The 525,040-nt window shown below is 42.2% G+C and overlaps 2 protein-coding genes across 5 annotated transcripts; both read right to left on the bottom strand.

The window, feature by feature from the left end:
• Positions 1–66,061: 66,061 nt before the first annotated feature.
• On the bottom strand, positions 66,062–412,222 carry PNPLA7 (patatin like domain 7, lysophospholipase). Of its 4 annotated transcripts, XM_089675022.1 has the most exons (37): positions 412,118–412,182; positions 386,902–386,965; positions 375,424–375,461; positions 374,744–374,818; positions 371,463–371,550; positions 365,813–365,895; positions 362,334–362,422; positions 360,439–360,579; positions 358,908–359,067; positions 357,744–357,824; positions 352,449–352,577; positions 350,518–350,598; positions 348,124–348,289; positions 339,620–339,703; positions 337,475–337,572; positions 332,387–332,545; positions 302,691–302,768; positions 301,318–301,523; positions 289,394–289,525; positions 284,796–284,919; positions 260,920–261,033; positions 246,052–246,127; positions 220,899–221,048; positions 183,369–183,432; positions 179,232–179,400; positions 169,614–169,796; positions 153,801–153,919; positions 127,095–127,251; positions 118,287–118,403; positions 117,813–117,882; positions 108,931–109,047; positions 98,267–98,415; positions 96,295–96,447; positions 91,320–91,430; positions 82,942–83,026; positions 70,467–70,573; positions 66,062–70,235 (listed from the first exon to the last, which is right to left on the bottom strand). In XM_089675022.1, the coding sequence occupies exons 3-37, from the start codon at positions 375,457–375,459 to the stop codon at positions 70,152–70,154; spliced, it is 4,035 nt and encodes a 1,344-aa protein (XP_089531148.1). In that variant the 5' UTR covers positions 375,460–375,461; positions 386,902–386,965; positions 412,118–412,182; the 3' UTR covers positions 66,062–70,151. The 4 variants fall into 4 exon arrangements, with proteins under 4 accessions (XP_089531148.1, XP_089531146.1, XP_089531149.1 ...); XM_089675020.1 differs by lacking the exon at positions 386,902–386,965 and having other exon boundaries at positions 412,118–412,222; XM_089675023.1 differs by lacking the exons at positions 386,902–386,965; positions 412,118–412,182 and adding an exon at positions 402,834–402,913.
• A 26,898-nt stretch (positions 412,223–439,120) lies between these two features.
• LOC149463483 (phospholipase A and acyltransferase 2-like) lies at positions 439,121–522,216 on the bottom strand. Its single transcript, XM_089675019.1, has 5 exons — positions 522,171–522,216; positions 496,493–496,553; positions 472,050–472,155; positions 456,331–456,617; positions 439,121–441,414 (listed from the first exon to the last, which is right to left on the bottom strand). The coding sequence occupies exons 2-5, from the start codon at positions 496,502–496,504 to the stop codon at positions 441,289–441,291; spliced, it is 531 nt and encodes a 176-aa protein (XP_089531145.1). The 5' UTR covers positions 496,505–496,553; positions 522,171–522,216; the 3' UTR covers positions 439,121–441,288.
• Positions 522,217–525,040: the final 2,824 nt, after the last annotated feature.

Here is a 525,040-nt window from a genome sequence, read left to right as displayed (position 1 = left end):
ATTGGTGCTCCATCCAGGGCTGCTGTTAGAAACCACAGGGCCCCATACAGCCAACCTGACAGCCCCCACTCCCCCCAAAAAACCCCAGTTTATTATGCTTCAGTTACAATTGAACACAGTGAGTGAGCGGTACTGATCACTCATTGTGTTCATTCGGAAAAGAAAGGGGCTGGTAAATGTGACATATTTACTGGACCTATCTCCCACTATTTATCCTGAAGGACCATTTTGTGTGCTTGCAGCTGCTGGTGAGAAGAAGGGGGAAACTAGCTGCACTGTGTGGGTGGGGGCACACAGGGGGGCTTGGGGAGTGAGGGAAAATGTATGGTGCACAGGGAGGGTGATGGATGCGATGGTGGGGCAATTACTGGGACTGATCCCCTGTATGGGTCTTTCTGCATCAGCTAAAAGCCAGGAGGGAGAGGAGAAGAAGACAGCTTTTAGCTCCTGCATAGCGGTCCATACAGGGGAATGTTTCCAGTAATTGCCGCTCACTGTGCTGATCACCCTGCCTACATCTGATTCACCCAGCTGCCTGGGCCCCGTACAGGAGGACTGGTGGTACCCCCTTATCCACTGGCTCCGACATTGGTGTCATTGGGAGGAATATTGTCTCAAGGGCCAGGCAAGTAAAAGGCTGCATATGGTCCCTGGGCCACAATTTGGAGACCACTGGTCTAGAGCAGTGGTCTCCAAACTGCAGCCAGGGGCCCTTTACTTGCTTTTATCCAGCCCTTGGGCATTATTCCCCCCACCATCAGCAACAGTGGGGCATAGTTCCTGCCACTGACACCAATAATGACACACTATGCCTTCCAGTAACACCAATAATGGGGTGTTATTCCTCCCAATGACACCAATGATGGGGCACTATTCCTTTCACTGACAACAATAATGAGGCATTATTCCTCCCACTGACACCAATGGTAGGGCACTATTCCTTCTATTGATACTAATGATAGTGCACTATTCTGCCCACTGACACCAATGATGGGGCACTATTCCTCCCACTGACACCAATGATGGGGCACTATTCCTCCCACTGACACCAATAATGGGGCATTATTCCTCCCATTGAAACCAATGATGGGTCACTATTCCTCCCACTGACACCAATGATGGGTCACTATTCCTCCCACTGACGCCAACAATGGGATACTATTTCTCCCACTTACACCAACAATGGGACACCATTCCTCCCATTGATACCAGTGATGGGGCACTATATCTCACGTTAATACCAATGATGGGGCATTGTTTACTCCCACTGATGCCAGGACATTTTCTGCTCCCACTGGCCACAGTCTGGCCCTTGGAAAGTCTGAAGGACAGTAAACTGGTTCCACCACACACCAACATAGGGTAGCTATATGGTGGCTGTCTCTTTTCTCTCTCTCATGCTGCCGGCTGCACGTTCACACAAGGAGGGGACAAACAGGCCACATTCTCAGTGGTGGGCTTGTATGTAAGAGAGGAAACACAGAGGGCCTGTTCTGGGCTGGACGGGCCCTCTGACTTCCAGCTTCACATACAAACCCACCACTTTCACCCGGCAGCTCAGAGTGTGGTCTACCTGCTCCCATCTTGTGTGCACGTGCAGGGCTGAGCAATGTGAGAAGGGGGTATTGTACTGGGCTGGGAAGGGGGCTGACCAGAGACTGTGCCACTGGGAATATAACACTTTTCTTTTATACATTATAAACACAGCACACAGTTACCTCCCTCATGGCCAGCCTGCAGTGATGTTGAGGTGCAGGATATCCACTTCAGATTATCACAGATGACCCCTTGCTGCTGTACAGGCAGATTATTCCCCCTACTAGTAATGACACATGCAGCATGTCTGTGCTGCAGCATGCCACGATAAAATGCAGCCATAGGCTGCATTGCAGTGTGAATGGGACACATAAGAAACAATTGTTTCCTGTGTGTCCTATGCAATAAAGCATTTGACACCGCACATAGGGGGTTGTAAAAATAAATATGCCGAGGTTCTATGTGCTATAGTAAACCTTTTTCCATTGCACTTGTGGCGTTCTTCACATACCTTAGGTGTTTTCCGTTGTATGGCTTTATTGAACACTTTATATGGACTATTGTGAAGGACTCTTTTTATGTGCATTCTATGTTTGGAAGTAAGTGTTGCATTTTTATGCTAATTGTGCTATCTGCTTTTGTGATATTTTTTATAATTGTTTTACCTAAAGCGCAGGTGAATTTATCTATATATTTTTTAATATATATTTTTATTTCTTTATTCTCATTTTTATTTTCCAGTTTTTTTATATATCATAGAAGACACTATAGAATCACAGATTGTTTTTAGGATTCCTTTTGAGGACTTTATATGTGAAGATATGTATGCATTACTAGCGTGATTGTTAATAACACGTTATGGAAATATATGAGTAATCAGTTTATTGTTTTGCACTAATTGATTTTCGTGTATATTGTTAGTGGAGCACGACACAAAATGTTTTTTTGAATCTATCTATATTGTTGCATATAGGGGGTTATTTACTAAAATTGAAGAGTGCACAATCTGGTACAACTCTACACAGAAAGCAATCAACATCTAGGATTTTATTGCCAAAAGCTTAAAGTGGAAGTAAAGTCAGTTTTGAAAAAGTTGCTGACATGCAGGGTATTTATGACAGAAGAGACCCTATTGGTCTCTTCTGACATAATGCATCCTCCTGCCTGTCAGCTGTTGTGCAAACTGAGCCGCACATGAGCAGCTCAGCAAACATTTACGGCCCCAATCTATGAGCGCGGTGATGTGACTACTGTGTGCATGCGTGGGAGTGACGTCATCACGGCATGGCCTATTGCAAGGCTGGAGGTACGGGACCCGGAAAGCAGATGGAAGTGTTGGGGGCTCTGCAGATCAATCCCACCGCAGCTCTGAAGGGCATCGTTTGACGGGTAAGTCTGCCATCATGTACTAATATGCCATGCACACTAGAACATTATGGCATAACCCACCTGGGGGGTCTTAAAAATATTTTTTTTTTTCACAGCGGAGTTTACTACCACTATAACTAAGCAAGCTGAAGTTAGAAGCTCAAAGACAGAAAGGTGCGGAGCTGGAGCAACAAATAACAAAGGTCCAATATACAGTTGTGTTCAAAATAATAGCAGTCAGACATCACTAACCTGATCAATCACTGTTTTTGGTAGAAATGATATTTCTACATGGCAAATAATTTACTAGCAGGTGTAGTAGAGTAATAGAAATCCAACAGACCCAACAATCATGACATGCATGCTGCTGATTCTATGTCATTGAATCACTAATTGAAAGGGGCATGTTCAAAATAATAGCAGTGTGGAGTTCTATTAGTGAGGTCATTCATTCTTTGAAAAACAGGTGACAATTATTGCCCTTATTTAAGGAAGGAAGGCAGCAAATGTTGTACATGCTGGTTACAGTGCATTTCTCTCTGAAATTCTGAGGAAAATGGGTCGTTCCAGACATTGTTCAGAAGAACAGCGCACCTTGATTAAAAAGTTGATTGAAGAGAGGAAAACATATAAAGAAGTGCAGAAAATGATAGGCTGCTCAGCTAAAATGATCGCAAATGCTTTAAAATGGCAACCAAAACCTGAAGGACGTGGAAGAAAGTGCAAGCTCCTTGAGGGCAGGGGCTGATGTGAATATACAATATATATGTAAAGTGCTGCGTAAACTGACAAAGCTATATCAATACCTGTAATGAATAAATATTTGTACAATTTCTTTGACTGGTTTTAAAATGCAGATCAAATGTCACAACTTTGATCTGAACATTAATATAACAGATTAACCACTTCAATACCAGGAACTTTTACCCCCTTCCTGCTCAGACCAATTTTCAGCGCTTTCGCACTTTGAATGACAATTGAGCAGCCATGCAATGCTGTACCCAAACTAAATTTTGGTGGTATTTAATCACCACTAAGCTTTTCTTAGTTTGTTATAAAATTTGCAAATAAATTATTGTTCTTCAGAAATTTTGGTCAAGATTTATTCTGCTACATTTCTTTGATGAAAATAACAGTCAATTGTATATTATGAAAAGTTAATGTATATTATATAGTCTGTAGGAAAGTTAGAGATTCCACAAACTATGGGATATATCTGAAAATTGATTAGTCCTGAAGTGAAAAACTACCATTCGAATCGATAGAAGAATAGCCAAAATGGCAAGGCCAACAATCAGGTCCAGGAAGATCAAAGAAGGTGTAAAGTTACCTGTGAGTACTGTTATAATTAGAAGACGCCTATGTGAAGCCAAGCTATCTGCAAGAAGCCCCCGCAAAGTCCCACTGTTGAAAAAAAAGACGTGCTGAAGAGGTTACAATTTGCCAAAGAGCACATTGACTGGCCTAAAGAGAAATGGCGCAACATTTTGTGGACTGATGGAAGTAAGATTGTTCTTTTTGGGTCTAGTGGCCGGAGACAGTTTGTCAGACGACCCCCAAACACTGAATTCAAGCCACAGTACACTGTGAAGACAGTGAAGCATGGTTGCACAAGCATCATGATATGGGGATGTTTCTCATACTACGGTGTTGGGCCTATTTATCGCATACCAGGGATCATGGATCAGTTTGAATACATCAGAATACTTGGAGAGGTCATGCTGCCTTATGCTGAAGAGGAAATGCCCTTGAAATAGGTGTTCCAACAGGACTATGACCCCAAACACACCAGTAAACGTGCAACATCTTGGTTCCAGACCAACAAGATTGATGTTATGGAGTGGCCAGCCCAATCCCCGGATCTTAATCCAATAGAAAACTTGTGGGGTGACATCAAAAATGCCGTTTCTGAGGCAAAACCAAGAAATGGAGAAGAACTGTGGAATGTAGTCCAATCATCCTGGGCTGGAATACCTGTTCACAGGTGCCAGAAGTTGGTTGACTCCATGCAACACAGATGTACAGCAGTTCTCAGAAACAGTGCTTATACAACTAAATATTCATTAAGTGATTCAAAGGAAAGCAAAAACTTCAAACATTTTTCAGTTTATATAGTGAATGTTTGAGTTTGTAAAGAAGAATACAAACACTGCTATTTTTTTGAACAGTCTAATATTCACTTTTCTTCAATTATTTTAGAGGAACAACACAAATTTGATATATTTTTCTTCATGTTTTGATTTGGAATAGAATGTGTAGTGTTCCCAATGCATTTGTGTGTATGGAAATAAAAGCTATTAGAAGGATTTTGACCTTTATTCACTTTTTTCAACACACTGCTATTATTTTGAACACAACTGTATGTACATGAATTATCATATAGATTGCACTAAATCACATGTGTGAAAAAAGTGACAAAAATGCAAATGTGCAAACCTAAGAAATGTAACGGGTGATGTTAGTGAGCACTTAATAGTGCTGGGTATCAATTCACATAACAGTCCTTGAAACAGTTCATAAAGGTGCTTAAATGTGAAGATCCATCTGAAAGGATCTCAGGTAGGTGCTCTTTATGTCATCCAGGTGATGTGCCGTGAATATGTTAGGAATACGCACTCACCAGATGCGCAACCGTTATGCGCATATATGTGTATGTATATCTCAAGTTGTCTGCCGGAGATCTCCTTCAGGGCAGGATCAGCCTGGTCTGGTCACAAACTGATAAGTATCCCCTTCCCCTGGGCAGTTTGCAGCACCTCAGGCCATCCTCCGGAATGGGCTCTGTATAGGTATCCGCTCACAAAGAGCCAAAAAGAGTGAAGCCCATAGTGCAGTATGTCCAAACAATGTTTATTGAATGAAAGGTAGTTTACAAACAAGATATAAAACTGACCATATGTGATGCTAAGATGGCCGCCGGACCGCCACATGGTCGTGGCGGAGTGACGTCACTGCGCCATTTTGGCTATTCTTCTAACCATTCGAATGGTAGTTTTTCACTTTCTTCCATGTCTTTCAGGTTTTGGTTGCCATTTTAAAGCATTTGCGATCATTTTAGCTGAGCAGCCTATCATTTTCTGCCTCTCCATGTTTTCCCCTCTCCAATCAATTTTTTAATCAACAATGTCTGAACAATGTCTGGAACGACCCATTTTCCTCAGAATTTCAGAGAGCATGTACAACATTTGCTGCCTTCCTTCCTTAAATAAGGGCAATAATTGCCACCTGTTTTTCAAAGAATGAATGACCTCACTACTAGAACTCCACACTGCTATTATTGTGAACATGCCCCTTTCAATTAGTGATTCAATTACACAGAATCAGCACCATGCATGTCATGACTGTTGGGTCTGTTGGATTTCTATTACTCTACTACACCTGCTAGTAAATTATTTGCCATGTAGAAATATCATTTCTACCAAAAACAGTGATTGATCAGGTTAGTGATGTCTGACTGCTATTATACAACTGTATATAAATAGTGATACATAAAAATATATTATTCAGAATTCTGGTTTCATTATCTCATTCGGCCAATCTACTTTTAACATTTGGATTTTTGGTTCGTGTTTACGAAGATTCCTTGGACCAGGGGTGGACTCACAACTCATGGGGCCCCCGGGCAATAGGGGGTCATGGGAGCCCTGTGTCCTCACCCGCACCCAAAAAATGCCTATGAAAAAGCATATGAAAGGTGCCAGGGGCATCTCAAGGTGCCCCCTACTGACACTGGGCCCTCAGGCAGTGCCCGAGTGCTCGAATGGTCAGTCCGTCCCTGCCTTGGACATAAACATCCAGGTCATCTTCTGTTTCCGCAGATGCGTGATAGCGCTTGATAGATTTTTTTCGTACGACTGTCATACCACCGCATAGAAAATCAGTCGTAAGTATGCGAAACGACAACATTTTTCACTGTTGTTCAACCGGATTTTTTCGCTCACAATATTGTTATCGGTTAAAACATCCTGCTCATCATTGAAGAGGAAATCGTTCAATCAGTGGTTCTGTGAATTTTTTTGTACGTTTTTCTTATCGTGTGTACGGGGCATAAGGAACCTGAGACATATTAATGAAGCCCTAAAGTAAAGCTGCGGCACTTTCCTCCTAAAAAACAAAAATGCAGGAGAACAGCTTTAAAGAATAAATAGGTGCATTAAATTGTGTTGTTAATACCTGCTTCAATTTCAGCTTGAAGTTAATTATTATTCATAATTATGGTCATATATTAGACTGTGATTTGTGAAGGACCGCAACGTCTACTGTGCAATTGTTAATTTGCTTTTGAAGAAATATCTGTAGCCTGTGCACCATCAGCATCTCTTCCCGACCTAAGATCAGATAGTCTGAGACACTGTCTGAGATTCACTTCCAAAGGGCGAGTTCAGCCAGCCTGTGCCCCCACCCTCTGTCCCCAGGGTACTCGGTTCAGTTTTATTAGGGAAACCTTTCTGTTAACACAACTGATCTTTCCACGGCTGCTGCCCAGCATTAAGATCACTCAATAATTGAGGGATCACTACTCAGCAACCCTCTCCATGGAGATTTCACTTCTGTACCAGCAAGAAGAAGCAATGCAAAGATATCATGGATGGATTAGTATATAATTATTGCAGGCACAATAATTATTATTTTATTGCTGCATATGCCTTTGGACATGAAGAGTAATTCCAAGCAATCAGCAATCAATTTTCCCAGTAAAATCAGGGAATGCACTTCTAATGCTCTATTAGAGTGGACCTTCTATAGAAAATGGTCATCAGCAGGGGCGGACTGACCATTTGGAAACTCAGGCGCTGCCTGAGGGCCCGGGGTCAGTAGGGGGCCCCATGAAATGCCCCTGGTACCTTCTTCATAGTTTTTTTTTAGTTTGGGCAAGGATATAGGGGCCCCATGATCCCCTATTGCCCGGGGGCCCCATGAGTTGTCAGTCCGCCCCTGGTCATCAGCAAAAAAAAAAAAGTTTGCCCCTATCAGCAAAAAAAAAAAATGTTTCTGGCCTGCCCCAGTTCCAGGAGGCACGGGTGAAATATCAGCACATGTGTGGCACTTGAGCATTAAAGCCCACCCTCTTTTCCGCCGCACGTGTTGCGCAGGCAGCACAAGTTAAAGCCATTGGTGTTTGGGTGGCAGAGGACTGGCAAAAAAATCAGACCTTCCATTTAAAGTGTAATATGAAATATTCGTATCTGTGCTTTTATGGTGAATCTCTAGACAAAACTTTTTGGCTAGATTGATTGGCTAGATGATTAGAACATCTGTCTATTTCTTTTTGCCAGCTATGTCCCATTGTAAAGCTCTTTATTTCCTGTCCCAGAGACAGGAAGTAGAAATTGGCCCTTAGCGGTTACCGGACCAGATATTTCTTCCCCTCAAGTTCTGTTGACCACTGTAAAATTTAGAATTTTTCCTTACTTTCTGTCCCAGTGACAATGGTCATCAGGGGGACCTAGACAGCAATACTACAGACTTGTTTTGGCTAGTGATACACCTTTGGATAGAGACCAGCAACATCAGTGTGTGTTAATTTGCTGGGTCCCTAATACCTGGAAGAGACCTGCAGCATGTCTGCACACACACAGGCTATCTAAAGCTGGTGGTGCAGAAGAGGGGCAATGGGAGGTGAATATTACTGGGGTGAAATATTTATTTACATACTCCTGCACTCTGTGTGTTACATATGCCAAACCACTGCACTCTGCATTAATTACTCCTGACCCCTACATGTTGCACATTACTTACTCCTGACCTGTACTCTCTATGCATTGCTTACTCCTGACCTGTACTCTCTATGCATTACTTACTCCTGACCTGTACTCTCTATGCATTGCTTACTCCTGACCTGTACTCTCTATGCATTACTTACTCCTAACCCATGTTCTCTGCTCCTTATTTATTCCTGACCCCTGCACTCTGCACGTTACACACTCCTTGCTCCTTCACTGTGCATTACATACTCATGTCCCCTATGTTCTGTGTGCTACTTACTCCTGACCCCTGAACTCTATGTGTTACTCACTCTGGACTGCATTATTTATTCCTAACTGCTGCATGTTGTGCATTACTCACTCCTGATCTCTATTCTGTGTACATTACTTGCTCTTCCATTCTGTTACTCCTGTATTCTGCTCATTTGCGTTTCTTAATTCTGACCCCTGCACTCTGTGCCTTACTTATTCCTAACCCCTGCTCTATGTGCACTCCTAACTCCAAACCCCTGCATTCTGTGCATTATTTCTGACTACTTCACTCTATGCATTACATTCTCCAGACCCCTGCCCTCTGTGCATTACTTACTCCTGACTTCTGCCCTCTATGCGTTACTTACCTGCACATTACCTAATCTGGACACATGTACTCTGTGCATTACTTACTCCGGACTTCTGCAATCTGTATTATTTACTCCTGACTCCTGCTCTCAGCTTCCTCCTGACCCCTGAACACTGTGCATTACTTACTCCTGACTCCAGCATTTGGGGTGTAATGTATTCCTGACCCCCGCACTGTGTGCACTACTTACTTTTCCACTTTGTGCATGACATACCCCTGACTCCTGCAATGTGTGTGTTACGCACTCGTGACCTCTGATTTGTGTGTTACTCTTAACCCAAAGCACAGTAGGCTCAGGTTTTATTTAAGCATATGCTATTAAGCCTCTTCCACTGTTACTGCAATCTGGCCGCACTCAAGCTTCTTTGGTGCACACAAAATATCGACCATCTTCCTCGTTTCAAACGTTTATGACCAATTGTTGGGGAGTGTGTTAACCGCTTCCCGACCTCCCTATAGTAGAACTACTGCAAAAGGGCAGTAGGGCTGTGCAAACTCACGTGTATGTATGTATATATATATATATATATATGTGATTTTGCATTTCCGGGTAGAGGGCATGTGTGCGCTGCCCTACCTGCGCCACCATTAGCAGCTACAGCTGTCGATCAACGAGTCCCAGCCGGAGATTCCTCTGGCGATTGCCGAGGAACACTGACAGGGGAGAGGTCTGTATGTAAACAATACAGATCTTCCCCTTTAAGGACCAGCATGCTGCTTTGTATTACTCTGCATAGCAGACCAATGCAAAGCAGCATGCTTACATAGTAAAACACACACAGTTAACCCTTTGATTGCCCCAGATGTTAACCCCTTCCTGTTCAGTGTCATTAATACAGTGTCAGTGCTTTTTATTAATGCTGATCACTGTATTCGTGTTACGGGGGATGTCAGTGGCAGTTAGCCAGTTTCCCCCCAGTGTTAGAATGCCCGCCGCAGTCCCTCAGTACCGCTATAAGTCGCTGATTGCCACCATTACTAGTATATAAAAAAAAATTCTAGTATATATACCACCATTTGTAGACGCTGTAACTTTCATGTAAACCAATTAATTTACAAGAATTCAGATTTTTTTTTTTGTAGCAAAGACATGTAGCAGAATACATTTTGGCCTAAATTTAAGACAAAATTAGATTTTTTTTACTGGATATGTTTTATAGCAAAAAGTCTAATATATTGTCTGTCTTTCTTTGTTTGTAGCGCAAAAAATAAAAAACGCAGAGGCGATCAAATACCACCAAAAGAAAGCTCCATTTGTGGGAAAAAAGGACATAAATTTAATTTGGGTGCATCATTGCATAACCGCGCAGTTGTCAGTTAAAGTAACGCAGCGCCGTATCACAAAAAATGGCCTGGTCAGGAAGGGGGGTAAATCCTCTGGAGGGCAAGTGATTAAAAAATAATTTGTCGGTGAGACGAAAAATATTGACTATCACAAAACAGCTTGCATTATCCCCGCTTTATACAGCCCTAGGCAAGAGCCTAGTCTGCCTGCAGCATAAAGCTTTTATGAACTCACTGCTTCAGACATATCACAGATAACTTTCTAACGTTTGTCATCCATTCCGGTTTAATGCTAATTGATAAATACCGACAGAGGTGTCAAGCTCAATTTTCGTACATTAATGCAAGAATTGTTTTGTTGAAGCTCCAGTGATTGATAGTTGCGAGAAATCCAATCTCTCGCTTCGCCGATGCAACATCCATTTATAATCTGTCCATTACCAGATGCAACCAAGATAGATAAATCTTCCATGCAACACATAACAGTAGTGCCCTGCTTCTTACTGATATAATAGTAAAGAACACTCCCGTGTCTAGAGGAGCCTGGTGACTGCTTCTGTCCAACCTTTAGGATGCACACATGGAGCTGTCATAAAGGATAACAGATGAGAAGTACACATGGGCTATAGGTAGTTTTGTTGGTTTGGATCGATGTCTGTTATTCGATGCCTGTGACAAGAACATGCAATAGATAGATACTGTAGATAGAAAGAATAGCCCTGCAATACTTTGAGATCACTCATGTTCTATATTATACATTTGGGGTCAGATAACATACACCCCTATAACTTCTTGGCCAAATACTTTCAAGAGGTAATTGGAGAGGTATGCTGCATATCTAAGTAGTGTCCAGGCAGTAAATGAGCCTAGGATGTGAGCATGTGCAATTCACATGCGATTCTGTGTGGTGCGGTTTGAGCTCATTAATTTTGTATGGCTCAAATCGCACCGCAACCGCATCAAAAAAAGTGCAGGCACCTGATTTTAGCCACACTGGGTCCGGTTCAGGCAAATGCACTGCATTTGTGACCTGCTTTTGTATTGTCATTAACTTTCAATTGACACCCACAGCAGATTGCAGAACACATTGTGACTGCGATGTGGTGCGGGAAATGCACAGAGATCGCTGTGTTTCCCGCACCACAGATGTGTGAAATGGGGCTGAGGGTGATATTCACTTGAAAATGAAAGCCCAGACAGTTGGGCACCATAAAATGGATACTAACATTTATAGGTAAAGTTGATCCAGGGAATATCCGAATGCCTCTCGGGAGATCAGGAAGGAATTTTCTTCCCAGCAGGAGCAAATTGGATCATGTTTTGATGGGTTTTTGTTTTTTTGCCTTCCTCTGGATCAACTGTGGGTATAGGATTATAATTTTTTTTTTTCTATGGTTGAACAGGATGGACTTTTGTCTTTTTTCAGCCAGACTAACTATGTAACTATAAAGAAGTACCTCCTGTATCCCAAATACCCTAGAAAGGATGTGTGTCCAAGTCTACGTAATAGTGAGCACAACCCCAGTACCAGTCCACATCTTCTATAAATAGGCCCCTAATTCACAGAAGACCCTTGTACAGCTGCTCAACCTGCACAAATGATATGTGCCTGGGACTGCCTGCCATCTTATGGGACGTTCTGCAGAATATGGGAGGGGGGCTGTCGGAAACATGGAGAAAAAGTTCCTGCAAAAAGAGTTAGCTGGTGTCATGAGGGTTTCCTTAAATAAACATTTTCTCTGTTTTAATGGTTACTGTCAAGTAACCCTGGAAAATCAGGAGTCCTCCAGAAGCTTCTAAGAATCTACCAAGCTTATGCCCCATACACACAATAAGAAAATCGTATGAAAAGTTTCCTGAGGACCGATTGTCCGATAATCTGATCATTAGTACATAGCTTTCTAGAGCCGATCATGACAATTCATGCGACAGTATCTGAAGGGACAGGCATGAAAAGTTTTCTTGTACAATACCAGATCGTCTGCTTTTCGTTTAATCAGCACAGTAGTCGTCTGAAAATACAGTACAAATACAATACAATAGATGACATCACTTTCTAAATTCTTTTCTTTCGTCGAGAATTTTCATAAGTTTAGTACCCTCTTCATTTTTGATATGAGACTAGCATGCAATAAAAAAAACAAAAACCGGATGATCATTCATCTGCTATTCTTATCACGTGTATGGGACTTTAGTGTTGAGTGCTGTTTGTATTCCAGCTTCCACCATTTTAATTATCGTCGCACTGCATGATTGGATGTCATAGTGGCCACATAATTGGAAGTTTTCGATCATCAGGAGCTGTCCATGTCATCTTGTTCACTTTGCTGAGAACTCGCAGTGAGTGAGCTCTCGGCACAGAACGCCATTTTCCATGGCTGCATATCTGCAGCGTGTTGGTGTTAAAGTTCACCCATCCAGTCATTGCATATACAGCCCAGAGGAACAGGTTAACTCCCACTGACACCAACAGATTGTCACTTATTTTATCCAAATATCACCAACAAAGTTTTTTTTTTCTTTGTTATTGACACTATAGATGGGACTTATTTTGTTCCCACTGACACCAACAGCGTCTATTTTCTAAGTGAAGAGATGGATGTTGCTCAACTGACCCCAGGAGACCAATGTTAAGGAATGGACTCTGCTGCTGTTCTGGCTGTGCCCTCTGATGTTTTGCCCTGCCCACCGGGGCTTGGTCATAGAGGTGATGATCCTGATGATCGAAAGCTTCCAATTATGTGGCCGCCGTGACATCCAATCACACAGTGCCACTATAATTAAAAAGGGCAAAATGCATCAGCTGGCAAGGCCAGAACAGCAGCCGAGGCCATTCCTTAACATTAGTCTCCTGGGGTCGGTTGAACAGTGTCTATCTCTTCACTTGTATTGGCTGACACTGGAATTGCTCGGACTCTTGCTCCCCTCTCCTCACTTGTCATTGTGGTGATCTTTTTCCTTCCATCCACAGCTTGGAGTGTGCCATAGGGTATACTGTTCACTAAGTGCTTATTTTATATTATCTCACTGACACTAATGATGGGGGTTATTTTACTCCCACTGCACCAAGACTTGATTTGCTCTCAATGACACCACCAATGGAGCTTATTTTACTCCCAGTGATACCAAGGGATCTATGTATTAAAAATTTGCTTTGCGACTGTCTCTTTTTCCTGTAAACATTATCATATAATACCTGTAATGTTTATAATATGTGTGTAGTGTCCATTTCTTTTTGTTGCCTAACATTTGATCCTAAGAGAAAAAAGCCTCATGAATATTAAACCAGAAGAAGAAAGGAACATTTACTAATAGATAAAATAGCCTAACACTATAGGCTAAGATCATTTGATCAGCAAGGGAAAAAACAATTGAGACCTCAGCACTGTGTACAGTCTATTGAGATTCATGTGCGAACAGATGAACGAATGGTTGTTTGGCAGAAGGTACCTCCAGCAGCAGGGTGAAGTGAAACCTTTAGCAGCGGGATTATTGCAGCTGCTAACTGTGACAATTTCCTGCTTATGGATTTTTAGGGTTCTACGTAAAAAAAAAAAAAGAAAAACAGTATAAGGTTGCCCCAAAATTCTATAAATGGCTTTATTGTTTTAATGTGTTCCCGTTAGGAGATTTCCACTTACTTCCTGTTCCACAAACCCAATTGTGAGATGAGGTAAAGCTCCTCAGCAGGGTCCCAGATTGATGTAAAATCCTGACAGAGATTCTAACCTTCATCGCTCTACAACAAAAACAAAGAGAAAAAGATACTCTGCGTAACTAAAGACTTAACCTCCTGCGCTCAGGTGTGGTGCTTAGGAGTAGGATAAACTCTTGTATATATAAGATGAGTTTGGATCTGAAGAAGAGGAAGAACGGTCTGGATAAAAGCGCACAGATGTGTCCCAAACTCACTGCTGCCATGGTAAAAACACATCGGTTTGTGAGAGGTATGAACAGGAGCCAGGCGCTGTGTAGTTTTGTGATAAAAATAATACACCTTGTATGGAGGTGTGCCTTTAATAAGTCATATGGTAAAAAAATAATAAATAACCAGCCTGTGGCTTTAGGAAGCCAGGTTCCAAGATGGACGGCCCGTCCGCTCAGAGGGAAGCAGTGGAGTAGAATGCCTGTCAGTGCAGGGACCACGTGTACCCGACGTCCCAGCGTCCTGGATGACGTCACCACGATGTGGTGAGACGGAGAGACTTGACAAAGCGCATGTGCGCGAAACATGTTGTCCCAGCAACCGGCCTCTTCCTTCTAAAGCTGCGGCTCCAGCAAGAGTTCCCTCCCTCCGTCTCTCCACATCGTGGTGACGTCATCCAGGACGCTGGGACGTCGGGTACACGTGGTCCCTGCACTGACAGGCATTCTACTCCACTGCTTCCCTCTGAGCGGACGGGCCGTCCATCTTGGAACCTGGCTTCCTAAAGCCACAGGCTGGTTATTTATTATTTTTTTACCATATGACTTATTAAAGGCACACCTCCATACAAGGTGTATTATTTTTATCACAAAACTACACAGCGCCTGGCTCCTGTTCATACATCTGAAGAAGAGGTCCTGACCCTTGAAACGTGTTGGTCATCTATGGACGTTTAGAGGTCTTCCCATACCATCAACCCTGTATGGGGGACTTGGAGGTGGTCTTATCTGTATATTTTGATATGCTCATACACAACATTTGTTTGCGAGTACCCACTTGCTTTTGTATATTTTAATAAAGATTAAGTTACGGTAATGCACTAGGTCAGTGCACCCTCTTTTCTATTGTTTTGTAAAAAAATACTCTATCCAGAGTTGGAATTTATCAATTAATTTAAAAATGGATTGTAGAGATTAAACAGTTTGAAAAGATTTACTGGGGAAAAAATATACTTTAAGTTCTACTCCAGGCAATCCAAACATGCCTTCCCACAAGATGTCTTCAGTCTTCCCGATTGAATAACATCCACCAAGAAGACTGAGTTCATACTGTGAGTGCAGACCACCATGGCCCCCATTCACATTGTAATGGTTCAGAGAGTGTTGGCTGAGGGCATTGATATTTTCAAGTCAATTAAAGCCACTGGGGGAAAAGAGATTTTGGGAAGTGGGGAGGGGGCATAAAGCGAGAAGATCCATTTCTGATAAGCTGTATTCTACACCTACTGTTCACAGTGGGAAATAAATGTGTCATCAATGATACACTGCCTTCATTCACCCATTATGCATGGTGATAGACAATCCATCCTTTATATGTACGGTGTTCAGTCTACCGTCGGCTGTGCAGTAAACCAGATATAGAATAATTAGCAGTCTGACACATTTTCCGTGCCAAAAAACCTACATTAATGAACAACCTGGAATAATTAATGCAGCAGATTGTCATCAGTGTATAGCAATACTGGTAAGGGGAATGTATACCACATGTAAGAAAAATCGTATGCCCGATAATAGTACACTAGCATGTTACCTACAAGGATGTTAATTATATGAAAACTACCTTGTGTAATTATATGAAAACTACCTTTTTTACCGAGTCGCTGCAAAAAAGTTGAAAATCAATATCAAACTTAAAGTGTTACTAAACCCACAACTGGAAAATCAGTCTGTATATGCAGTAAAGCATGCTTGTTATACTCACTGTGGAACCGAAGGGGTTAATCCTCCACATTGTGTAAAAAGGCTGCTTGATCCTTTCTTCTCTGCCCCTCCTCTTGTTGAAATGACCACCTGATACAGACTGAACCCGTTGTCACATGCTCAGTTTGGTGTGTATTGCTAGAGAGGTTTTTTTTTCTTGGGAGGGTGCACGTGATCAGCACAGGGCCAATCAGCACTGTCCAGACAGAGGTCAGGGGTTTTGAATCCTCCTAGAGCAGAAATAAAACTCCTCCTACAAGCTTTAACCAGTGCTCTGCTGAAGTCACAAGATTGCTCTAACTGCTAATGAGAAAAGGTATTTAGCAGTTTACATTTACTAAAATAATTGCATTTCCATGTTGTGTGTACTGTGGGAGACCAGATATAGTGAATGCAGGATCCTGGGTTTAGTATCACTTTAAGGTGGAAGTCGCAGCTCTGCAGGTCAGGAGAGGGAGGCACATAGATGGACTGATAGGAAGCAATATCTCAGAGTGGGAGTCATCAGGGTAGAGATCCTGACCAGTAGGCCATTGTACAGGCAGCAGAAGGGACAGTGGCTTGGTGTCTACAGAATTTTAAGTGGGGATAGGATTTCAGAAAACCGACAGCCGTTTCAGAAGAAAAATAAAACTGGTGTCTACCTCCAAAAGCCATACATGTACAAGCTGTACATAGCTTTAATTCAAGAGTCACACTGTATAGTGAGTTTTTACCCTGCAGTGTCCCAGGTGGACACTTTTAAATGTGAGTGTATTGAATATTATTTTAATAAAGTTGGTTTTTATTTGGCATTACTTCACTATATGGAGCATTTTTTTCATGATTGTGGAGTGTTCTGGAGAATTTTAAAGTGCTGACGGTGGTGAAAATCTTGGTACCAATATACCCTCCCAGGTTAAAGGGAAAAGCGCAATTTGATCTAGTATTACGGGTGAGTGCAATAGTTTGTTGGAGCTGATGAGCACTAAGGGGTGACACAGGAGCACCATACATGTGTATGCAGTAGTGTGATCACACAAACGCACATGGAGTACAGCAGACTTAAAGGATGGTTCAGCATTATTTTGAGACTGTAGTTATGAGACACTTGTTGATGGTATATTTGGAACGCAATGCATATATGAGATATACCGCACAAGCACACGTGAAGATATTGGAGTTTTAAAGGGACAGTTCACTATTTAGAAGGGTTCATTTGGTATTTGAATTCATCGTTCATTTTAGCACTGGTATCTGCAGTTTTTTGGGTATTTATATATTGTGTTAATATACATTTGATGTAGTACATATTCTCACCCAGCACAATTTTTGTTCTCATTATATTATTGAGTTTATAGTACTGCGCTGCATTTTTTATTGATTTATGGATAACATGTGGGAACACATTAAATGCTAGCTGCAATATTTGTTTCGTAGGAGGTCCATTGTGCTGAGGGTTTTCCACACACATTCTGTGCATAGCTACTCCTCTCTCTGCCAATAACTGGGAATCATTTTCATAGCAGTTTTGCCGTTAAATGGAGATCTTCTTTTTACCTGTATTACTCCTATAGTGTTTTTTTAAATATAATAAATAGGAGTGAATCTGCTTGAAATGCACCGGCTTGATGCCGCCCTTGCTCCTGGGGTCCCAGGTTGGTCTAGCTGCAGGCTTATGTACAACCAGTGATATGGAACAGCCCATGAGCTGGCAGCAGACCCAATATATTCGTAAGGGTATGATGAACAATCAGCCTGACAGCTGGCATTGTGCGTGCGGCTTTTTGGCTCCCGGGCTGTACATGCAGGCGTAGTGGGGGGGGGTTGTAAATCCGCGTGGTACTTGTCTACTGAAAACACATCGAAGCCAATTTTCCATTCTACTTTCTAGGAGCAACTAAGTGAAGGCTCTCGCGGTCTTCATAACTGCAGCCAGAAGATGATAAAAATCTGTTTGATTGAATTTATAGTGTAGTTATGATGGGAGAGCAGGGACATAGGCAAGGGTTTAATCTTGTTAAAGACAGGATTTCTCCTCTTCAGTTTGACAGAAGATAGCTATTGTAGTCACCCAACCACAATCTAAAACATGCCGTGGAATGAGATTATTTAAATTAGATTCGGTATGTGGAGTATTTAGTGAGATGCTCTTTGTTTTATTGCACGGATTGCGGCATTTTTCTCATAGTAAGGAGAATTGAATTTTCCACATCAGCTGAGATGGCAGTGATCGATCTTTATTCCATACTCAGATCTTGATTTAAAGGGAAACTAGAATTATTTTTTTTCATTGTTTAAAGCTTAAAAGAGAAGTATGGGTTTTAGTTCCCCCCTAAATCATACTTACCTAGGTGGATGCAGCATCAGTCCAATGCTGCATCAGCCCCCCGCCTGCTCTAAGGCTGCATTCACACTTGAGTGTTTTGTAGCTTGAAGTTCCAAAATGCTCAAACTTAAAAAAAATCAATTGTTCTCTATGGCGCCCGTTCACACCTGAGCGCACGAACAGGCACCATAGAGAACAATTGATTTTTAAAGTTTGAACGTTTTTGGAGCTTTAAGCTACAAAACGCTCAAATGTGAATGCAGCCTAAGGGTGAGAACTCAGTGATCACATGATCGCTGAGTTCTCACAGCTGCTCTGAGCAGAGAGCAGTGACTATCAGTCACCACTGTCTGCTCTGCCCCCTCTCGCTTGCTGGGCTGTGAAGGGGAAATAGCGGCTGGCTCAGGCTCTCAGTGGATCACTGAGAAGTGAGCCAGGTGCCGCTCCGGACTCTGGGGTGGATCCCGACTTTGATGTCAGGATCTTTCCCCAGCCTGGACCGGTTGAGTGGCTTGTTCCCGCTGTCAGCTGAAATCGTGTCACAGGAGTGCAGAACGAACTGCACGCCAGTGATGCACAGGAGAAGTACAACCGAAAGAGCTTTGGCTGTACTTCTCCTTTAACTCTGTTTATTGTCCCTCTAAATAATTTGTTTGGACCAAGCTGGCCAAACAATCTATTTACTGTACTTACAGGTGCATTTGCTGGGTGGACTGACAACTCATGGGGCCCCCGGGCAATAGGGGATCATGGGGCCCCTGTGTCCTCACACACACTCAAACCACACCCAAAAAAGCTTATGAAAAATACTAAGGGCATCTCATGGGCCCCCCTACTGACCCTGGGCCCTCGGGCAGTACCTGAGTACCCGAATAGTCAGTCCGCCCCCTGAGCTGAAGTTACATACAGTTTATACAGCGTGCCCAGCAAGTGTACCTGTTAGTACAGCAAATAGTTTGTTTGGGCAAACTTGGCCCAAATGAACTATTTAAAGGGATATGAGATTGCAGGAAGCACTCATAACATAAACACTAGAGATGAGCGAAGAAATGAAAAATTCGATTCGACTGATTCGGCGAATTCGTGGACAATATTCGATTCGAGTCGAATAAATTCGCTGTGAATTTAACTTAAAAAAGGGTGTTTCTAGGCTTCAGAGAGACTTAATATTAGTGCAGAACACTGTACCTTTAATTTAAATGCCCTTGGAGTCTGCTGGGGAAGAGAAATAATACTGTCAGTCAGTATGACATGCAGATGAGTGCCGTCGATCTTAGAATCACCGCACACTTCACTCATTTGGGCAGTCACGGGGCCAAAACCAGAGTGTGGAGCCACAGTGTGGCGGTGGAGGCAGCAGCAATGGGAGGCCATACAGCACCCTATGACAAAAATGGAAACCACCAGCAGTGTGAGGAGACCTGAAAGTGGCACATGGCAGAGTGTGGCGATAGAGACAGCAGCAATGGGAGGCCGTACAGGGACCCATGACACACTCTGGACCTGGCAGCAGCATGAGGAGGCGGTACAGGGGCCCATGACAGATTACGGGCCTGGCAGCAGCATGAGGAGTCGGTACAGGGGCCCATGGCAGATTACGGGCCTGGCAGCAGCAATGGGAGGCCGTACAGGGACCCATGACACACTCTGGACCTGGCAGCAGCATGGGGAGGCGGTACAGGGGCCCATGACAGATTACGGGCCTGGCAGCAGCATGAGGAGTCGGTACGGGGGCCCATGACACACTCTGGACCTGGCAGCAGCATGAGGAGGCGGTACAGGGGCGCATGACAGATTACGAGCCTGGCAGCAGCAACTTGGACAGGAGGACGTTCAGCTTCTGCACCGTCGGGTGCGTGCTCGCAAACTGTTGTCTCTTGGAAACGGATTCCAAGAAAGACTGCTGACGGAATCCGTGAAGAGGAGTAGCAGGAGAAGGAGCATCTGAACGAGCGGAATATGCCAACAAGCGACAACAGTGGCCCATGACAGATTACGGGCCTGGCAGCAGCATGAGGAGTCGGTACGGGGGCCCATGGCAGATTACGGGCCTGGCAGCAGCTATGGGAGGCCCGTAATCTGCCAGCACCCTATGACAAAAAATGGAACCCACCAGCAGTGTGAGGAGACCTGAAAGTGGCACATGGCAGAGTGTGGCGATGGAGACAGCAGCAATGGGAGGCCGTACAGGGACCCATGAGAGACTCTGGACCTGGCAGCAGCATGAGGAGGCGGTATAGGGGCCCATGGCAGATTAGGGGCCTGGCAGCAGCTATGGGAGGCCCGTAATCTGCCAGCACCCTATGACAAAAAATGGAACACACCAGCAGTGTGAGGAGACCTGAAAGTGGCACATGGCAGAGTGTGGCGATGGAGGCAGCAGCAATGGGAGGCCGTACAGGGACCCATGAGAGACTCTGGACTTGGCAGCAGCATGAGGAGGCGGTATAGGGGCCCATGGCAGATTAGGGGCCTGGCAGCAGCTATGGGAGGCCCGTAATCTGCCAGCACCCTATGACAAAAAATGGAACACACCAGCAGTGTGAGGAGACCTGAAAGTGGCACATGTTTGGGGCATGATTCATGGCGGATTTAGTCAGTTGTGTCAGGAACTGGTGGTTTGAAATCCAGACTAATCCACGCCTGATTCATTTTCACAAACGTGAGTCTCTCCACACTTTGGGTGGACAGTCGTGTCCTCCGCGGAGTTGCAATACCTCCTGCCGCACTAAACACGCGCTCCGATGCCACGCTACTGGCCGGGCATGACAGCCTTTCAAGGGCAAATTCAGCTAGTTGGGGCCAAAGGTCAAGTTTCGTTGCCCAGTAGTCAAGGGGATTGTCTACCTCGGTTGGCAGGGTGCTGTCCAAGTAGGCCTAAGCCTGTTGTTTGAGGTCCTGCTCCAGGTCCACCTGATGCTGCTGCTGCTGCTGCGGCTGGTTAGTAGTTTCCTCACTGCGCTGGTGAAGAAAGCTACTCATCATCGACTGCAGACTGAGGCAGCCGCTGCTGGTGGAGCTGCCACTGCTCCTACCACCCCACCCCTCCCCTGCTGCCATGGCAGCGGAACACGAGCGCACAGGGCCCACAGTGTCTGAGGATGGACGTTGGCGCAGACAGGCAGAGACCAGCTGACTACATAGGTGTTTTTTATAGTACGTTATTTTGGCCTCCCTCTCAGCAGGTGTGAAAAAGGCCACCATTTTTGAACGGTAGCGAGGGTCCAACAAGGTGGACAGCCAAAAGTCATCCCTCTGTCTGATGGTTATTATTCGGCTGTCGCTACGCAAGCAACCGAGCATGCTATGGGCCATTTGTGCCAAGGAATGCGAGGGACTCCCTGCCTCCATCTCCACAGCATACTGCCACGGTGCGTCTAGGTCCTCTGTCTCCTCTTCCTCCTCCTCTACCAGATGCTCCTGCTCCTCCACTCCTGTCCGCTGAGTGGAAAAACCACCCATTTCACTCAATAATTCCTGAGCACCAATGTCCTCCTCTACCTCCTCCTCTTCTTCCAGTCCTGCCCCCACAGGGGCCATGTGGCGTTGAGATCTGTGCGCCACGTCTACCGCACCCTGACCAGCCATTGTTAACAGCATTTGTTCCAGGACGTGCAACAGAGGAATGACGTCGTTCATCCCATAGTCCTGCCGACTCACGAATAGCGTGGCCTCCTCAAAGGGCCTGAGCAAGCGCAGGTGTCACGCATGAGCTGCCAATGGCTGACATCTAAGTTACACAGGGAGTACCTTTATCTGCTTTTAACATCAGGAAATCTGTGATGGCCTTTTGCTGTTCGTAAAGGCGGTCTAACATATGTAGGGTTGAATTCCACCTTGTTGCAACGTCACAGCATGAGGAGTCGGTATAGGGGCCCATGGCAGATTAGGGGCCTGGCAGCAGTTATGGGAGGCCCATAATCTGCCAGCACCCTATGACAAAAAATGGAACACACCAGCAGTGTGAGGAGACCTGAAAGTGGCACATGGCAGAGTGTGGCGATGGAGACAGCAGCAATGGGAGGCCGTACAGGGACCCATGAGAGACTCTGGACCTGGCAGCAGCATGAGGAGGCGGTATATAGGGGCCTACGGCAGATTAGGGGCCTGGCAGCAGCTATAGGAGGCCCGTAATCTGCCAGCACCCTATGTCAAAAAATTTAACACACCAGCAGTGTGAAGAGACCTGAAAGTGGCACATGGCAGCAGAGTGTGGCGATGGAGACAGCAGCAATGGGAGGCCGTACAGGGACCCATGAGAGACTCTAGACTTGGCAGCAGCATGAGGAGGCGGTATATAGGGGCCCATGGCAGATTAGGGGCCTGGCAGCAGCTATGTGAGGCCCGTAATCTGCCTGCACCCTATGTCAAAAAATTAAACACACCAGCAGTGTGAAGAGACCTGAAAGTGGCACATGGCATGAGAGACTCTGGACCTGGCAGCAGCAGGAGGAGGCGGTATAGGGGCCCATGGCTGATTAGGGGCCTGGCAGCAGCTATGTGAGGCCCGTTATCTTGCAGCACCCTATGTCAAAAAATTTAACACACCAGCAGTGTGAAGAGACCTGAAAGTGGCACATGGCAGCAGAGTGTGGCGATGGAGACAGCAGCAATGGGAGGCCGTACAGGGACCATGACAGACTCTGGACTTGGCAGCAGCATGAGGAGGCGGTATATAGGGGCCCATGGCAGATTAGGGGCCTGGCAGCAGCTATGTGAGGCCCGTTATCTTGCAGCACCCTATGTCAAAAAATTTAACACACCAGCAGTGTGAAGAGACCTGAAAGTGGCACATGGCAGCAGAGTGTGGCGATGGAGACAGCAGCAATGGGAGGCCGTACAGGGACCCATGAGAGACTCTGGACCTGGCAGCAGCAGGAGGAGGTGGTATATAGGGGCCCATGGCAGATTAGGGGCCTGGCAGCAGCTATGTGAGGCCCGTAATCTGCCTGCACCCTATGTCAAAAAATTTAACACACCAGCAGTGTGAAGAGACCTGAAAGTGGCACATGGCAGCAGAGTGTGGCGATGGAGACAGCAGCAATGGGAGGCCGTACAGGGACCATGACAGACTCTGGACTTGGCAGCAGCATGAGGAGGCGGTATATAGGGGCCCATGGCAGATTAGGGGCCTGGCAGCAGCTATGTGAGGCCCGTAATCTGCCTGCACCCTATGTCAAAAAATTTAACACACCAGCAGTGTGAAGAGACCTGAAAGTGGCACATGGCAGCAGAGTGTGGCGATGGAGACAGCAGCAATGGGAGGCCGTACAGGGACCATGACAGACTCTGGACTTGGCAGCAGCATGAGGAGGCGGTATATAGGGGCCCATGGCAGATTAGGGGCCTGGCAGCAGCTATGTGAGGCCCGTTATCTTGCAGCACCCTATGTCAAAAAATTTAACACACCAGCAGTGTGAAGAGACCTGAAAGTGGCACATGGCAGCAGAGTGTGGCGATGGAGACAGCAGCAATGGGAGGCCGTACAGGGACCCATGACAGACTCTAGACTTGGCAGCAGCATGAGGAGGCGGTATATAGGGGCCCATGGCAGATTAGGGGCCTGGCAGCAGCTATGTGAGGCCCGTAATCTGCCTGCACCCTATGTCAAAAAATTTAACACACCAGCAGTGTGAAGAGACCTGAAAGTGGCACATGGCAGCAGAGTGTGGCGATGGAGACAGCAGCAATGGGAGGCCGTACAGGGACCATGACAGACTCTGGACTTGGCAGCAGCATGAGGAGGCGGTATATAGGGGCCCATGGCAGATTAGGGGCCTGGCAGCAGCTATGTGAGGCCCGTAATCTGCCTGCACCCTATGTCAAAAAATTTAACACACCAGCAGTGTGAAGAGACCTGAAAGTGGCACATGGCAGCAGAGTGTGGCGATGGAGACAGCAGCAATGGGAGGCCGTACAGGGACCATGACAGACTCTGGACTTGGCAGCAGCATGAGGAGGCGGTATATAGGGGCCCATGGCAGATTAGGGGCCTGGCAGCAGCTATGTGAGGCCCGTTATCTTGCAGCACCCTATGTCAAAAAATTTAACACACCAGCAGTGTGAAGAGACCTGAAAGTGGCACATGGCAGCAGAGTGTGGCGATGGAGACAGCAGCAATGGGAGGCCGTACAGGGACCATGACAGACTCTGGACTTGGCAGCAGCATGAGGAGGCGGTATATAGGGGCCCATGGCAGATTAGGGGCCTGGCAGCAGCTATGTGAGGCCCGTTATCTTGCAGCACCCTATGTCAAAAAATTTAACACACCAGCAGTGTGAAGAGACCTGAAAGTGGCACATGGCAGCAGAGTGTGGCGATGGAGACAGCAGCAATGGGAGGCCGTACAGGGACCCATGAGAGACTCTGGACCTGGCAGCAGCAGGAGGAGGCGGTATATAGGGGCCCATGGCAGATTAGGGGCCTGGCAGCAGCTATGTGAGGCCCGTAATCTGCCTGCACCCTATGTCAAAAAATTTAACACACCAGCAGTGTGAAGAGACCTGAAAGTGGCACATGGCAGCAGAGTGTGGCGATGGAGACAGCAGCAATGGGAGGCCGTACAGGGACCATGACAGACTCTGGACTTGGCAGCAGCATGAGGAGGCGGTATATAGGGGCCCATGGCAGATTAGGGGCCTGGCAGCAGCTATGTGAGGCCCGTTATCTTGCAGCACCCTATGTCAAAAAATTTAACACACCAGCAGTGTGAAGAGACCTGAAAGTGGCACATGGCAGCAGAGTGTGGCGATGGAGACAGCAGCAATGGGAGGCCGTACAGGGACCCATGAGAGACTCTGGACCTGGCAGCAGCAGGAGGAGGCGGTATATAGGGGCCCATGGCAGATTAGGGGCCTGGCAGCAGCTATGTGAGGCCCGTAATCTGCCTGCACCCTATGTCAAAAAATTTAACACACCAGCAGTGTGAAGAGACCTGAAAGTGGCACATGGCAGCAGAGTGTGGCGATGGAGACAGCAGCAATGGGAGGCCGTACAGGGACCATGACAGACTCTGGACTTGGCAGCAGCATGAGGAGGCGGTATATAGGGGCCCATGGCAGATTAGGGGCCTGGCAGCAGCTATGTGAGGCCCGTTATCTTGCAGCACCCTATGTCAAAAAATTTAACACACCAGCAGTGTGAAGAGACCTGAAAGTGGCACATGGCAGCAGAGTGTGGCGATGGAGACAGCAGCAATGGGAGGCCGTACAGGGACCCATGAGAGACTCTGGACCTGGCAGCAGCAGGAGGAGGTGGTATATAGGGGCCCATGGCAGATTAGGGGCCTGGCAGCAGCTATGTGAGGCCCGTAATCTGCCTGCACCCTATGTCAAAAAATTTAACACACCAGCAGTGTGAAGAGACCTGAAAGTGGCACATGGCAGCAGAGTGTGGCGATGGAGACAGCAGCAATGGGAGGCCGTACAGGGACCATGACAGACTCTGGACTTGGCAGCAGCATGAGGAGGCGGTATATAGGGGCCCATGGCAGATTAGGGGCCTGGCAGCAGCTATGTGAGGCCCGTAATCTGCCTGCACCCTATGTCAAAAAATTTAACACACCAGCAGTGTGAAGAGACCTGAAAGTGGCACATGGCAGCAGAGTGTGGCGATGGAGACAGCAGCAATGGGAGGCCGTACAGGGACCATGACAGACTCTGGACTTGGCAGCAGCATGAGGAGGCGGTATATAGGGGCCCATGGCAGATTAGGGGCCTGGCAGCAGCTATGTGAGGCCCGTTATCTTGCAGCACCCTATGTCAAAAAATTTAACACACCAGCAGTGTGAAGAGACCTGAAAGTGGCACATGGCAGCAGAGTGTGGCGATGGAGACAGCAGCAATGGGAGGCCGTACAGGGACCCATGAGAGACTCTGGACCTGGCAGCAGCAGGAGGAGGCGGTATATAGGGGCCCATGGCAGATTAGGGGCCTGGCAGCAGCTATGTGAGGCCCGTAATCTGCCTGCACCCTATGTCAAAAAATTTAACACACCAGCAGTGTGAAGAGACCTGAAAGTGGCACATGGCAGCAGAGTGTGGCGATGGAGACAGCAGCAATGGGAGGCCGTACAGGGACCATGACAGACTCTGGACTTGGCAGCAGCATGAGGAGGCGGTATATAGGGGCCCATGGCAGATTAGGGGCCTGGCAGCAGCTATGTGAGGCCCGTTATCTTGCAGCACCCTATGTCAAAAAATTTAACACACCAGCAGTGTGAAGAGACCTGAAAGTGGCACATGGCAGCAGAGTGTGGCGATGGAGACAGCAGCAATGGGAGGCCGTACAGGGACCCATGAGAGACTCTGGACCTGGCAGCAGCAGGAGGAGGCGGTATATAGGGGCCCATGGCAGATTAGGGGCCTGGCAGCAGCTATGTGAGGCCCGTAATCTGCCTGCACCCTATGTCAAAAAATTTAACACACCAGCAGTGTGAAGAGACCTGAAAGTGGCACATGGCAGCAGAGTGTGGCGATGGAGACAGCAGCAATGGGAGGCCGTACAGGGACCATGACAGACTCTGGACTTGGCAGCAGCATGAGGAGGCGGTATATAGGGGCCCATGGCAGATTAGGGGCCTGGCAGCAGCTATGTGAGGCCCGTTATCTTGCAGCACCCTATGTCAAAAAATTTAACACACCAGCAGTGTGAAGAGACCTGAAAGTGGCACATGGCAGCAGAGTGTGGCGATGGAGACAGCAGCAATGGGAGGCCGTACAGGGACCCATGAGAGACTCTGGACCTGGCAGCAGCAGGAGGAGGTGGTATATAGGGGCCCATGGCAGATTAGGGGCCTGGCAGCAGCTATGTGAGGCCCGTAATCTGCCTGCACCCTATGTCAAAAAATTTAACACACCAGCAGTGTGAAGAGACCTGAAAGTGGCACATGGCAGCAGAGTGTGGCGATGGAGACAGCAGCAATGGGAGGCCGTACAGGGACCATGACAGACTCTGGACTTGGCAGCAGCATGAGGAGGCGGTATATAGGGGCCCATGGCAGATTAGGGGCCTGGCAGCAGCTATGTGAGGCCCGTAATCTGCCTGCACCCTATGTCAAAAAATTTAACACACCAGCAGTGTGAAGAGACCTGAAAGTGGCACATGGCAGCAGAGTGTGGCGATGGAGACAGCAGCAATGGGAGGCCGTACAGGGACCATGACAGACTCTGGACTTGGCAGCAGCATGAGGAGGCGGTATATAGGGGCCCATGGCAGATTAGGGGCCTGGCAGCAGCTATGTGAGGCCCGTTATCTTGCAGCACCCTATGTCAAAAAATTTAACACACCAGCAGTGTGAAGAGACCTGAAAGTGGCACATGGCAGCAGAGTGTGGCGATGGAGACAGCAGCAATGGGAGGCCGTACAGGGACCCATGAGAGACTCTGGACCTGGCAGCAGCAGGAGGAGGCGGTATATAGGGGCCCATGGCAGATTAGGGGCCTGGCAGCAGCTATGTGAGGCCCGTAATCTGCCTGCACCCTATGTCAAAAAATTTAACACACCAGCAGTGTGAAGAGACCTGAAAGTGGCACATGGCAGCAGAGTGTGGCGATGGAGACAGCAGCAATGGGAGGCCGTACAGGGACCATGACAGACTCTGGACTTGGCAGCAGCATGAGGAGGCGGTATATAGGGGCCCATGGCAGATTAGGGGCCTGGCAGCAGCTATGTGAGGCCCGTTATCTTGCAGCACCCTATGTCAAAAAATTTAACACACCAGCAGTGTGAAGAGACCTGAAAGTGGCACATGGCAGCAGAGTGTGGCGATGGAGACAGCAGCAATGGGAGGCCGTACAGGGACCCATGAGAGACTCTGGACCTGGCAGCAGCAGGAGGAGGCGGTATATAGGGGCCCATGGCAGATTAGGGGCCTGGCAGCAGCTATGTGAGGCCCGTAATCTGCCTGCACCCTATGTCAAAAAATTTAACACACCAGCAGTGTGAAGAGACCTGAAAGTGGCACATGGCAGCAGAGTGTGGCGATGGAGACAGCAGCAATGGGAGGCCGTACAGGGACCATGACAGACTCTGGACTTGGCAGCAGCATGAGGAGGCGGTATATAGGGGCCCATGGCAGATTAGGGGCCTGGCAGCAGCTATGTGAGGCCCGTTATCTTGCAGCACCCTATGTCAAAAAATTTAACACACCAGCAGTGTGAAGAGACCTGAAAGTGGCACATGGCAGCAGAGTGTGGCGATGGAGACAGCAGCAATGGGAGGCCGTACAGGGACCCATGAGAGACTCTGGACCTGGCAGCAGCAGGAGGAGGTGGTATATAGGGGCCCATGGCAGATTAGGGGCCTGGCAGCAGCTATGTGAGGCCCGTAATCTGCCTGCACCCTATGTCAAAAAATTTAACACACCAGCAGTGTGAAGAGACCTGAAAGTGGCACATGGCAGCAGAGTGTGGCGATGGAGACAGCAGCAATGGGAGGCCGTACAGGGACCATGACAGACTCTGGACTTGGCAGCAGCATGAGGAGGCGGTATATAGGGGCCCATGGCAGATTAGGGGCCTGGCAGCAGCTATGTGAGGCCCGTAATCTGCCTGCACCCTATGTCAAAAAATTTAACACACCAGCAGTGTGAAGAGACCTGAAAGTGGCACATGGCAGCAGAGTGTGGCGATGGAGACAGCAGCAATGGGAGGCCGTACAGGGACCATGACAGACTCTGGACTTGGCAGCAGCATGAGGAGGCGGTATATAGGGGCCCATGGCAGATTAGGGGCCTGGCAGCAGCTATGTGAGGCCCGTTATCTTGCAGCACCCTATGTCAAAAAATTTAACACACCAGCAGTGTGAAGAGACCTGAAAGTGGCACATGGCAGCAGAGTGTGGCGATGGAGACAGCAGCAATGGGAGGCCGTACAGGGACCCATGACAGACTCTAGACTTGGCAGCAGCATGAGGAGGCGGTATATAGGGGCCCATGGCAGATTAGGGGCCTGGCAGCAGCTATGTGAGGCCCGTAATCTGCCTGCACCCTATGTCAAAAAATTTAACACACCAGCAGTGTGAAGAGACCTGAAAGTGGCACATGGCAGCAGAGTGTGGCGATGGAGACAGCAGCAATGGGAGGCCGTACAGGGACCATGACAGACTCTGGACTTGGCAGCAGCATGAGGAGGCGGTATATAGGGGCCCATGGCAGATTAGGGGCCTGGCAGCAGCTATGTGAGGCCCGTTATCTTGCAGCACCCTATGTCAAAAAATTTAACACACCAGCAGTGTGAAGAGACCTGAAAGTGGCACATGGCAGCAGAGTGTGGCGATGGAGACAGCAGCAATGGGAGGCCGTACAGGGACCCATGAGAGACTCTGGACCTGGCAGCAGCAGGAGGAGGCGGTATATAGGGGCCCATGGCAGATTAGGGGCCTGGCAGCAGCTATGTGAGGCCCGTAATCTGCCTGCACCCTATGTCAAAAAATTTAACACACCAGCAGTGTGAAGAGACCTGAAAGTGGCACATGGCAGCAGAGTGTGGCGATGGAGACAGCAGCAATGGGAGGCCGTACAGGGACCATGACAGACTCTGGACTTGGCAGCAGCATGAGGAGGCGGTATATAGGGGCCCATGGCAGATTAGGGGCCTGGCAGCAGCTATGTGAGGCCCGTTATCTTGCAGCACCCTATGTCAAAAAATTTAACACACCAGCAGTGTGAAGAGACCTGAAAGTGGCACATGGCAGCAGAGTGTGGCGATGGAGACAGCAGCAATGGGAGGCCGTACAGGGACCCATGAGAGACTCTGGACCTGGCAGCAGCAGGAGGAGGCGGTATATAGGGGCCCATGGCAGATTAGGGGCCTGGCAGCAGCTATGTGAGGCCCGTAATCTGCCTGCACCCTATGTCAAAAAATTTAACACACCAGCAGTGTGAAGAGACCTGAAAGTGGCACATGGCAGCAGAGTGTGGCGATGGAGACAGCAGCAATGGGAGGCCGTACAGGGACCATGACAGACTCTGGACTTGGCAGCAGCATGAGGAGGCGGTATATAGGGGCCCATGGCAGATTAGGGGCCTGGCAGCAGCTATGTGAGGCCCGTTATCTTGCAGCACCCTATGTCAAAAAATTTAACACACCAGCAGTGTGAAGAGACCTGAAAGTGGCACATGGCAGCAGAGTGTGGCGATGGAGACAGCAGCAATGGGAGGCCGTACAGGGACCCATGAGAGACTCTGGACCTGGCAGCAGCAGGAGGAGGTGGTATATAGGGGCCCATGGCAGATTAGGGGCCTGGCAGCAGCTATGTGAGGCCCGTAATCTGCCTGCACCCTATGTCAAAAAATTTAACACACCAGCAGTGTGAAGAGACCTGAAAGTGGCACATGGCAGCAGAGTGTGGCGATGGAGACAGCAGCAATGGGAGGCCGTACAGGGACCCATGAGAGACTCTGGACCTGGCAGCAGCAGGAGGAGGCGGTATATAGGGGCCCATGGCAGATTAGGGGCCTGGCAGCAGCTATGTGAGGCCCGTAATCTGCCTGCACCCTATGTCAAAAAATTTAACACACCAGCAGTGTGAAGAGACCTGAAAGTGGCACATGGCAGCAGAGTGTGGCGATGGAGACAGCAGCAATGGGAGGCCGTACAGGGACCCATGACAGACTCTAGACTTGGCAGCAGCATGAGGAGGCGGTATATAGGGGCCCATGGCAGATTAGGGGCCTGGCAGCAGCTATGTGAGGCCCGTAATCTGCCTGCACCCTATGTCAAAAAATTTAACACACCAGCAGTGTGAAGAGACCTGAAAGTGGCACATGGCAGCAGAGTGTGGCGATGGAGACAGCAGCAATGGGAGGCCGTACAGGGACCATGACAGACTCTGGACTTGGCAGCAGCATGAGGAGGCGGTATATAGGGGCCCATGGCAGATTAGGGGCCTGGCAGCAGCTATGTGAGGCCCGTTATCTTGCAGCACCCTATGTCAAAAAATTTAACACACCAGCAGTGTGAAGAGACCTGAAAGTGGCACATGGCATGAGAGACTCTGGACCTGGCAGCAGCAGGAGGAGGCGGTATAGGGGCCCATGGCTGATTAGGGGACTGGCAGCAGCTATGTGAGGCCCGTTATCTTGCAGCACCCTATGTCAAAAAATTTAACACACCAGCAGTGTGAAGAGACCTGAAAGTGGCACATGGCAGCAGAGTGTGGCGATGGAGACAGCAGCAATGGGAGGCCGTACAGGGACCATGACAGACTCTGGACTTGGCAGCAGCATGAGGAGGCGGTATATAGGGGCCCATGGCAGATTAGGGGCCTGGCAGCAGCTATGTGAGGCCCGTAATCTGCCTGCACCCTATGTCAAAAAATTAAACACACCAGCAGTGTGAAGAGACCTGAAAGTGGCACATGAGACAGGAGACAGACCTGTCTCTAGACCGGCTACCGAGCCACTCTCCTCGCCAGTACTTGTTCGCTTGGCTGCTGAAAAGGCCGATGTCTCCCCCCGTTCCTGACCGCCCTCTGTTAGCTCTTCCTCACTGTACAGTGGGGCTGAGCCCACAGCATGCGATACTTCGCTTGGTGAGGGAACAGCAAAGGACAGGGGCAGGTAGAGGACACGTGATTTCAGTGGGCTTGGTCCCGGGCCATGCCAACTAACGGTTGTGTCTGACGTACCCACCGACCGTTGGCTGTAGGTGTCAGAGGTGACCTGGGAAGAGGAAGACGACCGAGCCAACCAATCAATGACGGCAGGGTTGTCGGTGGAGACACGACCGCTGGATGACACCGGGAGCACTGGCCTCTGGCTGCGAATACTGCTGCCTCGACCCCTTCCTCTGCTGCCACGTCTGCTCGCTCCTAAAACATTGCCTCCTCTGCCACTCCTCTGCATGTTGTCTGACATACTATTTAATTCAACGATTAGGTGTCCCTGAGTAACAATTCTCTGGCACTCAGTAACAATTCTGTCTGTCCCTGAGTATGAATTCTGTGGCCCTGAGTAACAATTGTGTGTCTGTGCAAGTAACAATTCTGTGTCTGTGCAAGTAACAATTTTGTGTCTGTGAGAGTAACAATTCTCTGGCACTCAGTAAAAATTCTGTCTGTCCCTGAGTAACAATTCTCTGGCACTCAGTAACAATTCTGTCTGTCCCTGAGTAACAATTCTGTCTGTCCCTGAGTATGAATTCTGTGGCCCTGAGTAAGAATTCTCTGGCACTCAGTAACAATTCTGTCTGTCCCTGAGTATGAATTCTGTGGCCCTGAGTAACAATTGTGTGTCTGTGCAAGTAACAATTCTGTGTCTGTGCAAGTAACAATTTTGTGTCTGTGAGAGTAACAATTCTCTGGCACTCAGTAACAATTCTGTCTGTCCCTGAGTAACAATTCTCTGGCACTCAGTAACAATTCTGTCTGTCCCTGAGTATGAATTCTGTGGCCCTGAGTAACAATTCTGTCTCTGTGCGAGTAACAATTCTGTGTCTGTGCAAGTAACAATTTTGTGTCTGTGCGAGTAACAATTCTCTGGCACTCAGTAACAATTCTGTCTGTCCCTGAGTAACAATTCTCTGGCACTCAGTAACAATTCTGTCTGTCCCTGAGTAACAATTCTCTGGCACTCAGTAACAATTCTGTCTGTCCCTGAGTAACAATTCTCTGGCACTCAGTAACAATTGTGTGTCTGTGCAAGTAACAATTCTGTGTCTGTGCAAGTAACAATTTTGTGTCTGTGAGAGTAACAATTCTCTGGCACTCAGTAACAATTCTGTCTGTCCCTGAGTAACAATTCTCTGGCACTCAGTAACAATTCTGTCTGTCCCTGAGTATGAATTCTGTGGCCCTGAGTAACAATTCTGTCTCTGTGCGAGTAACAATTCTGTGTCTGTGCAAGTAACAATTTTGTGTCTGTGAGAGTAACAATTCTCTGGCACTCAGTAACAATTCTGTCTGTCCCTGAGTAACAATTCTCTGGCACTCAGTAACAATTCTGTCTGTCCCTGAGTATGAATTCTGTGGCCCTGAGTAACAATTGTGTGTCTGTGCAAGTAACAATTCTGTGTCTGTGCAAGTAACAATTTTGTGTCTGTGAGAGTAACAATTCTCTGGCACTCAGTAACAATTCTGTCTGTCCCTGAGTAACAATTCTCTGGCACTCAGTAACAATTCTGTCTGTCCCTGAGTATGAATTCTGTGGCCCTGAGTAACAATTCTGTCTCTGTGCGAGTAACAATTCTGTGTCTGTGCAAGTAACAATTTTGTGTCTGTGAGAGTAACAATTCTCTGGCACTCAGTAACAATTCTGTCTGTCCCTGAGTAACAATTCTCTGGCACTCAGTAACAATTCTGTCTGTCCCTGAGTATGAATTCTGTGGCCCTGAGTAACAATTCTGTCTCTGTGCGAGTAACAATTCTGTGTCTGTGCAAGTAACAATTTTGTGTCTGTGAGAGTAACAATTCTCTGGCACTCAGTAACAATTCTGTCTGTCCCTGAGTAACAATTCTATGGCACTCAGTAACAATTCTGTCTTCCCTGAGTAACAATTCTCTGGCACTCAGTAACAATTCTGTCTGTCCCTGAGTATGAATTCTGTGGCCCTGAGTAACAATTCTGTCTCTGTGCGAGTAACAATTCTGTGTCTGTGCAAGTAACAATTTTGTGTCTGTGAGAGTAACAATTCTCTGGCACTCAGTAACAATTCTGTCTGTCCCTGAGTAACAATTCTCTGGCACTCAGTAACAATTCTGTCTGTCCCTGAGTATGAATTCTGTGGCCCTGAGTAACAATTGTGTGTCTGTGCAAGTAACAATTCTGTGTCTGTGCAAGTAACAATTTTGTGTCTGTGAGAGTAACAATTCTCTGGCACTCAGTAACAATTCTGTCTGTCCCTGAGTAACAATTCTCTGGCACTCAGTAACAATTCTGTCTGTCCCTGAGTATGAATTCTGTGGCCCTGAGTAACAATTCTGTCTCTGTGCGAGTAACAATTCTGTGTCTGTGCAAGTAACAATTTTGTGTCTGTGAGAGTAACAATTCTCTGGCACTCAGTAACAATTCTGTCTGTCCCTGAGTAACAATTCTCTGGCACTCAGTAACAATTCTGTCTGTCCCTGAGTAACAATTCTCTGGCACTCAGTAACAATTCTGTCTGTCCCTGAGTAACAATTCTCTGGCACTCAGTAACAATTGTGTGTCTGTGCAAGTAACAATTCTGTGTCTGTGCAAGTAACAATTTTGTGTCTGTGAGAGTAACAATTCTCTGGCACTCAGTAACAATTCTGTCTGTCCCTGAGTAACAATTCTCTGGCACTCAGTAACAATTCTGTCTGTCCCTGAGTATGAATTCTGTGGCCCTGAGTAACAATTCTGTCTCTGTGCGAGTAACAATTCTGTGTCTGTGCAAGTAACAATTTTGTGTCTGTGAGAGTAACAATTCTCTGGCACTCAGTAACAATTCTGTCTGTCCCTGAGTAACAATTCTATGGCACTCAGTAACAATTCTGTCTTCCCTGAGTAACAATTCTCTGGCACTCAGTAACAATTCTGTCTGTCCCTGAGTATGAATTCTGTGGCCCTGAGTAACAATTCTGTCTCTGTGCGAGTAACAATTCTGTGTCTGTGCAAGTAACAATTTTGTGTCTGTGAGAGTAACAATTCTCTGGCACTCAGTAACAATTCTGTCTGTCCCTGAGTAACAATTCTCTGGCACTCAGTAACAATTCTGTCTGTCCCTGAGTATGAATTCTGTGGCCCTGAGTAACAATTGTGTGTCTGTGCAAGTAACAATTCTGTGTCTGTGCAAGTAACAATTTTGTGTCTGTGAGAGTAACAATTCTCTGGCACTCAGTAACAATTCTGTCTGTCCCTGAGTAACAATTCTCTGGCACTCAGTAACAATTCTGTCTGTCCCTGAGTAACAATTCTGTCTGTCCCTGAGTATGAATTCTGTGGCCCTGAGTAAGAATTCTCTGGCACTCAGTAACAATTCTGTCTGTCCCTGAGTATGAATTCTGTGGCCCTGAGTAACAATTGTGTGTCTGTGCAAGTAACAATTCTGTGTCTGTGCAAGTAACAATTTTGTGTCTGTGAGAGTAACAATTCTCTGGCACTCAGTAACAATTCTGTCTGTCCCTGAGTAACAATTCTCTGGCACTCAGTAACAATTCTGTCTGTCCCTGAGTATGAATTCTGTGGCCCTGAGTAACAATTCTGTCTCTGTGCGAGTAACAATTCTGTGTCTGTGCAAGTAACAATTTTGTGTCTGTGAGAGTAACAATTCTCTGGCACTCAGTAACAATTCTGTCTGTCCCTGAGTAACAATTCTCTGGCACTCAGTAACAATTCTGTCTGTCCCTGAGTAACAATTCTCTGGCACTCAGTAACAATTCTGTCTGTCCCTGAGTAACAATTCTGTCTGTCCCTGAGTATGAATTCTGTGGCCCTGAGTAAGAATTCTCTGGCACTCAGTAACAATTCTGTCTGTCCCTGAGTATGAATTCTGTGGCCCTGAGTAACAATTGTGTGTCTGTGCAAGTAACAATTCTGTGTCTGTGCAAGTAACAATTTTGTGTCTGTGAGAGTAACAATTCTCTGGCACTCAGTAACAATTCTGTCTGTCCCTGAGTAACAATTCTCTGGCACTCAGTAACAATTCTGTCTGTCCCTGAGTAACAATTCTCTGGCACTCAGTAACAATTCTGTCTGTCCCTGAGTAACAATTCTCTGGCACTCAGTAACAATTCTGTCTGTCCCTGAGTAACAATTCTGTCTGTCCCTGAGAATGAATTCTGTGGCCCTGAGTAAGAATTCTCTGGCACTCAGTAACAATTCTGTCTGTCCCTGAGTAACAATTCTCTGGCACTCAGTAACAATTCTGTCTGTCCCTGAGTAAAAATTCTGTGGCCCTAATAACGTTTCTGTGGCCCTAAGTAACAATTCTCTGGCACTGAGTAACAATTCTGTCTGTCCCTGAGTATGAATTCTGTGGCCCTAACTAGCGTTTCTTTGTCCCTAAATAACGATTCTGTGGCCCTCATTAACAAGTCTGTGTCCCTGAGTAATGGTTCTCTGTCCCTAAGTAACTTCTCTCTGTCCCCTATTCTCGTTTCTGTGGCCCTAACTCTGTCCCTGTCCCTAGTACAGAGCGGTCTGCCTCTGTTCAATGACTGCAGGCAAATGAAGATTTCCAAAATGGCCGCTATATATACCTCGACCATTACACAGTGCTGGCTGGCTGGCTGCTGATTGGCTGATGCGATCACATGTCGTTGAGGAATGCATTATGGGGCAGCGCGCCTTGTCTGCGCGCCTTCCCCGACATCCCCGCTCCGTCGCCGCACATGTCAGCCGCCATTTTCGGAAAAATTTCGATTCGCGCGTCCGAATTAGGCTGTTTTTCGGATTCGGCACGAATCGAAATTTTTCCGAAATTCGACTCGAATTCCACTTCGGATACTTCGATTCGCTCATCTCTAATAAACACCATCAATTTAATAAAGAAGGACAGAGCACACTTAACCACTTGCCCTCCAGAGGATTTACCACCCTTCCTGACCAGGCCATTTTTTGCGATATGGCGCTGCGTTATTTTAAATAACAATTGCATGGTCATGCAACACTGTACATAATTGAAATTTACGTCCTTTTTCCCCCCGCAAATAGAGCTTTCTTTTGGTGGTATTTTACCACCTGTGCAGTTTTATTTTTTGCTCTATAAACAAAAAAAGACCGACAATCTTGGGGGAAAAAAAACAATATTTTTGACTTTTTGCTATTAAACATGTCCAGTAAAAAAATTAAATTTCATCATAAATTTAGGCCAAAATGTATTCTGATACATGTCTTTGCTAAAAAAAATCCCAATACGTGTAAATGAATTGGTTTATGTGAAAGTTATAGGGTCTACAAATGGCGCTATATATATATTAGTGGCAAAACCGAGTAAATGCTCCCGATAACCATAACCGATACTTTTGCAGTGCAGTTTGCATCAATACAAAATGTATAGACGCAAATTGCACTGCAAAGAATACGATTTGAACAGGAATGTGGTGGGATTCCTATCCAAATTGGATGCAGTTTCCCCATTGCTCCTGTGTGAACCCAGGCTTGTGGTGTGGGAAACCTCCTTGCACCGATCCCATGCTGTCACAGAAGGAAAAGACGCATCACAGGTCTGGAGATTTGAAATCCCCGTGGCTTTCTCTCCTCTTTGTGCAGGGATGACAGTACAGGCTAGACTGCTGTTGATTGGTCTTTTGCACCATGCGCCTTCCCTGCAGATTCCGCACCTGCAATTAAGAATGCCATTAAGAATGAATGGCAGCCTTGCACATCTCTAGAGAGCAGTGTGATTTGACTGCAGGTGGTTAAGGGTGCAAAAACAGCTGCGATACCCACATCGTCCCGTTCTAGTTTGAACCTAGTTGAATGCAGTAGTAGTGAATTTGGTTGAATGCAGCTGCTATTTAGCTGACAATTTTCCATCTGGCTAATTAAATTTTTCAGCCGAAGGATGTTGGGTGGGAGGGTGGTGACAGGGCCACCCATGTAGCAAATTTCAGCTGGTTCATCACTGCCCAAAATTTGCATAGTGTATGGAAAGTTTAGGTTATGTACTCAAAAATTCAAGAATTCCTTATCTCTATTCTTGTTTCTGGTTAGTGGCAAAGCCATCAGTAAGGCAGCCAGAAAACTAGCATTTTCAGGAGAGGACAGGAAGGCAGAATCTGTATAGGTCTCAGGACATGTTCCTTTTAAGGTCTAGAACTCCAAATCCATTATATGGACCTATTGATGACATGTAATAAAAAATATGCACGCATCATTGGAAAGCAATGTCAGGCCTGAAATCAATGTCTTTATTTCATTTTGTTTGCAGATAACACCGTCTGCATTTTGTAGCTTTATATACAGGTCACATCATCCTCTTCTTTGTTACAGAGCTCTGTTATGGAGGCAATTTTATCTAACAAGATTTATATTTTCCAACAATAGAATATAAATTTTTTTGCAAGTGGGTGCTCTCAGGTCAGGTAGCATTATTGCTGCAAGGACCCTCCATAATTCTGAAAGACCCAGTTAGAGCCATAGGAGCCCATGGAGGGCTGTCCTTTCTATTGCCTCTAACCCCATCCCAGTGTAGAGATCCCTCAAATTTCTGACCTGGAAAAGTGAGAACTATTCTCTGTGCATAAGTCCAGTCTCCCATAGCAGCTAGGAGACCCTACCACCAGACCATTAATTTTATCAATCTGATACTGGGCCGCCATCTTAGATGTAATGTCAGCAATCTCAGAAGACCCAAAGCTGTAACTCCATTGACATTCTACAGTATTCGCCTTCACCTTGGTCACTACGTAGAGGTTATGTAAAGAGGTGATCGGAAACAGATTTAGAATCTGGCATTGACTAAAAATCTACATGTGCTTCACAACTTTACCCCCAACCCTAGCAAAATAAGCACTTACCTGATTATGGGCCTCCAAAGGCATCTGTTACCTATGTTGCTTGCTATCAACGTTTGACCAGCTGAGGGAGGAATTCTCACTACCGAACCACATTTTTTTTTATACCTACAATTACGACATGCCCTAAGGACCCAATTCCCCACCTCTTACCCATCACCTGTGTCCATCTTCTTTACTGACATGATCAGGGGTCATGAGCCCCAAAAATTAGAGTGGTTGTAAACCTCAGACATAAAATATGAACAAAGCATATCCCTCCATAGTGTGTACTTGTCTCATATAAGAGCACTAAGTGTCATTTCTGTCTGCTGCTTTGTTCCTCTGCTATCAGCATGAATCAATTCTGACATGTTTTTCTGACACCAAGAGAAAAATGGTGACAGTGGAGGGATTGACAGCCTCATCTCTGTTCCTCTGAGCTGTGTGAAGGGGGGTGTCTCTTCCCTCTAATCCGCTCTCTGAGTTCTCCTCACTGAGCTCTACAGAGTGTAACTTCAGCTCTCTGGCCCTTTTTTCTGAATTCTCAGACAAGCTTTATAAATTCAGCGATTTGAACAGACGTAGAGAAGTGAAGATAAACAGGTACAACTTATGTAGGAGGATTTGTTGTGTATCTCCTGAGGCTAGTCACTTCACTTTGGTATACAAAAAGGTTTACAACCACTTTGATCTCCACGTTTTATAATATGCAGTGCCTCCACCCCACTACTAATCTTGCCTTCCAGATTAAGGCGGGTTGGGAGGCAGGGATTGGGGATATGGATGATGGTGACTGAAGTGAGGTACTCGACACCTGTAAAATGGTATCACCCAAACTATCCAATTGCCTCACAAAACTTTATATATTTAACAAAGCTTACCTCACGCCTGTTTGTTTTGCTAGGTTCCAGCCTGACCATAAACCCTTATGTCCTATGTGCTTACTTAGCCCAGGCACATTCTTCCACCTGTTGTGGGCCTGCCCACTGTTCAGGGGTTCTGGACACAGATGGTGAGAGTCCTTCATGACACTATTGGCTCCCTGCTTACCCTCCACCCCACACCATGATTGCAAGGGTTTTACCCCAATCCTGACTTGGACAAGAACTTTATTCGTCAGGAGAAAACGAATTTCAAGAGGATGGATGCAGGCTACACCAATCACATTCAACTCCTGGATTCAGGAAATAAACTCCACTTTACCCTATAAGAAACTCCTTTCTATGTATAGGGGCTGCCCATCTAAATACAACAGAATCTGGGTTCACTGGCTGCAGACTCCTGACACATGTGGGTGACCCCATCTGATACTACCTCATGTCCTTTGTAGAGCAATATGTGCAACTTATTCGCCATCCACCACACTAGGCCACATCTACTGTTTAAAGCCTCGGAACACACGATGAGAATATCAGACGGAAAATACCGCTTTTGAAGCCATCGTGCAATAGTCTAATCGTTAGTACAAAGCTTTCGAGAGTCAACCACGACACTTCATGCAAATTATCTAAAGGGACAAACTCAAAAAAATGTTCTGTACGATACCAGAACAAATGATTTTTGTTTAATCAGTACAGTATTTGTCTGAAAAAAATCAAAAGACTAAAACCACGCACGCTCATAAATGAAAAAATACATTACAATACAATACATTACATCACTGCCGAAGTTGTATTCTGTCGTACAAGAGTTTTAATATACTGTACATATATTTACATAGTATGGCTGAAAAAAGACAAAAGTCCATCCAGTTCAACCCTTAAAAAAAAGAAAAAGTTATAATCCTATACCCAGAGTTGATCCAGAAGAAGGCAAAAAAAACCCCAGCAAAGCATGATCCAATTTGCTCCTGCAGGGAAACAAATTCCTTCCTGATCCCCCGAGAAGCAATCGGATATTCCCTGGATCAACTTTACCTATAAATGTTAGTATCCAGTTATATTCTGTGTATATTCATAACTTTAGTAATCTCTTCATTTTTGAGACTAGCATGCAAAAAAAAAAAGGTCGATCATTCCTCCGATATTCTCATCGTGTGTACAAGGCTTAAGAGCCAGATTCCTCCTACACTGTTATTAAGACCCTGGTCACACCATGCCATGCGACTCACAAATCACATGGCAGTCGCACCCTATTGCCTGCAATTACAGCAGTCATATCAGTGCGATTCTGACTTGATCGAAGCCGCACCGATTTGCATGCACTGCTTCAAGTGCGACTTGCACAGACATCTGTGTCTTGCAAGCCGCAGATGTCTTGCAATTCACACCTCAAGTCGGAATACCATCCAACTTTAAAATCGTGCGCCTTCACTGGAAATTGTGCGATGTCAAAGTCGGATTGGTGTGACTGGGGTGTAAGACTTAAACTGCTTCTTTGTTCTGGTTGTTTGATGGGCCTTACCATTCTCTTAGTCTTTGCTGTCATGTGTGCCTCCCTCTGAAAGAAAAACTAATCTAGGAAAAGACCTCTGTATATGTTGATGTACTGTATAGTAGTTACTATCTGTTGTAACATCACAATCTGTCGTCTTTATGTACACTATGTATTGTGTAATACCCTGTGCCTATACTTCAATAGATATGTTTTTCAATTAAAAAAGAAGGGGATGAGAGGAGAATAGCAGACAGTAATTGGGCACTCTCCGAAGAGGATAGGTCTATGACGTGCAAGGAAGGAGGGAGCTGTATTAGGGAATTGACTTTTCCTGGAGTAATCTGTTTTAGTTCGGAGTACTACATGGACAGTTGGCCACTAATGGTAAAGGGGCTCATTTGATCATTGGATGGGAAATCAATCCAATGGGGTTGCAGACAAAAAAATGCTAGCAGATAGGTTTCCTTTGCAAAAGAACTCTCTTCTGTCCTAAAAGCTTTTTAGCTGTCTGCTAACAATGGCCTTCTGATTGTACACTCAGCCATGCATGTGCGGTATTGGTGCATATTGGGGGCCAGAATAAATTACCTCCTATTCACAAGCACAGGGATACATCATCATGGGCTGGCCAATCAAAATAGATGAAGATTCTGAGCCTGAAAGAGGACTGGGCAAAAATGTCAATGGTGTTAAAGGAGTGGAGAGGCAGATCCTAGACATTACATTGCTGGAAGGGGCACATTGCCTGGGTCCGGTATGTAGTTATACCCCCTGCACTGAACTACCAATGGCAGAAAGTCTCCCATACCAGGCCTGAGGAAGGGTTGTAACAGCGCAAACACTGCAAAGTCCTGGGAAATAGTAGTATGGGGTGATCGTGGTATTAGTGGCTACTGTATGAAGAGCGTAGGATTCTGTGTGGCACTGAGGGCAAGGCTTCCAAATAAGTTGTAGCAACTTCTGTAGATGAGAAAAAGGAGAGAAGCGCCTCTAAGTGCAATAAGTCTTTTTAATTCAAGTCTAAATGTAGAAACACTCACATGTGTGAAGTAATCATAAGCTTAAAAACCGTGATTAACAACAGTTAACGGTGGGGTGGTAACCCGGGTGAAGAGCCGTCATCTTACTGCGATGTGGGGAGGTCAGCTCTCGGCTGGAACAGCGTGGTGGCTGGAGGGGAACAGCGGGGAGGCCAGCGTGCATGTCCTCCCTCAGAGCCGGATGGAACGCACGCTGGAATGTAGTGGCGGCGTGGCCGTGATGACGTCAGATCCCAGGGTGCACTGCGACGCGTTTCGGAGCATGCACTGGCCGTGGAAGGCGGAAGTGCACTCCAGTGCTTGAAAAAGGAGTGCACTTCCGCCTTCCATGGCCAGTGCATGCTCCGAAACGTGTTGCAGTGCACCCTGGGATCTGACATCATCACGGCCACGCCGCCGCTACGTTCCAGCATGTGTTCCATCTGGCTCTGAGGGAGGATGTGCGCGCCGGCCGGCCTCACAGCTGTTCCCCTCCAGCCACCACGCTGTTACAGCAGAGAGCTGACCTCCCCACATCGCAGTAAGATGACGGCTCTTCACCCGGGTTACCACCCCACCGTTAACTATTGTTAACCACGGTTTTTAAGCTTATGATTACTTCACACATGTGAGTGTTTCTACATTTAGACTTGAATTAAAAGACTTATTGCACTTAAAGGCGCTTCTCTCCGTTTTCTCCCATACCAGGCCTACCTGAGACTGGAAATGAGGGGAAATCTCCCCGACAAGGAAAGAGCAACAAAAAGCTGACAAAGGTTAGAACCCCTTCTCACTCTATCCAAACTTAAAAACGAAGTCCTGCCTGGAGGTGAGCTTTAAAGCAGCAGTAAACCTGATAATAAAAAAAAAAAAAAAAAAAAAATGTTCCCCAGCACCGGTGACAGGGCTTCCATGTTCACCTTGTCTTTCTTCCCGGTTCGTGGGCTCTGGAGGTTTGAATGGCCGAGCCATGATGACGTCACTCCCGCACATGCGCACGGGAGTCACTTTTTATGGCACACAGCTCTGAAGGAAAGGCACGGGCATGCCGTTCCTTCAGAGCGCATGTGCAGGTGCTGCTACACAAGTAAATATCTTCTAAATGGTGCACGTTTAGGAGATATTTACAGCCTATAATAAGGCTTACCGTTAGGTACAAGTATAAAAACAGACTTAATTGACGCTTTAACCTACTGCACATTTCCCAAACAATCATGACAACCATCACCACTTAAAATGATAACCTTTTGAGTTGTATAGGACTGTCCCCAGGACGCATGGGGAAATAAGGATGTCTGGAAAACAGAGGCGTTTGTTTGTCCAGCTGCCATCTTGTATTGCGTTGAGCTTGGTGTGTTTGCACAGCTGCCACGTTTTCCTGAGCTATTGCTCTGTCATATTAAATCCCCCCAGCTGCTTGACTCAAAGCCGGGCCTTGGCACATGCTACTGCTCAGTCACAGTGATATCACAAGGCAGATAAAAATAACAGCCTTCCTCAGTTGCGTGTGCCTCAGCCTCCTCATGCCACAAGGGATCCAATCTGTTCTATTATGTATGATGATCACTTGACAAACTCGCTATAGAACAACAGGCTGCACAGGCACTGTCTATGCCAGCATCCTTCACATTACTGGCACCCCAACTATTCCTTCTATGCAGAAATCACACACTGGCTTTGTGACAATATCTCCATCCTCTCAGTCATTGTGGAGGAAATACTCTCTAGGGACTGTAGCAGAGTACCAGGATGGGGAAGGGGCTCAGATATAGAATATAGATAGAGGCTGCTGGTGAAAGATGGTAGAATGCCACTGATGGGTTCCCGCTGCTGTCAATCAAACTCTTGTGAGGTAGGGGTGGGGCTTACCGGCACTATGTATGTGTCTATGGCACACAGCCCAGATTAGGAGCGTGGCAACACAGGTGCCCCCATAGAACGGCTTGTTAAGAGGGCACTTATAGGAAGAAGAAAGCACAGGTGAGGGAGGTAAGGGACCACTGTCTGCAATACCATTGCACAGAGCAAGTAAATATAACATATTTTACCACAACAATTTGTTTACTATCACTTTAAAGAGCCTAAATACATAGCTTGATAGTTTCAAATCTTTATCTCCAGCAATGTGCTCAACAGCAGCTGTGCTGTATACCTGCAGTAACAAGTACCTTTCACCTAGGTAGTATCTAGTAGTTTTGATTTAAAGGGCTAGTCCACCCATAAATCAATCTGTTTCCAGCCTGCAACCTCCTTTTTGGGCAGGAGAAGTCTGCTGGATGCTTTAAACTCCTCCCACGTGTCATGCAAAACACAATATATCTAATTGTTTGGTAAAATATAAAAGATATTGTTACACAGAGCAAATAGATACCTAACATGTCACGCTTTAAAATTGTGCATGTAATGGAATGGTGACAAACTATGGTATTTAAAAATCTCCCTAGGCGACACTTTCAAAGCCTTTACAGGTTACAAGCTTAGAGTTACACAGGAGGTCTGGAAGTAGAATTATTGCTCTCTCTCTGACATTCGCCGTGATACATCACATGGGTGGTGTGATCATCATTTACGTATTGACAGATGCGTGCATTTGCCTTTACGCGCAAGTGTGGTGGGATGGGGGCACTTAATTTTTTTATTATTTATTTTATTTGGATTTTTTTATTTTTACACTGTCTCTTTAATTTTTTGAACATTCCTTGTGATAGTTTAGGCCATGACAGGTCCACTTTATGGAGAGACCTGAGGTCTATTAGACCCCAGATGTCGCCTCTGCCCTTAAAAGCATTATATCACACTAAGATCAGTCTGATCCAATCAGTCTGATCCAATGCATTCCCAAGCAGGTAATGGCTTGTAAACAAAAGACTGAAACATACTTCTGGTTTCTCATACTATAGAGATGAACAGGGAAGATCTGGTCCCTGATCACTTCTATGGTAAGCCGGGATACTTCACGAAGTAGGTGGGTAAGTGTCTTGTAGTACATTCCCTGCTGTGTATGATGTTTTCCAGCTGATGTTTGACAGACGTTCCTCCATCTACTGTGGGCAGCTGGCCTGGCTGCTTACCATTGTCCTGGGCTCCTCATAGAGTTGGGAGAGCCCAGGAATGGCGGAGGGAGGGAGGACCCTTCTGAGCCCTGCAAAAGTGACAGCTGCTCAGATCACTTTACAAGAAAGCCGATTTCTGCCTTTAAAAACTGCAGTAGCAGCCATGATCCTGGTATAAGCACTTGCCGTCCAAGACAGCTAAGTCTGAATAAACAGGTCAGTAGCAGAAAAATAAAAATGTTTATGATGAATCCATACAGGACCTAAAGCTATTAAGGTGTATCTAAACCCAAAAACTAAAATGTAATGTATTGCAGCTGACCAGTCCTGGTATGTGGCTGCATTTGTTTTCTTTAAGTTTTTTCACCTGCCAGTACAACACTTACTGTTTTAGAGTATCAACACTCACTAACCATATATCTATGATTACCCTGATTGATCACCTGAGTTGGACTACAGACACATTGCCCTCTCTATCTTCATAACGTAGAGGAATGCTCCTTCGTAGCTCACAGAAGATAGCTGATAACACTGAGATTTCAGTTCAGCTCAAGGAAGTCACAAGGACACTGGATTTCTGGCAGGATCAAAAGGCATTTATGTATACTTGTAGAAAATGAAGTTGGCTTAAAAAAAGAAAATAGTTTTACAACACTGGTAACCCCCAGAAAGTGACCTTGGTGAGAGAGCATAGTTCCTGAAGAAGAGAGACATTTTCCCTCCTGGAACAGGCATTGTGTGTTGTTACCTCTTAGGTTATGTAAGTTGTCAGCTGTAATTAATATATGTGTGTGCTCCAGAGAATCCCGAACGCCTCTTGCAATATTCAAGATCACGGTGGTACTCAGGCCTTTATATTCTGACAACACAATGGCAGATAATCACAGGAAGGGGGGGTCCGTCTGATTCAGACTGCGAAGGGCCGACGGCTTCCTCCCTGGCTGGACGGTTCATGAATCGGTCAGAGGGATAAAGTTTCTGCCTGTGTCTCTTTTTGGCTGGCCGCAGATTATTGCTTTATCCCTGGGGTGACAATGTTCCATTTTCTTCATACTGGAAGCCCACAGGAACGCACAGTTGACACCATCAAAATGACTTTACTTTCAGTGTTGTAATTCTCTGGTGTTTATCTGCTGGTGTTCGGGAAAGAGGAATTGTATCTCACAGATGTTAAAGGTACATTCCAGTCAAAGGTAACAAAATGGCATTTAAAGTAGACCGGTCATTAAAGCTATAAAGGCATAAGAAATAAAGGTGCACTCCAGGCAGATATAAAAACAATCAATGCTGTTAAATATTCATTAAAATGAAATTTATCTTCAAAAGTGAAGTACTGGGGAAAAAAACCCATAAACTTACATGCTCACCTAGGTGGATGTAGATTCGGTCCGATGCAGCATCTGTTCCCCACCACCTTTAAGATGGACAACCTAGCAAAGACCGGTGATTGCTCGGTTTTTGCTCTTCAATGAGCAGAGACTGTCAGTCACCGACTCTCTGCTCTGCCCTTCCAGCGCTCACTAGATCGCTGGGCTGTGGAGGGGGTGGCTGGCTCACACTCCCAGCAGCTCTGTGAGAGGCTGAGCCAGCTGCTGGTCAGGAATCTGGGTGGATCCTGACTTTAACGTTAGGATCTCTCCAGAGTCTGGACTGGCTGAGTGGCATCAGCTGACAGGGGACTTTAGCACATTGGCCGATCATGGGACACAGGAATGCAGAACAAAGTGTACTCCTGTGATCCGCAGAGGAAGTAGGGCCAATAGAGCTTTGGTCCTACTTCTAATTTAAGTACCTGAAACTGTCCTTATAACAGCCACCTGCAATCCCCTGCATTCACATTGGGGGACAAAGGGCACTGTAAGCAGCACTCACAACGGGAGCCAATCAGATCTATGTCAACACATGCACACACACTTTCTCTCTCTCCTGGTCAGAAGTTGTGGAACACCTCCATGTTTCCAGTACTCTGAAATTAAACATTTTTGACTCATTAAAATAGTTCTAACAGCTAGATTTTTTTACCGTAATGCATTCACAGTATTTAAGTAAAAAAGTCTTAGTATTTCTCCTCTAGATTACATTTTCGCAAATAAATATATGACTTCATTTTTATATAGAATGGCTTGCTTTATGCTTTATTTTCATAATGCATTGAGACATTAAGCTGCGTAAATTGCAAATAAAACAGGAAAAATTGGAGTGTTAAAAAAAGTGCGTGTGTATATGTATATTAATTTATATTTATTTAGGTCCATATATATATTTGGACACAGGCACAATTTTAGTTTATTGAGGTATTTACCAAAAGATATTAAAGCTATATTTATATAATGGATATGGACTGAAAGTGCACACTCTCAGGTTTAATTTGAGGGAATGTACATCCAAATTGGAGGAAGGGTTTAGGAATTACAGCTCTTAAGAGTAGTCATCCCCCCTTTTTAAAGGGACCAAAAGTAATTGGACAGTTGAATATAATCATAAATAAAAGTTTTTATTTTTAATATTTTGTTGAGAATCCTATACTGGCAATGCCTGCCTGAAGTCTGGAACTCATGGACATTACCAAAGACTGGGTTTCCTCCTTTCTGATGCTTTGCCAGGCTCTAACTGCAGCTGTCTTCAGTTGTTCTTTGTTTCTGCCTTTAGTTTTGCCTTCAGCAAGTGAAATGCATGCGCAATTGAGTTGAGATCAGGTGATTGACTTGGCCATTGCAGAATATTCCACTTCTTTTCCTTCAAAACCTCCTGGGTTTCTTTTGCAGTGTGTTTTGGATCATTGTCCATATGTATTGTGAAGCGCCGTCTGTAATGTACATGTAAGATTTATTGTAACGGACATGTAAGATTTGAGTGGAAATATGGAATCATAGCCATGACAGGTTGAGTAGATTAGATTATGTCAGGCCCTTTCATTGCAAAGGTGTGTGCAGGAACAGTCTGGTAATTAAGGATGTATATTGAGCCCCTGGGCAGTAGGGAAATTAATAGATGGTACAAACAAATGGTCTGGGGTCAGATGTGTATGTATACACAATTCCTCAATAGGCCTTACAGACCCAATCATCATTTAGCATCAATTAGTCTAAAGCCAGGTTCCTGGAGGTGACAACTTTGTGTTAATGAGATTATCACCTGCTGGGAAACCGGTTTAGGAATTTGTTATAGGAGACAGGATGGCTAGGGTTATGTATTCATCAAAGGAGTATGTTTAATCTCTTATAAAAGATGAAATATTAGTTGGAGAGAGATGGAAATGCTTCCTTCTTGTAGGCCATTCTGTACGCTACATTTGCATATGAAAATCATATTTGTGGCTTGGGGAGAAAGCCAGGAAAATGCATCGAATGGTTAGATGACGCGGGGGTGCGACAGTCGGATGGTGTTTGGTACTGTTGCGATCGGGCTGACGCGCTGGTGTCAGAAATCCAATCCCCGACTTGGTGTTCAGGCCAGTCTCGGTCCAATTGAACTTGGGCAGGTCCATACACAGTACCTCTTGTGGGCAGGTCAGGACCACCTCCCCCAGAGTCAATTGGCCGAAGACTAATGTCCCGCCCATGTCCAAATCGCAATAAATTGAACGCACGGACATTTGGACAGGGTGATCCGTACGGAGCTGGTTCGATTGACCAATGGATTGCTGAGTTTCTGGCTTGCTCCAGCCACAGGGTAAAGTGTTATTCTGTCTTTTTATTCCCTTTTATTTTATAGTAATTAGTCATTTGTGTGTCTTCTTATATCTTTTGTATTTATGTAACTTTTTATATTTTGTACATATTTTATGCACTGCCCACTTTGGGAAATTAAATCTTAAAATTAATTAGTGAACTTCTGTGTATTTAAGCACGTGCTCATATCTTCGGAGAGACTAGATCGGAGAGATTAGATTGGGTTATATTGTATTGTATTTTAGTGCCTTTAAAACGCTCGGTTAAGCTCATTGCCAATCTGTATGCAACTGCACTGTGAGTGGGCAGATTGCACGCAGATTGCAAAGGTACCAGATCTGCCAGACGGAGATCTGTGTGTGTGTGGTGTCTCAACAGACCGTTCTGTGTATAAACTGTTGGGTGGTGGCAGGCTACCTTTGTGGTGCGTCTGGTGTGGGGGTGTGTGGACAGTGGAAGGGTTATCAACACTGGGGTTCAAGCTAGGATAGCTGAAGGGACCTTTAGAAGGGTGTGTGATTACTAAGCTGGTCCTCAACTCTAATCAGGGCACCTGGTTGTATGTAAGATCCTATCTGCCAGTGTGTGGTCAACCAGCTGGATTGGAGTCTCCATCTGGTGGTGGCCAGAGGTAGTGCAGGCTGTGAAAAGGTATCACGGCTGATCTTATATACGGTTTGAGAGATTTAAGTGTAAATCCCTTTATTATCCCCTCTTTACCACCCTGTCGCGGCCGCACGCGTGCGTCACGGTTAGCTAGTCGCTGTGGGCGTGGCGTGTGGTGGACACGTGACAGGGTGATCGTTTAACGGATCCTTGACAGCCGTCCAATCAACTTTGCTGCATTTGGCTGAATCTGGGCAGACAGTACAGTGGGGCAAAAAAGTATTTAGTCAGCCACCAATTGTGCAAGTTCTCCCACATAAAAAGATGAGAGAGGCCTGTAATTGGCATCATAGGTAGACCTCAACTATGAGAGACAAAATGAGAAAAACAAAATCCAGTCAATCACATTGGCTGATTTGGAAAGAATTTATTTGCAAATTATGGTGGAAAATAAGTATTTGGTCACCTACAAACAAGCAAGATTTCTGGCTCTCACAGACCTGTACCTTCTTTAAGAGGCTGCTCTGTCCTGCACTCATTACCTGTATCAATGGCACCTGTTTGAACTTGTTATCAGTATAAAAGACACCTGTCCACAACCTCAAACAGCCACACTCCAAACTCCACTATGGTGAAGACCGAAGAGCTGCCGAAGGACACCAGAAACAAAATTGTAGATCTGCACCAGGCTGGGAAGACTGAATCTGCAATAGGCAAGCAGCTTGGTGTGAACAAATCAACTGTGGGAGCAATAATTAGAAAATGGAAGACATACAAGACCACTGATAATCTCCCTCGATCTGGGGCTCCACGCAAGATCTCACCCCGTGGGGTCAAGATGATCACAAGAGCGGTGAGCAAAAATCCCAGGACCACACGGGGGGACCTAGTGAATGACCTGCAGAGAGCTGGGACCAACGTAACAAAGGCTACCATCAGTAACACACTACGCCACCAGGGACTCAGATCCTGCAGTGCCAGATGTGTCCCCCTGCTTAAGCCAATACATGTCCGGGCCCGTCTGAAGTTTGCTAGAGAGCATTTGGATGATCCAGAAGAGGATTGGGAGAATGTCATATGGTCAGATGAAACCAAAATAGAACCGTTTGGTAGAAACACAACTCGTCGTGTTTGGAGGAGAGAGAATGCTGAGTTGCATCCAAAGAACACCATACCTACTGTGAAGCATGGGGGTGGCAACTTCATGCTTTGGGGCTGTTTCTCCGCAAAGGGACCAGGACGACTGATCCATGTACAGGACAGAAAGAATGGGGCCATGTATCGTGAGATTTTGAGTGCAAACCTTCCATCAGCAAGGGCATTGAAGATGAAACGTGGCTGGGTCTTCCAACATGACAATGATCCCAAACATACCGCCCGGGCAACGAAGAAGTGGCTTCGTAAGAAGCATTTCAAGGTCCTGGAGTGGCCTAGCCAGTCTCCAGATCTCAACCCCATAGAAAACCTTTGGAGGGAGTTGAAAAAGTCCGTGTTGCCCAGCGACAGCCCCAAAACATCACTGCTCTAGACGAGATCTGCATGGAGGAATGGGCCAACATACGAGCAACAGTGTGTGCCAACCTTGTGAAGACTTACAGGAAACGTTTGACCTCTGTCATTGCCAACAAAGGATATATAACAAAGTATTGAGATGAACTTTTGATATTGACCAAATACTTATTTTCCACCATAATTTGCAAATAAATTCTTTCCAAATCAGCCAATGTGATTGTCTGGATTTTTTTTCTCATTTTGTCTCTCATAGTTGAGGTTCACCTATGATGCCAATTACATGCCTCTCTCATCTTTTTAAGTGGGAGAACTTGCACAATTGGTGGCTGACTAAATACTTTTTTGCCCCACTATATATCTCTAAACACTGCAGAATTCATCTGGCTGCTGCTGTCATGTCATCAATAAACACCAATGACCTAGTGCCACTGGAAGCCATGCATGCCCATGCCAACACACTGTCTCCACCATGTTTTACAGGTGACGTTGTGTGCTTTGGATCATGAGCTGTTCCAAGCCTTCTCCACACTTTTTTCTTCCCGTCATTCTGGTACAGATTAATCTTAGTTTCATCCGTCCAAAGAATGTTTTTCCAGGACTGGTCTGGCTTTTTTAGATGTTTTTTGGCAAAGTCTAATCTGGCTTTTCTATTCTTCAGGCTTATGACTGGTTTGCACATTGTGGTGAACCCTCTGTATTTGCTCTCGTAAAGTCTTCTCTTGACTGTAGACTTTGACAATGATACGCCCAACTCCTGGAGAGTGTCCTTCACTTGTCTGGATGTTGTGAATGGGTTTTTCTTCACCATAGAGAGGATCCTGCGATCATCCACCACTGTTGTCTTCCATGGACGTCCATGCCTTTTTATGTTGCTGAGCTCACCAGTGCATTCTTCTTTCCTCAGAATGTACCAAACTGTTGATTTGGCCACTCCTAATGTTGCTGCGATCTCTCTGATGAATTTGTTTCATTTTTGAATCCTCACAATGGCCTGTGTCACTGGCATGGACAGCTCCTTTGAACGCATTATGTAGGTTCACAGCAATAGATTCCAAATGCAAATACCACACTTAGAATCAACTCCAGACGTTTTACCTGCTTAATTGATGAGGAAATAACAAAGGAGTAGCCCACTCCTGGCCATGAAACAGCTTTTAATTCAATTGTCCAATTACTTTTGGTCTCTTGAAAAAGGGGGCTGGCTACTCTTAAGAGCTGTAATTCCTAAACCCTTCCTCCAATTTGGATGCACATACCATCAAATTAAACCCGAGAGGGTGCACTTTCAACCCATATCCATTATATAACTATAGCTTGAATATGTTTTGGTAAATACCTGAAAAAAAACCCTAAAAACTAAAATTGTGCCTGTGTCCAAATATATATGGACCTAACTGTATATTCAGCGGGTAAAATAAGTACTGAACATGTCACCACTTTTCTCAGCAACTATATGTCTAAAGGTGCTATTGACATGAAATTTTCACCACATGTCAGTAACAATCCATGCAATTCATACATATAAAGAAACCAAAACAAATAAGTTCATAAATTAAGTAATGTGTAATAAAATGGTATGACACAGGGAAAAAAATATTGAACACACTAACTGAAATATATTTACTACTCCGTACAAAATGTTGGTAATGACAGCTTCAAGATGCCTCCTGTATAGAGAAACTAGTCGCATGCATTGCTCAGGTGTGATTTTAGCCCATTCTTCCACATGGTCTTCAAATCTTGAAGGTTTCAGGGGCCTCTTCCATGAACTTTGATCTTTAGTTCTTTCAATTAATTTTCTATTGGATTCAAGCAGCTTTATTTTCTATTTTGAAACCAATTGAGTTTCTTTAGCTTTGTATTTGGGATCATTGTCTTGCTGAAATGTCCACCCTCGTTGCATCTTCATCATCCTGGTAGATGGCAGCAGATTTTTATCAAGAATGTCTTGGTACATTTTTCTATTCATCCTTCCTTCAATATGAAGTTTGCCAGTACCGTATGCTGAAAAAGAGTTCCACACCATGATGTTCCCACCTCCAAACTTAACTGTTGGTATGATGTTTTTGGGGGTGCTGTTCAGTGCCATTTGACCTCCAAACATGTGTATCACGCCATCCAAAGTGTTCAATTTGGTCTCATCTGACCAGTCTATATTCTCCCAGTATTTCACAGGCTTGTCTAAATGTTGTGTGAAAAATTTTAAACGAGCTTCAACATGCTTTTTCTTCAGCAATGGAGTCTTGCGTGGTGAGCGTGCATACAGGCCATAGTGGTTGAGTGCATTACTTATTGTTTTCTTTGAAATAATTGTACCTGCTAATTCCAGGTCTTTCCGAAGCTCTGCACAAGTGGTTCTTGGCTCTTGGACAACTCTTCTTCTTGATAATTCTTTTCACTCCTCTGTCAGAAATATTGCGAGGAGCACCTGGTCATGGCCGGTTTATGGTAAAATGATGTTCTTTCCACTTCCAGATTATGGCCCTTAACAGTGCTCACTGGAACTTTCAGAAGTTTAGAAATCCTTCTGTAACCAATGCCATCAGTATGTTTTACAACAATAAGGTTGGGAAGGTCTTGAGAGAGCTCTTTGCTTTTACCCATCATGAGATGTTTCCTGTTTGACACCTTGGTAATGAGACACCATTATAGGCAGTCAGTTGAGACTGAACCAGTTGATATTAATTTGCACTGACAAGGGGCAGGATTGATTTCTAATTACTGATAGATTTCAGCTGGTGTCTTGGCTTTCCATGCCTTTGTGCACCTCCCTTTCTTCATGTATTCAATACTTTTTCCCCTGTGTCATTCCATTTTATTACACATAACTTAATTTCTGAACTGATTTGTTTTGGTTTCTTTGTATGTTTGGATTGCATGGGTTGTTACGGACCTGTGGTAAAAAAATGTCCATACCACCTTTACAAAAATATTTACCTAGAAAAATGGTGATGTGTTCAATACTTACTGTATTTGTCCCTGTGTGTGTATATACACGCACGCACTCTCTTATTTTGAGCACTATTACTAAATACAACAAAAGTAAAAATAGTTTGATAATCCTTATGATTTGTGAAGATTACAGTTTAACAACTGTGTCTGTTTCACTGAAATGTGAGCTCATCCCTGATTTTTGTATATTCCTCATACTCTGCCTTCATATTGATTAAACATAATTGTGCTTTATCATGACCGACCCATCTAACAAATAGTGGTGGCACACCAGCAATCTTGTGATTTTATTATCATCTGGGCTTTTTTCAGCTGGAACGTGGTGGAACTATGTCAGCTACCACCGATGCTGGCCCTGTCCTTTCTCCTTATTTGCAAGTGATAATGCACCTCTCCCAGGGGCTCCATACAGACAGGGGAGTTAACCAAGCTTTATGCACCGTTATAATTCTATAACTTATCACAAGTGGCTTTTGTTAATTAAGAGCAGCCTCTGCTCCTTTCTTATGTTTGGAAGAGTGATGCAAGCATAGTGTTTGTATCCTCCTTTGTTAATTCCTCCCATGGTGTGTACTCAGTGCACTGTGTGGGAAAAACAAATCAAGGCTATGAGAGCTACTAGAGCCCGGGTGAAAGGTAAGCAGGTGGAAGATGATGGAGCTGTGAAAGAGGGAGGGAACGAAAATGAGGGCAGTGGATGGGGTGGGGGTTGGCCAGTGGACTGTTTCAAAGGTGAGGGATGAAGCACTGAGATTGGGATGGAGGATCCGAGGGCTGAACCTTGCACTCCTGAACCCTTCCATTATGTGTTACGCACACCTAAACCCTGCACCCCATGTGTAATACACTCCTGAACTCTGCACCCCATGCAAAACACACTCATGAATCCTGCACCCTGTGCAGAGTGCTCTCCTGAACTTTTCATTCTGTGCATAATGCACTCCTGAACCTTCTGCGTATTGCATTCCTGAAGCTTGCACCCTATGTACAATGCACTCCTGAGACCTACACCCTGTGTGTAGCACACTCCTGGACCCTGCATTCTGTCTATAATGCACTTCTGAAGTCTGCATTGTGTGTGTGATGCACTCCTGAACTGTGTGCATAACACATTCCTAAACCCTGCACTCTGTAAGTGAAACACTCCTATACCTTGCACCCTGTGTATTACGCAGTCCTAAACTCTGTAACCCATGCATAACATTCTTGAACCCTGTGCCTAATGCAATTCTGAATCCTGAACTCTTGAACTTTGCATTCTGTATATGATGCACATCTGACTCCTACATTTTGTATGTGATGTAGTCCTGAACCCTGCACCGTGTGTAACACACTCCTGTACCCTGTACAGAGTGCGCTCCTGAACCCGACACAAGGTGCGTAACATACTTTTGAACCCTGCATTCTGTGCGTAACATACTCCTAAACCCTGCACGATGTGCTAACACCCCCCTGAAATTTGTGCATAACACTCTCATAAATACCCTGTGCATTACAGAGTCCTGAACTCTGCACCCTGTGTGTAACACACTTCTGAACCCTGTGACTAATGCACTTATACACTTTGCACCCCATGTGTAGCATACTTCTGAACCCTGCATTCGGTGTGTGTTGCACTCTTGAACCCTGTGCATAACATACTCCTAAACCCTGCAGTCTGTGCGTAACACACTCCTGAACTATGTGCGGAGTGCATTCCCGAATCCTGCATTCTGTGCATAATACACTCCTGAATCCTGCATGTAATGCAGTCTTGAACCCTGCACCCTGTGTGTCATGCACTCCTGATGCCTGCCACTCTGTTACGCATTCCTGGTTTTTGGTCCACTCTTCTTTACAAATCTTCTCTAAATCCTTAAGGTTTATTGGCTGTCGCTTGGCAACTTGAAGTTTCAGCTCCTTCCACAAATTTTCTATAGGATTAAAGTCTGGAAACTGGCTAGGCCACTCCTGTGTTGCCTTGGCGGTATGTTTTGGGTCATCCTCATGCTGGAAGAGGAAAGAAGGCTCTCATTCAAGATTTTACAATACATGGCCCTGTCCATTGGCCCCTCAATGCGGCAAAATCAGCCTGTAACTTTAGCAGAGAAACCACCCCAAAGCCTAATGTTTCCACTTCCATGCTTGACTGTAGGAATGGTGTTCTTAGGGTCAGAGTCTGCATTTCAATTCCTTCAAACACGGCAAGTCGAGTTAATGCCAAACCGCTCAATTTTGATCTCATCTGACCACAGCACTTTCTCCCAATCCTTCTCTGAATCATGTAGATTGGCAAACTTCAGATGGGCCTGTACATGTGCCTTCATGAGGAGGGGGACCTTGCGAATGCCGCAGGATTTCAATCCATGGCAGCGTATTGTGTTACCAAAGGTTTGTTTGGTGACTGTGGTCCCAACTGCCTTGAGATCATTTACAAGCTCTGTTCCCTCACTATTCTCATTAACATCCCTACCCCATGAAGCAAAATTGTGCATGGAGCTCCAGACCGAGGGTGATTAATGGTTATTTTGTATATCTTCCATTTGTGAATAATCGCTTCAACAGTTGCTTCCTTCTCACCAAGCTTCGTGCTGTAGCCCATTCCAGCCTTGTGCAGGTCTACAATCTTGTCCCTGATGTCTTTTGACAGCTCTTTGGTCTTGGTCTGTTCACAGGTGTCTTTTATACACATATCGAGTTTTCACTAAGAGCACCTTCTTAAATTGACAGGACTAATCTGTGTACCACCAGCACATAGCCAGTCTGTGAGACCCAGAATTATTGTTGGTTGATAGGGGATCAAATACTTATTTTACTCACTGAAATGCAACTCAATTTTTAACATTTGTATCATGTGTTTTTATGGATTTTTGGTTGATATTCTTCTGTCTCTATCATTTAAAATACACCTAATAAAAAATATAGACCCTTCATTTCTTTGTAAGTGGGTAAACTTACAAAATCTGCAGGGGAACAAATAATTATTTTCCCCACTGTAGCTGCTGACTTATTTTTAGATTGGTGGGTGACATTCTTGTTTAACCCTTGGTTTGGAGGAAGCTGTATGTTCAGGGTTTTCCATGGATGGAGAAAAGACTGCACTGGCCAGGTCTTGCAGCAAAAAAGTTGTGCAACCCCCTTTTTCCTTACCAGAGACAGCAACGACCTCACAGATTGACAAAAGCATGCACTAAATGACTTTCCTAATAAAATGCTTTTCTCTTTTTATGTCAGGAATTGAATAAATATTTCAAATAATTTTTATTATATTTTCTATATTGAGAGAGACTTAACCTAATCTCACCTGCTTTGCTGAAAAAAGACTGTTGTTTACAGAGCTCTGTAGCCGCAGCTGAGGTTGCACACATAGCTGAGTAATCCAAGAATGACCCACCCCAATCATTCCCGATTCCTGTAATGTAATAGTCCACACAGAATTCCAATTTGAGAGATACAGTCTACAAGAAAAGAGCAGCTGCTATGATGTCCCTTTAGATAAACTATAGTGCTCTTTGTTATGAGTCATGTACAGTATTAAATGTTTGTAAAACCCCACTTTTAGTAAGCTAATTGGTAGGACGTCCATACATTCATCCAAACTGGTAAGGGTCAGACACAGGCAACATCAGTTTAAGCCCCCTAGTTAAGCACAATTGACATCACACTCACTTTGTAGAAATAAACATCAAATTTCAGCCCTACATCCACTTAATTACAGTAGCTATGCACTGTGTCTAAATATGTCATTGAATATACACCAGATAAGTCCCAGTGCTCCATAGAATGTAACAATTCTCCTTCCCTGCTGTACAAATCACTTGTGATGAGGGGTGTAGCTGTTACTCAGCTCTGTCAATATAGAGTGCTAGAGGGAACAGCAGGAAGCAAAATCTGTCCGTACATTTAGGTATTTTAAGCAAACTTATTCACAAATTGTAACATGCAGGGGCATGGGACTATAAAGAGATAAAAAAGTATGAAGTCTCAATTTGGATTTAAGATCTTATAATAATCTAAGGCAAAAAAGTTAACGATATGGAGGCGCCAATCAAATACATACCCACAGTCTGTAGGGTAAACTCACTAATTTGGCATACTGCATAAACAATTATGCCAGGGACAACTGAAGAGTAAGAAGCCTGGTAGTCATGGGGGGAGGTTGGCACTAATTGCTTGGCACAAAAAAAAACATTTGGGGAACATGCCGTACGCTGGCAGCTGTCCATCTAACTCTGTATATTTCCCATTATATTGCAATGACTGCAGAGGGTTTGTGTACCATGCCACAGCCAAAGTTAATCAAATGAAATGTACCGTAATATATTTTAGTAACGTTCCACATGTGTTGTGATTGACAATCATTTGACGCCATTCTGCAGGGAATTGTTTTACATGCTTATGTGATTTTTTTCTCCAGCGCTTTGCAGCGGGAACAAGCTTTTACCACAAGTATTGATAGGAAGGAGCACTAACACAAGGTATCAATGGTTTAGGATGTGCACTACAATAAATATTGCCTTTTCAGTCTTTAATACATACAAAACTCTTATGATATATTCCTAATGGTATATCAGGTAATGGTATCAGTGGCAAGATATTGTCAGTGTAAGAAAAGAGAGCAGGAACTGTAAGGATTAGGCATGGGCATATATGGTTTTAGAGAGATTACCTTTGGTGCAGTTACAATAAAGCCAACTGTACATGGAACGAAGTGAAGTAAAGCAACATACAAGGTGCTACTACCCATCAATACAGAACCCAATGTGTGAGTATATACCTGGTATATATACCTATACTATATGCCTCCACAAGCTGCTGCAAAATGCAAACTGTAAATGGAGTTGGAAATCCAGTAAAAACAGCACAGAATCCTTTATTGTAGACGTTGAGGTTAAAAGTTCCAAGATACGTGAAAACACTGATGTGTTTCAACCCTCAAGGAATCTTCGTGTATCTTGGAACATTTAACCCTAAAGTCTACAATAATGGATTCCATGCTGTTCTTTTACTGGAATGCCGACTCCATTTGCAGTTTGACTGCATACATGGATCGAATTTCAACATGTTCAGCAGGGACTTGACAAATTTAGATCCATGTATGGGCACTGTAATTAAACAGAAGTCTATTTCTGATTAAAAAAAAATTACCAAATGCAAAAATATATGCTAAAAAAACACCATACTTTCCCTTTATATAAAAAGATGTTCCATGGTACCATTTCCTACTGAAATTATTTTTCCCAGTCTCTGAAGGATAGGAACACTACATTATTTACTCACACATCAAATTTCAATTATGTAAGTCAAGTAGACCCCATCACCTTCCGGTAAATGATAACTCCCAGACCCAGAGGGTGGTAAAGGCTTTTAGATGTGACAGAACATCCTTTTCCCAAATGCAATGAACAACTCTGTGCTAAGCTATATTGGCAATTAAACCTTGATTGTGGTGTAATCAAAGATATGTAATATATTCAGAGACTTCACACATGGATCAAAGTGTTCCTGCTCTAGAATGGATTCACCTCAGCATTTATATTTGGAATAGAATTAGGCACTATTGGTAAATGGTTTAGAGGGGAAGCTGTTTAAAATAAGAATTTAAATGGGACTATTACTTCTCATTACTCATGCTCAGGCTCCTGCCTGGCTCAGCTTCCTTTATTGAGCCACCAACACAATTTCTGCTTAGAGGTGAAAAGCACTAAAACCCCTGAATGCTGAGAAAAAAATAAAAATTTCTGCCAGAGCCAGAGGAAGGAAACCTTTAAGAAGAGCTATGGGATAAATTAAATCTTACCTATAGTTGCCAATAGCAGAAATGTTGGGTTCTCTAAACAGAACCAGCTAAAGACCAACTCCAGCCAAGGCTTTTATTGGCATATGTGGCCCTGTTGGGGGTATTTCCCTTACTTTCAGCAAGGAAAGAAAATTTTCAAAAACCTCTCTTGCGACTTGTTCACACATGCACTTGGATTGCTCTTCGGAGAGCATCTGGCAGGCAGCGAGGAGGCGTTCTATCTCCCCCTCACCACCTACCTTAACCCCTTGATCCCCACGGTTGCAGGGTACTTGCAAAGCAGACCCATTCACTTGAAATGATAGAGGGTACAGTTCCTGCTGCAGCTGTGAAGCAAATAATTGCAGCCACTGCATCTGTGCACCCCTGGCCACTGCTGCAGGGTTTTACCAACTCCCCAACTGATAGTGTGAATGAACCCTAAGGGGAACCTGGGCAAAAACACTTTTTAGTAGATGAAAGATGAATTACAACCTTTTTTTGCTGGCCATGCTCTGTTCAAGTGATGACTGCACTCTGTATTTCTTGTACAGGCATTGCAAGGACAGAAAGTGAGGGAAAAATCTTTCCCCAGTAGACACTGCTGATTAATGAGCTGTTCAGGAAGGGAGGCATGTCAGACCCTGGGAGATCCAGGCTGCTGTGTTGCGTGAAAGAGCAGTCGGTCCGACTCTTTAGATTGCTGCAGCACAGGGTATTTAAACCCTTGCTGCAGCACATGCCAGTTAAGCAAAGAGTAAAAGAATATCAGATTTATTATTGTACATGCAGCCTGGGATTTAAAGTGTAAAAATGTCGCCACACTTTTTGAAGTGAGAGGACTACTAATATACAAACAGGATTTTTGATTTGCCTTTAAAATCCTTTTCATTGAGTACATTACAGGACACAGGATCATAGTCTTTAGACCATGGGTTATGCAGCTACCTTCAGGTGATTGGACACTGGAAAACAAAGCTGTGAGGACAGTTTTAGCATAACTCCTCCCACTCACCGCATGCCTCCATTTAGGAGCAAGAAATGAGGAGGGGACTAACAAAGGAGAGGGGACGGATCTGTGTCCTGTACTGTACTCCCAAAAAAAGATTTTACAGGTAAGTCAAAAACCCTATTTTCTTAATGTTACATTACAGGACACAGGATTTAATCTGATGCCACGGAATGTCCAAAAGCAAAGTAATGGAGGGGTGGGCAACACAGCAAACATCAACATGTCTATGTAACAAACTGGGAAACAGGGCTAGAAAACTCAAAAGGCAACCTGAAGCACCATATATCCGAAATTGGCATCGGAAGAGGCCTCAACAGCCATCTGGTGAAACGTAAGGCCCCTTTTACACAGAGGGTTCCATTGTGATCAGCAGGGGATCTGTCCTTCTGATCCCTTGCTGATTGGATTAGAGCAGGCAAATAACACATCTGGGCACAGTTAGCTTTGCTCTATGGGCGGCTGCAAGCAAATGGACTGTCCGTTTACACCCAGCTTTCTCTGATCTTCTCCACTTAAACAGTAGAGGACAGAGTTTTCTCTCTTTTAGCAGGCCTGATTGGACCCAGAGGTAGGCAGTTGCAAACAGACACAAGACCTTTTACACCCACCTATCCATAGGGATGAATGGACCTTCTGATCAGGTCCACCTGAAAAACTGACAGGGGGACCTAATCAGAACACCAATATGAAAGGTGCTTAAAAGTGTAAACAGAAGACCAGGTGGCAGCCTTGCAGGACTGGGGAACAGATGCCTCATGCTGAAAAGTCTATGAAGCACTGACAGATCTAGTAGACTGTGCCTCAAAAGGAACAGGAAGAACTTTCTCCACAGTCTATAGGCTTGAATGATGACCTTATTAATTAATCTTCCAATAATAGAAAGAGAGGTAAGATGTCCCACTCAGGAATAACAAGCACTGATTACTGGTCAACCTTGCATATTCCTCTTGGCGGGGTATAGTTCTCTAAGGCACTGCCGCTGTGCCAACTAATCCAGAAAGCTGCTAAATGGAAGCTGCAGTGGCTATGAGAGGCTTGCTAGAAGAGACTTTATGCAAAAGTTAGAAAAAAAATATAAAATAGAAGAAAAAAAGGTTGCTTTTCTCAGATCAAAGACCTTGTACAACTAAGGGCACAAACAAAAACCAGAGGCTTGCTGGGAGTGGATTATGCTAGGGGCTGTCTTTCTAGTTTTGTAGCTGTATAATCCATGGCTCAAGGCCCTGTGTATTAGTATTTAGGTAATTTATAGAAATGGCTACAGCCCATTCCAGTGCCTTTTCCTTTTAAATGGATGTTCAGTGAGAGCGTCTGCTTATGTTTTATTGTCATGATCAGTCTCAGTGTAATAATAAAAATGAACACTGCACTCCAGACATCCCTTTAGATGTGACAGTATCTCACAAAAGAATGAACATTGCTGAGATTATGACTTTCTATGCAACCGGCTGCATGTAATATAAACAGAACACAGATATTAAAATACGGTATGTGATACAGTGCCTTTATAAAGTATTCATACCCCTTGAAATTTTCCACATTTTGTCATGTTACAACCAAAAATGTAAATGTATTTTATTGGGATTTTATGTGATAGACCAACACAAAGTGGCACATGGTGAACTCACATGATGAACTCACATCATTGGCCCGGGTTGTGTCCACACTGGAATTTATCCATTGGATTGTGATTGCTCGGCTGAGCGCTATACACCTGGTGACTCTTTCCAATTGCAAGCAGCGAGAGGCTGCATTTTATCATATTCTCACCCATAGGTCACTGTCATCTGTGGCTGATGTCTATCAGTGCTGCATTTTTGTCAAGTTTAAAGTGATCATCTGCTGCTGTCAGTGCTATCATTGCCATACCTTACATGATTTGACTGCCAGTGAAGATTATCACACAGGATTATATGTGTCAACATTGAGTATATATACCTTCAGATTGGTGGACTGCCATAATCATGATCATTTGGATCTTTCATGCTGATACACAATTTACCTGTGGCTACTCAGGGACCTCTGTGAATTTGCAACTCTATACTGTCATCCAATTGCAGTAATATTGCACATGACATGATAGTCTCATCGATGAGGCCTGCAGCTTATATAGCCCCATTCTTATGTTATGCACATTCCAGTGTTTATGGTTGGTATGTCTGTCTGCCCGGGCGGGTGTTTTTATGACATAACGTTGTCATTGTTTTACTCTTGTGTAGGTTGGAGGGACTATTTTTGCCATATTGATATCTTAGTGTTCAATAAATATAGTTCTAATCCACAGATTGTTCTCTTTGGGACTTCTTTTCTTGTGGGTCTTTACCTGCAAGCGGGTGTTAAATATCCTATTGGTCCTGAGGACACCACCTTAATTTTAGTGAGTCGGTCTATTCATTCATAGTATACTGTAGCATGGTTCCCCATTTTGGTTTTATCATTTTTCCATTCTAACACATGAATATGCTTTGATCTAAACCGTTCCATTGTAGCTCTGGCTGTGTGTTTAGGGTTGTTGTCTTGCTGCAAGGTGAACCTCTGCCCCGGTCTCAAGTCTTTTGCAGGCTCTAAGAGGTTTTCTTCTAAGATTGCCCTATATTTGCCTTCATCCATCTTCCCATCAACTCTGACCAGCTTCCCTCTCCCAGCAGAAGAAAAGCATCTCCAAAACATGATGCTGCCACGTTTCACGTTGGGTATGGTGTGTTCAGGATGATGTGCAGTGTTAGTTTTCCACCACACAAGGTTTTGCTTTTAGGCCAAAAAGTTCAATTTTGGTCTCATCTGACCAGAGAACCTTCTTCCACATGATTGCTGTGTCCCCCACATGGCTTCTTCCAAACTGTAAATGGGGTTTCTTACGGCTTTCTTCTTGCCACACTTCCATAAAGGTCAGATTTGTGGAGTGCAGGACTAATAGATGTCCTGTGAACAGATTCTCCCACCTAAGCTGAGGATCTCTGCAGCTCCCCCAGAGTTACTATGGGCCTCTTGGCTGCTTCTCTAATTAATGCTCTCCTTGCCTGGCCTGTCAGTTTACGTGGACGGCCATGTCTTGGTGGGTTTGCAGTTGTGCCATACTCTTTCCATTATTGGATGATGGATTGAACAGTGCTCTGTGAGAAGTTCAAAGATTGGGATATTTTTTTTTTTATAACCTAACCCTGTGGTTAACTTCTCCACAACTTTATCCCTGACCCTTCTGGTGTGTTCCTTGGTCTTTATGATGCTGTTCGTTCACTAATGTTCTCTAATAAACCTCTGAGGGCTTCACAGATCAACTGTATTTATACTGAGATTAAATTACACACAGGTGGACCCTATTTACTAATTAGGTGACTTTTGAAGGCAGTTGGTTCCACTAGATTTTTGTTAGGAGTATCAGGGTAAAGGGGGGCTGACTACAAATGCACGCAACACTTTTCAGATATTTATTTGTAAAACAAATTTGAAAATAATTTATCATTTTCCTTCCACTTTACAATTACCGTATTTTTCGCTCCATAAGACGCACCTGACCATAAGGCGCACCTAGGTTTTAGAGGTGAAAAACAAGAAAAAAAAATATTCTGAACCAATGGACTGCAGACACAGTACAGGGGATGACCAGAGACTGCGGACACAGTGCAGGAGATGACCAGAGACTGCGGATATAGTACAGGAGATGACCAGAGACTGCGGACACAGTGCAGGAGATGACCAGAGACTGCGGACACAGTGCAGGGGATGACCAGAGACTGCGGACACAGTGCAGGGGATGACCAAGAGACTGCGGACACAGTGCAGGGGATGACCAAGAGACTGCGGACACAGTGCAGGGGATGGCCAGAGACTGCGGACAGTGCAGGGGATGACCAGAGACTGCGGACAGTGCAGGGGATGACCAGAGACTGCGGACAGTGCAGGGGATGACCAGAGACTGCAGACAGTGCAGGGGATGACCAGAGACTGCAGACAGTGCAGGGGATGACCAGAGACTGCAGACAGTGCAGGGGATGACCAGAGACTGCAGACAGTGCAGGGGATGACCAGAGACTGCAGACAGTGCAGGGGATGACCAGAGACTGCAGACAGTGCAGGGGATGACCAGAGACTGCAGACAGTGCAGGGGATGACCAGAGACTGCAGACAGTGCAGGGGATGACCAGAGACTGCAGACAGTGCAGGGGATGACCAGAGACTGCAGACAGTGCAGGGGATGACCAGAGACTGCAGACAGTGCAGGGGATGACCAGAGACTGCAGACAGTGCAGGGGATGACCAGAGACTGCAGACAGTGCAGGGGATGACCAGAGACTGCAGACAGTGCAAGGGATGACCAGAGACTGCAGACAGTGCAGGGGATGACCAGAGACTGCAGACAGTGCAGGGGATGACCAGAGACTGCAGACAGTGCAGGGGATGACCAGAGACTGCAGACAGTGCAGGGAATGACCAGAGACTGCAGACAGTGCAGGGAATGACCAGAGACTGCTGACCTTTGGGGAGGGAGGGGGAGCGGGTACCTGAATTTGACAGGTGCCCTCTCCCACTTCCGCGGAGTTGCCTTCCCTCTTCTTCCCGGGCCGGCTTCTGTGACAGCCGGGTGCCCACTGCGCATGTGCGAGAAGCACTGCGCTTTGTGAATGGCCCGGCGCCTTCTGGGACCTTTCATGTGTCCCAGAAGACACCGGATCATTCACAAAGCGCAGCACATGCGCAGTGGGCACCCGGCTGTCACAGAAGCCAGCGTGGGAAGACTGTGCAGCGCTGGAGCGAGGAACAGGTAAGGCCCTGCAGGAGACAACAGCTGAGCGGCCGGCCCGGTATTCTGACATGGTGGCCGCAAAAATACCGGACCGGCCGCTTTATATTCGCTCCATAAGACGCACTGACATTTTCCCCCCTTTTTTGGGGGGAAAAAAGTGCGTCTTATGGAGCGAAAAATACGGTATGTACCACTTAGTGTTGGTCTATCACATAAAATCCCAATAAAATACATTTGTTTTTGGTTGTAACACAACAAAATGTGGAAAATTTCAAGGGGTATGAATACTTTTTCAAGGCACTGTAAATACCAATTACATGTAAAAAAAATGCAGACAAGGTGGGGTGTGTTTTATGGATAAAACTTCATTAAAAAAGCCTTTATTGACCCACTTGTTTCCTGGTATTTTTCAAGCATCTACTGTCTAACGGTACTACTTCTGCTGTCTTTACAGCTGGAAATGACTGCAGTGGACTTTGCTTGCTAGAAGAAAAAAATCAAAATGACAAAGTTTTAAACTCCAAAGGCCTTTTATTTTTATAAAATATGTTAGTATATATATGATATACACATTTCCTTCCATACATCCCTGTAATTATTAGTTCCCCCAGCCAGACATGTCACCAGCACTGTGAGCACTGCCTGCTGGACCATCCTATCCTCTATTTGGCCTATGACTGAGTGCTGGATTTGGCAAAATAAAAATCTGTAGAAGGTACAACAACTGCCACAGAAGCAGCAGAACAGGACCTAAGCAGTGGTCCATATGAGGCAGGAAAATTCAGTCTCCCACTAGCTTATGAAAAACAGTTTCCTGATGCTTTACTGGCTAAATGGCTACAGTGCTGCTTCATTAGAGAGCTACCAAGGGCTTGGGCATATGAGTGCTGAATCATATCAGAACCATGGCTGTATGCCCAGAAATTCATACCTGATTCACCTTGATTATGTAAAATTGTGTAAAAAATGTGTGTATATATACAGACAGCATAAGAGCGAATGTTGCTGTATATGTTCTCCTCAGGGCACGTCTGTCTGACTCACATGCACAGCACATAAAATTGTCACCAAAGCTGACTGCAGGGCTTTATGGTGGATGTATGCCAATCCTCATTCACACTTTGGTGACTAATGGATGCATGGGAAAAGTCTAAAATGTGTTCAGAGAACAGGAACATGTTAATGGGTAGCTAAGGAATAAACTTTTAAAGTGTACATCATCTAACACTGAATATTTGGGGCTACTACCTGTCATGCTTTGGTCTGGGAGGAGGCTGTAAAATCCAAGTGCTTTGGGTAGAGTGGGATATACACTATACCCTGCACAGAAATTTTTCTTAAGCCAGACTGGTCACCACAAAACCTTGCCAACTAGACAGCTGCTCCAGTCTCATGTACCATGCATCGGAGAATGAACAAACTTTGACATGCCTGCTTCTTAGTTTAAGTAGTTGAGTTGTGGCATTTCCCCACATACCTCTGTACCAGTACCAGGGGCTCCCAAACTGTTGGCTTTCATAGTACCGAGTCAAACAGTGAGAAGGCCATTTTGTTGGTTGGAAGAGGATGACTACCATTTAGGTAAAGGCTTTCCGATTCTCTGCAATATTTTATTACTGATAATGCATCAGCACTTGCGCCAATAATTACACGAGTGCTCATATAGCCAAACACAGTGGTATTACTATAAGCCCTTGCTGGATTTTTAGTGGTTCAATCCTATCCCTGGGGCTGTATTATTTTTCACAAAATATACTAGCAGGCCACTTACCTGAGATAACCGCAGGCACACAGTGAGATGACTGTAGCAAGCAGGCATGTACACCCCTGATGGACTATATTTCACATTTGGCGGAGGACTGGTTAAATAACAAGAAATATTTTCAACCTATCAAGTGTTTGAGTGCAAACCAGGAGGTGAGGGGCTGAGGGTTAGTGCATAGGAGATGACCTGTTATAAGAGAACCATGGGGGCTGCCAATGGTGGAGTAAGTTGATCAAGCAGAGTCAGAGGTTGGAACTCCTTATTACTTTGTCAGTAATTCAAATTATTCTTGACAAAGCAACAGCATGACCGCCATGCTACCAGCATTTTAGGAGAGATCGGCCTACATTTTTCTCTTATGGCAGTTTTCCTGTATTCTCACTTCTAAATCATAACTACTATGAAATTAAGCAATGTAAATTGTATGATGGACATAAAAGCAGCCTTGGCCTCCAATTTTAGCTGTCCTGGTGAGATCAGGGATAGTTGCTCTTGTTTTATATCGGTGCCCCTTACTTGGAATCTTTAGATTCCTTTTAAAAAATGACCCTGAAGATTTATTAAATACTTTCATTTATACAATTTTAAGCTTGTGTACAGAGCCTGATTCATCAGATGGCTTTATGTTAGATATTAAAAAAGGGTGATTGGGCAGTTTTTGTCATGTGTTTGGACTGAAGAGAAGTCTGACAAGTTTTGGGCTGATGTGGAAATGTATGTTAATACCTTTAGTGATCTTCTGCTGTGCTCATGTTTTGAAGTGTGCTAGTTGATGGATCGATGAAGCTTCTCATTTATCCAGGTCATGGCATAGTTACTGGTAAGCAGTCACATTCAGTTGGCCTTGTTCTGTAATGTTAAAACCATTTAATTGCTTATCCACTCAGCTTCTTCAGATTTTAAGAAGCTGCTTGATTAAAGCACCACAAATCAAAAATGCTACTCAATTAATTTATAATATTCAAAGCAAACTCGCCCATCCATCCATGTCTCCATGCTTTATTTTGCTGAGAAATCACTTCCTAGCATTTCTGGCAGTGGCCATCTTGACTAAAGGCAATTGATGAATGTAACATTTCCTTCCTGGAATCCATCTGCCCTTAGCTCATGATGCAGACAGGAGAGTGCTTAGCTGAGAAAGCCCCTCCTCCCCTCCTGAAGACTCCTGGGATGTAAGACATCATTGGGCTAGGCCTGGAAAGCAGGAAATAACTGAAGAAATGTAAAAAAAAAATTAAATCTGAAAACCAGTAAATATGATATTTTCCTATCTATTTACTAATGCTAGCAGCATAAGGATTAAAAATAGTTAAAGTTAACTGAGAAAGTAAAGTTCCACTTTAAGCAGTAAAACATGTTCAACATTACAGAACAAAACCAACTGAATGCGACTGCCTGCCACTAGCCGTATTTTTCTGTGTGTAGAATATCTGCAAAGATGTATTGAATAAGCCAGGGCATGTCCACATTCCATTATCTGCATATGCTCCTGCAGTATTCCTACATTTCCTCTCTACAGCTCTTTGCAGAATATCTCCCACACCCCCGTAATATATATCAATCTAAAGAAAATCAACAATTTTTCTATGAAGTTTCCCCCGTAACCCTTTACCCTTTCCTAGTTCCAAAAAACCGACCTCTACTCTAAATAAGAACATTTTAGATCCTCTATCTGCTTTTTCTTTATTTCTGCCAAAGTTCCACTTTCTGTCCTGGAGCCACCGAAGGCACTGCTGTTAGCTAGATTTCCTACTTCCCTTCTCTATCTAGTCTTATAAAGAATTCACTAGTTACTGATGACAGTGTTATTGCCCTAGGTGTCACTGAGGAAGGAAGTGAAGGGACATCTGCCCAACTGAGCCACAAGGAACGATGAAAACACAACAGAGGATCCTAACAGAAAAGTAGAATGTATGGTTGCTGTTGCACTTTAAATGTCTGTGCTAGTCATCAGGAGGGAAAGAGTCGGGGGTATAGGTTTCTAACCTATTCTGAATATCCCTTATCAAGGGCTTTATCAAGGGATGAAGACTCTGAGCGGGAAATCTAGGCACTTAAACACTGGTTTTTTTATTGTTGTTAAAAGGAAAACTATGAGAACTCCGCAACTTGAGCTGTACTGAACATAAATAATTAAATATGCAAAGCTATATTAATTTCCCTTTATGTTTCTTCCCATAAAGTGTGTTATTACATAGGGCAGGATTGAACTGTCCCTTAACAATGGTTTGGTTTGGGGGTGACAGTGTTGAATGAATGAGGTCACTTTGTGCAACAACAGCGACTAATGGCACCTCAGATAGAGGCTCAAACTTCAAAATGGTTAATAAAACGACTTAATGGCTAAGAGGCATACGGCTTTATACCCTCCTAGTGGAAGCAGAACATAAGGCAAGATCTCCAGTAATGAAAACGCACAAACAGTGTCTGCTATCAGATATTATAAATGCCCTAAAGCTTCAATAGCTTTGAACTGAGTAGTTTTTACCAATTAAACTTGTTAAATTATAGATTTTTATATATAGATTCATTTTTCCCAAACTATTGTCATCTACTAAACATGAAATATATGAATGAGCTTAAGGCTCAATTGAATGTCATCTAGTAAGCATGAAATGTATGAACTTAAGGCTTAAAAGATTTTTTTTTTGGCTCTCTCCGGCCATGTTATCATATGATCAGCACTTGCTGCATGTGCTATTGCAGCTATTGTCCTCCCGGCCAGGTACCGCATAAAATGGAGAGATTAACGATTCAGGTGTAACGCCTGAAACTGCATGGCATGACTGAACGTGAAAGGAGGAGGCTACAGTGAGTCTCCCCAGCTTTTCACGTCTCAACTATTCTCCTGGATCTTGTCAGATGCTTGTCGTCTCACCACCCCTGTACGCTGACGCACTTCCATCTCTGGGTCTTCTTCCTTGATTTAAAAATAGGTCTGTCAGTTTCACAGGATTCAATTAAAATGTTTCTTTTTTTAGAAACTAATACAGATTTTCAGTATATTAATACCTAAAACAATGTAGTGGTGATTGTGTAGTGTTATATGTAATCGTTATCATTTGTGATGCCAAAGCAAAAAAAAAAAAACTGAATTTTTTCCAATATAATGATCTAAGTAAATCAAGAATGATGAGATCCAGCCACTTACGCTGTCAGAAACATCATCATTTTGGTTGCTCAGGATATTGACATAGTCCTCTCTTTTGAAGTCTGCATTGTCTTCTTCTTCATATTCTGTCTGATAATCTGACTCATCTAGAAGACAGGAGGGATAAGAAGGTTAACCTGATAACAGGACATGGCAAATCTGACAAATAATAGATAGATGGAAGACATCAGCTGCGTAAATACCCGTTACAGCTCCTCTACTTTATTAATGTGGAAGTTTATTTTTTTATTCCAGCTGGCTTTTCAGGAGAAAAATGTGACAAGGACATCACTGAAATAATAAATATATACCGTATTTATCTATCTACAGTGGATATAAAACATCTACACACCCCTATTAAAATGTCAGGTTTCTGTGATGTAAACAAATGAGACAAAGCTAAATCATTTCAGAACTTTTTCCACCTTTAATGTGACCTATAAACTGTACAACTTAGTTGAAAAACAAACTGAAATCTTTTAGGGAGGGGAAGTAAACATAAAAAATAAAATAATATGGTTGCATAAGTGTGCACACCCTCTTTTAATTGGGCATGTAGATGTGTTCAGAATTAAGCTATCACATTCAAAATAATGTTAAAATAGGAGTCAGTACACACCTGCCATCATTTAAAGTGCCTCTGATTAACCCTAAATAAAGTTCAGTTGTTCTAGTAGGTCTTTCCTAATATTTTCTTTGTCGCATCCTACAGCAAAAGCCATGGTCCGCAGAGAGCTTCCAAAGCACTAGAGGGATCTCATTATTAAAAGGTATCAGTCAGGAGAAGGGTACAAAAGAATTTCAAAGGCATTAGATATACCATGGAACACAGTGAAGACGGTCATCATCAAGTGGAGAAAATATGGCACAACAGTGACATTACCAAGAACTGGACGTCCCTCCAAAATTGATGAAAAGATGAGAAAAATTGGGCTGGGAGGCTGTCAAGAGGCCTACAGCAACTATAAAAGAGCTGCAGGAATATCTGGCAAGTACTGGCTGTGTGGTACAAAGACAACAATCTCCCATATTCTTCATATGTCTGGGCTATGGGGTAGAGTGGCAAGACGGAAGACTTTTTTTTACAAAGAAAAACATCCAAGCCCAGCTAAAATTAGCAAAAAACATTGAAGGTCTCCCAAAAGCATGTGGGAAAATGTGTTATGGTCTGGTAAAACCAAGGTTGAACTTTTTGGCCATAATTCTAAAATATATGTTTGGCACAAAAAAAAAACCTGCACATCACCAAAAGAACACCAACCATACCCACAGTGAAGCATGGTGGTGGCAGCATCATGCTTTGGGGCTGTTTTTCTTCAGCTGGAACTGGGGCCTTAGTCAAAGTTAAGGAAATTACGAACAGTTACAATTACCAGTCAATACTGGCACAAAACCTTCAGGCTTCTGCTAGAAAGATGAACATGAAGATGAACTTCATCTTTCAGCATGACAACGACCCAAAGCATACATCCAAATCAACAAAGGAAAGTCTTAACCAGAAGAAGTTTTGGAATGGCCCAGCCAGAGCCCAGATCTGAATCCAATCGAAAATCTGTGGGGTGATCTGAAGAGGACTGTGCACAGGAGATGCCCTCACGAGCTGACAGATTTGGAGTGTTTTTGCAGGGAAGAGTGGGCAAATATTGCCAAGTCAAAATGTGCCATGCTGATAAGACTCATACCCAAAAAGACTGAGTGCTGGAATAAAATCAAAAAGTGCTTCAACAAAGTATTAGTTTAAGGGTGTGCACACTTATGCAACCACATTATTTTAGTTTTTTATTTTTACTTCACTGTATCTAAAAGATTTCAGTTTGTTGTTCAACTGAGCTGTACAGTGCATATGTCACATTAAAGGTGGAAAAAGTTCTGAACTTATTTATTTTTGTCTTTTTTTTTTTTTACATCACAGAAACCTGACATTTTAACAGGGCTGTGTAGACTTTTTATATCCACTGCATTACCCAATTTGTTAAAACTGCTTTCTTGCAATTATTGGCTGTTGTCCAATGCAGCATATCATGAAGATGAAAGGAGATATTAACAATATGATTTAATCTAAAGAACATTACCCCTTTGGATGAGTAACAGATGCTTAAATAAATATATCCAGTATCTAGTGATGATTTCTTTTCACAGTGAAAAAAAAAATCAACAATTAAGCTCTATAAAATAAATACAACTCCGCTTACAGCCTACAGTTTTATTTTTTAATTGGAGATATAATCAGATATTTTTCATGTTAAGTGCATACTTACTTATGCATTTATTAGTGTTAAACATCAAATGTTCTATTACCTCTCACAAAGATCCATGTGACAATGACTGTTTTTTGTTTGTCCGGAAGGACAAAGCCATCTTTGTTCAGCCATCATCCAGGGTCAGCACCTGATTCCTGACCTGGGATTTCAGCTCTGATGCTATGCCATTTATTGCTGTGTTCACAAACATCTGTAGCAAATTACAAGATGAAAGGCGGGAACTGATTTGTGTAAAAGCTGCAATGTTACCTGGTAAATGAGTGTTACCTGGTAAATAGGAGTACCCTAAACAAATGTGACAGTGCTACAACCTCTGCTCCAATCCGGAAAGCTTATAAACCTGGTGCTCGGGCTAGGTTGTCTCTGTGTAACTCCAACAATGTGCAATCATCAGAAGAAAGTGGCACCACAGTGATATCAGCATACGGTCATTGTTTATTGAAAATGGTGAGATACAACCATAAAAGTACCAATGTGTTTCAGCCATTCAGGCTGAACTGAAATGCATTAGCACTTTTTATACTTGTATCTCACCACCTTCAATAAAGAATGACCGTTTGCGAATATCACTGTTCTCCTGGCTTTCTTCTGATGATTAGAACTCCTGTCTTGTTTCCTTACGGCTATCTGGGGTTCTGAGAGACTTTCCCTTAGGATGCAATTGCATGGGTGTTCAGCTCCAGTGCAAATCCCAGTGGCAACAATCTACTAATAATTGTGGTTGGAATTGATAGCTGTGATCTCAGCTTGAATCCCCACAGGTGATTTTTGTACCCAATCACTTGAATTCACATGCAATGAAAAGTATTTTAAAAAAAATCAAAGAAGAATGGGCAAAAATTTCACTTTTTAGATGTGCAAAGCTGGTAGAGACATCCCCACAAAGACTTGCAGCTGTAATTGCAGTGAAAGGTGGTCCTACAAACTAGTGACTCCGGGGGCTGAATACAAATGCACACCACACTTTTCATATTTCTTTGTAAAAATTTTTTAAAACCATTTATCATTTTCCTTTCACTTCACGATTATGTGATAGACCAAAATCCCAATAAAATACATTTACATTTTTGGCTGTAACATGACAAAATGTGGAAAATTCAAAGGGGTATGAATAATTTTTCAAGGCCCTGTAACTGTCCTGAAGATCATGCATAATGTAAATGTTCTTAGTTAAAGTTATATTATAGTCCCCCCTCCAAGTCTTCTAATCTGTTCCCAATCCAGTGGAGATATCGCTAACATGACTAACAAGAAAGGTAGCAACATTTGTGGCAGTCCTCAAAAAATACATTCCAGTTCCAGGACCCTACAAGATGCTTGCCCAGTGCTGGGAATGATTTTAATCCTTCAGTTTCCTTCACAGAAAAGTGAAGGATTGGTTGCTGCTCTCAATTACATTCCTAATAAGCATGAAATTCTCCCTTTTACATCACAAGCACCTCCAACAACTGGACTCCAAATCACTCCTTAAGAACTCAGAAATGACCAAGCCATTTTTCAAAGCTGGAATTATTGTTTGTTATATCTGGGCTCTTTAAACCCATTCTAAAGATAATGTAAAACCAGCAAATTCTCTCAGCAACATTATCTCAAAGTGACAAAATATCACAGCGATAGGATCACTCAAAGCACTGACCTGCTTTTTAAGTATCCTGTCCTCGCCTGTTTCAGTGGCAAGGCCTTGCTCTTTTGCCAGCCATTTATGCACTGCAGCATTTCCAGCAGTCTCATTCATCCAGCCAGTAAGAGAGCGACTCATGCAAGCAGGTGAGTATTTATCATTTTCTATGTCCTCCACAGTGACCCTGCTGCTATTGAATTATTGCCAGCGGTAGATCACTAATGCGACATTGCCTAGGGTCAGCTAATTTAAAATAAAAACAATCTGTTGCCTTTTTTGTAACGCCATCAGGTACACTAATTACATGTTTCATAACATAAAATATTTTACACTTTCTCTGCTTGTAGACTTTAGATATCTACTAATTAATACTGAAAGACTTAGAGAACAACTGGCTGTCTAAAAGCCACAGTGACACCTGCATGATGCATTTGTCTCATGACAGCATAGGGCAGCCCATTCACTTGAATGGGCTACCCTACACATGATAAATGTGCCATAGGAGCTCAGGAACAAAATTTAAGATCATGAGCAACATTTTTTGGCACTGAGCCAAGTGTGTTTTGTTGCTTTTTTTTTTTTTTTGCTTGACAAACACGAGATGGCTACCCACATTTGGGGTGCCATTAAGAAATAATTGTACAGTAAGCGTAATGTACATTTTGTACATGTGTTTCATGCATTTTTGAAAATGCAGGCAGGTCCCGAAACACTTAGGTGTGAATGCAACCTACGTGGCATAGCGAAAGAAGGAAACCTCCAGTCCAACAGTGTCAGGAGAACAAAAAAAGCCAATGACCAGACATTCAAGTTTGATACCTCAGTCTCCAATGAAGAGGTGCCTGTATTTGATGGAGGAATGGCGGGAGGAGGGGAAAGTACATGGTTGAGATGTGAGGTTCTAAAGGTCATTCCATGGCGTTTGGTTTTGCTATTGCAGTCTGTGCCTTTCTGCTCTGGTGACAACTGTATTTCTTATATGGGTCAAAGGGGCAAAAAATAAAGGAAAACCTCAACTTTGGGATCACAGTCAGAATACAAACCTGACAGAACATTTAACATCCCCACTCTATTCTAAATTAAAAATACAAAATGTGCCTGGAGTTAGGCTTCAAGTATACGCACAACAAAGGCAATTAATCCTCTATGGGAAATTTGTTGTGCATTTTGAATCAGTACACAATACAAAGTATAGGTATAATGTCAGATGCTGGAATGCAACAACACACTTAGAGGGCTGTGTTGGAACACTGGAGTATTCTCATGGCTGCACACGATGGAGAATTCTATTACGGGATAGATGGACTCGAGCCAGCCAGAACAGCACCAGATGTCGGCAGTTTTTTCATACAAGCTAATTGATGGTCTCTCTCCAATTGCTTAATGAATATGTTGGCTTAACAGACGTCTGCGTATAAATGGGTTTTTCTAAGAGTGAGGCAGTGACGCAGAGCCCTGGGGAGTCCTGAGAAACATGAAATACCCAATAAAAATCACTGGAGGAAGTAGTGGCTGAGAGATAAGATCTGCTGGGAGGACAGCAGAGAATCATGCAGAGGTTGACTTTGATCGATTGTTGTTGATGGGAAATGCTGGGAGGGGGAAGTGGTCCCTCTGGACAGCATGCTAGTAAGCCCAACCCTTACTAAAAGATTCAGGGAGTCTCCTCGTTACATCAGCCAGTTCCATATAAACTCATTACCACCCACTCAATCCAGTGCCACTTATGTTGAATTAAAATGGATCTTTATAAGGTTTTCCCACTGATTAACATTTTAATATTTTGGAACTATGATATGATTTGTAGGGCCACTCTAGCCCTGTGATAATGCATGTTGCTTGGCTTTTAAAATGTTAGCACAAGCAGGTTAGTCATTAGATGACCAACGTATAGTAGGCACACTCTGTTGCCAATACTTATCTTTAGCTCTGCACTGCATATTTCTAAAATGTCACTGATAATTGCCAACAATTCTGGGCTCCGTCCATAACCGTACAACCTATGGCATGCCCACATCACAGCAATGCAGTCTCACCATTGAGGCTCCAAACATTGCTCTGTTGGGAGGCAGGTGACATGCCATATTTTCTGTCATATTTGGGAGCAATGGGACAGAGCAGTGAAGAGACAATTAAAATAGTAAATACGGGCCTGTAGCCACCTGATTCCTGCCTGCAATGGGTTGTGCTCAATTTTGCCAAGTACAGTGAATAGCCATGCACACTTGTATACAGCAAATCTGCTGCATGTAGGGTTCCTGAAACTCAATCAGCTGCAAGTGCAGGAGGGGAAAGCAGGCTGTTTGACTGCAATGAGCATAGCACATTAGAGGTAAAGTTAGGATGACCTCTTAAACAGCTGTCAACGCCTATGCTAAACTGTGGTCATATAGAGTGGGTGCTGCAATTACTGACTTGTATTTCATGGTGCAGGCTCTTGACTTTGCTGGATACGGGCTCATTCACACTGCAACGCAGTGGATGTGCAAGCTGCTGTGGGTGTCAATATAATCCTAACGACACCCCAAACACAGCTCGCAAAGGCAATGCGTTTGCCTGCATCGGATGGCATGGTACCACCGTACCATGCCAATACAGTGCAGTGTGTTTTTGAAAAGTAGTGTATGCACTACTTGGTGGACTTGCAATTGTTTTATGTCACACAATATTTGTGCAATGGTTTATCAAGCACCGAATTTCACATAAATATATATTTAAGGTAACTTTAGGTCAGATAGGGTTGCGCTGAGTAAATAGGTACCTAACATGCCAAGCATTAAATGTGTACGTGCTTGCAAAATGACAACATACTATGGTATGCTGTATTTACCTGTCAGTGAGGCTTTAAAAGCGTCTTCAGTTTAGACTTGGCTGTAAATAATGGGCCTAGAATTATTGCTCTCACTTTGGCATACATGGCAATATGTAACACATGTATAGCAAGTTGCGTCGTACATGGATGCCCCTACTGGTGCGTTTACCTTCATGTGTGTATGCACATGGAGTGCTCTACTCTGATCACTCTACTAGAATCACAGATACTAAAAGTTTAAAAAAAACAAACAAAAAACTTTTCTTGCCTTTATGATTTGGTGACGGATTTGTTATTTCATTTTAGAATTTTGCACACAAGAAGGACTTCGGCTGATATAATCTTGTTTACTGTGGAGCAGCAGCATGACCTGTTTGACTTTACTGTTCATTTCTGTTAAAAGGTAAGCTCCAGTTCATCACTCAGAAAATTGATGTTGCGCTAATCACAATAATGCCACAGACATTCAAAGACAAATAGTGAGATGAAAAGACAATAGATAATACACCATAACATAATCAGTAAATGGAAGGAATATGGGAGTGAAGGGAAAAGTGAAATAATAAAGGTCCAAAAGGTGTAACAGACAATAAAAAGTGACCGTGGGCAAAATGCACAGAAATGATCAGGGAAAAATAAAATATTAACTAAATCACAGTAATATTTTTCTGTTTTATACTAGTTGCACTCTATATATGTTTGCCACATTTATTTATGGTATTTATATGGTCACCTATTAGCCGTTTTATGCCACATGGCCTTTTGATGCATATTGTGTTGTGATCCTTTAGTCGCATGGTCACATTTTTTGGCCTCACTGTGCGTTGTCATTCTTCTGTGATAAGTGGTTTGTCCACTTTTAATATTTAAGCACTTCATTTTGTATTTTTCACATTCTGCTCCACTTTCTCATTAGTTGTATTCACGTTATTTCATTTATGTTATGATGGACTCTAATGTCCCACTATTACTGTGATTTAGGTAATATTTCATTTTTCCCTGATCATTTACATGCGTTTTGCCCACGGTCACGGTTTATTGTCTGTTACACCTTTTGGTCCTTTTTGGACCTTTATTATTTCACTTTTCCCTTCACTCCCATATTCCTTCCATTTACTGATTATGTTATGGTGTATTATCTATTGTCTTCTCATCTCACTATTTGCCTTGAATGTCTGTGGCATTATTGTGATTAGCGCAACATCAATTTTCTGTTTGTTGTTTTCTTTTGCTAGTGGTATAGCCAGGTGTGTGCTGCTGTCCCATCTTTTCTAGTAGCGGCGCAAAAAGTTTTTTACATATTTTTTCCAGTTGACCACTATTAAATATATGAGGGCTGTTTTACCTTGCAAACCACTTGTATTTCTATGTAACTAGCCCTGAGATGCACATAGCCCTACCCACAAAACATAGCCTGGATGGTAACCTTTGCCATAGTTAACAATATTACTGGCAAAGCATTTTTGCATCCCCCCATGCAAATTTCAGTGCTCAGGTAAGGTAAAACCCCCACCCTTTAGATATTTTCTCATCCAATCCCTATTTTCAGTAAAAATAACATTAGTTATTTTTAATGCACACAAACACAATATATTTCCCAATTTTGTTGGTTAAATGTACAGTTGTGTCCAAAATTATTCAACCCCCACTGAAATTGAGTGTTTTGGCCAGTTTGACATTGCTTTTGATCATTCAGTCATCTTGCTTACATTTACATTAAAGAGGCACTTGTAGGTCAGACAAATATAACATAACAGTTATAATGAAATAACCACAAATGTCTTTTCTGTGCTCACAGCATTATCAGTTTTATTCAACCCCCAAGTGACATTCAATCTTAGTACTTAGTACAGCATCCTTTTACAGTTATAACAGCTTTTAAACGTGAAGCATAGCTTGACACAAGTGTCTTGCAGCGATCTACGGGTATCTTCGCCCATTCTTCATGGGCAAAGGCCTCCAGTTCAGTCACATTCTTAGGCTTGCGCACTGCAACTGCTTTCTTTAAGTCCCACCAGAGGTTCTCAATCGGATTTAAGTCTGGTGACTGCGATGGCCACTCCAAAATGTTCCAGCCTTTCCTCTGCAACCATGCTCTAGTGGACTTGGAGGTATGCTTGGGATCATTGTCCTGTTGAAAGGTCCAACGTCTCCCAAGCCTCAGGTGTGTGACGGACTGCATCACGTTTCCATCCAATATCTCCTGGTACTGAAGAGAATTCATGGTACCTTGCACACGCTGAAGCTTCCCTGTACCTGCAGAAGCAAAACAGCCCCAAAGCATGATTGACCCTCCACCATGCTTCACAGTAGGCAAGGTGTTCTTTTCATCATAGGCCTTGTTCTTCCTCCTCCAAACATAGCGTTGATCCATGGGCCCAAACAGTTCTAATTTTGTTTCATCAGTCCACAGAACACTATCCCACAACTTTTGTGGTTTGTCCACATGGCTTTTGGCATACTGCAGTCGACTCTTCTTATTCTTTGGAGACAGCAAGGGGGTACGCCTGGGAGTTCTGGCACGGAGGCCTTCATTACGCAGTGTGCGTCTTATTGTCTGGGCTGAAACTTCTGTACCCACATCTGACAAATCTTTTCTCAGTTCCTCAGCAGTCACACGGGGACTTCTCTCCACTCTACGCTTCAGGTAGCGCACAGCAGTCGAAGTCAGCATCTTCTTTCTGCCACGACCAGGTAGCGTTTCAACAGTGCCCTTTGCCTTGAATTTGCGAATGATGCTTCCTAAGGTGTCTCTTGGTATGTTTAACATCTTTGCAATCTTCTTATAGCCATTGCCCTTCCTGTGAAGAGAAATCACCTCTTCTCTTGTCTTCCTGGACCATTCTCTTGCCTTCACCATGTTTGTAACCACACCAGTAAATGTCTAGAAGGAGCTGAGTATCACAGTCATTTTAAAGCTGCCTAATTGGTGCTTATTATGCTTGATTGCTGCTCGGTGACATCCACAGGTGTTTTCAATACCTGATGGAAAGCACCTGTATGAACCTCTGTTCTTCAGAGTGGTAGTCTTTAAGGGGTTGAATAATTGTGGCAATGAAGAAACCACATAAGAACCATTTACTACTGTATTACATAAACAATTGATGTCATTTTAGTTGCATTTGGGTAGTTACAACGTCCTTGTAGGATTTGATTCTGAATACAATTCCAAATGTACACTATAGTCCCTAAACCCCTTTACAGCATTGGGGGTTGAATAATTTTGGACACAACTGTAAACCATGCGGTTGTGCTACGTTAAAAGATACCACATTTTGTCAAGCCTAAATATTGTCCACATCCTTGAAATGGCGACAAACTTTGGTACCCAAAATTGTCCACAGGCGACGCTTTAAAAGCCTTTATGGGTCATCGGTTTAGAGTTAACCATGAACAGTCCCACTATAATTATTGCTCTCACTCTGGCATGTGTGGGAGAGTGTGGAAGTAATCGGCAGGATTTACAGATGAAACACACTTCTGGCTACTATAGCACCCGGGGGAGTGTTTAAAACCTACGCTGTCATTGATTTAAGCCTTAAGCAGCCCACAGTTGATTTGATGTTCTTTCCACCACAGGAAGAAAAGATTGATTGAATGCCTCCCGCAATGCTATTGTGTTCTGCTGGCAGGGAGCCTTCCCGGCCGAAAGAACACTATTACTGCTAGTGGCTATAGCCCCTGGCAGTAACTCCATGTAGAAAAATCCAACAGGCTGGTTGTACCCAAGTTGTTGGATGGATCAACTTGGATACAATCAGCCTGGACACACATGGATCGAATCTCAGATGGTCCCTCCTGAACCAGACGAATTTTGATCCATGTATGGCCGGCTTTACTTTGGTGGCAGTGAAAAGGTTAAACAACACAGCTAAGCCATAGATTATACAACTTATTTTACTTCAACCATCGGTGGAAGGGAAAAAAATGGCTTGATTCCCCCATCAACACAGTCAGTGTTGATAGGGGAATCTCTCCTGCAGTAAAAAAAATCTCTCCTGAAGTGCTATTGTATTCTGCCGGCAGAACACAATGATCACTGCCGGTGGCTATAGCCACCGGCAGTGATCACATGCAAAAAATCTGACAGGCTAGTTGTAGTGAAGTAGAAAGATGGATCGACTTAAGTACAACCAGCTTGCCAATAGATGGATTGAATTTTGGCTGGTCCTTGCTGAACCGGCCAAGATTCGATCCATCTGTGGCTGGCTTAAGTCACCTTTTGGTCCTGCATGTGAATAGATAGTGAAATAGTAGCAGAAGATAAATTAACTTATATACCACTTCTCTCCTCTTGGCAGGAAATCAAGGGTTAACACAAGTTCTATTTAAAATATGTTTAAACTTTTTTTTTTTTTCTAATACAAAACTGCATTAATTGGTGTTTTTTTTGTATATGTGTCTGGAGTTAAACTTTAAAGGAAACTTTTTCTGAGAAGAAAATAGAGGCTGCTGACATCTGAATATGAGGTGCAAGGCTGCCTCCAGCCCCAATACCTTTTAAAGAAGAATAGGAAAAATAAGCTAGAGGAAGATCGATCAGGACTCCTGATCTGTATACTTGTACTGGGTCCATGACTCACACAGCTTTGAAGACAGTGGATCAATATAACAGCCAGGCAACTGGCAATTTCGCATAAAGAGATCAGAAATGCCTGTCAAAATATTTGTACATCATATGTGTCCGCGGTGGCCTGAGGTTTGTGTGCTCAGAGTCGCCTTACTGCATGCTTCCAGCACACCCACCAAGCTGTCACTGACAGTAGTCACATCTTCTGATCAGGAGGCAGTGAGACAGGCTCCTCATTAGGTGACCGCTGTAAGAGCCGATCACACTCATCACCTGATTGTGATGCTGCTTCTCCTCCCTGCATGAGGCCCCGTTCACACCAATGCGACTTTGTAACGGAACAGGACCCCGACTGCACTAGGGTATTTCCGTTAGACTCCCGCTTCCCTGTCCGAACACAGATCCACAGACCCCACCGCTGACCATACAAGAGGAGACAGCACCAGACTTGAAGGAAAACAGGAGATAGACTGCTTTTTTTTTTAAACACAGACACAAGATATATACACAGGGCAGGGCAATACATTTAGTCACAAGAGACACACAGCAGACACCCCCCACCAAGCCAATATACAAACACATACATCCCATAATAGTTTGCTCCCCAGCAAGACACACAATAGAATAATGGGACAACCACATGGCATTAAACAATGAACAACCCTCTACACAATAGCAGGACATTTCACCCTGCACCCAGAACAGGAACAGGGTGACTTACACATAAGAGGAATATGGGAAGCTGAGACAGGGGTCTCCCCACCTCTTTAAAGTGAGCTGTGTTCCATGGGCCCCCCACCCAAAGTGACTCCCGTCACAGACTTGTCATGCGATTTGACCTTGTTACAATCCTCAATAAAAAGGAAACAAAACAATTCTCTTAGGGCAGTGTCCATGGACCTTTGTTTGCTTCATGCTTTTTTGCATTCCAACACATACAAAATTGCTGGAAGCAGGTCAAAGGCAGGTATGAAAGAGGTCAACTACAGGCTGAATGCCCCTCTCAGTGACTTCTGAATGATCTCAGAAGCATCTTACACTAATGTCAAACTGATTCCACTGATACAAGACCCAAAGCCTGTTGACACAGGTCTTTAAAGTTCAGCTGGTACTGTGTTATAATTGGACATTCCAAGTATGCTAGACATTTTGTAATATGTATACACACTGTTTCCCTAAGAAGAGAGACTTAAAAGACGGTTTGCACTTACCATCAACAACAGCCGTCTTCACAGGTTCAATCCTGGACACTATCTCTGCAAGATCGGTGAAGGAGGCGTTAGGGCAGGTGTTCAGCTGTAGGCCAAAGGGGAAAAGAACTGGTAAGTTTTATACAAGATGAGCTTCTGTATCACATCACCAACTTAAAAACTGGCAATTATTAGGAAACCATTTTCAAAAATGTATCCAAACAGAGCAAAGCAACGGGTATGCTTTATTGCCTCTCATAATAGTTGCATATACTTACCTTTCCTTCACTTGGGATTACACAAAAAAAAAAAAAGATTGCTACCTCTGGTTATGGAGAAGCATTTGACTCACTCCATGTGACAGTGCTGGAAGAGTCCTCAACCTTATATAAGCTTTGACTAGAGTGACTTGGAGCTTACATGGTGTTCATCGATCCTTAGGCAGAGTGAAGGTACAGTACATACTCGTAGTTGGTGAAGCTGGCATCAAACCTATTCCCCTTGTATGAGTAAAGTACAGGTTTACTTTGAGATCTTAGTTCACCTTTTTAAGTCTTTCTACCTGTGACATACTTGCTGTGCACACATCATTTTCTCAAAATTTAATTACAATGAACCTGTCAACTCCACCACAGTGTGGAAACGTAAAAGGGGCTGATTGTGATACCTGCCAATCTCACTGGATCAGAAGCTAGGAAGGATTCTGGATCCTAAATTTAGGCCTCACCTGATTGTGGTGCTAAGCCCCACTCCCAACATGTGGCTATAACATTTTAGAGCTCCTACTGGCTTAATTTGCCTTGGCAATAAAATCAAAATACATGATGTGAAACCTCAGATTATGGTAGGTTCTATCATTTTCTACACTATGTTTGTGCCTTGCGTATCCGGCCATCTCACTGCAAGCCAAGCAGTCAGTCTGGTTTCAAACCACAGGCTCTCTGCTTAATCTAATGACATGAAAAGCGCACTGTTCTCCAGGCAGCTAGACCCAAGTTATCAAGAGATTTGTTTTGTTATTAGCGGCAAGAAAATTACAGTTTTGTTTTTTCCTGCTCAAAATAATAATGTGATTTGATAATGTTATGATGGCCCTATTGATTCTTGTGGAGTGAATAATATTAATTTGTACACTTTGAATAAAAATATGTCTGCCCACCTTCCCTTTTCTAAGGTGGTGTTGTGAATGTGGTTCTCATTAGGAACTGATAAATGATGTGGAGTGTGAGAGGCTGCAGACCTGCTGGCCCCAATGCAGGCTTTATGACTGATCAAGGGCACTCTGTCCTCTAAAACTTCCCATGTTCAGGGCAAGGAATAAGGCACAGTTCGTGTGAAAAATGCTGTTTGCAGTCCCACAAAGCCCTATAAAATTTCCCCATGTGTGAAAAGGCTTCATGCCTGGACCACAGCATATAGATCTATACAAAGCTGACGCAAAGAGGCTGTGGGTGAATGGAGCCATGACATTTTGCCTTTAAATAAGATTTCTTTTTTCCTTTTCTCCCCTGCCGGGTCGCAGGATACAGCGTCAATAACACACCTTTTAAACTCGAGCCAAAAAGCATTTACTTTCCATTTACCTGTAAGCCGTTTCTGATGCAAAACCCAGAAAGCCATCTGTTTAATGCAATTAAGTCAATCAGACTGAGTTTAGGCCTTGTCCTATAAGACCGGGCTGTGAGCCAGAAAAAATATTGATCTGCCCTTCAGCTGGAATTGAGGTCCAGGTTTGACATTAAGATTGGCATTTTACTGTAACCATCTTCACTGCATATAATCATGCCCATCATTTTAAATTAGCAGGCCCTGCCTTAAAAGCTCAATCTACCCATAATTGATACTTCACAGCTCAGTCCACAAAAAGGATATTTCAGTTCAGTGTAATTTTAGTTATTGGTGGAGCCTGGTGGGTTGAGTCAGCCACTGACCTGTTATAAGTACTTGATGATCCTCACAGTCAGGGGGTTTAATGCTCAGTACCCACCAAACATCAAAGCTGAATTCCAGACAAACATCTACATACACATATAAAATACACATATGAGATCTGCTTTACCTTCTAAAGGATTTGTATTTCTGTCTATCTGTTTCTGTAATTTACACAACTCTGCTCTACTGCACCACCCTGTCTAGCAGGGGAGGGGACCTGAGCTTTCCCAGCTGCAGTTTCACTTATGGGTCTCCCAACACCACCCTGTGACTGGACAGTGAAAGGCGTAGTAGCAAAAAGTATTGACACTATGTGTGTCAATAAACACACACAGCCTGACTTAGGATCAAATCCGCACACAAGTGGTTTGCTATGGGAAGAGGAGAAGCAGACAGAGCCGGCAGGGGACCCCAGAAGAAGAAGTTTGGGGCTGCTCTGTGCAAAACCATTGCACAGAGTAGGTAAGTATGATATGGTTAAGTTTTTTTTTTCCCCAAATAAAGACTTTTACAATCCTTCTAAGTTTCTGTTATATGGTGCACAGGAAGCAGACATAACATACTGTATATCTCATGCATTCAATCTACTTCACACTGTACAAGACAGTATTCCCAAGCCATCCGCAGGGTGATTAACCTCTCCATGCGTACCATCACAGTAGAGACGGTGATGAATTCTCTTCTGCTGCCAGTCTGAAGACCCTCCCTCATGAGAGGGAGGTAAACAAGGAGATCTAATTATTGTATTCAGTGCTTCCGGTAACCCCTCACGAGTGTGTGTAGAGCTGTGAGCTCCAAACATCCGCAGTGTACACAGGTCACGGGTGAACTTGACTTTGCAGTTGTAAGGGGAATAACTTGTAATATCTCAATCCCCTCATGTTTTGCATTGTATTGGTATTGTTCTGTCACATGTTCTGTCCCCCTTTGTAATGTACAGCGCTGAGCGAACTATTGGCACTTTATAAATATTGTATAATAATAATAATACCCAGCGGGGCACATATTTTAAAAGATGCTTTGCATCTACTCAGGCTTCTCTCAGGACTGTGGGAAGTGGACAGATACATGCAGAAATCAAGACTGGCAAATGATCTACTATGGATTCAATACAGCCAGTTTAGGCATATTCTGTGCCAGAATATTGGCACTGATATGGGAGAGTGTTGTGTAAGGAGTACACCCTTTTCCACACAAACAGCAAGAGTAGCGTAATAGTGTGTGGTAGTAGATTTTTTATTGTTGGGTTCAGCTTAAAAGATAACTAAACCCAAGAACAAAAATGCTATATACTGCAGCTTACAGTCCTTGCATGTGGTGGCTGCATTAGTTCCTTTTTTCCAAGCTATGAGCATTTTCAGCAAATACAGAAAATACCTGTTGATCTTGCCAGACATGCATTATCCTTGTCACTTTCTGTGAGCTGCAGCAAAGAATATTTTCCTTCCTAGCTCTCTTCTGTAAATGACCAATTGCCCTGCCACCATGTAATGGAGATAAAGATAAGAGCTTGTGCATATCAAGAGAGCAGCCTGGTGTAACATCCAGGGCTCCTTCCATAGACACAATGAAGTGACACTCTAGGACAAAAAGCTTGAAAAAAAAAAGTATAAATAGATTTGAGGGTATATTATATTTTCTTGTTCTAACTTTTTTTTCTTTACATTTCTTCATTTGCTTCATGGTATCTGGCCTAGACCAAAATTGTCATATATCCCAGGAGTCTTCATGAGCATTTTTTTTTCTTCTTCTGGAGTAGGGGCTTTCTCAGATAAGTACACCCTCCTGCTTGCATGTCTGAGCTAAGGGCAGATGGTTTCCAGGAATTAAATACTACATTAATCATCTGCCCTTACTCAAGATGGCCGTGACTAGAAATGTTAGTGGAGTATTTTTCAAAGTGATTTCTCATCAATATAAAGCATGGAGGGGTGGGTGAATGGGTGAGTTTGCTGTGAATATTAAACATGAATTAAAGGATAAGATCACCTTTGGGAACATGTTACATGTTTCACCCGTCACAAAGTGCAGCTCATACAGTGCTTTCTCTTTTTGCTCCTGGTTGAAGGATTAGGCAGGAGGAAAGGTGAGCAGCTGGTTGTTGTCTGTGTATAGCATCACAACAAGGACCTAATTAGCATATGACTGAAGTGTCTTAAAACATCAGATATATATATATATACAGTCATGGCCGAAATTGTTGGCACCCTTGATATTTTTCCTGAAAATCATGTATTTCTCACGAAACGTATTGCATTAACACATGTTTTGCTATACACATGTTTATTCCCTTTGTGTGTATTGGGACAAAACAAAAAAAGGGAGGAAAGAAAGCAAATTCGACATAATGTCACACAAACCTCCAAAAATGGGCTGGACAAAAGTATTGGCACCCTTTCACAACTGCGGATAAATAAGAATGTTACAAGCATGTGATGCTCCTGTAAACTCACCTGGGGCAAGTAACAGGTGTGGGCAATATAGAAATCACACCTGAAAGCAGATAAAAAGGAGAGACGTTCACTTAACCTTTGCATTGTGTGTCTGTCTGTGCCACACTAAGCATGGACAACAGAAAGAGGAGACGAGAACTGTCTGAGGACCTGAGAACCAAAATTGTGGCAAAATATCAACAATCTCAAGGTTACAAGTCCATCTCCAGAGAACTAGATTTGCCTTTGTCCACAGTGCGCAACATTATCAAGAAGTTTGCAACCCATGGCACTGTAGCTAATCTCCCTGGTCGTGGACGGATGAGGAAAATTGATGAAAGATTGCAACGCAGAATAGTCCGGATGGTGGATAAGCAGCCCCAAACATGTTCCAAAGACATTCAAGCTGTCCTGCAGGCTCAGGGAGCATCAGTGTCAGCGCGAACTATCCGTCGACATTTAAATGAAATGAAACGCTATGGCAGGAGACCCAGGAGGACCCCACTGCTGACACAGAGACATAAAAAAGCAAGACTACAGTTTGCCAAAATGTACTTGAGTAAGCCAAAAGCCTTCTGGGAAAACGTCTTGTGGACAGATGAGACCAAGATAGAGCTTTTCGGTAAAGCACATCATTCTACTGTTTACCGAAAACGGAATGAGGCCTACAAAGAACAAAACACAGTACCTACGGTAAAATATGGTGGAGGTTCAATGATGTTTTGGGGTTGTTTTGCTGCCTCTGGCACTGGGTGCCTTGACTGTGTGCAAGGCATCATGAAATCTGAGGATTACCAAAGGATTTTGGGTCGCACTGTAGGGCCCAGTGTCAGAAAGCTGGGTTTGCGTCCAAGATCCTGGGTCTTCCAGCAGGACAATGACCCCAAACATACGTCAAAAAGCACTCAGAAATGGATGGCAAAGAAGCGCTGGAGAGTTCTGAAGTGGCCAGCAATGAGCCCAGATCTAAATCCCATTGAACACCTGTGGAGAGATCTTAAAATTGCTGTTGGGAAAAGGTGTCCTTCCAATAAGAGAGACCTGGAGCTGTTTGCAAAGGAAGAGTGGTCCAAAATTCCGGGTGAGAGGTGTCAGAAGCTTATTGATGGTTATAGGAAGCGACTGATTTCAGTTATGTTTTCCAAAGGGTGTGCAACCAAATATTAAGTTAAGGGTGCCAATACTTTTGTCCAGCCCATTTTTGGGGTTTTGTGTGACATTATGTCATATTTGCTTTTCTGCCTCTGTTTTATATTTGTTCCAATACATACAAAGGGAATAAACATGTGTATAGCAAAACATGTGTTAATGCAATACCTTTTTTGTGTGAAATACTTGATTTTCAGGAAAAATATCAAGGGTGCCAACAATTTCGGCCATGACTGTATATATATATATACATACACATATACATACACATATACATACACACACAAACATTTGTGCTCAATAGTTTGAATACTCTGGTAGAAAATGCGAAACTGTCTAATTTAAGGATGAATGATCATATGAAGCCATTTATTATCACATAGTTGTTTGGCTCCTTTTTAAGTCATAATGATAACACTTACCCAAATGGCCATGATCAAAAATGTATATACCCTGGAATGTTTGGCCTTGGTACAGACACAAAAGGTGACACATAGCGATTAAAATGGCAATTAAAGGTTTATTTCCCACAGCTGTGGCTTTTTAAATTGCAATTAGTATTGGTGTATAATTAGTCAATGAGTTTGTTAGCCCTTATGTGGATGCACTGAGCAGGCAATATATAAAGCCATGGGGAGCAGAAAAGAACTGTCAAAATACCTGCGTAACAAGGTAATGGAACTTTATAAAGATTAAAACGGATATAAAAAGATATCCAAAGCCTTGAATATGTCAGTCAGTACCAGGGTGGATTTGATTTAACTCAAGTTGATTTATATCACGATTTAAATCACTAGTAAAAAGGTTTGATTAAAATCATACCATAATTTTTAAAGAGAAACTGTCATCTCTGACCCGCTGTTGACTCACTGACACTCCCATTCACTTTATTGGGACGGCTGGTGATGTGGCAGTGACACAACAAGGTGAGGGACGTAGCAGCAGCAGGTGAGTGGATGCCCACTAACAGGCGCTGCCATGATGGAATGACAGGTGCTCTTTAAATGTAGGGAATTCGACTCACTCTTGCTGGTGGTTAGAACTGTTAATATTTGCAAACCAAATGAAGGTTTCCTTTTTAGAATAATAAGTGGTCAGGTTAGTAAAACAGCGATATCAGAACCGCTTTTAGGTTAATAAGTTAATCACACATAGTTGGAGAATGACTCAGATTCTTTTATTTCATGTTTTTTCTCATGGTTACTGTAAAATTGTGTGAATGCATCAATGCAGTGCATGTTATCTCAGCTTGCAGAGCTTGAATTCATTGAATGAGTTTACCAAAAATTTAAATATTGCAGAATATACAGCCTCATGCTACATAACTAAGCTCCATTTCAAGCTGAATAAACCAAATTATTACTGTATCTTAAATAGAAAACTATCCTGAGATAGATTTTTACTCCAAAAGCATTTTATTAAAATAAATTTGCTAAAAATAAAAAAATTCGATTTAAATGAAAAAAAAAAAAATCCAATTTAAATAATTAAAAAAAATATCAGATTTAAATTTTTTTTTTTTTTTTTTTTTAAATCGATTTTTATCCACCTTGGTCAGTACTGTTTAATCACTTATTAGGAAGTTGAAAATTCAGGGATCTCTTGATACCAAGCCAAGGTCAGATAGACCAAGAAAGATTGCAGCCACAACTGCCGAAAGAGCTGCTTAGGAAACAAAGAAAAACCCACAAGTAACCTCAGGAGAAATACAAGAAGCACAATACGACAATACTTGAACAAAAATGAGCTACATGGTTGAGTTGCCAGAAAAGAAGCCTTTACTGCACCAATGGCACAATAAAAAGCCTGGTTACAATATGCACCTTGACACACCTCACAGCTTCTGGCACACTGTAATCTAGGGCAACGAGACCAAAATAGAGCTTTATAGTCATAATCAAAAGCACTATGTTTGGAGAGGAGTCATCAGGGCATATAGTGACAAGAATACCATCCCCACTGTGAAGCATGGTGGTGGTGGCTATCGACGGCCAATGACCTGGAGGCATTTTGCCAAGACGTATGGGCTGCTATACTACTTGCAAGAATGTGGGGCCTTATAGACAACTATCACAAAAGACTGCACGCTGTTGCCATGTTTTGTTTTATGATTGTGCCATTCTGCTATGACCTACAGTTGAATAGAATTCCCATAAGGAATAAAAGGAACGTGTTTTGCCTGCTCACTCATGTTTTTTTTTAAAATGGTACTGAATATTACCAATTCTCCAGGGGTATGCAAACTTTTGAGCACAACTGTATATTATACACATACAACATAAAATTATTTTGCAGGTATACTTCCAATCATACAAATACCCCATAACGTACAACACTGTTGGGGCCAAAATTAAAACGTGCCGTGCATGAGTAAAGAATATGTGCCTTTTAAGCTTCATCCCCCTCCAGATGCTAAGCTCTTCTCTTGTCATTCCACTGTCAAATGTCAGAACTTTAATGCACAGTACAGGCTCTGCTTAATTGACAGTATCTAGCTTGGTGCAAGTGCTTGAGATGGCAAGATTTCTTTAGGGCACCTCCGAGAGGATGTGCAACTTTACAGAGGGGACTAGAAAGCCACAGGGAGATGTACAATGCTTGGCATTGGGGAAGGCCAGGAAAGTGAGCAGGATCACAGTTGGTAATGGACTCTTGTCTTCCTAGAACACCTAGTATGGTCTCTAAATCCAAGCACTTGTAAATCTTGTATCTGGCCTTGGCAAGATCTTTTTTTGCTCGATTGTTAGCAGCCATGCTTCAAAAGGGCCTGAGGTTCCATGTAAGGTTCCAATAATGCAAATGCCTTCACAGCACTCATCTAGAAGCTGCAGGTGACAGCAACATCAAAATAATAGCCTATAGAAAAAATGGAAATCAAGAACTTACATCTGATGTTTTGGACTTGCATGTTTCTTGGCGGTCCTTCAGCATTTTGTCGATGACGCCACTGCGGCTCCACACGTTAAAGACTGTTTTCCCATGCTGGTACCCCACGTCCTGTAGCAGAAAGGGAGCAGAAGTGGTTAACTTTTGAGTTCAGCATCACAAATTGCATCTAAATGCCATTACTCTGTAATTACTGGTCAATACCTGGCAATCGCTCAGCTATGGAATACAGCTTGGACTGCACGTTTGTGATCAACCTAAACCAAACCTTTTAAAATAACTATCGCTACATACTGGATACGCTCCAGGGGTGTTGATAATGATTAACGGTAGCAGCTTTTACAGGCAGCAAAGTGGATGGATTATCTGGCGGTAGAGTCTAAATCTCTTTCATAGAGTAAATGAATGCAAACTAATTGTGTAGGTGATGAGGAAGGAAAAAGATTTAGCTAGCTACAAGGCCACAGCAGAGGTAAGACATGATTGAGAAAAGGCTTTTAGCTTGGTCTGCTTTGTACTTTTAACTACACTTCTCAAAAAAATGAAAGGAACACTTTTTTAATCACAGTATAGCATCAAGTCAATTAAACTCCTAGAATATTGATCTGGTCAGTTAAGTAGCAGAGGGGGTTGTTAATCAGTTTCAGCTGCTTTGGTGTTAATGAAATTAACAACAGGTGCACTAGATGGGCAACAATGAGACGATCCCCAAAACAGACTTCATGAAGGTGGCCTGAGGGTCTGACATCCTCTAGTGGACCCTGTGCTCACTGCCTGGCACTATAGAGCTCGATTGACATTTGCCATTGAGCACCAGAATTGGCAAGTCCACCACTGGTGCCCTGTGCTTTCCATAGATGAGAGCAGGTTCACCCTGAACACATGTGACAGATGTGAAAGGGTCTGGAGTAACCACAGAAAACGTTATGCTGCCTGTAACATCGTTCAGCAAGACCGAAGGGATGCACAGACTTCTACAGGCTAGACAATGGCACTCTGACTGCCATTAGGTTATCAGGATGAAATCCTTGGCCCTATTGTCAGACCCTATGCTGGTGCAGTGGGTCCTGGGTTCCTCCTGGTGCACGACAATGCCTGGCCTCATGTGGCGAGAGTATGCAGGCAGTTCCTGGAGGATAAAGGAATTTATAAAATTGAATGTCCCCAAGCTTGCCTGACCTTAATCCAATAAAACACCTCTAGGATATCATATTTTGTTCCATCCGACGCCGCCAGGTTGCACCTCAGACTATCGAGGAGCTCAGTGATGCCCTGGTACAGATCTGGGAAGAAATACCCCAGGACACCATCCATCGTCTCATTAGGAGCATGCCCCAACATTTTCAGGCATGCATACAAGCATGTGGGGGCCATGCAAACGGAGTACCATTTTGGAGTTGCTGCTGTGAAATTTCATCAAAATGGACTAGCCTGCTGCATCATTTTTTCACTTTGATTTTTGGGATGTCTTTGAATTCAGTGCTCTGTAGGTTGATCATTTTCATCAAACGATGGGGCATCCTTACATTCCTAACACATTACCCAGTCCATATCAGTATAGATATCCAGCATGATATTTTCCCCCCTTGAGATCTTATGTGTTTTCTAAGTGTTCCTTTAATTTTTTTGAGCAGTGTGTTATATCACCTTGGTAAAACAGAAAAGCAAAATAAGTCAACTTTTCAATAAAAAAAGAACCTCTCGGACTCTGTGGCAAACAAATATTTTAACAAAGAAAAAGGTATTTTAAAAGACACATTTACTCTGTACACCTCCTCCAACAGTTAACCTTGTCAGTTTGCTATTTCTGTGGGTGCAATTAAAACACTAATGCACCTTTCTGCATAATCTCTTCCCTTGTTGTCAGGAATTAACAAAGCTCTCAGATATACCTAGAAAACGTCCTTATTTCTAGGAAGAACAATAAGATGATAAGCAGGTAGCTTCTAACACTGGGGAATCAGTAGAGGTGAATTTATGGTGACAGTAAGAGTTTACTGTCACTGTAAAAGCTTTGTATGTTCCCTCTGAGATATAACTCCTCCCAACACAGAGTGAGCGGTTTAATTAATCTAGACAGCTCTGCCACAAGCTTTGCCCTGTCGCCTGTGAATTATGCGAGTCATAAAACGCTGTTGTGGTGAGCACTGCTGCCACAGGAGAGGTAGGGTGCGGTCACACAAGGACAAAATATCATTTATACTAAATTGGATTTTGAAATAAGAATGGATATCAGAATACAGTATGGTAATGAAGATGCCCTAATACAAGGACCCCTAGCATTAATGATGGTAGAACTTTCATTAGGAATGCAAATACCATACACTTCAGGAAAGTCATTTTATTAAATGCATTGTGGCTTCTAGAGAGCTGGGAAATAGATGGACCTTGAAATTGACTTGTTATCACTAATGCACATCCCTCTTCTCTTCTGGTTTTCCATCAATTTTCTTTAGTTTTTTTTTTTAGGATACACATATTGAACTTTTCCTTTTATATCGGTCTTTGTTTTACAATTAAGCAGTTAATACATGACCAAGGTTTCACAGAGCACTATGGGTTGGGTAAACAGACAGCAAAACAGATGAAGCTTGCTTTATAGCTACCTTTGTCTGACTGAAACTACTAATAAGAATGGAGTCACTGCTGTAATAGTTCTGGAAGCGGCAGGGAAAAACTGGATAAATATGTGAAAAGAGAACAGTGCGCCAACTGATGGCTAGATAGAAGGCTGCATAAAAATAATATGCACTATTTCATATTTAGGTAAAAAAAAAAAAAAAAAAGGAAATATTCATTTTTACATCCTTCCTAAAACAAAGATATGCTAAAAAAAAACCAATATACACTATATTGCCAAATGTATTGGGACACCCCTCCAAATCATTGGATTCAGGTGTTCCAATCACCTCCATGGCCACAGATGTATAAAATCAAGCACCTAGGCATGCAGACTGCTTCTACAAGCATTTGTGAAAGAATGGGTCGCTCTCAGGAGCTCAGTGTATTCAAGTGTGGTACCGTGATAGGTTGCCACCTGTGCAATAAGTCCATTAGTGAAATTTCCTTGCTACTAAATATTCCACGGTCAACTGTTAGTGGTATTATAACAAAGTGGAAGCAACAGGGAACAGCAGCAACTCAGCCACGAAGTGTTAGGCCACGTAAAATGAAAGAGGGGGTCAGCACATGCTGAAGCGTGCAGTGTGCAGAAGTCGCCAACTGTCTGCAGAGTCAATAGACTTCCAAACTTCATGTGGACTTCAGATTAGCACAACAACTGTGCTTAGATAGCTTCATGGAATGGGTTTCCATGGCCGAGCAGCTGAATCCAAGCCTTACATCATCAAGTGCAATGCAAAGCGTCTGATGCAGTGGTGTAAAGCACGCCGCCACTGGACTCTAGAGCAGTTGAGACGTGTTCTCTGGAGTGACAAATCACGCTTCTCTGTCTGGCAATCCAATGGAAATGTCTGTGTTTGGTGGTTGCCAGGAGAACTGTACTTGCCTGACTGCATTGTGACAAGTGGAAAGTTTGGTGAAGGGGGAATTATGGTATGGAGTTGTTTTTCAGGGGTTGGGCTTGGCTCCTTAGTTCCAGTGAAGGGAACTCTTAAGGTGTCAGCATACCAAGACATTTTGGACAATTTCATGCTCCCAACTTTGTGAGAATAGTTTGGGGATGGCCCCTTCCTGTTCCAACATGGCTGTGCACCAGTGCACAAAGCAAGGTCCATAAAGACATGAATGAGAAGCTTTGGGGTGAAGGAACATGATTGGCCTGCACAGAGTCCTGACCTCAACTCGACAAAACACCTTTGGGATGAATTAGAGCAGAGACTGTGAGCCAGGCCTTCTTGTCCGACATCAGTGCCATACCTCAACACATGCACTTCAAACATTCCCATAGACACACTCTTAAACCTTGTGGACAGCCTTCCCAGAAGAGTTGAAGCTGTAATGCTGCAAAGGGTGGGCCAACTCAATATTGAACCCTACAGACTAAGACTGGGATGCCATTAAAGTTCATGTGCATGTAAAGGCAGGCGTCCAAATACATTTGGCAATATAGTGTATATTCCCTTCAGACTGGTAACAGTGAAGCCAGCTATGGTGAGATGGACCAAATCCAATCTTCTCTTGGAAAGACTGTCCACTGTCCTTAATGTGCACCTGTCAGGAAAGCTGCATTTCTGCTGCCATTATGATAGTTCACTGGTTGCCTCAGCCTCCAACATTTCTAAGTTACTGGCCTGGAACAAGCATTTAGCACAGGAATGTAAAAGAGAGTGTTATCATTCCTTATCTCTATACTTGTTCTGGGTCAGGGATTCAGAAAGCATGAAAACCAATCCATCAATATGATTGACAATTATTATTTTTAGAAAATGAGCAGCCTGCATTTTTCTATCATGAGAGGTGTACTCTAAATATGTTCTATCATTTGAAGGATACATGTATTGCGAAGAATACGGAGGCGGCTATATCTAAAACTTTTTAATAAATACTAGCTGCCTGGTTTTTTCTGGCTTCAACACTTTGGGACACTAATCTTGAACAAACAGTCAGATCTGGAAATCCAGAGTGAAGTCAAACCTCCTAATCTGCATATATGTTCTGAGCTAGTGGCTTAGAAAGTAATGAAGCAACTGAATCAGTATGACAGCCAGGGAAATAAAGCTTTCAGAAGGAGATGCCAGCAATGACAAGCCCCATGTTCCCATTGAAAAAAAAAAAAATTAGAGTACAACCCTCTTGCAATGGTCACAGTGGGTGGGTGGAGCCACAGCCATCTGGGTGATTCAGCATACAACCCTAAATTATTACTTTTTCAGTGGACTAGCCTTGGAAAGGACCACTAGGTCAGCAGCAGTAATATCTGGCCGCATTGCTGTTTTAGAAAATTACATAGCCTTATACAAGTTAGAACTGTTAACTGTCATCTGTCCCCCCATATGAAAGCAGAGATACGTACACAAATCTCATCAAACTTGCCGAATTCCAGTGTGCCATATCTGTCAATTGGTGGTCGGATGTACTCACAGTACTCACTATTCTTGACCATCTCCAGCTGCCGCACACAACACACATATGCCAGCCGGGTCTGGATCTCTGCCATGTTCAGCACCTGCAAGAGGTTGGGCAGCATTAAGGAGCTTACATACACAGATGCAACAGGAAACAATATAGCAAGGTATTGAATGCATTCTTTTGATGCCTCGGGCAGTCATAATCAGTGGTGTTAGTTGGCCATAATTTTAAACCTGTCCCTAAAACCACATCATTCCTCATCTCCACATGCACATCAACAATCCTATGAAAAGATCTTTACATTACAGTCATGGACACGTGTTGGATAATTTCTATTCATCCCCTTAGTAAAGCAGGCCACAGATGGGACGTTTTTATTCAGTCTGCCAGCAAACTAAACAAAAAAAGATTCCTCTATCCAGGTGAGGTATTGTATTGGCTGCAGTCGCTGATCAAAAAAAGGTTCCGTTAGAAAGAAGTCAGTCTAATGGTCAACTTCTGTTGGACAAGGATGGCTACACATGGAATGGAATTTGGCTAAAATTTGATCCATATATGGCCAGCTTAAGGAATAAAGAACAGGATGAAAATTCTCAACCCACTTAAATGCTAATGCTATGGACTGTCATTTCTGAAGCAGCTAGCATTTTTACATACACTTTAAAGGAGAGCAAAAACAGATGACCTCATCTGTGTTTTGCAGCTCATGCTGGGCTCAGTTTGGGGGGATAAATGCCAGACCAAGTTGATCTGTAGTGTAGGTCTGGCACCTTGCAGCCCTGTGTGGTAGGGGTGCAGGGATCACTAGAATAAGTTGACATAATTCTAAATTTTTCATATGTAAGACAGTTGTTCACCCAAGACAAACAGAGCACAAAAGAAAGCGGTCTCTAAAGGCAGGAATGAGGGAGGTCTCTTTTCCAACTCATTGTATACATTTCAGCTTGAGTTATTGAACTCTGTAAATGATTTCAATGTCAACAGAGCAGATAAATATAGAAAGGCAAATGTGAAATGTAGATTAGAGCTGCCTCTATTGGTTGCATTTTAAAATACAAATCATTCAGCTGCAATATTTCATATTTACCTTTCTAAATATAATATATTTTTACATTTTATTTAAAATTGAACTACACTGTATCTGAGCACCACAAACCAAAAGCGTTATTTAATTTATTTTTAATATTCAAAGCAAATATCCCTATCCATTCATACCTCCATGCTTTATTTTGCTGAGAAATCACTTAGAAAAACACCCCCTAGCATTTCTGGCCAGATGATTCATGTAGCAATTACTTCCCGGAATCCATCTGCCCACAGTTCAAGCATACAGGCAGGAGGGTGGGCTTAGATGAGAAAACCCCTCCTCACTTCCCTTAGACTCCTGAGATGTATGAAATCATTTGCCTAGGCATTGAAATCAGGAAGTAACTGAAGAAATTTAAAAAAAAATAGTTTAAAACAAGTAAATATGATATACTTTCTTATCCATTTACTAATGCTAGAAACATAAGGATTAAACATAGTCAAAGTTGATTGAAAGAATGAAGTTCCACTTAAAGTAGATCACATGGATATCTAAATCTATTTTAAAATGTTATTTTTTCTATCAGCAACATCTGTAAGAGCAGCAGTTTTCCATCCTGCTTCAACTGTAATAGATTTAATATAAAATTTGAACGGTTTTATTTATATGAAATGGGGCTCTGCATAATGATCTGGTTAAGCAACAAATTTTTACTTCCAGAGCCGTTAATGCTCTGAACAAGAAAATCTATTCTTGTTTACTCCAGGTGAATGCATGATTGCTCTGAGCTTTTCGCATCACTTCCCATGACAGTCACAGCATGAAGTCCACACATCTTCCCTTGGAAAGAACGCCAATATGATTACCGCCATCACCTAGGAGATCTCACCTTGATTTTCTCTGACAGTGGATTCCACCTCTTCCACAGCAACCACCAGCCAGACAGGGCATCACCGTAGTTAGTCAGGTTGGTCTCATCCCTGCTGCCCACATCAATGGCTAAAACCACCTTGGCACCATTGGTGCAGGCTACGTCGGCTATTGGAATTCCAAAAGAGAATGAGAATGTTACAAGTCATTTTAATGGTAACCGCTCACTCTAATACTAGACCTGGGCTATCTGTAGCTTTTCACGTTTTGGAAAACCATAAGTTCCAGCCTGCCTAATGCTCCACATAGCAGCTGTGTGGCCCATGTTTGAACTAAAACAATAACGCCCTCTGAACTGCACCAAACATGATATAGTACAAGGTTATAGCCATATACATCAGTTTAATGAAAGGATCCTGTCACTCCCCTTATTGCACAGCACAACATGTTTTAATGAAGACAAAAACATACTGACAGTTAATTAGAAGGAAAAGTGACAGAATAATTATTGTGAAAATGCTGTCAACTGCAAGGACAGTTTTGAATACTAAAAATGAATTCTCATGTTTAAAGGAAAACTGTAAAGGTTTGTGGTTATCTTCATTTTCATTTTATGTTCAAGTTCATAAACTGATATATTATGTAACGTATTATGTTACTTGATATTTTTTGTAGCAAATTAGCATTTACTGAACAGTGCTTCCATGACATTTAATTTCCAGAGCATGCTATGTTTTGTAATGAGGAAGCTTGGTGATGCCTCTTCACTAGTTGATGATTGTCTTTTGGCAAGTAAAATTCAATACAGCTTGGTATGAGAGATTTGTATCCTTATTCCCTATTATTCAGCTTTGTGTTTTGTGGAGAGGCCTGAAAAGCACAAGATAATAATACATAGGCTGTGAAGACTAAGCAATAAATCGCTGTGCAGAAAACACTGAACTGGAGCCTTTTGTTTTCTTCGAAAGGTATACATGAAATAATATTAAGCAATATTTCCCAACAAGAAATTAAAAAAAGATTGGGCGGTCTCTGTCCCAATGTTGCTTACTGTCTATCCCCATCACAGTCATATTAGATACAAACATACAATATACAGTGCCTTGAAAAAGTATTCATTCTCCTTGAAATTTTTCACATTTTGTCATGTTACAACCAAAAATGTAAATGTATTTTATTTGGATTTTATGTGATAGACCAACACAAAGTGTGAAGTGGAAGGAAGATGATAAATGGTTTTCAAAATTTGTTACAAATAAATATCTGAAAAATGTGGCGTGCATTTGCATTCAGCCCACTTTACTCTGATGCCCCTAACTAAAATCTAGTGGAAACAATTGCCTTCAGAAGTGACCTTATTAGTAAATAAAGTCCACCTGTGTTTAATTTAATCTCAGTATAAATACAGCTGTTCTGTGAAGCCCTCAGTGGTTTGTTAGAAAACATTAGTGAACAAGCAGCATCATGAAGGTCAAGGAATATAGCAGACAGGTCAGGGATAAAGTTGTGAAGAAGTTTAAAGCAGGGTTAGGTTATAAAAAAATATCCCAAAATATCAAATCTCGTGGAGCACTGTTCAATCCATCACCCAAAAATGGAAAGAGTATGGCACAACCGCAAACCTACCAAGACATAGCTGTCCACCTTAACTGATAGGCCAGACAAGGAGAGCATTAATCAAGAGAAGCAGCCAAGAGGCCCATGGTAACTCTGGAGGAGCTGCAGAGATCCTCAGCTCAGGTGGGAGAATCTGTCCACAGTACACCTAATAGTCGTGCAATCCACAAATCTGGCCTTTATGGAAGAGTGCAAGAAGAAAGCCATAAGAGGTCCCTTTGCAGTTTGCGAGGAGCCATGTGGGGGACACAGCAAATATGTGGGAAAAGGTGCTCTGGTCAGATGAAACCAAAACTGAACTTTTTGGCCTAATATCAAAACGCTGTGTGTGGCAGAAAACTACCACTGCACATCACCCTGAACACACCATCCCCACCGTTGGTGGCAGCATCATGTCGTGGGGATGCTTTTCTAAACCTGTTATACTGCGGTGGAGGTTAACCTTCCAGTAGGACAACGACCCTAAACATACAGCCAGAACTACAATGGAATGATGTAGATCAAAGCATATTCATGTGTTAGAATGATCACATAAAATGAATCACATAAAATCCTCCTGCGCTCTTATGGTAAGTGGTGGATAAAGAAACTAAAAAAGCAGCCAGCATCTATCCCGCACCAAAAAAGGGTAATATAAATAGAATATAAAGTTGATGCAGCGCTAAAAAACTAAAGACAAAATATAGTATATATCCAGATAGTAAAATAAAAATGATAACATGACCCAGGATCGCCTGGGGATACAAAAAACAATAGCCCTTATAAGACTAATAGCAGTGATAAGTGGTTTAAGTGCAGGCTAAGGTGTCCATAGTTCATACAGGGGTGTAAGTGAATCACAGCACACTCCAAAGAAGGTGACCCCGGGCAGTCTTGCTGCAGTGGCCTCTCACCTCCACTCCACGACCCTACAGGGCCATAAAGCGTAATGTAGATCACCACGAAATCCTCCAATACGGACTCTTTAGATGAATGAATGAACAGGGACAGATTTCCTCCAAGTCAGTGGATGAATAGAAGGCACTCTCCTCCGATATCACAGCCGCTCATATGCCCATAAATGAGGAGATAAACATAATCCTCATAGTGTATTACCGCTTTATTTGAATAAAGCAACAAACAAAGAAAGGAAGGTAATCCACTTACATAAAAACGGCTTGTATGGAGATACAATGCTGGGTGTAAGCAGGATCAAAAAGGTGCACCAAGATGGCGTCACGCCGGAAGTGCGTCACCACGCTATTGCCGTCGACGCGTTGCGTCACGTACCTCGTGACTTCATCAGGACAGCGTGATAGGCCGACGGCACTTCCTTATAAAGGCCGAAAACCGCACCCATCAGGATCACAATGGGCGGTGCGATCGCGGCCATATTCTCGTAGTCCGACATGCCAAACAGGAACCCAGGCAGCCATATAAATATAGTCTATTAAAGACCAACCTTTACCGATTTAAGTCTGGCAAACCCAGTGAAGCCATACACTATAAAAAGCGCACCACACATCAATGTCTCTCCAAAAACAACACATAGAGGGACTGATATGTAAAAAATGTGTATGAATAAAAAAACGCATAATTAAATTTAATAGAAATGAATAAAAAATGAATAAAACACGAGCATAATCAATAATGCCCCATAAAATACACTATAAAATATAAAAAATATATATATATAAGACATATATATATTAAGTAAAATAACGAGAGAAAAAAAGAAGAAAAAAGAAAACCGCTCCTTTGTAATCCTGCATAAACTCTATATATCAAGTACTAAACACACATAATAACTACATGGGAAAGGTTATCGATCACTGATAAAACAGTTCAAGTCGAACTCAATATTGAGTCCCATCGGGGCAAATGTATCCATAAGAAAAATGTATTTAGATTCTATCTGACTTAGAGATCTCACTTTATGGGACCCTCTCCAATGTTTTTTATATTTCTCAACTCCCCAGAATTTAAGACCAGAGGGGTCCTGGTTATGGTATAACCGAAAATGATTAGATAGACAGTGTTTTGGAAAGCCCTTTTTTATCTTCTGGACATGTTCTCTCAAACGGACCTTTGGGAGGTCCTTTCAAGTTAAGGACTTTATATCGTGTAGAACGGAGGGGGTTGTGTATGTTCTCCAATGCGGTTGTGGCTTACAATACGTTGGAAGGACAAAAAGACCTTTATGGGTCCGTTTGAGAGAACATGTCCAGAAGATAAAAAAGGGCTTTCCAAAACACTGTCTATCTAATCATTTTCGGTTATACCATAACCAGGACCCCTCTGGTCTTAAATTCTGGGGAGTTGAGAAATATAAAAAACATTGGAGAGGGTCCCATAAAGTGAGATCTCTAAGTCAGATAGAATCTAAATACATTTTTCTTATGGATACATTTGCCCCGATGGGACTCAATATTGAGTTCGACTTGAACTGTTTTATCAGTGATCGATAACCTTTCCCATGTAGTTATTATGTGTGTTTAGTACTTGATATATAGAGTTTATGCAGGATTACAAAGGAGCGGTTTTCTTTTTTCTTCTTTTTTTCTCTCGTTATTTTACTTAATATATATATGTCTTATATATATATATTTTTTATATTTTATAGTGTATTTTATGGGGCATTATTGATTATGCTCGTGTTTTATTCATTTTTTATTCATTTCTATTAAATTTAATTATGCGTTTTTTTATTCATACACATTTTTTACATATCAGTCCCTCTATGTGTTGTTTTTGGAGAGACATTGATGTGTGGTGCGCTTTTTATAGTGTATGGCTTCACTGGGTTTGCCAGACTTAAATCGGTAAAGGTTGGTCTTTAATAGACTATATTTATATGGCTGCCTGGGTTCCTGTTTGGCATGTCGGACTACGAGAATATGGCCGCGATCGCACCGCCCATTGTGATCCTGATGGGTGCGGTTTTCGGCCTTTATAAGGAAGTGCCGTCGGCCTATCACGCTGTCCTGATGAAGTCACGAGGTACGTGACGCAACGCGTCGACGGCAATAGCGTGGTGACGCACTTCCGGCGTGACGCCATCTTGGTGCACCTTTTTGATCCTGCTTACACCCAGCATTGTATCTCCATACAAGCCGTTTTTATGTAAGTGGATTACCTTCCTTTCTTTGTTTGTTGCTTTATTCAAATAAAGCGGTAATACACTATGAGGATTATGTTTATCTCCTCATTTATGGGCATATGAGCGGCTGTGATATCGGAGGAGAGTGCCTTCTATTCATCCACTGACTTGGAGGAAATCTGTCCCTGTTCATTCATTCATCTAAAGAGTCCGTATTGGAGGATTTCGTGGTGATCTACATTACGCTTTATGGCCCTGTAGGGTCGTGGAGTGGAGGTGAGAGGCCACTGCAGCAAGACTGCCCGGGGTCACCTTCTTTGGAGTGTGCTGTGATTCACTTACACCCCTGTATGAACTATGGACACCTTAGCCTGCACTTAAACCACTTATCACTGCTATTAGTCTTATAAGGGCTATTGTTTTTTGTATCCCCAGGCGATCCTGGGTCATGTTATCATTTTTATTTTACTATCTGGATATATACTATATTTTGTCTTTAGTTTTTTAGCGCTGCATCAACTTTATATTCTATTTATATTACCCTTTTTTGGTGCGGGATAGATGCTGGCTGCTTTTTTAGTTTCTTTATCCACCACTTACCATAAGAGCGCAGGAGGATTTTATGTGATTCAGTTTATTATTCTTACCAGCTCACTTTCTGCTGCAGATTATGGATGTATTTGGTTTTATTGATAGTAGACCCATCAATATTGATGAGGTTTTCTCTAAACCTCCGGTTGATCCTAATAGTGACTTAGATGCTCAGTTTAGGAGACTGGGTCACCTTATGGAGAAAAAAGTTACCACCTGGTGGGACATGATTACGCATGAGAGGTATCTCAAGGATAAATTGGTCCCGAGACGTCTCAGATGGGACGTCCCCATTAGTGATGGGTTACTAGATACGGAAGACAAAGATGAGTGGTTTAATTTTTTCCAAGAAAGAGGTTTGGAATTGGTTAAATTCCTCCTTAAGAGGAAACAAAAGAAAATGAAACATCTGGAAACCTTGATTTCTGATATTAAGTGCAAATTAGATCCTCTTAAGGATAATCTAGAAGTCATTAATCTTACCAATAGATTGTATAAAGACTTGGAAAAAGTGGATCAAGAGGTGAAATGTAGGAAAATCAAGAAGTACCATAGGGATCTTAATGACTTCCATATAGATCAGGTCTTTAAGTGGCAAAGTACTATAGTTGAGACTGAAGTAGCATCTATTAGGACTACACCAGTGAAGGAAATTAGATTTTCAAATAATCCTGGACCATTTAAACCTTCTGATAATGGTCCAAAATCTCCTTATTATTCTCATCCTATGAACCATTCCCCTAAAAAAGGTTGGCAACCACGTAGTGGGGGACAGCCTAAGAAAAAGTCTTTTAAAAAGGGGAAACAATGGAAAAACACTATTCACACACAGGGGAATTACTATCAACAACCCCATCAGAATTATGCTAGACGGGATAATATGCCCCAGAGATATAACCATTATCCATATGAAGCTCCATCACGGCCATACTATGGCTCTGTACCAAGCAGAAGCCCTGGGCCTTCACATGGCAGAAGCCCTGTTCCACACTATGGCCATAAGGACTATCATCATCCTTATACCAGCAGTCCTGTATCTACTCACAATAGATATGAACCTTTGAGAGCACAACATAATGAGTTTCAACAAAATGAAGGTTTTTTAGAGAGGGGCAGAACCATTCCCAGCCCAGTTCGGAGAAGCCTCGACAGAGGAGGGGATGCAGAGGGGGTTGGAAGGCCAAAAAGAAAAAGAGAGTTATAGGGGAAGGAGTGTTCAACCTCAGCCCAGTCACACTTACTACTGAAGAACTTTTAGTGTTAGACAAAGGCCTCAAATATGCCCCCCCTGTAACTGCAAATGGTTTTAATATGTATATAGATACCCTCAAATATGTGAGAAAACTTAACATTAAGAAATATTTCCATAGTCAGCCAGGAGCTAAGAATGTGATATCTAATGCAAGTAGTGATGTATTTGCCCATACGGGATTAAGGAATAAATCCCTATTTAATCCTCAAGTAACTAACAATAATCAGTTAGAGGTTTTTAAGAAAATGGTTATCAGTGATATGAAAAAACTTGATTTTGGTAAAATGAGGCAAAATAAAGCATTATACATTGGACAGAAGCGACTGTCCAAAAGGGAAAATATAGTTATCAGACCTGCTGATAAAGGGGGGAGTATTGTGATACTCTCTAGGGAGTATTATGAAAAAGAATTGGAGTCACAATTAGGTGACACCAATACATATCTCCCCTTATCAAAAGATCCGACTAGTCAATTTAAAAAGGATCTTGTTACATTAGTCAAGAAGGGAAAGGACACTAAGGTACTAAATAAAAAAGAAGCATTATATCTGGTACCAGATGTATGTAGATTACCAGTTATCTATACCCTACCGAAGATGCATAAAGACCCCTTGAATCCACCAGGGCGACCCATTGTCAATGGGATACAATCAGTAATGTCTAGGATGGGTCAATATATTGATACCTTCCTCCAACCCCTCGTTACACAAACTAAGGCTTACCTGAGAGACACGAAACACCTTATACAATTGTTAGACGGTATCCATATCAAGGATGGTATTTTGCTTGCGAGTGCAGATGTGTCTGCTCTATATACCATCATTGATCACAAGGATGCTATGGACTCGGTGGGCTGGGGTATTAGATCGTTCAGTGACCTTTTATGGCCACAGAGGAAATTTATTCTGGAAAGTTTGGATTACTGCCTCTCCCATAACTACTTCTGGTACAACAATCAGTTTTACAATCAAATGAAGGGAGTAGCTATGGGAGCTAGGTTTGCTCCCAGCGTGGCCAATCTTTTCATGGCCCACTGGGAGGAAGAGGCAGTGTATCAGAATCCCCCTAGACAATTACTCCTTTATAAAAGGTTTATTGACGATGTTATTATCATCTGGGATGGATTGGAATCTGATTTATTATTTTTTCTGAATCAGTCAAATAGTAATGATAAATGCATCAAACTGTCGTGGGAAATAAGTGGTATTTCTATTAATTATTTGGACTTATGCATTTCGGTGAAGGATAACAATCTGCATACTAAAACTTTTTTCAAAAAAGTAGATCGGAACGGATACATTCCACTAGACAGTTGTCATTTCCCTCCTTGGCTGATGAATATCCCGAAAGGACAGCTGGTCAGACTTAGAAGGAACTGCACAGATATCAAGGAATATTATGAGCAGGCCAATATTATGGAAGAGAGATTCTACAGTAAAGGTTATTCTAGAGAAATGATTAAAAATAAGATCGTAGAAGTGGGAACAACGATGAGGAGTAACTTTCTTGTTGATAAACCAAAGACGGAAGATCTAAGGGATCACACGGCGATTATTCTGGATTTCACCAGTAATTATAAACAGATAGAGAGTGTATTCAAACGTTATTGGCCCATTCTAATAACCGACCCTATTTTTTCTAAATTACTACCGGCTACACCTAAATTTATATATAGGAAGGCCCCTTCCCTCAGGTCTAAATTGGTTCGTAGTGTATTGAACCCCCCTACAAAAAATCCTAAGGCTACGTTTCTTGACCATAAAGGGTTTTTCCCGTGTAAGACCTGTTATACCTGTAGAGCCACCAGGGGTCCTAACACTAGATTGAGTTCCTTTTCAGCCACTAGTAATGGGAGGTCCTTTCAAGTTAAGGACTTTATATCGTGTAGAACGGAGGGGGTTGTGTATGTTCTCCAATGCGGTTGTGGCTTACAATACGTTGGAAGGACAAAAAGACCTTTATGGGTCCGTTTGAGAGAACATGTCCAGAAGATAAAAAAGGGCTTTCCAAAACACTGTCTATCTAATCATTTTCGGTTATACCATAACCAGGACCCCTCTGGTCTTAAATTCTGGGGAGTTGAGAAATATAAAAAACATTGGAGAGGGTCCCATAAAGTGAGATCTCTAAGTCAGATAGAATCTAAATACATTTTTCTTATGGATACATTTGCCCCGATGGGACTCAATATTGAGTTCGACTTGAACTGTTTTATCAGTGATCGATAACCTTTCCCATGTAGTTATTATGTGTGTTTAGTACTTGATATATAGAGTTTATGCAGGATTACAAAGGAGCGGTTTTCTTTTTTCTTCTTTTTTTCTCTCGTTATTTTACTTAATATATATATGTCTTATATATATATATTTTTTATATTTTATAGTGTATTTTATGGGGCATTATTGATTATGCTCGTGTTTTATTCATTTTTTATTCATTTCTATTAAATTTAATTATGCGTTTTTTTATTCATACACATTTTTTACATATCAGTCCCTCTATGTGTTGTTTTTGGAGAGACATTGATGTGTGGTGTGCTTTTTATAGTGTATGGCTTCACTGGGTTTGCCAGACTTAAATCGGTAAAGGTTGGTCTTTAATAGACTATATTTATATGGCTGCCTGGGTTCCTGTTTGGCATGTCGGACTACGAGAATATGGCCGCGATCGCACCGCCCATTGTGATCCTGATGGGTGCGGTTTTCGGCCTTTATAAGGAAGTGCCGTCGGCCTATCACGCTGTCCTGATGAAGTCACGAGGTACGTGACGCAACGCGTCGACGGCAATAGCGTGGTGACGCACTTCCGGCGTGACGCCATCTTGGTGCACCTTTTTGATCCTGCTTACACCCAGCATTGTATCTCCATACAAGCCGTTTTTATGTAAGTGGATTACCTTCCTTTCTTTGTTTGTTGCTTTATTCAAATAAAGCGGTAATACACTATGAGGATTATGTTTATCTCCTCATTTATGGGCATATGAGCGGCTGTGATATCGGAGGAGAGTGCCTTCTATTCATCCACTGACTTGGAGGAAATCTGTCCCTGTTCATTCATTCATCTAAAGAGTCCGTATTGGAGGATTTCGTGGTGATCTACATTACGCTTTATGGCCCTGTAGGGTCGTGGAGTGGAGGTGAGAGGCCACTGCAGCAAGACTGCCCGGGGTCACCTTCTTTGGAGTGTGCTGTGATTCACTTACACCCCTGTATGAACTATGGACACCTTAGCCTGCACTTAAACCACTTATCACTGCTATTAGTCTTATAAGGGCTATTGTTTTTTGTATCCCCAGGCGATCCTGGGTCATGTTATCATTTTTATTTTACTATCTGGATATATACTATATTTTGTCTTTAGTTTTTTAGCGCTGCATCAACTTTATATTCCATGTGTTAGAATGGCCCAGTCAAAGTCCAGACCTAAATCCAACTGAGAATCTGTGGCAAGACTTGAAAATTGCTGTTCACAGACGCTCTCCATCCGATCTGACAGACTTTGAGCTATTCTGAAAAGAAGAATGGGCAAAATTTACCCTCTCTAGACGTGCAAAGCTTGTAGAGACATCCCCAAAAAGACTTGCAGCTGTAATTGCTGCAAAAGGTGGTTCTACAAAGTATTGACTCGGGGGGCTGAATACCAATACACGCCACGCTTTTCATATATTTGTAAAAAATGTTGAAAACCATTTATCATTTTCCTTCAACTTCACAATTATGTGCCACTTTGTGTTGGTCTATCACATAAAATCCTGAAAAAATACATTTACGTTTTTGGTTGTAACATGACAAATTGTGGAAATTTCAAGGGGTATGAATTTCAAGGCACTGTAGATAGAGGTCAGTGAGCTCTAAGGTTGTGAAATGAAACTTAAAGCGGTATTAAACTCAAAACTAAAAATGTTCAGCAAACATTAGATGTGGTAGCTGCATTAGTTTTCTTTTTTTAAGGCTTTTTTCCCCTCTGATTTTCCCTGGTGATCTGTCAGTAACACACCTCCTGTATTAGAGTGCCCCCACTCTGGATGAAGGAGTACATACATACACACATACATACACACACTTCGCGTTTAAGAAAATGGACATAGACGTCATTTAGAAACACTTCCAGTGACCAACTCTAAACACTCCTTAAAACTGTGTACCTGGGAGATTGTTGATATATCCCCCATCCATCAGCAGGTGTCCATCCTTGGGGTCGCAAAGAGGTGGCATGTAGCCTGAGAGAGACATGCTAGCACGGACATATCGCCACAGACTCCCTGCAAAGAGAAATCAATGACTCCTGTTAGTCCAATTACTAGGAAACAATCTAAAAAGTAATTAGAAGGAGGAGGACGTAACGGAGCACACCATCCACTTCTGGTATCAGACTTAATTTGCTGGCCTGCCTACTCATTATTCACATCAAATACCTTGTACAATACCATGAATGCGGTGCATTTTGCTTCTATTTCATTGTTTATAGTCTCAGTTTTAGTAACCATACTGAATTCTTATATATAGTACCAAATAGAAATGGGTGAGATCTCCCTAATGCCGCCATTGCAAAGCCAAATTATGGTGTCACAAACATTCCAAAAATCCCCTATAATGAAGAATGAATATCCAGGGAATCCAGCTGTAGGTAAGCGACACTTTTATTCTGGTCTTCAGGGAAGGGTCAGAGATTCAATCTACTGTAGAGAATTACACGACTAGACCAACAGTGTTGTTCACCACAAACTGGAAGCAGTTTTTCACAGTGTTGGCTGATAATGTATGAGAAGTGAACATTTTTGAGGAGCCAAGAGAGTTAAAAAAACTGACACATGGAGTATAAGATACTTTCACAAAAGGTTGAGTGTTTCTGATTTGAGAACACAATCCCAAAAAGGGCAGGTGAAAAGGAATTCTCTCCATTATCTGCACATGAGCTGCTGCTTCTTGTGCATTCTGTGTAAAAATACGTCAGGGCTTTTTCCTGCTCCTACTCATCGCATGAGATCTGTGGATCTTTTCTGTCTCCCGCTAATATCACCGCCAAAGCGTGTCAGTATCCACTTATCATGTGCTGCTAATGTTATCTGCCATTATCCGATTGTAGATACCTCATGGAGGCAGCATTGCAGGCTGCCACAGCTCCTATAGGACATAAATCACTTACAATTTCTTTTTTCATGCATAACCATGAAAAATTACCTTCTAAAGGTTTACAGCCTTTCAAACGATCCATGCAGAAACCGTTACTGCTTTTCTATCATTTTACTAGGAAATGCATACTTTCAGGGGGGGCCAACCTTTTGACTTTTCTGGGCCACATTGAAAGAAGAGGAATTGTCTTGGATCACACATACAGTTGCAAGAAAAAGTATGTGAACCCCTTGGGATTACGTGGAGTTTTGCATGAATTGGGCATAAAATGTGCTCTGAACGTCATCTAAGTCACAACAATAGAAGAACACAGTCTGCTGAACATAATACTACACAAACATTAGATGTTACCATGGTTTAATTGCATATAACATGTAAATATTCACAGTGCAGGGAGGAAAAAGTATGGGAACCTTTGGACTTAATAACTGGTTGACCCTCCTTTGGCAGCAATAACCTCAACCAAACGTTTCCTGTAGTTGCAGATCAGACCTGCACAACGATCTGGAGTAATCTTGGACCACTCCTCTTCACAAAACTGTTTCAGTGTAGCAATATTCTTGGGATGTCTGGTGTGAATCGCTCTCTTAAGGTCATGCCACAGCATTTCAATCGGGTTGAGGTCAGGACTCTGACTGGGCCACTCCAGAAGGCGTATTCTGTGCTGTTGCAGCCATTGTTTTGTTGAATTACTTGTATGCTTTAGGTCATTGTCCTGTTGCATCACCCATCCTCTGCGGAGCTTCAGTTGGCGGACAGATGGTCGTACGTTTTCCTGCAAAATGTCTTGATAGACTCTGGAATTCATTTTCCCATCAATGACAACAATCTGTCCAGGCCCTGAGGGAGCAAAGCAGCCCCAAACCATGATGCTCCCTCCGCCATGTTTTACAGTGGGGATGAGGTTTTGATGTTGGTGTGCTGTGCCTTTTTTTCTCCACACATAGTGTTGTGTGTTCTTCCCAAACAACTCAATCTTGGTTTCATCTGTCCACAGTATATTTTGCCAGTAGTGCTGTGGAACATCCAGGTGCTCTTTTGCAAACTCCAAATGTGCTGCAATATTCTTTTTGGACAGCAATGGCTTCCTCCGTGGTGTCCTCCCATGTACTCCATTCTTGTTTAATGTTTTCCTTATTGTAGATGTGTCAACAAAAATGTTAGCATGTGCCAGAGATTTCTGTAGGTCTTTAGCTGACACTCTGGGATTCTTCTTTACCTCATGCAGCATTCTGCGCTGTGCTCTTGCAGTCATTTTTACAGGACGACCATGCCTAGGGAGAGTAGCAACAGTGCTAAACTTTCTCCATTTGTAGACAGTTTGTCTTACCGTGGACACATGAACATCAAGGCTTTTGGAGATACTTTTGTAACCCTTTCCAGCTTCATGCAAGTCAACAATTCTTGATCGTAGGTCTTCTGAGAGCTCTTTTCTGCGAGGCATGGTTCACATCAGACAGTGCTTCTTGAAACCAGTAAACCCAAAACAGGTGTGTGTTTTTTAAGGGCAGGACAGCTGTCAGCAACACATCCAATATCATCACACTGATTGGAGTCAAGGTTGGCTCACTCCTGGCTCCAATTAGCTCTGGGAGAAGTCATTAAGCTAGGGCCTCACATACTTTTTCCTCCCTGCACTGTGAATGTTTACATGTTATGTGCAATTAAACTATGGCAACATCTAATGTTGGTGTAGTATTATGTTCAGCAGACTGTGTTCTTCTATTGTTGTGACTTAGATGACGTTCAGACCACATTTTATGCCCAATTCATGCAAAACTCCACGTAATTCCAAGGGGTTCACATACTTTTTCTTGCAACTGTAAAATACACTAACAATAAGGAGAGCTGATGAGTAGAAAAAGTCAGGCAGATTACAAGTTGCCAATCACTGATATAGATAATGTACCTGTCTGAGTAATAAAACTTCATTTTTTTTAATTATAAGAGTAGATGAGGGCAACACAAAACTAGTGCAATATTTGATAAACTAACGCAACAATATCTGGTTGGATGGAGGGAGTAGCATCTCAATGAATTCTCAAGATGCTCATCAGACATTTTAGTTCTAATTATGCCCTTCATATGCTTCATCCTTGAAAATAGTTGCTCACAAACAGGTGCTGCCAAATACTGATGACATGCATACGGCGTGATTGTGAGGAGTGGGATATTTTTCTTTGTGAAGATAAAACCTATAAAAGTTAATGTGTTTGCTAAGTGTAAACGCATTTTTACAAAAAAAGAGTAAGTTTACAATTTTGTGTTGGGCCGCATGGTTGGACACCCCTGCTTTACATGATCAAAAATGACACTGAAAGCTCAAAACTAACTGGTGGCTCCTAGAAAAGTAACATGCTTGAGATCCCAGAGCAACACTAAGAGCAAAGGTACACTGATAATTGGGATTAGTCTGAGTTAGTGACACAGCTGGAGTCCTAGAATAATGATATAGGGACACTTGGGGTCCCAGAACCATATCACAACAGTGGCAGACAGAGCCAGAAAGGAGCCCTGTGCAAGACCAACTTTTGGGCCTGCATTCAGACGCTGGTCAAGTAAAATCACATATTCACTGTGTATAGATTAAAGCATGACTTCACCCTAAAGGGGAATCTCCGCTCTATGCCCTCCTTCCCCCTCCTCTTGTACTTTTGACATTTATTGGTGGGGGGGAGCAGATACCTGACTCCCAATTCTGGACAGATTGCATGGCGATTCCAATACCTGACTCCCAATTCTGGACAGATTGCATGGCGATTCCAACAGAAGTTCTCACCTCCAACCCCCCACTCTCTGGCCACAACCTTTTGGGACACATCATAAACGGATAAGTGTCCTTTTATTAAAAGTCAGCAGCTACAGTATTTGTAGTTGCTGACTTAAAATTCTTCTCAAACAGACTGAAGATCCTCTTTAAGAGCTAGATACAGTGAGCTATGTCCAGGTCTACAACAGAGTGGGTCTCAGGACCCATCTGACCAATACCTAGTAGGAATGGGCCCTTGTGCAGGTGCCCTGTCTCTGACACCTGGGGGTCCCAGTATGATGACACACTGATGTATGAAACCTCAAAACAATGGCACACTGACACTTGGAAGTCCGAGAACAAGAGCATGCTGACAGCTGGAGTCCCAAAACAATGTCACACTAACATTTGGGGATCCAGAACAGGCATTTTAGATCTGCAACAAAAAATGTGTGTTTGTGATTGTATACACACACATAGGGAACACATATATACAGTGTATATATATACACACACACATACATACACAGTGTCCTGAACATTTATAACAATGTATTAATTTTTTCATAGTAAACATTTTGATTGCTTAGAATGTTGTAACCATCCTGCCGGGCTCCCTAATTGCAATATTTGTAAAATATAAATCTTTAAGGCTCTGTACACAGACATAAGTAATTACTGAACTGAAGACTGTAAGGTAGGTGGAGAAAGGCGGAATTTCCATCTCCCATCTCTGAGTGGGATTTCCTAACCTGTGTAACGCACAATGTCAGGAGCTAGTCCCTGGGTCTCATTAGGACTGCAATTGTGTGGGTGTGAGGCTACAGAACAGAGAATTATTGGTGAAAGATATTCCCACTATCTGTACTAGTCACTTGGAGCGGAGAGAAGGTGCAATCACATTGCCCAGTGAAGATATAATCCAAGTGTCAGATAAGAGGTCAGCCTCATTATGGTAGCAGCTAAACCAATAAGAGGTGCAGGAAGCAGAGACGGTTTCATTCATCTCTCAACAATGTGCAGCATCAAAGGATGTCACAATTCCTGCATATCTGCTACACCTACTACTGAGGGATCACCAAATTACTCACACAGGCATCTAACCAACTCTCCATCCAGCTAGGTGTATTTTTACCTGACTCCACAATACAGAATGTATAGATTGAAAAATACAAGAGACATATTCAATTCAGGATGCTGGGGGATGTATTTCACAGGTGATCACATCTATATACAGTTGTGTCCAAAATTATTCAACCCCCACTGAAATTGAGTGTTTTGGCCAGTTTGACATTGCTTTTGATCATTCAGTCATCTTGCTTACATTTACATTAAAGAGGCACTTGTAGGTCAGACAAATATAACATAACAGTTATAATGAAATAACCACAAATGTCTTTTCTGTGCTCACAGCATTATCAGTTTTATTCAACCCCCAAGTGACATTCAATCTTAGTACTTAGTACAGCATCCTTTTACAGTTATAACAGCTTTTAAACGTGAAGCATAGCTTGACACAAGTGTCTTGCAGCGATCTACGGGTATCTTCGCCCATTCTTCATGGGCAAAGGCCTCCAGTTCAGTCACATTCTTAGGCTTGCGCACTGCAACTGCTTTCTTTAAGTCCCACCAGAGGTTCTCAATCGGATTTAAGTCTGGTGACTGCGATGGCCACTCCAAAATGTTCCAGCCTTTCCTCTGCAACCATGCTCTAGTGGACTTGGAGGTATGCTTGGGATCATTGTCCTGTTGAAATGTCCAACGTCTCCCAAGCCTCAGGTGTGTGACGGACTGCATCACGTTTCCATCCAATATCTCCTGGTACTGAAGAGAATTCATGGTACCTTGCACACGCTGAAGCTTCCCTGTACCTGCAGAAGCAAAACAGCCCCAAAGCATGATTGACCCTCCACCATGCTTCACAGTAGGCAAGGTGTTCTTTTCATCATAGGCCTTGTTCTTCCTCCTCCAAACATAGCGTTGATCCATGGGCCCAAACAGTTCTAATTTTGTTTCATCAGTCCACAGAACACTATCCCACAACTTTTGTGGTTTGTCCACATGGCTTTTGGCATACTGCAGTCGACTCTTCTTATTCTTTGGAGACAGCAAGGGGGTACGCCTGGGAGTTCTGGCACGGAGGCCTTCATTACGCAGTGTGCGTCTTATTGTCTGGGCTGAAACTTCTGTACCCACATCTGACAAATCTTTTCTCAGTTCCTCAGCAGTCACACGGGGACTTCTCTCCACTCTACGCTTCAGGTAGCGCACAGCAGTCGAAGTCAGCATCTTCTTTCTGCCACGACCAGGTAGCGTTTCAACAGTGCCCTTTGCCTTGAATTTGCGAATGATGCTTCCTAAGGTGTCTCTTGGTATGTTTAACATCTTTGCAATCTTCTTATAGCCATTGCCCTTCCTGTGAAGAGAAATCACCTCTTCTCTTGTCTTCCTGGACCATTCTCTTGCCTTCACCATGTTTGTAACCACACCAGTAAATGTCTAGAAGGAGCTGAGTATCACAGTCATTTTAAAGCTGCCTAATTGGTGCTTATTATGCTTGATTGCTGCTCGGTGACATCCACAGGTGTTTTCAATACCTGATGGAAAGCACCTGTATGAACCTCTGTTCTTCAGAGTGGTAGTCTTTAAGGGGTTGAATAATTGTGGCAATGAAGAAACCACATAAGAACCATTTACTACTGTATTACATAAACAATTGATGTCATTTTAGTTGCATTTGGGTAGTTACAACGTCCTTGTAGGATTTGATTCTGAATACAATTCCAAATGTACACTATAGTCCCTAAACCCCTTTACAGCATTGGGGGTTGAATAATTTTGGACACAACTGTAACTAAATACGACTGATCACTGGAAGTGCCTGCAGCAAAACGATCTGAAGAACAGCTTTTACATAGCTGGTAAGATCAGAGATGTCTATATCTCTAAATATAACTGAAAAAGGATCTGACCTGACTTAAAACGTTTCTAAGGTTACAATATTGCTGAATTGTGATACCACGTGGTGTCTGCAAGTACCTGTGCTTGTCTTCAAACTTGATCCCTGTGAAACCTCCTGGATAATAGGCACGGGCTATATACTGGTGGCCAAAATTGTGGATACACCTTACATTTTTACAAACTTTTCAGTTTAAAGTACTTTTTATATAAAAATCTCTAAAAATGTCATAGGAAAAGTAAAATTTAATATAGTAAATGGATGCCTTAACAAAAATTTTTTTTAAATAAGTTCAATTTTGGCTGGAAATGTACCATAATGTATCTTGGCTATTATATAGCATAAAAATGATAATTTCAAGTTTGTCACAATGTGTTTTTTCAATAATGTGTTGTATAGCCTTTGGCCTTAACTACTGCCTGACACCTTCTAGGCATTGACTCTACAAGTCTTTTGACATCCTCTTCTGTGATCAAATGATGCCAGGAATTGATTATAGCCTCAATGAGTCCTCGCTTGTTGCTTGGATTCTTGCGCAAGACCATGCGTTTCAATCTTGACCACACATTTTCGATGGAATTCAAGTCAGGGCTATTTCCAGGCCAGGGAAGCAGAGGAATTTTCTTGTCATTGAACCATTTAAGGCATTTACGAGCTGTATGGCATGCAGCTCCATCCTGTTGAAAAGTAAATTCTGTGCCTTTGTCCGCTAAGTCGCTTCTTGATGGGATCAACTTTGGTTCTAGGTCCTCTTTGATGTATCACTCTGCATTCTGCACTCTGCAGTTTTTTGGCCCTACTTGTCGTGCACTTTGTTCTGCACTCCTCTGACCCGTTTTCAGCTGACAGCGGGCTAAAGTGGGCTAAAGTCTGCTGTCAGTTGACGTCACTGAGCCGTTCCAGGCTCTGAAGGGATCTCGACTTTAAAGTCGGCATCCAGCCAGATGTCTGGACTGGCAGCTGGCTCAATCTCTCAGCGAGCCTCAGAGTCTGAGCCAGCAGTTCCTGCCCCCCTCCACACACAGCTCAGCGCTTCAGTGAGCGCTGGAGGGGCAGAGCAGAGAGCTGGAGACTGATAGTCACCGGCTTCATGCTTTGTGAAGAATGAGAACAGAGTGATCAGCGGTCTTTGATCGCTCAGTTCTTGGTCTTAGAAGCAGGGGGGACAGATGCAGCATCAGACCAATGCTGCATCCACCTATGTGAGTATGTATGTTTTTATTTTCTGCATCCCAAACCTTTCTTTTAAGTACCTAAATTGATTGGAATGCCACAAAACTTTAAACAATTCAATAGCCCACACCTGTGCAGGGCAGCATAAGTTATTCGGGGCTCGGTGCAAAAGTACAAAGCCAAAGCCTCTTTAATATTACAAAAACTTTGCAATGCCCCACACAATATAACCCATCTGTGAGCACAAATCCTCTTCTAACACATCATTCCAATGCTTCTTGGGGAGCAAATTGATAATAATTCTTTATCCATCTCAGCAATCATGGCAGGAAACGCCATCACTACCTGCAGTGTGGGTTGCCATGCTGCTGACCTGTTTAATGCATCCATATGCAAATTCCAACCAGTCGCTAGCTATGATATATTGTTCCACAATGAAGTTCCTCTCTGCCTTTTGCTTGTGCTGCTGCAATTGTTACGAATCTACCATTCCCTCTGCATATCAGTAATTACTGGAAAACCAAACAAAGATAGACATAAAAAAGCAGTATTTTATTCTCTCCCGGCTTTCCCTTTTTATTATGGTTGTCTGTTAAATTAAAATACTGCACAGCAATCAATACCCAGTATTTGTATAATAAAAAGGGTCAGAAGAAACAGACAATTGAAAAATGTGCTGAACACACAACAAAGTGATAAATATAAAGCAAAGATTAGCTTCATTAACTATCTTTAAAAAGGGAAACCTAGCCAAAACATTTATCCCCCAGTGTTAGATAAGAACCTCTTACAGGTTTTAACTGCTGTCTGTGTCTGCTGGGGAGATTTTACCATCACTCTCTTTGTCAACAGCAGATAGAAAATAAGAAGAGAAACCCCAATAGGGACACTGACAGCAACACAAACGTTTAGGAGGTCCTGCACTATCCATAACTAAAAAAAAAATAAAATAAAATAAAATGTAACTGCAGTTGAGCTGTTCATTTGAAGTTTCAAAGCTCCATATCACTTACCATCTGTGTGCACTCTCATGGCTGAAGCTGTGATGTCTGTGGTGATGTTAAAATAAGGAATCCAAAGATCCTATAGAGACAATGGACAGGAAATATGTGTTATGACACAAATGCTTTTAAGCGTAGGCTAGATATATACGCATAGATTCCTCCCATTTAGCCCATGGGTGGAACAAAAAAATCTAAAAGTTTCTCCATCAACTCAAAAAAGTATGGATGGAGAAATTTCCCCTAGCGGTTATTGTACTCAGACAGCTGGGACCAGTGTCTGTCTGAATACCCAAACAGTGACTGCAGTCACCGTTTGGCCGACAATTTCCTGCCCAGCTCCTTTAATTTTTAAATCAAAGTTTGTAGATGCGGGTGGTGCCTGCTGATTCAGTCAAAATTCAAGCTGTGTATGGCAGGCTTTAGGTATCATCATGGTAGGAAAAACTAACTGTCTCGTACAGTCTATGAAGACACCGTGCTCACCTCTATCTGCTTGTCCTTGAAGATGCTGCTGATGCTGCTATTAAAGGCTGCTCCGGAGAACATGGAGGTTATGGGGTATGTCAGGTCTAGAACCTTCTTGAAGACAGATGTCATGTCCTTAGGGTGGAAAAAAAAGAAGAAAATCAATGGCTGAGAAGCAGAGCTCATGGGCCTACTCGCATTCAAGAAAGCAAAATGAATGACCTAGAGGGAAATGGATTTGTATTACTGCTGGAATTAAAGACGTCTGTCCTCCCTAAAGATCTTCGTGACGGACAAAAAGCATTAAACTATCTGCAGAATACAGGTAATGTTATAGTGTACTTACTCCTCAGCAAACATGCCAACATTTTTGTTGTTTCATATCTTTACATCCTTTAGAAGAGTATGTCAGAACCAAAAAAACAAAAATCAGCACTTATTATGTAACTTGCAGTGCAGTGTATGAGCTTTACTGTCAATGGACATGATCTAATTAAGGTAAGCGGGTCTTTTTATGAAAATTTCAAGCACTTGTCTGCAAATTTTCAAAGAACCGCTATTGTAAACAAACAGCATATCCTAGTTGTCTTACAAATAAATGTAATTATACATTTTACAATACGTTACAATAACATTTGAAATACAAATACATTTTACTGTGCATGGCCATGCTGGCTTTTGGCTAAACACAGAGTTCCCCTTTAGGAAATAAACAGTTAATAGTTTTATTGGAGTGAAGTGAGAATAACTTCTACTTATCAGCTATGGTTTTTCTTTAAGGAGAGGCAGGCAGACTTATATAGAGCATATTAATCTGGGAGTATCATTGATCCCGTGTCAACATGTTTCAGTAAAAGGATATAATTGTATTTATGCAAAGTGACAGCAGATAACACTCCGATTTACTCCGACTGCCCACAGCACAATATTAACTCAATATTAGTAGCTCTATTACAAATGACAGAGTTACAGGATAATGAGATTTCACAAACTATGAGAAAAGATAGTGGTGACATCAATGTGTTTCCCTGACACTGTGGGTAGGATGTGACAAATCTCTTTCTGATACACAGTGATTCAGTGTATACTGTGGGGAAGAACAACCTGTAATTTACAGGGTCTTGGAGTCCATTCTGTTAAAACTTAAGTCAAAGTGACGCAGGAAGTTGGTGATTGAAGTAAACATGAATCATCAACATTTACTAAAAATGATTCAGTATGCAGCAGAGGCTAGCTTGATTTCTGTTTATTTTTGGTCAAATGTAACATCCCTCACTACTTGTCCAGGTTTAAAATTAGACCTGTGATTGTCAAAATTAAAGACTTGTGGGTTTGTGTGTTATTTTTTTGGATCTTTGCAGTAATCCAATATGAAAGTTTGCCTCTGTGCAGGAGCTTCCTGTAATAAAGACAGGTCACTGAGGCTCTCTCTCCTTGTGCAGGGTGACTGGTCTTGTCTCCGCCCCCTCCCGTAGTTTTCTGTGGGCAGCCTGTATTGGGTGGAGCATGTGAGGCCCCTCCCACAGCTTTGCTCTCTGCACAGGCTATGTACAGCACAGTGATGTCATCACCGCTATGTATACAAGGTAATATCTGCTTTTGCAGAGGCATGCAAGGTAGATTTATATCCTTTGTGGCTATTAATTAATTAATTTAAAAGGAAGTTTTTGCCCCGAGTTCAGCTTTAATTTAAACTGGTGTTTTGTAAAAGAAATCTCAGACTGTCAAGCTGTGGTATGCCAAAGCTACATGAGGCAAAAGATTAATTTTAGTCATTAAAGTATAGCTGGCTACAGATATTAAATATTAGCCAGGCATGCAGCATGATCTGGCTGCCAAAGACATTCTATGTTCTAAATTCACCAGGTATTTAGGTTTACAAAAAAAGGGGTGGAGCTGGACCCTAGCTCGCCTCTGGGAAACCAAGAGCCACCATATTGTTTGGTGGCTTTGCTGGCAGTGTCTGGATAGTGCATACAGATATACCATCGCTTCACTGACCATAATCAGCTGGGTTAGAGGAACATTATCTTTTCTCAGCAAGTACTATAACCCCCCCAAAAAAAAAACTGCATACTTCCAACACATGTAAATCCTCCAGGATGCACATGCAGTATTTCGATAAGATGAGAGATGGCCTACATACAAAGGTTAAATGAAAAGTAATGACTTCCCTTTTGTAACAGATGGCTGCACTGCTGAGTGACAAGTACTGACACATTGTGTAGATTCTCCTCTACCTTCTCAGCTGGCAGCAGGTCTATATTGTAAATGGTTGTTTTACTATTCTGTATAAAATGGAACCCTGTGTTGGATCCTCATCAGTGCAATATAAGCAACATGCAGTTCATGATGGCAGAAGGTGTTGATCCAACCAAAACTTAATGTTTTCAAGCTGTTTATGTTGATAACTGTGTTGATGTGAGCACTATGCATCACTGGACCAAAACATGGAAGGGTGTATTAAGCTGGCAATACATGGACTGAACATTGGATGGTTTAGTAGGGACCAGCCGAAAGTCGATCCATGTATGGACAGGCTGGGTGTACACAAAACGGTCTACTGACAGACTTGTAAACAACCAGCCTGTCAGGTTTTTTTTTTTTTGAATGTTCAGTGCGACCGACCGGCTACAGCCAGAAACACTGATCACTGTATTCTGACAGTAGGGAAGGCCCCCCGCTATCATAATACAATACCATAACAGGAAGGGTTCCCCCATGCACGTTAAACGCTTGGACAGGGGAATTGGCTATTTTTCATTCATTCAATCCGCTGACTGAATTAAAAAAAAAAAAAAATCATGTATGGTCAGTTTAATGCTGGATACACACAGGAAGTTTTTTGTTCCGTTCAACCCAGCGGCCTAGAAAAAAAAAAAAAGACGTACAGATCGCCGTACTAACACACCTGATGTTAGTGTGGCGATCTCCCTGTTGAGCTATTATGTTCTCACATGAGAACGGCCACCGTGCCAGGACACACTGATCAGCGCTCATAGCCGATGCCCAGGTTTTCCATGCCTGTTCGACAGAAGCTGGTCGTGAGACTGGCTTCTGTTGGACGAGGAGCTGTACACACGGGCCAAAAGTCGGCCGATTTCTGTTGAACCAACCATTTTTGGATGATTTTTGGCCTATGTGTACCCAGCTTTAATCTCTTCACCCTACTGCATCCACCATACAGTCTAAACTTGGCGTCCTGCAACTTCCATCTTTTTTAAATTAAAAGAAGTCCTATGTGGACAGTACCATTCATCTAAAGCAGAAGTTTAGAACTCTGTCAGGATGTGATTGAAGTAAAAGTATATGGACTTCTATCATGATATCTTCCCAAAAATTGTTGTTGTTGGCTTAATGGTATACAGATATCTGGTGACTAAGTAGAAAACTGAATATTTTTCATTAAAGAGCATATTCTAATTATCATTTCTGCTTTTCTTGCTATTGTCTCACCTGACCATAACCGTAACAGACATGGAGATCCTACTTTTCATTCAGCCTTTGTACATTATAGACTCCTGAGGAAATAGGAGTCTCCTCGCTCTGTGCCAACCAGGAACTCTGTTCCTCTCAATGTTAATATCAGCCTATCCCGTCTGTCACAGGATGGGTCATCACCCCCCATAATAGGCACTAATCTGCTGTTACATTGTGCTGTTTAGGCTAGTGTTTTACTGAAAATACATTTTTATCCTCAAAATAGCAAATATAATGGAAAAACATCACATATTACAGTGACAAATTCATTAAAAATTATCAAATAGATTTTAAACACTTCACTTATGAAATGCAATTAAAATGAAATGTACCTAGTGTATATTAAAGTGGCTGTAAACCCTCACATATAACCAATGGAGTGACTGGCTTCAGTTGATGCACAGAGATTAAACAAATCCTCCTACATAAGTTGTACCTGTTTATCTATAGCCATCTGTCACTTCCATCCATTCAAAGTACAGAATTTAGAAAGGATCTCTCAGCTATGAAAAGCAGGGGCTGGGGAGCTGAAGTTACATCAATGAGGAGAGATCTAAGAGTTGATTGGAGGGAAGGATGCACACACCCTTTGCACAACGCACAGGAACCGAGCTGAGGCTGTCAGTCACAGACTGTGCCCTCCCCGGTCTCCATTTTTCTTTTGGTGTCAGAAAAACTTGTCAGAAGTGATTCCTGCCGAAAGCAGAGGAATGAGGCAGCAGACAGAAATGACACTGCTATGGATTGGGACAATTACATACTATAGAGGAATATGCTTTGTTCATATGCCATGTCTGAGGTTTACAAGCACTTTAAATACCAACAATTTCCTACACGCAATAAATTAGGTTGTGAGTTGGAGGACCAACAGTATAAAGCACTCAAATTCTGTAGCACTGCACAGAGCTGTCAAGCTAACATTTATTAGACACTGGGGGGTTGAAGAAGAAGATGTACGGGCAGCTTATGGGCCTGTGTCAACGGGCTTTTGTTCGCCTCAAGAGGAATTTTCCTTTCAATGCAAGTATATAGGAATGCATTATCCACTTGAAGCAGATTAAATATAGACCAGAAGGAGATCAACCCAGAAGCAGGTGCTTCTAAAACTGATGATAAACTGATAACAGTGCTATAACCTCAAAGCCCTTTGACATAAGTCCTAAAAGAGGCAGACAGCACAAGAATGACCTCACCAGTGGGTGTTGCTCACCGTATTTCAGTGGAAGGTCTAAATGCAAAGAACCAGCAGGCAATGCTCATTGTAGTTCAATGGGAATTCTGAAGGCATGGAAGTATAGGAGGACGCTGCAGGGCTGCAGGCACTGTGTAGTGGGTATTACCCTCTGACTGTGCATTATGACACAGGCATATCTTGCATTCTACTTTAAAATGCCTATATGGGCACAGAAGCATTTATGAGTACAACCCCAATCAGCAATGAAATGACGTCAGTTCAACTGCCCATACGTACGTATAATGCATACTCACGCATGTCCTCCTAACCCTCTAGCATTAAGCTGTATTGTAACTGTATTGTCTCCCTTTTATGGTGCTATATAAATCCTGTATTATAATAATAAATGCATAGACTATGAAAGCCAATCTCTACGCAAGAACTGAACGATGTTCTATACAAGATGCAATCCTGCTCAGATAGCCAGATGTCCGCAACAGTGACTCACACCTCTCAGCAAACTCGTCATTTTGTGACTTCTATTATAGCTGCATTAACATTTGTTACGCTCTGCACAAGTCATAATGTAAAGCGGTAAGAGGCGACGATGGAAATCCTGTCTTGGCATACAGCTGCCCCAATTACTCCTGAGTGACCCAGTTAAGGTTATGTCATAGAGCGCTCCAACTGAGCCATCATGACTTATCTGATATTATCGCTGCACACAAATTTGGCATTACAGCCAGTTACGATCATTTACGGGAGCTGCTCTTCTCCTGCGCTTGACACAAAATGACTAATTCCACAAAAGTAAACACAAAGGTGTCTATTTTTAAATATTTTCACACAAGATTCACACATTCTTCTAACTGGATTCCATTGGGAAATGTGCGAGTCTTGTGTGAAAACATTTGTAAATAGAGTAGTGTTACAGACACAGCTTTCTTTGAGAAGAACAGTAAATCCTACAGAAGTCTGCGGACCATGTATGAATGCAACAGATGAATGCAAGAATTATTCCGAGGGATAGGTGGATTATAATTGAGCTTGGTTCTTTTTCAAGAGGGGATCGACACAATAATGGCTTCTCTAATTAAGATGCCACCTACTCATGGATGAGAAGATGTATTGTACAGCGCTTGAATCTGAATTGTTTGGTAATAGACTTAACAAGTAAAAGGTGAACATACGTCTGCAGCACTAGGAAGCTGTGTGGAAGGGTGCTACTTAGAATGGTGCTTCAGCAATATTATATCACTGATAAGGACCTCTTATGGGTTTATTGATCCTAACCTGCATAAAGTGTTCACAGGGATAGTGCAGGAATCTGAAGATGTGATTGGTGTCACAAGTCCCTGGATGCCGATGTCTCCTACCAAGTATAAATGGTCCCAGGCCAGAAGTCACCAACACTGGTGGCACATTGGAAAACTATTGCTAGGCAATGCGGTAATATATTCTCTGCCCTGCAGAGGTGTACAAGGTAGGAAACAATTTCACACAGTCAGACCCAATTTTGTGTGCCCATGCAAACTAATTATGTGATCTAAGATGTCACTCTATTGGGGTATGCAGGACCAGATCTTGGAAGTAATCACCAGTAGGAAGTAGTCTAGGTCACTTTCCTGGCAATCTCCCCAACAAGACAGAAGCAAAACCATTACATAATATAATACTGCAAAGTCACCTTTCATTAAAGAAGGTGCCTGTGAATGACATTTAGGATCCTAGAAAAGCCTCTGGAGTACACCATAGAAAATGTGAGATTACTTTTTTGCTGTATTTGGGGTGAGTTTGTGCAGATACAGTATACTGGGCTCTCTTCAAGGTAAAAGTTCAATATCTGACGAGTTGAAAGCTATCTGTGAATTACAATTCACACTGTGAACATAATTCAGTAAACATTGCAAATATGCTACTTTAGAAAATTCAATTGCCTTACTGTGAGTTCTGAGTAATCCTCTGCATGCAGATTTCAGTAAACATCTCACAGCATGAATAGGAAGGTAGTAGATATTATCTTCTCAATACTAATTTTATCTAATACCTCCTTTTCTCTGCCTTAGCAATGGCATTCAAAGCTGCAGCTTAGCCAATATTTGGGGAAATAATACCAATTACCCCCAGGATCTCTCCAATTTTTCAGTTCCAAGCCCTCATTAAGTAGGACCCTATGAACCCTCGAAACACAATGGGCTTTTATGATACAGAAGTCTGAATAAAATCTAATTTGAACTTTATACGTTCTGCTTTTTGAGCTTTCTGCCTCAAATACCCAGTCCCTATTCAAGCAAAGAGACAATCTTCGGCCACCATTCCAGGGAGAGCTGCCTTTATACTACTTAGGGCCTAGATGAAACACTCATTACTTTAAGCGATCAAGTGCCCTACACCTTTCTTCTACTTTTCAAATGTAACATTTCAAGGTCGGACCAAATCTGCCTGGTGGTTATGAGAAACCTCTTAAAGTTAACCTAGACAAGATAACCGTATCCTTCATACAACGCAAGATGTATCAATCGTATATGATATGGCATCAGGGCAAAGACCAGGGGTGGGCAGAAGGGACACATGCCCTGGGAGCAATGATACAATGTGGACAGGGGGTGCTAAGAGCCAGTCAGGGCTCCACACTCTGGCTGCCAGAATGACAGGAGTGACTGCCATCACTCCTGTTATTCAGAATGGAGCACACTGAATCGGCTGAGATAGCTGCTAGAGGGAGGACTCTGCTCTCTTCTCCCTCCAGCAGCATTGTAAACTGGGTAGAAGAGAAAGCAGGGTAGCACTAGTTGAGAACACTGGACAGTTCTTGTCAGCATTGGCACCTCCCAAAAAGTGAGGGCAGACTGCCCTCCTTCCTACCTCCTTGTAGTGTGACCTCACTTTATTGGAGAGGGGAAGAAGACAAAGCTGCCTTCATTCCCAGGCAGGTGCCGCTAAACACAGTAAAGTAGACTGAACTGTAAAGTGCACAGAGGGTGGGGGGAGTTAGCCTTATAGCTCCTCTCTCCCTCTCATAATCACCCACCCTACATCTCAGGCATATTTACACTTGTGCTTGGGAGCCACATTTTTACCGCCCCTCCCCCAAATGCTCCCCCCTAACCTGTTGCCACCCATATAACATATATATGCGGTGGCAAAAGGGTGGTCTTTAACAACCACACGCCACACATATGCATGAGTGGGCGGCTGATTTTTCTGTGCTGAAAGCGCATATACTGTGCGTTTCCAGCACAGAGACTGAGCTGTCAAAGACAGCTCTTAGTCCTTGCTAATGATCAGTAGCTAGCAGGACTGGCTCCCAATCATGTGCCTACTGTGAGAGCCAATCACAGTAGTCACATGATCAGCTGATCTTTCCCACCCAGCATTTAGAACTTTTTAAAGATACGCCTTGGGAAGTGGGAAAGAGTTAAACTGCAAAGGCAGCAGACTGGGGTGTAAACATGCCATGGCAATAATTATTCCCCCTGTTGCATTTGCTGGGCAGTACCGCCTGCCAGACACAATCCATTTAACTCAATGGGGCCACACTGCAACCAAGTGCATAGCACCTTCACAGCTACACTTCCCCCTTCACACCATTGCCCAATCAGTCACACAGATAGGGAGATTTTTCCTTTCATGTGACACCATGGAGGCAGGAGCTAATGACACAATCAGTGTAATCTAGCGATCAGAGTCATGATATGGCTCTGATAAAGCCAAACTCCGTATAGGCTACTGTGGGGCTAGAAGGCGAAGAGTGCCTTTGCACTGTCACTGGCAGTGAACATTTGCTTCTAATGTGGAATTAAATTATTAAGTTATACATTTAAAAAAAATTGCTTTACCGCATTATAATTTTGCAAATTAATCATTTTAGACAACCAAATCTTAATTGTTAAGTACAGGTTCACTTATAATACTGGCCTTTTTTACATCAAGCTTTCTGTATGTAAGAGGCCGCATGGGGCCTTCAGTGAAAGTGTCCCAGCATTGCAAACAGATGTGTTCCAGGATCACCAGATGACTTTTGCACTACTGAAATGCTTTGATGAAAAACTGAAGCAGGTTTGCTTCTGGTCTGCATCTCAGTGTTCAAATGTCAATGTTCAGTGGAGCGTATTTAAACAAAACAAAAAAAAGAATCTTTCCTAGAAGAGGAAACTAAAAGATTCGCTCACCATACACCATTCCCGGGCCCTGATCTTCATACGGTTAAAGCTGCGCTCCTCTGCATACAGAGCTCCCATAAAGGATCCAATAGATGTCCCTCCAACCATGTCGATAGGAATGCCACTCTCAATAAGGGCTTTGATGACACCTACTTGGGAACAGCCCCTGTGAGGGAAGAACCAAGGCATGGTATTACATACTACTACTTTACTGAATGGATTCTCCACTGTAAAATACATTGATTACACACATTTCCCTGATAATCTGGGACAAGTGATTTATAAGCAAGACCAGCTATTACCACAGACATCAATTGCAGGCATTTGTGCACATTAGATTTTTTTCTATTTTAAAAATGCAGCATGTTGCCGATTTGAACCTGACAATTTCTACCTTTTTACTTTGCAATTGGTATAAAGGCAGGTTAAAAGAACCAATTGTGTTTTCATTCTGCTTTCAGTCTGTCGTTTGTAGATTTGTGCAGATTTGCAAGCAAACACGAAAATATCTAACACTAAATGAATACATCATTTACTGTGCACCCCATATGACACCCAACAATTGGTGTCTAAATGGTCAACCACCACTCTCCATAGCATGTTTCTCTATGCTTCCAGTGGCCAAATGGATGGTGTGTGAAGAGTGGTGGTTAAGTGAACTTGTTGCTTTACCTTTTGTAGGCAATACGCAATTTATAGAAATCTTGTGGCATCCTCAAAGTTCATAAACTGATTGTGCAGCAGGTATGTCAATGTGCCTAAAAACGTGCACAAAACTATATTTTGAAAAGATGACATGCTCTGTTATCATAACTCTGAGCACAGATTGGAAGGTAACCCTACCCACATTCCTAATGGCCAATGAAGCTGGCCTTCTCATTCAGTGGCTTAGAAGGGGTGGGCCAGAGTAGAACCATACAAGTAATTTAAGGATAGCATAGATTTACAGTGCCTTTAAAAAGTGTTCACATCCCTTGAAATTTTCCACACTTTGATATGTTATAACCAAAAACATAAATGTATTTTATTGGGATTTTATGTGATAGACCAACACAAAGTGGCACAAAATTGTGAAGTGGAAGGAAAATGATAAATGGTTTTCAAAATGTTACAAAAAAATATCTGAAAAGTTTTCAAAATGTTACAAAAAAAAATCTGAAAAGTGTGGCGTGCATTTGTATTAAGCCCCCTTTATTCTGATACCCCTAACCAAAATCTAATGGAAACAATTGCCTTCAGAAATCACCTAATTAATAAATAGAGTCCACCTGTGTGTAATTTAATATCAGTATACAGTTGTGCTCAAAAGTTTGCATACCCTGGCAGAAATTTGTGAAATTTTGGCATTGATATTGAAAATATGACTGATCATGCCAAAAAATGCTCTTTTATTGAAGGATGATGATCATATGAAGCCATGTATTATCAAATAGTTGTTTGGCTCCTTTTTAAATCATAATGATAACAGAAATCACCCAAATGGCCATGATCAAAAGTTTACATCCCCTGGAATGTTTGGCCTTGGTACAGACACACAAGGTGACACACACGGGTTAAAATGCCAATTAGAGGTTGTCCCACATCTGTGGCTTTTTAAATTGCAATTAGTGTCAGTGTATAAAAAAGTCAAGGAGTTTGTTAGCTCTTACGTGGAAGAACTGACTAGGCTAGATACTGAGCCATGGGGATCTGAAAATAACTGTCAAAAGTCCTGCGTAAAAAGGTAATGGAACTTTATAAAAAAAGATGTCCAAAGCCTTGAATATGCCAATCAGTACTGTTAAATCACCTATTAAGAAGTGGAAAATTTGGGGATCTCTTGATACCAAGCCTTCGACCATGCAGCTAATTTTTGTTCAAGTGTCATCATATTGTGCTCCTTCAAAACAACCACACTGTCTTTTTCCAGAGTAGTCTGTATTTTTCTTGTGGTTACCTTTGGGTTTCCCTTTGTATCCCAAACAATTCTTCTGGCAGTTGTGGCTGCAATCTTTCTTGGTCTACGTGACCTCGGCTTGGTATCAAGAGATCCCCGAACTTTCCACTTCTTAATAGGTGATTTATTAAGAAGTGTTAGGAACAGAGCCCAGCTCAACGTTATACAAGTCTGCTTGAACCCTCAATCACTCAGGCAGATATATACTACTGTATATTGCCAAAAGTATTGGGACACCCCTCCAAATCATTGGATTCAGGTGTTCCAATCACCTCCATGGCCACAGGTATATAAAATCAAGCACCTAGGCATGCAGACATTTGTGAAAGAATGGGTCGTTCTCAGGAGCTCAGTGAATTCAAGCGTGGTACCGTGATAGGTTGCCACCTGTGCAGTAAGTCCATCTGTGAAATTGACTCGCTATTAAATATTGCACGGTCAACTGTTCGTGATATTGTAATAAAGTGGAAGCAACTGGGAACAGCAGCAACTCAGCCACAAAGTGATAGGACACTTAAAATGACAGAGCGGGGTCAGCAAATGCTAAAGCAGAGCGCAGAAGTCGCCAACTGTCTGCAGGGTCAGTAGCTAAAGACATCCAAACTTCATGTGGCCTATGGATTAGCACAACAGTGCATAGAGAGCTTCATGGATTGGGTTTCCATGGCCGAGCAGCTGCATCCAAGCTTTACATCACCAAGTGCAATGCAAAGGGTAGTATGCAGTGAAGTAAAGCACGCCGCCACTGGACTCTAGAGCAGTGGAGACATGTTCTCTGGAGTGACGACTCACAGTTCTCTGTCTGCCAATCCGGTGAATATGTCTGGATTTGGCGGTTGGCAGGAGAATGGTACTTGCCTGACTGCATTGTGCCAAGTGTAAAGTTAGTGGAGGGGGGATTATAGTGTGGGGTTGATTTTCAGGGGTTGGGTTTGGCCCCTTAGTTCCAGTGAAGGGAACTCTTAAGGTGTCAGCATACCAAGACATTTTGGAATTTCATGCCCCCAACTTTGTGGGAACAGTTTGGGGATGGCCCCTTCCTGTTCCAACATGACTGTGCACCAGTGCACAAAGCAAGGTCCATAAAGACATGATGATGAGCGAGTTTGGAGTGGAGAAACTTGAATGGCCTGCACAAAGTCCTGACCCCAACCCAATAAAACACCTTTGGGATTAATTAGAGCAGAGACTGCGAGCCAGACCTTCTCGTCTGACTTCCGGGCCTGACCTAGCAAATGCACTTCTGGAAGAATGGTCAAACATTCCCATAGACACACTCCATACCTTGTGGATGGCCTTCCCAGAAGAGTTGAAGCTGTTATAGCTGCAAAGGGTGGACCAACTCAATATTGAACCCTGCGGACTAAGACTGGGATGCCGACACAATATAGAGGACTGAAGGAGGATTTAAGTTTGTACACTGTAAATGTATTAAGGGAATGGGATAAAATACACAAATATATGAGATGGGAATTTAACTCTATACTTATGCCACTAAGAAATACAGAATTTTTTCCACCAGGTAGAGAAGAAATAGCAGGTAGATGGTTTACAAAGGAGGACGTCCAACTCAGAGATATAATGGGGGATGGGAAATTGAAGACCTTTAAAGAGCTGGAAAAGGAAAAGGGAAATATTTTCACTAGGCTGGATGAGTGGCGATACTATCAATTAAAACGTTTTTGGGGAAATCTAAAAAAACCCCTGAGAATGAAAGAGGATTGGAATTTGTTTGAAAGGTTGCTGGACACACGGGGTGATGGGAAACATGGAATAGCCAAAGTATATAGAATCCTCACAGATTTAGGCACAAATATTAAACCACTGCACATAGTGAATTGGGAAAGAGACATGGGGGTGGTACTAGATGAAGGAAAACAGAAGAAAATAAATAGATTAGTTCACGGAAATGTAAGTTTGAGGGATGTGGAATTAAATTATAAATGTCTGACAAGATGGCACATTGTTCCGAGTGTGGAGGGAAAGATAAGTGCGGAGAAATCACAGTGGTGTTGGCGAGAGTGTGGGGAAGTGGGGACAGTTTATCATATTTGGTGGGAATGTCCAAAGATTCAAATATTCTGGAAAAAAATAATATATTTAATAGAGAACATCATTGAAATGAATATCGGGTTAGACCCTGGGATATGCCTGTTACATAGTTCAGAAATACCAATTAGTAAATATAAGAAATTAGGTTTAGGGTACTATTTGAACGCAGCAAAAAGCCTGATCCCCAAATATTGGAAGAAAAGAGAAATACCGAAAGAGGAGGAATGGATAGAGAGAGTAAACTGGACTAGGGAGATGGAGAGGATATTTTATATACAGGAAGATAAGATGGAGATACATCTCGCGAGATGGGAAAAATGGGAAAATTTTGTAACAAGTAGGAGAAATTGAAAAATAGAACGTCATAGAGAACAAACTAGTAGGATACGCTTGCTTTGGATACAAGACAAGGGAATGCAGAGTGGGGGGGGGGGAGGGGTCAAGGTTTTAAGAGGGGGGGTTATTGAAAACATAAGAAATAATTGTATATTTATGAGGATAGAGTTGAAAATGTCTTTTCGTTATTTTTTTTCTATTGTTATTTCTGTGCAAATACTAATAAATATTTAAATAAAAAAAAAAAAAAAAGACTGGGATGCCATTAAAGTTCATGTCCATATAAAGGAAGGCGTCCCAATACTTTTGGCAATATAGTATATATCACAATTACTGGTAGAACGCTGACTTCTTTTTGGCTCTGCAAATTTTAAACATTCTTGAAAGAGCTATTGATAACATTTGTTCACTGTCCGGTTGTACTATGAATGGAAGATCTTTTTCCTTTGGGACAGTTACCAGAATCCCAGGCCATTTTTTTTCCTTCCACTGACACTACCGACACTGGGCCATGTCTTTCCTTCCACTGACACCATCGACACAGGGCCATTTTGTTCCTTTCAATAACACTGATAACACTGGATCATTTCTTTCCTTCCACTGACACGACCAACACGGGCCATTTCTTTCCATTCACTAACACTGCAGACTCTGGGCCATTTCTTTCCTTCCACTGATACCACTAACACAGGGCCATTTCTTTCCTTTCACTAACACTGCTGACACTGGGCCATTTCTTTTCTTCTACTGACACCACCGACACAAGGCCATTTTTTTCCTTTCAATAACACTGATGGCATTGGGACATTTCTTTCCTCTCACTAACACAATTGACATGGAAGCATTTTTTTCCTTTCACTAACACTGCTGACACTGGGCCGTTTCTGTGATTCAAATGACACCACCAACACGGTGCCATTTCTTTCCTTTCACTAACACTGCTGACATTGGGATATTGCTTTCTTCCCATTGATACTGGTCCATTTTCCCCTTCAACTGACACCACTGAAACTAGGCGAATTCTTACCTTCCACTGACACCACTGACACTGGGTAATTTCTTTCCTTTCGTTACCACTGCTGACACAGGGCCATTTCTTTCCTTCCACTAACACTGCTGACACTGGACCATTTTTTTTTTCCTTCAACTGATACCACTGAAACTGGGCCATTTCTTCCTTTCCCTGACATTACCAAAACTCAGCCACTTCTTTTCTTCCATTGACACCAACAACACGAGGTCCTTTCTTTCCTTCAACTGATACGACCAACATGGGGTCATTTCTTTCCTTTCACTAACACTACTGACATGGGGCCATTTCTTTTCTTTTACTAACACTGCTGACACTGGACCATTTTTTTTCCCTTCAACTGATACCACTGAAACTGGGCCATTTTTTCCTTCCCCTGACATTACCAAAACTCAGCCACTTCTTTTCTTCCATTGACACCACCAACACTTTCCTTCAACTGATGACAATGGGCCATTTCTTTCCTTCAACTGACAGCACTGAAACCCTTTATTTTTTCCTTCCACTGACGCCGGGCCATCTCTTTCCTCCAACTGACATTGGGCACCCAGCATCTGGCAAAAGAATACGGCCTATTGCAGGTTGTCAGCCTATTCCCTACATTTCTATAGTCAGATGCAACAGCTCACCTTAGCAAATTGGGAGTATGTCCAACTTGTACTGTGGCGACTGTACATGACGGGTGATATCAAAATCCTTTAGAGAGTTTGATTATTCCCAAATAAATTTTTGGAGTCCCTGATGAGTGGGCAGATAAAGCGTTAACAACCCTGCTAGTTTCAGTTAGGAAGTCCTGTTCGCAGGTCCCATGCTGATACTATTATTCCATCTCCAGATATCATTACTCATCAGTTAATTGTAAACGGTATTTTTGGCTCTCCACCACCAGACGTGCAGATTACATAGTGTCAGCCTGATTTGAGGCTGATTTACATACATCTTACATCTCCTGACCTTGAAGCACATCAAATCCCCTTTGTGAGATGGATCTAGAAGACTGAGTAAAAAGAGGAATTTTTCACTCTTTAGATTTACCATCTGCACAAGGCGAAACACAGCGTCTGTCACTAATCCTACACCGTCTATAGGAATTAATATTCCAGGTTATCTAGGAGAGCAAAAGAACACAGATACAGACTTATTTACTGGCATTCAATGTCTACTTAAAATGGTAATGTAAAAACAGCAATCAGTTGCCAATTTCTACCATAATAAAAGGGCTTGGGATATGCAAGGAACTGAAAGATAATAGCCCTTGTGCTCCACAGGAACCAGTCATATTCCAGCTGTTAAGAGCTTGTTGCACCATAGATGCTTTACCCTTCAAACTCTTTGGTACAGTTTAGATATTCTGAAAACCAGGAGCGGGAACAGACATGCACATTTTAGGCCTCTTTCACACTGGCGGCTGTTCTGCCGCTTGTAAATGCATGTTTTTTTATTTTGAAATACCAATACTCCTGGCACAGAGATCACTCGTGTTTGTACATTGCGTTTATCTGCGAAAATGTGCGTTTGCAGCTGTGTTTAGCTGTGGTAGTAAATTCTTGCCTTTTCTATAGAAACTGTTTACTTATTCTTTCATTGTACTGCGATTAACTGCGTTTATGTACAGATAGCTGCAGTACATCGCTCTTGGATGCTGTAAACTTTATTTTTCCGAAACGCATAAAACCGTATGTTATGAAAACGTTGCTAAATGCAGTGTGTGAATGGAGCCCTAGGGATGCATTGTCTGCATTTAGCTGCTGTAAATAAGTTCCTGTAGCCGCAGCTAAAAGCTGAAATTTAAACGCCTGTGTGAAAGGGGCCTTAGTTGGGCTATCACTCAGCGAAAACTAACAGCTATTACAGTATATATAAACCCTCACGTTGTAAAACAACCCATTCAGTTTAAATAGAAATGAAAGGTAAAACATTTCTGTATAGATACAGTGGGTATATAAAGATTCACCCCCCCTTTAAAATAATCACATTTTGTTGCTTTGCAGCCTGAAATGAAGACAGGCACGGTTTTTGCTTTATCCAGCTGTATTTATAACATCTAACAACTTATAACATCCAAGTGAAAGATATACAGTGCTCATCATAAATGACTACACCCCAACAGATTTGTCAGAAAACCTTTACTTTCCTTTCAGACACAACATTTTCAATGGGACGCTATACTACAAAATACTCCCACAAATGCGGGCCATTAATTGCAAACAAGATTTGTTACTTTGCACACACAAAAAAGTATTTTTCCTAACAAACTCATTCAAGACAATGTTGCAAAAATGAATACACCCCAATGAAAGTCTAAGGATCAATGCTAAATTTTAGACAACAAAATCCTAATTAACAAGAATTCAACTACGGGTGATCCTAATATTTCATTAAACAGGTGTTCAGCAGACAGTTGATTATAAAATTGCGTAACAATGAAAACCCCTTCCTATTTCATGCTGTCAGCAACGACACCACATGAAAGAGAAATGTCACAAAGCTTGAGAAAGAAAATAATTTCTTCACACAAGAAAGGTGAAGGCTACAAAAAAGATAAGCAAAGCTTTACTTATCAGTCACAATACTTTAGTTAAAATTATACAAAAATTTAACAAAGATGGAACTACAACCATGTCACAGAGACGTCCAGGCTGTCCATGGGAGTCAACACCTCTTCTGATGAGAAAAGTTAAAGAAAAACACCATTGAAAGTCACTGCAGTTAGCTAAAGAAGTGGAAAGCCAAACTGGGGTGAATGTTCCCCGTGACACAATATGGAGCACACTGCAGAAGAATGGCATGCATGGGTGTTGTCCATGAAGGAATCCTCTCCTAAAGCCCATGCACAAAAAAGCCCATCTAGAATCTGCAAGGGCCCATGCTGAAAAAGACGACGACTACTGGGACTCTGTACTCTGGAGTGATGAGACAAGGATAAATGTTTTTGGAATTGATGGTGAGGAGTACAAAGAAAAATGCATGGTCCCTACTGTGAAACATGGTGGTGGCAATGTCCTTTTGTGGGGTTGCATGAGTGCTGCTGGTGTCGGGGAGCTGCATTTTATTGATGATATCATGAATTCACAGATACTCCTCTATATTTTAAGAGAAGACGCTACCATCACTCCGTGCCCTTGGTCATCATGCACTGTTCCAACATGAAAATGATCCAAAACACACATTTGTTGTATTTCTGAAGAACAAGGTGAAAGCGATTCAGTGGCCAAGTACGTCTCCTGATCTTAACCCAATCAGGGATTCTGAAGAGACAACTTGAGCATGACTCTCCATCCAGCATCCAGGCTCTTAAAGAGGTCGTTCTTGAAGAATGGAAAAAGATACAATTTTGCAGTATGTCACCAACCTGTTTATTCCATGCCTAGAAGATTTGGTGCTGTCCTTAAAAATCATGGAGGTCGTACAAAATACTAGATGGAGTCGGTTTTGTTGTGGGGTGTATTCATTTTTGCATCAACTAATGTGAGTAAAACTTAAGATTTTGAAATCTAAGTTATATTATTACCTAACTTTCATGTAATGCGCTAAACAAATGTTCTATAAAACTCAGTTTTGTAAAAATTTTGGAAATTGTTCTTGTGTTCAGTGAGATATTGATTAAAATCTTACTTTTGAAAAGGCGTGTACTCATTTATGCTGAGCACTGTAGGTATATATAGATATATTTTTTCTGTGTGCTTTGGGTGACTGTCCTGGAAGGTAAACCTTCTTCCCATTGACAACTTTTTTGGCAGAGGGCAGCAGATTTTCCTCAAGATTTGATGGGATTTTGCCCCATCCATTTATCCTTCTATCCTGACAAGTGCTCCTGTCCCTACTGCAGAGAAACACCCCCATAACAGGATATTACCACCTCCAAGTTTTATTGTAGGAATGGTGTTATTTGGATGGTTAGATGTATTGGATTTCCACCAGACATTTAGAATAGTGTTGAGGCTAAATAATTTAATTTTAGTCACATCTGACCATAACACCTCAGAATCTTCAAGGTGAGTTTTGGCAAAGTTCAGTCATGACTGCATTTGGCCTTTTTCTTGCAACCCTCCCATACAAGCCACATTTGTGGAGAATTCGAGATTTGTTGTCACATGCACACAATGACCACTCTTTGTCATAAAATCATGCAACTGCTTCAGAGTTGCTGTTGGCCTCTCGGTAGCCTTTCTGACCAGTTGCTTTCTGGCTCTTTCATTCAGTTTGGAGTGACATCCTGATCCAGGGAGGGTCTGTACTGTATCAAATACCTTCCACTTCTTAATAATAGACTTCACTGGGTTTCTAGGCATTGATAAAGCCTTTGAAATTTTTTGGGATCCATTTCCTGACTTGCGCCTGTCCACAACTTTATCTCGGCGACCTTTTGACAGTGCCTTGCCACCCATAGTTGAATGTTTACTTCAATTGAACTGCCAGGGACTGAAATGCCCCAGGAAATCTCTTTCCATGCTGAGCTAATCAAAATGATCACAGCTGAAACACAAATGGCTTTGTGTGTCATTGAGAATGTGTTAGCTACACCTGATTGAGATTACAAGTCATTTTTAGGAGGGGGTGATCCTTTTTCCAACTCAGTGATTCTGTTTTTGATATTTTTTTTCAGACATATTGGTATTATTTCTTTCACTTGGATGTTATAAGTAAATACAGCTCAATAAAACAAAAACTGTGTGTCTTCATTTCAAGCTGCAAAGCAACAAAAAATGAATATGATGTTATACAGTGGGTAAAGAAAAAAAACATTTCCCTTTAAAATAAATACCTTTTCCCCATTTTTACAAGTGATCATATACCCCCTAAACTCCTTACATGGGTGAGAACAGAGAGCTGGGCAAGGTGAAACAGCAGCACACTGAACTTCCCAGTGAACGGCTGTGCAGGGGAATGGGGGGGGGGGGTGTTTGTGAGCAGAAGTCACACAAAGTTTCACACAAAGGAAGCAATAATACAAAGAGAATAGGATACTTTTTCATAAAAGTACAGCAGGCACATATCAGGAATATGAAATTTTGGGTTTACATAATCTTTGCAGCTTTACTTGTGACACATGTGGGGCACAATAATCAGTTACATGGGCAATATTAGTAATGTGACCAACCAAGTAAAGGCAGGACAGTAGCGAGTTAGCTGCATTGTGCTGTATTGAATTATAATTCTAAGATTGGGAGTAAATGGAAAAAATTCTGGGTCATGTTTTGCTTTCCACGTCTAGTCTCCCCCCTTTTTAGACTGCACCACAGTGTAGCAGCTTGTGCTGATGGCCCCACTGACACCTGGTGCAAGAAACACTCTTGCAGGCTGTCAGCAGACAACGAGGGTAGCTGCTCCTCCCCAGCTCCAGTCATATGACCAAGCTGAGGAAGGACTTCGCTTAGTCTGTGTTTTATGGAGGGTGGGGGAGAGCTGTACTGGGAAGTGGAGAGTTTTACTGATGGGAGAAGTGGAGGGAGAAGAGCTGTGCTGTGGAAGGTAATCTGTACTAGTGGGAGGAGTGGAGATTTGTACTAGGAATAAGGAGGATTTTGGCTTGGGCAGGGAAGTAATATTTTGTTGTACTCAGTTTCTGACTTGTGCATCATGTGCAGTCTGTGTTACACACCCCTAATTCCTGTACTCTGAATGTAATGCACTCCTAACCCAGTTCTCCGTGTGCCTGCACTCCTGACCCCCGTTCTATTTTTTTTTAAGCACTTCCGACCCATGTGCTCTGGTGATATGCACTCAGATATTAAGCCCCTCCCACTGTTAGCAAAATTTTGTCACATGCACAATTTTCTGCAATGTGTGCTGCCTAATTTACTTTCCTCTAGGCCCCCAAGGCTGACTCCCCTAACCAGGAAAAAAATATCTATGGGCCAGATGCTTTCGATTGTCACTTCCTTAACATTATAATATGTATCTATAAACTGCTGACAAAGCACACTTGGTAGCAGGGGCGGACTGACAACTCATGGGGCCCCCGGGCAATAGGGGATCATGGGGCCCCTGTGTCCTTGCCCAAACTCAAAAAAGCCTATGAAAAAGGTACCAGGGGCATCTCATGGGGCCCCCTACTGACCCCAGGCCCTCGGGCAGTACCCGAATATCCAAATGGTCAGTCCGCCCCTGCTTGGTAGCAACATCACAGAGGGGATTTGTGGCTGGCTACAAGGCTCTACTATTAGGACCAGATTACAGTAAGGATTCCATTACTGGTGGTAAATTGCAGTAACGGTGCAGGAACACCTAGCTAGTCCAGCCAGCAGGAGCAGGTGAGTTTTTGTCTTTTCACTTGGCAATCTTATGGCTGGCTAGTTGATTTCAAAGACAAAATTGCTAGTGTGGATGGTCCCAAACAACTTGTACCAGTTATAAATCTTGTGGCCCTCAATCAGGTTACTAATTAATGTAGTTGTGCCCTCTTGGTGAGGCTCAGGAGTTGGAAATGAGCACCTCTGGGATAAAGCGTCACAAACCTCACCAGAGGCCAAAAACGACCTTTCACCGGTGTATGATTTCCTTAATTAACTGCCAGTTCTTATGTTCCATCATCTTATATTAATATGTAGAACCAGTGAGAATGTGATGAAAGTCAGATTCAGCCTAGAATTCTTCAAATGTACTAGAGAGGACACAAATGACAGATGTCAGATGACATGTATGAGAACTGCTTCCTGCACATGTCAAACAACCTTACATTAAACATACACAGAGCTACAAGTTGTGTCTGTATTTGGTTCCATATGAATGTTTCTTCCATGTCAGCAGCTGATTAGCCAGGAAACGGCTGGTATATGCAGCGGAGTGTAAGTTAAATCCGCTCCGGGGCTTATACTGCTTGACGAAGAGCTATCACAGTACAGAAGAGCTGTCTGTCATTAGTCAAACATCCAACGAATGCCTCCATCTGGGCTACATTAAATGCAATATATAGTCTTTTAAATTATTTTAGATATATATGTAATAGATATCTACTTGGTGTAAAGTATTCATAAAGCTTTATTGTTTGTAATTTTGGATAATGTAAGGAAGGGTTTAAAACCAGGTTTCAGAGACTTTTCTTCTTTTCCTGCCCTGCAGCCATATCGGGGAATAAAAAGAAATCTATTCAGTGACCTAAATCCCCTCTTACACAGTTACCACTGGAAACAAGTGCCTATTGGACATGTTTCCTACTATTTATATTCTGGTGACAAGATTTAGATTTTCCTGGTGACCACAATAAAAATGGACACAGACAGCAGGGGGTTCTAACCTTTCCAAATTCCACTCAAAATGAAAAAAGTTTTTGTTTTAAATAAGCTTTTATGTGTTCGAAAACTGTTATTATGTACAGTTAGGAATGATGTATGTACATAGGGGAACCCAAATTTGCTTGTTACATGGTGGTTTGTGCTTTCTGAGTGCTAACCAGAGTGCTCAACCGTATATATATTTTCTTTATTACAGTCTCTACTACAGTCTCTAAAAAAATATGTAGTCAGGAAAATATAAAACATTGCATATCAGTTTTACTGATGCAATACTGAAAAAGCCTGTTTACGCACCTCAGTGGGGGAGATTTACTAAACCTGGAGCACACAGTAACTGGTGCAGCTGTACATAAGAGCCAATCCGCTTCCAGGTTTTACTGTCAAAGCTTAATTGAACAAGCTGTAGTTAGAAATTGATTGGCTACTATGCATAGCTGCACCAGATTCTGAGTGCTCCAGTTTTAGTAAATATCCCCCAGGGAGTCATCAGAGCAATAGATCAACCCTGCATGCTCTGTCCAAAAAAAAGCAGACAGAGGGGAAAGGTATAGTCACCAGTGTCTTTGATCTCCTTGTAGCTCCTCTTTCCCCATTACTGACTTACCGTGCCTTGTTGTGGGGGTAATCTGTGCTGATGGGGGTTTAGGGCTGTGGATGAAATCTATACTGAGTAGGGATTTGGGGCTGTGGGGAAAATCTGTACCGAGGGAATATGAACTTGGAAAAGGGGGAGATTTATACTGGCACTGGCCTGTGTCCCTGCACTCTGTGCGCTAAACAATCCTGAGCCTTGCATAATAGACAATACTTGTGCATTTGTTGGTGTTTATCACTGTATTCCCTGCAAGTTAGATTGCTGCACTATAAACAGACTGTACTAAAAGCTGTAGCTAGCTAAAAAAAAAAATAGATACGGTAATTTTATTACTGAACAGTACCTTCGTGGATGTGTTTCTGACCTTATGATAATCTTCCAGTGCCAGGTGGGATGCTTATCAAAGTTGCTGCAGGAATATCTGTAACCTACATTCATGTAGTCACACCCACTTTTCACTGCAGTGTGCCACATTTTGCCACTTCAAAATTGATCCTCTTGTCAAGTTTAAAAGTCGGTAGGTATGCATACTGGCGTCAGAACCTCCAGCCAGATGTACAAAGCGCAGCACAGTAATGACATATCACTCACAATTTTCCTAGGATTAGCAGTCAGAGGTAGCAGTGCCTTAGATCACATACTGCAGATATACAGCTATACGGCTCTAAGCAAGGGAGTACCTAGGCATCCTCACACGAAGTGCACTTTGTTTTTTCAGGAGGAATTGCAGACAAAGGGCCATGTTTACCTTTACGGGGATGCATAGGTGTCCATGCATCCCTATACAGCTAGTCCTATTGATAGCTGCAATGATGCAGCTGCTGAGTTCCTATATAACATCAGGGTGCACGCAGGGCCCTAAATGCAACTGCACTTACACAGATGTCATATTGGGACACAACGGATGTGTCAATGCAGTCGCTGTGTCCCAAGTCTGCACATGAGTGCATGGAACACCACTGCATTCCTGTCCAGGTAAATACGGCTCTGCATGGGTGTACAGTACTGTATGCCCTGTGTGAACAAGGCCAAAAAGGTTCATTTTTTAGGGTACTGCTTAAGCACAATTAACGTTTCTAAATTTTCCCTATAACAGCAAATTTTTACTTTAAGGCCTCATGCACAAAGTTTTAAAAAAGCTCCTCCTCTTGGCAGTGGCGTTTTGGCAGAAAAAAATCCTGATGCTTGTAAAAGCGTTTAGGCACTTTACAGGTGTCAATCGCTTGGGTGTTAATTCAATTCATTGGCTAGAATAATAATTTATTCTGGCCATTGAAATTAACGTTTAGGCGCTAAACACGCCTAGAGTTATCGTGTTTACAAGCGTCAAGTGTTTTTTCTGTCAAACCACTGCTGCTCCTGGACGCACTGGCCCTGTTTTTTTCTTCTGCCTGTAACCGCTCGTGCCACTAAAAGCCTACGTGTACATGGACCCATAGGATAACATAGGGGGGAGTTTACAAGCAGTAAAAAAAAATGCCCTGTGTGCATGAGGCCTATGAGTTCAGTTCCACTTTAAAAAAATCCAGTCAGCAGACCATTTGTTTTAATAACAATCATCCCTAAGGTTTTATGTGCATTTAATGTATTTTCATGCAGGGAAGAAACTGCTGCCACTGTCACTCAAGTGACACTGTATGCTATACTCTTTTTTTCCTCCGGCCGCTACATAAAAAATGATATGGGGAGGTGGGAGGAAGGGCTGAGGAGCTGGACCAGCACCAATAGTAAATGAACACTCCCAGAAGAGGAGTAAACTTGATGTGGCAAGAGGGTAGAGGAACTGTGGCAGTCCAAGGAACTGACTCTTCGTGAATAAACCAATTTTGCTAGCAAGCTCATAGACATATTGTGAGCTAACATAAAAAGAGGAATGCTGGTGTTTAAAAGCGGACACATTTTACCAGGTCAGGTTCTCTTTAAGTGTCCTATATACATGGCAGGATGAAAAGTGAACCCCCCTTTACTGTACGACATGATATTTGAAGACCACTTTGCATTTTTCTGCTAGATATAAAAGTAATTGGTCTGCACTAATCATACACTGAATATCCTTATTAACATTATAATACACAATAGTCACAAATGCTTGTGTTCTAGTCTTGTCTACATTGTTAGTTCAGTGAGAGCATAATAGTACTCTGTAGTTACACAATGATGATAATAAGCTGTAATTATATTGCCTGTATCCTGATAGCTGTAATCATCTGGCTGACAATGTGTCTCCCTAGCCGATGACGTTTTCACCATGTGACGTATGAAGACCAGATAACTGATGGAGAAGAAATACACTCTAGTAAAGCAGCCTGAAGTGAAAACAGAAGAAATATGAGAGAAATGGGACAGGGTGGTTTTTCCCCAGACAGGATGGGTGGTGAAGGGAGGGATGGGGGACAATCATCATCCCCCAGGAAAGATACTATATAAGGGCACTTGTATAGTGCTTATACTAGACAATCAGCCTCTTAAGATCTTAAGTGCTCCCTTTGGGTATATCAGACTGTACTCATTATTAATTTATTTATCGAATGCGAGCTGGAAAATGCTGCCAGGGGGGTAAAGGGAGAGACATACTAGAACCATCTTTGCTAAGAGAACCGCTTGTACCTGCGTATTCTGACCCAAATTGCACAAATGGTTTAAAGCTTTAAATATTAAATCAGCGGGACATTGTTTAACCTTTTTACTGTTCTCATATCCTTGCAATTGTCCACTGCTGTTTCATCTTTAAATGTGACATTATTCTTGTCCTTGTTACCAAAGTTGGCAGCACTTATATTAACAAATAGCCTATTCTCTAAATCAATGGTATCCAAACTGTGGCCCGGGGGCCAAATGAGACCCTTTGCTTGGCTTTATCTGGCCCTTAGGGAATTATTCCCACCACTATCAGCAACAGAGGGGCATACCTGACACTGACACTGACAATAGGGAACTATTCCTCTCACTGACACCAATTATGGGGCACTGTTCCTCCCACTGACACTAAGGATAGGACACTATTGTTTCCACTGACACCAACGATGGGGTACTATTCCTCCCACTGACACCAACGATGGAGCACTATTACGCACTCGAATACCAATAATGGGGCATTGTTTACTCCCACTAATGCGAGCACATTTTCTTCTTCCACTGGCCACAGTCCAGCCCCCCTAAAGTGTGCAGGACAGTAAACTGGCCCTTCATTTGTAAAGTTTGGAAACTCCTGCTCTAAGCTAAGCATCCTCCCACTGACACCAAAGATGGAGCACTATTCCTTCCACTGACACCAATGATGGGGCACTATTGGCCTAGCTGACCAGAGCACCTTCTTCCACATGTTTGCTATGTCCGCCACATGGCTTTTTGCAAACTGCAAAGGGACTTCTTATGGCTTTCTTTCAACAATGGCTTTCTTCTGGCCGCTCTTCCATAAAGGCTATATTTGTGGAGTGCACGACTAATAGCCATTCTGTGGACAGATTTTTCACCTAAGCTGTGGATCTCTGCAGCTCCTCCAGAGTTACCATGGGCCTCTTGGTTGTTTCTCTGATTAATGCTCTCCTTGCCCGGCCTGTCAGTTTAGGCGGACGACCATGTCTTAGTAGGTCTGCAGTTGTGCCATACTCTTTCCACTTTTGGATGATCGATTGAACAGTGCTCCGTGAGATGTTCAAAGCTTGAGATATTTTTCTATAACCTAACCCTGCTTTAACCTCTTCCTTACCCTGCTATAGCCAAAAGACGGCTACAGCGCGGTTGTCTAGTTCTGGGATGACTGATGATCAGTGCCGCCCACCTGTGCCCATCAGTGCCGCCCACCTGTGCCCATCAGTGCCGCCCACCTGTGCCCATCAGTGCAGCATCATCAGTGCCACCTATCAATGTCGCCTATCAGTGCTGCCTATCCATGCCACCTCATCAGTGCCCATCAGTGGAGCCAAATCAAAGCACATCAGTGAAGGAAAAAAATTACCTGTTTGCAAAATTTTATAATAGAAACAAAGAAAAACTTTTTTTTTTGCTCTTTTTTGTTTATAGCACAAAAAAATAAACACCCAGTGGCGAATAAATACTACCAAAAGAAAGCTCTATTTGTGGTAAAACAATTTCATATGGGTACAGTGTTGCATGACCGCGCAATTGTCATTCAAAGTGTGACAGCGCTGAAAGCTGAAAATTGACCTGGGCAGGAAGGGGGTAAAAGTGCCCGGTAGGCTACTGTTTAAACTTATCCATAACTTTATCCCTGACCTGTCTGGTGTGTTCCTTGGCCTTCATGATGCCGTTTGTTCACTAATGTTCTCTAACAAACCTCTGAGGGCTTCACAGAACAGCTGTATTTATACTGATATTACATTACACGCAGTGGACTCTATTTGCTAATTAGGTGATTTCTGAAGGCAATTGGTTCCACTAGATTCTAGTTAGGGGTATCAGAGTAAAAGGGCTGAATACAAATGCACGCCACACTTTTCAGATATTTATTTGTAAAAAAATTTGAAAACCATTTATCATTTTTCTTCCATTTCACAATTATGTCCCACTTTGTGTTGGTCTATCACATAAAATCCAAATAAAATACATTGATGTTTTTGGTTGTAACATGACAAAATGAATGTGGAAAATGTCAAGGGTATATGAATACTTTTTCAAGGCACTGTACACATAATCAGGCAGGTCTGGGATGTGTGTCCCCACTAAACCAAGCTTACAGACTTCTCAGCTCCTATACACATATCCCCTCTATAATGACACAGTTCATCATGTTTCCTTGTCACATACATTTTGATTTCACTCTCAGTGAAGAAGACAATGTGACGTTTGGCCTTTAAGTGAGAGCCAGGAACAGATGCCAGGCCTACGCACTGAGAATATATGTGGGGGTGGAATTGTGTTTAGAAGGAATGGAGTTTTATCTAAAAGAGCATTTCTGAATCCTCTGCCCTTACATCCCCTGCAGGATGGGAGGGTATCAGGGAGTCCGGAATATGGTCCGAGCACGGTTCCTCTAAATGGAATATAAACGGTTTAGTGCTTCACATAGGGATACAATATACTGGTACACCAACCTCTGTAGGGAATTTACCTGTGGCAATAGCAGAGAGGGAACAAAGAGCCTCTATGTAAAGCCTGCTCAGGAAAGAAAGACCCATGAAGATTAATAGTGGAAAGATAAAGCACATTGTTTACCAACATGTGCAGTTGTGTACTAGGCCAGAGGTTACTGGACAATTCTGCTCTACAGGGAGGTGATATTTCCATGTCTATACCCCTGTGAACAGTCCTGTGCCCGTACCATGCTGTAATGGAAGGTACCATAAGGGCATAAAAGTCCCACTTATAGAAACTCAAATATAATGATAAAAAAAACAAAGTGCATATGTTGAATAAAGAATCTTCTTTGCTCCTACAGTCAGCATGCACTTAATGTCTGTTTGATCATTTATATGACCTCCTAGCCTCTGAATAAGGAACAGTACAAAACAACAAAGCTCTGTAAGTGGCTTATAATCATTTTAACTACAGGATCCAAATGCGAAAAATAACCTTATGCTCAGTTAGAAGCTAGAAAACCATGTGTGAGCTCAGGCAGTTGGCAGGACATCTCATGGTGATGTCTCATTCTAAGGCCTGCCATACACAGCTAGAATAGAAGCCAATACTTGCTGAATCTGCCAAAATCTGAGCTGTGGGTGGAGCACCTTGACAAACACTTGTTTTTTCAAAAAACCTGTTGAAGGAGCCAGGTGAAAAGTTGGTGACCCAACAGTGACTACATCCAATCAGATGAAGTCATGGGTATTCTGACAGCCACGTGTGCTGGGTGTTAGAACGCAATAGCTGGCAAAGGAGATTGCTGGATTGATGCTAAATAGTGTGTATGGAGTAATCTATTATATATCTCTTGTTCAGCTGGCATCAGAGAAATCTTTACACATGTATGGCTAGCCTAATTCTCAGGCTGAAGAGGCAAACTAAAACTGGCCATACACTAGTAGAATTTTGTTAAAAAATTTTTGTTTTAAAGAATAATTCCAGGCATGGCTATATTATAATACAGTACCTAGTCATGTATACAGTACACCATACATACACACACCGGTATGAACTGTATATACCATATCTGACTGATACTCCTGGAAGCTGGAAATCACTGAAGCAGACACCACAACTCCAGTGATTTCCGCTTGTTTCTGAGTCCATGCTGAGAGGCTGCACTAAAGCTTACTGAACACAAGAGGTTTGGCATGGGTGCCAATTTGAGAAAAAGTCTCCTAATTTGGTAGGCAGCGCTCTCATATACCATACATTACAATAAATTATTTTGAATTAATAGATCCACAGTTTAAACTACGTGAATAAAGTGATTTGTGCATAAACATTAATCCCTCAGTCAGAGCATTGAAGATGGGTCGTGGCTGGGTCTTTCAACATGACAACGACCCAAAACACACAGCCAGGATAACCAAAGAGTGGCTCCGTAAGAAGCATATCAAGGTTCTGGAGTGGCCTAGCCAGTCTCCAGACCTAAATCCAATAGAACATCTTTGGAGGGAGCTGAAACTCCATGTTGCTCAGCGACAGCCCTGAAACCTGACAAATCTAGAGGAGATCTCTGTGGAGGAGTGGGCCAAAATCTTGTTGCAGTGTGGGCAAACCTGGTCAAGAACTACAGGAAATGTTTGACCTCTGTAATTGCAAACAAAGGCTTCTGTACCAAATATTAACACTGATTTTCTCAGGTGTTCAAATACTTATGTTCAGCAGTGCAAGACAAATAAAATCTTTAAAAATCACACAATGTGATTTCCTAAATTTATTTTTTAATTCTGTCTCTCAGAGTGGGAATGCACCTACAATGTGAATTTCAGACCCCTCCATGATTTCTAAGTGGGAGAACTTGCAAAATCGCAGGGTGTTCAAATACTTCTGTTCCTCACTGTACTTTCGTGGGTGCCATTTGTGAAACTCACACCAGGCAATGTAAGACTTCCAGGTTCTGTAATAAATGTTCTTAGAAACTTCTTTTCTAGCACCCAACATGATGGGAATGACAGAACACTCCCCTATCCTTCAGGATCTGGGTTTCAATAGCCATGCGGTCAGATTTATTGACCGTAAAGCTGGGTGCAATATAGGACCTTGAGACAACAGGTCTGGACGATATGGCAGGTCTCACGGCCCGTCTACTGCCATCTTTACTATGTACGTGTACCAGGCCCTCCTGGGCCAGGCCGGAGCAATCAGTTTTACTGGAATGGAGTGCATAAGAGACACGGCAGCAGCTGGATAGGAGAAAAGGCATAAATCAGCGAGAACTGGTTCCAAGGAATCACTAAGGCATCTACCCCTGCAGCATGAGGGTCCCTACCCTGGACACAAAAAGATCGATTCTGTTGTTGAACCTGGATGCCAATAGGTGTACATCCAGGCAACCCCATTGCTGGCAGATCGGGATGCAAAGCCCATTCCACTGGAATCAACTGCCAGCGACTGAGATAACCCACCTGCTAATTTTCCACACCTGGAATGAGCACTGCTGACAGACTTGAAATCTATCTCTCTGCCCAGGTCAGAACGTAGTTCACCTCCTTCTGGGCACCCCAACTCCTGGTACCACCCTGGTGGTTGATGTATGTGACTGCTGTGGCATTGTCAAACTGAATCCTTACAGGCCAACCCTGAAACCTAGATCTCCAATATCTCAGCGCCAGCCTCACTGCTCGAAGTTCCAGGACACTGATGGGAAAAACCCTTTCCTGTGGAAGCCATGTTCCCTGAACTGTGGACTCCTCAGAATGGCCCCCAACCTGAAAGGCTTGCATCAGCGGTTACCAACTTCCACACCACTGGCCGAAAGGATCTTCCCTTCTTCAAATTGTGAGTTATCAACCACCAATTCAGGCTCTGCTGTACCTCTGGAGACAGAGATGTGCAGTAATCTGATCTAGACAGACAGAATGTAGCTTTGCAGCAGTCTGGAGTGGAATTGAGCATAGGGAATAGCCACGAATGAGGACACCATCTTCCCCATGAACCTCATATAGAGGCGAATTGAAGGATAACTTTTGCCCTTCAAACTGCAAACCTCGTTCCTCAGGGCACAACGTTTCCCTGGAGGCAGAAATACCTTTGCTTGAACAGTGTGTAGGATCATCCCCAAATACTCCAGACTCTGCACTGGTTCCAGGGGCGACTTCTTGAGGTTGAGCACCCAGCCCAGCTCTTTCAGGATCTGCATTGTAAGGACCACATCCTGCTTCAGATCTGGCACCGACTGATTTCTGAGCAAGAGATCATCTAGATAACCTGTGACCGATATTCCCTGAGTTCTGAGTAGCCCCAATACCTGAGCAAGAATTTTTGTGAAAACTCTGGGAGCTTTGGCCAGCCCAAACGGTAGTGTTATGAAATACTGAGCCCCTACTGCAAACTGCAGAAATCTTTGGTGAGTAATGAATATCGGTACATGCAGGTATGCGTCCTTGATGTCTATGATCAAAATGTAGTTTTCCCAACGCACACATTCCTGCAAGTGGCTGTAAATGGTGTTTGGGTGCTGTAATGACCATGGGCTGGGAACCGCAAACAATCCAAAAAGAAAAGTGTCACCAGCATACCAAGGAATCCTCACTTGTCTGACAAAGGAGCCCTGCATGGCTCCGAAACATTGCCGCTATTGATATTATGTGACCACTAAATAAAGCTTCTGACCCATTTGAGGATTCCTTGGTGTGCTAGTGACACTTTTCTTTCTTGATATCTATGGACGCCTAAAAAATATCACTCCTGCAGGGAGGCCACTACTGACCGAACTGATTCCATAAAAAAAGACCGGACTCTTAGGAACTAATTTAGCCGCTTGAGGTCCAAAATGGGCCTTACATCCCCATTTGGTTTTGGGACCGCAAACAGGTGTGAATAAAACCCGAAACCTTTCGCCTGCTGGAACCTCTGTGATTACTCCTTGAGCCAATAGGCAATTGAGTGCTTGAAATAAAGCTCTTCTTTTTTCTGGATTCGTTAGTACATTTGATCTTAGAAACCGGGGAGAGGGAAATGCCTGACAATTCTAGTCTGTACCCCAGAGAAATTGTGGAAATGACCCATTTGTCTTGGATTAGAGCCCTCCATATGGCCACAAAATTCAAAAGCCTTCCCCCTGGAGGCTGGGACCTGTGTGTGGTGAAATGACTGCCTGGTAGATGAGGGCAATGCAACCAAAGCCCCTGACACCTTAAAAGAAGGGTGTTTGAAATTCCTCTTAGAGGGTAGAAGAGTACTTTTACCCCTGAAATCTTTTGGATATATTTGTCCAAATCTTCCCCAAACAGCCATTCCCCATGAAAGGGAAAACCTGCCAACAATTTTTTGCATGACAGTTCTGCTGACCAATTCTTCAGCCACAAAATCCTGCGCATGTGCACTAAGAGGGCCAAGCAAGAAATTTGTTAAATTGAATCCTTAACAGCATCAACCGCGAAACACAAAGCACGCGGAACATCCTCCAAATCCTCGGCTAAGCATTCCCCCTGCAGGGATGGTCTTCCAATCCATTGCTTGACTTGGTCAGAAAGACTCTGGCAAATGACAATTGCTGCCACAGCTGGCTGTGTGGCAGAACCTGCCAGGGACAAGGAGGCCTTAAGAAGAGACGCCAGCTTTTTATCTGCTGGGTCCTTGATGAAACAGCTGTATCCACTACAGGCAACACTTATTTCCAAACTTGTCACATGGGGTGCAAAACAGAAAACCGCTTTGGTGGAACGAAAACCCTGTCTGGGTGGTCCCAATCAGCATACATAATTTGCTCTAGAAGAGGATGCACCGGAAAGGCCTGAGTACTCTGTGAAGACTTCAAAGAGGCCAGGGAAGAATAAGTAACCTCAGAGGTTTCTATCAGAGGTAGCCTGAATCCAGACTGTACCATATCAGTGAGGTCCTGGACTAAAAATCTCTGAGACTGGGAGGCAGAGACCTCCTGCTTCTCCTCAGACTGTGACACCTCAGACAGAAATTCTACTGCCTGACCAGCTCTTCCTCATCATCAGGCACCACCCATTCCTGCTCCAGGATTGGTGGTTCTAGTGATGGGGATCTATTCAGCTTCTTATGCAGGCCATAGATGGGTCGAAAATCGGCCGATTTTTCGCCCGAAAATAAAATCGGCCGATTTTCGGATCGTTAGTGGGCTATGTGTTCGGCCGTTTTTCGGTATTTTGGCAGTTTTTTTTTTTTGGTAAAGTTGGAAAAAAAAATCGGCCGATTTTGCCGATCGGCCGATTTTCGCGGCAATAATGGGCAAATCGGCCGATTTTTTACCGGTAAAAAATCTGCGCATGAGCAGTGACCTGCAAGAGGAAGACAAAAAGAAGAAAAAGAAGAAGAGGAAGAAGAAGAGGATGAAGATGATGATGAAGAAGAGGATGATGATGATGAAGAAGAGGATGATGATGAAGAAAAAGAAGAAGAGGAGGATGATGAAGAAAAAGAAGAAGAGGAGGATGATGATGACGAAGAAGAGGAGGATGATGATGATGAAGAAGAAGAGGATGATGATGAAGAAAAAGAAGAAGAGGAGGATGATGAAGAAAAAGAAGAAGAGGAGGATGATGATGACGAACAAGAGGAGGATGATGATGAAGAAGAAGAGGATGATGATGATGAAGAAAAAGAAGAGGATGATGATGAAGAAGAAGAAGAGGATGATGATGAAAAAGAAGACGAAGAGGAGGATGATGAAGAAGAGGATGATGACGATGATGAAGAAAAAGAAGAGGGTGATGATGAAGAAGAAGAAGAAGAGGAGGAGGAGGATGATGATGAAGAAAAAGAAGAAGAGGAGGAGGATGATGAAGAAGAGGAGGATGATGATTACGAAGAAGAGGATGACGATGATGAAGAAGAAGAGGATGACGATGAAGAAGTAGAAGAAGAAGAAGAGGATGATGATGAAGAAGAGGAAGAAGAAGTAGAAGAAGAAGAAGAGGATGATGATGAAGAAAAAGAAGAAGAAGAAGAGGATGATGATGAAGAAGAAGAGGATGATGATAAAGAAGAAGAAGAGGATGATGATGATGATGAAGTAGAAGAAGAGGATGATGATGATGAAGAAGATGAGGATGATGATGATGATGAAGAAGATGAGGATGATGATGAAGAAGAAGATGAGGATGATGATGATGAAGAAGAAGAAGAAGAAGAGGATGATGATGATGATGAAGAAGAAGAGGATGATGATGAAGAAGGAGAAGAAGAAGAAGAAGGATGAAAAATAAGAGGAATTCCAGTCCGGCAAAAAGTGTCCCTGCAGAGAGCTACGCTATTTCTTTGACAGTTCCTTGACATTTACAGCGGTTGCAACATTGTATCTATTTGTTTCCGAATAAAAACATCTGTATCCTAAATGGATACAAATAGATATATTGTTGCAACCGCTGTAAATGTCAAGGAACTGTCAAAGAACTGTCAAAGAAATAGCGGAGCTCTCTGCAGGGACACTTTTTGCCGGCTGTAGACAGGATGAAAGTCTGCCGATTTTTTTTACCATTGATGGTAACGTCGGCCACTTGAACGACCGATTTTTCGTTTTTTAAAAGAAAAATCTGCCGTTTTTCTCCCCGTCTATGGCCTGCATTAGTCCCCTGAGAAACTGATGCATCCCAGTGATCTCATCTTCTAAACCCGCTAAGGCTGAAGCAAGATCATCCTTTGTTACATATGCTGAGGCAGAAGCACCAGTAGTAGCCATAATGCCACATAGATGCAGCGGCTCAGACTGCCCAGTCGCTTCTGGCCTGTAAGGAGAGGATATCACAGTGGACCTTCGGCTAGATTACTCAGGACCTGGCAGTGGTACATTAGTGCCCTTTCCTGCTGCACCTCCCCCACTCCATTTTCTGGAAGATATTACTTCAGATAGCAGAAACCTGTGCACCTTCACTAGTAACACAGATCACGATGATACATCTATGCAAGTAGTGTGCGGATGTAAAAGCACTCAATGCAAATGCTGCCTTATGAGTCACCTAGGGCGGCTCCTGACTGACTGGTCCATGCTCCTCCCTCAGGGGAGTACTCACGTGCTCCTACAGAATACCCCACTCTGTGTTCCGGCCACAAGAGATTTCTCAGCAGCAGCAGCCCATGTGTGTCCTGGCCTCAGATAAAGAAAATATGGCCGACTTCTGTTTCCGGCTGAACTCCCTCTAGTAGTCGAAAACAAAAAGAGCAAGCACGTCTCAGGAACAACAATGAGCACTCCCCCTGGTGGAAACGGTCACAATACCTCTCCTTGTCCCTCCAATTTAGAGCTTTGTTTGTTTCTCCTTACAGAGAGAAAAAAAAGGAGATATCTTATGAGTACTATCGCAGGTCCCTGACTTCCGTCAGGCACCAACCTTCACCCATCACAGTGGGCATTGTCATACAGACCTTTGAGGACTCAGTCCCCATGCTGACGAGCTACCGCCTTGGACCCATATAGCACCCCGCTGGAAGCGCCTTGGTCAGATTTAAAACTGAACAGGGTTTCATCTGCATGGGGACCAGTGTCGTAAGGCTGCATTACAGGCAAAACCTAGAGGATTCGTCTCCCTGTCCAGCGAGGTTCGGGTACCATCCATTTTAGCTCACAGCCTTCCGAATGGATCCGATTAAACTCCCTTATTCTCTAATTGAATCATTTTGGACTTTCAGGTATGCTCCAAGAGCACAGCAACACTTTCAGTGACCATCCACCTTACAGACACTGGCAAAAAAACTGATGTACTACCTGTATAGGAGGGTTTATATAAGAGAGACCTCCTCTTGATTGGTCAGCCAGTGTCCATTCACCTATAGGTGGCCTATATTCCACATAGTCATGAATAGCCTGCTCTGTGTCCTGTGATGTACGATAAAGAAATATATTATAGCCATATCTGGAATTTTTCTTTAAGAATGTTCATTCAATTTTCTAATTGTTAACGGGGTCAAATTGAAGTTCCTTTTCGACCACAGTGATGAGAAAATTATAAGCAGGAAGGAAAATTTTTGATGAGAAAACAAATTTCACACAGCAAATGTAGTTTACGTTGAGAAAAGTCTGTTCGCTCCAAAACCAAATGTTACAAACAAACGTTTTTTGAAGTACTTTTAGGCAACATTATGTCATTATATTATATTATACAGGATTTATATCGCGCCAACAGTTTGCGCAGCGCTTTACAATATAATGGAGACAGTACAGTTACAATACATTTCAGTACAGAAGGAATATGAGGGCCAATGTCATTGATTGCACTAATTAGAATTTGTATTCGAAAATCTACTAGCATCTACAAAGCAGGCAATGATAAATGTCAGAAATGGGGTAAGAGGCATAAAAAAATATCAAAAGAAATAATTACTAATAACTTAAGAATGAATATAGATTTTTGTATAAGCCCTGGCATGTTGGGTTCTGTTTTTAGCTACAATTCAGAACATGGTTACGTTGTGATTGTACAGCTCCCCAGTTGCTGGCAAAGAAAAAAAGACAACAAATTAAATATTTAGGTCTTACCTTGCTCCGCCTCCTCCCAGCACTAGTGCTATAGCGTTTCCTGTGAGCACTCTGGCAAGACGAGAAAAATCACAATGGCGGTCCGGGGGTTTCTGAAATACTCTTTCGAACATTTCAATCTGTGCAGAAGCAAGAATACGAACGTAAACCTACTTAACAATTCAGAGCAGATAATTAGACTACAGATAATCACACCAATAGCTGGATTCACATGACATAGTTTGACAGTAAACACATTGATATGAACACAGATTGAATCCCTAATACAACTCTATCCTAGGACCTGTTTTTAAATCACTTGCATATTTATTCATTGTGACCCGGCCAATACGTCCCTCTCAGGGAAGAACGGGAGTTAAAAGTATTTGCCCTGCTTTGGTCTTTCCTACAGTTCCTAGGGAGACATCCACCTGTGTACAGCCAAAACTAGCAGTCTCTGGCTTTAACAATTTTCCAATTCCTGTCCTGAGCATGCAAACTAAAACTGAGGTCAGAGCTCCTAATCTGGATATTTTTCCTAGGACAGTGAAATTACTGAAGCCAGTGGATCAGCACAATAGTGAGGATACTAACATTTTCATGAAAGTTCCCTGAATGGACAATGTACAGGTTTGCCTTAAAGCGGTCTTTATAATTTCAGGTCAAGTAAATGTGTGCTAAGTAATGTGCAAGCACAAGACATTTTAAGGTATTTACACTCACAAAGAGCATAGTACTCCCCCTAACAATATCGTCATCTGCGTTCTCCCCGGAAGGATATCATCCTTGTTCAGGCATCGTTCAAAGTCACCACCTACTTCCTTGCTGACATGATGGCTCAGAGATGACACTGTTATAAATCCCCGGTTTCTTTACAGGATTTGGTTCTGCTCAGAAATATCTGACACTGGTCAGCCCCTCAACTTGTGACTTGCTTCAAAGTTATAATGTACAGTATGATTGATCACTAGGCGAGAAGAGGCTGAGGAAATGTTATCCATTTGCCCATTCCCAGGTTGGTGACATTATTTCAGTGTAGGAAAAGTGGCTGGACTACCCAAGGACTGCTGTTTGTTGATTCAAATTAGAAGTAACTGAATGGTCTGTTTTAAGATTTAGTTGTAACTGAGTTTTTTACAATGTAAAATTAAGGATGAAGCCCTCAAGGTGCCTGTTAAAGAATATGTTTTAAAGGTAAATTTTTGTGCTGGGTTAAATGTTATGGTTGGAGATGGGAGATTAAGTTTTTTTGGCTAGGTTGGAGGTCAGTGATGCTTTAAAGCAGGGGTGTCAAACTGGCGGCCCTCCAGCTGTTGCGAAACCACAAGTCCCATCATGCCTCTGCCTTTGGGAGTCATGCTTGTAACTGTCAATCTTGCAATGCCTCTTGGGACTTGTAGTTTGCCAACAGCTGGAGGGCCGCCAGTTTGACACCCGTGCTTTAAAGGATTCACCTTTGAACATGTTACATATGTATTTAGGGTTTAACATGTTCAGCACCAATCCACACCCCCACCCCCATTTCCTGTAACAGTGGGTTCTCCTTCCCCTGTCATGTTTTAAAATTGGTGGCGCTCTGCTTGCACAGCCACATTATGCATTCATAAGGATCTGTGAATAAATAAACTACAAATCCCAACCCCCATCGCAGCAGGCATACTTGTAGTTTCAATGGACTGAGAATATGGATCACCACACTCATAGTCCATTCACACTCCCTCCAGCTTTCAACCTGAAAGCCTGTACACAAGTATGGGCAGAACGCTGGAGGGAGAGTGTGCAGAAGCCTGATGCTGCACCTGTGATTGCCGGTGCATTACTTTGCAGGCTCCTGTAGAAAAAAATAAATAAATGTACATATTTTTACCTGCATTTTTTTAATTTATTTATTTTTTGTGCTAAAGGTGAACTTATCCCTTAAGACCATGTTAGTTTCTGAAATGATCTGATATACCTTTAACTCTACTAACCCTTTATTTACATGAAGCACTCTACAGGATTGTCTAGACTGGGAATAAACTGGTAGCTGAGTTTTAGATGTGAATGTTTTGTGATTAGAAGGAATGTTTAATGCGCACAAATTGTCCTTTTTTGATGACATGTCCAATTAAAGCAGACTTTCCTAAAAAACTTTGAAATATTCCCAAACAAGATTTTAACAAAGCCCTTTGTGTCTGCTACTAAAAATGGAGATTTTGATTAGTGCACGTACCAGTCAGAGGATACAGGGAGAAGTGGAGGGAAATGGTTTCCATAGTAACTGCAATATTGCATTCATCTGTTTTTAGGTGTTAGCTTACGTTCACAAAATGCACAAAATGGCTGCCGGGACCTTCTGAGAGGTCACATGTCACTTTGCAAGTGTTGGTTAGTATCTTGAACAAAGCCAAGTTGCTTTTATGAGTTCATGTTGTATAAGTATGTATGAGTTTTACCAAGGTATTTTTTTCTAAATGGATCTAAACTGTCACCATAGCTATTTGCAAAGTTAAAGGATAAGTTCACCTTTGGAACATGTTACATGTTCCACCCATTTTTAGGGTGGAACATGTAACATGTTCCCATAGCTTCAGCCACGCCTGCTGCCCCCCTCCCTCTGACAGATAATACGGGGAGAAGTTTCCACTGGAATGCTTTCCAGGCTCCTACCTGAAAAAAAAAGTGCATTTATTATTTTTGTGTAAAAGGTAAACTTACGCTTTAAAGTAAAAGTTTATCTTCTGCAACAATTTCTTAGCATACGCTCTGGGCCATTCAAACTGCACATAGGCACTCTCATCTTCTCTAGCTGCAGCGGATAAGCCGTCAGGGGGTTCACAATTGTAGTGCTTAGCCCAGGGATAGGCAATTAATTTTCAAAGGGGCCACCTGAGAAAAAGGGCACTATTGTGGAGGGCCAAACATAAACTGTTACTAAATGCATTCGCTATATCTGGTCTCCCACAGTACTCTAGCAATACACACCAAACTGAGCAAAATATATATATTATATATATATATATTATATATATATATATATATATATATATATATATATATATATATATATATACATATACATACACACACACATATACACACTGTATGTGGTGTATTCTCACGTTATTGAACAGGCCAGCATATGACTGGGCTAGATGTATTTTACACAACAAAAGGATAGCCAAGGACTTTGCTATGCAGATTTTATGCAACAACACCTTGGCACTCAGGGGCCAACTTGTTAAATCTCAATGGAGGTAATTTGCAAACTTCCAAGGGTGATAAAATGCAGATTGCTCAGTCAGACTTGAAAGAACTTGGCCAGCATCTACTATCTAATAACATGAAAAGGGGTATTAACCCCTTGGCGCCGGCACCTCCCAGCCCTTTAAGGGTTTTAGAAGCCGGGAGGTGGCGGGGTTTTAGGGTCATGTGACAGCATGATTCGCTGTAACGGCGGTCACATGATCGGGAAAGGTCCCGATCGCAAGAGGATGTTGGGACCTTTCCGTGAGTACCGGACATGTGTGCTGATGCACGCAGGGCATGCGCTCTCAGCACATATGTTTTTCTTAACTGCACGGAAATGTGCGGCCGCTCTGCATCAAGGCCCAGACGCCAGGAGGCTGCACATTTGCGTGCGGCCTGGCGCCAAGAGGTTAAGTATGGTAAATAGCATTCTTGTTTATCTAATTAATGGTAAAATAATGCAGTTTAGGAAATATCTAGACAACTTTGATTAGAATTTATGACAGCTGTCCAAGCATTACCTGTCACCCAGAAGATCAAAGGGGCTACTAAACGTGGCCAGAGTGCTTGTCATTTTACTGAATTGGGAGAATGTGTATATTAGGAAAAATTCTTTTGGTTAAGTTGTGACAGGAGAAAGTGGGTCCTATGAGGGTTTCTGATGATTGCATGAGTATTCTGGGTACCCTGTCATCTGCCTTGTCTGTACCTCTGTTTTATGGATTGTCGCTGAGCTGATTAAATGCATCTCTCTGTAAAAGAACTGTTGGATTAGTTGCTGCAGGAAAATACATTTATAAATACACTCGTCATCCATCCAATTGAGATAAGACAACAATATATGTCTTATCAGGAGATAAGAGGGGAACACTGGAAAAAGGGGAGGATCAGAGAAGTCAGGATCAAACAGCGTTGTTACACAATGTAGAGGATAAACTCCTTAGGTTCCACAGTGAGTATAACAAGCATGCTTTACTGCATATACGGACTGATTTTACTGTTGTGGGTTTAGTAACACTTTAAGTGATTTCTTGATTCAGCAGGTCTGGCAGTAATCAGGCCTGGGAGTGGCAAGTGAAAGTTACATCAGATTTCCAAAAAATGTGGTTAATCACAGTTAATTGATGATTTACTTTTTTACATAGGGCCAGGCAGGTTTGGGCAGCTTTTTTCCTGGTAGAAGTCACCAGACTGCTCTAACTGCAGATGAGAAAAGGTATTTAGTAGTGTATATTTACTAAAATAATTGCACTTCCATGTTCTGTGTACTGTGGGAGACCAGATATAGTGAATGCAGAGGCCTGGGTTTAGTAACACATTTTAAAGAGAAGCTGTCTGACAAAGTGAAGCACGCTAAAAGATCTAAAAAAGGAACACATCATGCCCATGATCTAAAGAAATTCAGGAACAGATGAGAAACAAAGTAATTGACATGTTTCAGTCTGGAAAGGGTTACAAAGCAATTTCTAAAGGCTTTGGGACTCCAGCGAACCATGGTGAGGGCAATTATCCACAAATGGTGAAAATTTAACAGCGGTGAACCTTCCCAGCAGTGACTGGCCCACCAAAATTACTCCAAGAGCACAACAACTCCAGGGGGTCATAAAAGGTCTCACATTTGCCAAAAAACATCTTGATTATCACCAAGACTTTTGGGCAAATATTCTGTGGACTGCTGAGACAAAAGTTGAACTTTTTGGAAGGTGTGCATCCAGTTACATCTGGCGTAAAACTAACACAGCATTTCATAAAAAGATCATCATACCAACAGTAAAGCATGGTGGTGAGTGTGTTAAGGATTTGGGGCTGGTTTGTAACCTCAGGACCTGGATGACTTGCCATAGTTGATGGAACCATGAATTCTGCACTCTACCAGAAAATTCTAAAGGGGAATGTACAGCCATTAGTTCGTAACCTCAAGCTCACTTGAGTTATGCAGCAGAACAATGATCCGAAACACACCAGCAAGCTGCCTCTGAATGGCTCAAAAAACAAAAACAAAACACAATTAAGGTTTTGGAGTGGCCTAGTCAAATACTGGACTTAATTCCGATTGAGATGCTGATGCATGACCTTAAACAGGCCATTTATGCTCAAACCCTCAAATGTGGCTGAATAAAAACAATTTCGCAAAGAAGAGTGGGCCAAAATTCCTCCACAGCGATGTGAAGGATTAACTCCCAGTTATCACAAATGCTTGATTGCAGTTGTTGCCGCCAAGGGAGGCACAACCAGCTATTAGGTTTAGGGGGCAATTACTTTTTCACATGGGCCCAGGCAGGTTTGGACAGCTTTTCACCTTTAATAAGTTAAAAACTGCATTTTGTATTTACCTGGGTTATCTTTGTGTAATGTTAAAATTTGTGTGATGATCTGAACCATTTAAGTGTGACAAATATGTAAACAAAAATGAAAAATCAGAAAGGGGGCAAATACTTTTGCACAGTATATTTAAAAACACTATATATTTATTTTTAAGAGTTAGCAGACATCTAAGGTAGGCACAGCATAACTGCCTTGTTGCAGTTGTAGAACACAGTTGAAATGGATGTACAAGGTTCAGGTTGTTGTCTTAAAGCAACCATGCTTGGCAGACATGTTATTGTTTTTTTCTTCACGTCATCGGGTAATTGGTGAAATGCTCAACATGGACCTTAACACACTACAGAAAAAGCAATACAGGAGACCATTAAAATAAAGTGTCCAGGATGCTTGTCAGGCTCATACACCTGATATCTATTTCTGAAAATGGTTATAAAAGGTTTAAAGGGAATGTGTTGTTTTTTTTCTTTTTTAGGGAAACATGTTAAAGGAATGTACTTGAAGTATTAAGTAACAAGAATCATGACTATTTAACCTTAAAAGAAAAACCTTGTTCCTATGTAGAATTTGTAATTACATGGGAGTAGATAGGAGCAGCCATATTTGCACACTACATACACAGGACTGGCTTCCAGCTTTTTAGTGCTACACAATGGTTGTGTAATATATAAAAAAAAATACACTTTTGTTTAAGCAAATTAACAAATAAACAGTTTTTTCACTGTATTGTGCTGTGCCAATTTTAGCCTGCAATCTGCAGTTGTCTCTGTGTCAGGCAAAGTGACCACTGGGGCCAGCACGATTACTTGTCGGTGCCAGCAGTGGACATCGTGATTGACGTTGGATCTACTGAGGGGGACATTCATTTAGTTTTTTCTTTTAATAAAGGACTTGTCAAAGACTGTGTCTTGTCTTTTTTCACACTACACTTTTTGTTTTTTGTGAATGAGTATCGGGACCATGTACCCCATACTCATTCACATCTGGGGGCCCCCTTGTTAAAGGGGGCCTAAAGGTTCCGATAAGCCCCCTGCCCGCAGACCCCCACAACCACCGGCCAGGGTTGTGGAGAGGAGGCCCTTGTCCCCATCAACATGGAGACAAGGTGCTTTGGGGGGAGGGAGCCCCCCTGCCCCCCATGTTGAGGGCATGTGGCCTGGTATGGTTCAGGAGGGGGGGGGCGCTCACTCGTCCCCCCCACTTTCTTGACCTGCCGGGCTGCATGCATGGATAAGGGTCTGGTATGGATTTTGGGGGGGCACACCATTTTTTTTTTCATTTTGGCCTGGGAGTTCCCTTCAAAATCCATACCAGATCCAAAGGGCTTGGTATGGATGGGAGTGGGGACCCCACGCCATTTTTTTATTTATTATGGTGCCGGTTTTTAAATGTCATTACCGTTTTTTTTTCTTCATTACAGCTCAGAGATTCAGCTGTCACTTTCCACCAGCTAAAAGAGTTTATTTTTAGTTTATTTCCCCAAGTTAAAAGAAACAATGTTTCCTTTTAGTTTTTTTAAAAGAAACAAAGCTTCCTTTAAGTCCAGGGAAGTGACAGCTCTGTGAGCTATAGTGAAGAAAAAAAAAGCCGGCGATTGCATTTAAAAATCGGCACCGACATACACTTCATATTGGGAGAAAAAATTCGTAAACCAAGGCATTATTTTCAATGGATTTTCATTCATAAACTAAAAATTATGTTAACCGACGTGTTTGTAAACCGAGGTACACCTGTATATTTATACTCATAAGCATAGATCAGTGTAAAGCTTGTAACATAAAATAAATAAAACTCCAACTGTAGCAGACAATATGGACCTTGCAGACTAGCAGTATATAGTCAGTTGATGGCAGACATTCAGCTCTGAAGAGGATCTACCCTTGAAATGTGCTTGTTTTTGCTATATATTTGGATGTAATCTGTACCTATCCAGAGCTATAGGTTGTGGTTATAGTTTACGTTTCATTCTATTTTATGAGCTTTACACTTCATCTATGCCTGTGAGTATAAATGTTTACCTTTTTTTTTTTTTTAAATAAAATAAAGGGTGTCATTGGTAATGCACTAGGCTGGTGCCCCCTTCTTGCTTTCTGTCATTTAATGTGAGTATAAATGTTTTCCACTTTTTTAGAATAAATGGTGTCATTGGTAATGTCCTAGGCTGATGCGCTGTCATTTACTGATTGAGAGAACATTGAAAAGTGCACAGGGTAGCACTGAATTTCTGGCCATATTTACTTGTCAAACAGACATAACAAAACATTTGCAATGGTATATTTGAAAGATGAAAACGAAGCAGATAACAGACGTTAATTGTTGGGATTACAAACACTTTAAGCAGCTTGTTTGAGGATGGGCAGATATCTGATTGTATTTTATTCTCAGGAAGATTCCCACTCATTAGCAACTAATCTCTTTTACCACTTCATTGAAATCACCATATTAAAACACTATTTGTACATTGTTTCAGTCACTTCCTGCCCAGAAAGAGGGGGATGTTACCAAAATTCTATTTGTTGCGATGATAGCCCTCACATATAAAAACTTTAGAACATAACAAAACTAAAGTATTTTGTGGTTCTGCACTATTACTATTTCCCAGAGCCTCAGCAAGATTTACAAATAAAAGCCTGTCATCAGTTCTTTTATGCTTGTCCTACAGCACTGTCAGAAAACCATGACATTCTCTCTTCTTTTCATATGAAACAAATGCAATACAAGCAAATTTAAATTAAACACTAAAAGAACCTCTGTTTGTGTTTGTGCAGATGAGTGTTAGATCAGGAACAGGTTCACATAAATATACTCAGTTCAACAATTAATGCATGGGGAAAAAAAATGTAACTCCTTGCAGATATAAAAACACCAATGAATGCAGGTATGTATACAGGCGTACCTCGGTTTACGAATTTAATTAGTTCTGCGGGACTTTTCGTATTGCGATTTCTCATAGGTATGCATTGAAAACCAATTAATTTGTTCCGGAGGTCAGAAAAAAGTCACAAAAAGGTATTTTACCTGTTCAAAACTCTTTATAAAGTGCACTTTAAAGGCATAAATACTGTGCAGGAACATAAGTAAAAATTAATTCGTAAACACAGTGAAAACCAATTAATTTGTTTCAGAGGTCAGAAAAAACTAAAAAAAGTTTAATTTGTAAAGTGCACTTTAAAGGCATAAAGGGACATGATTAAAAAAAAAATTCGTAAATGCATTGAAAACCAATTAATCCGTTCCGGAGGTCAGGAAAAAGTAAAAAAAAAAAAAAAGGTTTATCTGTTCAAAACTCTTTATAAAGTGCACTTTAAAGGCATAGTACTGCACAGGGACATGATTAAAAAAAATTGGTAAATGCATTGAAAACCAATTAATCTGTTTGTATTGCGAAAAAAATTCATAAACCAAGCCATTATTTTGGATTTTTGTTCATAAACCGAAAATTACGTTAACCAAGGTGTTCGTAATCCGAGGTATGCCTGTATTTAATAAATAATGATTACCTATATTTTAATGTGCAACTAATGGAAGTATACCAATTTGTATTAGTATGAGCATCTTTTAATTTCTGTATAGGTGCATTAAGACCGGAAAAGAGAGTGGTCAGCACTAAGCCAATCAGGTGTTCTGCATCCACTTGTGCTGGACAAGAAGTATGTGAACGTTAATGCTCCTTCACTCGCCTATCACAAGCTGGGTGTGGCAAGGTGACCAAGAAGCACTGCTTGAACCCCAGTTGAATTTTCAGGGTAAATTCAAAAAACAAACATTGTTCAGAGTCTTAAGTCAAATTTTCTTTCTAAATCAGCCACAGAATGAGTTGAAAAGTCTGCCCTTTGCAAGAAGCTGAGAGTGGGACCGTTGCTCCCTGTGTGGAAGCAGTAATCTCTCTGCAGAGGCCCAATGCACTCCCTAAATCGCCACCTGCAACTGTCAGAATACACAGATCATAGGCTGCAGCTGAATGGCTGTGACTGCTGATCATCCAGAAATTTTCCAACATGTCCCTTCAAAACAAGTCAAATAAATAATTGTCTCGGTCACATAGCAAGGCTACATACTAATCAAAAATTGGCCAGTCCCTGCTGGCCCAGATGTATTTCAATCATTGTATGGCCAGATAATGCAGGGGTTGTACTGGACCTCTACAAAATGATCACTGCTTACCTATAGGGAATAAGGGTCCTGCAGAATGCTGGCAGTTGCTGACTTTTCTACTTAAAGTAGAACTAAACCCTCCTATCCTTTAAAGCCAAGGAAGCTGCCATTTTAGCCTCTGATCTGCAGTTGTCATGGTGCTGCACATGAGATCAGGTATGACACCAGACATTTGATGGCTTGACAGTTTGGGTTGAAAGCAAAGCAGTTGTGACAGTTACCATTTACGGCATGCCTTGAATGTAGCTGTTTTGAGTAACAGTTCAGTTCTGTTTTAAGCTGTGGCTATTTTGTTTTGATGTACATATAATTTCAGAAATTAAGTTATGTGTATTAATGTGTATGGAATGACACAGGGAAAAAGTATTGAACACATGAAGAAAGGGAGGTGCAAAAAGGCATGGAAAGCCAAGACAACAGCTGAAATCTATCAAAAATTAGAAAGCAATCCTTGTCAGGGCAAATTAATATTAGCTTGTTCGGTCTCAACTGATGGCCTATAAAACGTCTCATTACCAAGGTGTCACACAAGAAACATCTCATGATGGGTAAAAGCAAAGAGCTCTCTCAAGACTTTTTAAACCTTATTATTGAAAACATACTGATGGTATTGGTTACAGAAGGATTTCTAAACTTCTGAATGTTCCAGTGAGCACTGTTGGGGCCATAAGCTGGAAGTGGAAAGAACATCATTTCACCATAAACCGGCCACGACCAGGTGCATCTCGCAAAATTTCTCACAGAAGAGTGCTTGAGGTGATTGTAGCTGTATTAGTGCATTTGCGACAGAAACAATGGAATACTGACGTCATACTTTTTTTATTTGCACTAACATACAATTTTGAGGACAAGCTTTCGGGGAATGTCCCCTTCTTCAAGGTCCAGGCAGTACTACTTCAAAAAGTTTTAGCAGAATGTTAGAAGAGATGTGGGGGATGGGAAAAAAAAATGACTAGAGATAAGACACAACAAAAGCAAAGACTGGGGGGAGGGGGGGTGAACACTCACATAGGGAGTCATACAACTGTTGGATAATGATTGCGGAATCCCATGTCCAAATTAAGGCCGTTATCTCTTGTGTCAAATAGAATTATCATTCTTAGTTCAAAAGTTTTTCTTTCCTGAATGGATTTGAAATTTCCTTTAAGAACTAAAATATTGAGGTCTCCCATAGTGTGGTCTGGTTGTGCGAAATGGTGTCCCACAGGTGTGCAAAAGTCATCTTCTTTATGTTCCTTGATGGTATGTCTGTGCAAATTCTTCCTTGTTTGCAACTTCTGTCCTGTTTGCCAACATAAGATCCTTTGCTACATTTTCTGCACTGGATGAGGTACACAACATTACTAGAGGTGCAGCTGTATTATCTGGAGATATTGAAGATCCCTTTTGAGTGTCTGACGCTTTTCGATGGATTGATTTGGTTGCACAGTTTGCAGCGTTTTTTATTGCAGGGTTTGCTTCCAGTATTTGTGACATCTTGATCAGAAGGAAGTTTCCTACTGATTAGTTTATTTCTGAGGTTGGGGGGTTGTCTGAAAGCCAGTATTGGTAGTTGCTGTAATATTTCTTTCAGAGTTCCATCCTCTGTTATGATGGGTTGTAAATCTTTGATTATTTTTCTTATTCCTTCTAGTGCTGGGTTGTATGTAGTTACTAGAGGTACACGGTTGTTTGTTTTTTTCTCTTTGTACTGAAGTAGATTTTCTCTTCAGGTTCTCAAGGCTGTGTTCATGCTGGTGTTGATAGTTTTGTCCTTGGAACCTTTCTTATGGAAGGCGTCTGCTAGTGTCCCGAGATGTTTATCTCTGTCTCTTGGGTCAGAACATATTCGGTGGTATCGAATGGCCTGACTGTGTATGATGGCACGTTTCGTGTGTTGGGGATGGAAGCTAGAACTGTGGAGGTAGTTGCATCTGTCAGTGGGTTTCCTGTATATTGAGGTGTGAAGCGTATCATCCCTGATGTATACTGTGGTGTCTAGGAAGTTGACGTGTGTGTTTGAGTATTCCATTTTTAGTTTGATTGATGGATGAAAAGTGTTGATCAATGAGTAAAATTGTTTTAGGTTTTCTTCACCTTTTGTCCATATGATGAAAATATCATCAATATAGGGATAGTATCTGTATGGTTTTTGTTCCATGCTGTTCAGGAATTTTTCTTCCAGGTCAGCCATAAATAAATTGCCATATTGGGGTGCCATTTTACTTCCCATCGCAGTGCCCATACATTAAAGATAGATGTCTTTATTGAAAGCAAAGTAGTTGTGTGTAAGTATGAATTCAATGAGCTGTGTAACATCCTCAGCAGTGTATTTATGGTAAATGACTTTTGCACACCTGTGGGACACCATTTTGCACAACTAGACCACACTTTGGGAGACCTCAATATTTTAGTTCTTAAAGGAAATTTCAAATCCATTCAGGAAAGAAAAACTTTTGAACTAAGAATGATAATTCTATTTGACACAAGAGATAACGGCCTTAATTTGGACATGGGATTCCGCAATCATTATCCAACAGTTGTATGACTCCCTATGTTAGTGTTGCCGCCCCCCCCCCCCCCAGTCTTTGCTTTTGTGTCTTATCTCTAGTCTTTTTTTTTTCCATCCCCCACATCTTTTCTAACATTCTGCTAAAACTTTGTGAAGTAGTACTGCCTGGACCTTGAAGAAGGGGACATTCTCCAAAAGCTTGTCCTCAAAATTGTATGTTAGTGCAAATAAAAAAAGTATCACATCAGTATTCTATTGTTTCTGTCACAGAAGAGTAAAAATTATCATCCGAAAAGTTGTCCAAGAGCCAAGGATCACCTGTGGAGAGCTTCAGAAAGACCTGGAATTAGCAGGTACAATTGTTTCAAAGAAAACAAAAAGTAATGCACTCAACTGCAATTGCCTTTATGCATACTCACCACGCAAATCTCCATTGCTGAAGAAAAAGAATGTTGAAGCTCGTTGAAAGTTTGCTACACAACATTAGGAAAGCCTGTGAAATACTGGGAGAATATAGTCGAGACCAAAACTGAACTCCTTAGATGCCATAATACACACCATGTTTGGAGGTCAAATGGCACTGCACATCTTCCCAAAAACACCATACCAAACAGTGAAGTTTGAAGGTGGAAACATCATGGTGTGGGTCTGTTTTCAGCTACCGGTACTGGCAAACCTCATTTCATTGAAGGAAGGATGAATGGAAAAATGTACCAAGACATTATTGATAAAAATCTGCTGCCATCTACCAGGATGATGAAGATGAAACGAGGGTGGACATTTCAGCAAGACAATAATCCCAAACACAAAGCCAAGGAAACTCTCAAACTGGTTTCAAAAAAGAAAAAGAAAATAAAGCAGCTAGAATGACCCAGCCAATCACCTGACTTGAATCTAATAGAAAATCTATGGAAAGAACAAAAGATCAGAGTTCATAGAAGAGGCCCAATGAACCGTCAAGAAGACGATTAGTGCGGAAGAATGGGCCAAAGTCGCAATGCATGCAACTAGTTTCTCCATACAGGAGGCATTTTGAAGCTGTCATTACCAACAAAGGATTTTGTACCATTTATTAAATACATTTCAATTAGCGTGTTCAATTCTTTTTCCCTGTGTCATTCCATTTTATTACGAATAACTTAATTTCTGAACTTATTTGTTTTGTGCTGAAAATTTCATGTCAATAGCACCTTTAGAAATATATTTACAGAGAAAAATGGTAACGTGTTCAATACTTGTTTTACCCACTGTACGTGTTGTGGTTTGCCAGTGGCTTCTGAAAGCAATCCAGCGGCTAATTAGCCACTTGGACCCCCTTCATGTGAAAGACAATTGTTGGCTGAGAAAAAAAAAAAAGCTGACAGCTTTAGCCATAACCCCAGTATTAGCTGCTGGATCGCTTTCAAAAGTGGTGGGAGGGGTTGTCTCATCGTCTCCCCCCCCCCCCCCCACCAGTGTTTCTCAGGTTTACCGTTGAGCCCGGGCAATGATCTGACAGTTCACGAAGCAGGCCATAGAGGTGATCAGAGACCAGATCGTCTCTGTGCACCGCTTTGATCTTGGAAGATCAGACGTCATGATGTTGCTTCCGGTATTTTTTTAGATGTAGAAGATCAAAAAATGTTTTTCTATATTTTGCTTTTAAAGGTAGAGGAGAGATTTGGGGTCTTAAAGACCCCAGATCTCTCCATAAAGAGGACCTGTCATCCCTTACGTCTATTACAAGGGATGTTTACATTCCTTCTAATAAGAATAAAAGTGATTTAGACAAATTAAGGGACAGAGTAAAAAAAAATTAAAGCATCGTCTGTGGAGATTTTATTTATTTATCATTTTATTCTCTAGGGTCTCTGCTAAAAAAAAAAAAAAAAAAGAAAAGAAATACTTATTTTTACTTGTAAACAAAAAGTGCCAGAAGAGGCTTTGTGAAAGGTCAGTGGCTTTAACTGTCACTCAAAACCATTGACCTGAGTGTGCTCTCTAAATGAGTTCTGTAAATCAAAGGAATGCTGGACAGAACAATAGATCCTTTAGCAGGTAAAACAGCTGCCATATACACTATATTGCCAAAGTATTGGAACGCCTGCCTTTACACGCACATTAACTTTAATGGCATCCCAGTCTTAGTCCACAGGGTTCAATATTGAGTTGGAAAACCATTTGCAACAATAACAGCTTCAACTCTTCTGGGAAGGCTGTCCACAAGGTTTAGGAGTGTGTCTATGGAAATGTTTGACCATTCTTCCAGAAGCGAATTTGTGAGGTCAGGCACTGATGTCGGATGAGAAGGCCAGGCTAACAGTCTCTGCTCTAATTCATCCCAAAGGTGTTCTATCGAGTTGAGGTCAGGACTCTGTGCAGGCCAGTCAAGTTCCTCCACCCCAAACTCGCTCATCCATGTCCAACCCAACCCCTGAAAAGCAACCCCACACCATAATCCCCCCTCCACCAAACTTTATACTTGGCACAATGCAGTCAGGCAAGTACCGTTCTCCTGGCAACCACCAAACACAGACACGTCCATCGCATGCCAGACAGAGAAGTGTGATTCGTCACTCCAGAGAACACATCTGTTATTTTACGTGGCCTACCACTTCGTGGCTAAGTTGCTGTTGTTCCCAGTTGCTTCCACTTTGTTATAACACCACTAACAGTTGACCATGGAATATTTAGCAGAAAGGAAATTTCATGGATGGACTTATTCCACAGGTGGCAACCTATCGCGACACCACGATTGAATTCCCTGAGCTCCTGAGAGTGAACCATTCTTTCACAAATGTTTGTAGAAGCAGTCTGCATGCCTAGGTGCTTGATTTTATACACCTGTGGCCATGGAGGTGATTAGAACACCTGAATCCAATGATTTGGAGGAGTGTCCCAATACTTCTGGCAATATAGTATATGTACGTCTATATACGTATACATACATTTGTCTAGGAGTTTAACTTTAAATAGCAAGCAATAATTTACAGACACAAAATAATGTTGCAGAACTCCAGTGTAATGAAAACCTTTGTATGGTAATAGCAGAGTTGCTTAGACTTCTAAATACAAGATATTCATTTTGTATCCCTAGTCAGGTACAGTTTGTAACTTGCCCTTAAGACACTAGCTGTACACGGTTTTTCATGAATGGGCACCTGATGAGTTATGAGATGTATTTCTCTCCTCATTTATTATTGTCCCGGCAATGTTTTCTATTATTTACCAGCCATAATGCTTAATTGCAGGAGCAGAAATTTAGGGCATTATCCAACTAGAGATTTGTTGTTGGAAGTGTGGTTGTTGTGCTGTCATACTAAATATGAAACTGTGTCAGCCACAGAGGTGACAGAGGAGGGGACCTGGAGAACAGTAAAATAGTAGCTAGTTATTCCAGGACTGTGGAAGTGAGACCACTATGCCTCAGCAGCAAAGATGACACTGACGATTGGCAGGGTGTGTTACATGGAAGTAAAGGTAGACTATAGAGAGAAAAATGAGTGTGATGAAATGGGTGTGATGAAATGGGTGTGATGCTCTTGGGCTTAGCTGAATAAATATCTCCTGTTCTGATTGTCACTTAAATATGAATAAACATAAACCAGCTATTGTAGTATCAGTCTGGTTCACAACACTGTTCTGCTGCAAGCTCTTACCAGCTTTGGCAGACTCCTCTTGGAGAAGACACGGTGTGGACAGCTCAGATGGAGATGGCCTGAACACCAACCCCTCATATTGAGCCATTCAACGGTTCGAGAAGGCGGTGGACCATCTTCCTTATGAAGAAGTATCAGTTGTTTCTGAGCACGCACAGCAGTGTTCTCAAGCATCTTCTCCAGCTGAAACACAGAACAAATGAAGGTATTAAAACACGATGAACCATATTCCACAATACCTGTAAGACAGAAGACCACCCATGCATGCCCTACAGAGTTATGTGGGTCTATTTCTGCAGTTCAAAAAACAGAAACTAAAGTATCTATAGCTTTTCTTGTTTTTATAGCTGTCTGTATTCCCCAATATCCTACTGGTCATTTTAACAGTGCAGAAAATTATTGGAACTCCAATGGTTGTCACAGGAGGTGAGGTGAAATCTTCCAAAGTCTCTGATATTGACTGTGAGATTTATGGCCACTTCTCCATGCAACATTTTTTTCAATTGCAAAATGTTTGTGGGTTTTGCTTGTATGAACTGTTTATTTCAAAACCCTCCTACAAAATTTCAATGGGAATCAGATCAGGACTTTGACTAAAGCAGTCAATAACCATATTTTCTTTCTAAGCCATTCCTTGGCAAATTTGCTAGTGTGCTTTGCAACAACTTCAACTTTTGTTCAGTTGGCTTCACATTCTCATCAAGCACACTGTGATATGATGCAGAATGTATAGTTGTCTTGATGACTGTGAGCTGCCTAGGCCCTGGAGCCGCAACACAACCTCAAACCATAACATTTCATGCTTCATAGATATTATGATGTTCTTCTTATAAAATACTGTCTGCAGTTTGCAGCAAACAGGCCTATTGTTACTGTGACCAAACAACTCTATCTTTGATTGATCGGTCTTCAGCACATTGTTCCAGAAGGCCTGGTCTTTGCCTATAAATGCAATAGCAAACTGTAATCTGGCTTTAATGTCCTTTTTGGACAGCAATGGCTCTTTCTTAAAGCAGTTGTAAAGGCTGAAGGTTTTTTTTTACCTTCGTATATTCTATGAAGAGGAGGATGGTGCAGCTCTGTGCAAAACCATTGCATGGAGAAGGTAAGCTGGCCATTTTTGTTATTTTTAAAAAATATCACTTTAACACACCTCTCATGCGGGTTGAATTCATGAAATCACTTTTTGGTTGAATATGCAAATACATTGATTCCCAACTGTTGGAAGAGTTACCTAAACATCCCGCAATTAAATTATGGGGTTCTTGAAAACTTGGGTTACATTTGCTGGGCCAGCCAGTCCTGGACAATTTATCAGTTGTTTGAAATGTATGCCACTTGTAGAATATTGTGCTTACAGTGAAATGATTGATATCTCTTCCAAAACTCACAGGCATCCACAACCTTCTTTCTCTGTGTCTTAGAGAGTTCTATTGATGTTCGCATGATGACACCTTACACATGCAAAGAGGACATCAGACTCCAGATATCTGAAGTTTGAATATGACATGCTCCACCTGCATATTCCCTGAGGAGGTTTTAATCATTGGTACCTTACCTAGAACATTGGATTCTAATTTCATGGATTTGAAGAGGTGGTATATGTAGCGGGTGTACTTACTTTTCTCATATGAAAAATATGCAATTTTATTCATTTAGATCATGAAAATTAATGCACTGTAGCAATTTTATATTCAAATATCTCACTTTTGTCTATAGGCACTATTTTAATCAAGATCTAATATTTACCCATTCAAGTATGTTGAAAAAGTCAACATAGGGTGCACTTCACTTTTTATATAACTGCATAGCTCCGCAAAAAAAAAGCTCATGCTGCTTACTGATCATAGAGTTATAAGGTCTCACTTGGTAGGGAGCAAGCTGGACCTCTGCAGAGAGACCACTCTTCAACAGCTAACAGGGATATACATTCACTTTGTGATCACCGAATGCCTTTTTAAGCCTAGTTTTAACTTTGCAAAGTAGCCATGACATCATAAACTGTGTAGAGAGGAGAGCTGTGGAAAGAACCCAGCAGGTCTTCCCACTACAGGCTGCCTGTGAAAAACTATAAGAGGAGGTGGAGACAAGACCAGTCACCATACACATGTAGAGAGAACATCAGTGATTTATTTTATAGGAAGCTCCTGCACAGAGGCAAAGTTTCATGCTGCATTACTGAACAGATCTGGAAGAAATACACAAAGCACAACAAAATTCAAACAAGAATACACATTCCTTTTGTATTTAGAAAATATCTGCTAATCCCAGAGTGCAGCTTTAAACTGAATGTTTCATTGGGCTTTAGGTTACAAATGTTATATGAGACCTAATAGTGCTAAGTGGCATTCTACAGTTTCATTTTGGTGGCTCTCCTAAATATGGAAAAGATTATTTTGTTAAGAATTAAAATAACACCCTCTGTATTTCAACATATTGTAGATATCTATGTAGCGGAAAGGATTATAAGGGTAATACAGCTGGTACACTGGTACTTTGCAGGTGACTGTCTTTGGTGAGAAAAAATAGCAAATTAAAAAATAATAACCCTCCCACCCTGTAGTCTTCTGGGACACATGACAGGTCCCAGAAGATGACGGAGCCATTCAGGGAGCGCAGCGCTGCTCGCACATGTGCAGTGGGCACCTGGCTGTGAAGCCACAAGCTATCACAGCCGGGGGCCCACACTGAAGATGCCCACGCCTGGAACACAGGACGACCGGTGAAATGGCCTGCAGGGAGGACACCGTGGGATCGTGGGACAGGTGAGTGGCTGTTTTTTAACAGTCAGCAGCTACAGTTTTTGTAACTGCTGACTTTTATTTTTTTACAGTGTGAGTGGAACTCCGCTTTAAATGAATGTTATTAAAAATCACTTCTCCTTTTCAATCTGTAGCACTGCGATTATTTGTAAAATGCAGTGCAATATTGCAACCTGGAGTTGTTCTGTACATAGATGGTATACGACACAGCCCCCAGAAATGTAATTTACTGTTTATGTGGCCTACTGATTTTCCCAGAGGTCTGCACTAAGATACAAGTCAGATTTTGGGCATCCCCTGCAACAAACAAATGTAATTTTTGGCGAGATATTTCCAAAGGGAAATTATGTCTGATGGGATGCAGACCCTGTCACTCTCCTCATTAGAACCCTGCAAGTGCAGCTGCTGACTGATAATTATAAAAGCACTGCCATTCACATTAATTTTGCTCATGGACACAGAGAAAGAAGCAACTATTTTTTCAAAACAACAAAAGTTAGGAATCTGCTATAAAGCTTGTTAAAATATTTGCAATGTACATGTGATAATCTGGGGTGAATGTTTTTTTCTCAACAAAAGTTAATTACTCTTTAAGCACAGACATTAGATACTCTGAGACTTTATAGTATAACTGAAGGCAAAACAATTTTTTTTTAATTTGTATAGAATGGATAGGTATTAGAACACCTGGCAGGTTTTTTTTGCGGTCCGAGTTCCTTGTTAGGGAGATTCCCTCTCTATTTGTCCTAGTGAATAGAGGAAGAAAAGGGAAATGGGGAGACTAGTTCTGATGACCCTGATGACTACCAGGGACTTTCCTGCGAAAGGGAAATCTCTCCAACAGGACACAGATAGCAAAAAAAACTCCAACTGGGGTTATAACCCTACCTTACTCTATCCAAAATGAATAAAGAAAAAAAAAAAAAACAGTTTAACTGAAGGCTGGGGCTCTGTGGTTTCCTCTTTAAAGAAAGTGTGTCATAAAAGAAATCCAGAAAAAAAACAACTGCAAAAATCTGGAAAACGCCAGTCCTTTCCTTCGACAAGGTAAAACAGCGAGTACACAGTATGCAAGTGAATAAAAACTATGGCATTTCTCACTGATACGCATGACAAGTTTCTACATATTTGGCAACCTTGGTTAGATCAGTTTCCATCTATGGGGCCACCTATGGTTCTATAGTCATGCCCACAATGGACCCTCAGGGTATATTACCCCATCCTGGTCCCCCCCACTTCCTGTTCTCCCTTCTGTTTCCCTATTTTATTTTTGACATAAACTTCATCCTCTCCACTTTTCTAATTTCCCTGTTTTCATATAATTATATACACTATTTCATATATGGTTATATGTCTGTATCTGGAAACGATGCAATCCTTTGTGGCCTCTTTATATACAGTATCTAAACCAGAACCATCCTTAGAGATACTCATGCACATCAACTTCAAATGCTGCTCTGGATCCAATCTTTACCTAGCTTAACTGCTACCTAGATTTCCGAGGTGTAAACAGCCATTACGTTCTTAAGTTGTTGTCAGTTGCATCGATCACCTCCCTGGTGGAGAAAACTGTTGTTTTGTACTCTGCCACGCAGGGCTGTATTTTGTTATATTGATGGGCATTTATCAACATACACATTGTCACATTCCATCTCTGTTCTTTTTGTGTGTCGCTTGCTTTTATTCTTTCAATAAAAACATTGTGAAAGAAATTCAGAAGCTGCACTTCTTTTCTGAATGTAAGATGCCTGCCTGTTTCACTGACCCCTCAATATTTCCACTTACTTAGAATAAGTATATTTCAAGCTTTATGGCTAATTGAATCATAACTTCTGGACTGCGTTCTCATTCCAGGTCCGTAGCTCAAATACTGCAGTCAAAGGATCAGCAAATAAAATCAGGCAACTAGCAATCTCAGAAAGTGGCCAATAGTGCCAGCCCAAGCAGCTCTTTAAAGTAATGACAGGTTTCCTTTCATTCAAAGGAAGATGCTTTTAAGATGTTGGTGACTATGTGTCCTGATAGAAACCCGCACAGCACATGTGGATTCACTAGACTGGTATAATATACACGGAATTTAAAATCCCTTAGCTGTCTACCGATTGCCAGCAGCCTCTGCACGTCTGGGCAGGAAGTCTATTAAAGTGGAAATCAAACCAATATTTGAGCTACAGAACTCCAAGGCCATCAATATGAGAGCATGATTGACCGTACAGGTTGTCAAGAGCTCTGCGGCTTGGCTCTGCCACCGTGCCTTCTAGCTGACAGTCAGGTCTCCTTATTGTGCTGCTCTGTGTAATTATCTATAAATATGAAGGCTTACGCTGGAGAGCTGCACAGGAGGGAAATAGTAATTACAAACTAAACTAAGTACAAATAGGATTTATTTTCTGGAAATGAATACAGATCCGCAGCTGGGGTCGGTACATGTTCAAGCACAAGAGATGAAATGAGGTGCTACATTACAAAGAAATGAGCCGAATACGTTATTGTAATAGAGGGATTAATTTAATTACATACCCCCTACATGAACTGCCCATGGTGCTTCCAGTTAAATGATACCTACATGAACAGCCTGTTCTGAACAAGCACAGCTCCGTATCCTTTGTTTAAACCGTCCAACATTATTTACGAAATTCTCACCTACGTTCATGTCATCTTTTGTCTTAAAGAATATGTTACACCCAACATTTCATATTCTTGACATGTGCCTGCTATACCGTGTAATTGAAAAAGTATCCTGCTCTCTATGTATTGCTTCCTTTGTGTGAAAACCCTAGTGTTCCTGCCGAGCCCTCTGCTTTCCTAATACAAATTGACTACACTAAGGATAGGAGCACAGCTTGGTCAGTTTTCTAGCTGTGCTGGGAACTCAATGCACTCTCCTCCAATGATCAGACTGCTGCTGACACGTTCCCCGCATTCACTGGGAAGCTCAGTGTGCTGCTGTTTCTCCTTCCTTACCTCTCTATGCTGCTGAGAACAAAAAGTATGTGACCATTAACAAAAAAGGGAAAAAAGTTATCTATATTTCTTTATAGCTATACACAAATGTTTTGTCTTTTATTTCTATTTTAAACTAAATGGGAAGTTTTACAAGGTGAGGATTTATACACACTTTAAAGTGGGTAGAGATTTATGAGATGGTTGTGGCATTATGTACCATAAAGTTAGCCTAATATTACCCTAGGATTCACTGGTTTATGTCTAGGGGGCTGTAATGCCTATGAAATGTGTTGGCCTTGGACCCTTTGGGGTTTATTTACTAAAGCTGGAGAGTCCAAAATCAGACTCCCTTCTGCATAGAAACCAATCAGCTTCTAACCTCAGCTTGTTCAATGAAGCTTTGGCAATGAAACCTGGAAGCTGATTGGTTTCTATGCAGAAGGGAGTCTGATTTTGGACTCTCCAGCTTTAGTAAATAAACCCCTTTGTTTCTTGGGGAATTTTTACAATAAAGCATTGTTGCCCATATGCAAGAAGCACGAAAAATGACATTCATGTCATTTTTCTAGGCTAAAGGAACAGAGTCACAAGACATTAGACTGCCTAAAGCAGATAAGAAGTGTTTGTGGGATTGAACGTGTTTGTGACATCTAGAAATGTTACATTAGACTGCTTAAATTAGATCAGAACTTGTTTGTGCATTTAAAAATGTTTAAATCTTTAAGTTAAGGGTAGATAAGAAGCTGATTTGTGGAAAAAGTGTGATATTACTAGATAAGACGTTGTTTGCTAGTAAAGTGGCTGGGTGTGACTAATGGAACCGTTCTGCTGGCTCCTCCTAGAGTGGGCGTGATGCCCGCCCATTTCAGGAAAGATGCCAAAACAGGGTATATAATGGGAAGCCTGAACACGGTCAGTTGGGAGCCTTCTTATGCGAAAGGGGGCGCTCTGACGCTGGGACTCTTGACAAGGCTTTATGGACTCATCGATTGGGCGTGTTTAAGGCTTCTCCGCGACCCCTTGAGCATTATGGTTCTGATGGGGTCTGTTCCTTCCCATCTTCCCATAGCTTTGGTAATGTATTAATTCTATGCTGTGACGCTTTCAAAAGATGTATTTATTTCATGCTGTAATGCTCACATTATTATTGGTGTGCGTTATTATGCAGATTGTGATGACTATAGGATACAGGTGAAACTCAAAAAATTAGAACATCGTACAAAAGTTCATTTATTTCAGTAATGCAACTTAAAAGGTGAAATATATGAGATAGACTCATTACATGCAAAGCAAGATAGTTCAAGCCGTGATTTGTCATAATTGTGATGATTATGGCTTACAGCTCATGAAAACCCCAAATCCACAATCTCAGAAAATTAGAATATTGTGAAAAGGTGCAATATTCTAGGCTCAAAGTGTCCCACTCTAATCAGCTAATTAAGCCATAACACCTGCAAAGGGTTCCTGAGCCTTTAAATGGTCTCTCAGTCTGGTTCAGTAGGAATCACAATCATGGGAAAGACTGCTGACCTGACAGTTGTGCAGAAAACCATCATTGACACCCTCCATAAGGAGGGAAAGCCTCAAAAGGTAATTGCAAAAGAAGTTGGATGTTCCCAAAGTGCTGTATCAAAGCACATTAATAGAAAGTTATGTTGAAGGGAAAAGTGTGGAAGAAAAAGGTGCACAAGCAGCAGGGATGACCGCAGCCTGGAGAGGATTGTCAGGAAAAAGCCATTCAAAAGTGTTGGGGACTTTCACAAGGAGTGGACTGAGGCTGGAGTCAGTGAATCAAGAGCCACCACACACAGACGGATCCTGGACATGGGCTTCAAATGTCGTATTACTCTTGTCAAGTCGCTTTCCAGCAGGACTTGGCACCTGCCCACACTGCCAAAAGCACCAAAACGTGGTTCAATGACCGTGGGATTACTGTGCTTGATTGGCCAGCAAACTCGCCTGACCTGAACCCCATAGGGAATTTATGGGGCATTGCCAAGAGCAAGATGAGAGACATGAGACCGAACAATGCAGAAGAGCTGAAGGCCGCCATTGAAGCATCCTGGTCTTCCATAACACCTCAGCAGTGCCACAGGCTCATAGCTTCCATGCCACGCTGCATTGAGGCAGTAATTGCTGCAAAAGGGGCTCAAACAAAGTACTGAGTACATATGCATGCTTATACTTTTCAGAGGTCCGATATTGATCTATGTACAATCCTTGTTTTATTGATTGCATGTAATATTCTAATTTTCTGAGATTGTGGATTTGAGGTTTTCATGAGCTGTAAGCCATAATCATCACAATTATGACAAATCACGGCTTGAACTATCTTGTTTTGCATGTAATGAGTCTATCTCATATATTAGTTTCACCTTTTAGGTTGCATTACTGAAATAAATGAACTATTGCACGATATTCTAATTTTTCGAATTTCACCTGTATATCCTCCTGTGTGTCGTGCGATAATAAAAGTGGAGGTTTTGACAGTGCAAGAATATTGCAGTTGGATTCTGTTATTTCTTGGAGTGCCGAGTGAATGCTATGATGTGCCAGGGCAGGTGTTCATTTGGTAGAGAGTCTCTCACATGCTTGGAATAATGGTGTAAATGCTGGCTAAACATACCTGTGTATTGTATGTGTGACTACATGTGTATTGCATGTATATAACTTGCTTTTGGGTATTGTGTCCAGCATTGCATTACAGGGGCTATTGCATTAACATCAGAGAAACTGAAATTAGAACACAACTGAATTAGAAAAGAAAAGCATCCAGGTTTCACATAGCATGTTAAGGAAACAAAGACCAAGAATTCTAGTGGTTGTCCATTTTATGCTAATTTTCTTTTTTCTAGATTTAATATATCAGTCTCAAGGTCTGTCAAAGATCAGTCACATCAGATATGCTAAAGTTTAGCTGTGGATTGACAATGTCTCTAGAGCAGGAATGAAAACAATGAAGGCCCCAGCAATAGGTCTAGATAAGCATTCTGCCTTACAAAATTGACTGGCTAATCAAAAGGGATAGGGGATGGGCAGCACAGGCGGTTTTTCTAGCAGTTTGTTCTTCGGTAATTACATAAGTGCAAATTGCAGAAGAGTTGAATATAATTATTGCAATGTTCATACTGGCCTGGGCCTGCAGTTATGGTTCTTGTCAGGTTCATTGTAACAGTTTATGCATATAACTTAATTTTTTTTTCTAATAACATATTTCCTTAGGCCACTGACACAAGATAAATGTTGCTTGATGTAGCCAATTTCTTTTGGTTCAGGTGACTATCTCAACAGATACCTTTTAATCCCTCCAGGAGGTCTGGAACTCTTACTCAGTCAAAATTGTTCCTCCCAGAAGAATCCAGTATAAGATAAATTTCTTTTCTCTACAGCATCATACACATTCAATACTCCTATAACCCAAGTGTACATTTTTTTCTGCTTAAAACGTTTTTGACAGCCATATGGCATCTGCCATACTTTAATCATTGACAATTATGACTGCCTTACTAATAGCTGCAATTTCCTCACTGCCAGCAATTAACCATAAACTTCTCTGAATTCAAAACTGTAATTGGAGAGCTAGACACTAGTTCCTGGGTGTATAAAATATTTACCATTTATACGCTGTCCAAACACATTACGATCTGATTGTGCAACCTCTAGACTTACCAACTATGTAGTGCAAAGGCCCACCAAAAGATCTATTCAATGTGCACCTTATCAGGAAGGTCCTTGCACTATACAATTAATGGTAAATCTAGGAGAATGCAGGATGTGTGGCCAGTACTGACACCTTGATGCATCAGTCCCAGCAACGACACATGTGGGTTATAGAGTATAACTTCAGTAGCACAGCAGCTAGAAAAATATAAGTGTACTACATAGAATCTGCATTCTAAAGGGCACTTACCTCTCCAACAGTGGGTTCCTGCTCTCCCAGCCCAACAATGAGGATGCAGTCGGCCTGCCGTATGCAGCGCTGGGTCCATGGTGTAAGGCAGTAGTCAGACTGATACAGGACAATTCGGTGAATGTCCTCTTGTTGGCCAAGCCAACTGGATAGTCTGTACTCATGTACACTGCAACACAAATTAAGCAGCATTTTAACACAGGGAATACACACCAAGCTATTTTTAAGTCACCTGACATTGCACCCAGCTTGTTGCACGGCCCCTATAGATGAGACCAAAGGAGTGCAAAAAATAAGAACCCTTTCTAGGCTTCAATTTAATCAGATGCAGTTGCCGCTGTTATGTTCCTATTTTGCAAATAAAAAGTTAATTTGAATGCTCTGTTTTTTGGAGGTCTTATCTTCTAACCACCATCTCCTGTCTTTGTCAATCTACCATCTGCACATATGGGAAATTTAACACCAAATTCCAGTGGGCAGGAACTGGTACTAATGAGCCTGGCCACTACCCACTGCACAACTCTCGACAGGTATATTACACTTTACTGGTTTGTAAATACGATAAAATGGTTTACAATCAGCAGTGAAGCAACCACATAAGCTCTGTCTTCCTATTTCTTAATGCTCACTTGTGGGAGGATTAAAATGGAGTTAAATATGTAAATGCAGTGTGACAAGGTAATCCAAACATTAGGCAACCCTTGGCAATGCCTATACACACTAATTCTACCTTCCTTCATTATTCTCAGTTATTATGGCTTTGTGACCGGTGGGAATGGATAGAGTTAGAGTGTATGGGCATTGTCAAGGGCAAGAAGTCTTCCAGACTGATGCCCATGATGCAATGTGCACTGTATGTGATAACAACAATCCCTGTGGATCAGTTGGTGTGTTATTGACAATGGTGGAACTGCTGATGGACTTAAGTGATGTTTGGTTGCCATGCAGTCCTGATTTGCAACAGCTACCATACATAAGAGAAAGTTTGCAGATGCATAGCAGAGATGGCAATGTTTAAGAGGGCTGAATTTCTATAATAAGCTCAAGACACAGAATTGGAAAGGACAAACATAGGTGAAGCTGACGTTTTATGGTTTAATGACCATAAACGGAGGTACGAGGAGCAAAGAGGGCACTGCTATATGCCACCAGCACGATACCGTCTGACATATGATCTTTCAGAATACTATCAATGTATAAAAGAATATGAAGATAAACTGGCTGATACAAATATTTAGGGCTCTTTCACACTGAATAAATACCAGTCACTTCTAGGACACATAAAAAAAAGTTTTTCTATTTATCCTGTTCACAATGCAAAGCAGGTGGGAAGTGTGGTATAGTGAGCTCCAGTAATATTCAGACATGCTGCAGTTTACTGCAACTCACAGTGAAGCGCCTCATGTGACTGCACAGCAGCACTATGAACCGCGCTGCACAGCAGCACATGAATGGTCACTTTCTGCACTTTAAAAAAAAAAAATTATCAAAAAAAAGAAAAGAAAAGAAAACTGTGTGATGTGCTGAAATGTGCATCACACTGGCCCCTCACAGCAGCTCACTGAAGTCAAAACTGACAGCTGCTGGCACACTAAACTGGAGCATTGTGTGTATAGGCCCTTAAACTGATTCTTGTAATATACAGTGAAGGAAATAAGTATTTGATCCCCTGCTGATTTTGAATGTTTGTCCACTCACAAAGAAATGATTAGTCACAAAATCGAATGGTAGGTGTATTGTAACACTGAGACAGAATAGCAACAAAAAATACAAAAGAAATGCATGTCTAACAAATTATACACTGATTTGCATGTTCATGAGGGAAATAAGTATTTGATCCCCTTCGCAAAAATGACTTAGTACTTGGTGGCAAATCCCTTGTTGGCAATCACAGAGAACAGATGTTTTCTGTAGTTGGCCACCAGGTTTGCACACATCTCAGGAGGGATTTTGGCCCACTCCTCTTGGCAGATCCTCTCCAAGTCATTAAGGTTTGGTGGCTGACATTTGGCAACTCGAACTTTCAGCTCCATCCACAGACTGGCTAGGCCACTCCAGGACCTTAACCTCCCTAGCGGTCTGATTATGTCAGTATTTCTGTGCTCAAAGCGGTACATTTTTTGCATGGAAATATGTTGTTTTTTTATTATAGGCCTGTAATTCTTAGGAATAACTCACTGAAATCTGCCCGAAAAAGAGTCTAGTAAACATTCCGGGTATGTTAAAATTTGAAACACAAAATCATAAATTATAATTTAATAAATAATCATAAAAAATAATACTACTATAATAATAATTAATTGAATTCAATAATATAATCAAACCAAAAACACTGAAATTTGAAATAGAGCGCCAAGTTCGCACATCACTGATCTTAGTCGCAAAATCGTTTTCAGTGTCTGACGACGAATTTCCCCCACGAATCATTATCACTCCATTCTGCAAGTAGTTCTAATTTACTATTGCTGTTCTCTAGCTGGTCTAAAACCGCTTTTGACCTAAAGGGACGCTTTTTGGACGCCATGGACATTTCTCAGTTTCCAGGCAGAAAGAACAGTAAAAATACAGGCAGAGCGCAGGATAAAGCACTCGGGACAAAATGTATGTGATATGGTTTGATACAGTAATGTTTTATTATGAGAATTTAGTGTATGTCACTTTTTGACATTTTAAAATTTCCCGCCGGTTCTGTCCCTGTACGTCCCAATGTTGCAGGGAACGGAACCCGAAAAAGATGCCGGCATCGGCCGGAGGAGATGCTGCAGGGGGGACATCGCGGGAGCGCAGGACAAGGTAAGTGCGGAAGGGATCCAGGAGCAACGCTTCAGGGTATTCCCGAGTGTAGCTCGGGGTTACCGCTTTTGGTGCTGAAACTTTATCCCGAGCTACACTCGGGAATACTGCCAGGGAGGTTAATGTGCTTCTTCTTGAGCCACTCGTTTGTTGCCTTGGTCATGTGTTTTGGGTCATTGTCATGCTGGAACACCCATCCACGACCCATTTTCAATGCCCTGGCTGAGGGAAGAAGGTTCTCACCAAAGATTTGACGGTACATTGCCCCGTCCATTATCCCATTGATGCAGTGCAGTTGTCCTGTCCCCTTAGCAGAAAACACCCACAAAGCAGAAGGTTTCCACCACCATGTTTGACAGTTGGGATGGTGTTCTTGGGGTCATAGGCAGCATTCCTCCTCCTCCAAACACGGCGAGTTAAGTTGATGCCAAAGAGCTCCATTTTGGACTCATCTGACCACAACACTTTCAACCAGTCCTCCTCTGCATCATTCAGATGTTCGGTGGCAAACTTCAGACGGGCCTGGACATGTGCTTTCTTGAGCAGAGGGACCTTGTGGGCACTGCAGGATTTCAATCCTTGTCGGCGTAGTGTGTTACCAATTGTTTTCTTGGTGACTGTTGTCCCAGCTGCCTGGAGATCATTGACAAGATCCTTACGTGTAGTTCTGGGATGATTCCTCACTGTTCTCATGATCACTGACACTCCACGAGGTGAGATCTTGCATGGTGCACCAGACCTAGGGAGACTGACAGTTGTTTTGTGTTTCTTCCATTTGCGAATGATTGCACCAACTGTTGTCACCTTCTTACCAAGCTGCTTGGCGATAGTTTGGTAGCCCAGTCCAGCTTTGTGTAGGTCTGCAATCTTGTCCCTGACATCCTTGGACAGCTCTTTGGTCTTTGCCATGGTGGAGAGTTTGGAATCTGATTGTTTGATTGCTCCTGTGGAAAGGTGTCTTTTATACAGGTAACAAAATGAGATTAGCAGCACTCCCTTTAATAGACTGCTTCTAATCTCAGCTTGTTACCTGTATGAAAGACACCTGGCAGTCAGAAATCCTGCTGAATGATAGGGGATCAATACATATTTCCCGCATGAAACATACAAATCAGTACATAATTTGTTAGACATGCATTTCTTTTGAATTTTTTGTTGCTATTCTGTCTCTCTGTGTTACAATACACCTACCAGTCGATTTTTAGACTGATCATTTCTTTGTGTGTGGGAAAACATTCAAAATCAGCAGGGGATCAAATACTTATTTCCTTCACTGTAGAATGCTAAATATGTTCGTTGTGTGTGACAAAATAAAAAAAAGAAAAATTTTAAAAAACTACGAACCTGTCCAGAGCCGCTGATCCAAGGCGCTGCTTGATATTGTCACTGGTAAGCAACAAAGTGGGTCCTGAGGGGAAAAAGAATAATTAAATAAAATATATATCCATATATTGCTCATTTAAAGCACCGGAGTATACTTTTAAAGAGACCCAGTCTTTAGGAAATGTGTCTCATTTATTAACCTAGCATCATACATATTTTTTCAAGTACAATGTATATATGCTATGTGTTGGGTAAGTGTAACTCTTATCTTGGAGAACACATTGCTCCCCCTATGTGTTCTCCTGCCTTTCTCGCAAAAAAGATGGTGCCATCTTTGTTAAGGCATCATCCAGGGTCAGCATCTAGTTCCTGGACCGAGATGGTTGTTCACTGATGACACAATCATGTAAAGCTTGGTGCCTGTGCAGTTCTTGGTCATTTTCACAAATGTTTGTCACAGAGCAGCCACCTGCTGCAGGCTCTCATCTTGTTACTTGTTACAAAGTTACCATGAACAGTCTGACCCCTCTGGGATAGAGGACTATGAAAATACTCCCTCATATCTTCAGCATTTTGATAACATCATCTCAGGCTAGGTAAAAATCACTTGACTAGAGCTTAAAGCGAAACTTCACCCAAAAGGGGAAGTTCCGCTTTTTCTTCTCCCCCTCCCCCCTGCCACACCTAGTTTTGGCAAGTATCCCCTTCCCACTTCCGCTCCGATCACATAGGCTGTCCAAATGGAAGTTCGTCCCACCCCCTTGCAACCTTTTGGGACATATCGGAGGATTTGAAGACTGGTGAAAAACGGGCCCAGGTGAGGCCAGCGCTGGATCCCTGGACAGATGAGTGTCCTCTTATGAAAAGTAAGCAGATACAGTTTTTCCAGCTGCTGAGTTTTAACTTTTGGAAACCTGACTGAAGCTCCTCTTTCAGGACTGCTTTTTAATGATAAAAGGTGTAGCTTTTTAGAAATTATAATATACGGTTATGCTGTATATTGTCAGGAACTAGTAGCTTCGTAATCTTTTGGATGCAAAATCTTCTATACGATTGCTAAATGACTTGATTTATATTTGTTATTCTCAAATGGTAGTAAAACAGGTAAAAAAATAAAAAATCAGTATCAGTCCATTAAACTAATTTTTTTTCTTCTGCATTAATTCTTCGTGGTGTGCTTCACTGGGTTGCGATGGGCTGTACCCTTTTTTATCACGCTTTGTGCAAAAAGATGTTCCTTTTTTCACGATCTCAGAAAGTGGGGAGGGATGGGAGTGTATTTAGCCAGATTTGTAAAGTTACTGAAAGCTCCATTTTAATGAGCAATGTGCAACATGCAGTAGCTCTTGGCAACCTTTAAACACTTCTATTAGTCTAACCGCGATACAGCCTAAAGCTAAACAGTTGTAAGTACCCGAACATCAATGCCATTCCTGCAATAATATTAAAACAAATGAAAAAGTCCTGCCTATTAGTAACCTTTTAAAGAGAAAAATGCAGTAAAAATATACACAATAATTGTCAATTATGACTTTACAAGTGAACTAAGATGACCTCTTTGTTACCAAGGCAATGCTACAAAGATGTGCTGGTTTATTTAGGGATAAATGTGGTAAACCAAGAAACCAATCAGATTCCAGATTTTAAAAGGAATTCTTTCATGAAAGAAACATTTAGGCTGCCGTTGATGGTTTCTGTCTGGCTGTCATGCTGGTATTTTGGTTTTGATATTGCGTATATAGAGGAGCGCCTCTGGCTTTGCTCTGACTTTCCTGAATCTGTATATGTGCTATGTCCACAGATAAAAGGTTTAATAATGCCAGATGATCAGCTTAAAACCAAGCAGCTAGCATTTTTCTATGAAGGTAATCAGTGCCTTGTATTTCTCTTTAAAAAAAAAATTAATTTATTGTCTCACCTGCTAAACATAAGTTGGAATCGAAACATGCTTCTTGACACAGGAAGACAACAGATGTATAGGTAGGACCCATCCATGTTCGAAAACTACTATCTGCTGGTTGCAGCAAAACAGGTACACTTGACATAGCAAGTGCATATATTTATGCCTAGACATGTGCACTTCATTACGATTAATTTTTTTGGACAAAAATATAATTTTCAGAGATTCGAATGTACACGCATCTCCGTTAGGATGACATCACATGATGCACTAGTACTTCAGGTCGTTGGGAAATGATTTTCGAATTTATTTGATAATTTGGATGATGAATGGATTTGAATTTTGTTCCATGTATTAATTCAGATGCACATGTTGCCAGTTGATACTGTCCAATTAGCTCATACCATTTCTTTTGGTGGGTTGGACTAGCATCCAAAAATATTGAATGTTTCCTATTCAAATCCATCTGATGCGATAATATATCGAATATACAGCAATCTTACTGCAAAGTGTTTGGCATCCACCTGGAACAATGTATATGCAAAATGAATGCCGAAGATACAAAACTAATTCAGAAAACGAATTCAGTTCTGCACAGCGAATATGAGGAAACGAAATTCTTTAATGAACAAAAGCATCTGTCCGGCGTGCACATGTCTATTTCTGCCTATGGAGGGACTGGATGCTCCTGGCATTGCTTACATCAAAGGGAACAGCAGTGATTAGAGGTTTTAAAACATATCTCTGAAACTGTTCTCCATGAAAGCTGTTCATAACACTGCCCCACACTACATCACCGACCTGATATCCAAATACCACCCAAAACACACTCTCCGCTCATCACAAGACCTCCTTCTCTCTAGTTCCCTGATCTCCTCCTCCCATGCCCGCCTCCAGGACTTCTCCAGGGCATCACCCATCCTCTGGAACTCCCTACCCCAATCCATCAGACTATCACCCACTCTCCTCTCCTTTAGGCGCACCCTAAAAACCCACCTCTTCAGAGAAGCCTACCCCACCCTCTGCTAACTGCCGATCTCCTCCACTCTTCCTACAACTCCATCCCCCACAGCTTTTCCTCCCGTACCACTATCCCCTTCCTCCTAGATTGTAAGCTCCAAGGAGCAGGGTCCTCGAACCCCTCATGTATCGCATTGCATTGTTACTGTACTGTCTCATGTATTGTCTCCCATTGTAATGTACAGCGCTGAGCAAACTGTTGGCGCTATATAAATACTGTATAATAATAATAATAATGGGACAATTGCAAGATTAACACAGTCCAGGTAAAATAGTTTAGACTGGCAATCAAATCATGATATGGCTGTGCATAGTCTGGTACCTCTGTAGATATTCTGTGACCAACCAATCTTACAAAAGGTGAGAAAGACAAACCAAGAAAATATGAAACTTGAAAAAAACAAAAATTCCGGGTGGCTTATTCTCTCTTGCATAAGGCTGATGCCAGGGGTGCCTGTTCTGGGGTAAACATGCACACCCGGTAAAAAGTATGTGTTCAAATCATTCTGCAGACCATTATCTTCCCATTGCCATCCCATGGCTATACCAAGCCTGACAAGCTGTTCTTAGAAGGTATTTTGCTTTTCTCCATTTATAAATAAGCAAAATAAGCCACATGCCATTGTGAATTCATTTGGGGGACAACAGCAAGTCACAGCCTGGGGTCTAAATGCACCACTGTGGTTGATCCGCATAGAGTGGCAGGTCTAATGTGCATTTGCAATACTGCAGACATTAGAACAGTGGTTCTTAACCTTTTTGGAGGTACTGAACCCCACCAGTTTCATATGCGCATTCACCGAACCCTTCTTAATTGGAAAAATAAAATATGATTTTTAAAATTCAAAACATAGGTATATATTTATACATAGGTGCACAAAATGAACAAAACCATTAAGAACAAAGAACAAAACCATTAAAACATGATTTTCGCACAAAAACAAAATAATGAATATTTACCGCAAATCAGTGTGACTTCTGCTGTTGTCTTTCAGAGGCCAGTTCAGAAATGCGCGGCATTTCCTTGGCAAGTGCCACTCTCATGTCATTTTCGCAACAAAGTCTGTTCCTTTTCTTCGTCTTTATGTCCAGCATCCTCTAAAAGGATTGCTCGCAAAGATATGTTGTAACAAACGGTATGAAAATTCATCCCCCATAGTAATTCATCCCCCATATAGTAATTCATCCCCCATAGTAATTCATCCCTCATAGTAATTCATCCCCCCATATAGTAATTCATCCCCCATATAGTAATTCATCCCCCCTATAGTAATTCCTTCCCCCATATAGTAATTCATCCCCCATAGTAATTCATCCCCCATATAGTAATTCATCCCCCATATAGTAATTCATCCCCCATATAGTAATTCATCCCCCATATAGTAATACATCCCCCATATAGTAATTCATCCCCCATATAGTAATTCATCCCCCATATAGTAATACATCCCCCATATAGTAATTCATCCCCCATATAGTAATTCATCCCCCATATAGTAATACATCCCCCATATAGTAATTCATCCCCCATATAATAATTCATCCCCCATATAGTAATTCATCCCCCATATAGTAATTCATCCCCCCTATAGTAATTCATTCCCCATATTAATTCATCCCCCATATTAAGTCCCCCCTGAGTCAATTCACTTACCTTTGCTCCGCGCGTTCCTCTCGCTGTATTCCCGCGCCGTTCCGGTCTTCAGGGCGGACTGTGAGCGGAGCCTAGCTCCTCTCACGTTCGTCACGCTGCCCCGCCTACACACATCCTGACAGCCAATCACTGGCTATCAGGATGTGAGTGGCAGCGAGACTGGCCAATCATTGCATTTGAGTCCCTGCCGCCCGAGAGGGAGGGGAGCGGGTGCCCGGCACACAAGAGCCGCGGCTTGCCGACCACTGGGCATGTCATCACAAATCATATGAGTCGGGTGTGGGTCACCTCCGCCGAACCCCCGAGACTGACTCACCGAACCCCTGGGGTTCGATCGAACCCAGGTTAAGAACCACTGCATTAGAAGATATTGTGTATCCGTCTGTGTAATCATCTGGTGCACACCAGCCTCTCTGATCAGCTTAACTCCACATAAAGGAAAATGACAATTGCAGTAAATGGAGTTTTCAGTGACTGCTAAACATTATCCGTGACCTACATTTCACCTACAACCCTTTATCCTGGAAATTACTTTTCATCTATGCCTTGAGAACAGAGGCCCAGTAACCTCTCTTCATATGTCAAGGCAAACTAAACAAGAATAAGATGTAGCAATGGCCAGAATATTGCAATGGTAAACAGAAAACACAAACAATAAGGAGTGCAATAATGGCCATTCTTGGTCATATTTATCAAAAAAATATACAAAGCCATGAAGAGTCTTTAACCCCTTGCCCTCCAGAGGATGTACCCCCCTTACTGACCAGGCCATTTTTTGCATTACGGCGCTGCGTTACGTTAACTGACAATTGCACGGTCATACAACGCTGCACCCAAATGAAATTTACGTCCTTTTCCCCCCAGGAATAGAGCTTTCTTTTGCTGGTACTTGATCGCCTGTGTGTTTCTAAGTTTTTGCACTATTAAAAAAAAAAAAAAAAAAAGACCAACAATTTTGAGGAAAAAAAAAACATATTTTTGACTTTTTGCTATTAAACATGTCCAGTAAAAAAATGTAAAAAGTCACATTTTGTCATAAATTTAGGCCAAAATTTATTCTGCTACATGTCTTTGCTAAAAAAAATCCCAATACGTGTAATTTTATTGGTTTACGTGAAGGTTATAGCATTTAAAAATGGCAGTAAATTTACTGGTATTTTATTTTTCTGTTTACTAGTAATGGCGGCGATCAGCGACTTATAGCGGGACTGCAGTGGGAATTCTGACACTGAGGAGAAACTGACTTGGTGTCACTGACATCCCCAGTGACACCAATACAGTGATCAGTGCTAATAAAAAGAACTGACACTGTACTAATTGCACTGGGCAGGAGGGGGTTAGGATGTGGGCCAATCAAAGGGTTAACTGTGCTCTGTGTGTGTTTCACTGTAAGCACACTGCTTTGCATGGCTGTGATATGCACACACATGCAAAGCAGTGTGCAGGAGCTGACAGGGGAGAGAACTGTTTTGTTTACAAACAGATCTCGTCCTGGTCGGAGATGCTCGGGCAAGTAATCACCGGCCGGGACCCGGTGGCGTGGGTAGGGCGTGTGCACCCCCTACCAAGGAATGCAAAATCATATATATGTATGTGATTTTGCGCACCCGTGCCGCCCTGTAGCAGTACTTCTGCTATAGGGCGGACGGGAAGTGGTTAAAATGGATCAGCAGGTGAACGGCTAAAGTAAACTGACAGTGGAAATACTTATAGTAAGGCTGCTTTCACACCGATCCATTTTTAAATGTAAAAGCAGAAGAAAAGTATGTGACCATGTATTATAGAACTTTTCACACTGATCCATTGCAAGTCAGGTGCGGTTTATAAAATTATGCTTTTTGCTGCAGGTTTGTTGCGGTAAAAAAAAAAAAAAAAAAAAAAAACGCACCAAAAATGCTTCTCCCCATTCAAATCAATGGAAAACAGAAAAAATGCATAAAAAACTAACCCGCGGTAAGTCACATGTCCTGTAATAAAAAAAGTGGTAAAAGCACAGTAAAAACAAATATGCATTTTTTCTAGGATCATGGTCATTTCTCTGCTGCAGGTAAAGCGATACAGTTTGGTCAAGGACCACCTAATCTGTTTTTTCTTCTGAAGGACTGTGTTTTGTTTGGCTACCATTTTAGATAACAGTAGTACTTAAAGTGGAATTTCACTCTCTAAATCAACATGGACTATTTCTAATCCTTTTGCTGATAGAATTAGTAAATAGATAGGAAAGTATATCATATTTACTTTTAACCTTTTTTTAAATTCCTTCATTTATTTCTTGCTTTCCATGTCTAGGTAAATTATGTCATACATCCCAAGAGTCTTCAACAGGGGAGGGGTCTTAGCTCAGCCAAAGCCTGAGCTAAGGACAGATGGATTCCAAGAAGCAACTGCTACATGAATAATCTGCCCTTACTCAAGATGGCTACTGTCAGAAATGCCAGGAGGTGTTTTTCAATTTCTCAGCAAAATAAAGCATGGAGACATGGCTGGATGGTGGAGTTTATTTTGAATATTAAAAAAAATTATATAGCGTTTGTGGTACTCAGATGTAGTGCAGTTCCACTTTAATAAAGCTCTTAAAATGAACCCTTTTAAGTGAAAAATACAGAAGATGCCATTGGTGACCTCTTTCTGAAAATTCTATCTTCTACAGTGTGTTTATTGAAATTTGTCAAATACAAAAAATGCCCCATTGGGTAATGCAAGTGGAGCTGCCAAGCAAGGCATGAAAATCATAAGTTAAAGCTAATGAAATATAAATGACTGTATTTATGGCTGTCATGCTTACCCCTGGTGTCAAGGGCGATAATATGGAACAATAGTAGTAGAGTTTTTCTGAGGAGCCACAAAATGTGCCACAATTTAGTATAAAAAAAAAAGAATAAAAAACCAAGAGCATAGATGTCATTCTTACTGTACCTGTTTATGTGCAGTCGTGATCTGACTCCTAGAATAGCTCTAGCACTGTCTGTGCAGTCCTCTTTTCACAATATAATGCACATAGTTGTGCTAATGTGTAACTTCAGGAAAACTGCTAAATATACTACTATACAGACCTTCCAGGTCTGTTATTAACATGAAAAGATATATGTCTAGCAGGCAAAGGAGCCCTTCACAAAACACAGCACTTTCAAAACTCACTAGAGAAATGGATTTGGGCTCAACTCTGCCCACTAATATATAAAAAAAGAAAGGTATGATGATGGCAATGGACTAATAAAAGCAATTGTAAACCTTTATTTACTTAAATGAACACATATATTAAAACAAAAATAGCCTAAAAACCATCTACCATTAGACCACCCATTATTATATTGTTTTATTCGTTCTCATAACTATGAAGGCCTTATGTGTATAAATATTTCATTTTATATATAAATATGGTGGTCACCGTAATCACCAGCTGGATGGTATAAACTATACCTATTTAAGGCTAATTGGTGCTGCGCTAACTCCAAGTATTAGAGGAACATATAATATATAATGAGATCGCCTTAAAGAAGTCCCCCTCACAATGTACTAATTCATAGATATAAACAAAATGGCAATATAAACCAAATCAGAAATTATCACCACACCTCAATATGGAATAAAATAGACATAAAACATCCACAAATTTGGATAGTAAAAGTGAAAAGCACCCAAACATAAAAGGGCGTAACCTAGGTACACCCCTGACAATAAATAGATGACTGTGGGTGAAAATTAAAACTACTTAATATCTATTTGAATGTGTCAACATGAAAAGTGATATGATGCAAAAAAAAGGATCACAAAAAGACAGTGCTTGTTGTAATGTGAAAATAAGCCACAAGACTTATGCGACGCAACTAGAAAAGTTGCTAAGGAAGATAATCTAAACAAAAAACATATGGATATTAAGTGAAAATAGTGAAAATGGATTGAAGTGAAAAACCAAATCAGTGACCCCCTAAAACAGGGATTTGTGAATAAATATTTTGATAAGGGACATTGACTATACGGACTAGAAATAGCCTCTAAAATATATAAATGACCCAACAAATAATAAATCACATAAAAACCATATAGTCCAGCCAATAATATAAAATCCAATGCACCGTACATGGTAAAAGCCTCGCCTCCATGGAGTGACCCTGCAGGGCCAAAAAGCTTTTCTCACACAATATCGCACCAACCAGGACACACATCAGAAGGTATCAGGTACAGCGATGGATAAATCCCTCTCACTGGTGGATACTGGCACAGCAGGAACCCTCTCCAGAGCAGTACAATAAAGGATCAGCCAATTCACTGAGTTGTTAGCCCGTGCTCCATCTTCATGGCCATTTAATACTCTGCACAACTTGTCCATCTCTGCACCACTTTACTGCGTTGCTTAACTCAGCCACTCTTTCCGCTGTCACTACCAGAGTCTCAGGGTCAGTAGCGCGGGAGGATTACATAGATATAAACTATACCGATTTCAATATATGTTCTATATACAATAATATATCACATGGCCTATACTGCATAGAATAGATGATTAAACAATACACAGATGGTATTAAACCACCAATGTAATGATGTATATCATAGCTTAATAATAGAAGAGCAAGAATTATGATTTGAATTGTCCCATGATCAGATCTAACAGTTCATATTGTATGTAAAATATCTAGATATTATGGTATGCAGTGATCTTATAGACGTATCTTTATATTTAGTACTGTGGTCCAGAGGAGGCTGTAAAAAGCTGAAGACTTTTTCCTTAAAGGAGACAGATCAACCCCCACCCCCTTACAGATATCCATATACTCTATAAAGAGGCTTTGAAAATTCATCCAAACGTAAGCAGATTTCCATCATATAAGACTACATGTGATAAAGGTATAATCCATGAGTACCCTCCTTTATAGGGACAATATCACCCTCAGGTACATTCATTCAATGCTGATTTGTATATGTGCATATGCACTGTATAACGTCCTGTCATCAATTTTATATGGATAATGCATCCTCAAAAGGCATAAGGCTATTCAAACATTTAATTAAACATGACCAAGACACATGGCAGTGGATTTAACATCCAATATGGTGGATAGCAGCATATCATGGCAGGTTCAGTCCTTGAATGAATTCAATCATTCCTCTGGAAAAGATATATACTGAGTAGCCAGAAAGATATACTTATCAATAAATAATGCATGTCAACTGGTTGAAATATATACATATTAAACGAGTAAAAAGAACATTCTTGCAGTGCTGGTGCAGTCTTCTGACTTACATACCCCTGCCATCCTGCACAGCCAGATGGGGGATAGTAGTTGAGAAGAGAACAGGTCAGCTCGTACACTATATTGCCAAAAGTATTGAGACACCTGTTGTGCCAATTGAAATGCTGGATAGCTTCCTGCCTAATCCCTTGGACAACCTTACTTCATATATTTTTCAGGCAAACCTTTTATTCCTTGCTCCGCCTATTAATTTCCTATTTAAGCCATGTCCCAACATTCCTGTTTGCAAGATTACTGTACTATGCTCCAGCCAATATTTTGCTCTCTGTGCTCCTGCTGCAGTCAGTATCTTCACTACCACTTGTAACTGACCTTTGTTCTTTGACTACGCTTCTGCTTGAACCTAACCTGCTACATCTGTTACATGACCCCAGCTTGCTCACCTCTTGGTGGAGAGATCACGAGGAGAACAACCTGGCATTAGCATGCTGTGAAACCCAACATTAGGAGCTCTGGTGAAGACCGATTAGTGTTTAGATTCTGCACCTCTTGTGAGCTCGTGTCACCTGCCAGGGTGAACCTTTCTACTGCTTTAGCTACTGGCCGTCAAACCTGACCCGACTGTGAGAGAAATACAGCATCTTGTGTCCCCTCTTCACCTCTAGTTGCTTTACTGGGCACTGAAAACTTTTCTTTAGTTTTGGATAGATTCAAGATGGATTAGACCACCTATTAGGTTTCTATTGCTGTCTGTGTCCCCGTTAGGGAGATTCACCCTCTCTATTTGTCCTGTTTATCATTATCATTGACCATGAAAGTAAAGAAAGTCTCAAATTTGAGTTGTCTCCAGAAAAGTAATAGAGGGAAAATCTAGAAACACTAGTTCTGGTCACCTGGGGGTCCCCAAGAAATTCCCTTAATTTGCAAGGAATTCCCTCAATTCCTGTTTGGCTATGGGACAGAAAGTGAAGGGAAATCTCCGCAAAGGGAGATGGTAAAAAAAAAACTAACAGCGGTTAGTATTTCACCAAGGGCTGGATTACTGACCAGATGACCAAAACTGATGAGCTGTAAAGGTTTTTAATGCATCACCTAGTTACAATTTCAGGTCATGGTTGTGTAAGTGCATGCAATTTTGCAGCAAAATATACATGACCTCAAATTTAAGAACCAACAGTGCAGTTGAAATGTGTCACTTTTACTATCACCACCAAAAGTGTATAATCCATCAGAGAAACAAGTAGACTCGGCCACTTTAATAGGTAAACTTTGCTAGTACCGGGTTGGACCCCCTTTTGCCTTCAGAACTGCCTTAATTTTTCATGGCAAAGATTCAACACGGTGTTGGAAACATTCCTCAGAGATTTTGGTCCATATTGACATGATAGCATCACACAGTTGCTGTAGATTTGTCAAAGTGCTCATCCATGATGCGAGTCTCCAGTTCCACCACATCCCAAAGGTGCTCTATTGGATTGAGATCTGGTGACTATGGAGGCCATTGGAGTACAGTGAACTAATTGTCATGTTCAAGAAACCAATTTGACATGATTTGAGCTTTGTGTCATGGTTCATTATCCTGCTGGAAGTAGCCATCAGAAGATGGGTACACTATAGTCTTAAAGGGATGGACATGGTCAGCAACAGAACTCAGGTAGGCCGTGGCATTTAAACGATGCTCAATTGGTACTAAGGGGCCCAAAGTGTGCCAAGAAAATATCCCCCACACCATTACACCACCACCAGCCTGAACCATTGATACAAGGCAGGATGGATCCATGCTTACATGTTGTTTACGTCAATTTCTGACTTTACTATCCGAATATCACAGCCAAAATTAAAACTCATCAGACCAGGCAACATTTTTCCAATCTTCTATTGTCCAATTTTGGCGAGCCTGTGTGAATTGTAGCCTCCAGGAGTGGTACCCAGTGTGGTCTTCTGCTGCTGTAGCCCATCTGTTTCAAGGTTCGATGTGCTGTGCATTCAGAGATAGTATTCTGCATACCTTATTATTTGTTATTTGAGTTACTGTTGCCTTTCTATCATCTCAAACCTGTCTGCCCATTCTCCCCTGACCTCTGATATCAACAAGGCATTTTTGACCATGCAACTGCCACTCACTGGATATTTTCTCTTTTTCTAACCATTCTCTGTAAACCCTAGAGATGATTGTGCATGACAATCCCAGTAGATCAGCAGTTTTTTAAATACGAAGACCAGCCCGTCTGGCACCAACAACCATACCATGTTCAAAGTCACTTAACTCTCCTCTCTTTCCCATTCTGATACTCGGTTTAAACTTCAGCAAGTTGTCTTCCCCAGGTCTACATGCCTAAATGCATTGAGTTGCTGCCATGTGAGCTGATTAACAATTTGTGTTACCAAGCAACTGAACAGGTGTACCTAATAAAGTATCAGGTGAGTGTAGAAGGTTGGTTTGATGTAAAACCATTTGAGTGGCACTGTTCCTATTTAACTGAAAAATGTAAATAGGGTGTGCATATGGAAGATGGCTTCCAAACTATTATTCTGCTTTGTTAATATATAAAGCTTTTTTGTTAATTTATAAGGCTTTATTCAGCCTTAATCTGGTTCTTGATTTCACCTGTGTACATTGTCAAAAGTACTTTTCTAAAACAAACCACAAATTGTATAATATTTATGCATTTCATTTGTGTATTTAGCTGTTCATCTGAAGTCTAAAGTGGTTGTAAAAGTTAAAAGTTTTTTTTACCTTAATGAATTCTCTGAATTGGGGTAAAAGCCTTCTAAGTTTTGCCCCCCCCTTCCCAGCCCCCCTAAATATTTACCCGAGCCAGATCTTGATCTACTGCTGTGCTCTCTCTTCTCACAGCTTCCGAGACAGCAGTGGAGCAAATGGCTCTTGCTGCTGTCAAGCAAATTCTAGGAGGATGAGCAGGGGCAGGGCTGTGACATGCTGTGCGTGTCAATAGATGCACAGAGCACAGCTCAGGATTAAGCCTGCAGAGAATGTCTCCATAGCAAGCTGCTTGCTATGGGGGCACTCAGAGAGGAGTAGCAGCAGAGAACACCAGTGGGGGACCCCAGAAGAGGAGATTCAGGGTCGCTTTATGCAAAACCATTGCACAAAGCAAGTAATTATGACATGTTTATTGTTTTAATAAGAAAATAAAGCTTTACAATCACTTTAAGGCCTCCTTCACACTAGCCATGCCGTTTCGATCATCAAGGGATGTGTTCACAGGTTCCCTGCTGAATAAGAGCAAAACAATATGGATGTTACTTTTAGGCACATCCGTGTTTGTTCAGTTTTGCCCTCCCAGAGCTTTAACAGGCCCATGTTAGGTCTACAGGCAGATGGAAGTAAATGGATGTTATTTACATCTGATTACCACCAATCTGTCGTATTGATGTCTGGAAAAAAAAAAAAAACAGGAAGAAACAGACTTTTTTTTAGACCTAGATGAACTTGGAGGTAATTGGATATAAACCGAACACACGTCCATTTCCATCCACCTGCTGACAGATATTGGAGCATCCATTCAAATCCACCTGATAAGTGGATCTAATCAGACCGCCTGTGTAAAAGGGACTTAACTTAGTCCATACTTTGCAACCTTCTAAAGAACAGTGTACACAAGTAATGTTTTATATAAACACAATACCGGTGTATTTACAGGTCTTTCTCCAGCAGTAAAAAATCATAGAAGTTCTCATTCTGATAATTATGGTGTTGTGCTCTATGACACAAAGAAACTTTTTTTGGTTATACAGAGTGTGCAGTATTGTGACAATGACTCTAAAGGTGTTGTGGTCATTCAGAGTTCCATGTAAGCAAGTGACACTCTGGATATTCATATAATGGCGGAGTGACACTTCCAGGAAACGAGAGAATGACATTTAACGTGACAATTGTTCTCCTCTGGCTATCACCAAAGATTCTTCAATACATGAGCATTAAATGTCAGTGCTGCACACTGTCACATCACTTCAGTGGGAACAATGCCAGTGATCTGTATCAAAGTCATCTGGGGGTTCCTTTGGGGTAAAATGGCTGGAATATGATACTGAGAACGCAAGGCTGCCTCAATCCACCAACAATTAAAGTGTTCGTCATTAAAAGCGTCACCGTAAGACTCATTGGGAGGTAGATTGCATTAATATTACATGGGCATCTAATTGGAGGCAAACAGACACCTGCCTTATCTTAGGTAGCTGGCACCATTTAGAGTGGCAGGATGTTCTTTCATCAGATATCAGTCATGCTGAGCCACTCGCAGCAAAAGTGCCAAGGATGGCCACAGATGCGGGATGACAACCGCATGATTTAAAAAAAGAGACAGTGATTGCTTGAATGAAAAGGACCCAGCCCAATCTGCAGCAAGAAATGTTTGATTGGATGGTAGCTGACTGTCACAAAACAAACAAAAAATTGGGCTGCATTAAGCCACTGGCCACAACTGTATCAAAACTGACCACACATTTTGGGTTGATAACCACTTGAGGTAAAAATTAAAAAAAATAGAGACATTGATTTCTAGTCCACTTTACAGCTAGAATTAGGTTTTTTGTATGGCAACTGACCAATAAGAAAAAAAAAAAATTTTTTTTTCAGCAAGATGCAGCACCGTAAGACAGCCTTAGCTGTCCAAGTGGAGGCACCTAATTGGAAGTATAGCTCATTTTCAGCAAGTATTATTGGAAATTTCTAATGTTTATCTTATAAATTATTTTTACATGACTTTCATATTTTATATACTTTCAAGTATTTATAACAAGCAGTAAATGAGCTTTAAAAGAGCATTTATTGACCTCTGTAGCCGCAGGCACTGTGGCACTTTTTTTTGGTTGTTTTTTTGCGTGAGGAAATTTAAGGCATCTTTCAGGTTTGTATTTTTTAACAGTGTCTTTCTGTCCCAGTAACCCTTATGCTGGTTCATATATATATGCAGATTGGATGCTGTTTTAAAACACATTGCTTCCTATGTTGCCTGTTCACATAAGTCCAGTGCACCGGCGGTGCAGATTCAGTGCGGTTTGAAAAAGAGTCATGTACAATTTCTGAGCAGAGTCTTCAGGTTCAGGTGCAGATTACAGGTTACGGACTTCTATGGGAACCGCTTCTAATCCATAAATCCTGTCCTGAACCTGATGTAAACCTGACATGAGGGCTGATTCACATATGCGTGGTGCGGATTGAAGCTTAGATTTCACAGCTAATTGATACAATAGTTGTTCAGCGGTTCATGTCAGGTTTACATCAGGTTCAGGACAGGATTAGCTCAGGATTTTATCCTGCTCATGTATATGCCGTATACCATAGAAGTCAATAGCCCGTAATTCGTACCTGAACCTGAAATTTCACGGCATGTGGATTGGATGCGGTTCAAACCGCATCCAATCCCCATATCTTGTTATGGTGGAACCCTTAAAAAGTGTTCTAGACCTGTGTACAACTGACCATTCTAAGGCTTACGTTACAAAGACCAAGATATCAAAGACTTTTTGTATTAGCTATATTGTGTTCTGTCTATGCTGCACCAACAGGATAATACTGTATTCAGGAGAACAGCTCTGAGTCATATCAGGAAATAAGCACCACTGCGAGATAATAAAAAGACATGGCAAAAACACAAGGGAACCCTAGAAGCAGCAGAAGCAATGTATTAGTAAATTAGTTTTAGCAAAGCATTTTAGCAAAGCATGCACAAGACAACAAATTCCATTTTAAACCCGAACTTCAGGGACATAGGGGAAAAAAACAGTTAAGTCCAGTTACGACTTCATTAAAAAAAGAAAAATAACACTGGTATAGGTAAGCTCAGCACTCTAAACAAATCACCAACAAACTCTGTTGATTTATAGAGTGCTGTTAGTCTAAGAAGAGAACAGAACAGAACAGAGATGACCTTGTCAGTGTGCTGCTGGTCATTCTTGTTTAATCTCTCACGCATGGGTAGGCTTTCTGATCTAATTGTATTGGTTAACTGCAGCAAGAAAAAAACACAGGCCAATATCCTATCTAGCAGAGCTGCCTGAATCACAAGACTGGCTAATCAGAATAATAAATCCTTAGGTTTAAATGGTTATTCAGTCTGAAAAATAAAATAAAATTTTAATAAAAGGACACTTACCTGTCAAGGGATCCAGTAACATCCTCACCTGGGCCAGTTCTTTACTGGTTTTTGGATCCCGGACACTGGTATTTTTAGTGTGGGAAGCCGGTTGTGATTCCCTGTGGCTTCACAGCCGGGTTCCCACTGCCCATGTGCAAGCCACACTGCACTTTTTTGAATGGTCCCGCAGCCTTCTGGGACCTGTAAAGTGTCTCAAAAGCTGTGGGCAGGGAGTGAGGGCTTGAATTTTCTAGGTGATCCAAGTAGAAGTGAGGGCGGGTACCTGTCAAAACTAGGTACCCACTCCCCCAAAAAAATCAAATGTAGAGGAGTAGGATAGGAGGCAGAAAAGCAAAACTTCCCCTTTTGGGTGAAATTTCACTTTAATATTACCAAAGCCCAACTCTAGGCAGTTTTTTTCTTAGTTGTCAATACTTGCCTCATCCCTGGCACTGATCTCCGGTACCACTTTTAAACCCCAAGGTGTTGCTCAGTCTATTAGATTGAACAACATTAAGCATTACTTATTCCGGAAGACTATGAACACACTTTAAATCTAGGGTCTCACAGACATTCCTCCTGATGGGTATTCATCATGGTGTCCTGCACCAGTCCCACTTTTAGCATCACCGATGATCACCAACCACAAGAACAAGATCAAACAGGAACAGAACCCTACATGTGATGTAACCGGACTGAACACAACAGACAAGTATAAAAAAGCAAAAAAATAAAATTACAAACAATTTCAGGAAAACATTGATAACAGGATCATTAAGTACTGGATGTATATGGATTATTTTTGAAGAATAAGGATATTGTTTAGTGTCACTTTAAAGTATATGTATTTCATCTATGCAATAGGAACACAGTGTGCAGGAACATGATGACACCAGTGGTAATGGTTATAACAACTGGTTTGTACAATGGCAGGTAAGTATGTTATGTATTTACTGTGACAAGGTTTATCTGACCAAAGTCTCCTTGGAAACTGCCAAGAATTGGTATTCTGTCATATAATCACTTATCAAATCACTTGGTTACCTATTGCTGTAATAAATACAGGGAGTTGAGCAGGGGTGATAGAAACTGTATGAGAGACTGCCAAAACTGTTCTAAAAGTAAGCAACTGTATTTCTGCCATTGACAGTCATTGAGAAAGTCCATAGAAATCTTCCAGCATTAAATCCTAATGAATGCAGTAAAGAGATTTTTAAACAGTAAGTGAAAACAGAAGAAGGCTGTATTTTAATTCCTAATAAACATACCACTCATCGCTCTGCCCTTGAAAGTACACTCACATCCCACTACATATACATCTGTGTATCGATTTCCAGGAACAAATCTATCTAGTAATAATTCTGCTGCTGCCAAGATTTAATTAAAACAGCTATAATACACTTTATTTTACAAGATGAAATAGTGTGGAAATGGCATTCCTGCAGACCAATATTCCTGCTCTGACTGCAAATGAAACTTGGCCCCCGTTCAACATCCCCTGGGACCTTTCCTTATTATATAGAAAGGGGGTGGTATGGAGGCAGGGGAATGCAGCTTAGAGTTTTAGTTTTTTAAAAAACAATTAAGGAGGGGATAAAAATGTAACGGTGCAGAGAACTACCACTTTCATTGAGAAACTGAAAATCCTCCATACTTGCACCTGTTGCTGACCTTGGGAGAGGAGCTCTAGGAAATGTTATCCATCAGCTGTATCAACAGTGCTGCAAAGAAGCCTGACGCTACAACTATGCGCAACTGCTTGCCTTCCTTGGACCATCTTGGTAATCCCATCAAATCTGACCTGAAGAAAAATAACCAGCTCTGTTGAGCGTTAGTGGCCTTGAGCAGATCCTAACACCCTACTGCTCAACAAGGCCACCAATCACAATAAAGCATCAACAGAGAGGCTTGGAAGGGGGTTGTCCAAAAGCAGTCAAACTGAGGGTTGGGATTCACAAAAACCGCTAAAATGCCCATGTAACAAATGGGTCAGGAAAAGGGCTAGACAGAATTCTCAAGCAACTTGGAGCATCTTATGCCCAAAAATGGCATAAAAGGAGGCCTGACCTGATAAACCTTAAATGTGTGAACAGAAGACCAAATGGAAACACTGCAAATCTGAAAAATGGATGCCTCATGCTGAAAGGCCCATGAAGCACTAACAGATCTGGTAGAACGCACCCTAAAAAGGAGGAGAGGAGCCCCATTCTTTGGGCCATAGCGTTTAATGAAGAGTCATCTTATCTACCCATCCACAAACAAACACAGAAAAAACCCCCCCAAAAAACTAAAAAATGTATCTACGCAACAACGGTGTTACATGTAGCGGACAGCACCTACGGAAACCTTTGGAAAAGATAAGGAAGGAATCTGATTGTCAAAGTGAGGCTCTAGCTGAGATGTAAACTTTAGTCTAGTACATACCATATTGAGAAAGTGGAGAGAAATTTCCTTGGGATGTTTTGGGGCAAGATTAAGGACCCTAGAAAAACACTGATATCACTGCAGCAACTTTTTGCCAGTTTTCAATCCCTTGAAGGTGGCTTCATGTTAAAGTGTTACTAAACCCAGGACCCTGCATTCACTATATCTGGTTTCCCACAGTACACACAACATGGAAATGCAATTATTTTATTAAGTATAACTGCTAAATACTTTTTCTCATCAGCAGTTAGAGCAATCTTGTGACTTCAGATGAGCACTGGTTAAATCTTGTAGGATTTTTCTGTCTGCTCTAGGAGGATGCAAAACCCCTGACCTCACCCCTGACCTCTGTCTGGACAGTGCTGATTTACATGCACTTTTCCAAGAAAAAAAAAAACCTCTCTAGCAATACACACTAAACTGAGCATGTACAGAAGGGCTACGGGTTCAGTCTATCAACGTGGACATTTGAACAAGAGGACGGGCAGAGAAGTCAGGATCAAACAGCCTTTTTACACAATGCAGAGTATTAACCCTTTAGGTTCCACAGTGAGTATAACAAGCATGCTTTACTGCATATACAGACTGATTTTACTGTTGTGGGTTTAGTAACACTTTAAGACCAAGATCCTATGTACTGTATGATTAAGAACTTTTTTTTCTCTTTGGTTTTAATATGCTTTAAGGAACCCAGGACCTCCCCCAGTACAGATCTGCACTGTATGGCAAAAATCTGCATGTGTATGGCTATCCACAGAGGAAAGAAGACATTGAAATACTATATTATTGTTCCTAATGCTGACTATAACAAAATCCATCTTAAGACATTGCATCCTAATGTCTTCAAGGCCAGTTTCAGTACTAAACAAAAGCATTTTAGCTGCTCAAGTGTTCCTGTTTAGAGCAACAGTGAGTAAAAGCCATACAAAGAAAGTCCTGACACAATAGCAATCACATACTTTAGGATTTTCTAATGATTTTGTTCCTTAGAAACACTTATCTGGGACTGTTGTGTACTGCCATCAAAGACATTGGATTGATGCCCAATTGGCCAAATCAGAAGAATGTCTTCTAATGGCTATGGGCACATTAAATGTCTTTAATAGGCTGGTGATTTAGTGCCACCTCTCCTTTCTACACATGTTACTCAGACTCTAAGATCTTACATTCTGCAGCCAAGAAAATTCTCTTACATGAGATGCCAAATCCCATCCATTGTGCTCACCAGCAACAATATATTATGTGCTGGAGCTCAGAGGGGACTGAACCACAAAAAAAAAAACAGATACTGAAGAAATGAGACAATAAGGATTTTATGTTTTGTGTGAGTGCTGGGATGAGGCAGATTTCTAGAGCGCGATCTCTGAGGAGTCTGCTTCTGACAATCTCACGTGTTACCTGGGAGGGGGGTTAGTCTTCATTTTCGCAAGTCAGAAAGTGTCTTAGATGTTGTGCTTCAGTTCTGAGTGCTGGACAGGAAGTCTCTGGTAAATGAACCTGCTGATCAGAAGAGGACATGAAGCTGGTCTGAGACATGGGGAGGATAGGAAGAGTCAGCAGGGAAATAGAGATATGAAGATTATTATAGTGCTGAATTATTTAGCAGATCGTCAGTTATGAACCCATCTGCATTCTCAATAAGACAAGCTACAACCAGCCTAGAGATTGGGTTCTTGTTACAATATTATGCTGCGTCTTTACTAAATTTGCTTGTAAGGTTGTAATGTGTAAACAGATATAATTACGTAGAGTTCAGGAACCTGTTAAAATCGATTTAGTTCTATCAATCTAGAAAGAAGGGGTTACTTGAAAAAGACAATAAATGTTATATAGTTGGTAAGGTTGAATAAAGACATTGGTCCAGTCAGTTCAACAGGGGGAGGCTTCAGGAACGGGAACATGTTCACAGTAGAGATGTGAGCACCATAAATGATAGGCCTCCATCCCTAAATATATATATATATATATATATATATATACACACACATATACACACACATATACACACACACACAATAAAAATCTATTGGTCATGGGACTTTACTTCAGGTAGATCACATCCAAAACATAATAGGGTTGGTACACATAATGACAAGTTTATTGTTCAATAACTAGACACAATAAAGTCTTTTTGTACACGATTGCAGATGGCATTTCACAATAAATAGACACAATAAAATTCCAACTAAAAAGGGGATAATGAGCTGATTAATAATGTGCTAAATAGACATTATATCACCAAATTCACAGCTGATCATAATTTTCATATTCATAATGTTTTTTAAACATGACTATATGGCATACTGCAACCAAAAACATTCACTGCATACCAGAACTCGATGCGTTTCATGGATCACTGTCTACTCCCTAAGGAGTAGATGCCAGATAAGTGTAAAACAGCTCAGAATAAAACCCAGCAGCCTAAGGGGCAGGAGATGCTAGGGGACGTCTATCCCAGGGTCTGTGGTAGCTTTACCCACACAGACCAGAACAAATGAAGGGCAGACTGAGTTTTCATAAAGTAACAATCCATAAAGTGTATAGGTTCATGATAGACACAATGGTGAATGGGAACACTTATATTAGAAAACAGATGGTTCACAGGGTAATCCACAGTAGCTTTTGTGGCTCTTTTGTATGTGATTTTGTGTTCTGTATGTGATCTGCCTCAAGTGAAGTCCCATGACCAATGGATTTTTATTGTAAACAGGTTACATGTTCCATTCTAAAAACACGTGGATCATGTAACATGTTCCCAACGTTGAACTTATCCTTTAAGGCCAGATGCCCACATGACTTTTCCTAACTCTCCGAGAAGCCTTTCCTCCTTGCAGCAGCATTTTTGGAAGAAAAACACCCGATGCTTATAAAAGTGTGTAACGCATTTATCTACGTCAAGAGTTTTGGGAGTGAATTAATTTTGTTGGCCAGAATAAATAATTTATTTTGGCCATTAAAATGAATTAACGATCAAGCACTAAACACACCAAGCATTAACATGTATATATATATATATTACACACACACACCTTTTTAGCCAGCTAAGTATAAATAAGAATACTGGATATTAATATTTCACATTTTCTGCTTGCATTGTAGCACTCAAGGCTACTCTCCTCCATTTCTATCAAGTTATTTATTGTTATGCTGTGAACAGCCCGTGTAATCTGTTCACCTACTAATTATATCCATTCACAACACTTACATCTCAATCTGTCAGAGAAGGGAAATGTCTCTTCCTGTTAGGTTGCTTTCACACTGATCCATTTTTCTGCCACTTTTGTGTTAAACAAAGTGGAAGAAAAACGTGTGACCATGTATTTCTATAGAACTCTTAACACTGATCCACTGAGTTGCGGTGGCCCGATGCGTTTTTTAGAAAATCCTGCTTGCTGCATTTTTGGTTTAGGTTTGGTGTGGTAAAAACTGAACAAAACAACCCCCCAATGAAATCAATGGAAAGCGCGGCAAAAAAAACATAAAAAAAGCAGCCGCACTGCGTTTTTCGAGTCACATGTCCTGTAAAAAACATTGCGGCAAAAATGCATATGAGTTTTTGCAGCGTTTTTTTATGGATCGGTGTGCAATTAGCCTTATATGGATTTTTAGTTGGGCAGTTATTCGGAGTGAAAAAGCAATGAAATCTGACTGCAGTCTATTCATGTAGCAAATAAAACTTACATTTATTAAATCTATAAAATAAAATCACCAAAGATCACAACTCCAATATGAGGCCAGAGGAAAGTTAACTCGTTTCACAAAAAATATTGTGCTCAACCATAACTAAATTATCATGATTTCTGGATTATTTAACCACTCGCCTACAGGGCACTTATACCCCCTTCCTGCCCAGGCCAATTTTCAGCTTTCAGCGCTGTCACACTTTGAATGACAATTGCGCGGTCACGCAACACTGTACCCATATGAAATTTTTATCATTTGTTTGAGACAGATAGAGCTTTCTTTTGGTGGTATTTAATCACCTCTGGGTTTTTATTTTTTGCTAAACAAACCAAAAACCCCTGAAAATTTTTCTTAGTTTTTCTTACAAAATTTTGTAAATAAGTGATTTATTTCCTTCACTGATGTACGCTAATGAGGCTGCAGTGATGGGCACTGATAGGCTGCACTGATGGACACTGATAGGTGGCACTGATGTGGAGGCACTGGTAGGTGGCACTGATGGGCACTGACACACATCACTGATGGGCACTGAAAGGCAGCACACATACAGTCATGGCCGAAATTGTTGGCACCCTTGATATTTTTCCTGAAAATCAAGTATTTCACACAAAAAAGGTATTGCATTAACACATGTTTTGCTATACACATGTTTATTCCCTTTGTATGTATTGGAACAAATATAAAACAGAGGCAGAAAAGCAAATATGACATAATGTCACACAAAACCCCAAAAATGGGCTGGACAAAAGTATTGGCACCCTTAACTTAATATTTGGTTGCACACCCTTTGGAAAACATAACTGAAATCAGTCGCTTCCTATAACCATCAATAAGCTTCTGACACCTCTCACCCGGAATTTTGGACCACTCTTCCTTTGCAAACAGCTCCAGGTCTCTCTTATTGGAAGGACACCTTTTCCCAACAGCAATTTTAAGATCTCTCCACAGGTGTTCAATGGGATTTAGATCTGGGCTCATTGCTGGCCACTTCAGAACTCTCCAGCGCTTCTTTGCCATCCATTTCTGAGTGCTTTTTGACGTATGTTTGGGGTCATTGTCCTGCTGGAAGACCCAGGATCTTGGACGCAAACCCAGCTTTCTGACACTGGGCCCTACAGTGCGACCCAAAATCCTTTGGTAATCCTCAGATTTCATGATGCCTTGCACACAGTCAAGGCACCCAGTGCCAGAGGCAGCAAAACAACCCCAAAACATCATTGAACCTCCACCATATTTTACCGTAGGTACTGTGTTTTGTTCTTTGTAGGCCTCATTCCGTTTTCGGTAAACAGTAGAATGATGTGCTTTACCGAAAAGCTCTATCTTGGTCTCATCTGTCCACAAGACGTTTTCCCAGAAGGCTTTTGGCTTACTCAAGTACATTTTGGCAAACTGTAGTCTTGCTTTTTTATGTCTCTGTGTCAGCAGTGGGGTCCTCCTGGGTCTCCTGCCATAGCGTTTCATTTCATTTAAATGTCGACGGATAGTTCGCGCTGACACTGATGCTCCCTGAGCCTGCAGGACAGCTTGAATGTCTTTGGAACATGTTTGGGGCTGCTTATCCACCATCCGGACTATTCTGCGTTGCAATCTTTCATCAATTTTCCTCATCCGTCCACGACCAGGGAGATTAGCTACAGTGCCATGGGTTGCAAACTTCTTGATAATGTTGCGCACTGTGGACAAAGGCAAATCTAGTTCTCTGGAGATGGACTTGTAACCTTGAGATTGTTGATATTTTGCCACAATTTTGGTTCTCAGGTCCTCAGACAGTTCTCGTCTCCTCTTTCTGTTGTCCATGCTTAGTGTGGCACAGACAGACACACAATGCAAAGGTTAAGTGAACGTCTCTCCTTTTTATCTGCTTTCAGGTGTGATTTCTATATTGCCCACACCTGTTACTTGCCCCAGGTGAGTTTACAGGAGCATCACATGCTTGTAACATTCTTATTTATCCGCAGTTGTGAAAGGGTGCCAATACTTTTGTCCAGCCCATTTTTGGAGGTTTGTGTGACATTATGTCGAATTTGCTTTCTTTCCTCCCTTTTTTTGTTTTGTCCCAATACACACAAAGGGAATAAACATGTGTATAGCAAAACATGTGTTAATGCAATACGTTTCATGAGAAATACATGATTTCCTGGAGAAATATCAAGGGTGCCAACAATTTCGGCCATGACTGTATATGAAACTGATAGGCGACACGGATAGGTGGCACTGACTGGCACTGTTAGGCAGCACTGACTGGCACTGATAGGCGGCACTGACTGATAGTGATTGGCAGCACTGATAGGTAGTACTGACTGGAATTGATAGGTGGCACTGACAGGTAACACTGAAAGGCAGCTCAGATGGGCACTGATATGTGGCATTGATGTGGCACTGATGAGCACTGACAGCTGGCATTGATGGACAATGACAGGTGGCACTACTGGGGCTACACAGATCATCAGTGCCCTCATGATCAGTGCACGTCCCCTCTGAGTAAAGCCGAACCGGCTCTCCTCTCCTCTTGAGCTGTCAGCGTGACAGCTTGTGAGGAGAGAAATGGCGATAACCGGCATTTCCCTATTTACAGTCAGATCCATAAATATTGGGACATTGACACAATTCTAACATTTTTGGCTCTATATACCACCACAATAAATTTGAAATGAAACTAACAAGATGTACTAAAACTGCAGACTCTCAGCTTTAATTTGAGGGTATTTACATCCAAATAAACCAGGCTCTCTACCTGTCATTACCTCTGGTGATTACTCTACTCAGGGGCTGCGACCTGGTCACTGTCCGCTCCAAGACCATCCCCACCATCAGGGGCTCTGGTGAAAAAGCTTAGACTCCGCGCCCTGGGGAATCCTGTCCTGTGGACGGCTAGAGTACGCCAGGTGGTCCATAACAATGTGACTGCTGACAAAAGCAGCAGGATGAATTCTGAAGTGTTTCGGGCAATATTATCTGCTCATATTCAGCCAAATGCTTCAGAACTCATTGGACGCCGCTTCACAGTGCAGATGGACAATGACCCAAAGCATACTGCAAAAGCAACCAAAGAGTTTTTTAAGGGAAAGAAGTGGAATGTTATGCAATGGCTAAGTCAATCACCTGACCTGAATCCGATTGAGCATGTATTTCACTTGCTGAAGACAAAACTGAAGGGAAAATGCCCCAAAAACAAGCAGGAACTGAAGACAGTTGCAGTAGAGGCCTGGCAGAGCATCACCAGGGATGAAACCCAGCGTCTGGTGATGTCTATGCGTTCCAGACTTCAGGCTGTAATTGACTGCAAAGGATTTGCAACCAAGTATTAAAAAGTGAAAGTTTGATTTATGATTATTATTCTGTCCCATTACTTTTGGTCCCTTAACAAGTGGGAGGCACATATGCAAACTGTTGTAATTCCTACACCGTTCACCTGATTTGGATGTAAATACCCTCAAATTAAAGCTGACAGTCTGCAGTTAAAGCACATCTTGTTTGTTTCATTTCAAATCCATTGTGGTGGTGGATGGAGCCAAAAATGTTAGAATTGTGTCGATGTCCCAATATTTATGGACCTGACTGTACATGTGATCAGCTGTGATTGGACACAGCTGATCACATGACCGAGCCGACATCTTCGGCTTTTTCCATTGATCGTGATCCGCTGTGTCCAAGGGACACAGCGCACCACCTATCGCCACGCTGCGCGCTCCCGGAGCCACGCATGCGCGGTTACAATGGGAGGACGTCATATGACATCCTCCCAGAACGAGAGCACTGCCTTGCGTCTGTCATTACCTTATATGGCGGGCGGGAGGCGGTTAAGCTATTTCACAAACAGCTGACCACAATCAAAGATGCAGATCCTCCCACTGATTAAATCCAAAAATGATCTAGGATGAATCATCAGCAGCAGTATCACTAACATATACAAAGAAACCAACATAAATAACACAAAACATGATTACAGGCATTTAAAACCACTGATAAACATATGTCTACTCGCACATGAAAAACATATACATTGCAATATATAGAGTGGCGAAAATATTTATTTGATCCCCTGCAGATTTTGTAAGTTTGCCCACTTACAAAGAAATGAAGGGTCTATAATGTTTTTTTATCATAGATGTATTTTAAATGATAGAGACAGAATATCAACCCAAAATCCAGAAAAAACACGATACAAATGTTATAAATTGAGTTGTGGTTCAGTGAGTAAAATAAGTATTTGATCCCCTACCAACCAACAATAATTCTGCCTCCCACAGACTGGTTATGTGCTCATGTGGTACACAGATTAGTCCTGTCAATTTAAGAAGGTGCATAAAAGACACCTATCCACAGAATCTGTTTCTTCCATTCAAACCTCACCACCATGGGCAAGACCAAAGAGCTGTCAAAAGACGCCAGGGACAGGATTTTAGACCTCAGTCACAAAGAGAAAAAGCATGCAGCGCTAGAATATTGAGATTACCTCGTAATGCAATATGACAAACTCAATGGAGATATACGCAGCTAGCATATAAGTACTAGTATTTACAACCCGTACTGAAACACACTCTTAATCAAACTAAGGTGTACATGGCGACATGGGTGTCAAAGTCAATACATCAATGGAGTAACATAAGGAAATCTGTGACTTTTGTGGTAGGTAGTGTGGCTGTGGAATGCACTAACCAGATAGCGCATTTGATAGCGCATTGGAGTAAAATGACCTACTCCTGGTCACTGGATAGGGAACTCTGCCGGAGTGTTGGTCGTCTCTGCCACAGTCACCAGAAACATCTGTATCGATAAACGCTCATCCGATATGTTGTGGAATCCTTTCTGACAGCAACCTCCAGGGGGTGCAGTGCACGCTCATAAGACAGGAGTCACCTTGAAGGCTCGGAAATAAACCCAAAAGAGAGGCCTCCGATAGTGTAGTAACTTTTATTAAGGGGTGTAAAAACAAACGAAGCACTTACATGATATATTCACAATTCCAGGTAGGTACAAGAATGGCCGCCCGTATCAAGGTGTGGACCATGTGGACAGTGGTGGTAAGTCAAATAGCAATGGCACGAAACGTTGCCATTGACAACGTGCCATTGCCACGAAACGCGTTAGTGAGATGCTATTTGACTTACCACCACTGTCCACATGGTCCACACCTTGATACGGGCGGCCATTCTTGTACCTACCTGGAATTGTGAATATATCATGTAAGTGCTTCGTTTGTTTTTACACCCCTTAATAAAAGTTACTACACTATCGGAGGCCTCTCTTTTGGGTTTATTTCCGAGCCTTCAAGGTGACTCCTGTCTTATGAGCGTGCACTGCACCCCCTGGAGGTTGCTGTCAGAAAGGATTCCACAACATATCGGATGAGCGTTTATCGATACAGATGTTTCTGGTGACTGTGGCAGAGACGACCAACACTCCGGCAGAGTTCCCTATCCAGTGACCAGGAGTAGGTCATTTTACTCCAATGCGCTATCAAATGCGCTATCTGGTTAGTGCATTCCACAGCCACACTACCTACCACAAAAGTCACAGATTTCCTTATGTTACTCCATTGATGTATTGACTTTGACACCCATGTCACCATGTACACCTTAGTTTGATTAAGAGTGTGTTTCAGTACGGGTTGTAAATACTAGTACTTATATGCTAGCTGCGTATATCTCCATTGAGTTTGTCATATTGCATTACGAGGTAATCTCAATATTCTAGCGCTGCATGCTTTTTCTCTTTGTGACTGTTATCTTATGAGGCGTTTTGAGGTTTGCCTTTCATGCGAGCTGCTTTATATCCTGTTCTAATATCATCCAGCGCTCGTTTTACCCCCTTTTTGTTTATTTATTTACATGAAGGATTTTAGACCTGCACAAGGCTGGAATGGGCTACAAGACCATCAGCAAGAAGTTTGGTGATAAGGAGACAGATGCTGGAGCGATTATTTGCAAATGGAAGAAATACAAAATAACCATCAATCGCCCTTGGTCTGGAGCTCCATGCAAGATTTCGCCTCATGGGGCAAGGATGATCATGAGAAAAGTGAGGGATCAGCCCAGAACTTACACGGAAGGAGCTTGTGTATGATCTCAAGGTAGTTGGGACCACAGTCACCAAACAAACCATTGGTAACAAAATACGCCGCCATAGGTTGAAATCCTGCAACGCCCTCAAGGTCCCCCTTCTCAAGAAGGCACATGTACAGGCCTGTTTGAAGTTTGCCAAAGATTATCTAAATGATTCAGAGAAGGATTGGGAGAAAGTGCTGTGGTCAGATGAGACCACAATTGAGCTGTTTGGCATTAACTCGACTCACTGTGTTTGGAGGAAGAAAAATGCTGACTATGACCCTAAGAACACCATCCCTACAGTCAAGCGCGGAGGTGGAAACATTATGCTTTGGAACGGTTTCTCTGCTAAAGGTACAGACTGACTTTGCAGCATTGAGGGGCCAATGAACAGGGCCATGTATTATAAAATCTTGGATGAGAGCCTTCTTCCCTCAGCCAGAACACTGAAGATGGGTCGTGGATGGGTCTTCCAGCAGGACAATGACCCAAAACATACCGCCAAGGCAACAAAAGGAGTGGCTTAAGAAGAAGCACATTAAGGTCATGGAGTGGACTAACCAGTCTCTAGACCTTAATCCTATAGAAAATGAATGCAGGGAGTTGAAACTTCTCGTTGCCACGTGATCCATAAAAAAGAGAGGACCAAAATCTCTCCTGAGATGTGTGCAAACCTTATATCCAACTACCAGAAACGTCTTACCTCTGTGCTTACCAACAAGGGTTTCTCCAACAAGCACAAAGTCATGTTTTACTTGGAGAATCAAATACTTATTTTACTCACTGAACTGCAACTCAGTTTACAACATTTGTATCATGTGTTTTTTCTGGATTTTTGGTTGATGGTCTGTATCATTTAAAATACACCTATGATAAAATATTATAGACCATCATTCTTTGTAAGTGGGGAAACGTACAAAATCTGTAGGGGATCAAATAATTATTTTTCCCACTGTATAGAAAGGTGACCTTATAAAGTACATGTAAATGAAACCTCCTAATATACAGGGAAATAATACAAAAACCAAAATAGGGAGTGTTTCCTCTCCCTTGCTGTGGAGGAGAAAACACAAAATTATTCTATTTACATTATTCAAACAATTAACATAGATCTCAATCATAGAAAATGTGTAACATCCCATTCAAAATTTAATCCTTGAGGGATGCGGTTTGTAAACCAAAAATCCAAAAAAATTCTCTCCTGACACAGTAAATGAAACACATCTCCTCCATGGTTTAGAGTCCTGATTTTTTTCTATCACCTGCACACTCACCACTGATAAACCCCCTGCATGCATGGGTGTAAAGTGTGTGGCCACATTGGTGGAACGATTCTTTCTAATGTCCCCTAGATGGTCTGGAAATCAATCTTTTAATTTCTTGCTAATGTGTCCTACATATTGAATTCTGCACTCCCTACAGGTAATCAAATAAATAACAATGATAAAAATTTCTTATTTTAAAAATAAGAAATTCATCCCCCAGCAAAATGTGGGAGCAGGTCATCCCCCAGCAAAATGTGGGAACAGGTCGTACAATCTGGAGTACCACATTTGAAATCCCCCTTAAAGTGAAGCCAAGTAGTATATTATTTCACTGCAGAATTAAAGAAGCTCGGTGACAATTGCCCAAAGAACACGCTCTCCTAAAGAAATTATTGATATCATCTCCTAAAATATCAGAACAAATTGAGTCGTTATGGAGACTGAGTAAATATTTGTTGACAATATTACTAATTTGTTTAAATTCCAAACTGTACGTGAAAACTAAAGTTAACCCATTATTTCTTTTAAATCTATTTTTTCTTCTTATTGCTAGTTAACAATTCCGTTCTGTCTTTATTTTTAGCAATACGTTAAGCTCTATCCAGAGTCCACCTAGGATACCCTCTCTCCAAAAAGCACTGATATAAAGCACTAGAATCTTGTCCAAAATCTTGACTATCACCACATATTCAAAGAAGCCTTAAAAATTGGTCAATAGGTATTCCTCTAATAATATGTTTGGGGTGACTGGATTGGGAAAATAATAGATTTTTTCCTGCAAAGGGTTTTTCATACAATTTTGGGACTATTTTGCCTTTGTCGGCCACAAGACCCACATCCAAAAAAAGGATCTCTTTGAAGTGTATCTGGCCAGTAAAGTGCAAACTGCACTTGTTGGCATTTATATAAGCTAAAAAAGAATTTAAATCAACAGCTGTCTTGTCACAAATAAAGATGAAATCATCTATGTATCTACAGAAAATTTTAGTGTGACGTCAAAAAGGATTGCCATCTCCTAAGATGTGGGACCGCTCCCATCAACCCATAAACAGGTTGGCAAGTGGGGGCAAAAATGTAACTCCAATCACGGCCCCACACCTCTGGAGATAAAAAGTACCATCAAAAATAAAGTATTTATGTAAGAGATAATCTAGTACCTTTATAACATAATTATGCTGTTCAACTGACAGATTGGTGAATAAATCAAGATAGTATGATACCAGATCCCCTCGCGCGTTCTCCCTTTACAAAGCCGCCTTCCTCACCTACACCACCTCCCTACACGCCGCCAAACAAGCCTATTTCGTAACCCTTATCAACACCCTCTCCACCTGTCCTCGCCGGCTCTTCTCCACTTTCAAATCCCTGCTCTCTCTCCCCCCCCACCTCCACTCAGCACCTCACTCACCGCCCACGAGATTGCCAATCATTTCCAAAACAAGATTGATGCAATCCGTAAGGACATTGTCAACTCACAATCTACCTCTCCACCCAGCCCCCCGCCCTCCATCAACCCCTCAACCCTCCTCTCCTTCAACCTCATAGCCGCACTACCCCCCACTATGCCTAACGCCCCGCACACTATCACCTCCACAATGCTCCGCTCCTTCAGCCCAGCTACCCCTGAGGAGGTCTCGAAGGTCTTCACTGAAGCCTGCCTCACCACCTGCCCCCTGGACCCTATCCCCTCACAGCTCCTCCAGTTACCCCCCCCCCATCATTCGCTCCCTCACCCACATCTTCAATCTCTCCCTCTCCACTGGCACTTTCCCCTCCCCTCTAAAGCACGCACACATCACCCCCATACTCAAAAAACCCTCCCTTGACCCCATTGATCTAAACAACCTTAGACCCATCTCCCTGCTGCCATTCACTTCCAAGCTCCTTGAGCGCCTGGCATACAATCGCCTAAGCGCCCACCTCACTGATAACAACCTCCTTGATCCTCTACATTCTGGATTCCGTCCCCAACACTCCACCGAAACCGCCCTACTTACAATCACCAACGACCTGCTAACCGCCAAAGCTAATGGCCATTACTCTGTCCTCCTGCTCCTTGACCTCTCCGCGGCCTTCGACACAGTCGACCACCCTCTCCTCCTTACTGAACTGCACTCCCTTGGCATCAGGGACTCTGCTCTCTCCTGGTTCTCCTCCTACCTATCCCAACAGTCCTTCAGCGTCGAAAATGTAAAAAAACAAAACCTCAGCGCTCAGGACTTCCTATTTACCATACAAATCCCCGTGAGATGCTGCTGTGCACAGGTACAAAAGACCAAAAACTTTTAGCAATGAAAACCAGCGCAAACCCACATGATCAATTACATTACTCAGTTTAAAAAAACATTAATGTGCTAATAAAGATATATATAATAAATTATATATAAAATATATTAATATAAAAACATATATAAAAATTAAAATTATAAGTCCAGTGACAAAAAAGCAAAGTGACAAAAAATCAAAAAAACCCCAGAAAATATATATATAAATATAATTACAGTCCCGTGACAAAATTAAATCAAATTAAATTGTAATATATTTTCCATTTGATTCTTCCGTGTTACTGATCCCTTCACCATCCACCAGTGCAGAAATCAACATTAACCGCACTCACCAGATAATGGTGAGTCACACGCCTTTCAGGATTGTTAAGGGCTCCTGGACCCCCTTTACTTTGTCTGGGACCTCCAAGTGCTCTTTCCTCTTATGTCTAGGTACCTCTTCTGCTTACTCCTCTCACCGAATCCCCCAAAGGAAAATCAGGAAGAAGAAAAGACCATAGCGTGATACCGCAGTAACTTCTCCTCAAATTAATCTCTCCAGACCACTCACATTCTTTTGCGGGATATAGCCCACTTTTTATTCAAAACAACAGCGATTCTCTTCAGAAATGGTCCACTTTTCATGTACACCGATTATACAAGGACCTCACAGTTTAGTGTGCAGCAGGATGGCAGACCTCAGCTACAGACTCTTCTACTTAGGCTAAGATGGCCCCTTGGAACGCACCGCTCGGCGTGCGCTCCACTCACCGGAAATGACGTCAGACGACGGACCAGGCAACCGGAAGTGCGTCAACGCGTTTCGCCCCACCCACAGGGCGTTATCAAGACGCTCATTACCACTTCCCAGCCGCTTATAAAGCTTTGGGAGGTCCCTCCCACTAATTCCTCTGGCACAAAAACCTGGATACAAGCATGTCAATCACCGCCATCCATCTGCACACCCATGTGGGGTCCCCTTACATCAGAAACCATTACAAGATATATATTACTTAAAGAATACATTACTTCAAAAACATACTTTATAAGCGGCTGGGAAGTGGTAATGAGCGTCTTGATAACGCCCTGTGGGTGGGGCGAAACGCGTTGACGCACTTCCGGTTGCCTGGTCCGTCGTCTGACGTCATTTCCGGTGAGTGGAGCGCACGCCGAGCGGTGCGTTCCAAGGGGCCATCTTAGCCTAAGTAGAAGAGTCTGTAGCTGAGGTCTGCCATCCTGCTGCACACTAAACTGTGAGGTCCTTGTATAATCGGTGTACATGAAAAGTGGACCATTTCTGAAGAGAATCGCTGTTGTTTTGAATAAAAAGTGGGCTATATCCCGCAAAAGAATGTGAGTGGTCTGGAGAGATTAATTTGAGGAGAAGTTACTGCGGTATCACGCTATGGTCTTTTCTTCTTCCTGATTTTCCTTTGGGGGATTCGGTGAGAGGAGTAAGCAGAAGAGGTACCTAGACATAAGAGGAAAGAGCACTTGGAGGTCCCAGACAAAGTAAAGGGGGTCCAGGAGCCCTTAACAATCCTGAAAGGCGTGTGACTCACCATTATCTGGTGAGTGCGGTTAATGTTGATTTCTGCACTGGTGGATGGTGAAGGGATCAGTAACACGGAAGAATCAAATGGAAAATATATTACAATTTAATTTGATTTAATTTTGTCACGGGACTGTAATTATATTTATATATATATTTTCTGGGTTTTTTTTGATTTTTTGTCACTTTGCTTTTTTGTCACTGGACTTATAATTTTAATTTTTATATATGTTTTTATATTAATATATTTTATATATAATTTATTATATATATCTTTATTAGCACATTAATGTTTTTTTAAACTGAGTAATGTAATTGATCATGTGGGTTTGCGCTGGTTTTCATTGCTAAAAGTCCTTCAGCGTCACCTATAACACTGCCACCTCCCCCTCTCTGTCGGAGTTCCCCAAGGCTCTGTCCTCGGACCCCTCCTCTTCTCCATCTACACCTCCTCCCTTGGCAAACTAATACACTCCCACGGCCTCAATTACCACCTCTATGCCGACGACACACAAATGTACCTCTCCACCCTCCACCTCACCCCCTCACTCTCCGCCCGCATCACCCACCTCCTGAATGACATATCAGACTGGATGTAGCTCCATTTCCTCAAATTAAACCTGCCCAAAACCGAGCTCCTGGTCTTCACCCCACCCCGCGCCCACCCCCCCATCCTCTCCACCACTACTAACAATGCCACCATCACTCCCACCCCACATGCCAAAGTCCTGGGTGTCACCCTGGACTCAAACCTTTCCTTCCTACCTCACGTCCAATTACTATCTAGATCATGCAGGCTCCACCTCCGCAACATCTCCAAGATACATACATTCCTGACCCCAGACACAACTAAACAACTCGTACACTCCCTCATCATCTCACGCCTAGACTACTGCAACTCCCTTCTCACTGGCCTACCCAAACAAACGCTATCCCCTTTCCAGTCGATTCTGAACTCAGCAGCGAGACTCATCCACCTCACCAACCGCTCCACATCCGCCACCCCCCTCTGCCAATCCCTTCACTGGCTTCCGATTGCTCAGCGCATCAAATTCAAACTGCTAACTCTGACCTACAAAGCCATTCACAACGCCGCCCCAAACTACCTAAATCAACCTGATACCCAAATACCACCCTACCCGTGCCCTTTGCTCCTCACAGGACCTCCTAATCTCTAGCTCCCTGGTCTCCTCCTCCCACGCCCGATTGCAGGATTTCTCCAGGACTTGCCCCATCCTCTGGAACTCCCTACCCCAATCCATCTGACTGTCACCTACCCTCCTCACCTTCAGGCGCACCCTGAAAACCCACCTCTTCAGGGAAGCCTACCCAACCCTCACCTAACAACTGACCACCTCCACTCCTCCCACCGCTCCATCCCCCACAGCCATTTCCTCCTGTACCACTTTCCCCTCCCTCCTAGATTGTAAGCTCGAAAGAGCAGGGCCCTCGAACCCCTCGTGTATTGTATTGTTTCTGTTTTGTCTCATGTTCTGTCCCCCTTGCTATTGTACAGCGCTGAGCAAACCCTTTGGCGCTATATAAATACTGTATAATAATAATAATACCACCCAGTTATCTAAAAGACAGAAACCATTTGCTGAAGATCATGGATAACATTCTGTGGGATAAGAATTGCATATGGCTCACGTGATGTATAGCTGTATCATACTATCTTGATTTATTCATCACTATGTCAATAGAACAGCGTGATTATGCTGTAGATGAAAACTACATTAGGCAGATTTTGGTCCAAAGTGTTCAAACTTCTACACATCTTATTCAAATGTCATATATCTAAGGCCTAGGTCACACCAATGAAGTTTGGTTTTGATCCGTTTTTGCAATGCTTTTTGCATTTCGCTTTGCGTTTTCACAAACGTGTTTTTACCGCTTTTGTTTCTTTGTTAAAGGGGAAATGTTTTTGTTGCTGGGCAGAATAAACATGCAAAATGCGTCAAAAACTTACTGCATTTCAGCAGTGTCTCCATTGAATTCTATTGTAGCGCTAACACTGCTTTTTGCGTTGAAAAAAGTCCTCGACCATTTCCACATACGCAGCTGCTCAAAAAAGCATAGTTGTAAACGTGCCCCATAGATAACCATATTAAATCGACTGCAGTGCGTTTCTGCAAAAATGAACTAAAAAAAACGCACTGGTGAGAACCAGGCCGAATGTCCTTTGGATTGCCCTTCTCTACCTGAAACCCCCTCACACAACAAATTTCAATATAAGCTAGTAACCTTTATCTTTTTAGTGGCCAAACAATTTCTAAGGCATCCAAAAAAAACTATTTGTATACTTTACAGAATTTACGGACTTGTTCTTTATCAACGAGAATCTAACAAGCATACTTATGGATACCCAACCAACATTTCTTAAAGTGTGGTCCCTGTGAACTCAATGTCCTTATACTTCAATTTCACCTGAGCGTTGCATCTCATTATAAATAATGATGCACAGAGACACACACTGGAGCCTCCGGGGCTAGTTTCTCCTCTCTCGCCCTTGCTCCTCCCTTGTCCTTTTCCTCCTTTTCTCCTATACTAGGCTTTTCCTCTTCCCTTTTCTGTTTCCTTATTCACCTCCCAAGAGCATACCGCAGTTTATTTATTCTCCCAGTTACAGTTATCAGCTATGTAGATCTGTTATACTTAGTAAAAGTGTACAAAGTACTCTACAAATCCTTCTCTCTTCTTTTTCATTCTAAACCTACTGTTGATAGGAATAATATGTACCCCCTGTAGTACACTAAAACTTTTTTTCCAATAAAAATTATTCAAACTGAAAATAAGGTATGCAAAAGAGTCATGAAAAATAAAAAGATCAGTTTATAAACCTAAAAAAGAAAGCAAAAAATAATCCCGAGAGTTTACCTTTAGGGTCCTTTATTACCTATGCACCAATGTGAATGTTACCGTATTACACAACACACCATACATGCATTAGTAAGTTACGGGATCATTTATTTTTGTAATCTGTATATCCATTGCGGGATCATTTATTTTTAAATACGCATATCCGTATCACTGTCCTGTCAGCCAATTCAAATGAATAGGCTGCCACAACCCAACGCATGTTAATGCACATATGTAAAAACAACATACCAGAATCAAAAGTTATAAATGGGCCCTTAAAGTGTTACTAAACCACTGTACACAGAACTGCAATTATTTTAGTAAATTTAGACTGCAAAATACCTTTACACATCAGCTAGAGCAGTATTGTGACTTCTATCAGTGTCCAGCTGAGCACATGTTAAAGGTTGTAGGAGGAGTTTTCATTCTGCTCTAGGAGAATGCAGAACTCCTGACCTCTGTCTGGATAGTGCTGATTGGCCCTGCGCTGATCACATGCACTCTCCCAAGAGAACCAAAAAAACCTCTCTAGCAATACACACCAAACTGAGCATGTGCAGAGTGACTCCACACGATATGCCTTATCAGGAGATAAGAGGGGGACACTGGAAGAAGGGGAGAAGTTAGGATCAAACAGTGTTTTTACACAATGCAGAGGATTAACCCCTTAGGTTCCACAGTGAGTATACCACACATGATTTACTGCATATACAGACTGATTTTACTGTTGTGGGTTTAGTAACACTTTAAGAAAGCAGAATATGTATTTCTCTGGACACAAACACCACAAAAATCCTCAACATTTGTCCAGCTAGATTATAATCTTTGGTAGGTACTGTATGGTACAATTACAAAACTGTTCACCTATAAAGCTGACAATTCTGTGGCATGGACACAGAAAGCCAGTAAATGAAATTTAAAAGGATCCTGTGACATCAAAGTACTCTGTGACAACAGTGATTTTTCTTGTAATTAGGGTGCCATTCTGCTGTAAATTACACAGCTCAGAAAATGTCTACCTCCACCTTGTTATGCAGCGAGACACAAACAGCAATAAGAACACAGCAGAGGTTCCTATCCTTTCTCCATACTGCTAAAAACTATAAAAAAGTGGGTGATGAGGTGAAGTTTCAAATGATTGGGTGTATTTAAATAAAAAATATAAGGCCACACGGGTGGAATTTATAATTATATGGTTTGGAGGAAAAAAGTGGCAGAGGAAATGACACGTAAGCTGGCCATACATGTGGAAATTCGATCATTCACTCTAAATTTTGATTCAATTTCTCATCTAAATGGAAAACAAATGGAATAAATAATCCCTCTTTCAATCTCTACAATTGATCAAAGTTTGCAGAGTAAAGTTTGCAGAGTAGTGGTGGTTGCCTCCATCAATTCAATTACTTTCAGTCTGTTAGTTATCAAAAGCTGGATTAAGTGGTTGACACTGAATAAAAGTTGCTTTGTCATGGTCAGAATAGGAGTGTGCTCATAATATGTAAAAGGGTTGCAGTAATCTGCATTGCCCCACACAGTGGGAAGTCCACTGTCTGGGTCTGCTTGACAGCCATATAGAAAACACTCACCTACTGCACTCAGGGCATGTTTTAACTCCAATGTGAAGGCTGTGAGTGGTACATCCTCTGATACTGGCAGTATGGCTACTGTTGAGAGGTTGCTAGCTGGATTCCCAGAATCCCATTTGTTGCCGGTGGTATGAAGTCCCAGACCGTGACCTGTGGATAAAAGAATTAGGGAAAGAGTGAAGCCATGGTTAAAGCACTGTCAGGGGACATGTACATAGGTTGCCACTGATTTGCATATTAATTTAACTAGCTCTGGATCTACTGATCTTTCTGGCATGAAGCTAACTTTTGCTACTACAAATCTCAGTTTGAGCGGACCTTGTTAATTAGTTGCAGGCTTAAAATAAAAGTGTATAAAAACCAAAAACATAATATATATTGCAGCTTACCAGTCCTTAGATGTGGTGCTTGCATTCGTTTTTCTTGTTTTCTTTTAATTTAGCATTTTATTCGTTATTTTCACCTAGTGATCATGCTAATAACACATTTCTGTCCTAGGGCAACCAAGCTCACTCACTGTACTATATCTAGGAAGAAGCAGCATTGTCTCTCTAGATTGTCCTCCTGGTTTGGACTATAATCAACACCTCTTGTCCATTACATGGGGAGCTGTTTTGTAGTTCACAAAGATAGCTTGGAAAGCTGAGATTTCAGTTCATCGCACAGGAACATAGGAGGCCACTAGATTTTCTGGCAAGATTAACAGGAATTTTTCTGTACTTGCAAAAAAAGGACTTTACCTGAAAACAGGAAACAAATGCAGCCTCCATATCCAAGGACTTGCAAGCTGCAATATATTACACTTTTGTTCTTGAGTGTAGATGCTCCGTCTACCAGCATCAGAGTTATTATATCAACATTTTTACAAACACAAACAAGATCAAATCAAAATAAATCCCTCAATTCCTTATGGAGGCTGCCATTGCTGACAGCCCAGTGAATAGCATGTCAGGTCAGGCTTCCTTTACAATGTAAATTATATTTAAAAACAAAAAACATTTATTTTTATTTTTTGGATAGAGTATGGAAAAGTTGTCAGTAGTTTTTTTTTTTATTTCTCATCACTCCAACTGACAATGCTAATAAGAACTACAGAAAAAAAAAATGCCAGAAGAGATTCAACATTTCAACACCAATAAATAATTTCAACAATGTCCAAAAAAAAGTTTGGGATTTAGATACACTTTATGGGAACCTGTCATGAAGCACAATCTTTCTGAGAAGCCACAAATGACTCAAATAACACCATCTTGTGACTTGTGGGCTGCATACTAGTTTCTGGTTTACATGAATTAGCCTGTCAGTGGAAAATATAACTTTTACAAGTTGCACGTTAGAGGGCTGTAATAACTATTTTTGGTATAAGTACATTTTTATTCGATTTTACAAATCACAAAACAATAGCTGATCACAAAAACAGCAAAATACCTGGATTTGGCCAAGAATTCAACCACAGACAAGGAGCTTTACATCCCAAAGTCATGCTATGGCTATATAAGTCAGATCATCGATATATAAGGTATAACAACATGTTATTGGTGCAGCCGAACTGCCATGTCATTGTCATCTTGGGAAGTACCAAAGGGCCTGTGATAACCTTTTAGGTAGAGGGCAAGTAGCTGTAACGTCTGATGCATGAATTACGACAGCTTGTCTTGTGACTATCCATCTTTTCTTGCAACAAAAATTCACAGATATACAAAGACTAACACAACACTAAAAAAAAAATACTCAAGTATGTATTCTTAACTCAAAAATTACCTTCTACTGCTCTTACACTCTTTGAAATCTCTAAATTCCATTTTTTTTTTGCTGCTGTGATCCAAATTCCTGTTAGCGGATGTTCGTTCGCTGATCACCAAGACACTTAGGCTGCATTCACACTTTAGCATTTTGTAGCTTGAAGCTCAAAACTCCAAAATACTCAAACTTAAAAAATCAATTGTTCTCTATGGTGCCTGTTCACGCGATCAGGTGTGAATAGGCACCATACAGAACAATTGATTTTTTAAGTTTTACCTTTATTTGGAGCTTCAAGCTACAAAACGCTCAAGTGTGAATGCAGCCCAACAGAGTGAATCTCCTTAACATGCGCACAGACAGCAATGAAATTCCTATAATAAATAAATACACAGCACTCCATATGGGGAAGATTTACTAAAAGTGGAGCACCCAGAATCTGGTGAAGCTGTCCATAGTAACCAACCAGCTTCTAACTGCAGCTTGTTCAATTAAGCTTTGACTATAAAATCTGGAAGCTGACTGATTACTATACACAGCTGCACCAGATTCTGTGTGCACCAATTTTAGTAAATCTCCCTCATTGTATTAAAAGCAGATGGTGTTAGCACAGAAGATTGAAAATCTATGTGGAAGTCACACTGCCAAGGCCCCTCTGCACAGTATGGTCTATAAAAAAGGGAATACACTGGTGTTTTTCCTACAAACATTCATACATCTTGTCAGAGCATTTGATAATGCCATCAAAGACTGGTTGCTCAAAAGTACCTCAACATTTTGTTTGCTATTATTGATTTTGGAATGAATGGAATTTCCCAAACAAAAACCAGATTTACTCAATTCTTTAAGGATTTTGTATTTTACAGAAAAGTTTCCACCCTTCTCCTTCTATTTTTTTTCCATCACTTCAGACAAGAAAAATCATCAATTTGACCCCATTAACTATTAGACTACATTCACACAACTGCAGCGTGTTCATGAAACAAGCAATAACGTGTGTTGTGCTCACTCCTTAACATGGCAAGCAGATGCATGTTTTTTTGCTGAGCAAAAGCCTGAAAAGCTCTTTGTTCAAAAAGATGCATGAGCTACTTTACGGTGTTTTGTCTTGCATAGGGCAGCCCATTGAAACAAGGCTGCCTTAAGTGTGTAGTGCATTAACGCACAAAAATTGCGCATATGCACAATGTCTAATATCATGAACCACAGTATAAATGAGGCCTAAGAAAAACAAACAATGAAAATTACTGTCCTGCTTTACTAGACTAATAAAGTTCCTAACTAATTCCTTCTTAAAGTGGTTAAGGTAGAATGTTTTTATTTTAATGCATTCTATGCATTGAAGTAAAAAACCTTCTGAATGCCCTGAGCCCGATCTCGATCCAGCAATGTGCACAGGAACAGCGGCTCTCTCCGCTGCCTCCCTCCTCACAGGGCAGATTGGTAGCAGCTGGAGCCACTGGCTCCTGCTGCTGTCAATCGCAGTCAGGGAGGAGGAAATGGGGCTGAGCCATGCTCTGTGTGACACACAGACTTGGATCAGGAGCGAGCATGCACCAATGTCCCTATAGCAAGTGGCTTGCTCTGGGGGCATTTGGCAGAGGGCCAGGAGTGCTAGAACGGGACCCAAGAAGAGGAGAACTGGGGCTGCACTGTACAAAACCACTGCACAGAGCAGATAAGTATGACGTTTGTTATTTAAAAAAATATATATCTTTGGAATTGCTTTAAAAATGCAGACACACAGCAGACACCCACTAATATGCTCCCTCTACTCGTCCTTCTCACATTAGTGTTCTCTGTCCTCAAATTGTCCTTACTTTACCCCTCATCTCCACACCACAGCTTATACATATCACCCTCACTCTTATCCCCTCCCTTTTACTGCACCCATCGCCTCTTTCAAATACTGAACCCACATGCTGACACAAACACCAGGGCAGTGAGATATGTGCTCTCATATACATCTCGCTCCCATCTTACTTTCCTCACCCTCCTTCTTCTAATCTCTGAGGACATTTCCCCCAATCCTGGCCCACCATTTTCTAACTGCAAACCCCATATCCAACACCCTTCCTCCTGTGGCAAAAGCCTCAATCTACTCAGTTTATTTGCTCCCAAAAACCAGCCTCCCAATCTCATTTGCCCTCTGGAATGCCAGGTCAGTCTGTAACAAGCCAACATCTATGCATGGCCTTTTTAAGTCTCATTGCTTTAACATACTTGCCATAGCTGAAACTTGGCTTCAAGATTCTGACTCAGGTTCTCCTGCTTCCCTCTCCCATGGTGGACTCCACTGGACTCGCTTATCCAGACCGAGTGGATGGAAAGGAGGTGGAGCTGAATTCCTTCGATCCCCACAGAGCATCTTCCAAGTCCTTCCTACCCCTTCCTCTCTATCCCTCCCTTCTTTCGAGACACACTGTATTTGTCTGTTTTCTTCAATTTCTCTGAGGATTGCAGTGATTTATCGGCCTCCTGGACCAATGTCATGCTTTTTTGATTACTTCTCTGCCTGGCTACCCTACTTTCTCTTCTCTGAAATACCCACTATTATTCTTGGAGACTTTAACATCTCTGTGTTTGTTAACAGCCCAGCTACTGCTCAACTTCTTAACTCATCTTTTGACCTAACACAATGGATACACACTTCCACTCACTCCAATGGCAATATCCTTGACCTTGTATTCTTCCATCTCTGCACTCCTGCCAACCTTACCAAAAATCCCTTTCCTCTCTCTGATCACAACCTCATTACTTTCACAGTCAACCACAACAAAGACAAGATTGATGCAATACATGAAGAAACATCCACTATACAGATATCTTCCCCACTTAACATACCTTGTCCAAAAGCACAGTCAACACTTTCCTCTTTTGACCCGGCTACTACTGAAGAGGTTACCAAACTGTTCTCACATGCCCACCTAACCAATTGTCCCCTGGATCTGGTTCCCTCACAACTACTACAGTGACCCTCTTCTTCTATCCTAGGCTCCCTCACTCACATCTTCAATCTCTCCCTCTCTACTGGCACCTTCCCATCCCCCCAAAGCATGCACTGATCTCTCCCATACTTAAAAAGCCCTCACTGGACCCCATCAACCTGAACAACTTAAGACCCATCTCCTTGTTCCCAATCACCTCTAAACTTTTAGAATTATTATTATTATTACTACGAGTTTATATAGCGCCAAAGGGTTTGCTCAGCGCTGTACAATAGGGGGGGACAATACATGGCACAGTACAACAAAGACAGACAGCGTACGAGGGGTAAGAGGGCCCTACTCTTACGAGCTTACAATCTAGGAGAATGGTTAGTCTACAAATGTCTTCACTCCTACCTTATTGAAAACAACCTTCTTAACCCCTTACAATCTGGCTTTCGCTTGCAGCACTCCACAGAAATTGCTTTACTAAAATTCACTAATGATTTACTAACTGCTAAAACCTATGGCAACTACTCCATACTCATACTACTATATCTCTCTGCAGCTTTTGATACTGTTGACTACCTACTCATTCTCAGTAAACTCCACTGCCTTGGTCTCCGAGATTCAGCTCTATCCTTATTATCCTCCTACCTGTCACAGCGCTCCTTTAGTGTTACCTATAAATCTGTCTCCTACTCTCCACCCCTTCTTTCTGTAGGTGTCCCCCAAGGCACTGTTTGTGGATCCCTTCTCTTCTCTATCTACACCTCCTCTCTTGGTCACCTGATAACCTCCCATGGCTTCAAATACCACCTCTATACCAATGACACCCAAATCTATCTCTCTACTCCTCACTCCTTCAGTCTCCTCTCAAATTACTAACTTACTAACAAACATATCAGAGTGGATGTTGCACCACTTCCTTAAACTAAATCTCTAAAATCGAGCTGATAATATTCCCTCCTCTTCGTGCACTCCTACGTGACTTTTCCATCAAGAGCAATAACACAACTATCAGTCCCTCCCCTCAAGCCAGGGTACTAGGTGTAATTCTAGACTCTGACCTTTACTTTCAGACTCAAATCCAATCGCTATGAAAAGCTTGTAGACTTCTCCTTCGTAACATCTCTAAAATTCGCCCCCTTTTTAACCAATGAAACCACCAAGCTAATCGTTCATTCCCTTGTTATCTCTCGCCTTGACCTTTGCAACCTCCTTCCAATAGGCCTGCCTCTCTGTAGACCAACCCCTCTTCAGGCAATCATGAATGCTGCTGCCAGAATCATCTACCTTACCAACCACTCAGTGTCTTCCACCCCTCTCTGCCAATCCCTTCACTGACTTCCGATCGCCCAGTGAATTAAATTTAAAATACTAACAGCATACAAAGCTATCCACAACTCTGCCCCGAGCTACAGCACCAATCTTGTCTCCAAATATCACCTAAATTGTACTCTCCACTCCTCTCATGATCTCCAGCTCTCAAGCTCCCTTGTTTCCTCCTCCCGAGCTCATCTCCAGGACTTTTCCAGACTCTCTCCCATCCTCTGGAACTCTCTACCTCAATCTGTCTGGCTATCCCCTACTCTGGCTGCCTTTAGTCAATCCCTGAAAACACATCTCTTCAGAGAAGCCTATCACACCTCCGAACAGACATTTATCACTTCCATCAGCTCATCCCCCACAGTTGTAACCTTTTGTACTACTTGCCCCACCCTATTAGATTGTAAGCTTTAATGAGCAGGGCCCTCCTAATCTTGTTTTGATTGTATTGTAGCTGTACCTCTATATTGTAAAGTGCTGCGCAAACTGTTGGCACTGTATAAGTCCTGTATTATAATAATAATAATAGCGCAAAGACAGCTAAAGATCTCTAGTATGTCTAAGCAATCATTACTAGTTTTTTGAAGGAAGGTGCATGTTGCCAGCACTTTTACCAGCCAGTCAGGAAAGGAACTAAACACCGTGTATGAATGTTCCAGGAACAGGTATCATGAATATTTTGAGGGTACTGGGCATAAACACAGCCAAAATAAAGATCATTCAGCATCCTACCCTGCACTACTTCCCAAAGTCAGTACTGAAGGGTGCAAGGACACTGTTTGAGAAGTGCTGCATATTTCTTTAATTTGGATCTAAATGCTCCCACCATTGGCAGTGCACCCCTCTATACTGACTTTAGGTGTTAGCTCAGGACAGGATGTTAAATGTGGACTGTAATCCTTCCCAGCACTTTCCAAAACTGAAAAAAAAAAGATTTAATTACACTTTTAACACAAGAGGTTTGTCATTGATGATATAGCCAAAAGTACATTCCTAGTTAAATACATGCAGTAAAAACACCCTTTAGTTCATATATGTATTCCTTTAAAAGTCCCTTTGCAGCCTAGTTAATATAGTTATCAGAAAGCAGCTAGAAAACTGCAGACTCTAAATAGTGACGTCACCCTCTTTATGTTATGATTATAGCACAGCAGGTAGATCCAAACATTATTCACTTTACAGTACAAATCTATTTGGCATAAAAACGTGTTCCTACATATGTGTTTCCACAATGTGTTCAGCAATTTGTCTGTGGTTGCCCTTTAAATCTTTTGAATATGGTATTGTCTGCTTTGAAACTGAAGCAGCGGTGTCTTTTTCTGAAGAACCAATCTAGATTTGTGGAGTTGATGGATATCTGGGACTAAATCCTTCACAATATGCTCCGGTTATGCAATGTGTTTATTGTTGGAAGCAGCACGTCCTCAGCCATAAAAAGGCTCGGCGGCGGCTGGGGGCCTGGCCTCTGCTGAGGGACTAGCTCTTTGTACCGTTCCGCTTCTGCTATGTGCCTGCTGGGAATCCTTTCAATAAGATACCTTTACACTTTCGTCAGCAGCACGAGAGAAACAAAAAAAAAAAGAAAACCGCAATTCAGCCTGGGCACATTTGCTTCTCTTGTGAAACAAAACCAGCCCCCTCCATGGAACCTTCAAAACGAAAACTGCGATTTGAAGTGACGAGAGAAAAGAGATTTAAAAAAAAAAAATGCTGGATCATGATACAAAGTCAGGATTCTTACAGTTGAATCATCCTGCCAGCAGCTGTAGGACAGCGGAGAGATCCAACTTAATTAAAAAGCCCAAATTCTACAGATACAACTTAAATACAAAGCAGTTTTTAGTCACGTGGCACTGCTGGGATAAAGGGTCACCCCACCTAAAACTAAACTAAAACTGCCTGGTTGGTCTTGGAGTCACTAGTTAATGTGTCACTTGTTAAAAGATGGGAAATATTCACAAGAAGCTAAAGCAGAATTCAAGTAAAAAATAACAAGTTAAAAAGGAATAGCCCATTAAAAGAATAAAGCCCAACTCCAGGCAATTATTTTTCCCCCATGCAGTCAAGCTGGGCCTGCACTGCATTGGTCGACTGCTCGTTTTTTCTAGGTGTGCACAAAGTTTATACTCACCCAATCCTTTTGAAAACCATGCCCCCCAAAAGTCCAATGGTGAAATTTTCCTGTCTATGGAGCATGCTCTGGGCGTGATGACATCAGAAACAGTCCCTTTTCAAGACTGCTGGAGCACAGGGGCACCGGACCAGTCTTGTGTGGGGAGAATCACGTAAGTATATCGCCACTGTCCTCTACCCTAGAATAAAACAAGCAGTTAACCTGAGCAGTGCGGGCACAGTCCCACTGCACGGGGAAAAAAAATTCAGAGTTCAGATTTAAATAAAAAAAAAGAGCTTTTGCTGCAGTACTCATGTTCAATCCAGAGACTCCCTTGCAGTACTTTCTTCCACTGCTATGTGTCTTCAGCTTTATAGCATGTATTTTTCAACTCACTTCCTCTGAGCCAAGGTCATCCCAGAACTGCTCCAGTCTGAGTGGAAAGTGAAATGAGAAGCAGCACAGAGATCAGCTAATCTTTCTGTCATACTGCGTTCACCTACTATCAGCATGTTTCTTGTTAGCATATGAACAGATTGGCTTCTTGTTCTGCTTCTTCCTCTCATACTCTAACCCTGCTGTACAGGGATTGAAAGAGGATCATACCAGGTCAAATAAAGATGCTTGCATTGCTTGCTTTTTAAGTATACATTTAATGATGTATTAATGATTACAAATTGTGTATTTTATATTTCAATGAAAATATCCTCACATTTCTTGTCTCATGAAGGATTTCAAGGGATTTAATATATTTATAAATGATATAGGGTCTGGGATTAAAAATCCCATTTCAGTCTTTGCAGATGACACCAATCTGTACAGTGGAATAATGTCCCTACAGGATGTCTTCAACTCACAAGCTGACCTCAATGCACTGTTTAATTGGGCAACTATGTGGCAAATGAGGTTTAATGTTGATAAATGCAAAGTTATGCACTTGGGGGCTAAGAATATGCAGTCATCATACATACTAGGGGGGTACAACTGGGGGAATCAATGGTGGAGAAGGATCTTGGAGTTCTGGTAGATCACAAGCTTAACAATGGCATGCAATGCCAAGCTGTGGTTTCTAAAGCGAGCAAAATCCTCTCTTGTATTAAAGAGGTATAGACTCAAGAGAGAGAGATATCACAAAAAGAGCATTGGGAAACTGGAGAAAGTACAGAGAAGGGTAACTAAACTGATAAGAGGCATGGAGAAGCTCAGCTATGAGGAAAGAATAGATTCTCTCTCTTGAGAAGAGGAGATTAAGGGGGGATATGATCAACATGTATAAATACATCAGTGGTTCATATAGTGAACTCAGTGTAGAGCCAATCACCCTGAGGTCATCACATAAGACAAGGCGGCACTCTTTACATCTGGAGGAAAAGAAATTTAATCTCTAAATACGGAAAGGTTTCTTCACGGTGAGAGCTGTGAAAATGTGGAATAGACTCCCTCAAGAGTTGGTTCTGGCCAGCTCAGTGGATTGCATTAAAAAAAGGCCTGGATTCTTTCCTACATACACAGAATATAACTGGATACTAACATTAATAGGTAAAGTTGATCTGGGGAATATCCGATTGCCTCTCGGGAAATCAGGAAGGAATTGTTTTTTCCCTTCAGGAGCAAATTGGATCATGCTTTGCTGGGGTTTTTTTTTGCCTTCCTCTGGATCAACTCTGGGTATAGGAGTATAACTTTTTTTTTTTAATGGTTGAATTAGATGAACATTTGTCTTTTTTCAGCCAGACTAACTATGTAATCCCCTGCCTTTTAATCACCATGAATGTAAAACCAGATTATCACTTTATTCATTATGAAGCAGCTTACTATGCAAATCTAGTGTTATAATAAGATTTCAATGTATGGAGTGTACATAAACTCAACATTTCATATTCCTTATATGTGCTTGCTGTACCATGTACTTGTATGAAATTGTATTCCTATTAAAACTGACCACGCTATGCATGAGATCTAGCTGTGCTGGGAACTCAGCCTGTTCTCCTCCAATGATCAGACTTGTCCTGACACCCTCCCCCCCTCCTCCCCACACAGTCATTCACTGGAAAGATCAGTGTGGTGCTGTTTCTCCTCCCCCAGATCTTATGCAGCTGAGAAGAGAGGGAATGTGATCACTTATAAAAAGTGGGAAAAAGTGTTTATAATGATTTTTCTTAAATCTATAAACAAATGATTTGCCTTTCATGTTTATTTTAAACTGAAAAGGTTGTTTTACAGGATGAGGGTTTATATACACTTTAACTGTGGGACAAATTACAGATGTAATACTTATACTATAATTTGCCTTCAGAACTGACAAACTCCAGTGTTCTATGGGAAATGCTCATCTATGCAGAAACAGATCAAATCACAATAAACAGTCTATTTACAGGTGATCCACAAAATAAGGCAGATATATCAAAGAATCATTTGATCTGAGCTTTCTGGCCCTCTGATATTCTCCATATGAAGTAAAAGACCTGCAAGTTAGGCCAGTTACACACAAAACAAATTTTGTTCCTTGGGTGGCCCTTTTGGTAACTTGCTGCTTGACATCCTTTCAACTGAAAAATCAAAAGGATGTTTAAGTATTTTGGGAATACAATAGCTACCAGCGAAGATTCGTCTATTTGATCTGTTTAGCATGAATGAAGTATTATTTAGTTTTTTTTTCATTTACCCACAAAAAAAATCTATGAGGCTGATTTACTATAGACAAATAGACTGAACACTTTGGAAGTACAGTTGCACTAATTTTCCCAAGAGCTTTGTGGATGTTCACGAATGTTCATTAAAGGTTCACTTTGTAAAGTATACCCAATCACGTGTAAGCAAAATAATAAAAACAGCAAATTGGCTTGCATGTGATTGGATGAAGGAAAACAGCAGAGCTTCACCACATTCACGAATCAACCCCTATTGTGTGTATGGCCAGCATTACAATACACAATGCTTTGCCTAGCCTGATCTTTGTTGGTTCAGTAAACATTTGCTCTTTGATGTAAATTGGCAATTATCTGTATGATACCATGACTGAAAAAGAAAACCAAGCAACAGCTTAGAAACCTTAAGTATTTATTATTATTATTATTATTATTATTATTATACAGTATTTATAAAGCGCCAATAGTTCGCTCAGCGCTGTACATTACAAAGGGGGACAGAACATGTGACAGAACAATACCAATACAATGCAAAACATGAGGGGATCGAGGGCCCTGCTCTTTCGAGCTTACAATCTAGGAGGGAGGGGGTGGTGCACAGGAGGAGATAGCTGTGGGGGATGGAGTGGTAGGAAGAGTGGAGGAGGTCGGCAAGTTAGCAGGGGGTGGGGTAGGCTTCCCTGAAGAGATGGGTTTTCAGGGTGCGCCTAAAGGAGAGGAGAGTAGGTGATAATCTGATGGGTTGGGGCAGGGAGTTCCAGAGGATGGGTGACACCCTGGAGAAGTCCTGGAGGCGGGCATGGGAGGAGGAGACCAGGGAACTAGAGAGAAGGAGGTCTTGTGAGGAGCGGAGTGTGCGTACTGGGCGGTACTTGGATATTAGGTCAGTGATGTAGTTCGGGGCAGTATGGTGGACAGCTTTGTACGTCAGCGTTAGGATTTTGAATTTGATCCGTTGCGCAATCGGAAGCCAGTGGAGGGATTGGCAGAGGGGGGTGGCGGAGACAGAGCGGTTGGAAAGGTGAATGAGTCTGGCAGCCGTATTCAGGATCGACTGAAGCGGGGATAGCCAGCGGCGAGGCAGGCCAGTGAGGAGGGAGTTGCAGTAGTCGAGTCGTGATATGATGAGGGAGTGGATGAGCTGTTTAGTGGTTTCTGGGGTTAGGAACGTGCGGATTTTGGCGATGTTGCGGAGGTGGAGTCTGCACGAGTTTGTTAAAGATTGGACTTGGGGCTGGAAGGATAGGTTGGAGTCCAGAATGACACCAAGTACTCTGGCCTGCAGGGCAGGTTTGATGGTAGCGTTGTTGGACGTGACGGAGAAATCAATGGGGGGTGGTGTCCGGGCTGGGGGGAAGACAAGAAACTTGGTTTTGGAGAGGTTCAATTTAAGGAAATGGAGCGACATCCAGTCTGATATGTCGCTCAGTAGGTGTGTGATTCGGGCTGAGACCAAGGGGGTGAGGTGGGGGGTTGAGAGATAGATTTGTGTGTCATCGGCATAGAGGTGGTAGTTGAAGCCGTGAGAGTGTATGAGTTGGCCAAGGGTGGAGGTATAGATGGAGAAGAGAAGGGGCCTGAGGACAGAGCCTTGAGGGACCCCAACAGAGAGGGGGAGTGAGGGGGAGGTGGTAGCATTATAGGTAACGCTGAAGGAGCGTTGTGACAGGTAGGATGAGAGCCAGGAGAGAGCAGAATCTCTGAGGCCGAGGGAGTGTAGTTTTTTGAGGAGGAGGGGGTGGTCGACTGTGTCGAAGGCCGCAGAGAGGTCAAGGAGTAGGAGCACTGAATAGTGGCCATTAGCTTTGGCGGTTAGCAGGTCGTTGGAGAGTTTGAGTAAGGCAGTTTCGGTGGAGTGTAGGGGACGGAAGCCGGACTGTAGGGGATCGAGGAGGTTGTTGTCGTTGAGGTGAGAGCATAGGCGGGTGTAGACTAGGCGCTCGAGGAGTTTAGATGTAAATGGGAGCAGGGAGATGGGTCTGAGGTTGTTCGGGTCATTGGGGTCCAGGGAGGGCTTTTTAAGTATGGGGGTGATGTGTGCATGTTTCAGAGGGGAGGGGAAAGTGCCTGAGGAGAGGGAGAGATTGAAGATGTGGGTGAGGGAGCGTAGGATGGAGGAGGAGGAAGGTCGTAGGAGTTGTGAGGGGATAGGGTCGAGGGGGCAGGTGGTGAGGCGGGCATCAGAGAGGATCTTGGAGACTTCCTTGATGGTAGTAAGGTCAAAGGTGCGGAGTGTGGGGGGAGCTTCAGTATGAGGAATGTAGGGTGGGGTGGAAGAGGAGGTCAGAGCAGTGGTGGGGCCGTGGGTGAGGGGTGATGAGGGGGTAGCTGAGTGAGGGTGAAGAGGGTTGGAGAGAGTTTGAGCAACGACGAAGTCCCTGTGGGTTATGTCGAGGGGGAGGGGGGATAAGGGGGTAGCTGTGTGAGAGGGGACGGGTTGAGAGGGCGTGTGAGTTGCGGCAATGTCCTTGCGAATTGTGTCAATCTTGTTTTTGAAGTGATTGGCAATCTCAAGGGCAGTGAGTGAGGTGCTGGGTGGAGGTGGGGGTGGAGAGAGTAGAGAGCTGAAGGCAGAGAAGAGTCGGCGAGGATTGGAGGAGAGGGCCTTGATGAGGGTCAAGAAGTAGGCCTGTTTGGCAGCATGGAGGGAGGAGGTGTAGGTGCGGAAGGCAGATTTATAGCGGGTGAAGGCTTGTTGGGATTTGGTTTTGCGCCATAGTCGCTCCAGGGCACGACTTTGTCGTTTGAGGGTTTTGGTGTGATCAGTCTGCCAGGGCTGGAGCGGTCGGGGTCTGATGTTGCGTGTGGTTAAAGGCGCTAGTGAGTCAAGGGCTGTTGAGAGCGCATTGTTGTAGGCGGTCAAAGCCAAGTCGGGGCAGGACAGGGGGAGGATGCGGTCGTGGAGTATTTAAAAAAGATCTGTAAAGAAGAGTGGACCAAAATCCCTCCTGAGATGTGTGCAAATCTGGTAAACAACTACAAGAAAGATCTTACCTCTATGCTTGCCAACAAGGGTTTATCCACTAATTAGTAAGTTGTGTTTTGCTTGGGGATCAAATACTTATTTTACTCACTGAACTGCAACTCAGTTTATAACATTTGTATCATGTTTTTTCTGGATTTTTGGTTGATATTCCATCTCTATCTTTTAAAATACAGCTATGATGAAAATTTTAGACCCTTCATTTCTTTGTAAGTGGCCAAACTTACAAAATGTGCAGGGGATCTAATAATTATTTTCCCCACTGTATATCCTGTATAATAATAACAATTAACCAACATATACTTTTTCTTTTTTGAAAATTCCTTAATATTCTCTCTTCTGCTATTGAAAGATATTGCTGGAGAAATTTTTTTTACATGCTTAGGGTACCCATAAACATGACAATCTGCCATTTGCAGCCAGACTGGGGGACAATTGCATCTCTGTTGTTAGTCATCAGGAAGCTGGCTGGCTGCTGTAGGGAAACAAAAGCAATTAGATGTGTTCCCTTCCAGTAATCCAGCTTTGGCCTTATCCTTCTTTCTCTCCAACCTCCTACCCTCCTCCACTGAAGTCACTTGTAGGTTTGTTGAGGCACTTAATAAAAGAACACACTGCAGAGAGACAAATTAAAGTATTTCACAACATTACTTTTTTGCCTTTTTTTTTTTTTTTTAATATGAGGAGGAAGGATTAGAACCTCTGTTGGGTTTATTGAGGTCTGTGTCCCCCTCTCTATATATATAGAGATAAGCATAACAGTGATAAGCATAACAGTGAGTTCACCATATCTCACTCCAAATCTGGGATTAGAAACCAGAGGCACACATGGATCTCCCACTGCAGATATACAGTTACGAGGCTGTAGGCACAAGATTGCTCAGGTACATTCATATCAGGAAGTGATGCTATTTTTTTTCAGGAGGATTTCCAGATAAAAAGGTAAAATGTTCCGGTTACTGCTGAGGGACAATCAATATTTCTAGATGTTCCCTATAACATACCAAATATTTACTTCTTGAGTTCAATTGCACTTTGGTAGACAAGATGGTTGAATACTTACTATGAAATAAAATGCAAAAGAGTGGTTTTCTTTTTTTTTAATCTCCTTAGATTTACCAAATAAATAAAGCAATTTTATATGCTTACTTAGTAGGGCTGAGGGACAATTTCCATTTCTTGATGTTCCCTATAACATACCAAATAAACACTTTTTGAGTTCAGGTCCATCAACTTTATTAGATGAGATGATTGGAAAAAACACTTCCTATTAAACAACAGCCAAAATACATTTTTTGTTTTGCAAAAGCTCCTTGGAATTAAAATAGGGTTTTTGTACTCACAGTAAAATCCTTTTATTGGGGTCCACTGAGGGGCACGGGAAGTCTCAAACCTTTTGAGTTATACTGCTGTCTACAACACAACTGGACCCTGGCATACATTAAACTGTAGGTCAACCCAAGATAACTCCTCCCACTGACAGTATGCCTTAAGCAGGTCAACTCTTTGTGGATGGGGGAATCCTCCTCCCTGAGCTAATATATTCTGACAGCAGGGAGACTTCCTCACTGTTATAATACACTGATTAGAACTCCAGGCTATAGATTGCAGTGCTGATCAAATGGGTAACATTTGACAGGGCAGTTGTATAGAAGTCAAATCAGTAGATTGACTTCTGTACAACCTCCCTGCCCACATGGACCAAAATTTGGCTGGTCCCTGCTGAACTGGCCGGATTTCGATCCATGTATGGCCGGCTTTAGATTTGTAGCAAAGCATGGCTTGAAACATAATCATAATTACAGAGGTGGGACCTGTGTTCCTCAATGGAGTCCAAGAAAACGTTTTTATAATAAGTACAAGAACCCTATTTCTTTCTCATGACTTGAGGGACACAGGAAGTCTTTAACCTGTAGAATGTCCAAAAGAAGTCCAAACCGAAACCAAAGCTTGACAGAATGACAGAAGAATGATGTCCTGATTGAGCTGAAAGGCACAGGGAAGTGCCAGTTCTAACACTCGCCCAGGAATCCTCCCCAGCGCAAAAGGCTTGCATCTGTTGTGAGGGTCCTCTAAAAGGGTCCACAGTGCCAGGGACCCAATTGACTTGTCCCATGACAGAAAGTTGCATAGCACAGTTGTGGAGTGAAACTTAGCAAATGGAACTGCCTTTAAGGAAGGTACAATTAGGGCCAAGACTCTCATGCAAAAGTGGAAAAATGGACAACTCCTAAAAGAGCAAATCAGAAAATGGAAAATGTAATGTTTCTCCTGTGAAAGAAACAATCTGGTCTGGGCAGGGTCCAGAACTAGATACAGGCACTCCAAACAATGCCAGTTGTAACAAAAATTAACGAAAGGTTCAGGATCCACCCGAATTGCTGTGACCTCTGGACAGTCAAAGCCACATTGTTCAACAGAGCCTGCATTAACTGTATCCTTGAAGGGAGGTCATAAGTAAATATTCCACAATGGGGATGTCACGAAAGTGCAGAGTTAATACTTGGGACAATACATTGAACACCTGAGGTGTAGGTTAGACACTGAAGAGCATAGCCGCTAACTGGTAAAGTAGAGGCTAAACAGCAAAACTTAGAAAACATGTATGCACTGGAAATATGTGCACATACAGGTACATGTCCTTGATGCCCACAGAAGCCAGTCCCTGTGGAGAAGAGAAGAAATGACAGATTAAGTGGATTCCATGTGGAATTTCCAAGCTCGAATGAAGATATTTAGAGATTGAGATCCAAGACCTGGAAATGGTGCAAGCTACATCCAAGCATCGGAGATGCAAGCTATCCAAGCATCTGCAAAGGTTAATAAATCCTTCCCCCTCCCCACCCCACTCTGGAAAGTAGGGGCATGTCTTCATGAAGAGGAAGGTTTGTTAGATATTTACAAGTGCTAAACCTTGAAAGCAGACTGGGAATCAGGCTTTAAGGATTTTGAAAAGGAAGTACTTTAAGTGGAGAAACAAAAGGAACGCTTCCTAACAGTCAGAGAGGAGGAAGACTTCACAATGTGATTTGGCTTCTTCCTGCTCTTGCTATTAGATGGTATCAGGAGTTCGAGATGTTGTCCCTAAAAGGGCACAAGGATCAAATGCTTCTTACACTAGGATTTTGCAAGTCCATCTTCAAGCAGAGTCTCCTACACATATGTATTGACATGAGACCTATGTAATAGGTAAGACGGGAATCTTTCAGCAGACCATCACAAGTTATAGCTATGGCCATTTGCTCCAGAAAGTCAATAATGGGGTCAGCAGCAGTGGTGAGATCACTTTTGAGGGATTTTGACCAGTCACAAAAGTAAGGTCACAGTCAGGATGTAGAGAAGGGCAGGACCTGCCAATGAGAACAAAATTCTAAAAGGGGCTTCCATCCACTTATCCACTTATCAGTTAGGTTGGTAAAAACAGGCACATCAGAATAATAAGCACCTTGTTAAGGCAGCATTCTGTTGGATCTACAGTGGGAATAGACCACTTCTGCACAAAATTCTTCCCAAATGGCTATAAGTCCTAAAAAGCACTAGGGGGGGCAAGTCCATTATCATGGTGTTCCCGACCTCTATATAGAAAATGTTGAAATGTCGGTTCAAGTACAACATTTTTGAGGACCTAGGAGATTTAAAGAAGATCTATCATATTTTTTAGAGTTCTGTCACCTATGGGATAAAGTACATGTAGTGCCTTGTCCAATGTTTCTAAGTGTTTTCTAACCTTAGTTATGTGGTCAGACCTACCTTCCATAGCCCCCCGCCGTGGCCAATCCAACAAGTTGTAATGGAGATGGCTGATTCATGGCTGCAACTTGTCTTTGCTGTGGGCGTTTTCCTGAGACATGCAACAGTAAGAGGTATGCAGGGAGGAAGGACATTCCACCACTGCTGCAGTTAATCTCCAAAGACTAGAAACAATATTGGTAGAAGCAATGGGCTGTTCCTCTAGTTGTATGTACCATATCAATAAAGGCCAATTGTGCTCCTTTAATTTGGGAGTAATAACAGTATACTGTGACTCCTTAGGGGCAAGCTCATCAGTCAGAGTGGAGTGACTTAAAATCAGACAGCATCTCAGTGTCAATGCTATTAAGGCAGTGGGTAAATTATTATTATTATACAGGATTTATACAGCGCCAACAGTTTGCTCAGTGCTTTACAATATATCGGGAGACAATACAGTTCAATACAAGAGGGATAGGAGGGCCCTGCTCTTTGGAGCTTACAATCTAGGAGGGAAATTAAATATATAATCTGCAGAGAAGGCAAAGGAGTAAAGTTACGGCTACTGCAGTCACAGTCAGTAAAAAAACTGGGAGAATTGAGCCATAAAGTCTTAAATGACATTGTTAAAAACCTAAACTGAAACAGCTGAGGATACAGCCACACCCAACGTAAAAAGGAATCTGATGATGGTATAGACTCTAGGACCAGATGGGCTAAAAAGAAATCTGATGAGGGTATAGACCAGGGGTGGGCAAACATTTTGACTTGAGGGCCGCAATGGGTTCATATATTGGACCCGGGGGCCGGACCAAGAGTAGATGAATGATGTGTATGTGTCATCCATAGTAAGTAATATTCCCCCATAGTAAGCATAGTAATTAATCCCCCATATAGTAATTCACCCCCCATATAGTAATTCACCCCCCATATAGTAATTCATCCCCCATATAGTAATTAATCCCCCATAGTAATTCATCCCCCATATAGTAATTCATCCCCCATAGTAATTCATCCCCCATAGTAATTCATCCCCCATATAGTAATTCATCCCCCATATAGTAATTCATCCCCCATATAGTAATTCATTCCCCATATTAATTCATCCCCCATATTAAGTCCCCAAGTCCCCCCGTGTCAATTCACTTACCTTTGCTCCGCGCGTTCCTCTCGCCGTGTTCCCGCGCCGTTCCGGTGTAGCATGAAAATCTGTCTCCTATGAGGATCTGTCCCCCTCGACGTATCTGCGCACGCATGTGCCAGTTTCAGGCATTAGCAGCCGATCGGCGATCTCCAGCACATGCGCAGATACGTCGAGGGGGACAGATCCTCATAGGAGACAGATTTTCATGCTACACCGGTCTTCAGGGCGGACTGTGAGAGGAGCCTAGCTCCCCTCAAGTTCGTCACGCTGCCCCGTCTACACACATCCTGACAGCCATCCTGAGAGTATCACGCTCCGCGGGCCGGATTAAAAGGTCCGCCGGGCCGTATACGGCCCGCGGGCCGTAGTTTGCCCATTGCTGGTATAGACCCTAGGACCAGATTGGCTGAAAGCAGTCCTAGAGCCATTAGTAGAGCATGAGCCCGGGGCACCCAGTACAGAGGGACTGGGACTGCCTCCTCCCATCCTCCTTGTCTAGAATCAGACACTTAGCGACCACATGGTGGTAAAGCAATGTAAAGGCTCTGGGTAAGAGTCAAAGCTTCAGATACTCACAAAATACAGATAGCTGTAGGTGAGGGTCGGATGGCTAGAGGTGACCCAAGTCAGAAACAGTTTGCGAATTGAAGTACCACATGGCTCTTTGCCAGTGGAAGAAGCATCACAGAGATGCTTCCTCAGTATAGTGGATAATACAGCACACGTGCACAGCACTGTACCCAGAAGATGACTGTAGCACTCAGTTCTGTAGCATTAACCCCATTGACCTATGTGAATGAGGTAGCTCTAAGTGCTCAGCTCAACCAGTCTACTTGCTAGGTGAGTCTTCAGAGGCAGGGTGAGCACTGAGGAAATGCCAGTGCCTCTTGACCTGGAAAGCACACCACAGCCAAATTTTACCCAAAGTCTGAAAAGTTCCCTGAAGGACACCTCCAGGCAGATGTCACGTTGTCCAGTTTAGCAGAGTCCGGATGCAGTACTTCAAACAACAGTTTGAGGGCAACTATGCATGCTAGCTGCAATTAGAGAGCCAAGCTCTAGCAGTGAGGAAAACAACTGAAGAGTATTAAAAATCAGTCCTAGCAAAAAACAGGTTAGTCTTTAGACATCCAGCCTCATAGGACACTTGCAACAAACTGAGGCATGCTGGTAGTAAGAGGGGTTATCCTGTTTTTTCATTGCCAGTATTCAATCCTCCTGTAGGCAGCAGTATAGCTCAAAGTATAAAGACTTCCTGTGGCCTTGGCTGAAAATGAAACAATTTTACATACTTAGAGCTTAAATTTAATCTTATATTTTGTTATTTCCATCTCCACCCCCTCCATAATAATCTAATAAAATTTTTAAATAAGACCCTTCCATTTTCATTATATGCTGTAGTTTAGTGCCAGTGTTATCATCACTGGTTCTCTATGTTACTCTATGCAATGCAGGCTGATCACTGCAGCATCCTGCCTCAGTACTCCTCTCATGAACCCTCGGCACTGATACAAGCAGTAGGCAGATTCTTAGGAGTTACACAAATAGAAAAATACTTTGATGGATGGGTGTCATTCTGGAGGAGTGGGCATTCCTAGGCAGACTGCATTTGCACGCAGACCACCCTAGGTAACGCTAGCATGTCATGCGTAGCCTCCATGATTGAAAGAACTTAAATCCTATAAATTAAAGGGGGGAGCTAGAGACAGTAAGGCTGGGAAGGAAAGCGTAAGATGATGCTGGACGACCTCCAGCAACAAAACGATGCAGGCTCTGTCTGACTTGCTGCAGATTCTAATGGAGACGTCTAAAGCTCACAGTGTGTCATGAAATCAGAGTAAGAAATCAGGTAAAGCAGAGGAGCCTGTACAACTGTGCAAAGCTAAAGGTCAGAGTTCAGCTTTAATAAACAGGGCTTAATGAAGGACTAATAGCAAAAAGCCAAGATCAGCTGGGATGCAGACTGTACAGATTTATGCCCCAACATGCTGGCTAGTTGCGCCTTTCAGCCAGGCAGCAGACTCCACAGGGTAAGATGAGTCATCCACTTGTAACCAAGGAAACATCCCGGTCAGGCCGATTACAGCCACTGATCGAGCACCGTTAGCAGGTTATGTGCAAAATCTTCAGCAGCCGAGAAAAGAGCGGCTTTACCCTTCCTACAACACAGCTCAGGAGACGCCACGTGAGGTCAAACAATACTGCAGGGTTTGGGTTACGCCAATGATCCCCTGTGCTCAGTTTGTGAACTGCACTTCAGTTCCCTGTGGTGTTCCTAGGATCACTTTATTACAAATGATTTTAAATGTCTTTAGATGCTCATAACAACTAAACATGCAGCCAGTTATCAGCCGGCTGTGAAGATCTAGCCTAGTAAAAAGAGAGATGCTGATATATTCATGTACTCTATTATTTTCTAACCTGGACAACAATAAAGAGCAATCAGGTAATCTGCCACTATAACCAAGACAGCCTCTGGGTTCTATTTCTAACATTTAATCCAGCCAAAAAACGATAATCAAGCCACAAAAGGCATTCAGCATACACACACACCGGCCTTAATTCTTTACGGCATAGATTCAACAAGGTATTAGAAACATTCCTCAGAGATTTTGGTTCATATTGACATGAGTTACTATTGCCTTTCTATCATCTCGAACCAGTCTGCCCATTCTCCTCTGACATCATCCACGTAACTGCCGTTCACTGGATATTTTCTCTTTTTTGGACCATTCTTTGTAAACACTAGAGATGGTTGTGCATGAAAATCCCAGTAGATCCCAGCAGTTTTTGAAATACTCAGACCAGTCCGTCTGGCACCAACAACCATGCCACGTTCAAAGTCACTTAAATCCCCTTTCTTCCCCATTCTGATGCTCAGTTTGAACTTCAGAAAGTTGTCTTCACCAGGTATAGATGCCTAAATGCACCGAGTTGCTGCCATGTGATTGGCTGATTAGCAATTTGTGTTACCAAGCAATTGAACAGGTGTACCTAATAAAGTGGCTGGTGAGTGTATAGGCTGTCTAAGGATCCTGCATTACCTAAAGCATTTCTGGCCCACTGTATCAGCCCACTTCTAAAGTAATTCCTTGTTGTCAGCAACCTAATGTTCTTGCAACATCACCTTGTCCTAAACTTGTAGCAGATTTTCGAGCCTTGTGATCATTGTCCCAGTGGTACTCCTCTGGTTACACAACTAATCTTAAACCCTAATCCAGTCTTTTTCAGCCAGGGTGCCTTGAAGTTTCTTCAGAAGTGCCTTGGGAAAATGCCTAAAAATTTCCCAAAAATGTATACAAACCAGCGGGTGGATCAAGCCTGCCTTTTAGTTACACAAAGCCATAAGTTTTCATTGTGCACCATTACAATCGTCTAGCTGCCAGCCTCCTAACAACCAATGATGCCATCAGTTGATATGGAGGATGTTGGTCGCCTGCACGGCATCCTTGTTTGACCCGCCCCTTCCCTGTCAGTAATGGGGTCACATTAGCTGAGTGATAGAGAGAAACTGAGGGAGAAGAAAAACATTGTAATACTAGTCAGTATCCATGTCCAAAGATGTATTTGCTTTGGAAGAATAAATCCCCTCTAACTTTGGGTGTCCTAAATGTGTGGGTGTTGCTGCATTAGATAAAACTATTAGAATCATGTTTTTACATTTTAGAATGAGGTGCCTTGAGACTGTCCAGAATTTTAAAGGGTGCCTCAAGATTGTTCACAACTTTTAAGGGTGCCTTGACTGAAAAAAGGTTGAGAAACACTGCCCTAATTTACATATCCTGTCACCTCTTATCCTAGTCTCCACACCTCCTGTCACATAAATAATTCTAGTCTCTGGTTTCCATCTCCTGTCACACAAGTGATCCTAGTAACTACTTTACATCTCCTGTCACAGCTAATCCTAGTCTCTACTTCACACACCCTGTCACACGGTTAATCCTAGTCTCCACACCTGCTATCACACAACTAATCAAAGTCCTTACTTTAAAACTCCTGTCAATCATCATCCTAGTCCCTACTTTACACCTCCTGTCACTCATCACCCCAGTCCCTACTTTACACCTCCTGTCATTCATCATCCTAGTCCCTATTTTACACCTCCTGTCACACAGCCAATCCTAGTCACTATACTACAACTCCTGTCACACAACTAATCCTACCCCTACTTTATACCTTCTGCTACATGTGTAATCCTAGTCCCAATTTAACAGCTCCTGTCACATGACTAATTCTAGTCCCTACTTTACACCTCCTGGACATGGTTACTAAGAAGTCAGAGCAAATACACTGCTATAAAAATACACTCATATGACAGTATATGTGCATGAAAACGCAGACCATGATGGGCATTATATTAACAAATTGCTAGCAGATTCACCCTGGCGCTTCCATCCAGACTAGACCCAGAAAAAGAGCATCTTGACTTATATCCTGATAAGTGACATAAATGTAGCAGTCCTGATTCAGAAAGATGACAAGAGTGATGATGTCACCACATCCTGACTCCTACCTATGTGTTTCATCAAAGTTTGACTTCATTAGGGAGTCCTGACAACATCAGACTTTGATGAAACGCGTAGGAAGGAGCCAGGATGCAGTGATCTCATCACGTTGCACGATGGTTGGCTTTTCATGCTGGTCATGACCACTCTGTAAACGGGGGTCATAATGCTCTGGTATAGCTTTTTTCACTTGGGCACCAGGATTGTAACATGCTGGGAGTCACAAATTTTTTTTTGGACACTAGCATACTAAAGTTTTCATTGATTTTTATAGGATCATTACTAGGACTTGTGGACTTTTTCTTTGTCACCTGAAAATATGCACAGATTTAATTTTTTTGTGTTCGCTACATCTGTTAACCATTTGTATGTGTTTCTCTCAAGTGCCTTTCGTGATGGCTACAGTATCCTTCGCCTTCTGATGACCTCCTCTAAGAAGACCTTTACGATGCTTTGTGACCAATGTGCATTTTGACCTCTCTTTACTTAGAAGGTCATATTGATCTGGTAAGCCTTGCATGGTGTTACCCGGTGGAGGATTTTTTGACTATGAGATACCCTTATCGCTCAGCTGTTTATACTATTATTATTATACAGTATTTATATACTAGTGGATTAGTACACCATTTAATCACACTCTTGTATTTTTGGGACTTTATAATTTTTCACTTAACTTGCAGACCTGGATATTTGTTCGAGAATCATTAGAGGTTTATCACATATTTGTTTATATTAGCACATTAGCACATTTTTTGGGGGGGATTCGTGCAACATATTCTTTTAATTATTCTGTGAATATGATATCGCATAGTGTGGCTGCCGCTTTTTGCATTCATTAATGTTGTCTTGTGTTCACCTAAGCGCAATTTACAATTTTTTTGTCATTATCGACTTACATTTTTTGGTTTCAACTTTGTTTTTGGTGACGTATGTGTTCTTTATGCACAGGTTTTTTATATTTGAATTACAAGCACAAACTTGCCTGTCTTTTTATTGCCTATAACTCTGTACACCAGCACAATTAGAGATAACTGGTACAACACATCGTATGATACAGTGTGAAATCACTCCTATTCCTCTCACGGGGCAGCGTTGATGTTTCCTGATGGACCCAGTGCTCCGACACAGGGATAGGTAGAGGATTCTAAGCTTGTGTAAGCTCCAGGTCATGGCTTAGAGCTTACAAGGGTTTTCTTCTTCTCGTTCTTGGGAGTTAAATAGTGCGGCAGAAGATCAAAAAGTTCAGGGTAAGGCTGAGTATGTGCTGCTGGGGAAGGGGGAATTTAGGTGAATCTGTTGCTTTGCCCTACACGGTTAGTGCTTCACACTCAGTAACAATACTGTGAATTAGATTCAAGTGGCTGGCTCTTTTCTACAGAAAATTAACACATTGTAAAAAGGTCTGCCCATCATATTTGCAGTTTTCTTTGCCTGTGAAATGCGAATTATATAGATCAAACTATGTCATTTTTCCCTTTTGTCATGTAATTATGGCTGTTAGTTGCTAATGTTGATAATGCATTTACATATGCATGTCTTACAATGTATTCCGTTTATGCTATGCGTTTTTAACATGTAAGCTTTTAAAGTAAAAAGACTGGGAAAAATCCAATATCACAAAACAGGCTCTTACACTGAATTGCTGAAAAATGGGTGCAGCTCTTAGCTCTGATTCAAAGCCAAATTCAAGGACTCTTGGAGTCTCCAGGTGCACCAAAACAACTGGTGGCTTTAAAAGGAAGGTAGGTACTTCTCTTCAGCACTACTGACAGTCTATACAGCTAACTTTGACTTTAAGACACTAAAGGAAAAGAACCGTACAGGCATATCAAGATGCAGCTAACACTAGCATGAGGAAACAGAACATTCTGGGCCCCTACAAAGTTAGTTCTGTCCTGTTTGTCACCCTCTATGTTAGGCAGCTTATGATGTTCATGAATGCTAATAACGACAGAATGATTCTGATTCAGTTGGCATACAGCCACATTCCTAAACATTTAACAAACTGCGAGCCTGCTATGGCTCAATTTCTCACCTGTAAGGGGCCCATTGACCTGCTGCAGGCTGCCAAGAATCTTCTCTCCGAGCAGATGAATGAGCCGGGTTACCACCTGGATGGGGAGAAATCTGTGAATTAATTTCTGGAAGAACTATGCCAAACCACCATATGCTCATCAATCAAGACACTAATAGCATGGAATCATTGTGCAAAGCGGCAAGTATTGATTTTCCATGCATTTGGATAATTAGGTTTCTTCTGAATTATCTTTTACTGTATGCTCCAAGAAAGGGTCATGTACAGTAAAATGATATTAACCCTTTACAACTACAAGGCTGTATTCAGTTAAATGAGGATGAAGAAAGGCAACGTGTGTGTAGCTAGTTTGACCTGTGGTGTAGTTAGCAGGCTGTAATGAAAAAATACGTTGTTTTTTTTCCCCTTGTGCCATGATTGGACTTGTAGGTACCTTAAGAAAGTCACACACTTTTTACTGTGATTATAAAATCATGTTTACATTTGCCAACAAATATGAAATGGAAGAGTTGTCTGATAGGATATAACATGACTGGATAGTTTAGGAAAGTTCTCACACTACACTGATTTTGGTAAATCTAAAAGTAATTATACAGTCAGACTGTAATGTGTGTGATTGGCTTAACAGCTAGCAAGCAACAAAAAGTCCAGCACAGAAAAAAAGGAAACCTGACATAATTAGCTTTATTCAGTTAGTAACTTTGATAAAAACAATTACCATTACTATTTAACAAAGTTAATCCCACTATAAATGACTGTTATTGCTTATAAGTATTAGTTTTTTAATTTATGTTGAGCGGCACTGAACCAGTCTCGGTCGCAAGGTTGCCATGGAGACAAAAACATGGTCACTAATGTAAGACCTGTGAGGCCCAGGCTTACATAAGCTTTAAGTGCTGCTCTAGAAAGTATTAAAAGCCTTGTATGCTTTTGTTTTTAGTAGTGATTTACAGGCAGAGAGTTAATGAGCATACATAGCCTGTAAAAGAATCATTGTGTGATATAAGTATAAGAGAGGAACAGACAGAGAGACTAAGAGAAAAAACATACAAAAGAGAAAATGAAAAAAAAAAAGTGATAACATGAGAGAGAGGGAGAAAGAGAGAAGGAGAAAGAGAGAGAGGAGAGGAGAGAGAGAGAGACAAGAGAAGAGAAGAGAGGGAGAAAGAGAGAGGGAGAAAGAGAGAGAGGAGAGGAGAGAGACAAGAGAAGAGAAGAGAGGGAGAAGAGAAGAGAGGGAGAAGAGAGAGGGAGAAGAGAGAGAGGTAGAAGAGAGAGAGAGGGAGAAGAGAGAGGAGACGAAAGAAGAGAAGAGAGGGGGGAGAGAGAGAGAGACGGAGGAGAGAGAGAGACGGAGGAGAGAGAGAGGGGGAGAAGAGAGAGAGGGGGAGAAGAGAGAGAGGGAGAAGAGAGAGGGGTAGAAGAGAGAGAGAGAGGGAGAAGAGAGAAGTAGAAGAGAGAGAGGGAGAAAGAGAGAGACGAGACGAGAGAAGAGAGGGAGAAGAGAGAGGGAGGGAGAAGCCAGAGCGAGGGAGAAGAGAGAGAGCGGGAGAAGAGAGAGAGAAGAGAGAGAGAGGGAGAAGAGAGAGGTAGAAGAGAGAGAGAAAGGGAGCGAGAGAAAGGGAGCGAGAGAGAGGGAGCAAGAGAGAGAGAAGAGAGCGAGAGAAAGAAAAAGAGAGAGAGAGAAAGCAAGAAAGACAAGAGAAGAAAGACATACAAGAAAAACAGAGGAAGAAAAAATATGTATAGGAAAAAGAGAAGGAAGAAAAGGAAAGTTAAAGTATATCTAAAGCCGAAGCTTTTTTTTTTCCTGTTTTGGATACATTGTGCTATATTGTTGCCTGTGTTTCTGCAGGTAGATTTTCACCCTCTCTGTTTATCCTATTGCCAGTCTGTGTCTAGGAAATTAGATAATATAAAAATAAAAGAATAAAATAAAGATAAAAAAAAATATAAAGAACAAAAAGTAAAAGACAAAGAAATAGAGTAAAAACACAGATATGGAGGCAAGGAGGAGTGAAAAGGGGATAGACAGATCATCAATATGCAATTTCAGGCTATTATTTGGCAAAGGTTTGTATTAGCAGGGCAGTCTGTATGTTAGAGCTGAACTCGTACAGACAGCCTGTAAAAGAGGATGGATAATATCTGTTTGCAGGCAGTGACTCCAATCTTTGGTCTATTTCAAAGCTGTGACCGTCACTGGTATTTGTGACTTCCAGCTGTGTTGGATGCTGCATAGCCCGCTGTGTACTTTGTGACTTAGAGGTTGGCGGAGGATCAGGCATGTGATACACCTGGAAGTGTTAGATACAGTGGTGGACACAGTTCTGCAAAAAAGCCTAAAACTTTCTTGAAATCAGCCTTCTACAATCCCCTGTGAAGTTAAACCTAAGCTAAGAGCACAAGCAGCCAAGCAGACTTTTCAGCAAGAAAATGACTAACATGGAACATGTGATCAAGAGAGAGCAGAGTGAAGACCTCATTAGTTTGCTTCTGATACTTTACTGTCCAATCACAGTTTAGCGGTAGGGAGGTAACCTAACTATATTACCTAATTGCTGAATTTAAGAAAAATAGACAACTTTAAAGAGTATAAAAGTAAAAAAGAACACATTTTTTAATAGATATTTTTATTGAAAAAGTTTTCATTTGTTATACAAGATGACAGAAAACAGATTAAAAAACATAACCAAGCCATGCCTCCCGTGTTTCTATGAGGTACAATGATGGTTAAGAAAATGACAGTATATAGTAAGCAAAATCTACATATAGATAGAGGGGACAATTGCTGTGTGAGGAGCACCACTACAATACCAGATACAATGAGAGATAAGAGGGACCAGATTAATATCCTAGATCTAAAGACGTCAGGGTAAGGGGGCTAGACACCCCATTTAGTTTATCAGACATAGTTTATCAAAGAGATGAGCTTTCTTTCTTAGTTCAAAGGTGAGTCTGTACAGAGGTAAACTATCATTTATTAATTTAAGCCAAGTGGTCAGAGTAGGGTGAGTTGTTCCTTTCCAAAATAAAAGGATGGTTTTCATGGCAAAAAAGTACAGTATACGTAATAAACGTTTGACATGTGCAGGAGTAGATAATTTACCAAATATACCTAACAGGTAATTTTAAGGATGCACTATTTTAGGTAAACCCAGTACAGTGGAGAGGAATGTGCTGAATTCTGACCAAAACATATAGACTATAGGACAAGACCAAAAACAGCGCATAAAGTCAGAATGGCTTTCTCGGTAGTTTCCACAAAGGGGCCATGAGAGCCAAATTGTACTCTAAGAGCATAGTGGAGTTGGTAATAAAATAATATCAAGTAGGAAAGAAGATTAAATTAGTCTCTCAACTGGACGAAGGGCTTAAGGCCCCGCACAGTATATAAGTGGCAAAGGTATTTGATGCCCCTAGAAATCCAACGTTGTGGATCTGGGATCACAAGTTTGATCAGAGTAGGATTATACCAAAATGGGTTATTGGGTGAGGAAGTTTGTGGTATATAACATGGTCATCCCAGGAGAAGGGGGTACCCGCCTCTGGTACACAATATTATGCAAAGATTCAAAGCAGGAGATTACAGCTGCTTCAGTAGTGGTACAGGCATTAGCCAGGGAGGGGGTGCAACCACCACTAACTGAGAGGCTAGATAATATAAATTGGAAAATGCCAAGCCTGCTAAATGAGAAGGCAATTTCAAAATATCTAGAGCCATTTTAGAAGCACGGTGATTCCAAAGAATCCCATGCAAATAGAATCAATTTGCTTAAAAATGGACTTCGGTATTTTACAGGGAGAGTTGGCCATTATATACAGAAGTTTCAGAAGGAAAATAATGTTCAGTAAATTAACTCTACCCATAAGATCTAATGGAAGATCCATCCACAGTTAAGTAATAATAAAGCATAAATTATTCACTATGTAGGTGTTCAAGGGCAGTTGCACCACTACCTCTAAGTATCGAAAGGCGGGAACCATTTGGATTTGGGAACTCGGATGTATCACCTTGCTTCTGAGTCCAGTGGAAAAAGACTGGATTTAGTTCAGTTAACCCAGAAGCCAGAGAACATGCCAAAGTCCTCCATCTCTTGCAACAGACAGCATAGCACAGCAGAAGGATTGGCTAAGAAAATATTAGTGTCAACCGCATATAATGAAAATGCATAACCTATATGGTGCCAATTACAAGACCACTGTATAGTATAAAGGATGAGGACCACATACGAACAGCTAGTGGCTCAATAGCCAAAGCAAACAGTAATGGAGACAGGGGACAGCCTTGGCGTGTCCCTCTGCAAATGGAAAACATTAACCCGCACTCTGGCAACTGGGCCGATCTACAAAATCTGTATCCAAGTTATCATCTGAGGACCACGCCCATAAAGTTGTAACACTTTAAATAAATAAGGACACTCCACACTATCAAAGGCTTTACAAGTGTCCAAAGAGACTATGACCTGGGCATTGGAGTGCCCTTTGGGATATTGCAGATTTTGAAAAAGTCTATGCCTTTTCATTCTTGTAGAGTGGCCTGGGATGAATCCTCCCTTATCATTTTGTACCAGGGAAGAGACAACATTGTTCAAACGGTTGCAGAGCACCTTAGCTTGGATTTTCACATCTAAATTAATCAATTAAAAAGGTCTACAGAAGTCACAATCCAGTGAGCGTGGTTTCAGGATGACGGCAATCAGAGCCTCCCTCATAGAGGGAGGAACAATCTCCTTATCCAATGCCACATTGAAGGTGCGCAAAAGATGAGGAAAGTGTTACTAAACCCACAACAGTAAAATCAGTCTGTATATGCAGTAAAGTATGCTTGTTATACCCACTGTGGAACCTAAGGGGATATCCTCTGCATTGTGTAAAAAAGGCTGTTTGATCCTGTTTTCTCTGCCCCTCCTTTTGTTCAAATGTCCAAGTCTTATCTCCTGATAAGACAGACTGAACCTGTAGCCACATACACATGCTCAGGTTCATGTGTATTGCTAGAGAGGTTTTTATTTTATTTTACTTGGGAGAGTGCATGTGATCAGCACAAGGCCAATCAGCACTGTCCAGACAGAGGTCAGGGGTTTTGCATCCTCCTAGAGAAGAAAGAAAACTCCTCCTACTAGCTTTAACCAGTGCTCTGCTGAAGTCACAAGACTGTTCTAACTGCTGATGAGAAAAGGTATTTAGCAGTTTATATTTACTAAAATAATTGCATTTTCATGTTCTGTGTACTGTGTGAGACCAGATATAGGGAATGCAAGTTCCTGGGTTGAGTAACAAATGTTTAAATTTACGATACCACTCAGTGGAGAACCCATCCAGTCCAGGTGTTTTGTGCTATTGCTAGCTCAATCTCTTCTGTGGTAAGAGGGGCTTCCAGGTCTGAATTACAATTTTTTGGTTAAAGTGTTACTAAACCCAGGACCCTGCATTCACTATATCTGGTCTTCCACAGTACATAGAGCATGGAAATGCAATTATTTTAGTAAATATTAACTGCAAAACACCTTTTCTTATCAGCAGCTAGAGCAGTCTTGTGACTACTATCAGTGTCCAGCAGAGCACTGGTTAGCTTGTAGGAGGAGTTTTCATTCCCCTCCCACTGCTCTATGAGATTGCATAACCACTGGCCCTCTGTCTGGACAGTGCTGATTGGCCCTATGCTGATCACATGCACCCTCCCAAGAAAAAGAAAAAAAAAACGCTCTAGAAACTTTCGCAACTTAAACCCTTCTCTTTTCCACTCTGCAACTGACTACCTCTATGGCAAAATCTCTCCCCTGTTCTGCCCTGACCTGGCCACTGCTGTCCACAACAGATCGCTTTAATCCACACTAGACTCACTTGCTCCTCTAACTACACGAAGTATCAGGCCCCGACCATTACAACCATGGCAGAGTGACGACACCAGAACTCTTAAGAGACATAGCCGTGCACTGGAGCGATTGTGGCGTAAAACCAAATCTCAGCAAGCATTCACCCTACAGTGAAGGAAATAAGTATTTGATCCCCTGCTGATTTTGAATGTTTTCCCACTCACAAAGAAATGATCAGTCTAAAAATCGAATGGTAGGTGTATTGTAACACTGAGAGACAGAATAGCAACAACAAATTCAAAAGAAATGCATGTCTAACAAATTTTGCACTGATTTGCATGTTCATAAGGGAAATAAGTATTTGATCTCCTATCATTCAGCAGGATTTCTGGCTACCAGGTGTCTTTCATACAGTTAAGCTGAGAGTAGAAGCAGTCTCTTAAAGAAAGTGCTGCTAATCTCATTTTATTACCTGTATAAAAGACACCTGTCCACAGGAGCAATCAAACAATCAGATTCCAAACTCTCCACCATGGCAAAGACCAAAGAGCTGTCCAAGGATGTCAGGGACAAGATTGTAGACCTACACAAGGCTGGATTGGGCTACCAAACTATCGCCAAGCAGCTTGGTGAGAAGGTGACAAACATTCAAAATCAGCAGGGGATCAAATACTTATTTCCTTCATTGTATATAAATCTGCTTTCTCAACATACAATTCCTCCCTCCATGCTGCCAAACAAGCCTACTTTGTCACTCTTATTAACACAGTGTCATCCAGTCCTCGACGTCTCTTCTCTACTTTTAACTCTCTACTTTCTCCACCTCCACCCAGTACCTCACTGCTTACGAGATTGCAAATAATTTCAAAAACAAGATTGATGCAATTCGTAAGGGCATTTTCACTGCACAAATATCTATCCCACTTAGCATACCTTATACTAAACCTCCCTCAACATTTTCCTCTTTTGTAGTGTACAAATAAAAAGTGCGCTAATTATTCACAAAACATGCAAGGATAAATAATAAAAATAAATGAATTCATAAATATAAACATAAGTCCAGCCACCATAACAGTGATAGTCCAATATCAACTTAATGTCAATCTTGAAAACAAACACCCATGTGCAAATCCGACACCAGATGAAATGAATACACTCACCAGAGCTATATGCTGATTATATTATAAACCAGCATGATAGCATTTTGCTCTGGGAGCAATGATCTGCAGGATATCCCAGTAGAGGAATAGCAACCAATAGTAATCCAATCAGCACATATGGAACAGCTAAGCAGAAAATGATCTTCCAATAACATGGGCAGAGCTTGAAGACGTCAAGTGACGAAACACGTTGGGCCTGGCCTAGTGGATGTGACGTTGGAACGTTCCTCCCAGCTGTCGGCTGTTTGATCGCAGTGCAGGAGGTTCGTCCCTTGGTTTTTCCCTTGTGGATGTGGCATTTTAGAGGCTGTCATTGCTGGTGTCGGCTAGACACCTTCTTTGTGAGTGCAATACTTTATTAATAAAATTTTACTGGTTTTAAACGTACTGCACCATCATATCTCTTCTTATTCCTTGAGCTCTGCCCATGTTATTGGAAGATCATTTGCTGCTTAGCTGTTCCATATGTGCTGATTGGATTACTATCCAACTATTGCAAAGGGTCAACCTTCTTGACCCTTTACAGCCTGGTTTTTGCGCACTCCACTCCACTGAAACTGCCCTACTAAAACTCACTAAAGATTTACTAACTGCTAAAACCAATAGTCACTACTCTTAACTCTTACTACTAGACCTCTCTGCGGCTTTTGATACTGTTGACCATCCCCTCCTCCTCAAAAAACTCCACTCTCTTGGCCTCCGAGACCCTGCTCTCTCCTGGTTCTCCTCTTACCTATCGCAGCGCTCCTTCAGCGTTACCTATAACTCTATCTCCTCCACTCTTTCTGTAAGGGTCCCTCAAGGTTCTGTCCTTGGATCCCTTCTCTTCTCCATCTACACCTCCTCCCTTGGTCGCGTGATAAACTCCCATGGCTGTAAATACCATCTCTATGCTGATGACACAAAAATCTATCTTTCTACTCCTCACCTCACCCCTTTAGTCTCCTCTTGCATTACTAACCTACTAAGTGGCATATCGGCATGGATGTCACTCCACTTCCTCAAACTCAATCTTTCTAAAACTGAGCTCATACTATTCCCTCCAGCCCGTGCTACCCTGATTTCTTCATCAAGATCAATAATACAACTATCAGTCCCTCCCCCCATGCCAGGATACTAGATGTAATCCTAGATTCCCATCTGTCCTTTCAGCCCCAAATCCAATCACTGTCCAAATCTTGTAGACTTTACCTCTGCAACATCTTCAAGATACACCCGTTCTTAACTTGTGAAACTACTAAGCAACTTATTCACTCCCTGGTTATCTCTTGTCTTGACTATTATAACTCCCTCCTCATTGGTCTACCTAATCGCAGGCTATCCCCTCTTCAGTCTATCATGAGTGCTGCTGCCAGACTCATCCACCTCACTAACCATTCCATATCTACCATTCCTCTCGGCCAATCCCTCCACTGGCTTCCCACTGCCCAACAAATAAAACTCAAAACATTAACAATAACATATAAAACCATTTATAACTCTGCCCCAAATTACATCACCAATCTTGTCTCCAAATATCCCCCAAACCGTCCTCTCTGGTCCTCCCACAACCTCCTGCTCTCTAGCTCCCTTGTCTCCTCCTCTCATGAGCATCTGCAGGACTTCTCCAGAGCCTGCCCCATACACTGGAACTCTCTACCCCAATCTATCAGACTATCGCCTACTCTGCCCAATTTTAGGTGATCTCTGAAAACCTCTCTCTTCAGGGAAGCCTATCCTGCCTTCAGCTAATAATGGAATCTTCTATTCTTCCTACCAGTCTATCACCCGCAGTTATTACCTTTTGTTCCACCAGCCCCTCCATCTTAGATTGTAAGCTCTATGGAGCAGGGCCCTCCTAACCCTCTTGTATTGAACTGTATTGTTGCTGGATTGTCTCCCTTTATATTGTAAAGTGCTGAGCAAACTGTTGGAGCTATATAAATCCTGTATAATAATATTAATAATATAGTATTTTGACTGACAGCCTTCACCTTTCTTGTGCAAAGGAATTACTTTCTTTCTCAGGCCTTGTTAAATTTCTCTTCCATGTGGTGCCATCGCTGACAACATGAAATGGGAAGGGGTTTTCTTTGTTAAGTAAAGTCCTTTTAAAATCAACTGTCTACTGGACACCTGTTTAAAGAATAATTAGACTTACCCGTAGTTGAATTCTTGTTAATTAGGATTTTGCTGTCTAAAATTTAGCTTAGCTTCTAAGACTTATTAGGGTGTATTCATTTTTGCAACATGGTCTTGAATGGTTGTATTAGGAAAAATACTTTTTTGTGTGTGCAAATGAACAAATCTTGTTTTCAATCAATGGCCCGCATTTGTGGGAGTATTTTGTAGTATAGTATCTCATAGAAAATGTTGATTCTGAAAGAAAAGTAAAGGTTTTTGGACAAATCTGTTAGGGTGTACCAAGGTATGCTTAGCACTGTAGGTAGGAGGGTAGTAGTAGAAGCATAGACGGAGTGCTAAAGTTCAGCTTCTCTGAAATGGCAAAAAAAGTCAAAGATCTGGGAGAAGTCATAAATATAATGGAGCAGGCCTCCAGGCGTATGGTAATATCAGCATTAGGCCATGGCTGTGACAGGTAGAAGAGTAAGAGCTGTGGCAGGAGAATAACAGCAACATTTCTCTATACAGTAAGCAAGATCCGCTATATAGCGGATGCATGGAGGATGAGAGTGTAATAAACTTTCAGAAGAAGCCGGTCAAAATATGTAGTTGAGTCAATTAAACATTTGGAGAAAGAAAACCTAAAAACAAGGAAACTTGTATTGAAGCATGACCTGTGGTCAGAGTTGAGGAGTAGATGATTTGGGTAGCAGGTTGGTATAAAATGGACTGTCCAAGGTCGTCGCGAACGCTGTGGGCAACCAAAAATCTCATCCATCCAAGAGGAGGCCTCCGCAGGAGCAGTAAAAAAAAAAAGTGAGTCTTAACCGCTGAGATGACCCTAAGTTTTGCTGGATACAGCATTGAGTATTGGAGAGCTTGTTACTGCTTCCTGGCTTTAACAGTGGTGAAAGAAGCACGCTGGTATTTTACTTCAGCAGAAACATCTGGAAATATAAAGATCACGTTACCATTAAACCGGAATTCACCTTATGCTCTTGCAGCCCTCAGAATGGCCACTTTATCCTCAAAATTGAAGATGCGGAATATGAGCGGTCACGGAGAGACACCCTCTTGGGGAGGGCACAGGGGCATATAGTGAGCACGTTCAATTGCAAATGTAGTAGAAATGACATCTGCTCCCAGGGTCTCTTTTAACAAGGTGCATAAAAAGTATTCAGGGGAGGCCCCCCTCAGAGTTTTCAGGAAAACCCACAAATCTCAGATTATTGCGGTGAGGCCTATTTTTCAAATCATCCACCTTAGCCCAGAGTTCCACTAGTTCACTGGAGGCCTCATGCATGGAGGTAGAGAGTTCCTCTGTGGCCCCAGTACATTTCTACAGATTCTGCACATCCTGCTTGAGTAACATAAAAAGTCTATGTGGATAGTCTCTATTTGTGCTGTCAGGGTAACCTTGCAATCTTGAATGGTTGACATAATTTGTGTGAAAGTAGGTTCAGCTGGGGGAGAGGCAAGCTCACCTGAGGGTTCATAGACAGTGGCAGGAGCTGGTCTAGCCATTGAGCTCTACTGGGTGTCAGGGAACTCAGAAGCTGAGAGTTGGGATAGGGGGTGGAGGTTGTCCTGTGAGCCCAGCAGGGACAGAGGAGAAGAAGCGGCTGTGGAGGAAAGGCTGCCGACACCATCTTGAGTGAATTATTTTTTCAGCTTTTCGGCCGCCAAGGCAGCTTTATTTTGTCTTACTTTCACCATCATGGTGGCCCAGGAGGTGCAAGGTGCCAGGAGGAATCGATGCCACAGGGGAACGGATCGGTGAAGGATGGATGGCACAATGGTAGAGAAGACTCGGAGCTCTGGGATCAGTGAACCGCTCGGTCCGCCATCAAGCCACATCCCCCAACAAATTCTCATTTTATTTTCCAAAAATCTAAAAGTTTATCACACATTAAAAATATGATATTCCTTTACATATTTGAGGTTAATAAAATTTTAATTATTTGGAAAGCCATACACTTATCTCCATTATTTTTCCTTAATTCTATATTTATGAGAAATCAGGGATTGGGTTCAGAAAAGAAGGTTAGAATAAGTTCAGCATTTAGAATAGTGGTGTAGACACCATTTTGGTACCTCCCTTTCTATTGTTTAGCTTCAGCAGAGAAAAATTAGGTCACCAACCTGGCTGTGCTGTCTTACAGGGCTTTGTAAATCTCAGAACTGGATACACAGAACTACACTCATCTGGCTGGTAAAACAGCTTGAATGTATTTATTTCAATTGTGTTTTTAGGAGTGGAAGGCAGTAAATGGAATTACATTACCAACATAAGTTAGTACTGGAAGAGCACTCAGTCAGTAAAATCTGGAAATACTCATACATTACTTCACAGTCATGGATATAAAAAAAACTTGATGCTTGGTCCACTTCAAACAAGAGTACTTATCTGTCCATTTCCTTACATATTCAGCTTATACATTTGGCGTATATATGTGCTCTTTCATGCTTTTTTTTCTGCATTTTTCCCCATACTATTTACAGGAGGTAACCAGTTAAACATAAGGGGAAATTTACAAACTGGTGAGGATGGTGAATTATTTTAAAATTCTTTGTTGTGAATATTACAAGAAGGGATGACAATAACACTCATGTCAAGAGCTAATTATGTGACAAGCCTGAGGTCCTCGCCAACGCAGCACATGTGAGACAGGAGTGTTGATGTGTGAGTCCACAGTATAATGACAATGACATCCCTCCCATTTCCAGTGACTCAGAGCCTGTCAAATACTAAAAAGTGATAACAACATTATTATCTGGAATGGATTATTCCATGAAGCTTTAGGGTCAGTCAACAGAATAATATTTCAGTCACAGATGAAGTTTGCTGGGCTGAGTCACCCACTGATTCTTAAAAAAATCTATTTGGGGTCTCCATCAGCAATATATCCCTTATGATGTTCGCAGCTCTGCTCTTGCACACATGATACTCCATGGATGTTCCAACTCTTCCTACTACATTATCCAACAAATAGAGTGGGAGTCCCTCATATTAGCCCCAGCAGTTGTGCACATCTGTAAATTTATGCTGAGTCTCTAACAGTCATACATAAGGATTGCCCCAAAAGTGATCAGTCCAAGTTTAGAGTGACCATAGCACTGTGATGTTTATAGGATGGAATAAAAATGTTTTTATATGCCTAGAGACCAGTTGCCAGCTTCTTAGGCATGCCCTTTTTTTTTATTTTTGCATGTCCTAGAACAGTGGTCTCCAAACTTTCTAAACAAGGGGCCAATTTACTGTCATTCATATTTTAGGGGGGCTGGACTTTGGTCAGTGGGAGTAGAAAATGTCCTGGTGTTTGTAGGAGTAAACAATGTCACACCTTTAGTGGGAGAAATAATGCTCTATCATTGGTGTCAGTGGGAGGAATAGTGCCTCATCATTGGTATCAGTGGCAGGAATAATTCCTCATTGTTGATGTCAGTGGGAGAAATAGTGTCCCATCATTGGTATCAGTAGGAGGAATAGTGCTCCACTGTTGCTGTCGGTGGCAACAATTATGCCCCCATTGTTGGTATTAGTAGGAGGACTAGAACCCCAAGGGCCAGATAAAGCCATGCAAATGGCCGCATCTGGCCCTCAGGCCTCAGATTGGAGACCACTGTCCTAGAAGGTGATTTGATAAGCCAAGGAGAAGCAAGAGTGTTGACCTATGATAAAGTATCTGCATCAACAACTGGTTGACGCCACAGTACATTCATGAACAAATTGTAGCAAGACTAGGCAAGGATGGCTCTTTCTTCATATTGTACTGTAAAAAAGTGGGCAGCGGAGATTAGGCATGTTAAAATGACTGGATAACCCCTGGTCAGCCAGACCATCAGAGGTCCTAACTCAAGAAAATGTGGACAAGATGCCCGAAACAGTACTGTATGTTAGATGGTTAAAGGTCAGAGAAAAACCAGGGACATGTCAAAGACAAGATGATTTCATCCCAAAAGAATATCCGGCAACGACAAAAGCTGCTGTCTGCAGGGTTCCACAGCTCCAGGACTCCCAAGCAAAGACTGATCATAGTGGCTAAATGGTTAGCACTTCTGCCTGGCTGCACTAGGGTCGTTGGTTCGAATCCCAACCATGGCACGATCTGCCTGGAGTTTGCATGTTCTCCCTGTGCCTACATGGGTTTCCTCCCATGCTCCAAAGACATGCTGGTAGGTTAATTGGCTCCTGTCTAAATTGGTCTTAGTATATGTATGTATGAATGTGAGTTAGGGACCTTATATTGTACTCTCCTTGAGGGTTAGGGACTGATGTGAATGTACAATATGTGTGTGTGTAAAGCAGGTATAAAAAGTTTACAGCGCTACAGCAGTTACCACAAGCTACCACTGTCATCTATTACTTAAAAAAAATATATTCTTTTGTGATGTTGTAAAACAATATCCTATTTTAACACCCTTGGCAAATTTGGAGGGATGTGGAAAAATCCCCACCAACCATCCATAATGCTGCCAAGAACTCATTCCTCATAAAAACGTGGATCGAAGAAGCACAGCTAAGATTAAGGACCATTGTCTGATATGTCAACTATTACTGGCTTTAGTTCCTGATTTTAAGGATTATTTAAATAAAAGTGTTCAGCCACATTGAGTACAAGTCTCCTTTGGTACGGTATGCAAATCTACTGCCAGTGTGTAGACACCCCTGGAGAACTGAGAGTCAAGGATAGATTTTCCAATCGCTATAACCCTTCTACCTAACCCAGTAAATATCTACCCATAAATATGCATTCTTGGGCCAAGACAAACATGCATGTTTATACTTCACTCATTCTAACAAAGGATAATTTGATGCTCTCATGTACAAGTGCATTTTACATGTAATGAGGGAAAGATTTTTATAAGTGAGGGATATTTTGTTTTCCAGAACCCATAGAAACAGGATGTTATCTAAGGCAGGCTCTATCTGCTGGTACAGGCCCAAACTCTGAGAAGCAATATTTTCTCTTCAAAAAGGAAAGCAGGCCAAAGTTTTTATTTAACAAAAACAGTTACAGAGCTAATTAAATTCATCCTTTAGGAGAATATCATTCATTCAGATGTATATTGAAGCTCTTCTTGCATCAGCAAATAAACACTACAAGCAAGTAAGTTCCTAATAAAGCACAATTTATACACCCCAAGAGCTATCCAGGAGAAAACCCAGGAACTTATTACATCCAAATACACACTTGAGAGGTCAATGGGCCGAGAAATGGTCAAGTCAACGCAGTAACTGCTCTCTGCTGTAAACAATGGACCAGGCTGCCACAAAATTACAGACTTATGAACTTAAAATTTCACCTTTGAAACATGTTACATGTTCAACCCGTTTTTAGGGTGGAATATGTAACATGTTCCCATAGCTGCAGCTGCGTCCGCAGCCTCCATCCCTCTGACAGATATTAAAGAGAAGTTTCCCCGTGTTATCTGTAAATTTGAAAACATGGCAGCCGTGCGGGGCCTCCAGTGAATGTATGAACTGCAAGTCCTGACAGCTTTAGCAGCTGTCGGCTTGTAGTTTTCAATGAACTACCACGGCAATGTGGAGCTTCCTGTCAGAATATCTGCTTGCTCGTACATCCCGTAAGGCAAGCAGACATTCTGACAAGTCTGCAGGTGACCTGCATGGTATCAGCGATCTACTGATCGCCAGTGCAATGCTTTACAGCCTGCAAAAGAACTGTGCATTTATTATTTTTGTCCAAAAAGGTGAACTTATCCTTTAAGCTTCTTCTCCCAAAATGTCCCCACATAAAAACGTTGCATAAAATGTTGCTTACCTGTGGATACTTGCGTTTGATAGATGTCAGCGCTCCCTCTGGGAGTTTGGCAAGTTCCGAATCTCGTACGGCATGAACTGTTGTGGCTCTGGGCTGGTGTGTTAAGGCTTCCACCTATAATCAAAATTGAAAAACATTGTAGGATTGGTATAGTTTGTACTGCTTGTGCTACCAATCATGAGGATTCCACATGGTCAAACAAAATAATCTTTGCCTGCTTGACCATCACAAAGTCACATATATGGATATTGTATTCACACAAATGCACCCCAATTTTATCATCCAAAAGTTTACATGGCCATGTAACATTTTCAAGGTCAACATGACCATGGGAGCAGCCATATTTATGTATAGATACAGCAGTTAAAACACGTCACCATTTTTCTAGGTAAATATATTTGTAAAGGTACCATTGACATGAAATTTTCACCACACGTCGGTAACAATCCATGCAATCCATACATGAAACCAAAACAAATACATTCAGAATGTTGTGTAATGTAAGTTATGTGTAATAAAATGGAATGACACAGGGAAAAAGTATTGAACACATGAAAAAGGGAGGTGCAAAAAAGCATGGAGAACCAAGACACCAGCTGAAATCTATCAGTAATTAGAAAGCAATCCTGCCTCTTGTCAGTGCACATAATTAAAATGGAATGACACAGGGAAAAAGTATTTAACACGCCAACTGAAATTTATTTAATACTTGGTACAAAATCATTTGTTGGTAATGACATCTTCAAGATGCCATCTCTATGGAGAAATTAGTCACATGCATTGCTGAGGTGTGATTTTGGCCCATGCTTCCACAAAAACAGTCTTCAAATCTTGAAGGTCCTGTGGGCCACTTCTATGAACTCAGGTATTTAGTTCTTTACGTAGATTTTCTATTGGATCCAAGTCAGGTGACTGGCTGGGCCATTCTAGCAGCTTTATTTTCTCTCTTTGAAACCAATTGAGAGTTTCCTTGGCTTCATGTTTGGGATCGTTGTCTTGCTGAAATATCAACCCTCATTTCATCTTCATCATCCTGGTAGATGGCAGCAGATTTTTATCAAGAATGTCTTTGTACACTTTTCCATGAATCCTTCCTTCAATGAAATTAAGTTTCCAGTACCGTATGCTGAAAAACAGCCCCAAACCATGCTCCCACCTTCAAACTTCACTGTTTGGTATGGTGTTTTTGGGGTGATGTGCAGTGTCATTTGACCTCCAGACATGGTGTGTATTATGGCATCTAAAGAGTTCAATTTTGGTTTCATCTGACCAGACTATATTCTCCCAGTATTATACAGGTTTGTCTAAATGTTGTGCAGCAAACTCTAAACAAGCTTCAATATGCTTTTCTTCAGCAAAGGAGTCTTGTGTGGTAAGCGTGCATACATGCCATGGCGGTTGAGTGCATTACTTATTGTACCTGCTATTTCCAGGTCTTTCTGAAGCTCTCCACAAGTGGTCCTTGGCTCTTGGACAACTCTTCTGATAATTATTTTCACTTCTCTTGTAAGGAGCACCTGGTCGTGGCCGGTTTATGGTGAAAATTCTGTCCTTTCCATGTCTGGATTATAGCCACACCAGTGCTTATTGGAACATTCAGACATTTAGAAATCCTTCTGTAGAGGGGGGAGGATGCGCGAAGCTGCCAAAGATGGCCGCTGACTGAGCTAGCTACGCTCACCAAGGGCGCTTTACCTCCGCAGCTAATAGGTACCAATCACCTCCCCGACGGTTCATTCCTGCTCCAAAGAGTCAGGAGGATCGGTCCGCTACCATGGCACCTCCGGACAAGGCTAAATCGAAACAGCAAGCCGATCCTAAGCCACAACACCGGCCTCTTGCCAAGATGGCGCCGGCACCTCCAGCAGGCAAAACCACGCGGCATTCCTTAGACGACTCAGAGGGAACGGCCAATAGCTCCATGCAATTCCCATCTGCCCTACAGCCATCACACCAGGACCCTGGTGCAGTCCTCCTAGGTAAAATAAGGGGAATTGCTCGGGAAGAGCTTAGTGAGGTCTCTTGTAGACTGTCAACTGAATTACTAAAAGAGGTCAGAAATGTGGGAGAAAGAGCTGCTTTATTGGAACATAGAATGGACGATGCCACCACGGTCCTAGACGGGCATGAGGGGGATATAGAACATCTGCAGGCTGAATTGCATACCCTTAAGAACCAGTTAGAAGAAGCTGAAAATAAGAGTCTGTCGCAGTAATATCTGTATCAGGGGCCTACCTGAGACCATTACAGACCTCCAAAGCTCAGTGCTATCACTGCTTCAAGAACTAATCCCTGAGGTTCTGGCTGAGCGCCTAGAAATGGATATAGTACATAGGGTCCTGTCCTGCCAACAACCAGATGGTCCTCCCCGGGAAATTATACTGAAATTCCATTTTTATAAAACCAAAGATATGGTGATGCATGTGGCCAAGGAAGCTAAAACTCTTGCTTTCTCTGAACTCTCCCAAACCACGATCTTGAAGAGGCACTCTATGAAACTATCTGCAGATGCTCCAGGATAACCTCATCGCTACTGCTGGGGATGCCCCTTTAAATTATCTTTTACATACAAAGGGTCTCCATATGATGCCTACAACCTGGATGAACTCAAACGTTGTTTGTTGGACCTCAACCTTTTGAAGCCCAGCTCTTCATCACAAGCCTCGACTAACTCCATCTCACAATTGACTCGGGTACTTCGTAGCCCGCACTCTTCCTCGAATCGAGAAAGTGAGAAGAGATCCCAAGCGCTGGCTCGGCTTCACTCCCAGACCTTTCAGCCAGTTGGGACAGAATGACCCAGATGACCACCTGCAATCAATTAGCTCTTTCTCCTACTACTCTTGTGGATCATTTTTACTTTGTTTCAGGTTTGCCCCTCATGCGGGCCTTATGACTAGGACTAGGCCCTGACCTGCGAAGATAAGCTGCAGATCCCCTGTGACTGTTGTGAGGGAAGAATCGTCCATCCTTATCGAACCCCCAAAGTCAGGACATGGAAGCCGTGAAACTCCCCCCCTTTTTTTTTTTGTTTAGGCTCTTGCCTCACAGGTTGCACAGTCCTTTTGAGACTCTTTATTTAATACCACGGTCTGGTTAAATTGTTGACCTTATTGTTTAGTACCATTTTGTTGTGTTGATAATATTCCCTCTGCATCGGCTAAGCAGACGGACCTTTCTTCTTGAGTACCCCATCTTCCCTACCCCCCTCCACCCTTTTTATTTATTTTTTTCCCCTCGCTCTGGACATGGCCCTTTTTGATCAGCCGATGCAGACATTTATTCCTCAAGCTTCACTCTGTTGTTGGGTTCCCTATCTTGATGGGGACTACCCTCCATTTTATGGCAAATCGTATTATTTTCCTGACTCCCCCTTCCCCTCTTTCTTCCTCCCTCTAGCCCCTCCTACATATCCTCTCTCCCCGTCCCCCTCTCCCTCCGTTTCCCCCCTTCCTACCCCTTCGGCCCTTTCCCTCACCTTATTTTTCCGATCCCTCCATGCTGGTGGTGCATGGCAGCCTCTGTGACCCGAATGTTTATGCCTCCCCAATGGTATGGATTCACATTATTATTAAGGATCTATACTTTTTAATCTATGGTAGAGTCTTATAACTTGATATTGAATATTACTCCCCTTTCCCTCCCATTCTGCAGTTGCAGACCCTCAAGACCGCTATCTGATAGTGGTGGCGACCCTACATGATGTGCATGTCACGATATGCACTTATTATGCACCCAATCAGAGACAAACTAGGTTTTTTACGCAGCTTTTATCAAATCTCTAATTTGATTCTTAATCCTAAATAAGACAGATCTCCCCCCGGCACCCTATCTTCCTCTCCGTTGTCTTTGGAGTTTGCGAACATTCTTCAATCCCATAATCTTGTTGATGCTTGGAGAGAACTCCATCCCACTTCTAAAGACTACACTTACTACTTCAATCCTCACTCTAGTCATTCCCGCATAGAACACGTCTTTGTGACCCCTTCCTTTCTTCCCCACCTGTCTTCCATTGTGATTCCCATGGTTCCCTGGTCAGACCATGATCCTGTATTGGTCAGTTGCACCGTTCCTTCTCAATGTCCTAGAGCCCCCACCTGGTGCCTAAATGACTCCCTTCTCTCCTTTTTCCCAGCGGTGGAGGACATCAAGATTCACTCGTTAGAATATTTCCGAACTATTGAGGGCATAGTTTCCTCTTCCGTCACTACCTTGGAGGCTTACAAGGCAGTCATTCATGGCCATATTATACAATCAGCCTCTAGACAGCGAAAAGAACGTGATCAACACTGACAATCACTAGAAAAAGAACTGAAACAAACCACGTTAATCTATAAACAGACCCTGATGGTTACATTAAGGCGGAAAGTGAAGCGGCTTGGAACTGACCTTAATCTGTGTTTAACAGATGAGGCAGAGCGTCATATGCGTTGGTCATGACAGAAATTTTATGTGAACGGGAACAAAATTGGGACTATGCTAGCTAACAAACTATGCTTGTTTGCTCCCAAGCAACACCGTTATACTCTAAAAACGAGAAGATGCTTGAGAACTTCTAACCCGATGCATATAGTAGATGAGTTTTCTCACCACCTATCGAAACTATATGCAGGCGAGAAAGATGTTCTGACAGATGCCATTGCGGCTTTCCTTCATGACACCCCTCTACCTAATATAACGGAAGCCAAAAAAAGATATGCTAGGGGCAAATATCACGCAAGATGAACTTAGACAAACAATCAAATCCATGAAGATAGACAAATGCGCTGGCCCGGGCGGTTTTACAGCTCTTTTCTACAAGAAATGTAGTGATATCGTTGTTCCCATCTTAACTCAAGAATTCAATCAGCTTAAAAAGGATGACCTCGAAGATGTTTAAGGCCCATATAGTCATGATCCCCAAACCGGGGAAGGATCATCAATCCTGGTCAAACTACCGCCCCATCTCCTTGCTGAATGTGGACGTTAAAATTTTGACCAAAGCCTTAGCTACCAGATTGAATGCGTTAATTCCAACCCTCTTTGACAAAGACCAAGTAGGTTTCGTGCCTAGACGTCATGCAGCCAACAATATACGGCGTTGTCTCACTTAGTTATTTTGCGCGAACACGCTCACGTGAATCTATGTTTCTGTCTCCAGATATTTCTAAAGCCTTCGATACACTTTCTTGGACCTACCTGCATATTGCCTTAAGTCATTGGGGTTTAGGAGAGAAATTCCTGCAATAGATCCACAAACTTTACAGTGTTCCCTCGACCAAAGTCAGATATCATGGGGTTGAATCCTCCCAATTTCAGATACAAGGGGGGTACATGCCAGTGCTGTGCCCTCTCCTCTTCATTATGGCCCTGGAGCCTCTTGCCATTCATATATGGCTTCACCCAGACATTAAGGGCCTTGAGTTGGCAGGACTGCATCATAAAGTTGCACTTTTCACGGACAACATCCTATTATATACAGTATATCTCTTCCCCAAATGTTTCTCTCCCCAATCTCATGGTGCTTCTCACCTGTTTTGCGCATCTTTCAGGTCTACATGTTAACCCAACAAAATTGGTGGCTATGAATATATCTTTCCCTCTGTTGACCCAAACGCACCTTTAGTCGCAATTCCCATTCCAATGGACTTCTACACTTTCAGATCTGGGCATAATACTCACACCCTCTTATGATTCGTTAGTCCAAGCAAACATTCCTCCCTTACTTCGCCATCTAAACAAATTAATCTCATCTTGGCAAACTATGACCTTGCCTTGGTTTGGTCAAGCCCACGCAATCAAAATGACATATCTTCCTAAAATATTTTACCCTTTTCGAGTACTTCCTATCCACGTTCCATCCCATATACTGCATATTCTGCAGTATCAAATTCTGCAGTTTGTCTGGGCTTCGAGACCTCCCCGATTGTCCAGACACCTGCTCTATTGTCCGCGAATTCAAAGCGGTCTTGGACTCCCTAACGTTCACCACTATTATAGGCAACCCAGATCACTCCCCTTACCCAACTCTTTTCTGGAAAAGATCTGGCCTTGTGGGTATTGAGAGATATTTTGAACACACACCCTATCTTTGCTTTGGCTTCTCCCATCTTCCAGACCTAAACCATTGAATCTGATCCTGGCCCACACCTTACAAATCGTCTATGGACCAAAGTCTATAATCTTATTTATTCCGTCACACATATCAATTTTAGGAAAGACCCTACTGAAGAATTTTTAAGCCCCTCTGTTACGTACCTCGTAGAACTCATTCACTGATTACTTTTTTTTTTCATGGCTGCTAAACAAACCATTGCACATTCCTGGAAATCCCCTATTCTTCAATTTGAGGAAGTCAAGTCTAGAATCCAGGGCTTCTTTGTCAACGAAAAACTAACAGCGGTGTTGGAGGATAACCATGATACGTTTCTGTCTGGCAGCCCTGGATGGACCATCATCACTTAGCGTAATGCTCCCCAGGCTTCCCTTTGTGGGGGCTACGTGCTCCTGCGCTCCTCATGGGTGAACTCTTTTTCCTTTTCTAAACTGTATTTTTCTTCTCTTTTCCCCACTTCTCCTCAATTTCTTTTTTTATGTTTCTTTCTGAGCTGGTGGGATCTCTCTTTTTCCATATCCCTGCTTTTTACTCGCTTTTCTTTACTCACTTCTACTCTCTTTTTTTGACTGGTTTAATTATTGAGGCCCTTGAGGCCTTTGCTTGATGTAGTTGCTCGTCACCTTTCCCCATCTCTCTCAAATCTTTTATTACAAGGCTTAAAAAATTGATACTCGCCCCCTTCCTCTTTCTTTCTCCCCCCCCTTTTTTTTCTCTCCTTCCCGTGGGGTGAGTCATTGATGAGATATTGATGGGAGACATCTCAACACTCAAGTTATATGACTCTATAGTGATTATTTATTGTGGGCTATCAGGTTTTGCCATACTTCTGGCTATGAGCTGGACATATCTGCAAGTTGCTTTTACTCTAGATGATCACACAGCAATCTTTTTCTGCTGTTTAGACCCCTGCGCGGGTCATATTTGTTCTTATGTAACTGTGCGTAGTTTCCTTTTTGAACGACTGCTCTATTATGTATCAATTATGTTTCTATAACCTGTATAATCTGTTGATTTATCCAATAAAATGTTTTTGTTACCAGAAATCCTTCTGTAACCATAACTGCCATCAGTATGTTTTGCAACAGTAATGTTGCGAAGGTCCTGAAAGAGCGCTTTGCTTTTACCCAGCATATGATATTTCTTGTGTGACACCTTGGTAATGAGACACCTTTTTATAGGCCATCAGTTGAGACTGAACTAGTTCATATTAATTTGCACTCACAAGGGGCAGGATTGATTTCTAATTACTGATAGATTTCAGCTGGTGTCTTGGCTTTACATGACTTTTTTGCACCCTTTCTTCATGTGTTCAATCTTTTTCCCGTCATTCCATTTTATTCCATATAACTTAATTTCTGAACTTATTTGATTTGGTTTCTTTGTATGTATGGATTGCATGGGTTGTTATTTCATGTCAATAACACCTTTAGAAATATATTTACCTATAAAAATGGTGACATGTTCATTACTTATATTACCCGCTGTATCTACGTAGTTCAGCAAAGTGATTCTAATTTGCTGCTTTTACCATGCAAGCCTATAGACAGAGCTCTAACTTCAGTGAAAACTGTACACTCCTTAGCAAGTTTGCTAAATAGAAAAATAAACTAAATGGCTAATACTGGGGGCTGTTGCAATCTTTATAGACCTTATAACATATTATAAGCATTAAAGTAACCTTGTCACAACTAAGTGGTGAAATTGACCATTTTTGTATTGCCAAAAATATGGCAAAATCAAAGGGGAAGGAAAAATTAAAGTGTATGTGTAGGCATTAGCCAAATTCACCCTAAATGCCTTTCTTCCACTCTAGCGCATGCGCCAGTATTATGCTTCTCCTGTGCTTGGTTCCTCTAGGGAGAAACAGCTTAATTACTCCTGTGACATCATCATCGGGCTTCTAAACTTCTTGCATTAGCTCAGTTCATACTGACATTAGCATGCCCTGATTGTTTTCCTGGAAAATCAATTATGGAATACACATGCACATGGAATGGCAGAGGGAAGTGGAAACAGGTTGAGTTCAGTAGTTCAGAAGGCAGGGATGACAACATTACTTTGAATTTCAGTGTTGTCAGTCCAAAGTTAGGAGCAGGCTGATTTTATGGCAGATCAACAGGTGTTTATAAAACATGGACTTTTAAAATGATAAAACATGGGAAAATGTATTGAAGAGATTTAATTAACTTTTTTTTGCCCTAACATATGCTTTAAGGAGAATTTTAAATTAATTATAAAGGTTAATTTATTTTTTTAAATAACAAACATGTCATACTTACCTACTCTGTGCAATGATTTTGCACAAACCAGCTCTAAACCTCCAGCTTATACAGTCCAGAATACAGAATTATTACAAATTATACAAACTAATTAAACAAAAATAATAATAATTATTATTACAAAGATTACAAAATTTGAAACTGGATCTCTGGAACACTGTCCCTGCATCCCAAATTATACCACTTCTATTAAGAGGCACACAGTGGAATTTGAATCCCCACCGTGCTGTGGGTTGAAGTGAACGAAGAAGCAGCAACTAATATATGAAAAAGAAATAAGTACATGTATCTCTGTGGTTGTTGAAGTGCTGTCACATAAAACACAACTATAGCCAAAGAAACAGATATTCAATTACATAGAGACACTGCACCAACAAACTGCATGTTCCTAGTCTTACAATTTTGTGTGTCTAAATAAGTCTGTGCAGCCTTTGATCACACATCCCAGAAAACTCTAATCTAACATGCCTGGTCAGACATGCCCCTCCATTTCTCAGTACTATAAGTCACTAACCCAGGTTTACTAAAGAAGTATAAATAAATCTGTTCACTTTGCTAGGAAATTTTCTCTGAGCTTAGTGAATGAGGTGACACTCTGTAGACTTTAATCATTCAACAATGTGCAAGCAAATTTGGTGTTTTTTTTTTAATTTCTTTCCATGTGATTGGGTATACCTTTTTCACCATATTCACTAAGCTAAGCTGAAATTCCCCTGCAAAATTAAAATTCAATTTACAATGCAAACATGCGTAATTCCTCTAGTAAATCAGGGTCTATGAAAGATTGCTTGTGATGAGGGGTCTAGGCATTACCCATCTATGCCAACATACAGCACTGAAGAAAGTATTTTTATGTATTTCCCAAGTTTAAATCAGTTACAAATCATAACATATGGTGATAGAAGCCTACAGAAGTGAAATTGTTCAGTTGGGCTTTAACTGTAATGGTAAGTTTTTCTATATTTACAATTATATCTTATACATTTTTTTCAGTGTAAGTAAAGCACTTATGGTTTTTGACGTTTTGAAATGTAAGAAGGAATTTACAATTAGCAAATTTTGGTTGTATCCAGTGTATCTTGTATCTGTGTACTTGTAAGTACAAGACAGACAGACATATGTAAATAGAAACATGTCTCTCTCAGCTGCAGTTGCCAAGGAGCCTTATGACGCATCTTAGTAGTTGAAAAGGGGGCGTCAAACCCGACCTTCTGATGCTTTGCTCCTTGGAAACATTACACCAACACATGTAGCTTTAAATTCCAAGCTTTTCCAACACCAACGCCAATTAGTAGAGATTACAGGTAAAAAGTAGAAAACAGCTTACCTAGCAACTACACACTGTTTCTTAATGTGCACATACGTCAAGCTCTATTTTGATTTTGCAGACGAAAAAAGTAACAGATAACAGGGTCAGCGCTATTTGCAGACACGCAGCCAAGTCCCACAGGAAAAGCAGTCTGACATACAAGGCTCGTGACTCCCAGCTCTGTGCCAATTTATTACAATGAAGCTGTAGTAAAGATGCTGCTCACTCCTATAAAAGGTTCTTTATTTGTATCTCACTTATAGAAAAGGCCTCCAAATCTCCATAGCACTCACTTTCTTTTATTTTGAAACTTGTGATATATTCTTATGAGTTGCTATGGGCAACATAAACTTCAAATTTTAGAAAATTTAATAAAAGGCCCATACAGCTTTGTGAACCTTACAGTCATTTCTTAGGACTACAATGGCAATTCTGGGAAGAAATAAAACGTAGGCTGTGGTTGTACCCTTATGTTTGAAAAACATAGGTGGCTATGCATGTTTTTTACATCTCAACAATGATTTTGTCAGGTGTTTTTTTTTATTTTTAAAGGGAATCATCCCTGGAGAGACAGGAGAGGCTGCCACTAATGACCTACTTTGTTAAATCCAGAGCCAACTAGGTCACTAGAATTTTCCAGATAAGTTCAGTTTAAATAAATAAATAAAGAAATGCACATTTCTGCACGTAAAAAAAAAAATGTGCATGCATTTATTTTTTTTTCTCTTAGGAGCCTGCAGAGAATTGCACTCATAATCAGAAGATCGTGGGTGCAACATCAGGCTCCTGCAGACACTCAGTACAGCTGTCTGACCATACCTCCTCTATAAGCGGGTAGTTACTGAAGTGCAGGAAGAGTAATGAACTACAAGAAGGATCATCAGCACCCTCACAGTTCGCAGTTGATTGAGGACTACAGGCCATTTGCCGCGGTGGAAGATGGGACTTGTAGCTCATTCACAGATTTGTGTGAATGAATGACATGGTTGTGCAGACAGAGCCTTGCACAGCTGTGCTTTTTTAAAATTGTGCCAGTTGGTGGGGGGAAAGGATCCCCTGTCCATAGTCACGGGGGATAGGGGATACGGGAAGAGGCACACTGTAACAGGCTACATGTTACCTCCAGGTGTAACATGTTACTAAAGGTGAACTTAGCCTTTAATATTTTTTAAGCCACCAACAAGCATGTACACTAGAAAGTCTGAGCTCCTAATCTACACACTTTCTTTGGGTCAGAACCTTAGAAAGTATTGAAGTCACCAGATAGGTAATGACAGTCAGTCAGCTAGCATTTTCAGGTCCGCTTCAATATTTCTTTCATGACTAACTTTGTAATAATATAAACCATCCTCTTTGCATGATTCCATGTATTCCTAAATGCCTAGAGATGGAAATAGCAATAATGCATCAGATCTGTTCATTAAAAAGCAAACAATGTATTAAACTGGTGGTCCACCGCCACTGACAAAGAGGTGTTGTGTGTTGCAGATTGCATCTGTAGTCTGTTTATTCAGTGGGGACAGGCCCTTATCAGACACACAGACTGAGAACCATGCCAAAATTAATCTCTGTAGAAGTATGGCAACAATCTGCATGATGGAGAGTTGTGAAACAAAACCAGCATTTTATATTTCTTTACAGAATCAGAAGCTGACCTGGATAGTAGATGATACCAATTCCACACAAAATTCATTAAAAGTGATAATTTGTTGTGTTTAATAACTAGTCATAAAAAGCAATTTATCACTGTAATTGTCCTTAAAGCAGAGTTCCACCCAAAATACATGTGCCATGTATTGTCCCCCCTAATGTACAGCGCCGAGCAAACCCTTTGGCGCTATATAAACTCGTAGTAGTAATAATAATAATAATAATAATAAAAGGGGAAGCTCAGCTTCTCTGCCTCCTACCCCCCTCCACTGCCACATTTGGCACCTTTTTTTGGGGGGGGGGGGGGGTACCTAGTTTTGACAGGTACCAGCTCCTACTTCTGGCTCAGTTCACCGCAGCGAACTGTCCCAGAAGTTCAGCCCTCCCCTCCTTCCCTTGCAGCCTTCTGGGATACTTCACAGGTCCCAGAAGACTGCAGTCCATTCACAAAGCGCAGCGTACTTCACGCATGTGCAGTAGGGAGCCGGTTGTGAAGTCGCAAGGCTTCAATGCCAGTTTCCCTTAGTCAAAATGGAGGCGGCAGCACCCAATACCTGACTGAAGAATCAGGTTGAGTGAAGACACTGCTGGATGCCTGGACAGGTAAGTGACCAAACATTAAAAGTCAGCAGCTACAGTATTTGCAACTGCTGACTTTTATTTGATTTTTTTTCGGTGGGGGCGGGGTGAAGTCCTTATTGAGCTCCAGTAAAGTGACTTTGCATAGGCTGTGAACTCATGTCATCAGTCTGCTGCAAGTAGGAGGAAGCATTTCTTCACTCTCCTATTACTTAGTGATCAGACTGTACACTGTAATTTGCTAGCATGCCACAAAGTGAGAGGCTGCCGCAAGGGTGCTGATCTGAGTCAGACAAATGTAAACACAGCCAAGAACTGTACAGGCACTAGGATTTCCATTTCTACTGTAGCATTTCTGAACCAGCATCACAGTCTAGGATGCAGATTCTCACTCTGGATGATGCCTGAAAAAAAGGTGGCTAAGTCCTTCTGGAGAGGCAGTCAGATAAAAGCATTGTCAGGGGGATATTGATCTTTGTGAGAGACAATATATACGTGTGAATGTTAAACTTGCATATTACTTAGTATGCATACACCTAGGGTGCTTTCGCACTGCTTTGTTGAAAAAAAAAAAAAAAAACAGTAAAAAAGCATTCGTGTTTTTGATGCGTTTTCTGGACTCCTGACTCCAATCATGCACCTGTGAAACTTGGACATGTGATGCAAAAAAACCCAGCAAAAATGCATAGCGAATGCATTTTCCATTCATTTCAATGGAGAGTTGTGTTTTTGGTGCAGTTTTTAAACATGCACCAAACATCAGCATATACAACCTTTAAAAACACACTGCACCTGCAGCACACCAGTGTGGAGCGTTCCATAGGATTTAAAGGGTTGCATTATTTTCTGCTTTTTTACCCCAAAAATGCATCACAAATAGATCAGTGTGAAAGGACTCTAAATGTGAAAAAATATATCTGATATTAGGAGAGAATTACTGCAACAACCATTGTTAATTTGTATTTAAAGGAGCCAGTTCCAGGGTTGTCACCCTGACTTTGGTTTCTCTACCAAGGAAAAGGATCCCAGCAAGAACATGCAGCAGAAATCTGAACTCACTAAGGTAGTGAAGCTAGCATGAGCTTGAACATCTACACACTCCATTCTTCTGTCCTCATGGGTTCCCTTTAACTTAAAACACTATTCTTTACTATTTGACTGGAGTTCCTCTTAAATATATATACAGTCAGGTCCATAAATATTGGGACAGTGACACAATTCTAACATTTTTGGCTCTATACACCACCACAATGGATTTGAAATGAAACGAACAAGATGTGCTTTAACTGCAGACTGTCAGCTTTAATTTGAGGGTATTTACATCCAAATCAGGTGAACGGTGTAGGAATTACAACAGTTTGCATATGTGCCTCCCACTTGTTAAAGGACCAAAAGTAATGGGACAGAATAATAATCATAAATCAAACTTTCACTTTTTAATACTTGGTTGCAAATCCTTTGCAGTCAATTACAGCCTGAAGCCTGGAACGCATAGACATCACCAGACGCTGGGTTTCATCCCTGGTGATGCTCTGCCAGGCCTCTACTGCAACTGTCTTCAGTTCCTGCTTGTTCTTGGGGCATGTACCCTTCAGTTTTGTCTTCAGCAAGTGAAATGCATGCTCAATCTGATTCAGGTCAGGTGATTGACTTGGCCATTGCATAACATTCCACTTATTTCCTTTAAAAAACTCTGGTTGCTTTTGCAGTATGCTTTGGGTCATTGTCCATCTGCACTGTGAAGCGGCGTCCAATGAGTTCTGAAGCATTTGGCTGAATATGAGCAGATAATATTCCCGAAACACTTCAGAATTCATCCTGCTGCTTTTGTCAGCAGTCACATCATCAATAAATACAATAGAACCAGTTCCATTGGCAGCCATACATGCCCACGCCATGACACTACCACCACCATGCTTCACTGATGAGGTGGTATGCTTACAGTTGCAAGAAAAAGTATGTGAACCTTTTGGGATTACGTGGAGTTTTGCATGAATTGGGCATAAAATGTGCTCTGAACGTCATCTAAGTCACAACAATAGAAGAACACAGTCTGCTGAACATAATACTGCAAAAACATTAGATGTTGCCATGGTTTAATTGCACATAACATGTAAACATTCACAGTGCAGGGAGAAAAAAGTAAGTGAACCTTTGGACTTAATAACTGGTTGACCCTCCTTTGGCAGCAATAACCTCAACCAAACGTTTCCTGTAGTTGCAGATCAGACCTGCACAACGATCTGGAGTAATTTTGGACCACTCCTCTTCACAAAACTGTTTCAGTGTAGCAATATTCTTGGGATGTCTGGTGTGAATCGCTCTCTTAAGGTCATGCCACAGCATCGGGTTGAGGTCAGGACTCTGACTGGGCCACTCCAGAAGGCGCATTCTGTGCTGTTGCAGCCATTGTTTTGTTGAATTACTTGAATTACTTGTATGCTTTGGGTCATTGTCCTGTTGCATCACCCATCCTCTGCGGAGCTTCAGTTGGCGGACAGATGGTCGTACGTTTTCCTGCAAAATGTCTTGATAAACTCTGGAATTCATTTTCCCATCAATGACAACAATCTGTCCAGGCCCTGAGGCAGCAAACAGACCCAAACAATGATGCTCCCTCCGCCATGTTTTACAGTGGGGATGAAGTTTTGATGTTGGTGTGCTGTGCCTTTTTCTCTCCACACATAGTGTTGTGTGTTCTTCCCAAACAACTCAATCTTGGTTTCATCTGTCCACAGTATATTTTGCCAGTAGTGCTGTGGAACATCCAGGTGCTCTTTTGCAAACTTCAATCGTGCTGCAATATTCTTTTTGAACAGCAATGGCTTCCTCCGTGGTGTCCTCCAATGTACTCCATTCTTGTTTAATGTTTTCCTTATTGTAGATGTGTCAACAAAAATGTTAGCATGTGCCAGAGATTTCTGTAGGTCTTTAGCTGACACTCTGGGATTCTTCTTTACCTCATGCAGCATTCTGCGCTGTGCTCTTGCAGTTATTTTTACAGGACGACCGCGCCTAGGGAGAGTAGCAACAGTGCTAAACTTTCTCCATTTGTAGACAGTCTGTCTTACCGTGGACACATGAACATCAAGGCTTTTGGAGATACTTTTGTAACCCCTTCCAGCTTCATGCAAGTCAACAATTCTTGATCATAGGTCTTCTGAGAGCTCTTTTCTGCGAGGCATGGTTCACATCAGACAGTGCTTCTTGAAACCAGTTAACCCAAAACAGGTGTGTGTTTTTTAACGGCAGGACAGCTGTCAGCAACACATCCAATATCATCACACTGATTGGAGTCAAGGTTGGCTCACTCCTGGCTCCAATTAGCTCTGGGAGAAGTCATTAAGCTAGGGCCTCACATACTTTTTCCTCCCTGCACTGTGAATGTTTACATGTTATGTGCAATTAAACCATGGCAACATCTAATGTTTGTGTAGTATTATGTTCAGCAGACTGTGTTCTTCTATTGTTGTGACTTAGATGACGTTCAGAGCACATTTTATGCCCAATTCATGCAAAACTCCACGTAATCCCAAGGGGTTCACATACTTTTTCTTGCAACTGTAAGATCATGAGCAGTTCCTTTCCTTCTCCATACTCTTCTCTTCCCATCACTCTGGTACAAGTTGATCTTGGTCTCATTTGTCCATAGGATGTTGTTCCAGAACAGTGAAGGCTTTTTTAGATGTCGTTTGGCAAACTAACCTGGCCTTCCTGTTTTTGAGGCTCACCAATGATTTACATCTTGTGGTGAACCCTCTGTATTCACTCTGGTAAAGTCTTCTCTTGATTGGTGACTTTGACACACATACACCTACCTCCTGGAGAGTGTTCTTGATCTGGCCAACTGTTGTGAAGGGTGTTTTCTTCACCAGAGAAAGAATTCTTCGGTCATCCACCACAGTTGTTTTCCGTGCTCTCGGGTCTTTTGGTGTTGCTGAGCTCACCAATGCGTTCCTTTTTAATAATGTTCCAAACAGTTGTTTTGGCCACGCCTAATGTTTTTGCTATCTCTCTGATGGGTTTGTTTTGTTTTTTCAGCCGAATGGTGGCTTCCTTCACTGATAGTGACGGCTCTTTGGATCTCATCTTGAGAGTTGACAGCAACAGATTCCAAATGCAAATAGCACACTTGAAATGAACTCTGGACCTTTTATCTGCTCATTGTAATTGGGATAATGAGGGAATAACACACACCTGGCCATGGAACAGCTGAGAAGCCAATTGTCCCATTACTTTTGGTCCCTTAACAAGTGGGAGGCATATATGCAAACTGTTGTAATTCCTACACCGTTCACCTGATTTGGATGTAAATACCCTCAAATTAAAACTGACAGTCTGCAGTTAAAGCACATCTTGTTCGTTTCATTTAAAATCCATTGTGGTGGTGTATAGAGCCAAAAATGTTAGAATTGTGTCGATGTCCCAATATTTATGGACCTGACTGTATGTAGCAGGGACAGACATAAGTCACAGTAATTAAAAGCACATCTGTGACTGTACCACTGATGGCCACACTATATGAGCACAGAGGACAGTGCGGACACCAGGATCCAGGCTGAGAATCCTGCTGATTCCAGCTAAAACAACTCACTATAAATCAGACACTTAACATGCGATTTAAAAGGTGGAGGTGACCTCTATTCCTCCTGACACCAAGATGTTTCTAGGGCTGAGAGATTTATGAGGTGTACAATTAAGCAGAGCTGAATTTTAATGCTTTCTAGAAGCAGGCCATCTCAGTGATAGTGCAATTACATGGATAGTTATGTGCCAGAAATGTCACTTAGTCAATGCCTTTACAAGTGTGATTAAAAGTTACCATCCTACCAGGTTTCTCCAGCAGAGACTGGTGCGGTTTGGATAAATGGAGTTATTAGGGACATATAGGAATTTAATTATAGAGTAGATGGTAATGTGCAAAGTAAAAAAATGCAATTATTTCAAACCTGTAGTGGTGCTGTGCTTGCCAAGTGCACATAATACCAAATACAAGAAATCTCAACAGCAGAACTTTCAAAAGTGTAACTGTCAGTTTAAAAACTCCAGCCAATTTTTTTTTTTAGTTTTGGAAAGAGTGGAGAAGAGGTAAAAGTTTTTTCTATGTAATGTGTAGAATTTCTATCACTTCCTGTCATGGTGACACCTGTACAAGAAATGGAGGGCGTGGGAGTCACAGGGACAGGAAAGCATAGCCAGCCTTAAAAAACATTGTCAGAAATTCTAACCCTTTCCTATTCTACTAATCTGTGTGTGTCTGCTTTTGTATGTGTAAAAAAAGAATAGGTTTGACCCAAACCGTTCACATTTTCCTTTAATTAGATGCAGTGCTAGGTCTCCTGTAAGGCGAGTGAGCATTACCACATTAGTTTCTCTGGAAAGCAGACAGGAGACACCATGCATGATGCCCAGGTGAAGAAAGATTCAGTTACTAACATGCAGATAGCCTGCAAAAACTGAATCCAGAAATGAGCAACCCCAGAATTCTAAGTTGCCACAGACAACTGATATTTGCCTAAGAACTAAAGGAGGCTGAGATATCTGCCGATTATCAAACAAGTCACCTGGGTTTTGGGACTCAACTCAATTTTCACCCTGCAGTAACAGTAGAGTGTTTCTGGTATTGTATTTCTTTCTTCTACTATGGACCTGGAACAAGCTGGAAAATATCTCTGAGTAATAAACAGCACCTCCACATAGGCACTCGTTGACTCCTGTTAGGAATCTAGAAATGGCTCAAAAAGAAATCACTCATCCTTGGACACCCATAGATACATCAAAGGTCTTGATAGTCAAATACAAACTAGAGTCGTGAAATCCATTCATAACACTCTAATCAAGCACACAACGCCACAAGGTGCCTTTATATAAAAGAACTATTAGCTCTTGCTGAAAAATTCAATGGGTTTGAGACTAATGATGCTGTGTCTACTCTCTTTTGATGGCACAGGCAATTGCTGCTTTCCCCCCTTATGCTTTTAAATGATTTGGGATGGAATACAGCAGTGGATGAGCGGGAACCTATTTTGGCTCAATGCAAGGACCCATTGAGCAGTGGAGGCCAGCTCTGTGCCAATTCATTACAATGAAGCTGTAGTAAAGATGCTGCTCACTCCTATGAAGGTTCTTTTTTTTTTGTTAACCACATCACCAATAACCCCACTTTCACTCTTAGGTGTAACCAGCGAAAAAAGGTCCAAACCAGTATTACGGCCTTCACTATATCAGGGTCTTTGGAAGCCATCCCTTGAATTGCCAAAACAAAGACTGTGGACAATCTAAACAAAAACAGACCAGGGAAGCACATGCCCTAGTAGTGCGATAAACTTCTTTATTAAGCAAAGATAAAATGACACATAATGCACTCATATACTCCAGGAATGACACCTAACTCATCACACAACTGTGAGAATCCACCTTCAAAACCCCTGTATGGATGCCACTAGATCAGTGTTTCTCAACTCCAGTCCTCATGGCCCCCCAACAGGTTATGTTTTCAGGATTTCCCTCAGATGAAACAGCTGTGGTAATTACTAAGGCAGTGAAACTGATCAAATCACCTGTGCAAAATAATGGAAATCCTGAAAACATGACCTGTTGGGGTCCATGAGGACTGGAGTTGAGAAACACTGCACTAGATGTATTAGTCAACTAAAGGCTCCTCTTGCTGTGACTGTGTGTTAGGAAGGAAAGAGAAGAGCGGGGAACTGTCTGCAATAGTGGCAGGTGCATGACAGCCACTGGGATTATTCAGTAGAGTGGCATGCACCTGAAGGAGGCTGTGCGAGTTGCCATAGATTTGAAGTTGCGGGCCACAGCAGATGGCTCTGCAGGCCACGGGTTGAGCATGCCTGCTCTACACTTTCATCCTACTCTCCCTTATGTTTTCATCGCTGGCAGGCAGTGAGTTCTTTTAAGTATATTTGGTGGTTTTGCCTGAAAGTGCGGTGATTTTGAATCAGTCTACCTCAGTTACCTGTCAGTCCTTCAACAAAAACCTCCTATGAGGCAATACTTATTAGACATCCTGAGGTATGTACAAAATCCCCTTCATACTTGTTACACTTATCTTTACTATGACCAAACAGGTCATTGTCTGAGCGTGGAAAACCCAGTCCGTTCCCTTTTTGAAAGTCAAGCACCAGGTTTTCCAAGACATGTCTTCTGAATTGATGAAATTGAAGAAATTCTGTAAGGTTTAGGAATTATAGCCTTCAGTTTGCTCTCTTTGACTCTATTCCTTTACTGCTGCTTATACTGTTTGCCTCCCCCCAAGTCTGGGGAAGTCAAGGGGGTCTGGAATGGATGGTCTCACTATCCTCTCCCCCCCTTTGTCTCCTACCGCCTATGGTCCTCCTGTGCATGCAGCTGTATACCATGATTGCCCTATCCCCAGTGTTAGACCACTCCTTGCTTACTTGGTATAGTTCTGTTATGATTTGTTTGTGACATGTGATGTACAAATATCCAGCATTCCATACTCCATTTGCACAATCTGTATGTGTAAATACTTTTCTTTATGAAACATAAAAAACATAAAAATAGCACTTAACAAAAAAACACTACTATCAACATTCTCAAATCGAGTTATTCAATGATCGTTTAACATTGAGTGTGAAACCATGTTCAGCCTACTATGCACTATTATCAGCTAATTATGCTTATGGAAAACTAAAACAACAAAAGTAACAGATTGCAGATTACTCGAGCATATAAGTGGTTAGCTGCATTTGTTTTCTTGTTTCACGTTAAACACAGAAAAATATCTGTTGATCCTGCAAGATGCAACAGGACTGATAAGCTGCAATATATTACATTTTAATTTCTTGGGTTTTGATACGCTGTAAAAAGGACTGTTACAGACTGCCTAAATGATCCTTCAATAGTATTGCAGCACAGAACTCAGACATGTGTAGGGAAATATCCCTTTGTAGTATCCGAAGATCACACACACATCAAAAAGTATTGAACATGGTGACTGAAATTTATTTAATACATCGCACAAAATCTCTTGTTGGTAATGACAGCTTCAAGATGCCTCCTGTATGGAGAAACCAGTCGCATGCATTGCTCAGGTGTGATTTTGGCCCACTCTTCCACACAGTCTTCAAATCTTGAAGGTTCCGTGGGCCTCTTCTATGAACTCTGATCTTTAGTTCTTTCCATAGATTTTCTATTGGATTCAAGTCAGCTGATTGGCTGGGCCATTCTAGCAGCTTTATTTTCTGTCTTTGAAATCAATTGAGAGTTTCCCTGGCTTTGTGTTTGGGATCATTGTCTTGCTGAAATGTCCACCCTCATTTCATCTTCATCATCCTGGTAGATGGCAGCAGATTTTTAGCAAGAATGTCATGACAAAATGACATTTTTCCATTAATCCTTCCTTCAAAGACATGAAGTTCGCCAGTACCATATGCTGAAAAACAGTCCCACACCATGATGTTCCTCAAAACTTCACTGTTTGGTATGGTATTTTTGAAGTGATGTGCAGTGCCATTTGACCTCTAACATGGTTTGTATTATGGCATCCAAAGAGTTCAGTTTTGGTCTCATCTGACTAGACTATATTCTCCCAGTATTTCACAAGCATCGCCCAGCATTTCGCTTGTCTAAATGTTGTACAGCAAACTTTAAACAAGCTTCAACATGCTTTTTCTTCAGCAATAGATGGTGAGTGTGCATACAGTCCATGGCGATTGAGTGTATTACTTATTGTTTTCTTTAAAACAATTGTACCTGCTAATTCCAGGTCTTTCTGAAGCTCTCCACAAGTGGCCCTTGGCTCTTAGACAACTCTTCTGCTAATTCTTGTAAAGAGCGCAGGGTCGTGGCTGGTTTATGGTGAAATGATGTTCTTTCCACTACCAGATAATGGCCCCAACAGTGCTCACCGGAACATTAAGAAGTTTAGAAATCCTTTTGTAATCAATGCCATCAGTATGTTTTGCAACAATAAGGTTTTAAAAGTCTTGAGAGAGCGCTTTGCTTTTACCCATCATGAGAAGTTTCTTGTGTGACACCTTGGTAATGAGACACCTTTTTATAGGCCATCAGTTGAGACTGAACCAGCTGATAAATATTTGCACAAGGGGCAGGATTGCTTTCTGATTACTGATAGATTTCAGCTGGTGTCTTGGCCTTCCATGCCCTTGTGCACCGCCCCTTCTTCATGTGTTCAATACCTTTTCCCTGTGTCATTCTATTTTATTACACATAACTTAATTTCTGAACTTATAGGTTTTAAGATTTGGTTTCTTTCTATGTATGGATGGCATGGGTTGTTGTGGTGAACATTTCATGTCAATAGTAACTATATATAGATAGATAGATAGATAGATATATCCTTGAAAAAGTATTCATACCCCTTCAAATTTTCCACATTTTGACATGTTACAAACAAAAACTTGAATGTATTTATTGGAATTTTATGTGATAGACCAACACAAAATGGTAGAAAAATGATAAATGGTTTTCAACATTTTTTTAACAAAAAATATCTGAAAAGCGTGGCGCACATTTGTATTCAGCCCCCCTGAGTAAATACTTTGTAAAACCTCCTTTCGCTGCAATTACAGCTGCAAGTCTTTTTGGCTATGTCTCTACCAGCTTAGCACATTTAGAGAGTGAAATGTGTGCCCATTCTTCTTTGCAAAATAGCTCAGGCTCTGTCAGACTGGATGGAGAGCATCTGCGAACAGCAATTTTCAAGTCTTGCCACAGATTCTCAATTGGATTTAGGTCTGGACTTTGACTGGGCCATTCTAACACATGAATATGCTTTGATCTAAACCATTCCATTGTAACTCTGGCTGTATGTTTAACGTTGCTGTCCTGCTGGAAGGTGAACTTCCACCCCGTTCTCAAGTCTTATGCAGACTCTAACAGGTTTTCTTCTAAGATTGCCCTGTATCTGGCTCCATCCATCTTCCCATCAACTCTGACCAGCTTCCCTGTCCCTGCTGAAGAAAAGCATCCTCACAACATGATGCTGCCACCACCATGTTTCACGGTGGGAATAGTGTGTTCAGGGTGATGTGCAGTGTTAGTTTTCTGTCACGCAGTGTTTTGCTTTTAGGCCAAAAAGTTTAATTTTTCATCTGACCAGAGCACCTTCTTCCACATTTGCTGTGTTCCCCACATGGCTTCTCACAAACTGCAAATGGGACTTATTATGGCTTTCTTTCAACAATGGCTTTCTTGCCACTTTTCCATAAAAGGCCAGATTTGTGGAGTGCACGACTCATACTTGTCCTGTGGACAGATTCACCCACCTGAGCTGTATATCTCTGCAGCTCCTCCAGAGTTACCATGGACCTCTTGGCTGCTTCTCTTATTAATGCCCAGCCTGTCAGTTTAGGTGGACAGCCATGTCGTGGGTAGGTTTGCAGTTGTGCCATACCATTTCCGCTCCGTGAGGTGTTCACAGCATGGAATTTTTTTTTTATAACCTAACCCTGCTTTAAACTTCTCCAAAACTTTATCCCCGACTTGTATGGTGTGTTCCTTGGCCTTCATAATGCAGTTTGTTCACTAATTTTCTGTAACAAACCTCTGAGGGCTTCACAGAACAGCTGTATTTATACTGAGATTACATTAAACAGAGGGGGACTAATGAGGTGACTTCTGAAGGCAATTGGATCTACTAGCTTTTAGTTAGCGGTATCAGAGTAAAGGGGGCTGAATACAAGTGCACGGCACACTATTCAGATACTTGTAAAAACATTTTGAAAACCATTTATCATTTTCCTTCTACTTCACAATTATGTGCCACTTTGTGTTGGTCTATCACATAAAATCCCAATAACACACTTAGGTTTTTGGTTGTAACATGACAAAATGTAAAAAATTTCAAGGGGTACTTTATCAAGGCACTGTGTGTGTGTATGTATGTATGTATGTATGTATGTATGTATGTATGTATGTATGTATGTATATATATATATATATATATATATATATATACATACATACATACACACACACACACACATATATATATATATATATATATATACACACACACACACACATATTTATATATATACAGACACACATACATACATACTATATTGCCAAAAGTATTGTGACACCTGCTTTTACATGCACATCACCTTTAATGGCATCCCAGTCTTATTGAGTTGAGTTGGCCCACACCTTGCAGCTATAACAGCTTCAACTCTGGGAAGGCTGTCCACAAGGTTTAGGAGGGTGTCTATAGGAATGTTTGACCGTTCTTCCAGAAGTGCATTTGTGAGGTCAGGCACTGATGTTGGATGAGATAGAACACCTTTGGGATGAATTAGAGCGGAGCTGCGAGCCAGGCCTTGTTGTCTGACATCAGTGCCTGACCTCACAAATGCTGTTCTGGAAGAATGGTCAAACATTCCCATAGACACACTCGTAAACTTTGTGGACAGCTTTCTCAGAAGAGTTGAAGCTGTTATAGCTGCAAGGTGTGGGCCAACACAATAAGACTGGGATTCCATTAAAGTTAATGTGCGTGTAAAGTCAGGTGTGACTCAATACTTTTTTGGGGGGGGGGGGGGGCAGAGAGAGAGAGAGAGAACACGAACGAGAACAGTCCAGTCTCTGGAAGGATCCTGGTAATAATGTTGGCATCCACCCAGATGCCTGACTGGCAACTGGCTCAGCCTTTTACTGAGCTGTTGAGAGCCTGAGACATCTACTCACGTCCTCAGCCTTGTGTTCCAATGAGCGACTGACAGTCGCAGATCTCTGCTCTGACCAAGAACTGAGCGATCAGTGGTCATGTGATCGCTCAGTTCTTGGGTATTAGAGGTGGTGGGGAACAGCTACAACATCAGATCAATGCTGCAGGCGGAAGGTGAGTATGGACATTTTTCTTAGAATCCCACACTACCCGTTTAATGTATCATGGGAATGTGGGATCTGGTCACGGCAAGATATATTGAGATCTAAGATCATAAGGGAATGTTCTTACCACTCCAATCAGGTCTCCTCTGCCATATTCACCCGTCAGCTGTTTCTTCCCATCATCCTTCCTGATGACAGAGCGGAGTCGACCATTAAGCACAATGTAAGTGCAGTCTGATTTATCCCCTTGCCTAAAGAAGAAGAATTGGTGAATGTATGAAATATTTATACATTGTGTCCACATGATTAATAAGCTTGAAGAGTCAGAACAAAAGTGATATGCTAGGTACAGTTGGAGAATGGTGTGCTTGGTCAGCTCCTGGCTTCCTATAGGTCTTGGATGCTTCTACAGTTTGATCTCCTCTGACATAATTTCCAACTCTGCTTGTGTTAAAACAAATGTAAGCAGCATGCCATTTCTAATCCTTAATGTAAAACTTAATTAAAGTGGAACTTTAGTCAGGAAATTAAATTCTGCTAAATCACTTCAGGCTGGCCCATTTCTGCAGGTATGTCTATGTACAACATTAAAATTAAGTGCCTATACTGTTTAAAATCCAGTAATGCACTGTTTCTGCCCTGCTCTGCTCATGCTCAATTACTCTCTATTTTTAGGCACTGCCAAATTTGTACAGGTCGATCTGCTGACAGCCTAAAGGCGGAATTAAACCCTCCTATCCTTTACAGCCAAGGATTCTGCTTCTGTCTGACCTGCAACTGCCATGGTGCTGTACATATGATCAGTTATGACACAAACCATTTCATGGTTTCACAGTTTGGTTGAGGACACAAGCAAATGTGACAGTTAGCAAACCCTACATTCCAGGAATGTAACTGTTTTTTGAAACCGTTAAATTGATAAGTTTAGTTCTGCTTTTTGATTTATTGCTGCTCAGGGGCTCTGGGCTTCAGCAAAATGGCAGCCTCCAGCAAGAAGAAACCGGAACAATGCTGGAGGCAATTTACAGCACACACTCATTTTGGTAGCATAATTATTAATGTTGATTGCCCCTTGCAAAAAAACATAATACTTTTATCAAGTTGTTATGGGGAAAGTTCTGCATTAAGCAAACGGCAGAGACACCTCAACCATTTTTCCATTTGACTTGACTAACCACCTACTAGGGCTTAAAGAATCTGTAAACCCAACATTTTATATTCCTGATTTGCTCCTGCTGTACCATGTACTTGTATGAAAAAGTATCCTATTCTCTTTGTATTGCTTTTTCTGTGTGAAATCTCTGGTTTTCCTGACAGTCCCTCTACTTTCCTATTAAAACTGACCACACTAAGCAGAGGGTACAGTGTGGTCAGTTCTCTAAACTGTGCTGGGAACTCAGCCTGCTCTCCTTCACTGAACATACGTATGCTTACACGTTCCCCCTGCCCTGCACAGCCATTCAGTGGGAAGCTCAGTGTACTGCTGTTTCCCCTCCCCCACATCTCTGTGCAGCTGAGAATAGAAGGAATGTGATCACTTATAAAAAATATATACCCTTTTTTTTCTATCTATATACAAATGCTTTGCCTTTAAATTCTATTTTAAACTGAATAAGTTGTTTCACAAGGTGAGGGTTTACACAGAATCCTCTGTCTACCTGGCACTTTTGTGTGTTTCCACTCACCTCTGAGTATTTCAGCTACTTCTATTTCACTCTCCATAATTTAAAATACATATAAATTCCCACAGTTAGAGTGGCAACCCTTCATAATAAATTAAAAATAAATAAGTGATGTAGCGCTGCTAAATAATAGCTACTAAAAAAAATAAAAGAGTGACATAGCTGAATAAAACGTCCATAATGAGTCCATATATGTAAAATCAATCAATTTGTAATAAAGATTCTTCCATAATTCATGTGTTTTCTTCTTGAGCTGATATCCAAAACACCATCAAGTAAAACAGTGTACATAACATAGTGCCACCTCAGTGCTCACAGAACTCTCACCTCAGAGCCCTTCCTTAGACGGGTTTGGCTCTGAGCAGACATGAATAGTGAGTTCAGCTGACAAGTGAAGTTTGCATCTGATAATTTTATGGCATTGTATTCATTTACTACATGTGAGTGTATTACTGCTGCTTAATACATTTTTATATTAGTACATACTGCACCATGGGAGTGTCCTTTGCTCCCTTTTAAGGATAGGAATATGTGACCTCCATCACCCTTAAAGGGAACGATCCCTGGCTCTGGTTTGACAATCTATTGAAAGCTCAAAGGTGTTTGATTATAATATACTGTTCAACAGGTAAAAAGTTTTGGCATAAAATTAGCTAATCTTACATAATTTTGGGGTGCTGAAAACGAAAATGACTCTAAAAAATGTTGATTGGCTCTAGTTTCCATGATATATTCACCCATCTAATGACGTAAGCCATTCAAAATTATGATGCAACTTCAGCTGCATATTGCGCAATTGATACTGGTGACCAATAGAAAATTGCATGTATACTGAGATGATGCAATATTAGCCTTTAATTGCATCACTTCACTGCATAAAAGCTGCAGTATCTGTAGCTGATTGTAGTTCGACAGCGTCTTTACATTTCGTTTTATGCTTATATAGGCTACTCAGTAATGCCTCGAACTTGTGTGAATAAAGCAGATAATTTCTGCTATATCTGCGGTGAAATAACTTTTATCTCACAAAAAAGGAGGATAACAGGAATGATTAAGAAAGCCTACAACTTGTATTTTGGCTGCAAGATAGGAGACCAGGACAAGAGCTGGGCACCACATATATGCTGCAATTCTTGTGGGATGGCACTGGAGCAATGGTTGAATGGAAAAAAGGCATCTATGCCTTTCGCTGTGCCAATGATTTGGAGAGAGCCAACAGATCATGTTAGTAATTGTTACTTTTGTATGGTGCCTCCAATTGTAAAAGGGCTAAATAAGAAGAAAAAGTTATCTGTGCACTATCCAAATATTCCATCGGCAATACGTCCAGTTCCTCATGGAGAGGGGCTACCAATTCCTAAAGCACCAGAATCCTTTGTGGTTGAGTCAAGTGAGGAAGAACCTGAAGCGTGTAGTCACGTGCAGTTGTAAGAGATAGCCCTTTCCTCGAATACAAGAGAAAAGCCAAGAGAAGCAAAACCGACACAAACTGAAGACAAAACTAGTGAGAATACTAAGTATTAAAATGATTCAACTTAGCTTATGGCTATAATTTTTCTTGGTAATCCTATGCAATATATTATGCCATTTAGGCTTTGTTATGTAGTCAATATCACTTGCTTTATATTTGTGGAAAGACATCTATCTATATAATTATTGTGCATTATGTAGTCATTACGCCTATAGTAGAACACTTTCCGTTTACAGAAAAACTAGAGCCAATTGACAAATTTCATTGTTATATTTGAACTCAGAATGTGAAATTCATTAAGAAATGGATCCTTTTGTTTCCAAAACTGGCAAAAAATAAAAATTTGTTGAACAGTGTTACTATCACATGGCTCTGGATTGAAAAAGTGAAGAATCCTTTTGTCTATTTGAGATCATAAAGCGCATTTCCATGTGCTCTGAGGTGAGAGTTCTGTGAGCACTGAGGTGGCACTATATGTTATGTACACTATTTTACTTGATGGTGCTTCGGATAGGAGCTCAAGAAGAAAGCACATGAATTATGGAAGAATCTTTATTACAAATTGATTGATTTTACATATCTGGACTCATTATGGATGGGTTATTCAGCTATGTCACTCTTTTATTTTTTTGTAGCTATTATTTAGCAACACTACATCACTTATTTATTTTTAATTTGCTTAACTATTGTGGGAACACAATTTGATTTTAGCAGCAGCCACTATCATCAAACTATTTTTATTTCATTTTTCTTTCTGCTCGTTATGCGTTTTGTTGTGGGGTTTTTTTCCCCCTCTCTCTCATTATTGAGGTAGTGCAGGGGTTTCATTCCTATATTCAACCCTTCATAATAGCCAAAAGCAGGTGCAAACCTCACTATAGTGATCTCATCAGTAAAGCTGCCAGGAGATACTGTAGAACAGACTCTTACGGGGTTTAAATCTTCAGCATCTACTGAACACTGAAATGTCAGCTTTGGATGGACTAAACCCTTAAAAGTGTTTTTGTGGGATGTTTGATTCTCTTAACAAGGTGCTGTGGAAGTTTTTATAATATATATTATTACATACTCATAGATTGTAAGCTCCAAGGAGCAGGGCCCTCCCTTCCCTCTTGTATTGAACTGTACTGGGGCAGCACAGTGGCTAAATGGTTAGCACTTCCGCACGGCAGTACTAGGATCGTTGGTTCGAATCCCAGCCACGGCACCACCTGCCTGGAGTTTGCATGTTCTCTCTGAGCCTGCGTGGGTTTCCTCCGGGTACACCAGTTTCCTCCTACACTCTAAAGACATGCTGGTAGATTAATTGGATCCTGTCTAAATTGGCCCTAGTATGTGTATGTATGAATGTAAGTTAGGAACCTTAGATTGTACACACCTTGAGGGTTAGGGACTGATGTGAATGTACAATATATATATGTGTAAAGCGCTGCGTAAATTGATGGCGCTATAGAAGTACCTGAAATAAATAATAAATAAATATTGTGGCTGTATTGTCTCCCGTTATTTTGTAAAGAGCTGAGAAAACTGTTGGCGCTATATAAATCCTGTATAATAATAATATTGTCTTACCTATAGACAGCACGTCCTGCTTCCACCTCCATCCAATCCAATGCAAAATCAATCTGCCTGACAAATGGAGACATCCGCTTCACTACTGTGTGAGCGACACCCAGGACTACGCTGGGCTGCTCCCGCATTATTCTGCACAGAGAAGACACATTTACTAATTTTTAATAATGCAGGTTCTAAACAATGATACAAAGTATGAAATTACAGTGTAATAGACACCTGTCAGAAGAAGTAAAAACGTTGAAATTGTTTTTTTTTGGAAATGATGAGCCACTGACTAATCTCTGTTGACCGGTCATAGAAGTGATTCCTGTGTAAATGCCTTAAGCTCTCAATCAGATGCTCCTGGGTAGTTCGTGTTCAGGCAGAGCCAGACAGATGGCAGCTTTACCTGAAAGTTCGTATGATATCAACATCCCAACACCCTTTGCTTTTTATTACAGCAGATAAGATTTTCTACTTTCTCAATAACATTTCCTTGAATCATACAGCTGTAATTTTAATGTAGGAGTAGAAGTATAAATGTAAACTCAAAATCTCAAGTGTTAAACTACCTACAACAAGAAAAAGTGTTAAAAGACTACTATATAAAATGTATCCACAAAATATTCACTTTCAAAATATTGTGCAGCTTAGTTCACAAACAATGTGTCAGTAATAATTATTCCTAATCACAAATAACCAAAAAAGAAGTCCTTAATGTCCACCATCAGGTGCAACACACACACACACACACACACGCATGCACACGCGCGCACACACGCAATCTTTGCATAAAGGTGTGATGTCAATGCACCCAGTGTCCTTCACCTCTTCAAGTAAATGGTACACCTCTTTCAACACAACTTAAAATACAAAGTAAAAATGTGTTCCTTTAAAAAGTATCATACACAATGCAATCCACTTCCAATCCTGCTGAATCACTATGCAATTTAACAGCCAATGATGGGTTAATAGATCCACTCTCATCATTAATGGGCTTGCAAGGTTCTAACATTTCCAGATCATCTGTCAACATGTCAAAAAACACAAAGGAAGGCTTCATAGCGTAAAATAATATATTATTTATTAATAAAAACCATCAAAGGTACACTCACATTGCCATGTGTCATGCCCGACACCACGGAGGTATGAGCATATACAAGTAAAGCTGACAGCTCCACCCCTGAACACAGGCTGTGGGTCAAAACAGACGGAGTCCGCTTTGTCTGTTCCACTTTTTGACAACATTTTACTTCACTTCCTGTTAGGAAAGGGAGTGATACAAAATCTCTCCAATGGGGACGAAGATAACTACAAAACACATTTTTAGTAGAGTGGGAGAAGAGGTACCGCTTCCAACATTGTTTTTGTTAATGTCTGTACTTTTCTGTCCCAGCGTTAACCAAACCCCCTAGATCTTCTATGGACATCACAGAGACAGGAAGTGAGGGTAAATCTCTCCGATACAGTCACGCAGAGATAAAAAAAAAAAAACTGATAGAAACTAATTTTTCTCGGCTCTATCCAAAATAATGAAAAAAATTTATTTTAGAGCTTTGCCCGTTTACTAAGCTCCAGAGCTTATTTTATTTTTTAATTTATGGTATGAAAGTTTTATATCATGAACAATTTATTCAGCTTGCTAAGGTAAGGTAAAATAAGATAAGACTGCTCACCAGTTGACCAAGAAGTGTTCCTCTCGTTTATGTGTGAGTGTATTTTCAGCAACCCAAATTTGCCTAAAATGTTGTGTTTAGTTTTGACCTTAAAGGATAACTCCACTTTCATGGAAGCAAATAAAAAATAATAATATGGCTTGTATATGTTGTTAGAAAATACCTCTCCTTTTCAATGTGCAGTCACTTTATTTTTTTGTAAAATTTGATCAAAAGTGGCAACCTGGACCTTCCATAGAAATGTAATTTCCTGCTTCTGTTATTGGCTCACTGATTTTCCCAGAAGTCTGCACTACAAGTAAAATGTTTGGCATCCTCCTCAAAAGGATTTATTTTTGGCGAGATACTCCCTAAGGGTTAATTACTTCTAAAGGTATGCAGACACTATAACTTTCCTCATTAGAAGACTGCAAGTGCATCAGCTGATTATGTTGGACACAGACCCACCCATTCAGTATTTCAAGGACATAGTAGAACATACAACTATTTCTTTAAGGAGAAGTATGCCCTCTTTTGGGCATACTTCCACTGTGGGTCACAGGAGTGCATTTAGTTCTGCCAGATTCAGCCAACAGAAGGCTAAAGTTCGCAGTTGGCCAACGTCACGGAGCTGATCAAGGCTCTACAGGGATCCTGACAATAATGTCGGGATCTGTCCAGAGAGCCTGCTGCAATCTGAGAGCCTGAGCAATCCACTCCCAAGCCCTCAACAGCTCAACCCTCCACTGAGCACTAGAGGGGCAGAGCACAGAGCCGGTGACTGATAGTTACCGCACTGTGCTAAGAGCAGACCCGAGAACTGAGCGTTCAGCAGTCTTTGGTCGCTCAGTTCTCAATGTAAAGCCAGTGGGGGACTGCTGCAGCTTTGGATCGATGCTGCAGCCATCTAGATAAGTATGTATGTTTGTTGTTTTTGCATTCCCACACTTTACTTTTAAGAACAGAATAAAGAAAATAATCCAAAAAGCTTTAAACATTTCCCTTAAATATTCAACTGTTTTTAAAGTTCTATAGACTTTGTAAAATGCCAGCACTCCTGCTCACAGCCCTCTCTGTAAATTGAACTTGTCATATAGCTGTCAGTACAATACTCGCCTGGCCTGCTAAATAATAGGATTAGTTGTGGTCCATCTTGTGATCTAATCAGGGCCTTTTAACAGCAATCCGGCAAGTGGGGGGGGGGGGGGGGAGGATGGTGTGGGATGGAAGAGGCCGTGTTGGAGCTAACAAGGTCTTACTTACTGCTGGGGGAGAGGAGAAAAAGCACTTCTGCCAGGGTCAAAGCTAATTGGTGCAAATGAATAGGTTATGCTCTGCGTGACATTGTGGTGTCATATTGAAATAAGCCTTTCTGGGCACTTGCGGCTTGTAAACATGTCAATCCACTACTATGCCATGAGCAGATCTAAAGTGGAATTGAACCTAAATTCCTTTTTTTTTTATAAACTTCAACAACTCCAGCCTAGGATAATAAATTGAAAAAAATTACCTCCTCTACTTGCAACTAAAGAGAAGAATATGCCACCCAGTACCTGCTGTGTCTATGCCCTGGGGAGTCTTACCTCCAGGTTCAGACACACTCAGTTTACCTTCAGGTTTATGCAATCCTCTAGAGAGCAGTTTCATAAATTAAAGATGACATTATCCATAATACAGATTTTTTTTTTTGCTACTACTACTTCAATCTCAGTGGGTACCCTTTTCAGCATGTTGGTGGGCAGGTGGGCAACTTGCACAAAGCAGAACCACTTCTATCTTTAATCCTGAGTTTCTGCCAGCAAGAAAATCTCACTGATCACAATGTAATTTGTCAAACATCAGCAATACATTGCTGTCTACTGGGTATATTTTAAATATTATTACAAATGAGAAACGTTTCTGTTGAAGCCCAAAGTAGACTATTCAATGGCTGCAGATAAAAACAGTTGGGCCATTGTGTAAAATATTTGTCTTAGTCCTGGTTCACACCTATGCAGTTTGCTTTTGATCCATTTCTGCAGTGCTTTTTGCACACGCCTTTTTGAGTTTTTTATGTTTTGGTCAATTTGTTGTTGGGTAGATTAAAATTGCCAAACAAAAAACACGTCAAAAACCACACTACATTTTTTTTTGGTAGGATCTCCTCTGAAGCCTATTGAAACAAAAACGCAGCGTTTTGCATTTAAAAAAGTCCCTGACCCTTTCCAAAAATGCAGCACCTGAAAAAAAGCATAGATGTGAATGTGTCCCATAGGAAACCATGTTAAATGGACTGTAGCGCGTTTCTACAAAGAGCACCAAAAAAAAAAAACACATAGGCGTGAACCAGGCCTAAATGTGTATGTAACACTAACTTGTTTTTAGACAGGTTAAGGAAGGATTAGAGGCTAGGTTTGGCTGGGGGGCCTTTTTGCTAGTCCTAGTCCAAGGATCCAGTTGTGTCAGGAGAAAGCTCACAGGAGAGAGAGAAGAGGTAATCCGGAGAGCCTGGTGCATTTTTGCAGGAGGCAACTGATAAGTTGAGTACAAGACCCCAGTGCTACAAAGTGTGATAGTGTATAGCTTTAAACTCTGAGGTCTAAGGTCAAAGGGAGTCTAGAGATCCAGTGAGACATTTTGTTTGTTCAAGTTCAGCCAGAAGTGTATGCAGTGCAGCCAACAGCTTGTACAGTGCAGGCAGAAGTTGAGCAGTCCTCAGGTTGTACAATTACACAGTTCTGGGGAATCCCATGCTTCCTATCCCTATCCAAGTTCCCCAAAAAAACATAAAAAGAAACCACTAAACCGATCTTTTGAACCATCGAGAGAACTAGATTAATGCACAGATCGGGAAAAAATACACAATGTACACCAAAAATCACGTGACATTTCACGTCTCTTGTATTTCGATAATTGCTTAACCTGAAATTCAGTCCCATCTTCCTGTGACTCTTTCTGCCATTTCAACCATTCAGGGTTCATTAGTTTGCTGTAATTACAGCAGCACAATAATATCACCCAGACCTTGATTAAGAGAGCACCTGGTGGCCGGTGTTCCTTGTATTAACGTGGCCTAGTTTCTCACTCTTCACCATCCCTATGAATAATGCAAAGCGTGTCTGTGCCGATTAGTGACTATATTTATTTTGTGCGCTCTGCAAGTGCCGTCACCGGTGACAAATAAATAACTAACAAACAACAACCGGCACACACTGCAGGCAGGCAGCGTGCCAAGGTGGAAGCAACAGTATATGACACTGCTGACCCAAAATTACCGTAAATAAGAATCTTGCATGGCCTTCCTCCAACATGCAAGTAAAGGTCCCTGTACTGTGACACAGCTTGTTGCGTTTGCAACTTAATTTACTTGTGTCAGTGAATGTCAACCTTTTCTTCATCATAAATTCTCAGGTTTGGTGTAAAAAAAAAATTCTGACAGCAGCCTAACAAAATGCCAGACTTTACAGGGGAGCTGCTGGGGTTTTAATGATGTGGACCTGCACCTGAATAACAAGGTCTGCTTATTTAGCAAGGGACTCGCTCATCCATCTTAATGCTGAACATAAGTGCAAAAAAAAAAAAAAAAATCTCGGGGGTGCATTAGGTAATACACTTACCTTACCCCAGGTTTCCGCCTGTGGCGCATAGGTGAGGGTGATATCGTCCTACCAGCAGGATCCTGGAGTATGCTGACTAACTCAGATCTCATGAGAAAAGGATTTCATGTACTCAGCATTCTTCAGATTCTCAGTAGCAATCAACACCTGTAGTATGGAAGCTGAGTAAAAGTAACTATATTAACCTCTTCCTAACCAGATCATGCATATATGTGGTAGCATTTTTCCACGGTGGTCTGAGGCTGTATCTGCGCTTCCAAAACACTGACCAAGCAGTCTTAGATAGCTATTGGTCATGGTTTCGGCATGGGAGCCATGAGGACAGGTTCCTGATCATATTGTAAGAGCCAATCACAAGATCAGGAAGCCACTCCAACTGCTGGAAATAATGGCTGTCTAAAACGGCTGCTCTCAACCATCAGGAAGGGGGTTAACTATCTTTTTCCCACCACAGGTTTTTCTTTTTTTATTTTTGCACAGCTGAGTAAGATGGGGGCCCTCACTGAATAATCTTGCATGGAATGTAGTCTGCTTTTATGCCCCGTTCACACCAGAACGTAGTGTGGGAATCCTGAGTTTTGTGCAATCTACAGCAGGTGTCAACGTTAATTTTACAACACCCAAAATGCAGATTGCAAATGCAGTGCGTCAGAATGCCCCAAATTGCATGGTGCAGAAGTACCGTGCGATCCGGTTGCAGTACATTTCCAAAAGTAGAGCATGCACTACCTTTGCTGCAGTGCAGTGAGATTTGAGCCCATTGAAAATGAATGAGCTGAAAAAAACGTGCAAACACGTGTAGACGCTTCTACTTCTAAACGCCTGTAAAGGCCTGTGTGTGCATGGACACATAAGCCAACATGAAGGGGCATTTAGAGGCCCAGAAAAAGAAAAAAGGCCAAACAGCTGTAAAACAGGCACTTTTGAGTTGTACTGTACAATCAGGAAATCTCATTTCCCCATTGTACAGCACAGGACAGAGACTTCTTTAAATCATTACATATGAGTTATATGCAACTATCTTCAGGTGACTGGACACTGGCAAAAAAGAACTACTGAGAGAAGACTACCTTTGTTTATAGATGTTTTTTTTTCTCTCTCATACTCTGGAAAGTTTCTTCCAAGATGATTCCTATATAACTTGGCTGCACAATAGCCACCGAGGCTTTTTACAGAGCCTAGGGGAACCGTACCTAGACCCTGCCTGGTGAAAGACGAGGGGCCAGCCTGTATGTTGCTTTGCACTGGGTCCCTTGGCAAGCATTGCAACATCTGGAGTTAACCACAAAGATCTTTACAGATCAAGATATGGTCGGCCTGGTACTGGGTCCAGCCTCTGAAGCCTCCTGGGGGGTTATGCCCACTTTAAAGGGCTAATTCAGAAAGGGGTAAATCCCTCTTATTCCTGCTACTGACGTAGTAAGTACAGGGCACAAGCCCCTTACACATACACCCAGTGCACCCATTTATTTCCCTTTTAGTAGGTGTAAAGGCTTCTGTCCACCCTGGAAAGCCTAGTGTGCCTTGGGACAGATCCTGTCGTTCCTCCAGACTGGTCTGAACCAACAACTAGCTTTGAGTACCGTTAAGGAACAATTCTCATCTTTGGTTGTTCTTTTTCAGAGAACTTTGGCCTCTCATACTCTAGTTAAGACTGTTGTTCAGGGAGTAGCTCCCATCTCCCCCTCCCCCATATGTTCCCCTGTATCCCCTTGGGATCTCAATCTGATTCTCTTGACCCTTCAGAAACCTCCCTCTTAACCTATCATTAGCTTGTATGACCTTACTTGTAGGTTGGCCCTTCCTGTGGCTACCACCTCTGCAAGAAGAGTCTCTGAGTTAGCGGCATCTTTGGAGATCAGATCAGTTTTGTTATTTGGATATTCAATAGGGGTATGATAAGTAGCAAACCTGGATAAAATTATCTTTGACCCTTTCCTTTTCCCTGTATTACACCTGCACAATCCTTCAGTAATGTACAGCTAGTCTTCTGGCAGCACCTGCAGGAGGAAAGAATGTAGGACAGGCCTGAGGTGGTCCATCTATATTTAACCAGCTATAGCCACATCTGATTAATCAAGGATTACGCCTGGAGACAATGAACAAGCACTGCTCTCATTATGTCATGTGTGTCGACCTGCAGCAGACATCTTCTATACAGCGAGAGGGAACATGCAGTGACTTCGCAAGGTGGCTCCCAGGGGCCAGGGCCTAATGGATAAATGGAAGTGAAAGGCGCGAATTTTGTCTAATGAAGTCAATGGCTGGGGACTAACCCGCTCTTTCAGCATCTTGTATTAAAGTGGAATTAAGCCTAAAAATTATAAAAATTGCTGACAAGTAGGATTTTTATGACAGAAGAGACTTATTGGTCTCTTCTGTCGTCATAAACCTTTCTCTCTGCCTGTTAGTGTTTGTGTACACTAAGCCACACAAGCGCAGCTCAGTGTACATTTACAGCACATCTCTGTGCTATGAGGATTTCACTTTTGTGTACATGTGCAAGAGTGACGTCATCATGGTCTGGCCAATAAAGTAGCCAAAGACACCAAATCCAGATGGAAGACGGGAAGATGGCAGCACTCACGATGGGGAATGCGGACACTGCAGTGCTGGAAGAGATTGCCTGCCAGTCTGCCATATGTGCTAATTTGCAGTGCATGCTAGCACATTATGACTAAAAGCTCCCTGGGCCCAATTTTTTTTTTATTTGGCAGGGGTTTAATTCTGTTCTAAATTAAACTAGAGAATTTTTAGTGTTAGATTTTCCCTCACTTTCATTTCCCATGAAAAAGGTCAACACCACAAATATAGAGGGATAATCTCCCCAACCAGGGCACAGACATCACACAAACTTGACAGGGTTCTAACCAAAAAAAAAACTATATATATATATAAATCAATATTATATATATATATATATATATATATATATATATATATATACACACACACATGCAGTGGATATAAAAAGTCTATACACCCCTGTTAAAATGTCAGGTTTCTGTGATGAAAAAAATGAGAAAAAGATAAATCATTTCAGAACTGTTTCCACCTTTAATGTGACCTATAAAAACTCAATCGAAAAACAAACTGAAATCTTTTAGGGGGGGGGGAGTAAACATAAAAGAACTAAAATAATGTTGTTGCATAAGTGTGCACACCCTCTTTTAACGGGATGTAGCTGGGCACTGCTGGGCATTGGTGGGTAGCACTGCTGGGCACTGTCATCAGGGCAATGATGATCAGTGCCAATCACTCTTCTGACAATTGCCGGTTATCGGCAGTACTTTCCTCATGTTGTGACAGCGTGAGGAAAGTGCAGCCAATAATCAGCAACAGCATTTACCCGGTGATCCGTTCTGTCATTGGACACAGCTGATCACATTGTAAAAGGCCGCTGTGATTGGCCTATTACCACATCACGTGATCAGCTGTGTCCATAGGACACAGCGATTACGGAGATCGCTGGGTGCACGCCGCTGGGGGCGTGTTCTAGGAGGATGTCATATGACGCCCTCCCAGAACTGGACATCCGTGCTGTAGCCGTCATTCGGCTAAAGCGCAGTTGCCAAGTGGTTATATAGTAGTCAGTACACACTTGCCATCATTTAAAGTGCCTCTGATTAACCCCAAATAAAGTTCAGCTGTTCTAGTAGGTCTTTCCTGACATTTTCTTAGTTGCATCCTACAGCAAAAGCCAAGGTCCGCAGAGAGCTTCTAAAGCATCAGAGGAATCTCACTGTTAAAATGTAACAGTCAGGAGAAGGGTACAAAACATTATCCAAGGCATTAGATATACCATGGAACACAGTGAAGACAAGTGGAGAAAATATGGAGCAACAGTGACATTACCAAGATCTGGACATCCCTCCAAAATTGATGAAAAGACGAGAAGAAAACTGGTCTGGGAGGCTGCCAAGAAGCCTACAGTAACATTAAAATAGCTGCAGGAATATCTGGCAAGTACGGTCTGTGTGGTACATGTGACAACAATCTCCCGTATTCTTCATATGTCTCGGCTATGGGTTAGAGTGGCAAGACGGAAGCCTTTTCTTACGAAGAAAAACATCCAAGCCCGGCTAAATTTTGCAAAAATACATCTGAAGTCTCCCAAAAGCATGTGGAAAAATGTGTTATGGTCTGATGAAACCAAGGTTAAACTTTTTGGCCATAATTCCAAAAGATATGTTTGGCGCAAAAACAACATTGCACATCACCAAAAAAACACCATACCCACAGTAAAGCATGGTGGTGGCAGCATCATGCTTCGGGGCTGTTTTTCTTCAGCTGGAACTGGGGCCTTAATAAAAGTTTAGGGAATTATGAACAGTTCCAAATACCAGTCAATATTGGCACAAAACCTTCAGGCTTCTGCTAGAAAATTTTTCTGCATGACAACAACCCAAAGCATACATCCAAATCAACAAAGGAAGAAAAGAAGATTATAGTTTTGGAATGGCCCAGCCAGAGCCCAGACCTGAATCCGATCTAAAAATCTGTGGGGTGATCTGAAGAGGGCTGTGCACAGGAAATGCCCTCGCAATCTGCAAAATTTGGAGTGTTTCTGCAAGGAAGAGTGGGCAAATATTGCCAAGTTAAGATGTGCCATGCTAATAAACTCATACCCAAAAAGACTGAGTGCTGTAATAAAATCAAAAGGCGCTTCAACAAAGTATTAGTTTAAGGGTGTGCACACTTATGCAACCATATTATTTTAGTTTTTTATTTTTACTTTCCTTCACCTAAAAGATTGGTTTGTTGTTCAACTGAGTTGTACAGTTTATAGGTTACATTAAAGGTAGAAAAAGTTCTGAATTATCTTTGTCTCAGAAACCTGACATTTTAACAGGGGTGTGTAGACTTTGTATCCACTGTGTGTGTGTGTATATATATATATATATATATATAAATATATATATATATATATATATACATACATACATACACACACATATATATACACATATACATAATATTAAATATTTTTATATATATATATATATATATATATATATATATATATATATATATACACACACATACATACACACACACACACACACACGTACACATATACACACACACACACACACACACAATTGTGCACAAAAGTTTGCATACCCTGGCAGAAATTTGGGCATTGATATTGGAAATATGACTGATCATGCCAAAAAATGCTCTTTTATTGAAGGATGATGAAGCCATTTATTATCAAATAGTCATTTGGCTCCTTTTTAAATCATGATGATAACAGAAATCACCCAAATGGACATGGTCAAAAGTTTACATACCTTGGAATGTTTGGCCTTGGTATAGACACACAAGGTGACACACACGGGTTAAAATGCCAATTAGAGCAATTAGAGGTTAATGTCCCACATCTGTGGCTTTTTAAATTGCAATTAGTGTCAGTATATAAATAGTCAATGAGTTTGTTAGCTCTTACGTGGAAGCACCGACTAGGCTAGATACTGAGCCATGGGGATCAGGAAAGAACTGTCAAAAGTCCTGCGTAAGAAGATAATGGAACTTCATAAAGATGGAAAAGAACATAAATAGATGTCCAAAGCCTTGAATATGCCAATCAGTACGGTTACATCACCTATTAGGAAGTGGAAAGTTCGGGGATCTCTTGATACCAAGCCAAGGTCAGGTAGACCAAGAAAGATTGCAGCCATAACTGACAGAAGAATTGTTCGGGATAAAACTGTGCATATATATATATTCACATACACACACAGTATATATATATCATGTAAAACTTAAAGGACAATTACACTTTTACAAAAACAACAGCCTTCCTAGCCCTCTAACCTAGACATCGTCACTTTAATGCTTATTTACTTCTCCTAAGGTGTTTACGCCATGCATTCTGAAATCCTCTCTGGCGCTGCCTGAGCCTTCTCAGCATCTCCATATAAATTTGAATGCTGCCATACTCTTAGTATCTTTATTGTAGAAATATTAACCTATTCAAGTTAATGAGAAATGACTGCACAGGCAGAGAAGGATGTCTACACCATCGTAGGCTGCTGTCATCATGGAGAGGTAAGTAAGAATCTGGCGGAGGGGTTCTAGGTTAGATCAGATTAGAGGGCTGGGGAAGGGGGGCGTGTATGTAAAGTGTAGTTGCTCTTCCAATACTGAATATTCAAATGTGCCATTTGTGAGCAAAGATGGGACGCATTTTAGTTTGCAGAAGTATACAAGAACAAGTGCAATAAAAACAGTACTGGGCAAACTACGTATAAGGGAAGAACCCTGTAATAAACACTTCTAAAAGAAAAATTTGATAGAAATAATGCAAAAAAATATTTAAAATAACCAATTTGTAAACATAAAAAAAATGTAAAATATAAACTGAAAAAAAACTTGCTATAGTCTCCCTCTGAAGGGAGCCTGTCAGGACAGAAATAAAGCAGCAGCCATTGCCAGCTTGTTTTAAAACATGCTTGAGGATCGAACATTCTGACACATTGCTGGCTGCATGTCGGTTTTAGGTCAGTGCCTCGCTGAGCTAAAAAGCAAGGCAAATTACGGTCTTGAACACAATATCATTAATCTACTCCAGTTTAGGACATTGCTTCTATATAAAACATTGTTTCTACATAAAAAGTCCAAATATATTTATCCACATTAATAATAAAGAGTATAAAAAGATAGATTTAGACGAAATAAGGAGACTTACTCATAGAAGTGACACTTGGAGATAGACAAGAAAGCACAGTCGCGATTGGCTTTGATGGTGAATATTAGGGGCTCTCCTGTTAAGACAGCCAGCTGTCCCACCAACTCCCCCGGGTGTGTGATAAAAAGGCAGGTCTCTTCCTCCCTGTCAATCTTCCTCTGGTAGACATGCAGGAGGCCGGAGATGACAAACCGGATGTTGACATCCTAACAATAAACCAAAACAGATATATGGAATTGTCGCAAAATTTCAATTCAACAACCCAAACTCTAGTCAAAACTTAGTTTAAATTTTTGATACACGGACCAGTAAAGCAACATCAGAATTCAGATGCCTTCTCTAGGATACACTGTAGGGTGGCCCACAGTGCCTCTGACACCTCCACATCCATGTAGGAGAGAGAAGATATGTTTCCCCATTATTTGGGTTGTGGTCCCTTTAAGGGTGATACAGGGTGAGGGGTTCTGGGGTAGTCCATTTGGAGAGAATAGGGCTGATTCTAAAAGTCTGGTCAGAATAGTATCAATTTCTTCTGTAACATGAAAATGGCAGGGTCAGAATTTGGCATACACAGACAAACATTTACAGCTGTTACAAGAAAAGTAGAAGGTAAATCTTTATATAGGGACACTTATTTTGGTGACAACTGTGTAAGAGAGGATCTTGTATTTTGTATCAGTGAGAAATTTCCTCCCACTTCTGTGGCGTTGCTGGTACAGGAAGCGAGATGAAATCTTCACAATGAAGATTTGCTACTCTATTAAAAAAAAAAAAAAAAAAAGAAAGAAAAAACTTTGAATGAAGTTGAGCTTTAATAAGCCTTCACATATGTACGCTTATGTTTCTATGCCACTATGGAAGATACTGAGTTGGCTATTTTCAGCAATTATCTCCATGTACAGTATTTCAGCAGCAGCTAATTGGGATTATGAACTAAGATAAAGATATGTTTTTTTAAACCACAACTTGTAGAATACCTGAATAATTATACAGGTGTAATAAGTGAAAGAGTGCCAAATAAAAAATGAAAGATTTTTCATTTGGCACTCTCTGACTTTTTACACTTGGATTTCTCAGCTTGAGTGAATGTCCTCTCCTGGGAGATCCCAGTCTTTGTGATGAGATGACGAATACAAGCCAATTAGGCTCAAGTAATGACTTTGTCCACATTTTGATAACCCGTGATAAATCAGCATCCAGCACCCCTCTACCCAGCAAAGTTTTGAATATTTAAAGGCCACATTGAAAGTCTTGCCTCATGAGCACTAATTTACATCAATTTGATCTGTGTGTAAAATCAATCAAAATCAATAATTCAATTATTATTATTATTATTGGTTGGTAGATTGAAGGTGTCTGTTTTCCAGACTGACCTGGTCGCCTTGTCTGGACAGGACGGTGCCACCCTTGACTTGATGTAATGTCACTCTTCCATTCAGCAGTGATGGGTCCTGTGGTGGAAAAAAAAATCAGCAATTAGGAACTAACTAATTAACAGGCCTACTCCTCTGCATGTTCCATGTATAAAAATCCACAATATTGGAAAAAGCATTATTTGGAAGAGCAAACCACCATATTATTTTTTTGTAGAAAGAACAAAAAATAAACATTAGGCCTTATTCACATGGGAAATACATAACCGTACACACCTATGGAGGTACATGTTTACTCACAGGAGTTACGTGTATACAATTGCTGTCAACTGGGGCACAGCAGCTGCACGGACACAGTCACTGCTCCCAATGCGAACGTCTACATTTGGGGCCATGTGCCTGTATGTCAAAATGGGAGCAACAGCTGTGTCCGGGCAGCCACTGCTTCCCAATTGTCAGCAAAAGGACTGCCTGCATTGGGATGCACAGAACACAAGTTCATACCTGTGCAGGTAAACGCAGCTCTCCACAGGTGTACGGTTATGTATGCCTGGGGTGAACGAGGCCTTACACACTGGTTGAGGATGCATGTTTATGTCCTGTGCAGATACTTCTGAAGTCAGCTTCATCTCAAAAGAACAACAAAAATCAGTAAGCAAATTCAATCCTGGCTGGAATTGGGTTTTAAGAATTAGAACTTTTACTTTACAAATATTTATTGAGAAGCAAATCAAGGTAACTTGATCAACATGGACATATATCAAATGATGAGAACATAAGGAGAAGGTCAATATTATACAGAAGTAGCAATAGTGTAACAACAATAGGTTGTATGGTCTAATATACGTTTGGTTAAAGGAGAACTTTGTTCTTTTAAGGTCAGCAGCTACAAACACTGTAGCCGCTGAATTTTAAAAATCAGGTAGTTCCAGTGCTTGGAGTCCAGTGCTGTCTTCTCATAGCCAGTTCATCTTCTCCTGTGACATGCCCCAGAAGGCTGTAGAAGGGGAAGGAAGGGGCAGGAAAGTGGCATCATCCTCGCCTAGGTGAGGCGTGCGGACGTGGGAACGGGTACCAATAAAAATTACAGGCTTGGGGGTTGGGAGCTAACTGGCTGTACTTCACTTTTTCAGTAAAGTTCCACTTTAAGGCCTCAGTTTTAGACAGGATAAACTTATAGCTACATAGAGGGATCTGGAAACCAAGGTTAAAGCAGTCTTCCAGGTATAGCTAATTAGTATAGATATGAGAACCAGAAAGGATTATTTAGGGAATAAACAGGAAGAAGTTGAGGATCTAAGAAGAGGATGTTGGAGCTGGAAAACTGATCTTTGCCTCACTATTGATCTATGAACTCTGCCTCATTTACTAGCAATCTCTGAACTCAGCCTTAGGCTAGGTTCACACCTATGCATTGTCTGCAGCATTTTGCAGAAAGTCCATTTAACATGATTTCCTCTGGGACACGTTCACACCTCTGCGTTTTCACAAGGTGCGTTTTTTGGAAAGGGTCAGGGACTTTTTTAAATGCAAAACGTTGCATCAAAAACGCATGTGCAAAACGCAAAACACACCGCAAAAAGCACTGCAGAAACAGTTCAAACGCAAACTGCATAGGTCTGAACCTAGCCTAACTACCGATCTCCGAACTCTGCCTCATTTACTACTTATCTCTGAACTCTGCCTCACATTCCAGTCTCCAAACTCTGCCTCATTAACTGCTGATCTCTGGATTCTGCCTCATCTACTGCTGATCTCCGGACTCTGCCTCACTTACTGCTGATCTCCGGACTCTGCCTCATCTACTGCTGATCTCCGGATTCTGCCTCATCTACTGCTGATCTCCGGATTCTGCCTCATCTACTGCTGATCTCCGGATTCTTCCTCATCTACTGCTGATCTCCGGACTCTGCCTCACTTACTGCTGATCTCCGGACTCTGCCTCACTTACTGCTGATCTCCGGACTCTGCCTCACTTACTGCTGATCTCCGGACTCTGCCTCACTTACTGCTGATCTCCGGACTCTGCCTCACTTACTGCTGATCTCCGGACTCTGCCTCACTTACTGCTGATCTCCGGACTCTGCCTCACTTACTGCTGATCTCCGGACTTTGCCTCACTTACTGCTGATCTCCGGACTCTGCCTCACTTACTGCTGATCTCCGGACTCTGCCTCACTTACTACTGATCTTCGGACTCTGCCTCACTTACTGCTGATCTTCGGACTCTGCCTCACTTACTGCTGATCTTCGGACTCTGCCTCACTTACTGCTGATCTTCGGACTCTGCCTCACTTACTGCTGATCTACGGACTCTGCCTCACTTACTGCTGATCTCTGGACTCTGCCTCACTTACTGCTGATCTCTGGACTCTGCCTCATTTACTACTGATCTCTGAACTCTGCCTCATTTACTACTGATCTCTGAATTCTGCCTCACTTACTACTGCCCTCTGCCTCACTTACTACTGCCCTCTGAACTTTGCATCACTTAGCACTGACCTCTGCCTCCTTTACTACTGATCTCTGAACTCTGTGTCACTTACTACTGACCTGTGAACTCTGCTTTACTACTGACCTTTGAACTCTACATCACTTACTACGGACCTCTGCATCACTTACTACTGACCTCTGAATTCTGCATCATGTACTACTGAACCCCTGCACTCGCCTTCCCTTTTAACCACTGCCAATATTTAGCGCAATAAAAACCACACCCAATTTCTGCCACAGCACACTTCATATGCCAACCTTTTTTCTTGCTCTAGGGGGCTGAGCCTATGATTATGCACACAAACCCACTGCTTGCATAAAACTCCCCTGCCCAGCTACAAAATTCTACAGAATTTGGGGAAAACATGATTTGTTTATTAATTTCTGGATTGGAGAAGCCACAGATACATTTTAGGAGTTTTTGTTCTTCTATCTGAAATATGTGATTGGGGATGGAAACGGGGAGGTCCCTGAGAGCATACAATTTGGCAAGATACATCATCTTGACCACATGAATCCTACCGAACCATGATATAAGGAAATATTGCCAAGATTCCCCAAGTAGGGCGTTCAACAATCTAAATAGAGGTAGAAAATCAATTGATATAGTACAGTGATGAACATGGATTTCGACTTGGTTGGTCCTATGCTGGCCCGATAGGATAGGGATGTCATCTAGTACCAAGAAAATGATTTGAGAGGAAGCTATGTGGAGAGGTAAGGCACATTTTTATGTTACACTGTTCAACAGGTAAAAAGTTTTGGGCATAAAATTAGCTAATCTTACATAATTTTGGGGTGCTGAAAACGAAAATGACCCTAAAAAATGTTGATTGGCTCTAGTTTCCATGATATATTCACCCATCTAATGACGTAAGCCATTCAAAATTATGATGCAACTTCAGCTGCATATTGCGCAATTGATACTGGTGACCAATAGAAAATTGCATGTATACTGAGATGATGCAATATTAGCCTTTAATTGCATCACTTCACTGCATAAAAGCTGCAGTATCTGTAGCTGATTGAAGTTCGACAGCGTCTTTACATTTCGTTTTATGCTTATATAGGCTACTCAGTAATGCCTCGAACTTGTGTGAATAAAGCAGATAATTTCTGCTATATCTGCGGTGAAATAACTTTTATCTCACAAAAAAGGAGGATAACAGGAATGATTAAGAAAGCCTACAACTTGTATTTTGGCTGCAAGATAGGAGACCAGGACAAGAGCTGGGCACAACATATATGCTGCAATTCTTGTGGGACGGCACTGGAGCAATGGTTGAATGGAAAAAAGGCATCTATGCCTTTCGCTGTGCCAATGATTTGGAGAGAGCCAACAGATCATGTTAGTAATTCTTACTTTTGTATGGTGCCTCCAATTGTAAAAGGGCTAAATAAGAAGAAAAAGTTATCTGTGCACTATCCAAATATTCCATCCGCAATACGTCCAGTTCCTCATGGAGAGGGGCTACCAATTCCTAAAGCACCAGAATCCTTCGTGGTTGAGTCAAGTGAGGAAGAACCTGAAGCGTGTAGTCACGTGCAGTTGTAAGAGATAGCCCTTTCCTCGAATACAAGAGAAAAGCCAAGAGAAGCAAAACCGACACAAACTGAAGACAAAACTAGTGAGAATCCTAAGTATTAAAATCATTCAACTTAGCTTATGGCTATAATTTTTCTTGGTAATCCTATGCAATATATTATGCCATTTAGGCTTTGTTATGTAGTCAATATCACTTGCTTTATATTTGTGGAAAGACATCTATCTATATAATTATTGTGCATTATGTAGTCATTACGCCTATAGTAGAAAACTTTCCGTTTACAGAAAAACTAGAGCCAATTGACAAATTTCATTGTTATATTTGAACTCAGAATGTGAAATTCATTAAGAAATGGATCCTTTTGTTTCCAAAACTGGCAAAAAATAAAAATTTGTTGAACAGTGTTACCTGCAAAAATGTGAGCTTGTGATTAACCCCAGTGGTTTCAGTTTCTTTAATATTGATTAAATGCTGGATTTCAGCTTTAAGGTTTTTGTAAATCAAAATTTAGCACAAACCTAAAATTTCACCTGCTTCATGTGAACCCCCCCCCCACCCTGCTTCTCATATAACAATTAACATACTGCTGGCCACACACGAATTCGGGAAAATACACAATAGGAAGACACTTAAATTAGGATGGGACAGAACAAGGAGAACAGACAGGGAACAGATCGTGAGTATATTTAGGAGATAATAAGCACTGCTGCCTTGCTCTGACAACGAATAACGTCTCGGCAATGTATATGTGGGAGGGTGCTGCAAGAATATAGCTGAAGGGCTGTGTTGTTTTAACATAATTATTGAGCTCAGAACTGTAATTATTCAAGGCAGATTCAGTTCAGATCAGGGATCTGTATCATGATTCATTTCATAAGCAAGATAATTAAAGAGTCACTTAGGAAAGGATCGACATTGACTCCTGAGATGTTGTCAGGAGACATTAACTGCTGTGCTGCCAAGGCCTAGCACTAAAATCGCATCAGAGACATAGGCTAAGTTACACAGATGATTTTAAGTAGCTCAGCTGTGCTACTAAAATCATTAGTGATTAGTTGCTGAACAGGTGAGACATATGGTGTAAACTACACATCAGCATAAAGTAGTGATACGTCACACACAAATGAAACATTTGTGAAATTAATCGCAATTATTACTCTATAGGAGGGGTAAGCATTTCATTTTCCCAAGGGTTAACATTAGAAAGTGGTACTGTTGAGGGCTGAACCAATAACCTGAACTTAATTTTGCTCAATACAAATTTTGGACCTAGGAAAGTCAATAAGTATGCAAACACTGAAAACAAACACCGGCTGAGAGCGCATGCACAGGTGGCAGGAGCAGATGGACTTCTAACCAGCTTCGCACACTCCCAGCACAGTCAGACTGCATTAGCGGCTCCCTGCCTCACTTATCTCGGCCACCTGCCTGGATCACTTGCTGAGGCGGTGGCTACCCGAACTACGTCCTTTCGGTCGACAGGGAATGCTCCAGATGGCTCCCGCAATCAGACCCAAGTGGCAGGGGGAGGTGGCAAGATGGTATCCGGCACCAGCTCCCACACCAGCATGACAATGGAGAAGGAGAAGCTGCTGCCACAGAGGACCAAGTGGAATCCCCTTGGAACTGAAGGCCATACCGCTGGCTCTTCTAATGGTCCTCCATGTATGGGTGAGCTAACAGATCCTCCCTGCTCTCTCCCCAGCCCAGTCAAATCCCTCCTGCAGGCTGCAGCCTCATCATCAGGCCAAGATTCCCACACTTCCTCTGCCCTGGATAAAGAAATAGCAGACATTTTTTCTCAGTCAAAGTAGTAGCCAGGAGCCAGACCTGGATAGCCCTGCAAATTTCCAAACTTCACCACCTGCACCACCACAATACTTGGGGGACTCGGTACTAACTTCCCGCTTTGCTAATTTGCTTCAGAGGGAATTGGAAAAGGCCATTACTAAATTGGCCTCTGAGCTAAAACAAGATTTTCAAAAGATGAGCTTAATACTGTCCCCACCACTGGGAAAGTATTAAGTCTAAGGTAGATGATACAGTCCACCTAGGGATTCAAAATTCCAATACGATTACTGACTTACAAGATCGCCTGGAGGAAGCATACTCTAAAATTGATAATCTTGAAAATCGGGCTAGGCGCTACAGCTTTGTAGTAGGGGCCTCCTTGAAACAGTGAAAGATGTCACCTCTATCATATATTCTCTTATGCAATCTGCAGTACGGGATATTGATGAAATCCATTTTGAGATTAATCACATTCATTGGGCTCTGGTCCCTTTAAAACCGGACAGGCCGCCCCAGAGATGTAAATGTGAAACCACACTTCTTCAGGGTAAAGGAGGTGGTTATGCATTACGCCAGAGAACACCCAGATCTGGAAGCTGATGGCTACAAAACTCTAATCTTTGCAGATATCTCTCAGGCTACCATTCAAAAAAGAAGGGCCTTCAAATCCTTGCTTTCACCTCTCATGCAACGGGACATTTGCGACAGATGGAACTATCCTTTCCACGTATTCACGAATAATGGCAAATCCTACTCCTTTTCTACATTCTCTAAAGGAGAGAAGGTCTTATTGAAATTGGGCTCTCTTTCCCACAGCCCCTTGTCTCAGAACCAGTCAAGATCTAGTGGTCCTTCTCTGCTCTCATCCATCTGGTCGCTTCCGCCGATGAAGAAATCTACAACCTCTCACCATGTAACCTTGTCTTTTTTTCTGCCAGTGGACTCTTCTCAGTGGTCCCCTTACATTAGCCACCACATGTGCTCCTTTCCACTTCGCTAGAAGTGCCTTGAACTTGGCAGTTCTAGTTCTTTCAGTTGTTGCATTTAATTTTGGACTGGTGACTTTGTCCCGGCCTAACTATAATAAAAATATAATAGTTTATTATGCGTGTTATTATTGATACCTATACAGGTGACCTAGGGACCTTTCATTACCTACACTATATTACCAAAAGTATTGGGACAACTGCCTGTACACGCACATGAACTTTAATGGTATCTCAGTCCTAGTCAGTAGGGTTCAATACTGACAAGGCCCACCCTTTGCAGCTATAACAGCTTCAACTCTTCTGGGAAGGCTGTCCACAGGGATTAGGAGTGTGTCTATGGGAATGTTTGACCATTGTTCCAGAAACGCATTTGTGAGGTCAGGCACTGATGACGGACAAGAAGGTTTGGCTTGCAGTCTCTCCTGTAATTCATGGTGTTCGACCGGGTTGAGGTCAGGACTCTGTGCAGTCCAGTCAAGTTCCTCCACCCCAAACTTGCTCATCCATTTCTTTATGGACCTTGTTTTGTGCACTGGTGCGCAATCATGTTAGAACATGAGAAGCGCGATTTGTCACTCCAGAGAACACGTCTTCACTGCTCTAGAGTCCAGTGGTGGTGTGCTTTACACCACTGCATCCGATACTTTGTATTGGAATTGGTGATGTAAGGCTTGGATATAGCTGCTCGGCCATGGAAACCCATTCCACGAAGCACTCTGCTGTTGTGCTAATCTGAAGGCCACACATAGTTTGGAGGTCTTTAGCTATTGACTCTGCAGACAGTTGACTACTTATGCGCACTGTGCACTTCAGCATGCGCTGACTCCACTCTGTCATTTTACGTGGCTAACATTTGTGCCTGAGTTGCTGTTGTTCCCAGTTGCTTCCACTGTGTTATAATACCACTAACAGTTGACCATGGAATATTTAGTAGTAAGGAAATTTCATGGATGGACTTCTTGCACAGGTGGCAACCAATCACGGTACCATGCTTGAATTCACTGAGCTCCTGAGAGCGACCTATTCTTTCGCAAATGTTTGAAGAAGCAGTCTGCATGCCTAGGTGCTTGATTTTATACACCTGTGGCCATGGAGGTGATTGGAACACCTGAATTCAATGATTTGGAGGGGTGTTTCAATACCTTTGGTAATATAGTGTACGTATGTATATATTTTTCAGTGCCAGGAGGGGTCTATGCACTCTCCCTAATTGAAGGACTCTTCCCATTGCTTAGTTTTGGTGAAGACTCCTCCATTCCCAGAACTTGTGTTCTGGACTATTTCACTGTTTTTGTACACTCTGATATTAGATAGCAGTAATGTTTTGCATTGCCTGATGCTGGGCGGTTCTCAGCCCATGTGTCTCCTATTTCTTTCTTTCCTTCTCTTTTTTCCCTTACAATTTTTTAATTTTTTTTTACGGTCACCCGGGGACTCTTCAGGACACTGGTTCCTTTGGGTTGGTGGGTGGGTCTGTATGTCTATAACAATGTTTGCCGTTTTCCATGTCTCAACTAGTGAAAAACACCATCCAATTGATCTTCCACAATGTTCAAGGGCTAGGATCACCTTCACAATGCATTAAAGCCTTCACACATTCTAGGTCCTTAGCAGCTGATGTGGTGGCTCTTCAGGAAACACATTTTACTTCTTCTTTCGCCCCCCAATACATTCACAAAGATGGAAGTGGCTCTCTGTCTGTCGAGGCGGCTTTCTTTTGTCGAGTCTAAAGTGCTGAAGTACAAGGAGGGGCGATATTTTTTGGTGAAGGGACATTTGGGAGAGTACTTGGTGACCTTCTTAGTTTATTATGCCCCTAAAACAAATTGAGTGGCCTTCTTTAATTCCTTATTTCAATCTTTGGCCCCTGAATTTGAAGGGGATTTTATTTTAGTGGGCGATTCTATTCTAGGTTTAGACCATATCCTGGATAAATCTCATGTTGCTAAACTTAGATCTCCTTCTAAACAAAGCATTCATTTGCACAATTATTATATCATTATGACCTTGTTGATGCTTGGAAGGAGGCCAATCCTACAACTAGAGATTTTTCTCACTTCTCTAGAGCTCATAATCATTATTCCCGCATTGATCATGTGCTTCTCCTCTCAGGACTTCTACCTAAATTGCTCTCAGCTAAAATAATTTCCATGCCTTGGTCTGACCATGATCCTATAATATTAACACTTCCTAACTTGACAGTTAGAATGGCCAAACCACACTGGCAACTGAACGTGTCTCTTAGTTACGAATCTTACTGCTTAGATATCACCACCCATTTGAAAACTTACTTTGATGTTAAAGCAGATGACACTACCCCAGCGATTAACTGGGCCTGTTAGAGGCTTCCTTATTCAATTGTCATCTACACTTGTGGCCAAAAGTTTTGAGAATGACACAAATATTAATCTGCACAAAGTCTGCTGCTTCAGATCTTTTTGTCAGATGTCACTATGGTGTACTGAAGTGTAATTAAAAGCATTTTAATAAGTGTCACAGGCTTATATTGACAATTACATTAAGTTTATGCAATGAGTCAATATTTGCAGTGTTGACCCTTCTTTTTCAAGACCTCTGCAATTTGCCCTGGCATGCTGTCAATCAACTTCTGGGCAACATCCTGATTGATGGCAGCCCATTCTTGAATATCCAATGCTTGGAGTTTGTTGGCATTTGTGGGGTTTTTTTTGTGCACCCGCCTCTTGAGGATTGATCACAAGTTCTCAATGGGATTAAGGTCTGGGGAGTTTACTGGCCCTGACCCAAAATTTTGATGTTTTGCTCCCCAAGCCACTTAGTTATCATTTTTGCCTTATGGCAAGTGCTCCATCATGCTGGAAAAGGCATTGCTCATAACCAAACTGTTCTTGGATGGTTGGAAGAAGTTGCTCCTGGAGGAGGCTTTTGTACCATTCTTAATTCATGGCTGTGTTTTTAGGCAAAATTGTGAGTGAGCCCACTCCCTTGGCTGAGAAGCAACCCCACACATGAATGGTCTCAGGAAGCTTTACTGTTAGCATCACACAGGACTGATGGTAGTGCGCACCTTTTCTTCTCCAGACAAGGTTTTTTCTGGATGTCCCAAACAATCAGAAAGGGGATTCATCAGAGAAAATGATTTTACCACAGTCCTTTGCAGTCCAATCCCTGTACCTTTTGCAGAATATCAGTCTGTCCTTGATGTTTTTCCTGGAGTGAAGTGGCTTCTTTGCTGCCCTTCTTAACACCAGGCCATCCTCCAAAAATATTTGCCTCGTACCTGCCTACTGTCATTTCTGAGTAAGCTCTGCACTTGTGGCGCCCTGATCCCGCAGCTGAATCAACTTTAGGAGATGATCCTGGCACTTGCTGGACTATCTTGGGCGCCTAAATCCTTCTTCACAACAATTGAACCTCTCTCCTTGAAGTTCTTGATGATCCGATAAATTGTTGATTTAAGTGCATTTTTAGGTCTCAAATCACCAAGGGATGATAAGTATTCATTTAACCACGACCTATTGCCTATCACTTATATCCCGACTGTTGTGGAGGGACTGTGGTTACTGTATATGGTGTATTTCCTCACTATGAGGCCTAGGAAACATTTCACCTGGATCACAGTCTTGGATGCATTGTGATGCGTGAGGGAGGTTTTTCATATACTACCTCAATCCTCCCCTGGATGATGCTTATATTAGACATCAGAGGGAGGTAAAAGGGCACTCATGTCATCTTTGGTTTCCTCCTCTGGATCACATCCATTTGTGGCTAGTAATGACATATTTACTGGCCTCTTGTGCCACTCCCCAGCCTGAAACAATCCCCCCCAACTGATGTCAGTAGAAGAGAGGCGGGGAAGCTAGCAGAGTTGCATGGGGGAGGGGGGTCCAAGGGAGCACACCAGGGCCCTGGGCAGCAGAAGGAAGGGGAACCTGGACAGGAGGGGTGGTGAAGGCAGCATTTGCTGTAGCCAAATCTCTGTATTTTCCTCCTGCAGCAGCTGAAAGCTGGCGGTAGGGAGAAGAGGAGAAGCAGGCTACCACCTGTTGCAGGAAAAAAATACAGGGATCTGTTTGAGTAAATTGCACCCTCCGCTACCCCTCCTGTCCAGGTTCCAGCAGGTAAGGGACGCAATCTACCCGTCGCCTGCTCACGGTGGACGGGTTATTGACCCCCAGTTTAGACGGATCTGTACAGATGTAAGTGGATGCCATCCATTTGCTTCTGTTGTTTTTATGTCCGATTTTAGGCAAGAAACATTTTTTATTTATACATTTGCCACCTCTGATTGGTGATATAAAACCTCTGAACTGATATAAACTGATGTAAACTGAACAGAATTGAAATAAAGTGCAAACTGAATCTGTTTTCTCTTTGAAAAAAACTTGACTGAAAGGATGATGCCCATGGGGCCTAATTCATTTGCTCCATCAGTTTGATGATCAGTCTCTGCTTCTAGTTAAATAATTGCTAAAAATTTTAGAAGCATGGCTAAGCTACTAAAAATCATCATGTGATTGAAAAAGTATTCATATCCCTTGATATTTTCCACATTTTGTCATGTTACAACCAAAAAACTAAATGTATTTTATTGGGATTTTATGTAATAGGCCAACACAAAGTGGCACATAATTGTAAAGTGGAAGGAAAACAATGACTGGTTTTCAACATTTTTTACAAATAAATATGTGAAAAGTGTGGAGTGCATTTGTACTCAGCCCCCCTGAGTCAATACTTTGTAGAACCACCTTTCGCTGCAATTACAGCCTTTTTGGAGAGGTCTCTACCAGCTTTGCACATCTAGAGAGTGAAATGTTTGCCCATTCTACTTTGCAGAATCGCTCAAGCTCTGTTAGATTGGATGGAGAGCGTCTGTGAACAGCAATTTTCAAGTCTTGCCACAGATTCTCAATTGGATTTAGATCTGGACTTTGTCTGGGCCATTCTAACACTTGAATATGCGTTGATCTAAACCATTCCATTGTGGCTCTGGCTGTATGTTTAGGGTTGCTTTCCTGCTGGAAGGTGAACCTCCGCCCCGTTCTCAAGTCTTATACAGACTCTTGAAAACAGAAAACAGGTTTTCTTCTAAGATTGCCCTGTATTTGGCTCCATCCATCTTCCCATCAACTCTGACCAGCTTCCCTGTCCCTGCTGAAGAAAAGGATTCTCACAGCATGATGCTGCCACCACCATGTTTCACGGTGGGGATGGTGTGTTCAGGGTGAAATGCAGTGTTAGTTTTCTGCCACACATAGTGTTTTGCTTTTAGGCCAAAAAGTTCAATTTTGGTCTCATCTGACCAGAGCACCTTCTTCCACATGTTTGCTGTCTCTCCCACATGGCTTCTCACAAACTGCAAACGGGACTTCTTATGGCTTTTTTTCAGCAATGGCTTTCTTCTTGCCGCTCTTCCATAAAGGTCAGATTTGTGGAGTGCACGACTAATAGTTGTCCTGTGGACAGATTCTCCCACATGAGCTGTGGATCTCTGCAGCTCCTCCAGAGTTACGATGGGCCTCTTGGCTGCTTCTCTGATTAATGCTCTCCTTGCCCAGCCTGTCAGTTTAGGTGGACAGCCATGTCTTGGTAGGTTTGCAGTTGTACTCTATTTATCAACTCCTCTGGGAAGGCTGTCCACAAGGTTTAGGAGTGTGTCTATGGGACATTGTCCAAAATGTCATGGTATGCTGACACCTTAAGAGTTCTCTTTACTGGAACTAAGGTGCCAAGCCCAATCCCTGAAAAAAACCCCACACCATAATCCCTCCTCCACCAAACTTTACACTTGGCACAATGGAGTCAGGCAAGTACCATTCTCTTGGCAACCACCAAACCCAGACACGTCCATTGGATTGCCAGACAGAGAAGCATGATTTGTCACTCCAAAGAACACGTCTCCATTGCTCTAGAGTCCAGTGGCGGCGTGCTTTACACCACTGTATCCAATGCTTTGCATTGCACTTGGTGATGTAAGGCTTGGAAGTAGCTGCTCGGCCAGAGAAACCCATTCCATGAAGCTCTCTATGCACTGTTGTGCTAATCTGAGGCCACATGAAGTTTGGAGGTCTTTAACTATTAACTCTGCAGACAGTTGGCGACTTATGCGCACTGTGCACTTCAGCATTCGCTGACCCCGCTCTGTCATTTTACGTGGCCTACCACTGCTGTTGTTCCCAGTTACTTCCACTTTGTTACAGTACCACTAACAGTTGACCATGGGATATTTAGTAGCAAGGAAATTTCACGGATGGACTTATTGCACATGTGGCAACCTATCACGGTACCACGCTTGAATTCACTGAGCTCCTGAGAGCGACCCATTCTTTCACAAATGTTTGTAGAAGCAGTCTGCATGCCTAGGTGCTTGATTTTATACACCTGTGACCATGAAGGTGATTGGAACACCTGAATCCAATGATTTGGAGGGGTGTTTCAATACTTTTGGCAACATAGTGTATGTTGACAATCAGCATGACTATTTCGCTCTAGATCAGCAGTTCATTTCACAGTTGGTCTGTTGTGTACCATTCAATGAATGGCCTGCATTAGGCTGACAATAGAGGAGGAGAATTTTTGCCCAACAAAAGGTATGACAAATTGTGACATATCAGGAAGATATCCACTCTCCTCCAATGATGGTAACAACTGTAATATTCTGGATTCACCATTATTTCCTATCCAAGTGACAAGGGGTAACCAAGACCAAAAGAGAGACATAGAAATAAAAAAACTTGTCAGAAAATGTGAACCCTTCCCTACTTTATCTAAAATGAAAAAATGCTCTGGAAAATCCCCAGACCCCTGAAACCTACAGTTCTCTATTTTATAAATACCAACCATCTCCCATGGTCAAAAACTGCATCCTACCTGTTAAGTGAGGTGGCCTATCATTGCAATGGGCCAATAGTGGAGTGCAAGAGGGAGTGGGCAACAGTGCTTGCACATGTATAAGTTACATGTACATTATGTGAACTATACCTAGGAGTTTGGTGTGTTCCAATGATTATGGCTCCACCCTGCCGACAGTACACAGCCGCTGCTAAATATTCTTATGCGGACAACGTATTCCTAATTGGCCATAGTATGCCCAGTGAGGCGAACCTCCAGTGCATATATGATGGACTTGCACAACCTTGAACTAGACTAGACTCCACTCTTCACAGTTAGTAAATAAACAAGGAAACTACTTTTGGGCAAAACAGACAAAGTCTCTGCTACCAAAAACCCATGTCAACTCCTATTAAAAGTTTGTAAGGAAGATTCTTTTTTTCATTTAAAGCCTGGCTCCATCCAGATAATTACCATTCACTTTTTGTCCTTGTGGCTTCTGCATAAGAAATGGGAATGAGTGCTTGTCTCTGGGAAAGATAGACACAGACACCAATAAAAAAATGTATTAGAGGTCCTAACATCTCCCCATTCAACTCTCACTGGAGGGATTATCCATCACTTTCAGTGCAGGCAAGTTGAAAGGGGAAATTTCCACAACAATGACAGAGATGGCAATAAAAACCTGACACATGCTCTAAATCTTCACAAAGTCCCTTCCCTCTTTGCACATTATAGACCTCTCCAGTTGTGGGAGTGTCTAATTACCCCTGTGCCAACCCAGCCCGTCTTCAATCTCCAAACATAATACTAATGTAGCTGCCCGGGGAGAAGCAATGGGGAATACTATACAGTGTCACTTGAGGGGCAACCCTGAGTCTCCTGGGGCTGCTGACTGTACATTGCAGTCTTGCAGCTTTTGTATGTTTACAGAAGAGTGGCCTAAACAGGTAGCATGCATAACATATGTAAAGTGGAACTAAACCACAAGATTATGATCAAGACTTTGAGCCCCCAGGACACTTTTGCCATAATGTGCAAGTATGCATGAGATATTTGTACATTATTATAGCCATACCTAAGAAAGAAATCCTCTCCAGTGGTGCAATGTCAGCACTCTCCTCCATTGCCGAAATTTCTATCTTCTTCCAGTATTCTTCTGGGTTCAGAGTCTTTGTCCTCTTATGGCCAGGCCTGGCTGACGTAGCGCCAGTGCAAGCGCACAAGAGTTATTCGGTGTTGGTACACGATCATGCCAAGACTGTACATGAGCTGTGTATACTTGGCTCAGTGTACACTTTTAGAAAAAGGTGCTTACAGGCATGACGAAGTATCTATGGCTGAAGAGACATACACAGCGGGAGTTTACTAAGATTGGAGCACACGTCTAGCTCTCATTTTCAAAGCTTAAAGTGTAAATTCATCTTTCAAGAAAAAATAATAAATGCACATATTTATGCAGGAAAAAATGTGCATTTATCATTTTTTCCTACAACAGCCTGTAAAGAATTGCATCTGCAATTAGTGGATCGTGGGTGCAATGTCAGGCTCCTGCAGACACGTCCTCTAAATTTCTGCTTGTACCTCTGTCTGGGCTGTTAGAAAGCTGAAGGAAGTGTCAGTGGACTACAAGGGCGCTCATCGGCTCCCTCACAAAGGTACACTTAGCCTTAAATAAGCAGAGGCTAGAAGCTGGTTTCTATTCACCGCTACAGATTATTTCTACAGCCTGTCAATATTTTTGTAAAACAAAAACTTTACTTCTTGGCAGTGTTTCAGAGTCACCGGTTTATATGGATGTACACTTGAAGCAGTGCTTTTAGTTCATAAAATACTTTACAATGGCTTTAAACTCACTTATAATGCTATGAAAATTTTTTTTTTAGGGAGGACTGGTATGAGAACAACACACTTCTCAACAGTCCCAGATTCTACATGACTGCCCTGCATTTTGATACACACAGTGCCACCGATTTGAGCACCGTCCCACAACTCCCCTGCCAGAATCGATCTTCTGCACAGCGGTGCCAGACAGTAGAAATGACAGCTGACATGAGTTAATCAGCACCAGTCAGCTGTGTAGTCAGTGTAGTCTGTCGCTGTAACCATTCATAATTTCTGGAACTGCAGCCAATCAAGAGGTGCTGATTGTTCTTTCCTGACTGACTGATCTTTATAGCTGTCAAGTGGTGATTAATTGATTTAAGCTGAATTACAGGAATTCAGCAACTTTGCAAAAAGTGCAGGACCTCTTTGAGTTAAGTCCAATTAGGTGTATTTCCCCTCTGGGAGCTTTCTCTATTATTTATAAGTGACAGATTTATTGCACTCGCAGGGGATACACACTGGCTGTGAGAGGACAGCAGCACACAGAGCAACTATGCCTGCCCCTTCCGTCTACTGCCCATTCACAGAAGCCTTTGTATTTTGTGAATGAGTTCACATAGTACAAAGGCTTCTGTGAATGGTCAGAAGGAGGGGAGGGGCAGGCACAGGAGTAACAGTGACTCTGCTCTTGAAGGAACTGAGCCTGCAGTGGCCCATTTTGGTGTCAGTGGGAGGAATTATGCTTTATTGTTTGTGACAGTAGAAGGTACAGTTTCTCATTGCTGCGGTCAATGGGAGAAGAAAATGCCACGAGATCCAGATAAAGGCAATCAAAGGGCTTCATTTTGGGGATACTTGACATTGTTATCTCAAGGTAAAAGTTGGTGGATCTGTTGTGTTCCTAAACCATCATATGTGATTGCAATGTTGTGTGTTAACTGAAAGATCTTTTGTAGAAAAAAAAATTAATTTCCATAAGCCACTCCAGGCATCTGTCATTGCTTCATGCTACAACACTTTAACAGATGTTTATACTGAAGAGTGCCATAATTTTCTCCCTGTCTGAAAGATAAAACTGTCGGAGCTGCCATGTATGAAGATAACTTTTCACATAAGGAAAAATTAGAACTGATCACTCTTGCTTCACACATTATCTTTCTTTTAAAGGGAACCTGTACTATGCCCATTCCATGCACTTAAAGTAGAACTATGGCCTCCCATTAATTAAAAAAAATGCTCCACCATTAAAAGTGTAGCAGCACGTATAGCTTTCACCAGACCCACCTAATGCCGCTTCCTGTGATGGGGTGATAACAATTCTGCACTGCTTTTGAACTAAGAGTAGTTACTACTCTCAAGCTGTGCCTGCTTGCACTACAGAGGAATGAGATAATGTTGCAGAGATCCTGGTTAGCAGCAATGTCACTTTAAATTGACAAAACTGTAACGTGTCAATCAGCAACTGGCCACACCCAGTGCCACCCACTGCTTTCTGGATTGAAAGCACTGTCTATGTTGCTGAAACCCTCCCACTGTTATCTGCAGTGTCTCAGAGGGAGAGTGTGTGAGACACAAATGGGGGGTAGCTTTGTCAGGGAAAGTAAAGGAAGCTTTTTATGTACTCTATGAAGCTTGTGCTAGAGCCTTAGGCCCCTTTTCTCACAGGGTGGACTTCACCAGGAATCCGCTTGCTCAGCAGAGGATCTGTCTTGCTGATCCCCGCTGAGCAGCTGGATGGTTGATCCTTGTCTGCTACTCTTACACAGAGCGGACACAGGCACAGCCCATTCTCCTCTATAGGTGGTCAGATGTAAATGGACTGCTTGTCCGTTTACACCCAACTGCCATCCAATCCAATTGGGCAGCACAGTGCCTAAATGGTTAGCACTTCCGCCTGGCAGTACTAGGGTCATTGGTTCAAATCCCAGCCATGGCACCACCTGCCTGGAGTTTGCATGTTCTCCCTGTGCCTGCGTGGGTTTCCTCCAGGTACTCTGGCTTCCTCCCACACTCCAAAGACATGCTGGTAGGTTAATTGGATCCTGTCTAAATTGGCCCTAGTATGTGTATGTATGAATGTGAGTTAGGGACCTTAGATTGTACACCCCTTGAGGGTTAGGGACCGATGTGAATGTACAATATATATGTAAAGCGCTGCATAAATTGATGGCGCTATATAAGTGCCTGAAATAAATAAAAATAAATAAAAAATAAAATCTGATCCGTTATACGAAAAGGGGAACAGATTCCCATTCATCTGTTTTTAATGGATTGGATCGGATTTGATGTAAGCAGGTGTAAAACGGACACATGTCTGTTTACACCCGACACACTCCATAGAGGGGAATGGGTTCGCTTGAAAAACAGACAGGCAGACTCAATAGGACCGCTATTGTGAAAGAGGCCTTTTTTTTATTATTATTATACAGTATTTATAAAGCGCCAATAGTTCGCTCAGCGCTGTACATTACAATGGGGGACAGAACAATAACAATACAATACAATGCAAAACATGACGGGATCGAGGGCCCTGCTCTTTCGAGCTTACAATCTAGGAGGGAGGGGATGGTGGCACAGGAGGAGAAAGCTGTGGGGGATGGAGTGGTAGGAAGAGTGGAGGAGGTCGGCAAGTTAGCAGGGGGTGAGGTAGGCTTCCCTGAAGAGATGGGTTTTCAGGGTGTGCCTAAAGGAGAGGAGAGTAGGTGATAATCTGATGGGTTGGGGCAGGGAGTTCCAGAGGATGTGTGACACCCTGGAGAAGTCCTGGAGGCGGGCATGGGAGGAGGAGACCAGGGAACTAGAGAGAAGGAGGTCTTGTGAGGAGTGGAGTGTGCGTGACATACTTTAAGTGAAGGGAGGGTAATGAGCACATACTCCAGTACTTTCAGATATGAAGACACATGTGACTCTCCGCTTGTCTCCCCACAATTCAAATTTTTGTTCTGGTGTGGCCATCTGCTAAGATCGAGTGCTGTCACATGGGGCAGAAGGAGACGCTTTAACATAGTATAAACTGCAGTTTATACTCCAGATGACAAGTAAAACAGGGACAAAAACCTAATTCTTCTAAGAATAGTCTTCAGTTGTACATATGTGAAAAGTATAGCAAAACGTATAGTAAGCATATACCCACATTCAGAAGGTTGCTAGATACCCATCCTAGGGTAAAGCAACATATTTTAGCACAAATGGAGAATATGTCTCCACAAAGAATATGGGTGGTCACACTCAATGCTTGTCTGGGTTCTCCAGAAAATCTTGCAATGTGCAGATTGCGATCAGGTCCAGTGAACAATTGTAAAAAGAATGAGGCCCCAAAACGGAACCAATGTGTGTTCAGCAGAGGCACATATTCAATAAAGTGCTTCCAAGTGGATTCTTCAAGAAGGTCAGTTTTTATTGATCATAAAAACAAGTTAAAACAACTTGGGTTGGAATTTACACAGCAACATTGCAGAGGTCTGGGGAACAAGCTTTAAACTGACCACTATAACTGTGCCCTGAATGGACAGTGTACAGATTCGCTTTAAGAAAACCCCACCAACATTTATACTGTATAAGAGCACAGAACAGCAAAAAAGGTAAACCAGCAAAATATAGACTGTGAGTGGCAAAATAATCCATGTATGGAACGACTGGCTAGCTTGTCAACAAAATGGACAGAAAACATAATTAACAATGGATTGTTCGAAAAGAGGTTTTATTTGGTCGATTAACTCTATAAGAGCTACAGGGTTGTATTTTAAAGGACCAGTGAACCTAATAACATCCTTTACATTAAACTGGACTTATATTTTCAAGTAAAGAGCATGAATGCTAATTAATGTGTGTTTTGTTCTGTTCACAGAGTAGCATATAGCGAAGACAGAACAATAACACTTCAAAGGTATTTTTTTTACCTCTTACAGGCATTCCCCTTTATACTGTCTTCAAATGCTTTTTTTTCTCAACAGAAGAATGGTAACAGCTTTTGTTCAGGCATCATCCACAGTAGTCATTTACTTCCTGGACTCATGTATCAAAATCATGTAAATCCAGGCATCTATGCAGTTCTTGTCTGTGTTCATCAATCTCTGAAACAGACCAGCCCTCTGCTGTAGCCTCTTCCACATTGATACATGACACAAAGTTACAATGTTGCAGTCTCATCACTAGGTACAAGGAGACTGCGTCAATGCTTCCCTTATCCTGCAGAAAACGAATTACATCATCTCAATGTCAGCAAAGCCTTCTATAGAAATATTATTTACGATTTTATTTAAAGCCACCACACTCCTGATTTAAAGCTCCACCTGAAAAAAAAAATAAAGATCAGCAGGTACAAAAACTGTAGCTGCTTACTTTTAAAATACAGTCACTTACCTTTCACTCGGTCCAGCTGTGTCCTTACCCTCTCCCTGGCGTGGCATCTTCAGTGTGGGCAACTGGCTGTGACAGCTTGTGGCTTCACAGCCGGGTGCCCACTGCGAATGCGCGAGAAGCGCTGAGCTTTGTGAATGGCCCTGTAGTCTTCTGGGACCTGTCATGTATTCCAGAAGACTAAGGGTAGGGAGTGGGGGAGGATGACTTCTGCTTCTGATTGCCTAGGCAACTGCAGCGGAAGTGGGTACCTGCCAAATTTGGGTACCCCCTCCCACCCCGCTCCCCAAAGGTGGCAATCCTTAATGGGGAGCGGGGGACAAAGGCTTAAAGTGGAACTTCACCTTTAGGGTGGCGCTCCGCTTTAACGTACTGGCCAATAAAGGCTTTGTTGGACTGTTAAACAGCAGGAAGTGGATTTGCTTCAGAGTTCAAATTCAGAGCATTAGTGGTAAAGAAATACAAGAACTGTCTATATTCAAGTCGGTGAGATTTCCCTGCCTCAATCACTTGTCACAGAAGGAAACTTCCCACTGGGGACACCTCTCCCAGCAGAAACTGGGGATTTCCACCTACAGTGGGTGCCACGGTCTGCAGTCAGGTTCAGAGTCCAGTAGCTATAGCTGTAGAGAGGCCCCCACTGGCCAGCAGGACACGTATACAAGCAGGTCACCCTGGCAGAGGACACAGGCTCACCTGAGGTGTGAGGTCTAAGTACTGAACGGTAGTCACCAGAGCTCCTGATGGTGGAGATGGGTTTTGCTGCAAGCTTGTACCAGGTTGCAGTCCCCATAATCACCCCACCTGGAGGTATGCAAACCAGGGTCCAGCAGCAAATATAGCAGGTAGGGATCAAGCAAAAGTGTAGGTGAGGAACATGCCAACGTTCGGTAACAAGTGGTAGAGAAGATATGGACGGAAGCAGGAGTGACAAGAGCAAGACATTGGATGGAGAGAGCACAATAATCTGGCAAACAAGAAATGCAGAGACATGGCTTAAATCAGGAAGTTAATGGGAGGAGCTAAGAGTTCAAGGTTCACAAAAAACAAGGTACAAGGCATGATTGTCTAACGGATCCAAAGGGAGCTGTCCAGTATCTCAGATGGCTCAGCAAGAAAAGTTACACAACAAAGGTCCCGGGTTCAGATCCAGGTCCTCACAGTTGGGGCCTTATCCTCAATTCCTGTTAGGACCAATAAAAACCTTACAGAGCATCTTACTCTTAAAAAAGTCTGGAGTTCCACTATTAAACATGCAGGGAAGGGAAATCACTCAAAACATCAAATAGGGAATAAAAATCTATATAGAGCTTCAAAAAATGTGCAAAAATGAAAAATAAATTAGAACAGTAAGAGCTGACATACACTTGTGCTTTGTAGTTCTTATGTGTCTTTAGACCTGAACACTGTTTTCTGCTGATTTAACTAAACTCAGCAAGCAATGCATGTAAGATTCAGTGTGCAGTACTAAGAATGTGCTAGGTGAGGGGAAAATAGATTTGTGCCTCAGCTTTCACAGGGAGTTTAATAAAAGGAAAGAGGACCTGTCCTGGCTGCCACTAATGAGAAAACTCATTTCTCAGCTGGATGCTGGGACCAACTGCCTCCTCAATTCTTTATTGATTACTACAATCCTGCTCCAGTGTCACTATTTACATCAATGCACCTGCCTGACATTACCAAATGTTACCCATTCCATCAAAGATTACAAAAAATAAAAAATAAACCTTTGTTTCCTCTTATAATGTTCATCCTGTAGTGTGTATGAATCAATATGTATTGATCTGTCTGCTACAAGATCCCGTAGCCTGGATAACATTAATCAAAAGCTCACAGTGCCATTTCTTCCTTCGTCACGCTCTGTAGCATGGCAAGTCTGTCTGATTACTGATAAAGTGCTAAAAGTGATTTGGAGTCAGATTTTGGCTGACATAACTGCAGACTTCACAATAATCGCAAGGAATAGGAATTTGACGTTTTTTAAACTTGTCACCATTGAACAAGAAGGCAGTCAGCCAGATACTGCTCCCCCAGGAAACTAATAAAATACACTGGGGGGGGGGGGGGATAACAGAAACACAGTATCAATTATGAGCTACAGAAATACACTCACAAACATGGATGCGAAAGCGAGTCACATTAGAACAGGGCTTGACAAATCCCAGGCGCCAGGCCGCCACGGCAACTAGAGATTGCGTCCTGGCACCTAGGTTCACAAACTTCCTTTCATTGACTTTAATGCAAAAACACTTCCCATCAACTTTAAGGCAAAAACGCCTCCCAGTCGACTTTAAGGCAAAAACGCCTCCCATCGACTTTAAGGCAAAAACGCCTCCCATCGACTTTAAGGCAAAAACGCCTACCAATCGACTTTAAGGCAAAAACTCCTACCAATCGACTTTAAGGCAAAAACGCCTCCCATCGACTTTAAGGCAAAAACGCCTACCAATCGACTTTAAGGCAAAAATGTCTCCCATTGACTTCAAGGCAAAAACTCCTGTCAATAGCAATCCTATATGATCTCCGCATGTCACTCTGCTCTATCACTTGTGACTCTAGAAAGCACCGTTACAAACTCGCAGAAGACCCTTTTCGTAGTGGCACTCAAAACACAATGCGTTTGGATTTCATGTGTGAACCACCTCATTAGGAACACATAATATCTAGCCTGTCATGCAAATCTGTGAGTTAGAAAACTCATCAAGAATTGCATATGTGTGAACCAGGGCAGCTCCATCCACATCTTGGCTTTTGGAATCGTGGCAAAATTGATGTGATTGCAAAACACAAGTTCAGGTGTCATTATTTTGCCATGATTGATGCACAGCAAATCAGATCACGTGAAGCTTGATGCCCAAAAGTTGCCTTGCCCCCGGGTCCTGACAACCCAAGGTACGCTAAAAAAAAAAAAAAAAAAGGCTCATAACATTTTTAGCTGGCTCATAGACTCACAGCTAATTTGTTAAGCCCTGCATTAGAAGGCATATCAGACAAGCAGTAGGTGTTACCTTTAGAAGCGCTGTGTCAGTCAGCACTTTCCTGTGACAGTATTCAAAGTGAAATAAGGCGTCTAACAGATAACAAAACTCAGGGGACCGATTTATAATGAAGAATGGTGATCGCTATAACCTCCAGTTTACGACACAACACGGCCTGCATTTTTCAGCACATTCATAAAAAGTAGGCCACTGGAGGCCAGCTAGTCAAACGAGTTTGACAGATTACCTAGGCTGACCAGCTGTCCTCCCTATTTATTTTTTACTACCCTTCCATTTACAAGAATAGCACAGAAATCCAACATATGTTTTAATTTTTTTAAATCAATGGTATGTTTTTTCCAGTATGGTGATTTAGAAAGCACTGAATTTAACCAGTTGCAGACTCTGCCCAAAAAACTGTCATCATTGTACACAGGACGTGTGTGGAACATCCAGTCCTGCCCTGCTGCCAGGACCTCCACTGTCCCTGTACAGGGCAATTCAGCTCTGATTAATGACAGCTGTGCACACAAAGAAGGTCCTGGCAAGTGGAGCTGTCTGAAAAAAAAGCAATCTGACAATGTTTATCAACAACACTGCTCAGCTGCGAATACAGAAAGATACAAAGTAACATTGTGTTACATTTGTATCTATTCTGTTTATTCATCTACAGCAGGGGTCGGCAACCCCATTAAGCTGTATTTGTGATGGCACGTGAGGGAAGCCTGGGACACCCACCTCCCACATCAACAAAGTCGTCCAGTGGTTGCAGCTACTTTTGAGGGGTTAACACGATCGGTTCTTTCCCAGCTCATAGCTCACCCACCTCACTCTGCTTGCCTGTATGACACTGAAGCAGTGTTGAGTGGTGAGCACAGTGCGATCCCCTCCTCCTATGGAAGCTGAGTCTGCACAGGTTGGTAAGCTCCTCCTCCACTCATCCTCTTCAATGGACATGTAGTGGAGCTGCTCCGTCCCACACTGCACACAGCTGACACCAAATTGTTTTACAAACACATCCTCGATCTGCACAGTGTGACTGTAGCTGGCTGTTGTAGTTCTCAAATCAGAAAAGCAGCACAGCTACAACAGCTAGTTATAGTCACATTGTGCAGATCTAGGATGTGTTTGTAAACAATCTGAACTTAGTTGTGTGCAGTGTGGGAAGGAGCAGCTCTGTTGAGTGTCCTGCCACCAGTAACCCCATTCCCTGACCTGTTAAACCCTGTCCTATGTCCCACTGACCCCTGCCCTCTACCATGCGGACCCTGTTCTGTGCCTTGCGGACCCATCCTATGTCCTAGTGACCCCTTTCCTCTACCCTGCGGACCCCATCCTCTGCAATGCAGACCCCATCCTTTGCCCTATTTACCCATGTCCTCTACTCTGTGGACCCCATCCTATGCCCTGCTGACCTCATCCTATGTCATAATGACCACTGTCCTCTACCCTGCAATCCCTGTCCTGTGGACCCTATCCTATGTCCTGGTGACCTCTGTTCTCTATCCTGTGGACCCTATCCTGTGCCCTGCTGACCCAATCCTATGTCCTAGTGACCCGTGTCCTCTACCCTGTGGACCCCATCCTGTGCACTGTAGACCCCAACCTATGCCCTGTGGACCACGAACTATGTCCTACTGACCCCTGCCCTCTGCCTTGCTGACCTTGTCCTATGCCCTGCTTTTTCCTGCTGACCCCTTCCTCTGCCCTTACTAACTCCTTCCCTATGCCCTGTTGACCCCATCCATCCTACTTACCCCTGTGCTATGCCCTACTGACCTTTGTTTTTTTCCCTGCTGACCCCTATCTTGTGCCCTGCTGACCCCATCATCTGCCCTGCTAACCCCTGTCCCCTGCACCGCTAACCGCTGTCCACTATCCTGCTGGCCCCCTGTCCTCTACCCTACCAACTCCTGTCCTCTGCCCTGCTAACCCCTGTTGTCCACCCTGCTGGACCCTGTCCTCTGTTTTGCTGACCCCTGTACACTCCCCTTCTGACCTCCCATCCTCTGCTCTGCTGCCCTACAAAGTGCTGACACTAACCTTTGCCCTGCTGACCAATCAATCCTTTGCCCCCTGACATTTTATACTGCACCCCCTCATCACACAGGCTCCCAGAGTCAGATGCCCCAAGTAGCCTGCTTTCATTTTTCATGGGAACCACTAATTTAGAGATGCAGGAAGTGGAGGAATTGCAGATGATCTGAGGTGTGAAGATGTAAGAATTGGGGTGATCAGAGGTGGTAACATGGAGGAATTATGGTGATCTGAGGTGTGATGGTGCAGGAATTGGGGATGATATGAGGTGTGATGGTGAAGGAAATAGGGTGATCTGAGGTGTGAAGGTGCAGTGTGAAGGTGCAGGAATTGCGCTTACTTGAGATCCGAGGGTGCAGAAATTGGGTCTGGTCTAAGGTGTAGTGGTGCAGAAATGGGGTCGGATTTAAGCTGTGAAGGTGCAGAAATTGGGGTGATTTGAGGTCTGGTGGTGCAGGAATTGAGAAGGTCTGAGGTGTGAAGGTGCAGGAATTGAGAAGGTCTGAGGCGTGAAGGTGCAGGAATTGAGAAGGTCTGAGGTGTAAAGGTGCAGGAATTGAGAAGGTCTGAGGTGTGAAGGTGCAGGAATTGAGAAGGTCTGAAGTGTGAAGGTGCAGGAATTGAGAATGTCTGAGGTGTGAAGGTGCAGGAATTGGACTGTTCTAAAGTGTGAAGGTGTAGGAATTGGGGCTGATTTGAGGTGTGAAGTTGCAAGAATTCGAATGGACCTTAGGTGGGGACGTGAATGAATTGGGCTGATCTGAGGTCTGATGGTGCAGGTCTGAGGTCTGATGGTGCAATTGAGGTTGATCTATGGTGTGAAGGTGCAGAAATTGTGGTGATCTGAGGTGTGAAGTTGCAGGAATTGGGTCGATCTGAGGTGTGAAGATGCAGGAATTGTGGCTGATCTGAGGTCTGATGGTGCATGAATTGAGGTGATTTATAGTGTGAAGGTGCAGGAATTGGGGTGGTCTGAGGGGTGAAGAGGCAAAGTTCAATATTCATTTCTTACTAGTATTCAAGTCATTTACAGCATTTCCTTAAAAAAAATGTGTTTTTGTGATTGAGAGTGTTAAGTTGACTTTTTTTTATACTACCAGCTCTCTCAATTTCTTTGAAAACATTTTTCGGCACACAATGCTCAAAAGGTTGCCTACCCCTGATCTACATGTCAAAATGAAGATTTTCAAAGATTTCTTGAAATTTTCAGTGCGATTTCCATTATATTCTATCTATGTGAAATCGCAACTAAACTGCAGAAAAATTAATGCAAGAAATACTTTAGATATCACCTCAGCAAATTGCAAATGTTAAGACACTGACATTCACATTCATTAGATGCGATTTCAGGTGCGATTTCAATTGCCAAATTGCACCTGAAATCACATAAAATCACATGGGTGTGACCAGGCACTAAGGGATGAACTTCGATCTGTAGATAAAGTCAGTAAAAGCAACCTAAGTAAAAAAAAAAAAAAAAAAAAAAAGCTTATTTTGTCTCTGTTTTATTAACTAATAAGATTTAAACTTTTTTTTGTTTGCTTTGTTCATTAATATTTGTACACCTTTATCATAAATTTACGCATTTCACATTGAAAAAGCACAAAATTGAAAAACAAAAAAAACACCACTTTTCTTTAGTTGTAAAATAATGTTAAAGGGACACAAAAATGATGGATCTGGTACAAAGCATTGCAAACAGGACAAATTACAGAACTTTTTATGTGCAGTAACAGTATTATTATACTCACACTGCTCAAAAAAATGAAAAGTGCATTTTGTTTAGTTTCGTTATGTTTAATTGTCTAAAGATTGTGAAACAAAAATCATTGTTGCAAGACAACGAAAATAAAGCCTTGTTTGTACTTAAAAAACAACAACATTTATTATTATTATCATACAGGATTTATATAGCTCAAACAGTTTGCACAGTGCTTTATAACACAAAGGGAGAAAGTACAATTACAATACATTTCAGTGCAGAAGGAATGTGAGGGCCCTGCTCGTGGAGCTTACAATCTAAAGGATTGTTATCTTAAGTAATGACAAAGTTATTGCCGAATAAACAGGTCCATATCAGGAAAGTAAAAATTGCTCTGGTCCATAGGGGGTGAACAGGTGTGAAAGCGGATGTGGTTAAGGAATTAGCAAGACAGCCAGGCAGATAACATTCTCAGTATAGTCAGTACTAACAGTCTCCATATGCTGTTCAGTACAGAACCTGCCAATTCTAGCTACCTAGCCATCATTAATTTAATGACTTTGATACTTTTCGAATCACTGACCTGACACAGATAAGCAGGTCAGCATTCCATCTTTACTGGCAAAATACTTTAGGTTTTTAAGCCAGATGGTAAGCTTTGCAGCTCTGGGCCTACTAAGTTCAGGTCACCAATGGTAGTCTACATAGTTCTCTCAGAACAGGTTGCCCTTAATACATCTAGTAGAAGTATCTCAAAAATAATGACAGCAAACATTACACATGAACAAATTGAATCGGCAAACATCCAACATGCATCTAAGATCAGCAGTAGCCCTTACAGGCACTTAAAGAATATGTAAACCCAACATTTCATATTTCTGATATGTGCCTGGTGTACCATGTACTTGTATTAAAAAATATCACATTTTCTTTATATTGCTTCCTTTGTGTGAAATCCCTGGTGTTCCTGCCAGTCTCCCTGCTTTCCTATTAAAAACTGACCACATTAGGCATGAGAGCACAGTGTGGTCGGTTGTCTAGCTGTGCTGAGAACGCAGCCTGCTCTCTTCCAATGATCAGACATTTACTGACACGCCCCCCCCCCCCCCCCCCCCCGCCCAGCCATTCACTAGCAAGAACAGTGTTCTGCTGTTTCTCCTCCCCAGCTCTCAAAGATCCTTATCCAGCTGAGAACAGAGAGTATGTGATCACTTATAAAAATGGGGGAAAAAGGTATTGAAAATGTTATTTTTATACAGTGGGGAAAATAATTATTTGATCCCCTGCAGATTTTTTTAAGTTTGCCCATTTACAAAGAAATTAAAAAACTATAATTTTTATCATAGGTATATTTTAAATGATATAGACAGAATATCAACCAAAAATCCAGAAAAAACACATGATACAAATGTTATAAATTGAGTTGCAGTTCAGTGAGTAAAATAAGTATTTGATCTCCAAGCATAACAGGAGTTAGTACTTGAAGGAGAAACCCTTGTTAGCAAGCACACAGGTAAGAAGTTTCCTGTAGTTGGTTACCAGGTTTGCACACATCTCAGGAGGGATTTTGGTCCACTCTTCTTTACAGATCTTCTCTAAATCACAAAGCTTTCTTGGCTGTCGCTTGGCAACTTAACGTTTCAGCTCCCTCCATACATTTTCTATAGGATTAAGGTCTGGAGACTAGCTAGGCCACTCCATGACCTTAATGTGCTTCTTCTTGAGCCAATCCTTTGTTGCCTTGGCAGTATGTTTTGGGTAATTGTCATGCTGGAAGACTCATCCACGACCCATCTTCAGTGTTCTGGCTGAGGGAAGAAGGTTCTCATCCAAGATTTTACAATACATGGCCCAGTCCATTGGCCATAAGACAAAGTCAGCCTGTACCTTTAGCAGGGAAACAGCCCCAAAGCATATTATTCCCACTTCCGTGCTTGACTGTAGGTATTCTTAGGGTTATAGTCAGCATTTTTCTTCATCCTCCAAACACGGCGAGTCGAGTTAATGCCAAATAGCTCAATTTTGGTCTCATCTGACCACAGCACTTTCTCCCAATCCTTCTCTGAATCATTTATATGTTCATTGGCAAGGAGGGGGACCTTTTGGGCTCTGAAAGATTTCAATCCATGGCGGCGTATTGTGTTACCAATGGTTTGTTTAGTGACTGTGGTCCCAACTGCCTTGAGATCATTCACAAGCTCCTCCCGTGTAGTCCTGAGCTGATCCCTCACTTTTCTCATGATCATCCTTACCCCATGAGGCAAAATCTTGCATGGAGCTCCAGACTGAGGGAGATTGATGGTTAGTTTGTATTTCTTTCATTTGTGAATATTCGCTCCAACAGTTGTCTCCTTCCTTTGACTGGAAGAAAGAGATTCTGTAGACAGGTGTCTTTTATACACATAATGAGTTATGGTTAGGAGCACCTTCTTAAATTGACAGGACTGACCTGTGTACCACATGAGCACATAGCCAGTCCGTGGGAGCCAGAATTATTGTTGGTTGGTAGGGGATCAAATACTAATTTTACTCACTGAACTGCAACTCAATTTATAACATTTGTTGAATGTTTTTTTCTGGATGTTTGGCTGATATTCTGTCTCTATCATTTAAAATACACCTATGATAAAAATGATAGACCCTTCATTTCTTTGCAAGTAGGCAAACTTACAAAATCTGCGGGGGATCAAATAATTATTTTCCCCACTGTACGTACACAAATGTTTTGCCTTTTATTTCTTTTTAAACTGAATGGGTTGTTTTACTAGGTGAGGGTTTACATATACTTTCAGTCCATAACTACTATATGCCACCAAAGGGCTGCCTCCAAAATTCACCCAGATCTGAATCATCATCTCTCTGAGCCAATCTCAGCAAAAGCTATACAGCATGAACTTCTCTAGACTGAAGAGTGAGTTTGTCATTTAAAAACCATGTGTATCAAAGGCCAGTGCACTAGTCATATGACTGAGTAAAAGAAGTACAAAATCTGGATCTGAATAGAAAACATAGAATGGTCTGCTGAACACTTTCCTGAGCCGTGGAGCCATGAATATCATATAAAGCTTCATACATTAGAACAGCTCAGCAGCACCCTCTGCTGGCCTTCCTTTAACACAGCCCAGCATATTTTAGAAAGCAACTCTCTGTGAAATAAACTTACCTTAAGCTTTATCAGAGATGAAAGGTCCTTTTTAGCAGCCTCAAACACAGCATTCAGATGCCTATTGACACTAAATTCTGGGATAACTAGATCTTCCTCCTTGTAATGATAGACAGCAGAAGGGGTTTCCGTCACTGTCACAGATTTCTTCAGGATAGGCTGCAAGAATTAAAGGCCATTATGGTAGCAGTAGTGGTTAAGTTCTAATTACAATCGTTTAGAAAACAAGCCTGCTGGGAGACATCAGTACTAAAGTGAACCTCAAAATGGTACTTCAGGCAAAATATTTTCTTTTCGTTTTTGACAGCATTAGAATTTCTGCCTAGCTCCTTCGGCCACAAGTGTCCCTGTCGAGGAGCTTTTCCTTCACTCCATGTCCCAGAGATGTGACAAGAAAATCTCCCGAATGTGATTGCAAATTCCACCTTTGACAGCTGTCATCAGAACAGATGTCCCCTTTCGAAGACTATTTTGTTCTGCTGACAACCATGACATTTTCTTCAGTTTCCTTCCCAGTGACAATGCTTGCAAAAGGGGAGATCTGTGTTACAGGGACACAAGCAACATTAAAAACCTGACAAGTGTCGTATCCCTTCCCAGCATTATCCAATCTTAGAAAAACCTATTTCCGTACAAAATAGTTCCCTCTCTCTCCAGATGTGGGATCCTCCAGAAGTTCATGTCTTATTTGCACAGCTAAAGTCCAATATTTATTTATTTATTTTTAGTTTTGATACACTGAGCAAGGGTTAAACCTCTGTCAGATTTTTATTGCTGAAAGATGAATGAAAGGCGAAACTGGTATTTGTGTTTATAGAGGTGATCCAATGCAGTTCAGGGGCTATAATATGTAGTCCAATCTCTGCTCTCAAATAGTATCAATGTGATTCTAAAGTCACAAATAACAAACAGGTTTATACTTAACAGCGGCCCTGAACCTCCTCTTCTCAGATCCCCCCTTGCACTCCTGGCTTCTCCTCCGCATTCTATCGTAGTACATCTGCGTGCTTGATCTTGAGCCTCACTGTCTTTGTCCATTGGCAGAGACAGCAAGGTTCAGGCCCGCCCCCCAGTCACAGAATTGGACTGACAGCATCGGGAACCAATGACTCCTGATGCTCTCCGCCACCGTCAAGCCTGTGAGAGCATGAAGAAGAGGAGAGAGCCTGCAGACAGGCACTGCTCTGGATCGAGCGAGGGCTCAGGTAAGTATAAGGGGGGGTGAAGAATGCAATAAGGTAAAAAAATGTTTAGGCTTTACAACCACTTTAAATCAGGGTTCATAAAAACTTGAAAATGTTTACAAAGATAAATCTAACAAATATTAGAAAATTATATAATGTATACAATAGAAGAAATTTGCTAAAATGTCTTTTGGGGAAGGGTTAGAAACTCTGTCAGGTTTTTACTGCATTTTCTGTCCTGCTTGCAGAAACTTCTTGATTCCTGTCCTGTTGACGCCCTTTGAGTCAGAATGTCATCTGAACAGGAAGTGAGAGCTAAATCTCCTTCACAGATAGCAATCAATAAAAAAAAAAAAAAAAATCAGGAGTTAACCCTTCCAAACTATATCATAACCCACAACAATTTGGCTGGAGTTGGGCTTTAAGGTCTTCCTGAACCCTTCTACTGCCTCAGTGAGGCTTATAAATATAGTTTGAAATGTTGTAAGTGTTCAGTGTAGACTGGCCGAGAGGTATTCTGAAAAGCATGCATATTTGTATTCAATCAGCCCCAATGAGTACATTAGTACAGCCACATTATTGAGCTGAGCCCTGAGGCGGACTGCAGATCAGGCAAGCAGACTCATCTTTACAGATCAGAAAAATTCTGGGCTCCCCAGAGATTTTAGACCATGTGAATAAGGAAAGGCACAGATGTTACCAATGTGACGCATGAATTCAGTTGGACGTCATCATTCCTCCCCAAAGACCCCTCTGCAAGTTGCCAGCTGGAAATATATATATTCATTTTCTTTTCGGAACTAATGCAATTAATCTGTTCTTTGACATCAGTATTCTGTCAGCAAATTCCTATTTCTTTCATCACAGGTGTACTTCAGAATTTGGGCACAGGAGGGTTGTTTAAAAAGAAACGGTGGTGCTTTTCAGTAAGTGCATGGTGTTATTAAATCTGTTTATAGAAGTAATTGTTGACGTGACTTTTCTACTTGCTTGCTCTTCCATATTTTAATGAGGACAATTATTTTACCAGTTTGTAGATTCTCCCTCTAGTGGCCATGAGTCAGTATACTGTATATGCAAAATTGCTGCTTAGAAAGAAGGCTATGAATAGGAGAACAGTGCCTTCAGTGAGCACAAACCTCAGTAATCAATAAATTGATTGATATCCACTGAGAGAATGGAACCCTTTAGGGTTCATTCAAAAGTTCAGAGGCCCATGCAGAGTGCAAGAGCAGTTTGTTCTTGCATATGGAGCAGTGTGCAGGCAGCCTATGTTAGTCACTGGAGACGTACAGGCTTTATGTACATCTGAGTTTGACAGATATACAGGGACGGGTGCAGGTCCTGAACACAAACTGTCAGCTTTAAGGGCAGTGCACTAGCCCCTGCATGCCTGTCAAACTTTAATGTGTGGGTGAGTCCATTGACTAACATAGGCTGCCTGCATGTAGCTCCAGGCTGCTTCAAATGCATTAACACACAGCTCTTGTATGTTGTACAGGCCTGTGCACCCATGTGAATGAGCCCTAAAGCTTTATCATTGTGCAACCCTACTAAGCGGGGAACAGAGCCTGCATGGCAAATACGACTTCCCACATGTGCACACATAAAATTAAAAAGGACAAATAGAAGGTTTTGTTCTTAAACATTAGCAAATAATGAAAGTATTTCGCAAATACGTATTTAACATTTAAATTGATTCCCCTTTGAAAATGAACCTGTTATATCCATGTGGCTTTTATTCCTAAAATCGAACAGCAGCACTGTGTGCTTGAGAATAGTGTAAAAGCTTCAAAATCCTCCTTTGATCCCCATGATCTCCAGCATTATGCTGTACACCGGCTTTGACTTTGGCTCCCACACTGAGATCTGCTTTGCTTCATCAGAGCTCTGATGAAGAAGGGTCCCCCTTCAAATGCGTCAGTCTCACTTTGAGACTCTACCCTCATGATATGACTCACACTGGCTCTACACTTCAATTTCCTTTGAGGATCTGTTTATGCTTGTTATACTTCCTTGTTTGTGAGTATACATATTTTTTATTCAATATAATCATAATTTACTGAGGTAATGCGCAAGGTTGGTGCGATCTCTTTTTGCTTCACTTCATCATCTGCTTTCCTTCCCTAAGCCCCAAAAACCAATGACAGCAACTTAAATGGTCATTAAACCCTTAAATTTTTTGTGTATATTACTTTTAACTTTTCTTTTTTGTATTCCAAAACTATGTGCAAAAGCTTTCCAGCATTTAACTTTTCCTTGTTAGAAAGGCTGGTTGATCCTGCTGTATCCACGGACTGCCACTTTGTTAGTGGCAACCCTAAAGCAGCCCGATCCTCAGGCTGCAGAGTTGCCACTCTGATTGCACATGCTCAGCAGCAGCTTCCCCTAAAGTAGTTGATCTTGCCTTACCTCTGAGAAGCAGCCCCACGTGCCTCTCTTCGTCAGATTGAGGGTTGGCTCCACAGGATTAAATGACAGAAGCCTGACACTCCTCCTTTGCGGTCTCTCCCTCCTCACCATTAGCGATTTCACACCCACCTGTCTCTTCTGCTCCCCCACATCCATCACTCTTGGGATACCTGCCTTTATCTCTGCAGCTGGCACTCTTCCCTTGTTCTGCTACCGTGGCAATTGCTGGGCAATAGGCTTGGCTCTGGCAGTGATACCCATTTTACTTCTATTAGCCAAGCTGCAGCTAGTGGACAGGGACAAGAATCATAGCAGAGCTGGCTGTGGGGAGAAAAAGACAGGCAGGGGTGAAGGCATCTGAGCAGTGGGCTGAAGAGGGGCACAAATAGATGGCAGAAGGTGACATATATTCCTTCTCACCATCTCTCCACCAGATAGATAGATATTTATCTATTTATTGTTACACACGACCACTGATTAGGCCAGGGGTGCTCAACCATTTTGAGGAGACAGGGTCATTTAAGTGATTTGGTAACCAGTTGCAGGCCACAGTGAAATGAAATGGTTCAGAACTTCAAATGTATTTTATTTTAAATAGCATAATGAACATTTCCTCCTGCAGCCACTGAATGCCAGTGGGAGGTAGAGGAGGAGAAACTAGCTTTTAGCCGTTGCAGGAGGAAAACAGAATGTGAGAGGGAGGCTGCGCGGGCCTCCTGGAGCATGGGACAGGGTCACCATTGCAACTCCTCACACTGCACCATTGTTTGGGGCTGGGTGGTAAAAGCACATCTCAACTGTAGAGTTTAATTGCCCCCCAAACTGCAAATGTAAAAGAGCAGTTTGCTCTGAGATGGTCAGGTCAGCAAGCCCAGATCATAATCAAAGAGTTGCCGACCCCATGCATGCACTTCCCTGGTTTGAGGTCCAGGGCCACATTAGAGGGCTCCAAGGGCCACATGTTGAGCACCCCTGGATTAGGCTTTCTGCATTGATCCGCCCCTTTATCTCACAGTGCGGTGTGAAGCAAGTGCAGTATATCACATGACCACACTTTCTAACAGCAAAAGAAATAAAGCTATAAATCATTTATTTTTTTATGTGGGCCAAACACTAACAATGAGTGTTGACAACACTGCAATACATCGGCAAGTGTGGATCGGGTTAGAGAAGATCAACTCCTTTGGTCGTATGTGAGCAGCACTGGAGGGAACAGAAGGAAGTAATTTCACCAGAAAAAATGTGAACATAACTATATGTTAAGATTTGAGTAGAGGTGTGCTTTATGTCATCTTTTTCCATAAGACCGGACTTCTCAACAAAGAATGTGTTCCAGCCAAAGCAGGTTAGGACTTGCCTTTGTGAAGGATGTGATATTTTCCAATGTACTTTGAACAGACTCTTCTGTACCCCAATTTACACAGTACTGGCAGCATCACAGCTCCTCATACCATGTTTCCATCTTACAAGTCCAAACTCGACTTTTACATACCTTATTCATTGGGCTGGGAGGAAAGTCATCAGGCGTAAGGCTCACTCTAGCTCTCTCGTATGCCATGTCCATGTCAGATTTAGCTGCTTTGGGGCTCTCTGGTAATTTAGAAATAAATATAGAAATAAATAAAGAACTGGGTAACACAGGACTCTAAGTGTTACTTATAGGACCTCTGTTACTGATAAAATATGTTCTGCGTGTCTACCTCCTTCTAGCCATTCACAGAACTCCTACTATTAAAGACCCACACAGCGGTGTGTTCTGTGAATAGATGATGAGGATCCTGCCTTTTAACTGTTCTGCCTCCATTCACAGAAAACACTAAACATTCATTTTTACTATACATATAGTAATATCTTGTCTCCCAAAAAGAAACTGTCTGTTCACCGATTGTGACACACTGTTGAATTTAGGGAGAAAGACAAAAGAAAATGGTTGTGTATATAGTAAGAAAGGCATGCGGGGACTTGTAGTTTCACTGCAACAATGAGCATTGGGCCAAGGCATTGCACAGCCTAGCCTACCTCTATATTATACTGGCAAAGCAGACTTCTGAGCAAGGAAAAATCCTTTTCAGTCTATGCCACTGCTGGTAAGAGACACAGAGTGCTCTACTCACATGCTCTGTACCAGAAAAGTGCTAATTAATCTAACACAAAGAGCTATAAATAGGGGTTTCTGGGGCGGTGAAACAGTGGGTGATGGAAAAATCAGATGCTTTCTAATTAATCACTGTGGGTGGGGGGAGGTGGCTCCATACAGATCAAATGAGCGAGGTAGAAAGCATACGTTCAGTGACTTGTAGAACTTGTATATGCTAAGAGATAGCCTGGAAATAAAATGGCAAAGTGCTACTTCTGCAAACTACCCAGAAGGGATGCTAGCCATTGGTGTCTAGAGAGGAATCTAGGAAAATTTACAGAGCTTTAAAGTCAAGGAAGAAATGACTTAGTCTTGTGTTGTGTATACTAAAACAACAAAAGGATTATGTTTAGTTGAGAGGAATTCATGTTTTTCACCTCCACCTGCAATTTTTCCTTATTTTTCACTTAAAGTAAAATACCCCCCCAAACAGTATATTTTTCATAAAAGCACAGGACTGAATATAAAAAGACAGTGCTGATGATTTTCTATGTCCTGTGATAGTTGCATAAATGTTTATCCAAAAGATATTAAATTGCATGCCAAATGTGGCAGGGAAGGAGTACTTAAAGCAGAACTTCTCTCCAGTGATCTCCCGTTGTGCCTTCTCCAGTCACAGTCACCATCAAAATACCCGTCAGCTCGTATTGAAGATCAGTACTGTCAAATAAGGAGGTCACATGCTTTCCTATACGCAAATACAGCGATTTATTGCATTGGCTAAGCTAGAAGCAGAAGCAGAGGATTGCTTGAGAGATAAGTATCAGTGGGTCCATGGGCTTTCCATAGAAACTGTCACTTTTTCAGTGTGACTGCATTTCTTTAACACCCATGCAGTAATGTACTGTATTAAAAAAGAAGCCCCAGAGGGCCCTTTCAGACTGTTGCGTAGAGGAAGGTTTGCTAAAATGCGTGTTTTAATGTGTATTGCTGCAATGTTACCACCGCATCCCTTGAAGCGTAGTAAACGGCAGTGCTTTTCATTGTGAATGGAACCCTGACACATTATTAGGTATTGGGCAATGCATCCAGAATGCAGCACATCACAACACACACGCTATACATTGTGGTGCACTGCATTGAAAAAAAGGCCATGTGCATATTTGGGTGTGTTGTGGAGCACGGAGAGCCCAAGCCAAATTAAAAGGGCTGCCATAATGCAATTCACATTAACACAATATTGTAAAGGCAGCCTAAAATTTTCTCAGAGCCAGGTCAAACTTGTCCATTGTATTAACGCATGCATGTTAACATGAGTTACACTGTATGTTGAAGTGCACTGTGTTAAAGAAGCGTATTAATTTGAATGATTTGTCAACACGCCCCAGTGTGGACAAAACTGCACTTGACCTTTTTCAGGGTGGAAAGTTTCAGGTCTGAACCCTTCTAGATAAGAGGTTTAATTCTAAAACCTTTTAAGCAGCAACTAATACCACTAAAATAAAGCACTAATATGCACTGTCTAAACCCATCTCTTTACATTCTGGCACCTTAGCTTACCTGGGATTTCAGCTAGACTTGAAGAAGAGCGACTTCTCCGATGACCTGTACCGGAGCCGTCACAGGCTGAGAATTTACTGGGGTCTGAATGCAGAAAAATATGAGATTTGTAAGGTTAGATTTGAGCAATGAATACAGAAGATATATTGTTTCTAAAAACAAGTATGTGAGTATCTCGATGCTCACAACATGGAACAGCAAGCAGAAAGAAATCTGAAAGACACCTCAAACTGAAATATAAAGGTAAGCATTAAAATAAAATAATAAATTAACTGTGTATTTGCTGAAGATATAGTGAAAACATTTCACATTAAAAGTAAAAAAAATAATAAAACAGTTGTTGAAAAAAAACACAAATATGACCCAAAACGGTTATAAAAGCAAACGATTTTACATATAAAACCATTTAAGCCCCTGGTCACATCAAAGCCAATTTTGAAATCGTGCGACTTACAGTGAAGTCACACGATTTCAAAATTGGGTGACCTGCTGATTTCAGTTGCGATTTGCAAGACATCTGACACAGATGTCTATACAAGTCGCAACAAAAGTAGTGCATGTACTACTTTATTAATCAGTGCGGCTCCGACCAAGTCGGAACGCACCGATATGAACGATCTACTAGCAAACAATAGGGTGCAACTTGGCATACAATTTCCAAGTTGCATAGCATGCAAATCACATGCCAAGTCGCCCCCGATGTACCCGGGCCCGGGGTATAAATCGGAAATAATCCCACATATTCTTTTCAGCCACGGAAGCTGCCATCTTAGCCTCTGTTTGATCTGCAACTGGCATGATGCTGCACATGTGATCAGTTATGACACCAGACATTTGATGGTTTGATAGTTTAGTTGAGAGCACAAGTGAATGTGACAGTTAGCATGCCAGGAATTTAACTTTTTTTTTTTTAAAAACTGTTAAATTGATGGGTTTAGGTCCGCTTTTTAAACCTTGTTCCCACCATGGTGCAGAGACGTCAGTTTTTCTGCATGTGTTCTGCAAGGGCACAAAAAAACAAATTTTTCTCCATGTTCTCTGTTCACACCACAACAAGTACAGATTTGTTCTGCGCAGGAATTTGCAATGTGTATCATTGAAGAGCGCATGCAAACTGATAACTCTACAAGTAAAATCTGTGCAGTTTTCTCATCAGTTTTTATGCACATAAGGTGTGAACAAGACTAATACTGGGTGCACCGGCAATTCAAAATTCACAGAACATAATGAACTTTCCAGAACAAGAGCCCAAGATCTCACTAAAATACTGGAGCTGTACAGAGGAGAGGGAGAGAAAAGGAAGGTAAGGGGAAAGAGGCACCTCTCTGGATCGTTCAGCTATGCTTGTAATCTGAGCTACAGTCATTAGCTCTATAAAGCAAGCCTGTGAGAAGGAGCTTGGAGTTTTAACTTGGTGGCTGGCAATTGTGTGTTTGTGTATGTGTATATATATATATATATATATATATATATATATATATATATATATATACATACACATTCTTTTTTTTTTTATCTGTAAATTCCTTAAGCTGGAGTACAGGACAGGAGGCAGGGCTTGCATTTATAAATCAAGGGTTACATGCAGGCTACCTTCAAGTGACTGACAAAAACTTGCTAGGGAAATCCCTAATGTACACTTATATACCCTGAACCACTCTGTAGGACTTCATCCTTTATGCAAGCAATAAAAAAGTGATCACAGAAGACAGAGCCTATGTCCTTTACTGTAATCGAAGATAAGGATATTACAGGCAAGTCAAAATTCTGATTATCTTATTCACATGGCATAGAACACAGGGCTTACTTTAATAGACCATGGGGCATCCCAAAGTAATAAACTGAAGGGTGGGCAACCATATAGAAAACCGAACGATCATGAATGTTTTTTGGGTCAATAGACCTACAGAAAAAAACCAAAAAAAAAACAAAGTATAAAAAAGAAAAAAACCTTTTTCTTTTTATAGTGTCCATCACCCATGGACACCATCAAAAATCTGGAGTCTCACAGAGTGGGTGAGGTCCTATATTTACATTAGGGGTTGCACTACCAAGTTTTTTGCCAGTGTCCAAATGCCTGAAAATACCTGAATATAACCCATGGTCAATGAATCCTGTGTCTTGTACTGTACGCTTAAGATAATATATATTTTTATGGTCCTCAAAAACATATACAAAATAGCATATATTCCTGTTTCTTAGGCAGTTACAATATACCTGTAGGGTTATTTTTATATTTGAATACCAGGTTATGCACAACCACTCTCTCACACACAAACACAGAGCATGCAGTGATAACAATGAACACAGATCCAGAGCCATTCAGTAACACCTCACCTTTCACATTATCACCTCCTGTACACCTGCTGCATGCTCTGTGATCACATTTGATACAGCTGTGATACCCATTACCTGCTGAAACTATAATTATCTCTCATCATGTGTTGCTGCGGTCATCGTCAGAACAGCTGTTCTCGCTATGCTTTAAAAAGCTTCAAAATATTCTGTCTTATATAAGCCTGAGAGATACAGGTGTGACATATGAGTAAATCCTTCACTGAATACAGTGGGCGCTGAGGGACCTTCCATCCTCTCTGGAACTGCCACATTGTTGGCCCCCTTGTTACCTTCCTCCCAAAGTGACTGAAAGGACGCATGCAGAACATACATGTTTAAAGATATGTTCTGCATACTTTAAATAGAAATGTGCTTTAACCACTTCAAGTGTGGACACTTTCACCCCCTTCCTGATCAGGCCAATTTTCAGCTTTCAGTGCTATCACACTTTGAATGACAATTGTGCGGTCATGCAACACTGTACCCATATGAATTTTTTAGCATTTTTTTGAGACAGCTAAAACTTTATTTTGGTGGTATTTATTCACCACTGGGATTTTTATTTTTTTCCTATGTAAATGAAAAAGTCCAAACATTTTGAAAAAAAACATGTTTTTCTTATAAAATTTTGCAAATAAATAATCTTCCTTCATAAATCTTGGTCAAAATGTATTCAGTTATCTTTTTCGTAAAAAACAAAAGGATAATCCAAATTAGTTTATAACCAAAAATTATAATTTTTCAAAACATTTTTGTTTAATTTTTTTATTAGTATTATTATTATTTTTTTTAAACAATCTGTCACCCTAGCAGTACAGTGTCACCACAGTGACACTGTACTACTTGTGGGGGGTGATGAAGCCTGTAAAAACAATAATTTCTCCTTCTCTCTGGCTGCATTCTTGCAGCCGTTGAGATATACTGTGAGAGCTGTGATTGATCATAGCTTGTCACATGGTACAAGGCTGTTGTGAATACCCTTGTACCATGTGACTTCTGTGATAAATCACAGATTTCACTAGTTGTAAGCAATGATGTTAGAAGTAACATCCTGCTTACTACTATTCATGTGATCACTGATTGGCCAATCAGTGATCACATGATTGGGACCTCACAAAGGTCCCGTACAACGATCAGTGTTCCGCTGTGTCCGGCACCAGATTGCGGTGCCACGCGCTCCCAGGGAGCACGCACAGGCAGGGAAGCCGGAGGACGTTTATAAACAGCCACCCGCTCCTGCACTGCTCCCATCCGGCCATACATGGGCCGGAAGGGAAGTAGTTAAAGAGCGTGCTGACATCAGGAACAGCCCATTTACAAGATCGCTGGACTGTGGCTGAAGGGGGGGGGGGGGCACGAGCTGAAATGACCAGTCTTGTGCAAAGAGGATCAGCGGGTCAAGTGAGTATATCTTCAGTGTCCTCTAGAACAAAACGAGAATTTGAACTGTGCAGTGCTGGCACAGCCCCACTGCACGGTCCAAAACATTTTTTCCCTGGATTTCTGCTTTAAAGTGTACACTGATCTGCCACAGAGCACAGGCCTGTCTGGCAATAGAGGAGACCTGAGTTTTCTCTTCTGCAATTAAGATACATGTACAGGTCTCCTGCCCACACCCAGGATGTGAATGGATAGTGAAAGGAGAAGCAGTAGACTGATCAGCTAATCTCCCTATCAATTTGTATACACTTGCTGTCAGCATTATTCTAGCTGAGCCTTAGTCGTATGTAAAAGGCAAAAATTAATGCAGCTCATTAAAGTGGTGCTAAACCCAAAAGAAAAAAATTAATACCGTATTTGCCGGTGTATAAGACGACTGGGCGTATAAGACGACCCCCTACTTTTCCTGCTAAAATGTAGTGTTTGGGCTATACTCGCCGTATAAGACTACCCCTCTTCCAATGCACACCAGTGGGAGGAATAGTACCCCATCATCGGTGTCAGTGGGAGGAATAGTGCCCCATCATTGGTATTAGTGGCAGGAATAGTGCCCCATCATTGACATTAGTGGCAGGAATAGTGCCCCATCATTAGTATCAGTGGGGGGAATAGGTGCCCCATCATTGGTATCAGTGGCAGGAATAGTGCCCCATCATTGGTATCAGTGGGAGGAATAGTGCCCCATCATTGGTATCAGTGGGGGGAATAGGTGCCCCATCATTGGTATCAGTGGCAGGAATAGTGCCCCAGCATTGGTATCAGTGGGAGGCATAGTGCCCCATCATTAGTATCAGTGGGGGGAATAGGTGCCCCATCATTGGTATCAGTGGGGGGAATAGGTGCCCCATCATTGGTATCAGTGGGAGGAATAGTGCCCCATCATTGGTATCAGTGGGGGGAATAGGTGCCCCATCATTGGTATCAGTGGCAGGAATAGTGCCCCATCATTGGTATCAGTGGGAGGCATGGTGCCCCATCATTGGTATCAGTGGCAGGAATAGTGCCCCATCATTAGTATCAGTGGGGGGAATAGGTGCCCCATCATTGGTGTCAGTGGGGGGTGGAATAGTGCCCCATCATTGGTGTCAGTGGGGGGTGGAATAGTGCCCCATCATTGGTGTCAGTGGGGGGTGGAATAGTGCCCCATCATTGGTGTCAGTGGGGGGTGGAATAGTGCCCCATCATTGGTGTCAGTGGGGGGGGGGAATAGTGCCCCATCGTTGGTGTCAGTGGGGGGGAGGAATAGTGCCCCATCGTTGGTGTCAGTGGGAGCAATAGTGCCCCATCATTGGTGTCAGTGACACCAATGATGGGGCACTATTCCTCCCACTGACACCAATGACACTTGCTGACCCTGTTCTAGTATGGTGCTGCTGCAGCCAGCATATGTGGTTGCAGCAGCACCTCTACACTGAACACTTACCTGCTGCTCCTGCACTCGATTTTCGCGGGGCCGCTCGGCTCCGCCCCCTCGCCGGTGATTGGCCGCCTGTGTGCCTTTCCTGAGCTACAGTTCTGGCGGCCAATCATTGGTGAGGAAGCAGAGCCGAGTAGCCGCACGAACATCCAGTGGCCGAACTGAAGGAGCAGCCGCACTTCTTGGACCGGATCGTCGTGGGACCGGATCCAGGTAAGAGACAGCAGCCCCTGCCCACCCCTGTACTTAGTGTCCCTTCCGTTGGAAGGGGGGGGGCGGCGGCTGCACCACCGTGCCGCCCCCCTAAAAGTGTGTCAGTATGCCGTATACCGGCGTATAAGACGACCCCCGACTTTTGAGAAGATTTTCAAGGGGTAAAAAGTCGTCTTATACGCCGGCAAATATGGTATATTACAGCTTACCAATTATAAGATGTGGTAGCTGCTTCAGTCTTCTTTTCTTATGCTTTTTTCACCTCTGTTTTCACCTGGTAATCTGGCCAGTAATATACCTCCTGTATTAATGTGCCCCACTCTGGATGAATGAGAACAGGGAGTATTTTTGTACAGCAGCATTGCCAGTCTGGGAGAAGGGGAGTGTGAGACGTACTAGCAGATTTAGATACACTAACAAATTGAAGCCAAACTCCAGCTAACACTTTTTAAGCAGTTAACACAATTGTTTTGTTCCTTTTGGGATAAAGGTTTTATATACATATATTAAAAGCTGATCATTGTAAGCACCCTGTCAGTGGTAAGTAGTTTGTCTCAATCCTCTAACTTCCTACATCTGCAGGACAGCCTGTCCTGTTGAAAGACAACAGACTTACTAGCCGGATCAACAGGTGAAATAAATGTATGCTTTTGGGTTTAATACTACTTTAAGTGTTGTAAACAAAGGGTTCTTTCAGCGAGGCCAGAAAGTGACACAGTACCTCATATTAACATTCATGGAACATAAAAAAACCACCATATTTTTCCCTTAATGTGGAACTAACCGTTATTTGAGCACCACAAACTGAAGATACTATTTAATTCATTTTTAGCATTCAAACTTTCCCATTCATCCATGTCTCCACGCTTTATTTTGTTGAGAAATCACTTTGAAAAACACCCCCTAGCATTTCTGGCCATGGCCATCTTGAGTAAGGGCAGATGGTTTGTGTAGCATTTACTTACTGGAATTCATCCACCCTTAGACCAGGCATTCAGGATGTGCTTAGCTGAGAAAGCCCCCTTCCCCTCCCCTAGATAAATAAAAGAAATGCTTATGGATGCTCCTGGGATCTATGACACCATTTTGGCCTAGGCCAGGAAGTATTAAAAAAAAAAAGAAAACAAAACAAAACAGGTTACACACTAAGGACATTCTCATATAAACTATTTATTCACAAAATTGTAAGTAAAAATACAATGCATCACAGATATGTGACAACCCCTGCTACACTGTGCCCTAGAAATCAAAAAGCATATGTGGAAGATCGGTATAGGGTTAATATTCCCTCTGGAGGTACTCCTTGGGGAGGCATGTAGGACAGGTGGGTACTGTTTTAAATGATGGAGTCTCGGTTTGGGGTGGGATTGGTCACCTTGTTTTTGGAGGGGTCCTAGGGGACAGTGTGGCACGGTTTGTCACATATTTGTGATGCATTGTATTTTTAATTACAATGTTGTGAATACATTTTTAATGGGTGTATAGCCTATGTTCTTTTCTTTTAATATTTTGTTTTTGAGCAATACCCCACCAGACATTGTTGGAGGCACCTCTTAATATTTGTATTATATAGGTAGGCTCCCCAGACCATCCATTGTTTGTTTGTGCAGAAAGCAGTATGTAACTGAAGAAATTAAAAAAAAAAAGTTAAAACAAGTAAATGTGATATACTGGACTTTCCTATTTATTTACTAAAGCTAGCAGCATAAGGATTAAAAATAGTTCATGTTGATTTAGAGAGTTTAGTTCTGCTTTACATGCCTTTATCCTACTGTACAACTCATAATACAGTGATAGTTTGTCACTAATGTAAGAGCTTTGGCTCCATCTTCTGACAAAACGACATAACTTTATGCCTACAAACATGCTTAAGAAAAGAGAAAAAGAAGATCCCTCGCTGGTCTATGAGGGGACGAGGGTCTCATCTCTGAGACTGATGACCATTTGGATAAATGTCAATAGATGACAAAATGGAAAACTGATATTGTGACAGTGTTTTCACGCTCCAGGACTGGGATGCCTGTATTACTATTGTTGGAAAATGCACTTAATCCCTTACAATCGGCAAAACTGCTGTAAAGCTTTTTACTAGATGGTATGTGATTCCGGGAAAGGTACATGCCATATTTCCTAAGGCCTCCCCTAGTTGTTTTAGAGGTTGCCCATGGCTGGGTTCTTATCCCCATAGTTTTTGGTCTTGTGAAAAAGTTCTCCCTATTTGGAAAAATTCTCCTCGAAAGTTATGTGGAGACCTATCCACCTTACCATGTCCAACTGTATACTTTTTTCACCTCTAGCGGATGTTTCTACCCCTCATATGAGGCGTATAGACACCATTTGTGTAGCTATACACTGGGTAATAGCCTTAAATAGGAAGACCTCCTCCGGTTTCCCATATTAAAGAGAGAGTGTATTCTATCAGATGTATGGAAAAGATCTTTCATACCTTCTATAACTCTATGACAATGTTCAGTATTAAATGTGACACTTGGTTCACCCATGGCAATTTTTTTTCCTTGATTTGCGATTTACACCCAAGCATAGTTTTATCTACCCCATCATAGACATACTACTTACTACCTACTGTATGTATTATGACTGCTCTATCCTTATTGGTTACATCCATGTTAAGTTACAGACAACATTTTTGTACTAGACTCTGGACTCTATGGGGTTTATTTACTAAAGCTGGAGAGTGCTGCAGATTTCCTACACTGTTTCTGGTCCTGTCTGGTGGTCCATTGATTTTGGGAAGAAGTGGGCTTCTTCATTTCTACTGCATTGGGCGTTCCCAATGTGTTACATCCTAAAAATTGCCTTTTGGGCATCTTTGGAGAATTGTCTCTAAGTATGCAAAGTGTTTACTAAATATATTGTACGTTTATGTTAAAAAAAGTGATTCTATTATCTTGTAAGGGGTTGGTTTTCACCTACTTTGTCCCATTGGCTTAAGCTTATCAATGCTTCACTCCCACTGTATATATTAACTTTTAAATGATGGAAAAAAGCAAAAATGTTTGATAAACCATGGGGCAGATGGCTTTCTAGTCCTTATTCGGTTCAGACAGCTGTTCAGCAGATAGAGTCTTACACCTACCCAGCATTCCTGCATCTTGATCTGGTTGGTATTCTAAAGGTTTCTCTGCCTTGTCCGTTTGGTCTTCTTCTACAGACACAGTAGACACTTGCCGTCTGACTGCTTTGCCACTCCCTGTCCCAGAGGTCAGACTTGCTACTGACAGCAAAGGGATTGCCTGGCTTTCCTGTGGATCACAAATTATTGATTCAAACTTGGCCAAAATACCATGCAAAAATCACATTGTGGTCAACAAATGTATTGTTTATTAGCAACAAGGTACAAGAAATGAAAGCAAAGACATTTTCACACACCAAAGAAGGAGAGAAAGTGCGGAACACAAGCACTTTGCAGTGTTTTGCCTTGTATCATGCCTGATATTTGCCTTGTATCTTTGTATCTCCTTGTACCAGTACAAAGTACTACTGGACCAGAGAAAAAAAACTCTAAACCTAAAATAAAATTTATGTGGACTGTAGCACTTTCTAATATAATGTTCAACTATACACATATAAACTCCTACCTGTCACAATAAGACCACTGACATTTATATATTTTGCTGTGCAACTTATTAGCAGAGCCAGAGCTTTGCAATAAGCAGGGAGCCTGAGCTCTACTGATTGGAGAAATATAGTAGCCCCAACTCAACTGGTTGTTTGTCAGACCTCTTCAGAGAGACTACTGCTTCCACAGAGCGAGTAAGGGTCCTTCTCTGCAGCGCAGTGGTGGGCGACAGGCATTTCTACTGAGACTGTGTCTGCTTTCAAAGAAAAGGAACTGTAGGGGCCCATTCACGCCAGTCTAATATGGTGTGTTGTGTTAACACACATGTGTAAATGTGTGTTGTGTTAAAGCAACCATTCATTTTGATGGTGCTGCCAATACATCACAAAACAAAGGAAAACATACTGCAGCTGCAGTATTGTTTTCTCAAGCAGGGCCCCACCATCCACCATAGTGCATAAATGTGTGCTGCAATGCAGATGCATAATTAGGTGTGTTGGGGTACTCCCTCACCACTCTAGCTAAAAAATATTTTTACCTTTAGTTATACCTTAAAGAGATATTAAACTCACAGTTTTTTATGCACTTTCAGCAGCTGATTTTATCACTTACTGAATAAGTAGCTTCTTTATCTTTTAATCCTTGCCTATGTTCCAGTTTAAGCTGGTGCCATGACTGCTGCTCCAGGATTCCGGTTTCAGGGTGGCTCCTTTCTCTTGCAGTATCAAATGGAGCCACCCAGGCATGCAGAAACAAGAGTTATGTTTCCCTACAATTTGTGCATCAACAGAAACGCAACCTGTAGCCTAGAATGGCAAGGCACTCTCGTGCTCCTCCCTTCTCCAAGCTAACAGACTAACTGAAGACTGCACTACTCACTTTCAACTCTATCCTGCGCAGACAAGAAGCTCAGGGAAGCAGTTCCGACAGAGCAGAAGCCAGCAGCACTGAAAGCTGAAAATTGCAAGTGCTGGGGTAAGAATTTTAACAAATCGTTCACTGGGAAATGTTTATTTTATTGCACTCAATGTGCTAAGCTAAAAAACGCTGACAATTTAATACCACTTTTAAGAAAATGTAACCTCTGTTTTAAAAGTTCAGGCCTCTGAGACCAGAAGCATTGTCTATCTATAACTAGCACAGTTTATAGAACAATTACCTGCTGTACAAGGTATAAATTACAACCTAATGGTTCAGCTTGATTGGAAACTACAAAGAACTATGCTTTATATGAAATGTAGGAAAAATGGTCTCGCTGGTTTATTAACTGTGATACAGGTGCTGTGCGGAAGCTGAAATTACAAGACCCATTCAATCAATTGTTTAGCTACCTGAGGCCAGATGCCTCATCTATTTGTGGAGCTGTAATTGGCTGCTATGTCATTTTTACAGCAAACATGGGACTGAACGCCAGAAAAGCCACACTCATAAGGCAGAAAAACCGTCTTGTTCTGCAACATTTATTTCTACAGAATGTTAAATCACACTTCTTGTCACATGCAGGATCATTCAGGGACAATGTACTTGGTTCACTACAGGTCAGAGATTTATCTTATAGGAGGCTTAGAAACTGTCATTCCTAAACTCTTCTTCCAAAAATGCCAATTGCATGGCTGTCATGCTGAACATGTTATTTCAATGACCCAAAACAAGTATGCAGATAAGGACTTCTGATTTTTCAGATCTAAATATATTTGCTCTGAGTCAGGGAATCAAAGTTCTGAAGCCACTGGATCAGCATGACAACCAAAACATTAACATTTTTATAAGGAGGCCACTAATGGCAAACCTCATATTTCTTTCACGACATCATGTAACACTTTATGTGTCAGTTCAGCCAAAACTTGCTACCTGCATCTACTTTTTGGATTCTGTCCTGATACAAAATATGTTAAAAAAAAAAATACTCACAGAGTTAAACAGCTCTGTAGTCAGACCCAGATAGTTGTGTAGCGCCAAGAATGTCACTCTTTGCAGTCTGACCATTATAATCTGTAGAACAAAAAGGTACACATAAATATTAGCTGTCAGCTAATCTTCAAAAAAAATGATAAAAGGTAATAGTTCAAGAGTGCATTTACTAACAACATTGTTTACTGGAAAACGATGACATCAATAAAAAGGCAGCTTTTCACCATAGAATAATGATATCACTGAGAATAGTTTGTCCATTCACAAGAAAGCGGAGAAGTCACAAAGAATGCAACCTATCGATTCACTACACCCTGGTGACATCACTGAGAATTCAGCCTATCCATTCACTAGAAACTGGTGACATCATTGAGAATGCAGCCTATCCAATCATTAGTGAAAATGCAGCCTTTTCATTCACTAGAGACTGGTGACATCACTGAGAATGCAGCCTATTCATTCACCCAAAACCAATCACATCACTGAAAATGCAAGAACCTATCAATTTGTTACAGACAGGTGAAAAGACTGAAAATACAGCCTACCTATTCATGAGACACCAAATCCATCACTGAGAATTCAGCCTATCCATTCACTAGAGACTGGTCACATCACTGAAAACACAATGTATTCATTCACTTGAGAACATTGACATCACTAATAAAACAGTCTATCCATTCATAAATTAGAGACGTCACCGAGAATGTAAACTATCCATTCACTAACAACTAACTCACAACATTCAGTAAGCCTCAAACTTTCATTCCGACATGTAATCGGATTGGTAGCTATGCGGACAAAGATAATACTTGTTTTGTGTCATTGGTTTATTACTAAGGCTGACGTGATAAATTCTGCATTACCATAAAAAACTTTTGCTGACTTTTCTGAAGTGACCCCACAATCTTATACTTGTATCCACTTACCTAATCACCAGCTAACCTAACCAAGTGCAATTTCATGCAAAAAACCTAATCTGATGATCTTGATTATATTCTCTATACTCCACATTCATGTCCTACCTTATGCATATATCTGCATGCACTATCTATGTGCACAGTTCAACCCTACTGAAATCATGGTAACTGTACACACCCATCTGACTAGTCACTATATAAAAAAAAATGGCTGCTAGTTTCAGATCCAGTTCCAGCTCTATACCAGCAGCCTATAACTGGAAATAAAGGAACAACACATCAATGAAGTCACCGCTATACCTTCTCTTCATATAAGCCGGTTCAGACAAGCACTATGCAAACAAAAAAGTCCTGATTGGCTCAGAGTACTGCCCCTCCCTCTCCCAGTTTGAGTGGTGTTGTAAAACAATTATATATTTTTCATTAATACAATATTAAAGTGTTCCTAAACCCATGATCCTGCATTTACTATATCTGGTCTCGCACAGTACACAGAACATGGAAATGCAATTATTTTAGTAAATATAAACTGCTAAATACCTTTTCTCATCAGCAGTTTGAGCAGTCTTGTGACTTCTATCAGTGTCCAGCAGAGCACTTGTTAAGCTCTAGGAGGAGTTTTTATTCTCCCCTGATTGTCCTATGAGGCTGTATAACCCCTGACCCTCTGTCTGGACAGCACTGATTAGCCCTGTGCTGTTTACATGCACTCTCCCAAAAAAAAAAAAAAAGACCCTCTAGGTCCAAAAGCCCAAGGCTCTGTTCTGTCAGCAGATTGATTGGGGACAGTAGAAGAAGGGGAGAATCATAGAGGACAGACTTTGACATCCTTTTTTACACAATGCGGAGGATTAACCCCTTAGGTTCCACAGTGAGTATAACAAGCATGCTTTACTGCATACACAGATTGATTTTACTGTTGCAGGTTTAGTAACACTTTAAACGTGGACTGTTTTTTTTATTTGCAGGATTTCAGATTCTCACTGGAGCTAACCCAGATTTTGTAACAGTTACCTGCACTACCCTCACAAGGGTCTCAGGGTACTTGGCAAACACATCTTGAAATGCGTTAGCTGGAAGCCTCAAGATAGTGGAAGCTGTGGCGGCTCTTGCTGAAACCGTCTTGTAAGGAGCTGGGTGTCCCTAAAGAATAAAATAAGACAAAAAAATACACAGTAAGAAAACTCCACCTTAATCATCACCCTCTATACCTCAGCCTTGATTGCAAAAGTGGTGACTGCCCAATCCTTTGTTCTCTTGCAAAGCTACGAGTGCTACTGCTATCTGACACACCCAAAGGTCCTCTGTTGTGAGCTGTGGTTCCATCAGCTATCCTAAATGAACATAGAACAGAGTACTGATGTAGCAGCTGGTTGCATAAACCACAACGTTCAGCGGTCGACAGATTATCTAACAAATCTGAAAGTATCAGATAACAGAGGCAGACCTCTAGGTCTACAATAGGGCAAATAGGAGGCCTGCTTGCCCTATTGTAGACCTATTCTTCTCTAACGGGGTGGCACCATTCCAGCATTTTTATACTAGTGACAAGATCACTTTAATCAAGCTTTACTCTAAGCCTCCCATCTTCAGAATATTTCTACAGGACCTTCAGTGTGAAGGTTGGCCTCTTTGACCAACAGGGAGGCTTGAAAAACAGAAGGGGATGAGTATTAAAGGGAAGCAGCAGACTCAGGGCTTTTGGATGGCTACAAAAGGGAGGCTTTTATAGGTAAATAATAAGCCTAAAATAGGTTATATGTGCATATAACCTAAAGCAGCCCTTGAAATTTCCACTTGCCCGCTCGCATTGGGCGAGTAGAAATAAGGTGGGGGTGAGCAGCTCCGGAAACTAGGGTTGTGTGGGAGGGGCGGTGACAATCAGCGATCTCCGGTATGACTTTCAATGAAGCGGATGGAAGCCTCAGGAGGGAGAGGAGGAGAAGCGACTTTCAGCTGCTTCATTGAACGTCATACAGGCAATCACTGATTGTCACTGTCCCCACAGCTGAACAGATCATCCTCGATCATTCCGTTACTTTTATGCCCCCCCCCTGCAGTGTGCTTCTCAGTCCCCAGCCCCTCCCCCTATCCTCCACACCAACAGAAGGAGAGGAGATAGAGGCTGGATCTGCTCTGCCTCCGCCTGTGCCCACCTACACTCCAGTCCGTGCAGCTTCAGAGGATGAGTGGGAGGGAAATTAAACACAGAGCAGCTGACAGCTCTAATGCATCTGACCAACACATGTAAGTCTGACCTCCCTTCCTTCCATCCACCTCTCCCTCCCTTCCACCACCCCTCTCTCCTACCCTCCTCTCCCTCCCTTCCTTCAACCCTCCCCTCCCTCCTACCCTCCTCTCCCTCCCTTCCTTCAACCCACCCCTCCCTTCTACCCCTCCCTTTCTTCCTTCCACCTCTCCGTTCCTTCCACCCCTCCCTTTCTTCCTTCCACCTCTCCGTTCCTTCCTTCCTTCCACCCACCCCTCCCTTCCTTCCCCCCTTCCCTTCCAACCACCCCTCCCTTCCTTCACCCTTCCCACCCCTTCCTTCCTTTCTTCCTTCCTGCCATTTCCTTCGTTTCTTCCTTCATTCTGCATAAAACATATAACAGTGCCATTTCATGAGATAATTTACGAGTGCTTGTTATGGGGCGGAATTAAGGGAGGGGCAGGGTTGGGATTGGGTTTGGCAATTGGTGGCGAGTAATTTAAGTCCTGGCTAGTAGCTCATTTTGAGCCCTGACTTAAAGAGAAGAGGGACTCCAGAAACATGGTGCGAACACATGATAAAATTATCAACAATCAGCCACTAGTTAATTCCCGCACACAAGCACAAAAAGATGAGTAGATTACAGACAAGAAATAAAGGAGTAAACTCCTACCTATATTTCCACTGTGTGTATGCAATATTAAAACTGCAATATTATAACAGAGCCCACAATAAAATGGAGAAAAATTATTTTCTTAATGTGGAATAAATTGCCGACTTACGGGAAGCGAGGCACTTTAAAAGCTGAGGGGTTTTATTCCTCATGGAATATAAATTTCTGTATAACCAGCAGCCTGGCAGAGCGAGTGATGATAATAACACAGCACCCCCTCTTTTCAATTTCATTTATTATTTCCATGGTGAGAACTCAACTGACAAATATCCCCAGGGCAGAAATAATGAAAGAAATTGTGCTGAGTGTAAATAGATTTCTACATTGTGCAGAATATGCAGGCTGGTGCTGTGACAGCTGATCATTCGTATTGGATGAGAGAAGCGTCTGTACCTGACCACAGCGTCTAATGAAGAATTCCCTGAACGGTATTGGTGGGAGGAATAATGCCCCATCATTGGTGTCAGTGGAAGAAATAATGCCCCATCATTGGTGACAATGGGATGAATACTGCTTAATTGTTGGTTTCAGTGAAAGAAATAGAAACCTCATCATCGGTGTCAGTGTGAGGAATTATGCACAGCTACTGGTGTCTTTAGAAGGAATGGTGCCTCATGCTTGTTGACAGTGGAAAGGAATAGTGTTTCCTATCAGTGGGAGAAAAAGTGACCAGAGAGCTAGATAAAAGCAAGCACATGGCCACATCTGGGCCCTGGGGGCGGGCTGCAGTTTGGAGACCACTGTACTAGTATGAAAACCACCCCTGGCCTTTTGTCACTCTCAGTGGTGCATACTGTGTACTCTTACATTGGCTCCACCTAAAGCCCCTTTGCTTTACCATTGGCTCCAGTCTTGACTTGGCTGCACCCCTAGCATGGCGCAACTCTTTAAGCTATTGAGCTTTGTGAATTTCATCTTTTATATCAGCAAGGCAGATATGGATAATGTTACAAGTCTGGCTCGTGTTCCCCTTTGTGTGTGTGTGTGTGTGTGTGTGTGTAGGGGGGTGGGGGATGTATAAAGCATCCATAAGTTGTGCTAAACAACAAAAAGGTATAATCTAAAGCAGGTGCCAACAGGTAAGCTAAGGCAATAGGCCAAAGGGATGGGTGGTAGGGAAAATAAGGCATGGAAAGAGGGAGAAATGAAAACAAAAATAAATAAAAGCGAGCAATGGGTAGGAGATGTGATATATTTGTTTTGTTTTAATTAGACTATTAGTGTACCCCCTTGTATGCTTACAGTAACCTTGTAACCATGGAAATAGACCATTCATTTCAACAAAAAATCCATACATTAGATGTGCATGTAACACATTTTAGACATGGTATGTATGTTTAAAAAGTACCCGTAAATGATCTGAGACTGCAGCAGGGTGCCACAATCTTGGGTGTGACAATCTCTAGCATTCCTTGTGGCTTATTTTTTTTTTGTGATTTTTCCTGCATTTTTAAAAAAAAAATTGTATCTATAGTATCCAGGGCATACAGCACAGCAGTATATAGGTTGGAATAACACCATACAGAAGGACCTATTTAGATCAGAGCAAAGACACGCTGATACAGGAAGTCAGTCACAGTAACAACTGCCGCCACCTACGTCAACACTTAGGCATATACAATTTTAGTGAGTGTAGTCCCCAACCTATCTGTTCCAACAAATCAATGGAAATAAATCCTGTGAAGCCTGGATCTTATATACTAAGTAACAGAAGAAATGGAGAAAGTGACAATCATAAAACCTCTCCAAGTTATCATAGGGTTGTATACTCCCCACTATAGGAAGGAAAATCAGCCATTAGATGAGAGGTTAAAAATACAACACACGAGGAATGAAAGTGAGCTATCCTAAAAAAGAAAGGAAAATTAGTGAGAGAAAAATGGGAAAGGAATGGGGGGTAGGGTGGCAAGAGGAGATAGGGGAAAGGGTACCGACTCTTGAGCAACCTACAGTAGAGGCAACATAGTATTATGAGTGGATCGGCCAGGCCTGAAAATCGACATCTACCATGTCAGTATTATCATCAGTACCATCTGTACTAGACAATTATGTCTGGGATCCAATGATAGTGTTGTACTCTCGGAAAGAAGTGGAATTGGTCCAGTAGAACCAGTTCTGTGGAAGTGATCTTTCCTGCATTTTTTTAAGCAGCGCTTTATGCACTTAGTCAGGGCTCAAAATTTCAGGTCCTGAGCTACTAGTCTGGACTTAAGACTTACTTGCCACAAGTTGTCCCATCCATCCCCTACCCTGACCCTAATTCCACCTTCCAGGAAGGGAAGAAAAGAAGATAAGGAAAGGAAGGGAAGAAAGGAAACAAAGGGAAGAAAGGAAACGAAGGGAAGAAAGGAAAGGGAGAGAGGGAGGGAGAGGGGGACGGAGAGGGAGAAGGAACGGTCTCACAGTGATAGTTCCCGACTCACATGCAGTCAGAAGCATCACAGAGCTGCTGGCTGTTCTGTATACAATTTCCTGCCCACACATTTTCTGCACGGCAGGGACTGGAGTGTGGGCAGGCATAGGGGGAGACAGACCAGATCCAGCCTCTCTCCTCTCCTATTGGTGCAGAGGATGGGGGAAGGGGCTAGGCATTGAGGATCACACAGGGGGGCTCGAAAGGAACTGAACGATCAGGAATGATCGGTGCAGTGGTGGAAACAGTTAAAAGCAGCAATCTTCCTGTATGACTTTCAATGAAGCAGCTGGAAGCCGCATCTCCTCCTCTTCCTCCCGCGGCTTTCAGCTGCTCAGGGAGATCGCTGCTTGTAACTGTCCCCACTACCGCCCCTTGTCCTGCTGCTACTTGCCCCCACCTTATTTCCACTCTTCCAATGCAAGCAGAAATTTTGAGGGCTGCACTGAGTGCCTGTATACCAACCAAGCCTTCATATTTTACGAGACCGCAGTCTCATCCTTTCAATATACAGCAGGAAAAACTCCCCTGTGCATTAGTGCTATGGTCTGGCTAGTCGTGCACTTTGACTGCGTGCTTTTCTTTGGCTGTGCCAGTATGCAGTTTGTGTGCAATGACTGAATGTGAACTTTTACCTGTTAATTCTGGAGGAGGGAGTAAGCACTAAGAAACCAAGCAGCCAGGGAGTTGCAGCACGCTTGGTTAGCATGAAAGATAAATAGATTCAACAACCTTTCACATGTTTGACAGGAAAGAAGGCATTTTTTTTTTTATAATAAAAAGGATGTTCAACATCTTTATTTAAAAAATTAACATTTATTACAGGTTGTACACATGACTTTATTTCCAAAGCTTGGTGCCCCTCTGTAATAGCTACTCATTAGGTAATGATGCATTAAAGACTATTTTGCAGCAGGTGATTAGGAAATGAATATACAAATTATTTTATCACTCTTACTAAGCAGTAAATGGAAGGAAAGGTGTGCACTATAGGTGAGAGAATAACAAACTTACAGTGATGACATCCAGAATACTGAGCAGGCTGTGCACACTGTCTCCAGCTAAAACCTCCTTCACCACCATCTCATTCCCATCCTGAAAACCAGAAGTGTTCGAGAAGTCAGACAAGAAATCTGATGTGATGTCAGATAAAAAAACAATTTATAAACTAGACAATTAAAAGTGTACTCTAGACAAAATATTTTATCTTATATTTATATAGTTTATTTTTAGTTTTTGAGAGGACTGGGGAAGGGTTAGACCCTTTGCCAAGTTTTTTTTCAGTCTGTGTCCCCATCGTATTGTATTGGTGACCATTGCCACCAAAAATGAAAGGAAAACCCAAAATTTTATAGTTGTCCCTAGAATTAGAGGTAAGGGGAAGGTTCCAATAGAAACTATATAAAAAGGGAAAAGCCCCACGCTTTTGGAGATTTCCACTAACTACTGTGTTTGGGACAGGAAATAAAGGCAAATCTCCCCAGTAGGACATAGAACAAAAATATATATCTTTGCAGGGGTTTTTAACATTTCCCTATTCTGCCCAAAAAAAATAAAAAGAGTTTTGACTAAACATAAATTTTATATTTGTATTTTATATCTGCCTGGAGTTCAGCTTTTTTTTTGAAAATTCTTTATTGCATTTCAAAGTTGTTGTAAAAATACAAATAGTAAAATTACAAAAATTACGGAAACAGTGCAAAAAAGTAGTACAATGAGAAATAGGGCCTCACAGGGCCTACCTCCACCCCCATTTCCTTCTGCGGTACAGTCCTCAAGGAGAACCCCAGAAGTAATTCTCAGCCCATTGTTTGTCAAGATAACATTCCAATCAACACGGAAAGGGCCCTCACAAGCTGGAGTTAAGCTTTAATGTAGAAATAAATACTTTCTGCAAAACATCAAATTACTCACAAAATCCAAATTTGTGGATACAAAAGGGGGTGCAGGAAGTTTATGTCATTTAATGACCTGCAGTACTTTTCTGAAAAAAGTGCTAGAAAGCTTTAAACAATCTTAGACTTGCATTCCCCTATCCCACTTCATTTCCCATTTTTGTCAGGACATTGATTTATTGTAGAAGTGATCTGCTAGTTGTCCAGGCAATCTTTTTCTAGAAGACATTTTGACTTAAAGTAAAAGAATAAACAAACAAACATCAGTAGTAGTGTTTCTTACACTTTCTTGTATGCAGACTTCCAGCATCCCATCTTGCACTACATATATACTGTTATCCAGCTGTCCTGGCCGGAAGATATATTCACCTTCATGAAGCTGGACAAACACCATATGTTTACAGAGCTCCAGGAAAAGAGGCTTTTCAAAGTGCCCTAATACCCTGCAGGAAAGGAGAAAAAGCAAAGAATTGGGTTACTCTATGACAGATGGGGCATAACACATGCATACCTGAAGTCTAGCCCCATCTTTGCACATAAGCAAATGAGAATTGTCTAGATTCTGCTGATCCCGCAAATAGGCATCATTGCCCTCTGTGCTCATTGTGAGATCTGCAGTGTCCAGCCTCTTCTACTGTGTCGATGAGCAGAATAGAGCTCAGGCTTGGGAATAAGTTAAAAGAAAGATACAAATCACCCATCCTTCCATCACAACTTTCAGAACACTGGAACAAAGGCAGAAGCAAAAATTAAATGTAAAAAAAATTCCTTCCTCAACCACAGTCAAGCAGAGAATTGCAATGGAAATGATCGTGGTTTGTGGTCAGTTTTATATTTTTTATTGAATGTGTCCTTTAATCTTAAATTTTACAATATTATTACAGGTACTTCTATAGTGCCGTCAATTTACACAGCACTTTACATAATATATTCTACATTCACACCAGTCCCTGACCCTCAATGGGCATACAATCTCTAACTTGTATTCATACATACACATACTAGAGCCAATTAAAACAGGATCCAATTAACCTACCAGCCGGTCTACCAATAGGTTTTATTTGAAGAAAAATTGTATTGAAAAAAATAATTTAATACAGAGTGCTCTGATGTGTGCATCAAGTACATGCTAGGCTGCCTCATAGGAAAGCCCAGCACTAGCTCTGCACTTTCTGACTTCTTTTGTCGAATGTATATCTAAGTGGTGCAGTCTTTTTCTGAAGAAGAGAAAGGGGGGTACCTAATCTGATTCATTCAGCTTTGCATGTTTTTGTAACCTACAATTCCAATATCAGATCGGGAGTGACAGCTCAGCAGTAATCCAGCAATCTGACCTTTTGGAGTGGCAGACATGCATCATGCATTTGCCACCTGTTAGAATATTTATTTGCAATATTTCATTATCAGCTGACTTACAAGAAATTAAAACAAAGTCAACTAATTTTATTTTACTGATAACTATAATATATAAAAGGAACATATGGAATGCAAAATTAATTTTCTTTAAGATAAGATAACATTACCATATTTTTTATAAATGAAGTTAGAAAGATTGTTCAATGAAACAAATGTATTACATTTATAGCTCCCTCCCTAGCTACCAGAAGATTGTGGCTGATGTCCAAGGATTTTAATGATTAAGGCTAAGTACACATGGGCAATGGATGCTTCAACAGCTACATTATAGTTAATATAATTCAGTTACATGTATATGGATACAATTCATCAGCCACGAGAAACTATAAAAGTTCACAATGAGGAAAAGAAGACACGCAGTTTTCACAAAGTCATTTTACAGTGGCCGGGACACTTACCGTACGTTTTTCAACATGTAAAGAACTTCTGATGGCAAGTGAGATTTTTTAACATCAAACTCTGTGAGATCTGCTTCTAGCAGAGAGGGAGGAGGCTCTTTCTTCTGCAAGGTTGGGTATTCTTTCTTAAAACGAAGTATTCTGAAACCGCAATACAAAGAAGTAGTTACCACTATAGAACATGACCTCGGACATTAAAGTGGTTCTAAACACTTAAGGTTTTTTACCTTCTGCGTGTAGCAGCCCCCCCTAAGGCTTACCTGAGCCCCATCTCGATGCAGCAATGTCCACGAGAGCCTGGGTTCTCTGGGGAGTCTCACATCTGATTGGCTGAGGCAGGAGCTGTCAATCACAGCCAGTGAGTCAATCAGGAAAGGGATGATGCGGGGACACCCTGCAGCTCCGTATGTGAATGGACACACAGAGCTGTAGCTCGGGAGCACGCCTGCTCAAGTGCCCGCATAATAAGCAGGTTGCTATGAGGGCACCCAACAGGAGGGAGGGGCCAGGAGTGCCAGCAGGGGACTCAAGAAGAGGAGGATCCGGGCTGCTCTGTGCAAAACCACTGCACAGAGCAGGTAAACATGACATGTTTGTTATTTTTTTATTTTTTAAAACAAGACTTTTGTATCACTTTAAGCCCTGGTTCACACCGGTGTGTCTTGTCGTGCAATTTGAAACTGTCAAATAACATGACAAGTTGCACCCTATTGTCGGCACTGGAACTGGTCAAATCGGTGCAACTCCGACTTTCCAGTGCTGCACGGCTTGAAAAAAAAAAAAAAAAAGATTCCTGCACAATTTTTTTGCGGTTTCAGATGGGGCTTGCATAGACATCTGTGCAGGAAGTCGCACCTGAAATCGCACTGACATGCAGCTTTGAAATCATGCGACTTCAAGTGAAGTAGCACGATTTCAAAGTCGGATTCAGTGTGAACCCAGTGTAAAACATGTACTGAATATGTGCAACATTTGCCTTGAAGCAGAATTAAACCCACTGATTATACGGTATCCCAAAAGAAAGCCTAAGTTAGAAATGTTCAATAAATGTCATTAAATCCTTAGCCAAACATAGAAATTTTGTTTTCTGCAGTGTTTTCATTTACACTCTGCCTACTAGCACTGGTATAGTGTATGCTACATTCAGGGCATGCCTCTGGTGACAATGGTCATTGTTTCTATTTTGTTTATATGAGCTTTCAACAGAACTTTCAAGCCCTCAGGTGACTTGCGTCATTGGTGGTCAAGAGTGCAGCACCATGTCAACTGCAGATCTAAATAGAAGCTAAGATAGCACCGTCTTCGGCAAATAGTGATAACAGCATTTAGTTCCTATTTAAAAAGTCACTGTAACCAAAAATGATATTTCAGGATCTTTCAGTTGTAGAGTTTGGTGGGATTTGCATCAATTGACTTACTGCAGCTCATTGGGACTCTAATAGGAAGATCTTCCTGTTAAAGTTCTATGGTCAACTACCACCTATGCAGAGGTTTTGTGAGATTTTAAACGGTATCTGCCAGTTTTACATTCATTTGCCCCGGATTCGCTTGTGCAGTCTTCTGAGCACTGCATGGCCACTTGTCAAAATTGCTTCTTTGCCAGGCCTGCATATGCACCCCACATGCTCCAATGGAGAATTTGTTGTCAAAGTATGAGCTTACTACATGATTGGTGATTTCAGGTCACACTAAGTGGTTGTACTCAGTTTTTAGGTTAAAATGAACTTTCAAGATACAGTATACCTCCCCAACCTTGCCTTCCTGAGGGCATTCCAGATCCTTGATACACTCACTCCAAATTTAGCCACCTATATCAAACAATTTGTCTGAGTAAATATCATAAGCATCCTGTGATTTCCATGAAACAGTTCACAGATCCAAGATATCAGACTTACCTTTTAGCCAGTGTTAAGACTTTCACTTTTTTTCTTGATCGTGGTCTTGAAACTGTATTCCCTACCAAAGTGTTGGGCAATGTTGTGACCTGAAAAGCATAAAGCACAGAATATACTATAAAGCACAAATCAGCAAATCCTCAAACACAAGTGGTGGCACAATATTAAATCTGAACTCCACACAGATATAAAAGACACAAATTAGCAGCTTTGTGTTCATTAATATGTTCTTAAAGCAGATATTCACCTAAAATGTCCACTTGCCATCCTTCTAATGCTCCCCCTCCCTATCACAAGTACATTTTTGAGTGGGGAAAGCAAGTACCATTTTTGCTTGTACTTTCTTATGATGTAGCCCTTGGCCCACCTTCCAGGCCCTCAACTTCCCAAGATTCATGTCACACATCCCAGGAGGCTTTAGGACAGTCTTCTTGCAATCGGTAATCTCAACTATGTGCAGCAGGGGGCAGCTGTGAATGTTCAGGAAGTGGCAGCCGGGTCCCAAATTCAAGTTATCAGCATGGGAAAAAAAAAAAAAAAAACTAAGAAGACTTCTGGTAAGTATCTGTTTTATGTAGTTGCTAACCTATTTTTTGGTAGCCTGGTGAATTTCCCTTTTGAATCTATATTTTAAATCCAAGCAGTGTAAGTATTATAATTTGATTGGTTCAGCCTTGTGCAGGTCCTGTACAGCGGTGGTCAAACTGGGACATGGAGAAGCAACACAAGGAGCTAATCACTTGTGCTGTATTGCAAGGAGCATGCTGATAGGAGGAAATAGAGGTATGCTGCTTCTCCTTTAACTATTGAATACCAGGTTGGGGAAGGGACAAGACCCGTATGTGTTACTAAACTGCAGGAGAGAAAAACTGGGTCTTCTCTCAGACCAGTAACCTTAGACCTGTGCTGTTTGACATAGCTGTGTAAAACTGATAACTGAATAGACAGACTTAATACAGTGTTCAGCAGTGTTGGCAGCAGGAAAATTAGTATTTAGTTTCTTCTTTTTAGGAAAACCTTTTATTCTGCCCTTTTTGTGACCTAGTCACTTTACATCTAATTTCACTTATTTATTTTTGTTTAGAACACACATTATAAAAAGCATAAAAAAGACTATCTGCAAGCACATAGCAAGTCCTAATGCTGTACATCAAAGTAAGCACGCACTTATTTCTTTGTCAGCCAATTCCCAACAGAATTATGAAAGGCTTCTAGTGTTATTATAACACGAGTTATAACCATCAGCAAGTGGCAGCAGGAAAACACCAGCAGAGATTATGTTTAGCAGATCGATTTCCAATCCTTCTCTGAGCTTCCCCTCCATAAAAGAATTTGACTCTGATGATAAAATACTTATTCAAAAGCACTGTGTTCTCCAAAATGGCCACTGCTGCCTTTAAAAGTGAATCCTTCTGTCCAGGAGGTGAGGAGATTGTCGCTCACTTCCTGTTCTACCTGAATAAGGGTAAATCTTTCAAATGGGGATGCAGACAGCAACAACTGTCAGTCAGAGGTTCTAATCTTCCTTACTTTATCCAACACTGAATAAACTGTTTTGATTGGAATGGGGCATTAAATTGGTTTCATTACTTAGTGAGCCACTAACCCAGAACAAACATTCGCATATAGTGTCTTCTGACACCTGATCCATGTATGCTTGTTCCAAAACTGGTGATTCACCAGGTGATAACAAAAGAAGGAAGATAATAGCCTTTGAATATTCACCTTCAAAAACAGATCAGCAATGGCTTTGATATTTTGGTCTAAGTGGCCTTATAAAATGTACTTATTCTGTAATACTTGAGCAACAGCTGGCAGACATCATAGCTCAGGGATATAAACCACAGCCAGAAGTATCCTCCTTATTGCTCAAGCCTCAATCTCGGTGTTCAGCCCCGCCATGTTTCACATTGCAGGAAAAACAGCTTGATATGTAACTCCTGCAACAAAAAAACGCTTTTTATGCGCAATGTTGTTAGCATGCTTTCAGTCTGTAGTGAAATTAATTTATGTATGTCTACTGCTGTGTAGAACAAGTTTCTACAGACTGAAAAGAATGAAATAATTTGTCCCTTCATCGTAATTACCAATAAGGTATGTGTTGCATCAGACATGCAAAACTGGCCATTTTTGGGCCATTTACTTCTTGCATCCCTCAGCCAGTCATAGGGTTTAACCGCTTCCCAACCGTGATTTTTATGATATATGATATATACGGGAGTTTGCATTTCTAGGTAGGGGGCGTGTCAGGACAAGTCTGATCATTGGAGAAGAGCAGACCGAGTTCCCAGCATAGCTAGAGAACTGACCACGGTGTGTTCTCCAGCTTAGTGTAGTCAGTTTTATTAGAAAAGCAGAGGGACTGGCAGGAACACCAGGCAATACAAAGAGAACAGGATACTTTTTCATACAAGTACATGGCACAGCAGGCACATAAAATGTTGGGTTTACATATTCTATAAAGATGAATAAGTCGGAATGACGAAACATGTCAGGAAGCGATGTCAGACGATGTAGCCGGAAGTTCTGAATCGGCGATCTTGGAAGTGGTTTATCCATCTGGGAGAGTGAGCTTTATACTTTTGCTGCTGGTTGTTTTTAGCTGCGCTAATTCGGCAATTTTAAGTGTAAGCAGTTCTATTAAAGTGCCTTTAAGTTCTTTGAAAGTCTTGCACTATTGCTTTATTTTTCTCTTTGTGGTACCATCATTATTGTGTGGCACATATGAAGACCTGATCCGGGATAGCTGGTGGTCTATTCTAAGCCCTGTTTACTTGTCCTCTGGTAAGATGCACTGGATGACAGGTTTTGGATCACAGAAGACACCTTTTCCACTATTATTTGAGTGTATGAGTTCACATCATCCATTTTGTTTGCAATTGCAGGGAGGATTTGCAGCATGTTTTGCACTTGGTTTCTTTTGTCAATTTGGTAAGGTATATCGATTGACAAGAGATCTTGTGTTTGTGCATTCACTTTCACTTTTTCTTGCTGTGATAGATTTTCACGTTTGCAGTCACTTAATGCTGGTAGCACATAGTGTTTTGATTTATATATTTTTCCCACACAGGTACACTGAGGTGTTTTGTAGGCATATTAAGTTATAAGGATAATGCACTATGTTTATTTATTTATTTAGAGGTAATATGGGAACAAGGAAGAACTGTGTATGACTACGCATATCTTTGGACAGTTCACTACATAAGAAAAATATTTTTTGGACATTGGATGACTTTTAGTGACCTTTTGGATTTATTTAGAAGATTCATTTTCAGATCACAATTTGGGTTTTTGCACGCATAATTTTCCTCTTTTTTTTTTAATTAATATTTATGTGGCTCATTATCACTATTTATTCTGTAAAGGTGTTCGATAACTGTATTTTGTCCAGGCCCCAGTAGAACTAATGGGGTCCTCCCTTGGGTTATGCTATTAAAATACGATATGCCTGCACTTTATTTTATACATGGCAGTCTTACCTTTCTCATAATCTTTCGGCCATAAAACATCACTTTATCTCTTTTCCGAAAACGGTAACGAGGTACCTCCGGCTGTTGCTGTTCTGTAGTTAGAAAAAACAGAGCAGTGATGTAAATTACTATAAGTGGAGCCTCACACAACCCAACCACTTTACAGCTACCATATAAAAGAAGATAAAAGAGGAAAGACAAAAAGAGCTGGGGCTCTTTAAACCTGAGGTTTCTATAAGACACCCTAAAGTACATTCATGACTGTGTGTGTGACTGTGTCCCACACATATAACATACAAAATATAAACACTTAAACCGTCCTTGCTATTTCTAGAATTTAGGCCCTGGTTACACCAATACAATATAATCCATGTGTTCTACTGTACAGACACACAGACACCTAAAGTGCAATGCAGTGTGATTAAAAAAAAAAAACGTCCTTACATTTTTTGATGTGTCATCAAGCATTCAATAGATTAAAACAGACATATAAAATCGTGATAGTGTATATATGTGGGTGTGAATCAAATCCTACATTATTATAGGTGTGATATCAGTAGGAAAGCTGGGGATATACAGAAGGGATAACGAACATGAACTCATGCCCTTAGTGTGGTGTAATAAAACATATTTAGTGCTATTATGCTGTTAAATAGCTACAAAACATTGAAGCACCTGATAGAAGATTAAATGTCTTGTGCAAGTCACTGCAGGAATTTATTGAGCTTCCTCAGAAACGAAGCCGCCTTATCAGTCACACAATGTACTATAAAGTAACTGCTTCTGGTAGCAGAGAGGTGTCACTATTATGTTCTTTTACAGGACACAGTACAATTACTTCTTTTTATAGTCCTCTATGCACAAGAGCTCGGTGTCACATGGTCTACAGAATGATGGACACAACAGCAACAAGTGGAGAGTCAGCTTTGTGCAGCATTTGCTTATGTAAGCATTCTGACCACATTCGTCTGTCTCTAGTGCATTGAATAGGCATTCACAATCTTTTTCTATCAGTTATCTGCTTTCCAGGTTCAGAGCAGAGGTAAGAAAGAACCTCAAGTGGTAAGTTACAGTCCCTTCCAATCATATACCAGATTCCCTGCCCCCAACCCCCACCACAGATAATATGAAGAAGGCCCAGTTTACACTGAATGATCTGAGCTCTCTCACTAGTGATTGAAGGGCAAAACTGGGCATTAACAAAATATTCCAGTCTATAATGTACTACTATACAGCATTAGTCAATAGCACAGCATGGCAGCGTGGTTAGTCTGTTCAGGACCATGATGCAATGGGAATGTTCCCTGTTTTGCTGTATGAAATCTGTGTTGCCAGTCATCCTGATCTAGTGAAGAGGGCAGGCAGAGATAACAGCAGTCTCTCCTGACATCTTCATCAAGATCAGTAATACAACTATCAGCCTCAGTTCACTTTTCACTTATGTGTGTGTTTTTTCTCACGGACGCTAGGGTGTGGGTCCTCGGGCCTACCCTGAAGTCTAGCGGGAGGATGTGTGGCCTTTTGGTTCCTTCCTCCCCTGTCCCTGGGAGGGTCTCTCTTCGGGAGAGCCCCCTGACCTAGTACTTGGTGGCTGGCTTCGGCTAGCCACAAGGAAAGGGGCCCGCCAGGCCTTTTGGCTAGGCGGACCATGTGGAAACCTTAGTCCCTGTCAGGAGCCTCGCGCCCCGGGGGATCAGGGTAGAGGCCCTACCCCTTCGGGGGGTGGACAAAGCACACCCCTAAGTGCACTTTTTTGTGTTGGTTTTGCACTAGCACGTTTTTTGTTCACTTACGGGTTTTTCGCACTTCCGCGGACTTAAGAAAAAAATATGCAAATTCGGATGCGTTTTGAACCACACCGATTCACATGACATGTAAACCAAAAGGCTTTTCTGTAGAGCCCATTCACATATGTGGGGGCTGGCCACAGTGCGATTTGAAAAAGAGCCCTGTGAGATTTTCAGTCGGGTTCAGGTGTGATTTCCAATCTCATACACTTTAACAGTTCGCACTGGAATCACACCTGAACTGCTGAACAAAATCGTACCAGACTAGGCTTTAAAATCGCACTGAAAACCGTCCCGCACATATGTGAACCCAGTCTAAGTCCCTCCCCTCAGGCCAGGGTTCTAAGTGTAATCCTGGATTCTGACCTGCCCTTTCAGCCCAAATCCAATCACTGTCCAAATCTTGTAGACGTCACCTCCATAAAATCTCCAAAATATGCACCTTTTTAACCATTGAAACAACTATGCAACGTAGCCACTACCTTGTTATATGTCACCTCGACTACTGTAACTCCCTCCTCATAGACCTACCTCTTCACAGCATTGTTAATTTTGACGTAAAATTTCGATTTAGTCATAGTCTATTTGACTAAAATGCCATTTTAGTTTTAATCGTATTTTAGTCATTTGAATTGTTTTAGTTTTAGTCGTATGAAATCTCCAGTACATTTTAGTTGACTAAAATAATTTTAGAAAACTAAAATCTAATGGGTTTAGTTAAATTGTAATGCATTATGTAAGTATTTCTCTAGAATTTCCAAACTCATTATATACTCCTGGAATAAAAATCTAATAATCTGTTTTTATTTATGGTATTAAGGTTTGAACACGCACTACAGATACAGATTTAGCCGTGTGATATATGACCAGTGTTAATTTCGATGTCAAATTTTGATTTAGTCATAATCTTTTTACTAAAATGCCATTTTAGTTTTAGATGTATTTTAGTCATCTGAATTGTTTTAGTCATATTTCTGTCGACTAAAATAATGTTAATTTAGTCAAAGAAAATATTTTCGTTGACGAAATTAACACTACTTTGCAGGCTATCCCCTCATGAATGCTGCTGCCAGACTCATCCACGTTACCAACCATTCAATGTCCACCAGCCCTCTCTGCCAATCCCTCCACTGGCTTCCCAGTGCCCTACAAATAAAATTCAAAACATTAACAACATGAAAAGCCACTCACAACTCTGGCCCAAGCTTCATCACCAATCTTGTCTCCAAATATCACCCAAACCGTCCTCTCCACTCCTCTCCAGACCTCCTGCTCTCTAGCTCCCTTGTCTCATCCCATGCTCATCTCCAGGGCTTCTCCAGAGCCTCTCCTATCCTCTGGAACTCCCTACCCCAATCTGTCCAATTATCTCCAACTCTGTCCATTTTTAGGCAATCCCTGAAAACTCATCTCTTCAGGTAAGTTTATCCTATATTTAGCAAACAACTGAATCTTTTATTTCTTCCATCAGTTCACTCCTCACAGCTGTTACTGTTTTTGTTCCACTTGCCCCCTCCCTATTAGTTTATAAGCTCACAAGAGCAATCCTCTTAACCCTTTTGTATTGAATTGTATTGTTGCTGTATTGTCTCCCTTTATATTGTAAAGAGCTATATAAATCCTGTATAATATAATAACAACAATAATATTAACAGCAGCAGTCTTCAGCATGTTAGAAACTGAATATTAATGTTAAATGTACAAGTTAGCTCATACTGCCACACGATAATGGTGTGAATAGGTGATACTTCAAGCCCCGTCCCTTCCCCAAAAAGGATCTAATTATTTTTTCCCTTTGTTCCGCTTCTGTTGCTGTTTGAAACACGAGTCCAGGGGTGGCTGTGCAAATTCTAAATCATATGAGAGGTCACTATTACTAGTAGAAGCACTGTTGGTCTACCAAGTCAGGAGATTATAAAAAATATAAGCACTTCTGGAAAGCCCATGCATGCTTACATCACACTTGCCATTCAGGATTGCTGGGGCCAGATTTGTAATTTTGAGCCCTACAGCAAGGACCAGTCACATAGAACAAAGACAGCAGGGGATTAGAATGTAAGATTTGCACAAAAACAAGGAATGGCTTGACAAATGCACATAACATGACCATCATATACTGCATATGTCATTAACTCATTCACTGTGCCTAAAGTTATGACTTAAAAAAAACATACAGCTTTTCCATAAAACAAGTTCTTCCTTAAAGTGAACCAATCTAGAGAGGAGCAAGGGTGCTGCCATTGCTGACTTCTTTCTAAAGACTCTAGCTGATTGTTTATTAAGCTAACCCACTGGCTTCAATACTTCTGAGTCACTAACCATGGCACAATAGTACAGATCTGGAAACTCAGAGTAACATCAGAAGTCCTTCACTTCTCTCCATAATTGTTCTAGGTCAATGACACATCGTTTTGAAGTGACAGTTAACAGCCAGGTAACTAGCATTTGCAAAAATAGAAGCCGCAACAGTAGCTTCTGTGCATATCTCTGGAATAGTTTCCTTTAAAGTGATACTAAACACACACTGTTTTATTTACATTCTCCCTTCTCTTTCTGTATGAGGATGATGGCACGGTTATTTTAATAAAAAAAAAAACAAACATCTAAAAGTATCTTGTTCTTAATCAATATACATCTGTCACATGACTCAGCTCTTTCCCAGCCTATCTGCAGGGAAACCGTGGCAGGAGGAGCTGCTGGTCACATGTTCAAAATAAAAAATCAGCTTTCGTGATACAGAGTAAAATATATAATATCAATAAACTGTTTTAAAGCATCATACAATTATACACTCACCGGCCACTTTAGTAGGTACACCTGTTCCATTGCTTGGTAACACAAATTGCTCATCAGCAAATCACATGGCAGCAACTCGGTGCATTTAGGCATGTAAACGTGGTGAAGATGACTTGCTGACGTTCAAACCAAGCATCAGCATGCGGGGAGGAAAGAGGATTTAAGTGACTTTGAACATGGCGTGGTTAGTACCATACGGGCTGGTCTGAGTATTTTAAAAACTGCTGATCTACTGGGATTTTCACATACAACCATCTCTATGATTTACAGAGAATGGTCCGCAAAAGAGAAAATATCCAGTGAGCAGCAGCTGTGTGCATGAAAATGCCTTGCTGATGTCAGAGGAGAATGGGTGAGACTGGTTGCTGCGACATTCAGATGGTAAGGTCAGAATTTGGCGTAAACAACATGAAACATGAATCCATCCTGCCTTGTATGAATGGTTCAGGCTGGTGGTGGTGTAATGGTATGGGGGATATTTTTTTGGCACTAGCAAGGTGCACCTAATAAAGTGGCCGGTGAGTGTATATTTGAAATCAAATCTTTATAATTTGTTTTGCAATAACATGGTGTGGGAGGATTTCTGCCAGTCACAGGCTGTGTCACACTCCTCCAGCCTGTGTCTTAGAATAACAGGGAGGTAAAGCCTCCATCAATCAAGAGGCAATATCCCACCCCCATAGTGTTTAGCTAGTAAGTGGGCATGGGGGAGGAGGGAGGGAATGGGCTGTCATTAACCACTGTGTATATACCCACATGTGTGACTCTATAATCACATGGGCTGCTCAGATGTGATCAGGAGAAAAACTCTGCAAAGAAACTCAGTGAAAACTGAGCATGTGCAGTAGCTGCCAACACTGCCCTGTGAAATCCCCAACTGCATTGGGGACATGGAGAGAAGAGGGAGCTAGAGAACAGCAGCATCAACCAGATGTTTTTCAGAATACAGAAAACGAATCCCACAGTGAATGAGTGAGCATGAACAGCATGTAACACAGCATTTATTGATCGTTTGTTATGATGTGGGTTTAATGAAACTTTAAGTAAATAAAGGACAATGGAGAAAAGATACTCACTGGACTGCCTATATTTCTTGTAGACGATGAACACAACAATCCCAATAAGAAACAGAGCAAAAGCGGCTCCTATCAAGATTCCTGTCCACTGTAATGAAGAAAGAATAGGGATAAGTCTATTGGTATCATAGCATTCTGTCATGAAGTTTTTCTTCTTCTCATCAAGGGGCTATTCTGTAAAACTGCTGTAAAGGGGAAAAATTGTTTTCATTTTCAAACCTCTACCCTGGACAAAGTGAGCTATTAACCCTTGCTATAATCTGATAAACAGCATGATAAGCGAATACTGACAGCATTGCAATTTTCCCATCATGAAATAGGGTCAGTCCAGCCAAAAGAGATTTACAGCTTCTGATAAATGCTTGACAGTTATGGTACCTTTCCAATTAAATCTCCTAAGTTAGTGTACCTGCCATGCTCCTAAACCAAGGGTGGGCTGTACTCACACTGCAAGGGTTAATGGCTCACTTTCTCCAGGGGAGAGGAGAAACAATTTTACTTTGATAATCCTCTGCTCCCCCAGCAGGCACCTCTCTCTCATGATCCAGAGGTGGACGTTCTGTGTCCTCACATCCAGAGTAGGGTTATGGACCCTACTCTGGTCTTGATGACATCAGGACCCTAGAATGGTGGAGCAGGGAAGTACAAACCCTGCAGTGACTGGTCTAGCTGTAGGCATGAGGCGATAATCAGGTAAATAAATCTCCTTTTATGTTTGCCCTATGCATAAAAGAGCAATTAACCCTTGCAGTGTAGACGCAGCCCAATACGAGGATCTTTTTTTTAATTTGGCTTTAAAGAAGTCAGTAGGTGACAAGAAGTCAACCCGAGACAAAAACATAAATACACACCGCCCGTTGTTATTGGCAGGGTTGTTGTGAAAGACATCCCTCCTAGATTGTAAGCTCCAAGGAGCAGGGCCCTCAAATCCCTCTTGTATTGAACTGTATTGTTGCTGTATTGTCTCCTGTTATATTGTAAAGCGCTGAGCAAACTGTTGGCGCTATATAAATCCTGTATAATAATAACTGCAGAGCAAAGAAAAAACATTTATAATTGATTGAACAGAAATAAAATAACCAATTTTACAGAATAACGCTTGAGCTTGAACACATCACAGTAATCAGAGATCTTTTGCCATTAACGAATGCGGTCACCTCTCCATGATATGCAGACTTCATTAAGTTTTCTCATTTCACAACTTCTATATGATCATATCTGAGACAAAGCAGAACTGTTTCCAATTGTAAAAAATACAGAACATAAAAGTAAAGGTGTTGTCTGAAACATACAAATTCCAGCTGCATCTTTTTTCCAATGCAAGTTAGAAAACTCTGGTTGTCGTGACAAGTTGCAATGGGCACCAGGTTCACTTTCACCAAGGATGCTCCATACAAGATGTTGTCTGAATAGCAAACACAAGTGTAAAGGCCTCTTTTCACTCTAGTATACAAAGCTATGTCTGTAGGCAGACCGCCTTTAGGGTTAAGGTTCAGCTATTTTGCAATAAGAATGATAAAAGAATGGCCCACGCCCAAAAACATGATTGAAAAGGTAACTGCAGTTATGAGTCATTTTCAGCTGCGTCGCTCATACAAAGATCAGCCCGAGTGCGCTAGTCTTTCTCCTAGCATCTTCGGTGACCATGCCCTGCTTTACCTCTATGCGAAAGCAATTATTTGTTACTTAAAGGAAAATTTCACCTTTTGAAAAAAATAAATGCACTTTTCTTGCAGGTAAAAAATGTGCATTTATTATTTTTTTTTCTTAAGAAGCCAGCAGTGCATTGCACCCGTGATCAGCAGATCACGAGTGCAATATTAGGCAGACTCTCAGCATAGCCGCTTGCCTGTTACTTGAGAACAGGAAGATCAATGGACTACGAGAGCTCACCAGCACCCTCATAGATCATTGAGAACGACAAGCCATCAGCCACATGGCTGATGGTACTTGTAAGCATTCATTCAAAGGAAACTGTGAATGAATGACTTGGCTGTGTGAGTGGAGCCCCACACAGCTACACTGTTTTCAAATTGTGACAGCAGGTGCACAGAGAATCCTCCACCCCCTGTCACAGATAGGGGGGAATTGGGGGAAGGACTGCAGATGCTGGAACATAAACTCTAAAAATTAGTGGAACATGTAAGACATTCCAAAGTCAAACTCTAAATCAAACTGAATGGCATTTAGATTGCCAACATACTGTGTATTATACATAGTTGAAATGTTTTTTTCTTCTTTTATAAAATTGTTTTTCGTTTTTTTTTTGCATCTCAGGGCTGTTGATCTCTTCCTAATATTGGCTGCACATCAAGCTCTCGACCACCTTCCGGATAATACTGGTTCATGCCTGTGCAGAGTCTGTTGCCTTGGCTGCTTGAAAGCTGCACCCAGTTTGTGTGACAAAATGACAAACCAGCGAGAGAATTTCACCATCACATCATGGATCTCCAAAAATGGGTCCAAAGCATTATTCAGCAATCACATCATTACAGCAGAGGCAATGTTTCAGAGCCTTACAGGACCCCTCCATTAGGCACGTGGCAACTGGTCACGTATCTGATGGAGGGGTCCTGTGAGGCTCCGAAATGTTACTTCTGCTGTAATGATGTGATCACTGAATAAAGCTTTGGACCCATTTTTTGGAGATCCGTGGTGTGCTGGTGACATTCTTTTGCTCTGATTGTCTTCTATTCCAGTGAATGGTCACTGCAGCTCAGAATTACATACAAAGCCATTTCTGCAGGAACTTGTGCCTTAGGAATAGTATGACAACACAGGGACACAACTGGGAGAAAGCTGGCACCCAATAACAGAAGGTGCCTGGACAAGAACCTTCATGGCAGGATCACCAGATATTCATCCACTAAAAACAGCAGATTTAAAAATAACAAAACCAAGTTCCAAGTTTGACATGGTAAAGCTTAGATATTTAAGTTATTGTGTTTAAATCTCTGCACCCCTTGCACCCCCATCTGTTACAATTTCCCTAGTATAAGCTTTTTGTTCACAAGCAGTAATATAAACACCAATACAGTACAGTATGTATAGAAAACTGCAGCAGTGCCTTTGGTTTATACTTTTCTATAATAATTAGCAGAAAAAACAAGAGGAGGGGGGGGGGAGCAAAGGCCAGGGAACAAGAAATTACGGCTGCATGGATGCCAGTGGTTGACATTTTTGGGGAAGGGAAAATGTGGCTTAGTTGAACATAAAAACAATCGAAGAGGTGTTGCTGCCAGCCTCTAGGGTAGTAGCTAGACTATCATCAAGGACCTTACCATGGTGGTTTGCATTCTTTCTTCTACAAACTGGATCACTCTGGTGTGAAGGTCTATGGACCTAGTAAAGGCAGGCTGTAAAGACAAAGCTCACAGATTACAAAACACATACACATAGACAGTATGCACATGCGAGGATTAAAAGGCATGCATTAATTGACCTCAGATATAAGTGAATTGACGTCCATATTCTTTTCTGTAAACATACTGAAGGGATCAGAAGAGCTTGCTGCAGCAGGAATGATGTTCTCTTGGTGTAGGACCATGTCTCCATGTGTGCAAACAGTTCCACTACCTCCCTTCACCTTTACCAAAGTCAGCAATTAATGGCCACACTGGAGAAAGATTTTACTCTGCAGCAGAGCTGCCCTCTTTTTGATCACCATCCTGGCAGACTGACCAGTGTTTCTGTTACAGAGTCAATCAAACAGCCGACAGCTGCTAGAAGCAGCCGTTATTTGGGTGGAAGGTCACAGTATTAGGTTGAGAGGACATCACTAGAATTGCAGCAGCATGGAACGTTACACTGTCCTATAAGACATTTCCCCAGAGGCCTAAAAGTAAAAATCAGGAGTGACTTCTCAAAGCACTGCGGTACCAAAGTCAATCCTCTTCTTTTATAATCAAGTGATTCTATGTACATCCATTTACTGTATGTACATTATATTCAAGTGTCTTACCTCCAGGCAGCTGCTGCTGCTGTTGTCATCACCCATATCTGTGAAAAGCAAAGACAAAAGAGTTAATAAATACAAATTATATTATCATTTGCATTAAAGGTTGAAGTACAAAGGCTCTTTTATAAAGAGAGACAGTGGAACATTTCAAGAGTTATTGCAGGAAAGTTTGCAAGTTTTGGCAGATTTAGAAATCTGATAGATTTATCTGTGTGCTGGGGAAGTGTGGGACAATTAAATTATTAGTGTTTTAAAAAGCTGCTTTTTGCATTCCATATGGAGAATTTCCACAGTTAGCAAGATTCCCTTTTACCTAAAATATCAGACAAATTGCCAGTGAAGCAGACTTGCATTTGTATATTTTCTTTCTGCTCAGCCTTTGCTACTGTGCAAAATGTTAAATTCTAACAGAGAGGAAGGTGTGGCTAACAATGGACAAAATGTATTCTACTTGGTAAAACACTGATGGCATAAATAACTTACACAACATTGTAGGGAAGGGTTTTATTACTTGTCCCTGTCCAATTGGTAAGAATCCTTCACTTCCTGCTGTGTCACCAGGACAGGAAGTCAGTAATCAGTAATGCCTTCTTAAAAGGGCCACCATGGAGCAATTGTGAATAATTCTGCCTGCATTCTCCAGATTTTCTTTAGTACTCTGGGTAATAGGTAAAAAGGGGATAACGAATAGACCAGCTCAAACTCCCACTTTGGATCTTTGTAGCACAGCAAACAGATTAATTTGGGAAGATCCCAACAAGATTCTTAATGTTGATTGACCTTCCAAATTAAGAACAACTCCACCTGATCAAATCCCTTCAGCTTATGAAGTTTGCACAGACACTTTCTTTCCCTTTTAGATGAACCTATCTGAAAGAAAGAGTATGTTGCTGTGCCGGGAAACAAACCTGCTGATTTAACTCCCACAATAATGTATGTTTTATTCTCCCTTTCCCAGCCATATAAGCCACAAGAGTGAGGTCAGAAAAATGTTTCATATAGTATACATGGTCCTGGGATACTGGGAGGGCTTTCCAAAGTGAAATTGGAGAACGGTGATGTAATCTAAGAACAGTTAGATCTCTTGAAAAGAGAGTCGTTTCACTGTTGTAACACAAGTACAACTCTAGCTTGCATCCATCAAGATGGAGACTGGGTTCTTCATGTTCCACAGAACACCTTGCCCAACTTTTGTTAGCAACATTCATTAGTTCAGGAATGCAAGTACCTGTGTGGAAGGAGAGAAAAGGTAGACATCACAGGATTCCGAGTTACTATCTCAGACCATCTTAAGAGATCAGCTTCTGAAAAATTCTGCTAGAGGGTTGGATCCAGGCAAACCTGGATATGTCCATTGTCATAAACCCTATGATTATCATAGCAGCTCTAAAAAATACTCTGCCTTTCTAAATGGAGGTAGAATACTTGAGCATACCTCTTTTAAAGCGGCAAAAGAACAGATCTTACTGTAAATCCAGAAGAAGGATGTGCAAAAACACTCAGTAAGAAGAATGATTGCATTTTCCCAGCTAATCAAACTCAGAGTAGTTAGGAGTGGACATTCCTGGGCATTGTGGGATTACATGTTGCAGCCAGAACTATAACCTCCAAGGATTACTGAGATCTTCTATCTGAAATAGTCTGCTATGTCTGACATCAACTTGGGGAAGAGTCTTGAAGTTTGAGATACTCTGAACAAGAGAGCTAGGAACTGCAGATGGAACAGAGGTTCCCACTGAAACCCTGGAATCCTCAGGACTTGAGATGTAGGGTGTACTGGAACATGATAGTATGCAGCCTTAACATTTGTAACTGCATTTAAAATCCATCCTGTAGAAGACTGATGACTTCTTCAATTCTTGTATTTTGGAATTGAGAGGCTTCTGCTTGATGATGTTTGTCACGGAGATCAGAAATATTTTATTTTTGTGTTTTCTTGAAATCAACAAGTGTGTCAAGCAGTCAGCTTGTCTGCTTAATTAAACCTTGGAGTCCCTGTGCCCCGCACGGGGTGGGAGATTAGGTTGATCTCAGCAGGAGGCATAGGAAGCACAGTGTCCTAGGGCTGAGAGAAGCCAGACGTGTCAGTACCAGGGGCTTGAGGCTAGGTCAAATTTAATGGACAATATAATGTCCCTATGATGGAAGAAAACTCTCAGAATGTGAAGAGCTTGAGTCACGATGGACAGAGCAGTTCATGGCTGCAGGCATCGCTAGGAGAAGCATTGAACTGTGCTTTGCTTTTTGCACTGCTGGGACTTGTGGTTCTACATTATCTGTGTGGCTTTCTGGACACTGGGACTCTGCTCTCCTCTCTGCCTCCTAGCTGTGTGCCAACCCCTGCGCTGAGGATTTACCCCAGACTTAATCCTTGGCCACCAGAGTTCTACGTCCCTGCTGTGTGCCAACCCCTGCGCTGAGGATCCAACCTGGACTTAATCCTTGCCTGCCAGAGTTCTGCCTCCTTGCTGTGTGCCAACTCCTGCATTGAGGATTTAACCCGGGCTTAATCCTTGCCCGCCAGAGTTCTGCCTCCCTGCTGTGTGCCAACCCCTGCATTGAGGATCCAACCTGGACTTAATCCTTTCCTGCCAGAGTACTGCCTCCTTGCTGTGTGCCAACCCCTGCACTGAGGATTTAACCCGGGCTTAATCCTTTGGGAGAATGAAAAGAAGATTGTCTAGGTACCTCATAAGAAGGTTCAAAAGTATTTTTCTCCCTTTATTTTATACACAACGTTATCTACAAGCAGTGGACCCACAGTGTGCACATACTCTGCTCTAATTTGCAGAACAAAATGTGGAGTATCTGAATAGGACATTTTGTGGAGATGCTTTGCACTGAGCTCTTGCACACTTGAAGTCTCTGCTTGCAGCTCTAATTAAATGCTATAACTAAAGTGCAGCTGGTGGTGGGGGTAGGGGGGGATATGCAGTCAAGGTTCGGGTGACCTCCTAAATAGTTGAATACATGAGCCCTCACCATGCTTTTTCATTACTGGACAGTTATTTCTAGCAGTTTTCTACTTTGAAGAAAATGCAAAAAGAAGAAAATAAAAAAAAAATAAAGGAGGAACTTGTTAGCTTATTACAGAACACTAAATGTAAGCCACAATAGGAAAAAGAAAAAAAACATACTACATTGCAGAACAAAGCAACAGAACAGAGTAATAAAAAACGAGGAACTAATAGTGTGTATTCATGTCTACCCAATTTGTTTTTTTTTGCTTTCAAATAGAATCACTCTTTTGGGACCACTTTTCAGAAAAGGTTGGCTTGTTTTAAGTGGGGTTCTAGTGGCTGTTTGGTCCAATTTTCTTGTCAATTAGATATGTTAGCTTATGGGCAGTTCGGCATCCATTAATAAGAAAAAAAAATGAGAAATTTATTGATGTGGTTTAATATTTTCAGAATTATATTGCATTGATAGAAGACACAAAACACAAAAGGATGCTTTCCAATGTGATATTTATCCAAAAGTAGTCTATTCAAAGTCAGTATTCTAAGATTTATGTTGCCTGTGATACCACGCCAAGTATGAAACTGTAAAGAGGGCAAATGCTGGTTTACGATTGTACAAAAAAACTCACAAACTACAATAACAGGTTCATGTGACTATATAAGACATAAAGCACAAGTAATTAACTTCAACTGCATTTCAGCCTCTGCAATTCACAGGTAACCTGCCTAAAATTTAACTGTAAAGCTGGCCATAGATGGGTCACAATTTGGCCAGTTCAGCAAAAGACCACCTAATAATCGACATCTCACAAATGGGCTTGTTGGAAAATTTCTGTTCAGTTAGCGCTGCAGCCCATCAGCTACAACACACATCAGTGTTTTCTGACAGAGGAGGCGGCCCTGCTGCCAGAATACTAGAACATATCAGGGAAGATTCCTCCATCCACCTTGCTTGTGTGGATGGGGGAATACATTGTCTTTTCAATCAGCTCACTGGGTGACTGAAAAAAACTGATCCATGTAAGGTCAGCTTTAGCTTTAACTTGCTCAGAAAAGTTGAAACATAGGCTTGGGCTACACAAGAAACTTTTAGCGGCTCAATCTTGCTTCTAGAAGGGGTAGTGATGAATCACAGGGTGTAGTAAATAATGGCAAAACAAGTGAACCAAATGGTTTTCTATGGAGTAAGCTACTCCAGTAGCATGTAGTAGCAATCAAACACACAGAGTAGCATAATGCTCTATTCATATGCAATTGATGGCTAGAAGATGCTGCTACACTTGTTTAGCTTACTCCATAGGGAACCATTTGCTTTATTTGCTTAGCGATTAATTGCTACACCTAGTGATCTTGGTATCAGGACTGAGCCACTAAGAATCTCCAGTTTAGCCTTAGTCTATGACTGCCAGTAGGTGCTTACCCTTAGTAGCAACAGAATATAATTGACCATGTAGCCCTAGTTTACAGAGGGGATGTGCTCTATCATCCCAACCTACATGTGAAACGACGAGTCTGAATACAAACCACTTAGGCATCTTGTACCGCATTGTGCGGAGGTAGCAGTAGTTTCACATGTTCCCTCATACACCACGTACCAGGTATTTTTAAGGTTGGTACAGTGGTGGAACAGAGCAGCAGGAAGTAGAAGGTACACGCACTATAGAAATACATGTACTTTGGGGGAGATTTACTAAAATGGGAGCATGCAATATTTGGTGCATCTCTGCATAGAAACCAATCAACTTCCAGGTTTTACTGTCAAAGCCCAATTGAACAAGCTGAAGTTAGAAGCTGATTGGCTACCATGCACAGCTGCACCAGATGATGAGTGCTCCAGTTTTAGTAAATCTACCCCTATATGTCAAATACAAACAAGAGGGTATTTAAAAAAACAAATAATTTAAAAGTGTTTGTAGAAAAGAGCCAAAGAAAGAAGGAAAAGGGTGAGGTAAAGATCAGTACAGAGCAGATGGGGAAGAGGCCCCAAAAGAGCCAAAGAAGGAAATATGAAAAGACAGATATGTAGAGGAGACAGGTACTCTATAAACGGCTATGAAGAGCCAGCGCACTTGAGAGTGACCTATGTGGGGGAGGTATAGGACAGACTCTGCAGAAGTAAGGGAGACATGCTGGCCGGGAAGGGCCTTACACATAAACTACAATCAACTTGGATCTCTAAATAACAGGATGTGTAAGAGAACAAATGTCTGCAAGAACCAGGCTGGGTTCATTCAGCTGGGCAGAGTGGGGTCACACGAACGCCGAACCAATAGGATTATGCAGGCCTGTCCCCCCTGTAAGCAGCCTATGAATGCACATGAGTATGAGTATCCAGGAGATACCGGCAGAACAGTGGGCCTGTCATCCATCCTCTCAGTGTTCTGCCAGGTTGGTCAGTTTATGTAGTATAGCTATAGACAACATTCCCCTATATGGGGACAAGAGACGGTTACTTTAATGAAACCCCAATATACTTGCGGGACCAGTCATGGTTACGGAGATCGTGGAATGTCTCTGGATTCAGCTTCTGATCTCGACTGCGGGCGACGGTGTCGGACGTGCTAAGGCCTCGTGATGTGGGGCGAGAGTTCCCGAAGGTAGTCGACAGGTCCAGCCAGTCCGAAATAGGAACCTCCTGGGCCTCCAGGAAAGCGAAAAGGTCCGGGAGCTGTTATGGCCAGCACAATATGAAGGAGTCATCACCCTCAAATCAACATAGCAGTGCTGAGGGCATGAGCTGCAATCCAGTTAGTGACTGCTTGGCAAATGAACATGGCCACAATGACCGTTTGTAAGATAGGACCAGCAACGGCAAATACAGTATGCCTTGGAAGGGTTTCTAAACACCTATCAAAATACTTAAAACGTAACTAAAGGAAAAACTTTTTTTTTTCTTTTTGAATACAGTGGAGATAGATTAGAACAGCTGTTCGTTTTTATTGCCGTCTGTCTTCACCCTAATTTTATAAACAGTAATAACCTGCGCTTGGGTAAACAATATTGGTAAAGAGCAGCTAACAAGATTGTTGGCAAGAAACAAATAATAGATGATAAAATGCAGCACTAATTACCAAGTATACAATGCATATAAAATGATATATCCCCAAATTGAATAACATATATATATATATATATATATATATATATATATATATATATATATATATATCAATATGTAATGTGCAAATATTCTAAAGGTGCAGTCCTTAAAAATTATCCATAAGGTGCAGCTGGAGATCACACAAAATGTGCTAGAAAAGGTAATAGTACCCGAAGAAGAAATCCTCCACATCAATCGACACACACAGCCTCGTACCAGAAAAATATTGACCACAAATCAAAAGTCAAAGAGCATGTGTTTCATATGAAGATGGCTGGAGATCCCAAATAACTCTTACCCAATCCACTGCAGCTGGAAACTTTCAGCCAAAGAGATGTTCTAATACTCCCAAACACATACATGAAGGGGAAAGCAAAACCACTTTATAGTAAAGTAATTTATTAAAAAATATATATTACACCTCCAAACATCCAAATGGATTCAGAATAAAAGGTAACCAAGATAGGTTTCTAACCAGCAAGATGGTCATCTCTATTTGTTCTGTTTACCATTATCATTGAAAGTGAAAGTAAAAGTAAAAGAAAATTCCAATTTTTGGGTTGTCCCCATAAAAGTAATAGAGAGGAAATCTTCCAATGGGGACACTAGTTCTGGTGACCTGGAGGTTCCAAGGAATCACCTTAAGTTGCAGGGATTTCCTCCCACTTCCTGTTTGGCAATGACATCTCTGCAATGGGACACAGATGTCAAAAAAATAAAACTGATGGGTGTTATAACCCTCCCTTGTTCTATGAAAAAAAAAAAGATTTTGCCTTTAGTTTCTAATTTAAGCCGGCCATAGACTAAGTGATTTTCCTCTGTTAAGATTGAGAATGAATTAAGTGGAACTACTTTGAGTAAAATGACATGGGTACCAGCAAAATATAGAGGTTTAAAAGATACCACGAGTGTTTTTACACTGAATGGTTTAAAGGTTTGGGATAAATTGCACAAATTTATGAAATGGGATTTTAATTCACAACTAATTTCACTTAGGAACACGGACTATTTCCCCCCAGGTAGGGAGGAGAGTATAGGAAAATGGTTAAAAAAAGAGGATATTCAATTGAGAGACATTATGGATGGACAGGAATTAAGGACACTTAAGGATTTGGAAAAAGATAAAAGGGAACTTTTTATTAAAATAGACGAGTGGAGATATCACCAATTAAAACACTTTGTTAGAAACCTTCCGAAACCTTTGAGACTGAGAAAGGATTGGAATTTGTTTGAGAGGTTATTGGATGCATGAGGAGATGGGAAACGGGGCACGGCAAAAGTTTATAAGATTCTCACTGAGTTAGACACACATACAAAGCCAATGTATATAGCAAAATGGGAAAGAGATATGGAAATAGAGTTAGATGAAGATAAACAAAGGAAAATATATAGATTAACACACGAGAACATAAGTATGAGAGAGGTGGAGGTAAATTATAAATGTTTAACGAGATGGCACATTGCATCGAATGTGGAACACAAGATGAGTGGGAAAAATACACCAGAGTGCTGGAGGGGATGCGGAAAGAGAGGTACGTTATATCACTTATGGTGGGAGTGCCCAAAGATCCAAGGTTTCTGGGAGAAAATGGTTCAATTAATTGAGACAATCACTGGGATAAAAATAGGATTGAACCCAGAGGTGTGTCTACTACACAGTACAGATTTATCAGTAAATAAATATAAGGACTCTGGTGTATGGCACTACCTGAATGCGGCAAAGGGTCTGATTCCTAGGTTTTGGCATAGACCAGAGGTGCCGAGGGAGGAGGACTGGGTAGAGAGAACGAATCAGATATGTAAGATGGAGAAATTATATCATACGCAAGAAGACAAGATGGGGCTATTCTATAAGAAGTGGAGAAAATGGGAAGAATTTGCAGCGAATCATATGAAGTAGTAATGTGAAAGAGGAAGAAGTATTTGTATACACTATTTAGGAAAAGAGTTAATAGAATAATGCAGAGTGGGAGGGTTCATGAGTGGGGAGGGTGGGTACTCTGTGGGGGGCGGTGGGGTATTAGATGGGGGCCGGTGGGGTATTAGATGGGGGCCAGGGAGGCAATGGGAATAATAAGATAGGAAGAAAAGTAATTAATGGTTTGGAAAATGATTTTTGTATGAAAATAATGAAGAATTGTGTATTTTATATGGAAAATAAATAAATATTTAAATTTAAAAAAAAAATAACCCTCCCTTGTTCTATCAAAAATGAAAAAAAAAAAAAAAACATTTTGCCTTTAGTTTTTAATTTAAGCCGGCCATAGACTAAGTGATTTTCCTTCCTGCAACCCATGGATTGCAGGAAACAAAATCACAGACCGTGTTGATGGGGGAGAGACCACTGCGGGGCCACTGTGTACTTCCAGCAGCAGGGGGGGTGGATCCTTCTGTACGATCCTCTTCCATGTCCACCTCTCCTTCATCCACATCTTATTCAAAGGGGTTGAGAGGTTCAGGATCATATTCCTGAATAGATTCAGATGAAGAGGCAGAAGAGCACTTTTGAGTCTGGGAGACTTAAGGTTCTAGCTTTCTGCCTTTGCAGAGAGTTATCCAAAGAAACCAGATATACCAAAGTGATGAGATACCCTCTGTGGTATTCACAAAATGAATGCAGACTGAGAGAGCATTTGCACATTCAAGAAAGAAGCTGTTATAACACAGGAACCGACTGATGTTCTTTTGCTGTGTCTTTGGAAGGTAGGCAGTCGAGAGATCAGCTGACATGCTCTTTACTTCCTCGCTGGAAATGGCAGGTGGAAGAGCTTCAGCCGATTGGCATACTGCAATTACATCATTCCACCCGAGTAGCAATGCTGAGTGAGAAACCCACCAAATATAAAAAGGTGAACATTATTAAAACATTATTTTTACAGGAGGGGGATAACAGTGATTAACACCCCACATGAAAAAACAAAAAACAAAACAAAAACAGAACTCTATCAAAAATACATGGAAACCCTGTTTTACTCTACCCAGGCTTCAGGAGGAACCAAACTTCACCCTTCATGGCAGGCTTACCTCCATATGGGTTTTCAGGGTCTGGTTGCCATTGAAATGGACCATGGCCCTGCATAGCACCATCTGGCTAACTAAACTTATTGCACCATATGCCTAGAGCACCGATCCAGCTCAAAGCAAACATTACAAGCTGGCCCTGCTGCTGTATGGTTCCCAAGATGTACATCGAGGGTAACCAATTTGGAAAACACAAGTAGGAACTGAGGCAAAAAGCAGTTGGATTTTGATAGAAATGTCAGCCAAGGTAGTGAAGAAAAAAAAAAAAAAAAAAAGAATAGTTTAGAAACTTCTCCATAGAAGAGGTCCATCACCTAAGGATAATACTAAAAAAAACTAAAGTCCCATGGAGTGGGTGGGGCTATAGGAGGATGCACAAGGGTGTTCCCAGCAAAGATTTTGCCAGTGTCCAGTCACCTGAAGGTAGCAGCATACAACCATGGTCTATAAATAGAAGACATGTACTGTACGATAAGGATGGCAAAAATGAATACAGTTTTATATTCACTGACACATTTTAAATGTATAAAAGGGCCCATTTACTTCTCTGTGCTACATTAACATGTGTTATATGGCCCATTATCATGCATCGAGTTAAGATACCCCGCTTAAATTAATGGGCTGAAAACACACCCTAACATGCCTAAAGTTGTACAACTTATTTTATGTACTGCAGCTCACCTCAACTCTTCACCAAGATTGCGGTGCAATACAAGGCAGGTACACTGCTGCTGTGCGTTGGGGTCAGCGTATGTCATGTGTGCTATTGCAACATGAAAATGTGAATCTGGCATTGCAACACAAAAATGTGAATCAGGCCTTAATGCTGTGAATTGTGAGGATGAATTGCTCCACACTGCCTGCAGTTACAGAGCTTAGTTAGGGATTGTTTACAGTTCATTTACAGCTTGTTAAAGCTGATCTCCATATTTACTGTCATTTTAACTATGTTCTACAATAACAGGTGTGCCTGTTGGGCATGCTGTATAAACTGTATGCAGCCTCAGCTACATACAGTATGCACTGATGTACACCTGCAGTGAGGTCAGGTTAAGAACAGCTGAGGCTACATACAGCTTATACAGCGCACCCAGTGGACGTACCTGTTAGTGTAGAAACTGGTGTGTTTGGGCCAACTTGGCCACAAGCAAACTACCGTATTTTTCACTCCATAAGATGCACTTTTTTCCCCCAAAAAAAGGGGAGAAAATGTCAGTGCGTCTTATGGAGTGAATGTAAAGCAGCCGGTCCGGTATTTCTGCCGCCACCATGTCAGAATATCGGGCCGGCCGCTCAGCTGTTCTCTCCTGCAGGACCTTACCTGTTCCTCGCTCCAGCGCTGCAGTCTTCCCGCGGCAGCCTCTGTGACAGCCGGGTGCTCACTGCGCATGCGCGAGAAGCGCTGCACTTTGTGAATGGTCCGGTGTCTTCTGGGAAACATGACAGGTCCCAGAAGGCTCTGGGCCATTCACAAAGCGCAGCGCTTCTCGCGCATGCGCAGTGGGCACCCGGCTGTCACAGAAGCCGCCACGGGAAGAAGGAAGGACAACTCCGCGGAAGTGGGAGCGGGTACCTGTCAAATTAAGGTACCCGTTCCCCCTCCCTCCCCAAAGGTCCGCAGTCTCTGGTAATCTCCTTTACTGTCTGCAGTCTCTGGTCATCCCCTGCACTGTCTGCAGTCTCTGGTCATCTGTACTATGTCCACAGTCTCTGGTCATTCCCTGTACTGTGTCCGCAGTCTCTGGTCATCCCCTGTACTGTGTCCGCAGTCTCTGGTCATCTTCCATACTGTGTCCGCAGTCTCTGGTCATCCCCTGTACTGTGTCCGCAGTCTCTGGTCATCTCCCGTACTGCGTCCGCAGTCTCTGGTCATCCCCTGTACTGCACCCGCAGTCTCTGGTCATCTCCCGTACTGCGTCCGCAGTCTCTGGTCATCTCCTGTACTGTGTCCGCAGTCTCTGGTCATCCCCTATACTGCGTCCGCAGTCTCTGGTCATCTCCTGTACTGCGTCCGCAGTCTCTGGTCATCTCCTGTACTGCGTCCGCAGTCTTTGGTCATCTCCTGTACTGTGTCTGCAGTCCATTGGTTCAGAATATTTGTTTTCTTGTTTTTCTCCTCTAAAACCTAGGCGCGTCTTATGGTCAGGTGCGTCTTATGGAGCGAAAAATACGGTAGTTAAAGTGGCAATAAAGGTAGAAACCAGCTTTAAGATTATGTAATTATATGACTAGTCACAGTTACAGATTTGTTACAGAAGCAACAATAAAGTAAAGTAAATACCTTCCGTTTTATGAAGGCATTGCTTCACAATTCACAAATTACAGCAAGCATGCACTCTTTAATAGACAATGACAACACCTGATAGGTCCTCAGACAAAAGGAATGATCATTCAACCTACCTTGCGTAGGGACGGCATGAGTGGAGATGGCAGGTCACACATTATAGGAAGGAAAACTCCACAACTAGTGGTCGGGGTCAATATTAGGGAAAGCATTAGAAACAGGAGACAGAAATGAGAGCATAACAGAGGTTAGAGATGGGGCATGCTAGTTAGTATAGAAAACAAACAGACATTCCAATTATAAAACAGCCACCCTAATATATACATTCTTATTGATACAAGGTGTTATTAAAAGCAATTCCAGGCAAAAGGTGAAAGCACTGGAATCACCAGTGCTACCCATAAAACTGTCCACAGAGGTCAGTAGGAGTGTACTTTGAACTGTACTTTGCAACTTAATCTTTCTGCTTTATAAATCAACTGATTGGTGAATGTGTGAAAATTCAGATTATTGAAATTTTTACATCAGACTGTACAGGAAGGCAGGTGATCCAGCATCAGCAGAAGTGTGTTCCAGGACCACGATTACTGACAGAAGGGAACAGGGTGAACGGGTACAGTACTGCAATATTTGGATTTAAAGCCCCACTATAGGATAATTCCCCCCCCCACTCCATCTCAAAGCCCTTTATAATTACCTAAAGCTACAGTCACATAACAATCCAGCCCCATGCCTTCTTTCTGCTCTTCTGTTTAGTTCCTGCTTGAGTCCTCCTTTGGGTCGCTGCCTGTCTGAACTGGACACTTCCTATAGGAGTCCTCTTACCATTCAAAAAAAAAAACAACGTCAGCAGATGGGAGTGAAGGAGACAGGTGATGTTGGGTGAAATTGCAGTGCTAGAATAGCGGTCCCTTGCACCAGAACCAGTGATGGCAAAAGACCTGGACAAGGGACTTTGGTGACCATAGCGGGCTTCACCAGGTAGAGGGTAAGAGAAAGCCTGTAAGGATGGGTTAAAGAGGGGGAGGAATGTTTTTCTCAGTCGGGCTTTGTAAACGCAAGTAGCCTATGCTCCTTGTATGAATCTTAAGGTTTTGTTTTAGTTTTGACTGGAGCATACCATTAAGGTAAAAATCATGATGTCTCGGACCCAAAATGACAAACTTGTCTCAGAAGCCTCTGGCAGATGCATCTTTTCCCTCTCTGACATGACACACTAACCAATCTTGTTGAGCTACAGTGTAGTATGGTGCCAGTGTCCCAGAAGAAGTATTTGGCTTGTGAGAATTTCAGACTCCCTTTGAAAAATAGATGTACATTACAGGTGTCAAACTCAATTTCAGTGTGGACCACATCAGCACTATGGCTGCCCTCAAAAGGGTGATGGTGATGTGGCCAAATTAATAAAGACAGAATGTAGGTTGTTTATTCCACATAACAGCAATGAACAGAGTAGAAAGGGGATAAAACCGCTTTAACTGACCAGATTCCAAAGATGGCCGCCGGGACCCACGTGGTGCCGGCGGCCATCTTTGGAATCTGGTCAGTTCAAGCTGTTTTATCCCCTTTTTACTCTGTTCATTGCTGTTATGTGGAATAAACAACCTACATTTTAAAACAATATCACACTATTGGCCTCCTCTTTCTGGGGCTCCTTGCGGAGCTTTCACCACCCACAGAGCAGTTGTGCCAGTGCCGATAGTGGAGTTTTGAGCAGTGAGGAGCATCAGACCAGACCTCTTCCATCTTAAAGGGACCTCCAGGTTACTGAGAGTGTTATCTCTAAATGCGCACATTGATTGCGCATCTGGTGAGTGCGCAGTCTTTATTAATTTGGCCACATCACCATCACACAGGATAAGACCACCAGATACTGAAGATCATCACGATCTCCTATGCACTTCATTTTGGACTATATGAGGATTATCAATTGATTTCTTGGCACCTTATGCACTATTGGTCACTATACAGTGACATATTTTATCAGCAATAAGTCACTTTATTGCATTATTAGCACTTTATCACCGGTGTCACTTTTTATACACTTGCTTGGATCATCATATGTATATATATATGCATAATACTGTTTGAGAGTGACACTATTCTATGGTACCACTAAGTCACTTGATTATAGTCAGCACTATGTCACTGATTATTTTATAAGCTTAATATTTTAGTTTGTATATGATTATAACGGTCTAGCGCTACACCCTATATTATATTTACATTTTTGAAGGTTTTTTTGGTACCTTTTGGTGTTTTAGCAGCTTTACTTTTAGCGCTCACTTACCCTCTATTTGTGCTTTATCAGTATAATTTCTGATCACTGTCACCTGTAATACATTGCACACAGAACCGCAGTGTTCAAAGAATCAGGCATGATCTCTGCCAGCATTAGCAGGTGAATTTTCTTGGTAGCGGTTCAAGCAGTCTGATAGCCAGGTGCTCTTTTTCCCGTGAGTCGCACTAGGTACCTATAAATTTAGAGCCCAAAATGTCCAACCAAAGGTACACTAGTACAGAAGCCTACAGGATTCTGAGCATGTTAGGTGAGAGCAAAGGGGAAGACTCCCTGACACAATCCGCCTCAGAATACAAACCTGTAGACAACAGTGCACCCTGACAGGTAGCTTGGACGATGGAGAAGAGGTCCCTGTTAAGATCAGGCATACCTGACCCCATGAAGCTGAAGTGCTAGGATCACATGACTTGTCTCATATGCAGAAGAGTGCCAGTACTAGTGCCACGCTACCTTTTGGTGAACTGGCGAGCACCAGTGGCCTAGTATATCCTGGTCTTTTTTATACCAGTACTGCAGTACCACTTAGTGATGTGGCGAGTCCCACAAGTGCAGTAGAAAATGGTGCGGTGGCGAGCACAAGTAGTGTACCACAGCCACCAAGAATTCGCACACAGGCCTGTAGAGCCCCTAGTGTCCTTCCAGATGTGCTTGCAAATCAGCCCACAGATTCTGCAGCACCCATACTTCCCCCATTCACTGCCCAACCCGGAATTCAGGTAGAAACAGCAAATTTAACTACTCCCCTTGAGTTTATGGAGCAGTTTTTCACAGAAGATTTGTACAATTTGAGTGTGGGCCAAAGCAATTTATATTCTCTACAATATATCGCCGCAAACCCAAATTCAAACCTTGCCAGACCATTTGCATGGAAACCTATTACAGTTTCCAAATTTAAAACTTTTTTGGACCTAACCCTCAACATGGGCATTACAAAAAAGAATCCTTAACATGGGAGCAGTGGACTTCAACAACCAAATGATAAATCCGCACCTAGTTTCCCAGAAAGCTCGACACTGATACAAAAAAGGTGTCTATTTATTTATTTCAATTGGCTATATATAACGCTTTTGTAATTTACAAAGCAATGGACGAAGTAGATCCTTTCCTAAAATTTCAGGAAGAGATCATCATGGCCCTTTTGTATCCAGAAGGTGCTGTGGCCCAATCCTCAAATCCAGATGCAGTTAGCCGGCTGCATGAGAGGCATTTTCCGGATGTCCTCTCTGGTACCCCAACCCAAAGGTCACCCCAGAGAAGATGTTGTGTCTGTAGCAGACATGGAATAAGACGCTACACCCACTTCTTTTTTCCCTCCTATCCTGGCCAACTTGGTCTCTGCCTCAAGGACTGCTTCTGTTGCTACCATACACTAGTGGAGTATTAGTATAGGGTACAGCATGGCACAGTTCAGGGCACATATTCACCATTTTCGCAAAGGGTCTCTAAAGATGTTAGATAGTCAGAAAACTGTCCATAACATTTTGAGAGACCCGATTTTTCATCTAAAGTTAAAAAAAAGAGCATATATGCCAAAGCATGGGGGCCTGGGGTGGCCAGTGGGTGGATGGCCCCTATGCTTCGGCATATATATTTTATAATATTTGTTGACACGTCATGTGTGTCCACCATTAGAAGGGGTCAGATGCAGGGAGGTATATTCTAATGGTGGGCATACCACACACTTTTTCTGGCAAAGATTTCTTCTCTTTTTTTTTATTCAGCCCACAGAAGAACACGGCATATACACCTAACAAGGACCAGCAACGTACTGGTACATCATTGGAGCAGTTATACCAGTATGATGCCTGCAGCTGCGGGCATCATCCTGGTATGGTTTTGATAGACCCCAGATTTCTCAAAAAAAGAATATATGAGAATGCCTATTGAAGTTATAGGGGATATTTGCATTCCCTATGATAGCATTAAAAGTGATTAAAAAAAAGCACCCTCGCCCCTCCAAGCGCTGACCCTGTGCCAGTATGTAAACAGTGGTTGCACCATGTATGTGAGGTATTGCCGCGAACGCCAGATCAAGGGCAATAATTCTAGCAATAATTCTAGGAATAAACCTCCTCTGTAAATCTAAAATTGTAGCTTGTAAAGGCTTTTAAAGCATTGCCTATGGGTATTATAAATGTATGCAGTTTGTCGCCATTGCACAGAGCATGCGCAGTTTTAAAGCATGTTATGTTTGGTATCTATTTACTCAGCATAGCATCATTTTTCATTTTTTATATTTTACCAAATAATTGGCCAATATATTGTGTTTTTGTGCATTAAAAGTTAAAAGTGTATTTTTTCAATAAATTTGTGTTTGAAAAATTGCTGCCCAAGTACTATGTGACATAAAAAATAACAGCACCCACCATTTTATTCACGAAGGGGTCTGCTTTAAAAAAAATATATAATGTTTGGGGGTTCAAAGTAATTTCCTAGCAAAAAATACAGTTTTTTTCATGTGAAGCTCCTAGATTGTAAGCTCTAACGAGCAGGGCCCTCTGTTTCCTCTTGTACCAAATTGCATTGTAACCGTAATGACTACCTTCATTTTGTAAAGCGCTGCGCAAACTGTTGGCGCTATATAAATTCTGTATAATAATATAATAATAATGTGAAAAAAAGTGTCAGAAAAGGCTTGGTTAGAAGAGTGAGTGATGTGTGGCATAAACCTCTAATGCTGGGCATAAAATGCCCCCACCCCCCAAAATGACCCCTTTTTGGAAAGTCGACACCCCAAAATATATTCTAAGAGGCATGTTGAGTGAATAGATGAATTTATCTTTTTTAAACACAAGTTTTAGGAAAATGACAAAAAATAAATAAATATATATATTTTTTTTTTTTTTTTACACAAAATTGTTACTTAAATGATTTACTGCTCACATTTGCCATGGGTATATGTGGAATTGCTCCGCAAAATTCATTCTGTTACTTATCCTGAGTATGGGGATACCACATGTGAAAGACTTTTTGGTAGTCTAGCCAAGTACAAGACCCCAAAATCCAATAAGCACCTTCAGGCTTTTAAAGAGCTTTATTTACTCATTACACTTCCTGGCTACCTATCACAGAAAGTAGATACCCCAAGGAATTTGACAAGAAGCATAGTGAGTATTTTGCAGATCTCGTTTGTTGCCACAAGTTTTTGGAAAATGAGGAAAGAAAACAAAAACTTGTTTTTTTATTTTTACCAAAGACATGTAGCAAAATACATTTTGGCCTAAATTTATGACGAAATTTGAGTTTTTTGGATGTTTTTTACGACAGAAATTAGAAAATATTGGTTTTTTTTTAAAAAGGGACATAAATTTAATTTATGTACAGTATTGCATGACCGCGCAATTGTCAGTTAAACTAGTGCAGAGCTGTATAGCAAAAAAATGGTGTTAATTGCAGTATCTATAACATAGTCTGTAGATGCTAAAACATTCATACAAAGCAATTTCATTTGGGTGCAGCACTGCATGACGGCGCAATTGTCAGCTAAATTAACACAGCACTGAATAGCAAAAAGAGGCCTGATCAGGAAGGAGGGTAAATCCTCAGGAGGGCAAGTGGTTAATTTTATTTAAAAAAAAAAAAAACTCCATAAAAGTTCTTGGTCTAAGAGAAGAGAATACAAAAGATCATTCTGACGAATTCTGGCTAAGTTTGTCTCAAAGATGGAAAATATTACTTTCTGACCCCTCACGGGCACCCTCATTCATTTTGTGGATCAATATAACAACAATTGATACACAGTAATTATAAACTTAATTAAAAGGTTAGTTCACCTAACAACAAAACGGATAGTGTGTAATAATTGTCCATTGGAAGTGTGTGATAATTGTCCAATGGAAGTGTGTGATAATTGTCCAATGGAAGTGTGTGATAATTGTCCAATGGAAGTGTGTGATAATTGTCCAATGGAAGTGTGTGATAATTGTCCAATAGAAGATAAACCAATGTGCTATTGACAAAAAACTTTCAACATTCCAAACCTGTAGGCCAGCTGTCCCTCCTTCAATGCCCTGTAATAAAAGTTGCAGCCAGTGTACTTGGGCCATCCTAAAATACAGTAAATCAAGACATGTTTAACACAAATGTTGTAATTTGGTCGCATGTATGACCCACCCAAATGTGTTATTAGGCTATTGCAATGAATGGTGGGGCACTGAATATGATCTCTGAACTACAGTGACTAAGGCTACGTTCACACTAGCCTTGTGTGCAGGCGGCAGAGAGGCGTTTGGGAAGCGTTTTTACCGCTTCCCAAACGCCTCTGCCAACTCTGCACATTACAGTACATGGTGCTGTTCTAACAGGAGCGTTTGCGTCGCGTCGCGTTGCGTCGCGGCAAAACGGACGCCTCTGGTCGAGTCAGGAGGCTTTGAAGCCTCCTATTCTCGTCTATGGTGCCGCTCCGCAAACGCCCGGCCGGCAATTGCGGTGCGGTTGCGACGCGGTTGCGGGGCGTTTGCGGAGCGGTAACACCACTCAAATGCATTATAGGCGTTTGTGGGGCGTTATTAACGCTCGGCAAACGCCTAGCAACCGCCACTAAACCGCGCATGCGGCGTTTGCCGAGCGTTAAAAACGCTCCGCAAACACCGGACCAACGCTTGCCAAACGCTATAGGGGCGTTTGGCAAGCGTTGGCAAAACAGCCTAGTGTGAACGAGCCCTAAATGATGTGTCCAAACCCAAAAATTCTGCTCTGGGCACATCTTTTACAAAAAGAGGTTTTTACATGCAGTATAAACAGGAAGAAGGGGTAAGCAAGTTTTGAAGAAAAGTGAGTTTGCACATTGCGATTGGCATTTATTGTAGTGTATTTGTTGTATAGATTATATTATTACATTTATAGTGATAAAAGGTGAACTAACCCTCTAATAGTAACAGGATCACCCAAACCATTTATTTTTTAATATTTTGATAAGTTTTACCAAACCTGCCTCATGTGGTAGGCTATTGAAAAAAAATAAATAAATGGCCCCCAGTGCACCTCCATGATAACAGAAATATAGGATTGAACATACAGGAGTTACATAATAGAGAATACAAAAACCTACCAGATTTTGGTACAATAAAGCAGTCTTCTTAACTTTCTACACATTATTAAGAAAAGGTCTGCTGGCAAAAGGGACAAAAATTTCCTATGGAGCTACACTGGTCGTAATTTAGAAAATGCCTGGACAGGGAAAACACTACATAAATTCAGGCCAAACGTTTACATTGCTGTTTTACAATTTACTAAAGCTCACTAGATTTATGTTTCATTGTAAAAACCAGAAAAGGTGTATAGAATATTTATTAGAGCTGAAAGGACAAGACCGACATAATAATGCCCAGAACTGGCTTACTTCCAGGTATGTCCGCTGCTTCAAGATTACAGTAGCTGTGAAAACTCTGTCAACATTGTTTTGGAGAAGATTGCTGACAGTTACATAACTTCCTTACGAAAGAAAAATGGTGAGCAAAAGTAAGAAAAAAAACGAACGCTACAGGGCTCAAATAATAATGAAATAGATGCAAACCAAGCAAAATATTCTTCCCCCAAAGCATCATATCTTAGCCAAGTTAAGGAAAAGTGCACTCATTACTTCTGTGAAACAGATGCATTAAAAATGAAGCTTGTAGGAATAATTATCTTCTCCGACTGTCCTATGAAGCTGCATAACTCTTGACCTTCTGTATGGTCAGTGCCGATTGGCCCTGTGCTGATCACAGCCACCCTCCCAAAGAAAAAAACAAACAAAAAAAAAAAAACTCTAGCAATACACACTAAACTGAGCATGTGCAGAGCGACTTCTGGAGCCCTGTACTATCAGCAGATGGATTGGGGACAGTAGAAGAAGGGGAGCATCACAGAAAACAGGATCAAACAGCCTTTTTACACAATGTGGAGGATTAACCCCTTAGGCTCCACAGTGAGTATAACAAGCATGCTTTACTGCATATACAGACTGATTTTATGGTGGGTTTAATAATAATTTAAATGTGGTTCATTTTCTTTTTTTTATGCTTTTTGTTTTTCTTTATTTTCCCTGGGGTTACTGCTAGTAACACACTTCCTGTCTTAGGGTGGCTCCATGGAGGACCACTATGGAGGAGCAACAGCGTCACTCTTGGACAACAGCTCTGTCAACCTGTGGTGAGGGTAGTGTTAGATGCACTAACAAAAAATTGGATGGAATAGTACAGTGGTCTCCAAACTGTGGATAGGGGGCCAGATACGGCCCTTTGCTTGCTTTTGTCCAAACTTTGAGGCACAATTCCTCCCACCGACACCAACAATGGGGCACTATTCCTCCTTCTGACACCAACATTGAGGTACTTTTCCTCTTACTGACATCAATGTTGGGACACTATTCCTCCCATTGCCACCAACGATGAGACACTATTCCTCCCACTGCCACCAATGGAGCACTATTCCTCCCACTGCCACCAATGGAGCACTATTTCTCCCACTGAAATCAAATGAGGGAGCACTATTCCTCCCACTGATACCAATGATGGGGCACTATTCCTCCCACTGACACCAACGATGGGGCACTATTCCTCCCACTGACAACAATGATGGGGCACTATTCCTCCCACTGACACCAACGATGGGGCACTATTCCTCCCACTGACACCAACGATGGGGCACTATTCCTCCCACTGACACCAACAATGATATACTTTTCCTCTCACTGACATCAATGATGAGACACCAGTTTTCTAATACCAAAAATAGGGCATTATGTACTCCCACTGATGCCAGGATGATGCCAGGATGGTTTCTACTCCCATAGGCCCTCAGGGCAGTAAACCGTCCCTCTGGCTTTAATTTGTTATTCTAGTCCAATGGTCTCCAAACTTTCTAAACAAACTCCAGCTAACACTTTCTAAACAGTTACAGAACTGTTTTTTTTCTTGGGGGGGGGGGGGGGGGGGGGGAGTGTTTACATAAGTGAAAAAAGTTGACTATTGTAAGCACAATTGCCAGTGGTAAATAGTTTGACTCGTACCTCTAACCGCCAAGGAAAAAAAAGCAGACAAATTTAATTTTTAAAATTATGTAGCCATCACAATGACGGGTATGCTGTGAAAGAAAAAAATGTATGCTTTTAGGGTTCAATATGCTTTAACCGTGGAGGTAATCACTGTCACGTAGAGCCATTCACGAGTCACAACTCTGAACTGATGTGTACTGTGTTAGAAAGACCATTCAAAATGCAGGGGCTACCGTGAACATTCAATGCACATGAAGAGGTCTTACTGATTTTTTTACAGCGCAGCACACAACACATTGTGCGCTATGGTGCGTCGCTGGTGGTGCTTTGGGGCTAATGGAAAGCACTGATGAACAACCAGCAAGTCGCCTTACGGAATGTTCGCACCACAGTGCACACACACATTTACACGCACGTATTTTTTGTGCATTAGTGTACACTGTGTTAAGGTAGCATGTCAAATGGGTCCTCAATGTGCACTATTTCTGGAACTGCAGCATGCTAAAACACACAGTGCATTTACATTTCAGCACAGTGGCACTCTATAGAACGGGTGCATTTATTTTTGCTGTATATGTGAGTTGAGGTACAATGAGGAATGAATGGCCAAAAAAAACCATAATGGGGTTGATTTACTAAAACTAGAGAGTGCAACCATGCCAGCTGCACCAGATTCTGCAATCTCCAGTTTAAGGGCCAGTTCACACTACAAAAATGCACTCCGGATGCATTCCAGATACGTTTTTGCTTACATTTCTTTCACACCACACGCAGTTCAGGTGCGGTTCTGATGCAGTTTGCCATGTTCAAGTATGGTTCTGTGCAGAAAAAATGCAGCATGTTCTACTTTTTTTTTTCTGCACTGGAAACTGACTGGAACGGACTGCACTAGTGTGAACCAGGGCCATTGGAATACATGGAAAACACTGTGCATGCATTTTTGATGCAGAAAAAAAAGCACACCAAACTGCATCTAGTGTGAACTAACCCTAAAAAAAATAACATGTATTGCGGTAACCGATAAATTTGGATGTGCTATATTGCTAAATAACCCTTAGAAGTCGGTAGGCAAATCTGTAAGCACGGAAAAAAAGTGCTTCCTTGAACAACAAAAAAAGAATCAAGAAATTATGAACCGGCTGTAAAAATTTAAGGCACACTGGTGACCTGGCTACTTAGAATTGTTAATCCTTTTTAATGTTTCAACCTAACCTGGAATATCATTATTTATCCTAGTTAGGAAAGACGTGCATCAGTTAGTTGTCGGGAATAACAGAGCAGCCAAATACAGTTTTGTACAATAATTTTGCCTACCAAACTCTACAGAGTTAGGCAGGCCAAAGATGGATCGAAATTTGGCCAGTTCACCAGGGACTGGACAAATTCCAATCTATCTATGGGCAGGCTGCTTGTACTAAAGTCGATCTATCATTTGACTTCAGTGCAACGAACCTGTTAGGTTTTTTCATTTGATAACTGCTTGTGGCTATGATCAGAATCCAAAAGCTCAGTGGGAGGGATTCCACTATCCACACTGCATGTGCTGATTGGGGAATCAATCAATTTTCATTCCTACAACACGTGGTTGCAGGGAAGAAAGTATAATAGTGGCACTATGTACTAAATATGGCTAAAGCCCACTGTTGGCTGATGCCACAGAGCCACTGCAGGCTCTGGAAAGATCTAGACCATATTGTCGGGATTCACCCAGCTGCCTGACTGACAGTTTCCTAAGCCTCTCAGCATGTGGCAGAGAACCAATGCCAGTTGTGCCCACCCCCTCTCCAGCCAGAAGTTCCAGTGAGTGCTGGGGGAACAGAGCAGAGAGTGGCGACTGATAGTCACTGCTCTCCTCTCTGGGAACACAGAGAACTGAGCAATTATCGGTCATAAGATAGCTCAGCTCTTGAGTTTAAAGCCAGTGAGGGGCAGCTGCAGCATGGAGGTGAGTATTGATGTTTGTTTTTTGTAATCCCACACTTCTCCTTTAAATAGACTCTGTAAAGATAGCATTTAAATTCCTTTCAGATTTTTATTTCTGCTTGTGACCACACTGTCAGAGGTTCTAACGCTTCCCCCCTCAACTAAAACATGTGTTTTTGTATGTGAGGCTGTAGTGACGCATATCTCCAGAGCACTAAAACATTCCATTTTCTGACTTTATTGTAATGTTATCAGTAGAACAAACATTTAGGAGCCATGTAGAGTCCCAGTCATGACAATGCTTATATACAACAATAAAGTCAACTTAAGGAATGTTTTGGTGTGCTGGTACTATGAGCCACTACAGCCAATGACATTATAGACAAAACTGCATTATATTAGTAGGGTGAGAACGAGTTACCTCTGACAATGAGGTCACAAGCAAAAACAAATATCTACTATTTAAACTCTACCTCAAACTATACAATACTAAAAACTATTTTTGGCTGGAGTAAGGCTTTAAAATATTAGTAGCCAATCAGGAATCAAAGGAACTAAATAGGTGGGAAGTCAGAGCAGACAAACCACAACCAGAAGATCTGTGTTGTGTTTTGTGCGTACAGGAAAAGATTTTTCCCTTTTTTTCTTTCCACAGAAAGAAACAATTTTAGGAAGGTAACAAAGGAATTTTCAGCATGCAAGCTTTTGCACACAGTGATCAATTATATTCAATGTACAGCAAAACACGACATTAAACCTGAATGCCCAGCAGATATTAAAGTGGTAGTAAACGCTTAAAAAAAAAAAAAAAAAAAAAAAAAGGAGGTCTTACTGCAAGGTAATTTCATAATGCGCTGGTATGCATCACATACTAGCACCTTATGAGAGACTTGCCTTAGAATGAAGCCCTCCAGTGGCACACTGTTACCACTGCAGAGGCTTCCATCTTAACTTGGTCTTCCTTCCAGGTTTGTGGGCTGCGCTGCTTGAATGGCCGAGCCGCCAATGATGTCAATGCCACGCATGCGCACAGGAGTCTCGGCCATGGCACACAACTGTGAAGAAACGGCACGGGTATGCCGTTCCTTCAGAGGGCATGCGCCGGTTATGTCACCGCCTGCTACTCCGTTGAATATCTCCTAAACGGTGCATGTTCAAGAGATTTTACCTGCAGGTAAGCTTTATTATAGGTAAAAATGAACAAAGTGATTTTACTACCACCTTAAGGCATCTATAGCAATTTTTTCCAAAGAGCAGACTAGAACTCTAAGGTTTTTGTTGCTGCCTGCCCCCTCCGTCCACTGGGGAGGTTCACCTATTCTACTTGTCCTGGTGACCATCCCCATCAGGAGAAACCTTACAATGGGAAACACTAACCTGAACCCATGGTCAGGTGACACAAATCGGTCCCAAATCTCTTCTCCACCACACTGCCATACAGGAGGGTTCTTCCTCAGGTGCCCATGTTTCTGCCTGCTGACATGGACATTGACCACTGGGTCTACCAGCAAGGTCTTAACAAGGTCGTGATGAGGAGTATACCTGGACTGTAGCAGTGAATAACCAGTCCTTACTCCAGGAAGGGTTTTTGTTTTTGCAAACATATGTGAAAAGATGAAACAGGAGTGAGTGGAATGAATGAGGGTTACATCAAACTTGCAGAGAAACGGGCTTTAACTGGAGCAAAGGATGGTTAACCACCTAGCTGTGCTGTTGTGGCTTGATCACAAGAATGGCCCAAAAGTACAAAAATCTTTTGGCAGGTAGGATAGTTGCTATGTAAATATTTAAAAACTGAGGTTTCAGCTGCTTGCCTGGGGTACAGCTTTAATTACATAGTACAAAGAACACAAAATTGGGTAATTTCAACTTTTAACACTCTAGGGCAAAAGCAAGGAAGAGACCAAAAAAGGCAGGTTTGCTTTTGTATATATGCACGGCAATAACATATGGCCTAAATCGGATAACAGCAAAGGTGAGGTCACTAGCCGACATAAGAGAGCATAAGGTTCTCTGGATTAAAGATCCCTTATAACAAGTACGGATTTCTGTACTGCAAAACGAAACATGTTTTAGATAATATTGTGTGTGTTTATTCAAAACAAGAAAAGAGATGTAAAAATATTCACAGAAGCATTACAGTTGCATAGATCAGTATTTTGGTGATGGCAATAAAAGAAATATTGCTTGTATAACTGGTGTTTTTTTTTAAAGAGTATCGAATCCCAAAACCAAAACTTTAATATACTGCAGCTCACTTACAGTATTTATGTATAAGCACTCTAGGGCAGAACACCTTCCATTATCCTCTCTTCCATACCATAAGGGAGGTGGGGGCTCTGTAGTCCCCACAGAAGGCATTAGCTCATGGGATTTTTGGCCAAATCAATAGGTATTTTTGCACTTGTCACAGCACCCCAGCTTTCCCCCCTGCTCCCCGCATGCAGCCTACACCTGGCAGCAGACACACAGCTCCTGCAAATTCATGCCTCCTGTGTGCAAAGGCACTACAATATCAGACCCCAGCTGAAGCTGGTGTGTGGATCTCCTTATACCAGCTGCAGACTTAAGTCTGCAATCTTTAGGTCTGTTTTTGGTTACCCTTTACAAACACATGGGGTGATTCCATAATTCATACCAATAATTATCCATTATTGGAATATATGTACATAAGAATGCCTCGACCACAACTTCTTAAATGATTTTATCATTAATAATTTTTTAAAAATATTTTTAGCCTTTTCCACCGCACCCTTTTTTAGTTCTGTCCCTATGTGTACAGATATATATATATATATATATATATAGCACTCTTTTTGTATTCTTTGTGTATTACACTGTTACTGAACCCAGGACCCTGCATTCACTATACCTGGTCTCTCACAGTACACACAACATGGAAATGCAATTATTTTAGTGAATACATACTGCTAAATACATTTTCTCATCAGCAATTAGAGAAAAGTCTTGTGACTTCAGCAGAGCACTGGTTAAAGCTTGTAGGAGGAGTTTTCTTTCTGCTCTAGGAGGATGTGAAACCCCTGACCTCTGTCTGGACAGTGTTGATTGGCCCTATGCTGATCACATGCACTCTCCCAAGGAAAAAAAAAACTCTAGTAATACACAGCAAACTGCGCATGTGCATGGGACCATGGCTTCAGTCCGTATCAGGTGGACATTTCAAAAAGAGTAGGGGCAGAGAAGAAAGGATGGAACAGCCTTTTTACATGGAGGATTAACCCCTTAGATTCCACAGTGGGTATATCAAGCATGCTTTACTGCATATACAGACTGATTTTACTGTTGTGGGTTTAGCAACACTGAAATGTGCACTATTATATTCAACAGTATCTTATTGTAGTGTTTTGATAGCCTTTTAAACCTTAAATTCTATTTTCGCCATTGTTTATTAGTCCCCTTAGTCTGTGTGTATATAAATAAATAGGCTGTCCTAATTATTGTATTGTATTGTGCCTGAGAAGGGAGCGCGCTTGCCCTCTATTGGCTTCACGCAAGCTTCAAAACGCATCACACCGCATGCTGGTCCCAACTAACAAGAATTTTGTAAGTTTTGTTGTGTTTGTGTCTGCTAATAATGATTTTATTGTATTTTTAGCAAAGAAATCTTTTTGATAAACATTTGTACAAATATCGAGGAGCCTAAAAAAAAAATCAGTGGAACCTTCTTTTTATTCTACTCAACCTATTCTTTTACAAAATGTATGGTTTGGGGGTCTTTAACAAACTCTGAAATCTGTAAGTAAAAAAAAAAATAAAAAAAATTTCAAAAATGGTCTGGCCACCTGAGTTTAAAAGTGGGGAGCAAGACCTGACATTACAGCCAATAGGAAAATGAATTTCACTTTCTTTGAAGAGCAATGTGTCAAGTCAAGGAGGGGTGTCAGTGTCTCATACAACTATAATGCTCTCCCTGCTTATCTAAATAGAACCAGACAGCTTCAAATGATCTGTCACAGGGAGGTCATATTGGGGGAGACTTACTAAAACTGATGCAGCTGTGCATAACCAGTCAGCATCTAGGTTTTATTAAAGCTTAATTGAACAAGGTGAAGTTAGAATCCAATTGGCTACTGTTCACAGCTGAACCAGATTCTGTGTTTACCAGTCTTAGTAAATTTCTACCAACATTTCTGAGACTAGTGACTCACTAAGACCTGGTTCACACCTATGCATGTTGCAATGTGCTGCAGGAAAAAAAGTATCTGACCCTATCCAAAAATGCAGCGGCTGAAAACACATAGATGTGAACATGTCCCATAGGAAACCATGTTAAATGGACTGTAGTGAGTTTCTGCAAAAAGCACTAAAGAAACGCATAGGTATGAACCAAGTCTAACTCTGTATGAGCTAGTCCAAAAAAAATAAATTAATAAATAAGATCCTAAAGTGGAACTTTAGTCAGAAAATTAGGTCCTGATAGATAATTTCAGGCTGGCCCCTTTTGCAGGTATAGTAAAACAAATGAAAATAAGTGCCTAAACTGTTTAAAATCTAGTAATGCACTGTTTTACCCTGCTCTGCACATGCTCAGTTGCCCTCTATTCTTGGCACGGTGCCTAAAATCAGAGCCACAAGAAGCCGATCAGCTGACAGCCTAAAGATTTACTGTTGATGAAAGGGGAAGAAAGCAACAGGAATGGTACAGACTGTGCTGAGGGAACACAGATTAAAGGAGGAAGAAAAGAAAAGCAGGAGAGGTGATAGAACAAATTCTGCTGTCAGGAAGAAACAAAAGAGTTAAAGTGGTTCTAAAGGCTGAAGGGTTTTTTTTGTACCTTAATGCAATCTCTATGCCACAGGATCCCCCCAGCCCCTCTTATACCTACCTGAGCCTGACGTCGACCCAGCGCTTTGGCCGAAAGCAGTGTCTTTCTTCCTCCTTACAGGGCAGATTGTCTCCTGCTGCTGTCAATCAAATCCTGTGACGAGGAAGCGGGGGTGGGGCTGAGCCATGCTGTCTGTGTCTATGCAGGCAACGTGGCTCAGAATCGAGCTTGTACAAGTGCCCCCTTAGAAAGCAGCTTCCTAAGGGGCACTTGATGAAGGGGTGGAGCCAGAAGTGCCAAGGAGAGAAAACCAGTGCACAGTGGAAAACCACTGCACAGAACAGGTAAGTAGAACATGTTTATTACTACTTTAAACTTACACAGATAGGGGTTTATTTACTAAAGCTGGAGAGTCCAAAATCAGACTCCCTTCTGCATAGAAACCAATCAGTTTCTAACCTCAGCTTGTTCAATGAAGCTTTGGCAATGAAACCTGGAAGCTGATTGGTTTCTATGCAGAAGGGAGTCTGATTTTGGACTCTCCAGATTTAGTAAATAAACCCCATAGTGTCTTATCTTACCTCCATGGTATTCTCTCCTTTCTCCCTCATCAGCCTGTGAACTTCAGCACTGTAAAGCTTCTGTCAGCTTTCCTCTCCAAGTCAAGGCTGGAAATGTACATATTTTACATTACAAAAAGTGACATATAGTTTTTGAAACCAAGGAAAGGTGAAGAGTGTCCAATAAGGAAGTGACTGCTCTGGGCTTCATCAAAATGGCGGGCTATAGCTTGAAGAAACAAGAGCAAAGCTGGAGGCAATTTACAGCACACACTAATTTTGGTAGCCTATTTACTAATGTGGAATGTATATTCTTTAATAAGAACCTTAATTGTTATCAAATGTTATGGGTAAAGTTCCGCTTTAAATTTATTAGACAAAAATCAGCCAACAGGTAAAACAGGCTTAGAGCAGAGTAATTATTAAATTCACACCTCGCATTAATCAGTCTGCACTACCAAATTACATTTTAAGCAATACAGTAGATCCATCAGTAGCTAGTTTTTTTTCTATTATCCTGAGCAACCTTATGTGGTCTGAAGTCTATGTGAAGATTGTATGGTTTCTTGCTTACATGAGCATTGTAGGCATTTTACTCTGTAGAGTGATAAGTGGATCACCAAGGCTTGCATGTGTAATTAACAAATATAGTTGCCTCTATTCATAATATCATTAGGAACTATACAAAGGAACAAAAAAAAAATCATATTTAAATCTTAAATTTCTACTGGCCAGACAGAGAACTGAGACATATAGTATGACCTCCCACAAAAAGAACAAATCAGCTGGAGACACAAAGAAGGCCATCATAAATCCCAATAACCCCATTAGCAGGGTGTCCTGGTAGTAAACCGCATCAAAAAAAAGAAAAACACACCCCCTGCAAGGTAAAGGCATAATGTACTAGTTTGCACTACATACTAGCACATTATGAAGGACATACCTTGAAACAAAGCCTTCCAGCGGAGCGCTGTAATGGCTACCCGGGGCTTCAGTTTTCACCCGGTCTTCCTTCCAGGTTCACGAGCTTTGCCCGGCTGGCTGACCGAGTCGCGATGACGTCACTTCCTATGCTTGGGAGTCCCAACCCATGGCACAGTGCTCTGAAGGAACGGCACGGGTATGCTATCAGAAAGGGCTAATATCTTCTAAACGGTTCATGTTTAGGAGATATTGATTTTGCCTACAGGTAAGCTTTTTTTATATGCCTACCTGTAGGTAAAATTACTACCACTTTAAGCCTAGTACACACGATCAGAAAATCATACAAAAAAATACTACTTTCTAAGTGATCGTACGATAATCTGATTTTTAGTACACAGCTTTCATCCGAAATTATTCGAAGGGACAAGCACGAAAATTGTTCCCGTACGATACCAGATCTTACGATTTGCATTAAATTAGTACAGTTTTCTTCCGAAAATACAATATAAATACAATATATTACATCACTTCCAAATGTTTTTTTCTGTCGTACAAGAATTTTTGTAACTTTAGCAACCTCTTTACTTCTGATATGAGAATAGCATGCAAAAAAAAAAAAAAAACAGACAATCATTCGTCCGATATACTTATTGTGTGTTTTAAGGCTTTTAAATCAGATCTGATAAACTTCCATTAAGGTAAAGCCTTTCTATTGGAATCATGTCAGAAAATGCCTCGTCTGGTATGTGACTCCACAATACACATCTGTGAGTCTGGTTTTTTAACTACACAAGCTACATTTCATGAAATATCCATAATAGGTGCTATGATGGAACTGGATTCATATGTGGCTACACTAATGTCTAAGCAAATAACAAGCAGATAGATACCAAATATACAAATGTTATAATATACAGCAGACAAACTGGTCACATTAAATCTCCCGGACAAATTACAAGCATCCAATTTATATCATGTTTGGACTTTATAAATTTGTAATTTTGTTCTGTTCAATAATATGCTTGTTTTCAGACTATAAAACTGTGTCACTCTGGAAAAATAGACATAGTTTGAATAACTGGCATTAAGGGAGTGTCTTGCTGAAGTATGATAAAACACTTCGGCACCCTCCTTAGACTTCGCCCGGTCAGTTGGGTGGACCCATGGTTATCTGTATCGTGTCAATGTAATTGCTTTTGATTTGAATGCTTGGGATGCCCAGTATGGGTACCTTTAGGGTGGGGCCATCTTGGTTCCGCCCCTTGTCTGTCCCAGCTCCAAACTCTCTCTTCTATCTTCCCTCTCTTTCTGTGCTCACTTCTCCCTATCTCTCTTCTCTTGTCTTTTTTCTTTGCTTTGTTTTACTTAGAACTCTACTTAGACATATCTTGATGCTCTTTATGCCTTTTTATGGGACAATTTTTTCAGATATATGTCTCTGTTATACACATTGCTTCTCAAGGTTTTTCTAAATTGGCCAGTGATATTCACTGAATACAGTTATCTCTTTGGCTCATCTCCTGTTTGAGCCTGATAATTGTGCATATATGTATGTAATTGCTGGTCCCTTTTTTTCCCCCTTTCTGTATACCCGGTTGTCAAAAACTTAATAAAGACAAATTTGCCTTTAAAACACTTTGGCACGCCTAAATCACAACCCTCAGCTTTTTTTCGATTAAATAGGAGGTAGGCTTAGCAAGGCCCCATTGAAAAGCAAGGAATTCTGAGGAGTTCAGAGAGGAGGTCAGCAATAAGCAGTGAAGAGTTCAGTAGTGTGTTAATACAGAGATCAGAAGTAAAGCAGGGTGTAGGGGTCAGAAGTAATTAACTCTGAGTTCAGAGGTCAGTGGTATATAGTGCAAAGTACAGGGGGTGAGAAGTAACGCAAAGTGAAGGAGTGGGGAGTAAATGATGCAGATTGGAGGGGTCAGGAGTAAGAAAGACAGCCCAGAAGGTCAGTAGTAACACAGAGCGCAGGTGTCATTGGTAAAAAATGCAGACTTTAGAGGTCATTAGTAAGTAACACAGTAAAGGGATAGGAGCAAGTAAGGCAGAGTTCAGAGGTATGTATCATGTAAAGCAGAGTGCAGCAGTCAGGAGTAACGCAAAGTGCTGGGGTCAGAAGTAAGACAGCGTTTAGAGGGTCAGTATTAACACAGAGTGTAGGTGTCAGTGGTTATAGCAGAGTTTACAAGTCAGTGGTAGGTAACACACAGTACAGGGTTCAGGCATAATGCAAAGTTCAGAGGTGTGTACTATGTAAAGCAGAGTGCAGCTGTCAGGAGTAAGTAATGCTGAATGTAGGAGTCAGCACATAACTTAGAGTGCAGGAGTCCGTAGTATGAGAGAGTTCAGAGGGTCAGTAGTAACTAATACAGAGTGCAGGGGTCAGTAGAAAGTAATGCAGAAAGTAGGAGTTAGAAGTATCGAACAGTGCAGGGGTCAGTAATGAATAATGCAGAGTGCAGGGGTCAATAGTACAGCACAGTCCAGAGGTCAGTAAAACGTAAAGCAGAAAACAGGGATCAGTAGTAAGTAATACAGAGTTGATAGGTCAGTTATTACAGAGTGCAGAGGTCAGCAGTATAATGCAGGGTGTGAGTACAGGGCACTACAGGTAGCAGCATGTTCTCAGTAATATACTAAGCACAGAGCTATCGAGTGGCACTTTGTGTGTGTCCAGCAGCGATCACCACAGGTGGACAGCCATGGATTGCTGCAGCCCTGCCAACCGGTCATTAAAGTGTAAAGGGCTTGGCAGCCACAGCAGCTCAGAGGTGGCAGAAACAGCTGCAGAAATAAGCAGATTCCTTCCGCTGTCATTTGCTAGTTGCCTGCATGAACGTAGTCTTATTGCCGATTCACATATATGCAGATTGCATGTGGTTTGAACAAAATATTTCCTCACATATGAACAACTGAGTACTGTCCATGATCCTTATTTGATTTGCACCAACATTTATACATTCATTCCAACTTTCGGGCTGCTCCCTTTTTCTTGGTCCAAGTAGTACTAATACATAAAGTGTTAGAGTAACTAAAGGCAAAACATAATGTTTGGTTTAGGACAGAATGGAGAGGGATTAGAACACCTGTCAGGTTTTTATTACTATCTGTGCCCCCATTAGAGAGATTCATTCTCCCTCTCTACTTGTTGTGTTTACTGTCATTACAAAGAATGAAAGTCCTAAATTTTGGGTTGTTATCAGAATAGGAATAGAAGGGAAATCTTCCAATGGGGACACTAGTTCTGGTGACATCCAGGGATTCCCTCACTTTGGAGGGATTTCCCTTCACTTCCTGCTTTGGCTATGAGACAGGAAGTGAATGGAAATCTCCCCAATGGGACACAGATAGCAAAAAAAAAAAAAAAGGGCAGGCGTTATAACTCTCATTTGCTCTATCTAAAATGAAAAAAAAAAAGTTTCTCTTTCTAATACTTTGAAAGATATTTCCACCTTTATACCTAAAAAAAAAAAAAAAAAATCAGATATCTTCCAGACAGCCTTCCCACTCCTCCTGTCCCCCACTGCACTTACACTATATTGCCAAAAGTATTGGGACATCTGCCTTTCCACGAACATGAGCTTTAATGGCATCCCAGTCTTAGTCCGTAGGTTTCAATATTGAGTTGGCCCACCCTTTGCAGCTATAACAGCTTCAACTCTTCTGGGAAGGCTGTCCACAAGGTTTAGGAGTGTGTCTATGGGGATGTTTGACCATTCTTCCAGAAGCGCATTTGTGAGGTCGGGCACTGATGTCAGATAAGAAGGCCTGGCTCATAGTCTCCGCTCTAATTCATCCCAAAGGTGTTCTATCGGGTTGAGGTCAGGACTCTGTGCAGGCCAGCCAAGTTCCTCCACCCCAAACTTGCTCATCAATGTCTTTATAGACCTTGCTTTGTGCACTGGTGTGCAGTCATGTTGGAAAAGGAAGGGGCCATCCCCAAACTGTTCCCACAAAGTTGCATGAAATTGTCCAAAATGTCTTGGTATGCTGATGCCTTAAGAGTTCCCTTCACTGGAACAAAGGGGAGAAGCCCAACCCCTGAAAAACAACCCCACACCATAATGCCCCCTCCACCAATCTTAACACTTGGCACACCAGGCAAGTACTGTTCTCCTGTCAACGCCAAACCCAGACACACCAATCCCAGACACAGAGTCCAGTGGCGGCGTGCTTTACACCACTGCACCTGACGCTTTGCATTGCACTTGGTGATGTAAGGCTTGGATGCAGCTGCTCGGCCATGGAAACCCAATCCAAGAAGCTCTCTACGCACTGTTGTTGTGCTAATCTGAAGGCCACATGAAGTTTGGAGGTCTTTAGCTATTGATTCTGCAGACAGTCGGTGACTTCTGTGCACTGTGCGCTTCAGCATGCGCTGACCCCGCTCTATCATTTTACGTGGCGTACCACTTCGTGGCAGAGTTGCTGTTGTTCCCAGTTGCTTCTCCTTTGTTATAATACCACTAACAGTTGAGCGTGGAATATTTAGTAGCAAGGAAAGTTCACGGATGGACTTATTGCACAGGTGACAACCTATCACAGTACCACGCTTGAATTCACTGAGCTCCTGAGAGAGACCCATTCTTTCACAAATGTTTGTAGAAGCAATCTGCATTCCTAGGTGATTGATTTTATACACCTGTGGCCACGGAGGTGATTGGAACACCTGAATCCAACGATTTGGAGGGCTGGCCCAATACTTTCGGCAAAATAGTGTATCTTCATCTGCTTAGAATCATCCAACACCCATGTCTGCTTTCAGTCCATACAAATAAAAGTCTCTGCTTATTTTTGTGACAAGAAAAGATCCTCATGACTGTGCTGACCAATGACACAAGCCATTGCACATTTTATGCTGCTACACGTTTCCCAGTGTCTGTAGTTTACAAGTATATGGATCAGTATAGTTTCATTTTTTTTTTTCTGAGGTGTAAGGCACAAGCACAGGGCTCAGAACCTGTGAGAGCCCTACAGCACATCTGCGCATGCACTGGGGTACACACTGTCTGCACATGTGCGGGTTTTGCTGCACACACGCAAAGACCACTAACAGGGAAGCAGGAAACGTTCCCTGTCTTTTTGTGTCCGCAACATTCTCCACGGTACGTGTGCAGAAGCACTGACAAGCTCTGCCAGGACCTGAAGGCCGAGGGGAGCCCGTGAGCACATCTGCACATGCAACATAATGGCAACACATGGCGGGCGGGTGTGAGAGCCACTTAACGAGGAAGACTGAAGTTAAAGGATAAGTTCACCTTTGAGAACATGTTACATGTTCCACCCGTTGTTGTAACATGTTCTCATAGCTGCAGCTGCCACCGCCCCTCCCTCTAACTGATAATACGGGGAGAAGTCTCCCCGTACTATCTGTCAGATTTGAAAGCAGCGGGGCCGTGACGAGCTCCGCCCACATGACCACATCATTTATTCACGGACTTCCGTGAATGAATTAACTGCAAGTCCCGACAGCCTTAACGGCTGTGGGCTTGTAGTATTCAATGAACTACCACGGCGCTGTGGCGCGCCATGGTAGTTCATTGATGCTTCCTCTCAGAATATCTGTTTGGAGCAGATATTCTGACAGGTCTGCAGGAGACCTGCATGGCATCTGCGATCTACTGATTGCTGGTGCAATGCTTTCCAGGCTCCTGTTGACAAAAATAATAAATGCACATTTTTTTATCTGCAAAAAAATGTGCATTTATTATTTTTGTCTAAAAGGTGAACTTACCCTTTAAGCCTTCAGAAAGACAATTACTGAGCAAAAAAAAAATCTGTATTAGTTCTGAGCCTGGACTGGGAAGAAAGAAGATCCCAAAAGCTTGTCCTAAAAAATGTAATGTTAATGCAAATAAAAAGAAAAAAGTATCATGTTTTTGTTGCAAGTGTACTGATATGGACTGTTAGACTCCATTCACACCTAGCGTATGTGAAATGTGCATGGTCTGCATAATGCACAGGGCAGGGCATTGATTTCAATGGGCAGCCGTATGCATTTCAAGGTAGCTCTTGAAACATTTTGCTGCGTTCTGGTTTGCACATTTTTACCACGTGCTACTGCATGTTTTTGCATGTGTCATTACATTCAAAATTTGCAAAACCCACAATTTATTCCCTAGGGCCTTTGCTTTACAAAATAATATATAATGTTTGGGGGTTCTAAGTCGTTTTCTAGCAAAAATACTGATTGTTACATGTGATCAGAAATTGCCAAAAAAGGCATGGTCTGGAAGTGTTTAACCACTTACCCTCCAGAAGATTTACCCCCCCTTCCTGACCAGGCCATTTTTTTTCAATACGGTGCTGTGTTATTTTAAATGACAACTGCGCAATCATGCAACGCTGTACATAAATGAAATGTATGTCCTTTTTTCCCCCCACAAATAGAGCTTTCTTTCAGTGATATTTGATCACCTGTGCACTTTTATTTTTTTGTGCTATAAACAAAAGAGACCGACAATTTTGAAAAAAAAAAAAAAAAAAAAAAAATAGATTTTTGACTTTCTGCTAAAAAAAAAAACCAAAACAAAAATTTTAAAAATCATATTTCTTCATAAATTTAGGCCAAAATGTATTCTGCTCCATATCTTTGCTAAAAAAAATTCCCAATACGTGTAAATTAGGTTTACGTGAAAGTTATAGCATCTACAAATAGCAGTACATATACTGGAATATAATTTTTTTTTATATATTAGTAATGGCGGTGAGAAGTGACTTATTTCGGGACTGCGGCGGGCATTCTGACACTGGGTGGGAACTAACTGCCACTGACATCCCCACTGACAAGAATACAGTGATCAATGCTAATAAAAAAGCACTGACACTGTACTAATGACACTGGGCAGGAAGGGGTTAACATCTGGGGGCAATCAAAGAGTTAAGAGTGTGCTGTACTAGGGCAGGGGTAGGCAACCTGCGGCTCTCCAGCTGTTGCAGGACTACTATGCCTCTGCAAGTCATAGCTGTAACTGTCAATTTTGTAATGTTTCAATGCCTCATGGGAAATGTAGTTCCACAAGAGCTAGAGAGCCGCAGGTTGCCTACCCCTGTAATAGGGAGACATGCTGCTTTGTATCTCTCTGCACAGCAGAGATACAAAACAGCATGTTCATGCTGACAGCAGAGAGACCTATGTTGTTTACGCACAGGTCTCCCCCCTGTCAGCTTTCACCGACGATCGCCGAGTGCCGGCCAGGACCCGGTGATTGATATCTCTAGCCACCAAGCGCGGCATGGGTAGGGCAGCGTGCGCAAGTGCACCCCTTATCCAGGAATGCAAATCACATATATACAGGTGATTTTGCACAGCCCTGCTGCCCTGTAGCAGTATTTCTGCTATAGGGAGGAGCGCAATTAAAATATTTTAAGTAAAAAAAAGGAAGAAGAAAACTCCCCCCGTCCTGTCCCATCCTCACACACAAATGCACAGGTAGGTCCAGCATGCATATGTAAACAGCGATCGCACCACACATGTACGGTATCGCAGCGACCGTCAGTGAGACGCACCACAGAACGAGTGTCCTGATACAATCCCCACAGCCCTGACATGAAACATCACAAAGCTACAAAGCAGAATGTGTGACTACAGAGTCATGTACACTGTGTATACACCATCCCTGGGCTCTGTGTATTATAGAGTCTGGGGAACAACAAGGGTGTACTACTGTGCAATGAGATCCCCGTGTATAAGGAGCACACAGACTGAAGGTATACTTGCAGTGTACACAGATATAATAACACAGACATGGCAGTGTGTACAGTATGATATGTGGACACACATACACCTCCCAGCTGTGTGTCCAGCACTCGGTCATGATACCAGCCCGGTGAGTACACACAGAGGACACTTACCTGCTGTCACCGTATCCCCGGCCCTGTGTATATCTACACCTGATACTCTGTCACGTGACTCTCGCCTCTGCATCGTCTAATGGGACAGCAGCTCTACCCAATCAGAGCCCGGCACCTAGAAGGGAGCACTTCCTGTTCCTCTGTCAGCACGTGACCCGCACAGCACAGAGAGCTTGCTGGAGTGGTCTTGTAGTGTGGAGGATGTAAACACTGACTGGGATGGGAGGAGGGGGGACACACAAGGCAGATTCGTATTGATCGCATGCTATGTAGAGGAGCATGTGTAGGATCCGAACTCCAGGGGATGTGTCTGCAAACCTGTGCAGATTGAGCTACGGTGGCTGCTCTGTCAGTGTGTTTTGGGCTGTATCCAGGGTTGTCACCTCATCCCTTTAAACTAGAACACATTAATTACACAGGTTCTGTGGCTGGTTGAGGGGGCAATTCAACTCACTGACCCTAGGTGTTCTGTAGAGTTTTGCAGAAACAGTACAGTCCATTTAACATGATTTCCTATGGGACAGGTTCACATCTCCGCGTTTTCACCTGATGTGTCAGTTTTTGTAGCTGCTGACTTATTTTTTGACAGGGTGAGCGGAACGCCACTTTAATGTGTTCGGGTTTAAAGGGATGGGGTGGCAACCCTAGCTGAACCACTTAACCACTTGCCTACCGGCACTTATACCCTCTTCCTGCCAAGGCCAATTTTCAGCACTGTCGCATTTTGAATGACAATTGTGCGGTCATGCAACACTGAACCCATATGACATTTTTATCATTTATTTCGCACAAATATAGCTTTCTTTTGGTGGTATTTAATCGCCGCTGGGTGTTTTATTTTTTGCGTTATAAACAAAAATGAGCAAAAAATGTGGAAAAAAGGTTTTTTTTTGTTTCTATTATAAAATTTTGCAAACAGGTCATTTTTCACCTTCATTGATGTGTGTAGATGAGGCTGCACTGATGGGCACAGGTGGTTAGCACTGATGGGTGGCACGGAGTGCCCTGATTGTAACAGAACCGGACCCCGACTGTACTAGGGTATTTCCGTTAGACTCCCGCTTCCCTGTCCAAACACCGTCCATGGACCCCACCGCTGGCCATACAAGACTAGAGACCAGTCTTGAAATAAATCAGGAAATATTATTTTATTATTATACAGTATTTATAAAGCACCAATAGTTTGCTCAGCGCTGTACATTACAAAGGGGGACAGAACATGTGACAGAACAGTACCAATACAATGCAAAACATGAGGGGATTGAGGGCCTTGCTGTTTCGAGCTTACAATCTAGGAGAAATAGACCAATTAATTTTAACACAGAGACAAGATATATACACAGGGCGGGGCAATACACACCCAGTAACAAGAAACACATCAGCAGGCAGTCCCATCAGGAGGGAGGGCTGCTGGAAACACCCCCCACCAAGCCCATACACAAACACATACATCCCATAATAGTTTGCTCCCAAGCAAGACACACAATAGAACAATGGGATACAACCACATGGCATTAAACAATGAATAACCCCCACCTATACATGTCTACACAATATCAAGACGGATCACCCTGCACCCCTAACAGGGTGACTTCACATAAGAGGAATATGGGGAGCTGAGACAGGGGTCTTCCCACCTCTCTAAAGTGAGCAGGGTTCCATGAGCCCCTCACCCAAAGTCACTCCCGTAACACTGATGATCAGTGCCAATCACTTCTCTGACAATTGCCAGTTATCGGCAGTGCTTTCCTCACGCTGTGACAGCAACTGTATTTACCCGGTGATCTGCTATGTCATTGGACACAGTGATCACTGGAGGCGTTGGATGTGCACCGCTGGAGCTGCGCAGGGGGCGTGTTCTGGAATGACATCCATGGACATCATCCCAGAACTAGACAACCACACTAGCCATCTTTCGACTATAGCGTGGTAGGGAAGAGGTTAAATGATAAGTTCACCTTTTGGTAGAAAATAATAAATGCACATAATTTCTACAGAAAATGTACAGTTATTTTTGTTTTCCCGTAGGGACCTGGAAAACATTGAGGGCCAGTTCACACCACAAAAACACACTTCTCATCCGTCCATTATGTGTTTCTGCGTGCGTTTTTAACATGGTTTTGATGCTTTCCGGTGCATTTTTTATGCGTTTCTGGATGCGTTCAAGATGATTTTTTTTCACTGTGGTCCGGTGAGTTTCTGATTCATCTTACCACGTTCCATTTAGGGTTGCACTAATACCGTTTTATTACCAGCGCATATAAGTACCGGTACTTACAGTCAAGTACTCGCCAGTAGCTTTGCGGTGTGATTTGAGCCCATACAAAATGAATCCCATGCAATTTGAACAGGAATGCTGTGCGATTCCTGACCAAATCGTATGTGGCTTCCCCCACCACTCCTGTGTGATCCCAGTATAGAAAGACAGGGAAGCGACATCTAAGAAGTGCAGCAATGGGCAAACAGTTTATTAACCCCTATGCGCGGAGAGTATGCGAATATGCGGCTTCTTGGTGGGTGGGCCTTCATGCCAAGAGGCCGCATATTTATGTACCCAAATGGAAATAAACGAGATCACACGTCCTGCACACTCCCGGCATGGATATTGGCACCTACCAGATGCAATAATTGGGCCATCAAATGTTAAATCAAAAGAACATTTAAATTTTTTTTTCAATTTTCTTTTGTTTTTCTACTCATTTATGACCAGCTTTAGGACTTAGAGTTTGTGGGGCTGAAACGCATCAATCTTTACACTGGATGGATTCTTTCGATGTCTTGGTGGATAACGAACAAAGTATTGCAATTTTACTTTATACCGTGTCGGTGCTGGACTCTCACTTTCCTCAATGTGTGGATGTTGCTTGACCCCCAGTTCACATATATGCGGCCGTGCGGGCCACGTTTTGCACGGGCACGAGAGCCCATTCATTTGAATGAACTCCCTTGCCTGTTACACACAGGGAAGAAGTCCCTGCACTTCTTTGGAAAACGCAGCCCGCACGGGAACCTAGGTTCCCAGTACGGTTGCGTTTTCCAGTGCGGGTAGCGTGCCATTAGAATTAATGGCACCCGCCCACGGGCCCACATTTCTCTGTACGGGTGGTGCGGCTGCATGGATTTTTGTGTGGATTCACAGTGGCACCACCCGCACAGATAGGGTTAACAGGAAGGGATGACTAAGGCTCCATGCACACGGGGCGTTTTAAAATGCTGGCAGCATTAGCTGTGTAATGTCACGTTAAAAACATGAGTTTTTCAGCATTTTTTTGTGTTTTTGCATTAGCGCTTTGCCGTTTTTTTTTCACGTATTTCCACGTTTGCTTTTTTTAGCCAAAAAAAATCCAAAAATGTTGGTTTGCCATGTTTTACCGCATTTTGCCACGTTTTTTCAGCGTTAGCGCGTTTTTACAGCTAAAAAACTCCTCTAGAAACCCACTAGTTCTGGGTTTTTTTTCCAGCCAAAAAACGCCGATTACAGTCTATGTGTGTATGGACACATAGGATAACACGCTGGGGGGTTTACTGGCTGTAGAAAAAAAATGTCAAAAGCCAAAAACAGCCACTGTAAAAACGTCCAGTGTGCATGAGGACTTAGGTTGAGAAATTGTGCTTGAGTTCTGTGAATTGCAGAGGTGGAATTTTGTTATAAGTTGACTCCTCCTGTCTTTACAGGTCTGTACTTAAAGCGGAGCTCCACCCAAAAGGGGAAGTTCTGCTTTAAGCCCTTGTCCAACGCTCCCCATTAAGGATTGGCACCTTTGGGTAGCGGGTACCCAAATTTGACAGGTACCCGCTCCCACTGTGATCGCCTAGTTGTCCTCCCTCCCTGTAGTCTTCTGGGACACGTGACAGGTCCCAGAAGACTACAGGGCAATTCACAAAGTGCAGCACTTCTCACGCATGCGCAGTGGGCACCCAGCTGGGAAGCCGCCAACTGTCACAGCTGGGTGCCCACACTGAAGATGCCTTCGCCAGTGAAACCAGTGGTGGTGTATTTTAAAATTCAGTTTTTGTAGCTGCTGACTTTTTTTTTTTTCAGGTGGAACTCCGCTTTAAAGCAAATCTGTCAATGTATTTTTTTTGTTACAGTTCTGTCCCCTATGGGACAAGGTACATATAGTACTTGGTCCCATGTTGCTCAGTGCTTTCTAACCCTAGTTATGAGGTCCAACCTGCCCACTCCCCTCCTGCCACAGCTGATCTAGCAAACAGCTAGGAAAGAGACAGACACTTTATAACTGCAGCTTTCTTGGCTCTGAGCATTTTCCCTGACATCAGCAAGAGGAATGCAGAGAAACCATGTACCATACTGTGATGAATGTCATAGATGTCATGAATGCATCTTGCTGCTGCTTGTCTTGTGAAAGTTTTCACATCTGAGATAAGCTGCAAATATGAATCAGCCATCTCCTTTTTCGCTGTTGTTTGATCAGCCACAGCATGAGGGAGGAAGAGAAGGCTGGACCTCATAATTAGAGTTAGAACTTAGCAACATGGAGCAAAGTACCTCATGAAGTTTGGTCCATAGGGGACAAAATTGTAAAGTAAAAATAATAATAGATCTGCTTTAAAGGCTAAGTTCATTTTTAAGGGAAAAATAATAAGTGCACTTTTTTTCTTGAAAAAAAAAAACGTGCTTTTTCTATTTTTTCCCCACAGGACCCTGCAACAGTTTGTATCCGTGGTCAGTGGATCCTGCAGACGCATCCTTCCACTTTCTGCCTTTGACTCTGTATGGGCTTTTATTTAGAAGGCTGGAGGATGTGTGAATGGACTACAAGCATGCTGATCAGCACAATCATAGTCCATTGAGAACTACAAGTCCATCTGCCACCTGTCAGGAGTGTGTAGTGCTCTTGCTCCATCACAGTTGCTGGTGGTATTCCAGCATCCTGGTTTTAGCTGTGAAACATTCTCCCTGTCTGTCCACCTGCAAGTTGATTGATGTGGCCAGTCTCTGGGTGCAGACCAAACCCGATTTAACCACTTCAGCTTCAGAAGATTTACCCCCTTTCATGACCAGATAATTTTTTTGCTAAAAGGCACTGCGTTACTTTGACAATTATGCGGTCATGCAACGCTGTACATCAATGAAATTTATGTAATTTTTCCCCACAAATAGAGCTTCCTTTTGGTGGTATTTGATCACCTCTGCATTTTTTATTTTTTGCGCTATAAACGATAAAAGACCAAAATTTAAAAAAAATATATTTTTTACTTTCTGCTCTAAAACATATTCAATAAAAAATCAAGTTTCTTCATAAATTTAGGTCAAAATGTATTCTGCTGCATATTTTGCTAGAAAAATCATAATTAGCGTATATTGATTGGTTTGTGCAGAAGTTATAGCATCTACACACTATGATATATTTACAAAAAAAAAATCTTTTTTATATATATGTACTAGTGATGGCAACGTTCAGCGACCTCTAGTGGGACTGCGATATTGCAGCAGACAGTCTGACACTAACTGACACTTTGTGGGAACCAGGGACACTAATACAGTGACCAGTGCTAAAAATATACACTGTCACTGGATTAATGTCATTGGCTGGGAATTGGTTAAACATCTAGGACATTCAAGGGGTTAACTGTGGGATTAGCTAGTGTTTTGTGTACACAGTAATGTGATTTTACTAGGCAATCTGCTAGATTTTATTCCCTGCTTTGCAGGGAAAGAAAGCAGATCACCACTGACAGGATGTTTTGAGGGTTCTGGTCCCCTTGGCTCTGCAGAAGAGGATTACCCTTGAACACATCAGCCTTACCTTGGCCCTTGGATGGCAATTCTTTGGTGTTAAGGCTTACTAGCTCTTTGTGGACAAATGCATCAAGCTACTTGAAAGGTTGTCGCTAGCCCCTGGCTATCTGTCTTGATCAGTCTGTTTGAAGGTATGGACGTCCAGAAGACTAACTTCACCTAAGTAATAGACAAGTGCACACAGTGATAGGTGAAATTAATCTACATTTTTTATTAGCGGGAAGAGGATTAATATACCAAAAAAGAAAGGTGGGGGGCACAAAGTATCTGGGAAAAACTTAATTCTCAGTAATTGATTGGCTGAATACAAATACAAGCATTTACGTCAATCCTGAATAATGATGAGAAGCAAAATTTAACTTTCCCAGGAATAAGGAATGTGTCTATAATATTACAAAAAACTTATCTGCTACATACAATAGAATCTGGCTAGATACTTGTCAAGGCTGTGAACATGATCTTTCTCAGGCATTGTAATTAGTTATAAGTAACAAACAATTATTTTCTCATGGGACAGAAATATTTGACATTTAATTGTATCATAACAGAAACAGGTGCTTGTTAATACAAAGAAATAGTTGGATACTTTCACCTTCTCTACCAAGGCTAAGCTAAGATAAGAGATAGAAGAATATTGTGAGTACATTTCTGTAACACATAACTGACATAGCATATTTTCATTAACTCATTCTGGTTATAATACAAAGCAATTAATCAACATGGAATATAAAATGGAGTGGGGAAAAACAAAATGACAGACCTAAAAGACATACATTTCCCTTCACTACTGTCACTTTTTATGCAATCTGTCATCACTTGTTTGTGAGTATAACTTCTTTTACGTTAAATAAAAAGCTATCTGGGATAATGCACTAGGCCAGTGTGTTCTCTTGTTTCATTTTCTCTGCAGTATTGTCTGAATTTCCCCTGGCGATTGCACATCCATATACAGTACATCAGAGCTCCACTTGACATTTATGTTTGTATTTCCAGCCCTCCACACCTATGCGCAGGAGATTTTGATATCTTCACTTTTAGACCTGTTTTCCTCTGTCCTGGTGTGGTAGCCAGGCACTATAGCATTGTGTATATGTCCCGGGGGAACCGAGTACTGGTAGGCCTGCTTGGCTTATGGGAAAAGGGGCTACTATAGGTGAAGAACCCAGCTATCATGTCTGACCACCTCTGTTAGGGGTAAGCATGACACTACTGTGACAGATGGCACTTTCAGTTTATCTATTCACAGATTACTGTGACTGAATGGTGCAGGCGCAGCCCTGCACAGCCATGTTAATTTTAAATGTGACATTGGCTGTGGGGGAGAGGAACCTCCACCTGCTGTCAAAAGAAGGGGTGCACAGGCTGGAACATGCTGCACCCTAAATATGGGTGTAATATGTTCCCACTTAGCCTTTAAAGTTGAAGATTAGTAAAAAAAGTTTCGGGATACAATACCATACACATTAGGTTTATGTAATGGTGTGTAACCCTTTATCTACAAATGGCTGCTTTTGTTCAAAATCCTCTATCCAGTGTCCCATTCACAGCCACCGACCATTGCCTTAATTGCTGACTATTGTCCAGCACTGTGCAGGTTAACAGGAGTGGCTCCTGATCAGAAAAGTTGCATTGTTCGACAGTCCCATGCTGTCTTTCTCTGCCATTCATAGGGGGATTTAATAAAATTCGAGCAGGAAAAGTCTGTTGTAGCTGCCTATAGCGATCCATCAGCTTGTCCAGTTAGTGTCAGTTCATATAGTGTTCTGTGAGAAAATTAAATATATAAATTGTGCCGCGCTCCTCTGTATAAATAATTACAATATTCACTATTTCAAATGACAATCCAAAGTAAAAAATCACCCTGATGAAGTCACGTGACCCGGTGACATAACGCGTAGGGGAGGGGCTCTGACATCACGATGTTGTCTTGGACACAGCACAGCACGGCAAGCATAGCAGAAACTGCAGGACAGGCTGAAACTGCCTTACTCTGAAGCCTATGCTAAAAACTCTGTATGGAACTTGCAGCAGCAAATAAAGCCTTAATTTTAAAAGGATAAAGCACTATGATGGTTTTGTTTCTTCATACAATCATCCTGTGATATATTGGAGAGAAATCAGTATAGGAGGAAGGAGACCTTTGGAAGAAAAAGCGAAATATCCATCCAGCCATCAAATCCTGATCAGCAGCAGGCATAATCACTCCAGAGATCCCAGGTGGATTAAGATCGAGCATAATCATCACATTTGCCATTAGGAATATCCTAAACAGGAGGATCATCCCAGCAGTCCTATAAGGACAAAAAGCTAGTTTTTCCTTTTTATAAGGCAAAACCTGAGGTGAGCGCATAATAAAATCACACTGCATGTGGATTATGGGAGTGGCATTGCACCGTCATAATTTAAATTGAAAGAGGACTGTCTATGAGCACTTTTTCATATATATTGTTTTTATCACCAGCACAGTATGCGGTATTTATGATGTTATAAGCAGAAGATAATTGTATTTTATACACTAGATATAAGTATATATATCATTTTATTATTTTTTAATTTTTTTTTACTTTGGATTGTCATTTGAAATAGTGAATATTGTAATTATTTATACACAGGAGCGCGGCACAATTTATATATTTAATTTTCTCACAGAACACTGTCTGAGTAGGTGTGAGTGCCAGCGAACCACAGGTGTATCATATATTGTGTTTTGTTTGTCAAATTAATTAATGGTAATAGTTTAGACAAACATCATAGTAGCTCACAAGTACACTCATTTATTTTTCAGTTCATATACAGTATATGCGGATTGGATGCGGTTTGAAACTCATCCAATCTGAATGACGTGAAAAAAATTGCTTCCTATGGTGCCTGTTTACATATGTCAGGTGCACTGGCAGTGTGGAATTAAGTTCCCATTCACATATATGTGGATTGGATGCGGTTTGAACCGCATCCAATCCAAATGACATGTGAAATAACATTGCTTCCTATGGTGCCTGTTCACATATGTCTGGCGCACTGGCGGTGCGGATTCAGTGCAAATTAAGTTTCCATTCACATATATGCGGTTTGAACAATTTGCATGACATATGATATACCATTGCTTCCTATGGTATCTGTTCACATACATCCAGTGCACTGGCGGTGCAGATTCGGTGCATTTAAATAAGAGTCACGTACAATTTCTGAGCAGTGCAATCCGGTTCAGGTGTGGAGTACAGGCTATTGACGTCTGTGGGAACCGTTTCTAAACCTGACATGTGTGAACAGGATAAAATCCTGAATTAATGCTGTCCTGAACCTGATGTAATCCTGACCTGAACAGCTACTGTGTCAATTAGCTGTGATACCTTAGCTTCAATCCGCACTGCACATGTGTGAATCAGCACTGAAAAAGAGTCATGTATTATTTCTGAGCAGAGGGTTCAGGTGTGCATTACAGGCTATTGACCTCTATGTGAACCATTTCTGAACCGCATCTGTGTGAACAGGATAAGATCCTGAGCTAATCCTGTCCTGAACCTGATGTAACCCTGACAACTACAGTGTCAATTATCTGTGAAACGTGAGCTTCAATGTGCACCACTCATATCTGAATCCGCTCTAAGGGCCAGTTCATACTATAGAAACACAGTCCAGATGCGTTCCGGATGTGTTTTTGCATGCGCCTTTTTGGCAGGTTTCGGTGCATTTTCCAGTGCATTTTTTATGCATTCCAGTTAATTTTTTACCTCTCTCTTATTCAATTTAAATAGGAACATTTGCATTCCAGTGTGTTTTTGGTGCGTTCCGGTGCATTTTTGATGCGTTTTTACCACATTCCAGTACAGTTCTGTGCAGAAAAAATGCAGCGTGTTCTACTTTTTTTTTCTGCAACCGCAATGCACTGAAACGGCAAGCACTGATGGGAACTATGACATTGACAACCATATAACCTACTTTCTGTGCGTTTGGGATGCAAAAAAAAAGCAACTGAAATGCATATAGTGTGAACTGACCCTTTGAAAATGAAAGCTAGATGCTGACTGGTTGCCATGCACAGCTATTCCAGTCTTACTAAATTCCCCTCTCAGAACTAGTCTTACTACATACCCATGAAACATCCGATGATGCATCAATCTCTGTGAATGGCAGTATCTCCTGCTCCCATTCACAGAGACTGATGCATCATAGGAGTATAGTAAGATGCGTTCTATGAATGGAGGAGGGGGGCGGGCGAACAATACAACCATTCTGATTAGGAGCCCCTGCTGTCAATCTACACAGAAGACAGCCGCTCAGGGCAATATCTGGCAGTGGGGAAGGGGACATAGAACAGAGGATTTGAGGCAGAAGCAGCCACCTGTAGGTAATAAGATGCACATCATTACAAATACCTAATATGTATGGAGCTGTATCCCAGATAAAAACTTTTACTATAGCTTTACCCCAGAAGTCATTTCTAGGACCACTATACATTTTAGTGGTATCTTTGTCTTTGATAGCACTTTTTTTTTTTTTTTTTTTTAAGTTTAGAATGATTATTGAAATGCAGTATTCACATTTTGCTGATAATCTGTTCTGAGAGCCCATTGTTCTCAGCACACCACTACATTGTTTCAAAAGTAATGAAAGATTACATAAAAAAAAATGTAGCAAAACACCTTACTTTTGTTGTTTACACATATATATATATATATTACACACAATATACTACAACTCTTCACAAGCAGGTCCTGCATGATAAAATGGAAGCAGTGCTGCACACAGCAGGGGCCAAGTACATTTTCAATTTCTTGGCTAGAGTTGCCAACCAATCCAGCCGCAATTTAATTGATTGGCTGATGATATCTGCATCACATTCCTCCTTTCAGGCTGGGTTCACACTACAGCGGTGCTGTACATCGCATGTGACTCGCACAGGAACTGCACCACATTCCTGTCCAAATCACATGCGATTTGTGTGCAGTACAATTGGAACCATACATTTTGTATGGCTCAAATCGCACCGCATCTGCACCAAAAAGGTGCAGGACACCTATGCGATCTGATTCTGCACATTACACCATGTTTTGCGGACCGGTTTTGGGGTGTTGTTAACATACACACCCACATCAGTTCGCATGAACGGGGTGGGATTCTGATGTGGTGTGGAATTCGCACAGAAAACGCTGCAAATTCCGCACCGCATCAGTGTAGACCCAGCCTAAAGCACAGGACAGCCTTGATCATGACAACATTGCTTATGCACCCCATTCCTTAACTATTTTATCATTCATCTATGGAGGAGCAATGTTGCCACAATTAGTGGCATTGTCAATCAATGGAGAGGGTGATGTTGCATACCCTAGTAGATATAGATGATCTATACATTGGTGACTAACATTGTAAAGCCCAACTCCAGCTAACATTTATCCAGTAAAGTACGTTTTTCTTTTGGACTTTAAATAAATAATTGCCGAGGAACATGGTTTGTCTCAACCATCTAACTCATGGGTGTCAAACTGGCGGCCCTCCAGCTGTTGCCAAACTACAAGTCCCATGAGGAATTGCAAGATTGACAGTTACAAGCATGACTCCCAAAGGCAGAGGCATGATGAGACCAACAGCTGGAGGGCCACCAGTTTGACACCCCTGATATATTTTTCTTTGCTGAACAGCTTGAGAATAAAAGAAGTTGGCAAACAACAAACTTACTGGCTGGATCAGCAGGTAATGTTATTACAGGGGGGGACTCAAAAAAACAAATGCTGTTGTGTTAATGCTACTGAAAGATTATATCATACTGTATATGTAATTTTTATATTTTGACCACAGTTACACTTTAACAATGCTGCTGTACAAAGGTGTATCTGCTGCTCCTCCTCCATCCAGAGCGGAGTCACCCTAATGAAAAGAAAGGGGAAAATAGAAAATACCCATTAAGCGTGTATGATCCGACATGTTTCGCCCAATCCACATGGGCTTCTTCAGGGATAATTCTGATGGGTCTTGCACTAGTTCGGCTACTCTGCATCCACTATAGGCTTATATTAGCGACTATGATGTTACTATGACTGCAGTATTCCCCATGCCAGGGGTGGGCAAACTGTGGCCATCCAGCTGTTGTGGAACTACAAGTCCCATCATGCCTCTGCGAGTCATGATGCAACTGTCAGCCTTTCAATGCCTCATAGGACATGTAGTTCCATGTCAGCTGGAGGGCCGCAGTTGCCCATCCCTGCCCTACGCCATTCTTTATCCTCCATTCCATCTGATCCATCTATTTCCATGTATGTATGTGTGCAGTTGGATGTGCAGCTGCCTGGGTGACTAGACAACGTTGTCTTTTTATTTTAGTGAAGTGTCGGTGGTGGTTGTTTACCTTGTATGTTATATGTGCAATTTGTTTTACAATTTTTCTAATAAAGCCAATTTTTGATAAAGCTTCATGGACCCTTATGAAACTTTCTTTTGGGGTATTTTTTATTTTCCCCTTTCTTTTCACTATGTATCTTGTTAGGTTTCGGTGACCACACGCAAGCTATTTATCTATCTAAAGTGGATAGAGCAATCATTTGGCAGTTTTCATATGATGGATTATGTATAGTTTATAATTTTTCCTGCATTTGCTACAGAGGCCCGTGGCGTTCTCGTCTTTTACAGAGTCACCCTAACCCTAGGTTCACATCTAAGTGTTTTCCGCAGCATTTTGAAGAAACACAGTACAGTCCATTTAAAATGATTTCCTATGAGACGTGTTCACATCTGGTGCGTCCTTTTTGGAAAGGGTCAGAGACTTTTTTTTTTTTTTTTAATGCAAAAAGTTGCGGTTTTGGTTCTATAGACTTTAATGGAAATTCTGCAGAAAATCATGTACTGCGTTTTTACTGCTTTTTTTTCATGCATTTTGTGCTTTAAATCTGCCTAGCAACAAGAAAAATGAAAAAAAAACGAAAAAAAAACGCTTCAAAAACACATTTCCAAATTGTAACGCAAAACGCAATGCAGAAATGGCTCAAACGCAACCTGCATAGGTGTGAACTTAGCCTTAGACAGAATGTGTGTTACTAGCCAGATCACCAGGTAAAAATGATGTGAAAAGGCCTGAAAAACAGAATGCACCCACAGCAGTTAGGCTAGGTTCACATATGTGTGGGTGGTGTCACTGCGGATCCGCACAAAGATCCGCGCAGTCGCACCACCCACACAGAATAATGCAGACCCGTGGGCAGGTGCCATTACTGTAAATTCTAATCGCACACCACCCGCACTGGAAATTGCAACTGCACAGGGAAACGAGGTTCCCATGCGGGCTGCATTTTCAGAAGTGCAGGGACTTCTTCCCTGTGTGTCCTGGGGCACGGGTCCATTCAAATGAATGAGCTCTCGTGCCCGCGCAGAACGCGGATATGTGAACCAGGGACTAAGGAATGTTCAGCTGCAATCTATATTGCATTTTTGGTTTTGGGTTTGATACAGCTTCATATATGCTCCAGCAGTCTCTGATTAGTTTCATCCCAGCCAACCAGTAACGAGCTTGTCACAGGGCTGTGGCTAGGGATGATGATAATATTTGGGACAACCCTTCCAAACTTTACTGTTTCACTGGACTCTAGTCTATAGGTACTGTATAGCATACAGAGTTACAGTATTTCTCCCCAGGGCTTTGCTCTTGAAGGGATGTGTGTTGGAGGAGTTTTACTTTCTGGAAGATTGCTACAAGATCCTGGCCTACCAAAGGAAAGAAAAGAAAGCCTTGAGCTGTCTCCCATCTGAGAAAAATGGTGATTGACCGACTGAGGCAATAGTTGAACATAGGAATCTTATCAGTTCTCCTGCATAGGGAAGGGCTGCAGATGCCTACAGAGGAGTTACATGGATGCAACAAGTATTCAGAACACTTCAAATTGTTTAACACCCCGGTCACATCACAGTGAAGTCGCACGATTTCAAAGTCGGGTGACTTGCCAATTTGAGGTGCGATTTGCAAGATATCGGTCTATGCAAATCGCACCAAAAGCAGTGCATGCACTACTTTAGAAATCGGTGTGGCTCCAACCAAATTGGAACTGCACCGATATGACTGCTCTAATATCTAAATATTTTATTTGCAAGTCGTATGGTATGCAAATCACATGCCGAGTCGTACCCGATGTGACTGGGGTGTTATTCAGACGTCTGTACGATATAAGGAAGTTATTTATTCTATTTTTATTTTTTTACTGCCATTCTTCCCTCTTGGATGACATGTTTTGTTTTCCTTGACTTACTACCAGTTAACATAAAGATGATAAAATATGTAATGGAGTTCCATGTCTTCTACTGCAACAGGAAGAGTTTTAGGGCCGGTTGTGGGGTAAAAACCACGCATTTTTGGCATGTTCCGGTGCATTTTTTATGCGTTCCAGTATGTTTTTATGCATTCCAGTTAATTTTTCCCCCTCTCTTTTTCTTCAGTTTAACCTCTTCACGCCTAAGGGTAAAACAAATCTAAATGCCTAAGCACAATTTTGCAACGTTGACATGTGTTAGTAAAACCGTACATATCATCACAACTACTTTGTACATCCAGATGAATTATAGCGCATTTTTGCAGGACAAATTGGGCTTTCATTTGGTGGTAAATGGTAACGGATATCTCCTGATTTTTTTTTTTTATTATCAAAGGAAACCTGGCCCAAGATATTAAAAAAAAAATCATTATTTTTATTCAGCTGTGTGTTTCTTGATACTACCATAACCTACTACCACAGAACAACCCAAAATAAATTCTCCAGCGATACCATGTGTATGTTATTTGTACCCGTAGTACAGCCGAGAAACAATTGTGCGCATTTTATTTATTTATTTATTTTTTTTACCTAAAACACACTGGCACTAACTGACACGGATACCATTTTTTTAAAATACTGACCTTTGACCCTGTCCTTTTGACCTTTGACCCTGACCTTGGCCCAAAAAATAACCCTGGCACTGAACTAGATCAAACCTTGGTCTTGGTATTTTTTCTTTATTTTTTCTTTTATTTTTTAATATTTATTTGTTTTTCTTTTTTTTTATTTTTTATTTACAAACATTTTTTTTCTCTCTATGCCAGGAGTTCAAAAGGTACAATGTATCTCTCTTCTCCATTCATAGAGAGAGAAAAAACAAGGGGGCAGGGCTGCACAGTGACTGATCACTATGCTAGCCAATCAGAGGCTATCACAGCGATCATGTGACCGGGAGTCCCGGGTCCCGATCGTTAGAACGGGACCCGGGGCTCTCAGTGACACCGCGGTCTTTGTGCTGGGAGCGTGCAGTGCGGCGCGCTCCCAGCACAAGGACAGGTACACATATAGGCGGCCCCATGGAAAAAAGCCCAGTTCCGTGAGGCCGCATATTTGTGTGACATCGGTGTCAGGGGGTTAAGGGCCAGTTTACACTACATGTGTTTCTGTTGCTTTTTGTTCTGCATCCAAAACAGACAAAGTAGGTTATATGGCTGTCAATGTTCTAGTTCACATCAGTGCTTGCAGTTTCAGTGCATTCTGGTTTGAGTAAAAAAAGTAGAACATGCTGCATTTTTTCTGCACACAACTGCACTGGAACGTGCCAAAAATGCACTGGAACGCACATGGATTTAAAAATGGAGGAGGTGGACCTTTCATTCAACTGCTCATTTATTCATAGAGCACTTTGTAATGATAGAAGCTACAGTATAGCATCTATGAATGATGGAGGGGGCAGGAATAGTCAGCACTCTAACGAGTGCCTGTGACAGGTCCATATGATCGTAGTAAGCCCTACAGCACCGGAAGATTACAGCTGTGTGGACATAGGGAGGCATGGGACTTTGTATTTAATTTAAGGCCTGGTTCACACCAATGCGTTTTTTAATGCATGTTTCATATAGCAGAAACACGTGACAGAAACTCATGTAGTGCGTTTTTGATGCATTTTGCATTTTCTTTTGTAAGTAGAAAGGTGTTGATTTTATGCCACTTTGATGCAACTTTGGATGGGTGCAACTTTGATACAATTTTTTTTTTTGCTTATAGGAAAGTATAACAGTTCTGTTTTTGTGCTTTGATGCAACTTTACACTCTCTGGCACTCAAGTAGCATCAAAGTCACACCCATCCAAAGTCACAGCCAAGTTTCACCCATCCAAAGTTGCATCAAAGTGGCAAAGTCAATACTTTCCTATTGGAAAAAAATGCAAAACATGGCAAAAACACATGTTCAAAAATGCAAAACATGCCAGAAAAATGCATCACAGCAGATGTGAACCTAGCCTAAGAGTGCAGCCAACAGCACAAAGGGACACTTCTCATTGAAAGTAAGTACCATTCTTTGTGCTGATTTTTTTTTTTTTAATTTTAACTACATATAGACTTTTAGGCCACTATGGACAATTGGCATACAGACATGATGTGACCACCTTCAGGCTTCTGTGAAGGAGAGTACTGCCCTAATCAAGAGAAGCTGAATTGAGTGACTATTCATGTATTGTCTAAGTAGAGATTTAGGGAAAGTAAACTGCAGACATCTCTGGAACCAGCTTGTTAGGGGACAAAACAGCAGTCAGGCAAGGTTTTCTAATTTATCCAGTCAAAATCCGCTTTGATTAGGGATGTCTGCAAGTGTACTATAGATGATAGATGAATAAAGTATTCATCGCTTGTTTTTCCCATCTAAAATGAAATCTATGAGTCCAGGAGTTGTAGTACATCAGCATCTTTTGCCTAAAGGGAATTGGAAGGTATGCTTCTGTAACTTTGTCATTTTGCAAGCAATACTTTGCTATATTCTGTAAATTGAAATGTTGTCAGCGTGTTTTGTATTGTGTTCTGCTAATTGGACACTAGATGGCAGCAGTCTGTTTTCGTACTGCACTGCTGAGGAATCTAACCAACTGTTTCTACAACTCTGAATTCACTTTGACACTTTTTCTATTAGGAAAACATTCTTTAAGGCTTGGATACTCTTACTTTTATTATACAGGATTTATACAGTGCCAACAGTTTGTGCAGCGCTTTATAATATAAAGGGAGACAGTACAATTACAATACAGTTCAATACAGAAGGAATGTGAGGGCCCTCTCATGGAGCTTACAATCTAAAGGAAGGGAGAGGTGGTATAAAAGGTGATAGCTGCGGGGGATGATATGATGGAGGTAAATCAGTTCTTAGGTGGAGGTGGGGTAGGCTTTCCTAAATAAATGAGTTTTCAAGGATCGCCTAAAGGCGGACAGGGTAGGAGCTGACCGGACATACTGGGGTAGGGAGTCCCAAAGGATGGGAAAGGTTCTGGAGAAGTCCTGGAGGCAAGCATAGGAGGAGGTGACAAGGGAGCTAGAGAATAGCACAAAAAGTTAAAATATACTTGATCCTTCTAGCTTACAAGTTTGTTATATATCTCATTAAGTAGGGGAGGGAGCATACCATATAGGCAATAATTTCAAAAAAGAAAAATGAATTTAGTTCAATACCTCTACCAAATCACTTTTTCAGCCATTGTATAGAAGTAAGAAAAACATTGACAGATATTATTAACATACAAAATACTTCATTTATTAATTAAAATTACAAAGAAACACGCTCAGAACAATACAAACCCCACTAAAAACCCTTAAACAATCATGTTCAGCGACCTATAGGATTCATATATCATATTTTAAATTAAAAAAAGTTTAATGTAACTTCCTACTGAGAGTTCTCAGGAAAACAGGGACAGTGATAGATAGAGTGCCTCTAAGTGCAATAAGTCTTTTAATTCAAGTCTAAATGTAGAAACACTCACATGTGTGAAGTAATCATAAGCTTAAAAACCGTGGTTAACAATAGTTAGCGGTGGGGTGGTAACCCGGGTGAAGAGCCGTCATCTTACTGCGATGTGGGGAGGTCAGCTCTCGGCTGGAACAGTGTGGTGGCTGGAGGGGAACAGCGGTGAGGCCGGCCGGCGTGCACGTTCTCCCTCAGAGCCGGATGGAACGCACGATGGAACGTAGCGGCAGTGTGGCCGTGATGACGTCAGACCCCAGGGTGCACTGCGACGCGTTTCAGAGCATGCACTGGCCGTGGAAGGCGGAAGTGCGCTCCTTTTTCAAGCCTACAGAAGTTGCTACAGCTTATTTGGAAGCCTTGTCCTCAGTGCCACACGGAATCCTACTCTCTTCATACAGTAGCCACTAATGCCACGATCACCCCATACTACCATTTCCCAGGACTTTGCAGTGTTTGCGCTGTTACAACCCTTCCTCATTTTTTCTGAATCACAGTAATAGATAGAAATAGACATTAGAAAGGTGGCTATATATTTTCCAGCATGCTGGATAGTTGTTTCAAAATCCACCATAAACAACATCTGGTTATCAAAAATATGTACGTAGACTTTTGTGCACAGATTTTCCTCAACAGGTATACTCCAGTTGAATAACAGGTCTGATTAAATCTGTCCTGTTAAGGGGCTGTTCATTTGTATTTGCATCCTAGATTCCATACAAAGTCAAAATTGTATAGACAAAATTGAATAAGGGGGTTGTAATCAAGCAAGTAGATCCAAAAACAACACAATGTGGTCCAGAGGAGGTGACAATGATAGTAGTAACAGATTCATAGGGGCGTGTGTTGCCCAAGGTTCACTCCATAGGATTGTTAGCCTCCCTCACACTAGCAATTCATGTTGTTTAAAAGGTATATATATTGACTCTTTAGCTTGATTCCTCAGAATATGGAATATATATATATATATATATATGTGAAACAGGGGTATATAAAATAGCAAATGTAGCTTGGGTGGAGTGGATATGATGATTTGGGAGAGTTCTGCAAATGAGGTTGGTGATGTAACTGGGGGCAATGTTGTGGATGGTCTTGCATGTTGTGGTTAGTATTTAGAATTTTATACGTTGGGCTAGTGGAAGCCTGAGAAGGGATTGGATGAGAAGCAGCAGTCATGGATCGGTTAGTAAGGTTTATGTCACATACCTGATGGGAGACTGAAATGACGAGGTCGGCCTCACTTGTGTCACTAGCCCTGACCCTGCTGGAGTTGGAACAGAGGGAGTCTAGGGACCAGGGGGACAAGAGCGCCAGTAGTTGTTGTTTATAAAAATACAAAAAATAGTGCAGTGCTAACAACCTATACTAAAATACAAATGAGATAAATGGAAATATCACATATAGAATGCACAATAAATATTCCGTGTTAGGTGCTCATAAAATGAATACTATGTGCAGCAGTCCATAAATGCCAATGATGGTGAAAAATCACAGCAAAACTCCGTGAGGTGATCACAGTGCCACTCAGTGTGCGGTCAATCCACAGATGGCCAAGATGGCCCCTCACCTCCTTGATGCGACCCACTGGGCCAAACAGCTATGTAGGTGACCTTATACACCTTATGTCACTCTGAGGAAGTCATGTGGATCATGACGTAAACGCGTTAAGGTACGCACTGACATCATTTCCGGTGGCGCGGTGACGTCATTTCCGGTGTCACCGCTATTTCTGGAGGGATTGTGGAGCTGCATGCATTTCTTAGCATGAGAACCATGGAAACACACCCATGATATGGGAAAAAGCTGATATTTGTCATTTTACATGTGAGTGGGCATTTTATTTATATTCATGTTATTAATAAAACTGGATTACACTATGGAGGATCTTCTTTGTTTTTAATGGCATCTTAAACGGTTTTGTGGAATCGAGTACCTAGGAGATAGGAGAAGATATTGGAGGGATCTATCCATACGTTCCATCCTTTGATGATACCTTATTGGGTGTATAAGGTCACCTACATAGCTGTTTGGCCCAGTGGGTCGCATCAAGGAGGTGAGGGACCATCTAGGCCATCTGTGGATTGACCGCACACTGAGTGGCACTGTGATCACCTCGCGGAGTTTTGCTGTGATTTTTCACCATCATTGGCATTTATGGACTGCTGCACATAGTATTCATTTTATGAGCACCTAACACGGAATATTTATTGTGCATTCTATATGTGATATTTCCATTTATCTCATTTGTATTTTAGTATAGGTTGTTAGCGCTGCACTATTTTTTGTATTTTTATGTTCTTTCCTTGTGGTTGAGGCGTGTGCTGCTTATTAATAGGTATTCCACTGAGCGCAGGAGTTTTATCATTATCTAGTAGTTGTTGTTTGCAGCTCTTGCAGATGATGACCTTGGAAGGCTGATGATCCTCTGACTCAGGCACAGTAGTAGCAAGCAGAGCAGATTTTGTAGATTGCCAGGTGTGCACCAGAGCAAGGCAGGTAATGAGGACAAGAGACAGGAGCAGTGTCACGGGGATAGCCAGGGTCAACAACAGTCGGGCAGCACGGTACAGAATCAGAAAGAAAGCCAAGGTCAGGAGCAGAGCCGAAGTCAGGAACCAGTATCAATCAAGGGAGCAATCAGAGTCAGGTCAGGAACAAGCCGGGTCGGTAACAAAGGAATCGCACAGGAACAAGCAGGACACGGGGAGCTGAAGACCAATCAGCACTGAACATGGGCAGAGACACTCTTTAAATAGGCCGTCTGGCGCCAAACCTCGCCGTGCGTGTGCACTATTGCGCATTTCTGATCTCGATTCGTCTTGCTGGAAATCCCTTACAGTTTACTAGTCTAGCAGCAGCATGCAAAATAGACTGAAGGAGGGATACCCGTTATAAAGGTAGGCCAGTGAGGAGGGAGTTGCAGTAAACAAGGCAGGATATAACCAAGGCATGGATAAGTTGTTTTGTGGTGTCATTAGTCAGTAAGGGGTGAATTCTGGAAATGTTGCGGACATTGAGGCAGCAGGATTCAGCTAGTCATTGGATGTGGGGCCCAAAGGAGAGGTCAGAGTCTAGGATTACACCCAGTGCTGTGACAAGGTCATCCAACACCCAGGGCAAAGATGCCAAACTGCGTCCCCCCATCCCGGTCATGATGTGCAAGTTTAGGGGATCCTACGCCCAGTAGTCACTCACAATCACTGCCACTACCTCTACTCCTGTCAGCCTTGTAACAGAAGAAAGGCGCCCCCATCCATACAGCAAACCATTGTGCCCAGGGCAGCCCGTCTGCCCACCCCTTGTCCTTGTCCTTTTTACACCTAGCACCCTGGCCTGTGGGGAGGGACAAATGGTTGTGGTGTTGATCTCAATGGTAAGTTCATGAGGGGGTATCGGGGAGGAGGAAATATTACAAGCTCAGTTTTAGAAAGGTTCACATATTTGCCCAGGCACAAAAGCCCGTTCATTTGAATGAGCTGCCGTGCCTGCACTTCGTGCAGGAAAAAGGTTCTAGCACCATTTTTAAACCGCCTTGGCCAGGAAATTGCATGGTGGTTTTGCACCATGCAATTTCCCAGCAATTTCCGTACACTCAAATGTGCTGCATTTTTAGATTTTTGGGGGGCACCATTTGGCTGCGGATGGTTGCGGGTACAGGAACATCTGTGATTCCCGCAACCACCAATAGTGTGAACCTAGGCTTAAATAATTTTTCATACAGCAGGAAAAACAGCACTGCTCCTAACCTTCTGTGAAAAAAATACTTTTTAATCCTGCAACTAACAATCACAATGAGCACCCAGCCTTAAAGCAAAACTCTGACCTGACTATGGGCATTTACATATTTATGGTTAAAGTTGCAGGCACTGTGGAGCAATTCAATCCTAAAAGTTAGAGCAGGAACACTTTTACTTTATTTTTCAGTAGCTCAACTCCCCCTACCCTGCAGTAAATCAACAGCTTTCCAGCCTTTTAACCTCTAGTACAAAGAAGGTGCACAGGTAGGAAAAGAGCTGATTACTGAGACCTGACGTGAACAACTTAATTGTGAAATTTGAGAATTAATGGTTCCACAGTGCCTTTGCTACAGATGTCAATAAAGAGTTGTTTTAAAGATAATTTACTGCTTGTTATGAATATGTAAATAATCGAGCAACCTAGCCTTGCCAGTTCTACTCTAAGCTAGAGGGGCATTACCATGCAGACACAATCTAACTAGCCTCAGACCTCTTTTTCAACTTCCATGTCCTTAGATTGCTCATTTTTTAGCCTATGGAAAGACACGTGGGGGCTAATTACTAAAACTGGACCTCTGGTATTAATTTTTCTGAAGGAAAACTAATGCAACAGGTAACATTTTTTTATGGACCTATCACTATTCTCACAGATATGCAGGTGTCCCACGGACGTTAGAACATTCAACCCAAAATCTTTCTTTGTTGTGGAACACAAGATACAATACTTGATTTACATGTGAGGTATAAACACCAAGAGCATTTTAGGGCCACACATGGACACTTTTATCAAGGCAGTGGCTGTCAACCTGATAAATTCTGCTAAATTGTAGGAAACAAAGTAAGTGCTATATAAACACAATTGCAATTAATGAGTATTCCTCTCCATTTGCTCCTCCCAAGGCCTCCTGTTGTCTAGCCCCCTCATCACCTTCTCTCCTAATCACCTCCTAGACTTCTCCAGAGCCTTTCCCATCTCTGGAACTACCTACCCCAATATGTGTCTAGCTATCTCTTACCGTAACAGCCTTTAGGTAAGCCTCTCTCATCTCTGCACCTTACTACCCCAAGCTGTCGGCTATCTCCTTCCCTGTCAGCCTTTAGGTGATCCTTGAAAACTCATCTCTGCAGGGAAGCCTATCATCGTGATTGACGTTGGATCTACTTCTGGGGACATTCTTTTATTTTTCTTCTTTTAATAAAGGACTTATCAAAGACTGTCTCCTGTCTTTTTCACACTACACTTTTTTTTTGTGAATGGGTAGCGATAACGTACCCCATTTATATTGGGGGGGCCGGGATCTTGGGGCCCCCTTGCTAAAGGGGCTTCCAGATTCCAATAAGACCCCTACAACCACATGCCAGGGATGTGGGGAAGAGGCCCTTGTCCCCATCAACATGGGGACAAGGTGTTTTGGGGGGAACCCCCCAAAGCACCCTCCATGTTGAGGACATGTGACCTGGAATGGTTCAGGAGGGGGGGGGGGCGCTCGCTCGTCCCCCTCTTTCCTTACCTGCCGGGCTGCATGCTCGGATAAGGGTCTGATATGGATCTTGGGGGGACACCCCCACACCATATTTTCTTAATTTTAGCATGGGGGTTCCCCTCAAACCCCATAGCAGACCCGAAGGAGGGGAGGGGGGCCCCGCGATGTTGTTTTATTATTTTTAAAATTATTTTTAATGCCCTTTATATGCAACTGAGCTAAAATATGTAGGTGGGGTGTTGTGTGGGTGTGGCTTTGGCTTTAGTGTAGGCAGAGACACAGGGGGGCCCCATTATCTCTTATTGCCCGGGTGCCCCATGAGTTGTGAGTCCACCCCTGCACTGGATTGATTACTGCACAGAAGAAGAAATACACAAATCGCACCAAAATTCAAGGAAGAACATATATGATTTTTGTATGCAGACTAAAGTTAATTATTATATAGTTCACCTTTAAAGCTGAAGCTTAGGCATGCATATTTTTTCATAGTTACAGTGGGGAAAATAATTATTTGATCCTCTGCAGATTTTGTAAGTGTGCCCACCTACAGAAGGGTCTATAATTTTTATCATAGGTGTATTGTAAATGCTAGAGACAGAATATAACCGAAAATCCAGAAAAAGCACATGATACAAATGTTATAAATTGAGTTGCATTCAGAGAGTAAAATAAGTATTTGATCCACAAGCAAAACATGACTTAGTACTTGGTGGAGAAACCCTTGTTGGCAAGCACAAAGTTAAGACGTTTCTTGTAGTTGGTTACCAAGTTTGCACACATCTCAGGAGGGATTTTGGTCCACTTTTCTTTAGTTTAGGTTTCACACCTATGCGTTTTCCACTGCATTTTGTGTTATGCAGAAACACACAGCAGTCCATTTAACATGATTTCCTATGTGAAAGGTTAACATCTATGCGTATTCAAACGTTGCGTTTTTTGGAAATAGACTTCAATGGAGAAGCTGCAGAAAAGCATGTAGTGCAATTTTGACACACTTTTTATGCGTTTTGCATTTTATTCTGCCCAGCAACAAGTTGAAACAAAGCCTCACATCAAACATGTGGCAAAAATGCAAAACACACTGAAAAAAGCACTGCAGAAACAGATCAAAGGCAAACTGCACAGGTGTGAACCTAGCCTTACAGACCTTCTCTAAATCCTTGGTTTCATGACTGTCACTTGGCAGATCAAAGTTTCAGCTCCTTCCATAAATTTTCTATAGGATTAAGGTCTGAAGACTGGCTAGGCCGCTCCATGACCTTAATGTGCTTCTTCCTGAGCCACTCCTTTGTTGATTTGGTGGTATGTTTTGGGTTATTGTCATGCTGGAAGACCCATCCATGACCCATCTTCAGTGTTCTGGCTAAGGGAAGAAGGTTCTCATCCAAGATTTTACATTACATGGCCTGTCCATTGGCCCCTCAATGCAACAAAATTGGCCTGTACCTTTAGCAGAGAAACAGCCCCATAGCATAATGTTTCCACCTCCGTGCTTGACTGTAGGAATGGTGTTTTAGGGGCATTGTCAGCATTTTTCTTCCTCCAAACACGATGAGTCGAGTTAATGCCAAAGAGCTCAATTTTGGTCTCATCTGACCACAGCACTTTCTTCCAATCCTTCTCTGAATCATTTAGATGTTCATTGGCAAACTTCAGATGGACCTGTACATGTGCCTTCTTGAGGAGGGGGACTTTGCAGGCACTGCAGGATTTCAATCCATGGCGGCGTATTGTGTTACCAATTGTTTGTTTGGTGACTGTGGTCCCAACTGCCTTGAGATCATTCACAAGCTCCTCCTATTTAGTTCTGGGCTGATCCCTCACTTTTCCCTTACCCCATGAGGCGAAATCTTGCATGGAGCTACAGAGCGAGGGTGATTGATAGTTATTTTTATTTCTTCCATTTGCGAATAATCGCTCCAACAGTTGTCCCCTTCTCACTAAGCTTCTTGCTGATGGTCTTGTAGCCCATTCCAGCCTTGTGCAGGTTTACAATCTTGTCCCTGACATCCTTTGACAGCACCTTGGTTTTGCTCATGGTGGTGTCCAAGAAAGAGGTCCTGTGGACAGGTGTCTTTTATATACATAACAAGTTGTCATTAGGAGAACCTTCTTAACTTGAGAAGACTAATCTGTGTACCACATGAGCACATAGCCAGTCTATGGGAGCCAGAATTAGTGTTGGTTGGTAAGGGATCAAATACTTATAACATTTGTCTCATGTTTTTTCTGGATTTTTGGTTGATATTCTGTATCATTTAAAATACACCTATGATAAAAAGTATTGACCATTCATTTCTTTGTAAGCGGGCAAACTTCAATCTGCAAAGGATCAAATAATTATTTTCCCCACAGTACATTGGACCAGCTTGAAGTATCAATATGTCATACCTAGAAGATTCAAGTGGATGGTGCAAATCACTGTAGTAGGCATCACTACTCTACTCTACATTTTTTGCAATAAACAGACAAAAATGTAACAAAAAGAAAAAATAAACACACTTTTTCTCTGCATTAGTCTGTGTTTGCTTAAAAAAATTGTATTTTAAAACTGTAGATATAACGGATACATTTTATTTTATAATTTGTCTAGTTTAAAATTACACTAAAATTATGATTCAGGCACTGCAAAATTCTTTATAAATTAAATAAAGGCTTTTTTTCAATGTTGTGCTTTAAAGTGCTGTGTTCTAGGAGAGGAACTCAGTAAAATGGAACTGAATTCAAAAAGTGACCATTTGCTACTTTATACTGAACCTTTAAAATCTTTATTGTGCTGTAGCAGTTCCTTGAAAAAATGTGCCCTTTGTCTGAAATTCCTCCTGAACATACCAGTGCAATTCCAGATAGGTGAGTGTCCCCAAGCTCATAGCTGTAGATCTGCAGTGTGAGATCTAAGGCACTGCTGCCTCTGACTGTTAGTCTCAGAAGATGACCATCTCCACATAGGTGCCATAAATTGCTTTTTAAAGAATTAGTGAAGAATTAGTCAGCAATAGGGAAAGATAATCTGCAGAGACACCACAGGCAATAATAGCTTTAGTAATTTGGCCCTCTGTTTGCCTTTTTTGGCACAACTTCCATAATCCAGTTCTTCTTTAACACCTTCCCGCCCGGCCTATAGCAGATTGATGGCCAGGGGGGGACACTCGCCGTTGTGACTGGGCGTCATATGACATCCTGTCAAAACAAGCCGCTCACGCAGCGACAGGGCCGCACAGCGGCACAATCTGTCACCGGTTGTGGGACACAGCCGATGACATATCACTACACTGGCCCCTTGCCAGTGTCATGTGACCGCTGTGACCAATCACAGCAGATCACATGTCAATTGTATACAATGGATGGCTTCCTGTCATACCATCCATTGTATACAATTACGTTGTTAGCTGTGACTGGTCAAGACAGTCACATGATACAGACAGGGCCAATCACAGCCCATCTGTATCACGTGATCAGCTTTGCCCAATCACAGCTAACAACAACAAAAGACTGAATGAATCAGTTTAATTCAGTAACAATTATTGCAAATATCAATGAAATACATTGGTAATAGCATTCATAATGTGTTAAAAAACAAAAACAAAATCCTGATCACTTGCCCAGAGTAGTTCAATGTTACTATGGTAATATTGTATTGCTTTGGTCACAGTGTGCTGAAAAATAAAATAGTAAACAAAAGAAAAAATGTAATTAAAAATAAAAAAAATTATAGAAACAATTGAAAAAAAATACAAATTCAATTATTGTCATTATTATTTTCACCAAAGAAATGTAGCAGAATACATTTTGACCTATATTTACGAAGAAATGTTATTTATTTGCAAAATTCTATAACAGAAATGAAGAAAAGCGCATTTTTTTTTCAAAAGTTTCAGGTGTTTTTTGTTTTAGCAAAAAAATAAAAAACTCAGTGGTGATTAAATACCAACACAAGAAAGCTCTTATTTGTGTGAAAAAAAAAATATAAAAATGTGATATGAATACAATGTTGCATGACTGCACAATTGTCATTCAAAGTGCGAAAGCGCTGAAAGCTGAAAATTGGCCTGGGCAGGAAGGGGGTATACATGCCTGGTATTGAAGTGGTTAATAGAATAATGTATTCTAATATTCAGAATGTATTCTGCTACATTTCTTTGGTGAATATAACAATAATAGAATTTGTATTTTTTTTTCAAATGTTTCTTTTAAATTTTTTTTTTCGTTTTATCATGATAGAAAACTAACGTCGTTGGGCGTGGCAATGGCAGCCTCTTGACGGGTTTATTTGAGCACATAAATACACACGGTTATCGTACAAGTGTAAACCAAATTTATTTGTATGGTGTACATTTGATTTGTTGACCACAGTAATCCATACAGACAAGATATATTTGCTTTACTATTTTCATTACATTTAATTTTTATACACAAAATTAAAAAGCTATTTATGGCAACAAGTTAAAACCAATCAGTGAACTGTTATACCATCTAGGTGACTCTGCAACTGTACTAAAACCAGCACCCAATTTTTTATTTTACCACAGGGAGAACCATTTTTTTTTAATGGGAACAGCAACGTGAATTGCCATGCATTTCTAATGGACTCTGTACTAAAAAAGCTGATGAAGATATGATTATGGTGACGAGTATAATTCTGGTGTTGGTATTGGATAAAGTTTTTATGGTGGTAAAGGATATCATAATCCTGTAATAAAAATTCTGTTCCAAGTTTATAAAAAAGAGTTGCCTGTAAAAAAAGAGTTAATACTTACCTGTCCCACCCTCCTGCACATTATGGTACCTGACAAATCTTCAGCATTTGACATTCTTCTTGATGCGTGCTGTGGCTCCTTCTGTCAGTCCCTATCTCACTGTGGGAATTATTAGTGATTAGGTGCCAGTTGTGGGTACCAGGCATCCAATACACCTGGAAGTGGGAAGAATTTTCAGTCTTGGCTTTTCAAGCAAGCAAAAATCAACAACTAGGATAGTGGGACAGGCAAGAATAACACCTTTCCTTACAGTCAGCTCTTTTTTTAAACTATTTCATGGAACAACAAAGTCACTTTTTATAGAGGCACAAAGACCTGCTATGGTTTATGAAAGTTATACTAAATTTTGGTCATCACTTTTTCAGGTGGGTATGTTAGGATCCTGGAAAAAACTTTGCATTGTTGCCAGTGACCTGGTCTCCTTGGGATTCCAAGTGCTAAAGATGTCTACAGACAGATGAGGCGGCTGCATTAGTTTTCCTTTTTTCATTCATGTTCAGCTGGTGATCCTGCCAGTAACACACTGCCTATTCTAGGCTGACAACGCGCACACACCATTACCCTAAGTTCACATCTGTGCGGGTGGTGCCGCTGCGGATCCACACGAAAATCCACGCAGCCGCACCACCCGCACAGAGAAATGCATACCCGTGGGCAGGTGCCATTAGTTCTAATGGCACACCGCCCGCAATGGAAAACGCAACCGTACTGGGAACCGAGGTGCCCGTGCAGGCTGCGTTTTCCAAAGAAGTGCAGGGACTTCTTCTCTGCGTGTCAAATGAATGGGCTCTCGTGCCCATGTAAAACATGGCCCGCACAGCCGCATATATGTGAACCGGGGGTTATGCATCTGTAGAGGAGCAGCGTTGTCACTTAGGTTACTCTCCTGTTTTGGACTACAAACACCTACCCTCTCATCTAGATTACATTGGAAGAAGGAGTTATGTTGTTCTCTGAAGATAGTGACTTTGTTTAAAGTCAAAGTCCAGCCTTGCCTTCAACCTTGTGGAGTTATACAGGCTCCTCTCTTGTACTGAAATTTCTGAATTTGATTTCACTGTACACTGAGTTTTTTTTATAGTGTGTGATGGAAGCTGCAGCCCAAGTGCAATACACTTTTAACACTTCTTGGGTGGTCGTTTGGATTTGGTGAGTGAACATTTTAGCTGATCACAAGGTGGAACACCTATATTTGGTTATGGAAGATGAGCGCTTCACATACATTTTTTTCACAAGATTATGGTGATTGGAGACTTTTTTCAATGTTATGAATTTGTTGTGATTTTTTTTGTATATGTTTTGATTTTCATATTTTGTTATATTGTGGGAGTATTCATGATCCACTTATGTCAAGACATGATTTTGCATAGGAACCTATAGGGCTAGCACCTTACTTTCACCATCTTGAAATGCTGCTTTAGATGCGTAAAATAAGCTGGATTTTCAAAAACCTGTCCACCGTCTTCCAGAGAGAGAAAGGAATAGCTCAAAGAACTAGGCCTATACATATACCCATGTGGGAAATGCCTGCAATTATTAAACCTGCAATAATGCAGATTAAATCAAAACGTTGACTGAACATTCTAACTTCATTACCTTACATTGTTTCCAGGATAGCATTAGCCATGATTGATTTCATTTATACAATATGACTATTTCAAATTTGCGAATATTTGCTGATGTTACCTGAGTACATGAGATCTTTATAAAATGTTTCTTTTTTTAAGAAAACAAATTGCAAACATTATGGGAGCAAACAATTTTTCAAAAAGACTCCACTCAGCTCTTTCTGGAGATGCTTCAGTCAGACATTCGCATACGTTATCCGTCTGTGAAGAGAATTAACAGAATGTTAATATACATATACACACACAGTTGTGCTCAAAAGTTTGCATAAGCTGGTAGAAATTGTGAAATTTTGGCATTGATAATTGAAAATATGACTGATGATGCCAAAAAATGCTCTTTTATTGAAAGATGATGACAATATAAAGCCATTTATTAGCAAACAGTTGTTTGGCTCCTTTTTAAATCAAACCCTGGAATGTTTGGCCTTGGTACAGACACAAAAGGTGACACACACGGGTTAAAATGCCAATTAGAGGTTAATGTCCCACATCTGTGGCTTTTTAAAAACAAGGACCAGCAATATACTGCTACGTTTTTGGACTCTGGTTATACCGGGATGATACCTGCAGCTACAGGCATCATCCTTTTCTCATTTTTATTAGCAGCTAAGTGCCGCCTTCCACCATATTCTTGGGCTCTGTTGTCCCACCGGGGAACCCGAGAATGCAGCAGGCAGTCCAGCTGGGTGACCATAGAGCTGATCGGAGACTGAAATGCCTCCAGTCATCTCTATGGTCTAAGAGAATAGAAGCTATGAGCAATTCATCATTTCCATTGCACTGGACATAAAAAGCGCTATTTTAAAATTGGAAAAGCAGCTGATCACACCTTGGTGTGATCAAAAGCTGTAAGGGCAGAGGAGAGATCTAGAGTCTAACAGACCCCAAATTTCTTATAAAAGAGTACCTGTCACTGCCTTTTGCTATTACAGGGGATATTTACATTCCCTGTGATAACAATAAAAGTGATATAAAAAAAATGAAAGGGACAGTGTAAAAATAAAAAAAGCAAAATAAATAATTTAAAAAAAATATCACCCCTACTCCCATCCCCCTGCTCGCATGCAAAGGCACCATGCCTCTTATCAAATTCAATGGGTTGTCTACTTTCCAGAAAGGGGTCAATTATGGGGGTATTTGTACTATCCTAGCATTTTAGGGCCTCCAAACCTGTGAGAGGTAGTGAGGAAGGGACATGAGGAAATATTCCATTTGAAAGCCTGGAGGTAATCAGTGGATTTTTGGAGCCAGTATGTAGACTGTCAAAAAGTCTCTCATATGTGGTATCCCCATACTCGGGAGAAGTAGCAGAATGTGTTTTGGCGTGTTATTTCACATATACTGATGGCATGCTTGAGCAATATATCATTTAAGTAACAACTTTGTGTAAGAAAAAAAACTATTTTTTTGGTCATTTTCCAAAACTTTACGGCAAGAAATAAGATCTTCCGTGGACTCAAAAGGCTTCTCAGCAAATTCTTTGGGATGTCTACTTTCCAAAAAGGGGTCATTGGGGGGATATTGGGTTGTACTGCCCTGGCATTTTAGCACCAAAAGAAATGTGATAGGCAGTCAGAAAGTAAAATCTGGGGTGAAGAGCACTGGTTATCGGGGCCGGAACATGGCGCTGATCGAACGCTAATGATAGGAACTCCCGATGAACATGGAGAGCAATAGCTGAAAAAAAACCCCTGCTTGCCGGTCTGTCTCCAGTTGTGCCCTTGGTGCGGAGTGTTGCAGACCAAGAGGGGAAGACCGACGTCTCGGTGGATGAGCTGGCATCCCACGAGAGAGGACAAGGTGATGGACACTTGGACCCTGGGAGTAGCCACAAGACAGGGGAGGAGCACCCTCAAGTCTGCTGTGTGTGGTGTGCAGGAAAGAGATCGGAGTGAGGCACGAGAGAGAGGGGGCTGGTGAAGCAGCACGCCGGGAGTTACACCTGGAAGCCAGCAAGACTGAGCACAGGACACCCTCAGCTCCACTACTCATGGAAGGTGACCCCTCTATATCCATACTAATTTGGATCAGAGACCCCCTGGTGAGTGAGACACCCCTGCTTGCAATGGGAGAATAGAGAAGCTGAATATGAGCTGGGGCCTCCCTTGTGGGACATTGACGGTGGGGGGTGAGTGTCCGTGAATAGCGGTAAGCCTTATTCCTCAATCTATGATCTTAATAACACAGTACCAGCAAGGGGGTGGACGTTAACCATTTCCATATCGGGCACTTTTACCCCCTTCCCTCCCAGGCCATTTTTCAGGTCTCAGCGCTCTCACACTTTGAATGACAATTGCGCGGTCATACAACATTGTACTCAAACTGAAATTTTATAATTTTCTTCACACATCTAGAGCTTTCTTTTGGTGGTATTTAATCACCACTGGGATTTTTATTTTTTGCTAAATTAACAAAAAAAACCAAAAATTTTGAAAAAGTTTTTCTTTGTTTCTGTTATAAAAGTTTGCAAATAAATAATTGTTCTTCATAAATTTAGGCCAAAATGTATTCTGCTACATGTCTTTGGTGAAAATAACCCAAATTATGTAGGATGTATTTTTTAGTTTGTAGGAAAGTTATAGAGTTCACAAACTATGGTATAGATCTGAAAATTGATCAATCCTGAAATACTGACGGCCACTCTAATTTCTTGAGGTCCCAGAATGTCAGAACGGTACAGATATCCAAATGACCCCTTTTTGCAAAGTAGACAGTCCGACGTACTTCATAAGAGGCATGGCAAGTTTTTGGAAGTTGTATTTCGGAAAATGAAAAAATGAAAAAAATTATTTTCACAATTTTTTTTACCAGTGCAGTACAGCGTCATCATAAAACTGGCATGGTGGTGATCAGGGACACTGACTGGTGAAAGTATTAATTTTTTTTTATTTTTAATTTTTTATTAATTTTTTTCTTTTTTTTTAAGATTTTTTTTTCATATTTTACTTTGACCAAAGTAGTACAATGTTACCATAGTAACATTGTAATACTTTGGGGAAGTGATCAGTATTTTTTTATTTTTTTTTTACACAGTTTGCTTATAGCAAAGAATTACTTTGCTATAAGCAAGCATTTACCTGAATGACATCGATTCATTCAGGGCATTTTTTTTTTTTTTTTTGTGCTTAGCTGTGATTTGGCCACGGCTAATCACATGACACAGCTAGGCTGTGATTGGCCCAGTTTGTGCATGTGATCGCTGTGACCATTCACAGCTAGGCACACTAATATACAATGGATGGCATGAATGAAGTCATCCATTGTATACAACTGTCATGTGGCCTGCTGTGATTGGTCACAGCAGGTCACATGGTACCGGCAACGGGGCCGGTACTCAGATCTGTCATCGGCCGTGTCCGAGGTACGCGGCTGGTGACAGATCGTGCCGCTGCACGGCTCTGCAGGCGCTCAAACTGCGCATGCCCAGGAGGACGCCATATGGCGTCCACCCGGAACGCTGAAAGATTTTGCCAGCCACCAAACGGCCATTGGCCAGGCGGCTAATGGTTAAGGTGTCATAGGAAAATCTAAGGGGGTCCTGAAGACAGTAAAAGGAAAAGAACAAGGAGAAGAGAGGGGTCACCTAGTGGGTACTGAAGAAAGGAGCAAAAGGCTGAATTGTATCCAAAACCTTTTTTTTTTGTTTTCAGTGTGTTATATCTTGTATGGGAGGAGGAAGGAATTACAAGCAGGAGGACTGAAAATTGCATTGTAACGTTATGAAGAGCAGATCAGTCAAAGGAGGAGAGACAAAAATCCCCCGATCAAATACGATAAAGAAATACATGCTCTCACAGGAGAAAAGCCTGGAAGGCCATGCTCCTGAGAGACAACTGGGAGTTAAGGGGAAGAAAGACCATGGAAATAATAGTGGAGACAAAACTAGAATATCATTAGGAGTATCAAACCTGGACCAGATTGACGAGTCAAATAACAAAGGTTAAGCTTACAAATACCTACAAAAATGGTGATATCGGCGATGTTTACGAAATTAGAGCATGTTTTGAAAAGTGAACTGGCTATATTACATAAAGATCTGGGACAAGTATTACCCAGGTTGGAAGAGACTGTAAGGGATTTCTGGCAAATCCTTATGGATTTTAAGAAGGGTCAGTTGATTGTGGCAGGAGATTTCAATTTTTGCATGGATATGGGGCTGGATACGTCTTAACAGGCGCGGAGGAACAGAGGTAGTAGTCTAAAATCGATAGAAAATTTTTTTTTTATCAGTGTCAATTGATGGACACATGGAGAATTAAACATCCAAGAGATAGGGACTACACCTTCTTCTCTCCGGCGCATGGGATGTATTCAAGGTTGGATTATATATTGATAGAACACACTGTAGACATGTGTAGTCCTTGGTAAATTCTAATATTGAAGTAATGTCATTATCAGAAAAGTAAAAAGATGTCAGTGAGTGCAATAGGAGAAAGGAGAATAAGCTGCTAGCACTAAAGGACCACCCTTTGTATCCTCAGTAATAAAGTAAGTGTAAAAAAGGCGCAGCGCTAATCATAAGAATCAGTATGCTAAACGTACCCAAAAGTGATGTGAATATAAATGATGAACATACAACGGAGTGACTTATGAGTGAAATAAGCAAAATAAATACAATCACAGTGAAGCACTCTGATCGGCGCTATAGTGACATATACATATACAATCATCGCACAATAGTGCTCTAATAATATAAACAAAATATGGTAAATGACGCACTGGAGGAACAGTGTAATGGTGGAAATAAATAGTGACTGTAGTGGAATGGATATACAAATAATGGAGGCATATATAAAGTCCAAATAATGAATGAATCCAAATGCAGATTGTGACTTCCAGTGATCAATGAATCCGTGAAAATGACTCTTTATATGCACTCACCAGAAGCGCATATAAATTGCACATTACAGCAAATGTAGCACACAGACATGTGGAAGCTATGATGTATCAGAGTGGAGGATATCTCCAGCACAGCAATCGATCCTCAAGATGAGTGATGGCACAGATCCTGAAGAAATCAGTTCACAGAAAGAGCCCAGAGAAAACGGCTAATGTAGTATTTTTATTGCAAAGTAAAGATATCCACGTGGAGTAGAATAAATAATAGTATAAAACCACTCACAAAGATGGCCACCGGACCATCATGTGGACACGGCGGTGTGACGTCAGTACACAGGCTCCTCCCTGAGGCGTTTTGTGCACACACACGTTTTCAAAGGGATCCGCCTTCCCACTGACACCATACACAAGCCCTTATATAGCCCAAAGCGCGTGAGCGGCCGGGCGCCATTTTATAGGAGACCAGTGAACCAGCAACACAAACACGGATGCAAAAACAAACAAACATGGGACTACGCCTGGATAAAAAGGGGGTTACTGTAAGAGATAAAAATTGATGGTGACATTGCATATTAAATAGATGAAAGGCCGTTAATGCAAGTGTGTATAAATAAACCAAACATATCATTAATGCCATATTGCTGTAGCCAAAAGTGAAGTAAAGACAACACGTGACCGTCGCCATATTGTAGTAATAAAAGAGGGGAAAAAAACGGGCCAGCACCTGAAAAATGAAATAACAACAAGAAATAGTAAGACTTTGTTAATAAATATAACAAAACTTAGTAAAAAGAATGTCCATCTGCAGAACTAAACACAATATGATCAATACCAAAAGGTAAAAATCATAATAAAAAAAATAAATAATAATAAAAGACTATCCTGTAAAAAAAAACGACCATATGCTGTAGGAATATAGTAAAATGCATTGTGATAATAAAAAAATGCAGTCCTTGCATACATGTTGGTGAAGTGGTAATAAAATATTAAACATAAGCATGACTGCGTATAAAACCAACATAAAATACAAAAAGTACATAAAGGAAATATATATAGGTAAAACCACAAAATTCTAGAGCCCAATCAAGAAAAAGCAAGAATATGCTGTAAGCAACGAAAAGTCAAATCGTGAACAATATCCCATATAAATAGGAATGCGTTAATAGTTCAAAAGGAAAAAGAGAGAAAGAGGAGGCTAAAACAAATACCAAAGCTAAAAAAGGGGGTGTAACTATAGGTAAGTATCCATTCATATGCAGGTGTTTGTCAAACCAGAATAGGTGTATGGATAAATAAATAAATCTATAAATAGATAAATGAAGCAAGGAGAGGGAAACGAATGGAGGGGCAGAGGGCAGATCAACTGTTATCAATAAAACAATTGATTTCGATGTCAACATTATGCCCTAATGGTGCTAGAGTCTGCATTTTCGAAAATCCATCTTGTTTCCAGCATGGATACAGCTCTGTGCCTATTGTTGCCTCTCCAATGGGAACGAATAAGGTCAATGCCAATGAACTTTAAGAGTGACGGGTCCCTGTGGTGATGGTAGCTGAAATGTCTGGAGAGGGAGTGCTCTTTAAAGCCTTTTTTAATATTGTATATATGTTCTCTTAATCTGTCCCTCAATCTCCTTGTAGTTCTGCCAATATACTGTCTCTTGCAGGGACAGTCTAAAAAATAGACATCGTACTTACTATTACAGGTGATAAATTAATTTATATTGTAACTCCTATCAGTAGAATAAGACACAAAAGTATCCAACATCCTTTTGCGTGTGCCATCGCACCTACAAATCATACACTTATTGCATGGGTAGAAACCCTTCTGGAAAAAAATGGCGTGGTGCTAGGTGGGTCTATTATGTTTGGTGCTATTCTATTCCTAAAAGCACAAGCCTTGTGGAAAGTCAACTCTGGTTTCTCAGGTAAGAAACCAGCTAACACGGGGTCATTCCTTAAAACACCCCAATTCTTATTGATGATCCTGGATATATCTTTATACTGGATCGAGAAGTTAGTGAGAAAAGGACAAACACATAGGCCTATTTTCATTCCTAGTGACTAGCATGGAAGATCTGTCCATTTCAGCTACTTGTTGAATCACCTGATTAAGTGAATAGTCACAACCTCTTTCTAAAAAGTCTACCTTTCAAAATCTCAGCCTGGGAAAGAAAATCATCTAAGATATTACAGTTCCTATGTATCCTCATAAATTGGCCTTTTGGTATGTTCTGCAGGCAAGAGGGATGGTAGCAACTCTCCATAGGAATGTAACTGTTCCTATCAGTCGATTTAAAGAATGAATTCGTAATGACCATAGTGCCCTCATTCATTTGGCTGAGATATAAGAAATTAATCTCTTTATGATCATAGACATAGGTCAGTTGGATATTTAAGTTATTATTCAGGGTACAGAAAAATTAATCAAGGATTCTTCACTTTCTTGCCACAGAAGAAAAATATCGTCAATGTACTGTCGGTAATAGCTTAACTCCAGCCATTCTCTGGAGTATATAATGTCCTCTTCCCACCTGGCCATAAATAAATTAGCCAGACTTGGTGCGAATTTGGCCCCCATTGTGACACCTTTTATCTACAGGTAAAAAATCTTGTCAAACCAGAAATACTTGTGACACATTGCAAATTCCAGTAATTCTAAAATATATTTCTTTTGGCATAGAGGGATATCATCTGCCTCATTAAGATAGAATTCTGCAGCGGACATACCGTCAGAATATCCAATATTACTGTAAAGAGAAGCCACATCGGCTGTGACTAAAAAAGTGAATGGGTTCATAGATATTTCTTTGATTTCATTGAGGATTTGTTTAGTGTCTTTGAGGAAGGACAGCGTAGACGTGACCAAGGGCTGTAAAAAATAGTCTCTTAAACAAACTCTCACCAATAACACCCCAAGAAAAGTCACACTTTCACCCTTGAAAGTAAATTAATTATTAAACCTTTTCATGAATACATTTGCCAAATAAAACTCCTATCTCTCAATAACACCCACTCAAAATTATTGGTAAACCTGCTGAAATTCCAGTACTCAAAAGCGTACATACTGCTGGGACTGGTCTGACGGATCTAACAATCCTCTATGTAAGAATTCTATTAAATTTTGGTCTGATACCTTTTAATATTCTTCTGATGGATCTCTTTGCCTCCATGAGGAATTGGGGAAATTTAAAAAGGGTTACCTGCATGGTGGAAGCTGACAAGGAATACTATACCCTGAAATTCTGGTTTATGCTGCAAGAGGGTAATTGCCTTGAATCCCACTAGTGTGAGGCATCACTGAATGTTCACTTCACCTGTTATGCACATTGGAAGTTGATAAGCAAAATACTGTTCACATTTTATGTTTGTTGTGATTTAAAGAGGATAATAGCATTTAATAACACTAGTGTGAGGTGTCACGGAGTGCTCACTTCACTGTTGATGTGTTGAATTTCACAGAGTGTTGTGCGGATATATTTTATTGTATCTTACTTTATTTTTTTATTTTTATTTCATTTCATTTTATATAATTATATATTTTTTTTCCTTTCTTCTCACGTTGTTAAGGAGTGTACACTGTATATATATATTTGTTTGTGCATGATTCACGTCACTAATTTATTTTATCAAATAATATTTGAAGGTAATACACTATATTTAGTTTTATTTTTTTGAGGTTTTCTGGATCTGGATTGATGAATTGAGTTGGACACACTATAGAATCTTTGAAGATTTTGATATTTTGGATATTAACAATATTTTGGACTTTAACTTTGAACTATGAATTTTAGTTTTTGATAAATTTACCAATAATTTTGAGTGGGTGTTATTGAGAGATAGGAGTTTTATTTGGCAAATTTATTCATGAAAAGGATTAATAATTATGTAAAAAATAGTCTACTATAATATTGTACTCTCCTATTCTGGAGCACAAAAAGGCTATTGAAGCTTCTCTATATGCTCTTTTGCTCTCTCTGCTCTCAAAATGGTGGCGATGCTGCATTCTGGGAAAGTGGGAGGCAACAAATTGAGATGTTTCAGCTGAAAAACAATAAAAACAGCTAACGCTGAAAAACGAAAAAAAAAAAAGCAAAAAAACACGTATAAATGCTATGCAAAAATGCTGAAAAACTAGCATTTTTAATGCATCTGTTATCAGCAGTGTGAGGAAATGTCAACGCTTGAGGACTTAGATAAGAAGGGAGAGTTAAAGTTGTATGAGACACTGACACCTCTCCTTGACTTGACACATTGCTGTAATATACCAAATTTTTGTTTTTGGGTTTAGCACTGCTTTAACCACTTGCCTACCTGGCACTTTCACCCGCTTCCTGCCCAGGCCAATTTTTAGCTTTCAGCGCTGTCGCACCTTGAATGACAATTGCGCGGTCATGCAACACTATACCCATATGAAATTTTTAGCATTTTTTTTGAGACAGATAGAGCTTTATTTTGCTGGTATTTAATCACCACTGGGTTTTTTATTTTTTGATAAACAAACCAAACACAAGTGAAAATTTTCTTAGTTTCTGTTTTAATTTTAAGGGGCACTGACTGGAACTATTAGGTGGCACAGACGGGCAATGATAGGTGGCAATGATAGACGTCACTGACTGGCACTGATTGGTAGCACTGACTGGCACGGATAGGTAGCACTGATTGGCAGCACTCATAGGCGGAACTGACTGGCACTAATAGTTGGGACTGAAAGGCAGCTCAGATGGGCACTGATATGTGGCATTGATGTGCACTGGTAGGCACTGATATGTGGCATTGATGTGCACTGGTAGGCACTGATATGTGGCATTGATGTGCACTGCTGGGCACTGACAGGTGGCATTGATGGACACTGACAGGTGGCACTGCTGGGGCTACACTGATCATCAGGGCACACTGATCATCAGTGCCCTGATGATCAATGTACATGTCCCCTCTGCCGATTACCGGCTCTCCTCTGTCAGTGTGACAGCTCGTGAGGAGAGAAATGCCGATAACCGGCATTTCCTTATTTAAATGCAATCAGCTGTGATTGGACACAACTGATCACATGACCGAGCTGAAGTCATCGGCTCTTTCCGCAGATCAGTGATCTGTTGTGTCCCAGGGACACAGCGCACCACCGATCGCTGAACTGCGTGCCCCCAGGGGTGCGCACACGTGGTTAGAGTGGGAGGACGTCATATGAGAGTCTTCCCAGAATGAGAGAACCACCGCGCTCCTGTCATTTCCTTATATAGCGGGCGGGAGGAGGTTAAAGGCTAAGTTCACCTTTTTGGGAAGAATTTCGCTTTTCATAATAAATAGACTTTTGTAATGTGATTTCTGTCCCAGCCATCCGAACGTGCTTATTTATCACTTACCTCATCTACGAGTATAGCAGCTTTGAATTTTCATCTATTTGATTTTTTGAAAAATGCTTTCTGCTTCCATCGCTTCCTGTAGATCATCATGCACTGGCTTGCTACATCACAGTGTAGGGCGTGATAGGACCACACCTCCCTCAATACTATACCACCTTTTGTTTTTATCTCCGCTCAATCTAAATCTAATTGTACAATCATCTTTAGATCCACCATCAGCTATAAAGTGCAAGGGCCTGCTTGATTTGATACAAATTGAATTGATTGTTCAGCTGGGTCCTTCAATTCCATAGTTTTGGTAAATCTAAAGGAAATTGTACAGAGATTGTGCAATCAGATTGCATAGCATATGGCCATCTCTATACATGTACAAAGGAGGACAGAGAGGACCAAGACACTCAGCTGTCAGGCCACATAACGAGTTCCTGCACGCATTTTTTGGGGGGGATTTTTGCACTTGTCAAGCATAGGGCAGCCTGTTCACTTGAAAGGGCTGCCCTTTGTGCGATAATCTCCCCAAAGAAGTTCCAGAACATTTTTTGGAGCAGGGCAAGGTGCAGTTTTTAACGCGCTTTTTGGCGTATTTGCAGTACATTTGTTGCACGGCAAATGCTACTCATGCCATCAATTTTACTTTCATACCTCATTCACACCTAGCATCGTGGAACAGCACTTTTGTGGCTCGCTGGTCCCGCAACACGCATAGGGCAGCCTATTGATTTCAATGGGTTGCCCTATACATTGCAAATTAGCTCATGGGACATTTTGGCATGTTGCAGTTTGCATGTTTTTTACTGTATGTTTTGCTGCGTTTGTCACTTGTTTCTTCACAAAGCAAAATGTGTGTTTGCCTCTGTGTTTGGGGTTCAATAAACAATTAGTGACCGAAAGTGTGACTAGTTCAGTTTAGGGAAAAAAAGATGGCCATACACTGTACAATCTCCTTCAGATTTACCACAATTATATAACAGGAAGACACGCCATCTATCTAATCACTATGTATCCAATCAGGCAAGCCTTTGCACTACATAGTTAATAGTAGATCTAAAAGGAGATTGTACAATCAGATTGCATAGTGTATAGTGGGCTTTAGAGACTTCCAGGGACATACTTTTGTTTTCAGTAGTACAGTTCTTCTCCACATAGGTTGTTATCTGGTCGCTCCTCCACACTCTGCCAAATGAACAATCTATGCAAAATGAAGGTAGGGTAGCATTGATTGCTGATTGCATTGGAAGAGCATGAGCCTGTAGAGGTGGGTGGGTGGGAGCGATCTCTTGGAGGGGTGCATGGTGTATGGTAATGAGGCCATCTGGTGAACTACTTCTTTGTAATGGTTCTCTCGACCTAAATATCAAATTCCAGGACAGCTAATGGAGGAGTTCTCAATGGGACAATGAGTTAATGATTGGTCTAAGACAAATAGAAAGATTTTTCATTTCTGCAAAAGAGGTACATTAATGGTATATTGGTACAAAGGGGAGCTGGAATTTAGGGGAAAAAGGAGAACTTAGCCTTTAAGTCAAATACGTGTGGTGCCTTCGAAAGAAGTACAGTCTCTCACTTGTTTGGGAAAAAGCTGCAGAGGATAGCCCAGGTAGTTGAAGACAGGAATCTTATAGCAGGCTGCAGAAGTTTGTGGAAAACCAGTCAAAAAGGCTGAGAGCAATGCCACGCCACTTGATTGGCTGTACTGTAGTATCTTTCTGGACAATATCCACCAATTTGATGTTGTATTCAATTATGCCCTTCGGTGGCCCCCCCACACAGTTTCTAACATAGGTAGGCCCTGTACTTGGTCACTGCTAGCAAGTGCAAGGGAGAATGTCACCAGCACACCGAGGATCACCAATATGGGTCCAAAAGTTTTAATGAACGATCACATAGCTACAGCAAAGCAATGTTTCAGAGTCTCGCAGGACCCCTTCATCAGGCATGTGACCTGGTCTTCTGCGACGTCTTTGCTAAAAAAAAACCCAATACCTTTGGCGGACCTGTCAATTCTGAGAGTATGCAGGCATTTCCTGAAGGATGAAGGAATTGATACCATTTAATGGCCGCCATGCTCGCCTGACCTAAATCCAATAGAACACCTCTAGGATATCATGTTTTGGTCCATCCCGTCGCCACCAGGTTGCACCTTAAACTGTCAACCTGGTGGAGTTGGATGTTCAGCGATGCCCTGGTCCTGATCTGGGAGGAAATACCCCAGGACACCATCCATCATCTCATTAGGAGCATGCCTCTGTAGGTTGATAATTTTCATTGCCATCAAACGATGGGGCATCCTTATGTTCCTAACACACTATCCAGTCCATATCAGTATAGATATCCAGCATGATATTTTTCCCCATTGAGATCTGATTTTTTTGAGTAGTGTATATATCATGCCACTGTATTTTATTTATTTATTTTTAGATCCTTTAACCATTTGCCCTCCTGAGGATTTACCCCCCTTCCTGATCAGGCCATTTTTGGCGTTACGGCGTTGCGTTACTTTAACTGACAATTGCATGGTCGTGCAACGCTGCCCCCAAATTAAATTTATGTCCTTTTTTTCCCACAAATAGAGCTTTCTTTCGGTGGTATTTGATCGCCCTGTGCGGTTTTTGATTTTTTGGGCTATAAAGACCGCCAATTTTGAGAAAAAAAACTATATTTTTGACTTTTTGCTATTAAACATGTCCAGAGAAAAATTCTTAAAAAAATCTAATTTCGTCATAAATGTAGGCCAAAATGTATTCTGCTACATGTCTTTGCTAAAAAAAAATCTCAATACGTGTAATTGAATTGGTTTACGTGAAAGTTATAGCATTTACAAATGGCGGTATAGATACTTCGATAATTTTTTTTTCCTGCTAGTAATGGCAGCGATCAGCGACTTATGGCGGGACTGCGGCAGACATTCTGACACGGGGAGGGAACTAACTTGGTATCACTGACATCCCCAGTGACACCAATACAGTGACCAGTGCTAAAACAAAGCACTGACACTGTACTAATGGCACTGGGCAGGAAGGGGTTAATATGAGGGGCGATTAAAGGGTTAACTATATGTAGGGAGCTAGGGGTGAGGGGGTGTGTGCTTCACTGTAAGCACACTGATCGGGATGGCTGTGCGCTTTCCCACTGATGACATTTGTGCCTCAGCAAATTGTATTGTAATACTGAGCATGTGTGAGACAAAACACATGATGTCATATGCCTTATCTCTTGCACGCCCCATATGTGGGCAATTTAAACCTAGTTAGAGGTTAGCTGCTCAGCACAGGCATCATTCAGAGAATACTTGCATTTTCTGAATGAATGCAAAGCATTCTCTGATTGGTTGAAGTTGAGAGGTGGGGCGGTGAAGACGTCACCTCCTGCCTAGTGATACCCTGTGTGTCAGGGTTTGACAGGATTTCCTTGGTATGGGTAGTAGGGGGAACTAGACAACAAGGAGCACAAACAGCAATAAAGAAAAACTAATGTTCTAACCTTTCCCCATTCTAGTAAACACATAAAAAGTATCTGGCTATTATTTTAAGATATTATTTGTATCAGTCTTTCTAAATTTGGTGTATTTGTCAGATCTTAAAAGAGAAGTATGAGTTAAATAAAAAAAAAAAGTTATGCTTACCTAGGTGGGTGCAGTATTGATCAGATGCTGCATCTGTCCCCCGCTAGCTCTAAGACTGAGAACTGAGCTATCAAAGAAAGTGTTCCATCAGCAGAGAGCTGGTGACTGTCATTCCCTAGCTCTCTGCTCTGCCCCTCCAGCACCTATGGAGGGGGTGAAAGGGGCTGACGCAGGTTCTTGGCAGATCACTTAGAGGCTGAGCCAGGTGCTGGTTCCGGCTTCTGGGTGGATCCCAACCACATGGTCGGGATCCTTTCAGAGCCTGTACTGGCTCTGTGAAATCAACCGTCAGCAGGCTGACATCAGCCAACAGCAGGCTGCTGACAACTGTAAAGGGGTCATAGAAGTGCATTCCTGTAATCCCCAGGAGAAGTACAGCCAAAAGAGCTTTGGCTATACTTCTCATTTAACCTCTTGGCACCTGCCGAATGCAAATGTTCGGCCTCCCGGCGTCTGGGCCTAGACGCCGAGCAGCTGCACATTTGCATTCTGTTAAAAAAAAAAACAGATGTGCTGAGAGCGTGCGCCCTGCGCACTCCCAGCACACATGTCCGGTACTCATGGAAAGGTCCCGATCTCCTCTTTCGATCAGGACCTTTCCTGATCATGTGACCGCCGAGATGGCGTGTCAGGGCAGTCACATGACCTTAAACGCCCGCCCCGCGTCCAGCTTCTGAAACCCTTAAAGGGCCGGGAGGCGCCAAGGGGTTAAAGTATATCTAAATCAAATGGCGAAAAATAAATATATCAAAGCTTCCCAGTTCTTAGATGATGTGGCTGCAATAGTTTTCCTTTTTCAGGCTAAGTACATTTCCTGGAAATAGAGAAAATTCTTGGGGTCCTTGTCACTTCCTGTTAGTGGAACTGAAATCTCAAGTGCTGTTATGAGTTTTCCCAGCTTCTGTAGACTGCAAAATACCTCCCCCGCATGATATGGAGGTGAGATGTGGAAGTGTTTGTAATCAAAGGAGACACCTAGGTGACAATGCTGCTTTTGCAAAGGTGCAGTACAGTCAGTGAAAGTTGTCATTCTCGAACAAGAAGTGGTTTACAGGCAGTATCATCAAGTGACAATAAAAGAAAAAAAATTAGAAGAAAGGAAACACATATAGGTACCACAAGCAAGGACTGGTAATCTGCAATATATTACATTTTCGCTTTTGGGTTTAGATACACATTCATTTTTAGTTCATCCAACTTATGAACAGAAGGGTGAGAACAGGATAAAGGCTTTAAACGATTTCACAACTTCTGTCATTGCTTTTTATCAGTTTCTGTGTATGCTTTCTGTACCTGCTTAGAGAATTTCTTTCCATGTCTCATTAAATTCGCAAAGTGTTCGCAGTTGTCATCAAGAAAGTCATAATCGAACTCCTTCCCCACTTGGAGTCGTGTGTTTTTCACAATTTCTTCTGCTGAATAGGGAGTTATGTCCTCGTAGTACGTGTTGTTCACTTGATAAGTACGTCCATCAGCAACTTCCTCCAACTTTCCTAATACCACCTTAGCTCTGTTTTTAAATGCTGTGTGCACATTGGTTATTCCCAATTTTCCAAGCGGGGTGTTCTCACTCTTTATGGCTGAGTAAACAGGGAAAGAGTAGAAGTATGATTATGAAAACAAAAGGTTAGTACGTTTACTCTGAATGATGAATTTTCCCAAAGTGTTCCTAAAGCACCTTATGAATGTCTTATGAACAGCTATTCTAAATCAATCTAAAAGAAAAACAAATACGGATATAAAAATGTAAAATTAAAGTGGAATTCTAAAATTATAAGGGAATCATGAAAGGATCTTTTCCAGTAGTGATGGAATTATTTTGTGGGCAGGACGAGAATTGGGAGAAGTCAACACACTTTGATGCTTAAACATTACTTATATGGTAGAATTTGAATAGCAGAACCATACAAAGCAGTATGCTTACAGTTGAAAGCACAGACACAGCTTACTGTGAAACAGCACACAGTTAACCTTTTGATCGCCCCACATGTTAACCTTTTCCTGCCCAGTGCCATTAGTACAGTGTCAGTGCTTTTTATTAGCACTGATCACTGTATTGGCGTCACTGGGGATGTCAGTGACACCAAGTCAGTTCCCCCCGTGTCAGAATGCCCGCCGCAGTTCTGCTATAAGTCAATGATAGCCGCCATTACTAGTAAAGAAAAAAATTCCAGTATCATCTACAGTATACCGCCATTTGTAAACGCTATAACCTTCGCGTAAACCAATTAATTTACAGGTATTGTGTTTTCTTTCTAGCAAAGACATGTAGCAGAATACATTTTGGCCTAAATTTATGACATTTTATTTTTAATTTTTTTTTTACTGGACATGTTTAATAGCAGTGTCAATTTTATTGTTTTTTTCTCAAAATTGGTGGTCTTTTTTTATAGTGCAAAAAATTAAAAAAACACACCGGCTCTCAAATACCACCAAAAGAAAGGTCTATGGGTGGGAAAAAAAGATGTAAATTTTATTTGAGTGCAGCGTTGCATGACTGCGCAGTTGTCAGTTAAAGTAATGCAGCAGTGTAACGCAATAAAATAGCTTGGTCAAGAAGGGGGGGGGGGGAATCCTCTGGAGGGCAAGTGGTTCAACCTATGGTCCTTTTTCTAGGGTGTAGAGTTTCAGGGGGAAGGCGGGGGGAGGGGGGTTTTTTTGCACTTGATTTTGTGGTTCCAAAAACTCTTACACTGAAAATTGATATATTAATAAACTACATTGAATAGAGATCATTCTGATTAAGTTTCTTTTAATCATTTTGCTGTCAGAGCCATTTTTTTATTTTGCAGACACATGCTTTTATTGGAGCATGCCAAGGTAGATGCCATCTTATCCTCTGTTTGATCTGCAGTTTCCGTCGTGCCACACATACTGCATGATCATCAGCTTTGACACCAGCCATTTAATGGCTTGATATTTTAGTTGAAAACTAACATAAGCACACTAGTAACTGTAACAGTTACCAATCATGACATCATGACATGCCTTGAACGTAACTGTTTTGTTGGGAAACTTAAATACATGGGTTTAGTTCTGCTTTCAATGCTCATTTTGTTTGTGAAAACACACTTAAAACCCTAAAACATTATATATTGATCATATATATACAGTCATGGCCGAAATTGTTGGCACCCTTGATATTTTTCCTGAAAATCAAGTATTTCACACAAAAAAGGTATTGCATTAACACATGTTTTGCTATACACATGTTTATTCCCTTTGTATGTATTGGAACAAATATAAAACAGAGGCAGAAAAGCAAATATGACATAATGTCACACAAAACCCCAAAAATGGGCTGGACAAAAGTATTGGCACCCTTAACTTAATATTTGGTTGCACACCCTTTGGAAAACATAACTGAAATCAGTCGCTTCCTATAACCATCAATAAGCTTCTGACACCTCTCACCCGGAATTTTGGACCACTCTTCCTTTGCAAACAGCTCCAGGTCTCTCTTATTGGAAGGACACCTTTTCCCAACAGCAATTTTAAGATCTCTCCACAGGTGTTCAATGGGATTTAGATCTGGGCTCATTGCTGGCCACTTCAGAACTCTCCAGCGCTTCTTTGCCATCCATTTCTGAGTGCTTTTTGACGTATGTTTGGGGTCATTGTCCTGCTGGAAGACCCAGGATCTTGGACGCAAACCCAGCTTTCTGACACTGGGCCCTACAGTGCGACCCAAAATCCTTTGGTAATCCTCAGATTTCATGATGCCTTGCACACAGTCAAGGCACCCAGTGCCAGAGGCAGCAAAACAACCCCAAAACATCATTGAACCTCCACCATATTTTACCGTAGGTACTGTGTTTTGTTCTTTGTAGGCCTCATTCCGTTTTCGGTAAACAGTAGAATGATGTGCTTTACCGAAAAGCTCTATCTTGGTCTCATCTGTCCACAAGACGTTTTCCCAGAAGGCTTTTGGCTTACTCAAGTACATTTTGGCAAACTGTAGTCTTGCTTTTTTATGTCTCTGTGTCAGCAGTGGGGTCCTCCTGGGTCTCCTGCCATAGCGTTTCATTTCATTTAAATGTCGACGGATAGTTCGCGCTGACACTGATGCTCCCTGAGCCTGCAGGACAGCTTGAATGTCTTTGGAACATGTTTGGGGCTGCTTATCCACCATCCGGACTATTCTGCGTTGCAATCTTTCATCAATTTTCCTCATCCGTCCACGACCAGGGAGATTAGCTACAGTGCCATGGGTTGCAAACTTCTTGATAATGTTGCGCACTGTGGACAAAGGCAAATCTAGTTCTCTGGAGATGGACTTGTAACCTTGAGATTGTTGATATTTTGCCACAATTTTGGTTCTCAGGTCCTCAGACAGTTCTCGTCTCCTCTTTCTGTTGTCCATGCTTAGTGTGGCACAGACAGACACACAATGCAAAGGTTAAGTGAACGTCTCTCCTTTTTATCTGCTTTCAGGTGTGATTTCTATATTGCCCACACCTGTTACTTGCCCCAGGTGAGTTTACAGGAGCATCACATGCTTGTAACATTCTTATTTATCCGCAGTTGTGAAAGGGTGCCAATACTTTTGTCCAGCCCATTTTTGGAGGTTTGTGTGACATTATGTCGAATTTGCTTTCTTTCCTCCCTTTTTTTGTTTTGTCCCAATACACACAAAGGGAATAAACATGTGTATAGCAAAACATGTGTTAATGCAATACGTTTCGTGAGAAATACATGATTTCCTGGAGAAATATCAAGGGTGCCAACAATTTCGGCCATGACTGTATATATTCTGAAAGCAGAGGAATCAAATGATGGCAATTTTTCATCATGCAATATTAGTGCATCTTTTTTTAAGCCTATATTTTAAGTAAAAAAAATACACTTAAATTAATTTTAATGCATGCAAACACAATAAACTTCCACATTTTCTGTTTAATAGAAAAGATGGGACTGAGTTGAGTAAAAAGATACGAAGTATGTCAAACTTAAAATGATGTGTGTCTGCGAAGCTGCGACAAAATGTGTAAGCTGAACTGTAGCTGATAACTGTTGTGGAACGTCTTCCTTTGTTGCTGCTGTAGTATCCTTCTGCAGTGTGGCCGGAGTAAATTGAATATTCATTACTGCAGAAGTGCAGCTGCCATTTTTAAGGAGACCTCTTTGTAATGCCTGTCTGTGGACTGCCTGCAGAGTGGGTGCAGTGCAGTGAACCTGCGGTTTTCATGTGGGTTACCCACAGTTTCCCGTAGACTTGTATTATGTCCAGCATTTTTGGCGGGTTTTCTAAAAGCGCCCCAAAGATGCAGCAAACAAGACTTTTGGTGCACTTTCAGAAAATGCGCCAAAAAGGCAGCACATAATAAAAGTGTATGGGAAAACGCTGGTAACCCGCATGAAAACTGAGTGTACACTGTGCTGCACCCACACTAGGTACAGTAAATGCAGTTTAATTCTGTTAATTACAGTTAGTCACTGCAAGTGTTTACCCATATTTCTTAGAGTAACATTATTGTCTTATTGATTGTTTGTACAAGTACATTTGCTGATCAGTTCACCTTTTAGGCTACGCTTGGCTTAATAAATTATTAACCTATAGGTAAATACCTAAAGGTAAGTAGGTAAGTGCTGGGTGAGCGAGGTGTGTCATCTTCATGTGTGTAGAGAAATAAAACAATTCAACAGCTGCTCTGGGTGTAGCACTACATATGATATCCAAAATCATATATAGGCAACAATTTAAAAAACCTTTACAGCTCATTATTGTAGAGTTAATCATAAATACTGACCATATAATTATTCTACTGGAGAGCTCAAAGCTGGCTATTCAAATTGTAAACTAACCCACGGCTGGTTTGTTAACATTCTAATACTGCCCTACTGTAATACTTATGGCTGCTGCAATAAAAGGGTTACATATATGAATGGTCACTTTTACTGTTCATACTTGAGAACATACACAACAGAACAATTTATTACGAACGCTATACTTATACTGGTTGGAGCATTCCTCTGCTTCAAAATAGCCTGAATTCTTAATTGCATGGATTTCTTAAAATAAGTGCAAACTGCCACAATTAATTCACATAAATCATACACTACTTAAAATGAATTAAAGGAACACTTTTTAATCAGAGTATAGCATCAAGTCAATAAAACTCCTGGGATATTGATCTGGTCGGTTAAGTAGCAGAGGGGGTTGTTAGTCAGTTTTAGATTTAGAAAAAGTCTTCATGTGGGTTGCCTGAGGGTGCATCATCCTTTAGTGGGCCCTGTGCTCACTGCTTGGCACCATAGAGCTCAACTGGCATTTACCATTGAACACCAGAATTGGCAGGTCCGCCAATGGCACCCTGTGCTTTTCACAGATGAGAGCAGGTTCACTCTGAGCACATGACAGATGTAAAAGGGTCTGGAGAAGCCGTGGAGAATGTTATGCTGCCTGTAACATCGATCAGCAGGACCATTTGGGGGTGGGTCAGTGATGGTCTGGGGAGGCATATCAATGGAGGGACATATAGACCTCTACAGGCTAGACAATGGCACCCTGACTGCCATTAGGTATCGGGATGAAATCCTTGGACCCACTGTCAGACCCTACGCTGGTGCAGTGGGTCCTGGGTTCCTCCTAGTGCATGACAATGCTTGGTCTCATGTGGCGAGAGTATGCAGACAGTTCCTGGAGGATGAAGGAATTGATACTATTTAATGGCCCCCATGCTCGCCTGGCATAAATCAAATACAACACTGCTGGGATATCATGTTTTGGTCCATCCCAACGCCACCAGGTTGTACCTCAAACTGTCAACCTGGTGGAGTTGGATGTTCAGTGATGCCCTGGTCCTGATCTGGGAGGAAATACCCCAGGACACCATCCATCATCTCATTAGGAGCATGCCTCGATGTTGCCAGACATGCATACAAGCACATGAGGGCTAAACAAACTACTGAGTACCATTTTGAGTTGCTGCAATGAAATTTCAGCAAAATGGATCTGCCTGCTACATCATTTTTTCACTTTGATTTTCAGGGTGTCTTTATAGTCCTCTGTAGGTTGATCATTTTCATTGCCATCAAACGATGGGGCATCTTTACGTTCCTAATACATTACCCAGTCCATATCAGTATAGATATCCAGCATGATATTTTTCCCCATTGAGATCTGATGTGTTTTTTCAAAGTGTTCCTTTAATTTTTTTGAGTAGTGTATATATCATGCCACTGTATGTAATTTATTTATTTTTAGATTCTTTAACCACTTGTCCTCCTGAGGATTTACCCCCCTTCCTGACCAGGCCATTTTTTGCGTTACGGCGCTGCGTTACTTTAACTGGCAATTGCGCGGTCGTGCAATGCTGCACGCAAATTAAATTTATGTTCTTTTTTTCCCACGAACAGAGCTTTCTTTCAGTGGTATTTGATCGCCCTGTGCGGTTTTTTATTTTTTGCACTATAAAGGACAGCCAATTTTGAGTAAAAAGAATATTTTTGACTTTTTGCTATTAAACATGTCCAGAAAAAAAAAATAAAAAAAAAAAAAATTCGTCATAAATTTAGGCCAAAATGTATGTCTTTGCTAAAAAAAATCCCAATACGTGTAAATGAATTGGTTTACCTGACAGTTATAGCGTTTACAAATGGCGGTATATATACTGGCATTTTTATTTTATTTTTACTAGTAATGGCGGCGATCAGCAACTTATGGCGGGATTGCAGTGGACATTCTGACACTGGCGGGGAACTGACTTGTTGTCACCGACATCCCTAGTGGCACCAATACAGTGATCAATGCTAAACAAAAATCACTGACACTGTACTAATGGCACTAGGCAGGAAGGGGTTAACATGAGGGGCGATCAAAGGGTTAACTGTGTGCTGTATGCTTCACTGTGTGCTGGGAGTATTTTACTAGGGGGCGGGATGTGTGTGTTTCACTGTAATTACACTGCTCTGGATGGCTGTCCTGTGCACAGCCATCCAGAGCAGTGTGCCTGAGTTGACATGGAGGAGGACTGTTAGTAAACCAAACAGTCCTCCTCCCCGTCAGTGATCATCGGAAATCACCGTGCGCTGGTGAGAAATTACCGGCCGCGGCCCGGTGATTGACAGTCGGTGTGATGAATGGCAGCGCGGGTAGGGTGCATGCGCCCCCTACCCGGCAATGCATAATCACGTATATATATTTCTGCTAGGAAGCGGTTAAGTACTTTATTCTTACAGCACGGTTGCGTGGCCACATGACATCTGCAGGGAGTGGCTTCTATTACTGTGTTGATGTATTAGCTCTACAGTATGAGTCTTTGCACAGCTCTGTTTGGTGCTATGCCAGTGATATGACTGAAAAAAACTGTTTCAGGGGAGCAATTCAAATTAAATTATAAATATCACAAAACTGTTTTATGACTCCTTATAAATCTTTATTGAACATCAAATGTGTATTTATTGTGCATTCATATGGTGTAGGCAGAGTCAAAGATTAATGCAATTAGCTTTGATTCTGCTCAGACAGCATCTGCATTCAAGGCTCTTTTTTTACTTCACAGGTATTAGCAACTACATTTGATATACTTAACACTGATTTATTTTAAAACTAAGCTTTTTTTGAGTTTCTTAGTGAATGTAATCAGTCAGCACATATATCTCGCCCCCATAGTTTTTAATAATAGAAGGATATGGAGGTGGAGGGAGGGAAGGGAGTGTACTTTACCATTGTGTATACACCCTTATGTGTGATTCTATAGTCATGTGGGCTGCACAGGTAAGAAAAAGAAGAAAACAAATAGGTTAGAAGGGAACTGAAACTGGAGCATGCTCAGTGGATGACAACAGCTGGTCCACACAATCTCAGGCTGCAATGGGGACACAAAGAAGATAAGGACAGATAAAGGCAGAATCAACCAGGTATATTTCACTCTACACAAACAAACTCTTCAGTGGCTTTGTGAGTATGCACACTCTGATATATAACATGTAATAAGAGTTTTTTCATAGTCTGGGTTTAATGATACTTAAAAAAAAGTTTAAAGATTCTGGTCTATGTTCCTATGTTTGCATCTCTTTCTGCAAATTTGTCAGCTGCACATTTATGCTGCATATCTCCTTTTCTACCACATCCTAAAATAGGTTTTATTGGATTCCAATCAAGGGACTGGCCTACTGTGTACCTCAAAAAACTAGATTCATCACACCAATCTTTATTTTTCCAGTCTTCAGCTGTCTAGTTTTGGTAAGTCTGCACCATCTGCATCCTCAGCTTTCTGTACTTGGTAGACATGAGTTGCATCCAGAGTGGTCTTTTGCTGTTGTAGCCTATCTGTCTTAGAGCCCATTCACACTTGTGTGACTTGTCATGCGACTTTGCGCTCCAAGGTCGTATGACAAGTTGCACCCCATGTTTACCAATGAGTACCATTCTTATATGTGCAACATCAAGTTGCAGCTGCTTGAAAGTAGTTCCTGCACTACTTTAGTCCGACTTCTATGTGACTTGAGGGCCATAGACTTCAATGTAAACCCTTCATAGTCACATGAAAGTTGCACCTGAATGTTATATATGCGACTTGTGTGCAACTTTGTACAGCACAAACAACCATCCTTGGTCAAAGTCAAAGTCGAACTTATCCAAAGTTGCATCAAAGTCACTTCAAAGTCGCATCAAGTTGCACTGTAAAGTCACAATGAAAATATCACAATTTTGAAGTCACACGAGTGTGAATGGAGTCTTAAGGTTTGATGTGTTGTACATTCTGAGATATTTCTAACCACCACAGTTGTAAATAGTGGTTAATTAAATTTCCATAGTCTTCCTGTCAGCTTGAACTGTTCTCTGATCTGTTTAACAAGGTGTTTCCATCCATAGAATTGCCAATCACTTAATGGTTTTTGTTTTTTTCGCATCATTCAAAGTAAACTCTAAGAGACTGGTAATTAAAATGTTAAGTCTTGACCAGTGACATTGTTATGGTACCACATCCCAAAACCTGCATACTCCATATTGGAAAAGGAAGAAAAGGGGTGATACTTTATAGGCACCAATCGACATACAGAATTGTAATAAAAATTGTAATTTAATTAACAAAGTTTTAAGAGAATTATTATACATAGACCCATATATAACCCTGTACATCAATGGTTAACTGCATTGTTTGAGTTACATCTAGCAAGAATCTTCACATGGCAACTTTAAACCTCAACCAGTTTCAGCTCCTAAAGAGCCTTCAGCAGGAGGAGCATGGTCTGGAATATAAACGTATATAAATACCAATACCAAAAACAGCATTACCTGTATAAACATGTGGCCAGTCATGATAGATAAGCCACTAATACATACCCACAAACACAGTTTAAAACAAATAGATGGATGCATGTCCTATGTGAAGGCCCTCAGAATGGGATCAGGAGTGCAAGGGAGAGAAACCTATTGTTTTTGCATGAAAAAAACATAAAACCTAACAAAACCAATACAAACAGTAATGTTGGTACTAAACAGAAAACCTACCAAAAAATACAAACAGTATTTGGTACTAAGGGACCCTATTGGTACTAAAAGGCCCAAAGTGTGCCAAAAAAATAACCCGCACACCATTGCACCACCATTAATAACCTGAACCGTTAATAAAAGGCAGGATGGATCCATGCTTTCATGTTGTTTATGCCAAATTCTCACCCTACCATCCGAATTTCACAACTGAAAATCGAGACTCATCAGACCAGGCAACGTTTTTCCAAGGTCACCAAAAAGAAGAAAAAACCTCCTGCGCTCAAAGGACCAGATATGGTATATGTGGAAAAGTCTTCATAAACCTTAGCATTCAATCCAATAAAGCAGTGCTGTGCAGCCCCCTAAGGACTGGGGTAGCCCAGTATGGCACTATAAAATAAGAAAAGAAAGGGGCGCACAAACCTTGTGAATTACCTAAATAAAAACTTTAATAATAAAATGTAGCAGATATATACTCACAAACATTAAATGTACACAGGCATATCATGACCGACAATGGTCCATGGTCTGGAATATAGTCCCACAAGCAAGAGGACGCGTGAAAATGCATTTTGAGGGGCGATTCCCTCTTTCTCAGAGCCTCTGAAGAACCATTCCAGACCATGGGCCATTGTCGGTTATGATATGCCTGGGTACATTTGATGTTTGTGAGTATATATCTGCCACATTTTATGATTAAAGTTTTTATTGAGGTAATGCACAAGGCTTGTGCGCCTCTTTCTTTTCTTATGTTTTTCCAATCTTCTATTGTGCAATTTTGGTGAGCCTGTGCAAATTGTAGCCTTTGTTTCCTGTTCTTAGCTGACAGGAGTGGCACCCGATGTGGTCTTCTGCTGCTGTAGCTCATCTGCTTCAAGGTTCGACATGTTGTGCATTCAGAGATGGTATTCTGCAAACTTTGGTCGTAACGAGTGGTTATTTGAGTTACTGTTGCCTTTCTATCATCTTGAACCCATTCTAATCTACCCATTCTCCTCTGACATCAACAAGGCATTTTTTATACCAATTCTATATGTTGATTGATACCTAAAAAGTCCCACCTCTTTTCTTCCTTTTCCAATATGGAGTCTAAGAGATTGGTGTGCATGGAAATTCCAGCAGTTACAGAAATACTCAGTCCAGCCCACTTGGCACCAAAAATCATGCCACAGTCAAAATCACTGAAATCACATTTTTTCCCATTCCGGAGTTTGCTGTGATCATCAGTGGAAGCTCCTGACCTGTACTTGCATAGGTGTATGCATTAAACCAAAAAAGAATTCTCCTGCGCTCTAGGACCCAGGCGGGTGGCGGGTGGATGGAACCAGACCTGGAAAAATCGACCACCAATGCATGTAGAGTTGTGCAGCGCCAAACAAGGCTGGGGAGGCCCGACCAATACTGCAAAGCGAGAAAAAAACGAGAAGCGCACCAACCTTGCGCATTACCTCAGTAACCAAAATGTATTAATTATAAAATGATACTCACAAACAGTGAATAAAATCAGGCATGTAAGTCCTCAGAGGGACTTGAAAGATAAGGAGCCAGTGCGAATCCCATTATAGGGGTAGATACTCAGTACAACTGACGCATTTCAAAGGGGATCCCTTCTTCATCAGAGCTAACTGAACTGAGAGTGCTCACTCCCATATATACCAAGGGACTGAAATTTGGCCCTCCCCACTGGGTTGGGCAGTCTCAGGCTGGGTGGAGGGGCCAAGGTGCCATCAAAATGCAATAACTATTTGTAATGCCATCAGAAAGATATGATACATTAAACCACTCAATATAGATACTATACATCAACTAGAGCAGCGGTTCTCAACCTGTGGGTCGCGACCCCTTTGGGGGTAGAACGACTCTTTCACAGGGGTCGCCTAAGACCATCGGAAAACACATATTTCCGATGGTCTTAGGAACTGAGACACCGCTCCTCTATCCATCTCCAGGTGTCGGCGGGATGACATGCCGCCCCTGTCATCTGGACACACCCCCGCGATCAATCTTCGCCGGTGACTGGCCGCCGGAACAGTAGCTCAGGAGAGGCACACAGGCGGCCAATCACCGGCGAGGAGGTGGAGCTTGGAGAGGAGGAGCCGAGCGGCACCACGAAGATGGAGCGAGTGAAGAGGAGGAGAGCAGCCGGAGAAGGAAGACAGCTGACCGGTAAGTGTCTGTACCATGGGAGAGGAAGGGAGCGAGCGAGCCCAGGCTGGAGCAGGGGTCAGCAAGGTAAGTATCATTGGTGTCAGTGGGAGGAATAGTGCCCCATCATTGGTGTCACTAATACCAATGATGGGGCACTATTCCTCCCCCCACTGACACCAACGATGGGGCACTATTCCTCCCCCTACTGACACCAACGATGAGGCACGATTCCTCCCCCCACTGACACCAACGATGGGGCACTATTCCTCCCCCCACTGACACCAACGATGGAGCACTATTCTTTCCCCCACTGACACCAACGATGGGGCACTATTCCTCCCCCCACTGACACCAACGATGGGGCACTATTCCTCCCCCCACTGACACCAACGATGGGGCACTATTCCTCCCCCTACTGACACCAACGATGGGGCACTATTCCTCCCCCCACTGACACCAACGATGGGGCACTATTCCTCCCCCCACTGACACCAACGATGGGGCACTATTCCTCCCCCCACTGACACCAATGATGGGGCACTATTCCTCCCCCCACTGACACCAACGATGGGGCACTATTCCTCCCCCCACTGACACCAACGATGGGGCACTATTCCTCCCCCCACTGACACCAACGATGGGGCACTATTCCTCCCCCCACTGACACCAACGATGGGGCACTATTCCTCCCCCCACTGACACCAACGATGGGGCACTATTCCTCCCCCCACTGACACCAACGATGGGGCACTATTCCTCCCCCCACTGACACCAACGATGGGGCACTATTCCTCCCCCCACTGACACCAACGATGGGGCACTATTCCTCCCCCCACTGACACCAACGATGGGGCACTATTCCTCCCCCCACTGACACCAACGATGGGGCACTATTCCTCCCCCCACTGACACCAACGATGGGGCACTATTCCTCCCCCCACTGACACCAACGATGGGGCACTATTCCTCCCCCCACTGACACCAACGATGGGGCACTATTCCTCCCCCCACTGACACCAACGATGGGGCACTATTCCTCCCCCCACTGACACCAACGATGGGGCACTATTCCTCCCCCCACTGACACCAACGATGGGGCACTATTCCTCCCCCCACTGACACCAACGATGGGGCACTATTCCTCCCCCCACTGACACCAACGATGGGGCACTATTCCTCCCCCCACTGACACCAACGATGGGGCACTATTCCTCCCCCCACTGACACCAACGATGGGGCACTATTCCTCCCCCCACTGACACCAACTATGGGGCACTATTCCTCCCCCCACTGACACCAGTGATGGGACACTTTTCCTCCCACTGACACCAATGATGGGGCACTATTCCTCCCACTGACACCTATGATGGGGCACTATTCCTCCCACTGACACCAATGATGGGGCACTATTCCTACCACTGATACCAATGATGGGACACTATTCCTCCCACTGACACCAATGACGTGGCACTACTCCTCCCACTGCAAAATTACAGTTATGAAGTAGCAACGAAAATAATTTTATGGTTGGGGGTCACCACAACATGAGGAACTGTATTAAAGGGTCACGGCATTAGGAAGGTTGAAAACCACTGAACTAGAGGATAATAACAATAATAATGATGATGATAAATATATACAAGAGAAAGAAAAATTAAAAATTATGAAACACTAATTATTAAATGATCAATCAAATGGTGTTTAAAATGGGCAATTCATCCAAAGTGCTTGTCATGATCTGATGATAAATGATATATAATATATTATTAAATTATTAATAAATACATTTGTCAATAGATAAGTGAACATACACATACAGTATATACACATATATATATAAACATGTAAACATAAATAGTGGATAATAAATAGTGCAACGTGTATTACCAGGCAACTGCATACACTTGTTGGTAGGGTGGTGGAGAATCCATGTCTCAGGTAGGAAAGATGGATACGTAATATTTAATAATCAGCAGCAGAGGGAGATCTTGTGCCTCCTAATATGGTTGCAGGCTGATTGTGTATGTGAAACGCACACCAGTGTAGCGTGGTAATGACTGCGCATGCGTGGTCCAGCGCGCGCATGCGCAGTGTGTGAAAGTCAGGTCCGTCGGCGCGATCTCGGAGCGCACATCTGATGGCCACTGCGCATGCGTGAAGCGGCGCCGCTCCATCGGGCAAGATTCCAGCCCCCCCACCAGCCCCCACACTGACGAGGCTTTGGTTGGGAGAACACTCCGGGAATTCCCCTCTACCCAACCCGCTGTCCAGCCTCCGTAGTGTCTAGTCTAATGGGGCAGTCTTAAGGGGCACTGACTTCCACAATAAAGAGAGACTAGTGCAGTGTTTCTCAACTCCAGTCCTCATGGACCCCCAACAGGTCATGTTTTCAGGATTTCCATTATTTTGCACAGGTGATTTGATCAGTTTCACTGCCTTAGTAATTACAACAGCTGTTTCATCTGAGGGAAATCCTGAAAACATGACCTGTTGGGGGTCCATGAGGACTGGAGTTGAGAAACACTGGACTAGTGGAATAGTGGAAGGTGTAAAAATATATATATACTCATGGATGGATACAACAGTATTGTGTCTCTAGTTGATGTATAGTATCTATATTGAGTGGTTTAATGTATCATATCTTTCTGATGGCATTACAAATAGTTATTGCATTTTGATGACACCTTGGCCCCTCCTCCCAGCCTGAGACTGCCCAACCCAGTGGGGAGGGCCAAATTTCAGTCCCTTGGTATATATGGGAGTGAGCACTCTCAGTTCAGTTAGCTCTGATGAAGAAGGGATCCCCTTTGAAATGCGTCAGTTGTACTGAGTATCTACCCCTATAATGGGATTCGCGCTGGCTCCTTATCTTTCAAGTCCCTCTGAGGACTTACATGCCTGATTTTATTCACTGTTTGTGAGTATCATTTTATAATTAATACATTTTGGTTACTGAGGTAATGCGCAAGGTTGGTGCGCTTCTCGTTTTTTTCTCGCTTTGCAGTATTGGTCGGGCTTCCCCAGCCTTGTTTGGAGCTGCACAACTCTACATGCATTGGTGGTCGATTTTTCCAGGTCTGGTTCCATCCACCTGCCACCCGCCTGGGTCCTAGAGCGCAGGAGCATTCGTTTTTGGTTTAATGCATACACCTATGCAAGTACAGGTCAGGAGCTTCCACTGATGATCACAGCAAACTCCGGAATGGGAAAAAATGTGATTTCAGTGATTTTGACTGTGGCATGATTTTTGGTGCCAAGTGGGCTGGACTGAGTATTTCTGTAACTGCTGGAATTTTCATGCACACCAATCTCTTAGACTCCATATTGGAAAAGGAAGAAAAGAGGTGGGACTTTTTAGGTATCAATCAACATATAGAATTGGTATAAAAAATGCCTTGTTGATGTCAGAGAATGGGTAGATGAGAATGGGTTCGAGATGATAGAAAGGCAACAGTAACTCAAATAACCACTCGTTACGACCAAAGTTTGCAGAATACCATCTCTGAATGCACAACATGTCGAACCTTGAAGCAGATGGGCTACAGAAGCAGAAGACCACATCGGGTGCCACTCCTGTCAGCTAAGAACAGGAAACAAAGGCTACAATTTGCACAGGCTCACCAAAATTGCACAATAGAAGATTGGAAAAACATAAGAAAAGAAAGAGGCGCACAAGCCTTGTGCATTACCTCAATAAAAACTTTAATCATAAAATGTGGCAGATATATACTCACAAACATCAAATGTACCCAGGCATATCATAACCGACAATGGTCCATGGTCTGGAATGGTTCTTCAGAAGCACTGAGAAAGAGGGAATCGCCCTTCGAAATGCAGTAGACATTTTCACACGTCCTCTTGCTTGTGGGACTATATTCCAGACCATGGACCATTGTCGGTCATGATATGCCTGTGTACATTTAATGTTTGTGAGTATATATCTGCTACATTTTATTATTAAAGTTTTTATTTAGGTAATTCGCGAGGCTTGTGCGCCCCTTTCTTTTCTTATTTTATAGTGCCATACTGGGCTACCCCAGTCCTTAGGGGGCTGCACAGCACTGCTTTATTGAATTGAATGCTAAGGTTTATGAAGACTTTTCCACATATACCATATCTGGTCCTTTGAGCGCAGGAGGTTTTTTCTTCTTTTTGGTGACCTTGGAAAAACGTTGCCTGGTCTGATGAGTCTCAATTTTCAGTTGTGAAATTCGGATGGTAGGGTGAGAATTTGGCATTTTTCTCGCTTTGCAGTATAGGTGTATGCATTACAGTGCTGCTACGTGATTGGGTGATTAAATTATTGCATGAATAGGCAGGTGTACATGTATTCCTAACAAATTCATTAAGGAGAACATGGGGAAAATTGTAACAATACATTAGCCAAATCTAAAAGTATATGTGCATAGGCATGCATGCTCACCTTGTAAGTGTACAATATCTCCGTCTCCAATATAGACACCCCAGTGGTCATAAGGATATCTTATACCTTTAAATTCAATAAGATCTCCAGGTTTTGGTGTTGGACCCTGTGGAAGAATTTGATATGAACGTTAGCTTGTATTAAGGTATACAGTACTATATTTCCCAGTTCCCTCCCGGCCTATAGTCAAATGATGACTGGGTAGGTTCTCTTCCATCCTGAGTGGACGTCAAATGATGTCCTCCCTGTCTTGAAGCAGGTGCTCGTGGGAAGCGTACTCACAGCGTGCCTATCTGTGGTGAGCTGTGTCCCTTGGGCAGAGCTCATTACTGATCGGGGGAGACAGCCAATGACAACAGCTCTTTATCATGTGATCGCTGTGTCCAATCACAGCCAATCACTGAATGTAAACAAGCACTGGTAACTTTCTGTTTCCTCTTCCTCACATAAAGACCACGTGTGAGAAGAAGTAGAACTGAGTGCTGTGAGTTATTTGATTTATCTTTCTATGACTGTGAGCACATAGAACCACACAGAGCTACCTGATTGTCCTGATTTGTGTACCTGCCACGCAAAGCAGCCATCATTAGTTCCCTGATCGCCCTGATTGCATCACGTATACCTGTCACACCAGTGCAGCCATCATCGGTGCCCTGATGGCATCAAGTGTACCTATCACACCGATGCAGCAGTTAGTGCAGCCATCATCAGTTGCCCAGATTGCATCAAGTGTATCTGTCATACCAGTGCCGGTGTCATCAGTGCCCTGATCAGCCAGTCTACCTATCAGCCATCCACTGTGTCCTTGATTGCAGCCACACCTGTCCCAGTGTCATCAGAGCCAGTCATGTCCAAAAAATTTTAAACTTGGAGCTGCATTTTTACCGCTCCCTCACCACAACTTCTCCCTCTTAAAGGAAGGGGTGGAAGGAAGGAAAGGGTGGGCAGAAGGATGGGCGGAAGGATGGAAGGAAAGAAGGGGTGAATGGAAGGAAGGGAGGGGTGGGCAGAAAGAAGCAAGGAAGAGAGGGGTGGGTGGAAGGAAGGAAGGGAGGAGTGGGTGGAAGGAAGGGAGGAGTGGGTGGGTGGAAGGAAGGAAGGGGTGGATGGAAAGAAGGTAGGGAGGGGTGGAAGGAAGGGTGGGTGAAAGGGAGGGGTGGAAGGAAGGAAGGGGTGGGAGGAAGGAAGGAAGGGAGGGGTGGGTGGGTGGAAGGAAGGGAGGAAGGGGTGGGTGAAAGCAAAGAATGAAGGGGCGAGTGGAAGGAAGGGGTGGATGGAAGGAAGGAGTGGGTAGAAGAAAGGGAGGAAGGGAAGGAAGGAGGGGGTGGATAGAAAGAAGTGAGGGCGGCGTGGAAGGAAGGGGTGGGTGGGTGGAAGGAAGGAAGGGGTGGGTGGGTGGAAGGAAGGAAGGGGTAGGTGGGTGGAAGGAAGGAGTGAGTGGAAGGGAGGAAGGGGTGGGTGGAAGGAAGGGGTTGGTGGAAGGAAGGAAGAAAGGAAGGGTGGATGGAAGGAAGGGGTGGATGGAAAGAAGGGAGGGAGGGCTGGAAGGTGGGTGGATGGAAGGGATGGGTGGAAGGCAGGAAGAAAGGAAGGAAGGGAAGGGTGGAAGGAAGTGTCATCAGAGCCAGTCATGTCCAAAAAATTTTAAATTTCGATATGGAGTACAAACCCATGGACAGCAGTGTGTCAGTATCTGAACTGGAGGAGGAAATTATGCCTACAAAAAGGGTGAGGCATTCTGAAGAGCAGGCAACCACTAGCAATACTATACCCTACACTGTACATTATCCTGGTAAAAGCTCTATACCACTGGATGAAAGTAGGGGTGTCATGTCAGCCCCCAAGAATTATAGCCCATACAAATCTCCCAAAGGCACTAGCTAATCCGTTCTGGCTGCCCCTAACTCTCGAACAGCTAGTATCCCCCTTTTACTGCACAGCCAGGTATTGAGGCCAACACAGAAAATTCTACAGCAATTGATTTTTTTTAAAGTTTCTTTTTCATTGATGATTCTTTTCAGTTATTTGTTGATCAGAAAAATCTGTTTGCCGAGTAATACATCACAAATAACCCTAATTCATTTTATGCCCGTCCTTTTGAATGGAGACCTGTCACAGTGCAGAAATTCTTAATCTCTTTGGGCCTCACACTTAACATGGGTCTTACAAAAAAAAATGAATTACACTCTTACTGTGCATAAACCCCCTTCATCAGATGCCCAGTTATTCATCCATTATCCAAAGGATATGCTATGAAATGATCATGCGCTTCCTACATTTTCGCAATAATACAGTCTGTCCTCCCAAAAAATCAGTCTGGCTATGATAAGCTTTACGTGGGTAGAAGGAAGGAAGGGAGGAAAAGGTGGGTGGATAGAAGGAAGGGAGGAAGAGCTGGGTGGAAGGAAGGGAGGGGTGGGTGGAAGGAATAAAGGGGTGGGTAGAAGGAAGGGAGGGGTGGGTAGAAGGAAGGGAGAGATGGGTGGGTGGAAGGAAGGAAGGGAGGGGTGGGTTGAAGGAAGGAAGGAAGGAAGGGGTGCATGGAAGGAAGGGAGGGGTGGGTGGAAGGAAGGGAGGGTGGATGGAAAACAGGGAGGAAGGAGTGGGTGGAAGGAAGAACGGGAGGAAGGGGTGGGTGGAAGGAAGGGAGGGGTGGGTAGGTGTAAGGAAGAAAGGGGTGGGTAGAAGGAAGGGAGGGAGGGGTGGAAAGAAGGATGGGTGGAAGGAAGAAAGGGTGGGGTGGGTGGATGGAAGGACGGAAGGGGTAAGTGGAAGGAAGGATGGAAGGGGTGGATGGAAGGAAGGAAGTGGTGGAAGGAAGGAAGGAAGGGGTGGATGCAAGGAAGGAAGGGGTGGAAGGAAGGGGGGGAGTGGGTGGAAGGAAGGGAGTGTGGGTGGAAGAAAGGAAGGGAGAGGTGGGTGGAAGGGAGGGGTGGGCAGAAGGGATAGATGGAAGGAAAGGGTGGGTTAAAGGAAGGAAGGGGTGGATGGAAGGAAGGAAGGGGTGGATGGAAGGAAGGAAGGGAGGGGTGGAAGGAAGGAAGGGAGGGGTGGAAAAAAGGAAGGAACGGCTTGGGTGGAAAGGAAGGAAGGGAGGGGTGCATGGAAGGAACGAAGGGGTGCATGGAAGGAAGGGAGGGGTGATTGGAAGGAAGGAAGGGAGGGTGGAAGGAAGGGAGGAGTGGGTGGAAGGAAGGAAGGAAGGAAAGAAGGGGTGGGTGGAAGGAAGCAGTGGATGGAAGGGAGGGGTGGAAGGAAGGGAGGGGTGGATGGAAGGATGGAAAGAAGGGGTACTTGGAAGGAGGGGTGGAAGGAAGGAAATAAGTGGTGGAAGGAAGGGGTGAATGGAAGGAAGCAGTGGATGGAAGGGAGGGGTGGAAGGATGGAAAGAAGGGGTACTTGGAAGGAAGGTGTAGGTGGATGGAAGGAAGGGGTGAGTGGAAGGAAGGATGGAAGGGGTGGAAGGAAGGAAGTGGTGGATGCAAGGAAGGAAGGAAGGGGTGGAAGGAAGGGGTGGAAGGAAGGAAGTGTGGGTGGAAGGAAGGAAGTGTGGGTGGAAGAAAGGAAGGGAGAGGTGTGTGGAAGGGAGAGGTGTGTGGAAGGGAGGGGTGGGTGGAAGGAAGGGAGGGGTGGGCGGAAGGAAGGGAGGGGTGGAAAGAAGGAAGGAAGTGAGAGGTGGAAAGAAGGAAGGAAGGGAGCGGTGGATGGAAGGAAGGAAGGAAGGGGTGCATGGAAGGAAGGGAGGGGTGAGTGGAAGGAAGGGAGGGTGGAAGAAAGGGAGGGGTGAGTGGAAGGAAGGGAGGGTGGAAGGAAGGTAGGGGTGGATGGATGGAAGAAAGGAAAGGAGGGGTGGGTGGAAGGAAGGACATAAGTGGTGGAAGGAAGGGGGTAGTGGGTGGAAGTAAGGAAGGAAGGGGTTGGTGGAAGGAAGCAGTGGATGGAAGGGAGGGGTGGGTGTAAGGAAGGGGTGGAAGGAAGGAAGGGGTGGATGGAAGGAAGGGAGGAGTGGGTGGAAGAAGGGTGGATGAAAGGATGGAAAGTAGCTGTAGATGGAAGGAAGGGTTGGGTGGATGGAAGGAATGGGTGGGTGGAAGGATGGAAGAAAGGGGTGGGTGGAAGGAAGGGGTGGGTGGAAAGAAGGAAGGGAGGGGTGGATGGAAGGAAGGAAGGAAGGGGTGGAAGGGAGGGGTGGATGGAAGAAAGGAAGGGAGGGGTGGGTGGAAGAAAGGAAGGACATGCTATGAAATGATCATGCACTTCCTCCATTTTAGCAATAATATAATCTGTCCTACCAAAAAATCAGTCTGGCCATGATAAGCTTTACGTGGGAGGAAGGAAGGAAGAAAGGAAGGAAGGGAGGAAGGGGTGGGTGGATAGAAGGAAGGGAGGAAGAGTTGGGTGGAAGGAAGGGAGGGGTGGAAGGAAGGAAGTGTGGGTGGAAGGAAGGAAGTGTGGGTGGAAGAAAGGAAGGGAGAGGTGTGTGGAAGGGAGGGGTGGGTGGAAGGAAGGGAGGGGTGGGCGGAAGGAAGGGAGGGGTGGAAAGAAGGAAGGAAGTGAGAGGTGGAAAGAAGGAAGGAAGGGAGCGGTGGATGGAAGGAAGGAAGGAAGGGGTGCATGGAAGGAAGGGAGGGGTGAGTGGAAGGAAGGGAGGGTGGAAGAAAGGGAGGGGTGAGTGGAAGGAAGGGAGGGTGGAAGGAAGGTAGGGGTGGATGGATGGAAGAAAGGAAAGGAGGGGTGGGTGGAAGGAAGGACATAAGTGGTGGAAGGAAGGGGGTAGTGGGTGGAAGTAAGGAAGGAAGGGGTTGGTGGAAGGAAGCAGTGGATGGAAGGGAGGGGTGGATATAAGGAAGGGGTGGAAGGAAGGAAGGGGTGGATGGAAGGAAGGGAGGAGTGGGTGGAAGAAGGGTGGATGAAAGGATGGAAAGGAGCTGTAGATGGAAGGAAGGGTTGGGTGGATGGAAGGAATGGGTGGGTGGAAGGATGGAAGAAAGGGGTGGGTGGAAGGAAGGGGTGGGTGGAAAGAAGGAAGGGAGGGGTGGATGGAAGGAAGGAAGGGGTGGAAGGGAGGGGTGGATGGAAGAAAGGAAGGGAGGGGTGGGTGGAAGAAAGGAAGGACATGCTATGAAATGATCATGCACTTCCTCCATTTTAGCAATAATATAATCTGTCCTACCAAAAAATCAGTCTGGCCATGATAAGCTTTACGTGGGAGGAAGGAAGGGAGGAAGGGGTGGGTGGATAGAAGGAAGGGAGGAAGAGTTGGGTGGAAGGAAGGGAGGGGTGGATGGAAGGAATAAAGGGGTGGGTAGAAGGAAGGGGGAGAGGGGTGGAAGGAAATGTGGGGGGAAGGAAGGGTGGGGTGGGTGTAAGGAATGAAGAAATGGGTTGAAGGAATGAAGGGAGGGGTGGAAGGAAGGAAGGAAGGGGTGGAAGGAAGAAAGGAAAAAGTGGATGGAAGGAAGGAAGGGGTGGGTGGAAGGGTGGAAGGAAGGAAGGGGAGGGTGGAATAAAGGAATGGAGGGGTTGAAGGAAGGGAGGTGTGGGTGGAAAGAAGGGGTGGATGGAAGGGAGGGGTGGGTGGAAGGAAGGGGTGGAAGGAACAAAGGGGTGGATGGAAGGAAGGGAAGGGTGAGTGGAAGGAAGAAAGGAAGGAAGAAAGAAAGGGGTGAATGGAAGGAAGGGAGAGCTGGGTGGAATAAGGGATGGATAGAAGGATCGAAAGGAGCTTTAGATGGAAGGAAGGGGTGGGTGGATGGAAGGAAGGGGTGGGTGGAAGGAAGGGAGGGGTGAGTGGAAGAAGGGGTGGATGGAAGGATGGAAAGGAGCTGTAGATGGAAGAAAGGGGTGGGTGGGTGGAAGGAAGGGGTTGGTGGAAAGAAGGAAGGGAGGGGTGGATGGAAGGAAGAAGGAAGGAAGGGGTGCATGGAAGGAAGGGGTGGGTGGATGGAAGAAAGGAAGGGAGGGGTGGAAGGCAGGGGTGGAAGGAAGGAAGGGGTGGATGGAAGGAAGAATGGGAGGGGTGGAAGGAAGGATTGGGTGGGTGGAAGGAAGAAGTGGATGGAAGGAAGGGGTGGGTAGAAGGAAGGGAGGAAGAGGTGGGTGGAAGGAAGGGAGGGGTGGGTAGAAGGAAGAAAGGGGTAGGTAGAAGGAAGGGAGAGAGGGGTGAAAGGAAGGGTGGAAGGGGTGGATGGAAGGGAGGAAGGGAGTTGTGGGTGGAAGGAAGGGAGGGGTGGATGGAAGGAAGAAAGGAAAGGGTGGATGGGAGGAAGGGGTGGATGGAAAGAAGGAAGGAAGGGGTGGGTGTAAGGAAGGAAGGGTGTAAGGAAGGGAGGGGTGGGTGGAAGGAAGGAATTTGTTGGTGGAAGGAAGGGAGGTGTGGGTGGAAGGAATGGGTGGGTGGAAGGATGGAAAGAAGGGGTGGATGGAAGGGAGGGGCGGGTGGAAGGAAGGAAGGGAAGGGTGGAAGGAAGGAAGGGGGGGTGGAAAAAGGGGTGGATGGAAGGATGGAAATGAGCTGTAGGTGGAAGAAAGGGGTGGGTGGATGGAAGGAAGGGGTGGGTGGAAGGATGGAAGAAAGGGGTGGGTGGAAGGAAGGGGTGGGGGGAAAGAAGGAAGAAAGGGGTGGATGGAAGGAAGGAAGGGGTGGATGGGAGGAAGGAAAGGGTGCATGGAAGGGAGGGGTGAGTGGAAGGGAGGGTGGAAGGAAGGGAGTGGTAGATGGAAGAAAGGGAGGGGTGGAAGGAAGGAAGGGGTGGAAGGGAGGGGTGGGTGAAAGGAAGGGAGGGGTGGGTGGAAGGAAAGGAGGGGTGGATGCAAGGAAAGAAGGAGTGGATGGAAGGAAGGGAGGGAGGGGTGAGTGGAACAAAGTGGTGGGTAGAAAGAAGGGAGGGGTGGGTGGAAGGAAGGGGTGGATGGAAGGATGGAAAGGAGGGGTAGGTGGAAGGAAGGACGGAAGGGGTAAGTGGAAGGAAGGACGGAAGGGGTGGATGGAAGGAAGGAAGTGGTGGAAGGAAGGAAGGGGTGGATGCAAGGAAGGAAGGGGTGGGCGGAAGCAAGTGTGGGTGGAAGAAAGGAAGGGAGAGGTGGGTGGAAGGGAGGGGTGGGCGGGTGGAAGGTAGGGAGGGGTGGAAGGAAGGAAGGGAGGGGTGGAAAGAAGGAAGGGAAGGAAGGGAGGGGTGGATGGAAGAAAGGAAGGGAGGGGTGGAAGGAAGGGAGGGGTGGAAGGGAGGAGTGGGTGGAAGGAAGGAAGGGAGGGGTGGGTGGAAGGAAGGGAGGGGTGGATGCAAGGAAAGAAGGAGTGGATGGAAGGAAGGGAGGGAGGGGTGAGTGGAACAAAGTGGTGGGTAGAAAGAAGGAAGGGAGGGGTGGGTGGAAGGATGGAAAGGAGGGGTAGGTGGAAGTAAGGGGTGGGTGGATGGAAGGACGGAAGGGGTAAGTGGAAGGAAGGATGGAAGGGGTGGATGGAAGGAAGGAAGTGGTGGAAGGAAGGAAGGGGTGGATGCAAGGAAGGAAGGGGTGGGTGGAAGGGGGGGGGAGTGGGTGGAAGGAAGTGTGGGTGGAAGAAAGGAAGGGAGAGGTGGGTGGAAGGGAGGGGTGGGCGGGTGGAAGGAAGGGAGGGGTGGAAGGAAGGAAGGGAGGGGGGAAAGAAGGAAGGAAGGGAAGGGGTGGAAAGAAGGAAGGGAGGGAGGGATGGAAGGAAGGAAGGAAGGGGTGCATGGAAGGAAGGGAGGGGTGGATGGAAGAAAGGAAGGGAGGAGTGGGTGGAAGGAAGGGGTGGGTGGAAGGAAGCAGTGGATGGAAGGGAGGGGTGGATGGAAGGATGGAAAGAAGGGGTACTTGGAAGGAGGGGTGGGTGAGTGGAAGGAAGGAAATAAGTGGTGGAAGGGGGGAGTGGGTGGAAGGAAGGAAGAGGTGGGTGGAAGGAAGCAGTGGATGGAAGGAAGGGGTGGGTGGAAGGATGGAAAGAAGGGGTACTTTGAAGGAAGGGGTGGGTGGATGGAAGGAAGGGGTGAGTGGAAGGAAGGATGGAAGGGGTGGATGGAAGGAAGGAAGGAAGTGGTGGATGCAAAGAAGGAAGGAAGGGGAGGAAAGAAGGAAGTGTGGGTGGAAGAAAGGAAGGGAGAGGTGGGTGAAAGGGAGGGGTGGGTGGAAGGAAGGGAGGGGTGAGCGGAAGGAAGGGAGGGGTGGAAAGAAGGAAGGAAGGGAGGGGTGGATGGAAGGAAGGGGTGCATGGAAGGAAGGGAGGGCTGAGTGGAAGGAAGGAAGGGAGGGTGGAAGGAAGGTAGGGGTAGGTGGAAGGAAGGAAATAGGTGGTGGAAGGAAGGGGTGGATGGAAGGAAGGAAGGGGGGAGTGGGTGGAAGTAAGGAAGGAAGGGGTGGGTGGAAGGAAGCAGTGGATGGAAGGGAGGGAGGGAGGGGTGGAAGGAAAGGAGGGGTTGGTGGAAGGAAGGGGTGGATGGAAGGATGGAAAGAAGGGGTTCTTGGAAGGAAGGATGGAAGGGGTGGATGGAAGGAAGGATGGATCCTTGCTTTCATGTTTACGCCAAATTCCAACCCTACCATCTGAATGTCACAGCTGAAATCAAGACTCATTAGACCAGGCAATGTATTTCCAATCTTCTGTTCAATTTTGTTGTGTGAATGTGCTGTGTGTTTGCTTGGTTGTAACGAGTGGTTGTTTGAGTTACTGTTGCCTTTCTGTCATCTTGTACCAGTCTGCCCATTCTCCTCTGACATCAACAAAGCATTGTCCTCCACACAACTGCAGCTCACTGGATATTTTCTCTTTTTCGTACTATTCTCTGTAAACCCTAGAGATGGTTGTGCATGAAAATCACAGTAGATCAGCAGTTTCTGAAATACATTCGATAAATGTAATTTGAAAATTGTCTTTTGCTTTTAACTTTGATTTTAAAATGAATGTAATTTCTGAATGATAACCTGTTCTGTCTCTCCAATCTAAGCATTGAAAGTGTGATCTCTGTAACTTACAGTTGTGATGAGATAGCGATAACTCCAATCTTAGTTGAATAACACAGGCAGTGACTCAATGAGAATGACATCTTGTAGCTCTTGTGAAGTTTATTCCATGAACTGCGAGAATCTTACAACAATGAACATCGGATAGGTAAAAAGATCATAATGTGATCTGCTTCATGACATGAGGCTTGAAGCTGAAATGCATTTCTGGTAAAAGGGGTGGGCTATCTATACAGCATAAACTAAACCAGAGCAAAGGGAGGAGCGGAAACAAAATACAAAGAAAACTTAAAGGCATATGACAGTCATGTGAAACATGACATAACCACATACATTGGCTGAAAATTTGTTTGATGGAGAAAAGTTTTCCTTCCCGCCCCTTTGAATTTTCCCATCACTGCTGTTGAAAACTAACATTAATTTGACTCCACTAATTATTAGAAAATAAAACTAATATTCTTGAAACGAAAATCTAAATGTGTATGGTCAGCTTTAAATCTCCTGCCTTCCCCATTCTGATGCTCGGTTTGAAATTCAACAAGTCGTCTTCACCACGTCTAGATGCATAAATGCTTTGAGTTGCTGCCATGTGATTGGCTGATTAGCAATTTGTGTTACCAAGCAATCAAACTCAAACATGTATAATATATATATATATTTTTTTTTATATATACACACACACCTGAGGGGCAGTCAAACCAGGACTTTTAATCTTACAGGTATAGAAAGGGATTCTAGTGTGGCAGTACTGCATGCAGTAGTAAGTGGCAAGTGTGTTCTATTAAAGACAGGCAGTGCACATGTTGCGGGCCAGTCCAGAGAACGGTAATCAAGATGGCAGACATCGGTGTTAGTGAGTGCGTGGAACAGTGTGTGGTGATGAAGTGAACAAGGTGCAAAATCCGTGGATATCCACAGTAGACTTCAAGCACAGTACGGTGATGAGATGCTCAGCCGCAGTAAGACATTAGAATGGTGTAAACGTTTCAAAGATGGCCGTACATCGTCAGTGATGATCCCGGCCATGGTGGTTCCCATCCCACAGCAGTCATTCCTGTGAACATTCAGCACGTGGAATGCCTGAAGTTCTTGCATTTGCATGGCTACCGTACTTTCTCTCCTCTGAGGTGCCTGCCATCTTCCTCGGTGACTTTAACATCCCAATCAATGTTCACACTCCTGCCACCTCTCACCTACTCAACCTAACTTCCTCTTTTAACCTAACACAATGGTCACAATCCACCACCCACTCCAATGGCAACACCCTTGACCTTGTATTCACCCACCTATGCACTCCCTGTAACCTCTCTAACGCCCCTTTTCCTCTCTCAATGACACCACAAAACAACTTATCCACGCCTTGATTATATCCCGCCTCGATTACTGCAACTCCCTCTTTACTGGTCTACCATTACACAGGCTATCCCCCCTTCAGTCTATTATGAATGCTGCTGCTAGACTCATGCGCCTTACCAACCGATCAGCGACTGCTGCCCCTCTCTGCCAATCCCTTCACTGGCTTCCACTAACCCAACATATAAAATTCAAAATACTAACCACAGCTTACAAAGCCATCCACAACACTGCCCCTAGCTATATCGCCAACCTCATCCACAGATACCGCCCAAATCGCCCACTCCGTTCCTCCCATGATATTCTCCTCTCTAGCTCCCTCATCACCTCCTCCCACGCTCACCTCCAGGACTTCTCCAGAGCCTCTCCCATTTTCTGGAACTCCCTACCACAGCATGTCCGGTCAGCCCCACCCTGTCTGCCTTTAGGCGATCTTTGAAAACTCACTTCTTCAGGGAAGCCTACCCCACCTCCACCTAAGAACTGTACTTGAATCACCTCCGCCAGATCATTCCCCGCAGCTATCACCTTTTGTATCACCTCCCCCTTCCTTTAGATTGTAAGCTCCATGAGCAGGGCCCTCCTATTCCTTCTGTACTGAACTGTATTGTAATTGTACTGTCTCCCTTATATTGTAAAGCGCTGCGCAAACTGTTGGCACTATATAAATCCTGTATTATAATAATAATAAGAATTTTAGCACTGCTGATGAAGTGAAGCAGGCTGTCCTAGGATGGTTCAGGTGTACTGAAAAATCCTTCTATGCCAAAGCTTTCCAGGCATAGTTAAATGCTGGGATAAGTGTATGAATCTAGCAGATTATGTAAAAAAATAAATGCAGTTTCCACTCCTGAAATTTGTTATTTTATTATATAAACTCAAAAGTCCCGTTTATATATAGTCTGGTTCTAGTTTCTTGGTGTAGCTACATTTATCTGGTCATCTCTGCTGCTGACTCCTGACACCCCTTGTGGTGCTACTTGCAGCAGCTAGGTGTACCATATCATCTCGCCTTGCTCTATATTATTAATATTATTAATATAAATAGGAGTGTGTAGCCTCTAGCAGTTAGGATGATGAAAAGGTGCGCATGTCTTGAAATGTGTACAGAATGCACATGCTCCTTGAGTGACGTTTAGACGGTGGAGGTCCCAGACACTGCGGCTGCACTTCCTAGTTATAGACGGGGCTTTATTTCTTCACAGCATTACCAGGCGCCCCAAGCCATCTCATTTAGCTGTGAGGCAGGCCTGCATTCCTATACCACCTGTTGCTAGTCCCCTGATCTGCCTATGGTTATCTAGATTCACCTGCCTTGTGTTACTCTTTAGAGTGCATTTTATTATTTTAATAAATTCACTTGGTTTTTTTTGACTACTACACTATTGAGTGTTTGTGTCTTTTTCCTTGTTTGCACAACAGACAGAGTGCTATCTCCTGGCATACTGGCTGCATCACTCACCTAGTTAGATAAATCACACATTAGTTAGTTTTCAGCTTCACCTATTCATTGATCTATAAATGTATTGTATTTGTATTCATTTATTTATTCATTTACCCTAATCAAAATTTTTACTTGATTTTATTACTGAGACTGGCTAACCACCTGCAGTTGATTCTATTATTATTATTATTATACAGGATTTATATAGCGCCAACAGTTTGCTCAGCGCTTTACAAGATAACAGGAGACAATACAGCAACAATACAGTTCAATACAAGAGGGTTAGGAGGGCCCTGCTCCTTGGAGCTTACAATCTAGGAGGGAGGGGCTAGTGGTACAAAAGGTAGTAACTGTGGGAGATGGACTGGTTGGAAGAGTGGAAGATTCCAGTATTAGCTGAAAGCAGGATAGACTTCCCTGAAGAGATAGGTTTTCGGAGATCGCCTAAAAGTGAGCAGAGTAGGCGATAGTCTGATAAATTGGGGTAGAGAGTTCCAGAGGATGGAGGAAGCTCTGGAGAAGTCCTGGAGATAAACATGGGAGGAGGAGACAACAGAGCTAGAGAGTAGGAGGTCTTGCGAGGAGCGGAGAGCACAGTTTGGGTGATATTTAGAGACAAGATTGGTGATGCAATATGGGGCAGAGTTATAAATGGCTTTATACGTTATTGTTAGTGTTTTGAATTTTATCCGTTGGGCAATAGGAAGCCAGTAGAGGGATTAGCAGAGAGGGGTGGCTGATACAGCCACCCCTTTCACACTCCGTTCACATCAGTGCGACTTAGCAAGTGATTTGCATGCCCTGCGACTTGCAAATTGCATGCCATGTCCACAATTGGAGCGGTCATATCGGTGCGGTTCCGACTTGGTCGGAGCCACACCGATTTCAAAAGTAGTACGTGCACTACTTTTGGTGCGATTTGCATAGACATCTGTATCAGATGTCTTGTAAATTGCACCTGAAATCGGCGGGTCCCCCGACTCTGAAATCATGCACCTTTATTGTAAGTTGCACAATTCCAAAGTCAGGCTTGATGTGAACGGAGTCTTAGCTACATGCCCAGCCCAGCCAGGCCATCTCTTTTTTTTTTTTTTTTTGTATTGGAATGTTATGATGCAAATACAAATTGTACAGTAAACTAGTAAAATACATGGGTACACTGATACTGTCATGTTTCACATGACTCTCATATTGACTGTCATATGCCTTTAAATGTTTTCAGTGTTTTGTCTCTGCTCCTCCCTTTCCTTTAGTTTAGCTAATGTTGCATAGATAGCCCTCCCACTTCCCAGAGATGCATTGCAACAGCCTCATGGCAAGAAGCAGACACAGTATGTTCTTTTGACCTATGGAATTTCATTGTTGTAAGATTCTCTCACTTTATGGAATAAACTTCACAAGAGCTACAAGATGTCATTCTCATTGAGTTACTGACTGTGGTATCCAACTGAGGTTGAAGTTATCGCTATCTCATCACAACTGTAAGTTACAGAGATCACACTATCAATGCTTAGATTGGAGACACAGAACAGATACACATCATCAGGTAATCAACCTCTTGTTAGAGACCACAAGTTACCAAATGCACACATAGAATATTGCAATTATCATACAACCTTCTACAAGCATTCAGATATGAGATACAAGCCTAGTAGGTTATGTACAAAGGTACATGCAGAAAAGTGAAAAACAAATGAAAAAAAACCCCATTAAATCTTATACCTTAAGTGAACTTACATACAGTAGTTATATACATACAGGAACTACAATAGGTCTTACAATTTGAGATATGGAGCATCATTTAATAAAAATGAAGTATATCAGGAAAAAACATTACATAACAGTAAAGCTAATGGTACAAAAAACTGTTCACATTCAGGGAGTATTGGGATCCATAAGTGGATGGACCTTCTAGGCAAGTAAACCTTTAAGTGTCCACAATCACATAAGAGTAGTATAGCCAGCCCATCCATGTGTAGGTCATTTCTTTTTCTATTTAGGCTTGGCTTAATCCCTTAGGTATTGCCTGAAAAACAGCTGGTGTTCCGAGTGCCAGGTCATCCAGTGACTCTTTCCAAGAAGATTCCTAGTGTCAAAAAGTGTGAAAATGAAACCAGGAAACTAGTGGTGCACCGAAATGAAAATTCTGGTGTCGAAACTGAAAATTCAGGATGCACTTGGCCGAAAACCGAAACTGAAATGGGCAGTTTTTAAAAATGAATATATATCTTTTGAAGAAAAATACATTTTGCTTAAAAAAATATATATATACCCCAATTTTTTTGTAAAATATGAAAGAGGATGTTACAGCGAGTAAATAGATACCTAACATGTCATGCTTTAAAATTGCGCACGCTCGTGGCATAGCGTCAAACTACGGTACTTAAAAATCTCCATCGGTGGTGCTTTGAAAATTTCTACAGGTTAGCGTTGTAAATTTACAGAGGAGTTCTAGTGCTAGAATTATTGTTCTTGCTCCGATGTTCGTGGCGATGCCTCACGTGTGTGGTTTGAACACTGTTTACAAATGTGGGTGTGGCCTATATATGTGTTCACCACGGGGAAGACGGGGACACGTTCAACTTTAAAAAAATATTTTTTTTTTTACACTGTCCCTTTAAAAAAAAATGTAATCACTGTTATTCCTATTACAAGGAATGCATGCAGGTCCTCTTTATGGAGAGATATCGGTCAATAAGATCCCACATCTCTCCTCTACAATGTAAAGCATTAGATCAAAAAAAGCATTGATCTAGTGCTTTAAAAAAAAAAATGGCCTTGTTTATAAGGCGCCTGAATCGAAGTGACATCACTCCGGTCCTGCAAGAGCATAGAGATGAGTGGAGGCCATCTTTCCTTCACTTATCTCTATGCCCAACGCCGGGATCGTTCGCTGGTTTCTCAGGCAAGGCTGAGAGCTACCGAGCAGCGGCAGGTGGTGGCAGCAGCTAGGGGGCGAGGTTTTTTCTGGCACCTGTTTCGGTGCTTTTTTTTTCATATTGGCCAATGGCCGATATGGGGTGTTTTTGGCCGAAACATTTCGGCCACCAAAATTTCTGTGCACCCCTACTGGAAACTGATTGGTTTCTATCCAGAACTGCAGCAGATTTTGCACTCTCCAGTTTTAGTAGGTCTCCCTACTTTATGAGTGATTCCTTGTGATCGCCTAATTGGACCTTTGTTCCAAGTGACTGTTCACAGTCTCTTCCAGTGTGTTCTTCGTACCCCAGTTATCTCAGTGGCTTCCAGTCTGTTCCCAGTGACTCTGTGTGGGAGTTTTACTAAACGGGGTGCACACAGAATCTGATGTAGCTCTGCATAGTAACCATTGAGCTTACAGCTTTTATTGTCAAAGTTTAACTGAACAAGCTGAAGTTAGAAGCTTATTGGTTATTCTGCCCAGCTGCTCCAGATTCTGTGTGCTCCTGTTTTGGTAAATCTTCCCCTGTGTGTTCTTGCCTGCAATCTGTATCTTTGCACCTGTTGTGTCTTTTGAGCATTCTTGTGTCCTTGTACCCCTGTTTCCCTTTATCTGCTTTCATCCTTTCTCTACCTCAGTGGTCCCCTGTGAGTTTCAGGCTACTGTTCCTAGCACCACCTGTGTCTGCAGTCTGCTTCTGTGTCTCCATGTGTATTCCTAGTCTTCTTCCTGTACAGTGTCCTCATGCGCTTCTAATTTCTGTGCATAGTTACTCACTTCTATAGATTCTGACAATTTTTTCATTGCTAATTGCTACCAGAGCAGACTGTGTGTTTCTGTGCAATCCCTATGTCCTGTCATACGTATGTCTCAGTGTTGCAAGAAACTCTTGCTTGCTTATCAGCCCTATAGTTCCCAATAGTTTCATGGGTGAGTAAGAACTGCAACCTGATCCACCTTCAGATGCTCTGGAGAAGACAAAGTGGTTCCTTAGATTCTGTGTCTTGGCCCTTCCAAGGGCCCTCACCTTCGCTGTACATGTGGGCAGGTTGGGTTCTCCTGCATCAGTATCTCATATTGGGACAGCATGGCCAGTAACCTGCTGTTTTTGTCCATGTGCTCAAAGAATTCTTGTTCATGTTTGTAATAAATATCAAGACAGCGCTCTTCCCAAAAAATAAATATCTTATAATACACAAGTGCTGAAAAACAACTAAAAAAACCTAGAAATAAAAAGTGTCCAAAAGTGTGAGAAAGTGTCCAAAACTACAATGTGTGGAAAACTATTAAAAATGTAGCATATTAATTATCAATAGATCTTAAAGTGATTAACAAAAATATCAAGAAAGTATTTAAAATGATTAATTACTAAAGTGTAGGTAAGTGTTCAAAAGAAAAAAAGTAAAAAAAATCAATACATATTTGAAACAATTTGTAAACCAATCGGTAAACAAATGGGAAGAAATATGTTAAACCCAACCAGGGCAAACAACCAAGGAAATTTATAGCACTCTAGCCACAAAATATCTATAATAATGTAAAAAGTGCTAAAAAACAAATTATATTATTACATTACATTGAGTTTATATAGCGCCAAAGGGTTTGCTCAGCGCTGTACAATAGAGGGGGGGACAATACATGAAACATTACAGCAGCTACGAACAGCACACGAGGGGTAAGAGGGCCCTACTCTTTCGAGCGTACAATCTGGGAGGGAGGGGGTAGTGGTACAGGAGGAAGTGGCTGTGGGGGATGGAGTGGTAGGAGGAATGAAGGAGAGCAGCAGTTAGGTGAGGGTGGGGTAGGCTTCCCTGAAGAGGTGGGTTTTCAGGGAGCGCCTGAAGGTGAGGAGGGAAGGTGACAGTCTGATGGATTGGGGTAGTGAGTTCCAGAGGATGGGGGAGGACCTGGAGAAGTCTTGCAGACGTGCGTGTGAGGAGGAGACCAGGGAGCAAGATAGAAGGAGGTCCTGTGAAGAGCGAAGGGTACGGGTAGGGTGGTACTTGGGAATCAGGTCGGTGAGGTAGTTAGGGGCAGTGTTGTGAATGGCTTTGTAGGTCAGAGTGAGTAGTTTGAATTTGATGCGTTGGGCGATAGGGAGCCAGTGGAGGGAGAGGCAGAGGGGGGTGGCAGAGGTGGAGCGGCTGGTGAGGTGGATGAGTCTGGCAGCTGAGTTCAGGATGGTCTGAAGCGGGGAGAGTTTGCACTGGGGTAGGCCAGTGAGGAGGGAGTTGCAGTAGTCAAGGCGTGAGATAATCAGGGAGTGCACAAGTAGTTTAGCGGTGTCTGGGGTAAGGAAGGTGCGTATTTTGGTGATATTGCGGAGGTGGAGCCTGCATGTGTTTGTCAGTGATTTGACATGAGGTTGGAAGGAGAGGTTAGAGTCCAGAATGACCCCAAGGACTTTGGCTTGCGGGGCGGGATTGATGGTGGTGATGTTAGTAGTGATGGATAGGATGGGGGGGGGGGCGCGGGCAGGAGGGAAGATGAGAAGCTCGGTTTTGGAGAGGTTGAGTTTGAGGAAATGGAGCGACATCCAGTCAGAGATGTCGTTTAGGAGGTGAGTGATGCGGGCGGAGAAAGTGGAGGTGAGGTGAGGGGTGGAGAGGTAAATTTGAGTGTCATCAGCATAGAGATGGTAGTTGAAGCCGTGGGAGTGTATGAGTTTTCCAAGGGAGGAGGTGTAGATGGAGAAGAGAAGGGGTCCAAGGACAGAGCCCTGGGGGACCCCAACAGAGAGGGGGAGGGAAGGGGAGGTGGCACCATTGTAGGAAACGCTGAAGGAGCGTCGGGATAGGTAAGAGGAGAACCAGGAGAGAGCGGTGTCTCTGATGCCAAGGGAGAATAGTTTATTAAGGAGGAGGGGGTGGTCAACTGTGTCGAAGGCCGCGGAGAGGTCCAGGAGGAGGAGGACAGAGTAGTCGCCTTTGGCTTTGGCGGTAAGTAGGTCGTTGGTGATTTTGAGGAGGGCGGTTTCGGTGGAGTGTAGGGGACGGAAGCCGGACTGTAGTGGATCAAGGAGGTTGTTGTCAGTTAGGTGGGCGCTTAGGCGGTTGTAGACTAAGCGCTCCAGGAGTTTGGAAGTGAGTGGCAGCAGGGAGATGGGTCTGAGGTTGTTTGGGTCAGAGGGGTCCAGGGAGGGCTTTTTGAGTATGGGGGTGATGTGCGCATGCTTTAGGGGGGAGGGGAATACGCCGGTAGAGAGGGAGAGATTGAAGATGTGGGTGAGGGAGCAGATGAGGGAAGAGGGGGGTGACTGGAGGAGTCGAGAGGGGATAGGGTCTAGGGGGCAGGTAGTGAGGCGGGCTTCAGAGAAGACCCTGGTGACTTCCTCAGTGGTAGCGGGGCTGAAGGAGTGCAGAGCTGGTGGGGTTACGGTAAGTGGGGTCTTGGGTGTGGAGGGGGGCAGTGCGGTTGCGAGGTCAGAGGAGGGAAGAGATGAGGGGGAGATAGGGGGGGGGAGGCTAGGTGGGGAGGTAGATTGCGAGTTGACTATGTCCTGACGGATAGCATCAATTTTATTGTGGAAATGAGTGGCAATCTCGTGGGCGGTGAGTGAGGTACTGAGTGGAGGAGGGGGGGGAGAGAGCAGGGAGTTGAAGGTGGAGAAGAGTCGGCGAGGGCAGGAGGAGAGGGTGTTAATCAGGTTTACGAAGTAAGCCTGCTTGGCGGCGTGGAGGGAGGAGGTGTAAGTGAGGAAGGCAGATTTGTAGAGGGAGAATGAACGGGGGGACCTGGTTTTGCGCCATAGTCTCTCCAGCGCACGACTGCGACGTTTGAGGCATTTAGTGTGGTCGTTCTGCCATGGTTGGAGCGGTCTGGGTTTGATGTAGCGTGTGGTTAGGGGTGCCAGAGAGTCTAGGGTAGCTGATAGTGAGTCGTTGTACGTGTTAGTGGCTAGGTCAGGACAAGACAGTGGAAGGATGCTGTCGTGTAGGCGGTCGGCAGCTGAGTGGAGGGGGGCCGGGTTCAGGTTGCGAAGGTTGCGGCTGGTGATGGTTTGGCGCTCTGGGGGGGGGGAGTTAGGGGAAGGGGAGATGGAGAACGTGAGGAGGTGGTGGTCGGAGAGAGGGAAGGGGGTGTTAGAGAACTGGTTGAGGGTACAGAGGTGGGAGAAGACGAGGTCCAGGGTGTTCCCAATGATGTGGGTGGAGGATTGAGTGTGCTGTGTGAGCGCGAAGGAGGAGGTTAGGTGGAGGAATTGGGAAGTAGCCGGGCTGTTGTCATTGATGGGGATATTGAAGTCCCCGAGGATGATGGTTGGTAGCTCAGAGGAGAGGAAGAAGGGAAGCCAGGCAGCGAAGTCATCCAGGAAGCGGGGTATGGATCCGGGAGGCCTGTAGATCACTGCGATCCTTAGGGGGGTGGGTGAGAAGAGCCGGATGCAGTGAGCCTCGAAGGAGGAGAAAGTTAGGGAGGGAGGGTTAGGGAGGACCTGGAAGGTGCTCAGCGGTGATAGGAGCAGGCCGACCCCACCACCTTTGTGACCGCTCAGTCTTGGTGAATGGGACCAGACGAGACCTCCATAGGAGAGTGCCGCAGGGGAGGTGGAGTCAGTGGCCTGTACCCAGGTTTCGGTGATGGCTAGGAGGTTAAGGGAGCGGGAGATAAAGAGGTCATGGATGGCAGTAAGTTTGTTGCAGACCGAGCGGGCGTTCAGTAGTGCAACCGAGAGAGGGGGGATGGATGCGGGGAGAAGGGGCACAGATATGAGGTTGAGGGGGTTACGGCAGCTGGCGGGAGCAGGGGGGTCCCTAGAGGAGGGGTGAGGTGGCGAGGGGCCAGGGTTCGGGGAGATGTCCCCAGCAGATAGGAGAAGGAGAAGGGTGAGGAAGGTGGCATGGGAATGGGAAGTGTAGGAGCGTGTGGGTCTGATAGTGGTGGCACGTGGGTCGACGGGGGAGTGGAGTAGTAGGAGGAGGTGGTGAGTGCCATAGTGGGGAGAGGGGAGTAGTGAAGGGGCAATGTAGAGCTGTTTTGGGGGGGTAGGCGAGTAGAGGGAGGCGATTTTTGGGATGGTGGAGAGGAAAATGAGGAGGAGGAGTGCAGGAGGCATGTTGGGGTGGGTGGGGTGACAGTTGGGTCAGGGGAGGTGAAGGGATACAGGTCAGGGCAAGGTGGTGTGGGGAATCTGTATTACCGTGGGAGAGTCATTTGAGTCCTTCTGTAGGGGAAGTGAGGGTGGAGGGCGGCAGCTGGTTGGCAGCAGTCTGTGGGTGCAGTAAGCTGGCGACCATGGGTGCTGTGGCATGTCTTCAGTGGGTACGGTGGTTCGGCTAGTGGAGGGGTCGTAGGGTGCGATGGCTGGGGGTGATGGTAGGCACGGCGACTGGTGATGCTGGCGGCTCGGTGACTGGGGTTGTTGAGGCCAGGCGTCGGGTGCTGAGGGCTCGGCGTCGTGAGGCGCTGAAGGTGTTGAAGGATCGTCATCAGAGTCGAGCGGGGCGTTGCGGTAGCGATCGTCGGCCCTGCGTGGTTTGTGCTCAACCGTGATCTGTTGCGGCCGGTAGGAGAGACCGCGGCTTCAAGGGTCGTGGTGGGCCATTAGTCGCCGGGGCGTCGCCAGAGGGAATAGCGTGCCGGAAATCAGGGTGCTGGGCGAGCGTTCCCTGGTGTGGTGGCTGGCTGGTAATCCCAGGTGGGGTGGTGGGCAGGGGATCCCCGGTGGGATGGTGGCCGTGCTATCCCTGGTGGGGTAGTAGCGATCCCTGGAGGGATAGTGGCTTAGGGTCCCTGGTGGTTTGGGGTTTCAGGTGGATGGTGGGATCCCTGAGTGAGTGAGTCCCTGGAGGCTGGCGGTGTGATGGTGGTTGGGCTCCCTGGTGGGTAGTGGGCGCCCCTGGTGAAGTACCTGGTGTCCTGGAGCGTCGGGGTGGAGGTGGATCCCTCCTGGGTTAGCAGGACCGTTGGTGGTGGTGAAAATGTAAAAAACTTATAATAAAAAAAGTGTGGGAAAGTGTCCAAAATTGGACTGTGTGGAAAACTGTTCAAAAACATACTAATATCTTAAAATGATTAGCATCAAACCATAAACGAAAATGGCAAAAAATATTGTGAGAAAGTGTCCAAAAGAAAAAAGTCACAAAAAGTCAATAGATTAGTGAGACAATCAGTGAAACAATGCTGGGGTGCTCCAATCTTCAAAATTCTATATCTTGTATGATGTTAACCCAAGTGAAAATCCACCACCAAATAGATTGAATCCACTCTCCAGAGCTCCATGCTGGCAAAAAATACACCAGCTATAATCGCTTGTGTTCTAGGAGCAATACTCTGTGGCAACTGACTTCAGCTGATGGAAAACCTCTCAATGGCAGTTAATTCATCATATATTCAGAGTAGGACATGGAGGAGAAAGAAGAAGGAATCTACATAGCGTAAAACTACAAAATCCTTAACCACACACTTCAAACATCAACAGGAAATGAAACAAAACAGGCCTATGTATACTCAGACCGCTCCTCCGTATGCAGTGACTCCACTCCCAAGGTTCCCGCCATTCGATGTCCTAAGGAGCGGGGCCTTGGGAGTCGCATCACCGCATACCTACCCCTGCTCTAGAAACGTGGAGATTCTAGAAGCAGTGGACAGGAGTGAGGAGATGCTGGTCTGCACACGTAGAGGATTTTGGCCAGTCTCCAAGCTAGAGGCATGGCATGGGGCCATGGCAGCCTTGTAAGTGTGAGAGAGCCTGCTCAGCAGCAGGAGAGTTCAGGTGGAAGATGGAGTGAGAGGCTGAGATGCAGAAGCCTGGGAGGGGGCCCAGTGGGAAAGGGCCTACCTACAGACTGGGATCTGGAAAGAAGGATCGCTTTAGCCTCACCGGTCTCTCGCCTGTCTCCAGAGAGAGGACCACCTGTGGAGACAGGGAAGGAGCCAGTCCAGCAGAAGGCAGAAAGGCAGCCACCAATCCAACAAGCTCACAGGAGAGGACTGAGTGAGTGAATCTGCACCCCCTGGGCTAGATAAGGAGAGAGGGCATTCTGGTGGGAAACCAGACTAGCTCCTTACTCAGGGCTATTCAACTTTAAAGAGATAGCCACTGGATCCCCTTGCCCAGGGATTCCCTCAGGCATCTTGGTGAAGAAGAAAGTTCATCTAGGGTCTGGGGTGGTACACCAGGAGAGGCTGGAGAGCTCTTCCAGAAGAGATCTGCTGAATAGAGACTTGTACATAGTTGCTAAGAAGCTGTCCTCAGTTGCAGTTTCCTCATCCCATACACGCCTCAACCCACCCGTGTTCAATACCCCTTAATAAAACCTAAAAAAACAAGCTCAATGCCTGAAAAAAATGCTTGTTGCCTGGCTGTGCAGAACTATAGGGGGACCCAAAACTCAGCGACTCCTAAGGGGGTAGTGTTACACACACGCAGGCATTAGAGGCCAGATTCTCAGTAAACGGTCTTCAGTAGCAGTCTTAAGTAATGGAGGGAACAGCCAGCTAGTCTGAGACTCTATAAGAGCAGTCACAGCCCTTGTAGCAACCTCTGGCATCTAACCCTGAAAGCACAGACACACCTGGAGCTTTAGGCAAAAAGTCCTACTCGCAATATCCAGAGTCAGCTCCTCAACCAGCTTCCCTGGAACACTCCACAGTGAGACGGGCCCTTCCCCAACTAAGCTTTCTAAGGTAGTGTCCACCAGAAAATGTCTTTAACCACTTCAGTACTGGGCACTTTTACCCCCTTCCTGCCCAGGCCAAGTTTCAGGTTTCAGAGCTCTCACACTTTGAATGACAATTGCGCAGTCATGCAACATTGTACCCAAATTAAAATGTTATAATTTTGCTCACACAACTAGAGCTTTCTTTTGGTGGTATTTAATCACTACTGGGGTTTTTATTTGTTTGCTAAATTAACTGAACATTTTGAAAAAAAAACCCACACGTTTCTTTGTTTCTGTTATAAAAGTTTACAAATAAATAATTGTTCTTCATAAATTTAGGCCAAGATATATTCTACTACATGTCTTTGGTGAAAATAACCCAAATCAGTGTTTATTATTTAGTTTGTAGGAAAGTTATAGAGTTCACAAACTATGGGATATATCTGAAAATTGATCAATCCTGAAGTACTGACAGCCAATCTAATTTCTTGAGGCCCAAAAATGTCAGAACAGTACAGATATCCCCCAAATGACCCCTTTTTGCAAAGTAGACAGTCCGACGTATTTCATAAGAGGCATGGAGAGTTTTTTAAGTTGTAATTTTTTTGTCATCATTTTTCGGAAAAAAATTAAAGTTTCGAAATTAAAAAACTAAGTTTCACAATTTTTTTGACAGTACGAAAAAAAACTGATAATTTTTTTTCAATTGTTTCAATAATTTTTTTATTTTTTATTATATTTTTTCTCTTTTTTAAGATTTTTTTTATTTTGCACTGTGATCAAATTAGTATAATGTTACCATAGTAACATTGTACTACTTTGGGGAACTGATCAGTATTTTTTTTTTTTTTTACACAATTTGATTGCTTATATCAAAGAATTTGTTTCCTATAAGCAAGCATTTAACTGAATGAAATAGATTCATTCAGGTTTTTTTGTTGGGATTAGCTGTGATTGGCCATGGCTAATCACATGACACAGATGGGCTGTGACTGGCCCATCCTGTGCATGTGATCACTGTGACCAATCACAGCTAGACACACTTGTATACAATGGATGGTATGAAAGGAATTGTTGGTCACAGCAGGTCACTTGGTACTGGCAACAGCTGTGTCCGAGGTATACGGCTGGTGACAGATCTCGCCATAGCGCGGCCCTGCGGGCACGCGCAATGTGCGATCCGGGAAGGACATTATATGACGCCTTCCCAGAGGGACAAAAGGTTCGCCCGGCCGTCATTTGACTATAGGCTGGGCAGAAAGTAGTTAAAGTGGTTGTAAACCTCAGACATGAAATATGAACAAAGCATATCCCTCTATAGTGTGTACTTGTCTTAATCCAGTCACTTCAATTTTCCTGACAAGAGAAAAATGGTGACAGGGGAGGGACCTTCAGCAGAGTGACAGCCTCAGCCATGTTCCTGTGAGCTGTGTGTAGGGGTGAGTCCCTTCTCTCCAATCAGCTCTCAGAACTGTCCTATTTGAGCTCTTCAGAGTGTAACTTTTTTTCTGAACTCTCAGACAAGCTTTAAAATTCAGCACTTTGAACGGAGGCCAGTCACTTCACTTGGTATATGTAAGGGTTTACAACCACTTTAAGTCCAGGTTCCTCCAGGCCCTATGGCAAACACAAACTGAGGCTTGACAGCAAAAGCTCTTCGGTAACACAGGCTGCCTCCCAGGAGCAGAGGGTGCGAAAGAAAGAGTTCTGAACAGACCCTCCCAAACATTTATCTTCTCCTTAGCCACACTTTCTGGGCCTACCTCCTATGGATTGGCCAAGGTCAGATAGATATTCATAACCCAGTGGCTAACCATTATACTCTATTTCTGGAAGCCTCTTCCAGGGGCAGGCAGGAGCATTCAACCACCAGATTTAGGGAGACTTGACCAGACCTGAAAAATAAATTGCTGCTCAGCTGGGTATAGCAAAGCCAAAAACGAAATGTATCCAGCCTAGAGCATGGCGCTAAACGTAAGAGTTCCACCAGTTTAATGGGGTGCTTTGCAAGTTCCATGGCATGCAAACACCTCTAGGTCATGCTTACAACCCTTTCCCAGACTTGTGTATGCTGAAAGCAGACAACATTCATTAAAATGACTATTTCAGAGATATAATGAAAATCTGAGAAACGTCTACTCACTGTTAGAGGCATGTCTCCTGACTTCACTTTCTTTCTGTCTTCTCAAAACAGCTCCTGGTGTCTGTTAACAAAGAAATAAGTAAGATGTGTGTAAAAACATTTCCAAACAGGCCTGGATGTTACCTGAACCCTAGGATTTATGAATTTGTTCAGATTTTGCCATTATGTACCTCTCTCCTTCAGGCTAAGTTCACACCTGTGCAGTTTGCGTTTGTTCCATTTCTGCAGTGCTTTTTGCGGTGCGTTTTTTCACATGGTTTTTGCTGCGTTTTGTGTTTTTTTTTCCCAACTTGTTGCTGGGCAAATTATAACGCAAAAAGCATCAAAAACACACTACGTCCTTTTCTGCAGCATCTCCATTGAAGTCTATAGAACCAAAAATGCAGCGTTCTGCGTTTAAAAATTCCCTCTTTCCAAGAAATGCACTAGGTGAAAACACGGAGATCTAAACCTGTCCCATAGAAAATCATGTTAAATGGACTGCTGAGCATTTCTGCAAAACTCAAAGGAAAACACATAGGTGTGAACCTAGTCTAATGCCCCGTATACGCGATAAATCATACGAAACATTTTGCGGAACCACTGATCGAACAATTTTCTCTTCATTGATGAACAAGATGTTTTAATCGATAACGATATCGTGAGCGAAAAAAATTGGTTGAATAACAGTGAAAAATGTTGTTGTTTCGCATACAAACTACCTATTTTCTATGTGGTGGTATGAAGGTTGTACAAAAAAATCTATCAAGCACTATCACGCATCAGTGGAAACAGAAGTTGACCCGGATGTTTATGTCCAAGGAATCTTCGTAAACCAACGAAAAATCCAAAATGTTAAAAGTAGATTGGCCTGATGGGATAATGAAACCAGAATTCTGCAGATTATATTTTATGTATCACTTTTTATGTATATAGGTCATGTAATAAACTATATTATACTCATTGCTGTTAATTGTCGTGTATATCGCTTGTTCTGTCCGGAAGGGCGTGGCTACAAGGTCACACGCACACTGCATCACTTCCACTTGTACGGAAGACGTCAATACTACTTATTGCCCGACAAACAATTTTTTTAGATTGGTTAATGTAGGCCACGATTTCAACCAACGTAAGAACGCCTCTCGGTTGTTGGATGACCGATCGGTCGATTTTCTAATCGTGTATTCCCACCTTTAGTGTGTATAAAGAATCCAGTACTCACAATCTAAACTTGTTCTGAAATACACTTATGTTTATTTATATTTTGAAAAATGACCACACTAAGGTGTCCTTTTATGACACAGAGAATAGCTGTGATTCAGAGGATTGCAGCTATTCTCTGGTCATTCACAGTTTATAACACTCAGGAGAACATGTTCAGCCCTTCACTGGAGATCTGTGTTCTCCCTCCAGATACTCCAGCCCAGAGCTGGAGAATTGGAGGGACCGCAAACTAAGCAGAGATAATTTACCTCTGCTTAGTAAACTGATCTTTTACTGTAATCTCCCGAGATTGTAGTAAAATCAGCCGTTTTCCAGCGTTTGGAGACCGTTCTCCCTTCGTTTGGAGAACTGATCTACATATACTTCATAAATGGCATTCACAGGAGAACTGTGTTCTCTGAGAACGCCGGAGAACTGAGCAGCCATCTATTACTGCTGGTTCATAAACGGACACCCATGGCTACAACCACACCTGAACATTTTGTAACTTGAAGCTTGAGGCTCCAAAACACTCAACATTCAAAATCTCATATATTACAATGGTGATTATTCACACTTGAGCACTTAGATGCCTATGGCTTGAAGCCTGAAGCACCAACAGCTACGTATGTGAGCTGTAACACATATAACACAAAGAGTCCTATTTATAAAGCAGTGAATGTGACTTTCCCCAAACATTCTCTGGCTGTAAATCAGTCACTGTCAGTTAAAACACATGGATCACAAAGATTCACTTGCATTGTAAGTTTGGTAAATGTCAGCTCAGATTTGCTGCTGTATAAGTATATATATATGTATATAAGTATACCAGGTTTCTATAATTTACCTGTACTTTCTCTGAATAAACTATGCTTGTGTGTCTGAGAGACTGTACAGAAATAGCTGTAAAAATGATCTATTAAATTGTCACAGGACAACATTTTGTTAACATAGGTATGAATTACACCCAGACATATCTATAAGTCACCATTATACCTGTCTCCTGTTATGCAGATTCTAGAATTTATTTTTTATTACTTTATGCACTCTATATACACGTTACACAGAACTGCACCAAAGTTCAAACTATAATCTGTACCCTACTGAAGTCATTGGGAGCCCATTTTCTCTTTCAATCATGGCCAGATCTAGTGGGTGTATTTAGAGGAGGAGGACAAAACTCTCACTTATGGACCTATTGCCAGTGCCCTACCTCCCAGCCTTCCCTTGTCGCTGCTGGCTGCATTGTGACTGATATAAAAAGCGTAAAGGGATGCTGATGTAAGGGGGGTCCCTGATGTAAAAGAGGGATGGCTGTGTGGACCCTGTTATAATGGGGTGTAGCTTTGGAGACACTAATGTAAGGGGGTGACTTTATAGACCCTGGTGTAAGGAGGGGGGCTCTGAGGACCCTGATGTAAGGAGTAGGGTGACCCTGATGTAAGGGGGGACTCTGTAGATGCTGATGTAACTAGGGATACTCTGGGGACCTGGACTGAAGGAAGTGACTCTGGGGACCCTGATGTAAGGAAATGGGGGGGGGGTCTAATATAAGTGATAAATAGTATATCAAATTCATAATTCGGCACTTATGTTAATGGCAAGCTTGCAAAATATTTGGTTTTTATGATTAATCATAATTAATATTAATATGTGTGAATGGCCTTGGACAAATGATAATGTTCATTTCTTCAGTTATGGCTTAGACAGAAAAATAAGCTGAGATAGGAGTTAATTAGCTGAATTAACCAGCTGAGAGCTGAGTATTTTATAACAGGGCATAGCTGGTTACAGGACTCTGGTGTAGAATGTCAAGGGTGTTAGAAGTGAATCAAAATGGAATAAGTATTGCATAATATATACTAATAGTATCTGTATGTATTTAGCTTATGTTTTATATGTTGGTAATGTAACATATGTAGATTTGTGGTTATACAACATTATTGAGATGTTGTAAAGATACATTTTTAATTTATATTATCATTTAAATATGAGCAAACTGATGTAACATCACCAGCTTTTTATGGTCAGTACATATGTGCCTGTCAATAAAAACACCATATATGTAGCGTCCCCCTCCCTTCATTGAAATTGCTCTGCTAAGCAGTATTGTTTGCCATACAAGGTTCTAAGATCACTAATTATGATGCATACATGCATCATAAAAAGGCATCCTAAGACAGACTTGGTGGACACACACTCACACACACACATCTGTCCAAACAGACACGCACAAGCACATTCTGAGAAGCTGAAACAGGTGCATGCTGTAAGAAAAGAACTCGTCACGTGGTCAGACTCAACTGCATTGAACAAGACAAGAACCACATGGCCGGACAGCCATGACAATAAAGGTGACACTGTTCATGATACGCTTTACATTGTTATTTTAAGCCATTGTGTGATAAAATAAAATCACACTTTATTTTTTACCTCTCCGGCTCTTAATTACAAGCATAATCGCCTCAAGACACTAAAGAAGTATTATATGTGTCTCAGAAAATTCAACAATAAGAGAGGGTGATTCTGGAGACCCTGACATAAGGGTGGTGCCTCTAAGGACCCTGATGTCAGGATGGGGGGGCTCTGGGGCCCTGATGTAAAGGAGGCTCTAGGAACCCTAAAGTAAAGAGGAGAAACCCCAGAGACCCTGATGTAAGGCGATGTACTCTAGGGACGCTGATGTTGGGAGGGAGGACTCTGTGATCTATGATGAAAGGTGGGAGGAGGAACTATGGGAAACCTGATGTAAGTAGGGGACTCCTGGAAGCCTGATGTAAAGGGGGGACTTTGAGGATCTGCTGTAACTAGGGAAACTCTGGGAACCCTCCTTTAAGGGACTCTGACACTCTAAAGACACTGATATAAGGGTGGGGACTCTGAGGACCCTGATGTAAGGAGGATTAATCTGGAGACCCTGATGTAAGGTGAGTGACTCTGGGGACCCTGGTGTAAGGAGGATTACTCTGGAGACTCTGATGTAAGGTGAGTGACTCTGGGGACCCTGGTGTAGGAGGGGACTCTGGGGACCCTGATGTATGGAGGGCCAAATATGCTGATGTTAGGGGGGGTGGGACTATAATGTAGAGAGGGGATTTTGGAGACTCGGTTCGAGGGGGAACGCTGATGTTATGCATTACATAGTTTTGACAAAAGTGTTCATTGTCCCAGCAGCTGCTGGTTTTAATGAAATTCTTCTTAAGGGAGACTAAGACAGACAAAATGATCACTTTTTGTGTGCAAAAAAGAATATGTGATGGAAACATATAAACTTCTAAAAATAATCCTTCATTCTGAGGTTTATGTGCTTCTGTGAGACTGTCACTTGTGACATGGTAAGTAGATGTATTTTGTGGGTACAAGAACTGTGGTATACAGTTGCAAGAAAAAGTATGTGAACCCCTTGGGATTACGTGGAGTTTTGCATGAATTGGGCATAAAATGTGCTCTGAACGTCATCTAAGTCACAACAATAGAAGAACACAGTCTGCTGAACATAATACTACACAAACATTAGATGTTTTCATGGTTTAATTGCACATAACATGTAAACATTCACAGTGCAGGGAGGAAAAAGTATGTGAACCTTTGGACTTAATAACTGGTTGACCCTCCTTTGGCAGCAATAACCTCAACCAAACGTTTCCTGTAGTTGCAGATCAGACCTGCACAACGATCTGGAGTCATTTTGGACCACTCCTCTTCACAAAACTGTTTCAGTGTAGCAATATTCTTGGGATGTCTGGTGTGAATCGCTCTCTTAAGGTCATGCCACAGCATTTCAATCGGGTTGAGGTCAGGACTCTGACTGGGCCACTCCAGAAGGCGTATTCTGTGCTGTTGCAGCCATTGTTTTGTTGAATTACTTGTATGCTTTGGGTCATTGTCCTTTTGCATCACCCATCCTCTGCGGAGCTTCAGTTGGCGGACAGATGGTCGTACGTTTTCCTGCAAAATGTCTTGATAAACTCTGGAATTCATTTTCCCATCAATGACAACGATCCATCCAGGCCCTGAGGCAGCAAAGCAGCCCCAAACCATGATGCTCCCTCCGCCATGTTTCACAGTGGGGATGAGGTTTTGATGTTGGTGTGCTGCACCTTTTTTTCTCCACACATAGTGTTGTGTGTTCTTCCCAAACAACTCAATCTTGGTTTCATCTGTCCACAGTATATTTTGCCAGTAGTGCTGTGGAAGATGCTCTTTTGCAAACTTCAAACGTGCTGCAATCTTCTTTTTGGACAGCAATGGCTTCCTCCGTGGTGTCCTCCCATGTACTCCATTCTTGTTTAATGTTTTCCTTATTGTAGATGTGTCAACAAAAATGTTAGCATGTGCCAGAGATTTCTGTAGGTCTTTAGCTGACACTCTGGGATTCTTCTTTACCTCATGCAGCATTCTGCGCTGTGCTCTTGCAGTCATTTTTACAGGACGACCGCGCCTAGGGAGAGTAGCAACAGTGCTAAACTTTCTCCATTTGTAGACAGTCTGTCTTACCGTGGACACATGAACATCAAGGCTTTTGGAGATACTTTTGTAACCCTTTCCAGCTTCATGCAAGTCAACAATTCTTGATGGTAGGTCTTCTGAGAGCTCTTTTCTGCGAGGCATGGTTCACATCAGACAGTGCTTCTTGAAACCAGTAAACCCAAAACAGGTGTGTGTTTTTTAAGGGCAGGACAGCTGTCAGCAACACATCCAATATCATCACACTGATTGGAGTCAAGGTTGGCTCACTCCTGGCTCCAATTAGCTCTGGGAGAAGTCATTAAGCTAGGGCCTCACATACTTTTTCCTCCCTGCACTGTGAATGTTTACATGGTATGTGCAATTAAACCATGGAAACATCTAATGTTTGTGTAGTATTATGTTCAGCAGACTGTGTTCTTCTATTGTTGTGACTTAGATGATGTTCAGAGCACATTTTATGCCCAATTCATGCAAAACTCCACGTAATCCCAAGGGGTTCACATACTTTTTCTTGCAACTGTATGTGTGCAGTGTATAAAGCGACTAGGCACAGATTCTGTTTAATCATCCCCTTTAAGTCCCTCCCACTGTTAGGCTAAATCCCCTGCCTCACTTACTACTGGCCCCTGTCTTCTACCATGCTAACCCATGTACAGTGCCCTTCAATCTAATGGCCTCTGTATAAAGCAATACAAACTGCTTACCGTATCCACTGCTCTGCTAACCTCCCGTCCTCTGCCCCCCTGACATTTCTTACTGCATCCCCAAGTTAGACAGGCTAGATTTGGTCCTGCTTTCAATAGATTTTTATTGAGTTTTCAAAATAAGAAGTTAACGTCCCTGGAGGTATTCCCGTTTCAAATTTTATCATACCCGGAATGTTTACTAGACTCTTGTTCGGACAGATTTCAGTGAGTTATTCCTAAAAATTACAGGCCTACAATAAAAAAACTACATATTTCCATGCAAAAAAATGTACCGCTTGGAGCACAGAAATATGGACATAATCAGACCGCTAGGGAGGCTACAAAGTACAGATAAGTAGCGAACGTAGCACAACCCATTTGATTAACACGTGTAGGGGTACAACATAAAAATCATCACACATAATAGTAAAACAAAACATATTCAGAGAGGTTCAAAGATGGGATAACTCCCAGCCATACCGTCGCATGGAGTTCTTGTAACCAAATGTTCGTATTTAGGAAAAAAAAGAACCATGAGTGAAGAAGGGTAATGAAGTAGTCCTGGGAGGATTATCCACTGAAAGAAAATGGCAACTCAGTGTAGTGCACAGACAGGATTGGCCCGGCTATTTTTGATCCTGAGTTCTGATCCCTTTATGGAGCAATCAGCCAGGCACAGGGTATTTCAGCCAAATGCACAAACTCTCACTCAATCCTCAGACAGTGACCAGGCAGATAGTGTCTTTTTTGTTGTTTTATTTGTTTTGTAGACCTGGGATACGGATTAGGTAAAGCTTTGGGATGCCCAGAACTAAATAACTTGAATGAAGACTCTATCTTGAAGTAATTAAGGGAAGTGACACAGACTTCTCTGTACGAAAAGATAGCACGCAGCTTTTAGCACAAGGGTCTCCTCTAATGCACAGCCCTGGAAGCAGGTTTGGAATGGTCCCTATCCTGTCAAGAAGGGGGTGTACAGGCAACAGTCTTTCTCCTGAGAGTTCTCTAAGGCCTACGCACTGCAATCCAAGCAATCTCAGCTTCAGTTTGACTCCGGCATGAAGTTTCCCATGAAGATCCCCTCTGGGTGCTGCCCTGGTGTTCCTGAAACTATAGGGGTGATCCTATGGCTCTTTGGTGAGCAAGAATCATCCAGGACTTCTTAAGGGCTCTATGTACACGGGGCGTTTGAAAAACTCTTCTGAACGATGGAAACTGACTGCTGGAAAACGTAGGTTAAAAAAATGTCAGTTTAGCCACGTTTGCATAACGCATTTATGCGCGTTTGCATTTAGAAGTGTTTTTAAAAGATAACCTCAGGAGACCTTCCCAAATGCCCAGAATGCACTGAAAAATAGTAAATAATTAACTATTTCAGACATTTTGAGAGAACTAGAGAGAGCAGAAGCAGAGAGAGCAGTATGTGTTGAGATGACCTGTCTTTTCTGGTTGTATTCACTATGGATCCCATCATGAGCATAATGCAGCACATTCTACCATTTTTTCCTTCACGCAAAACCTGGAACTAACTGCGCTGGTGTACTAGGTCCATTTGACCGCTTTGCATGCATTTATGATGGTGAAAAAGGCTCTGGAAAGTATCTGGATATGGAACAGTTAAAAACCGCTTATAAACGCAAACGCTTATAAACGCCGTTAACCGCGTTTACAAGCGTTTGGTGTTTGAAACGCCGGTAAAATCTACTCCTGAACACAAGTTTGGTGCGTTCAAAAAAAGACTGTAAACTAAACTGCCTGTAAATGACATAGTGTACATGGACACATAGGAAAACATTAGGGAGAGTTCAGGGGCTGCTGAAAAAAACGCTGAACAGCTCCTGAACGTCAGTTTATCAGCTGCAGTGTACATGGAGCCTAAGACTCCTGCTAGGGCTTGGAAGCTTTAACAGAATTTCCAAGCTGCATCAGTTTCCAGCCAGCAAAAGACCCTGCTAGTCTCTGCTCTCACCTTTATATACCACTATCAGCCCCCTGCTGGCCATTTTCTTCCTTACCAGGGATTGGCTGAGACTGTAGGAAAGGAGAGTAGGAAAAACACAATTGTGGCTTCACTTTTACCAGCAGAACTGAGTAGAACTATAGGGGTCTAATAATGAATGTTCTTATATACACATATTTAAATATATAAATGTTATTTTTAAGAGTTTTTACTGCAGTACCCTCTTCTTCTACTCAAGTTTAGGAGCTGTTCAGCATTTTTTTCAGCAGCCCCTCAACTCTCCCTAATGTTTTCCTATGTGTCCATGTACACATTGTCGTTTACAGGCAGTTGAGTTTGTAGTTTTTTTTTTAACGCACCAAACTTGTGTTCAGGAGTAGATTTTATTTTATGGTACCGCCCCTTGATGACGTCGGTGTGATGAAACCGGTTGGGCGTGGCCTACTAGATGTGGACATTAGAGAGCCTTGCTGTTCTGTGCTGTATGGGAGAGATCCGCGGTGAGCGGTAATTGTATCTCACCTTTTTTTGCGATTGAAGCTGGTGTCTGTTGGACACCTTGTTTGTGGGTTTCCTTATACCTTTTTTTATTAAAGAGATAAATGAAAAAAAACGTATTGCACCATTATGTTCTCTTTTTTGTCCCTGAGTGTACTGTATGCTCTCATGGAGGTATGAGAAAGAGTGGAGAAGTTCATCATAAGAGCTTGGGCTGCAAAGTTGTTTGTCTGTGATTATTATTATCTGGAAGTATCTGAAGCATCACCATATCTATTTGGACATCGGGTTCATTGCTCCCAGAGCACAAGAGCTGGTGCTGGTTTATTGCTGGTTTATAATCTGACCAGCCATTAGCTCTGGTGAGTTCATTTAATCTCCTTTGGTGGTGGATTTTTCACAATTGGTTCAAGTCACTGAAGAGATATATATATTTTTTTTGGACACTAATATATATTTTTTTGGACACTAATTTATGTTTGGTCACTATAATTATTTATTTAAAACACTAAATGTTTTTTTTGGATGATGATATACACCTTTGTATAAGTTTGTTATTAGCACATACCTTTTAATTAGGATTATTGTTGCCAAAATTTATTTTGGGTGGGATATGCTGCTGACACTTTGGTGTTTTTTGTAAGTGGCGCTTTTTTCTTTTTTAATTTAGCCCCTCAACTCACCCTAATGTTTTCCTATGTGTCCATGTACACATCGTCGTTTACAGGCAGTTGAGTTTATAGTTTTTTTTTTAACGCACCAAACTTGTGTTCAGGAGTAGATTTTATTAACGTTTCAAACGCAAAATGCTTGTAAACGCATGTAAACGTGGCTAACTTTATAGGCGTTTGAATTTAAAACATTTTTTTAACTCTTCTATTTCCAGATGCTGTCCAGAGTCTTTTTTCATCATGGAAAATGCATGCAAAGTGGTGGACCAAGCACACTATACTTTGAGGTTTTGCATGAAAAAAAATGTGTTAGACACTGCTGCAATAATTTCTGCACAAAATGAGCTGGAAGACATCCAAACACCACAAAAAAAAAGACAGCTAATCTCAACAAATACTGCTCTCTCTGCTTCTGCTCTCTCTATTTCTCTCAAAATGTCTGAAACAGTTAATTTTTTACTGTTTTTCAGTGCATTCTGGGCATTTTGGAAGGTCTCCTGAGGTTATCTTTAAAAAACACTTCTAAACACAAACGCTCATAAACACGGTATGCAAACGCAACTAGATGTTTTTTAACCTACTTTTCCAGCAGTCAGTTTCCATCATTCAGAAGTGTCCCGTGTACATGGGGCCTTATACAATCACGAATGGATCTTATGTCTATATATGTAATAGCCTAAAGCTTAAAAAACAGATATATTTTGTATCACCTTAGTTCATCTCATATCAGGTGAACTTTGTATGCTATATTATCTTCACTGCAGTGTAATAAATGCACCTTTCTTTATCATTTGGACTCACTATCTGATCTGAAAGGTCTAGGTTGTAGACCCTGTGACCTGAAGTTACAGAACTAAGAAATGAAATTGCCTCAATTCTAGCGCCTAAACTAGGTGGGCACTACATTAATAAGAGAAACAGAAGAAGAAAAAGAACAAGGTAGACAGTTTCTTGCCCAGTGCCAACCCCCAAGAGAACAGTAGCAAAAGATCAGTATGCAGAGTGTATGTATTATAGACATGGTGACCAGACACTCTCAAACTGTTGTTGTTTATCCTGGAGAACACTGGCAACTTTTTCAAGCCACATTATCCAATAACGTTTACTCTTAGCTATATTAACCACTTCCATACCGGGCACTTTTACCCCTTCCTGCCCAGGCCATTTTTCAGGTTTCAGCTCTCTCACACTTTGAATGACAATTGTGCGGTCATGCAACACTGTACCCAAACTAAAATGTTATCATTTTCTTCACACAACTAGAGCTTTCTTTTGGTGGTATTTAATCACCACTGGGGTTTTTATTTTTTGCGAAATTCTGAAAAAAAAAAATCTTGAAAAAAAACCCAGGTTTTTCTTTGTTTCTGTTAAAAAAGTTTGCAAATAAATAATTGTTCTTCATAAATTTAGGCCAAGATGTATTCTGCTACATGTCTTTGGTGAAAATAACCCAAATTAGGATGTATTATTTAGTCTGTAAGAAAGTTATAGAGTTCACAAACTATGGTATAGATCTGAATATTGATCAATCCTGAAGTACTGACAGCCAATCTAATTTCTTGAGGTCCAAGAATGTCAGAACAGTATAGATATCCCCCAAATGACCCCTTTTTGCAAAGTAGATAGTGACGTACTTCATAAGAGGCATGGCGAGTTTTTTGAAGTTGTATTTTTTTGTCATAATTTTTCGGAAAATGAAAAAATTTTAAAAAATATTTTCACTATTTTTTTTTACATACTGTCACCAGTGCAGTACAGCGTCATCATATAACTGGCATGGTGGTGAACAGGGACACTGACTGGTGACAGTATGGAAAAAAAAAATATATAATTTTTTTTTCTTTCTTTATTTTTAATTTTATATTACATTTTTTTTTCTTTTTTTTAAGATTTTTTTTTTCATATTTCACTATGACCAAAGTAGTACAATGTTACCATAGTAACATTGTACTAGCTTTGGGGAAGTGATCAGTATTTTTTTTTTTACACAATTTGCTTTAAGCAAAGAATTACTTTGCAATAAGCAAGCATTTACCTGAATACATCGATTCATTCAGGTTTTTTTTTTCTTTGTGCTTAGCTGTGATTGGCCACGGCTAATCACATGACACAGCTGGGCTGTGGTTGGCCCAGCTTGTGCATATGATAGCTGTGACCATTCACAACTAGACACACTAGTATACAATGGATGGCATTAATGAAGCCATCCATTTTATACAACTGTCATGTGACCTGCTGTAATTGGTCACAGCAGGTCACATGGTACCGGCAACGGGGCCGGTACTCAGATCTGTCATCGGCCGTGTCCGAGGTACACAGCCAGTGACAGATCGCGCCGCTGCGCAGCTCTGCAGGCTCGCAAACTGCGCATGCCTGAGAGGACGCCATATGGCGTCCACCCGGAACGCTGAGGGATTTTGCCGGGCGGCAAGAGGTCATATTAAAGACTGATATTTTTTTTGCTGCACAGAGCAGCACTGATCCTCCTCTTATCAGGTCCCCAACTGGTGCTCCTGGCCCCTCCCTCCTGCCGAGTGCCCCCATAGCAAGCAGCTTGCTATAGGGTCACTTGAGCAGGCTCGCTCCCGAGCCACTGCTCTGTTTTTCCATTCAGATACAGAGTGCTGCTCGGCCCCATCTCCTGCTCTCTCCCTATGGCTCACTGGCTGTGATTGACAGCATCAGGAGCCGATGGTTCCCACTGCTGTCTCAGCCAATGAGGAGGCAGAGACCCAAGAAAGCCACTGCTGTCGTGTACATCGCTTTATCCAGGTGGGGCTCAGGTAACTATTAGGAGGTGCTGGGGGGCTGCTGCACACAGAAGATTTTTTATCTTCATGCATAGAATACATGAAGGTAAAAAAAACATTGAGCTTTTTACAACCACATTAATGTATATTACAGGATTCTTCCCAGAAGTAGCTATTGTGATGTTTGCTGCCAAAAACATACAGAATATCAATGATTAAGCGTGTTTAGTTATACCAGCTATAGGTTCATTTGGGAGCCTATTTCCAAGGGTAAGAGACAAAGAATTGGCAAACAAAGTTCATGGGGAGCAGAGCACTACCTCGGAGACATGTACTGCTGCAGAAAATGTATTAACATGACATTTGGTGGGTAGCAGCTATTGTAATACAGCTTAAAGTGCAACAATAAAAAAATGCATGTGACCTTTAAATAACATGCTTGAGGGATGCCCTAAATTGCATCTGAAGTGGTGCACCTGTAGGATGTATTACAGCAAATGTGACACAAAAAAAAACTACCATGTGCCACTAAATTACATTTCCCCTATTGGATTGTTTTTTTTTTGTTTTTTGTTTTTTTTTTTTTGTAAAAATCAGCATGGGAACTTCTAAATCAAACAAAGGGCATGAGGAGCTGGGTACTGCCCGGGAGTACATGTAGCAATGCAAAAAAAAATAAAACTGTTGGTCAGCTGCACTTTTAATTAGGCAACATTAAAACTGCACAATTCCTTTAAAGTGGTTTTAAAGGTAATTTTTTTTTACCTAAATGCATTCTCTGCCTTTAAACCTTTAACAGTAGTAAAGCACTACCCCCTTAGGAATTACTGAGTATTTGGGTCCCCCTATAGTCCTGCACAGCCAGGCAACACGCACTTCCTTACAGACTTGCACTCCAGAGACAGTAAACAGTCCTTGAACTTGGTTTTTTGGATTTTATTAGGGGATTTTTACCTTGGATTGGGTTGAATGACACATGGGATGCCCAAAGAACTGTTAAATGGAGAACAACTTCTTAAAACTATGTACATATGTAAATAATTCAGTATTTCTCCCTAGCTAACTAGGAGGGTGCTACAGTAGCTTACCCACAGCCCCCTAAATACTTTGTGGGCGGAGGCAACTAGCTCATGCACATGGGGCCTTTTCCTCTCTCGTCTCCTTCCCCGATGTACACGCTCACTAATGCATGGAACAAGGCGATGCTGCGCTCATGTGGATTCAATATTAATGCAACACCCTGAATTAGAAGTGAGCTGTACACCTGATATAATTGTATCACAACCTAAGGCCTTGCAGAATGCACCTCACTGTTCATTAATACGTGCACCTATATGGAGTGTGACATTTTGAAGGGAAGCATATGTCCTATTCACCAGTCCACGTTCCCTATCACCTCACTCCCTTCAACTTATGCCGACAACCTATTCTTCTTTATTACACATCCAGAGATAACTATTCCCAACCTCCTTCATGAGCTGCATAGTACACAGCGTTATCAAACTATAAAATAAATATACACAAAATCGGAGGCTTTAAATATCAACCTGACTCCAGAAGATCTAAATTGTCTCAGCACTAATTTCCCCTTTTTCCTGGGTCCAGAAAAAACTAAAATATTTAGGCATACATCTTACCCTCTCCCCGTCGGAGATATTCAAAGAAAATGTTCTGCCCTGATTTGATACCAACAAACGTTCACGTGGTTTGGCCGCAACAGTATTCTGAAAATGGCGGTCTTGCCTAGACTCCTATATTTACTACAAACCCTCCAGGTTGCACTCCCTAGATCCTTTCTCAGAGCGGCCAAAGCGGAATTTACCAAAAGAACAGGGGGGCCACAGGTTCCTGGATCTCTTCAAATATTTCTATGCAGTACATACTGTATGTAGATTGGATCAAACATACATCTGAAAAATGCATCCTACCTTAGGGACCATGGTGGCGACAGTGGCCAAAGCGGGCTGCTAAAGCTCCGCTGCACAGTCTTTTTCCCTAATGTCCCCAATCATAGGGGCTCTGGAGTTCCCGCAGGAGTGGAGGACATGGGATTTCAGGCTTTTTTTTTTTTATAATTTACTTTTTATTGAATTTTAAAGAACTTACAACAAACAGAGTTGCATAGAATTGCGAAATAACATTCGCAAGGCAATGAAAGAACAAAGAAATAGTCTCATAGATGAGAGACATATAGGTATATATAATGTTAGTGCATAACAGTGAATTAGCCATCATTTTCAAACAATTTAGTAGGCAAATCGGAAACAGAACCCACGGTTCCCAAACTGCTTCAAAGATGGGGACAGAGATAGCATGCAAAGCAGTGAGGTACTCTATTCTTCTAATCTCTGCTATAACCTTCACCTATTCCAATCGTGTAGGAGGCGTAGTAGAAAGCCAATGCATGGGAATGGTTCTCTTGCCGCTGCTAAAACATGGGAGGATAATTTCCAGGCAAATTTGGAGAGGCCTGGAAAAGGTAGACCCAGCAAGAAGTGGATGGGCTCAAATGAAATAGGAGCTTGTAAAGGTAGCTGAAAAAGGTTAAGGAGTGCCAGTTTCCTCACCACATTGCCGGCAGACAGGAGCAACACTCAGATTGAGAGCATGGAGAACCTCAGGGGTCTTATACCAAAACATCAGTATTTTATAAGTGTTTTCTTTATATACTACACATATAGAAGATCTGGAGGCAGACTCCCAAATCCTACTCCATTGATCCAAGGCAATATCACGTTGGAGGATTCAAGGCCATTTGCACATATAAAGGTGTGTATCAATAGAAAGAGGACAGGTGTCTTGAAGCAGCTTATAAGTAGAGGAAATTATGCCCCATTGGTATGGACCCTGAATGGCGGCCATCTTGGTACATGTTTATTTTCCCTTCATTTGTATTACTCCACGTGGATAAAATTTTTATGTTTGATATATGATTTCAAATAAATACCACACTATATAAGCACTTTTTGGCTCCTGTGGCTGAGCTGATTCCCCCCCAGGATCACAGGAGACCTATCCCAATGGATGGGTGGATGGAGCTACAGGAGTAGATCCGGAAATGTCAGTAGACCACTGCACCCCCAGATGTGTGATATAAGCAAATGCACATTAATATTTTCTGTCTGGTGAGTGTACATCTATCCCAAGTGGTGGATTCCTTTCATGAATTTGTGCACGTCTGCACTTCATGAATAATTGCACGTTTGCACTTTGGTACTTGGAATAATTACCCTTCCATAAAGTATTATCAGTTTTTACTGCTTGCTGAATTACTTTTACAGTTGTCACGGACGCATATTGATGCACATAGTTTCACTTTTGACGCACATTTCTTTACTTTATTTATATATGTTATTTATGTTACATGCGCTGCACTTATATCTTTGAAGTTGATTTTGGACCTTTGCCGATATCCAGAATGCTAGCAGCTATTCTTAATCATTAATTTGGCAATTCTAATATTTATATACTTCATAATTTATTTGGCGCTCACTTATACATTATTTAGATATATGTGACACACTGAGTACTTGATTATTTGAATAGATTTATATATATATCACAGTGCTGCACTTATAGAAATTTGATACGTATATTGGGACTGTTGCCTATGCCCTTTAGTGCCAGCAGCTACCTGGAATTACTACCTATACTGATTGTTTTATGCACTCAATAGTACATTTATTTTATACATATAAAGGTGTGTATCAATAGAAAGGGGATAGGTATCTTGAAGCAGCTTATAAGTAGAGGAAATTATGCCCTGTTGTTGGTATGGACCCTGAATGCAGATACGTTTTAAGTGAGTAAGTTTCTCAAGGGTTAAAGATGGGGCTTTAGAGGAAAAAAAATGCTTTATCTGTAGATAAACATAATACTGGTGAGGTGACATATGAGTAGCTTTTTCAATCTCAGAAAAGGGTTTAAGCTTACAGGTCACTGGGTGGACCAAGTGTCGCAATTGAAATAGATTGGCCTTGGCCCAGGGACTTACACGAGCCAAAGCCAACCTATCTGGGAGATTGGGATTAAGTATGGCATTGGTCAGGGGGAACACAGAGAAGACATGGCAAATCTAACCCTACACCGCCTCAATATAGATAATGTAAAATACATGGGCACAAGCAGAAGATGTTTGTGAGAGGTTGTGTCAGGAAAGAAGAACTTTGCAGCTGCGCACGTCTGTGCGCCAACACCAGGTCCCCGATGGCTGTATCGGTGCGCATGCGCACAAGGTTGCGCACACCCGAGTGCGCACACAGGCATGCGCTGACGTGCACAGGCGGGCTATTTAAAACCCTGCTGCAAACAGAATGGTGACTTCTGGTCTATTGCATTCTGTATCTGTATCCTGATTCCTGTGATCTACCTGCTTGACTCTGACTACAACTGAACTCTGCCTGCACCGACCTTTTGACTATCCGCTTGCCTATTCCTTTGTATCTGATCCGTCCGATTGATCCTGACTCGGCCTGCCTGACTATTCTACCTCTCGTGCCTGTGACTACTTCTGGCTACCAGCTGCCACGGTCATCCGCATCTCAGCTACACCTCTCAGTTGCCACATCTGCTCACCTGCATCCTGCTACCGACCTGCTTCCTGGTCTTCCGGGTCTTCACCTGCCAGCTGTCACCGCAGACCCATCAGGCACTCGTGCCCCTCCCAGCTCGATACTTCCTGTCTACCCTATCAGGGGCCCGAATGGGAGTGGTAAGAGGATGCTCTCTCTCCACATCAGTAGAGAACAAGGGAGGGATGTAACCATTCAATCTCGGCCCATTTTTTAGGGGGGCGCTGAGAGGACCACGAGACAAAAGTACAAAGGTGAGTAGCTAAATAATACAACACAATGTCTGGGGCCCCCAGGCCTCCCATAGATCGAGGAAAAAGAAGGACAGTATAGGCAGTTCAGTGGGATTTATTATGCCAGATGAAGTGGAGGACGGATTTCTGAAGGGACATGGGAATAGGAACAGGAAACATTTCAAACAAATACAGAAGTTTGGGCAGTTTGGTCATTTTTAGCACATTAATCCTTCCAAGGAAGGAGATGGCAAGATTGTCCCAAGATTTTAAGCATGAACAAGAGGGGGAAAATTAGCTTCATAAAGGGAGTGGTAGGAGGAGGTAAGGTTGTACCTAAATACCTCAAGGCGTGTGGGCACCATCAATAGAGATAATTTAACTGAAGGGAAGATAAAATGGTAGATGGTATGTGGAGCGGTAATGCTTTGGTTTTAGCCGCGTTAACCTTATAACCCTAGTGGGCACCGAAAAGCTGTATAGTACGATGTAAGACCGGCAGAGTAATGTGGGGCTCCATCAGTGTCAACAAGATGTCATCAGCGAATAAAGACAGTTTAAATCAGTATTGTGGATGTGTATCCCATGGATTTCATAGCTATAGCCAGGGGTTCCAAAGAGAGGATAAACAACAAGGGGGAAAGCGGGCATCCCTGGTGTGTACCATTGGTTATCTGAAAAGAAGAGGATAAGAATGACGCTAATTTGACCTGGGAAGAGGGAGTGGAGTAAAGGGCTTTTAAAGCAGGTAAAAACGGACCACTAAACCCAAATCTCTCCAGGACTAGAAACAGCTTAATCGGTCAAATGCTTTTTGGACATCCAAGCTCAACAAGAGAGTAGGAGTTGGGGACTTATTGACAAGACCAATCAGATCAATTGTCCTCCTGGTGTTATCTGCAGAGTGTCTAGCCGGAACAAAGCCCACCTGATCTCTGTGAATAAGCTTGGAGATACATTTGGCCAGTCTGTTAGCTAGTATTTTCAAAAAAATCTTGTAGTCAGAATTTAATAAAGCTATAGGATGATAATTATCTGAAAGGGAATAGTCCTTATTCGGTTTGGGGATCACAGAAATGTACGCACGTGTAAAATCATTGTGTAAAATCGTGTGGATGCGACCCCTTCAGGAGATCCCGATCAAAGTCAGAAGATGGGGGGCTAAAATGCCAACAAAAGACTTGTAATATGAGTAAGGAAGACCACCCTGGGGACTTGTGAGTAGGAAGATATTTGACAACATCCAATAATTCTTCAATGAAGATGTCTGCGTTCAGAGCTGTAACATGGGAAGGCAAACATAGCAATTGTAAGTAGTCAAAAAAAGCATCAAAAGCAGCCATCTGAAGGGGAGGGTGTGTATCAGGGGCTAGGAAATTATAAAGCTTCTCATAGTATTCCCCAAATATTGTAGCCATAACATGCGGGTCATATGTGGGTTTGTCATCAGACTGGAGTAGGTGGCCCGGTAGTGGGGGGGATGTTTGAGATTTAAGTCTATTTACGAGCATGTGATGCGGTTTATTAGAAAACTCATAAAATGTTTGCCTAGCCCAGGTGAGAGACTGAGCAGTTTTATGCAGGTCAAGAGCCCCAATTTGATCCCATATATGGGAAACTTTCTGGAGCCGAGGTATATACGGGTTATCTGGCAATCGACGTTCAACTAAGGATAATTGGCATGAGAAGGATTGTCTGGCACAAACAGAGTCCTTCTTTAATTGGGCACCCATGGAAATACAGAGGCCTTTGAAGACAGCCTTATGGTCCTCCCAGAGGGTTGAGGATGAAGACACCTAGCCAACGTTAAGTTGAAAATAAGCATCCAGGCCCTGAGAGAGCTCCTTTCAAAGTTGTTCGAGCGCAGAAAATTCTCATTGAGGCGCAGTGGCAGACCTTAGCGGGGGTGTTAGGAAGAATTAGATCAAGTGACAATGAGGCATGGTCTGACCAAGTCATTGGGTTGATCTCTGAAGAAACCAAGAAGGGGATCAGGGGGGCAGTGACAAAAAAAAATGATCCAATCGAGAGAACATGCAATGTGGAGTAGAATAAAACGTGCATGGAGTAGATAGGGAACATAATTTATTTAGGGTTTGAGAGAGAAATGACAGCTGACCAGAATTGGTTGCATACAAATTCAAAAGCACAAATGGAGAGCCCTCTTACATACATTCCAACAAGAAATAATAACCAAGTGGGTCAACCCAAGAGTAGGAAACTCGCAGGAAGCAGTTTTTCTGTATCAAAATAGCTACTCTGGCTTGAGATCAAAAGCCAAGTAGGATTGCGGAAAGCTCTTGGAGGCAAAGCGAAAAGAGCCATCCTGTTTGAAATGGGTTTCCTGAATGAATATAATATCTGCTCCCAAGGATCTGAGCTCCTTTAGAGCCATCCACCATTTTTGGACTGAATTAAGTCCTTTGACATTATATGACAACAGCCTTAAAGTCATCAGGAGACAGTAATGAGTGTAGCAGCTGTGTAACCTGAGCATACAGAAAATTATCATCAATGAGGCAAAACAGAAAGCAGAAAACAACAGAAATAGAGAACCAGGTGATTAGCATGGCAACAGACCTAGTACAAAAAAATGTAACAGAGGCCATAGGGATTACAACTGGAAACAAAGATATCATCAGAGATATGTACCCAGAATATTGGAGATATCCCGAGTCGTCAGGGCTTAAAGCCTGACACACCAGGGGGCAACATGGCAGCTGACCCTAAACGGTAGGTGCCTACCTCAGTAATCCACATAACAGCTGTAACCAGGATACATCAATAAAAGCTCAATTAACCGGGCGGGAGACCTAATACGTAAAAGAGTCAGGCAGTGGGGCCCATCGAACCAAGAAGTCAGGGACATTGAGGAGTGCGAGGAAATCTCTTCTTCCCAGCTTTAGTAGGTGTCCAGATCTTGCGTGGAATTGCAGAGGACCTGGGCGGAGAAGGAGGTCGCAGAAAGGCCTCTTCCAGCAGGGGAAGGAGTGCCAACTGTGTAAAGAAGGAGTCACGTAGTAAGACTTGGGCATTATCTTTGGAGACAACTAGCTTGAAAGGAAATCCCCACTGGTAAGTGATACGGTGCTGCTGGAGATGAGTGGTGACCAGCTTCAAGACACATCTTTTTGCCAAGGTGAAGGGGGATAAATCACTGAAAATTTTAAGCCTGTCTCCTTTAAATTCCAGGGAGGACTTGTTGCGGGTAGAAGAGAGCAAGGTTTCTTTGCTGTCAAAGTAGTGAAAATGAATGATAACATCTCTGGGCCTAGTGCCCTCAGGAGGCCTTGGCCTAATGACCTATGGGCCCTGTCCATGTGCCAATCAACATCTGGGACTTTGCGGGCCAGAGTGGTAAACAGAGACAGCAAGTAACGCTGAAGTTGGGAGTCAGGGACCGTTTCAGAGATGCCAAGAACACAAATATTCTGGCGGCATTCCCTGTTTTCCAGGTCTTCCTGCTGGAGCTGTACCTGAGACACGTAGTGTTTCAGATTCACATTATCCTCTCCCAGGACATGGACATATTGCACCAATTCATCAAGCTTTGACTCATGGTGGTCTGTGCGGTCTCCCAATTGGGTAATCTCCCCCCTAAGCTCCTGAACCAGTTTCCCAATTTCAGCAGAGACAGTGCAGGTGATATTGTGTAAGAATAATTGTAGTTTGTCCTCCAGCATATCCAGCATCAGAGAGGGGACCGCTGGGGTGGGAAGCAGAGCAGCAGACGTGGAGCTCACCCTTCACGAGTCCGCCATCTTGGATCGCCGCACATGCATCTCTGGATTTCTGTTTTTTTCTCCCTTCTTCTGTTGCTACCTTCTGCCTATCTATCACTATTGAAAAATTTTCGCTCTAGAGGCCCAAACCTGCATGGCTGCGACCTGGGTTAACACTCTGGAGAGATGGAAAGGAGGTATCACAATGTCTCTTATCTGGTAACTGACCTTTGACATTTCACGTGTCTACCTGCGTGTCTACCTGCTGCTTTGTGTGCGCTGCACTGAGGCACTGTTTTTGTATGATATGGTTGTAAATGATGTTTATAATTTGTGCTTATAAAGTTTGTTGCTGTCCCACCATGCTGGGTGGATTTTACGCAATAAATTAAAAAAAAAAAAGAAAAAATCCATACCACTATCTAGGATAAGGGTCTAGTATGTGTCTTTTTGCATTGGTCGTCTCAAAATCCATACCACAGCCTTTTGTGAGCATGCAGCCTGGCAGGCCATGAATGGTCCTCCCCACATAACAATACCAGAGCACATGCCTTCACCATGGGTAGGGTACCTTGCTAAGGGGACCCTAACAAAGCAACTTATTCCTATATTGTTAGGAATAAGGACCTCTTCCCCACATCCCTGGCCCACTGGATGTGGAGGTCTGCATGGGGGGGGACTTATCGGAATATGGAACCCCCCTTTAAAATGAGAGGGCCCCCCGATATCTACTGCCTCCTCTCTATGAATGAGTAAGGTCTACGTAGTACCTCTTATCCATTAATATGAAAAATAGCAGTGTAAATAAAAAACAAACACATTTGATAATGCCGTTATTTAAAAAAAGCCCAAAATGTCCCATAGTTTATATGCATCACATTGTCTAGCAATGATGATCCATCGTCACTCACAATGAACTGCGGCTGCAGACCCTCTGAAACCCCATTGACTAAAAGCCAGTGGTGAATGTTGAACAGTCAATATTTGGATCAATTCCTACATTGGTCTCAACCTGAACTTTATCACTAGTCAGTAGTAGAGTAAAGTTTGTGTTTTTTAATGTTGATGGAGGGCACAAGAGCACTGTTCGGCCCTGGGTGCATACTGCCCTATATGGAAGTGCCACTGAGTGCACCATCTAGCCCTGTTCAGCCATAGCAGCTATCAGATTCTCATAGAGTTTTACAGGCTACTAGAAAATGGTCTGGACAGTGTGTCTCTATGTTCCAGACGCAGCGTCTGTCTAAACACTGGAATCTCAGGTACCAGGGCTAAATGTCTAGTGTGCATGAGGTCTAAGTGATACCTTTTATTAGCTAACTCACAGTTATTAAATATGCAACCTTTTGGGACCCCTGAGATCACATCCTCATTCTTTATACAATTCTGAAAATGGTTCTAAAATCTGCAATCTGCAGAGGTACAAGGAGAAGCAATGAAATATAATCATGTATAAAATGCAACATTTTTTTCTTGACAAATTTAAGATAGCCATACACATCTATATATTCTGTCGTTCAGCCAGGGGCTGAATGTGAGAATATAAACAGATTCCACTATCCACGCTAAACAGCATGGATGGAGGAATCTCTAATGCTGGCTATTGTATTCAGCATTATACTCGTGGTTGCCTGAATGCCCAACAGTGACTACGTGGGATGCTGTCAATGTTCAGCTAATCAATTTCCACCAGGCTCAGTTGATTTATTTATTGAGTTTTTATAACGTAGCAGTGCTCACAGGGCCACTAATGGCTTGAAATTCGACTGATTCTGCAGTAATTAAATGAAATTTTGGCCATCAATAGTCCAGCATTAGTAGTGTTAACAGTGTTAACAGCCATTGTAAAGGGTTAGGCTACAGAGATATCGGTCAGGGCTAAGAAGTGTTATTGGGGTATTTGACTTACAGATGAAAAGTCTAAATGAGGAGTCTAACTCATCTCCTCAACATAAAGTTCTGTTAGAGAGACAGGTCAAACTCTTTGCCAATGAATGCAGCTACATGTTCGTGCTACACTTGTGGACACATCTGGGGACATTTTATATTTGGGGACTGTCCCTGGAAACTGGGAATGTCTGCTGTATGATAGGCAGCTAAAAGAACATATGTTTGGTTGTTAAAATGTCTCGTTAGTACAAGACCTGGAATGCTCAGCGAGATCCCATTCTTTGTGCTGGGAGCGCGGTGTGCAGCACCCTCCCAGCACAAACACAAAAACACATACACTATAATTGCCAAAAGTATTGGGACACCTGCCTTTACATGCACTTGAACTGAGCACAGCCATCCAGAGCAGTGTGCTTACAGTGAAGAACACCCCCCCTGTCCCCTAGTAAAACACTCCCATCACACAGTTAACCCTTTGATTGCCCCTCATGTTAACCCATTCCTGCCCAGTGCCATTAGTACAGTATCAGTGCTTTTTTTTTTAGCACTGATCACTGTATTGGTGTCACTGGGGATGTCAGTGACACCAAGTCAGTTTCCCCCAGTGTCAAAATGCCTGCTGCAGTCCCGCCATAAGGCACTGATCGCCGCCATAAGTCGCTGATCACCGCCATAAGTCACTGATCGCTGCCATTATTAGTATAAAAAAAATTCCAGTATCTATACCGCCATTTGTAAACGCTATAACTTTAATGTAAACCAATTAATTTACACGTATTGGGATTTTTTTTAGCAAAAGCATGTTGCAGAATACATTTTGGCCTAAATTTATGATGAAATTTGATTTTTTAAATTTTTTACTGGACATGTTTAATAGCAAAAAGTCAAAAATATTGTTTTTTTTCTCAAAATTGTCGGTCTTTTTTTATAGTGCACAAAACAAAAAATACACATGCGATCAAATACCACTGAAAGAAAGCTCTATGCATGGGAAAAAAAGACGTAAATTTATTTTGGGTGCAGTGTTGCATGACTGTGCAATTGTCAGTTAAAGTAACGCAGCGTTAAAGTAACGCAAACCACTTCCTGACAGAAATACTGCTACAGGGCGGCACGGGTGCGCAAAATCACATATATATACGTGATTCATGCTCCCGTGGTTTTCACACCCCTCCCAGATATCTTCAGATTGCCTGCCAGTACACCAGTAATCACATGTAACCCCTTGATTGCCAGGAACACACTCATACACAATAAACCTCCATTGCTAGTATAGTGTCTTAACAGATCAGCACTATACCAGCGTTCACATCAGTATAGTGTCCCCAAAAACGCAGCGTTAGCGGGATCAGCCCCTGCACCTGCCAGCACCTGCGTTTAGCCCCTATGCTTACCCCCTCACTTCTCCCCCAGCAAGTGCAGCGTCAGTAGATCACTGTCACTTGATACATTGCACACAAAGCCGCAGTGTTCACAGAATCAGGCCTGATCTCTGCTAGCACTTGCCGGTAAATTTTGATGACTCTCATATGCAGCAGAGTGGCAGTACTAGTGCTGCTCTACCTTTTGGTGAACTGGCGAGCACCAGCAGCCTAGTCCATCCTGGTCTTTCACATACCAGCACGGCAGTATCACTTGGTGGCGTGGCGAGTCCTATAAGTGTAGTACCAGCTGGTTCGGTGGTGAGCACAAGTATTGTCCTGCAATCACCAAGAATTCGCACACAGGCTTGTAGAGCCCCTAGTATCCTTCCGGATGTGCTTGCAAATCCCGATTGGCATCCCACAAATTCTTCAGCACCTGTACTTCCCCCATCCACTGCCCAACCTGGAATTCAGGTGGAAACAGCAAATTTAACTACTACCCTTGATTTTTTTGGAGCTGTTTTTCAAGGAAGGTCTGTAGGCATTGATTGTTGATCAAAGCAAATATATATGCACAATTTGTCACCACCAACTCAAATTCAAACCTTGCCAGACCATTGGTATGGAAACCCACTACAGTTTCCGAATTTAAATTTTTTTGGGGTCTAACCCTCAACATGGGCATTACTGAAAAAAATGAATTGCGGTTGTATTGGTCCACAGACCTGATTCATCATATACCCATGTTCTCTGCTGCCATGGCCAGGCATAGATATGAGAGTATAATGTGTTTTATGCATTTCAACAACAACACACTCTGTCGTCCTCGGGGTGACCCTGAATTTGACAGGCTCCACAAAATTCAGCCCCTCGTAAATCACCTTACCAAATATTTGCAAATGTCTATACTCAAAACATGATGAGTCCCTCATTAATTTTTCTGGCCACCTTGCATTCAAACAATTTCTCCCCAGCAAGCGTGCCAGATATGGGGCAAGATGTATAAGACATATGAGAGGGCAACAGACTATACATATAAGTTTCGGATTTACGAGGGAAAAGCTAGTCACGTGGAGCCCCCCGGATGCCCAGACTACATGGGAGCAGTGGCAAGATAGTTTGACAATATATGACAATGCCCATTGCATTCCCTGTGATAGCATTAAAAGTGATAAAAATATGAAAGGGACAGTGTAAAAATAATTTAAAAAATCAAAATAACTTAAAAAAAAGCACCTTCGCCCCCTGTGTGCGCACACCTGTGTTGACTCTATGCCAGTATGTAAACAGCGGTTGCACCATGCATGTGAGGTATTGCCACGAACGTCAGATAAAGGGCAGTCATTCTACCACTAGACTTCCTCTGTAAATCTAAAATGTTAGCTTGTAAAGGCATATAAAGCATTGCCTATGGATAGTCAATTAGCTAACAAATTTATCAGATTTCAAACTCTCTGAATATTAGATATGTGCAATCTGTATCTGTGTTCTCTTTGTGTGCACTAAAATAAAGTAAAGTAAAACAGATTTTTCATAAGGTTTGCACATGTACACTAATGGACCTCACCTCACACTCGTTAAATCACATCTTAAGAGCAAAATGCAGCAGTAACGTCTGCTTGATGTCATTTCAGATGAAGCCATATAGTAGAGAGAAAAAAGCGATTATTTCAGGACTTACCAGCTCCACGTCTTATTCTCAGGTATTCTGCAGGACAATGTAATGGACTATATGAATCTTGGTTTCACTTTCTATTTCATGTCATGCTCCAGTGTTATTTGTCAAACCTTTTCTGTAGGCGTAACATCTGTTCAGGCTATCACCATCGGATATTATTTATCATTGGTTTAGTAAACACTTGTTCTAACACCTGTATCTGATTGTGAATATGTAATGAACAAGTCTGTATGGCATTACTGTGGTGCCCATTCACATCAGCGCAGCATGGTGTGGTGCGATATTTGAAAAGGTGTGTGGGCTTCTTCTGTTGCTACACAGTGCGTCATTGGCCCCATAGACTTCAGAGACTTCATGCATGTTTGGCAAGTTTTTGGTGCTTTTTTTTGCTTAAATCCCTGTCTCTTCCTTCTGGAAACAATTACAGTTGCAAGAAAAAGTATGTGAACCCCTTGGGATTACGTGGAGTTTTGCATGAATTGGGCATAAAATGTGCTCTGAACGTCATCTAAGCCACAGAAATAGAAGACCACAGTCTGCTGAACCTAATACTACACAAACATTAGATGTTGCCATGGTTTAATTGCACATAACATGTAAACATTCACAGTGCAGGGAGGAAAATGTATGTGAGGCCCTAGCTCAATGACTTCTCCCAGAGCTAATTGGAGCCAGGAGTGAGCCAACCTTGACTCCAATCAGTGTGATGATATTGGATGTGTAGCTGACAGCTGTCCTGCCCTTAAAAAACACACACCTGTTTTGGGTTTACTGGTTTCAAGAAGCACTGTCTGATGTGAACCATGCCTCGCAGAAAAGAGCTCTCAGAAGACCTACGATCAAGAATTGTTGACTTGCATGAAGCTGGAAAGGGTTACAAAAGTATCTTGAAAAGCCTTGATGTTCATGTGTCCACGGTAAGACAGACTGTCTACAAATGGAGAAAGTTTAGCACTGTTGCTACTCTCCCTAGGCGTGGTCGTCCTGTAAAAAATGACTGCAAGAGCACAGCGCAGAATGCTGCATGAGGTAAAGAAGAATCCCAGAGTGTCAGCTAAAGACCTACAGAAATCTCTGGCACATGCTAACATTTTTGTTGACACATCTACAATAAGGAAAACATTAAACAAGAATGGAGTACATGGGAGGACACCACGGAGGAAGCCATTGCTGTCCAAAAAGAAGATTGCAGCACGTTTGAAGTTTGCAAAAGAGCACCTGGATGTTCCACAGCACTACTGGCAAAATATACTGTGGACAGATGAAACCAAGATTGAGTTGTTTGGGAAGAACACACAACACTATGTGTGGAGAAAAAAAGGCACAGCACACCAACATCAAAACCTCATCCCTACTGTAAAACATGGCAGAGGGAACATCATGGTTTGGGGCTGCCTCAGGGCCTGGACGGATTGTTGTCATTGATGGGAAAATGAATTCCAGAGTTTATCAAGACATTTTGCAGGAAAACGTACGACCATCTGTCTGCCAACTAAAGCTCCGCAGAAGATGGGTGATGTAACAGGACAATGGCCCAAAGCATACAAGTAATTCAACAAAACAATGGCTGCAACAGCACAGAATATGCCTTCTGGAGCGGCCCAGTCAGATTCCTGACCTCAACCCGATTGAAATGCTGTGGCATGACCTTAAGAGAGTGATTCACACCAGACATCCCAAGAATATTGCTACACTGAAACAGTTTTGTGAAGAGGAGTGGTCCAAAATTACTCCAGATCATTGTGCAGGTCTGATCTGCAACTACAGGAAACGTTTGGCTGAGGTTATTGCTGCCAAAGGAGGGTCAACCAGTTATTAATCCAAAGGTTCACATACTTTTTTCTCTCTACACTGTGAACGTTTACATGTTATGTGCAATTAAACCATGGCAACATCTAATGTTTGTGTAGTATTATGTTCAGCAGACTGTGTTCTTCTATTGTTGTGACTTAGATGACGTTCAGAGCACATTTTATGCCCAACTCCACGTAACCCCAAGGGGTTCACATACTTTTTCTTGCAACTGTATGTCACATGTCACAGCAGATATTGCTAGTCCTTAGCAAAATCATAAATGCATGGAGCATGAAAGCACATAAAAAATATGCATAAACATGCTACAAAAATGCACTGAAAGACACATGATTATGCAGAAGCACTAGTGTGAACCTAGGCTTAAGATGAAATTCATGCATCAGCTGCTCATTTTTCTAGGGGTGAGTACAAAGTTCATACTCACCTGACCGCCGAACCTATGGAAAACCGCATACCCTTGTGTCCAGTAGTGAACTGTTCTTGTCTATGGAGCATACCTTGAGCATGTTGACATTAGGAACAGTCCATTTACAAGACCGCTGGACTGAGGGGGGGTGGTCAAGAGCTGGAAGGACCGATCTTGTGCGGGGAGGATTGGTGGGTCAGGTGAATATATCTTCGCTGTCCTCTACCCTAGAACAAAAAAAGCAGTTAACCTGTGCAATGTCGGCATAGCTCCACTGCACAGCATGAAAAAAACATTTACAGAATTCTGCTTCAAACGAAATCTCTTCTGTGCTTCACACACTGTGCCAAATTACAACCAACATTAACTGCTCACCTTATACCTCAACCTGCAATCAAGAGGTCATGTGCGCTTGTCCCTTTATGGGAAGTAGCCCAAAAGATCCAATTCAACTGATGATCTTTCAAATCTTTTGCAAAGAAGCTCAGAAAAAAAGCATACAGAAACTATTATAGTGCTTTCCATATAATAATATGTATTTATTAATAAAACCACAAAGGAAATGCATTCACAATGAAAGTGCATGAAACTGGTGCACCGCAAGTACCCCGCATATAAAAGATCGCTGTCAAAGAACTGTTACAGAGGGAGC

Source organism: Staurois parvus, unplaced genomic scaffold, assembly GCF_062004578.1.
Source record: "Staurois parvus isolate SC_StPar_1 unplaced genomic scaffold, SC_StPar_1.0 ptg000154l, whole genome shotgun sequence".
Classification (NCBI taxonomy): Eukaryota; Metazoa; Chordata; class Amphibia; order Anura; family Ranidae; genus Staurois; species Staurois parvus.
The sequence above is the reverse complement of the archived record's forward strand: the minus strand, read 5'-3'. Positions and strand labels throughout refer to the sequence as shown.

Coding starts and splice junctions, on each gene's coding strand:
- PNPLA7 (XM_089675020.1), bottom strand. CDS start 412,190: ATGCAGAGGCGAGAGTCACGTGACAGAGTATCAGGTGTAGATATACAC. Junction 339,704..348,123: donor TCAAGATGCAGGAATGCTGG/GTAGGTGTAAGA, acceptor TTCTGCATTCAG/ACCCCAGTAAATTCTCAGCC. Junction 70,236..70,466: donor ATGATGATGTTTCTGACAGC/GTAAGTGGCTGG, acceptor TTTTAAATCAAG/GAAGAAGACCCAGAGATGGA.
- LOC149463483 (XM_089675019.1), bottom strand. Junction 456,618..472,049: donor AGATATTGTACACTTACAAG/GTGAGCATGCAT, acceptor CTGTTTACTCAG/CCATAAAGAGTGAGAACACC. Junction 441,415..456,330: donor GAAAGAAATTCTCTAAGCAG/GTACAGAAAGCA, acceptor TTCTCTTCACAG/ACGGATAACGTATGCGAATG.